This window comes from Schistocerca serialis, chromosome 3 (genome assembly GCF_023864345.2).
Source record: "Schistocerca serialis cubense isolate TAMUIC-IGC-003099 chromosome 3, iqSchSeri2.2, whole genome shotgun sequence".
Classification (NCBI taxonomy): Eukaryota; Metazoa; Arthropoda; class Insecta; order Orthoptera; family Acrididae; genus Schistocerca; species Schistocerca serialis.
In genome coordinates, this window is record NC_064640.1 from 266229423 (window position 1) to 266806138 (window position 576716).

Here is a 576716-nt window from a genome sequence, read left to right on the forward strand (position 1 = left end):
GAACATTGACGACGTTCCCATGCACACCATAATCGAGCCACTGTCAAATCCGAATGCTCCACAAATCCGTATATTGCACGATTCTACTAGCCAGACAAATGGACGTTTAAATGAGGCCCCTCTGAAACTCTGTCAGGTGCTGATAACGTTGTCTCACGGGAGTACGCACCGTCTCCGTGTCCTACACAGTGGTCACTCAAATCTGACGGTGTTCACGCTGCTTGTATACTCTACCAGGCCTGGTAACAACACTAAACACGAACTACAGTAACGCGCTTTGGTCGTCGTTCTATAAGGGGCATTCAAACGAAACCCGGTCACTAGTGTTAACTAATGGTAACGATTTTATTACCTCAAAAATGTACTTATACACAGTACACACACTCAAAAATAGTTGCCAAAAGTGTTGGCACGTTTATCCCATTGCGACACTAGCCGGTCGATTCCATCCTTGAAGGAGCTAGTAGGCTGCTGTCGGATCCAGGCCTGGACCCAGTCACACACTTCGTCATCCGTTGCGAATCGATGTCCGCTAATAGCTTGTTTTAGAGGTCCAAACACATGAAAGTTACACAATGAAAGGTCGGGACTGTGCGGTGGATGTTCCAGCGTTTCCAACCGAAACTGCTGCATGTCGTCTTCACCGCACTGGCCGTGTGTGGGTGGGCATTATCATGCAGGAGGATAACGCCATTGGATAACATGCCTCGCCGTCTCGGCTTGATAGCTCGTCTAAGGTTCTGTAAAGTGGCTTGATAATGCTGGACACTGACGGTGGTTCCCCGTTCCAGGAACTCGGCAATCAGTGGGACCTTGTGGCCAAAAAAGAAGGACATCATGACCTTACCAGAACTAGTATGCACGGCCTTTGATTTCTTTGGAGGTGGTGAAGTCCCATGATTCCACTGCTTTCTCTGACGCTTGCTTTCCAGTTCAAAATGGTGACAATATATTTCGTCACCTGTGACAATACGCGCCAGAAAGGCGTATTCTTTCTCATGATAACATTGCAGATAACTCAAAGACAGTGCCATTCGAGTATTGCCCTGTTCGGCGGTCAGTTGCTGGGGAACGCACTGCTTTCTAAAGTTCAAGAGTTGATGCATTATGCTGTGGGCGGTACCCACGCTAGTACCCAGTAACCGATGGATCTCGTCCACGGCGATTCTGCGGTTGTCCAATAAAGCATTCACTTCCGCAACCATTTCCGGTGTGATGACACGATGAGCCTGTCCAGGACAAGTATCGTCTTCCAGTGACTCGCACCCCTCAAGGAATCGTTTACACCATTCCACAACACTTGAACGACTCAGACTGTACTCACTGTATACAGCCTTTATCCGTCGATATATTTCATGGCCTCCCACTCCCTCCGCCACCAAAAATCGAATCACTCCTCGTTGTTCCTGCTTACTCGCGTGCATCTTCGATAGTGGATGATAACTTGTGTCACCACCTTCTCTTCGGCGTGAAAACACACTGGTGCTATGCAACATCAAACGGTGCGCACGCATCAATCTCTCTACAAATAGATGGCGCCACCGTACCGGCAGTTAGGTGGTGCCACCTTACGTGTAAGGCAAAGGTAGACGCACTGGCCAGGTTTCATTTGAATGAACCTAATACCTGTCACACAGAATTCCACTTCTAATCATCTGCATACGCGATGATGGTGTGTACGTCTTCGAAGATACATTGACATCCTACTATGCCTTCTTCGAAGATACGTTGACATCCTACCATGTCTTCTAAGTGTTTCAACTTTTGTTAGGCATAGTATAATTTTTTTTACACTACTGCTTAGTATATCACTTTAACATAACGTCCAAGAGACTGAAAAGCATTCGTCGGAAAATCTAAAAATGTCACCTCACTAACGTCAGTATTTCACTAAGCACTATGACTGTTAACACAGGTCTGCAGACTGTGGTTGTGCGAGTGTGTAAGCGAGGGAAAGTTATTTCTTTCTGTTCTTTCTGCCTCCCTTCCGGAAGTCAATTTCTTCTACCCCATAGCGGAACGTCTTTCCCTTGTTCATTTTCCTGTGGTTCGTCGTTTCTATTCGTGGAATCACGAACTAACTCTGAGAATTTATGTATGCAAAATTATAACTACTTCTACTTCTTGAGCGAGAGGGGAGGGGGGGGGGGGGCGGGGCAACACACTCAGGATCCCCCCCCCCCCCCCCCCGCGCCGGCCGGCACGGTAGCTCAGCGTGTTCGGTCAGATGGTAACGTGCCCTCTGTAATTAAAAAAAAAAACTGAGTTAACAGATCAACAACGAATTTAAATGGATGTCTTACGACGTCCGCCCCGAGCAGATGAAAAAAAAAAAAAAAAAAAAGGCGGTTATATGCGCTTCACTCTGGAACTGCGCGACCGCTACGGTCGCAGGTTCGAATCCTGCATCGGGCATGGATGTGTGTGATGTCCTTAGGTTAGTTAGGTTTAAGTAGTTCTAAGTTCTAGGGGATTGATGACGTCAGATGTTAAGTCCCATAGGGCTCAGAGCCATTTGAGCATTTTTTTTTTTTTGTTGAGAAAATTACCATAATTTTCTCCACGAAGCACGATCGCAAATGATGGGCAATGCCCCGCTAGCACTCAGGCAACTATTACGGTTACAGTATGACGGCCCACCACACTTTGCTGTTGATATTAGTGAACATTTAGACAACGCTTTCTCTAGATGTAGGAATGGCAGGCATGGGCCAGTCCCACTGTCCCAACTTTCTTCATACGAATTGCTGTTTTTTGTGGCGGACAGGAGTAGGTAGATGGAGAGATGAAGTGTCTAGTGTCCGAGACACCGGTAGGCACTCCAGAAGAGCTAGTGGTCCGTTTGGCTGAAGCTGCAGCCATCACCCGTGAAATACCTGGTTGTTTTGAGAGCGCTAGACAGTTATTAGCAGCCAGATGTCAGTTGTGTAACAACATAAACGGATGATATTTTCAGAAACGACTGTTTGACCACAGTCTCTCAACACTACTAGCATCACAACCGACATTGGTCTCTAGCAGGCAAACGGTGCGCCTGTGACCTTTATGAAAAAGATTTCTGAGGGACCGCTACCAATCACAAAATTTTTGTTGACGTACTTAAATTATTTAACGAAGCAACATGTTTTGAGTTACAGACATCATCTTCAGGCTACAGTGGTAGTACAGAAAACGTTTAATAATAATACATATAGGTACTAAAGTAGGTTTTATAGTGTTGGCATGTTCTGTGGTCATCTCGTGGAGAAAGAGAAGGGAAACCTAATATTGAAGAATATTAACTTCGTTTGTTGGTCTCCTATTTACTTAAAAAATCTTCCACATGAAGTGTCTTCTTGTGGAGCGTTCAGTTGTCTCCATTGCTATGGCTCCTAGAATCTTGTTAACGCTGTTAGCAAACTTGAAATGGACACTTACAACACGTTATGACAATGTATTCCGCTGTACAGTGTTTAACTATAGATGTGTAGATTCTAATGTTATCTGTCACTTGCAGTGTCTCCTATACATCTTGTCGCATCTCTGGTGTTAGTAGACGGATACATTACATTAAAAGACTGTCACAATTTGATGTTAATAACGACAGTATAAAAGTTACTCTAGGAAATTAGGAAGGTATTTCTATCCGAAGACAGATTCATACACAACTTATTCTTAATCGTTGCGTATTTTCTATTTTAACAGTAGTAAACTGAAGTTGGTGAAGAGATGTGAATTCTTGAAATCTATAGTTTCGTGTAGCAGTTCATTTTTCCACTTCAAGGATGAACACAGTGAGGTGACAAAAGTCATGGAATATGCAAATGGCGATAGTATCGCATACACAAGGTAAAAAAGGGCAGTGCATTGGCGGATCTGTTATTTGTACTCAGTTGATTAATGTGAAAAGATTTCCGACTTGATTATCGTCTCACGAGGGGAATTAACAGACTTTGAAAGGGGAATGGCAGTTGGAGCTAGACGCATGGGACATTCCATTTAGGAATTTGTTAGGGAATTCAGTACTCCGAGATCTACAGTGTCAAGAGTGTGCTGACAATGCCAGGCATTATCTCTCACCATGGACAACGCAGTGGCGGCCGACGGCCTTCACTTAACGACCGGTAACAGCGGCTTTTGCATTGAGTTGTCAGTGCTACCAGACAAGCAACACTGCGTGAAATAACCGGAGAAATCTATTTGGGACGTACGACGAACGTATCCAGTAGGACAGTACTGCGAAATGTGGCGTTAATGGGCTATGGCAGCAGTCGATCGAACCTAGTGCCCTTGCTAACAGCAAGACATCGCCCGCAGCGTCTGTCCTGGGCTCGTAACCATATAGGTTGGACCCAACGCGACTGGAAAGTCTAGCCTGATCAAATGAGTCCCGGTTTCGGTTGGTAAGAGCTGATGGTGGGGAAGCTGGAAATTTGTGGTAAGGACTATGGGGCCAAACTGCTGAGGTCATCGGTCCCTAGATACTTAATCTAGCCGGCCGGAGTGGCCGAGCGGTTCTAGGCGCTACAGTCTGGAACCGCGCGACCGCTGCGGTTGCAGGTTTGAATCCTGTCTCGGGCATGGATGTGTGTGATGTCCTTAGGTTAGTTAGGTTTAAGTAGTTCTAAGTTCTAGGGGACTGATGACCTCAGAAGTTAAGTCCCATAGTGCTCAGAGCCATACTTAATCTAACTTTAAACTCACGCTAAGGACAACACACATACTCATGCCCGAGGGAGGACTCAGACCTCCGATGGGGGGAGCCGCGCGAACCGTGGCAAGGCGCATTAGACCGCACGGCTACTTCGCTTGGCTCTGATGGTGAGGTTCGATTGTGGAGCAGACCCTACAAAGCCATGGGCTCAGGGTGTCAACAAGGCACCTTGCAATCTGGTTGTGGCTGCATCACGGTGTGGGCTGTGTTTACATGGATTGGACTGGGTCCTCTGGTGCAAATGAACCAATCATTGGCTGGAAATGGTTATATTCGGCTACTTGGGGACCATCTGCAGTAAATTCATTGACTTCATGTCCCCAAACAACAATATCACGTCACCGGCCCACAATTATTTGCGACTAGCTTGAAGAACATTCTTGACAATTCGAGTGAATGATTTGGCCGTCCAGATCGCCGAACATGAATCCCATCGAAATTTATGGGACATAATCGAGAGATCAAGAAATGGCTTTGAGCCCTATGCCTAAGATAACATACAGTGATGAGCCAAAACATTATGACCATCGTACGCTTGTTCGCCCACTGCTTGAATACTGCTCAGCAGTGTGGGATCCGTACCAAATAGGGTTGATAGAAGAGATAGAGAAGGTCCAACGGAGAGCAGCGCGCTTCGTTACAGGATCATTTAGTAATCGCGAAAGCGTTACGGAAATGATAGGTAAACTCCAGTGGAAGACTGCAAGAGAGACGCTCAGTAGCTCGGAACGGGCTTTTGTTGGTTTCGAGAAAATACCTTCACCGAGGAGTCAAGCAGTATATTGTTCCCTCCTACGTATATCTCGCGAAGAGACCATGAGGATAAAATCGGAGATATTAGAGCCCACACAGCGGCATACCGACAATCCTTCTTTCCACGAACAATACGAGACTGGAACAGAAGGGAGAACCGATAGAGGTACTCAAGGTACCCTCCGCCACACACCGTCAGGTGGCTTGCGTAGTATGGATGTAGATGCTAAAAACGTGTTGGTCCATCTTTGGAAAGCAATGCTGCAATAATTCTGCGTGAAATGGATCCGAGAAGTCAGTGGTAGGCTTACGGATGTATGTGACACCGGATTTCGACACTCAGGTCACATAATTCCTGTAAATTATGTACCGATGGATTGTGGGCCCAGAGTGACGCCCGATGGCGTCCCACATGTGTTCCACTTGGTTCATATCAGACAAATTTGGTGGCCAAGTTGTCTACGTGGATCTACTATCATACTCCTGAAACCAGTGTTGACGATTCTGACCTCGTGACAAAAAAAAAAAAAAAAAAAAAAATGGTTCAAATGGCTCTGAGCACTATGGGACTTAACTTCTGAGGTCATCAGTCCCCTAAAACTTAGACCTACTTAAACCTAACTAACCTAAGGATATCACACACATCCATGCCCGAGGCAGGATTCGAACCTGCGACCGTTGCGGTCGCGCGGCTCCAGACTGTAGCGCCCTGAACCGCTCGGCCACTTCGGCCGGCTCATCGAGAGATCAATGCATGCACAACATCCTGCACTGGCAACAGTTTCACAATTATGGACGGCTATGGAGGCAGAATGGATCAATATTTGTGCAAGAGACCTCCAATTACTTGTTGAGTCCACGCCAGGTCGAGTTCTACATCTACATACATACTCCGCAATCCACCATACGGTGCGTAGCGGAGGGTACCTCGAACCACTACTAGCATCTTTTCTCCCTGTTCCACTCCCGAACAGAACGAGGGAAAAATGACTGCCTATATGGCTCTGTACGAGCACTAATCACTCTTATCTTATCTTTGTGGTCTTTCCGCGAAATGTAAGTTGGCGGCAGTAAAATTGCACTGCAATCAGCCTCAAATGCTGGTTCTCTAAATTTCTTCAGTAGCGATTCACGAAAAGAACGCCTCCTTTCTTCTAGAGACTCCCACCCGAGTTCCTGAAGCATTTCCGTAACACTCGCGTGATGATCAAACCTACCAGTAACAAATCTAGCAGCCCGCCTCTGAATTGCTACTATGTCCTCCCTCAATCCGACCTGATATGGATCCCAAATGCTCGAGCAGTACTCAAGAATAGGTAGTATTAGTGTTTTATAAGCGGTCTCCTTTACAGATGAACCACATCTTCCAAAAATTCTACCAATGAACCGAAAACAACTATCCGCCTTCCCCACAACTGCCATTACATGCTTGTCCCACTTCGTATCGCTCTGCAATGTTACGCCCAAATATTTAATCCACGTGATTGTGTCAAGCGCTACACTACTAATGGAGTATTCAAATATTACAGGATTCTTTTTCCTATTTATCTGCATTAATTTACATTTATCTATATTTAGAATTAGCTGCCATTCTTTACACCAATCACAAATCCTGTCCAAGTCATCTTGTACCCTCCCACAGTGACTAAACGACGACACCTTCCCGTACACCACTGCATCATCAGCAAACAGCCGCGCATTGCTATCCACTCTATCCAAAAGATCATTTATGTAGATAGAAAAAAAACAGCGGAGCTACCACACTTCCCTGGGGCACTCCAGATGATACCCTCACCTCCGATGAACACTCACCATCGAGGACAACGTCCTGGGTTCTATTACTTAAGAAGTCTTCTAGCCACTCGGCTACTGCAGTTGTTGTTGTTGTTGTTGTTGTTGTGGTCTTCAGTGCTGAGACTGGTTTGATGCAGCTCTCCATGCTACTCTATCCTGTGCAAACTTCTTCATGTCACAGTACGTACTGCAACCTACATCCTTCTGAATCTGTTTAGTGTATTCATCTCTTGGTCTCCCTCTACGATTTTTATCCTCCACGCTGCCCTCCAATACTAAATTGGTGATCCCTTGATGCCTCAGAACATGTCCTACCAACCGATCCCTTCTTCTAGTCAAGTTGTGCCACAAACTCCTCTTCTCCCCAATCCTATTAAATACCTTCTCATTAGTTATATGATCTACCCATCTAATCTTCAGCATTCTTCTGTAGCACCACATTTCGAAAGCTTCTATTCTCTTCTTGTCCAAACTATTTATCGTCCATGTTACACTTCCATACATGGCTACGCTCCATACAAATACTTTCAGAAACGACTTCCTGACACTTAAATCTATACTCGATGTTAACAAATTTCTCTTCTTCAGAAACGCTTTCCTTGCCATTGCCAGTCTACATTCTATATCCTCTCTACTTCGACCATCATCAGTTATTTTGCTCCCCAAATAGCAAAACTACTTTACTACTTTAAGTGTCTCATTTCCTAATCTAATTCCCTCAGTATCATCCGACTTAATTCGACTACATTCCATTATCTTCGTTTTGCTTTTGTTGATGTTCATCTTACATCCTCCTTTCAAGACACTGTCCGTTCCGTTCAACTGCTCTTCCAAGTCCTTTGTTGTCTCTGACAGAATTACAATGTCATCGGCGAACCTCAAAGTTTTTATTTCTTCTCCATGGATTTTAATGCCTGCTCCGAATTTTTCTTTCGTTTCCTTTACTGCTTGCTCAATATACAGATTGAACAACCACTGCTTCGCTTTCATGCCCCTCAACTCTTGTAACTGGCGTACTGCTACTGCAGTATGCCCGGCAAAAGGAGGTCAGACACGATATTAGGAGGTATCCCATGACTTTTGTCACCTCACTGTACGTGCGTTACCTCCAAGATGTCCATATTCCAGGTCTTTTCTAAGTAACTGCGTTTTGGTGCCACGCTGGGCGGGCTGTCGCAAAATTTTGCGGTGGAGGGGTGCCGGCGGGTGTCGCCGGCGCGGCGGGCGCGGGCGTTGGGCGAGGTCGGCGGCACGTGGCCCGGCGTGTCACGTGACGCGCGCCGCTCGGGCCGAGGCAGCGGCGCGGCCGCGGCGGCAGTCGGCGCGCCGCCATGACGGGACCAGGAGCTGCCGCGTGGCTGTGGCTGGCGCTGGCCGCGGGCGCAGCCGCCGCCGCCGCGCGCCGCTCGCTCGCCTACTGGGGCGGGCTGGGCGCCGGCCGGCCCTCGCAGCCCATCTGCGTCGACATCCCGCGCAACATGAGCCTCTGCCACGGCATCGGCTACCTCAAGATGCGGCTGCCCAACCTGCTGGAGCACGACACCATGGCCGAGGTGTCGCAGCAGGCGGCGTCCTGGCTCCCTCTGCTCAACGTGCGCTGCCACCCCGACACGCAGCTCTTCCTCTGCTCACTGTTCAGCCCCGTGTGCCTCGACCGCGCCATCTACCCGTGCCGGTCGCTCTGCGACAAGGTGCGCGTCGGCTGCGAGGCGCGCATGAACACCTACGGCTTCCCGTGGCCCGACATGTTCCGCTGTGACAGGTTCCCCGTGGATAACGACATGTGCATCACGCCGCAGGCGCGCGACGACGCCGCCGCCGGTGAGTCGCACGCCCACTTCTCTGGCAGCTGCAGCAGGCGCTTCATTTTCAGTTGCCACGTGCGGTACTGCGTTCATTGTTGCAACGTGCACCCCCGTACTGTCTCTTTGGGTGGAGGGAAGCACTGCAGAAACCGTCACTGGCGACCTGACAAATATCGTAGTCAATTTTTTATTTTATTACATTAGATTTTTTGCCCCGTAGATACACGGCAAGGAGATCTTCAACGGTGTAGACATGTCGTAAACTGAAAATACGTAATACGTATTTAAAAGAAAAGCTATAGTTCCTTCCACAGATCCTTTAAATGGTCCTCGGGGATGAGGAATTAATGAAAAGGTCTGCACGTCCCTATTATTCTGAAATTCATTTGCTCGAAGGAATACTTCTAATCTAATCTAAATTGGCCCAGTCTAAATCTGTATGTCCTGTCAAGCCTTTGAACGGTTTCTCCTGATATTGGTCCATTGTTACTGTACTATCTCTCGAAGTTTACTTGTACTCTTCCCAGACGGTAATGGATATCATTCACTCCAATCTCAAATAATGCTATAGCTTGACACTTTGACGAAAACAATAAAACAAATTAGAGACGAAAGAGCGCCAGATATTTGTTGAGAACACCAGAGAGTTGGGGTATCCTGTTATTTTTGATTGTTACATGGATCTGATCAGCCAGTCGTTGTTGTGTTAAAAATTTTAATTCTGGGTATCTGGTAATAAATGTTGTGTATACTTGTGATCTGTATCCAGTTGTGTTGGTTCCTAAGTTTGTTGCTTGGTAATAACAGAACATGAGGTGTCGGTTAACTTCATCTGACCAACTCATCCTCAGTCTTTGTTTTCCTTCTAGGGTGGTTGCAGGAAGCATATCCTGCAAAACACCTCTGTTTGGATTTAAATCATTTTCCATGTGGCTAGCAGTGTCGTTACCATTGTGGACAGGCATAGGGTCAAGCGTCGTCCCCGACCATGACAGCGCTTGTCCGAGGCTTCATTAGTTCTGCCCTGAACCAACTAATCACACTAAGTGGGGGGTTAGCCCTGTTAGTGGTTTTTTCTTTTCGTCGCCTTTTACGACTGGCAGAACATACCGGAGGCCTATTCTTTTCCCGGTCCTCCACGGGATTTATTATTATTATTATTACTATTATTAGTAATATAGTAGATTAATGTGTCAATTCTGGGGTTCATTACTCACGACATACCAACCCCAAGGCCATTCCTTCAATTGGGTGTGAAGTGACACAATTACGTAAGAGCAGTCGCGATTGTGACAAAGCCTTTGATTCATTCGTAGGATTCTCTTCGTTTTCTCTGTCATTTGCATGATCTATAGGCCTACTAGTATACAGCTTAAATGTACAGAGTCTATATCATATTAGGTTAACAGAGAACCTGATGCATACTCAGAGAAGAGCAACAAGAGTGGTCAAATACTGTACTAAAAGTTGTTTTTTAATGGGCAGAAAACTAGTCGCATGATAATTTTCATTATTATAATGTGACCACTATGCTTTCCATCAAAAATAATTTATAGTTAAGTAGGTGCCAACATAGCATCTGGTTAGTTTTTTTTTTTATGAGGAAGTTAACACGCTAGTGCTCAAGGTAAGGCCCTTAATTTCTCACGGAAAGCTCATGGGAAAGAATTCCAATATTCGATTTGTGGAACAGGCTCCATGAAAACCTCACACAGAACCTATAAACTCCAGAGAAATGGAAGAAACCATAATGCCGCACAACACAAAGTACTCTCAGCTATGCACTTTAATTTGTCAAGTTTAGATGTAGATAAAAAAAAAACAGGAAATCTATACATTATTTTTTTTACTTCTTAAATTTTCCGCCTGTTAATTGGGCTCCTTTTTCCGTTTCCCTTCTGTCAGTCTCCATGACAAACTTTCGTCTGAGAATATTTGCAGAAATGTACGAATGATCTTCCAGTCAACTTCAGCGTAGCTCTTCTTCAGGTCCGATGCTGATACTTTTAGACGTATTCTGATCCACTGTTTGCTAGCGACATGCAGTGAGTGCACAAGCTGACTATGCTGTGAGAGGTGGTGGAGTGGTTGGCACATTGGATTTTTAATCGAGTGGTGCGGGGTTGAAATCCTCTTTCAGCCATCCTGATTTACGTTTTCCGTGACTTCTCTAAACCGATCGAGGTGATGTTCTGGATGTTTCCCATGAAAAGGACACGGCCGGTTTCCTTCTTCATCCTTGCCTTATCCTATATGGTATTATTGCTAATAACCTCGTCGTCAGTTGGACGTTGAACCCCAACTTTCCTCTCTTTTCAGCTGTTCATGTCAGATTAGGCCAACAGGAAACTTTGTGCTTATACACACCTAAATCTTCCATCCTTCTCGTTGAAAATTGCAGCAAAAGTTCTCGTACTTCCCTATCCAACAATACCAGGCGTTACTGCCGCCGAGGTACAGTTACGGCTCCGTTAGTGACAAAGCATACGGTACGTGAACTATAATTACTCTTTAAGTACATCTAATGAAGTCCTGTATCTTACATATCTTAATAACTTGACTCCATACATTAACGAAAACTGTAGAGAATCTCGGTCTGAGTGATAACAAATGCTCGCAACTTAATGGGTTTTTAACAGTGTAACAGTAAACGGAAGTCACTGCAGACACGGCTGTTTTATGATGAATATGAAATGCACTACATCAACGTTTGGGGCGAAATATAGCTAGTAAATGGCTTGTAAATGTGACGATGGAAAAGCTGTCATAAACTGTTGTGGTTGTTTTATGCCTTATTTGTGTGCATAGGAGGTACGTGTCATATAAGAGCTTTGTTCACCTCTGCTACGAGTGGCTTCCCAGAAGCGCAGTACTTTGTGGTCCATCTCGATAACATTTGTATAAAAACAGTCACACTTTGGTTTATTGATTTTATACCAGCTACAGGTCGGCTGTATTATCTGTGAGATGTAACTGTAGTGTTTCGAGTGGACGCACTAACATTACGAAATGTTTAAGTGAATCCATCAGTAGTCATATTAAGTATTTCAGTCTTAATTAAGATAATCGTTATTGTCATCTGTAGAAATTTGTTGTTCCAAATGGACAACTTTAAATATGCTACTGCACATTTAACGGATTCCACAGATGTGTGTTCTTGTTATTATTTATTCTTGCCCGTAACCACGTTGTCCTACAGAGAACACAGCATTTGGTCAGAAGTGTTGCGGGAGTGAACATCTATAGTGATATTTTGCGCATCTAGAGTCGAGCAGCAATGTAAAATAGATATTTATGCTAAATTTCGACTGGTGTCTTAATATGCCCCAGTGATAGTCTCGGTTACCCACATGTTTTAATTTTAGTAGATGACATGCACGTGAAGATCCGGTATCAAACCTCGAAATACACCGTACAGTATTAATTAACTAAATGCTTATTCCTTATGGTTTTCAAACTGTCTTACATCATCGTTCAAGCAGTGATTTCCTACAACTATATATATTACTAGATATATAAAAATACTAATAACTGCTTATGGATTAATGGACTTGGTGATGTGAACAACTGCAGCACATACTCGTTTAGGGAAATCAGCTACTCTCGTAGAAACATTTGCTGCTCTCTGCGGTAACCGAGTACTCAGTTTATGACATCGTTATCTCGAAATCTTAAATGCTGTTATGTGTGAAGTTAACACTGTGTAGGACACAAATATCACAATATCGTTTGAGAGTAAATCTATCACTGTACAACTGTCCGAAATTCCTCGAAGATGTTCAATTATGTACGACTCACTTTACATATAGAAGAATTATGTTTATTTGCTTCTGTACTCTTAAGGTGAACGTGACGTAATGAGAACAAAAAGATGCACAGTCAGTGAACATTGCAGACTTACGGGGAAACACATGTCAACTGTTTCGTGAATTAAAAAAAAGTGAGGGCTGCACGAAGACAGCTTTTTCCTTTGTATTCAACAAGGCTGGGGCATCAGCCGAGACACCTTCTTAAAAACGGTCCAATTATACAACTGCATGACGGAAGACCTAAGTCAACAGTCCAGACAAAGAACCAAAGCACAAGCGACCACGTTTGTGATGGTAGGCAGGGGACGCCGATCGTAGCTGCTGCGATACAGAAGATTGAACGAGAAATATTTTGTCTTTACTGACATCGTGCGTCCTCTTTCACGTTCCCGAAACAAAAAAAAAAACAAAAAAAAATCGTACAGCTCGACCTGGGCAGTGGGCCACGACTTGAGATGCCAGTTCAGTGCTGACAGAAGTTCACAGAGATTGAAGCTTCAGCACAGTGAAAAACTTACCTTTCTGAATGCTCACGTGACAGTTAGGTCACGTGAGAATAAAGTGCCAAATGCTTGTAAGTTCATGTTCCACTCTGTTAGACTGTACGATAGAAATACCGGAATCGTATTCGTATTAGTGATCCTTCACTACTGATACAATGTCTTCTTCGCTCAATTTAATGGAAGGTTTCATATCGTTGGCAGTTTCGCTACAAAAACTTGTTTCTGGCGATGTTACAATTCATTGCAAAGTTCTCTGGTGTAAATATCTTCTGTAGATCTAGCAAATGCTTTGCAACTCTCTGTCTCCCATTGTTACATACGTGGAGTGATATTCTAAGAGTTTAAGGAAGTGTGGTAAATCGTGAGGACGAGCACGCATTATTCTCGGTTTATTGAGTACACCATGACAGAACAGAGAGGTTCCGGAACAGCTTTGGATATGAGGAAGTATTTGTCTGAAATAACACGGAACGCGATGACACAGAGAAACCCACTGCGGTTCCCATTGTCACGTCAGTATGTCTCTGTCAAACTGCCTATCAGTTCTACGTCACTGCTAAGGTCTTTATCAGACACAGCCACCCAGCTCAGAGCAGCACCGATTTTTGGTATTCAGGTCAAGGGATGTATAGCTCATTGTGCTTCCCCTTCGCATGATGGATGATTATTTGAAACATTGCTCTAAAATTACAATAGATGTGTAAAATGTGTAAGGAGTAAACTCTAGACCTTCTATCACTTACAGAACACACTCTACATTGAGGGAGACACAGTTAGCGTCCTAGTAGTTTATACAGGACGCATATTACCCACAGACATTTAGTTAGATTAGATATGGAGAACTGCTGTGAGGCATACGTCAAAACTAATCCAAATTTCTTTTGTCGTTGCTGTTGACATTAGAAGCGAATGATGAAATTAAAACGCAACCCACCGTCTCTGAATTATATTGTTGGTATTTCATGGGCACATTTTCGTAGAGTAAGTAAACAGAAATTATGACAGTTTAAATGGATAAAAATACTTGTCACAAGAGGGTTCAGGGGATTTGCCAGTTATGTTAACTCGTTATCAGCGCATGTACTGTCAAATGCTTGCACAGTCTAAAATTTGGTGGAGGAACACTTGTTTCCCTCAGTGTACATCAGAATTTTTGTAGAACTTGGTGAATTCCTGATAAAATAGAAACATAAACAGGAAATGAGACATTCGAACCATAATGCAAAACACCTGTAGATTTAAATAAAAAATAATGTTATTAGCACTGTCACTGAAGTCTGCCGATTTTCGGGGTAGCACTAAAAAAGAACCTTGTTAATCTATATGTCAGTTTCTTAATCTCGCTAGATACATTTATTAGCATTCGAAGGTAGGAAGAAAGAAACATTAGGTGTAAGTGTCACGTCGTCGGACCTCGTGGTTTAGCGGTAAAGCGCGTGCCTAGAAACCTAGAGGTCGCGGGACCAAATCCCGGTCGAGTCACGGAAATTTTCGGTCTGCATTTACTCTGCCTTCACCATTCAACGATTTGAGGAGTTGCCAGGAACAACACGTGATTTGCATTCCACGTTAAAATATAGGTCCCTTTTTCCCATTACTGTACCCTGTCGACGACGATGTTATCAATGAAGCACACGGTCGGATTAAACAATGATAGCCGGTCAGAGTGGCCGAGATGTTCTAGGCGCTACAGTCTGGAGCCGCGTGACCGCTACGGTCGCAGGTTAGAATCCTGCCTCGGGCATGGATGTGTGTGATGTCCTTAGGTTAGGTAGGTTTAAGTAGTTCTAAGTTCTAGGGGACTGGTGACCTCAGAAGTTAAGTCCCATAGTGCTCAGAGCCAAACAATTATAAGGAAGGAAAGCAATCACCCCGTTTTTCGCCTTACGAGATTTAGGTAAGCCATGTAAAACCAAATCTGGGTGGCCGGAGAGGGTTAACCGCTGATAGCTACGGAACTTAAGAATAACAACAATAAAAGCCGGCCGCGGTGGTCTCGCGGTTCTAGGCGCTCAGTCCGGAACCGCGAGACTGCTACGGTCGCAGGTTCGAATCCTGCCTCGGGCATGGATGTGTGTGATGTCCTTAGGTTAGTTAGGTTTAAGTAGTTCTAAGTTCTAGGGGACTGATGACCACAGATGTTAAGTTCCATAGTGCTCAGAGCCATTTGAACCATCTGAACAACAATAAAAAGCAGTATACTGTTACAGAAAGTGATCGTATAGTAGTCACCAGAGGACTGAAATTAAAATGTACACAAGACACATAATGACCAGTCCAGCAGCATGTCCTCACTAATTTCTGTTAATGTTAAGAGGACCACGTTGGATAATGATAGTTCAGATCCTCGTAACGATACAAATGTTTATAAGGAAGAAAATCAACGACAGAAAATCTGCCCTGTAAAAATTTGGTCTTAGCTTCAGCCTCAGCTGCTTGTTAGGGAAACCCGAGCACAAACTCAACATACGACTGTTACTTTTCCATAGTATCAGATATAGTCAGGCAATGACATACTCACTTCTTGAATAAGCCCACTGTCGATTTCTCGACGGATATGAGCTCTTAACCTTCCTTCCTATTCAGTTCTCCATCGGTCCTTTCTGATTCATTGTTTCCGCTGTATCGCGGAACCAACGAAATAGAATGCTTAAATGAATCCATATTGGAACCTTCTACCGTTATTCCGTTAGGAGAGAGTGTGAATCTTTCCCAGAAAAGTGATAATAAACGGAATAACTATAAAACCGAAATAAAGTCACGCGGCGTTGGCGCTGCAAAATGCCCATAAGTGAAGTAAGGTTAACTGGAAAATATTATTCCTGATATTGAGAATTGTAAACAACGAGATGACATTTAAATGTAGGATGCCTACAGGGCGAGTAATAAAAAGGGTCGTTCACATCACCAATGAAATGAACCTAATAAAAAAATGGTTCAAATGGCTCTCAGCACTATGGGACTTAACATCTGAGGTCATCAGTCCCCTAAAACTTAAAATTACTTAAACCTAACTAACCTAAGGACATCACACACATCCATGCCCGAGGCAGGATTCGAACCTGCGACCGTAGCAGTCGCGCGGTTCCGGACTGAAGCGCCTAGAACCGCTCGGCCAACGCGGCCGGCAAAGAACATAACATAAAAGAAACAAATGAACTAAAATGAATTTTATTCCTAGTGATTCTCTGAATGAGAATTTCATACATTAGCTGCAATGAGCATAGATTATTACCCAATTGTGACATGAAAATTTGTTTTGGGGCGGAACGCGAATCTGGCTTTCTCGCTTATCGTTAGCGGTTGCCTGAATCATTTTAGCTATCCGTGCACGTTTTCCGGACCGATCCAAACCGCCATTTATCACTGACCACTTCCTTATACCGTAGTCTTATGTACGCCTCTCTTTAAGCTCGCAACATTACTTGATTGCTTCTCAGGGACAATGACGCTACTACAAGGAACTGAGACCATTTTATCGTCTTATGTCCCACCTCGGCTTATGATACTTACATGTGATTTGACGGTCAGCAGCTATACGAAATATTATTCCAAATTATTCGCTGAACGTGAATTTTATGACCTCAGTAGTTTGGATCTAGCCGGGGAGCGTGCACGGATATCCGAAACGGTTAAAGCGACCGTCGCGATAAGCAATAAATTTGGGCTCGGGTACAAATCTTCATGTCGCAATTGAACAATACATCTATATTCACCACAGCTGACGTCTTGAAAGTCACATTCAGCGAATAATTTGGAATAATATTTCATTTAGTTACGACGTCCTCAACAGGTATCACGAGGCTGAATTTCATACAATTACTGATCGTCAAATCATATGCAAGTAACATGCATATCTTATGCAGCTAAAATTCTGAGAGAAGAACTTCTTTGAAGTTTGAAAAGTAGAGGAGAGGTGCTGGCGGATGTAAAGCTGTGTGGGCGGGTCGCTATTTCTGCTCGGGTAACTCTGTCAGTAGAGCATTTTCCGGCGAAAGGCAAAGGTTCTGAGTACGAACGTCGCTCTGACACACAGTTTTAATCTGCCAGCAAGATCCTTTACGCGACTCTGGAAAGATAAAAATGTATTATCGATTAGATTTTTGGCGTACAGGCGTAAAAACCACATTTCTTCACTGGATATTTCGACTTTATGCAGTTCGGGCATCTTCCGAGTGAGCCTCTAGGCTGCAGCTACAGTACTCGCCCGTCGTTTTAAAGCCACAGACCGCGCCACTGCGCATGCGCTCACAGATACACGAATTTTTGAGAAATGTAGATTATGATATACAGCACTGTGACAGCTTTATAATCTTATAACAAGGACGTGGAAACAGTAAACTGCTATTTCGAGAGGAACAGGGAAAATAACATGTCTTCGATCATTGCTATTGCTTCAGACCCTGCAGCAATTAGGACCCCAAGAGTAGAGAACGTTCGTGTACTATGCTCTGCGCCTCCTCACGGCCACTGTGGTAAGATTCTGCCAGCTCCAGATAACAGAAGCTGTATTCGTACACCGTATCTAATGCTGGGTGGTCCATATTAAAAATTCTTTTCAAATGATTCGATTGATTCACGTGCACCACATAGAGATGATGACTACTGACTCATCGAAAATCGTGATGTCTGCATCAGTATTTGTCAAGACCTTACAGTCTGAACAAATATATATTAAATTCATATATATATTAAATTCATCAAGAAAATGCCCTTATGATTCGATTATAGAAAAATAACCAACAAAAAATCCAGTAGCCATTTTGTAATACACTATTAAACTTCCATTTACATCTATATATATACCCCACAAGCCAATTTACGGTACATTGTTCAATATTACAAAGGCGTTCTGAAAAGTAATGCCTCCGAATTTTTTATGTGAAAACTCGTAAGGATCTTTAAATAAAACAAAGTTTATTAATATTCTACATTTCAATTATTGACGTCTACATATTTATTTGCCAACATAGTTACTCTTGCGTTGATAGCGTCACTATAGAATATTTGACTTTCTTCAGGGAGCCGCAACCTCACCTCTGCTTGCGCCGCTTCATCGCCATCGAAGGTGATTTTTAAGTTTTGGAAACTGATGGAGCTCTGTCACACACGTTGAAGCTAGCATCGCCTTCCCTTCATTACGAGCGTGAATAACCCAAAATCGCACATTACCATACACATATTTCATGATTTCAGTTAGAGGGACGTTTTCTGCGATTAGAAATTCGACTAGAACACGCTGTTCCTCACGCCCCAACATACATTGATGAGCCAAAACATTATGACCACCCGCTTAACAGCTTGTTTGGCTATCTTTAGAACGAAATACATCACTGATTCCCCGTATCAGGGATCCGACAGCTTATCGGTAGGTTTGTGGAGGTATGTGGCACTAGATGTCTACGCATAAGCCACGTAATTCGCGTAAATAACGGGCCACTAATTTGCGAACGCGGTGATGGCGCCCGATAGCGATCCAAATGGGTTCCATAGGATTTACGTCAGACGAATTTGATCGCTGAGACATCAACGTGAGTTGATTATAATGCTCCTCAAACGACAGTAGCACATTTCTGGCTCCGAGACTAGGGCAGTTATACTGCTGAAAGATGACATCGCCGCCGGGGGAAGACATCAAGCAAAGTCGTGCAGGTGGTTCGCAGCTGTCAGCTTGTCTTCGATTACTACCACAGTTCCCATTCCAAAGGCAGAAGAATGTCTCCCATATCATAATACTGCTCCCTCCAGCCTGCGTCCGTGGCGTGCTGCACGTTTCGAGCCGCCGTTCATCTCAATGACGGCGTTTGTGGAGACGACCAGCGACCTAGTGTAGCAAAACTGTGATTCGCCCGAAAAGCCGACTCGTTCGCACTGATCAACGATTGAATACTGATGCCCCGTGCGCACTGCAGTCGTAAGTGACGATGTCGTTAGATCAACATGTCAACACGTTGTGGTGGTCTGCTGCGGAGCTCCATGTTCAGCAATGTACGATGAACTGTTTGCAGCCGCGGGGGATTAGCCGAGCGGTCTAGGCCCTGCAGTCATAGATTGTGCGGCTGGTCCCGGCGGAGGTTCGAGTCCTCCCTCGGGCGTGGGTGTGTGTGTTTGTTCTTAGGATAATTTAGATTAAGTAGTGTGTAAGCTTAGGGACTGATGACCTTAACAGTTAAGTCCTATAAGATTTCATACACATTTGAACATTTTTTTAAAACTGTGTGCTCTGAAACACTTGCGTGTGCAAGAGCATTGTGCTCTTTCGGCAGAGATGCCATATATCACCATCTATTTTACAGAGCAGACAAGTCTACGAACCCCACGTTCTATGAAGAGTCGTGGACGACCAACCATTTGGCGCCTAGTTGTAGTTTCACTGTCCATCAACCTCTTTCCGTAGACGCTCACGACAGTAGCACGTGAACAATCGACCAATGCTCGTTCACAGCCTCTGCGTAATAATAATATACCCTTTGTCAGAGCGACTTACGTCAATGGATTTCCCAATTTGCAGCCCATATCTTCGCTGCAGTGATCCCCCTTCCGGGTCTGCTCTGCTTATATGCTTTTGTTACCACGACACGTGCCCGTAACGCCACTAGGCGGCGTCCAACGTCTCTCTGGGCAGTGGTCATAATGTTTTGGCTTATCGCTGTAGTTACACGGAACCCTCCAGCTGCAGAGGGATGCAACTTGTTTCAGCGAAGTAGGAAAGTCGACCGAGTAATATGCATGGCATATAATACCTCAACCGATATTGGGAACACAACAAAAAATTGTAAGGCATTACTTATCAGCACGCCCTCGTATTTATTTTCTTTCTTATTCCACTGCGGTACTGAGTAATTGAAAAATGACTATTTATGTATATCTCTGTGCACCCTAATCTTTTTCATCTCATTCTCACGACGCTACGAGTGATATACGACGATGGCAGAGTAATGGTCGCACAGTCTTCTTCGAGTACAGGTTCTATATAGTTGCCCAACAGGGTTTGGCGCGATCTATATCTTATGTTTTCAAAGGATTCCCATTTTAGTTCCCCGAGAATTTCTGTTACATTTTCGTCCTTTTAAGATGCTCCCAACGCAGCTCTGAATTCGTTCGCGGTCTGTTGTCATGCCTAATTGATAAGGACTCCAAACACTTGAACAATGCTGTAGAAATTGTTGTACTAGGACCTCGTATTTGATTTCTTTTTTCCCCAGAACACTTCCAACAAATGCAAGTCTTCAACGTGCCTACATCAATAATGATTTTAAGTGATCGTCAAATTTTATGTCTTCTTGGTATTATCCCATATACGATGTTCACCACTAATTTTGTAATAAGATGCTATCGGGTTCTTTCTGCTTGTTATAAGTATTGTCTTACATTTAACTACATTTAATGAGAGCTGCCATTTATTACACAGAGCGGAAATTTAGTCCATGTCATTTTGCAATTCCTGATCCTATCTTTCGCCTAAACCGCTGAAGTACAAGTATGCATATTTGGTTCTTAACAACGAGAAAGAGAGATTGAAAATCCCGCAGAAAAATTTACGATCAAGTGCTCTTTGAGAAGCTAGTTTTACACCATCACATTGCGTACCGGTTGTCAGAGACATTCGGCATCAAAAATGGCTCTAAGCACTATGGGACTAAACATCTGAGGTCCTCAGTCCCCTAGACTTAGAACTACTTAAATCTAATTAACCTAAGGACATCACACACATCCATGCCCGAGGCAGAATTCGAACCTGCGACCGTAGCAGCAGCGCTGTTCCGGACTGAAGCGCCTAGAACCACTCGGCCACAGCGGCCGGCACATCCTGCATCACTATATGCTGTCATAGTACCTGAAATCAGTCAGCAGTGCGATATTGAAGACTTTTCAGTAGTTGCCTGATGCCTTCTCACGCGTTCAGTCGTGTACTAGTGTCTGGTTAGCAAAATGTGACGATAAGATGATGATGATGATGGGGGTGATGATGATGATGACGCTGGACTTTGTTGTCGATATATTGTACCAACCTGACACAGTGTATGTTCCCGCGACCACTCTGAGCCGGCCAGAGTGGTCGTGCGGTTCTAGGCGCTACAGTCTGGAGTCGAGCGACCGCTACGGTCGCAGGTTCGAATCCTGCCTCGGGCATGGATGTGTGTGATGACCTTAGGTTAGTTAGGTTTAATTAGTTCTAAGTTCTAGGCGACTGATGACCTCAGAAGTTAAGTCGCATAGTGCTCAGAGCCATTTGAACCATTTTTGACCACTCTGATGAGCGCTGTACAGCAATTTGCTGTGTTGCATACGCATTCGATATATTCAAGAAAAGAATTTAACTTACTACCAGCTTGTAGAACAGTCTTCTAGAGGGTCTCCGTGGTTGACGTCATCGTGGAAAACGTGAGTTATAGCCAATAGTATCATACCCTCTCTACCTGAGATACGGATTCTATCGAGGTCTTTCCAACATAGTTCAGTGAACAGGAACTACGACTTGTCCTGTTCATGGTGGCCAAATTCTGGCGAAGAAAATTTCTTCTATCACCATAATTTGATATAGCACAACGACCATAAATGCGCTGTCGGATCATAACTGTTCTGAGACGTTCTCTACTAACATTTGTGATAGTTAAAAATCCCGGAAAGTATGTTTAGCGTGAATCTTAAGTTGGAAGATGTTACCGAACGAGATTGCGCATTGATTAAGACACTGGTCTTGTATTCGGGAGGACGCCGGTTCAAATTCCACTCTGGCCATCCAGATATAAGTTTTACGTGAGTTCCCTAAGTCGCTTAAGGCGAATGGCGGGACGATTCCTCTGAAAGGACACGGCCGATTTTCTTCCCCAATCCGAACTTGTGGTCCGTTTCCTAATGACCTCGTTGTCAACGAGGGGTCAAACACTAATCTTTCTTTTCCTTTTGGGAATGTTTAAAACAGAGTGTCAGCACTTAGTGATTCAGTTAGCAGAAAGCTGGCATACACGTTAAGTCCAGCTGCGTTCTCCCTTTTGCTACTGGAAAGGTCAAACGTGAGATCAAGAGCCAACGTACCTCGTCGACGTCAAAGGGTGCAATATCTGCATGTGAATGAGTTCAAGTGGAACATTATGATCGGTTCCAGGGAACGTATTTTCTTACCATGCTACTATCGCAATGATGTGTGTGTGTAACCAATGGACAGAACAGGATTGTATGTGGTTACGAGGGGGTGCTGGCCCCCTCAGTTGCCCATAACACAGGATGACAACTACCTTGACCATATGGCCGTAACGGATAATATAGCTTTGTCTACAGTGTTATCTCGACGCTGGAGTGGGCACCTGAATGCCGCTGATAGAGTGCTGGGTGGCAAGATATATTGTTTCCGCAGGAATCCCGTTTCTGTGTGTTCTGTAGAGATGGCTGCATAAGCGTTAGAAGCTACCTTGATGACTGCTGTCCAGCAGACTGCAATCTTGAGCAGCACAGCAGAGAAACGCCAGATCCTGTGTTTTAGGCCACCACTGGACAAAAAATACAATATCAACTAATATTTATTGGGGAGAATGTGAACATGGACCGGAGAGTTTCTAGGCAGTTCCTGGCTCTCCTTCAGGCACCATATTTCAGCACGACAATGCGCAACCACGTGTGGCGGGAAATGTGAAAGCTTTTACTCAACAACGATGGGTAGCTCTCCTGTACGTTTGTCTGACATGTTGGCCATCGAACGTGTCTGGGATATGATTCATTGTAACTCATTCTTCAGGGTCCTTCAGCAAAACCTGTTGCTGGTTTGTGTCCTTGGACTTCAGGCGACAGCGGTTCCAGTACCCTTTCGACAATGCAATGGTTTCCCTAAATAATTTAAGGCAAATCTAGGATGGTACCTCTGAAAGAGACGCGGCCGATTTCCTGCCCCCTCCTTTCTAATCCGAGCTCTGTCCCGAATAACCTCCTCACCGTTTTGGCGGTAAACCTTAATTTTCCCTCCTACCTTTCTTCACATAGTGTGGAGAGAGATTCCGCAGAAATATATCCATGTTCTCTTTAATCCTGTGCCACGACGTGCTACTTTTCGCTTTTGGATGCTTGACACTATACTAATATTTTTAAGCCAGACGGAATATATAATTCTGCAGTCCTAATTCTGTATGTGCTGTCATGATCCTGATCAGCGGTATAATGTATTCTCCTTGGTGACTGAGCTGTCAGTAAGTCAGAGTAGAACAGAAGTGAAGGAGAAGGCAATGGCAGTACCTTACAAATAAATCAGAGAACTAGGAAAAGAAATGAACTGTTTATGTCTTTATGTTCACAAAATCTCTGTAAATATGGAAGATCGTCTAAAATAGGTGGTGGGGGTCTCCCACGCTTCTTTGAAAAGCAGGTGCTGATAGCCGCGATGTTGAGTGCCCTAAAGATGCACAATAACAATGTCTTTGAAAATAATAAGACTCTCATAAGAAAAGCCCTTACTGCAGAAAATAACGGCTTTGTGGTTGCCTTTCTGTGAACGCAATTTATGTTAATGATATAAAACAACAGTTAGGTATGTAAAAAAAATTGCGGGAGCGTTTGACTAAAGTTTTAGCAACAGACTATTCGGGAAACTAAGATAAGCTGGTGAAATCTGGTTTGTAAACGCCGATTAAAGTTATAAATAGCGTCTACCGCAATATGATACAGACATTTCAGAATAAAATTCAGTAGTCAGTCACACAGATATTTTTATTTCACTTTATCGGTTTCAACAAATTAATATGTTATTTTCAGAAGCCTACAAAATTAGGAGTGCTATAAATCAGTAGACCGTGGGCATACATTTATGTAAATTACAAGAAATGTGTTACAAAACTTACTTATTGTTGCTTTTAACAGATGTCGATCTGTTCTGCACAGAACCATAATGCCATGACACGACCAAAAATCTACATATTGTATGTGATTATTGTAAATACAGTTTGATAGATTGATAATTTGCAATAAATTAATCACATTTATGTACATAGCGAAATTGTTGTGCTAGCAGCAAGGAACATATACAAAAGCATATAAAAACTATAGATAAGTTACCGGTATATAAAGAAGTTACATATAATGCACTTGAAAAACATGACACACAGTTCTGATATCTAAAGGGAATGGACTAATTCTCAAATGTATTACATAACTTCTTTATATACCTTAGTTACACTTTTTATATCCTTTTATATGTATTCCTTACTGCTAGTACATATATTTGATCCATTTACTGTAAATTATCAATCTGCGTTTATAATAATCACCCACAATATGTACATTTTTGACATGTCATGGCATTATGTTTCTGTGAAGTATTTACATCTTGCAAACCAATATCAAGTAATTTTTTGCGATAAACTTCGTACATTTTACATAAATTTAATTTATGGCCAAAGTCTAATGATTTATAACATCCTTAATTTTGTAGGCTTCTCAGGATGACAGATTAATCTGTTGAAGCCGGTAAGGCGAAATAAAAATTTCATTACTACTGACAACTGAATTTTATTTTGAAATGTATACTACAGTTGGTGCGAAAATAACAGCTACGAATAAAATCATATATGATACATGGGTGTTAACGTTGCTCTGCCACGGTCGTCATTTATGTAAGATGCTCTAGTATCGGGGCTATTAAGTGTGAGGCCGACAGGTACGGAGACGGAAATGTTTTCACTTGGTAAACAAGCATAATTTCGTCCCTGAACCATTTTACGGTTATCCCAGTAAACGGAGTTCAGAACGTGAAACTGCGCAATCTGTCACGGGTTTGTTTGGCTATAAGCGTTAAATTCCAGCCTTCCACGGTGTTAAAACTGGATTCAAAACACGGCCGAACCACGCAGTGAGATGCACTCTGGCGATATTCTCATTTCGGAACCGACACGCGAGTGAATAGGCGATGCAGGCCAGGTAATATCTCGGGCTCCTCTTTTTTGCGTGGACTCCGCGTCGCAGACACCGGCGGATACGACGCGACTATTTCTTTTCCCCGTCCCTTTCTTTTATTTTGCACGATTTATCGATTCGCTCTTGGCTTCGACTGGGAGGCCGGCTTTTTGCTTCTCTTTTTGCGACACGTATCCGGCGCACCCGCCGCCTGCCTCTGATAAAGCGTCCGGCGCTCACATTTCACCGGCGCGCAGGGCCAGTTAACGAGCAGCCATCCCCAGCGTTTTATCACAAAATCCCCTCCGTGCCTTCTCGTCCCGTGGCCTCATAGTTGCCAAAAGAACACGAGTTTCAGGTAGTTGGAACCTACTGTCTCCACGAGGTTTACACAGACATACACATACAGCAAAATCTTGTTCTTCTCGTTCTGCCACACCAGGATTAGGCATATGGACTGTGCCGGGCTCACCATCTTTCCCTCGGCCTTTCCATACTCCTTCTTTCAATATGATTGTATTCCATCGCATGTCGACGGGTTTTCTGAAGTTACATAGACAATACATGCTCTTCCCAACCCTACACTCGTTGGATTACTTTGTCAGTTAATGGTTGTACTCCCAGTTCTTTTCCTGTTTCTTCATTTCTTATTTTTTCTTCTCTTGTGCAGCCTTTCACAGATCAGAGGAATTTCATTTCCGTTGTTTCAAGTTGCCTTATGTCTTTTGATCTTAATGTCTTTCTGCTCCGTGTAGTACTGTGGGTAGCACCATGACTTCATAAAATTTCACTTGGGTTTGGTTCTCTTGTCGTTTTACCTTCAATGTTCTTTCTGAGCCACATGTATGTTGACAGAGGTTAATTTTCCTATTTATGTCCTTCTTTTCTTCAAAAGTTACGTCACATACTAGATACTGGAAATGGGACACCTGGTCTATTGTTGTTTAACTGCCAATTGACTTAATTCATATGGGGTACTTTCCTAAAAATGCGATTTTTTGTTGTTGTTGATATATCCAGGTTATAATTTAGGCGCATATTGTTTAATCTGTGTATTGCTATTTATAATTTGTCCTCACTGCCCTGTATGATTACCTGGTTGTTGGCAAAAAGCATTGTATTTAGAAATTTATCTGTCCCAGTTCTTATACCTTGGGGTATTCTGTCCATCCATTCCCTGACCATGTCGTCGATGTAGATATTAAACAGTGTTGGTGACACACACTATTTTTATTCTCTGTGTCTGGTGTTAGCTCTTTGCCAGTATGTATTGTTATTTTCGTAGCCTTATGTAAACGTTGGCATAATTTTATTAGGTGCCTAGGGAAAACATCACTATAAATAATCTTAACGAGCTGGCAATGCTGAATTATTTCGTGCTGTTAGCCCATTCTTTCACTTTTCGGATTCTTCATTTACTATTAAGCTTTTCACTATATTTATGATGACTTTTGTTTGTTTCACAGTAATGTGTAATCCCTGGTGTGTTTTTGGTCCTCTGTTCCACTGAATTAGTTACTGTTTATTTATAATAGTGCATCGTCTCGGAAATAAGCTTAATTGCAGCACCATCTCTTAATGCAAATATAATGCAAAGAGAATGTTTCTTTCCTCTTCCTTGTGTAGGTATGCTAATAAATAACTACCTTTTACAGAGGAACATTTGCATTTTTATTTTTTCAGCAATGTTTCTCGCCTAGTGATAACAGCCGATATATGTAGGTTCTTATTATGTCTCCATGCTCGTCGTCAAATATGTGGTGTCTAAGAATCCTGTGTACGCGGTTATCTAGACAAATATTCAGACACATCGTATTAATCAGTTTTAATTCAGAAAGAAAAGATACAAGACTTAACTTTGCAATTACACAGATGTGTCGCAACCAAAGGGCGACATATGAAATAGTATATCTTCTTCAGTATAAACAATTCCAAGTCTGTGTTACATAAAGAGTACAAGCGAAGTGAACAGAGTTGACGCTTCTATACAAGTGCCTAATCTTGAAGCTGCGTCAGTCGCGGCGCTTATGTCCTCTTCATATAAGGGCCGCTCCTGTTGCCTTGTAGTCCTGGAGAGGAGTCGTAACTTGCGATTGGCTGACGTCTTCTCACAGCCATCTCTTCCCTTTCGTTGGCGACTGGCGTGCCGGAACATGACTTTACGCCGTAACAGCTCCTATTCATTTAATGGCTGTTTCTGTTCATGGAATTTTCTCTGAAAGAGGTCTACTCCATTCCAATAGATATGGAAGGGCCCCAGTGGTTGTTTTGTTGCTGATCGCTGGGAACATCGATATCCAAACAGACGATAACAAAACAGATGACGAGCAACGTGCTCGTATATAATATTTAGTGGATGGGGCAGGTCCCTTCCTCATATGTCTCGTGATCATGTGAAATATACAAGTGTGGGAAAAAAGTGCAAATTTTTTGTTGCAAAAGAGCGTTGTCTACTGGCACATTCACACAAGTAATAGAAGCGCATTCACGTGGCAGCTGAAGGAATGTGTATCTGTATCGTAAAGGTCAAAAGAATATCTAAGGCAGACATTGGTGCTTTGAAAAAGTAATATGGTCGATTCTGGCCAAGTTGCTGTGGAAAAGACCAATGAAGCGCAGAGGTCTATTTTTGGAGTCGACATGAGCACTGTCAAACGGTGACTGTTGCTATGCGGAAGAAGAGTACGAAGACTAGTGGAAAATACAGTTCTTAAGAAATCGCCAAAAATGCCGTTAAACACCCTGCAGACCAGAGTTTCTTTGCTGAGAGCAAATTTTAACGTTTGTGATATAAAGCAAAATGTGAAGAAGAAAGTCTAATAATTTGTGTCATTATACTAAACAAGGACCTATGATTTCAGTTGACAACGTAATAATGACTGACTAAAGCTTTGGAGTATAGCAAATAAAAATTATTTAATCTTAGCAATTTCTGCCGGACAGTGAATTTTGCCAGTAAAGGCTCATGTCTTGTCACAAATCTCAAAAATACGAGAAACATTTCGATGAAAACTCAGTAATGATGTTCCTTGGCAATACTGTAAACCAGTAGATACCTTTTGTCTATTTTTATTCTAGAAATGAGACTAATTTATGTGTGATTTTATGGTAGGGAAACAAGGGCAAGCTTTTAGTGGTTCAAATGGTTCAAATGGCTCTGAGCACTATGGGACTTAACATCTCTGGTCATCAGTCCCCTAGAACGTAGAACTACTTAAACCTAACTAACTTAAGGACATTACAGACATCCATGCCCGAGGCAGGATTCGAACCTGCGACCGAAGAGCTTTTAGTGGATAGATGTTATATTTTATTACGTTGTAAATCCTTAGAGACAGTTTTGATTAATTGGAGCATTGCAGTAAGTATCTGATAATTGTACTTTCAGTGTGTCTAAAAGCGAAATAAAATATTTCGTCGTCATTAGTTGTTTTAATGCATTGCCCTGGTTGACAGATGGTATCTGTAACCTGCCACAGCAAAACAGCCATCAACTCGAGAAATTGTTTGATCAGCTCTTTGCTTTACTAGGACATGGTACGCTCTGGCTTCCTTCGAACTCAGAACTACCTAAAGCAGATCATTACGCTGGATATACTTTCGATATGGGACTCGGATCAAGGAGCAACTTTATGGTTCTCACCAACTTTAATTATTGCCAGATACGACACTCAGGCAAAGTGCCTAACCTTAATCCAAGGACCAACCACGTATCCTGCACAGACCGTTTACTTAAACACTTGATCCTCAAGAAACTGAGAATCGAACCAATTTAGTATTATTTTTACTGTCTGCTAGGAATGAACAATATATATATATATATATATATATATATATATATATATATATAAGGTGTTGCCTCATCTTGCCTGAATATATATATATTTTGTTCATTCCTAGCAGACAGTAAAAATAATACTAAATTGGGCAAGCGGCATAAGGTGTTGCCTCATCTTGCCTGAAAACAGTGGTTTACACACAGTTGCGCTCTTCCATAGCAGGAATCACATGCTGTACAAGGGGGTCTCGATAACGTACAGACGTCACGGTACACCAGAAAGGCCCTCTGGGTGTATTCTCTTCAAACAAGAACGGACCGAGAATAAAGGTGCTTGTGAATCCACACCACACGGATACATACGGCGCGTGCAGTGGCTGTGTCCACAACACGCAGTTTAACAGTATCCCACATTCGGCAGTTCAGTGTACTCACTGCACTCTGTAGTGTAAACTGTACCTGGTCACTCCATAGAATATTGCCCGGCCACATGTCATTAACTTCGATCCGTGCCAGAAACCGAAGAGCAAGTTCAGAACGTTGCTGCGGATCTTGAGGTTTCAGTTGCTGCATCGTCTGGTTCTTGCACGGGTACGAGTGTAAAATGGACCTCAAAAATTCCCGTACTGTTGACCATGGGATGGGCAATTTTCGTGACACTGCACGGTCACTAGCAGTACCCGGGGCACGTGCTGCATGATCAGTTACAGCAGAAGCAACATTGTCGATAACTTCCACCGGGATAGGACGCCTTCCTCTTCCAGGTACCACACCAGGCTCACCCATGTCTTCTAATTTAATTATTATCTTCTTTAAACCATTTAATGATATCTGGCATCTCCTCGCAAATCTCAGTCGGAGATATTGTCTCAATGCTGTAGTGCAATTGCTGCCATTTACATAAACAGTTTCATTAACAGCGCACGGTCTCTCTTCTCGATACCATACAGTTCATTCACGTTATGGTTTATCAAATGACAGCGTGGATGTCATACCGTCATACAAACGCTGTACAGTGCCATGTTTGCTCCTGGTGGTCAAAACTGGAACTAATATTTTTTTCCAGCGTAAATCGGTTCCGCATTAACGCATTAGCGTATCTAATAAGTTTTGCTACCCTGCGATGATTACAGCTCTCACTGGACCTCCGTGAGTAGCTCCACACTAATTATAACCACCCGGTATTTAGAGTTTACAAGAATCTACTGTAAATCTCATCGTCACAGTGGAGATAGAACACGCGCAAGTATACGATGAGATAAAGAAAACTCCAAATAGCGCACGGTGTCTCTTCTCTATATCATATAGTTCATTCACGTTATGGTTTATCAAATGACAGCGGAAGACAATGATCGATTGAACTGTTACGTTAAATGCCGGCCGCGGTGGTCTAGCGGTTCTAAGTGCTCAGTCCGGAACCGCGCGACTGCTACGGTCGCAGGTTCGAATCCTGCCTCGGGCATGGATGTGTGTGATGTCCTTAGGTTAGTTAGGTCTAAGTAGTTCTAAGTTCTAGGGGACTGATGACCACAGATGTTAAGTCCCATAGTGCTCAGAGCCAGCCAGAGCCAGCCAGCCAGTTACGTTAAACGCTGTCCACAAACAATACGTGATGATCGTGAGGGATGCTATTGCCTTTGGTTTAAGTGACGAAATATTTTATTTCGCTTTTAGACAGGCTAAAAGTACCAATATCAGGTACTTACAGCACTGCTAAAATTAATCAAAACCTTCTCTAAGGATTTATGACGTAATAATATGTTGTTGTTGTTATGGTCTTCAGTCCTGAGACTGGTTTGATGCAGCTCTCCATGCTACTCCATCCTGTGCAAGCTTTTTCATCTCCCAGTACCTACTGCAACCTACATCCTTCTGAATCTGCTTAGTGTATTCATCTCTTGGTCTCCCTCTACGATTTTTACCCTCCACGCTGCCTTCCAATACTAAATAATAATATATAATACTAAATAATAATATATAAGACCCGAAAACTGAAGAAATCTAACATTACCCCTTTTTTCGGGTTCTGGTTCTGATACATACTGACTTTTTCCGAAAGCATGTCTTGTTTCCCTATCATAAAATCACACATAAATTACAGTCTCTTTTCTAGAATGCAAATAGACGAAAGGTATTCGTTGGTTTGTAATATTGTCAAGGAACGTCATCATCGCGTTTCTATCGAAATATTTCTCGTGTTTTAGAGATTTGCGACAAGACATGAGATCTTATTCTCAAACTTCGCTGTCTGATTGAAACTGTGAGGAACAAATAATTTTTATTTGCATACTCCAATGCGTTAGTCAGATATTATTATTTTTTCGACTGAAATCAAAGGAAATTGAAATATGTTTAAGTTTGGATTTACTCAACTTTGACTGTTGCCTTATAAACGCCGATTTTAGGACCTCTTTCGTTGTTTACAATTTCTTTTTCTCAATTTCAGTTTTGTTGTTTTCAACCATACGCTATGTTAATTCCCAAAAAATAATCTTGTAGGTCGACCAACCACATCTAAAGAATTTGTACTTAGTGTGAAGGACAATCAAACAATTTAAAATCAAAGACGGTAAAATAGTCTATATGAAACTGAGTGAAAGTCCAAATCCGTTTATTGTGTTTTCCTCTGTGTGACGATCGGTTTCATGCCCTGGAGGTGTATCTTTAAGTCATATCTGCATATAGAATGAAACTACACAAGTAAAAGCGCTAATGATCAGCATAACTTACCGAACAGAGTAGACAGTAAAGCGATGAACTCACAAAACTAATACTTCGTGTGCCACGACTTCAAGGCGCAAGTGTGCCCAAAAACATGTCATTGCTCGGTAAAAAAAACCATGGATGGACCTGCAGATGGTCATCCGATCCCAAGCTTTAGGAAATGAAGATCATACATGTAACCTGAAGTCGAAATGAAACAGCGCTCGAACTAATGAATACTCTACTAGACCGCAGATGGGTGCTAATAGAAATAATCTACGTGCTAATTAGACAGTTTACATGTGAAGTATCGTAAACAGCTGCGTTTAATTAGATCATCCATTCGTTCGTTCGTGGAATAATACGCCCTTTAGTAGTGATCACAATAGCCAATGTTACCTAAACGGTTTGAAAAATGGAACTGATCATTGCCACTGTGAAGTGAAATAAATCCCCTTTTTCAAACGAGACCAATTTCAAAAGAAAAAAAATCTGCTAGCAATTCTCGTTCTAAAATTTTACTTCTATTTTATCAGTGGCTTAGCATAAAGATCGGTCTTACAGCCATCATTTAAGCGTTGGCGTCCCGGACTTAGTTCAGAAGAGGTAATCTACCCTGGCTTGGACTGAGCGCCGGCTGCACAGCTATCTCCAACTGAACACCAAGCATGCGCCTTCCTGTGCTGACTCACACATAAACAGCGAACTTCTAGAAGACGCTAACCATGCACATTCTAGCTTTGTTTATTATCCTTTTATTCCTTGAAGTGGCGGTGGGCTGTCATCGCATAGAAATTACCACACACCAACTGCCAAAAAATTAAAGTAGCTGGTAATCATTTTTTAAGTGAAATGTATGTAATAATTTGGCAATATACAGTGTTATGTTACGGTGTATTATAAATGAGCCGACGGTGTTAATGGGTTTCTCTTGATGCTGGTGCTGCCCACTGCCTTACTGTCGTTCAGGACGTGGTGTGGGTGGCGACGTTGTTCGAAGAGAAATACCTAGTGAACGTAGTCTTTGTCCGTAGCCAAAGACTTACATTTTTCAGCGAGAGTTTGAGCTCTACTTAAAAGTCCTTTTGCACTAGAAGAACCGTGATGTTCTCACGTTGTTATTGTGTTATGTCACTTTACAGTTGGCTATATGCATTCTTTGATGCCTAAATGCACGAAATGTTTTGTATTTGATACTGACTGTATTGGATAACCGCGAATTAGCTATTATTTCTCTGTTTGTGTGCTCATATTGATCTGGAATGAATGAGCCATAGCAAAATATTTCTATTTCAGTCAGTACTTAGTTTCGTCCTTCGTTACTCACGACATTAGGTTATATGTATTACACTACTGGCCATTAAAATTGCTACACCACGAAGATGACGTGCTACAGACGCGAAATTTAACCGACAGGAAGAAGATGCTATGATATGCAAATGATTAGCATTTCAGAGCATTCACACAAGGTTGGCGCCGGTGGCGACACCTACAACGTGCTGGTATGAGCAAAGTTTCCAACCGATTTCTCATACACAAACAGCAGTTGACCGGCGTTGCTTGGTGAAACATTGTTGTGATGCCTCGTGCAAGGAGGACAAATGGGTACCATCACGTTTCCGACTTTGATTAAGGTCGGATTGTAGTCTATCGCGAGTGCGGTTTATCGTATCGCGACATTGCTGCTCGAGATCCAATGAATTGTTAGCAGAATATGGAATCGGTGGATTCAGGAGGGTAATACAGAACGCCGTGCTGGATCTCAACGGCCCCGTATCACTAGCAGTCGAGATGATAGGAATCTTATCCGCATGGCTGTAATGGATCGTGCAGCCTCGTCTCGATCCCAGATTCAACAGATGGGGACGTTTGCAAGACAACAACCATCTGCACAAACAGTTCGACGACGTTTGCAGCGCCGGCCGCGGTGGTCTAGCGGTTCTAGGCGCGCAGTCCGGAACCGCGCGACTGCTACGGTCGCAAGTTCGAATCCTGCCTCGGGCATGGATGTGTGTGATGTCCTTAGGTTAGTTAGGTTTAAGTAGTTCTAAGTTCTAGGGGACTGATGACCACAGATGTGGCCATTTTTTTCGACGTTTGCAGCAGCATGGACTATCAGCTCGGAGACCATGTCTGCGGTTACCCTTGACGCTGCATCACAGACAAGAACGCCTGCGATGGTGTACCCAACGACTAACCTGGGTGCACGAATGGCAAAACTTCATTTTTTCGGATGAATCCAGGTTCTGTTTACAGCATCATGATGGTCGCATCCGTGTTTGGCGACATCGCGGTGATCGCACATTTGAAGCGTGTATTGTTCATCGCCATACTGGCATATCACAAGGCGTGATGGTATGGGGTGCCGTTGGTTACACGTCTCAGTCACCTCTTGTTCGCATTGACGGCACTTTGAACAGTGGACGTTACATTTCAGATGTGTTACAACCCGTGGCTCTACCCTTCATTCGATCCCTGCGAAACTCTACATTTGAGCAGAATAATGCACGACCGCATGTTGCAGGTCCTGTACAGGTCTTTCTGGATACAGAAAATGTTCGGCTGCTGCCCTGGCCAGCACATTCTCCAGATCTCTCACCAACTGAAAACGTCTGGTCAATGGTGGCCGAGCAACTGGTTCGTCACAATACACCAGTCACTACTCTTGATGAACTGTGGTATCGTGTTGAAGCTGCATGGGCAGCTGTACCTGTACACGCCATCCAAGCTCTGTTTGACTCAATGCCCAGGCGTGTCGAGGCCGTTATTACGGCCAGAGGTGGTTGTTCTGGGTACTGATTTCTCAGGATCTATGCACCCAAATTGCGTGAAAATGTAATCACATGTCAGTTCTAGTATAATATATTTGTCCAATGAATACCCGTTTATCATCTGCATTTCTTCTTGGTGTAGCAATTTTAATGGCCAGATCCTCTCTAAGGCTTTACTTAACACACTTGAATGCCAGACCGAGCACTTGGTTGGGGAATACCAAGCAGGCTTCCGTAAAGGGTGATCTTGTGGGGGGCAAATTTGGAACCTGAAAATGATTTTACAACACAAACAGAACCTGATCATTACCCCTGCCGACTTCAAAAAGGCGTACGTCTCTATCGACCTGAAAACTCTCTTCAAAATTCTGGCTGAATACAAAGTAGACGACAAAACACGGACTATCATAGAGCAAACCTTGACCAACACGACCTCCAAATTAAAGTTCTGTGGGGAACTATCAGAGCCCTTTGAAATCCGCACAGGTGTCCGACAAGGCGATGGCCTCTCACCCCTCCTTTTCAATCTAGTGTTAGATAAGGTAATAAAAGAATGGGAAATATCGCAACAGGGGATAATCTTAGGAAACCTACAAATTAAATGGCTGGCTTTTGCAGACGATTTGGTAGTTGTCACGAAAGGAATAAACGAAACAAAAGAAGTTATTAAAAAACTACACAAAATCTAGCACGAAAACAAGCAATGGAAACTTTCGCTTGTGCGGGCGGACATTATCTTGCTAAAATGTAAGCCCAGGATGGCTTTCCATCAAGTGCAACAAAACGGGGTGTAGAACATCGTCGGCGTACCGCTGTGCTGTAAGGGTGCCTCGGATGACAACCAAAGAGGTCGTTCTATGAAATGAAATGGCATCCTAGGCCATCACTCCCGGTCGTCGGGCCGTATGGTGGGCGACCGTGAGCCTGACAGCCCACCGCTGTACGGTGCGTCTCATTACAAGTCTTTGCTGGCCATTGGGATTCATTTCGAAGCGGGTCTCACCGCTGAAGACAATTCTACTCCAGACAGTCAGATTCCAGACCGAAGACGTGTCTTTTGCAACCACAACTTATTAAACTAATAGTTCTGTAATATTCACACCTGTCAGCACTTGCTTTCTTTGGAATTGGAATTTTATTTATTATTTTTTATTTATCGTATGGCTTTACCAGTACAAGTGCGGTATTGACATCGTAAATTTACATAACGTAACATATAAATACGAATATACATATACACACAAACATAATAATATAATCAGAACAAACACCAGTCATTATTAAATCTGGGCAAAGTTGAAATATAATCACAGCTACAATTCGTCAGAAAGTTATGTCCAAATGTGACAGCCATTTAATGGCAGCAGGGCTGGCCTCCACGAAGTCCCTCCAGTCACCACAGAATCTTCGCAGTGGGCAATCTTGCACTAGATGTTGTAATGTTTGTTCATCAGTTTCACAGTCACACATTGGCGCCCCATTTGTACAGCATGGATTTAGTTCGCGCGTGTCCAGTTCTCACACGGTTAAGCTGGCACCAGATTTTACGAGGAAGCTGCTTTCCTGGGAGTTGTTGCCTGGGGTCCTTCCCACGTCCGGGTTCCCGGGTTCGATTCCCGGCGGGGTCAGGGATTTTCTCCGCCTCGTGATGGCTGGGTGTTGTGTGCCGTCCTTAGGTTAGTTAGGTTTAAGTAGTTCTAAGTTCTAGGGGACTGATGACCATAGATGTTAAGTCCCATAGTGCTCAGAGCCATTTGAACCAAAACCTGGGGTCCTCTATATTGTGTCGGTTAATGTCACTATTGTTCCACTTGGTTTTCCAGGATTTGTGGAAGTCATAGGTATTTCCTTGGGCAAGTGTTCTGTCTTCCCATATTGGCGCTCTTGATTTAAGGCGATATCGACAGCGGTCATCTAGTACTTGGTGTATCGGTAGTACTCTTGCCTTATCTGCATGATTTATTTTTTGCCATTCTTGAATTGTTGCCTGCTGTCTACGGATTTCAGGCGGAGTAATGTTTGAGAGGACATGAAGCCATTCTAGAGGTGTTGACTTCAGTGTCCCTGTTATTGCCCTCATGGCTTCATTGATCTGGACGTCAATCTTCTTTACATGAGCACTCCTACTCCACACAGGGGCACAGTACTCAGCCACGGAATAGACATGTGATTTTGCTGCAACACGTAGTGTATTTGCATCCGCTCCCCATGTGGTACCTGCTAATCTCTGGATGATGTTATTTCGGGTTTTAAATTTCTGGCTAGTTAGTTCCAGGTGTTTCTTGAAGGCAAGTGACCTTTCAAGAGCTATGCCTAAATATTTGGAAAATTTTTTATGTTTAATTCGTTTGCCGCAGAAAGTAATATTTAGTTCTCTGTCTGCTAGTCTGTTATTTAAATGGAAGACGCAGGTCTCAGTTTTATTTGGGTTTGGGCACAGTCTTCATTTTTTGTAGTACTAGTTTAGTACTTCTAGGTCAGCAGTTAGCGTTCTTTCACCATCTTCTACCCATTTGCTTTGAGTAGCTATAGCCATGTCATCAGCGTAGCAAAACTTACTTGACTCAGTGTCTATCATGTCACTGACGTAAACATTAAAAAGCAGTGGAGCCAATACAGATCCTTGGGGGAGTCCGTGTTTTATTCTTTTTGACTTGCTGCTTTGTGACCCCAGGTTTACTTTGAAATATCGGACTTTCAGCATTTTATCCAACAGGTTTGTCAATTTCAAGCATGGAATCATGTCGGCAAATTTCAGGATAAGACCATCTATCCATACCGTATCACAAGCTGCACTGAGGTCGACAAAGACTGCAGATGTTTTCAGTCCTTTTTGGAATCCTGATTCTATGTATGATGTGAGTGCTAATTGGAATTATGACGTTCTTCTTGAAGTCTGAGGGTATTTTGTAAAAAGCCTGTCTCACACACTTCACACACCAGGTGGAATAATTTTGCCATGGCTGGCTCTCCAAAGGATATCAGTACTTCGAACGGAATGTCGGCTGTCCGGTGTGGCCGAGCGGTTCTAGGCGCTTCAGTCTGTTTCCGCTCGACCGCTACGGACGCAGGTTGGAATCCTGCCTCGAGCATGGATGTGTGTGATGTCCTTAGGTTAGTTAGGTTTGAGTAGTTCTAAGTTCTAGGGGACCGATGACCTCAGATGTTAAGTCCCATAGTGCTCGGAGCCATTTGAACCATTTTTTGAACGGAATGTCGTCTGCTAAAGAGGCCTCGTTTCGACTTAGGTCGTTCAATATTCTGTCGAGTTCTTCTCGCTGTATCATATCTCCAATCTCACCTTTATCTACATCACCTTCCTTTTCTATTATATGACCTCCAGTTGTATTTCCCTTGTATTGCCCTCCTACATACTCCAACACAGTCCTTCCATATTTCAGCTTTCCCTTCTTTGCTTCGTCCCGGTTTCCTATATGAGCTATTTGATATTCATACTCCTCTGCCCACTCTTGTTCAGCCATACTGCATTTTCTGCCAGTCTCATTTTTTAGAGGTTCACGTGGCTCTGAGCACTATGGGACTTAACTGCTGAGGTCATCAGTCCCCTAGAACTTAGAACTACTTAAACCTAACTAACCTAAGGTCATCACACACATCCATGCCCGAGGCAGGATTCGAACCTGCGACCGTAGCGGTCGCGCGGTTCCAGGACTGTAGCGCATAGATCCGCTCGGCCACCCCGGCTGGCTTTAGAGGGTTGTATTCCATTTCACCTGCTTCATTTGGTGAATTTTTATGTTTTCTCCACTCATTATTTAAATCCAACGTCTTCTGTGATATCCACGGATTTGTATTAGGTCTTGTCTTTTTACCTATTTGATTCTCTGCTGCCGTCAGTATTTCGTCTCTCAAAGCTACCCATTCGTCTTCTACTGTATTCCTTTCCCCTGTTGTAGTCAATCGCTGTGGGGGTTCCCTCTGAAACGCTCAACAACCTCTGGTTCTTTCAACTTATCCAGGTTCCACCTCCTTAATTTCCTAGATTTTTGCAATTTCTTCGGTTTTAATCTGCAGCTTATTACAAATAAATTGTGACCAGAGACCACATCAGCCCCTGGAAGTGTCTTACTGTTTAAAATCTGGTTTCACAATCTCCGTCTTACCATTGTATAATTAATCTGAAACCATCCGCTGTCTCCAGGTCTTTTTCATGTATCCAGCCTTCTTTCACGATTCTTAAAACAAATGTTAGCGATGATTAAATTATGCTCCTTGTAAAATTCTCCCACGTGGATCCCTCTTTCATTCCTTTCACCCAGGTCATCTTCACCTACTATTTTTCCTTATCTTCCTTTTCATATTATCGAATTCCAGTCCTCCATCACAATTACATTTTCGCCTCTCATAACTATCTGGATGATTTCTTTTAACTCATCATACATTTTTTTCAATCTCTTCATCATCTGCAGAGTTAGTTGGCATATATATTTGTACTTCAGTGGTAGTGTTCGCTTCGTGTCTGTCTTTGTTATGATAACGAGTTCCCTATGCAACAGCAAGTAGATTACCCGCATTCCCTTTTTTTATTCATTATTAGACCAACTCATGCATTATTTCGTATTTATAACTCTACACTCACCTGACCAGAAGTAATGTTTACCCTGCCATCGAACTTCACTAATCCCCACTATATCTATCTCCTACGTATCCATTTCCCTTTTTAAATTTTCCATCCTACCTGCCCGGTTAAAGGATCTAACATTTCACGCTCCGTCTGTAGATTTCCAGTTTTGTTTTTCCTGATGATGTACTCCTGGATAGTCTTCACCCATTTTACTCAAGAGGTTTCCATAATAATTTAATCGTACTGTAGGGGCGTATGCCCCCTTTGTAGTACCAGTACTGCAAGGCTATGTTAGTTGATGCTAAAGGCCAGATAAGTCGGTTATTCAGACCGTTGCCGCTGCAGCTACTGAAAAGGTTACTGACCCTCTTCAGGAACCATACGTTTGGTTGTACCTATGATAACGATAGCTGTGTCGTTAAGGCAAGCAAGCCATCCCACCATGGCAGCTCCATGGTTCGTCGGGGGAAGGAGGCGGCTCATTATTGCGGCAGTATCCCTGCTCATTTTCGTGGTAACACAGGCGCTTGAATCACGCTGAAACATGGAAATGTCTCAGTTTGAAACGCATTCGTTTTCCACGTACTAAAATACGAATTTTTCATCCTGTCTCTCTTTACTAAACTGTAATGAAAATACTCGTCACAGATAACCAGAAACCGTAAGTAGTCATTTTGCATCGTAAGTAGAAACGTCTGTGTCAACTAACTATTTTTAGTAAATTCTTAAGGAATTTTCATTCTAAAAGAGTAATTCCAGTGAACAGATTTACCGTTTTAACTCGCCATCGTATACAGATTTGTTCAGGCCATACAATTTATCGTATAGTATTCTTTTACTCTAAAATATCAGAAGAGAATAGTTTATTTGACAGATAACATCATAACTGCTCTAGAGATGCTATATATTTCATATGAAGGACTTATTTCAATAGTGGGACAAGTCCAGTTTTGTTCATTTTAAGATACAGTGTCCTAAAGTTAAATGAGCTCTGAAAAATCTGCAGTTGAGATACCAGAAATATTCAAGCATATGGCTTCTTGCTAGAGATGAACCGTTCTTTCTGTTTGTTTGGAACATTAATTTCAGAAACATTATAGGCAGAAAAGTGGAGGTAATGGACTTGTACCTCTATTGAAATAAGCCCTTGATATGTACCTTCACCTCTGAACTATGCAAAACAGCTCTCTTCCCTGCATAATGTTTTAAGAGTTCCAGTAAATTCAGTTGGGTTAAAATGAGTTTATTGCAGCGTTTTGTTTGACGAAAAAATATTGTATCAAGAGATTCAGGTAAGTGAATAAGATCCAGGATAGTAATTCACTTTCTGCTCCAGTGAAATGATAAACCGGTGACTCACTATGTATAGCACTTACCTTTCCCCAACGCCATTGAATTTCATCTTGCTTCACCTGCTCACCAGGTCTGGGACGAAACTTTGTTTTGCTTTTGGCCTCAGGAATACTATTTTACTGCTCGAAAAATATATAGCCCTCAGCTGTGTGCCGAGGCACAGAGCCAAGAAGTATCACAGAAACGCGTGTCGCTATGAAACCTGTATTCTGAAACTGTTCGTGCACAATATAATAAAGACGTTATCTACATCATCTTCCTTTTCTATAATATTGCCTTCAATTACATTTCCCTTGCATAGCTCTCCTACATACTCCTACACATTCCTTCCACCTTTCAGCTTTCTCTTCTTTGCTTCGTCCCGGTTTCCCATCTGAGTTTTGTGAAATTCATACTCCTCTACCCACTCCTGTTCAGCCATACTGCATTTCGTGCCAGTCTTATTTTTTAGAGGTTTGTATTCCATTTCACCTGCTAATTTGCTACATTTTTATGTTTTCTCCACTCATTATTTAAATCCAACGTCTCCTGTGATATCCACAGATTTCTATTACGCCTTGTCCTTTTACCTATTAGATCCTCTGCTGCCGTCAGTATTTCATCTCTCAAAGCTGCCCAGTCGTCTTCTACTGTATTCCTTTCCCGCACTTCCTATTTCGCTTTGCTCGACAGCAGCCAACTGTATTAGTATCTACGCACATATGCTGATAAGCCAAAACGTCATGACCACTCCTCATGGCGACGTTGGACGCCATCAGCTCACATGACTCGGTGACAAAAGTATGTAAGCGGAGCAGACACAGGCGGGGCTCACCCTAGCGAAAATATGGGCTACAAATGGGGAAATCCATTGGGATAAGTGGCTTTGACAAAGGGTAGATTATTACACTACTGGCCATTAAAATTGCAACACCAAGAAGATGACGTGCTACAGAGGCGAAATTTAACCGCCAGGAAGAATATTATGTGATATGAAAATGACTAGCTTTTCAGAGCATTCACACAAGGTTGGCGCCGGTGGCGACACCTACAACCTGCTGACACGAGGAAAGTTTCCAACCGATTTCTCATACACAAACAGCAGTTGACCGGCGTTGCCTGGTGAAACGTTGTTGTGATGCCTCGTGTAAGGAGGGGAAATACGTACCATCACGTTTCCGACTTTGATTAAGGTCGAATTGTAGCCTATCGCGATTGCAGTTTATCGTATCGCGACATTGCTGCTCGCATTGGTCGAGATCCAATGACTGTTAGCAGAATATGGAATCGGTGGGTTCAGGAGGGTAATACGGAACGCCGTGCTGGATCCCCACGGCCTGGTATCACTAGCAGTCGAGATGACAGGAATCTTATCCGCATGGCTGTAACGGATGGTGCAGCCACGTCTCGATCCCCGAGTCAACAGATGGGGAGGTTTGCAAGACAACAACCATCTGTACGAACAGTTCGACGACGTTCACAGCAGCATGGACTATCAGCTCAGAGACCGTGGCTGCGGTTACCCTTGACGCTGCATCACACACAGGAGCGCCTCCGATGGTGTACTCAACGACGAACCTGAGTGCACGAATGGCAAAACGTCATTTTTTGGGATGAATCCTAGTTCTGTTTACAGCATCATTATGGTGGTATCCGTGTTTGGTGACATCGCGGTGAACGCATTTGGAAGCGTGTGTTCGTCATGGCCATACTGGAGTATCACCCGGCGGGATGGTATGGGGTGCCATCGGTTACACGTCTCGGTCACCTCTTCGTCGCATTGACGGCACTTTGAACAGTGGACGTTACATTTCAGATGTGTTACGACCCGTGGCTCTACCCTTCATTCGATCCTTGCGAAACCCTACATTTCAGCAGGATAATGCACGACCACATGTTGCAGGCCCTGTACGGGCCTTCCTGCCGCCCTGGACAGCACATTCTTCAGATCTCTCACCAATTGAAAACGTCTGGTCAATAGTGGCCGAGCAAATGGCTTGTCACAATACGCCAGTCACTACTCTTGATGAACTTTGGTATCGTGTTGGATCTGCATGGGCAGCTGTACCTGTACACGCCATCGAAGCTCTGACTCAATGCCCAGGCGTATCAAGGCCGTTATTAGGGCCAGAGGTGGTTGCTCTGGGTACTGATTTCTCAGGATCTATGCACCCAAATTGTGTGAAAATGTAATCACATGTCAGTTCTAGTATATTATATTTGTCCAATGAATACCCGTTTATCATCTGCACTTCTTCTTGGTGTAACAATTTTAATGGCCAGTAGTGTATTACGCAGACCCTGTGAACAAGTATCTCCCAAACGGCGAAGCTGGTAGAGTGTTCGCGTGCTGTGCCGTGAGCATTCGCGGAAAGAGATAGGACAGTGAAACTACCACTAGGCGCCAAATGGTTGGACGTCCAAGACTCTTCACAGAACGTGGGTTTCGGAGGCTTGTCGGCTCTGTAAAATAGGATGGATGGTGATATGTGACATCTCTGCCGAAAGAGCACAATGCTGCTGCACGCACAAGTGTTTCGGAGCACATCGGCCACCGTACATTGTTGAACATGGAGCTCCGCAGCAGAACACTCCTACGTATTCACATGTTTACCTAACGACATCGACAATTACGATTGCATTGGGCACGAGAGCATCGGAATTTGACCGTCGATCTATGGAAACTTACCGTCTCTTCGGGGGAATCACATTTGTGCTACACTAGGTCGATAGTCATCACCACAAACGCCGTCATCGAAGTGAACGGCGACTCGAAACATGCACAGCGCCAAGTAACCAGGCTGGTGGGAGGAGTATGATATTGGAGACATTACCCTGCGCTTGCATGAGACCTGTGGTAGCAATCTGAGACACACTGACAGCTGCGAACCACCTGGGTATCTTCATGCTTTATGTATTCCCCCACGGTGATGACATCTTTCAGCTGTATAATTGTTCAAGTCTCGGAGCCAGAACCTTGTATAGTGGTTTGAGGAGAATATACTGAACTACGTTGATGTCTCGGTGACCAAATTCGCCTCATGTAAATCCTACGGAATCCATCTGGGTCGCTATCGGAAGCCATCTCCGCGTAGGTATATCAGCGGCCCGTTATTTACTCGAATTACATGACCTGTGCGTTGACATCTAATGCCACATACCTCCGCAAATCTACCAACAAACTGTCGGATCCCTGATAGGCAGTATCAGTTATGTGTTTCGTTCCAAGGACAGCCAAATAAGCTGTCAAGCAGGTGGTCGTAATGTTTTGGCTAATAAGTGTATCTTTGTATCATCAGTGAAGTGAAAATTGTACATTAATGCTTCTTGATATATAAAATATGCACAGATCAGCTGATAAAACTTTTATAACTACGTTATTTTGAAAGTAAGAATAAATTTAACTTACAATATTGTAACGAGCATGCAGAAGATAAAAAGGGTGCAGTAAAAAAATGAACACCACTAATAGCTGACGTCTATGAACTTGTGAATGCTGATTAAGTTGGTGAACAACTACGAAATGCTGTAAAGTACCCTGTAACTTGGGAAACAATGTTTTACTTGGGTTAAAAGTAATATAGCAGCTGCAAGGGTTACGGGTTTTCTTCCCTGGCAAAGCACCGCCAAGGCTCTCAGTGTCTTACAAAAGTTAAATACAGTAGTGTCCCGACTTACGCCACCCCGTTTTATACACATACGGAGTTCCGCGGTTTGTCTGAGTGTTGCGCACCTCTCTTACCGCACTCCGCCCACACAATGCTCGACTTACTACAGGCTCGGAAGTGTTTCGTGCGGAATCGTTTTATGCACTTGTTAATAGATTCAAACTACGTCATACAAACAAAACAGAACTGTTTCACTTGTATCAAGTAGGAAAAGAAAAACATTGCTATTGAAATGCAAGCATAATGTTATTATGAAAGACTCCGATGCAAAAATTAAAATTTGTGAATTGGCAAAGAAGTTTGATCTGCCGGAATCAACAGTCAGAATAGTTATAAAAGGCAAAGAAAAAAATTTCGAAGCTGTTGAACGTGCTCATTTTTTTAATTTTAAATCTGATTCGTAAACGGCCGGCCGGTGTGGCCGAGCGGTTCTAGGCGCCTAAGTCTGGAACCGCGCGACCGCTACGGTCGCAGGTTCGAATCCTGCCTCGGGCATGGATGTGTATAGGTTAGTTAGGTTTAAGTAGTTCTAAGTTCTAGGGGACTGATGACCTCATATGTTAAGTCCCATGGCGCTCAGAGCCATTTTGAACCATCATATAAAATTAATTGTTGGTAAGATGGGTGCCAGGTCGAGATTCATTGGGAGAGTCGTAAACGTCATGGAACGAGTATTATCGACGAGGTGGAAACAATTTCAAAATTAGGGTGCAATAATCAAGTAAAAATGAAAAATTGTCTTGTCGATCAGAACATGATGTACTCTCAAGGTAAGCCTTTTTTTTGAGAGCTTGAAAAAAGAAGGTGGGAGGTGGCCAATGATGAAATATTTAAAGGTTGTGACGGCTAGTTTAGGTAATTAAAAAGTAGTCTTAATTGGAACAGTATCGCAGAAAGTAGGGAGGCGGTAAACGCTGATAAAGAGACAGCGTCGCTCTATCCATAGAAACTCAAGGAAGTGAGAGAAGAAATTATATATATCAGACAAACCATACTCAAATAGATGAAAGTGGTCTATTCTGGAATAAGATGGCCAAAAGAACTTATACCGCTCATGAAGAGAAAAAATTTACGGGTTTTAAAGTCACCAAAGATCGATTGACAGTGACTGTTGGCGAGAAATCAGTTGGTAAATCAAAAACTCTATTAGTTTATCGCTCACAAAATCAGAGAGCTTTAAGAAATATATGTACATCTAAAGCTGAGTTGCCCGTGATCTGGAAGTCGAGTGTTAAGCTTGGTTGACAAAAAAAAAAAAAAATGGTTCAAATGGCCCTGAGCACTATGGGACTTAACATCTGTGGTCATCAGTCCCCTAGAACTTAGAAATACTTAAACCTAACTAACCTAAGGACATCACACACATCCATGCCCGAGGCAGGATTCGAACCTGCGACCGTAGCAGTCGCGCGGTTCCGGACTGAGCGCCTAGAACAGCTAGACCACCGCGGCCGGCTTGGATGACACATTCCCTTTTTGAGGACTGATGAAATGAAACGAATTCTGACTCTTTTGGTCATAACTTGATAACTGAAGTCGAACGCCATTGCCAACCAAAACAAATCCCATTTAAAATGGTGCTATCCACCGACAACGCACCCGGTCATCCTCCTGTTACTCTAATTAGTCTCGACCCAATTGTGGAAGCTGTATTTTCGCCATCGAATACAACCACCTTGCTTCAACCGATGGTGCAGGAAGCTATCAAAACGTTTAAGGCTTACAACACGAGACGATAGTTTCCGCACGTACATGAAGCTATGTGTGTGAAATCCTAAGGGACCAAACTGCTGAGGTCATCGGTCCTTAGACTTTCACACTACTTAAACTAACTTATGATAAGAACAACACAGACACCCATGCCCGACGGAGGACTCGAAACTCCGGCGGGAGGGGCAGCCTAATCCGTGACATGGCGCCTCAAGCCGCATGACCATTCCGCGCGGCCATGAAGGTATGAGACAAAACAACGAGCTCTCTGTTAAACACTTTTGGGAGAAATTCAATATTTCAGTTGCAGTGATAATTATTGCACAATCGTGAAATGAAATTTTTAAAAAACTTTAAATGACGTCTGGAAAACACTGTGTCTCTTTTTTTTTTCACCACTGAAATCCAGGGGAAATCAGCACCACATCCTGATCAAATTGATAATGTGATTGAATAAGTAGTCGACCTTGGAAGACAATTAAATTTAGACGTTCGAGAAGCTTTCAAGAACTGCCGGACTCTCACAATCAGGAGCTAATAACTGATGATCTTACAGAAATTCGTGAGCAAGAGCAAAACACTGAACATGATTATGTAGATCCGGTTCTATCAGAAGATCAAATGACGATTGCAGACTTGACAGAAAGCTTCAGTTTAAATGAAAAAGGTTTTCGAATTTTAGAAAACAATAGACTCCAATGAAATGCACCTTTCTGCTACAAAACAGGGAATAAAATATTTATCAGCGTTCTACGAGGAAATATTTGGTGAGAATAAAAAAAACGAGTAGTCAGACTACGTTATTAAATTTTATTAAGCCTTTTACGTCACAATAACTTCGGCTTCCATTGTTTCAATGCACAATAGTGTACTGAAACATAATTTGTCGTATTGTTCAACATTTTATTATAAACTTTTCTTCTAAACTATATTGTTTTCTTTAGTTTCTGGTCGCAATTGAACATAAATTGTATTTATTTATGTTAGAAATTGGATCCCTACATACGCGGATTCGACTTACAAGGCTATCGCTCCGTCGAATCTATCGCGTAATTCCTGGGTACTACTACACAATAATATGTGACAAAATCGACAAAATTTTCTTATTAAATGAAATAAAATGTCTGGATGCGTCGTGTACGACGTCGACTAGGAGAGCGGAAAATCATTCAACCATTCTTAAAAACGTTGATTACCATTAACATTGACGGAAACAGCAAATTCGACATTTTCTATGCTGATTTCACTAACTTACAGTTAATAATTTGCAGTAAATCTATTAATTTGCCAGTTGTGGTAAATTTCCGCTTAAACATTTGAGTGTAACAAAACGCGGCAGAAAAAGGTACAAAAAACTGTTAAGAAAAATTAGGCTTGTGTTTTCTACATTTAATTATATATTCGGTATTCTAATGTTCTGTCTTACATTTTTTTGGGAAACGTGAGTGGTGAGGAATGTAAACGGTTCGTATACTGAAAAACGGGGTATTCTGTTAACAATTACTTTTAATTCTACTTATTTATTATCTTTGCAATGAGACAATGATTATTAGGTACGTTATAAGTCAATATTGCAAACGTAGAAAAATACCCTTTGATGAAATGCAGTTCCTAGCAACAATGAAAGGCAGTAAATTAAATAGTATCACTCGATATGTGCTCAATGCCATGATAGATAAAACGGATAAATAAAGAACAATTAGACGTATGCTCGCAAGACCATACTAGAACTGCAGCTACATGAATACTCAGTGCTTCAAAATAAAGCACATATTGAAAGATAATTTTTAGTGTACTACCCCTTATAAGAAGACCGTTCCATTCATGGATAGAGCATTGAAGAGCGACTGCTTTTCCGTGTCTGTGTGAATTGTTATTAGTCTAATTTTATCTTCAAGATCGCAACAGAAAAAAATCAGGGGGGCTAGAGAATACTGGTAGTTTCCATCCTCAAATCCGATTATCAGAATTTTCGATGCAGGATTTTGCGCGATATATGTCTTTGTTCGAGTGCCTGCCACTAAAATTTTCCAGAAACTTTTTACAATGTCTCGCTGATCTAACGATTCTGTGACCTTTCGCACCGCTATTTTTGTATTTTCTCAGTTCGTCCATTTAGTCTAAAGTGGTAGAATCCCCACAAACGTAAGCGGTATTCTAGTGTAGGCGTACGACTTCCATGCAAACAACCTTTATTGTAAGCAATCTGAAGTTTCCCAGTATATTAGCAACAAATCGAAGACAGCTTTTTCTTTTCCTGAAACTTCTCTTTTCCTATGATGATGCCATCACATTTATCAACATATTATTACTCGCTTGTGTTTTTATGGTACAGATGACTCTAGCTGTGACTTATTAATAGTATAATCTGTGGCTACGTGAAGTGCACCGCTTTACGTATCACTACGTTGAGAGCTAGTTGCGAGTGTCTGAACTAGACAGAGAATTTCTCAAGATCTAAATGGATATTATTTGTGTCGTGTAGGACTTCAGAATAAATATCTGTGTCATTTATGAAATATCTGTCATCTAATACTATCCTATCAATCATTAATGTATAAAATTAACAGTAATAGCACTCATTTAGTTTAAGTTTAGCAACTAAGAATATATTTGTTAATGCTACCAAAGGTTTTGTATCGAAACGCCTGCGTGTGTCTTAAATGTAGACTTTGGGAATGATGTAAATACGTTGAAGCTGATTTCCGCCCTTTTTTTACTAGTGCCGTGTATGTTACTGACACGTGCAGAAAGCATGATTCTAGTTCCGAAAGATTTAATTTCAACCTTTACATACTGGTAAAATTACTTATGAGCGCTCAGTTTATCTGCATGTTTTACAGCGTGCTCTCGCAAGTAGTTGCGTATTTTCTGCTTTACACATGTGGTGTATACGACGGATGCTGCGCCTTCGCACACCCTGATGACACCCACTTCGATTACTTCTCATACCCTACATGTCGTGAAACCACCAATGCCTGTAGAACCTCTTGTTAGTGTCTTTCAGTACCTGGACAATATACACCGAGGTGACAAAAATCATATACAAACAGCGATAGTATTGCGTACACAAGATATAAAACGGCGTGCATTGGCGAAGCTGTCATTTGTACACACGTGATTCACGTGAAAAGGGTCACATGATTATGGTCACACGACGAGAATTAAGACTTTGAACGCGGAATGCTAGTTGCAGCTAGACGTATGGGGCATTCCATCTCGGAAATCGTTAGGGAATTCAATATTACGAGATCCACAGTGTCAAGAATGTGCCGAGAATACCAAATTTCAGGCATTACGCTCATCACTGAAAACACAGTGGCCGAGGCCTTCACTTAACGACCGAGGCAGCGATCTTTCCGTAGAGCTATAACGGACCACAGGCAAGCAATAACCGCAGAAATCATTGTGAAACATACGGCGAACGTATGCTTTAGGACACTGCGGCAAAATTTGGCATTAATGAGCTATGGCAGCAGGCGACCGACGCGAGAGCCTTTGCTAACAGCACGACATCGCCTGCAGCGCCTCTCCTGGTCTCGTGACCATATCGGTTGGACCTTAGACGACTGGAGAACCGTGGCCTGGCCAGATGAGTCTCGATTTCAGTTGGTAAGAGCTGATGGTAAGGTTCGAGCGTGGCGCAGGCCCACGAAGCCATGAACTCAAGTTGTCAACAAAGGAATGTGCTAACTGGTGGTGGCTACATAATGGTACAAGATGTGTTTAATGGAATAGACTGGGTCCTCTAGTCCAACTGAACTGATCATTGACAGGAAATTGTTCTGTTCGGCTACCATATGCAGCCATTCATGGATTTCTTGTCCGCAATCAAATCGTTCAAATGGCTCTGAGCACTATGGGACTCAACATCTTAGGTCATAAGTCCCCTAGAACTTAGAACTACTTAAATCTAACTAACCTAAGGACATCACACACACCCATGCCCGAGGCAGGATTCGAACCTGCGACCGTAGCAGTCCCGCGGTTCCGGACTGCAGCGCCAGAACCGCACGGCCACCGCGGCCGGCCTTTGTCCGCAATCAACGAAGGGAGTTTTATGGATGACAATGACACATCATCGGGCAAGAGTTGTTAGTGATTGGTTTGAAAGACACTCTGGACAATTCGAGCAAATGATTTGGCCACCCATATCACCTGGCATGAATCCCATTGAACATTTTTAGGTCAGGTGTGGTGTCACCGCCAGACACCACACTTGCTAGGTGGTAGCCTTTAAATCGGCCGCGGTCCGTTAGTATACGTCGGACCCGCGTGTCGCCACTGTCACTGTCAGTGATTGCAGACCGAGCGCCGCCACACGGCAGTTCTAGAGAGACGTCCCAGCACTCGCCCCAGTTGTACAGCCGACTTTGCTAGCGATGGTTCACTGACAAATTACGCTCTCATTTGCCGAGACGATAGTTAGCAGAGCCTTCAGCTACGTCATTTGCTACGACCTGGCAAGGCGCCATTATCATTTGCTATTTATCTTGTGATGCATGTACCGTCAGACCGATGTTCACCAATTATGGATTAAAGTTAAGTATTCCAGAAGCTACGTACTTATTTTGCTAGTCTCCATTACTTGACCTGTTCCAGACCTCACGCCAGCATGCGTGAGCTAAACGCGTGCCTTTCGGCTACCTCGTAGTGGCTTGGCTGTCTCGCCAAGTCACAACATCAGGTTGTGCACAAAATCCTGCAACTGCAACACTTTTGCAATTATGGACTGTTATAGAGGCAACATGGCTCAATATTTCTGCAGGAGACTTCGAACGACTTGTTGAATTCTTGTCACGTCGACTTGTTGCACTAAGCCGCGCAAAAGGAGGTCCGACACACTATTAGGAGATATCCCATGACTTTTGTCACCTCAGTGTACTGTAGACAAATCGTAACACTCTAGCTGCAACACAAGACATTCAACAGTCACTCCATGAAAAACGCATCACCAATCCTTGTCACGACTGCTTTATCTACAAGCACCTCCTTCTCCTTCTTAGAAATCTGTGTCATCCTTTACATTGTAATACTCCACACAGGTTTCTATCCTGCATCTTGAAAATCCTCTCAAATTGTACTTTTTCTCAAACTTAATAAACCTGCCAGTAACAGCTCCTTATGTCAGTGTTCAGCAAAGTCTTTCAGTCACCCTTTCCCGATGCATCCATAAACACCTAAACTAACACTACACCTACACGCTTTCTGCACCATTTCCCAACTAAACTTTCGTTACTTCCCCTTCCATGATCATGAAATCCGACAAAATATGTACTGGTCCTACCACCAGATCCAGCAGAACCCGCTCCTCCACACCTTGTCAGGGCTGCTGTCCTCATCACTTAGCCCCACTCATGTCCTATGTCTTGGTTTGGAACCTCATCCCTCATCACCCTCCTAAATCCATCAAACACTCACTCACATGAAACTCCTCTGACTCGCTACCCAAAAATCTACAAATCCCATAATAACCTTACACCTGGCAATTTACATAATATCATCACTTTATTCATCTGTGTAAATATTTTAAACGATCAACATATCAGCGGTTTGTCTTCCAACCAACATAACTCACCATCTGCACTTAATTTTGTGAAAACATTCTTTTTTTAATACTTTGTAAAAATTTTAATATGTTTAAATTTTAAAATCGTCTCGCTGAAGAGCGACACATTGTAACCACTCACAACGTACCCACCGACAATGTGGACCAGGGGGATGAAATGACAATAAAGCAAACGAAAAGACGAATTGAGCTTAAACACTCCTTAGCATTTTTGTTGTTGTCATTTACATTTTTGGGTAGGAGAATTTTTAAACTCCATCTTCTACAAAATAATTTGTTTGAAAATAACGTTATTTCCATTTCACTCAGAACTATGATATACTTACGGAATACTTCTCCTGACATCATTCCCTTTCTGATCAGCCTTTTCTTGCTCTAATTTCTTCCATATTGCTGCCATGGTGTTAATTTCAGCCATACCACCTTTTATTTGACATATGTGCATAATTAGTGCTAATGGTGTTCTCCTCAGTGCTTCTGTGACCATCAATTTCGTTCTTCTTATGGGGTAGCCGCAAACTCTATAAGTCCATTTTGTAAAATAAAGGAACCGGAGGACAGCTGCTTAATCCACAATCTTTTATTGTGTACACAGGACCGTTTTTGGAACAGTTCAAGTTCCATGATCTAGTGTAAAAAATAAAATTACTTAATCAGCTGAGGTCATCTTAACCCCAATGTTGTCGAGGAACAAAAGGTTCCGTATCAAGGGGATAAAAGGGACAAAAATTCCATAATAACTGTTCCACCGTGCTGTGCGACTGGGAACGCAAACAGCATGAGGGAACGGCTGTTATGGAATTTTTGTCTCTTTTATTCTTCTGACACGGAAACTTTGGTTCCATGACAACATTGGGGTGAGGACAACTTCAGTTGATTGAGTGGTTTTATTGTTAACAGATGAAACTTTAACTGTACCGAAACCGGTCGTGTGTACACACCTACTGAGGACCATATGAACTAACTTATGTCTTCTTTCTTTTCTCCTTTCTTTGTTTCTGTAGTTATTTATTCTTTACCCATGTTGTTCCCTTCCTTCTTGTGCCCACATTGCACCTGTTTTTTTTTTCCTTGAAGCCCTTCAGACTTTTTACTTCTGCTCTAAACTTTTCCCCTTTCCCATTTCTTCCTCCGCTATTTCCATTTCACTCAGGTCTACTCTAACTTCTTTGATCCATATCGTTGATGTTCTTGAGTTTCTGCCAAAAAAGATTAAAATTCTTTTTGTTATTAATTTCTCATCCAGCCATTTTAAGGGTTCACAGAATACAACTCTTCTCCTCCTCACTGTATCTACTATTCGTTGTAGTCTTTCATAAACTAATTTTTTACTTCTTATTTCCATTTCGCATTGTGGTATTTTGGTCCCAAAATTTCACTATTATCTTTTCCTTCTTTCCCATTTCACCTAATTGTTTGACTGTATTATACGAAAGACATTCTAATCGATAAAGACATTCTGGTCTAATAATAGTGTTGCAGTGCTGGAGTTTTACACTTGTGGATAAAGATTACTTGTTACAGAAGATTTTTGTTAAGTGAAAATCCACTTATATTTTCTTCGCCCTTGCTAAGTTGGCTTCTTTGTCAAGAGCATACTGTCATATTACTTCACATATATATTTAAATTTTTTAGCCTTTCTTATTCTTCTTTAATCAGTTTCCATTTATTTCGGTGCCTCCTTCGCCTCTTCTCACACTCTATTTACTTCCAAAAGATATACATAGGCCAGCGTTTGACAGTGTCTCTTGTAGGAGATTTATCTGCATTATTGCGTCTTCTATAGATTCAGTTCAGATGGCAAGATCATCTGCAAAAGCCAAACAATCAGTTCTGAGGTTACCTGTTTACTCTCAATTACGATTTTTGTGACTCCCTTCTTCCTCTGTTCTTTTCCTTCATTCACTGTTAAAGTTTTCTAGTACACAATTGAACAGCAGTGGAGATAATCCGTCTTCTTGTCTTACACCAGTTATAATCTCAAAAGCCTTGGAGATTTCACCTAAAAATTTAATTTAGAATTTTGTTTAATGGTTTCAGCTGATTCGTTGTCGGCTCCAAACTCTTTTAAAGTGTTGAATAATGTTTCTCTGTCAGTCAAATCATATTCTTTTTTTGATGTTATATAAGTGCTTCTGGGCCTCATTCTTGTATATCTGGTTATACATTTCAAATTTAAAAGTTGTTCCATACAGGATCATCTTTTTCTAAACTGTACTTGATACTCTCTTAACTGTTGATCCAGTTTGCATTCCAGCCAATTTGAAACGCTTTTGAAAAAAAATAAATCTTGTAAGTCACTGGTAGCAAGGGAATTCACCTTTCGTTGTTGAGATCTGTCTTATCCCATTGTTTGTGCGTTGAGTGAATTAATGCAGTTTTCGAATCTTTTGGTATAGATTCTGCTTCCCAAACTTTTTCAAAGAGTCCATGTAGTTTATTGGCTGTTACAGATTTTTCAGTTTCCCACGTTTGAGCAGTTACTAAAACTTCCTGCTTTACTGATAGTAATTTTTATTTTTATTGGAACCGACGAATGTGGTTACATCAGAAGAATGGCGTAGTGCTGTTTCTGCATGACTGCAGCTCAGTGTCTATGCCTCCGGCCGCTACATTTTACTACCGCGACTGATGGGGCAGGCAAGAAGATGGGAGACTGTATCCGCCGTCCTGATCTACCTCAGCAGGCTGCTGCACAATCTCAGTTTCTCTCCTATCTCTATCTTGGAGGTAAGCAGCTGCCTATCCAGCACGCGAACTTCCAGGAAATATATAATTTTGCCGTAGTCTTTATGAAGCTCTGCCGCCGCTGACTTGCTGTATTTTCCAAGCTATATGTGCCTTACGTTTTCCGTTGAGCTTGTGCTGATAAACCGCTCCATCTCACCAACGTATACTGTTCCGTTATCGTGGGTGACTTCGTGGACTCCATATGTTTGCAGGCTGTCTGTTGCAATCTTCTTGGAGCCCTAGCACATCTCTGACTTCTTCGGTAGATCGGCTTGATGTCTGCTCGACGAAAGCTTTCCCCGCGCGTTTTCTGACTTCCAGGGTGTACGGTAAAGACAATGTGCTCTTTCCCCATCTTTTCCTCCATTTCGGTTTTATTTTGTTTTTCCATTGTTCTACGTATAGTTGTATTGTCGTAACCATAGGCTCTAAAAGCGGACCATAGTTATCGGAACTTCACTTTCTTGTATTCTGCGTCGCTGACTTGGTGTGCACGCTCAGTTATTGTGTGAATAGAAGAATTTTTCTGTTTTGGGTAAGCTCATCAGACAACATGTTATTGTGTGGGTGGGTGTGTGGAATTTGCGGGCGCTCAACGGCGAGGTTATAATCGCCCTTACAAAGATGAAAAGAAACGGATGTGGATACAATGACTAAAAACGTTGTCACACAACGAGGGATAAACCTACAAAGGAACACTCATTCATTAACCCACACCTCACTCCCTTTGACCACAGAATCATTCTATGTCACGCATCTGAAAACAATGGAGATAGGATGAAAGGCGCTATACTTGGGAGTAAAACATAAGGTAAACGACAGAGGAGCTTAACTAACAGCACAGAGAAGTGTGACTGGCTGGCCACTTACAAGAAACAAAGGTGGACCTATCAGTAAAGTACGTTAATAGCGCTAAAACTGAAAGAAATACGAGAGAAGAGCTAAGGTATCGGTATAGGGAAATGTGACTAGCTGACCACTTACAAAGTACAAGGGTGGGCCAGTCACACTGTAAAAATAGTAAGAACATCTCCCTAAAATTTTAGGAAAGAAGTTGGACATTCTAAAAAACCTTAAACTCTCACCGCACTCGTTTCAGTGTCACTTAAAACACAGAGCAGACCTGTCGGCAGCTCTGCTGCTGCCCTCTGGTCTGAAAATAAAACACAGTCTTGCTAAATGTGCGCACAGTGATCTGTACGTAGTAGCACCACGCATCGTAGGGTCCTCTCGCCGGAGCAATAAGTCATGCTTTAAAGGACTGTGCTCTATACGAAGACGAATGAGAAGAACCTCATCGCGCCTACGTGGCTGGCAGGAGGTACGCCATGGACGCGTTGCAGGCTTTACCAAACACAGCTTATTGTCTGTCATTCCGAGCCACTCTTCTTTCCACCTATGCATGACTCTGCACCTCAACAGCGAAGCGATAGCATGTAGGGTGACGGCACATTGAACTAACTGAGGACATGCCTCCTTGGTTGCTACAGCCGCTCTTTCCTTCCCCACAACATCGACGTGCCCTGGCACCCAGCAGAAAGACACCTCCTTCCCCAGCCTTTGTAGTTGGAGGGAAGCGTCATGGATAGTCTGAACTACTTTATCTAGTAGATACAAGCATTGTAGAGAGTGGAGGGCACTCAGGGAGCCGGTGCAGACAAGGAATGTTGCACTTGAAACACGTCGCATCATTGCCCGCAAAGTCGCGTATAATTACGCGCAGAAGAAAGTGAAATCTAGAGGCAGTCGGATAGTGAGGATACGATCGGGGAAGACAACAGAGCAAATAACGGAGTCCGCATGTTTAGACCCATCCGTAAATACAGCTACGGAGTTGTGGTGCTCAACTAATATGTTATAAAAGAATTTATTTAAAAAATATACTTTAGTTCAACCTCTCCTGTACTGCACTAAATCTAAAATTACTTTGGGCCAATGTAGTAACTAGGGTGTCATCCGGTTAAATGGTTCAAATGGCTCTGAGCGTTATGGGACTTAACATCTGGGATCATCAGTCCCCTAGAGCTTAGAACTACTTAAACCTAACTAACCTAAAGACATCACACACATCTATGCCCGAGGCAGGATTCGAACCTGCGACCGTAGCGGTCGCGCGGTTCCAGACTGAAGCGGCTAGAACCGCTCGGCCACATCGGCCGGCCATCCGGTTAAAACTACGTAATATTGTTCACTCCTCTTAAAAGAGCAGACTGCTCGATTCACAACGCTGTGGCTGGTGTAGAGCTGGCTCCCATGTCGAACACTGCCACTGGCCTTTGTCATAGCAGCGACATGGTGTGTATGTGACAGTCGGTTTTATGGAATCAGTGCAGAATGATGGGTCGCCTTTGGGACGCAACATAATGCAGGAAGGGGCTATCGTGTTGGGACACCTCCATGATCACGTCGTGAAAGAAGCTGCCCCGTTTATTGGTGTATCTAAGCTGACTGTGCAAAGTTTCTACAAGGAATGGAGTAATATTCGCGGCCAAGTAACACGATGTAAGAACGGCAGTTATAAAAAGATCCTAACCCATTGAGACGGGAAACGAGTGTAACTCCTTGTCACTGACAGTCGGTTTCAAATCCGACAGGAACAGCTACTGTCATTGTATGTAGCTCTAGCTCAATTAGTTTCCGTGCAAACATTGCAAAAGGAACTGCATACGACGGCCATTTGGCGGCACGTACCTCGGAAAAGACCATTGCCCATAGCAGCACATAAAGCTACATGTCTTTAATGGGCCGACCAACATGGATGTTTCACACTAGTTGACTGGAAGCGCTTAGTGTTGATGTGATGATGATGTTCGTTTTGTGGGCCGCTCGAATGCGCGTTCATCAGCGCCTGTACAATGTCCCAATTTTTACACAGTCCAATTTTTACGCAATACGATCTAGTCACTGTCATGAATGATGATGATGATGAAATGATGATGACAACACGAACTCTCAGTCCCCGGGCTGAGAACATCCCCAACTCGGTCGGGAATCGAACCCGGTACACCGTAATCCACAGGCAGCAACAATAGCCACTAGACCACTAGCTGTGGACATCGTGTAGTGTGGCCAAATGTGTCGCGATTTTGCCTCATATCAACTGATCAAGGCGTCGCTATACTAACGACCTAATGGAGCGTTTAATCGACAGTGCGTGGAAGGTGTAGTTCCGACTGGAGATGTTTCTGTGGAGTTTCGTGGTTGTTTCCGTACCATATCTTGCACTCAGTCAACCAGGTCACCATGAACCTGGACCGTGATGCTTATTTCAACATTATCGGTCACAAAGTATTACCCTTACTTCTACATCTCATGAGTACTCTGGGGACACGCCCTCCACCCAGATGACAACAGCCCGATTCTCAGGGCTGTACACATACGTTCTTGGTTTGATAGTCAGGCAACATATCGCGCATCGGCTGGCTCGCTAGATCATCGGATATTAATGCCACAGAAGAGGCCTGACTCTATTTGGAACACCAGGTGAAGTGTAGCAGTGTGGTAGCTCGACAGGTACTAACCATCCATGAGTGGGTTTCTCGCCGAATTGACGCCATTGTCAAGACAAGAGGCGGTGTTACACTATATTAGCTTGATGTCTCCTGGGGGTGATTACATTTTTGTCCTGTGTGCTTGTCAGTTTCAGGAAGTGTATTCCACCCACGAAAGACGTTGCTTACAAGATCCTCGTTCGACGAATACTTGAGTACTGCTCGTTAGTATGAGACTCTTACCAGAGAGAACTGCTGGAGGAAATGCAGGAAATCCAGAAGATCTAATGAAGAGCAGCACATTTTGTCACAGTTTCGCTTAACAGATACGAAATTGTGACAGAGATGCTAATCTAACTCCAATGGCAGACTCTATAAGAGAGTACTTTTAAAATGCCGAGAGTACTTTCCTACAAGAGTCAGTCACAATATTGCTCCCTCCTACATATATCTTACGAGAAGACAATGAAAGTAAAATTAGAGGGATCGGGGCTCACACGGCCTCCCAGTAACCGTTCATCTTGAGCACGTTTCGTTACTAGAACAGGAAAGGAGGGGGAGGGGGAGGGGGAGGGGAGGGGAAGGGAGAATTGACTACGGTGCATTAAGTACTCTTTGTCACATACCATCAGGTGTCATGCGGGTCATACGTAGGCGATGGCCAGAACTATGGAAACACCTAAAACATAGCACATTACATCTACATGGCTATCCTGCAAATCACTATTAAGTGCCTAACACGGTGTAGCAAAACCGTTGACTTTCAAAATAGCTTCCGCTCATCTCGGAACGGATAGCGACAGGTCCTGTATGGTTTTTAAAGGCACTAGTACCAGTCTTCCTGCAAATTATAGTAAGTTCAGGTGAATAACGATCATGTACTCTTCTGACCAACGTAGGCCACAGCGGTTCATTAATGTTGATATCTGGTGACTCTGGTGGACAGGGGAGATGCGAAAATTCATCCTCGTGCGCACAAGACGAGTCCTGGACGATGTGAGCTGTGTGAACAAGGGGCCCTGTCGTCTTGGTACACAGCATTACGATTGGAGAACAAGCATTGCATATGGGATTGACAAGATCAGCCAAAATGGTCACATATTTATTGGCAGTAATGCGAGTTCGCAGAGTAGTCATGGGGCCCACGGACTATCACGATATGGCTGCCCAAATTATCACCGAACCCCCGCCATGTTTCACTCTTGGCAACAAGCAGTCAGCATCGTAGGCTTGGGGTGGCGCATACCAGACGTCAACTTGCCCAGAATCTGGAAACAGTGTAAAATAAGACTCGTTTGACCAAATGACTTTCTTCCATTGCTCCATAGTATAGGTCTTATGGCTTCGGCATCACGTTTTCCTGTTATGAGATTACATCACTGAGGTATGGTTCTGAAATTTCAGCTCACCCTGGAGTTCCTAGTTTATAGAGCTCCTTAGTGTTGCTTTCGTGCTGACAGCGTTCACGAGAGCTACAGTCAACTCTGCAGTAACTTCTGCATTTTCTGTCATTGTATTTTTCGTCACAATCCTGTTCGACAACCGTCTGTCACGATCACTCAACACAAACTTTCATCCGCGTTGGGACTTAGCGGATAATGTGTTGCCGCTTTGTCTGTATGTAGTATAAACCTTGGATACGGCACCTCCAGGAACACCAAACGCCGAGCGGTTCTAGGCGCTTCAGTTGGGAATCGCGCCGGTGCTTCGGTCGCTGGTTCGAATCCTGCCTCGGGCATGGATGTTTGTGATGTCCTTCGGTTAGTTAGGTTCAAGTGGTTCTAAGTTCTAGGGGACTGATGACCTCAGATGTTAAGTCCCATAGTGCTTAGAGCCATTTCGACCATTTTCGAACACCAAACATTTCGGCTACCTAGGCTACGAAAACAATCACTATACGACCACCAACAGCTTGGAAACATTCGAATTCATTTAGCTCTGACATAATGCATTTACAGAACACTGTTCTGACCACGACGACCACTTGCTTTTGAGGACATCTCCTTCAGTCCGGAACCGCGCGACCGCTACGGTCGCAGTTTCGAATCCTGCCTCGGTCATGGATGTGTGTGATGTCCTTAGGTTAGTTAGCTTTAAGTAGTTCTAAGTTCTATGGGACTGATGTCTTCAGATGTTCAGTCCCATAGTGCTCAGAGTCATTTGAACCATTTTTTGAGGACATCTCATAGGTGCCGTTCGTTGTCAGAGTCCACAGTGCAACCAAAAGTCTTAGTTAACATCTGCATTCATCTTCAAGCATTCATTTCTCGCGGTGTGTCCATATTCTTGTCCAACCCTTGTATGTAGATGTCCACCTACAACGTATTTTTCCAAATTGAGTGACTATCTATTACTCACGAAGTAAACCTGATATTGCGGTAATTGAAATCGCACATCAAGTCCCTTTATTCCCACGTCATTTGCTAGAAGAGTTTCGTTCACAACCTTGCTAGAAGAAAGAAAGCACATGTAAAATGCTTGCTTTCTAAGCAAACTAGTTTTGTATTACGTTTATGACCGTACATGTAGGTTCGACGTTGTTAGAAATCTACCAAGTGAACAGCGTGTTTCCCCGGATCGCCTTCCACTGCGTCAGTGTTGTGCATCGGCGATTAATCAGCTCCTTATAATAACGCAGCTAAGCATGTGGCGCCTGAAACTCGAGCGCAGAGCCGCGAAGCCACATGCGGGCCCCCACGCTTGGCATGGCGCCAGCGGCTTTTTGTTACTTTCACTTTAACTATGTATGGCTCTTAAAATTAATTGCGCGTGTCGTAATGAATATCCGAGTCGAAAAGCTAAGCGCCCAGTTTAGCGATTCCGTAACGGCCTAGGTACCGCCCCATATTGGCGGTCAATGTGCACAGCGCTTAGGGCATTGTCAATAGCATCGTAAGATCATTAGCATTCCTTAAGACCCTATTCATAGGTACTTTATTTAAAACAGTCTTATTTTTGTTCTCAAAGTTCTAGTAACATAATCACAAGTCATCTGCCAATTTTCAAGTGCATCGATAACTATGCTACCACGGATTGCTCCTTACGGATCTAATGTTTATTCACATCTGGCCCTGTAGGTCACACGGAAAAATTTTGTAATAAAAAATATTGCAGAGCTATTTTTATTTATGAAACATAAACCTGTTGATGGTTCAAATGGCTCTGAGCACTATGGGACTCAACTGCTGAGGTCATTAGTCCCCTAGAACTTAGATCTAGTTAAACCTAAATAACCTAAGGACATCACAAACATCCATGCCCGAGGCAGGATTCGAACCTGCGACCGTAGCGGTCTTGCGGTTCCAGACTGCAGCGCCTTTAACCGCACGGCCACTTCGGCCGGCCTAACCCTGTTGATCTTGGCGAGATCCTTCAGAAATAAATGTTCCTGTCCTGCGAAACTGATTCTGGCCTTACTCCTTCTTAGGACTTAACAGAGTCCCTACAAGTAGAACTTCTGCAAATTCTTTCTACCTTTTTCTTTTTACATGGGTTGATCTCACTTATTTACCTGCAGGAGCTCTCCACTTTAGTCGCTCCTCATTATTCGTGTCTGTTTACACAAAAATATTCAGTTTTTGATGGTAACATACTATAAGCCGTTAGGCCGCGTCATATTCCTCTTCAAAATTCTTCAGTGGTCGAAGTTTCGATCCCTCCGCTGAGACCTTCTTCAGGATTTCACTGGTGTACCTGGATGGCTGATCACTGTCGAAAGGCACTATCGCGGTCACTTATAAAATGCTATTTTCCGGCGCTTTTCCGGCGAAGTGCAGTTACTGTGTAAAAATCTTCAGGCTGCCATTAATGAACTGTCGTCATTGGGAAAATGCTGAAAGCAGATATTGAAAGAGAGGTGGAAGCCAAAATATTATTGTTGTTGTGCCAACTCTGCTGATCCCTGGTAGATACTTGTGTTCATTGTTCAGCATTCTCGGACACGGTGGTAACCTGAAGAATATCGCAGCTGAGAGATCGAAACGTCGAGCACTGACGAACAGGAGTATGACGCGACCTAACGACCCAGCAGATTTTGCCATCAATGACAAGGCCACGAAAGCTTGCAGTCTTCATTCCGTTAACTACGCCTGCGATCACTACTGATAAAAAATACTTTACACGTACCACATTAATGACCTCGCCCATCATTTCCCTGCGCACAATTCTGTGCACAAAACGAAAACTGTTTTTTTTTCTTCGTGTCATTTCATATAAACTTTGTTAGAGTACCTCAGCTTGCCGGCCGAAGTGGCCGTGCGGTTAAAGGCGCTGCCGTCTGGAACTGCAAGACCGCTACGGTCGCAGGTTCGAATCCTGCCTCGGGCATGGATGTTTGTGATGTCCTTAGGTTAGTTAGGTTTAACTAGTTCTAAGTTCTAGGGGACTAATGACCTCAGCAGTTGAGTCCCATAGTGCTCAGAGCCATTTGAACCAACCAGTACCTCAGCTTCATATATGCCACGTAAAATACACTGGTATGCGAAACTGAAGGACGAAAATAGCTTTCGCGTGATGTCACTGCCAAGTAACATCGCTCGATGAAATTTGGACCATAAACAGAATCAACTGCTTCGCTATAGTACAGAAGTAGGCAATGAGACGAACAGAAATGACACTTTTATTCAAAGACAATAATTACACTGCTCTCACAGTGAAGTAGGATAGTCCCCAGAACATTACAAAAGATGAGACATGGTTATTCAAAAGGTGTGTGATCACCACGGGCAGTGCATTATCTGAAACGTGCTCCCATGCTGACCACAAGGTTAGTACGGTGTTCTTGTGGTAGGGTGTTCCATTCTTCCACTAGCTCGGTTTTCAGCTGCCGAATGGTGCATGTGGACGTCCTGCAATATGTCCCCCCGACGCACCCAACACGTGTTCGATGGGATTTAATTCAGTGGGGAATTGGCAGGTCAATCTATTCACCGAATATCCCCTCGTTTCAAGAGCCCTTTCACCTACACTGTTCGATGCGGTCTCGCATTGCCATCCATAAAAATGAAGTCAGGGCCGAATGTACACCTGCAAAGACGCACATGGGGAAGAAGAACAGTGTCACAATAACGTTACCGGTGAAGGTACCGTGTTCAAAGATTTGGACGTTAGTACGCCCATGCAACATTAAGGTCTGGACCGCCAAAACGAGCACCTGGACCATCTTCCTGCGTATATTACATGTCCACCTCACGCCTTATGAGAGTAAGTCCAGCACTGTCGAACATGATCGTTTTGGTGGTCCTCGTATTATGATCTGGAGAGGCATAATGTTGCATGCGAATACTGACCTCCAGATCTTTGAACCCGGTACACTCACCAGTCGCGTTACGGTGACACTGTACTCCGCCCCTACGTGCGTCTTTTCAGCGGTGCATTCGGCGCTGGCTTCACTTTTATGGACTACAATGCGCGACTGCAGCGAATGGCGTAGACGGAGGAGCTCTTGGAGCGAGAGGGTATTCGGCGAATGTACTGGCCTGCCCGTTCCCTAGACGTAAATACCATCTAGGAGCTCTTGTGTGTGGGGGGCAGACGTCACATGCAACAACGACCGTCTACCAGTTGTCAACCTCGCTGATGGAGGAATTGAACGCCCTACCACAAGAACTCCTTACGAACACGCAGTCAACATGGGTTCAAAATGGTTCAAATCGCTCTGAGCACTATGGGACTCAACTTCTGAGGTCATCAGTCCCCTAGAACTTAGAACTACTTAAACCTAACTAACCTAAGGACATCACACACATCCAGGCCCGAGGCAGGATTCAAACCTGCGACCGTAGCGGTCGCCCTGTTCCAGAGTGTAGCGACTAGAACCGCTCGGCCACCCTGGGCTGACAGTCAGCATAGGATTAAGTTGCATACCATGGTACCGTGGTGATGACAAACCCTATTAAAAATCATGTCCCGCCTTTTGTTACGTCCAGGGAACCGTCATAAATCGCGGTGAGTTCAGTGTAATTATTGGCTTTGTATAAAAGTGTCATTTCTGTTTGTCTCATTGTGTATTTCTTTCAGTTACCTTCTGCACGATATTAACACAGTTGATTTTATATATGGTCCAAGTCTCATCGATGTATGTTACTCGGCAGTGCCACATCATGTGAAAGTTACTTTCTCCCCTAAGTCTTAAACACCAGTGTAGTTAGTGGAACAAGTGTTCTCGAAATTAAAACTGTTGGTGTCGCGTTGTTATTCGAATCCAAAACATTTCCTTTCGTGGGATGTGCATATGACTGGCGAATCAGTCAGTGGCCTTCATTTGGCCCCTGAGACGAACTCGAATGGCTCGGCCGTAGTGCTGTTTGTGGAGCATGTTTCCTGGAGGCGGTTGTTTCATGATATTTCGGTTCGTGGACGGATTAACGTATTTGAAGACCAAATTAACAATCATCAATTTCACATGAAGCGGGTTTGGTATTTGGTAGGACTATAGAGGATTTTAATGACTAAAAGGAGATACAGCTGAAGGGGCGTGGAAATGACTGTTCATCACGACTGAATTTAACGTACAAGAAACGTAGAATTTCTGTTAGTACATATAACCATCGATAACTAACTAAAATATACGCATTTCTAACACATTGCAATAATGTCAACCGAAAAGGGCAGAACCTCACACATCGAAAACATTATGTACAAATGGCATAGTACAAAGAGAAAATACACTTAAAAATGAGGATAATTTCCCGAAACGCCTCGTGTAAAATATGAACAACGGAAATTGGTAACAGAAATGTTACTTATAAATACCCCTAAGTGTTCACATGTTCACCTCACGATATCGTCAATCTTGATTGCAGTGGGCACGCAAACATCGTGTCGGCTCTTCGGATGAATCACTTTTTTGCTACACTAGATCGCCGGTCGTCTCCACAAACCCGATCATCGAGGTGAACAGCGACTCGAAACGTGCAGAGCGCCACGGATGCAGGCTGATGGGAGCGGTATTATGCTATGGGAGACATTCTCCTGCGCCTGCATGGGACTTGTGGCAGTAATCGAGGACAAACTGAGAGATGCGAACCACCAGCACCCCTTCATGCTTGATGTCTTCTGGCGACGGCGATGTCATCTTTCAACAGTATAATTATCCTCGTCTAGGAGGTAGAACCGTGATACAGTGCATTACAGTGAACCCACGTTCATGTCTCGGTGACCAAATTCGCTAGATGTAAATCCTCTGGAACTCGTCTGAGTCACTACGGACATCATCACCGCGTACGCGAATCAGCCGCCCGTTATTTACGCGAATTACATGACCTGTGGGTAGACATCTAATGCCACATACCTCCACAAACCTATCAAACAAGTGTCGGATCCGTGATACGCAGAATCAGTGATGTATTTTGTCGCAAAGACAGCCAAACAAGCTATTTATTAATCAGGTGGTGGTCATGATGATGGGTTTGTGGGGCACTCAACTGCGCGGTCATCAGCGCCCGTACGAAGTCCCAATTTTTCACGCAGTCCAATGTATACACAGTCCAATCGAGCCACTGTGACGAATCATGATACACTACTGGCCATTAAAATTGCTACACCAAGAAGAAATGCAGATGATAAACGGGTATTAATTGGACAAATATATTATACTAGAACTGACATGTGATTACATTTTCACGCAATTTCGCCGCGTGGGATTAGCCGAGCGGTCTAGGGCGCTGCAGTCATGGAGTGTGCGGCTGGTCCCGGCGGAGGTTCGAGTCCTCCCTCGGGCATGGTTGTGTGTGTTTGTCCTTAGGATAATTCAGGTTAAGTAGTGTGTAAGCTTAGGGACTGATGACCTTACCAGTTAAGTCCCATCAGATTTCACACACACTCACTCACTCACGCAATTTGGGCGCATGGATCCTGAGACAGCAGTACCCAGAACAACCTCCTCTGGCCGTAATAACGGCCTTTATTCGACTGGGCATTGAGTCAAACAGAGCTTGGATGGCGTGTACAGGTACAGCTGCCCATGCAGCTTCAACACGATACCACAGTTCATCAAGAGTAATGACTGGCGTATTGTGACCAGCCAATTGCTCGGCCACCATTGACCAGACGTTTTCATTTGGTGAGAGATCTGGAGAATGTCCTGGACAGGGCATCAGTCGAACATTTTCCGTATCCAGAAAGGCCCGTACAGGACCTGCAACATGTGGTCGTGCATTATCCTGCTGAAATGTAGGGTTTCACAGGAATCGAATGAAGGGTAGAGCCACGGGTCGTAACACATCTGAAATGTAACGTCCACTAATCAAAGTGCCGTCGATGTGAACAAGAGGTGACCGAGACGTGTAACCAGTGGCACCCCATACCATCACGCCGGGTGATATGCCAGTATGGCGATGACGAATACACGCTTCCAATGTGCGTTCACCGCGATATCGCCAAACACGGATGCGACGATCATGATGCTGTAAACAGAACCTGGATTTATCCGAAAAAATGACGTTTCGTCATTCGTGCACCCAGGTTCGTCGTTGAGTACACCATCGCAGGTGCTCCTGTCTGTGATGCAGCTTCACGGGTAACCGCAGTCACGGTCTCCGAGCTGATAGTCCATGCTGCTGCAAACGTCGTCGAATTGTTCGTGCAGATTGTTGTTGTCTTGCAAACGTCCCCATCTGTTGACTCAGGGATCGAGACGTGGCTGCACCATCCGTTACAGCCATGCGGATAAGATGCCTGTCATCTCGACTGCTAGTGATACGAGGCCGTTGGGATCCAGCACGGCGTTCCGTATTACCCTCCTGAACCCACCGATTCCATATTCTGATAACAGTCATTGGATCTCGAGCAATGCGAGCAGCAATGTCGCGATACGATGAACCGCAATAGCGATAGGCTACAATCCGACCTTTATCAAAGTCGGAAACGTGATGGTACGCATTTCTCCTCCTTACACGAGGCATCACAACAAATGGTTAAAATGGCTCTGAGAACTATGCGACTTAACTTCTGAGGTCATCAGTCGCCTAGAACTTAGAACTAATTAAACCTAACTAACCTAAGGACAACACACACATCCATGCCCGAGGCAGGATTCGAACCTGCGACCGTAGCGGTCGGCATCACAACAACGCTTCACCAGGCAACGCCGGTCAACTGCTGTTTGTGTATGAGAAATCGGTTGGAAACTTTCCTCATGTCAGCATGTTGTAGGTGTCGCCACCGGGGCCAGCCTTGTGCGAATGCTCTGAAAAGCTAGTCATTTGCATATCACAGCATCTTCTTCCTGTCGGTTAAATTTCGCGTCTGTAGTATGTCATCTTCGTAGTGTAGCAATTTTAATGGCCAGTAGTGTAATAATGATGATGGAAAATTGATGAGGACAACACAAACATCCAGTCCCCGGGCAGAGAAAATCCTCAACCCGGCCGGGAATCTAACCCGGGAACCCGTGATCCAGAGGCAGCAACGCTAGCCGCTAGACCACCATCTGCGGACTTATTCAGGTGGTCATAATGTTTTGGCTCATAAGTGAACAAGGCGCAGTCAAATGGAAACGAGGCAAAGAGAAAAAGTTACTAAATTGTTTATTACTTCAAAAGTGATCGGCATGACTGTTAATATATTTACCCTACTGTGAGACAAGACGCTCATTGTTATAATGGAACAATGTTTGCGCTTGCCTAAGGAACCGTGATTGTACCCAGGCCTTCATCTTTCCGTCTGAAGAAAATCGATGGCTGCGAATGTCTTTCGTCAGGGCTCCAAAACTGTGGAAATCGCATGTTGAGAGATCGGCACTGTATGAAGGGTGTGTAAGGGCTTCACAGCGTAATTTCTGCAGCGTACTAGTAACAAGCTTGGCGAGATGTGGGCGGGCAATTTGTTATCAAAATTGTTTCGAGTACGCTCCGGACGTTTCGTTGGAAATCTCTTACACAGCCTCCGTATGCCCCTTACAGTTCTCTATGACAGCCCTAAAGATAACAAAATATTCGGTGTCAAAGTTCTTCTGCTGCTTTTTCCCAAATATCCGCCTCATCCATTGCCTCGTGCCTCCTACAACAGTACTGCAAATATCCGGAAAGGAGCGCAGTAGTCAAATCCTGAGACGCTTGTCACTGAACCGCAGCCGCTGACAGCCCCTACTCATTTGGTACGTGGCTTCCCAGCGTTCGTGTTCGACTACCACACAGTTTTAGTTCGCATAGGTGTTTCATTACAGCGTGCTCTACACTGTAGACTAAAATATTTATTGTTATTAGCGAATGACTGCGACAATTTTAAGTAGTTAATAATACACTACTGGCCATTAAATCTGCTACACCACGAAGATGACGTGCTACAGACGTGAAATTTAACCAACAGGAAGAAGATGTTGTGGTATGCAAATGATTAGCTTTTCAGAGCATTCACACAAGGTTGGCGCCGGCAGCAACACCTACAACGTGCTGACATGAGGAAAGATTCCAACCGATTTCTCATACACAAACAGCAGTTGACCGGCGTTGCCTGGTGATACGTTGTTGTGATGTCTCGTGTAAGGAGGAGAAATACGTACCATCACGTTTCCGACTTTGATAAAGGTCGGATTGTAGCCTATCACGATTGCGGTTCATCGTATCGCGACATTGCTGCACGCGTTGGTCGAGATCCAATGACTGTTAGCAGAATGTCGAATCGGTGGGTTCAGGAGGGTAATACGGAACGCCGTGCTGGATCCTAACGGCCTCGTATCACTACCAGTCGACATGACAGGCATCTTATCCGCATGGCTTTCGGATCGTGTAGCCACGTCTAGGTCCCTGAGTCAACAGATGGGGACGTTTGCAAGACAACAACCATATGCACGAACAGTTCGAAGACGTTTGCAGCAGCATGGACTATCAGCTCAGAGACCATGGCTGCGGTTACCCTTGACGTTGCATCACAGACAGGAGCGCCTGCGATGGTGTACTCAACGACGAACCTGGGTGCACGAATGGCAAAACGCCATTTTTTCGGATGAATCCAGGTTCTGTTTACGGCATCATAATGGTCGCATCCGTGTTTGGCGACATAGCTGTGAACGCACATTGGAAGCGTCGTCATCGCCATACTGGCGTATCACCCGGCGTGATGGTATGGGGTGCCATTGGTTACACGTCTCGGTCATCTCTTGTTCGCATTGACGGCACTTTGAACAGTAGACGTTACATTTTAGGTGTGTTACGGCCCGTGGCTCTACCCTTCATTCGATCCCTGCGAAACCCTACATTTCCGCAGGAAAATGCACGACTGCATGTTGCAGGTCCTGTACGGGCCTTTCTGGATACAGAAAATGTTCGACTGTTGATCTGGTCAGTACATTCTCCAGATCTCTCATCAATTGAAAACGTCTGGTCAATGGTGGCCGAGCAACTGGCTCGTCACAATACGCCAGTCACTACTCTTGATGAACTGTGGTATCGTGTTGAAGCTGCATGGGCAGCTGTACCTGTACACGCCATCCAAGCTCTGTTTGACTCAATGCCCAGGCGTGGCAAGGCCGTTATTACGGCGAGAGGTGGTTGTTCTGGGTACTGATTTCTCAGGACCTATGCACCCACATTGAGCGAATATGTGATCACATGTCAGTTCTAGTATAATATATTTGTCCAATGAATACCCGGTTATCATCTGCATTTCTTCTTGGTGTAGTAATTTTAATGCCCAGTAGTGTATTTTTAGAGCTGTTTCAACGACGTGCTCTCAGTTGCTGTCTTCAAAGAGATCACTGATCGTTTTAAAAAAGATGTAGCGAGGAAATGGAGAACGTAACACGCATTGGATGAGAGTATGTGTTGAGCAAGCAAGATCGGAATTGGAATGAGTGTGTGCTTATGTATAGCGATATCAAGCCGATCATTAAAGTACTTATCTCTACACACAGAACCTTAGCGCTATGAGCGCTTTTCGCTTGCTGTGTTACGAGATAAGTAATTTAGCTAGTAATTAATTGTTTTTGCTGTATATTCTATAGTATTTACGTGAATTAGTGTCAGATAGACTTGAGAAATTGAAGGTTTCAGTTTTTATTTGCGTCTGAATAGGAAAGGCGATTTTCTGTTTAGGACAGTTTCGCGTGTACGCAAACGTTTGTTTACATTCTTAATTGACGTTAAATACGCGGGACTATCAATTTAGACAGTGTACAATACACACTATATACGTTTATTAGTGTCAGTTAGTCTCGATACATTGAAGGTAACATTTTTATACGTTTTATTAAGTCATTTTTCGGGTGTACGTAAACGTTTGTTTACATTATAAATACGAGGGCTAATCAATTTAAGTTTGTGTACAATACTCAGTATTCACGTTTATTAGTGCCATTTAGACTCGATACATTGAAGGTAGCAGTTTTTATAGTTTTATTATGTCATGTTAGCGTGTACGTAAACGTTTGTTTACTTTACAAATACGAGGGATAATCAGTAGGTGTAGCTTACTGTAGGTTACTGTTTAATTCTTTAATAATATTTACTAGATAGCCCCTAGCAGTTTACTGTAGGTCACTGTTTTTTGTCTTTAGTATTCACTAGATAGCCCCTAGTAGGATTCACTAGTTAGCCCCTAGCAGGAAAATAAGCACCTGATCTAGCTTCTACCATACATTTTTATTGTTTTTCATTGTTGAGTGTCCTTTCAGCCAACTAGAGTGTAGCTGTTACCCTTGTGTGGCAGTAGGTTTCCTTAAGTTTCTTATAGTAAATCACATATTAGCTAGATGGATAGGGATTGTGTCTGCTGTGTGCGGATGTAGCAGCAGTTGGCCACAGTCCAGTCGCAGCTGTAAGCTTTGTTGGCCACAGTAAACAGGCTCCAGAGTGTCACCTTGAAGTGCGGTGCGGATGGGGTACCTGGGGCAGCCTCTGCTGTACTAGATGTGCAGGGGGGGTGGGGGGGGGAGGGGAGATATGTCACAGCTCTGACACTGAGCCGACCTCAGGTGCGACTGAGCCGGCCAGCCCACTCTCACCTCAGTGTGGGTGGCGCACTATGTCGAGGTCTCGAACCTCAAGGCGAAGGCTGCAACGGGGACGCAAGCTCCTGCCAAATCCCATGCACTTTGCTAATAGATTCAGTGTGCTATCTGATGTTGGGGGGGGGGGGGAGGGAGAGGGAGGCTGAACCGGATCAGAATACCTGCCAGGATAGTGGCCACTCCTTCAGCAAGGTCCGGACAGGCACGTGGGGATAGGGGTTTGTTAGTTATTGGGAGCTCCAATGTTAGGCGGGCCATGGAGCCCCTCAGGAACATAGCGGCTAGGGCGGAGAAGAAGTCCAACGTTCACTCGGTGTGCTTGCAGGGGGCCTTGTCCAGCATGTGGAAGAGGCTCTTCCAGCTACTATCGTGCGTGCGAGGTGCAGCCAGCTGCAGATTGTTGCATATGTCGGCACCAACGATGCCAGTCGTCGGGGTTCCGAGGAAATCCTTGGGTCCTTTTGACGGCTGGCTAAACTGGGGAAGGCGGCCTCCATCTCTCGAGGATTGGAGGCCAAGATGACGATTTGAAGCATCGTACCCAGGGTGGACCAGGGTCCTCTGGTTTGGAGTCGAGAGGAGAATCTAAGCCAGGGGCTACGTCGACTCTGTGACGAAAATGGTTGTAGATTCCTCAACCTACGCTATGGGGTGGAAAGTTGTAGGACGCCCCTCGATAGATCAGGGCTGCACTACAGAAAGCAAGCAGCTACATGGGTACCAGAGTACTTGTGGCGGGCACATGGGGGTTTTTAAATTAGGTTCCTGCCCACGGGAAACAAACCGTTGGCCTGAAAAATTACCAGTTCATGACACAGATGTGAGTGTGGCAACTGTAAAAATTGTTAGTTCACCTAAACAGGTCATTCCAAAGGATTTAAATATGCTAAATCTCATGTTAGTAAATTGTCGAAGTGTCTGTAGCAAAATCCTCTAGTTACTCTCCGAAATAAATAGTAGTATTGGCCATATCGTATTAGGTACTGAAAGCTGGTTGAAACCAGACATAAATAGCTGTGATATTTTGAACTCGGATTAGACAATGTTTAGGAAGGATAGGACTGATGCTATGGGAGGTGGTGTGTTCATTTCAGTGAAAAGCTGTTTAAGCGCAGCTGAGATCGATACTGGGTCGGACTGTGAAATTGTCTGGATAAAGCTGTCAATCAGACAAGGAGTGACCATTGTATTAGGATGTTTTTATAGACAACCAGCATCCGCAACGAACGTCGCAGAACGTTTCAGGGAAAATCTTGAGTACACAGGAAATAAACATCCAAATTATCCATTAGTTATAGGTGGAGACTTTAATCTGGCGTCCATTGACTGGGAAAATTACACGTTTCTCACAGGGGGCAGAAGCAAACATTCGTGTGAAGTTATTCTAGGAGCGCTCTCAACATACAACCTTGAGCAATTGTTTAGAAAACCAATTCGATATGGGAACATATTAGATATCTTGGCGATAAACAGACATGACCTTTTTGAGGAATTTAATCTAGAAGAAGGTATTAGCAACCATAATGTCGTTGTGGCTTCTATGTCAGTAGAAGTTAAAAAAAAAAAAAACAGCGTAGAGTTTTCTTGTTTGGGAAAGCATATAAAAGTTTCATTAATGAATATCTTCATAGTCAGCTCCAAGCATTCACCGCGGGACACAAAGATATTGAGCATCTTTGGTTGGAATTTAAAGGTATTGTCCACCACGTGGTAGAGAAATATGTGCCTAGCAAATATAGGGGAGGGAAAGGACCCACCTTGGTTCAACAAACATATTAGGAAGTTGCTGAGAATGTAGAGAATTTTGCACAGTAGTGTAAACAGAAATTATGCGAAATGAAAGCAGCAGTCAAGAGGTCAGTGAGAGAAAGCAATATTTTATCTGCAGATTCTAAAAATAGCCCAAAAAATTTTGATCGTAAGTGAAATCTATGAACGCTACAAATAATTCAATACCTTCTCTTGCTGACAGTACGGGGAATGTAACACATGATGATAATCAGAAGGCCGAAATTTTAATCGTTCAAAAATTCGTTTACGGTAGAGGACTGCAGCACCGTTCCCCCTTTCAATTACCGAACAAACGCAAGGACGGCTGACATAGTGTTTAGGGTATCCGGGATTGTAAAACACTTAGACGCCAGGAAGGCATCTGGCCCAGACTGTACACCAGTAAGATTTTATGTTGACTATGCTACAAATATAGCACCATTCTTATTCATCATCTATCAGAGATCATTGGAACAGCGCAAAGTTCCACGAGACTGGAAGAAGGCCCAGATCATAGCAATCTATAAAAAGGTTAGAAAATCGGATGCACATAATTACCGGCCAGTTTCACTGACATCGATGTGTTGTAGAATCATGGAACATATTTTGTGTTCAGACATAATGACCTTTCTAGACTCTGAGAAGCTCATCTGCAGAAACCAACACGGTTTTAGGAAACAGCGGTCATGCGAGACACAGTTGGCCCTCTTTGTGCATGATACACAACATGCTCTAGATACCGGCTCCCAGGTTTATGCCATATTCCTCGACTTTCGAAAGGCGTTCGACTCAGTTCCGCACTGTCGCTTACTCCAAAAACTGCGCGCTTACGGTCTATCCGATGAGGTATCTGGTTGGATAGAAAGTTTTCTAACAGACAGAGAGCAGTATGTCGTCCTGAGTGGGGAGACTTCAACAAAAAGAAGCGTAACATCAGGTGTGCCCCAGGACAGGTTAATAGGCCGCTGCTTTTTACGATTTATATTAACGTTCTTATTGATGGTATTGACAGCGGCATTAAATTGTTTGCCGATGATACTGTAGTCTACAGGAAAGTAGTATCACACGAAAGGTGTGAACAAATCAATGAGGATTTGCAGAAAATAATTGCGTATTGTAATGACTGGCAGCTATCTCTCAATATTAGCAAGTGTAACCTACTGCATATAACAAAGCGAAAATCCCCATTAATGTAAGAGTACAAAATAAATGCCCAGTCTTTGGAAGCGGTAACATCAATCAAGTATCTTGTGTGATTATTAGAAATGATATCAAATGGAACGATCAGATTACACAAGTAACGGGTAAGGCGAACTCTAGATTGCAGTTTATTGGTAGGATCCTGAAGCGATGCAGTCCTTCAACAAAGGAAATTGCTTGCAATACATTAGTTCGTACAGTTCTAGAGTAACGTTCGTCTGTATGGGACACTTACCAGTTGGGTATGATTCAGGGGATTGAGAAGCTCCAAAGAAGAACGGCAAGATTCGTGACTGGTACATTTATCCATCGCGAGAGGTTTACAAATCTCATATAACGTTTGAAGTGGGACACACTTGCAGGTAGACGACGCGCTAAACGGAAGGGGCTGTTCACTAAATTCCGAAGTCCGATCTTCGCCGAGGATGTAGAGCATATATTATTACCACCAACTTTCAAATCGCGCAATGATCACCATTCAAAGATAAGGGAAATTAGAGCTCGTACTGAGGCGTTCAGGCAGTCGTTCTTCCCTCGCGCGATCCGCGAGTGGAACAGAGGGATAGAGGGGAATATGACATTGGCGCGAATAGTGCCCTCCGCCACACACCGCTTGGTGGCTAGCGGAGTATATATGTAGAGTAGATGTTTTGCTGAGATCGTAACGACTTATGCCACGATCACGAAAGTGTGGGTTCCTGTTTTCCGATCCAGAAGAGACAGGATGCTAACACATCGGCCTCGGCGATGGCAGTGCAGCGCGAAGTCCACGGCAGTAATCTGTTGCCATGATCATCTCGCGTGGTCTGGCTGTAGGCACGTCCTTTACGCTCAATTTACTGCGAAACGGCAATTATTTATGCGGACTCGTTTCCATGCGTCGCCTTTCATGTAGACTTGCCAGGCGCGCAATTAACGGCCCCTCTCTTCGGCGGCGCTCGGCAATTTCCGGAGGCGTTTCTCAGCTGTGTAATGCACTGCACTTGCAACGCCGCTTTGCACAGCGATTACGCGCTAGCCATTCTTCGGTTACGACGCAGAGCGTTTTACGAGACTTCCCGAAACGAGGAAGGTGCCGTTCTTTTATTTCTTTATGACGCTGTTTTGTAGGAAGGAATCGTAATCTGTGATACACATATTGTTCCACTTCACTATTTTTTTCCAAGTTGCAAGCGGAACTTGTCGAGATCAGCGTCTGTACTTACGAGTTTCTTTAACACCGCATCAAATTTCCAAATCAGTCACTCTCTATTTCTGGCACGATGGATTATGCCGGTGTGACATCCTCATTGCTAGACGACTGTATTCGGTTATATTAACTATTAGTGAATTATAAATTTTCAATCGCAACGGTTCTGCTGCCTAATCTACTTGGACTGCCTGACCTACCGTAAATTAATACAACATGTATGTAAACTATTCGATAAGATAAGTAACGGACGGAGAAATTTAAAAACGCCATACGTTTCAATAAAACATAGATTAGCTACATCTACAATTTATACTCCGCAAGCCACCCAACGGTGTGTGGCGGAGGGCACTTTACGTGCCACTGTCATTACCTCCCTTTCCTGTTCCAGTCGCGTATGGTTCGCGGGAAGAACGACTGCCGGAAAGCCTCCGTGCGCGCTCGAATCTCTCTAATTTTACATTCGTGATCTCCTCGGGAGGTATAAGTAGGGGGAAGCAATATATTCGATACCTCATCGAGAAACGCACCCTCTAGAAACCTGGACAGCAAGCTACACCGCGATGCAGAGCGCCTCTCTTGCAGAGTCTGCCACTTGAGTTTGCTAAACATCTCCGTAAAGCTATCACGCTTACCAAATAACCCTGTGACGAAACGCGCCGCTCTTCTTTGGATCTTCTCTGTCTCCTCCGTCAATCCGATCTGGTACGGATCCCACACTGATGAGCAATACTCAAGTATAGGTCGAACGAGTGTTTTGCAAGCCACCTCGTTTGTTGATGGACTACATTTTCTAAGGACTCTCCCAATGAATCTCAACCTGGTACTTGCCTTACCAACAATTAATTTTATATGATCATTCCACTTCAAATCGTTCCGCACGCATACTCCCAGATATTTTACAGAAGTAACTGCTACCAGTGTTTGTTCCGCTATCATATAATCATACAATAAAGGATCCTTCTTTCTATGTATTCGCAATACATTACATTTGTCTATGTTAAGGGTCAGTTGCCACTCCCTGTACCAAGTGCCTATCCGCTGCAGATCTCCCTGCATTTCGCTACAATTTTCTAATGCTGCAACTTCTCTGTATATCACAGCATCATCCTCGAAAAGCCGCATGGAACTTCCGACACTATCTAGCTTACCATCGCTCAGATGAAATAAACTGCATTTTAGTTATATACTGAGTAGCTCCTCCTAGTAATCGCTTTTCTATTGCTTTGGTATTAATAACACGATTTTCGAAATACCTACGTTAATAGACAGGACATATGACAGATGGTTCAAAACAGTTTTCTTTCTGTGGAAGAGTTAGAGCACAATATAGATGGTCTAGCCCAAATGTTTCCAAACTTTTGCTCTGAAGGAACACTTTGAGAATCCTGATACTTCTATGGAACGCCTTGTTTATTCTGAGGTTTCATAAAATTTTAAAAATGGGAAACATTTGTTTTATTCGGTGATTATTGCAGTTTTATATCATAATTAATAAAACACAAATCGTTTACAAAATTTTAAAAAATAGTTTTGTCAAAATGTTGAAAAATAACGCCGCGATATTGATACATTGTCCAGTCACCTTAATGTGACTACCCTTCAGAAGCCTGAATAACCATCTTTGGCAGCGCGAGACGGGCAGGAAGAGAGTCGATAGAGTTTTGGAAGGTACCGACACGGATGTGGAGACATGCCGACTCTGGTGCCGGTTTCTCAGTTGAGGATCTATGGCACTAAAAACTCGATCGAGATGGTCCCACAGATTCTCGAGTGGGGTTAGAAAAGGGAAGTTGGTGGCCAGGGGAATACGGTAAACTCATCCTGGAGCTCTTCTAATCACGCACGTACTCTGGGAGCTGTGTGACACGTTGCATTGTCCTGCTGGTAGATTCCGTCGTACCGAGGAAAAACAAACTGCATGTAGGGGTGAACATGGGCCCCATGGATAGATCCAAACTTGTCTCGATCCATTGTGCTTCCAGAACGACGGGATCACCCAGGGAACGCCACGGAAACATAACGCTCCGACGAATGTTGCATGGTATTTGCTCTGTGACGTTTCACGCCGTAGACGCCAGCGGTCATCCGTTCGATGGAGCACAAAACGTGATTTATCTGAGGAGCCCATCTGTCACCACTCAGTGGACGTCCTGTTGCGGTATTGGCGTGCAAATTCCTGCCTTTGTCGTCGAAGACCAGCAGTCAGCATGGGTGCATGAACGAGTCACCTGCTGTGGAGGCTCATATGCAGCAACGTTCGCTGAACGATTATTGTGATGGAACTTGTGGTGGCCCCTTGATTCATCTGGGCGGTTAGCTGCTCAACAGTTGCACATCTATTCGTTCGTACACATGTCCGCAGCCGTCGTTCAGCCCCGTCATCTATGCCCCACGGTGCACCAGTTTTGCACAGCGTCATTTTGTCGTGCACGGCATACTTTAACCACGGCGGCACGAGAAGAGTTTAGAGACTTAGCTGTTTCGGAAATACTTCCAGCCTTGGCTCGAAAGCCAATGATCATGCCCTTTTGGACACTAGATAAATCACTCCGTTTCCGCATTACGACAGCGACTGCACTGTTTTCCGCGTCCCCCATCACGCTTTACATGCCCTCCACTGCTATTGCTTCCAACTCCGCCTGTGATTGGTTACTGCACGTTCATGTCGAACATAGGCGGTGGACACTATACAAAACTCTAACAAAATGTAATACATACAGTTTTTGACATGAAGCTCTTCTAAAAGCATAATTTTATTGTCCCAGTGTTGTCATACAACCAGTGAAGGCGACCACTTCAAGTTATTAGGACTGAGGGTAGATGAAAGGGTGTACTGGCAGTATCATGTTCAAAATCTTGCGCAGAAACTGAATGCTGCTGTTTTCACTGTAAGAATGATATAGACCATATCTGACGCATAAATGAGAAAGCTTGTTCACTTTTCTTACTTTTACCCTGTAATTTCTCATATTTTTATTTGGGAAAACTCCGTGCACGCACCATGAATACTCTTATCCCAGAAAAAGGTGATCACGCAGATGTGAGGTGTCAGTTCGCGACCTTTGCCTAGGTAGTTGTTCAGATGTCTCGTAATTCTAACTCTGTCAGCCCGTTGCATATCTTGCATAATCAGAACTATTTTTGACAATATTGTCTCATTCAGAAGAATCTAATGACTTTATTCAGTGAACACTAGACGGAAAAAAATTTGTATTTGGCTAAAACTTTCTTATGCACTGTACACAAAGATGTGCACTATTCGACCGTTTTCATTTTCAATAGGCTCGCAGCAGAACTGAAAAAAGGAATGATGATCAGCAAATATTGAAAAACAAGTTGAAAGATTTCCTTGATGCACACTCCTATTTTTCAGTGCAAGAAAACCTCGCCGTATTTCAGATCTTTTCTCTGTAATGTTTTATTTATTCGTATACTCCTCGCTCTTTTTTCGAGTTTTATTTATTGTTTTATTTATAAATTTTCTAGTCAGCATTCTGTAAAAAATGTACTGCACCATTTCGTGATCAAGTGGCTTTGGCTCGCATGATACTACGAAACTTCATAAATAACAAAATCAATAAATAACAAACTACTTAGTGAAATTTGTTCGCCTCTGTATCTGAGGCGACTGCCATGCTGAGTACCTGGGTTCACTGTCCGGTACTTTCCTTAGTGAGAGGACTGGAATGGAGTCCACTCCGCCTCGTGATGCCAATTGAGCAGCTACTTGATTGAGAAGTAGCGGCTCCAAGGTCTGCAAAGCCGACAACGCCAAGGAGAGCGGTGTGCCGACCTCACGCCCCTCCATACCGCATCCAGATCACACCACTTGGTGGCGGTGTAACGGCGGTCAGCCCCTCCCGTTGTCCCGTCTGTAGACAGAGCGCTGGTGCTTTGCTTTGCTTTACTTAGCGAAATTTACTTATGACGTAACTGATTTTCTCATTAGTTCGAAAACGAATGTTGTGATCCATTATTATAGGTGATGGTGGTGGGACGCATTTAAATACATATAGAATGTGCCCTTCTTCGTTCCTTCAGTGTATTGAAAAAAAATGAAAGATGATACTAGTGTATTAAATATGTATCTGTGTTGCGTAGATGTCTGTCCTTCCCCAACCAAGAGAAAAAAATGTTAACAGTGAGTTTCGAAAGTACTTTCTCATATTCATTCTCCAGAGAGGAGAATGATTCAGACTACATCGCTGCACACACTTTGTTTGTGTACGGTATAGTACTGTCTTCGTGTCGTCATGAATTTTACGAAAATGAATGAAGGATGAAACCCAGAGCCAGCGCAGGCACATTCTGTAGTCTGCTGTCACCGGGATACAGGCGAGGCCCCTCCCCAGCCCTCCCCCTACACACACACACACACACACACACACACAACACACACACACACACACACACACACACACACACACACGTACACTGGATAGTCGCTCGCGTCAGCACGCCGATTCCGGGACTCGGGAGGGTGCATCGGCTCCTGATTTAATCTGCCCGGCGGATTAACGACGAGTGCCAGGCACTGGCCAACCTGGGTGTGATTTTTAGGCGGTTTCCCGCTACTGAGTAGGCGAATAACTAGGTGTTACCAGCGTCCACTCTCAGCTACACGATCCACACATATTTGGAAAACGTTCGCTCACTTCCACGTCTGGCCACCCTCTACCACTAACGCTGAAAAATTCAATAATTAACATACCGACCCTGAGGCGGGATACAAGCCAGGGAAAAGATTGGGACACAAGCAGATGCTCTGAATTTTCTCGACAGCACCTTAAATGATACTACTTGAAACATCCCTTTAGAAAAATTAATGAATTACTATGCTGATAAACCTCTTATGTTATTTCATTTTCAAACAGCTGAGCATAACTGAATGTACTCAGACATTTCTCTCTTTACTTGTTCTCATCAATACTAAACTGACACACAATATTTTTAGCGCAACGTAATTTGACTTTCAATAATCCCTACAAAAGAATGGCCCTGACTAACATTAACCTATACATTTCACAAATCACTTACCTCACAAAAATCTTCGTTACTCGAACTACTGCAATACAGCGAGCGCCAATACTGCCAGCTAAATAAAAGATTCTAACTACTGAAGGCTCTAACTACTGATAGGCATAGTTAGCAAATTAAAGATTTTGATAGAGAACAACCAATGTATTTACCTTAATAATATTCAAAAGTCATCATATATGTATATTAGTTCATGATGTACAGTATTACAAATTTACTCTTTCTGATGGCCACACGTCCAGATCGTCCGCTCTCAAAATTCTGCCATCTCTCTCCCCACATCCACCACTGCTGGCGGCTCACCTCCATCTGCGCAACGCTACGCGCTGTTCACATCCAACTGCCCAACACTACAATAGCAAATATTCCAACAAGACAAATCAGCCACAGACTGCACACAGCATAGTCAGTGATTTTCATACAGAGCGCTACGTGGCGTTACCAATATAAAAACCTAAACAGCCTACTTACGTATTTTGATGATGATGAGGTCCCATACTCCGAGGAGCGTAGGGGACGATGCGGGAGACCCGCAGCGCTGTACTAGGCAAGGTCCTGGTGGAGGTGGTTTGCCATTGCTTTCCTGCAACCGAAATATGTAAGTAGGCTGTTTAGGTTTTTATATTGGTAACGCCACGTAGCGCTCTGTATGAAAATCACTGACTGTGCTGTGTGCAGTCTGTGGCTGATTTGCCTTGTTGGAATATTTGCTATTGTAGTGTTGGGCAGTTGGATGTGAACAAAGCGTAGCGTTGCGCAGTTGGAGGTGAGCCGCCAGCAGTGGTGGATGTGGGGAGAGAGATGGCAGAATTTTGAGGGCGGACGATCTGGACGTGTGTCCGTCAGAAAGAGTAAATTTGTAATACTGTACATCATGAAAAAAAAAATATATATATATATATATATATATATATATATATATATATATGATGACTTTTGAGTATTATTAAGGTAAATACATTGTTTGTTCTCTATCAAAATCTTTAATTTGCTAATAATTTGCTAACTATGCCTATCAGTAGTTAGAGCCTTCAGTACTTAGAATCTTTTATTTAGGTGGCAGTATTGGCGCTCGCTGTATTGCAATAGTTCGAGTAACGAAGATTTTTATGAGGTAAGTGATTCATAGGTATAGGTTATTGTTAGTCAGGGCCATTCTTTTGTAGGGATTATTGAAAGTCAGATTGCGTTGCGCTAAAAATATTGTGTGTCAGTTTAGTGTTGATCAGAATAAGTAAAGAGAGAAATGTCTGAGTACGTTCAGTTCTGCTCAGCTGTTTGAAAATCAAATAACGTAAGAGGTTTATCAGCACAGTAATTCATTAATTTTTCTAAGGGGATGTTTCATACTTTACTCTGTTAGCGACCTCGCCTATACGAAGAGTTATTAATTGAGTAACATTTTCGTGGCGACTGTGTCTCCATGCATGCCAGTTACCGCATACCGCATAGTGGACAATCAGAGGGGGTCAGCACCGGTCATGTAGCCCCAAACAATTACACCCATTCCCCTGTCTTCAGGAGAAATGCGAGCACGAAAAACAGTACCCGACTGTGCCGCGTGCGGAGCTTAACTGCTTGAATAGCCGCCATGAAATCAGTTAGTCAGCTGCATCTCTGACCTCTGCGTGAGAGATTATCCTGCGTTATCGGGGGCTATCTTGATGCACTAGTGCTCAAGGAAAGTCAAAGACGTTTAAACTACTGAACAGGGCTGCTCCTCCTGAGGTGACATCTTTGATGCTGACATCTGTATTTGCCAAACGTGTGAAAATATCAGTTGACAAAGAAAAAGGTCGATAATTAATACACGGATGCCCTGCAATCATAATATTTGAAGTACTATGTTCAGTTAACGGCTTACTAAGTTATTCGGTGGGTCAAGTTTAGCTATGTTAGTTCGCAAGTTACGGGTGTTGGGCATATCATTAGTCGTGTAACTTCTTTACTCAATACATACAGCCGAAGAATAAGTTACTATTTTTATCCAGCAAGAGCTGTTGTATGTTCTACGCCGTCCACCAGCATGGAGAAAACAAGAATAAAGGAAGTGATTTATTCCTGGCGCACATCTTTACCGGCAGTGAAATTCGGATCTCTTGTGCCACTACTTGTAGAAAACGTTGGCCAATGGAGTGGCAGTACCTCCAGTTAGCAAATAGAAGTAAAACTTTCACGAATTAAGTCGAAAAATTACATCAACGTTCTTTGATGATTTAAATAGCTTGTTTTTCCTTTAGGATTACTTTATGGTTGAAGTAACCATTAATAATGCTAATGCGTATTGTTTAACTCCCAAGAGATTGCGTCGAATAATTCAAATCAGCGATAAGGTCTATCGTGTTCAGATGTCGTGGTCTTATACAACAATACCAGAGGAAATGAAAACACGATAATGTCTGATAGACTTTTACTGAGCATGTTTGTAATACCCACCCAAAGTCTAAGTCTTACTATTCGTTTATACGTTAAGTGGAATATGTTTTAGGAAAGCATGTTATTCATAGTTACATTATGTGGTCAAATGTATCCAGACAGCCTTATGTAATACGAAACTGACCACCAAATGTAACGAGAGGTGGACACGCTGGTATAAAAGGGGGTCCGGATGTATTTTACCGTCAGTAAACATGAACTACTTACTGGACGTCACTTGAATAATAAATTCCTAGGGACATTTCACCCATCTAAACCTGCACAAGTCAACTGCTAGTGATGTGATTGTGAAGTGAAAAGGCGAAAGAAAAACAACACCTATACCAAGACCACGCAAATCTCATGTACTGTCGAACAGGCATCGTCGAGCACAGTGGAGGCTGGCCGGCCGATGTGGCCGAGCGGTTCTTAAAAAAATGTTCAAATATGTGTGAAATCTTATGGGACTTAACTGCTAAGGTCATCAGTCCCTAAGCTTACACACTACTTAACCTAAATTATCCTAAGGACAAAGACACACACCCATGCCCCAGGGAGGACTCGAATCTCCGCCGGGACCAGCTGCACAGTCCATGACTGCAGCGCCTTTGACCCCTCGGCTAATCCCGCTCGGCGAGCGGTTCTAGGCGCTTCAGTCTGGAACTGCGCGACCGCTACGGTCGCAGGATCGAATCCTGCCTGGGGCATGGATGTGTGTGATATCCTTAGGTTAGTTAGGTTTACGTAGTTCTAAGTTCTAGGGGACTGATGACCTCAGATGTTAAGTCCCATTGTGCCGCGCGGGATTAGCCGAGCGGTCTCAGGCGCTGCAGTCATGGACTGTGCGGCTGGTCCCGGCGGAGGTTCGAGTCCTCCCTCGGGCATGGGTGTGTGTGTTTGTCCTTAGGATAATTTAGGTTAAGTAGTGTGTAAGCTTAGGGACTGATGACCTTAGCAGTTAAGTCCCATTAGATTTCACACACATTTGAACATTTTTTTTTTAATCTCATAGTGCTCAGAGCCATTTCAACCATTTTTTGTACAGTGGAGGCTCGTTGTAAAAAATCGCGTGAAATCGGTGTAAGAAATCACTCGTTATTTTCAAAGCGCTACCAGAAGTCCAGCCAGAACAATGACTGTGCGCACGGAGTGAAAAGGAATGGGGTGCAATAGTCGAGCAGCATTTCTGTAGCCAATGCTAAGAGAAGCTTGAGCTGGTGTAAAGAGCCACTGCAGAGTGGATGACTGGAAAAGAATGTTTAGGAGTTATCAAACGCGCTAAAACCTGTGGCAATCCGATGGAAGGGTTTGGGTTTGGCGAATGCGTGGAGAGCTTTACCTGCCATTATGTGTATAGCCAACAATGAAGTACGGTGGAATTTTTTTGGAAATTTATGGTAAAAACTATGGAACCAAACTGCTGAGGTCATCGGTCGAAGTGCGGTGGAGATGGTGTTATGGTATGGGGCTATTTTCCGTGGTTAGGGTGTGTTCGCCTTATTGTACTTAAGAAAACCTGAAATGCAAATGGATATGAACAAATCTTACAGCATTGTGTACTGCGTAAAGTAGAGGAACTATTCGGATACGATGATTGTTTCTATCAGCATGGTATCAGCATCACAATGCATCTTTGCCATAAAGCAGCATCTGTGAGTGAGGTAATGGTTTGTGGACAGTGACATTCCTGAAATGACCTGGCCTGCCTAGAGACCCGACCTGGCCACAATGGATCATCTTTGGGATGAGACCGAACGTCGACTTCGCTCCAGGCACCAGCGCCAAACAATACTACTTTGTCTGCCTGTCGGAGTGACCGAGCGGTTCTAGGCGCTACAGTCTGGAACCGCGCGACCGCTACAGTCGCAGGTTCGAATCCCGCCTCGTGCATGAATGTGTGTGATGTCCATAGGTTAGTTAGGTTTAAGTAGTTCTAAGTTCTAGGGGACTGATGACCTCAGCAGTTAAGTCCCATAGTGCTCAGAACCATTTGAACCATTTGAACTACATTGTCTAGTATCGGCTCTTGAGAAAAAATGGGCTGACATTCCTCCACAGACATTCTAACACCTCACTGAAAGCGTCCACAGCAGAGTTTTAGCTGTCATAAGGGCGAAGGGTGGACACAGCCCATATTAATGATGACTGATAGGTGTCCAGATGCTTTTGATCAGATAGTGTATGAAGATCAGGTAGACGTAATCACTGCACACGAGATCTTCATCGTGTAAGATGACTGATTGTAGGTATGCAGAAAAATAATGTTTGGTACATAGTAAAATAAAACCTTTAATTAGAAAAGCTCTTCGTTGTTTTTGTTTTTATTGCTAACCAGGCACAACTCTCCATGCAGGATTGCCCTAAATACGGATTAAAATTGAGTGTACTATCCTATAGGAGTTGCTCCCACGATTGTTTGTTCTAAAGTTTGAGGACTTTATGTACCTTTCGTTTTTCATGAAAAATAGTAACAAATTGTTTGTCTGCTTCATACAGTCCGTCTATCTTGGATTACGATCCATGCAGCTGCACGTCACATCGCCATCTAAGTAAGTACACTGTGTGATCAAAAGTATCCGGACACCTGACTGAAAATGACTTATAAGTTCATGGCACCCTCTATCGGTAATGCTGGAATTCAGTATGATGTTAGCCCACCCTTATCCCTGATGACAGCTTCCATTCTAGCAGACATACGTTCAATCAGGTGCCGGAAGGTTTCTTGGGGAATGGCAGGTCATTCTTCACAGAGCTCTGCACTGAGGAGAGGTATCGATGTCGGTCGGTGAGGCCTGGTACGAAGTCGGCGTTCCAAAACGTTCCAAAGGTGTTCTGTAGGATTCAGGTCAGGACTCTGTACAGGCCAGTCCATTACAGGGATGTTGTTGTCGTGTAATCACTCCGCCACAGGCCGTGCATTATGAACAGGTGCTCGATCGTGTTGAAAGATGCAGTCGCCATCCCCGAATAGCTCTTCAACAGTGGGAAGTAAGAAGGTGCTTAAAACATCAACGTAGGCTCGTGCTGTGATGTTGTTGTTGTGGTCTTCAGTCCAGACGCTTGTTTGATGCAGCTCTCCATGCTACTCTATCCTGTGCAAGCTTCTTCATCTCCCAATACCTACTGCAACCTACATCCTTCTTAATTTGCTTAGTGTATTGATCTTTTGGTCTCCCTCTACGATTTTTAACCTCCACGTTTCCCACCGGTACTACATTGGTGATCCCTTGATGTCTCAGAATGTGTCCTACCAACCAATCCCTTCTTCTAGTCAAGCTATGCCACAAATCCCTCTTCTCCCCAATTCTATTCAGTACCTCCTCATTAGTTACGTGATCTACCCATCTAATCTTCAGCATTCTTCTGTAGGACCACATTTCGAAAGCTTCTATTATCTTTTTGTCTAAACTATTTATCGTCCACGTTTCACTTCCATACATGGCTACACTCCATACAAATACTTTCAGAAATGACTTCCTGACACTTAAATCTATACTCGATGTTAACAAATTTCTCTTCTTCAGAAACGCTTTCCTTTCTATTGCGAGTCTACATTTTACATCCTCGCTACTTCGACCATCATTAATTATTTTGCTCCCCAAATAGCAAAACTCATGTACTACTTCAAGCGTCTCATTTCATAATCTAATACCCTCTGCATCACTCGATTTAATTCGACTACATTCCATTATCCTCGTTTTGCTTTTGTTGGTGTTCATCTTATATCCTCCTTTCAAGACACTGTCTATTCCGTTCAGCTGCTCTTCCAGGTCCTTTGCTGTCTCTGACAGAATTACAATGTCATCGGCGAACCTCAAAGTTTTAATTTCTTCTCCATGGATTTTGATACCTATTCCGAATTTTTCTTTTGTTTCCTTTACTGCTTGCTTGCTCAATATACCGATTGAATAACATCGGAGATAGGCTACAACCCTGTCTCACTCCCTTCCCAACCACTGCTTCCCTTTGATGCCCCTCGACTCTTATAACTGCCATCTGGTTTCTGTAGCAATTGTAAATGGCCTTTCGCTCCCTGTATCTTACCCCTGCCGCCTTCAGAATTAGAAAGAGAGAAAGCTTTTGACAATGTTGACTGAAATACTCTAAGTCTACAAATGCTAGAAATGTAGGTTTGCCTTTCCTTAATCTTTCTTTTAAGATAAGTCGTAAGGTCAGTATTGCCTCACGTGTTCCAACATTTCTACGGAATCCAAACTGATCTTCCCCGAGGTCGGCTTCTACCAGTTTTTCCATTCGTCTGTAAAGAATTCGTGTTAGTATTGTGCAGCCGTGACTTATTAAACTGACAGCGTGCTGTGATAGTGCCACACAAAACAATAAGCGGTGCAAGCCCCCTCCATAACACCACCGCCTTCGAATTTTACTGTTGGCACTACACACGCTGGCAGATGACATTCACCGGGCATTCGCCATACCCACACCCTGCCATCGGATCACCACACTGTGTACCGTGATTCGTCACTCCACATAACGTTTTTCCACTGCTCAATCGTCCAGTGTTTTCGCTCCGTACACTAAGCGAGGCGTCGTTTGGTATTTACCGGCGTGATGTGTGGCTTATGAGCAGCCGCTCTACTATGAAGTCCAAGTTTTCTCGCCTCCCGCTTAACTGTCATAGGATTTGCAGTGGATCCTGATGCAGTTTGGAATTTCTGTGTGATGGTCTGGTTAGATGTCTGCCTATTACATATTATGTCCCTCTTCAACTGTCGGCGGTCTTTCAGTCAACAGATGAGGTCGGCCTGTACGCTTTTGTGCTTTACGTGTCCATTCACGTTTCCACTTCACTATTACATCGGAGACAGTGGACCTACGGATGTTTAGGAGTGTGGGAATCTCGCGTACAGACGTATGACGCAAGTGACACCCAATCACCTGACCACGTTCGAAGTCCGTGTGTTCCGAGGAGCGCCCCATTCTGCTCTCCCGCGATGTCCAATGACTACTGAGGTCGCTGATATGGAGTACCTGGAAGTAGGTGGCAGCACAATGCATCTAATACGAAAAACTATGTTGTTGGGGTGTCCGGATACTTTTAATCACATGTGTATTTACTTACAGGATGTTTCCGTGATGACAATACAAAGTATTAGAGATTATGGAGAAGAGTAAAAGTATTAGTGTGAGACAGGGAATCCTCCTCCGAAAACAAATTAGACTAGATGTATAAGCGAAACTCCCCGGTTTACTGTTGGTCACCTGACGATGATAATACACTCCTGGAAATGGAAAAAAGAACACATTGACACCGGTGTGTCAGACCCACCATACTTGCTCCGGACACTGCGAGAGGGCTGTACAAGCAATGATCACACGCACGGCACAGCGGACACACCAGGAACCGCGGTGTTGGCCGTCGAATGGCGCTAGCTGCGCAGCATTTGTGCACCGCCGCCGTCAGTGTCAGCCAGTTTGCCGTGGCATACGGAGCTCCATCGCAGTCTTTAACACTGGTAGCATGCCGCGACAGCGTGGACGTGAACCGTATGTGCAGTTGACGGACTTTGAGCGAGGGCGTACAGTGGGCATGCGGGAGGCCGGGTGGACGTACCGCCGAATTGCTCAACAAGTGGGGCGTGAGGTCTCCACAGTACATCGATGTTGTCGCCAGTGGTCGGCGGAAGGTGCACGTGCCCGTCGACCTGGGACCGGACCGCAGCGACGCACGGATGCAAGCCAAGACCGCAGGATCCTACGCAGTGCCGTAGGGGACCGCACCGCCACTTCCCAGCAAATTAGGGACACTGTTGCTCCTGGGGTATCGGCGAGGACCATTCGCAACCGTCTCCATGAAGCTGGGCTACGGTCCCGCACACCGTTAGGCCGTCTTCCGCTCACGCCCCAACATCGTGCAGCCCGCCTCCAGTGGTGTCGCGACAGGCGTGAATGGAGGGACGAATGGAGACGTGTCGTCTTCAGCGATGAGAGTCGCTTCTGCCTTGGTGCCAATGATGGTCGTATGCGTGTTTGGCGCCGTGCAGGTGAGCGCCACAATCAGGACTGCATACGACCGAGGCACACAGGGCCAACACCCGGCATCATGGTGTGGGGAGCGATCTCCTACACTGGCCGTACACCACTGGTGATCGTCGAGGGGACACTGAATAGTGCACGGTACATCCAAACCGTCATCGAACCCATCGTTCTACCATTCCTAGACCGGCAAGGGAACTTGCTGTTCCAACAGGACAATGCACGTCCGCATGTATCCCGTGCCACCCAACGTGCTCTAGAAGGTGTAAGTCAACTACCCTGGCCAGCAAGATCTCCGGATCTGTCCCCCATTGAGCATGTTTGGGACTGGATGAAGCGTCGTCTCACGCGGTCTGCACGTCCAGCACGAACGCTGGTCCAACTGAGGCGCCAGGTGGAAATGGCATGGCAAGCCGTTCCACAGGACTACATCCAGCATCTCTACAATCGTCTCCATGGGAGAATAGCAGCCTGCATTGCTGCGAAAGGTGGATATACACTGTACTAGTGCCGACATTGTGCATGCTCTGTTGCCTGTGTCTATGTGCCTGTGGTTCTGTCAGTGTGATCATGTGATGTATCTGACCCCAGGAATGTGTCAATAAAGTTTCCCCTTCCTGGGACAATGAATTCACGGTGTTCTTATTTCAATTTCCAGGAGTGTAATTAATGTAAATACATTTCTGTAATAATTTTATCTGCACACTTTCACAAGGTGCTGGATTCAAAACAGTTGTTCAGAGTCGCTCCCTCCAGTTTTAGTGCGAACTTGTCAATGTTGTCAGTGTTCTTTGTCATAACTCTAGTGTTGTTCGAACAACGTTACAGGCACCGAGAATTCTTGCGAGTAATTTCGACAGATGATTCGCCCACAAGGCTTTTCATATCATTCCACAATAAGAACACAACATCAGGTTATCGAGCTGTCCAAGACCGGAAACATATCCCATCTACCTTTCAGGGAACGTCTGACACAGGTGCAGACAAGAAAAATATGCAAAGCGAGATAGGGCACGCAATGTACTACGCAATTGTTGAATATTATCAAATGCCCCGAGACTACAGAATGTTACGAATTTCTCGTTGCAATTCTGAAACGTAAGGTGCACCAAACGAATGTTTGGGGGTACATTACATTAAATCAAACACACAGAATGTTACTGATCTTCAAAATTTCGACGTTCGTCATTGCCTCGGTAAATTATTAAATTAGACACTTTTCAGACAGCGTACACTGCCTCGTTCGTACATACTCGTATAATAATACACCAGTTTTCAGTATAGCTAACTTGATTACATTTATTTTATTTCACAAAGAAAAGTTTGGTGCTTTCTTTTGCCTAGGGTTATCTTACATCTTACTAAAGAGCATTTATATTCTCGAAATCAACATTTCGTACAAGAGAGAGAGAGAGAGAGATTTTTTATGTTTGATAATGTAGCTTCCAGTCATCTTCATGTAATCTTCCTTTCATTTATATGTCATTCAATATTTCAGTGTCTAGTCCCTGCGTATTTTTACCTTGCATTATTAACTTGCACATTGAAGTGAGGAAAGTTTTAAAAAGGTAAAAATATTTCATTTAATACAAAAAATGTCTCTTCTCATTACCCAACAGAACATTAAAATACTAAACTCGCGAACAGACAAGCTTCTGATCATGAAAACCGCAAGTCTCGTGTGCTTCACTGATACGAGATGTCGTGCACTGTGTTAGATCCCACGTGTTTCAGTTACATTTCAGGTTCCATCACGTTGGAAACCCTTACGTGCACGAAGATCAAGTCAGATATCTTAAAACAACGTGGGGAATATGTGTCAAAAACACAGTGAAATCGGGACGGGCAGTCGGATACGGGCCTATTTACCATTCATAAACTAGGCACATCCATCACTTCACTGCAAATGCGTCCTGTTTCCCTTACTCGTTGCAACGACCTTAGAAACAAAGGGTGTACCGGATGTCTCTTATGTCGGTATTTGTCCCGTACAACTTGTCAGGTTCACTACAGTTTCCATTTGCTTGTCCGTTCACGAAGATCATATCTGCTAATTCAAAAATGGTTCAAATGGCTCTGAGCACTATGGGACTTATCCTCTGAGGTCATCAGTCCCCTAGAACTTAGAACTACTTAAACCTAACTAACCTAAGGACATCACACACATCCATGCCCGAGGCAGGATTCGAACCTGCGACCGTAGCGGTCGCGCGGGTCCAGACTGTAGCGCCTAGAACCGCTCGGCCACTCCGGCCGGCTCTGCTAATTCCATAAGCAAGAACAAAGTCGTATCACAATGACTAGTTGACAGTAAATTGCAGCTTGTAAAAACAGACCACAGTCTTACAGATCTTTACATCAGTACCCGTCACTGCACAGAACACATCACGTCATCAATAGTGCATTTGTTGAATTGCTGTTCACACCTATCATCCTGCACTCCTACATGTTTGTCGGGTTTGCCTACCTTACAGTGTTAGCAATTACGTTCTTACGAGTTTACAAGGTCATGAAATACCCTGTATATTAATGAATGGTTCTTGGCAAAACAATTTTATATAAATTAATTGAAGAATCGAACGGTGAATACAATATTAACTGTTGTTGGTAATCGGTTTTCATAATTATTCTATTCAAAATTTGAACGATAAATTTAGATAATTATCATTCCGACAACATATTAAAAGCATCCAGTGAGACCAATGCCATGTTTTTAATTCCGTGGATTATGCGCAAAGAAATATATTTGAATACAGAAAATACTTTGTTGAAGCCGTGTGATATTCACACTTAAAATTTGTGAACTACATACAATAACATAGACCTCAAATTGTGCCGTAAACGCTCCACAGTGTCAATAGAGAGCTCACAAAATCAATTTGTATACTCTTTAGCCTTTGAGTGGTGTATTATGGGTATGAAACATTTAGTTATGTTTAGAATATGTGAATTACATGGTTGGGTACAAAAGGCTTCTAAAGCAGCGTTCCATGGCTTTCAGCTTTAGCTCACTTGTGTAAAAGGACATCGACGGAATACATAGATTAGATTAATACTTGTTCCATAGATCATGAATACGACTCTTCGTAATGACGTGGAACGTGTCAGGTTAATAAAAGATGTCTGTACAAGATATTACATTACACAAAATATTGCATGACACTTACGTTTAAGTTGTTTTTTTTCCCTTAATTTATAACTAAAAATTCAGCCAATGAGTAGAAGGAGTTGTCATCTAGAAATTCTTTTAATATATTTTTAAGTGTTAGTTAGCTATCTGTCAGGCTTTTGATGCTGTTTGCTAGGTGACCAAAGATTTTTGTGGCAGCATAATTTACCCCTTTCTGTGCCAAAGTTAGATTTAACCCTGCATAGTGAAGATCATCCTTTCTCCTGGTGTTATAGCTATGCACACTGCTATTACTTTTGAACTGGGCTGGATTATTAACAACAAATTTCATGAGTGAATATATATACTGTGAGGATCCCTAGATCCTTAAATAGATGTCTGCAGGATGACCGTGGGTGGGCTCCAGCAATTATTCTGATTACACTTTTTTGAGCAATGAATACTTTTCTACTCAACGATGAATTACCCCAGAATATGATGCCATACGAAAGCAGTGAATGAAAATAGGCATAGTAAGTGATTTACTGAGATTCTTATCACCAAAATTTGCAGTAACCCTAATAGAATACGTAGCTGAACTCAGACGTTTCAGCAGACCATCAATGTGTTGCTTCCAGTTTAACCTCTCATCAGTGGACACACCTAAAAATTTTGAAAATTCTACCTTAGCTACAGACTTCTGTTCAAAGTCTATATTTATTACTGGACTTGTGCCATTTACTGTACGGAACTGTATATACTGTGTTTTATCAAAATTTAAAGAGAGTCCATTTGCTGAGAACCACTGAATAATTTTGTGAAAAACATCCTTTACAATTACATCACTTAGTTCTTGGGTTTTGGATGTTATTAGTATACTTGTATCATCAGCAAAAAGAACTAACTTTGCATCTTCATCAATGTGGAATGGTAAGTCGTTAATGTATATCAAGAACAGTAAAGGACCTAAGACCGAACCCTGTGGGACCCCGTACTTGATAGCCCCCCAGTTTGAGGAATCAGCTGTTGTTTTAACATTACATGAACCACTTATTTCAACTTTCGGCATTCTTCCAGTTAAGTATGAATTAAACCATTTGTGCACTGTCCCCCTCAAACCATAATGATTTAGCTTACCTAAAAGAATTCCATGATTTACACAATCAAAGGTCTTTGAGAGATCACAAAAAATACCAATGGGTGATGTCCGGTTATTCAGAGCATTTAATATTTGATCAGTGAAAGCGTATATAGCATTTTCTGTTAAAAAGCCTTTCTGAAAACCAAACTGACATTTTGTTAGTACTTTATTTTTACAAATATGGGAGGCTACTCTTGAATACATTACATTCTCAAAAATTTTTGATAGAGCTGTCAGAAGAGAGATTGGGCGCTAGTTGTTGATATCCGACGTGTCCCCGTTTTTATGCAATGGTTTTACAATGGCATATTTCAGTCTATCGGGGAAAACACCCTGCTCCAAAGAGCTATTACATACGTGGCTGAGAATCCTACTTATCTGTGGGGAACAAGCTTTAAGTACCTTGCTGGAAATGCCATCAATTCCGTAAGAGCTTTTACTTTTCAGTGAGTTTATTATTTTACTGATTTCAGAGGGAGAGTTTGGTGGAATTGCAGTTGTTTCAACCTGCACAGGTATGGCCTCTTCTATTAGTAGCCTTGCCTCTTCTAGTGAAGATCTAGATCCAATTTTCTCCACAACATACACGAGGAAACATCCCATATGCATACATGTGCTGAATTACCAGTAGCCTGTACAGTTGACAATCAAGGTCTTTGATCTAAGGTTATCTGTATCTTGTCTAACTCCGACCACCAGCTAGAAACAACCCGTTCCGTTACTCAACTGACTAACACTGGTCTTTACGATCCTCTGGAACGTACGACTCCAGGAGTCCAAGCAAAGATCTGCCCCTTGCACCGTAGCCGTAACAAAGGCCCTGTTGTAGGTCTTTGTCTCCTTACATCGTGTAATGACTGTCGTATAGGATAGATGTCTGATAATTCCCGTATTATATTCTGGCCTCCCCTTAAGCAGTATGACTTCTCGGTTTCTTCGGAATATTCTTGCTAATTATAGCTCATCAAGGCCATCTAGTGGCCGACCAATGACACTATAGACAGGAGTATACGCAACTTCGGGACAATATTTGGCCAGATAACCCTTCTGGTTTCATCTGAAACAAATAGAACAACTTAAAATTTTACCTTCAAGCACGCTCGGTACAATTAAATCTACCTTGTGCCTACAAACAAGTTTTTCTCAATGTTTCCATGACATCTGATAACAGAAAAGGAGATTTAAGAAAAAAATGCATTCTCTTAGAAATCCAGCCCGCTGTAAAATACAGGACACCATAAACCATTATTACGCTACGTAAACATTGAATTTTTTAACCTAAACTGTATTCACTGAATGTAAACAAACAGCTCATGTAGATCATAACATTCGCCTCTCTTTGAACAGTGTACAGCATACGTTATGTGGTGCCAATGTACCGTCACTATACCATGACTTCCATTCTTCCATTGCTTCAGGATTTCAAATGCGCTGCATCATTGAAACATGAAAGGTCTATTCGCAGATTGTTAAATACTTGATTATACAGTAACTAAAACTCTTCAAAATTTCTGAAATAGTCACGTTTCGAGCTCTCGTTAATACGCCATAGGAAGTGTTATTGCTCATAAAAGACTATAATTGATAGTTAATAAAAATTAAATTGCAACTCATTTTCTATAGTTTACATTCCACAAGACTTTTTAGTTTCGTTCAAACGGGGTTCCGGTTTATTTGCTCATTTCTCCACTATTATGAATCTACAAACGAACTGGCTATATCAATATCCATACATAAATAAAACAAAAGAATCTCCTGCCAAAGCAGAAGCTAAGCGCTATTCGTTCTATTAAAATAATTTTTTATTGTAAGAGTGTATGAAAAATACCGCTAACAAGTAACAGTTATTCTCAAGCAGAAACCTGTACTAGTTTTTATTGTGCATGATAGTTAAGTGCAATACAATTAAGTAAAGAAAAAAACAGTCTGGTTATTTAGAATGAGTCCACAAGAGCCTTTCTGGGAAATTTCTTCTGTAATTTCTGAAATTTCTAGAATTTCTAACTTTGTAGGTTTCTGTTCGTTCTGTCGCGAGTGCAGAACCTGCATGTGTAAAGGATATTCATGTTTAGATTTTCGAAAGCGTTGTGCAGAAGTTGAGTCTTTTTTTTTGCGGTTAACAGTTCCTCCGTGTCTCTTTAGTGTACTATGGACTGAGCTCCCTGTCTTTCCTGTTAAATATGAAGCATTTTCTTTTCATAAGATCTAGAGATTCACCATGTACCGCGTTTGTCATGTTCCATATCCGTAGCACCCGGAGGAAGTTCTAAGCAATGAAGCCAGTTTTATTCGCCAGTATTAGCCTAATGTATGACATAGTAATAGAAAAGAGTTTATTTTTCCACTGAAGAATTAGTGTTAGGTATGATTGCGTAACAACAATGAATTTTTTGGTCTGTGAGGATATCGCCTAATATAGAGTGAGTTGCACAAAGGTGAAATGGCCGTCTTATACATAATTACTTGGGCTGGATTTTAACTTACGCATACGTCTGTACGTTCTTATTTTAGAAAGAAGCAGCCGATTTTAGATGCATGCACATTCAGCCTTGAGGTATCTCTTTACAACTGAGTTTTGAATCAAAGATTTCATTTATCTTCCACAAATATTCAGTATGACCGGACACACGATATAAATCCAGAAGACAGTCAGACTCTCGTCCGATATTTTTGCGAGCATGTCCAGCGTTCCCGCATTCATTGCTGTCGTTATGCGGTGTCGCAGTTCACCCAAAGCAATTGGAAGCGGAGGCACATAGACGGAGTCATAAACAGTTTACTTACTTTTTTCCTTCTGTCTCGTTTTCATGTTATTACCCTTACACTACTACGGAGGATTTGTTACTATTAAATATTTTTAAATATAACAAACATTAATAACATGCTGCAACTTTATTCTTCATATCTACACATTTGCAGCCCTCAGCCGTTAGAGGGCTCCGAAGTACAGTGTGTAACATGGTGAGATGTAATGCAAATACATTGAAGCGCCAAAGAAAGTGGTATAGGCATGCATATTCATATACAAAGGTATGTAAACAGGCAGAACACGGAGTTGCGGTCGGCAACGCCTATATAAGACAGCAAGTGTCTGGGGCAGTTGTTAGATCGGTTACTGCTGCTACAATGGCAGGTTATCAACATTTAACTGAGTTTGAACGTGATGTTATAGTCGGCGCACGAACGATGGGACACAGCATCTCTGAGGTAGCGATGAAGTGGGAGCTTTCCCGTATGACATTTAACGAGTGTACCGTGAATATCACCAATCTGGTAAAACATCAAATCTCCGACATCGCTGCAGCCGGAAAAAGATCCTGCAAGAGCGGGGTCAACGAAGACTGAAAAGAATCGTCCAACGTGACAGAAGTGCAGTTTCGAATGCTGGACCATCAACAGGTGTCAGCGTGCGAACCAATCGACAAAACATCAGCGATATGGACTTTCGGAGCCAACGGCCACTCGTGTGCCCCTGATGACTGCGCGACACAAAGCTTTACACCTCGTCTGGGCGCGTCAACACCGATTTGGACTGTTGACGACTGGAAATATGTTGCTTGGTCGGACGAATCTCGTTTCAAATTGTATCGAGTGGATGGAGGTGTACAGGTATGGAGAAAACATCACGAATCCATGGACCTTGTATGTCAGTAGGGGACTGTTCAAGTTGGAGGTTTTGTAATGGTGTGGGGCGTGTGCAGTTGAAGTAATATGGGACCCCTGATACGTATAGATACGACCCTGACAGATGACACGTACGTAAGCATCCTATCTGATCATCTGCATCCATTCGTGTCCATTGTGCATTCCGATGGACCTGGGCGATTCCAGCAGGACAATGTGATACACCACACGTCCAGAATTGCTACAGAGTGGCTCCAGGAATATTGTTCTGAGTTTAAACACTTGCGCTGGCCGCCAATCTCCCAGGACATGAAAATTATTGATCATATCTGGGATGCCTTGGAACGTGCTGTTCAGAAGAGGTCTCCACCCCCTCGTACTCTTACGGATTTATGGATAGCCCTATAGGATTCATGGTGTCAGTTCCCTCCAGCACTACTTCAGACATTAGTCGAGTCCACACCACTTTGTGTGTTCGTACACGATATTAGGCAGGTGTACCAGTTTCTTTAGTTCTTCAGTGTATAACAGTGTCTGAGAAACACCGTACTGTAATCGAATTTCGAATTCGAAGAGATCGTCCACACATACAGCATCCTCTCTTGCAGCATGACAATGCGAGACTGCACACGAATTCTACGACATCTGCAACAATCCGACGCTTAGGATTCGCTGTCATCGGTCATTCTCCATGTAGTCCCAACTTGACCCCATACGATTTTAATCTGTTTTCAGAACTTAAAGAACACCTTCGAGTACTTCACTTTGATAGTGATGAAGCAGTGCAGGCAGAGGTCAGGTTGTCGCTCCGTCAACGAAGTCAAACATTCGGTATCAACAAACTGGTCTCTCTGGAGACATTGTACTCGTTCTCATGGTGACTGAGAAATAAATAAGTAGACATGAAGAATGAAGAATAGAATGTTAACAATGTTTGTTTTATTAAAAAGGGTTGAAGAGCTGTCACATAAAAAATTCAGAGGCATTACTTTTCAGCACGCTCTCATAGGTCTGTACATTCTTCACGGCAGACCCATCGATGTGGTAGTTCGTTGTAAGAAAATGCTCTCACGTGTAGGTGTTAAAGCGGCGGAGCGCCATCAGGTCTAAAAGTGATGCTGTGTTATAGCCATCGCGATTTGATGCAATTTATGTAATGAACGAACAAGCTTGCGAGCTACCTGTAAGACGCAGATGCCTACAGGCAACCACATGAACCAGCAACTTGCAACTGGCGTCAGCCTAAACTTTTAGTGTCGTAGTTAAAATTCACTTCCCGTCCTTTCCGGTCTCCATCATGCGGCGAATGCCAGGTCGAAACTGATATGGGACTTCTCCAAATTTGCGGACAACCAACCTCACCCTTATGTAGGCTATTATCATGATTGACTCGCCACTACCAAATGCATTTTAAAGCTACTGCGCGTTGCACTCAAGTGTGCGTGTGTGTGTGTGTAGAATATCTGAAGCATTAAAACCACCATTTTACATTTTCTATATTTTTGTTGATCCAGCCTTGAAACCTTTTGGACTGACAATTAATTACCACATTGCTCTTGAAAGGTATCAGTACGATTTAGGAACGATATAATAGCGCCCTAGAAACGGGACAATGAGGGAGATTTCTTGTATGACCTCCCCACTCCAACCCGTCGGTAATGCTTTTCTCCTGAGTAGTGTATTTCATTGATAAGCTGTGTCTGAATGATCCTAAAGAATCCGATGTGCGGTTTCTCCCTCATTGTCCCGTTTCTAGGGCGTTATTATATCGTCTCGCCATGCTGCTCTGGTGCCTATAATCGATATGATGGTTCGTAAGTCTTCACTGGCACTTAACCGGAAGTTCTGATCTTTGACCATGCAACCTTCTGCAACTGTTGATATGAGTAATATGTGTGTGACCGTTATTTATCTTGTTCTTATACTTACCGAACACTGACTCTGTGTGAGAGGTGGCAGTTTACATATACCGGGTGATCAAAAAGTCAGTATAAATTTGAAAACTTAATAAACCACGGAATAATGTAGATAGAGAGGTAAAAATTGACACACATGCTTAGAATGACATGGGATTTTATTAGAACAAAAAAAATAAAGTTCACAAAATGTCCGACAGATGGCGCAGGACAGCAAAACGTCAGTGACTGCGCATGAAAATCGTGTATAAAAGGAGCTGTAATGAGACAGAGAATCAGATGCGCCAGCAATCGCAGCATGTTGACGTTACCTGAAACGGCGCTTTTAGTGAAGCTGTATTATCAGAATGAGGAATGTGCTAGTTCAGCGTTACGACCCTATCGCCATGGCAAACAGAACACAGCATGTTGTTATCAATGGAGAGACGTCTACAGACGTTAAAGTAACCTCTGGCGTGCCACGGGGGAGTGTTATGGGACCATTGCTTTTCACAATATATATAAATGATCTAGTAGATAGTGTCGGAAGTTCCATGCGGCTTTTCGCGGATGATGCTGTAGTATACAGAGAAGTTGCAGCATTAGAAAATTGTAGCGAAATGCAGGAAGATCTGCAGCGGATAGGCACTTGGTGGAGGGAGTGACAACTGACCCTTAACATAGACAAATGTAATGTATTGCGAATACATAGAAAGAAGGATCCTTTATTGTATGATTATATGATAGCGGAACAAACACTGGTAGCAGTTACTTCTGTAAAATATCTGGGAGTATGCGTGCGGAACGATTTGAAGTGGAATGATCATATAAAATTAATTGTTGGTAAGGCGGGTACCAGGTTGAGATTCATTGGGAGAGTCCTTAGAAAATGTAGTCCATCAACAAAGGAGGTGGCTTACAAAACACTCGTTCGACCTATACTTGAGTATTGCTCATCAGTGTGGGATCCGTACCAGATCGGTTTGACGGAGGAGATAGAGAAGATCCAAAGAAGAGCGGCGCGTTTCGTCACAGGGTTATTTGGTAACCGTGATAGCGTTACGGAGATGTTTAATAAACTCAAGTGGCAGACTCTGCAAGAGAGGCGCTCTGCATCGCGGTGTAGCTTGCTCGCCAGGTTTCGAGAGGGTGCGTTTCTGGAAGAGGTATCGAATATATTGCTTCCCCCTACTTATACCTCCCGAGGAGATCACGAATGTAAAATTAGAGAGATTAGAGCGCGCACGGAGGCTTTCAGACAGTCGTTCTTCCCGCGAACCATACGCGACTGGAACAGGAAAGGGAGGTAATGACAGTGGCACGTAAAGTGCCCTCCGCCACACACCGTTGGGTGGCTTGCGAAGTATAAATGTAGATGTAGATGTAGATGTAGAAGGAGATTCGAACGGGTAAAGGTCCATTGACAAATGTAGCTGTGGCGAGAATGATTTCGAAGTTCGAAGCCACGGGTTGTTTAGACGATAGACCACGTAGTGGCCGACCGAGCACAAGGAGCAATGCTGCTGAGACAGTTCAGGAAGAAATGGAGACTGTAGCGGGTCCGTCTATGCATGGGAAAGTCAGCGCTCGTGCAGTCGCACGTCGCACCGGCATTCCATACACTACTGTTTGCTAGGCACTTAGGCGTACACTCCGATGCTGTCCGTACAAAATCCATCGGCATCATGAACTGTTACCTGGCGATTTAGTGAATCGGAGGACTTTTGCAGTGTGGGCGTTTCAAAAGATGGCGGAAGATGACGATTGGTTGAGTAACGTGCTGTGGACCGACGAAGCTCATTTCACGCTCCGAGGGTCTGTCAACGCCCACAACTGCAGAATTTGGACTACCGAAAATCCTAGACTTTTCGTGGAAACTCCACTGCACGACGGTATGGGTTGGATTTACACATCTAACGTTATCGGGCCTTTTTTCTTCGAGGAAATGCGTGATTCTGGTTTTGTAATTGCTACCGTGACGGGTGAGAGGTACGCCGATATATTACAGAATCGCATCATCCCCAGCCTGGCTGATAAACACCTGCTGGAACGTACGATGTTTATGCAGGATGGCGCTCCACCCAATATTGCTAGGCGCGTGAAAGACGTCTTGCGCGCGTCGTTTGGTGATGATCGTGTCCTCAGCCGCCACTTTCGTCATGCTTGGCCTCCCAGGTCCCCAGACCTCAGTCCGTGCGATTATTGGCTTTGGGGTTACCTGAAGTCGCAAGTGTATCGTGATCGACCGATATCTCTAGGGATGCTGAAAGACAACATCCGACGCCAATGCCTCACCATAACTCCGGACATGCTTTACAGTGCTGTTCACAACATTATTCCTCGAGTACAGCTATTGTTGAGGAATTATGGTGGACACATTGAGCATTTCCTGTAGAGAACATCATCTTTGCTTTGTCTTACTTTGTTATGCTAATTATAATTATTGCTATTCTGATCAGATGAAGAGCCATCTGTGGGACATTTTTGAACTTTCGTATTTTTTTTTTTTTTTTTTTTTTTTTTTTTGTTCTAATAAAACCCCATGTCATTCCAAGCATGTGAGTAAATTTGTACCTCTCTATCTACATTATTTCGTGATTTATTCAGTTTTCAAATTCATACTGACTTTTTGATCACCCAGTACATAAATAAATCTTTCCCACAGTAGAAAGGGACATCTGTCAGCTCCTTTTTCTTTTCTTGCCACCCCTCAGTATTCTCTTTGCATTCCTGGAAACCTGGGAAAGGCATTAAATATTGATGGCTGTAAGCTCTTAAATCTAAGACACAGTCGTAACATAGTTGGAATTTCCTCACCGATACGACCATTGTGTTGTTTTATCGCTCCGACGAAGGACTTACGGGTCTGTGGAAGCAATGCGTGTAAACATCGAGCAGTTTCCCCGAGAACTGATTTCAATGAAGACTAAAATTCCGACGTGTGAAACTTTCATCGCTACCTAATGTGCAGTGCTACTTTATAGTTGACAGGATCAAGAACAATGTCTTGTGTCGTGAAAGTATTTATCAGTGTTAAGAGTATTTTTGGGATAAATTGTGATTAATCGTAGATTCAGAAACGAGCCACGTTTTGAATTACCTTATATTGCTGAAGCAGACAAAAATACGATAATCCAGAACGTCTCATCTTGTTGTTGTTGTTGTTGTGGTCTTCAGTCCTGAGACTGGTTTGATGCAGCTCTCCATGCTACTCTATCCTGTGCAAGCTTCTTCATCTCCCAGTACCTACTGCAACCTACATCCTTCTGAATCTGCTTAGTGTATTCATCTCTTGGTCTCCCTCTAAGATTTTCACCCTCCACGCTGCCCTCCAATGCTAAATTTGTGATCCCTTGATGCCTCAAAACGTATCCTACCAACCGATCCCTTCTTCTAGTCAAGTTGTGCCACAAACTTCTCTTCTCCCCAAACCTATTCAATACCTCCTCATTAGTTACGTGATCTACCCACCTTATCTTCAGCATTCTTCTGTAGCACCACATTTCGAAAGCTTCTATTCTCTTCTTGTCCAAACTAGTTATCGTCCATGTTTCACTTCCATACATGGCTACACTTCATACAAATACTTTCAGAAACGACTTCCTGACACTTAAATCTATACTCGATGTTAACAAATTTCTCTTCTTCAGAAACGCTTTCCTTGCCATTGCCAGTCTACATTTTATATCCTCTCTACTTCGACCATCATCAGTTATTTTGCTCCCTAAATAGCAAAACTCCTTTACTACTTTAAGTGTCTCATTTCCTAATCTAATTCCCTCAGCATCACCCGATTTAATTTGACTACATTCCATTATCCTCGTTTTGCTTTTGTTGATGTTCATCTTATATCCTCCTTTCAAGACACTGTCCATTCCGTTCAACTGCTCTTCCAAGTCCTGATCGGTCACGATTAATTAAATCATCTGTCTCGTTATATGTTGGGCACATATTGCGTTTTACGTTTGTAAACACTTTCGTGCAGAATAACGGTAATCCATCGGCGCGGCTCCCCCTTTATATGCATTTAAGAGATAAACATCTCAAGAACCATAATCTTGGCACGGGCCTTATCATCCACAATTCCAGAGAAAGGTTATCGTGTCGTTGTGGCCGAGCAGTTCTAGGCGCTTCAGTCTGGAACCGCGCAACTGCTACGGTCGCAGGTTCGAATCCTGTCTCGGGCATGGATGTGTGAGATGTGCGAGATGTGCTTAGGTTAGTTAGGTTTAAGTAATTCTAAGTTCTAGGGGACTGATGACCTCAGATGTTAAGTCCCATAGTGCTCAGAGCCATTTGAACCATTTTTTCACCTTGTCCAGGCCCATATCGACTGTCTGCAACTGTAATGCACACTGATGCTTGTGGTTCAAACCTACGTCGCCGTACCACTACCGGCCCGGCTCCTACCAGCGAGTCATGACACTAACAACTAAAAACAATCTAAATTCTGAAGCGCACACTCTGAACATCACTCCTATAAAGTTGGGTACCCTTAAGATAAATAGTTTCCCGTCTACACTGACTGAAGGAGCGAAAGTTTAATTATGACCACACTGTACTATGGATAGCACAGCTATTTTGGAGATTACAGAATCGAAATTTTAACTGATTACTTCTTTGTGCCACTAAGAAGTGATGACGATGACAAGCTCGATTCGCGATGATGATGTTTTTCGGACTAGTGCATTCACCAGGCCCTTAGCGTTCGAATACGTGCTACTTCTCTTTTAAACAGTTCCCATTTTAGCATAACAAATCAGCTTAAGCGCATTTTTTCCATTCTAAACTGTTTCTAATTCTTAATTCGGCATGTATTTCTCTATTTACTCAGGAAGCGTATGGTCACGGACTTTCCAAACATAGAAATCTCATTTTTTGTTTCATTATTTCCAAAACAGTATTTTCTTGTCATATTTTTGTCCCAATCAATTTGACAACACTTTTAACAGTAAACGGAAATAGGTATATGTAGATGTTCATTTTCTTCCTCTGTTGCGCACGAAAAGCTAATCTTCGTTATCCGTTGCCAGATTCTGGCATCCGAAAATATGAGTGTCGTTTGATCGAAACAACGTAGTTGGAAAGCACCTTTGAAGATGGCCTACTAAGAACTGGACGAGAAGCTCGCATTATTTTCAGCTGTGGCTTGGTGGAATATGTGTGTGTATAATGTGTCGCCGCCTTCACCGGCTGGGAGCCAAGGTGCTGCAGTTTCCCCAGCCGGTCTAGTACAAAGCATCTATTGATTTTCGAGCCCTCATCTGCCATTTAGCTATTTTCGCAGCTCTCTCATAGAGACTTGCAGCAGCCGAACAAAGGATTACAGCATCATATGCTGACCTTTATTCGCTCTTTTGTTAAGCCACTACACTGGTATGTGTACACAGTGGAACGACGTAGCAGCATTAATGTTTACTCGTATTTTACTTGTACTGGTATGGCCCATCTTCTTTAATCTCGTGCTGCCAGTTAACCATAAAAGCGTTCAAACAATTTGTGTGAAAGTAGACTAATACATAACTTTTTCTTTTTTTAATTCTTCTTTGCTTTCTTTGTGTGAATAGTCGGGATGTCAATAAAAAACGATTTTCTGATTCTCGAGCTTTAGAAAAAAAAAGTGTGTCAGCTGGAGACCGATACATTAAAGTTTGCTTTCAGTAATGTAAAGACCCAATATGAAAAGTGTCATGGCAGCAGTAATGTTTATGCTTCGATTTCTATCGGAATAATAAAAAAATGAGCTGATGCCCTGACTAAATTAAGCCTAGGATATATTTTACGAAAACACCGACTAGTATGTTTTGTAATTTTATTTATCTTATCCATCCGTTTTCGGCTTAGGAGATAAATAAATAGTTTGCAACACTAACAGTTTGTGATTTAATTCATAATGTAAATAATTGTTCAAATGCTTTAAATGTTGTAAGTGTGGCCTCGCTCGTATTTGGACTCTGCTTGAATAACAATAATGACATTCTCTTTCTTTTTTTGATTTTATTACGCGAGATACAGCAGTTGCTCAAACGCTAATGATGCTGCAGTCAACTTCCGGCCCAGTTGCTCCTTCTTTTCTCTCAAGAAAAGCTATTAAATACTCAGCTGTACACACAACGATAAAAAACGATAAAACTTATGAAATTATTATATAAAAATAATAGCAGCGAAAATGAAAAAGAGGTGGACGAGACATGTAACTTCGTGAACAGATGATAAATGGACCGAGGAAGTTCGTTGCTGGACTTAAAGAGATAAGAAAGGCCAAGGAGATTAAATATTCGAAAGTTAGTAGATAACACGAGGAACCAAGCGGAAGGAATACGGCTGCATGTGGCTAAAAAGTGTATGCATGAGGCATGGAGGCCCTGTAGTGGATGTCAAATCAGGGATATTGTCAGTCATATACAAATATATAATTTTTTAATCTTCTGGAGGTATGTGGCAGACGCTTTTGTAGTGTGGCTTCACGGCGAAGAGAAACTTCCTCAGTTCTTAGACCACGTGAATTTTGTTCGTGTGAGCATGCAGTATTCCGTGTTACTGGAAAAGGACAGATGCCTGTCTTTCTTGGGTGTCTTGAGACATAGTGTCTTCTGCAAGCCGACACATACGGATCTGGACCTGCGAGTGGACAGCTGTCGCCAGCCATGGCATTCTAAATACACTTGTGTACAGGGCACATGTGACTCCTGCTAAGAACCGTCTACAGCAAGAACTCGAACACCTCAAAAAATGTTTTTGAAGATAATGCCTATCCGGCATGGAACACACTCAACGCTTTGTAATTAAAACCGGAAGTGAGTGTCCAGCCTCAAGATACTGAACAGGAAAGGCTCAGTTCCAGAGCCTTCCTTCCGTTCGTAGGGAATCTGACTTCTGAAATAAGTCGTCTTCTTTTTTCCTGTTTTTTATCACGTATATTGACGGAGACGGTATGTTAATCTGGATTTGACATGATCGCATGCTCTTCCTATCGCCACTACTCCCCCCACCCTCCCCTTTCCGAACGGAAATTGTGTACCCCTTCTATTGGTGTCTAGTGTTATTCTTGTAAAAGTGTGAGAACGTTTTCGAAATATTTGCGAATCGTGTAACTGCGGCAGAACTTTGGTACTAGCCCGGTATTGACCTAGATGGGTGTGGGAAACCGACAAAAAACCACATCCAGGGTGGTCGGCACAAAGCTATCGTCGTTAATCCGCCGGACGGATTCGATCTGGGGGTCGGCGCTGCTACCCGAATCCCCAAAGCGGCATGCTAACGCGCGTGGTTATCCGTTGTATATGTGATTCTCTGCCAGAGTGGATTTTCAGATATCGGACACAGTTTAGCTACAGTCCATAAATGTAGCGTGGAACATCGGCACTATACTCGTCTGCTACGGCCTGATAAATTGCTGTAGCCGAGAGCGTTTCAGGCAGGGCACATTGTGGACTACGAGAACGTCCAGATTTAAACATCATTCTTCTGAGAATCGGTTTGCAGGGCAGCCTCTGAAATACATTTGACGAGTGATATAATTAATCGTGATGTTTTTTCTATTCCTAACTAAATATGATATCCGGCACTGGCAATAGTTGGCTCTCATAGATTACGGTTCTGTTCCCCTGTTGACCAGAATTTGTGACACAACATCCTTCACAGAGGGAATCACGGTAGTATGTATCTCTGCCGTCCGTGTGGTATTTCTTCCACTATGATTATCCGTGTACGCATGCGCAATTGGCCCACCCTACCGGTAAAGGTGGACGGAAGCGCCTTCCCGTCAGTCTTTACAGCTCACTCCGAAGATGACTCAACGGTTTGCAGCCGAAAAAAATAGCACAAGACAAGTTTGGTTGTGACTGAATTCCCGCAATTTTACGGAACAAGTAATACGCCGAGGAAATAAAGATTCAGAGAAATACAGTTGTTACGGTGGTCACATATGAAGGGTTCATTTCAATAGTGGTACAAGTCCATTACCTCCACTTTTCTATCTATAATGCTTCTGAAATTAATGAGCCAAACAAATAGAAAGAAAGGTTCATCTCTAGCAAGAAACCATATGCTTGAATATTTATGGTATCTCAATTGCAGGTTTTTCAGCGCTCATTTAACTTTAGGACTCTGTATCTCAATATGAACAAAAATGGACTTTTACCAATATTGAAATAAGCCCTTCATATGAAACTTCGAAATAAAATGGTTCTCCAAAATAAATAGACGCGTCGCAGCAGAAAAAGAGGTAACCAATGTAGTTTTCTGCAGATGCGAATGTAAAACCTTAAAAATCAATTAAAACCATAATGTATGTAACTTCCTTTCTGCTTCCTGCTCTTTAGACTGTTTTAAGCAGCTATGTAACCATTGTCTTGTAAGGATCACTTTAAAAAAAAGTGAGAAAAGTATGACTAATTTCTGCTAAGTTCGTTGAAAAGCACTCTGAAAAATATTATGCTAATATTAATATATTGAATCTATAGATTAAGTAAGTATGTGCGTAGCATTCTGTAATACCTATTTAAATTATTAGGCTGCTTAAATACGAGCAACGTGCTAAAACAAAATAAAGGGCTGTTTTAATTCATCCAACGGCAATACGTGTGGTATAACATTACCATTTAAATAAGTTGAGGTGATTTTGGACCATTTCAACATTATTGTATTTCATATTGTAGAAATAAAAGGTAAAACGGAGAAACGTTGTAGATATAAACCCTTCTTAGCTGGACAAAGATGGAGTACGTGCTGTGTCGAAGAAACTGTCGCAGCAATCACCTAAACTGATTTATGGAAACCACGGTAACTCAAATTCGGTAATTTCAATGTAGCTCCTTCCGAATATGTGTTCAGTGACTTAACCACACCACAGCGCCATTTCGCTCGGTAAAAAAATGGTTCAAATGGCTCTGAGCACTATGGGACTCAACTGCTGAGGTCATTAGTCCCCTAGAACTTAGAACTAGTTAAACTTAACTAACCTAAGGACATCACAAACATCCATGCCCGAGGCAGGATTCGAACCTGCGACCGTAGCGGTCTTGCGGTTCCAGACTGCATCGCCTTTAACCGCACGGCCACTCGCTCGGTAAAAGACAAAAAGCTTTAAATAACAAACTGTACACGTTTGCAATAATACATTACTTGCGCAGGAGTTTATTGGCAACAACAGGAAAATATGTTGATTCCGAGTACAAAAACGGTAAAGTCGAAAATACAGTGACTTGCCTTAAGCAACAAATGTACGGTTGAGAATTGTGCACATTTTTCGCCTCCGACAGCCTTTAGAGACGTCCGTGAAAGCAACTGTAATTTTACTAAAAGGCAGAGGCGTCTGCGACGACAATGGTGTCTCCCGAAGCATACACAGACCGTCTCTGTAAACAAGAGAGGCACGCGCCCCGAAAGAACAAGACAAAAAGCGACGAAGCACTCCCGCCTCTGCCTCCAGTCATCGCATTTTCATGTGTGTTGACGACTCGGAGAAGAAATATTCTACTCTACAAGAAGGAACTCATGCGTTACGAACAGTCGTTCAACACTGAAGGTAGGCTACATCCTCGAGTACAATGCAGCATTTGTACAGGGTGGTCGGAAACAGTCTGAAAAGCTTTTTAGAGTGTTGCAAAATAGGTTACGCTGCTAAGTAACTGTAAAGGAAAAAATTCGATGCTTTGCGCAGTTTCCGAGCTAACTAGCGTTAGCCAATCAGACCTTTGCGCCCGAAAATTCTAGCGACCCGCTAGATACAGTTAATGTCTGTTTCCCTATGTCGTAAATGATAGCGTGCGAGACTGCTTAGCCTTTGAGTCGGGTTCGATCCTTACTAGAGTCCCATGTCCAATTTTTGTATCGCTCTTGTTCGGTTTTGGGAAACCAAATGCAGTACACGTTTGGCGACGCCGTCTCTGGGAGGAGGGGGGGGGGGGGGGCGGGGGGCGTTTGAATTTGGGCGCACAACAGCCTGATAGGCTAACTTCAATTATAATAAATTCGTAAACGGCGCAACGTATCGAATTTTTTCTAAACATTTATTTCTGCGTATAACCTACCCTGCAACACATTTACAAGCTATTCAGGCTGTTTCTGACCACCCTGTATAGCTGGTTATTCGACAGGCTTGTCAAAAGCGTTACAACTTTTGCCGAATACACGTCTCGGAAAAAACTGCGCAGAACCCAGTACGTTGTCCTCGATGGTGAGTGTTCATCGGAGGTGAGGGTATCATCTGGAGTGCCCCAGGGAAGTGTGGTAGCTCCGCTATTGTTTTCTATCAACATAAATGATCTTTTGGATAGAGTGGATAGCAATGTGCGGCTGTTTGCTGATGATGCAGTGGTGTACGGGAAGGTGTCGTCGTTGAGTGACTGCAGGAGGGTACAAAATGACTTGGACAGGATTTGTGATTGTTGTAAAGAATGGCAGCTAACTCTTAATATAGATAAATGTAAATTAATACAGATGAATGGGAAAAAGACTCATGTAATGTTTGAATACTCCATTAGTAGTGTAGCGCTTGACACAGCCACGTCGATTAAATATTTGGGCGTAACATTGCAGAGCGATATGAAGTGGGACAAGCATGTAACGGCAGTTGTGGGGAAGGCGGATAGTCGTCTTCGCTTCATTGGTAGAATTTTGGGAAGATGTAGTTCATCTGTGAAGGAGACCGCTTATAAAACACTAATACGACCTATTCTTGAGTACTGCTGGAGCGTTTGGGATCCCTATCAGGTCGTATTGAGGGAGGACATAGAAGCAATTCAGAGGCGGACTGCTAGATTTGTTACTGGTAGGTTTGATCATCACGCGAGTGTTACGGAAATGCTTCAGGAACTCGGGTGGGAGTCTCTAGAGGAAAGGAGGCGTTCTTTTCGTGAATCGCTACTGAGGAAATTTAGAGAAGCAGCATTTGAGGCTGACTGCAGTACAGTTTTACTGTCACCAACTTACATTTTGCGGAAAGACCACAAAGATAAAATAAGAGAGATTAGGGCTCGTACAGAGGCATATAGGCAGTCATTTTTCCCTCGTTCTGTTTGGGAGTGGAACAGGGAGAGAAGGTGCTAGTTCTGGTACGAGGTACCCTCCGCCACGCACCGTATGGTGGATTTCGGAGTATGTATGTAGATGTAGACACTGAACAAGCAACTAGGGCTGCCACCAACCACTGTTTCGATAGGTGAAGCTATGCATTCACTTGGAATGAGAACACGGATATTCATTTGCACGCGCTGTGATTCACATCACACTAGCGTCATTTAAAACAGTTCTAGATAATCCAGAAGATCATTGAATTGCTTGCATGTAGCTTAGTCGCTGCCTTTTGAACGCTGTAGGTTGGAACGTGATATAAAATGCTCAAAGGCAAAGATTTTCTGCGAACGGGTAAGAGCTTAGATACAGGGGTTGGACAATAACACGGAAACACCGGAAATACAACACACTACATGCATAATACGCTGTAGAAAAACCGTTGGCATCCTAAACAGCTTCCAGTCGTCTCGAAACGCATGAATACAGCTTCTGTATTGTTTTCAAAATGGCTCTGAGCACTATGGGACTCAACTGCTGTGGTCATAAGTCCCCTAGAACTTAGAACTAATTAAACCTAACTAACCTAAGGACAGCACACAACACCCAGCCATCACGAGGCAGAGAAAATCCCTGACCCCGCCGGGAATCGAACCCGGGAACCCGGGCGTGGGAAGCGAGAACGCTACCGCACGACCACGAGATGCGGGCGGTATTGTTTTCAAGCGTGGCTTATAACATCCTGCCTGCGAAATAATGGTAAGTTGAGGTAACGATGATCAAGACGGATAGCGATCACACACACATCTCTCCAAAGTAGTCTACAAAGGCTTAATAATATTGAGATCTAGTGTCTCTGGTGGCCAGAGAGATGCGACAGTTCATTTTTTTTTCTTTTTTGTCACAAAACCAATGCCGGACAATGCGAGGTGCGTGAACAGGTGCGCTGTCCTCTTGGAACACAGCATCACCATTGGGGAACGAAGGAAGTACCATGCGATGGACGCTGGAAGTAACGCGACCTTGCAGAGTAGCCATGGAGACCAGGGAATACCATGATATGGCTGCCCAAATTAAAACTGAACGCCCACCATGTTTCCCTCTTGGCGATTAAACTCGGTCAGAAGTTAGGAAAAGTACGAAATAAGACTAAAAGGACGATCTTCTGTTGTTCCATAGACCAGGTTTTATGGTCTTGGCACCACGTGTTTCTGTTACAAGCATTTTAATCACTGATGAGTGGTTTTGGAATTCCGCTCGCACTACAATTCCCTGCTTATAGAACTCCCTTTGTATAATTTTGGTGTTGACAGGATCATTTCTGCAATGACCTTTGGAACTGTACTCCTCTTATTTTTGTCACAATCCTATTCAATGACTGTCCGTCACGATCACTCAATACACACCTTCGATTGCGATGTGACGTAGCGGATGATGTTTTTCCGCTTCCCGTGCATGCGGTATCACTCTTCGACACGGTGCCTCTTGAAACACTAAACACTTCGGCTACCTTGGTTACGGAAGCACTAACAATTTTCCACGTTCGAATTCGTTTGACAAAGACATCATGCACTACACAGAACACTGTTCTGACCGTGACTGGCTCTTGCTGCATATTGAGCACGTTGCACATAGGTGCCGTTCGTGGTCAGATCGACAGCGCAACCTGCAGGCTTGGCTAGTATCTCTATCTACACTATGTGATCAAAAGTAACCTGACACCTGGCTGAAAATGACTTAAAAGTGCGTGGCGCCCTCCATCGGTAATGTGGAAATCAGTATGGTGTTGGCCCACCCATAGCCTTGATCACAGCTTTCACTTTCGCAGGCATGCGTTCAATCAGGTGCTGGAAGTTTTCTTGGGGAATGGCACTCCATTCTTTACCGAGTGCTGCACTGAGGAGATGTATCGATGTCGGCCGAGTGCTGCACTGAGGAGATGTATCGATGTCGGCCGAGTGCTGCACTGAGGAGATGTATCGATGTCGGTCGGTGAGGCCTGGCACGAAGTCGGCATTTCAAAACGTCCCAAAGGTGTTCTATAGGGTTCAGGCCAGTCCATTACAGGGACGTTATTGTCGTGTAACCACCCCGCCACAGGCCTTGCATTATGAAGAGGTGCTCGATCGTGTTGAAAGATGCAATCGCCATCCCCGAATTGCTCTTCAGCAGTGGAAACCAAGAAGGTGCTTAAAACATCAATGTAGGCCTGTGCTGTGATAGTGTCACGCGAAACAACATGGGGTGCAAGCTCCTCCATGAAAAACACGACCACACCAAAACTCCATCGCCTCCGAATTTTACTGTTGGCACTACACACGATAGCAGATGACGTTCACTGGGCATTCCCTATGCTCACACCCTGCCATCAGATCGCCACATTGTGTACCGTGATTCGTCACTCCACACAACGTTTTTCCACTGTTCAATCGTCCAATGTTTACGCTCCTTACACCAAGCGAGGCGTCGTTTGGCATTTACCGGCTCGATGTGTGGCTTATGAGCAGCCACTCGACTATGAAATTCAAGTTTTCTAGCCTCCCGCCTAACTGTCATAGTATTTTCAGTGGATCTTGATGCAGTTTTGAATTCCTGTGTGATTGTCTGGATATATGTCTGCCATTTACACATTACGACCCTCTTCAACTGTCGTCGGTCTCTGTCAGTGAACAGACGAGGTCGGCCAGTACGCTTTTGTGCTTTACGTGTCCCTTCACATTTTCACTTCACTATCACATCGGAAACAATGGAGCTAGGGATGTTTAGAAGTGTGGAAATCTCGCGTACAGACGTATGAGACAAGTGACACGCCATCACCTGACCACGTTCGAAGTCTGTGAGTTCCGCGGAGCGCCCCATTTTGCTCTCTCACGATGTCAAATGACTGCTGAGGTCGCTGATATGGAGTACCTGGCAGTAGGTGGCAGTGCAATGCACCTAATATGAAAAACGTATGTTTTGCGGGTGTCCGGATACTTTTGATCACATAGTGTACGTTCAAGCATGGATTTCTCGCGGTGTTTACTTTGTTTTATTCAACCCTGTACTAGCGGACAAGGAATGAAAGAAAAAGTAGTGCGAAATTATTAACATAAATTTACTGTGAATTAAAAACATATGTGGAATCAGAGTCTGCTGCTGAGTAACATTCAATACCAAATGTCTCGCCCCCGTGTATTGTAACATGATTCGATGTTCCTTGATATACCATGCATCCACGAAGTGGTCTATACGTTACTTCTGAAGCCTATGCCATTGTGACGGCGGGTCTCCTGAAGCCAACCAGCGTGTAATGAGAATTTCTGTGACGACGCACGCAAGTTTGGTCCCAAATGCGTTCAACCGGGTTCATGTCAGCAAAAGCGACATGTCGTTCCATTCCGTCGATTACTGCCTCCTGAAGCAAGGTGTTCCAGAGATTGGCGTCGTGTGACTGTGTGTTATAGTCTTCAAAGGCGAACCTGTCACCGAAGTGTTGACCGTAGGGCTTGGAAAGAGGGTGAAGGATCCTTTCCAGACACTGTGCAGCTGTTAAATTACCCTCGACTGCGAAGAGATTCTTCTGATATCTGTGCATGATACTGTAGAACTCCATGCCGGAGAGTGTATATTAATACCTGGCTCCCTCCTCACACTTCTGCTGTGATCATCAGGCCTCCAACAAATTCTGCACTTGTCCATGAAAACCCGCCGTGATTCATCGAGGTTCCCTTCCAGGTGTTCCCTTACCTACACTTTTCCCGCGCACGGTACTGGGGTTTTATAATGAACGCCTAGAGACGATACTGGACCTACGACCAACAATTTGTATGTAGTAGTCATCAGCAGATGCTGTGGACAGCAGTTGAACACTAGGAGGCAAAGCTTCAAATTGATGTGGCGCACTGTAGCGGTTGAATGTTGGATTACTTTCTCTATGGTGTACGCTAATTCTTCGGGCTATTAACTATGCTGACAACCATTCTTGCCTCAAAGTGATTATGTGCGCACAGTCTAAACTAGAAATCAACGTTCCAGGCATGTTCACACAATGAACAGTAAACACAAGTCGTGTTTCCCCTTCGTGGTTGGAGAGACTGTGTACGTAACTGTATTGCATTAAGGACTCAGGTTTATTTTTAGCTGCATTATACGGAGGGCAATATGTAGCCATTTCCTGTGGTCAGAAGAGTGTAAAGAAAGAGCTTTCACATACAAATAAAAGATTACGCTATTGGCACAAACACACACACACACACACACACACACACACACACACACACACACACACACAGGATGATTAAAAAAGTGTTACATGTCCCTACAGGAGGTAATAGCCTATTGGTCAAAACTAGATGAAAACTTCCTGTAGTGATATGTCCGGAAACCAATACCTGCTGAGATGCGGGCCATTGAAGATCGGCAGTTCACAGCCTGCATTTTATTTACTGATGATTCAGAATTCACAAGAGATGGAATACTACATCACCACAATACGCATGTGTGGATAGATGCAAACTGGTGACGCATCGGAATCGCTTCAGTATCAACGTATGGCCAGGAATTTTCGGTGAAAAAGTCATAGGGCCATACAGCGTTACCATGCAGATTAAGACTACTGTGTATTACCGATTTCTGCTCCATTAATTACAGCGCTGTTGGAGAACGCGACCCGTGCAGAAAAACGACGACTGTAGTTTGTTTACGAGGGGGCGTCACATGATTTTCTACGGATCGTGTGACAGACAGCATCTCACCACAACGTTTTATGAGCGATGAGTGTGTCAAGGAGGTCCTGTAGCACGGTCTCTCCGTTCACCAGACCTGAATCTGTTGTATTTCTGGCTATGGGGACATTTAAAGGCAGTATTGCATGCCCAAACCATCGACAACGTGCATACGTTACAGGACGGTGTGACTAATGCATGTGACGCAGTCCGAATGGAGCCACGAGTGTTTGAAAGAGTGAGTGATTCACTGTGAAGAAGACCTGCAGGATGTGTCAGGATGCATGGTAACCGCATGCGGAACTGCGTATTGTGTCTACTTCTGTGTAGGAGACAAATATAAATGAAAGGACATATTGGCCCACATCTCGGTTTCCAGACGTATCATTGGACTTGTAAAAACGTTCAAATGTGTGTGAATTAGTAAGGGACCAAACTGCTGAGGTTATCGGTCCCTAGACTTACACACTACTTAAACTAACTTATGCTAAGAACAACACACACACCTATGCCCGAGGGAGGACTTGAACCTCCGACGGGAGGGGCCGCACAACCCGTGCATGGCGCCTGCCGCGCGGGCATACTTGTAGAGGGGAGTGAATGCATAATATTTTGAATAGGAACTCATGTCCAGAAACGTATTGTTACGTTCTACGACGCTTTCAGTTCAGATGTTTAACTCATTCACTTCTGCTTCAGGAGTGGAATTACACGTGACGCAGTGCAGTTATTAGGTAACTGTTTGAAAGGAAATATAACGAAATATCCATTTAACACTTAAGCACATTCGTTTGTATTAACACTTAAACATTGCGTGTTTACATTATTAAAGCCAGCCGGGGTGGCCGAGTGGTTCTAGGCGCTACAGTCTGGATCCGCGCAACCTCTACTGTCGCAGGTTCGAATCCTGCCTCGGGCATGGATGTGTGTGATGTCCTTAGGTTAGTTAGGTTTAATTAGTTCTAAGTTCTAGGGGACTGATGACCTCAGAACTTAAGTCCCATAGTGCTCAGAGCCATTTTTACATTGTTAAAAAACAAAAACGAACACAGCATACTGTAAGTACAGAACAGTACTGATGCATTACAACAGGGCTCGATATGGGACCACCAACAGTGTTACAGATATTGTACCTACGAAGCAGGTTCTGGTGCACACTCTCCACCTCATGTGGTGTCTCTTTGGTTTCTAGTGCAGTGGCCATAACTCGTGCCTGCAGATCTTCCTCTTTCTCTACAGGAGTCTCGTAAATTAAACTTCGCATACAGCCTCTTAAGAAGCAAGGCAGATAAGTGACATCAGGTGCCGTAGTACACCCAATCCTGCCTACCCAATTGCATTCCACAACAAGCAACTCTGAGACTTTTCTCTTCCCCTCATTAGAAGTGGACGCGTTACACATCTGAATTAAAACCGGCGTAGAACGGAAGCGGTACGTTCCCAGACATGGCTTCCCATTCAAAATATTGTGTACTCACTCCTCTCTACAAGTCCTAGAAGTATGTATTGGGTGTTTCCGAACACCCTGAATATGTACAGAGTGCCATATGAGGACTGTTAAATACTCAGGTACATGACAGGAATTACCATTCGAAGCAAAAGAGTCTAATATACATGGGCTCTAAAATCGATATCGTAAGAGCTACGAGCACTTCCCATCTTCCATAATGTGAAACAAATCTCTTATGCTGCAAGCTCTATGCCTTCCGTATTTTGAGATGCGTTAGTATGGATCAAAACAAGGAAAAACATCCGCTAAATGTGAGCTCTAAAGTGCATACCTTAAGAACTATGAGCACTTGTTCATCTTCAGTATTATGAAACACATCTCTTATACTGAACAAGTGCTCATAGCTCTTAAGATATCCATTTTAGATCCCATGTTTACTCGAATTTTCTGCTCTGAATGATCAGTCCTGTCATATTCCTGAATGTTGACTATTCCTCCGCGGACTCGCTGTATACAGGGTGGTCCATTCATAGTGACCGGGCCAAATATCTCCCGAAATAAGCATCAAACGAAAAAACTACTAAGAACGAAAATCGTCTAGCTTCAAGGGGGAAACCAGATGGCGCCATGGTTGGCCCGCTAGATAGCGCTGCCATAGGTCAGGGTTCCTCCGACCCATAATCCATAGGGTCTCTTTAAAATAGGAACCCCCATTTTTTATTACATATTCGTGTAGTACGCAAAGAAATATGAATGTTTTAGTTGGACCACTTTTTTCGCTTTGTGATAGATGGCGCTGTTCAAATGGCTTTGAGCACTATGGGACTTAACAACTATGGTCATCAGTCCCCTAGAAGTTAAAACTACTTAAACCTAACTAACCTAAGGACATCACACAACACCGAGTCATCACGAGGCAGAGAAAATCCCAAACCCCGCCGGGAATCGAACCCGGGAACCAGGGCGCGGGAAGCGAGAACGCTACCGCACGACCACGAGCTGTGGACGATGGCGCTGTAATAGTCACAAACGTATAAGTATGTAGTATCACGTAAGATTCCGCCAGTGCGCACGGTATTTACTTCGTGGTACATTACCCGTGTTAAAATGGACTGTTTACCAATTGCGGGAAAGGTCGATATCGTGTTGATGTATGGCTATTGTGATCAAAATGCCCAACGGGCGTGTGCTATGTATGCTGCTCGGTATCCTGTCCATCATCCAAGTGTCCGGACCGTTCGCCGGATAGTTACGTTATTTAAGGAAACAGGAAGTGTTCAGCCACATGTGAAACGTCAGCCATGACCTGCAACAAATGATGATGCCCAAGTAGGTGTTTTAGCTACTGTCGCGGCTAATCCGCACATCAGTAGCAGACAAACTGCGCGAGAACCGGGAATCTCAAAAACGCCGGTGTTGAGAATGCTACATCAGCATCGATTGCACCCGTACCATATTTCTATGCACCAGGAATTGCATGGCGACGACTTTGAACGTCGTTTACAGTTCTGCAACTGGGCACAAGAGAAATTACGGGACGATGACAGATTTTTTGCACGCGTTCTATTTAGCGACGAAGCGTCATTCACCAACAGCGGTAACGTAAACCGGCATAATACGCACTATTGGTCAACGGAAAATCCATGATGGCTGCGACAAGTGGAACATCACCGACCTTGGCGGGTGAATTATGGTGCGGCATTATGGGAGGAAGGATAATTGGCCCCCATTTTATCGATGGCAATCTAAATGGTGCAATGTATGCTGATTTCCTACGTAATGTTCTACCGATGTTACTACAACATGTTTCACTGCATGACAGAATGGCGATGTAGTTCCAACATGATGGACGTCCGGCACATAGCTCGCGTGCAGTTGAAGCGGTATTGAATAGCATATTTCATGACAGGTGGATTGGTCGTTGAAGGACCATACCATGGCCCGCACGTTCACCGGATCTGACGTCCCCCGATTTGTTTCTGTGGGGAAAGTTGAAGGATATTTGCTATCGTGATCCACCGACAACGCCTGACAACATGAGTCAGCGCATTGTCAATGCATGTGCAAACATTACGGAATGCGAACTGCCGGCCGCGGTGGTCTAGCGGTTCTAGGCGCGCAGTCCGGAACCGTGCGACTGCTACGGTCGCAGGTTCGAATCCTGCCTCGGGCATGGATGTGTGTGATGGTTCAAATGGCTCTGAGCACTATGGGACTCAACTGCTGAGGTCATTAGTCCCCTAGAACTTAGAACTAGTTAAACCTAACTAACCTAAGGACATCACAAACATCCATGCTCGAGGCAGGATTCGAACCTGCGACCGTAGCGGTCTTGCGGTTCCAGACTGCAGCGCCTTTAACCGCACGGCCACTTCGGCCGGCGATGTGTGTGATGTCCTTAGGTTAGTTAGGTTTAAGTAGTTCTAAGTTCTAGGGGACTGATGACCACAGATGTTAAGGTTCAAATGGTTCAAATGGCTCTGAGCACTATGGGACTTAACATCTGAGGTCATCAGTCCCCTAGACTTAGAACTACTTAAACCTAACTAACCTATGGGCATCACACACATCCATGCCCGAGGCAGGCTTCGAACCTGCGACCGTAGCAGTCGCGCGGCCCCGGACTGAGCGCCTAGAACCACAGATGTTAAGTCCCATAGTGCTCAGAGCCATTTGGAATGCGAACTACTTGTTGTTGAAAGGAATGTCGTTACACGTATTGCCAAATGCATTGAGGTTGACGGACATTATTTTGAGCAATTATTGCATTAATGTGGTATTTACAGGTAATCACGCTGTAACAGCATGCGTTCTCAGAAATGATAAGTTCACAAAGGTACATGTATCAGATTGGAGCAACCGAAATAAAATGTTCAAACGTCCCTACGTTCTGTATTTTAGTTTAAAAAACCTACCTGTTACCAACTGTTCGTCTAAAATTGTGAGCCATATGTTTGTGACTATTACAGCGCCATCTATCACAAAGCGAAAAAAGTGGCCCAAATAAAACATTCATATTTCTTTACGTACTACACGAATATGTAATAAAAATGGGGGTTCGTCTTTTTAAAAAAACGCAGTTGATATCCGTTTGACCTATGGCAGCGGCGTCTAGCTGGCTAACCCTAGCACCATCTGGTTTCCCCCTTCAAGCTAGACGAGTTTCGTGCTTAGTAGTTCTTTCGTTTGACGCTTATTTCGTGAGATATTTGGCCCGTCACGATCAAGGGACCACTCTGTATATACAGGGTTGTCAGAAACAGTCTTAAAAACTTCCAAGAGTGTTGTACAGTAGTTTGTGTTGAGAAATAATTGTTAAGAAAAAAATTCGATCCGTTGCTCCGCTTCCTAGTTGATTAGCACTTAAGTTAGCCAATCGAGCGGTCCCACCAGATACAGTACAATTAGTGTCTGTAGCAAATTCAAGATTCCCACAAGATACAGTACAATTAGTGTCAGTAGATCTCGTAGCGTAGGTGACAGCGTATGATACTGCTCAGTCTTTGACTCGAGTTCGATCCTTACTACCGTTGGCCGGCCGTAGTGGCCGAGAGGTTCTAGGCGCTTCAGCTTGGAAACGCGCGACCGCTACGGTCCCAGGTTCGAATCCTGCCTCGGGCATGGGTGTGTGTGATGTCCTTAGGTTAGTTAGGTTTAAGTAGTTCTAAGTTCTAGGGGACTGATGACCTCACCTGTTTAGTCCCATAGTGCTCAGAGACATCTGAATCATCTTACTACCGTTGCATGTGCAATTATTGTATCGCTGTTTTGTTCGGTTTTAGGAAACCAAACGAAGAACACGTTTGGCGACACTGTCTCTAGCTGGCCTCTTGAATTTGCGCCCCGATTGGCTAACTTCAACGCTAATTAACTCTGAAACGGAGCAACGTATCGAGTTTTTTCTAAAAATTATTTCTCGTCAATACCTACCCTGCAATACCCTTACAACCTTTTCAGACTGTTTCTGACCACGCTGCATACACGAGGAGAGGTACTTGGTGAATTAGCTAAGACCGGCCACTCTTATCTGGAACGAGTATATAGACCAATGTGCGGTTTTCACTAAGTTGTAGCGCGCATTTTCTGTCTTACGAAAATAATTTTCAACGTATATAGTTGCCGAAAAATGACACTGACTTTTTTTATTTTCCAGTGGAACTATATATTTTCTTATGTGGAATCTGAGCAACCAGTAACATGAGAACAGCGCCGCAAATCAGTGTCCCGCCGTCAGGACAAGAAGTCCTTCATACATTGACTCTATTGTACCAAATGTAAGGAAACACGCAACTCAGGTATGATTAATTTGGCTGCCTGTACACCCGAAATCGTCAATCTATGCACCGCTGATGTAGCGACCAGACAACTTGCTCGAGAAGCTATTCAGGCTTCCACAATGTATGAGAAGGCAAAAAGGGAATATGGTTTTTATTTAAGGTGAATTTCGACAAACTGTTATAGCAGCGGTGCGGTTGTATGGTGAAAGGTATCCTCATCATGCCAAGACCAAGTTCGTTTCCATTGTTCTAGCTTGCAGATTCTCTTCATTGGGCTTAGATCTACATTCGTCTTTGTAATAATAGATAGGTCAACTATTTCATCTGGCTCTAGAACATTGTCGCAGAATTCTTCCTCAAACAGTTACATTCGTCGAGTGGATATAGATGCACTTGTTTCAGGTACAGTGACCCAATATTACCTCAAAACAGGCACAAGGTTCTTGCTAATCAGTAACGACTGGAGAAGCAAGCAGCAGAAATTTTCCAAATGTCATCCTGGAGGGCACACAAAAGAACTCGGGCCACTTCATTCGGAACTCATGGCTTATGTATTTCCTTCTCAAATGTTGTAGTAACTTATTAGCCCATATTACTATTGTATTTCTTGGGATAGAAATCATAGCTTCAAGGGATGTTCTTCATTACGCTGACATCTGTTGAGCTTCTCTACAATGTTATTGGAGGGTGACGTAAATTACACACTTGCATAGTCAAGAAGTGGTCCCTGTAAATATTGATGCTAAACTCACAACCAATACTCTGGCTGGTACCTATTACTCCACGAAGCACGTTAATAGTCTTTCCAGATCTGTTGACTACCTGTTTCGTCTGGCTCTGCCATTTGAAGATTTTTGATGAATGGTGCTGTGGTATATTGAAGGAATAACATTGCGGCTAACACCTTCAGCAGCTGCATTAAACAACTTTATCCCTACCAGTGCCACTGCACGTGGACATCTTCAGTTAATTGAATGTATATACGAAAGAAACATCCAACAGCAGATACAAAAACTATAAAAGAACACTGAAAATTGTCGTGGTAAAATATTCAGAAAAGATGACAATGCTATGTGTGTGTCAGTATTATATTATTGTCACGGGCAGTTTTCTAATCGCTTCCTTTTATAGCGCTTTGGTGTTCTCTCTTTGTAGCGATTGTAAGAAAAGCCTTGACTCAGCCGTAGCGTTGTCGTAACTCGTTGCAGGAGATGCTGCAAACGACGGTAATAGATACCTGTTAACACAATATTATATCTGTTTTCATCTGTTTGAAACCAAATACTTTGTATGTTCCGTAGATCATATTTACGATAAGCGTTATAGTGGGGAGTGTGTCAGTGGAAGAAAGGGTGTAGAGGCAATAAAACCATCCCCCTCCTCCCCACACACACATCATTAAAGTACACACTAAAACACTTCAGCTCTCTGTCAGAAATTTTATTTCCTTGGGCAGATTTCCAGTGGATTTTATAGCTGAGACTTCCGTTCCTTTTAGTTATATCTTCTGTAGATCATATTTACGATAAATGTTATGATGGGGAATGTGTCAGTGGAACAAAGGGTGTAGAGACAATAAAACCACCCCCTCCCACCACACACACATCATTAATGTACACTTTAAAACGCTTCAGTTCTCTGTCAGACCTTTTTTTTTCCTAGGGCATGTTTTCAATGGGTTTTATAGCTGAGAATTGCATTCCTGTCTCTGTCAAAGTTTGATTCACTAGACAATCCGATGACTGGTTTGATGTAACTCTCCAAGATAGTCTATTTCGTGCATTTCTCTTCAACTAGAATGGCTCAGATGGCTCTGAGCACTATGGGACTTAACTTCTGAGGTCATCAGTCCCCTAGAACTTTAAAACTACTTAAACGTAACTAACCTAAGGACATCACACACATCCATGCCCGAGGCAGGATTCGAACCTGCGACCGTAGCGTTCAACTAGATCCACGCATTTCATCTTCAGAATTTTCCTGTAACACCACATTTCAAAATCTTCTATTCTTCTACTCATGTCTGCGCCGTTTATCGCCCACGTTTCATTTGCATGAAAGGCTATACTCAAGACAAATACTACTAGAGAAGACTTTCTAACGCTTAAATTTGTATTCGTCGTTAATATCTTTCGTGTCTCCGCACGATACGCTCTTTACTTCTGGCAACATCGGTTATTTTCCTTCCCAAATATCAAAATTCTGCTATTACCTTTAGTGTCTCATTTGCTAATCTAATTCCTTCAGCACCACTTCACTTAACTCGATTACACCCCGCTCAACCACTCTCCGTACGTAACAACCAGGGGCCAACAAGTTCAATGGCCTCAATAAACTGTTATGTTATTATCATAATGGAATTTTGAGAAAAAACAATAATTGTGTACTTGCAAAAAGGCAGACCCATCAGTTCATGATTATATTATGTTATTACGTACTCCAAACGACCTGTCACTGAAGTTCGGGACTTATGCCAGGGTACAGCCGAACAACTACGTAGGTTCATAGAAACCTGTGTAACTTTCCTATCGTTATGTGAGTTAGTAATGTAACGAATCTGGTGAAAGGTCGTGCGCTGTATGTACTCTTAGTACAGCTGTAGTAATACAAGGTATGCGCAGGCGTAGGTTATTTAATGACTTCTAATGTGACATCAGTTATCGCCTGTACTTTCTTTTATATTTGTGCAAAGGAAATTAATTCCTTGTATCCCCATCAAACCTGCTCGATAACAGTCTCGGATGGAGACTACTAAAAATGTGAAAGAAGCATACATAAGGCTTGATGCTTCTCTGGCCATGAGAAGGCAGATAGACTAAAATGTACGCGCCCCCCTGATGGAAAACCTCTGAACACAAAACTTACGGCACACAAAAAGCAGCAGTACAAACAGCGCATTAGAGCCGGCCTGAACTTCGCAAACATTTGTACTGGCGCGCTTACACCAAGTTTGACGACTGCAGCCCACAGTGTATGAAAAAGGAAAACTCAGTAAGGCAAACGATATACCGCATAAGAAACTTGCTGAACAATTGGAGAAAAAAACACCAAGCGTTTAAGTAAAACACATATACAAAACGATGTAATTAAGATGTATTTCGGAGAAAGGTTACTTGGTTAAGTTATACGCTCCTTCCCACGATAGTTACCTTATCTGATAGACCTTTTTCTAAATCAAGACGGCATTAATTACGCTTGAAACTCTACCATCGAGTGAAATAAACAGATGTGCGTTTTGCTTTTATTAGTTGGGCTCTTGTCATTACAAATCACATTAATAACCCTGCCACAACGTTTTCCATACTTCCTTACAAATGAGAGCTGATGTTTCTTTGTAGTCTCGTAGTAGATTGTGGTTATAAGATTTAAAGTATGTCACTAATATCTTTCCTGTTCTCAAATGATCACAACACTAAAGAAAATTCAATGAAATCACTGAGTCAGCAAAATTCGTATACATTTCTGGTCAGTTGTCGTTATTATTCTGAGGACGATTTTTAAAACTGACATAAACTGTTGGAAGAAGGTAGCGTTCCAGTGTAAGCCTGATCATAATACATCAGCCTGACATTATAATTTCGGAACCGATAGCAAAATGAATGTACATATATATATATATATATATATATATATATATATATATATATATATATTTTACCTGCATGAGCTTACAAGGGGATGCCACGACGTTGGGATCACAAATTTACATCAAACTTTGTACACATTTAGTAGGCCATTAAAACAACACAATGTACAAGTAGTAAGGTGCACTGCTCTGGCAACTCCGAGAAAATCGCAAGAGAAGTTTTACACGTCCATTGTGTAACGCATTATCTATGCGTAGGTGCAGGGTGTTAGAGTTCATGGTGGTCAAGTGATTAGTGTTCGAGCTTTGTAAGACGAACGTGTATGAGGCGGCGGTTTGACTCCCGCTCGAACTTCATTTTCAATCTATATTTTCTTTCGTTACTGTTCATATTATTTAATTTACATGGCATTTGAGAGGTAATATAATTTTAAGAAACCACCTGTATTTGCCTGAAGTTTTAGTGAATTTCATATCATTTGATTACTTAGTACACTACTGGCCATTAAAATTGCTACACCAAGAAGATGACATGCTACAGACACGAAATTTAACCGACAGGAAGAAGATGCTGTGATATGCAAATGACTAGCTTTTCAGAGCATTCACACAACGTAAGCGTCGGTGGCGACACCTACAATGTGCTAACATGAGGAAAGTTTCCAACCGATTTCCCATACACAAACAGCAGTTGATCGGCGTTGCCTGGTGAAATGTTGTTGTAATGCCTCGTATAAGGAGGAGAAATGCGTACCATCACGTTTCCGACTTTGATAAAGGTCGGATTGTAGCCTTCCGCGATTGCGGTTTATCGTATCGCGACATTGCTGCTAGCGTTGGTCGAGATCCAATGACTGTTAGCAGAATATGGAATCGGTGGGTTCAGGAGGGTAATACGGAACGCCGTGCTGGATCCCAACGGCCTCGTATCACTAGCAGTCGAGATGACAGGCATCTTATCCGCATGGCTGTAACGGATCGTGCAGCCACGTCTCGATCCCTGAGTCAACAGATGGGGACGTTTGCAAGACAACAACCATCTGCACGAACAGTTCGACGAAGTTTGCAGCAGCATGGACTATCAGCTCGGAGACTGTGGCTGCGGTTACCCTTGACGCTGCATCACAGACAGGAGCACCTGCGATGGTGTACTCGACGACGAACCTGGGTGTACGAATGACAAAACGTCATTTTTTCGGATGATCCAGGTTCTGTTTACAACATCATGATGGTCGCATCCGTGTTTGGCGACATCGCGGTGAACGCACATTGGAAGCGTGTATTCGTCGTCGCCATACTGGCGTATCACCCGGCGTGATGGTATGGGGTGCCATCGGTTACACGTCTCGGTCACCTCTTCGTCGCATTGACGGCACTTTGAAGAGTGGACGTTACATTTCAGATGTGTTACGACCCGTGGCTCTACCCTTCATTCGATCCCTGCGAAACCCTAAATTTCAGCAGGATAAAGCACGACCGCATGTTGCAGATCCTGTACGGGCCTTTCTGGATACAGAAAATGTTCGACTGCTGCCCTGGCCAGCACATTCTCCAGATCTCTCACCAGTTGAAAACGTCTGGTCAATGGTGGCCGAGCAACTGGCTCGTCACAATACGCCAGTCACTACTTCCTTCCTTGTTCTGACGATCTTTCTGTCAAGAGATAGTTGACAAACAGCTGAACGGAACTGAATGATAAAAAGATAAAGGTTCAGTTCTTTGTTGTGGAAATAGAAAATGATGTATCTATGTACATAAAAAATCAAAATGTCCGTAACATCTACGAGATCTAATGAGATCGCATAACATGAATGAGAATGTTCTCAGGCAGGTCGCCTACACCTACCACTGTAGAATCGTCAGACAGCACTTCATGTTGTGATTAAAAGTTGATAACAATGCTATCACGCACGACTGTCGCCCAGAATTAGCTTATAATGGAGCTGATTTGCATTCCCACACACTTGTAAATGTTAGTATACTGAAGTAATATATTTGTGCTTTTACTGATGAACGTAGAACAAGAGGAAGGAAAATTATAGCACCTGTGGAACAAAGCCTATCCACAGTGGCAAAGCTCTTGCTTCATTAGAGATCGAGGGGAAATTTGATATGAAATGTTGAAAAATGCCACTCAGTCCGAGGATTGGGTGACGGAAGTTTTTGCGGTAGCGTGACTTTAACGGGCTGACTATATCTCAAGTCATATTGCGCCTCAACGGTTGGGCGCTCGTGGCCACTTACTGTCGTTTGTATACTTACTGAGATTTACTGCCATTATAGAAATTATATTAGGAACTGAGACACTAAAAGGAGTACGTGAGTTTTGCTGTTTAGGTAGCAAAATAACTGATGATGGCAGAAACAGAGAGGATATAAAATTCATAGTAGCTATAGCATGAAAAGCAGTTCTGAAAAAGAGGAATTTGTTAATATCCAACATAAAATTGGGTGTTAGGAAGTCTTTTCCGAAGGTAACATGTAATGTAGCCTTGTCTGGAAGTGAAATGTGAACGATAGAAAGATTTAGATTAGTTTTTCTTATTCTTTTTGGGGAGTAGAAATACATTGAGAACTCTTATTGTAAGTTAAAAATGAGGAAGAAAAAAGAGTCTAATTACAAATTAAAACTGGATTAGGTACACATTTGTCGACACACAATCATCAAATTATTAGTATTGACAATAGCATGGAGATTTTGCACAGAGCAATCTAGGAGCGGTTGAAGAACTTTAAATTTATACTGCAAAAAGAAAAGAATGTGGTACGAACAGAATGGATTTTACCGTGACGCTTACTTTAATATTTTCTTCCAGTGTCCGTCACAGTTTCGATGATTGTCATTTCTTTGTGGTGACTAGTTTCGGACCATCAAGTCCCTTTTCAACCATAGACTTAGACGAAAGTGTAATCATACAGTTCACCAATGTACTTGTGAGTAACCATATGTTCATTATTTGTCTCTAGGAATCGTTACATGAATACAAAATGTTAAACGTCAAACGAGTATCAAATGCAGTTTCTTTCCAATCGAAAGCAGCAAACTTAATGTTTACGATGACGTGCTCCAGTCGTTGTATAATGCCTGTGTTCTTCCTCGTTCGAGCGAATATGATTTTTTTTTTTAAATATTGGCTTTCGGGACATGCCGATTCACCCATTTCAAAAGTGGAATGATAGTTATAACGATGGGAACTTAAGGACGACAACATCCAGTCCCCGCACGGAGAAAATCTCCTACCCGGCCGGGAATCGAACCCGGGCACCTTTATTTAGCAATCAGTCCCGCTGGCCACGCAGCTACAAAGGCGGACATATGAATGTGTTGATCATGTTAGTTGGCCGTGATGGAAGGCGGTCGACGTAGACTGCAGCTGGTGACATGCGTACACTACTGCATCGCCCGTCACACAACCTGCTTTGTTAGGTGCTGGCCACTGTTTCTCAAATTATTATCATTCAAAAAAATGTTCAAATGTGTGTGAAATCTTATGTGACTTAACTGCTAAGGTCATCAGTCCCTAAGCTTATACACTACTTAACCCAAACTATCCTAGCCGGCCTGGGTGGCCGAGCGGTTCTAGACGCTACAGTCTGGAACCGCGCGACCGCTACGGTCGCAGGTTCGAATCCTGCCTCGGGCATGGTTGTGTGTGATGTCCTTAGGTTAGTTAGGTTTAAGTAGTTCTAAATTCTAGGAGACTGATGACCTCCGAAGTTAAGTCCCATAGTGCTCAGAGCCATTTGAACCAAACTATCCTAAGGACAAACACACACACACACACATGCTCGAGATAGGACTCGAAACTCTGCCGGGACCAGTCGCACAGTCCATGACTGCAGCGCTTAGACCGCTCGGCTAATCCCGCGTGGCTATTATCATTCAACTTCTTTAATTTGTATTAATTATTTGCAAAATGTTGTGGCTATTTTTTAACTACACCTCTTATTCTTTCCCCTTTTTAATTTACAGTAAGAGTCCTCAATGTACTTATATTTTTATTTATTAAAACGAAGACATATTCTTAAAATTTCAGGTATGTTTTCTAATTTTGCACCGTCTTTTAAAATACATAAACAAGAAATAAAATTGTACTATGCACAGTGTGCTGTCAATTTGCTTTTAACATTTGTTTTTTTTTTTTTTTTTTTGTCTTTTGTTGTGTAACGCATCATTCACGCTGAAATGTACTACATGAACGTATCCTTTTATTCTTAATAGTCATTAATATTTTATTTAATTATGTATGGAGAAATATTCTTATACTGGTTTAATGTGTTCGGCTGTGACATACATAGTAAAATTTCTCACTCACCACTTCCTTGTTTTTTTACTCTAGTTTCATAGAGTTGTTCACAAACTACAGTTTGCAGCGTCATGTATAGATGGTTTAGCAATATTTCGATGGTATTTCTACAACGCAAGAGACTAGTGTTTGTAATACCGCAGTTCTGTAAAATTTTTATTGTTGCCTTTTTTTAATTCCAACCTATACTTAATGATGACCTGCAACGCAGATTGAAGCCGGCAGTCGGTAAATAAAAAGTTGTGAAATAGACAGTATTTATTTATTAAAACAAGAGGGTCACGGTTCCTAAGACATGGAGTTATTTATAATCTAAGTTATGTTTTTATTCGTGATACTATGCTCGGAATCAACCGGATACAAATTATCCAATGATTATACACATCTGCCTCTCGACGAAACCATTTTCAGATATCTTCTTCATTATTGAGAGGGGCGATTTGATCATTTAATCGCTGTGGTTTTCTCGTGGTGTTTGATTACTGGTGTGCTTTCCGGTGTTCCGCCGAGTTAGTGTTTTCGTTTTATGTATATTACGAAATGGAAGCAATAACTCGGTAACAGACATGGGAGCACACCATTAATTATTTGATAATTGTTCCTTCAAGCTATTGAAGTGTCGGATCTGATCAGAGACTGACAACTGGCCGACTAATAGATACAATGTAAACTTCTAATAGATGCAATTTCGAATAAGTTTACATCCAATTGGAAAAGTAAACGTTTCAGTGCTCCTCAAGGAACGTACTGGCATTAAGCTGTAGACAAATTACTGCAGAAACTCTTTATATTGCCAAGTTGCAGTAAGAGGTTCTCTACGCTACGGCAAAAAATTAATGAAGGGTTGAACGGTATGATTATGCCTGGCCGGCTGCTTCTGCCTATGTTCATGGTTCAGTTGTATTGATTTCTGATTGGCTATATATAACGTGCCCAGGTCCAAACGCTGACGTGTGCGGAGATTCCTCAGCTCGGCGAAGTGGTAGTACCTATTATGTTACAATAAATACGGCTATTGGACAAAAATATTGAAACATTGGGAGGAATTCATGCCTTAACATAAATGCGTATGCTAGCCAGGCCTGCGGGTGGCGCTGTTATATTCGACCACGAACGACACCTGGGCAATGTCCTCAAAATGATGGAAGTGTCAACCACGCTCAGGACAGTGTTATATATTGTGAGTGCATTATCTCGGAGTTCAATGCATTGGATCGTGTTCAGATCATTGGTGCTCGTACAGTGGGTGCTTTCGTAACCAAGGTAACCGAAATGTTTGGTGTTTCATGAGGCACCGTATCGAAGATTTATACCGCATACGGGGAAAGCGGAAAAACATCATCCGCTAAGTCAAAGCGCATGATGTGGGCGGAGTGATCGTGACGGAAGATCATTGGAGAGAATTTTAAAGGAAAATAAAAGGACAACAGCTGCAGAACTGACTGTCGCACTCGCGAACCCTGTCAGCACCAAAACAGCACGAAGAGAGTTCCATAATCAAGGAATTACAAGGCGAGTTGCAATTCCAAAAACACTCGTCCGTGTATCTAATCACCCGTAACGGGAACACGTGGTGGTGAAGCCATAAAACCTGGACTGGCGAGCAATGGAAGAAAATCATACGATCAGATGCGTCTTGTTTCACACTCTTTCCAACTTATGGCCTATCCCAAGAGTGCTATAGAGGTTTGGTGATGACTGGGCCAGCCATATCATGATATTCCATGGGCCTATTGGGTACTTTACAAGGTCACATTACTGTCAAGTATTATGTGACCATTTTGGCTGATCAGGTTCATCCCAACGTACAATGTTTGTTCCCCAGTGGTGATGCTGTGTTCCACGACGACATGCCCCTGCTGACGCATCATCCATGACTGGTTCTGCGAGCACGAGGATGAATTATCGTATCTGACCTGTCCATCAGAGTCACTAGATCTCAATATTACTGAGCCTTTGTGGTCTACTGTAAAGAGAAAGGTACGTGGTCACTATCCACCTCGATCGTCATTATCGAAACGTGCTGCTGTTTTGCTGCTGTTCTACGAGTTGTTGAAATTATGGTCCATTCGTAACAGGCAAGATCGTTGCTGACATCCAATGACGTCATGCAACTTCTGTCGTTCGTCAAGTGTAACATCCGAAAACCTAGACTGGGACTTGAGCCCCGCGATCTGGTGGACTGCGTATGTGGCTATCACTAAAGTGCATGTAAAAGCACGAAACCTAGGAACACTCGATCTGGTACCAACTGTAAGCCATTTTTTGTACACACGCCGTTTATACGATGGATGACTATAGCTCTGTATCAGTGGAATTCTTCTTTGATGCAGCTCCCTGCGTTTAACTGTGAATCAAGCAATAAAACTGGATATGCAGCAGCGATGGATTGTTCAAATGATTAAATGTTCCATCGGTGAATTTTTGTTCAAAATGGTTCAAATGGCTCTGAGCACTATGGGACTTTACAGCTATGGTCATCAGTCCCCTAGAACTTAGAACAACTTAAACCTAACTAACCTAAGGACAGCACACAACACCCAGCCATCACGAGGCAGAGAAAATCAATCCCTGACCCCGCCGGGAATCGAACCCGGGAACCCGGGCGTGGGAAGCGAGAACGCTACCGCACGACCACGAGATGCGGGCTGAATTTTTGTAAAGTACGTTTTAGTTAACAGTAGTACCTTTTTAAGATCTGACTTGTTATTATGTTTAACTTTCAACTGACTGCTAGTACACTGAATGTATGTTTCTCCCATTTAATAGGGTACTTGATAATGGTCTAAGACCGAAATAGTACAGTCGTACAACGAGTATAGAAAAAAAAATCACAGTTTGAGACCGCATTAAGTCATTTAAACAAATACTGTACCTGTTGCAGAACTTGAGTTAAGCCTTGAAGAACTGTTATCGTTCGTCTCTGTAATGGAAATGAGATCTATATATTTCTTAGCTTCATCCTGTTCCGTGTTCCACTGACAGGCTTCCAACTCTCTCAGTTCTTCTCAGTTCAGTGCATCTATGTGCACAGCACGCCCTCTGGAAAGGCTTTCCATGATGTTTTTCTTCAATTCGGGACAGTCTGAGAAAATACTCAGAGCACTAAATAAATATCACGGGGATACTCACTTTCCTCTTAAAGGACTGGGTAGAAAAGTTAACAAAAAGCAACAGTGCGTTAAAAGCAAATTCTTAATAGCTGAACATAAATGTGTCAATAAATTATTAATATTTATCGCTACATCTTGTCACTTTCTTTAAAATTTGTTATTTTTTAACTGAAATTAAAATTCATAGCAGTTTAGTTCACTATTAACATTTGCAGTGGAGTAATGCTTTGTGTTTGATTCCGTCATACCGGTATTGTTTCTTTCTTCAGATTTTGTGAATACTGTTTTGACTAGTGCAATGTTTCTGGCATACATAAAAAATAGTCTGAACAAGACTGACCAATGAAATTTTCTTCCTTCACCTCCTGTACTTATTCAGATTTTTTAGCTAGCTGACCAAAACACTTTTGCCAATACTATTTGATCAAACAGTTGATCCATTTAGTATATTACAATACAAGATTTATTAATTTTGTAACCAGCAGTTTAATTTTCCAATAATGTTAACTCGTTGTCAGTTATCCAAGTAAAAGATTCCGATGCACAAAAAATTATTTTTCACGGCTCATTTATAAGAAAGACATCCACCATAAACTGCTCTAAGCTCTATTACGTTAATACCTCCTCGTCACGTTTCACTTTTTCATTAAGAGTACGAACTATTTTCAAAAACGAGTAATATTTATTTACTTCCATTTCATGTTTCACTTTTTCAATACGATTACCAACTATTTTCAAAAACAGGAAATGCAGGTTTCTTTTCGGCATTTTGGAGTTCAATTAATTAAATGTGCAGTACAAAATAATCTAAAACCCCGACACTGCGAGGTGGCGCAGTTGTTAGCACACTGGACTCGCATACGGGACGACGACGGTTCAATCCCGCGTCCGGCCATCCTGATTTAGGTTTTCCATGATTTCCTAATTCGCTTCACGCAAAAGCCGGGATAGTTCCTTTCAAAGGGCGCGGCCGACTTCCTTCCCCGTCCTTCCCTAATCCGATGAGACCGATGACCTCTCTGTTTGGTCTCTTCCCCCAAAATAACCCAACTCGACTCGTAATTTGAATGCAACTGCTATAGGATATGCCCAATAATGACCTGACTAGTGTAAATTAAAGCATTGTCATCTCTATTGAAACAAAATATAAAAGCAGTGAAAAACATTCTGGATCTCCTAAGCTACATGCTATTATAAATTCGGTGAAAAAATATCCGAATAAAAAATAAAACATATAAATTCATAGGTCACTTGCTGGGCTATAACTTTTGGGTGGAAACATCTAGACAACATTAAAATTACTTGCATCTGAATACAAACTATTTCTGTTGATAACAGTGAGTTCAAAAGAGGTCTAGAGTAGTTGCCAAATCGGAGTTTTTCTGGGGGTTGCACTATCTTTACCTCTTGTACATCCGGCACTTTCGAAATATTACTAAATATGCAAGGCAAACCGGTAAACCATCCTTGATGTGATCGCATAATCAAACAGAGATAGCCCTTGGTAGAGGGGGCCGGGTGACAAGCAGCGATGGACTATCCACTTATGATGATACATTACTTCTGCGCCTACTTCATTTATATGCTTCCAAAAGGCCTTGCAGAACACACAGCGAAAACCCGCACCTTCATTCTGAAATTTTGATCATTTTCTCGTCCTACCCGTTTTACAGTTCCCATAATTTTCATCCTATTCTGGTGACTCCGTCTTGGTGTTTTGCATTTCACTAATGTACAGTGTGATTCAAAATACAAGCAGTAGACCGCTCCATTCGCACCATCAACAGAACAGGCTCTGCTAACGGTATACTACGCCTTCCACATCGCTGGCAACTGGGTCTACACAACGCTCGTGGCTACTTTGAAGAACAGTAACTGGTGCAAACATGTAACTCTTTTGTATCGGTTGTGAATAAATAGTTTCCACTATTTAAGTTCCAACCCTGTTTAAAATATATTCACGTCGGCTTCTCGCTGTTCACCTTCCAAGTGTCCATAATCTTTCGCATGGATGTATGGTAATGTTATAACCGAATTTTTTCGTTGCGTTTAAGGTTTTGAAGCACATTAATAGAACAACAAACGTATCAAGATACCATCGCCTACAATAAACATATAGACTAGGCATCCTGCATTGATCCGTTGATATCGTGTCTGTACGCTTTGACGTTCCTCACCCGACCATGATGCTACTTTTCATCCTTTTAAAAACAGATACTCTCCGTTTTAAGGGAAGACATGACCCTAAAAATTATTTTTTTTTAAATTGATGGCTATTTCACACCTTTAGAGTGACAACTCTTAGATCCCAAAGCGATTTGGCTGTAATCGTATTAGAAGTACGTCTAAGAAATTTTTGAAACACGGACTGCGTAAGGGACTGTGGCACACTAAAATACTCCGAACTTGTCATAAACTCAAACTGGGGAAAACAAGTTGCAAGATTTCCAGGAAAACTGAAGTGAAACAATTGGCAGCCAGTCGTTGGAAATCAATTACTTTGTTTTTTGACTGTGTAAATATAAATCTAGGAAATACACTGAGGTTCTGTTTAGCACACCCCACTAGCTCCAAGGAAATAGGCATTGACTTACAGTCAAATATCCCTAAAACTGCACCTCCTCAAAAAGACTGTGAGAGCTTTTCTATTCAGAAACTCAGAAAAAGGCAACTCTGATCTTGAAATTACAAGAAGTAGCCTCATATAAGCAAGAAGAGGAAACGTTACGGTGCTAGTGAATTTTTGTGGGTATGTGTCTTGTAGTAACATTCATTTTTTGATAAAATCTTAAAATCCATTTTACCGTAAGTTTGTTTTTCTAAGCTAACTGCCAACTTATTTAATCATAAATACTAACCAGTCTGAATGAAATTTTTGCAGGAAGTAGTCTTGATGTGTTTGAATACTTATCGAAAATGTAATTTGTTTATTTTATCATCACATTTCTATGTCGATAATTAAAGAAAATTTAAGGCTGAAATTTAAATAAACGCTGGAAACAAATTATTAATATTTCTCATAAAATGAAACCACAGAACCGTTAAATTATGTCTTGTGAATGTACCTACAAAATCAGACATGTAAAAATTTTGTTGTGAGTACCAAAAGTTGGTTTTCAAAAATTCTATTAAAATCATATTAAAAATTGAAAACTCGAAAATCAGTGAAGTTATGGACTTCAAAACTTTGGTATTGCTACATCTTTACACAATAGACATGATTTAAAATTTTGATGCGGCCGGCAAAGTACAAGAAAAGGTTAAATTTTTGGGTGGAGTCTTCCCTTAAGCACCGCGCCGTATATACTATATGTTCGTACCTAAGGCTACGCCGAACCTAATTATGGTCACTCCTTTGAAGGCAGCATATCGTTTGCACTTCTGCGCTACCAGTCGGCCGTGCTGCTGTACGTAATGACGTCTGACCATGCAATTTTACCGTGAGCGCTCACAACCCAGGCGGCAAGCGAATGTGAGCGTGTTGCTTTCCTATCTGCATCAACAGGCCTGCTGTAGTCTACGACATGTATTACTAGAAATTAGTTTTAACATATGCTGAAAGGTTGAAAAACTGTGACCAGTCATTTTTTTATGATAATTTATTTTTCTTTATTAGTTTCATGCTGGTTTGTTCATCTTCTAACGGAGGGAGAAATTATGGACTTGACTGCATGTCATTTGCCAGCATTTCCTCTGCAAAGATTTTGTATTCGGTGTCTGACCATACAAATTTTAATTCTAAGAACTTCTCAAGGAGAATGCTGCGAATATTCCCTAGAAAAGGCTTGGCCTAAGAGATAGTCTTGTCAGTTTTCATTGAGGAATATTTTACAAATTTCAAGATATATTTAGCCGATTTTGTATCCTTTCCAGGGAACAGCACGAGAAGGTAGTCTCTTTCAGTCCCCCATTACATTTATTTACAATATTTACAAGATTGTCAATGATCACAAATTACTTTTCAATATTTACTTCTGTACGTAGGCCACACGAGTCAGAAATGAGTCTGAATTCCCATTATCTGGAGTTTCTTTAAAGCCTTTGCATTCGTTTTGTCAGTCTCTATTGCTGACCTTTTTCTTCTTTCCCCAGCAAAGTTTAAAATTATTAATGTATTTATTCTTCGGTTCCATTCTTTTGAGACGATATTAGTGCGATGGCACGTTCCACTGCAATTCCACGTCTCTCTTAGCATATGTTCGTTAGCGAGCCACTGCTCCAAAAAATGGTCACAAAAGTCCTGAAGCTTTTGGTTTTCACGCGTGCTCTCGTGAATACACAGCCAAACATCGTCCAACATTTCCAGGGGAAGATATGCTAGGGCAGAACACATTCTTATGTGAGAGTGTATTTCCTTGTTTTCCTTATAGGCTGGAACGAGGCAGCAACACTGAACTTCTTTCAAAAACATTGATTAAAACGATAATCGCAGCCACAATCTCTGTTCCAGGAAACAAATTGTTAGGTGCTTGGACGATAGCAGTTCCGTAGTCCATCATCAGAGATGTGAGGTTCAATCCAGGCATGTTAGTTTTAATAGCTTTTAAAAAACAAAAGAACTTTCACATGGTTCTAGTTTTTATTTGGCAGCAAAGTGTTAACAACTGGAATGGTGTTAGTTTCCTCGCAAGAACTATTAAGGTCGGCGTGGAGTACAAACAACTGTCCAAACTACTTGCTCAAACTCTTGAATGTTCCATCCACATACAATGATTTGCAGTTTGATAAACACGTTTTTCCCTTTCCGCTGGCAAACATCATTATTCTGTCATTCGTTCCCCTGTTAGCATCTGCAAGTAAACAATTGCTACCATCACTCATCAGTAAAGTATTTACTTGGAAGGATATTCCTCCAGAATCGGTGAGGTTTTTAATAGTTCGCACACATTTTCGCCTAATAGGATGTAAGGTTTCCTCTTTTTTTTCGCACTTCTGTGTGATCGTAAAGATGTTACTAAGTCGTAACCTTGATTGAAGAGCTACCGTACTTCTTCAACATAAAGTGATAAAACTGTAGCACTTGTTTCTTTCGCTAGCTTCTTTGCGATGATAAAATGCTTTCACACTTCATTTGCTGCTTTATCTGGAATACAAACATGGCTACCTTCCCCTAAAACTGTGTTATTTTTTGTCGATAGTCTTCCTTTACATTTATTGTTTTTAAAGGTTACACAACGGCAGTATGTCACTCCTCGTTTGTTTGAATAATCCATAATACACTGTATACCGGCGCCCGTTGTATATCAGTGAAGGCCTCCCTTTAGAGGTATCAGTGAACTCCATTATCTCAGCACAAAAACATGGAACACTAATTGCCAGTCAGAGATCAACTGCAGTACTGAACTATGAGAGACGCCACGCACACTACGAACTGATGGGGGACAGGAAACTTCGTGCGGAAATGAGCTTTTGCCTTCTCCATTACACGTCGCAGTTAGCGTCGGAGAGGCCGATGTATCCCACTTCTGGAACACTCTGTCCACTACCTAGAGTGCCCTGTGCTCCGTGCAAATGTCAACACATTCCCTCTCCCGACAAGTGTCACAAACTGCGTTAAACTTATATCATGCACCTTTTCTTCTATCCAATATGTGTACGTACAATGACGGCAAAAATGGTGTCGGGTTTGTCGAAATACGTTAGTGTGTTACCTGAAATGGCAGTACCTTAAAGAAAGACGAGACTATCAAAAATACACTTCTGAAAATTTTGGTAAGTGTTCCTCGTGATTTATACGTTCATATCCTGTTGCTCCGTAACTTTCTTTCGTGTGCAGAGTGAACAGGAAATAAACCGACAGAATTTCGGATGTTGTCCGGGGATATTTTCTGAGTATTTTGGTATAAGAAGCCAATGGTGTCTGGTGGCTTGTTACACAGTAATTATATAGTTGTGATTTATTTGGTTTGTTGCTGCAGTTACCTTTGCTTCTTTGAAATTTTCTTCATAGTAGATAAAATCCTGTAATATTCAGTCATCAAAATGTACAACACATAGCACAGAGTAATGCAACACACTTTCAGATGCATCGTTGTGCCGCTTTTCCATTGTATTCGGTGAAGCCAAGTACGTAGTGCAAATTGGCCAATCCTTCATCAATAAACTTGTTCATATTTCTGTGTATCACTGTTAAAGTGCAAGTAACATTGCCAGGAAAGTCAAACCGGGACTGAACCGAGAAGTACTGAATGCAGGCGTGTGTCGAAAAGTGAAGTGGGCGTTACTGTTGTCAACAGCAAATACCGTCAATGAATGGAACAAATTTATTTCCACACATGACACACAGTACAGACCATTAACAATTGCACTGTTGTGTAGATATTTTCAGTGCAATAAAGATACAAACAAAAATGGGGATGAGAAATCAAACAAAATGCAACTACTCTGTGGAACACGCATATTTTTATTGCAAGATGCTCTGAATACATCCCTGAATACCCTCCGAAACTTTGTTGATGTGGTTTGGACTCATCCTGTACAGTAGGAAACAACTACATTAGTTACAGAATTTAAAGAGGGACACAAACAATAGTCCACTATGATCAGAAAAGAAAGAGCTCCTCAGTGTATACAATAACAGAAATTATATGATAATGACATTCTGCGACTGGTTCGAACTTGCCCTCGATACACACTGAAATTTGACGCCTCTAAATTACTATGTAAGAAGCTAAATGCTTCACTAAATCATGAATCATATTTTTAAAAAAGCTATTGTAATTAAATTATTGTACACTGCTAAGCAAAAACATTATGACTCTGTCCACCGCGACGTTGTATGCGTTACGGGCACGTGACGCGGTATCAAAAGTACGTAAGTGGGGCAAACACCGACGGACGATCACCCTTGCGAAGATGTGGGCTGCATATGGAGAAATCCACTGAAATAAGCGACTTTAACAAAAGACACTTTATTATTATACAGAGCCTGTGAGCGAGTGTCTCGAAAACGGTGAAGCTGGTCGAATATTGACGTGCTTATGTCGTGAGCATCTACGGAAAGGGGTAGATGCACGGTGAAACTACCACCAGGCGCTAAATGGTTGGACGTCCACAACTCGTTACAGAATGTGAGGTTCGGAGGCTTGTATGCTCTGTAAAGTAGGGTAGACGGTGATCTGTGGCACATCTGCCGAAAGATCACAATGCTGGTGGAGGTACAAGACTTTCTCAGCACACCGTTCGTCATACATTGTTGAACGTGGAGCTCAGTTACGATTGCAGTGGGCAAGGGTTCATCGGGAATCGACAGTCTATCTACGGAAATGTGTCAGCTCTTCGGACGAATCGCATTTTTGCTACACGAGGTCGATGGCTGTCTCCACAAACGTCGTCATCGAGGTGAATGGCGGCTAGAAACGTGCAGAGCGCCACGACAATGATGATGATGTTTGGCTTGTGGGGCGCTCAACTGCGCACTCATCAGCGCCCGTACAAAGACCCAATTTTTACACAGTCAAATTCTTTTACCCAATGCAATCTAACCACTTCACGAATGATGCTGATGATGATACGATGAGGACAACACAAACACCCAGTCCCCCGGCAGAGAAAATCCCCAACCCGGCCGGGAAACGAACCCTGCACCCCGTGATCCAGAGGCAGCAACGCTCGCCAGTAGACCATGGGCTGCGGACGCCGAGTGCCACGAGCACAGGCTTGTGAGAGCAGAGTTATTCTATGATGAGAGACATGCTCCTGCGCTTGCATCGAACCTGTGGTAGTAATCGAAGACACGCTAACAGCTGCTAACCACCTGTATCCCTTCATCCTAGATGTCTTCCCCGACGGTGATGTCATCTTTCAGCAGTTAATTGTCGGTGTACCGGTGCCAGAGCCAAGCTATAGTGATTTGAGGAGCATTATAGTGAACTCACTTTGATGTCTTGGCTACCAAATTCGCTTGATATAAATCCTATGGCACCCACCTGGGTCGCTATTGGCCGCCATCACCACGTACGAAAATCGGCGGCTGTGCGTAGATATCTAATGCCACATACCTCCACAAACCTACCAATAAACTGTTGATCCTGATATGCAGAATCAGTGATGTATTTCGTTCTAAATACGGACAAACAAGCTGTAAAGCCGGAGGTCGTAATGTTTTAGCTCATCAGAGTATTTAAATTCGTTGATGAACCAACAGTCCGAATTTAAATACAATAACTTTTTTGTAAGTTTCTGATCATTTTCAGAATATTTCGTGATTCAGTAAAGCAGTTAGCTTATGATGTATCGAGCAATTAAACAGAGAACCGAGTCGTGGAGATAACATCTTGGACCTACTGATAACAAACAGACCCGAACTTTTCGACTCTGTATGTACAGAACAGGGAATCAGTGATCATAAGGCCGTTGCAGCATCCCTGAATATGGAAGTTAATAGGAATATAAAAAAAGGGAGGAAGGTTTATCTGTTTAGCAAGAGTAATAGAAGGCAGATTTCAGACTACCTAACAGATCAAAACGAAAATTTCTGTTCCGACACTGACAATGTTGAGTGTTTATGGAAAAAGTTCAAGGCAATCGTAAAATGCGTTTTAGACAGGTACGTGCCGAGTAAAACTGTGAGGGACGGGAAAAACCCACCGTGGTACAACAACAAAGTTAGGAAACTACTGCGAAAGCAAAGAGAGCTCCACTCCAAGTTTAAACGCAGCCAAAACCTCTCAGACAAACAGAAGCTAAACGATGTCAAAGTTAGCGTAAGGAGGGCTATGCGTGAAGCGTTCAGTGAATTCGAAAGTAAAATTCTATGTACCGACTTGACAGAAAATCCTAGGAAGTTCTGGTCTTACGTTAAATCAGTAAGTGGCTCGAAACAGCATATCCAGACACTACGGGATGAAGATGGCAGTGAAACAGAGGATGACACGCGTAAAGCTGAAATACTAAACACCTTTTTCCAAAGCTGTTTCACAGAGGAAGACCGCACTGCAGTTCCTTCTCTAAATCCTCGCACAAACGAAAAAATTACTGACATCGAAATAAGTGTCCAAGGAATAGAAAAGCAACTGGAATCACTCAATAGAGGAAAGTCCACTGGACCTGACGGGATACCAATTCGATTCTACACAGAGTACGCGAAAGAACTTGCCCCCCTTCTAACAGCCGTGTACCGCAAGTCTCTAGAGGAACGGAGGGTTCCAAATGATTGGAAAAGAGCACAGATAGTCCCAGTCTTCAAGAAGGGTCGTCGAGCAGATGCGCAAAACTATAGACCTATATCTCTGACGTCGATCTGTTGTAGAATTTTAGAACGTGTTTTTTGCTCGAGAATCATGTCGTTTTTGGAAACCCAGAATCTACTATGTAGGAATCAACATAGATTCCGGAAACAGCGATCGTGTGAGACCCAACTCGCTTTATTTGTTCATGAGATCCAGAAAATATTAGATACAGGCTCCCAGGTAGATGCTATTTTTCTTGACTTCCGGAAGGCGTTCGATACAGTTCCGCACTGTCGCCTGATAAACAAAGTAAGAGCCTACGCAATATCAGACCAGCTGTGTGGCTGGATTGAAGAGTTTTTAGCAAACAGAACACAGCATGTTCTTCTCAGTGGAGAGACGTCTACAGACGTTAAAGTAACCTCTGGCGTGCCACAGGGGAGTGTTATGGGACCATTGCTTTTCACAATATATGTAAATGACCTAGTAGATAGTGTCGGAAGTTCCATGCGGCTTTTCGCGGATGATGCTGTAGTATACAGAGAAGTTGCAGCATTAGAAAATTGTAGCGAAATGCAGGAAGATCTGCAGCGGATGGGCACTTGGTGCAGGGAGTGGCAACTGACCCTTAACATAGACAAATGTAATGTATTGCGAATACATAGAAAGAAGGATCCTTTATTGTATGATTATATGATAGCGGAACAAACACTGGTAGTATGCGTGCGGAACGATTTGAAGTGGAATGATCATATAAAATTAATTGTTGGTAAGGCGGGTACCAGGTTGAGATTCATTGGGAGAGTGCTTAGAAAATGTAGTCCATCAACAAAGGAGGTGGCTTACAAAACACTCGTTCGACCTATACTTGAGTATTGCTCATCAGTGTGGGATCCGTACCAGATCGGTCTGACGGAGGGGAGAGAGAAGATCCAAAGAAGAGCGGCGCGTTTCGTCACAGGGTTATTTGGTAACCGTGATAGCGTTACGGAGATGTTTAATAAACTCAAGTGGCAGACTCTGCAAAGAGAGGCGCTCTGCATCGCGGTGTAGCTTGCTCGCCAGGTTTCGAGAGGGTGCGTTTCTGGATGAGGTATCGAATATATTGCTTCCCCCTACTTATACCTCCCGAGGAGATCACGAATGTAAAATTAGAGAGATTAGAGCGCGCACGGAGGCTTTCAGACAGTCGTTCTTCCCGCGAACCATACGCGACTGGAACAGGAAAAGGAGGTAATGACAGTGGCACGTAAAGTGCCCTCCGCCACACACCGTTGGGTGGCTTGCGGAGTATAAATGTAGATGTAGATGTAGATGTAATTTATAGGCCTAAAACAGTGTGATAATATCTGAGACCTTTACAAATACAGCATCTATGAATTTAGTTTCGATATAATGACCTCTAACAGACAGAGCATATGGTCACACAATAAGCAGCTAGAGACACCAGTCAAATTTTTGTATCCAAACGATTAAAAACGCCTATCGAATTCTGACTGCATCAAGTCAACCGTGATACAGTTAAGAAAACATTCATTAAATTGATCTGATGTAAAAACGAATGTATTGTGTATAGTGAAACATAGCAAATGCAGGTATGTCACAAAAGATTTATTACACTGCTGTACTCTGTGCACACAAAATGTTTGAAAATATCGTATTTCATATTTTGTTAATAACATTGTATCGTCTGATATAGTTAATGGTTTGAGAATGAATGAAACTGGTCACTAATGAAATTATTATTTGTAACTCTGACGGGAACTTTAATAAATTACAAATATATTGTGTTGCTGATCCTAATATCAACACAATGTTGGAATTGCTGTTACAATGCTTCACTCCGTAAAACTTAATCCGAGAAATTAAATAACGATATTACTCAAGCGGACAACTGTAACAAACGCGACTTCATCAACACATCTAGACTATACGCTTTTCGTTTCAGGATTATACGTCTTCCTATAATTTTACCACGGAAATTAGCCCACAGTCCACCTTCGGAGCTGTATGGTCAGCTCGTCTGACTACTATGGAGTTGACCCGGATTCAATTCCCGGTACTGCCACAGGTTTTTCCTTTGTGAGATCACCTCGTGCTGCCAACTGAGGAGCTGTTTGGATGATAAGTTGCAACTACAAAATCTGGAAAGCCGACAACGCCCCGAAGAGCGATACGCTGACCGCCCGTCAATACGTGGGGACCAACGAGATATGCGGGCCCTGTAGCGAACGTCATAGCACGTGACACTACAGGTCCTCCGAGTTCCAGCGGCCGTCTCCAACGGCGAGCAAGCTACCACTTGAGATGTCGTAGCTACTGCTTGAGATCACGTCGAAGCTGCGCGTTTAAATAAAATCGCGCTCTCGATAACATATGACAAAATTAAGAACTTTATTGGGCGACTTTCCATTGTCATACTGTTCTCCTGCTTGGCTCCAGACGTAGCCAAGCGTTCGCAATGTACGAGGGGGAGTCAAATGAAAACCTTAAATATTATTTTAAATATTGTGTATTGTGCAAAAAAAAAAAAAAACCAAAATAATTGTTAAAATGGCTCTGAGCACTATGGGACTTAACATCTTAGGTCATCAGTCCCCTAGAACTTAGAACTACTTAAACCTAACTAACCTAAGGACATCACACACATCCATGCCCGAGGCAGGATTCGAACCTGCGACCGTAGCAGTCCCGCGGTTCCGGACTGAAGTGTCTAGAACCGTACGGCCACCGCGGCCGGCGTGTATTGTGCAGAAGTGGTACAAAGCTGTATCACTTTTCAACATAATCTTCCCCACGCTCAATGCAAATCCTCCAGCGCTCACAAAGTGCATAAATTCCCCTAGAAAAAAAATTTTTTGGTAGTCCGCGCAGCCACTCATGCACCACGTGGCGTACCTCTTCATCAGAACGGAACTTCTTTCCTCCCATTGTGTCTTTGAGTGGTCCGAACATATGGAAATCACTTGAGGCAAGGCCTGGTGAGTATGATGGATGAGGAAGACACTCAAAAAGCAGGTCTGTGATTTTGAAACTGTTGTACGGGCAGTGTGGGGCCTTGCCTTGTCATGTCGTGTTGCAAAAGGACACCTGGTGACAGCAATCCACATCGCTTTGATTTGATTGCAGGCCGCAGATGATTTTTTAGGAGATCTGTGTATGATGTACTGGTGGCAGTGGTTCCTCTAGGCATGTAATGTTCCAAAATTACGCCTTTTTCGTCCCAAAAGAGAGTCAGCATAACCTTCCCTGCTGATGGTTCTGGTCGAGACTTCTTTGGTTTTGGTGATTAGGAATGACGCCATTCCTTGCTCGCTCTCTTCGTTTCCGGTTGGTGGAAGTGAACCCAGGTTTCGTCCCCAGTAACGATTCTTGCAAGGAAGCCATCACCTTCTCGTTCAAAGCGCCGAAGAAGTTCTTCACAAGCATCAACACGTCGCTCTCTCATTTCAGGAGTCAGCTGCCGTGGGACCCATCTTGCAGACACTTTGTCAAACTGGAGCACATCATGCACAATGTGGTGTGCTGCGCCATGACTAATCTGTAAACATGCTGCAATGTCATTCAGTGTCACTCGGCGGTCTTCCTTCACTATGGATTCAACTGCTGCAATGTTCTGTGGAGCCACAACTCGTTGTGCCTGACCTGGACGAGGAGCATCTTCCACTAAAGTCACACCATTTGCGAACTTCCTACTCCATTCGTAGACTTGTTGCTGTGGCAAACATGCATCACCGTACTGAACCTTCATTCGTCGATAAATTTCAATAGCTTTCACACCTTCACTAAGCAAAAACCGAATAACAGAACGCTGTTCTTCCCTGGTGCAAGTCGCTAGTGGGGTGGCCGTCTTTATACTGACGCTGCGACGGTATGTGTGCAACTGCACTATACTGCCACCTACAGGCCATTCTGCACGTTGTTTGTAGCACGCTTACCAACTTACAGTATAACAGCGCGAAATTTCGATTTGTTATTACGTCGGGCAAGGCAACTAGTGTGACGTCACAAGTTCTTTGTGGGACACGTATTTCCTGTGGGTCTCGATAAATCCAAATGAATCTATATGGCAGAGGATGACACGGCAGCCGGTCGTCATCGGCCGATCCTCTTTGTCGGATCGCTGACTGCAGTTTCAAACTTTAATTAGTCCACATTTACTGTTCGCAGCAGCTTACGCCGACGTACACGATATCGCATGATATGTTTGTCAAACGACTGGTCGCACTGCAATTTACAGGTTTACTTCTTTCTGTTTTGTTTTCGTGATGTGAGGCTCTTCTAGTTGGGTTAATACTCATTACACGAAATTGTGGTTTGCAAAGTAAGTTCAGTGCGATTCCATCCCAGCAACGCGCTGCAGAGAGCAGCCCTGTCGCCAGTCTGCTACCGACAGCAAAAATAAACGCGTGCTGGGCGAGTTTATCGTAGAGCTGCGCTAGTGCAGAAGAGCGCGTGTGGCGTGGGAGTGGGCCACACCCTGCGGCCAAGGTTAGCGCTGCAGCGCGCCTTTCGGCACTGCACCGCACTCCGTTGCGCCAAGCAATGCAAGACTCGATCCCATCACGACGCTTTACGATTTCAGTCTTTCTCTTATGTAATTCGCGAAGGAGATATGATCATTCACTGACGGAAATGGACAGAAAAAAGCCATTCCTACAGTCTACATCTGCATACATGTTTCGCAAGCCACCGTACGGTGCTTGGCGGAGGTTACCCTGTACCACTACTAGTTGTGTCCTTTGGCGACGGAAAAAAGACTGTCTATATGCCTCCATATGAGCCCTAATTTCTCTTATCTTCGTTGTCCTTACGCGAAATGGGCGCTGGCGGCAAGAGGATCGTTCTGCAGTTGGCGTTAAAGGCCGGTTCTCTACATTTTCTCAACAACCTTTCTCAAAGTGGACGTAGCCTTCCCTCCAAGGTTTCCCATTTGAGTTCCCGAAGTATCTTCCTAATGTAGACCGAAGTCGACCATTCACCGTCCCCACATGATTGTGCCACTTCGTATCGATTTGCAACGGTACGTCTAGGTATTTAATCGATCTGAGTGCGTCACGTAGTACACTATTAATGCTGTTTTCGAACATTACGGGATTCTTTTTTCTACTTACCTGCATTAACTTACTTTTTTTTTTACATTTTGAGCTAGCTGCCATTGATCACACCACTTAGAAATTTTGTCTTTGTTACCTTGTATCCTTCAGCTGTCATTTCCACAACACAACAGCATCGTCAGCAAACAGCCGCAGATTGCTGTCCAACGTGTCCGTCAGATCATTCATGTATAAAGAGAATAATATCGGTCCTGGCACTACTACATCGTGGCTACTGAGTTTGTCTAGCGTTGCTGGGACTTTTCTGGTGGAGAATGTAACACAGCATCCCCAGAGAACACAAACGTGCAGCTTATCACCATGTTTCGGCGCTCGAGAAAGGTCGAATGATCGCCAAGAGGAACATGGGAGCATCATATCGACATATCGCACAGATAGCTGGCTGTAATGGAATGACTGCACGTCGAGTGATGTCGAGATAGTCTCAGGAAAGCAGTGTGGTAAGTATAGTAGGTACCAGTCCTTCCGGATGAAAGATACCTTGAGGAGATTGTAGTATCATTCGACTAGCTCTGTCCAATAGACGGATGACAACAGCTGAAATCCGGGCAGAGGTTACAGGCAAAGTTTCGTAGCAAACCATCGGGAACAAGTTACTGGAAACTGGGCTGAGATCCGTAGTTGCCACTCGCCGTTTACCGGCGACACCATGCCGCAGATGACAGAGACATGCATGGCGTGATGCCCAGAGTCAAGTGGCACATTGAGTGACATTCTGTGGAACTGAACGATGAATCTTGCTTCTGTTGATGGTGGTTAGATTCTCAACCAACGTGTCTGTAGACGACTTTGTGAAAGGTGACAGGATGTAATGATTCTCGAGACCCATACCTCCAAATCCTGGAATCTTGATCTGGAGATCTCTTGGATATGAAAACCGGACTGATACGGTAATTAGTGAAGGGAGGCTGAATGCTCGTCAGTATATCACAAGAATGGTAAACCATATTTATCATACCTTTCATGAGCAGGTAACCAAATTGCATATTTCAGCAGAACAATGTAGCACCTTGAAGAATGTATTAATCCTTTTCTGATCTGGTAGGCTCTCTGATTTATCACCCACTGAACGTGTCAGAGATGAGATGAGAAGACGTATACCTTCAGTCAAGCGTGCAGCCAGGAACCTTCATGAACTGACACAGAATTTGTTTCAGGAATGGCAAGAATTTGCTCAAGATGTTTTTCGGAGGTTGTTCGCTTCAACACCACAACGAATACCATAGTGTATTCGATCACGTGGGTGTCACAAATTATATTGATATTGATCAGTTCCGAATGGAATGAAAGTTTAATTGTTTGATTCTCATTATGTGATGAACATGTCCACAAAATTTGATAGATATCGGATTGGTGCTTCAAGGTGTATCACTTTACATTTCGTTACACTATATTCCTCTAAACACTTATAAAAGTCACATAGAAGCTCTTCCTCCTTTACGTTATTGTTAAACACTGATCACTAACAAAAATCTACTTTAAATATAAAATGTTATAACTTATTGAAAATAATGGCTAATGAACGCCTGCAGTTTTAACGCAAAAATTGATATACATTGACACTACACCTACATGAATACTTTGCAATTCACACTTAAGTGCCTATCAAAGGGTTCCTTAAACCACTTGCACACTATTTCTCTATCGTTTCACTCTCGAACAGCACGCGGAAGAAGCATTTAAACATTTCAGCGCGATCTCTGATGTCTCTTATTTTATTATGTGATCATTTCTCCCTATGAACGTGGATGCCAACAAAATGTTTTCGGATTCGGAGGAGAACGTTGTAGATTGAAATTCGGTGAAAAGATCTCGCCGCAACGAAAATCCCCTTACTTTTAATGATAGCCACCTGCGTATCATATGAGTAGCACTCTCTTCCCTCTAGCAGGATATTTCAAAATGAGCTGCCCTTCTTTGAACTTTATCGATGTCCCCCGTCAGTCCGATCTGGTAAGAATTCCATATGGCGCAGCAGTTCTCTAGCAAACGACGGACAAGCGTAGTGTAAGCAGTCTCTTTAGTAGACCTGTAGCAACTTATAAGTGTTCTGCCACTAATACACAGTCTTTGATTTGCTTTCCCCACAACACTATGTGATCGTTCCAATTCAGTTATTTGTAATTATAATTCCTAGGTATTTGGTTGCATTGATAGCTTTTAGATCTTTGTGATTCTCGGTGTAATCGTAATTTAGCGGATTCCTTTTAGTATTATGTGAATGACCTCATACATTTCATTAGTTAGAATAAATTGCCGCTTATCTCGCCATACAGATATCTTGTTTAAATCATTTTGCAATTGCTCTTGATCTTCTGATGATTTTAATAAACGGCAAATAACAGCATCATCTGCAAACAATCCAGGAGAGCTTCTCAGATTGTCTCCTAAATCGTTTGTATAGATTAGTAACAGCAGAAGGCCTGTAACACATTCTTGAGGAACGCCAGATACCACTTTCGTTTTATTCGGTGGCTTTCTGTCAGTTACTACGAACTGTGACCTTTCTCACAGGAAATCACGAACCCAGACGCACAACTGTGGCGATACGTCATAGGCACGCAATCCGATTAGAAGTTCCTTTCTGAGGGATGGTTTCAAAAGCCTTTTTGGAAGTCTAGAAATATGGAATCAATTTGAGGGCCCCCGTTCATAGCACTCATCACTTCGTGAGAACTAAGAGCTGGTTGTGTTTCACAAGAATCCGATCTGATTGTGTTTCCACAGATCGCTTTTCTTGAAATAATTCATAATATTCGAACACAGTATACATTCCAAAATCCTAGTGCACATCAGCATCAGTGATACAGGTCTGTAATTCATCGGATTGCTTCCATTTCCTTTCTTGAGTATTGGTGTGACCTGTGCAACTTTCCAGTCGTTGGGTGCGTATCTTTCATCGACAGAGAGGTTGTATGTGATTGTTGTGGTTAAGTACACAGCTATTACATCAGCATACTCTTAAAGGAATCTGAATGGTGTATAATCTGAACCGGAGGACTTGCCTTTATTAAGTGATTTAAGCTGCTTTGCTATACCGAGGATGTCTTCGCCTCAAAGTTACTCATGTTGGCAGCAGTTCTTGACGTAACGTTTTATTTGAAATTTCAGACAAGATGACATTGTAGGGAAGCAGCCTACTCACGCCGTATAAAATTCACATCAGTCTTTCCATTGTGTGCCAGCCTAGTCCGCTGTAACTAGCTCTGATGTCATAAATGTTGCGCAATACTTTAAAAATCAAGTAAATAACCTGAAACGCTTCTAGCATGTCAGAAGTAACATTAATTCAATATGTGTTGAATATCAGTTCAATAACTTTAACCATTTTCGAAATTTGGACGTTTTTCTGTAAAAATCATTGGCGCAACAGAAAAGAGCTACAAACTTAAAAATTTATATTTAGATTCCTTTTGCATAATAATTCAGTAGAAGCAGTATTCTGGATCTTACAAATTAAAATTTTAGTTGAAATTCATGATTTTCTGGTTTTTGTCTTAAAAAATAAGGAAGCAAGATAGATTAAGTAGGCGAATAAAAAAGGCTAGGATGTTTAAATTTAAGTAGAAGGGAGATCCGCTATAATCATAAAGATGTGAGAAGTTTCAATTGAATAACTATAAAACTATAGCGATAGCGTATCTACAAAGAGCAAGTTCAGAGCTCGTCTACTGCGTGTAGTGTAATTAAATTAATTCTCTCGCCGAAAATATTTGACTTAGCCACGTCAGACATTTATTATGATTACTTACCTGTGTGCTGAATGCACATTTAAATTGAGAGCTTCATCGGCCAGCAGCAAATGAAGCAATGATTTATTCAATAACTTGAAGTGGTGCATTACTAGCCTAGCGGCTAGTCGGGAGAACGGAATTGATCAGGCGTTCCCTTAGCCGTCCGCACCACGGCTTTATATATAAGAACGCTGCGCGAGAAAAAAAAAGGCCCAGTTCTCTCCAGACGCTGAATAGCACACCACCTGTGCCGGGAGTCGCGTCGGTATCATTGCTATAAACAGCCTCGGATGCCGTAATAAGTTACTCGGGATACGCGTAACCATGAAATCGTTTTCGAGTGAAGTGTTAATTCTGGGATGACTTTAATGATCTATCTTCAGTTTGCGTATGTCGTATTTTCACGTGCCGCCGCGGGACAGACATTCTACCATTATTTAGCGTGGCGTTGGATGAACATTATCATCAAATTATGGCGAGCATTCACTTAAACATTTAATTTGAACAGTTATAGTTGCATCAGCGCATTAGACTCTGAACTGCTCTGGTAGTTGGATTGTGTGGATTCTTTTTGGTCTGTCACTTTCAGAATATAGTGAACATTATAGAGGGAATCGTTTTGATTATGAATCCCACACAATCTCCTAATTCCTCAGAGCTATAAGCTGTAGCTATAAGAGTATTTCTCAGATGAAGTGGGCACTAGGAATTCTAATTACAGGCTTCACGTTTTGCTAATCACTTTCTGGTTGCCAATATTGTAGTTAGAGAGCCAGTGTTGAGAACGGCAAACAACAGCATTAAATAAATAATAGGAACATTTAACAACAATAATTCCACCCTCCGTACCACATATGGTGCTAATCGTCTGGGAAATGCATCTTTTCTACATTAAACTCTACATTTAAATAACAACAATTAATTCCACCCGCCGCCCACATATGGTGCATCGGCCGGGAAAGAAACTGAGTAAAAGTGAAAGTGATTTTTAAATATTCGGATTCGGGAGTGAAATGCGACACGCAACTGAGTAATAGAACAGTGATAGTGTTACGTGTGCATGTGGACGACGCAATTGGATTAACAACGCATCTGGATTGACGGAGCTGGCACTGAGTGTAGCGGCGCTGCCGGCATCGCGAGAAGCCAGTTTCGCCTCACCGCAGCAACCGGAGCCGCACTTGCAATTGCGGGACACGCAAACACACAGCAGCCGTCGAAGTGCCGTCTGCAGTTCAACGCGCCGCGTCGCATCAGTAATCCTGGTACGCCGCGCCGACAACGCCATAAGTCGTGCAGAAGGAACTAAGTTAAGTGAAAAGCTGTTAAAAATTTTACTAACCTACACTAAAAGACGGTCGGCGATGGAACTGCCAGAAGAAACCGAGGTTAAATTTCAATCAGAACCTATGTCTGTTGAGGGAACTGTAAATCCAGACAACGGTTCAAGTGTAATTATGCATGAAAATAGTAATGTTAAAGTGAAATATGAAGTATTGTCTCCTGACAGTAGTGTGAAAAGGGCCAATGATTCAGAGACCCCTGTAGTAAAGCAGAAATCAGAAATTGTTAATTTATTGGATGATAGTTTCTCTGATGAATTAAAAATGAAACAGTCATCAGAGTTGGTGGAGTTAGATATGACTGATCAATCAGAAGTTTCATTTAGTTTTGATGGTTTTGGTATTGGAGTTAGTTTTTCGTCACCTGAGTGTGATAAAAAGCCAGCTAGTGAGCAACCCAAAGATACTGAGGCTATTGATTTAAATGTAATATTGCAAGCAATAGCTGCCAGTAATGCAAAAATGTCAGCCAGTAATGCTAAAATGACAGCTGAATTAAAGTATGAGATTGTGACCAGCCAAACTAATTTTAATAAACGGTTGGAGGTAATGGACAATATCTTCAAGGCTGTTTGCAATAAGTTGAAAGAGGATCTGGACAGTTTGGATTATAAAATTGATTACAATCATGAGGATATTAAGAAAAAGGTTGCTCAACAATTTTCTGAAATGTATAAAACAGTAAAATCCGAAGTAGCTGAGGTTCGCAAAGACTTCGAAATGGAAGATGCGAAGCTGGAGCACAAGTTAACAGAAAAGATCGAGGCGGAATCTGAACTGTGCTCAGATAGGTTTAAAGATCTTAATATAAAAGTAAACATATGTCAAGTAGAAGTAGATGCAATCAAAACTGATACTACTCATATTGTGCAAAGAGTAGATAATGTTGAAATGAGAGTAAAAAATATTAGTACTAACATTGCTAACATTGAGAGTAAAGTAGCTTTAGTAACTTCTGGTAATGGTAGTATGCAACAAGTTGTAGCTGCAAACGCCGCTTTTATCGGGTATCGGCAGTTCTTGCGGTTCGATCCAAATAAAAATATCCACCCGCTAGATTTCTGGAACGATTTTGAAGATGTGATTCCACCAACTTGGTCTGAACGAGAGAAAATCTCATTTATTAGAAACCATTTAGCAGGTGACGCCATGCGTTGTTCAGCTGATGTTATGTTGAAGTGTAAAACATTTGCGGAATTTAAAACAGCTTTCATTAATGAGTATTGGTCTAGCAATAAGCAAAATGAAGTGTTGAGAGAATTTTGGAGTGTAAAACGCTTCAATGTAGGCAAGGAGTCTATTAAAGAGTTTGCCAGGTCATGGATCTCACGTTTGTCACATTTGGCCGAAAAGGTAAAACCTGAAATGATAATACTAGGTCTTGAAGCCAAACTGCCATGGTATTAGCAAACTAGAATTATATCTGCCCCTAGAGACAATCTGGATCGTTTCATTGAATATTTGGAAAGTGTAGAGCGTGTGGCTGCCAATGAGGAGCAAGCACGTAATAACAGAAATTGTAATAACACTAGTAGTAATTTTAAGAACGAGCAGAATGGCAATGTAAACATCAGAACAGTAGGTGTTCGCCATCTGAAGAGAGGTAGGAATTGGAGAAATAATTATCAGAACCAACAATGGCATACAAATGATAGTAATTTTGTTCCGAACAAAATTATACAGGTAAACAACAGTGCGGAAAGCAATGCTGTGCCAGTTAACTATAATGGAAATAAAGGAAACAGTAGTAGGCTGAGGCAGGAAAACTAGTTCCCGTCTATGAGGACACTGGCGCTCACCAGGCGGTTACTTTTCCCAAGCCAGTAATTACAGTAATTGGTAAGACAGATCAGAATACTCAGACTGAACATGTGGATGAGGTGTCGGTAGCATCTAAGAATACAGCAGAAATATTAGATCACTCACAGTATTTGATAGATACCGTGTTAGAGACGCTCTCTAAGTGGGAAGAGAAAGAGAAGGCGCAGAAGTGTAACGGTAGGGAAGAGCTACAAAATACTGAATTGTCAGGTGAAGAAGCAGAAGAAATTCATGCTTATATTTACGATGAGGATGATGTGCTCTTATCTAAAGTGCCTGTTCAGGATGTTGATACTGTACTAATAGATTTAGGACAGGAGGTAAGTGAGAATGTAGAGGATAGCCTGTTGGGGGTCGATGAAGCCAGTAGCTGTGACCAGTTGTCACTTGAGAAGGAACCCGACGATAATGGTGAAAGTGGTTTAGCTGTAACTAGTGTTATGCCCGGTTTGGAGGTGCAGAATCGCTCAGACTACAGTAATTTGGGTCATGTTCAGCAAACTAAATGTAATGAAGTCGTGCGGTGTTTCGATTTGAAATTAATAGACCGACTGGAAAAGACAGCTGAAAATGTAATTCAGGAAACCCCTACACACCTTGACCTAAATGTAATGAAGACAGATGTCGATCACTTTAGTTGGAGACATATCCAAAAGGAACTATTGGATGAGTTTGAGGAACCACCTGTACAAACTAGAATAAGCCACCCTATAATAATAGTGAATATGTTGGGTATCAATATACGTTGTCTCTTAGACAGTGGAAGTGAGGTGAGTGCGATATCTCAGTCCTTCTTTGATGCATTACCTGGTAAAGACAAGCTTACAGTAATGAGGGTATCAAGACTAAGAATAATTGGTGCTACTGGCAAGGTGTCAAAAACGGTAAAACAAGAAGCTTTGCTGCCCTTTAACATTAATGGTAATTTAATTGATCATCCATGCTTAATTGTAAACAATCTCAGTATTGAGGTTTTAATTGGCATAGATTTCTTGTCGAAATATCAGTGTTGTTGACTTTCAAAGAAGCCAGTTAAAAATGGTCTTGCCGATAACCGGAGTAATTACGGTACCTTTTATTGATATACTAGTGATGAAACTTGGGAGCTGCCTATACAAGTTCTGAAAAATAAGAGATATTGGGACGAAGATGTTAATCTTAGTAAATACCAAGGACTTTTCAGGATCACAGGAAAACCACATGCCAATGCATATAGGCTAGAGTACCCTAAGAGTAAAAAGATATTAGGTCTCAGGAACGTGATCGACCTAAAGAAGTTCATAGGTAGTGAATGTATTCTGCAGTGAAGAGGTTGTTCTGTAACCTCTACACAGTGTGGCAGCTGTGCAGTCCCAGCTGTGTGAGATCTTCTTTCCTCTTCAGGTCTCACTCATTCTTCATCTTTCCTATCCACCAAAGTTTCGACTCCTTCTTTGCAATACAAATATTTTCCCTCATGGTTATCAAGCCATGAGTTCTGTAACCATTCTATCCACCGATTAGTGAAAAAAATGCCTACTGTGACAAACCTAACTATGACATAAACAACAGAGAAGTATGATGTAATTAAGATACAAATGTATTTGAGTAACAAGTATGTATAGAACCCTGGTAATATTGTAAGTACGAAGTGCTGTGTTATTGGAAATGGTCCACCAACAATATTTAAAAAAGATATACAAGTTCGTTCATAAGCAGTATCTGAAGTGGCAGTGAAACCTATTGTATGCTGTAGAGCTAACTAATTAATAGTAAAAGAGATTGCTTAGCGTTATGAAAAATATGCAGATAAGTTGTAAGAGTGAACTCACCTTGTGTAGCAAGGAATGACAGTGTAATAGAATTGAACAGTGTTTGTGGTTGAGACGTGAAGGACACGTCCCTGAAATATTTATAAGGTTGTAACTGGCCGTTATTTGGTGTAGTGTGTGACAGAACACACCTACACGTATTGAGGTTATGAGTTGGAGGCGTGAATGCGACCATAGGTACCCTTATGTTAGATGAGACAGAGCAGCTCATGGTGTCCTATAGGTATAAGGAATTTAGCATTACGCTAGTCCATAATTACTTAATGCACTTTAGTGGTAGGTCGAGAGAGACTACCTGTGGTTTCAGCATCCGATCGAGTGGAAATGGATTGCCACGTGAGCAAACTGATCAGCTGCAATACACTATACATATGAAATAAATGTGCTATCCTATGGTTTAAATTTTAATGGAGTGAGTATTACTTAAGTTCATACACTAGCAACATAATTGAGTAACATAATGGCAGACGTGAAACATTTATAGTTCAGCATAAATACACTTCGATGAAGTAAGTACATAATTGCAGATGTGGAACTGACACAGCAGCAGAGGACCAATAAGTGGATTTAGTAGTCAACTAAACGTAGTGTGTTTTGAACACTCAGAACTGTACTATTACCACAAGTTACTCACATGTACAAAGAAGCTGAGAAGACAACTACTAATCAAATATACTCATACTATCTCTAAGAATAAGGTAATCGAAGATGAGTCAGCTAAGTAAACAAAATACAAATGTATCAGGAATGTACCGAGCATTGGTTCAGTGTTCCGGCCCAGAAATAATAAATTGAAATTAAATAGAATTTATGATTGTATGCCTTGAGCATAAATTTTCTCTAGTACGTGACTAACGGCGTTTTGAGCCATTTGTTTATCGATTTTATGACAGATAAGTAGCCACGAGAGCAAAATCGAAAAAGTTCTGTTAACTTTGCTCCAGTAACATATTGAAAGATAAAATGTATATATCCCCATTTCATTGTGACCCACCCTTAGATATTAAGTGAACAGAGTCTGAGGCACTCTTTTTGTTTGTTCTACAGGACAAACCAGATAATAGCAGCCTGGTAGATGCGTGAAAGCGTGGAGTGACTTGGACACAACTCAGTCACCCCTCCCCTTTCCCCATGTAATTTAGAGTGAACGTGAAGTACTCACAACATAGCAACTTCCCCTCCTTTACCCTTGTGAATGGAAGTGTAGAACGCCAGCCAAAGCGTCTACAACCACGTATGTAAAAATGAAGTTGTCATGATTTGTGAAATTTTCTTTCAGTTTTAGAAAAGACTGCTAAGATATAATTATCTGTTTATGTATCACGAATAACTGTGTTATTTTCTTTGAATTTGTGTATGTAAAAACGTATTTAATGGATTTAAGATTTTCATAATTTTACATATTTTATGTGTTTGTCTGTCTAAATGGCTCTGAGCACTATGGGACTTAACATCTGTGGTCATCAGTCCCCTAGAACTTAGAACTACTTAAACCTAACTAACCTAAGGACATCACACGCATCCATGCCCGAGGCAGGATTCGAACCTGCGACCGTAGCAGACGCGCGGTTCCGGACTGAGTGCCTAGAACCGCTAGACCACCGCGGCCGGCTGTCTGTCTAAGGCAACATGTAGCCTATGCCAAAGTGTCTCATTGATTCTGCTTAAATTTTAAGTGATAATGTTGCTTATTAAGCAGTAAACATGCCAGCAATTTAAATAATTGAAGTAGGTAATCAGTTTTCTTTTTAATATTTCTGTATGTTTACATTTAAATTTTAATTTTTCATAGGGAGTTAAGCTGTACTCTTGCTTCCCTTTTGTAATTAAATTTTTTTTTCTTCCAATTTACGTTTAAAAAAATTAAGTAGAGGGTGATGTAGGGAAGCAGCCTACTCATGCAGTATAAAATTCACATCAGTCTTTCCATTGTGTGCCAGCCTAGTCCGCTGTAACTAGCTCTGATGTCATAAATGTTGCGCAATACTTTAAAAATCAAGTAAATAACCTGAAACGTTTCTAGCATGTCAGAAGTAATACTAAATCAATATGTGTTGAATATCAGTTCAATAACATTAACCATTTTCGAAATTTGGACGTTTTTCTGTAAAAATCATTGGCGCAACAGAAAAGAGCTACAAACTTAAAAATTTATATTTAGATTCCTTCTGCATATTAATTTAGTAGAAGCAGTATTCTGGATCTCACAAATTAAAATTTTAGTTGAAATTCATGATTTTCTGGTTTTTGTCTTAAAAATTAAGGAAGCAAGATAGATTAAGTAGGCGAATAAATAAGGCTAGGATGTTTAAATTTAAGTAGAAGGGAGATCCGCTATAATCATAAAGGTGTGAGAAGTTTCAATTGAATAACTATAAAACTATAGCGATAGCGTATCTACAAAGAGCAAGTTCAGAGCTCGTCTACTGCGTGTAGTGTAATTAAATTAATTCTCTCGCCGAAAATATTTGACTTAGCCACGTCAGACATTTATTATGATTACTTACCTGTGTGCTGAATGCACATTTAAATTGAGAGCTTCATCGGCCAGCAGCAAATGAAACAATGATTTATTCAATAACTTGAAGTGGTGCATTACTAGCCTAGCGGCTAGTCGGGAGAACGGAATTGATCAGGCGTTCCCTTAGCCGTCCGCACCACGGCTTTATATACACTCCTGGAATTTGAAATAAGAACACCGTGAATTCATTGTCCCAGGAAGGGGAAACTTTATTGACACATTCCTGGGGTCAGATACATCACATGATCACACTGACAGAACCACAGGCACATAGACACAGGCAACAGAGCATGCACAATGTCGGCACTAGTACAGTGTATATCCACCTTTCGCAGCAATGCAGGCTGCTATTCTCCCATGGAGACGATCGTAGAGATGCTGGATGTAGTCCTGTGGAACGGCTTGCCATGCCATTTCCACCTGGCGCCTCAGTTGGACCAGCGTTCGTGCTGGACGTGCAGACCGCCTGAGACGACGCTTCATCCAGTCCCAAACATGCTCAATGGGGGACAGATCCGGAGATCTTGCTGGCCAGGGTAGTTGACTTACACCTTCTAGAGCACGTTGGGTGGCACGGGATACATGCGGACGTGCATTGTCCTGTTGGAACAGCAAGTTCCCTTGCCGGTCTAGGAATGGTCGAACGATGGGTTCGATGACGGTTTGGATGTACCGTGCACTATTCAGTGTCCCCTCGACGATCACCAGTGGTGTACGGCCAGTGTAGGAGATCGGTCCCCACACCATGATGCCGGGTGTTGGCCCTGTGTGCCTCGGTCGTATGCAGTCCTGATTGTGGCGCTCACCTGCACGGCGCCAAACACGCATACGACCATCATTGGCACCAATGCAGAAGCGACTCTCATCGCTGAAGACGACACGTCTCCATTCGTCCCTCCATTCACGCCTGTCGCGACACCACTGGAGGCGGGCTGCACGATGTTGGGGCGTGAGCGGAAGACGGCCTAACGGTGTGCGGGACCGTAGCCCAGCTTCATGGAGACGGTTGCGAATGGTCCTCGCCGATACCCCAGGAGCAACAGTGTCCCTAATTTGCTGGGAAGTGGCGGTGCGGTCCCCTACGGCACTGCGTAGGATCCTACAGTCTTGGCGTGCATCCGTGCGTCGCTGCGGTCCGGTCCCAGGTCGACGGGCACGTGCACCTTCCGCCGACCACTGGCGACAACATCGATGTACTGTGGAGACCTCACGCCCCACGTGTTGAGCAATTCGGCGGTACGTCCACCCGGCCTCCCGCATGCCCACTGTACGCCCTCGCTCAAAGTCCGTCAACTGCACATACGGTTCACGTCCACGCTGTCGCGGCATGCTACCAGTGTTAAAGACTGCGATGGAGCTCCGTATGCCACGGCAAACTGGCTGACACTGACGGCGGCGGTGCACAAATGCTGCGCAGCTAGCGCCATTCGACGGCCAACACCGCGGTTCCTGGTGTGTCCGCTGTGCCGTGCGTGTGATCATTGCTTGTACAGCCCTCTCGCAGTGTCCGGAGCAAGTATGGTGGGTCTGACACACCGGTGTCAATGTGTTCTTTTTTCCATTTCCAGGAGTGTATAAGAACGCTGCGCGAGAAAAAAAAAGGCCCAGTTCTCTCCAGACGCTGAATAGCACACCACCTGTGCCGGGAGTCGCGTCGCGTCGGTATCATTGCTATAAACAGCCTCGGATGCCGTAATAAGTTACTCGGGATACGCGTAACCATGAAATCGTTTTCGAGTGAAGTGTTAATTCTGGGATGACTTTAATGATCTATCTTCAGTTTGCGTATGTCGTATTTTCACGTGCCGCCGCGGGACAGACATTCTACCATTATTTAGCGTGGCGTTGGATGAACATTATCATCAAATTATGGCGAGCATTCACTTAAACATTTAATTTGAACAGTTATAGTTGCATCAGCGCATTAGACTCTGAACTGCTCTGGTAGTTGGATTGTGTGGATTCTTTTTGGTCTGTCACTTTCAGAATATAGTGAACATTATAGAGGGAATCGTTTTGATTATGAATCCCACACAATCTCCTAATTCCTCAGAGCTATAAGCTGTAGCTATAAGAGTATTTCTCAGATGAAGTGGGCACTAGGAATTCTAATTACAGGCTTCACGTTTTGCTAATCACTTTCTGGTTGCCAATATTGTAGTTAGAGAGCCAGTGTTGAGAACGGCAAACAACAGCATTAAATAAATAATAGGAACATTTAACAACAATAATTCCACCCTCCGTACCACATATGGTGCTAATCGGCCGGGAAATGCATCTTTTCTACATTACACTCTACATTTAAATAATAACAATTAATTCAAAAAATGGCTCTGAGCACTATGGGACTTATCTTCTGAGGTCATCTGTCCCCTAGAACTTAGAACTACTTGAACCCAACTAACCCAGGGACATCACACACATCCATGCCCGAGGCAGGATTCGAATCTGCGACCGTAGTGGTCGCGCGGTTTCAGACTGTAGCGCCTAGAACCGCTCGCCCACTCCGGTCGGCGCCACAATGCTGCTAAGTTGTTCTGTTCCACGGAAAACATGTAAACAGTTTCTGGCGCATTTCGCTATATATCCCTATTGTTGTTAGTAAAGGGCGGAAATCAATATTCATTTAGTAATTTTTACTGTATCTTTTATCTCGTAATATGTGTCTCAGTATCCTTCGGCGTCGATGCTGCTGCCTGTTTCTACCTACGCAGATTCAGAAGATGTAGTGGGATGTGATTCCTGGTAGCCACAGATTGACTAGTTGCAACCCACGATGTCTACACTTCTTAGACGTTATTTTTCTAGTAATCATTGATTTGGTACAAAGGCTGCGTTTCACATATTTTAGTCAGAGTCTTGTTGTATTCGTTGCTGATTAACAGAAAAGATTTTCATTACAATTTGTAATTCCAATTTTGCTTCTAAGTTTGATTGCTTTTATTTTACAGTAGGCCTGTTTCGGAGTGCGTGAGACTATAAATTATAACTATACAATGTTCTTAAAAGGCATCTACTTCGCAGCAGGAAATATAAATAGAAAGATATTACTTCAATGAGAATAGGACCTTTTATCATGTGCGACCTATCGTTTCTGCAACACTTGTAATGATGACATCGTGAAACAGTCTTCATTAAGATACTATATAGGAGAGGTGATCAGTGGCGTATGTAAAATTCACTGCTCACTACAGGAGGGAGCAATTTGAGTGGGCACACCAACAAGTAAAATGGTTGGTGTTCAGTGGAGGACTAATCTCTTTAAAGGTGAGTGTCAGATTAACTTGCGAAATGATGACAGACATGTTTTAATTTACTGTGTGACCGGAGATCTGTACCACCTGTCGAACATCAGTGAAAAGGACGCCATTGGACGAGTCAATGTATGGGGTGATACATGTTAGATGGACGTACAGATCTCAGCGTGTTTCTATGTGAAACGTTGACGTCATGCGTGTACACTTCAGAGGGCGACCTTATTTCTTGTTGTTTTATGAAGTTTAAATCGGGAGGTTGTCCCTTCTAGATTGGCGTTTGTTCCTAGCTTTTGGTTGGCTTCTTGATGTTCCATATCATGGTAACCAGTTTCACGCACTAACTTGCGTTGGCATATAGCACGTCTGACCACCTTGCAGATACCCTGTAGTTTATCTTTCCGACTAGGGCCTGTTTCGTCCTGTTTTATGAGGCCTGTGTCTTCCTATAAAAAATCGCAGAGTCTCACGAAAGCATATCTGTAAATGTGGGACCATTCCTGCGTGATGCACGATCTCTGACTGGTGATAGCAGCAGTGTTGATCTACTGAGACGAGTTCCTTGATGCTTATATATTTACCGAGGAAGATAGTGCACTATTCATATACTAGGCTCGCGTACTCTTGTGATGCGAATTAAATTCTTGTAATGTCATCCAAATTTTGGTTTTCTACTGTTCCTCTAAATATTCCTGGGCAAATGTCGGGATGTTTTCCTGGCGTAGGCCATAGCCAGTTTCCTTCCTCATCCCTTCCAATAAGAGCAAGTGCTCCGTCTCCAACGATTCACCATCGAGGGTATGTTAAACCTCAATCGTGCTTCATTCCTTCCTTATGGCCGTTGCTTGCTTGTGCAGTGCCCCACCACACAGGGCTTGTCTTGTTAATGTATATGACCAACAGCAAATAATTTAGCATATGGGGTGGCCAGATTCGCTTATTCCCATAGAATTTGTTTGGTGGACTCTTGTGAGGCATATTTTACCCCTGGTACTAATTCACTGAAACATGTCGCTTCGAGTAGTACCTTACAAGAAGAATGGTATTCACGGACCTCGTGGGCACAAACAATATCACCGTCACACATCGCTACATGTGTTATACAGCTATTCGGAGTAGTCATGCTACATACTAAAACTGTGCAAACTGAAACATGCCTTTTGTAAATTTCGAACACAAAATGTCTGTAATGTGTTTTAGACTCTGAACAAGTGCCACATTCAACACATAATGGTTTTTGAGTTATCGTTATTTCCATGTATTTTCTCTATTTTATGGAAAATAGTCTACTTATGAAGGTATGCGATCATCATGAATGTTATTATACTTAGTATGGACACCCTTAAGATCTCAAAAAACCGTTCAGGATTTCGAACCGAGGTTTCCAAGAAATAATACGCCTGGGTGGTGTATTTTCTATGAAAGTATTCTACAACTGTTGCGTTGATATACGAGTACTATAAAGGCGTATTCATAAATGGCACGAGAGCCTTTGTATAGCGACACAATGCTTGTTATGGTTGCAGTGAAACTTCTACATCTAGATCTGCATCTACATATATTCTCCGGAAACCACCATACGGTGCGTGGCGGAGGGGACCCTGTACCGCTAAGAAGTCATTTTCTTTCCTGTTCCATTCACAAACAGAGCGAGGTGAAAACGACTGTCTGTATGCCTCCGCATGAGCCCTAATTTCTCGTATCTTATCTTCGTGGTCCTTACACGCATTGCATGTTGAGGGCAGTAGAATGATTCGGCAATCAGCTTCAAATGTCGGTTCTCTAAATGTTCTCAATAGTGTTTCTCGAAAAGAACGTCGCCTTCCCTCCAGGGATTCCCATTTCAGTTCTCGAAGCACCTCCGTAAAACTTACGTGTTGTACGAACCTACTGGTAACAAATCTTGCACCCCGCCTCTGAATTGCTTCGATGTCTTTCTTCAATCCGACCTGGTATGGATCCCAAACCCTAGAGCTTTAAACAATAATAGATCGCACCAGCGTCCTATATACAGTGTCCTTTACAGGTGAACCACTCTTTTCCAAAATTCTCCCAATAAACGGAAGTCGACTATTCGCCTTCCCTACCACAGTTCTCACATGTTCGTTCCAGCTCATATCGTTTTGCAACGTTACGCTCAGATATCTGAACGACGTGACTGTGTCAAGCAGGACACTAGTAACACTGTATCCGAACATTACAGATTGATCTTCCTACTCATCAGCGTCAACTTACAGTTTTCCACATTTAGGGCTAGCTGCCATTCATCACACCAACGGAGACTTTTGTGTAAGTCGTCTTATATCTTCTTACAGTCACTCAACTTACCATACGTCACGCATCATCAGCAAACAACCGCAGATTGCTGCCCAGCCTTCTACCAAGTCATTTATGTATATAGAGAACGACGACGATCCTATCACAGTTCCCTGGGGCACACCTGACGATACCCTTGTATCTGTTGACCAGTATACTCCTAGGACCAATGAAACTGTAGCCTCAGCCAATAATACCGTACGACATTTGTATCTTTTTTTACCTGGAAGAATAGTAAATAACGAAATTTTACTTGTTCTATGTGTGCAGTCTGGTAGGAAGAATACATGATTACATTCGTTGGTAATTTGACGGCATACAGGGAGCGAAATTTAGTACCCTCAGCTACCATCCCTGTCGGCAACAACAGCTTTAACCCGGCTGAGCAACGAGACGGACTGAGCTTATGACATAAGGGTACGTCATTCCATGATGCTTAAACTCTATTCTAGAGATCATCTGTCGCAGTGGCTGAAGAGTGGTGATGTGCCAGTCTAAGTAAGCCATGACCAGATGCTTCTAATGGGTGAGAGATTTGGAGAACGTGCTGGTTCTGTGCCGAGGTAGGTCTGGATAGGACGAACAACAAACTGTGTTGTGCTATCGAGCTGAAGGATACTGTCACGGGGATCTAGATAATAGAGCACAGCCACGGCCGTTAGAACATCACAAAAATAACGCCTGCTGTTCAAATTACCGACTATGCGAAACAGAGGATGCGACGTTCCTCCAGTTTTGAAATGTATTTTACTTTTTAAACTTTACGTTTATTAGAACTGACAGTTAGTAATAGTAATTCGCTGCCTTAAAGTAGCGCTGCAGAATACGATGACAGCGAATAGGAAGCTGGTTTCCACGAAAGTTGTGGTGACGAGTGGGCCATATGCGCGGTAGTGAATCATAGGAGTGGGGAGTAGTAAGCAAGTCCTGAGAACGAATCTTGCGTAGAAGCCAGTATGTAGAGGAACCAGAAGTGTCCTGGCGTGAAACTCAGAATTTTGTTTATTAAATACTAGTTATTAAATTCCACTTCTGACATAACAAATACTAGGAGGAAACTATGGGACATAGGGACTTTAATACCGTAACACTGCTATGCAGCAAACCAGTTAATTCAGTAGACAAATGAATCCTGTTAAATTACCGAAGATGTACGAGAAGCAATGAAGTTTTACAATGCACGAAAGAGATTTCAGCAGCGTGCCAATCTCGCCAGTTGACGACGGGATGTACTCAGAGCCTGTTGTTATGTGATAGTCGGTCTTACCATGCTCTCGAATTTTAATAACTTTTCGAGAGGAATCGCTTCCTACTATTAAATTGTTACTGTTTTACGTTGTTTGCTAATAAACGCATCGCAATGGCATCCCGAGACTTATTTCAAGTAAATTAGCTATCCGTATTGACCAGTTTTAATCACAAGTAACCTGCTTGCCTCTTCTGAAGTACCAGTGTGCTTCGACGAACAATATCTACGAGAGTGAACAGAAAACAGGTAGAAGGAAATCCTATGCGCTGAATCATTAACGTATTCCACGAAGGGGTTAGCTTAACTAGCGCAGTCCCGGGTGGGACCTTTTTTTTTTAATTTAATCGTATGGCTAGGGCACCCCGTCGGGCAGACCGTTCGCCGGGTGCCGATCTTTCAATTTGACGCCACTTTGGCGACCTGCAGTCGATGATGATGATAAGATGATGATGAGGACAGCACAACACCCAGTCCCTGGGCGGAGAAAATTCCCCGACCCAGCCGGGAATCGAACCCGGTCCCAGAAGACTGACAGTCACGCTGGGACTACATTTATACTATTCACCTATACCACTTTCTACAGAGTCGCGGGTAAACTGAAAAACTTTTATATCGGTTTAGTACAGCGAGGGTATTTTGTACGATAATCGTGGTTGTGTTGTACGAGATGTGGCTATAAAGTAACTGGACTACTGCTGTAAAGCATTTTATTCCAGAAACATACATATGTACTTATTGTCACACTCAGTATACTCCCCTCCACTATCCTTACAACGCTCTATGCGAATTTTCCGTTGATGGAAACAGTGCCGCATGTTTTCCTCTGTGAGATCCTTGATGACGCGTGCCACTGTTTTCTGTGCTTCAGTAGACTAAAATCTTGTTCCTTTTAATGCAGATTTGACACTGGGGAGTAGAAAAAAATCACCGGCGAATAACGTGGGTGGTCTAACACTGGAATGCTGTACTTCGCTAGAAATCTCTTAACAGGAACTGCGGTATGAGCTGGTGCGTTGTCTTGCAGAACCCATGACTTGTTCTTCTAAATTCGGTTGGATTTTTTTCCTTCTTTCCTTACAGAGTTGAGCAACAGCAACAAGGCACTAACGTTGCCTAACAGTATGGACCGCAGGATCCCAGTGAAGGTACACAATTCCGTGAATAACATGATGGCTTTGAATCTTGATTCACTCATTCGAGCTTGTTTCGCTCTCGAGGAAGTTGAGTCCTTCCAGTTCATGGACTGGCGCTTAGTTTCTGGATCGTAACCGAAACGCTAAGTTTCGTCACATGTTACCACTCTTTCCAAGTAATTAGGATCATTTTCAGCGGTATTCAAAGTTTCAGTACAAAATTTTTCACGATTTTCTTTTTGTTAGCTCGTGAGAATTTCCGGCACCAGTTTCGCACACACTTCTCTCGTTTTAAACTGGTAATGTATTATTTGCCTTACGCATTCTTTCTCAAACCCTACAGTTTCAGCAGTCGATCGAATACTCAACCGACAGTCAAATTGAATCAGATTACCTACTTTACCGATATTTTCATCCGTTTTTGATGTTGAATGGCGTTCCAGGCTGAGTCATCAGAAACTTCTTCTCGGCCATCTTGGAAACGCTTGAACAACTGAAAAACCCGCGTACGTGATGAACAGTCTTCGCCATACACTTCTTTTAGTAAAAGATAAGTTTTAGAAGCAATTTTTCCAAGCTTCATGTGAAACTTCACGATAATTCGTTGCTCTATTAAAACACACTTATTTTTCCGGCAAAAAAAAAAAAAAAACAACTCTCACACAGACAAAGGTGGCCACACTGATTTGTCTACAGGCACCAGAGATGCCGCATTCGACTGAGAAGGCTTCACGCTTCACAGCTATTGGTCGTTCATCACTGGCGCATGCGCACTTAATCTGTGACAGCACGCCTCGTATTCACATTGTCAACCCGTATGCCAGGTGCTGGGCATGTAAGACGATGACTCGAACGCTATCTGGCAACGTTCGTCCGTCTCGGAGACTTTGCACACGTGTACGTCCATAGCGATATAAACCGCGAAACCAGTACTCACCTGAAAAGATGAAGCGGTGTCACTCCTGTGTCTAGTGCTGACTTTGGGTGCACGTTTCTCTGCTTTCGCGTCAAGGGAAGCCAAAACTATGATTGTAATCGTGCCGACAGTCTGTGGTGCTACAAACGTGGTCGCTCTTTCCCTTTGGATACTTGTCTTGCTGCAAACAACCCAATTTCCTGACTCGAGATTCGTAATGTGGCTGAATGATCATGCACGGCCGAGGGAGCAATTTGTCTGTCCCCTTTTGGACGCCAGTCCCGTGAGGCCGTTAAGATCCACACGTGTGCAAAGTCTCCGAGACGGACGAACGTTGCCAGATAGCGTTCGAGTCATCGTGTTACATGCCCAGCACCTGGCATACGGGTTGACAATGTGAATACGAGGCTCCAGAACTCTGATTCCATATTCGTGTGGCAGTTGTGGGTACCCGACCAAGGCAAGCAGCAATATCGCTCCTTAATCGTTCTTTATATACAAAGGTTGGATAAAAAGTAGTGTAGTGGCATCACTGCCGTATCATGAAGGGTGTGCGTCAAATGGCATGCACGCTGTCTGTAGCTTATAGCAGACCAATGGAACTAGTGCAGTGAGAGGCCACGGTTACTGTTGAGTCAGTTCAATGTGTCTGAAAATGTGGAAGGCCAGTTGAAGCGCCCTAAAAGTATGTTTAGGAAATACGAACAAGACTGAAGTTGCACGAGGTCGGAACGCACAATGCTCTTGCATAGGAATTGCTCAGTCACTACGATAGGACAGGTGAAGACCTCATTCGAAGGATCGTCACTATGGACGAAACCTGGTCTCGGTCAGAAAAACCTCGATTAAAACGACAGTCCAATTCATGGAAACACCCTGGTTCTCCTTACTTTCAGAGCTTGCGCCGTGAACTGACTGACAGCAAAGTGGTGGTTATTGTGGTTTAAAAGATCCATAGCCTAATCCTGCATCACGTCGTACTTCAGGGCAGACGGTCACTGCAGCGTACTACTGCAACTTGTTGCGATACCGCCACCGACCCACATTGAGAAGAAAGCGACGGCACCTTCTGGCACTGCATCCCATCATCCTTCACGACAATGGACCATACCACACGGTGAACCCCGTATTCACCCGATATGAGAACGTGCGGTTACGACCTGTTGGCCAAAATGACGCAACCTCTTCGTGGCAAGCGCTACAACACAAGAGAAGACATCTTCCGTGCCACAGGGCGGTCCTTGCGAGACATCGACAGAGATGGACGCGCTAACGGTGTACGACACCTTTTATCTGTGTGGGCGAAGGTGATCGAGATGAGGGACGATCATATTGAGAGCATATAACACAGTGAGCTGAAGTTAAAAAGTTCTGGGTGTTCTAGCAGTAGTGGACACCAAAAGATCCTGAGGAAGATCCCAGCAGAGGGGTCGAAACGTCGAACATTTTAGAAGGAACATGACGCGGCCTAATAACCCAAAAGATTTTGACTTCAGTGACAACGGCCACGAAAGCCTGCAGACTTACATGATACAGTGAACATTTGTTAGTAATGACTCGTCTGAATTATAACAGCGGCGCCATTACTTTTATCCAACCCACGTAGAGTATATAGGTGACGTTACTCCTATCTGCATTGCGCGGATGCGCAGAAATGCTACTTATTTCCTTAACTAAGCACTTGTTCACCTCATGTCAGTTTGTTGCTTCCCGCTTCCATTGCGTTGTACACTGAGGTGATAAAAGTCATGGTATACCTCCTGACGTCGTCTCGCACCTCCTTTTTCCCTGCAGCTCGACGTGGCGTGGACTCAGAAAGTCACTGGAGATTCCCTGCAGAAACGCCGCCTCTGCAGCCGTCTATAACTGCTAAAGTGTTGCCGATGCAGAATTTTGTACACGAATTGGCCTCTCGACTATGTACCACTGACGTTCCATGGGATTCATGTCGGGCGATCTGGGTGGCCAAATTATTCGCTCTAAATGTCCAGAAAGTTTTTCAAACCAGTCGCGAACAATTGTGGCCCCGTTACATGGCGCATTGACATAAAAAAATCCATCGTTGTTTGGGAACATAACGTCCATGGAAATGAGCGTTTGGCGTCATTGGCCGGGAGGCCCCTTGCGGGGCAGGTCCGGCCGTCTTGGTGCAGGTCTTATTACATTCAACGCCACATTGGGCGACCTGCGCACCGGATGGGGATGAAATGATGATGAAGACAACACAACACCCAGTCTCTGAGCGGAGAAAATCTCCGACCCAGCTGGGAATCGAACCCGGGCCCGTAGGACGGCAATCCGTCACGCTGACCACTTTTTTTTTAATCTCATTTTGTTCCTTTTAGTTCGTTGCATCTGCTCGTGGCGGACGTCGCAAGACACCCGTTTCAGTTCATCGTTGATCCCTAAGTCAGTTTTTTTATTACAGAGAGCAAGGAGCCCTCTGACCAAACACGCTGAGCTACCGTGCCGGCACATTCAGCTATCGGGGCGGACAACGTCCATGACGAGTTGTAAATGGTCTCCAAGTAGCCGATCATAACCACTTCCAGTCAATGATCGGCTCAGTTTTACCAGACGACCCAGGCCATTCCATGTAAACACAGTCCACACTACCAGCTTACACAGTGCCTTGTTGGCAACTTGGGTCCGTGGCTTTGTGGGTCACTCGAACCCTACTGTCAGCTCTTACCAACTGAAATCGGGACTCATCTGACCAGGCCACCATTTTCCAGTCGTCTAGGGTCCAGCCGATATGGTCACTAGCGCAGAACAGGTGCTGCAGGTGATGTCGTGCTGTTAGCAAAGGCAGTCGCGTCGGTCTTCTGCTGCCATAGCCCGTTAACGCCAAATTTCGCCGTGCTGTCCTAACGGATACGTTCGTCGTACGTCTCGTATTGATTTCTGCTGTTATTTCACGCAGTGTCGCTTGTCTGTTAGCACTGACAACTCTTGGCATCGCCGCTGCTCTCGGTCGTTAAGTGAAGGCCGTCGGTCACTGCGTTGTCCGTGATGAGAGGTAATGCCTGAAATTTGGTGTTCTCGGCACACTCTTGACATAAAAAGAGGTCCCATACGTCTAGCTACAACTACCATTCCACGTTCAAAGTCTCTTAGTTCCCTTCGTGCGACTCTAATCACATCGGACACCTTTCCACTTGAATAAACTGAACAGACATGACAGCTCCACCAATATACTGCCCTTTTACACCTTGCGTACGTGATACTGCCGCCATCTGTACAGTGCATATGGCTATCCCATGACCTTTGTCACCTTAGTGTAATTCTAATGGCCAACAGTGTATTCCAAACACAAGGACTGACAACGGGACCACACCTACTCGTCATCACCAATTTCGTCCAGATTTTTGGTATACGCATGGCTTGGCCATAAATGAAAGTGACAGAAGTGGGTGATCCAGATGTCCAAGCGCTTAAGAGAAGTATCATTATGGGCGCTGTTCGGGTGAAGCATGAGGCGTTTATGATAACATAATTTCCTGGCAGCAGGTGGCGCAGAGGAAAGACAACATAACGGTAATCCATCGGTCGTGGATTCATTTCCGTATGCACACACTATTTTTTTAAATTTTCAATGTTTACGTTACTTACACTGCAAAAAAAGGAGATAATGCGCAATGTATTCTATTTAATGATATTTTCATAAAAGACATGGAAAGGAAATGCAACGGAAAATTTGTAATTTGAAATACGTTTTCAAGAAGGGATTTACTTGTAGCGTTCCACGAGGACTCTGCCGACAAAGGGCCTGGACTTCGTATTCCATTAGTTTCATCTTCACTTTCGAGTAGCCATCGGCAGCTGCACGCGAATAATAGGTTCCTGGTCCTGTTTAGAACCAAGGAGTCAAAAAACGGTGGATGAGTACGCAGAAAAATATAGGAATATCGTCATTACTTCAACAAGGTCTGGGAAATTTACAACAGCCTTATACTTCTTTTAATGAATCCTCAAGTGCAGAAGAACAAATGTCTTCTGTTTACTTAGTCGTAGGATAAAAAAAATAAATCCAAAATTACCGACGAGATTTTCCAAGATGAACAAGGATAACCATCGTGCAGCATTAAAGTGGCTCCCACCAGATGTACTCCGCTAGTGCAACCCTACGACGTCTAATTTTATCGTCAGGTAAAGAAGTTGATCAAAAAACTTCATAATTGATCTTATCTCACCGAAAGAGAAAAAGAAATCACACTACGAGAAGACTGCATCAGAATACAATGGAATACATTCCACTGTACATCACCAGCTCCCCTGGCCAATATTTGGCGAAATGATGCGTTACACCTGGTTAGCTCCAAAACTGTGCGATGGGAGAGAACCTTTCATGAATGTATACCAAGTTTTTCTTTCAATGAAAACTTTGAAACAGCCATATAATTGTAAAAACGCGGCGTTTAAAACGTGTACAAGATTCAGAGAAAATTACTGCTGCCCCTGTTTTTGTCGTTAATATCGGCTCAACACGTGTAAATCATCAACTGTAAAATAATGAAAGTATCTAATTTTGTATATGAAGCTCTCGTTACAATCCCTATATGGAAATTGATTTACAACGAAAATTTTCCAAATTTTCCTTTGCTTTTCCTTTTCGTGCCTTTCAGCAAAATATTAATAAATACCATGTATTGAGCATCATTTATTTACATTCGCGTTGTACGTAATATAAAATTTGAAACTCAAGAACAGTGTCCGCATAAGGACTCGAATCCACGACCCTAGAATTACAGTTCTGCACACCTTCCATTGCGCCATATGCAGTAGGCTCGGCTTAAATCCCTTACGCCTCTCTCGACCAGTGCCAAAAATGCTATTTTTTTCTAAACGATTGGCCATCTGTAGCTCCCACTTTGTTACTTACATTTCTGGCCAAGCACTGCACGTACCATAAATTTAGACGAAATCGGGAACGAGAGCAGGCGAGGTCCCGATGTAAGACTGAATCCACAGTAAAGTTTTCAGTCCATTGGTACGTAAACTTTGCATAGAGGGGCTGAATTAGCGCTGGCATTTCGAAAATTTCCCGAATATTTTTGCGAAATGTTCTACTGCTAGCATTACGAACTGCTACACCACTACACTCTCTTTGCAAGAGATTCAAGTGCTAATAGAAAAAAAAACGTCATTTTATTTTAACTGCAGTCTCTTCAGTACCTCGGTAGATAATGGGGGGTAATGCTCGCCGCGTCCGTGGCATTCGAGAAGCCACACGTGCCCCCTGGGTCGTGCCAAATGGCGAGCACCTCAGGGAATGGTTGCGTATGGATTTGGTGAATCAGGGGTTCTCTATCTGGGGACTGGTCAGTGCCGCTAGTCCCCTGTTACCGTAATCTATGGCCATGCTTCAGTGACAACCAGGCGGAGCATTGTGTCTCACAGGGAACGGCGCTATTGGCTTAACTGTCCGGGTCGCGGGGATGGGATAAACCTCCGGAAGAAACTTCATCCTCAAGGTGTGCTATGCACTGATTGTGAAGAGACCTCTGGAGGCAAGAGAGTCGTTCACTTCAACTTCTGGAACTTGAGTTTTGGGATGTATATAGTCATATTTTCAGCCCAATACATCGATCTTTAACGGAATATGGCAAAACAGGCGAGTTTATCGTCAGAGTAAATACAGACATTTTATTTCTAAAACAACATTTTCTAGCCAAATTAGGTTTTGGCCTTCAGTAGCCCGTTTAACCGACCATTCCTCCTAAACATCTGAGAAGCCTGCAGCACCTCAGTTCAGTTACGTTAGTTTTGATAATACGAGCATCTGTGTGGATCGACTTTTATAATCCTAGCTGGACGTAGAGACGGAATGGACCATTCACAAAAATAAAACCCCCGGTGGTCCGTGCGTTTCGTTGGCCAGCACAAATACCCATTCTTCAGAGAGAGTTCGGGAAGGTAGCGGTTCCAATTTGCATCATCAAATAAATAAATAAAATAAAAATAAAGGCAACAGAACTTGTTTACTAATAGTACATGGATATAAAGCACGTTCCGGAAGATCTTACACATTCAAAGGACTTCAAAGATATTTGTCCGAACACAGAAATCTGTTGAAAGACTTATTAACGGAATGTTAAGCCTCGCACCATCAAAAATTGAGCCACTTGGGGATCAACCAGTTGTAGCGCAACTGGATTCCACCGTTAACTATACTAAAAAGTCTGTTGGCTATATATATATAATCATTGCAGAGATTCAGGAGGAATTCTCAATTAAAGGGGCTACTGAAGACCAAAACCTAATTCGACTAGTAAATTTTGCTTTAGAAATAAAATGACTGTGTTTACTCTGACGATAAACTCACGAGTTTTGCGGACTGCGTTAAATATCAATGTATTAGGCTGCAAATATGCTTGTAGTTAAGTTACAGGCGCAGGAGCATATCGTTATGGATTGTAATAGTCAGGCAAATTGCGGAAATTACGGCTCGGCGACTCGAGATGAAAGAACGGAAAACAGCGTTCCTGACTTCTGCATCAACTGCTCAGGGGGATACCCAATATACAGTAACGAGTGACGTGCATTTCTGGAAGCGAAAAGAACCGGGGTCAGAAAGTAACTAGATGGCGTATACTAAGTGAAGAAGACGTAAAAGGCTCTTGAACCACCTATATTTACTACAAATCTTGGAATAGCTCTCAAACAAAATTATCGACAAATCAAGTGCATCAACACAGATTCAAACCACATATCTCAATAAAAACAAGCGCTCGTTCAACTCCACACGTAAAAGTAGAGTTAAAAAAAGAACCTGTTGTTGATCCCAAACGAGAACTACGAAGTTGGAAGTTCCCACAGTTAGAAAAGTTTCTGCACCTGAAGCAGAAACCCGCAAAAAAAACAAAAAAAAACAACTTGAAATCATAGTGCTGCAACAGAAGTCATCTTATTAAATCAGGAAACCAAACCAGCAAGGAAACAGAGTTAAAACATGCAAAAAATAACTGACTCGTTACATTAAAAGTCGACTCCGTGCTGCACATTTAATTCTGCCTTACTGAATCCTCAAATACTCTGTTCTTCTCCCCACTGATGGCACCTATGTGGACCAGGATCGCAGACGGGTCCTGAAGAAATGTAGAGAAGATGAAACTTTTAGCAAAGGAAAGAGCATATGTTTGTCTCTACAGTGAAAATTCAGGGATACGAAGCTACAGAGAAGCAGTGAAGTATTCGAGCGTGGGAAATGCTGCGGCTCACAGTGTCGTCTCTTTATGTGCACAGGATCGTGTCTCACTGGGAGAACAGTGACTGAAGTTAAGGAGCAACAAATTGCGGTCAGTGAAGTCCACTCTTCGACCAGAGCATTTTTCCTGTTGGCCACTGAAACAAGATGAAGTGACTTCCAACATGCCTCTGGATAGAGTACTGTCATATGGCATGATTTCGTCGTTTAGAGCCCTAATCTTAATATTAAACCCATCGCTACGTAACATAGTAACGAGTACTGACTATGGAAGCAAATAATTTTTCGTTTGCGTACTATTACTTGTTTTAAACCATGTTTCGATATCCTGTAACTTTTATTGAATCCGTTTATTGACTACGTTAGGTGGGCACATTGTATATGCAAAGCCTGTGACAAATATTAAATTCATGTAAAATTTAAAATGCAGAATGTAATTTTTAAGTCTATTTGGTTTTTAAGTGCTATTTGGAGAATGCACTTTAAAAAGTATAAAAATTAACCCATGAATGGATCATCAGAAAAAATTGTCTCGAATAGAGCTATTGTTGACGTTGGTAAATGATTAAAGCCGCTAAATAGTAGTCACGTTGTTTAAAAAAAAAAAAAAGAAATATTTTCTGAAGTCAGTACCAGTCACAAAGGTATCTTCTATATTTTGTGGCGTCAATTCAAAAGGAAGGTGAACGTGCGCTCAAAGTGTTTACTTGTCTGTAGGCTTCGAGCTATATCCTAGACACATTGGTACTAAATTCCGTATGTATTTATCTCTTAGTAGCATTTTTAATTTTTTTACCCTATTACGACCGCTGGACATTGTTGTACGATCGTGGAACATGTGAATAAATTTACTAAATAACGATAAAATGCAATAGGTGAATAGTAGAAGTAACAATAATTATGTAATTTAACGTGTTTGTTTAAGACGTTTATTTCAAATTTTCAAAAAGAGACAAGTAATGGTTAAGGCCATGGCCTATTACTAGGAAACAGGGGAATATTTTCGGATTACCCAAATCAGGAAAAATACACAAATTCTAGTTAAAAAAAATATGTGTTCCTCGATGCATTTGATTTTGATACGTTACGATATCGACCATAACTGTTAACTAAGAGTTAGATATCATTGCTGCAAATAGGGTTTAGTCAAGATAAATGAATTTAACTTGGACATTTGCGTACGTATTACTTGAGTAGTTTGGGAGAAACGGGTGTTGGTCGACTGTAGAGAAGACTTGTTGGTCCCAGGCAGTACGTGTTTGGGCGTTTCCTCGACAGATTATAGCACAAAGAAAGTGCCGGAAATTCTTTTAGGAATTTGACATCTATAATTTGGACACATCAACTGCTGATGCTGAAGGTATCCTCCACTCCTTGCAGCTTGGGATATCCACATACCTACTATTGACCTAAGCCATCACTACAGCATTTCATACTTCGTTACTCGCTTTGCCCCAGTGTTCAGTGCCTCAATATGTAAATATCTTACTGCAGGCCTTGGTGATTACACATAATTCTGTTTTCCAGCCAGTGAGGAGCTTGAATCAGTCTGAATCTTTATTCGAATATTTATATGATGATTGCTCTTCTGTGTCATATATTTGGATTCTCCATTGGAACCTGCGGTTGTCCCTAACCCATCCATCTTAATCAGAGCTTCCAGAATGAATCTTTCACTCTGCAACGGTGAGAGTATTGCCCGGGAAAGTCAAGGTTTGAATTTCGAGTCTCAGTCCGGCTCAGTCTTAACCTGTCAGGAAGTTTCAACGGAATTATTGTTCCGTCTCTCATCGACCTGATATTTAACATAAATCGTCCTTTTTTTCTTCCATAACTACACCAAAATTAATATTTCTCTCTACTGGCACTGCTACGATCACTTCTTGGCAAGTGTCCAAACGATTGTAAACGGCGTATCGTTGTGTTCTGTTGCACTATGCACTGTTGAATGACTGTTTTGCGTTTGCATTGTGAATATTATCCCTTTCTGTTTTTTTCTGTGATGCTTCTTATAAACTGCACGTCTCTTTCGTTAACGCTGTTTTCCTGTTTACTGCTAATTGTCCACTTATTTCACTCGATATGGATACGACATGGAGTTGACACAGTGATCTGTTATATTTTAGACGCATTGTGGTGTTACACTACTCTTTCCCAAACAGTCTCAATGAATTTATTCTGTTACAGCAGTACTATTTCTCTTACAACGCAAAGAGTCCGTAGACTTGTAAGTTTCCTTTCTAGGTGCTCCCCTTTTCGTTCGATGTGACGCTGGATTCCGTAATTAATTTTTTCGGTATTTATCTGTTATACCTTTACCTGTCTCTGTGCATAAATGATAGCGTTACTCCTTCTTTTCAACTGTAGTGTTACTGCAGGCGTTCAGCAGATTTCAGTCATACCAATGCTGAAACAAACGGAATCAAAACCACAGAATTCTCAATCATTCTTATGTTTCATGTCCTATACCTGCAACGCACCTTTACACCTTTTAGTAGAGAGATACTATGAAAATTCTGCTTTTTGAGATACACGGAAAATTCTTTTTATTTTACCCAAACGTGTTTCGCTACCCTCTATGCTACCTCCGTCTCAGAGAAAACTGTGGCCATAAAGTGATACAGTTTTGACTTGCATAGGGCACACCTGGGTAAAATTTTAACTTCAGGTCTACTGACCTATGCGCAATGTCTGCTACAGCCGATGTAAAAGTGCTCTTGTGTTCCTTAAGTTGAGCCTTAACCTTTACTGTAGCGCTTCCGATGCACGCCTTGCCGCATATGCAATAGATTCTGTATGTTACTGCTGCGGTTATTCAACGACGCTCGTCTTTTGCGAAACTGAGGTATTTACGTACTTCGTTTGTTGATCTGAATACTATGTATTTACTTGTTTGTGATGAAATTCTGCTAATGCGATCGGTGACCGTTTTTACGAGGGAGAGAAATTTTTTTCTTCTAAATCCCTTGTTTTCAGCTTCATTGTGGCTGCAGAGCTCTATATATCTGTTTGACAATGAAGCCATTTGCTTTGAATAATTAAGTAGTTCTTCCAACTACTGTGGCTCACACAGGACTCTATGGAATAGCGTGCGTATTTCCAGATCGCTATATAGGGTCTCTTGTCCACTGCCTTCCAATCTGCATCTTCCCATCGTCGTTTTCCCCACCCACTTCTTCTCACCTTCACTGTATTTATTCTGCCGTCGTGGCTTTGTTTATAACCGACTATAATTGTTAAACTGGAGAATAGAGTTTTGTGGACAACAGACAATAATTATTTGATTTATTACAGAAGAAACATTTAATTAAGAGATACGGCCTTAAATATCAATAAAGTTACTGCCTTAAATCATTTTACGTATGTAAACGCAAACAGGTTCGATTTTCCTCGATGACATATATTTCCTAATCTGGATTCACTGATCTCCACAGTAAAAGAAGCTGGGGCACAGAATAGAGCCTTAGTGGCCAAATTCACTAATGCGTCGTTGTGGCGTGACCTTTTGCACGTAGATAATAGATTTTAATATGGGCGCTACAGAAAGTTTTTGCCGCCAGAATTCGATCAAGGGAAAAAAAGGAACGTTATGGTTCTGGCTCCTCACAGGAGACTGACGTGGAGACTTCACTATAGCATGCAGCAAGTGTTCGCTAACTTTCAGTTGATTTAATGATGCTGGCTGTATGACTTTTCATGAATAAACGTGCATTTTGTTAAAAAAATGTTCGTAATTGCAAAATGGAAACTTCGTGCTAGCAGTTATCCACTAACCATATCTGACTATGTTGCGAAAAGTGATATACTAACGACGCTTGCTTAGTACTAGTATCACACGTTGAGCTCTCAACATAACACCTTTCCAATAGCTTCGTATCCCCGCATGACTGTTACGACTGCGCCCTATTACATGTAGCCCATGAACGTACAGATATTTCTGTAATGCCGCTTTTCTCACGGCTTCCAGTTCTTGACCAACATTATACAGAGAGATCTGAACACTCCAGTCAGAGCATACGTCATTAAAAAAGTACTTCCCGAAAACACAGTACCTCTCTTGATCACGACCGAGCGAGGGAACACAACCTACGACCAACTTAGAGACAGAAGTGATGACACTTTCTGCAGGACCTGACCATCATTTTGCAGGACAATGCTCAACGTACAGTGCAAGCTGTCACTGATTTGTTTGACTGGTGGGGCTGCTAAGTGTTATACCACCTACTGCACACCACTGACTTAGGCCTCGATTTCAAAATTGAAGGAAACACTTCACAGCATTCGCTTCAGAACTGCTACAAATTCGTCGGGCAATAGACCGCGCCGCTCGAACTGTCAACACAACTGGTACTGCTAAGGGTATACTACGACTTCCACATGGCTGGCAACGGGTTATACACAATGCTGGTGACTACACTGAATGTCAGTAAAACTTTGAAACAAGTATCTATTTTGTACGAGCTGTAAATAAATAGTTGCCACTATTAAAGTTCCAACCCTCGTATGTAAAAGACACAGTGTATTCTCTAATAGCAGTAAGGAAGAACTCAGTGAAATCTGTGGCCTGTTCAAGAAATTACACAACAAGAAATGGTTTACAGTGCAACGAATACAACACTATATTTCCTTGCTCACTTTGTAAGCATAAAAAATAGCAAGTAATACTTCAACATTGGTGGGAATCCAACAGCAACAGAAACAATAATTGACAACATCTTATGTCATTCCATATCATACAAAAAATGTGTCGGCCCTGCAGCTGAGTGGTCAGCGCGACGGCAGGTCATGCCAAGGGGCCGGGTTCGATTCCCGGCTGGGTCGGAGATTTTCTTCTCACGGCGACTGGATGCTGTGTTGTCCTCTTCATCATTATCTCATCACCATCGACACGCAAGCCGCCGAAGTGACGACGATTCAAAAGACTTGCACCAGGCGAACTGTTCACCAGGCAGGAGGCCGTAGTGACACGACATTTCATTTTTTTCACACAAAAAAGGTCAAAGGAGTGTGACTCACGGAGCATTAACACTGACTCTGCTGGAAGAAGCATTTGTAAATGAAAGTCATATCACAAAGCACTTAGTAACAAAAATGGTTACACAATTGAAACTACGACAAGTTGATAAAAAAGCTAATTAACAGGACAGAGAGGGATAAAGAAGTAGTTGCAAAACCTTCTACAACTGACGGACAGACACTACAGTTTTTGAACACATAGCAGCCCATCGACAAAAGAATTACGATAAGTCAGTTGTCAGCTGTCGCAACCCATGAAACATGGCACAAAGTGGTAGATAGAACGACTGTTTCACATACACAGCCAAATTTCAAAACGCCAATTATCCCAGAGATATTGGAAATCTGCGAAAACTTCAGCAAGATGTAATTCTCAATGAAAACATTGACAATGAAACCACGAAGATAATACAGAACTTACATGAGATATGCCTCCTCCCCAAACTCACCACATACACAACTGGCCATTAAAATTGCTACACCACGAAGATGACGTCCTACAGAGGCGAAATTTAACCGACAGGAAGAAGATGCTGTGATATGCAAATGATTAGCTTTTCAGAGCATTCACACAAGGTTCGCGCCGGCGGCGACACCTACAACGTGCTGACATAAGAAAAGTTTCCAACCGATTTCTCATACACAAACAGCAGTTGACCGGCGTTGCATGGTGAAACGTTGTTGTGATGCATCCTGTAAGGAGGAGAAATGCGTACCATCACGTTTCCGACTTTGATAAAGGTCGGATTGTAGCCTGTCGCGATTGCAGTTTATCGTATCGCGACATTGCTGCTCGCGTTGGTCGAGATCCAACGACTATTAGCAGAATATGGAATCGGTGGGTTCAGGATGGTAATACGGAACGCCGTGCTGGATCCCAACGGCCTCGTATCACTAGCAGTCAAGATGACAGGCATCTTATCCGCATTGCTGTAACGTATCGTGCAGCCACGTCTCGATCACCGAGTCAACAGATGGGGACGTTTGCAAGACAACAACCATCTGCACGAACAGTTCGACGACGTTTTCAGCAGCATGGACCACGGCTGCGGCTACCCTTGACGCTGCATCACAGACAGGAGCGCCTGCGATGGTGTACTCAACGACGGACCTAGGTGCACGAATGGCAAAACGTCATTTTTTCGAATGAATCCAAAGCGCCTGCGATGGTGTACTCAACGACGGACCTGGGTGCACGAATGGCAAAACGTCATTTTTTCGAATGAATCCAAGTTCTGTTTACAGCATCATGACGGTCGCATCCGTGTTTGGCGACATCGCGGTGAACGCACATTGGAAGCGTGTATTCGTCATCGCCATAATGGTGTATCATCCGGCGTGATGGTATGAGGTGCCATTGGTTACACGGCTCGCTCACCTCTTGTTCGCACTGACGGTACTTTGAACAGTGGACGCTACATTTCAGATGTGTTACGATCCGCGGCTCTACCGTTCATTCGATCCCTGCGAAACCCTACATTCCAGCAGGATAATGCACGAGCGCATGTTGCAGGTCCTGTACGGGCCTTTCTGGATACAGAAAATGTTCGACTGCTGCCCTGGCCAGCACATTCTCCAGATCTCTCACCAATTGAAAACTTTTGGTCAATGGTGTCCGAGCAACTGGCTTGTCACAATACGGCAGTCACTACTCTTGATGAACTGTGGTATTGTGTTGAAGCTGCATGGGCAGCTCTTTTTGTCTCAATGCACAGGCGTATCAAGGCCGTTATTACGGCCAGAGGTGGTTATTCTGGGTACTGATTTCTCAGGATCTATGCACCCAAACTGCGTGAAAATGTAATCACATGTCACTTCTAGTATAATATATTTGTCCAATGAATACCCGTTTATCATCTGCATTTCCTCTTGGTGTAGCAGTTTTAATGGCCAGTAGTGTATGTAGCTGAATCAAATTAATGTATAATATATGTATTTTGTGTTATATATTAATTTTCAAAGTGGATCAAATTTATATCCAGTTTACTGTATATAATAAAATTTTGAATTCAAACTAAGTATTGAACCCTTTTTTTAAAATCTGAGTGTGATACAGCTGTCAAAGTAACCACAAGCTCGTTTATGTAGAAAGCACGCACAAATTTATAAAACCAATATCCACCTTTTAACAATATTTGCGCACCGCAAAACGAGGAAAGAACCTATAACTTCTATATAGGCCAACCATTTGTTTGTAAACAGTGAGTGGATATAGCTCAAACGCAGAGCTCCCGAGGAAAATACGCAAGGCAGTTGCACAGGATTCCACCTATGGACCCATCAGCTCTAAAAATTTTATTTTTTACTAATCCAGCAAAAGCATTAAATTTCGTAAATTTAAAATATTCTAGATATTTCGATATCGTTGGTTTCCCGGGAACAATACTGATGAGCTAAACACCTAAACTATTATCCGACGATAGAGAAAGACACTGAAATGTGACATAATTGAAGGACTAAAGTTTATTGACTGGTTACATTGTGTAAATTTATAGATAAAATATACAATCATGTTAGCATTTTTATGTGTAAACTGTAATAGCATACTTAACGTTTCGTACTCGAACGTCATTGGCAGCAGCGAGCAACTAACTCTCCGAATCCTACGCTTTCAATGTGTTGTTGTTGTTGTTGTTGTTGTGGTCTTCAGTCCTGAGACTGGTTTGATGCAGCTCTCCATGCTACCCTATCCTGTGCAAGTTTCTTCATCTCCCAGTACCTACTGCAACCTGCATCCTTCTGAATCTGCTTAGTGTATTCATCTCTTGGTCTCCTTCTACGATTTTTACCCTCCACGCTGCCCTCCAATGCTAAATTTGTGATCCCTTGATGCCTCAGAACATGTCCTACCAACCGGTCCCTTCTTCTCGTCAAGTTGTGCCACAAATTCCTCTTCTCCCCAATTCTATTCAATACCTCCTCATTAGTTATGTGATCTACCCATCTAATCTTCAGCATTCTTCTGTAGCAGCCGGCCGAAGTGGCCGTGCGGTTAAAGGCGCTGCAGTCTGGAACCGCAAGACCGCTACGGTCGCAGGTTCGAATCCTGCCTCGGGCATGGATGTTTGTGATGTCCTTAGGTTAGTTAGGATTAACTAGTTCTAAGTTCTAGGGGACTAATGACCTCAGCAGTTGAGTCCCATAGTGCTCAGAGCCATTTTGAGCCATCTGTAGCACCACATTTCGAAAGCTTCTATTCTCTTCTTGTCCAAACTAGTTATCGTCCATGTTTCACTTCCATACATGGCTACACTCCATACAAATACTTTCAGAAACGACTTCCTGACACTTAAATCTATACTCGATGTTAACCAATTTCTCTTCTTCAGAAACGCTTTCCTTGCCATTGCTAGTCTACATTTTATATCTTCTCTACTTCGACCATCATCAGTTATTTTGCTCCCCAAATATCAAAACTTCTTTACTACTTTAAGTGTCTCATTTCCTAATCTAATTCCCTCAGCATCACCCGATTTAATTCGACTACATTCCATTATCCTCGTTTTGCTTTTGTTGAACATCATGGTTATTAGGATTTTTATAGCCCATACCTGGCGAATGAAACATAAACTTTGTAATCTTGCGGAGGTGTATCCCGGCTAGTCGATTGGGCAGGGAAGTGGTTATGTGACGAGATGAGTACGCGCTGCAGAATCCTCTCTGCTCAAGAGTTACGCTGGATGCGTTGGATTACGGACTAAGTGGGCGGTAGTTGTCGAGCTGGAGTGAATGAGCGATATGAGACATTGCTCGTAGTAGAACTGAGAACGGCAAATTATTTACACCTTTGTTCGCTCTCGGAACGAACAACACATTGCACGCTTACTTAAATGACTACATCACCCTCCAAGACAGTTTGCAAGGAATGGAGACAAGACAATCACTGCTGCACTGAGGACTTCTTTAGCGACTGTATTCTGCTAGCAGCTTGTAGGCGGCTTTCAGTTTCCGTATAGGCAAATTTCGAGTTGCTTCTTTTCGGTTTGCAGATCAAATAAACGAATACAGACAATTAAAAGAGGGTTTAACACAGAACAAAGTTTCCAAAATTCGTTGACGTAGATCATACACGAGTTTTTTGACTGACGTGTGATTGAGGATGTAGCAGCAGAAATAATTTCTGATTGCTTAACAACAGGGAAACAGTTGTGGTACGTGAATCTTGCTGTGAATCCAAGACAATGCCAGAAATAACAGCAAGTAGCAAAAGCAACGCAAGAAATATTATATCACGCAGATACTTGTAGCAAACCTTTATAATTACTTGTTTGAAGTCTTCCGCTGCTATGCAGGCTTTGGTAGTACTGACAGATGGGCTAGGTTTTACTCTTTGCATCTTTTTTTCATTTGAAAAGAAGAAAGAAAGTTGAGAGCTTAGGGCCACGTCGTCATCGATGTCATGACCGATGGATTTGCAGATCAGATCGATAAGGAACTTATCAGTGGCCTCACTTAAGGAACCAATCTAGTAACAACCTTAAGTAATTTAGAGAAACACGGAAAAACTGAACCGGTAGGATTTGCATTCCAATATTCCCCAATATGAACAATACTGTGCCACCTGTGCCTTATGTGAGGGTAAACCCACCACCCATCGAAACTAGTGTACGAGACAATTTAAAAGCAGACGACATATTCCATTAAAATCACATCTTACCTCCGAGAACCATAAGAAGAGCGCACGTATGACGCACACGGTGGAAAGAGTGAGAATACGTCGTAAGCACAGACAGAAGCATTACAGTGGAAAATAATGGCAATCTGACTTCGGCTTCTCACAGGTAGATATATTACGCGCGCGGACAGTAACTGCTGACGGCAATGCGAACTGGTTGACAGCAAGAAAAAGCTGTCAGCCCATAAAGTGTAAGTACAGTGTCTTTTAAAATGCAAATCGCACTACGCAAGGAAAGCAGATGCCGTTTGTTTCCTACACTGCACCATAAATCTCGTCAATGGAATTACACTTATTCAATGCCTGTCAAGTTGTCTTGAGTCAACAGCTAGTAGACTAAGACCACACGTCTGTAATTTTCACACGTTGTTGACAAAAAGCCTGTGACAGAATTTTTCGTTTACATTGGTCATTTTGTATTGTCACTGTTCCTCGCTTGCACAATTTTTGTGTTCATCTGAAAATAATAGAGATAATTAATCCATTAAGAACTGGATATGAAAAAAATGCTGATAGCAATACCAAGGTTCCATTGACAGGTTGTACGACATTCTTCCAGTCACCAGGGAGTAGCCAGTGTGTGATACCGAACGAACCTGAAATAAGTGCCTCTTTGTTAAACTAGTTTCTGTAATACACAGATCTTAATTTTTGTTGTATCCATACCAGATCATCTAAATCTATAGGTTTCATGAATTACCCAAATAACATCAGGAGAGTATCGGTACGATTCCTTTAACAAAGCTACAGTCGAGCCATATTCCATCCTTTCCCAAACGAGCTAGCGCTCCGTCTCTAAAATTTACTGATTGCACTATTGCAGCACAGCTACACATGAATGGTGTTCACATAGCCCGTACCTTTGGGAGAGATCTCAACTTATGGTTACTTTGTTAATTCTTCCCAACACAAGATGCGTTGTTTAATCATCACACGAAATGCTGAATGCGAATATTGTAGAGCACTGAGTGCAGTTAGGCTCTGAGAAAAAAGTTGCTCGAACCCAGAAATAACCCAAAGACATAGTTCCTGCGCAATAATTCTTTCAATTGATAAAGCCGAAAAACATCACTGGCTGCTGCATCTGACTAATATGATTTCCGTACACTATCAGTATCGTAGACTCAGAAAGATGTTGGACGGGGGGCTGGAGGGAGAGGAAGATGGTGGTGACAATTATGGAGTATTCGATCATATTTTGCTATCATTATCCATTCCTTCTAATTGACCCTTGACACATCTTTGCCAGTGAGTCTTAAAAATATCCCGCCTGTCTCTCTTCATAAATAAAATCCTGTGGGATCAAATGCCTACTCTCAAAACGGGCTAATAAAATTTTGGAATTTATATGAGTCTCCTATTTTTAGATTTTATTCGATTGCGGATTTCGATGAGCTATGATCGTCTTCAGATCGGTTTGTGTTAATAAAATGGCGTAAAAGTCAATTTTTTAGGCAAGAATGACATCTCAGTATTGAGCCCTTCCAAGGCTCCACAAGTCATAAAGATCCCAGTTTCTCGAATCAGGCTCCTCCGGGGTCAAGCCGATTCATTTTTTTTTTTATTTTTATTTATTATTTCTACAGTGAGCGCAGTATCTTACAAAGGCGCCCAGTATTGAAATTGAACACATGTCGTAACTTATTAGGCAAGTAAATTGTTTACGAGGCAGTAATACACATAATAATTGGTTCTGCTCACATCAGAATCATTGACCTGGTCTGGAACATGTTAACCTCTAGCGACAAGTTGGGAACCTCCGGAGACGCATCCAAACCATTTCACTTTGTCTTGGTGCTGCCGCAGAAGTTGTCGGTTAGGCGTCCAGACGTTTGGGGAACAAGAGAAGGCGATCGATAACATTTCCCGGGGCGAACCTCAGCCTTGGCCGAGGCTTGTTCAGTGTACTTCCCTAAAGACGCTTAAGTGCTTTCGCAGGTAAGGAAGGCCTGTTTCGAGAGAATGTGCCTTGGCAGCGAGAGCTGTCAACCTAACGTCCCACTGCAGAAGGACCACCTGGCCGGGAAAACCCAAATAGGTAGCGTAGCAGCCAGCACGTTCCCAGGTGCAGCACGTATCTCCCGTACAGGTAAAACATGAGTCGAAATGGAAATCGAATTCATAACAACACGAAGGGGCAAATTCCTACCGCACTTTCGTTAACGAAATGTCACATAGTGTCAAAAGAACGACGAGTAAATTGACCAGAAAAAAAATTCGTATGAGAAGTGGAGCACATGAGAAGGAGAAGTTATTAATTTTTTTATTAACTGAACACACCGGTGACTGGGAGGTGGCAGTAATGAAAATTAAGTGGTTGATTAACGACATACGGATATCCTTCAATCCCTATAATTTCATGGCAAGAAAAACGAAAGAAAATAAATCCATTTCATTGCTGATATACTTCACAGGAAGGAAAAAAAAAAACCACGCTCTACACCACCGATGTGCCGCTAATTAAAGCCACATCCTTCTGATGCTGCCATTCAGTTACGTAGCTTTTATGGAGAACGGCCAAGGATTTCGAATGAGAGGCGAGAGTTCTATAACGATTGAAATATGGTGGAATAGGTATCACAATAAATCGTAAATCCATTGACTTTTTTTATACCACGCGAGAAAATGTTTCAAGGATTAACAACAAAATCGCAATATTCCATTTGTTTCCGTCCTAGTTGTCTGCACGAATTAGTTATTTGACTATGGTGTCTTGGTAGCACATTATGATTTTTATTTTGGAAAACACTCTTCGTTGTTTATATATCTCAGCTTCTCTGTTTTACACGACATAAACTTGTGTTATTGTTTCAAAGATATTATTAATGTGTTCAGGTGTGCTCTGGAACAAAGAGTCAACAGCTACCAAGTGGTATTTCGAAATACATCGAGATCTTACAATATACAACAAATAAATGAAACGTGGATATGAGAAATATAGCGTAGTGTCTAAACTAGATTACAGGTTCAATACAGTTTCTGACAACATCAAATTGACGATCGGGTAGTATTTATAACACAAAAGGGAGTCAAGGTGGTTTCAGTAATTTTCACAATGTCTAATCATTGAGTTTTTGATACAAATAACGTAACAGAACAACACAAGATAGGAGAGGGATCAACTCTTTTCTACTCTCTTCAAACAGTTTCTATGGGTGGTCCCTCTGATGTTTTTGAATTACTAGCATTTCAAAGCCTGAAAATGTGTGTCCTCTCTGGCCTGACTGTGGTATTTGTACATATACAGAATCCTTACATATTCTTCCTAAATAATGCTAAACAGGAGTTGATTTCTGTCATTTCCTGCATATATGTTATTTCCGTCTGAGTACATAAAATCTGTTGCCAAGAGTTGGCGCAGTGTTAGATGTAACTAAATACATTAAAATACAAAACAGTGCGACGGAAGGGAAATAACTGAGCTTTCGGGCTACAAAATTATAATTGCTTCTTTGAATCTGGAAGGCTGAGAAGCTAACTTACTGTTAAATGTAAAACCTAAATGTCTGTTACAAGTAACTTATGGAACTTAAATATTTAGAACACATGTAATAAGTAGCATTTAAATTAGTATTTAAACACAAGCGTTGTAGTTAGTACAGCAGGAGACAAGGGAGAACGTGCATGCCAAAAATTAGCTGCTTCTAATCAAAAAATTCTGAGGGCAATTGGCAGTCAGAAAAAATGAATGAACGAATTGGTGGTGATTTTATCGAGTCACTCACCCGGCTTCCTCCGGAAGCAATATATGGACACCATAAGAACCCGAAACCAGGATGGCTGGACGGAGATTCGAACCACACTCCTGTATATAATACATTCTTGTAACTACTGCAATTCGGTTTAAAACTTAGCATATGTAATTACAAGTCAGTACGTATCATATGAATTCACCACAACTCCCATATATTTTCTCTATTCTGTATCAACAATAATGGTTCGAATGTGTTACTACTGTGTTTCGTGAAGAAGGTAAATACATAAATACGAGATGTGATCAAAAAATACGGTGAATAATTTTGTTAGAAACAAAGTAAAAGGCTTAAACAGAATTTGATTTAATCTCCTTCAAAGTATAGTCCTTGGTTAGCAATGCACTTATCCCAACGTTGAGTCCATGACTGGAAGCTTTTGTGGAAGGCTTCTTTTGGAACGGCGTTCAGCTGCTCTTTCGTGGTCCTCTAAAAGTCAGAAATGATGCCAAAACGTTTTCCCTCAAGCATAGTTTTAATTTTTAGGAAGAGCCAGAAGTTTCATGGTGCTTAACCTGGTGAATGAGGCGGATGTGGGCAGACGGGAACACTTTTTCCGGCCAAAAACACACGAATTAAAAGCGAAGTTACCACGGCGCGTTGTGATAAAGAAGAAAGCCATTGGCCCATTTTTCTGCTCTCTTTCCTCATACATTGTTTCGCAAACATCTATATTCCACAAGCCACCTTACGGACTGCGATGGAGAGTACTTCTTTTATGACTATGAGTGGTAGTTGTGCAACACGTTTCCTCTTATCTGTTATACGGGGCGAACGAAAGGTTTCCGTTTGAGGGCGTTGCTGTAGAGTATATGCAACGTAGTGTGACCCCGGTGCAGGTATATAAGCACCGAAATGTAGGTTAGGGATTAGTGTGACATTCGAGTTTTTCCCACGTGCGTGCGTTAAATGCGCAAACGTGAACTGTGACGACGTTGTTACCAAATGAGTCCAAACAGGACCAACACTGCTTCATTATATCGCACGTCCCCATACGGCAAATGTCGTACCGCGTAAGTTGCACCAACTCAAGTGGTAGACATTCGAGCATCCGATCTGTAGTGTAATATCTCCCCATGCGATTATCACGCCTTCTGGACCCTAAGAAAAGCCTTGAAGCGTCAACGATTCTTGTTGGACGACGAAATGCAGCAGGCAGTTACGGACTTCTGTTTTACCAAATGGGTATCTTCAACCTCGTGCGTCGCTGGTATGATTGCATCAATGTTCACGGTGGTTTAGCTTGATAATCATACAGCTTCTGGACTGTACGGCCTTCTGATGATCGACCCTTATACATTCGCGACTGGTGCATGGGAAGGACAGTCAGTAAAACTCCAGATGAGCCCTAGTTTCTCATTTTCCCGTGGTGGAAATTTCGCGAAACGTTTGTGGAAGGAAGTAATATGTTGTCCGACTGTTCCTGGAATGTACGCTCGCGGAAAATCAACATTAACGGTAAATCTCTCTGTGACGCACGATGCCATTCTTGTACTGTCTGCCGATGGAGTTTGTTGAGCGTAAGATTCTCACGTTAACCGAACGATCCAATGACGAAACCTTCCTCGCTTGGATAGGTCTTTTCTCTCTCTTCCATTAATCCTACCTGCTAAGAGTCCCGGGCCAATGAGCAATGCTCAACAGTCGGCCAAACAAGTAAATTACATTTTCTTAAGATTCTTTCATTGCATCCCAGGCTCTCATCTGCTTTTCCTACAATCAGTTTTAAGTGGTCATTCCAGTTTAGATCGCTCTGGACTGCTATTTTTAGGTATATTAGGGTTGTTACAGTTTGCAGTGATTCGTCGCCAATAGTGTAATCAAATAGTAATGAAATTCTTCGCATATTTATGTGCAATACATTATATTTGTTTGTGCTCAGGATCAACTGCTTGTCCTCGCACCAACTATCGATCCTCTGCAAATGTTCCTGCATTTCGCTACAGCGTTCTGGCGACGCGTCCTTCGTACAGGCAACAGCATCATCTGTAAACAGCCTCATGGAACTTCCGATATCATCCACTGATTTACGTATTGTTAACAGTAATAGTCCTATAACACTCCCTTGGTGTGCTCCCGAAATTACGTTTACATATATTCACTTGTATGGAGTGATTTAGGGAAACTATGGAGCATCCTAGTCAGAATGGCCTGGTCAGGATTTTAGTCCTGCCACACCCGAATATATATCTAGTATCTGACGTACTGAGTCTTCTTCTTCTGTCCCTCTCTGCTGATTTCGCTGTCGACACATTAAACCCTAATAAAATTATCCACATGATTTGTAAGCATATTATAGTCTTTCCATTCGTATTCCGAACGATGTCTAATGTCGGTTTATTTTTTTAATGAAGAATAATGTTCTCCAGTAATTTGTGTATGTGCTTATTTATAAAACTAGTTTCTTGCACGTGGATGAATCGCGACTCAGATCCCAATGTGGCAATACCTGTTTCGGATTTTCATCGCCTCTTAAATCAACCCAGAAGAACGTCAGGGAGAATTATGACTCATTTAGAAACTCAGTGATGGCGCCTTGATGCTTAGGATAGCTTAAGAAAGCATAAATGAAATTCACGAATGAGGTAGAGCCGAGGTCACTAGATGCACAAGAAGATGGGATCAGACTCTACCTATCAGTGACTTCCCTAAATCACCATAAACAAATACCGTTGTACACCTGTCAATTAAGTCAGGTCCATTACTATTATGTAACATTATTAAAACTAAACACCAATTTCGTACCCAGCGATTTGATTACCACTGGATATGAAACGTAACAGCAGGAAAAAAGTAAAAACTGAATGAATTAAGACAGCCACATTGGAAGCAGTATCGTAGAATGCGGCATGTCAGTGCGAGGCGAGTTCACACAGTAATAAAGTTGCAATCGGCAACTGTAATCAAATAAATCATTCACAAAGAGCTTGAGTAATTGCGGAGCAGGTTAAAAGCTTGTTAGTATAAGAGCACCTGTCTTACCTGTCATTAATGTGCCTCATTTCTTGTACAAATGCGAGTTACGGAAGCGTGGCTACGATTTTCCCCGTTGAAACTGTCTAGTTCCCAATAAAAAGACGACAGAGGCTGACATCTTGCTACGAAAGGTGGATTTGTGTAGCAGCAGACGTGAGTGAGTGTACGTTTGGTGCGGTTTGCACGTGAGAAAAGAGTTACCTGAGCAATACTTCGCATAGTTACGCTGGATGAGATTAATTAAATTCATGAATCAGGGCATTTGTTTTCAAATCTGTCGTCGGAAGCATGGTGTTAGTCCACAAGATCTAAAATTCCGGCAACTCTGCAGGTAAATGCTAGATTTCAAACCCGAATGTTAATGGTCCTAGTCTCTTGGGCTCTATTATTTATTTTTCCTTTCTGACACAGAACTTGTATTGGGTCAGCCTTTTATCATCTCCAACACTGAGGCTAACAACTCTGCCTGCTTTGATGTCTGACTTTTTTTTATAATCGAAGGATCTGCTGTCATAATAACTGGATAATTACCGAATGTGAATTTATTTATCGAATTATGATCAAAAGTATACGTGAAATGATGTGATGTGCTCTTCAACGATCTTAATTACCACATGGGGGTCCGGAACCTTAAAACTGTTTTAAAAACCTTTTTTGGTCCATATAGTACCCAGAAAAGCGGTAAATTATTGAATTACTTTTAGCAAATGGGAGTAATGATCACCTGCCTCTATTAATGCACTGCTATGTAATAAAGTATCAAACACAGTGCCAATTTCGTTGCGCGTCTTTCTTGTCTCAATTCCTTCACCTTTCAACGATTCTCTCCGTCTGTCAGGTCTCTGCGGTACAATCCAAAAATTCTCATAAAATATGATCTAGTCCAAAAAATTATTAATTTTTGGATATTTATACTGCGCTGTGTTTTTCTAGTGAAGAAAAACCATGTGCATTGCAGAAACGAGAATGAGGACCAGTCCTGCAATGGTCTCGCCAACGTTATGATGTTAAAACAGAAGCTTCAAAGAAATTTACTGGTTAGATAGTTAGCCTGGAATCAGAACAGAAAATTGTCTCTGATCATCTGTCATATAATATGTGGGCTCTACACAGGTCTGCTTTTGGTATCGAAACATACAAGTTACTTACATTAACACTATGCTGTGTTGATCGTTCTATTCATGTAGAGAGACACGTTTTACACTCACGATTGGAAGAAGAAATAGATTGGTCACCGGAGAAGGTTAGAATGGGTACGCGACCTAAACCAACGACAAACACCGGCTTGATTGGTTGTTACTGTGCTCTACATTCTTTCAAATACATCAACTGAATTCATCATTTCAAAAGGAAGTTGAGTTTTGAATATAATTGTTGTTGACAATTCACCCCTCTGAAATTTCTTTAAAGTTTTTCTCTTCTGTTGTTTCAGCCTAAGCAATATGTTGAGTAAACTTAACTGCTTTTGTATGCATTAAAGTTTGTATGTGTTCCACTGCTCCAATACTTCTATAAGGGCACTGACTAACAAGTAATGCCTCCATAGTAATTATGAGTAAATGAATGAGAATAATTAAATAAATGAACTAATAAATTAATTACTAAGTGTGACTACAGACAATTTGTGCCACACCGGAACTCGACCCAGGATTTCTTGCTTTTCGTGAGCAACTGTGTTAGCTACAAGGCAATGTGAGTACTACTCCTGGCCTGAATCAAACCTTCATTATCGCTAATGTTTCCACCTTTGATTTGCAAACACTACTACCACAGGTTCTCCCACGGCAAATGTGGTAATGGCACAACTGGTCCTTGGAGGACTGTGATTTACACAGCTACAGAAATACATAACTTTTGCATTAAATTCACTGAAATGGAATGAATGGCGCCAAAGGGGACGGAATCAGTGAAGATGGAGTGATCCATAGCAGTTTAGAACCAAATGGTCTTTTCTCAAAAAAATGTCTTCTCGAACAATAGGATCACGGCTGATTCTTTACTACGCTTGACACCAACATCTGTGAACAAGTTACGATGTTTTGTCAGGAACAACTCTCTATAATTTATTTTGTTCGGGAAGACGTGCAGTCACAATAAATATTTTTACTAGCCATATGTGGAATGATTCAATCCAAACATCAATGAAGAACGTCTGTTGCACCTGCCGCATCCCATATCTATTAGGCTCTGTCAGTAATGTGAGGTTATCCTTGTGTATTTCCCTGTTTTTCTCTGGATACACAACGGTTCTCAGTCCACCAAATTGTAACATACTCAGCAGAATGTGCTATCTGAGAGCAATGATATCGACACAGTGAAAGCATCAGACCGCTACATACCAGCAAGACTCCTAGTCTTTCTCAGAATGTCTTCGTTACCATTGAAAGGAGGAGTGATTAATCATAAAGTTGTCAACAATGCATATGGCTCGCTCTGTTTGTTCATGAGACTCAGAAGGTAGCAGGTACCTGCACCGAGGTTGATGCTGTATTCCTTTACTTCCGGAAGACATTCGATACAGTTCCAGACCGTCACCTAATTAATTAAATACGAGCCTACAGAATATCAGACCAGCTGAATGACTGAATGAACAACGATATCATTAGAGACGGAGCACAAACTCGGATTAGGAAAGGACGGGAAAGGAAATCGGCCTTGCCCTTTCAAATGGACCATCCCGAAATTTGCTTGAAGCGATTTAGGGAAATCACGGAACACAGCATTTCATTCGTAACGGAGATAAATTTACAGATGTAAAACAATGGTCGTACCCATAGCGAGTGTTAAAGTTCCTTTGCTTTTCACAAAGTGTGAGTGACCTAGTGGAAAACGTCAGAAGTGCCATGTCGCTTTTTGCGTATGATGTTGTTATGCACCAAGTCACATCGTTAGAAAATTGTAGCAAAATGCAGGAATACCTACAGATGATCAGTACTTTGCGCATGGATTGGCAGTTGACAATCAGCATAAAGTTTGCCATATTGCAAATAAACAGGCAGATTGTGCAGGAATCTGCGACTGTTTGCTGATGATGGTGTGGAGTACGTGAAATACTTCGTTGCTGAGTGACTGCAGTAGGATACTCGTTAAATTCCGCTGTCAGTGTATCTGTTCATGCCCAGTCTTCGCAGGATACTCCGGAGCTCTCTTTTGAGCGTGGAAGGCATGTACTTTCAAGTATCCGAGCAACACATGAAAGCGGATGCGGATCATGTGTTCCATGGGGAAGAGTGAAGGATTCTACGTCTTCTACATCTACATACATACTCCGCAAGTGACCGTAGGGTGCGTGGTGGACAGTACTTTGTATCACTACTAGCCATTTCATTTCCTGGTCCACTCGCAAATGAGGAGGGAAAAACTACTATCTATATGCCTTCGTACGATACCTAATTTATCTTATCTTCGTGGTCTTTACACGAAATGAACGGTGGCAGCAGTAGAATCGTTCTGCAGTTCAGGTTCAAATTCTGTTCTCTAAATTTTTCCAATAGTGTTCCTCGAAAAGAGCGTTGTCTTCTCTCCAGTGATTCCCATTTGAGTTCACGAAACTCCTCCACATTACTGGTGCATTGACGGGCAACAAATCTAGCGGCCCACCTTAGAATTGTTTCGATGTTTTCCTCTAACCCGACCTGGTGGGAATCCCAAGCACTCGAGCAGTACTCAACAGTGGGTCATACTAATATTCTATACGCATTCTCCATCCACAGTTGACCGAGGGACGTGGCATAGTGGTTAACTGGACTTGCATTAGGGAGGACGACGGTTCAAACCTGCCTGAAATAGGTGAGCTCCCTAAATCGATTGAAGCAAATGCCGGGATGGTCCCTGTGAAAGGGACCCATCCTTCCCTAATACGAGCTTGTGCTCCGTCTCCAATAACCTCGTTGTCGACGGAACGGTAAACACTTATGTCCTCCTCCTTCCACAGATTAACCATACTTCCCTAAAATTCTCCCTACTACTGCCCTTGCATACTCGTTCCATTTTTTGAGTATATCGCTTTGCAACATTAAGCCTAGACATTTAATCTATGTGACTGTGTCAAGCAGTAAACTACTAATGCTCTATTCAAACATTACAGTATTGTTTTTCCTACTCATCCGAATTAACTTACATCCTTCTACATTTAGAGTAAGCTGCCATTCGTAACACCAACTATAATTTTTTTATGATTCATCTTGTATCTGTGGTATCGATAGCTACGATGCCACGGCGTAGGTGCAAGTTCGTAGGTTGGCACTACGACACCGACACAGACAACAGCGCCCTCTAGCCGGCGTTGTGCAGCTCTACGAGCGCCGCTCCAGATTCACCCATTTGATTCCGAGGAGACGACCAAGCAACATTGTTTCTATTTCATAGTGGGTGAGCTACTACAGGTTTTGCCTTTGTAACTTCTGGCCAATGTAGCTTTGATAGATCCGGCTTCGCACCTAAGTGCTCCTCAGTGCAAAATTACGTATGTCATTGATTAATATTCTCTATTAAATGTACTTTCACGTAAAAAGCAGTGCCGAGATTTTTACCTCACCTGCTCTTACTCGCTTCCTACATTCGGCCAACCATTCAGTTTACAGGAGCAGACCCACGAGCCGGTTCCAGGCGGGATACAAAAGCAGGCGACGAGGATGGGATCAGCTTTTGTATCCCGCCTGGAAGGCGGCTCGTGGGTCTGCTCCTGTAAACTGAATGGTTGGCCGAATGTAGGAAGCGAGTAAGAGCAGGTGAGGTAAAAATCTCGGCACCGCTTTTTACGTGAAAGTACATTTAATAGAGAATATTAGTCAACGACATACGTAACTTTGCACTGAGGACCGCGTAGGTGCGCAGCCGGATCTATCAAAGCTACATTGGCCAGAAGTTACAAAGGCAAAATCTGTAGTAGCTCACCCACTATCAAATAGAAACAATGTTGCTAGGTCGTCTCCGCAGAATCACTTGAAAGTATATGCGTTCCACGCTCGAAAGAGAGCTCCGGAGTATCCTGCGAAGACTGGGCATGAACAGATACACTGACAGCGGAATTTAACGCGACTTCGAAGCTGCAGAATCGCTACAATCGAGTCAGTGATCATACTGGTGCAAGTTGTAATTTACCGAAACGCCATAGTTCTTATATTTACTCAAAGCACAACTCTCACGCAGGGGGATTGGCCATGTTCCACGTCCTCTTAATTTCTAGCGTCGTTAGCATATGGTCGGCAGCATGTTTTACCGTTGTTACGAAACCGCTACTACAATCGTGACGAACCGGGTACTCCAAACCAGCCCTCGTGCAATAGTGATTGATTACTCTGAATTACAAGTTCAAGAGTCTACGAAGTGACAGCAGACTTGAGGCACCGGCAATTAAATACATAATTCTAATCATGATAGAGTTCACAATTCACTCTTTTTAAAACAAAACAAAAATGTAGCAGAATCGAACTGGTAAAAATTGCTGTTAGAGGGGGAAAGGAGGGGGCGGATGTGCCGGACAGGTTCTGGCAGCTCACCTTGGCTACCGGAGTCATGCGTTCGAGTCGCGGCGAGGTCACTGCGGATCGCTGGCCAATGCTCCAGCCCCGCGCGTGTCTACGCTCCGTTAGCGAGCTTACCTTTCTTTTCTTTTCGGACTTCAACTTTACTAGGTCTGCAGAGTGCTGCGGTGTACGCTGACACAGTTAAAAAATGAAGGCCACTGTGATACAGTGAAAAGGGAAACAGAAAGAAATAATGCTACAAAACCTCGCTTGTATTTCATTCAGTTTATGTAACCTTGTCGAAGGCCGCGCCATTCTATACATCGAGTATGCTCTACACACAGTTTTCAATTAAGTGTCCTTAATCATGTCACGTCTACTAATTTAAAGTTTCGGAATACAAAGTTAACGCTAGAGAAAGGCGGTATTGTTAACGTTAAAATAGGTACATTTGGATAGAACGCGTAAATTTTTTTTGTGGATCAGGATCATTTTTATCAGTTGCGTGTCATACAAGCGATTTTTTTTTTTCAAATGATAAAGCACCAATTGAAAGTGTTGACTTTACATGGGATCCTAAATTGCGCTGTTTTTGTTAGTATGTTACTTGAACGCAAAGACTGATTTTCACAACAGGTAAAATTTTAATTCTTACTTGACCATATATTATACAGTAACTGCATGTAAATGCTAATTGTAACAGAAATGGCGCTATATATGCTAATAAATTGGAGAATAAAGTAAGAGCCAAAATTTAGATTTTCGATTTACCATATGTCAAGTTTTCAGCAAATTCACGTATGTTAACTAACTGAGACTGTCTATGGGCACTGTATGTAGCTCTTAAAATAACAATCTTCGCTTTAAGATTTTAGTTTTGCTTGAGATTCCAAAACCTAGATGCGGAATCTCTAAACTGTAATGCTACTTCGGAGTATGTGTGATTACTGATTCTCCACCCCATCCATGTAAAACATTCCCATATCGTAACACCACCTCCATTGCACTTCACTGTTGGCACTACACATGATGACAGGTAACGTTCTGCACGCATTCGTCAAACCCAAACCCTTCTCTCGGATTTACACAGTGTATAGCGTGATTCATTGCTCTATATCACTCGTTTCCAATCATCCACTGTCCAGAGGCGTTGGCCTTGACACCACCTCAAGCGACACCTAGCGCTAACTGCAGAAATATGTGGCTTATGAGGAGCTGATCGGCCAGTGTACCCCATTCCTTTTAACTTCCTACGCACAATCCTTGTGCTAGCTGGATTGCTAATAGCACTTTGGAACTCACGAGTCATTCTTTGCGTTAATTCCGTGCTATTTTTTACAACCACCCTCCACTATCTCGTTGGTCCCAATCCGCCATTAAATTACGTCTACGTGGTCTTGATTTGGATGCGCGGTTGTTCTTTCGCGTTCCTATTTCACACTTTCACAACCGCATCGCCAACAGTTGACCTGGTCATTTTTAGAAGTGTCAAAATGTCCCTGGTGGATCTATTATTGCCCGCCGGAGTGGCCGAGCGGTTAAAGGCGCTACAGTCTGGAACCGCACGACCGCTACGGTCGCAGGTTCGAATCCTGCCTCGGGCATGGATGTGTGTGATGTCCTTAGGTTAGTTAGGTTTAAGTAGTTCTAAGTCTAGGGGACTGATGACCTCAGATGTTAAGACCCAAAGTGCTTAGAGCCACTTGAAACATTAACGTTAAAATAGGTACATTTAGTTGGAATGTGTTTCTAATATATTCACAAGTGTTTTTTGGGTGAGGATAATTTTTATCACTTACGTCTGATACAACCCAAATTTTGTTACGATTTCAAATAAAGAAGCACCAATTGAAAATGTTGACTTTACATGCGATCCGAAATGGCGCCTTTGGATGCTGCGTAGTGGCGCTGCGGGCACGAGACGCGCTAACAAAAGTAAGTAAGTGGGGCAAGGTAAGCGACTTTAACAAAGGGCAAATTATTATTAGGCAGAGCCTGTGAACAAGTATCCCGAAAACGGCGAGGCTGGTCGACTGTTCACTTGCTACTGTCGTGAGCATCTATGGGAAGAGGTAGGAGGACAGTGAAACTACCACTAGGGTCTAAATGGTTGGACGTCCACGACTACTCACAGAACGTAGGGGTTCGGAGGCTTTCCTGCTCTGTAAAGCAGGAAAGATGGTGATATGTGATCTCTGACGAAAGAACACAATGCTGGTGCACGCACAAGTGTTTGTGAGGACACCGCTCATCGTATATTATTAAAGGTGGATCTCCGCAGCAGGCCACACCTACGCGTTCACATGTTCACCCAAGGATATCATCAATTACGATGGCAGTGGGCACGGCACCATCGGGATCCGACCGTTGATCAATGGAAACGTGTCGGCTCTTCGGATGAATCATATTTTTGCTGCGCAAGGTTGATGGACGACTCCAAAAACGCAGTCATCGAGGTGAACGACGGCTCGAAACGTGCAGTTTTCCACGGACGCAGGCTGGTGGGAGCAGTATTATGCCATCTGAGACCTCCTGCGCTTGCATGGGATCTGTGAAAGTAATCGAAGACACGCTGACAGCTCCGAACCACTTGCATCCCTTCCTGCTTGATGTCTTCCCCGATGGCAACGTCATCTTTCAACAGTATACTTGTCCGTGTCTCGGAGCCAGAAGCGTGCTACAGTGGTTGGAGGAGCATTATAGTGAACTCGCATTGATTCGCCTGATGTAAATCCTATGGAAATCAGCTGGATCGCTATCGGGCGCCATCACCACGTACGAAATTCAGCGGCCCGTTATTTACACAAATTACATAACCTGTGGGTAGACATCTGATCTCCTGCCGGAGGTTCGAGCCCTCCCCCGGGCATGGGTGTATGTGTCGTTCTTAGCGTAAGTTTGTTTAAGGTAGTTTAAGTAGCGTGTAAGACTAGGGACCGATGACCTCAGCAGTATGGTCCCTTAAGAATTCACACACATTTGAATATTTTTTTGAGGTATCTGATGTCACACACCTCGACAAACGTACCACAAAACTGTCGGATCCCTGAGCTAGCACATAGGAGAATAAAGTAAAAGCCCTAATTTTTGATTCCTGACGCACATGAACACCACGTTTTAAGGTACCAGCACAACTAGTATACATTTTTAGTTAGATGTCCACTTATGTAAAGTAACTAAGACCATCTGCGGAAATTGCACAGACTTCTTGAAATAACAGTAAACTACACTCAGATTTTAGTTTTACTTGACATTCTGAGCCTAGACGTAGAATAAATCTCTAAATTCTAATTGGGGGAATTCGTGATTACCGAATATACTTCTATGCTTCTGAATGCTATAAAAACGTCGCTGTAAACTACAACCTGCCCCCCTGCATTAATGTGAAATTTAGAGGAGACGCCTCTCTGAAACATATTCGACCTGGCGATGGCAACGAATCTGAATTCCCGGCTCATCAGTCTGACATCACACCAGAACCATTGGGAAACTGTGCTCATTCATGACCGTCCCACAGTAGGCTGCAACAGTACTTGGACTCGGTCAGCCCTGCTGACAGCATCGCATATCTACTCAGTTTATTTCTGACTTCAGGATAGCACTTCCAACTCAGTGAAGCATTCGTCGAATTGTGCTGTTTGAGGCCTTCCCGGCGCTGCATCTGCTTGATAGGTTTCCGGGAATTACGCCGATAATATTGTAAAAACCGCACAATATTTCAGCGAGACAACTGCCCGCCATCTTCAGGTGCTACTGTCGCGTCGCTGAGAAGCTCGCCAATTTATATGTTGGCCAACACCTCGCGCGCGCAAACAGGGTCCGTCGCTCCCGGCCGCATTTTCCCGCGCTGCGGCGCGCTTCCGCAGACCGCGACCCGTTTCTCCAGCAGAGGGCTCTGCTATTCGACGCCGTTTGCGATTGGTGTTCGATGACGTTCTAGAAAGCCAACATATAAATTAGCGAGCTTCTCAGCGACGCGACAGTAGCACCTGAAGATGACAGGCAGTTGTCTCGCTGAAATATTGTGCGGTTTCTACAATACTATCCGGCGTAGTTCCCGGGAACCTATCAAGCATTCGTCAAATTACTTGACACGTTTCGAGAGTGATGAAATACTTAGTTGCCAACGGCCTTGCCGCAGTGGTAACACCGGTTCCCTTCAGATCACCGAAGTTAAGCGCTGTTGGGTTTGGTTAGCACTTGGATGGGTCACCGTCCGGGTCTGCCGAGACCTGTTGGCAAGCGGGGTACACTCAGCCCTTGTGAGGCCAATTGAGGAGCTACTTGATTGAGGAGTAGCGACACAGGTGACGAAAACTGACAAATGAACGGGAGAGCAGTGTGCTGACCACGTGCCCCTCTGTATCCGCATCTGGTGACACCTAAGGTCTGAGAATGACGCGGCGGCCGGTCGGTACCTTTGGGACGTCAAGGCCTATCCGGACGGTGTTTTTTTTCTTTTCTTTTTTTTAATACTCAGTTGCCTAATTTCATGTATAGGTGCTGTAACTTTATAAACGTGTGCCGTTGCCGCGGATAGTCCTGTAGTGGTGCGATTGTGAATACTGATGATATACATCCAGTAGGTCTCATTTCATTCCGTATAAACATTCCCCATATGAGGATACCAGCACCAACTTGAACTGCTTCATGCTGACATGGCAGATCTGCTGCATTCGCCAAATACTCTTGGTGCCAAACATAAATATGTGACAGGAAGAGAACCGTCTACTACCGAAAGTAACTACTGCTAGGGAATTGTGTGCTTGCATGAAGCAACTATACATCCACGTCTCTGGGACAAATAAGATTGGTAACATATATAACAAAATGATTACAACTGAGATTAGCAGCAATTTACAATAATTTACTAATAGAAATCTTACAAATACTTAACTGTAGTACGAAGTTAGGAAATGGTAATACACTGATAATCATAAATAGAGCTGCACGCAAAAAAACCCGACCCATTTTTATCAGTTGCGTGTCATACAAGCGATTTTTTTTTTCAAATGAAAAAGCACCATTTGAAAGTGTTGGCTTTACATGGGATCCTAAATTGCGCTGTTTTTGTTAGTATGCTACTTGAACGCAAAGACTGATTTTCACAACAGGTAAAATTTTAATTCTTACTTGACCATAAATTATACAGTAACTGCATGTAAATGCTAATTGTAACAGAAATGTCGCTATATATGCTAATAAATTGGAGAATAAAGTAAGAGCCAAAATTTAGATTTTCGATTTACCATATGTCAAGTTTTCAGCAAATTCACGTATGTTAACTAACTGAGACTGTCTATGGGCACTGTATGTAGCTCTTAAAATAACAATCTTCGCTTTAAGATTTTAGTTTTGCTTGAGATTCCAAAACCTAGATGCGGAATAAATCTCTAAACTGTAATGCTACTTCGGAGTATGTGTGATTACTGATTCTACACCCCATCCATGTAAAACATTCCCATATCGTAACACCACCTCCATTGCACTTCACTGTTGGCACTACACATGATGACAGGTAACGTTCTGCACGCATTCGTCAAACCCAAACCCTTCTCTCGGATTTACACAGTGTATAGCGTGATTCATTGCTCTATATCACTCGTTTCCAATCATCCACTGTCCAGAGGCGTTGGCCTTTACACCACCTCAAGCGACACCTAGCGCTAACTACAGAAATATGTGGCTTATGAGGAGCTGATCGGCCAGTGTACTCCATTCCTTTTAACTTCCTACGCACAGTCATTGTGCTAGCTGGATTGCTAATAGCACTTTGGAACTCACGAGTCATTCTTTGCGTTAATTCCATGCTATTTTGGCCGTGGACTCGGGGAGCGTGGGTGGAGCTGTGACGTCGTGAGAATCGGTTGATATAGGAGGGCCCCAAACCTCTGTTCCTGCCAGTGTGACAGCAGGTAGCGTCATTAGAGCGTCACCTGAAAATACTCGATGCCCAGGCGCCTCATTAGACAGCGGATTTCCAGCCTAGACGAGTTACAGAGGGTCCGCATCGTTACTGCGGGAGACTCTGTGGTCCTATTGTCCTGTTGCGAGCCAAATGGCCGTACGGGCATCACCATTGCCTGTTGTTGGCGGGAATGGATACAGGAAGGCACGTACGCACGACATGTAGGATCCGGACTTCCAGGAGCACCAGGAGGCGGCAGGACCTACGGATTGTCCGGCATGCACTATCAGATCCAACGACAACGATGGGTGCCATTCAGCGGGCTGTCCTGACATCTACACAACTTCCCGCAAATTATAGAACCATTGGTAGGCGGCTGTATGACACAGGGGTCGCCACACGCCGGCCGCTACGATGCCTGTCACTCACACACCCGCAGCGTCGTGCCCGACTCGCCTGGTGTCGGCAACGATGGACATGCGGACTGGCAGCGGGTCATCTTTAAGAAGAGTCTCTCTTTTGTCTTGGATCCGACGACCACCGGACTGGTGTCTGGAGGTGCAGTGGAGAGCGCCGCGATGAGCGGTTTGTGATCTCCCATCGCACGTCCCGCCAGCCTGTTGTGATGGTGTGGGAGCGGCATCCATGGCGACCGTTCACCTTTAGTCTTCCTAACGTGCTCGTGACGTTCGCACGGTACGTGCAATTGGTGGCTATGCCATTAGTGAACGCCCACGCCCACGCCTTATTTCAACAGAACAGCTCTCGTCCTCATAACGCTGTCACCTCCCAGTCGTGTCTTGCACCTGTGGATACTCTGCTATGGCCAGCCGAATCGTCCGATCTCTCTACGATCGAGAATGTGTAGGATGCCATGAAGTTTCTCATCAGGACTCCACATCCAGTAACCAATTTACGGGAACTGCGTGTTCAGATGCACGTAGCATAGGATGGAGTATTACAGGGCTAAATCCGAGACCTGTACAACTACATGCCGCGACGGCTGGACGCATGTATTCGAAACACTGGGAATCCAATGTCATACTAGCACGTATATTTTATGGCCATGTAGCACAATACTTGTTGGTCCTTGAAAGTCGCGAGCTCTATCTTCTTATCTCGTGTTTTCTACTGAAAATCTCGTGCTTGTACTCTTGTTAACTTTACTATTACAGAGATCGCCTAAACTTTATTTTTTTTTCTTATTGGTCCTGTGCGCAACAAATAATTTACTTGGTCTTCCTCTGCCACTGCTTGATCTGCTGCATTCCATTATTTAACAAAAACATAAAAAAACCTATTATTCATGCTGAGTGCAATGCATGTTCTGTATGGCGGCTCCTGTTGTTGCTGCGGCTGCTGCTGCTTACTACAACTACATATAATTCAAGAGAAAGGTTTGGTCAAATCTAAACTCAATAAATGATAACCCAGACAAGTAATTCCTTTTTTCAAAAACTATATTCTGAAAGCGATTCTTTCTCATTCAATTAACAAAACGCTAGAAGCTGTTTGAACAATCGCTTCGTATGTAAATCTGCCTCCAGTGGCATTAAAGCAATATTACAAATTAATCAAACTCTTGAGACAGACTGAAATACTTCTCAATTAAATACATAGTGAAACAATTCCCTGACAATTACAAAATAAATCAGTGACAAAAATCAATACTTAATCTATTCGCCTAACAATGGTTTTCCTTAAGAATTCAACTCCTATCATAAAATTACCGTCTGCTGCTACGCACATACACAAACCCTTTTCTTTAAATTAATAAGCGCGCTGCAAATTATAAAAAATATCAACTCAATACCAAATCCTGGGTCGCTGCTGGCGGACACGGCAGTACGGCAGCTCAGCGACGACCCCTCGCCCAACACACGTGCTCACTACAGCAGGCGGGCTCCTACACTGGCTTCCAAACTGCCACTAATTAATCCGTGCGCTGCCAAGCACGACAACAATATCTTAGATTCCAGAGCTTGTGTATGCGCGCTGCAGCCAACCTTTAAATCCTAGTAGAGTATTGCCAACTCTCATCCTTCCAAGTTGAAAGCGTAATCATTTCGTATGTCTGGTACCAACTACGTGCCTGCCAACGATGATCACAATCCGCTTTGTCCTTCTGGGTGCAGCTGTTTTTATGACGATGGGTGTAATTCATTGTTCACTTGCACTGATGTATCTTTAACTCTGGCCTAATACTGAAACCAGAGAACGATAACTATGATCACTTGTAGACTGTCTAGATGACGAACTAATAGACTGTCGAGTTGAACTCTTCTTCGGAGGCGACTTGAGGTGCAGCTACTGTCTTGCTACTGTGTGATACCAACTGATGAATAAAACCTTGTGTCCCCTTACATCAGCGTTGGCCGGATGTATGTTCACTTGGGAACTATCTGACGCAAAAAATAATCCTTGCTTGAAGATAGCCTTACCGAGTAGCATCTGATTGTCAGGCAGCTCGGCGCTCTTTGATGTATGGCTGTGTTCCGTATTTTCTGGGAGACACGGCAGGATCCATCGCCTGACGCGATTTTCAGTGCGCTCATACATTGTCTACAACGATTATCAACATGTAGCGATTCATCCGTCTAGACCGAGGTGAGTGACGCTGTGGTTAAGGTGCTGAACTCTCAGTCGTACGAAATGGGGTTCAAGTCCTCAAGTTGGGATTCTGAATTAGGCGATTATTGGGATGTTTCCTTCATCAAGGCTATGCCTGATTTCCTTCCCTGTCCTTGCTCACCAGAGACGGCACTCAGTCATTAATGACTTAGACGTTAAACATCAATTTCCAATTTCCATAATTCCAGGTGCCTTTACGCATGTATCAACGTTACGTTGGTTGTCTTTCTGGACTCATTAAATATTTCTACATGTGGCGTGCGTATCAAGTGAGTAGGTGTAGTGGTAAGACACTGGAATAGCGTTCGAGAGTAGGGTGGTTGAAAGCCTGTCTAGCCATCCTGATTTAGCTCTTCTGTGGCTCTCCTAAGCCGCTAAGGCAAATGCCTAGACTCTTCTTTTGAAAAGGACAAGTCCGATTTCCTTCCCCAATGCGAACTTTTGCTCCGTCTGTAATGACGTCATCATCGACAGGGCATTAAACACTAATCTCCTTTCCTTCCTTCTTTCTGTTTTTTACAATCATTACAAACACTTCTGTTGTCTAGCGATTTCTGTACCGTATAGCTTGGAGATACTTGAGTTCTGTATGGTCCATTCACATGAATTTAACCACCGGCTATGTTCGACGTCACGTGCAATAGCCATTCACAGACGACAGGTGGCAGCATTAGCAGTGGAGGGAATATAAAGCGTGTCAGTTGGATGCGGAAAGCATTGCAATCGCTGTCGTAATGCAACAACAGAGCGATTTATTTGACTTCCAAAATGGCATGATCATTGGATTTCAGGCCAAAGGTGGAAGCATTTCTGAAACGGCAAAGTTTGTAAACTGTTCGCCTGCTGCAGTGGTTAAGGTATATGGTGTACGGCAAAATGGCTCTATCCAAAACCGGAGCCGAGGCAATTGTGGTGCATCACGGGCCGTAGATGACAGGGTTGAACGACGGCTGCGGAGATGTGTATGGGCGAATAGAGGTGCAATTGTTGAGTAACTGACCGCCCAGATGAACCAAGGGGCTATCAACAGTGTCTTCTCAATGACTGTTCAGCGAATGCTAGGTGTTGGCTTCCACAGCAGGCGCCTGCTTCATGCACCCATGCTGACTGCTGTTCATTGGTGATGAAGGCTGGAATATGCACTCCAGTACTGAATCAGGATGTCCACTGAAAGGCGAAAGATGACCTTCTCCGATGAATCACGTTTTATACTCTATCAGACAGATCTCCGTTTGGCGTGTAAGTGGACATCTGAACGCAAACACTCCGCAACCAGGAGGAAGCGTTATAGTCTGGAGCATGTTTTCGTGACATTCCCTAGGTGATCTCGTCATCCTAGAAGGCACAATGGATCAACACAAATGTATCTATTCATGGGGACTATGTCCACCCCCTACATGAATTTTGTTTTCCCCCCTCACGATGGCATCTACAGCAGGATAATGCAACGTGTGACACAGCTCACAGTGCACGTGCGTAGTTCGAAGAGCACCAGTATGAGTTTGTCGTACTCCCCTCGCCACCACACTGCCTGGATTTCAACTGAATCGAAGATCTGTGGGGACACCTCGATTGCACCATGGATCCTTAAGTGAGAGACCTAGCGCATCTGGCCACGTCATTGCACTCGGCATGTCTCTACTTCCCTGTCGGTACCTTCCAGAATCTCATTCTCTCTCTTCCTGGACGTCTCGCAGAGGTCCGCTCTGCAAAAGTAGTTATTTAGACTTTTGCCATGTGCTCACATTAATGTGACTGGACATGTTAATATTGTTATTGTTTTGTTTTGATTCACGGATTGTCGACCATGGCTGCTCTACTCACAGGAGCCCTTCGCGCAGTGGCCCATGAATGATTCTTTGCCTGCAATGTTCTATCCCTCCTGTCACTCTGTTAACATCTGATCACTTGCGCTGAAGTCGTGGATATCACTCATTCTGTACGCGACTGGTACTCAAATGGCCAATGTAATGTTTGTAAATTTTGCAATCACATCCCACTCCTAGCTATTTTACTCGCCTCAGTAACGGAAACTCTTTCTCTCCCAATTCTTTGAAAGACATATTTACTCATCACTGATAAATTTAGTATTTTTGGCCGTGAAAATAATAAGATGTAGATTTCTATTTTCAAGCAAAGGCGGCAGTTATGAGAGTGTGTAGAGGATCCAAACTACAACAAAATGGTTCAAATGGCTCTGAGCTCTATGGGACTTAACTTCTGAGGTCATCAGTCCCCTAGACTTAGAACTACTTAAACCTAACCAACCTAAGGACATCAAACACATCCATGCCCGAGGCAGGATTCGAACCTGCGACCGTAGCGGTAGCGCGGTTCTAGACTGTTGCACCTAGAACCGTTCGGCCACTATGGCCGCCAAACTACAACACTATTTACGTATAGGCTATACAGGACGTTTCATTATTATGGGTACAAATGGAAGGACCGAGTAGAGGACAATGAAGCAAGCAAATAATCCTAACAAACATAGGTCCGGTAACTAATAGTTCACTCGATACGCCGTATTATGATTGAAGACATGAACATCTTGCACCAGAGTCCCCGCGAATCCAAACTGCAAATATGCACGTGAGGACAAAGACATTACAACAAATGTTCCATATGGCCACCGTTCGTGCGAAGACAGGTTTCAGCACATCTACTCATCGATGCTCATACAAGTTCCGTGTTGCGAATGCATTGTCACCACCCACAATGCTTTCCCGGAGTTCATCGACGCTGTCAAATGGGCTAGAATACACCAAGGTTTAAATATCCCCCACATAAAAAAAATCAACGGGTTTAGTTCGGGAGATCTGAGAACCATGCTGGCGGATAGAAACTACCAATACAATTGTTGTCGAAGATTCGTGCTACATATTCCAGAACAGCCACATGAAAGTGTGTCATCACATCATCTTGTATGCACCACATATGTATCCGTTCACTGTAAACAACATCTCCAAACAGTCGATTAGCATGACTCCAACTGTGCATCCTAACCACTGGTTTCAGGACCTATTTTTATTACTCTTATTTGCTTGTTTCGTTGGCCTCTGCTCGTCCCTTTCCTTTGTACCTAAAAGTCAGATACCCTATATACGCTGTACAGACATTGCTTTCCTCGGTTCGTTGTTTTAATTTTGTAGGACGAAGCCGTACAAAACTCAGTGAAAATACAAGATAGTTGTCATAAAACTTTCGCTACTTGAGTCAGTGTAGACGTGAAACTAATTACCGTCTGACTACCCAATTATATAGGAATACTGTTCAAACCGTGCGCTGCACGATTTCTGTTGTTAGTAGTGATAACGACAAGTGTTGCCGTTAGGTGCTGGTACCGGTACAGCGACGTAGGGTTGAAACAGAAGCATCACTGCAGTTGCAGACAGTCAACATGGGTCTGGATAACGTAAGCAGGGCGTTACTTGTAAAGCTGTTTTATCAAAATGACAGCAATAGTGCTACTGCTTTTAACGAGTATCGACGCATTAAAGGAATACAGGGAGGTTCTCTTTCCGCACTGGGATTGAAGAATATGATTCAGTTGTTCGAATTAACTGGCGATTTCGGAATTGCGCCGTGGAAAGGCCGTTAGCTAATTGCGGCCAAAAATTGTTCAAGAATGTATTGTTGACATAACTGAGAATGCTGGACGCAATATGTGATCTTTAAGTAGTGCACGAGCTGTGTCACGACAGCTGAACATTCCGTGGACCACCATTCGAAAAGTGCTGCCAACGAAAAAAAGGAAGATTGGGTTTAACGCCCCGTCGACATCGAGGTTATTAGAGACGAGCTGTTAACAGTTGTGAAATGATATCCGCACAAACGTCCAGGCTGTCGTGGATGCAGATGGCCGTCACGTCGAGCAACGATTGTAACATGGACCGTAAACATAGTACGCAATTAACAAATGTTACCCACTCACGTGTAAATTAAAATGTATTTCTTTCAATGGCTTACTCGTTATTTTTCTTCCACGTGTCCTTGCAAATGCCTCCACAATGTTACATTGTCCTACGATCACTCGGTTTTCATGGGGCCCACTCAAGTAGCGGAAGTTTAATTATAACCACACTGTATGTTTTATTTGAGCAGTTCCCGTGCTATATCATATTTTTCTTTGCATTTCGTATGTACATTGATTACATACCTGTAAGCAAAGCTGCTACTCAAGCATCTTTCCCTCCACATCGTATTTATTTATTCTCTGTATACCGATAAATGCCTATCTTTAACATAAATTACGTACACATCACTTTTGTCTGAAATTCGGTGGTATGTGTACCCTACATGAACATGCACAAAATTGACATTAGCCTCAAAACGGGGTTCAACAAATTCATCGGTGAAACTTCCTAGCAGATTGAAATTGTGTGCCAAACCATGCTCGAACACCTAACCTCACCTTTCTCTAACAATGTTCTTACCGGCTGGACTACCCAGGCACGACGAATGACTCACCCGCCACAGCTTTACTTACGTCAGTAATTGTCTCCTAGTTTCTTAACGTCAAAGAATTTCTCCTGCATGCCTTGCGCGACAAGCAATCCTGGAAGAATGATTATGGCCGGGAAGTGATTTAGCCACAGCCTAGGGGATTGTTTACACAGTGCTCTACAGCGGAGTGTGCGCTGGTTTGGAACTTTCTGGTAGATTAAAACATAAAAGTTTTTTAAAGTTACAGGCATAATTTTGAGGCAGATCTATAATAGAGAGTTCCTAATCTTTCTTCGGAGGCCTCTAGAAATATCTTGCAGCCGGCTTTTAGGGATGAAGTCAGGGGAGCGGGACTCTAACCGGAAGCTTCCCTTTCTCGGCCAATGCTTCAGTCTGAAAACAATCGCCTAGGCTGTGGATAAGCCATTTCTCGGCAATATCGTTTCTTCAACGAATTGTAACCTGCCACGAAGTTTCAAACTAGCGCTTACTTCACTGCAGAGTTCAAAATTCATTTTGTAAAAATTCATTGCTACTGGGGAGTTCGATTTAAGTTAATAATGATTCAGAGCCTGGTGATCGTACCAGCAATAGAAAGGTGATGTAACGGAATTTTATACACTCACAGCCTTCCACGTGAAGTCACAAACTTAGCATCCTTAGTAATAAACGTTTGTAAAGTTACATGCATAATTTTGAGGCAGATCTATAATGGAATGTTTCTAACCTTTTTTCGGAGACCTCTCGAAACATCTTGCCTCCGGATTTTAGGGATGAGTTAAGAGGGCCATTCCGTCACACATGATCGCGGTGCCTAACATATCCATTGTTCTGAAGGTAGCAGCATTGTTTCAGGTCTGTAATTCTCATAGCCTATGTAAAGTAATTATTCCAAGACAACGTCTTAAACGACAGTTGCCAGCTTCTTTTAAGAAAACGCATCCTTCGCATACATAAACGAGTATCTTGTAAGTCTATAATCGTGTTTCACTAGGTAGGTGATGAGGCTGTTTTCTAGTCTCTACTCGGTGACGGCCCATCGTCTTCAAATGGTTCAAATGGCTCTGAGCACTATGGGACTTAACATCTATGGTCATCAGTCCCCTAGAACTTACAACTACTTAAACCTAACTAACCTAAGGACAGCACACAACACCCAGTCATCACGAGACAGAGAAAACCCCTGACCCCGCCGGGAATCGAACCCGGGAACCCGGGCCATAGTCTTCCATGGTGTTCATATAGTTGTAAGTTCGAGAATGCGATGACGAATCTCCAGCCCCGCATTCCCTTCCCATTTCTAGTAGTCAGTTGTCTTCGAGCGAGGTACATGTGTTTTGCAGAATGGAAACAAGCTAGATGCACCAACATCCCCACGTTCTTCCTATGGGCTTCAAATGCAAATTACTAAATTACTGGTCTCGAGTGGAAACCAATTTAGACTCAAGTGCAAATAATCTCATTTTCATGTAGACATTCCAAAGTGTCATTTCCTCATAGTAAGGATTTTATCAAACTAACGTAAACATTCGTTGTATAGTCACTTTCTACCTCACAAAAGCTGTTTGGATTCGAAAATCAGACACGGTGGCGACTCATTATCTACTCTATGATTTTTCTACGCATTTGGTATGGATAACAAACGTTGAACATTTGGGGATGTACGGCCCTTCACTGGTTACAAGATGAGTTTTTGGGTCATAACACCCTTCCACCCCCCGAGAAAAGTGAAAGAAGTCTTGTCCCTCCTAAAATTGTTCAAATGGATAAGAAGGATTTATTTATCTGTCCACGTAAGGTAGCACAACTTGGTAGCTGCGGGTAGTGGGGGAGGAGGGTGACAGTTCCTCATTACGGGAACTCAAGCACCGACTGTCCCTCTCAGCAGTTGCTCTGTGGTTCATTAAGCTGCATCCTAACTGGCGCTAGAAGTTACTTGCAAACTCTGTCGTTTGAGCTCTTCCCGACATTATAACTGCTTGAAAGGTTCCTGGACGTTGCATCGGATGATGTTGTGGAACCTAAACAATATTTTTACGAAGCAGCTTCTAGTCTTCTTCAGTGATGCCTGAAGATGATGAGCATGTGCGTCGTCGAAATATAGTGCAGTTTCCACAACGCCATCCGACGCAACGCCAGAGAACGTTTCATGCTGCCCCGTTGTTCTCTGGAATATGTCTCTGAGGTTCGTCTCGAGACTACCACTCCATTTTAGACCAAAAACTAGGCACTCCCATCTCTTTCAGAAACCCTCCTGATGATCTGTACTTTGCGAAACGGTTCAAGGTGATCTAAAATTCATGCACGATCTCTTCTGGATCTCATTAATAGTTGCGCGGCATCTGGTCCTCGCTGTCCGAAAAACTGCATCGTACTTAGTAGTTAATTGGCATATGTAATATGCAGTTGATTGCAAAACGGCACCCTTCATTCCACCAGAGTACACGGTCCTCTTACGAGTCTTGCAGGCTTTGCAAATGGAAATACATCATAATGTGGTCCTCATTCCTAGGCCCTGCAACCTGTTTATACACAGCCAGAACACTGTAAAGCATCCTATTTGGCTTGTTGTGCATCTGTTTCGTCAGTTTCCTTTCTGACACTGGTCGATTTGATGTGTGTATCCAGACCAGAAGAGCATGGTGAGAGATCGATGGCGGCGAACGACCCTGCAACTGTGCGGATGTGTGTGATTTGCCCTGCGTTAAGACAACTAGTTCCTCTGAAGAAGAGAATTACTAATTTTTTTTAAATAAATAAAATTTTGACTCTCTGAAGGTATTATGCTCTCGACAGCTCGGTACCAGGGCCCTTGGTGAATCGACGCCCATCGCACATTACATGTATTAAGGTATCCATTATGAAAGAATGGACGGTGGAGGTGTTTAATAACTAATCGCAGGTAACGCAGACACCAGACTGTGATTCACTGCAAGAATCTTCATGCAAAGTAGTTAATGCAAGGAGGAGGTAGCTTACAAAACCTTCGTTCGACCAGTACTTGAATACTGATCGGAAGTGTAGAATCAGTACCAGACAAGATTCACAGAGGAAATAGAGAAAATACTATGAAGAGCAGCGCGTGACGTCACAGTTTCATTTCACAAGCGCTAAAGCTTCACGACATGCTCACCCAATTCCAGAGACAGACGGTACAAGAGAGGCGTTGTGCATCATGGTATGAATTACTGTTCAAACTTTGAATTAGTATTCGTTGTTCACAAATTTAGCCACTCCACTTGTAGCCTTATCCCCGCCTGCCATTCTGTAGGAGCTAAGACCCATTAGCACAGGGACATCGTTACATTGGTTCTCTAGAGACAAACTTGTAATCTTTAATTACATTAAGAGTTTCAGTACCTCCACAAAAATTATCGACTCATTATCACTCCAATGCAATGAGTGAGACACGTATTAATTTTCCTTCGTTTTGTCTTTTAATCGAGATGGCAAACTTCGCTTCCATGTGACCAAAAAGAGCAACGCCGTTGAAGTCAACCGCGAAAAGTAGTTTCACGTGGCTTATCACCCGTTTTCTGGTCTCTCCTGCTTTGAGTGCTTCTGTCTCTGTGGGTAGATGATGCCAGTGTTCCTTATACGCCTTTCAATTTTGCACTCTTTTTTTCATTTTTAAGTGTTGACTTCACCAACCTTTGTTGCGTGCTTGTTTAAATGGATCTATAAGTAAGCATAGCTTCAGGTGTTTTTTTACACCTGCACTTACAATTGCAATTTCTTTCGGTTCCTTTGTATTATCTGGTGTTGAGTTTCCTTTTTTTTTAGCATGGCTGCGAATACTGCAGTTTGTTGAGCTCTATGCACCTTTCTTGACCCGCTGTATGATGTGCGCTTTGTTACTCTCATTTCTGCAATTTTCCTTTCTCGTATGAAAATTTGATAATCCCTACTCCAAACAGCATTTATATCCGTACGCTTGCGATCCTGAGCGTATTATTTTTTGTTCAAAAGCAACCAACCCACAGCTGCAACAAAGTACTTGCCCTTTACATCCAAAGGTGATGTGGCTAGAGTTTTTGGCACTTAAAACAAAGCATTGAGTTCAGGTTGAAATGTTTGATATAAGGGCGAATAAAGCCACTATCGACATGTATTTAGGTAATGTCGGTAAACTAAACGTGAGAACGAAAGGTGATTTTTGTGACAGACCAAAAATTCTTTTCTTTATATATTTTACTTCTCGAAGCCTTCATTTTCCCACTCTTCATGCAACTGAGACGTATCAAAAAGTGTCAGATTTCTACATGCGAAGGAACGTTTGCTAAGGTTGGAGTTGTTGTGTGACTCAACTGTGGTGGGATTATCATCCAACTTTTTGCGTTTTTGATAGTGGATGAAATGAGAAACTTTGCTGTGCATGGATCAGTACCTAAATGCATGGGTATTCTGTTGTAGGCCTTTTTCGCAGCATTGGATTGCAAATCATGACGTCTTGTATAACAACTTCATTCTAACAGTGTTATCAAATCGAATTAACTGAGTATCTGTGTACATCCATCGACCAGAAAGGTCACGAATCGTTTTTCTCTTCCCACTTATTCCTCCTACTCTAGTCTTCAGAATGATTTTACTTACGCGAAGGTTACTCAAGAGTGACTCGCGCACGACATTTGTAGACGACCATATTCTCAGACAAACCGCACTTCACCATATATATCTCGAGGAACCACAGTGTGCTATTTGGCCCTCAAAATTTGTGAAGAGAGCAAGGTGCGAATACTTCAACAGCTACCGGTATCAGCATATTGCCAACATGTTGGCAATATGTGTGCAGGAATATGTTGGCAGGCTGTTTCGAGAACGCCGCAAAAATTTCACTGGGAAGCCCTTTCACGTCCTCCAAAGATTTTTGGAGAAAGACGTTCGTGGCCGTTGATTTGCTTCGGACGAGAAGGTACTCGCCTGGTACCTACAGCAAATGTCAATTTGCTTCTTCCAGAAAGATTATCGTTGATTTCTTCGTCTATACGTAAACAACTGCTCATGCTCCGTATTCAGCTAGAAGCCAGTGAGACGCTAAACTTTTTACGTTACTTCGCGCCCACGGGTAGAGGTGAAATTCCATCACATAAGGCAAGAGAATGCCGATGAAACCCGTAGCATTGATCGACAACTAAACAGCAAAACAGCATCTACTTAGCATACTACAAGCGTTGTTTATTGCATCGAGCTAAACAAAAAATATAATAATATTTCAAACATTCGTGACAGTTTTGTAGAAGATTATGGTGTAGAGGGCGCGGGGGTGAGGATGAAGGGTTATGAAGGTAAAGTGTACTGGAACAATGAAGGAGAAGCAGAAGAAGAAAAAAAAAGAGATTGGTTGCTGCAGTGTTAATACTAGACAGTTACATAAAGTGCGGCGGTAAAATAGGAAGAATTGCGTAAGAGGAAGAAGTCTGGTGCAGTCAATTAGCGGTGCGGGGTTTTTGCAGCGGCGCGGCCCGGCCGCCTTGTGCAGGTGGTCATTGCCCGGCAAAAAGGCGAACAAAGAGCGCTGCATCGCGTCTAATGCCACGATGAAAGGCGCGCCGCCGACAGCCCTGGCCCGCCGCCGTAATTCGCGGAAAGTACTCCGCCAGGTGGAACGCATTCCCGTCCAAATGGTAAATTAAGTGCTCTCCGACAGCCGTTTAACCGCCACGTCTCACTTACGGCGACCGACATTTTATTTCTTTACAGTTAGACCGACAACAACTGAACTGTTGCCTTTGGCTGCTAACATTTAAACACGGTGGCCAAAACTCACGAGAAAGGTTGTAAGCCACGCCCGTTTGTTGCGGCTAGATATACTGAGCATAGACGCATCAGATGCATGTCAAGCGGTCGACTGCGTCTTCTTAAATTTCTGTTAGGAGTTCGACACCGTGCTGCATAGTCGACTACAAGGTACGATCATACGGAGGATCTTCGCAAATGCCCTGCCTAACAAAAAAAGTGAAGCACTCAGAAGACATGATCCGTTGTCAACGTAATTTCGCACACCATCGGCACGTGTTTCAATGATAACAGCTCTACATCTACATCTACATGGATACTCTGCAAATCACATTTAAGTGCCTGGCAGAGGGTTCATCGAACCACATTCACAGTTCTCTATTATTCCAATCTCGTACAGCGCGCGGAAAGAATGAACACCTATATCTTTCCGTACGAGCTCTGATTTCCCTTATTTTATCGTGGTGATCGTTCCGCCCTATGTAGGTTGGTGTCAACAAAATATTTTCGCATTTGGAGGAGAAAGATGGTGATTGGAATTTCGTGAGAAGATTCCGTCGCAACGAAAAACGCCTTTCTTTTAATGATTTCCAACCCAAATCCTGTATCATTTCTGTGACACTCTCTCCCATATTTCGCGATAATACATAACGTGCTGCCTTTCTTTGAACTTTTTCGATGTACTCCGTCAGTCCTACCTGGTAAGGATCCCACACGGCGTATCAGTATTCTAAAAGAGTACGAACAAGCGTAGTGTAGGCAGTCTTCTTAGTAGGTCTCTTTACATTTTCTGAGTGTCCTGCCAATAAAACGCAGTCTTTGGTTAGCCTTCTCCACAACATTTTCTATGTGTTCTTTACAATTTAAATTGTTCGTAATTGTAATACCGAGGTATTTAGTTGAATTTACGGCTTTTAGACTAGACTGATTCATCGTGTAAACGAAGTTTAACGAGTTCCTTTTAGCACTCATGTGGATGACCTCACTCTTTTAGTTATTTAGGGTCAACTGCCACTTTTCGCACCATTCAGATTTTTTTCTAAATCTTTTTGCAGTTTTTGATCTTCAGATGACTTTATTAGTCGATAAACGACAGCGTCATCTGCAAACAACCGAAGACGACTGCTCAGATTGTGTCCCAAATCGTTTATATAGATAAGGAACAGCAAAGGGCGTATAACACTACCTTGGGGAACGCCTTCTGTTTTACTCGATGACTTTCCGTCAATTACTACGAACTGTGACCTCTCTGACAGGAAAAAAAATGGTTCAAATGGCTCTGAGCACTATGGGACTCAACTGCTGCGGTCATTAGTCCCCTAGAACTTAGAACTAGTTAAACCTAACTAACCTAAGGACATCACAGACATCCATGCCCGAGGCAGGTTTCGAACCTGCGACCGTAGCGGTCTTGCGGTTCCAGACTGCAGCGCCTTTAACCGCACGGCCACTTCGGCCGGCTCCGACAGGAAATAGCAGTTGCAAGTTTCTGTGTCAGGTAGGACGGACACATGCGTGCATCAGAGTTGTTCGTATTTATCGTTGTTACTGGGTCTGTCAGGGTATATAAGGGGCGTGAACAGCGTCAGATGTTGAATAATTACTGAGATGACGCTAACTGGTCTGAGACAGCGTTATCAGCATCTTACAGAATCTGAAACTGGACTCATATTGGACCTCAATTTGGCCTGCTGGTCGAATCGTGTAATATTAAGATCTGTGGAGCATTCAGATGTGACAGTGGTCCGATGCTGCACTGCATGGGAGCGTGTTCAAGATTCCAGTCGTCCGGCCCTAACCACCACAAAGGAGCATCGCCGCATTGTACATCAAGCACTTTATAACACCTTCACATCTGCCCCTCTAGCCGAGACCACGTAATCGACTCCCTGCAACATTCTGTACCATCCCGCATCTTCGGTCAGAGACTAGCAATAGCAGAACTAGGAAATTATCGTCCCAGGCGTAAGCTGCCTTTAACACCACAGCACAAACGGCCGCGTTTGTATTCGTGACGTGACCAGGAAGCACGTGCGTCCGATGAATGGAGGTACTCCTATGGCTAACAAGATCCACAGATCTGTACCCGTGTCTATTTGTGTAGGACCAGCTCGGTCGTCAGTTCCATCCCAGTGTCAGTATCCAGACTATCAAGGACCAGTTACAATGTGGGTAGATGGCGTCAGGATAGGACACGACGGCTTGATGTCACCCTTCCCAGCCGAATCAGAGCTTGTATCCAGACGAGAGGCGGTGCTAATCATCCGATAAATATGCTCATCCTGCCAAGTTCTTTATAAATTTGACTCGAATTTGTAATGACTGAAATAACATCACATGTCCTTTCAATCCGTGAAGCTTCATTTCGTTTCTCTATTTTTGTCTGGCAGCGTATGTGACTGGTTGGAGGAATGTTTGACTAATAGAATCCAAGTATACTGGACGGCAAATGTTCCGCAGAAATAAAAGGAACATAGGGTGTGCCCCATTTATTTAGCGTATGGCGTTACACGCATGATTTAGACTGCTCTTACGTTCAGTGATAAAATACTCTATGATATAGATCAATGAAGATTGCAGAATAAAATGGGATAAAATGAGATAAAATATAGAAACAGTAAGACAATAGCCGGCCGTTGTAGCCGAGCGATTCTAGGCGCTACATTCTGGAACTGCGCAACTGCTACGGTCGCAGGTTCGAATCCTGCCTCAGGCATGGATGTGTGTGATGTCCTTAGGTTAGTTAGGTTTAAGTAGTTCTAAGTTCTAGAGGACTGATGACCTCAGCAGTTAAGTCCCATAGTGCTCAGAGCTATTTTTGAAGTAAGACAATAAAACGAAAGATCGCAGTACATAAATTGCGTAACTTTTATCTTCATACTCTGACCTCCCTACTGGCCACCCATTCGAAGCAGGACGGAGTGGTGTTGAACAAGTCAGTCAGGCTACCCTGATACGGTCTTAGTTCACAGTACTGGGCGATATATTGGGCGGTTTGATTTGGTGCCCCACAGTCGCAGCTAGGGCTGGGTAACTTCTCTCACTTGAAGCGTAACAGGAGCTCCAATGCTTTCAATATATAAACAGCACTAGAGGATATTTTGCTGACTCTGCAGCTGGGTATGGGAAAGCAGTGTCGTTGAGCGATCCTAAGGAGACAGACTTGGACGACACTTCTACTTGATGTAGTGAATGTCAGATCTCATTAAAGGTGGATAAATGTAAAATAATGCCTACAGCAAAGAGAAAGACTAGTGGTGAATTTCGCCTTAGTATTTATGGATAAGACCAGGATGCGATATGAAATTTGACGATCGCTTAAAATTAGCATTAAGGAAGGCAAAGATTTGGTGGAAGGGTTCTGGGAAAATGCAATAATTTTGCAAATGGAATGGCATATACAGTGCTAGTACGGCCAATTATGGAGTTTTGTATCCGTGTTTGGATTTCTCACTGATTTGACATAATAACAGCCATATAAACAATACAGAGACACTCTGCCAGGAAACGCGACATAGTTCTCCCGAAACCCAGTTGGATAAATTTAGAAAATCTGTATTCGAAGATGAGTGTGCGACCATCAGGCTGACATAAACGTATACCTCTCGTCGGGATTATGGGGAAAAGGAAAGAGAGATCAGGGCGAATGCAGAGGTATTGAGACAGTCATTTTTCCCTTGCTCAGTGTGCGAATGGAATTGGAAAGAGAGTTGCTAATACTGGCACGATTTACACTGCGTCATCTACTGTACCGTGGCTTGCGCAGTCCGTATGTTCTCGACCGGGTAGCCGCCCGTGTTAACGCGACCGCTTCCGGAACGGGGAGGTACGGCGGCCCCGGATCGAGTCAGCCCGCCAGATTAACGACGAGGGACTGGTTCGCCGATCAGCCTGGATATGGTTTCCCACATTCAGTTACCCTACACGAAGACAGATTGGGTTCACTGCTTCTGTCCTAGGAGAGGAGGGAAAGTGGGGGGGGGGGGGGTTGTGGGGAGAAGACTGATAACCTTGGCTGTTTGGTCTCCTTAAATATTTACTCTGCGTCAGCATCAGTACTATAGGTATCTGACTAGTCTATTACAGACAGAAGTGTAATGAACATGGCAGCATGTAGCGAGTTAACCGACTTTGAACGTGGGATGATAATCGGTGTAAGATTCATGGGTCATAACATATAGGCGATTTCATAGCTATAGACGATCTACTGGGATTCAGATCTCTGCAGCTTTGAAAGTGAAGTGTCAGGAACCGTTTTCTGTCTGCGCTGTGTGCAGACAAATGCATAGCAGCGGACGATCGACTCGTGTCACAGTGCCTTCCCGTGATTGGTCACTCAGTCGCGAACAGACCCCGTTTGGAAACGTTTATAAGGACGCTCGATCTCCTGGAGTGAGCCTGCGAATCCTAAGTCATCTACACCAGTACCTAATCTTTTTTTTTTTTGGGCTGTATTGCTGTCATCCCAGCCTCTCTTCCGACGACCGGTTCAAATGGTTCAAATGGCTCTGAGCACTATGCGACTAAACTTCTGAGGCCATCAGTCGCTTAGAACTTAGAACTAATTAAACCTAACTAACCTAAGGACATCACACACATCCACGCCCGAGGCAGGATTCGAACCTGCGACCGTAGCGGTCGCTCGGCTCCAGACTGTAGCGCCTAGAACCGCACGGCCACTACGGCCGGCCCGACGACCGGTTGCAAAACTTCTTTACCCATCCTGTGTACCATCAACGCGTTAAAGTAAAATACACAACTATATCATCCTTTCAATCCGCGAGCCTCTACAGTTACTGTATGTGGCAATGTGTTATACTTTTCGAACCGCGAAACTTTTACTTCATCCGTTGGCCCTAAAAGAGCATACAATACCATTTGGTATTTTGATCAACTACTGGAACTCCAGACCTCCGTGCATACGAAAATCAACGTCCGTTTTATTTCATGGTTTCTATCCAATCGTCTTCCAGGCGTGCACAGAAAGCTGGATGTCATACAGCGTGAGGTCAGAGTGACTATAGAGCCAAGTGGTGCTGGCCACGCAACACGTGGCAGCTGAAGGAACGAAACAGACGGCGTGCATCAAACAGAAAGCAGTTACATTACACTGTCGTGGTTTTCTTCATTATAACTTGGTCCGGAGATAACATTTGGATGACTTCACACGGCGAAAAATCATCGGGAAACTGTGAGAAGGACGAAGTGTGAGGGGCATAGCCCACGAGTTTGGTATTGCTCACAACAATGTTTCACGTGCGTGGGGAGCGTTCCGAACCACAGACACTGCTGCCCGAAGATGAGGAGGTGATCGACCACGGTCAACTACAAAAGCAGATGACCGCTGCATTGTGCAAAATGCAAGAAAGGACCCACGTCAGACAGCGGGTGCAATTGCAATCACATTTAACAGGACTGCAAGGCAAACATTAGCACGTTCCATTGTGGCACGATGGCTCAAATGGCTCTGAGCACTATGGGACTTAACTTCTGAGGTCATAAGTCCCCTAGAACTTAGAACTACTTAAACCTAACTAACCTAAGGACATCACACACATCCATGCCCGAGGCAGGATTCGAACCTGCGACCCTAGCGGTCGCGCGGTTCCGCACTGTAGCGCCTAGAACCGCTCGGCCTGTCCGCAGGTCGTGGTCGTGCGGTACCGTTCTCGCTTCCCACGCCCGGGTTCCCGGGTTCGATTCCCGGCGGGGTCAGGGATTTTCTCTGCCTCGTGATGACTGGGTGTTGTGTGATGTCTTTAGGTTAGTTGGGTTTAAGTAGTTCTAAGTTCTAGGGTACTGATGACCATAGATGTTAAGTCCCATAGTACTCAGAGCCATTTGAACCATTTGAACCGTTCGGCCACCCCGGCCGGCTGTGGCACGATGGCTGCCTAGGAGTGTTCTCTTTGCCCGACGACCACTGCACTGTGCGCCGTTGAAAGCCGCACATTGGCGCCACCATTTCCTATGGTGCCAACAGTGTAGGGACCGGATCAACAATGAGTGCTGTCGCATGCTCTGCAGTGAGAGCAGATTCAGTCTGAGTAGTGATTCTGGACGTACACCCACATATGGTTGGGGGGGGGGGGGGTGGAACATGCAATACGCCCACTAACATTGTTTATAATGATCGTTTTGGTGGTCCAGTTGTTATGGCTGGCGAGGCATAATGTTGCATACGTACTGAGTTCCAAATCTTTGAACATGGCACACTCACCGGTCAATGTTATTGTGACTCTGTACTCCTTTCTCATGTGCCTCTTCTCAAGGGTACATTAGGCCCTGACTTCATTTTTAAGGACGACAATGCGCGAACCGCATAGCACAGCGCAGGTGGATAATCTTTTGCAGCGAGAGGATATTCGGCGAAAGGACAAGCTTCTCCGTTTCCTCGACTTAAATTCCGTAGAGCACGCGTGAAATGCGTTGAGGAGGCGTACTGCAGCACATCTACACCCATCGACGATCATCCACCAGTTGTCAATCGCTGTAGTGGCGGAATGGAACGCCCTACCACAAGAACTCCTTACCAACCTCGTGGTCATCATGGGAGCATGCGCGGCCATCTGTGTTTATGACAAATCTTATTGACAACCATTTCCAGGTGTTAGTAATGTCCGTTGGATCATCATGAATAGCGGTGATTTCAGTGTAATTATTGTCTTAGATTAAAATTGTCATTTCTGTTCGTCTCACTGCGAATTTTTTTAGTTTCGTTCTGTACTACACTGTAGCAGTTTCAACTATGAATGGGTCAAGTATCAATGAGTTGTGTTACTTGGCTGTGACAAATCATACAAAAGTTACTTTCGTTCTTATGTTTTCCACACCAGTGTAGCTTCCATCGCGATACCGTTTCATTTACAATAATCTTATCCAATTACATATCACACTAACATACAATTCAGTAAACTTAAACTCTGAGCCATGTAACACCTATTCATACTACAAAACCCTCAATCGATCTAAGCTACTAATTGGTCCAAAATAGAGGTTACATTCCTCCATTACTCTCGCACCCATAAAGTCTTTATCCGACCAATGGCCTCATTTGCAAATGTTCTTCAGGTCCCATAAGCTAGAAACAAATAAATACATAGTCTCTCACGTAATATCTAAACCGGTGTTATACAGTGACTATATCAACACATCTCTCCACCGTTACGCTGACACGCTGTCCACATCTACACCCAACGAAAGTTCAACGTAGATCCACTTCCAGTGGAAAGAAAGAACCCGTCCTGACATCTAGGCATCGAAACAGACTCTTCCTTCCCTTTTGCACATAACGTCACCCCTTCGCTACATCCCATTCTTTAATGCCAACTTGGAAGCAATGACTGAACCTACATCTTCATAATTCATTTGTATCAAGTAATGGAATCTAATGTTGATACTATAAATCTTAAACAAATTATCTCATTTAACAACTCACTCATCAAAGTATATTCATCTTTATTGTGACACCCACACACACACACACACACACACACACACACACACCCACATCCACCCACACACACACACACTATGAACGTTTATATGAAAACCATCCGAAAGGTCCTTAATATACAAAAAGAACTGCAGGGAACCCAACTCACTTAACTTGGGTCCACTGAAGTTACTATTACATCTGTCGATGACTCTCTATCAAATATAAAGTGATGCGTCCTTCCTACCAAAGAATTCTCTACTCAGTCACAAATTTCGCTTGATGCCCCATACAATCGTACTTTTGATAATAAGCCTAGGTGTGGTACTCAGTCAAATGATTTTCTGAAATCGAATTTAATGAACACGAACAACAAATATTGGTCACTGGGGCGTGTAAAATCTCTTGACCGTTCTTGGTTGAAACCCTCAGGATGCCGAATCTTAGAATCTAGTCTGTGAACAGCAAAAAGGCATTCATTTAAGCGAATGGTCACCTTTAGCTGCGTTTGACGTATCGTTCATTCGGTAATTGATTACACTGGTCAACACTCATTTTCTTGCCAAGGATATTTGAGTGGCTTTAGGATGGGTTAGTGGTGCTGAGGACGAATATAGCAACCATTTATGCAGTTTGGCTCTAGTTTTTGAGATAATGCATGATTTATTCAAAAAATTAGAAAAAATTGCTAATACTGAACTCGAGCGCTACAAACTACAATGAAAAAAGAAAATCATCTTTATAAATAGCTTCTATGAAAACCTGATAGGCATTTGTCCACGTATAAAACATAATTGAAAAGTTTCTCTATAAGTATATCATTTTCCGTCCATGACGAACCGCTTCCTGCACGCTTTCCTTTTATAGGTCTCTTCAGAACAGTCACGTTGCAGATTCCAGCAATAATCTGCCATCATATGCCTGTCCCATCTTCCTTTATATCTTTCCTCTATTCCTTTCATATCTTGATGGAACCGCTCTCCTTGTTCCTCACTGAAATCACCTAGATTACGAGGAAATCGATCCAAGTGGCTGTGAAGGAAGTGCAATTTTATGCTCATGTTAGCTCCTAAGTTTTGAAAGTTAGTGAGCATGTTTTTGACCAGTTCCTCGTAATTGGGAGCTTTATGATTGCCCAAAAAACATTTCACAACAGCGACAAAACTGTTCCAGGCCGATGCTTCAGTGACAGTCATGACATTTGTAAAATTGGTATCGTTGATGAGCCTGCGAATTTGAGGACCATCAAATATTCCTGCCTTAAGTTTTTCACTACTGAGTCCAGGGAACGTATTGCAGATGTATGTGAAGCAATTACCATTTCTGTCTAAAGCTTTGGTGAATTGCTTCATTAGTCCTAACTTAATATGTAATGGTGGAAGAACAATCTTGTCCCTACTAACCAGAGGTTCATTAATGATGTTTGCTTCACCAACAGCCATATGTTCCCTTGGAGGCCATGTTTTCTGCTTCCAATGTTCGTGCTTTGCCCTACTATCCCACATGCAGATAAAACATCGGTGCTTTGTGTATCCACTTTGTTGTCCAAGCAAGAAGTTCACCATTTTCAAATCAACACAAATCAACCACTGGTGCTGCATATACTGAATTTTCTGCAGAACCATCTTGATGTTACCATATGCTTCACAAAGTTTTGTTGAGTGGGCAATTGGAATAGATGCGTAACGATTGCCATTGTGTAGGAGAACACATTTTAAACTTCTAGTGGAACTGTCTATGAAGAGACGCTAGTTCTCTGGTCTATATTCTGGCAGCCCCAATTCAAGTAAAAGTCCAGGTATATTGCTGCAATACACTATAACCTCTTCTTGGTTGAAGTATGGAAGAAGGTTTTCTTCTCTCGTCCGGTAAGCTGTTATTTTAACACTTGTATGAAGACAGTTCTTTTCCTTAAGCCTGGATGCTAAGAGTTCTGATGCTTGCTTTGAAAGATTGAGTTCTCGTATCAAGTCACTGGGCTCCTTCTGGTCGAACTGCTGGGGTTGTGTCTCACGTCCTTCGTATTCCGAACCACTACTTGTTCATTCCTCGCCGTGCACATCGTCATCTGATGATGTTAGCGTGGGTAATGTTGTGAAGGTTGGTACAGGAACATCGTTGCTGTGCACCACCGGTCTTCTTGCTGACTCCAAATCGGGATATTCCCACTTTCGTTTTTTGAACCTATTAAAACCTTTCACATTAACAATGCAAAAATAGCAATCATCTGTATGGTTCTTCTGCTCTCGCCATACCATAGGCACTCCGAAGTTTAAGCTTTTCCTTTTTCGTTTTGTCCACTGCCGTAAGCACTCCACACAGCATTTACAAACTTTATGGGGTGCCCACGCCTTGTCTTGATCTCCAAGTTTAATTCCGAAATATGCCAGATACGCTTCCTTCACAAAAGGAGTGATATTCTTCCTGTTCTTTTGAAGAACGTATTCACCACAAATGTAGCAGAACTCATCTGGATGGTTCACGCAAAGACGGCGAGAAGAACTCATGTTTTCCTAAAACAAAATTGCACAAATACTACATATTATACAGAACTTTGTTGTATTTGCATGTCAATCACATCCAACAAACATCATTAATTGTTTTGTGTGAAATGAATACTCACCTCTTATTTGCTACGTCACGATGAAAAGGTTCTATCTCCTTGAAGCTGCACTGCACATGTGTGTGACTTTCGACCATCGCCATTTTTCTTGTTTACACTGAACGCTACCTATCGGCTGTTGTGGGGATTACCTCGGCCAACAAATGAATGTCGAGTACTGCCGAATTCAAATCTGCACAACCCTCAATATCTTTAACACACGCACCGCACAACAGGACTGAACACATGCTGACAGTATGATGTTTGCATGATGTAATCCTCAACCACACAGATGCACTCCCTGAGCACAATTGTTTCATAAAGATAGTACAATATCACTAATTAAAAAACAGGTAGCAAATACATTACACCATATATGGACCATGCAGTCGATATTATCCACATGAAACTCTCATGTCCACAAATAACCTATATCTCAAAAACCAGAGCCAATTTGGAAAAAGTACAAATATACTCGGAATGAGTATCATAACAATATCCCATTTTCGTTCAAACTTCCCTGGCAACGAAAAAAAAAAATTATTTTGTAGAGCTGTGTTATCCAACGTCATTCGGCGTCTATGCAGACGTTCTTCTCTCATACCCGCCGTCGTAACTGTCGACCTTGTTTCAAACACGCAGTTGTGTGCTCTGTACGGATGACGCGGGCATGTTGCAGCTCTGATGATTTGCATTTAACTAGTTCTAAGTTCTAGGGGACTAATGACCTCAGCAGTTGAGTCCCATAGTGCTCAGAGCCATTTGAACCATTTTTGAAAGAACAAAAATTAAGTGACCCTGGAGAACACTCGAGTTACGTGGTGTTCGTCTCCAACAGGCGTATTTTCTCAACTGGCCACAACGCTTTTGTTAAAAATGATCGTATAGTATTGTAGTAAAATTATAAGAATTTTAATTTGATTACAGCAACCAGTTACAATTGTGGTATGAGGGGCTTATTTACATTTAACCATAACCAGTTTCGGAGTTTTTGTTTAATTCATCGTCATATGGCTCTTACAAACTATCATGCTGAGGCCTCACTTTGCAATCATTACTTGTTTTTTGCTCTAAGATAAACATTTTTTGTTTAAAACACAGCAAATATATGGAGATACATTTAATTTGGGAAATAAAATGAGAAAGGGCTGTAAGTAGGCTGTTTAGGTTTTTTTATTGGTAACGCCACCTCTGTATGAAAATCACTGGCTGTGCTGTGTGCAGTCTGTGGCTGCTTTGCATTGTTGTCATACTCGCCATTGTAGTGTTAGGCAGCTGGCTGTGAACAGCGCGTAGCGTTGCGCAGTTGGAGGTGAGCCACCAGCAGTGGTGGATGTGGGGAGAGAGATGGCGGAGTTTTGAAATTTGTCATGAACTGCTATATTTATATATGATGATATCAAGGTAAATACATTGTTTGTTCTCTATTAATATCTTTCATTTGCTAACTATCCCTATCAGTAGTTAGTGCCTTCCGTAGTTTGAATCTTTTATTTAGCTGGCAGTAGTGGCGCTCGCTGTATTGCAGTAGTTCGAGTAATGAAGATTTTTGTGAGGTAAGTGATTTCTGGAAGGTATAGTTTAATGTTAGTCAGGGCCATTCTTTTGTAGGGATTTTTGAAAGTCAGATTGCGTTGCGCTAAAAATATTGTGTGTCAGGTTAAGCACAGTCATTTGTAATTGTTCAAAAGGGGACGTTTCAGGGCTATAAAATTGATTAACAAATAATGTGTTGTATATGATCCTGAAAGACGCATTCGTCGAATATTTTTATTGCACGTTCCTAAATTTCTCTGTTTTGCACATGCACTTCATATCTGCTATACAATTCATAATAAACACCATTAGTCGGCCGGGGTGGCCGAGCGGTTCTAGGCGGTACAGTCTGGAACCGCGCTACCGCTACGGTAGCAGGTTCGAATCCTGCCTCGGGCATGGATGTGTATGATGTCCTTAGGTTAGTTAGGTTTAAGTAGTTCTAAATTCTAGGGGGTTGATGGCCTCAGAAGTTAAGTCCCATAGTGCTCAGAGCCATTTGAACCAAACACCATTAGGGCATCACACACTATGATCAACATTTACAAACGCAGCCCAGCTTCACAACGGGTAACGAAAGCAACTACATTAGTTCAATGGATGCTAAAGCAGCAAAGACATTAAGTCACAGACTCTGTGTAAAATACCTTGAGACAATAAAATGTGTCTTTCCTAGAAGCATGACAATGTTTTTAAAGGTCGAATAAGAAGTGACGGTATATAGAATAGACAGTAATACGACATGTTGTGTCGTATGGTCATGAGTTATGTGTCAAACTATGGTTTTTGTTTAACTATGACTGACGTATACAGGGTGGTCAGAAGCAGTCGGAAAAGCTAGTAAGGGTGTTGCTGGGTAGGTTGTGCTGAGAAATAATTGCTAAGAAAAAAAAATCGATACGTTGCACCGCTTCCGTGTTAATTAGCATTGAAGTTAGCCAATCGGGCTGTTGTGCTCGCAGATTCAAGCGGCCCGACAGATGCAGTAATTAGTCTCAGTTTTATCTCTTAGCGTAGATGATAGAGCACGAGACTGCTCAACCGTTGGCTCGGGTCCGATCCTTACTATCGTCCGATGTCCAATTTTTGTATCGCACTCTTGTTCAGTTTTAGGAAGCCAATCGAAGAACACGTTTGGCGATACCGTCTCTGACAGGCCGATTGAATTTGGGCGCGCAAAGGCCTGATTGACTAATTTCAATGCTAATTAACTCGAAAACGGCGCAACCTATCGAGTTTTTTCCTTAACAATTATTTCTCAGCATAAAGTATCCTGTAACACCGTCACAAGCTTTTCATGCTGTTTCTGACCACCCTGTAGATCTGAAATGTTTAATCAAAGCTTTTGTGCCCGCATCTCGTGGTCGTGCGGTAGCGTTCTCGCTTCCCACGCCCGTGTTCCCGGGTTCGATTCCCGGCGGGGTCAGGGATTTTCTCTGCCTCGTGATGGCTGGGTGTTGTGTGCTGTCCTTAGGTTAGTTAGGTTTAAGTAGTTGTAAGTTCTAGGGGACTGATGACCATAGATGTTGAGTCCCATAGTGCTCAGAGCCATTTGAACCATTTGAAAGCTTTTGTGAGACAAAATGTGATTATACAAAGTGCGTAAAATTGAATGAAACTGGAACTGAATTTGGTCATTAGGTTACAGACTATGTGTAAAGTACACAGGCATAATAAAATATGTGTTTGCTGCAGTTGTGCTACAGAGTTTAAACGTCGAATAAAAAGTTACATTATACGGATTAAAGAGTAACATGGCACATTCTACTGAGAGGCCAATTATTATGTAAGAGAAAACTGCGATGTTTCCATATCTATCTCTATAGTGTGGATTGCACAATGAAAACAAGGAGAGTTACATTGTACTCATAAAAAGTAGGCGTACTGATTCGCGAAAAGTCACCCATTGTTAATTCTCCCAGTTACTACAGTAGTAACTTAATCCCTCCCGAAAAGTGCACGGCTGACTTCTCCTTGAGAAGAAAGGCCCATCCGTAATGAGACAGACGGCGGCGGTCTTTTAAAGATCAGAGCGCGTCGCGCCAGCCAAGGCCGGTTGCGCGCCCTTTCAAAACTCAACATCGCGCCGCGCTGCCAACTCGCCTCACTCTGCCGAAAACAACTCGAATCAAATTGGAAACACAAACAGTGAAACTGACGACCGTTTTCTGTATGTGTGTGTATATTTATCAAAAGTGTGTCGCGACAGCCACATCGAATACGTCAGAACTATAATGTTTAACCGAAACATTATGACTACTAAAGATTTCCAGAAATTGCTGCAACCAGTCACCTTTTGTAACTCTTCAATTTTTACACTACTGCCCATTAAAATTCCTACACCACGAAGATAACGTGCTACAGACTCGAAATTTAACCGACAGGAAGAAGATGCGGTGATATGCAAATGATCAGCTTTTCAGAGAATTCACACAGGGTTGGCACCGGTGGCGACACCTACAACGTGCTGACATGAGGAAAGTTTCAAAACTATTTCTCATACACAAACAGCAGTTGACAGGCGTTGCCTGGTGAAACGTTGTTGTGATGCCTCGTGTAAGGAGGAGAAATGCGTACCATCACGTTTCCGACTTTGATAAAGGTCGGATTGTAGCCTATCGCGGTTGCAGTTTATCGTATCCCGACATTGCTGCTCGCGTTGGTCGAGATCCAATGACTGTTAGCAGAATATGGAATCGGTGGGTTCAGGAGGGCAATACGGAACGCCGTGCTGGGTCCCAACGGCCTCGTATCACTAGCAGTCGAGATGACAGGCATTTTATCCGCATGGCTGTAACGGATCGTGCAGACACGTCTCGATCCCTGAGTCAACAGATGGGGACGTTTGCAAGACAACAACCATCTGCACGAACAGTTCGACGACGTTTGGAGCAGCATGGACTATCAGCTCGGAGACCATGGCTGCGGTTACCCTTGACGCTGCATCACAGACAGGAACGCCTGCGATGGTGTACTCAACGACTAACCTAGGTGCACGAATGGCAAAACGTCATTTTTTCGGATGAATCCAGGTTCTGTTTACAGCATCATGATGGTCGCATCCGTGTTTGGCGATATCGCGGTGAACGCACATTGGAAGCGTGTTTTCGTCATCGCCATACTGGCGTATCACCCGGTGTGATGGTATGGGGTGCCATTGGTTACACGTCTCGGTCACCTCTTGTTCGCATTGACGGCACTTTGAACAGTGGACGTTACATTTCAGATGTGTTACGACCCGTGACTCTACCCTTCATTCGATCCCTGCGAAAGTCTACATTTCAGCCGGATAATGCACGACCGCATGTTGCAAGTCCTGTACGGGCCTTTCTGGATACAGAAAATGTTTGACTGCTGCCCTGGCCAGCACATTCTTCAGACCTCTCACCAAATGAAAACGTCTGGTCAATGGTGGCCGAGCAATTGGCTCGTCACAATACGCCAGTCACTACTCTTGATGAACTGTGGTATCGTGTTGAAGCTGCATGGGCAGCTGTACCTGTACACGCCATCCAAGCTCTGCTTGACTCAATGCCCAGGCGTATCAAGGCCGTTATTACGGCCAGACGTGGTTGTTCCGGGTACTGATTTCTCAGGATCTATGCACCCAAACTGCTTGAAAATGTAATCACATGTCAGTTCTAGTATAATATATTTGTCCAATGAATACCCATTTATCATCTGCATTTCTTCTTGGTGTAGCAATTTTAATGGCCAGTAGTGTATTTACCATGGCCGGTATCGAATCGCTTAGCGATTCCTCATAAGATGACTCTCATTTTTTTATTTTGTTTTTGTTGTGGCAACTGCCCACAACAAGACGGAATGCCGCCTGGTGGCGTTGCAGCCACATGACACGGTGTAGAAAGTGCACTATAAGAAAAATAAAAAAAAGCAACACACTACGAAGGAATTATACGCGTGGGACGGAAATCAGTAGCTGTGATTTACATGTACAGACAAACAAATGTTTACAATTTCTGAAAAACTGTATAATTTATTCAAGAGAAAGAGCTGCACTAATGGAGCAAATCAATAACGCCTTGGTCGACGTCTGTCCCTTATGGAAGCTGTTATTCGGCTTGGCATTAATTGATAGAGTTGTTGGATGTTCTCCTGGCGGATATAGTGCCAAATTCTGTCCAATTGGCGACTTAGATCGTTAAAATCTCGAGCTAGTCGGAGGGCCCTGCACATAATCCTCTCAACTGGGGAGAGATCCAGCGCATTTGCTGGCCATTATACGCACAGAGACAAGCAGTAGAAACTCTCTCCATGTGCAGGCGGACATTATCTTGTAAGGATGGCTTGCCCTGAAGGACAACAAAACGGGGCGCAGAATATCGTCAACGTACCGCTGTGTAGTAAGGGTACTGCGGATGAAACCCAAAGGGGTCCTGCTACGAAAAGAAATGACACCCCAGATCATCGCTCCCAGTTATCGGGCCGTATGCGGGCTATAGCCAGGTTGGCATCAAACCGCTCTCTGTGGCCTCTCCAGAAACGTCTTCGGCCTGAAATCTCATTGAAAGGAGTAGAACTGTTTTCAGGGAAGAGTCCCGCTTCGAAATGAGCCACGACGACTAGCGTTGTTTTGTTTCCCCTCAACGACGCACATAAGCGAGCAAAAGACGAATAGTGGTTCATTCTAGAGACGATACGGGCCACAAATGTGAATGAAGGTCAGTGAAACCACATTTAGGTGACAAGGTGTCAGACATCCACGACGTGGAGGTCAGAGTCTTGGGCGCTCTATGAAGTAGGCTAGGCGGCGATCTGATGACAAAGTTCAGTGATGGTGCGGGCACAAGTGTTGCGGAGCACACCGTTCAGTGCATGATGAACATGAGGCTTCGCAGAAAACAACCCTAAGTTTTCCCATGTGGACAGAACGATATCGTCAGTTCTGATGGCAGTTCTTTTGGGAACATTCACATGGGGTTCCATGGGGTTTTTAGTAGCACATGAGGGTGTTCACTACATTATTTTGAATCACCTGCTTCCCTTCATTCTTGATGTCTTTCCCGACGACGATAGTATTTTCCAGCAGACTAACTGGTCGTGTCACAAGGTCAGAATCGTCAACACTGGTTTCAGGATTATGATAGTGGGTCCACGTAGACAACTTGGCCATCAAATTTGCCTAATATAGCCGGCACGGTAGCTCAGCGTGTTCGGTCAGAGAGCCGGTTGGCCTCTGTAGTAAAAAAACTGAGTGGAAGGATCAACCAACGAACTTGGAAAAAAAAAAAGCGGTCTGAGGCGCTGCGGTCATGGACTGTGCGGCTGGTCCCGGCGGAAGTTCGAGTCCTCCCTCGGGCATGGGCGTGTGTGTGTTCGTCCTTAGGATAATTTAGGTTAATTAGTGTGTAAGCGTAGGGACTGATGACGTTAGCATTTTTTTGAACTTGTCGAATCCATTTCACGCAGAATTACTGCAGCATTGCTTTCCAAAGATGGACCAAACACGTTTTTAGCACGTGGTCATAATGTTTTGGCTCATCAGTATATGTTAGCTTAGCTATAAACATGAAACTAAAAAATGAGTTTTCAGCTTTCATCCAAATATTGCGTCCTTTTATTACAGGACACTAAAAAAAATCAGTTATGTCTTTGAGCTAGAACAGTTAATTATGATTGTCAGTTTCGTCCTTTATTGAACTAGTCCCTTCATCTCTGTGCGCCTGTTAATTCGACATATTCAGTAACCTATACGAAAATATCCATCCTTTACTAAACACTAAAAATATTATGTACTATTCTTCATTATTTTAATTAATTCTATCTGGGTGTCTCGAATACGCTCCACAACGTCAGGTTTATCGAGCATGGTATTTCCAAAGATTTCTTCCCTCATGCATTCAATTTTACTTTATATATCGCTTGTCACTCAAACTAAGCACCCTTCTGAGACGTCGCATTACAACGACCAGCTCACCTAATGCTTCTGAAAACTATTTTGTTTTTCATTTCAAAGCACTCTGTTCCAAATGTGTTTCAGGAGAGACTGTATGAGTCAGTGTCGAGTATTTAACTCCTAATGGATATGATTTATAAATGAAACTTTTTACTCAAAATTGATCTTACAAGAGCTATTGTTCTACCATTCCAACAATTTTTCATCCTATGCAGTGGATTTCCATCTCTTTTTCTACGATATCTTTACTCGATTCGAAATACAATAATTTAACTTCCACTATAATAATTTGCATTGAAACAGCGTCATATCCTGTCCTCTTTCCTTCCACCATACGTCGAATGGCTTTATACAACTAATATGGCATTACTTCCCGAATTTGATTATTTTTGTATATAATTGTTAATGCTTTTGATTCATTTCTTGAACTACACAAACTTTTAAAGAGCCGTCCGGTTATTGTATAATTTTCTCTCTGTTATTAATCACTCTGCCATCTGCCACCTGCCGTCTTAACTGATGAAATGTGAAATCCCCCGTACATAAGTTTCTGTTTTGTCTTCTTCACGTACTTATTATTTTCGGTCATTTTTAGTAAAATTTGCATCGCATATTCTAACATCGTCACAAATATATTTGCGAAACGCTTCCAATGTCTGATTAGACACTTGTAATCGTATTCGGGAGGACGACGGTTCATATCCATGCCCTATCAGCCAGTTTTAGATTTTCCGTGACTTCGCTAAATCACATATTCTCCTGACCTATTTGCTTCTATTCCCTGGGGCTTAGAACTTCATAACATTGTGTTCTGAATCCGCGTCTGCGTTTTGGTTTGCCTGATTATCCAGTACATTGTTTCTAAATCCCACACACCAATATTACATCTGTACGTATAGTGTAAGTCACAGGTCGCTTGGAAAGAGTGAATTACTCGAATACTTGAAAAAGTCTAAAATCGAACTCACTACAAGTCCTTTCCTCTTTCCCAACTGCTGTGGCAGTTGTCTCCGTCCTTCTAGTAAGGTCGCTTTTCTACGTGCAATGAGGGCAAATCAGATAGTTTTGTGTTCCTTCAAACAGAATTTTCCAGTTTGCTCCTTCTAATGATCTTGCGTTTAAAAGTAATTTCTCATTCTCAGTGACATATCTCTTAATTATATTTGTATTAATGCTTGTTTAGTGTCCAGAAGAAATTCATTGCCCAGAAACATGAGTCACGTCTGCGAATTTGCAACACAAAAATGATCCAGTAATGTTGGTTTGGGAAGAGGATTCTTCAGAGTTCGAAGTTAAAAAGCAGTTTTTTATTTTATTTAGTGTACGGCAAAACTAGAGAAAGGTATGACACGTGGAAAACAAAAAAAAAAAGAAAACAAACATAAGAAAGTATTCAAATAAGTAACATAAACTATAGCCTGTGACAAACTAGAGACATTATGAATTTCACACTCCCGTCATTACTCTATATTCGGGAAGTTGAACAGTGCAGTAGTCTTAAGAGGGGCCTTCATGAAGTCGTTCCAGTCTGCATTAAATTTTCTTACTGGTCATTCACGAGTAATGTGGTCTATGGGTGTGCTGCACTGCACCAAGGTCGTGTCAGACGCGCCCACCCACCCCCCTTCCCCCGCCTCATGTGGCATCATGTAGATAACCTAACCTCAAGATGGTACACTCCAGGTAACGTTCTGCTAGTAGAACACAGTGGATAAAAGTCTACACAAATGGCGGCCGGACTAGATATAGCGTCTGTCCTGTACCTTGAGAACTACAGACCTAGAAAAACTATTAAAATGTAGTAGTTATCATCTACTCATGGTCTGATTCTTTCATTATTACGCTGCAGTTACTTTGTTTCAAGCATCCTGTTGGAGTTGAGAAGATTATTTAGATGATTCGGAGATTAACTGGTAAATTCATAGAAAATTTAAACTAAGCAGTCGTCTAAAGACTTGAAAGGCGGACCAAAGGTGTCATAATATTATTTGCTGTTAATAACGACTCCTGCCGCGAGTATGGGTGCCATAGTTACATATAGGACTGCCCTTTTCCTTTGTACAACGTGCTGAAAATCACTTGTTAAACATTTCCTTACTTCAGAACGACAGACGGTAACGCGTGTCGAAAGAAATGTAATACACCACTGTCTGTAAAACACTGTTGAGGCTGCTGTATTTTTATTGACAAAGGCGTGAAACTGCTCGCCGCGTCGCACCCAGCTGAAGTGGCTGCTGCACTTAGCTTGGCTGATACCACCAGATCTGGCTGCCTACGCCTTTACGCCCTTAGCAAATACTCTTAGGCGCAAAGAACGCCTCATTCAGATCCCCCTGTATGGACACAGCTACTGCTGTTTATTGTATGCCGCCAAATAAGCCATCTGCTAAAACCAACATATTTGACGACGGATAATGGAGCGACCAGTCGCAAACAAGGCGGGTCGCTGCAAATGTGTTTGCCTAGTGAAACTGTATTTTGGTAGCACGGTAGCATACCATCAATTGTACAGGCAGCTCTTCAAAACAAGCTATTTGCTCATAGTTATGTGGCATAGCAGTTGAAACACCGATGCAAGAGTCAAATCCCTGTCCGTACATCGACCCTTACTTAAATTTTCCGTGGTTCCCCTAAGTCTATGGATGCAAATGTCATGCTATTTCCTACAAAGAGGCCACGGGAAATTTCCCGTTACACCCAAATGATCTATTAATCCGTCACTAACGACCTCGATATCGGGCGTCGTTGGATATCAACTACTTCTTTGCAGTACTTCAGCACAGCATACGACCTAACAATACGTATTCCTCTATGAAATACACAGAGTGAACCGAAACTCCACCGACACAGTTTCAGAGTTTGTTGAGGGATATTTTCTGAATATTTTAATACAAGGAATACGTGGTATCTAGTGGCTCGTTATAGAGGAATAATGTAAATAAGATTTATTCGGTTTGTTACACGAGTTATGTTTGTTTGTGTGAAAATACCTTCACAAAAGCAAAGAAATCTGTACTGTGTAATCATCAAAACGTACAACACAAAGAGTAATGTAACGATACTAATATGAAAAAGTATTGTGTTGTTCTTGTTGTTGTTTCCGTCGTCGCTGCGGGAACGCCTGAGCATAGCGTCGTTATGACGCTCTTCCGTTGCATCCAGTGAACCCATACACAGGGTGCATATTGGCGAACTCTTCATAAGCGACCCTATCCATACTGCTGTGTATCACTGTTAATGTACTACTAACGCTGCCGGAAAAACAAACCCGAGACATAACTGAGCAGCAATCACTGCAAGCTTCAGGACGAAGGATGAAGTGGGCGTTTCTGTTATCAACAAGTACCGTGAGGGGACGAAATAAGTTTGCTTCCAAACAAGACACATAGCGAATACCGTCACATTTGCACTGTTGTGCAGATATTTTCAGCGCAATACCGATATAAAGATAAACGGGGATAAGGAATCAAACGAAATGCAATTACTTTGTGACGAGCCACAGGACACCACGGTCTCTTATACCAAACCACCCATAAAACTCCCATGAACAATCTCCAGAATTTTATCTGTGGGCTTCCGGGTCGTCCGTAGAAAGATGGAACACACACACACACACACACACACACACACACACACACACACACACACAACATACAGAACAGACAGAGAGATAGAGAAGAGGTAGGGATAGATAGAAAGGCGAGACATTAGTTCATAACAGCATTCCATTGCACAACAGGTTCGAGCTTAGAAAAAAGGTAGCATATGACACGTCCTAATGCAAGTCCTGTTATTTCCACATCTTCTGGAAAAATTACGTCAACTGTATTTCAGCAGTAATTATTTCGATTAGTCAAGAATCACATGCCAAAGACGTCACGAGACATTCCTGCGAAATAGTATTTTTCTCAAAAGCCCTTTTCCGTGCTCCTGTTGGCACATATGCTGAGACTTCAGATTATATATAATAGAATTAATTGTCCTTTACATGTCTTGTAATAAACGAAAAAATTTTAAAAAATAACAAATATGCATAATCAAAAATCATCTTCACTCCATCTCATTGCATTTGACTCCTACAAACTGCAAAGCGTTATAGATTAGGCTTCAGTTTAATAATACGCATAACTGATTATTAAATAAGGATATTTTCATACCTAGTAAGGCAAAAATGATTGAAAAGACACTGTTCCATAAAAAATTATGGACTATCAACTGCGTAGCACGTAATTACGTTGGTAAAATCTGGCAAAAAGCTGCCATATTCAGTGCACCTCATTCTCCTCGGAAAAGCTATAACGTTAATTAAAATAATTTTTGCTGTATTTACTGTTTTCATGTGCTCACATGTCTCGACTCAAGAGCTGAAACAGACAGTTCTACGTCATTCATATGATAACCCCAGCCTGATGATTTTCAAACGTAGGAAGATTGAATATATTTTTCTCTTGGTGTTTCCTTAAACTGGTGAGCTATAAAATCTTTAAGATGTTTGGTAGAAAGGAATTATTCTGTCGTCCTGAGATAGATGCTATAAGAGAATGCCAGTAATGCCTTTATGTGAACATTGATTTTTATACTGAGATATTTCCAGAATTAAATTTTAATCATCGAAAGAAACAGAAGCTTTTTAGTGAAGATTACGGGCACATCACCACCCTGGAACTCGTAAGAAGAGCGTGCACGTGCCAAGGGAAATTTCTTTCGGACGGCTGTCCGGCGGAAATGTAAGGGAGAACCGCAGACAGCGGGGGCGCTGAGGTGAGGCTAGGACGGAGTGAAGACTTCCTGCGGGTTGCTTCCAGAGTGTTGAGTGCCATTTCCAGCGCAGGCTGCACCGTTCTTGAGGCAGCACTGACACGTTATGTTATGACAGTTCACTCACAAAGCTCCCAGATATCAAGTAATAGAGGCAAACGACTAAACTAATCAAGTTGTGGCATTTCTTCAGTGTATTAAGACGAATGGAACTATTAAGATTCGACCTACAGACATCGACGGATGAATTTAGAAGCAAGCCACAAGCTAGCTTATCCCCGTGTTATTCGACAAAAGAACGACTGAACAGTAGCTTAGTGTACTCCAGGACTATCTACATCTACATCTACATCTATACTCCGCGAGCCACCTTACGGTGTGTGGCGGAGGGTACTTATTGTACCACTATCTGATCCCCCCTTCCCTGTTCCATTCACGAATTGTGCGTGGAAAGAACGACTGCTTGTAAGTCTCCGTATTTGCTCTAATTTCTCGGATCTTTTCGTTGTGATCATTACGCGAGATATATGTGGGCGGTAGTAATATGTTGCCCATCTCTTCCCGGAATGTGCTCTCTCGTAATTTCGATAATAAACCTCTCCGTATTGCGTAACGCCTTTCTTGAAGTGTCCGCCACTGGAGCTTGTTCAGCATCTCCGTAACGCTCTCGCGCTGACTAAATGTCCCCATGACGAATCGCGCTGCTTTTCGCTGGATCATGTCTATCTCTTCTATTAATCCAACCTGGTAAGGGTCCCATACTGATGAGCAATACTCAAGAATCGGACGAACAAGCGTTTTGTAAGCTACTTCTTTCGTCGATGAGTCACATTTTCTTAGAATTCTTCCTATGAATCTCAACCTGGCGCCTGCTTTTCCCACTATTTGTTTTATGTGATCATTCCACTTCAGATCGCTCCGGATAGTAACTCCTAAGTATTTTACGGTCGTTACCGCTTCCAATGATTTACCACCTATGGCATAATCGTACTGGAATGCATTTCTGCCCCTATGTATGCGCATTATATTACATTTATCTACGTTTAGGGAAAGCTGCCAGCTGTCGCACCATGCATTAATCCTCTGCAGGTCCTCCTGGAGTACGTACGAGTCTTCTGATGTTGCTACTTTCTTGTAGACAACCGTGTCATCTGCAAATAGCCTCACGGAGCTACCGATGTTGTCAACTAAGTCATTTATGTATATTGTAAACAATAAAGGTCCTATCACGCTTCCCTGCGGTATTCCCGAAATTACCTCTACATCTGCAGATTTTGAACCGTTAAGAATGACATGTTGTGTTCTTTCTTCTAGGAAATCCTGAATCCAATCACAAACCTGGTCCGATATTCCGTAAGCTCGTATTTTTTTCACTAAACGTAAGTGCGGAACCGTATCAAATGCCTTCCTGAAGTCCAGGAATACGGCATCAATCTGCTCGCCAGTGTCTACGGCACTGTGAATTTCTTGGGCAAATAGGGCGAGCTGAGTTTCACATGATCTCTGTTTGCGGAATCCATGTTGGTTATGATGAAGGAGATTTGTATTATCTAAGAACGTCATAATACGAGAACACAAAACATGTTCCATTATTCTACAACAGATTGACGTAAGCGAAATAGGCCTATAATTATTCGCATCTGATTTATGACCCTTCTTGAAAATGGGAACGACCTGCGCTTTCTTCCAGTCGCTAGGTACTTTACGTTCTTCCAGCGATCTACGATAAATTGCTGATAGAAAGGGGGCAAGTTCTTTAGCATAATCACTGTAGAATCTTAAGGGTATCTCGTCTGGTCCGGATGCTTTTCCGCTACTAAGTGATAGCAGTTGTTTTTCAATTCCGATATCGTTTATTTCAATATTTTCCATTTTGGCGTCCGTGCGACGGCTGAAGTCAGGGACCGTGTTACGATTTTCCGCAGTGAAACAGTTTCGGAACACTGAATTCAGTATTTCTGCCTTTCTTCGGTCGTCCTCTGTTTCGGTTCCATCGTGGTCAACGAGTGACTGAATAGGGGATTTAGATCCGCTTACCGATTTTACATATGACCAAAACTTTTTAGGGTTCTTGTTTAGATTGTTTGCCAATGTTTTATGTTCGAATTCGTTGAATGCTTCTCTCATTGCTCTCTTTACGCTCTTTTTCGCTTCGTTCAGCTTTTCCTTATCAGCTATGATTCGACTACTCTTAAACCTATGATGAAGCTTTCTTTGTTTCCGTAGTACCTTTCGTACATGATTGTTATACCACGGTGGATCTTTCCCCTCGCTTTGGACCTTAGTCGGTACGAACTTATCTAAGGCGTACTGGACGATGTTTCTGAATTTTTTCCATTTTTGTTCCACATCCTCTTCCTCAGAAATGAACGTTTGATGGTGGTCACTCAGATATTCTGCGATTTGTGCCCTATCACTCTTGTTAAGCAAATATATTTTCCTTCCTTTCTTGGCATTTCTTATTACACTTGTAGTCATTGATGCAACCACTGACTTATGATCACTGATACCCTCTTCTACATTCACGGAGTCGAAAAGTTCCGGTCTATTTGTTGCTATGAGGTCTAAAACGTTAGCTTCACGAGTTGGTTCTCTAACTATCTGCTCGAAGTAATTCTCGGACAAGGCAGTCAGGATAATGTCACAAGAGTCTCTGTCCCTGGCTCCAGTTCTGATTGTGTGACTATCCCATTCTATACCTGGTAGATTGAAGTCTCCCCCTATTACAATAGTATGATCACGAAACTTCTTCACGACGTTCTGCAGGTTCTCTCTGAGGCGCTCAACTACTACGGTTGCTGATGCAGGTGGTCTATAGAAGCATCCGACTATCATATCTGACCCACCTTTGATACTTAACTTAACCCAGATTATTTCACATTGGCATTCGCTAATAACTTCACTGGATATTATTGAATTCTTTACTGCTATAAATACTCCTCCACCATTGGCGTTTATCCTATCCTTGCGGTATATATTCCATTCTGTGTCTAGGATTTCGTTACTGTTCACTTCCGGTTTTAACCAACTTTCCGTTCCTAATACTATATGCGCACTATTTCCTTCAATAAGAGATACTAATTCAGGAACCTTGCCCTGGATACTCCTGCAGTTTACCAATATTACGTTAACTTTTCCTGTTTTTGGTCTCTGAGGACGGACATTCTTTATCAACGATGATAATGTCCTCTCTGGTAAGCCGTCAGGTATTTTATCGTTTCGCCCAAGGGGGGGTCCCTCTAACCTAAAAAACCCCCGTGTGCACGCCACACGTACTCTGCTACCCTAGTAGCTATATACCTGGCATGCACGCTGATGGGTATCCGTTCACGGTACTAGAAGGATCTGTACGCGTAATAGCGAATTTCCTGGCCCAGACATGCTGCTATTAATATTAACGTTCAGTACATACAGGGTGTTTCAAAAATGACCGGTATATTTGAAACGGCAATAAAAACTAAACGAGCAGCGATAGAAATACACCGTTTGTTGCAATATGCTTGGGACAACAGTACATTTTCAGGCAGACAAACTTTCGAAATTACAGTAGTTACAATTTTCAACAACAGATGGCGCTGCGGTCTGGGAAACTCTATAGTACGATATTTTCCACATATCCACCATGCGTAGCAATAATATGGCGTAGTCTCTGAATGAAATTACCCGAAACCTTTGACAACGTGTCTGGCGGAATGGCTTCACATGCAGATGAGATGTACTGCTTCAGCTGTTCAATTGTTTCTGGATTCTGGCGGTACACCTGGTCTTTCAAGTGTCCCCACAGAAAGAAGTCACAGGGGTTCATGTCTGGGGAATAGGGAGGCCAATCCACGCCGCCTCCTGTATGTTTTGGATAGCCCAAAGCAATCACACGATCATCGAAATATTCATTCAGGAAATTAAAGACGTCGGCCGTGCGATGTAGCCGGGCACCATCTTGCATAAACCACGAGGTGTTCGCAGTGTCGTCTAAGGCAGTTCAGATGGTTCAAATGGCTCTGAGCACTATGGGACTCAACTGCTGAGGTCATTAGTCCCCTAGAACTTAGAACTAGTTAAACCTAACTAACCTAAGGACATCACAAACATCCATGCCCGAGGCAGGATTCGAACCTGCGAACGTAGCGGTTTTGCGGTTCCAGACTGCAGCGCCTTTAACCGCACGGCCACTTCGGCTGGTTCTAAGGCAGTTTGTACAGCCACAAATTCACGAAGAATGTTCAGGTAGCGTGATGCAGTAATCGTTTTGGATCTGAAAAATGGGCCAATGATTCCTTTGGAAGAAATGGCGGCCCAGACCAGTACTTTTTGAGGATGCAGGGACGATGGGACTGCAACATGGGGCTTTTGGGTTCCCCATATGCGCCAGTTCTGTTTATTGACGAAGCCATCAAGGTAAAAATAAGCTTCGTCAGTAAACCAAATGCTGCCCACATGCATATCGCCGTCATCAATCCTGTGCACTATATCGTTAGCGAATGTCTCTCGTGCAGCAATGGTAGCGGCGCTGAGGGGTTGCCGCGTTTTAATTTTGTATGGATAGAGGTGTAAACTCTGGCAAATGAGACGATATGTGGACGTTGGCGTCATTTGGACTGCAGCTGCAACACGGCGAACGGAAACCCGAGGCCGCTGTTGGATCACCTGCTGCACTAGCTGCGCGTTGCCCTCTGTGGTTGCCATACGCGGTCGCCCTACCTTTCCAGCACGTTCATCCATCACGTTCCCAGTCCGTTGAAATTTTTCAAACAGATCCTTTATTGTATCGCTTTTCGGTGCTTTGGTTACATTAGACCACCGTTGAAAACTTCGTCTTGTTGCAACAACACTGTGTTCTAGGTGGTGGAATTCCAACACCAGAAAAATCCTCTGTTCTAAGGAATAAACCATGTTGTCTACAGCACACTTGCACGTTGTGAACAGCACACGCTTACAGCAGAAAGACGACGTACAGAATGGCGCACCCACAGACTGCGTTGTCTTCTATATCTTTCACATCACTTGCAGCGCCATCTGTTGTTGAAAATTGTAACTACTGTAATTTCGAAAGTTTGTCCGCCTGAAAATGTACTGTTGTCCCGAGCATATTGCAACAAACGGTGTATTTCTATCGCTGCTCGTTTAGTTTTTATTGCCGTTTCAAATATACCGGTCATTTTTGAAACACCCTGTAAGAGGCAACTACGTAATTCTTTCACATTTAGTGAACCTTACGCACCTGTACTGTGAGTTAATGGAAGGCCATGGAACAACAGTAGTTCGTAATTTAGAAAGTAGCTATATCGTGTAGTTATTACTGCAACAATAAGTGTTAGTAAAGCAAGAATCTTAACTTGAAGACTGAGCAGAACAAAGGCTCTCAAAGGAGAACAATTTCAACAACACATTTTCATATCAAAGCTGATTTAAAACATGCAGCCGTTAAGACAAATACACTGCATGTTGACAGGACAAAGATAGGTAGTACATACAAAGTAAATTTTGTTGCATTAATTTGTAAATTTCAATGCAAGCAGACTAGAATAGAAGTCCAGGAATCTGAAGTTGCAACTACTATTTTAAAATAAGAAAGTAGCAACTAAAAACACTGCAAAGGATTTTATTTAGTCTGTCTAATAGCGTCCCTTGTTATGTACAGATGCAGGTTATCACTCTAACCCAATGTTTCCCCACAAGTGATGAGAGAGATACGTATGTGGTAGTTCGTTTCCATTCAATTCAAAAGAAGTGGTCGCAAAAGGTTCAAATTCAAATGGTTCAAATGGCTCTGAACACTATGGGACTTAACATCTGAGGTCATCAGTCCCCTAGAACTTAGAACTACTTAAACCTAACTAACACATATCCATACCCGAGGCAGGATTCGAACCTGCGACCGTAGCAGTCGCACGGTTCCGGACTGAAGCGCCTAGAGCTGCTCGGTCACCGCGGCCAGCGATTAACTAAGGACATCAGAATAATGCACATGAACAAAATGATCGCATTAGGACGATTTATGGATTCAGCACACCACTATCAGTTTTAGGTGCTGGAGAGATATCATTACCCGCCTCCGTGATGAAGAGATCTAGTACAGGAGACATGGATAACATTTATTGTCGTTTTTGCCCAAATACGAAAGATGAACGTACAGTTTTGGATCGTCAAATTGTGTGCCAGTATTTTTTTGTTGTCCTCTAAACTTCTATTCAAAATATAAAGGAGAGAGAGGGTAAGACACAGTTTATGTTGATGCATCCGTCAGGAGGAGAGAAAATTAATTATAGCCCAGTGTATCGTTGACGTAACTGTCATTATAGTCTAAACATTGGTAGTATGGCGCGGAAATTTTACGCTCGTGCCCTATTAAGGAAAAATTACAACGAAGGGTGCTATATACCGGCGTAGGGTTTCCCCTTGCTCAAATTTAAATGTTAGAAGAATGCTACAGAAAATGTACTGAAGTTTTATGGATATATACCCCACTCCCCCCACAGGTGACCGAGAAATTAAGCATGGTTGTTATGCGCAAATCGATAATGAGCTCACACTCTTCTGTGCATAATCAAATTTATCTCCGTTTTAAATTAATATGCGAAGAATTCATAGCTTGATAATGCGTGCAAAACAGCTGGTTAATTCAATTTATTTCAAATTAAAGATTTTTCTCATGACAGCATGAGAGAACACGGTATTTTATACCTCCCCTCCTCCAGAGAAAAAACAAATCTTTCTTTTTCATTCTGGTATTACAGGCAGTAACAAATCAATAGTAAGAAACAGTTGTACGACTCTGTTGAAATTTTCCTCATTAAATACTGTAGGTAATTCTTAAGATAATTTCGTCTCACTAATGTTGTATGTAGTTCTCAGGGAAGAAGGAATCCACCCAGAGGCTATTTCACAGAAAATTCATTTGACTGTATGCTAAGCTACAGGAACAGCTAAGGGTCAAAGTTAAACATAACGTGCACTTAGAGACTGTTGGGCCTTATTTCGAAGAAGCAGTCACATAGGTAAGCGGATGGCTTGATTCTGAGCATCGTTCACGTCTCAGCATGCAGTTGACAACAACGTGTAATCCCTTCATTCTTAAGTGCGAATTGCACAAAGAACGAGCGAGTGAATGAGTCAGTACATAGCTGTAGTATCTGTCAGTTAATTCGTTAATTGTATAATTTGAGAGTTAGTACACGGTTAATATTAATATTCGGAGTGACTTGTTCCTGCCTAGTTACAAATTTTGCAGCTCCTTCAGAATGAAGGTTTGTTAGCTGTTATTAACTTTTCTATAACACAGTCTCAAAAAGATACTTTGTTGTTAAAAAACTGAAAGAGCGTTGTTATTTTTGTTTCAGATAGTGGCTGCATAGTGTGCAATCAAGTTGAAACATACGAAAACATACTGGACAACTTTTGCAGAGCAGATTTTGGTAAGTATGTTGCTATTATTCTATGAAGCAAAATATTCACTACTATGCTAAGAAAATCAGTAATGGCCACTGTGTAAATGTCAACTCTTCTATATGCATATGAAGAAATCGATAGGTATATACAGGTAATTGAAAAGTCAGTGATTTGTTGGTTCCTTACTAACTGACTAGAACTTCAGTTATTTCCTCATCACACTTGGTACCACAAGTGATGTTCACTAAGCAGTGTTTCCAGCGTTCCGTTGATCGTGTAGTATTCTGGTATAAGAATGGGTGGCTCAACAAAATGCCAGCCCGCAAGATCATGGACATCGTCTCGCATACTGTCGGTGGTTATCACAGATGGTTAATGACCAACCAGATTTCGTGAACCACGTCTTATGGCCTGACGAGTCAGGATTCACAAGAGATGGTGTTATGAACAGACACATTTTACACATCTATGCTGATGAGAATCCTCGTGCAACTCGTTCCGCCTCATTCCAACCCAGATTCAGTGTTAACGTATGGGTGGGTATCTTCGGTGATACACTGTTTGGCCCATTCACACTGGAGGACAGAATGGGGGGGAGAGGGGGATAGCTTTTTACCTGCATTGCTTAGAAGGTGTGCCTACAACAATATTGGATGATATGCCTCTATAGACAAGACAACACCCATGGTATCAACTAGATGACGCTGTAGCACATTCATGACTACGAGTGCGACAATGGACGGCTGACAATTTTCCAGCTACATGGACCGGAAGGGGCGGTACGTTCCTTGGCCAGCACGGTCCCCGACCTGACACCACTGGACTACTTTCTCCAGGGTTTCTTCAAAGAGGAAGTGTACAGATCGGAGATAAAAAGCAATGAAGAGCTCGTTGCAAAGATTTACAAGGCGACAGCGAGAGATCAGGTAGCGTGCTAAGCTTGTAATCGTGCGAGAGATGGACATTTCGAGCATCTACTCTCATAGCACTAAGACAAACTAATCTCGTGGATTGTTAAGGCACTAACTCACCCTTGACTTCAGCAGATAATTGGTTAGATATGCTAGTATGCTTGTGTGTAGATGCATCAAGTCTTGGACTCCTACTACAGTTTCAGCAGTTACTATTTTCCATTCCATCGGCGTCATATACGAATATCACTAAAACAGCAACAAATTTAAATCGAGCACTTCTTCCGGAAATTTGTCTTAATATTACCTCCATGTAACTAAATGTTCAAAGTTTGCTTTCGGAATGCTGAATCTGTTGTGTAACTGTCAGCAGCGATCTAAAAAGTAGAGACGAACCTCGCAAGCACTGACATTTCGACTTTACATCATTGGAAATTAATACAGTGACAACGCAAGAACTACTCATTCAATCTGTATGCTTAGTTACTGATAGGAACTGAATAAATTTTCACAGACGAAGGGGGAGATGGTAATGTCAGAGGCAGCGGTACTATGATAAGCCGCTAACTTAATTAAACTTCTAGCGCAGTCGAGTCCACCCTTTCATTGCGACTTGAGTTAGCTTTACTTTTAGTAGTCATACAAGACACACGAAAATCTATGTGATGAATAACAGTAACCAAACACATTTTCGTAATATCTGTACATCTCACATTTTGTTAAGCTTTTATTGGAATTGAAACGTTTCCACAGTCAAACAAACGTAGTAATTAGCTCAGTACACATTGAACGAGAGAAATTATAAAGATTTCATACGCTTATGAGTAGTTGCTGTAGTATGGAAGACAAGTTGCCAGTATATCGGAATTTTGCATACGGAAAAAGGCTATATGCGGATCCTGAACGCAGTTTCATGTCGTGCTTAGATTGTAGGACACGTCACCCTGGGCTTTTCTGTACTTTTTTGCAATACTATGTGTGCCTTTTCCTGAGCAAACGAATATTTTTTATGTATTTTCCTTTACACATATTGGTCACGGAATTTTGCGAAGTGTATATAGATCTGTGACGTAGCCAGCTTAATAATAATAGCACGCAAGTAGATGGGAGCTCATTGTTCAATTTATATTATAGATTAGCTCAGCGAAATACCAGTAACCCCCACGACTATTCGACGTTGTACCCAACACTTCAATTGCTGTTGATGGCCTTGTCTTTCTCGGTTAGATATTCGGAAACGAACTGTCTTGATATTAAATTAATAGTTTATTTGATACACTCTTTGAACGAGCTGGATAATCTTTCTCATGCGAATCGCGGTATTGCGTTCATGATGAAAGAGAAGAACAAAAACAGCAACTGCCCGCATACTATTCCATATCATGTAAAAACCACTATCAGTAGGCTATTCCTGATATTTGGTATCCTACAAGGCGAGATGACTGACAGGATTAGAAAAACATAATGACTTTTCCTTTCCCTTTGCTGTCAAATTACTTCCATACTATTTGTGATTGATATCGTGGAGAATTTCAGCATAGTTTCCGATCTTATAAGCAACCATTATCTGCAGCGCTGACAGTCCATGGTGCTCCAGATGTCGTCGCACTGTCTGTGTAGCTACTTGTCCTGCTGACTTGAGGAACTTGACATGGGTGTATGGTGGTTAACGGCCGAAAGAAGAATATGTTTGTCCTTTCAAGCGCTAGTCCCTTGTGAACACATCGATTCCATATTCGAATGGCAGTCGCAAGCATCCTGACTAACATGAACACTAATATCGGGGAACGGTAAACTGCAGTCTCCATAGGCCACGATGATGCTGGTTAATGCGACACGTACCGGAAAACGGTTTCCCTTCTTACACAAGGCATAACATAGTCTTCTACAAACAATCAACATTCACTTAATGAATTGTGGAAAATATAGGTCGCAGTTTAATTCACTGATGCGCTTTGATACCTCATAAATAGAACATTGTTGTGTTAAAAATAAAGAGAAGGTATTACAATATGTAATGCCACAGAAGAATTAAATACATAATGATCACACTTTGCATCAATAGTTACAAAGAAATACAAGACCGAGCCATACAGCCGCACAGCAGTAGGCAAACAAGGTCTTGAAAATAGCCCATATAGTATATTAAGCCTAGTGCCAAACTGGACGTACATAGAGACCTGTAGTGCTGAGGGAAACAACTGCCATCACCAGATGGCGTTAGCAACTAATACAGAGCATAAATGACTGTTGAAAAATGCAACCAACAGGAGGTCATAGACTGAACATGGATTATGTACTATGCAATTTGAAAACCAAGGAGAAATCATGCAAGCATAATACTTCATGAAAAGATTTTACGTAATGTGCAGAATTAAAAGTAAATAATATAACAAAATAAACATATCATGTGAAATGTTAGCTGCTACAATTACTAACCATAGCTCAGGTATCAGTTAAGACGTAAATTATAACAACGTGAAAGATATAAAAACACCGATATAATATGACTTACGTACACAAATAATTACAATGTGAGCGTGGAATGTGACATAGCTTCATACAAATTACAACGTAGGCGTAGAAATGAAACAGTTTCGAAAACAGTGCAGGCAAAAGTAACATAGACTGGGATTTTATACACATATTATCCGCAGATCACAAATTAAAAGAAGGACAAACATGAGGCACACCGTAAACACATGTACCGCATATGTTAAAACATAAAGTAACGGAATGAACTGGAAAATAACTTGTTAAAAATACCAGGCATGCTATAATAAAGCAGTTAACATTATGCTATTCTGAACCCAACTTTGCAGCAGGAAATATTGTGAATCAGGGCCAAGTGTAATCAGTAAAATCATAGTGCCATGAAATAAAATGTCATAAATCAGTGAATAAAATAAACTTAACACCAGCAATAATGACTGAGTAGTCAGAAGACTGCGTTAAAGTAAAAACTAAAATTAGAACCAAAGTAGAAAATACAGTGTCTATCTCGGCGCACATACAGCACAATATGAGCAAAGCAGTTTCTAATACACTGGCCTAACAGTGTATGTACATTACATAAAACGTTTTTTTTCTTTTTTTAAGTACTATGCCTGCATGGTTACTCCGCGGCTTTCAAATTGTATAGTACATGATCGATGTTCCGTGTGCAATCTCCTGTTGGCTACATTTTTCGATAGTCTTATATACACTGTATAGTTGCCATCGCCATCTGGTGATGGCCTTTGTTTTTCTCACCACTACTGCTCTCTATGTTCAATCAATTTGTCACTAGGCTTTATATATCTATTTTCATCATCATCAACTTCTTCTTCTTCTTCTTAGCGCCTTCGAATTGGAGCGGTGTCCGTTTTTTGGTCAACGCACACGCCGTTTCTATTGGTCCAACGCTTCCTTTGGATTTAGGCTTCTTGATTTCAGATCTGCGTTTATAGAGTATAGTCACCGTAATTTAGGTCTTCCACGTTGTCTCCCGCCTTCAAAAATGAGATCATAGACTGAGCTGATATCTGAAGTGGATGGTGCCCGTATGATGTGCTTTTTCTCTTTGATTGGAGTCACTCGATATAGTTGGTAGTTAGATTGTTGTATCATTGATGTTGTCGAGAAGGGAAATGCCTAATGATCTTCTCAGCAACCGCATTACCATGACGTGTAATGAGTACTTATCACCTCTAGGTGCGGGCCAACACCCAATACTACATAATGCAACGGGTCTCACCATTCTGCGGTATATATTTGACCATAGGTGAGTACGTGTTTTCTTATCACAGAGAATACCAGTGACACCTCTGAGTCTCATTCAGGTTGCTTTGATTCTTGCTCGTACATCCCCATTGACACATGTAGCTGCCACTCTGTAATCGGGAACCTAGATATCGAAATGAGTCCACCTTGGTTCGCGGAGCTCCATTAATTTGTATAGTTTCAGGATATGGAATCGTTTCGACGTACTCAGTCTTGTGGGTGTTTAAACGGAGGATAAACTTTGTGGATTTTTGGATTTGAGTTTCAAGACCTTCCATGGTATCCGTCGCAAGCATCACATCATCAGCTTATAGCACTCTCCACGGTAATTCGAGCATTATGGTATCCATTACGGTAACAAAGAGCAGCGGAGACAGAGCTATGCCTTGATGAACGCGACCAAGACTTTCCATAATTCGTTAGGTGCGAATTCTGAATGGCCGCCTACCTCATAGATGGAAGCATGTATCTATCAAGTGAAGGGAATCAACATTCAGATGGCGTTTCTGAATGAGAAACCTGTTGCGTAAACTTTCCTTATGTAAATAAGACATATGGCGTTACTGCTACCTTCTTTTTGCAGCTGTGTTGAAATGCTAATCAACTGCATATCCAAGCATGCAGTTCACTTTGTGCCAGTTTCGCGTCTTCTGCATACCGCCATCATGGTGTTGCAAGTTTAGTGGCTAGCAGTGTATTTGTCACATTGATCACGTATATAACAATACGTCATGGGCGTTATTCCCAGGTTTGATTATCTGTTCTTGTGCACACCATATTGCTGTGGTCAGAACATAACTCCAAACATAAAGAAGTAAACAGCAATCAGTTACGATATATATTTTTATTTTTATTTTGTCAACACGGCATACCAGTTTCGTACAAATTGTTCCATTCTGCTCTGACCTGCTACAGCAACAGTTGTTCCACGTTCCAAATAAAAACCAGTCTCTTTGCAATATTTATTGATTAATAACTCGTTTCGCGCTCTTAATTCCATCGTTTGATTCTGACTAATGAGCCTCCGCTGCCTTTTGAAGTCAATTTGATGATGCGCTATGAGCGAGGAACGGGTTATTAATCAATAAATAATGCAACAGAGACTTTCTTTTATTTGGAATATGCCTGATTCGGTATCTCCTGGTTTGTCTTTAATTAATACAGATGCGGTTTGATATTTATGACGTTCTCCACTGATATATTTGTGTGTTCAATCCTGGATTTTACCTGTGACAAATAGCGAGTGGATTTATGGTAGTCCTTTTAGACAGCTACTCACAAAAGGCGACGTTATGAATGTAGAAGTCCCTTGAAAATGTTAATGCCTACTTGCTATGTAAAGCTCTATGAAGCGACTTTAGAGGCATTATGACGTCTCATTTTCCATTAGCTTTTTTTAAAGTTATTTCTCCACTGCCTTTTGAATCTCGTTCATTGTTTTGCCTTTATTATTCGGAATTCGTAACTGTGTACTTAAACTGTTCAGTGTAACATTTACAACTGTTCACACACGAATGTTTACATTAACGAATCCACATCAAAACAATTCTGCCAAGGTATTACTAAACCATAATACTACGCACCTGTGAGTGATGGAGCTTCGGTCAGCTTATCATGATCAGCACGATAGGCGCCAAGTTCTTCATGTGGTGCAAACTGTTTCATTCGAATCCGTTTCAGTTTCATCTGCCGTGTCAGTTTCCATATCACTATCGTCGTCATGTGCTGCATATTCATCTTCACTCTCCAGACCAACATCGATTATTATATCTATTGCATCTTCCGTTAACCCATGTCTGCGCCAATGTTCATTTTCAATTCCTTTTACTTATTCGCAAGCTTTTGACCAATCATTTTGAGTTATCTTAAATAAAGACTCTTTCAATATTTGTTTTAGGGCATTTAAACTAATGCAAGAAGCGTTTCTTCTGTAATTTTTTTATTTAATTTTATTCAGATTAGCTCTATAGGGTTCGAATAGGGAGACTGAGAACAGTATGTCACTTACTCTTTAAAACAGCATTTCTTTTAAAAACTGGCTTTGGCTTATTATAAGGAACAATTTGTAAAAGTTCATTCCTTTTTAAGCTGGGTTTAAAACTGATCTTCTGAATAACCCATTCCATTATATCCTTCTTGCGAGTTGCAGCAGTGCGGGCTGTATCAATCTGAACCGTACAATACGTAGCGTTATCAAGAACAGCGATACTACTAGCTGGGTGCTAGGAATCAGTTTCTCTTCTAACCATTTGTGATAATTATCTCCATTCTTACCATCGTGATAATCTCGGTATTTACGTTTAAGATCATAGATTAACTTTGTTCCTCCTATGAAACCCATTTCGCATCCAGCGTGGACAACAGTAGTTCTTTGGCCAGCACTGTTATTACTTATTACATCCGGAACTTCCTCATGGTATAATGTTCATTGTATAATGCGTATACACCCACGTTTTGATAGAGAATACCACTGGTTTATTTCGTCCCTTTCCATTACTTCTGATTGCTCTCAAGTATTCCGCACGATTTGCTACTATGTCTGAAGGTTCTGTTACGATAGTTCTTTTATTTCCCCATTTTTTGAAACAAAATCCCACCTCTTCCTAATCTTCCGTAATGTTTCCTTTTCTCCCGTAAAATTCATATCCGTTTTCGAAATAAAAGCATCTTTTTTAACGTTGTGATGACGCTCTTTTCCTCACAATACTCCAAAGGTTTCTTCGAATAAGTACTTTATCAGTCATGTAGAGAAACTACTTTTCTAGAGCGCCTTTGTTTTCCAGGAGTTTTAACTTTTTCCCTAGTTTCTTTCGTTCTCTTAAAGTTTTTCAAAATGTATATTACTGTTCTTTCTGACTTCGGTACCATTTTGGCCACATGCAGGACTGCTTTCTCTAGAAGTACATGATTCTGGTTTTTCCCCTCCTGGCAAAATTGTACAGCTCTTTTTCATCTGAATGTGTCCACTTTCACGACATCTTCCTCTGTTTTCCACTCTAAGGGATGTTCATGATTATGAATACCGTACTGCGCTACTGACGATATTTGATGAGGACAGACTGAACCACTTGATACTATATGCACAACTGATCTGACAGCATTTCCCTTTGTCACCACTGCAGTTTTTTACTGTAACGATACCTCGTGTTTCCGATAACGGCCGCAGAAGGCCAAGTGTAATAATATCGCGCTTAGGTAGTACAAGGTACAGATGTTTTTGTTGTTAGTATTACTGTCATCTTCGTCTCCAGCACAAAGACTGGTCTCATGTAGTTCTCCAAGCTACTCTGTTCCGTGCAAGCCACTTCATCTCCTCATAACTACTGCAGTCCACGTCTCTTTGAACCTGCTTGCTGTACTCTTATCTTGGCTCTGTAATTCCCCCCTCTTCCTCCCCCCCCCCCCCCAACCCTACACACACACACACTCACACACACACACACACACACTTTCCTCCAATAGTAAATTGACGATTCTCTAATGTCCTTGAATGTGTCCTATCAACCAATCCCTTCTTTTAGTCAAGTTATGCCAAAAATTTCTTTGCTTCCCAATTTGATTCAGAACCTCCTCATTAGTTACACAATCTACACATCTAATCTTCAGCATTCTTCTGTAACACTACATCGCTACGTTTCTAAAGCTTCTGTTCTCTTCTTGTCTGAACTGCTTATCTTCCACGTTTGACTTGCGTACAAGGCTACACTCCTAACACATACCTTCAGGAAAGACTCCCTAACATTTAAATTTATATTCAATGTTAACAAATTTCTCTTCCTCAGAAATCCTGTTCTTAATTGGCAGTCTATATTTTATACCCTACCTACTTCAGCCATAGTCTGTTACTTTACTGCCAAAACAGCAAAGCGCATCTACTACTTTGGTAATTTCCAAGAATTATTGCCTATGGAACGCGCGGATCCCTAACGATACATATCGAACATGCGACTCATGTCGACCACACCGACTGTGGTGGCGCGAGTTATGGATACCGTTCACAGCGTTCAGCAGAGCAACGACAAAAGACGAACGATTATTGAATTACGATTAGTTGCAAACGAATGTAGTAACTTACTTTAATCGTCGGCCACGTCTTTTTCATGCACTATTTCTCGTATTTACCACCAGCTTGTTATGTCAGTCAGATATATGTGGAGAGTATCAGGAGAGCCAATTTTTCCAGGCAACCTCATTTTGTGGAAATATAGGTACTGGAAGAAGCAGAGTTCGTCCCCACCTCCTGGACGCCCTTCTCTTTTTATCGACGATTTGACAGATTTCGACAACTGTTTGATGTCCTGTGAGTGGACGGGTGAGTCATTTTATGGTACAAATTCAACAAAATGATTCACAAATTCATGTTGAAATACTTCTTTCTTTAAGGTGCTGTGTGACTCTTGTGACAATGTGCGCAGTACAATTGCAAAGGAAAATCAGCACCCTCTTCTTTCATTCTACACAGTTCCAGCTATCCTCATTTTGAAGCAATCCGAAGTACCAACAACATTTCAAACTACTTTCCACACTACATAACCGAGAAATTACATTTCGCCATGTGAGATCAGCGGCACTCGAAAATGTAACGCTTTCACTCATTGTCACTGACAACCTAAAATGATAAAGTATGTTCCCCTGGCAACGGACTAACCATTTACCATAATTTCCGCCATCAGAGTTGTGTTGTCGACATCGAGACGAACGTTCGATATAAACCGTTAGAGAACGGCTATCTTTCTTGAAAATTATCAATACTTTTAATCTCTCATTTCCTAATCTAGCTACCTCTGCATCCTCTAAATTAATTCGACTACATTCCATTACCTTTGATTTCCTTTTCTTAATGTTCATCTCATATCATTCTTTCAAGACACTGTCCATTCCATTCAACTGCACTTCAGAGTTCTTTACTGTCTCTGACAGAATTACATCATCGGCAAACCTCAAAGTTTTCATTTCTTCCACCTGAATTTCAATTCCTTTTCTAAATTTTTCTTTGGCTTCCTGTAAAACCTGTTTCACTCCCTTCCCAGCCACTGCTTGCCTTTCATGCTCTTTGGCTCGACCGTCTGGTTTCTGTAAAAGTTGTGCATAACCTTTCGCTCCCTATATTTTACCCTTGTTACCTTCAGAATTTCAAACAATGTATTCCAGGCAACACTGTCAAAAGCTTTCTCTATGTCTACGAAAGCTATAAACGAAGGTTCATCTTTCTTTAATCTATACTCTAAGATAATTCGTAGGATCAGTATTGCCTCTCGTATTCGAACGTTTTTCCGGAACCTAGACTGGTCTCCCTCGAGATCGGCTTCTACCATTTTTTCCATTCTCCTGAGAATAATTCGTATTGGTATTTTTCAAGTGTTATTTATTAAACTGATAGTTCGGTATTAGGCACACCTGTCATCTCCTGCTTTCCTGGGACTGTAATTATTACATTCCTCTTGAAGTCTGAAAGTATAAACGGCAGTGAAACGAAAATAAGGCAGATAGAAAAAATAAATAAAATGTTTGTTATTTCAAAACCAATCGCCAAAACTGTTAACACATTTATCCTACTGTGGGACAAGACAGTCAATGGCTTCATAGAAAAATGTTTGCTGTTACCTACGGCATCGTGATTGTACCCAGGCGTGCACCTCTTCGTCCGAAGCAAACTTACGGTCACGTATTGAAACTTCTTTATTTAAACTTTTACTTAAACTGCTGACTGAAATAGAATGCAAGTGAACCTACTTTCTCTTTAGTTATTCTTATCATATCATCACGGGTACACAGTATCCTAGCGCAACGCAATCTGACTGCTCAAAAAAGGATAACCAGACTTCAAATAATTAATTCAAATGGGCTGCTTCTGTGCTGGCAGCGCTGTGTAGCGCTTTGCATTGGATCTCTGACTGCGCTTTCTTTGTAAGAGACGCTGTGGCTGGTCGGACTCGTTATTGGAAGTTAATCACCAGTAGTGTTGGGCAGTTGGAAATTAGTCGCCAGCAGCTGTTGGGCAGTTGGAGGTGAACGGCCAGCAGTGATGGATGTTAGATGTGAGAAGTCAGCATTGATGGAGGGTAGAGGTCTGAAGTGTTAGTGTAGGCTAACGATCTGTACATGTTCGACCTGGAGATTGAATATCATTCATGATTACATACCTTTGTAATGGACGTCAATGACGATTTATGTTTGTGTCTGAACCGGGTGTCACATTATTAAGGTAAAAAATATATTATTTGGTTTGCAACAAAATCTTTCCTCTGCTAACCACATGCCTATTAGTAGTTAGAATTTTTTATTTAGCTGGCAGTATTGACGCTCGCTGTATTGCAGTAGTTCGCGTAATGAAGATTTTTCTGAGGTAAGTGCTTAATGAAATGTATAGGTTATTGTTAAGATTTCTTTTCATTCAGGGCCATTCTTCTGAATTAATTATTTGAAGTCTGGTTATCCTTTTTTGAGCAGTCAGATTGCGTTGCGCTAGAATATTGTGGATCAGTACTGACATTATAAGAATAAGTAAAGAGAAAGTAGGTTCACTTGCATTCAATTTCACTCAGCAGTTTAAGTAAAATTTTTAAGAAAGAAGTTTCAGTACGTCTTTCTTCAGGGCACCAAAAATGTGGAAATCGCATATGGAGAGATCGGGATGTATGGAGGGCTTTCCAGCAAAATTTCTTCAGCGTAGTCGAAACAACCTTGGTAACATGTGTTCGGGCGACATGGTTCCATAGACAACCACAAACGTTTTTCCATGAAGACACTGGCGGTCTTGTCTCACAATAGGATAAATGTATTAGCAGTTATGACGATTATTTTTGAAATAATAAACGTTTTACTTTCTTTTTTCCCTGTGTCACGTTTTCGTTTCACTGCTCCTTACATTTCCACCGTCTCACACTGTATGTCCTTCACACCAGGTGGAATAGTTTTGTCATGGCTGTATCTCCCAAGGATATCATCAGTGCTGAGGGAATGTTGTCTACATTGGGGGCTTTATGTCGTCTTATATCTTTCTGTGTTCTGTCAAATTCTTCTCGCAGTGTCATATCTCCTATCTAATCTTTATCTCCTTCCTCTTCCCTTTCTATAATATTGCCTTCAAGTTCATTTCTCTTATATAACTCCTTTATATGTACCTCCAACCGTTCAGCTCTCCCTTCTTTCCTTAATACTGGTTTCCAATCTGAGCTCTTGATATTCACACAGCTGTTTCTGTTTTCTCCAATGTTCTCTTTGATATTCTTATAGATGATATGTAGTTCCCTTTTCTTATGAAAGCTTCTACAGTCCGGCATTTGTCCTCTCGCCATTCCTTCTTAGACAATTTGCACTTTCTACCCGTTTAATTTCCTAGAAGTCTGTCTTCTCTTTCGTCTGCTTCCTTTGTTGCATTTTTATATCTTCTTCTCTCATCAGTTAAATTCAATATTTACTTATTTATTTACACTTCTAGTTCCGTAGGACCAAATTGAGAAGCAAATCTCCAAGGTCATGGAACGTGTCAGTAGATGAAATTACAGCATAAAAGTAATAACAGATAAAATGAAATGTTTATGAACCCAAAAAAAAGTCAAGCCATAACTTTAAGTAAACGAAATCATCCATATAACATGCGAATTAGCTTAATTTTTCAAGGAACTACTCAACAGAATAGAAGGATTGACTCATGAGGAAACTCTTCAGCTTCAATTGAAAGCGCGTGGATTACTGCTAAGATTTTTGGATTCTTGTGGTAGCTTATTGAAAATGGATGCAGCAGTATACTGCACACCTTTCTGAACAGGAGTTAAGGAAGTGCTATCCAAATGCAGATTGGATTTCAGCCGAGTTTTAACTGAGTGAGCGCTGCTAATTTTTGGGAATAAGTTGATATTGTTAACAAGAAACGACAGTAAAGAAAATATATATTGAGAGGCCAATGTGAGACTAGTGAACAGGGGTCGAGAAGAGGTTCGCGAACTTATACCACTTATTGCCAGAACTGCCCGTCTCTGAGGCAAAAATATCTTTTGAAAATGGGAAGAGTGACCCCAAAATTAAATACCATACGACATAAGCGAATGAAAATAAGCAAAGTAGACTAATTTTTGCGTCGAACGATCACTTACTTCAAGTACCGTTCGAATAGTAAAAATAGCAATATTAAGTCTTTGAACAAGATCCTGAACGTGGACTTTCCACGACAGTTTACTGTCTACATGAACACCTAGAGAGTTGAACTGTTCAGTTTCACCAATCTCATGCCCATTCTGTGAAATTAAAACGTCGAGTTTTGCTGAATTGTGTGTCAGAAACTGTAAAAACTGAGTCTTGCTGTGATTTAGCGTTAGTTTATTTTCTACAAGCCATAAACTTACGTCATGAACTGCACTATCTGAAACAGAGCCAATGTTACACACAACATCATTTACTACCAAGCTAGTGTCATCAGCAAACAGAAATATTTTAGAATTACCCGTAATACTAGAAGGCATATCATTTATATAAATAAGGAACAGGACTGGCCCCAACACTGATCCCTGGTGCACCCCCATTTGACCGTATCCCAATCAGATCCCACGTCACAGCCATTCTCAACACTGTGAATAACGACATTTTACTGTCTGTTGTTAAAGTAAGAGGTGAACCAATTGTGATCAACTCCCCGTACTGCATACTGGTCCATCTTATGGAGCAATATTTTGTATCAACACAATCAAACGTCTTAGTTCAATCAAAAAATATGCCTAGCGTTCGAAACCTTTTGTTTAATCCATCCAGTACCTCACAGAGAAAAGTGAATACAGCATTTCCAGTTGTTAAACGACTTCTAAGGCCGAACTATACATTTGACATCAAATTATGTGATATAAAATGATCAATTATCCTTACATATACAGCCTTTTCAATAGCTTCCGAATTACGCTGTATAGGCACCCAACAAACAACCCCGTGCTTCTATATATACCCTATAGACCCCATAAGCCATTGTAAAGTGCGTGGAGAAGCGTACTTCGTTCCAAAACTAGTGATTTTCTGTTAAGTGAGTGACTATATGCTTCTGTACGTGTCCTTACTCTCTTACCTTCTTCCCATGGTCCCTACATGAGGCATACGGTGGAGGTAGCACAGCTGTTGCTCGAATACTGTTTCTCTAAATTTACCCAGCTGGGTTTCGCGAGAACTACGTCTCGTTCTTTCCAGAGTCCCCCTCTGAAGAGCCCCGAGCGTCTATTACACTTACGTATGGCCTACACCGACCAGATACACTCCTAGCAGCGCGTTTCTCAATTCCATCGATGTCTGTACTCATGCCTAATTCATAAAGACTCCAATCGCTGGAACAATACACTAATACTGATCGCAGGAGTGTCTCGCACGCGCTTTCCTTTACAGTTGCATCGCATTTTCCCATAAAACTTCCAACAAATCTGTCTTCCATTCGCCTTCCCTAATACTGATTTTGTGTGTTCGCCCCAACTCAAATCGCTTCTTAGTATTACCCCTAAACATTTACACAAGATGACGTACTTTTTAATTAAATTTGATAGCAAATTATAAAGCAAATTACCAGTTTCCATTGTTTAGGCAATTATCTATAGGAAGCTAATAGGACTTCTCAATTATACATAAAAATTACCTGATACAGTGAACAACAGTATCACACAACTCGTTGACGATGCTGTTGTCTACACAAAAGTATCGTCTTTGGACCTTTGTTAAGAAAATACAGAAAGACTTGGGCTTCATTTTCGTTTACATGAAATGTATTCGCAGTTGCCAATATAGACAACCATCAGCTGTATAAAGAAATGACGATAGTGAAAATTTGTGCCAGAGGGACTAGAACCTGGATTTCCCGCTTATCGCCATCGGTCGCCTTAGCAGTAGCCTATCCGTGCAAGCTTATGGCCAACCCCAAACTTCCATATGTTGTCAGTCATGTGTCTATAACATGTTCTCGTACATATATTATGTATATTCCCATACACGAGAGACATTATAAATGAAGTCACTCGCCCAGTGTTGGCGGGTAAATACGATGTTGCAGTGCTTGTGTTGTTCAGAAGTACGATGCAAAGTTTCTTAGGACATGCGTGCATGTCCGCGGGAGCTTTGCATCGTACTTCTGAACAACACACGCACTGCAAAATCCTACATTTCCGTTTTGCCTGATGCATGACAGTTGTCTTGGAATGAGAATAACTGCAAGATGATACCTACAACAATGATTGTAGTATCCTAGTATCCTATCACAAAATCAATGGAGGACATATGGAGAATGCACCGCCGATTTTTTAGACAATCATGTCCTCAGATCGTAAAATACATGATTACATGTGGTAGCCCATCTTAAGCAGCATGTACAAATGCTGCTTCACGTATACTTGCTTAACATGTGTTTCCTATTGCAACCCAGTTTTTTACGATCTTATAATGATTGTATGAACATTCGCAGGTTCATTTTTCAGAGGTCAGTCACTAATTTTGGATTAGGACACTAGTGGTTTTTTGTCTCTTTGTTGTAAGTATTATCTTGTATTTATTCTCATTCAACGGCTACTGCTATTCGTCACACCAAACGGAAACGTTGTCCAAGTGTTTCTGCATTTTCTTAGTCCAACAACGACACTTTCACGTGGACAACAGCATCGTTAGATAACAATCTGATAGTGTTGCTCACTCTGACAGATATGATTTAGGAATAAATTATAAGTCATATTACGCTTCCTTGGGTGACGTCGGCTGGTCCTTTCGTTTTGTTGAGCAATCGCTGTGCAGAACAGGGTTCCTTTAGTGAAAATCTCAGCGAACCAACTGCATATCTGTGAAGATACTCCGTATGATTTTCCTTGGTTGTTACTCGGCAGTGTGGTACAATGTCGAACAACTTTCCGAAATCTAGGAAGGCGGAATGCACTTGTTCACTTGCATCTAGTGTTTGCAAGATACTGTATATGAAGAAAGCCAGCTGTGTTTCACACTGATGTTGTTTTCCTGAATCCGTGCTGATTCTTTGACAACAGCTTCATTACCTTCAGAAGCTTCCAAATGTTGGAGCTCAGAATGTGACCTAACAAAAAATGGTTCAAATGGCTCTGAGCACTATGGGACTTAACTGCTGAAGTCATCAGTCCCCTAGAACTTAGAACTACTTAAACCTAACTAACCTAAGGACATCACACACATCCATGCCCGAGGCAGGATTCGAACCTGCGACCGTAGCGGTCGCGCGCTTCCAGACTGTAGCGCCTAGAACCGCTCGGCCACTCCGGCAGGCGTGACCTAACATCCTGCAACAGACGGACGTCAGAGATATTTATGTGTAGTTTGGGACATCCGTCTTTTACCCCTTTTCGAAACAGTAGTGACCTGCGCTCTTTTCCAGTCACACACGACTGTTCGTTGCGCAGCAGGTTATCGATGAATATAAACAAGGAAAGAAGCTAATTCGTCATCGTATTCCACCTATATTTACTTGGAATACCACCATGGCCTGGTGTCTTTGGCAACGGCCTTGCCGCAGTGGATACACCGGTTCCCGTCAGATCACCGAAGTTAAGCGCTGTCGGGCGTGGCTGGCACTTGGATGGGTGACCATCCGGGCCGCCATGAGCTGTTGCCATCTTTCGTGGTCCACTCAGCCTCGTGATGCCAACTGAGGAGCTACTGGACCGAATAGTAGCGGTTCCAGTCAAAGAAAACCTTCGTAACGACCGGGAGAGCGGTGTGCTGACCACACGCCCCTCCTATCCGCATCCTGAGCTGAGGATGACACGGCGGTCGGATGGTACCGATGGGCCACTTGTGGCCTGACTACGGGGTGCTCTCTCTGCTGTCTGGTGTCTTTGACAGGGAGAACAAACCTGTGAACTGCATCACTACGACGCATCACTACACGACGTACAGCGAGCGGAGAAAAATGTTGAAACAGCTAAAACGCAGCACATTACTGTGCCTAATAGGATGTAGAAAAATCACTGGCATGAAAAATCGCTTCCAGTCGCCGCAGAATTGATAAACACAGGTCCTGTTTTGTTTCCAGTGTAATCTTACTCCATTCGCCCTGAAACATAGTTCCAATTGGAGAAGAATTCCGCCTTATGCAAGACACCTTTGTAGTTTTGTTCTTAGCAAACACAGAAATAAGAAGAACTGCAACATCCAAAAGTTGATAAAATAGTGCCAAGTTCAGATAACTATAATGGAGGTAGATAGCGATGACGCACCCTTCTCTTCAAAGCAGACCACAGAGGCTCAGTAACGTTGAGACTCGTAGCCAGGGGTGATGCGACGATTCATATTCGTGCTCACAAAACCAGTCCTGGACAATGCGAGCTGTGTGAACAAAGGGCCTTCTACCTTGGATCACAGCCTCGCCGTTGGGGAACAAACATTGTACCATGGCACGTACCTGACAAGCCAGAATGGTCACATAATCCTTTGCAATAATACAGCTTTGCAGAGTAACAATGGATCCCATGTAATACAACGATATGGCTGCCCAAATCATCACCGAACCTCCTCCATGTTTCATTCTTGAGACGTAAACTCGACCAGAATTTGGAAACTGTGAAACGAGACTCATCCGACCAAAACACTTTCTTCCATTGCTTCACAGGCCACGTTTTATGGCTTCGACATCACGTTTTCCTGTTACGGATGTTTGCATCATTGATGAGTGATTTAGAAATGGCAGTTCGCTCTGCGATTCCCAGATTTTGGAGCTCCCTTCGCTTTTTTTTTTGGTGCTGACAGGGCTCGCGGGTGCGACATCGAGTTCTGCAGCGACTTTTGCAGTTTTCATCCACTTTCGTCACAATCATTTCCAATGACCGTTTGTCACGATGACTCTATTCACAATTTCGTTCGAATTGTAACTTAGCAAATCACGTTTTTCCGCTTTCCCTGCATGCGGTACATATTTTCGATACGGTGCCTCTTCAAACGCCAAACACTTCGGCTACCTTGGTTACGGAAATGCCCACCATATGAACACCAAAAATTTGCCAACGTTGGCATTCACTTAGCTCCAACATTATGCACTCACAACTACACAGGACACTGTAATGACCACGACTTATACTTGCAACGTGTGAGGACATTTGGAAATTTTTGGTGAGGCCTTATGGGACCAACTGCTGACGTCATTGGTCCCTAAGCTTACACACTATTTAATGTAACATAAACTAACTAACGCTAAGGACGACACACATACTCATGCCCTAGGGAGGACTCGAACCTCCGACGGGGGAAGCCGCGCGGACCGTGACAAGACGCCTGAGACCGCGCGGATACCCAGCGCTGCTTGAGGACATTTCACAAGACCGTTCGCAGTCAGATACTGCCTTATGCTCAAGCTTGTATTTCTCCCGGTGTTTCCATATTTTTTCCCCTTGTCTGTGTGTATCTTACCTTCCTCTACCGGTGAAACTTCCCCTTTGTATGTAAAAAATGACAGTGCTGAAAAAACTCTTAGGTTATTTGATTTTCAAACAGCTGAGCAAAACTGAACGTACTCAGACAGTTCTGTCTTTACTTATTCTGATCATCACTAAACTGACACACAATATTTTTAGCGCAACACAGTCTGACTTTCAATAATCACTACAAAAGAATGGCCCAGACTAATAATAACCTATACCTTTCATGAATCACTTACCTCACAAAAATCTTCGTTATTCGAACTACTGCAATACAGCGAGTGCCAATACTGCCATCCTTTCATGATCTCCAGTCTTACAAATTTCCTTTTTCTGACGGACACACGTCCAGATCGACCGCTAATAGTAACCTCTCAAAACTCTGTAATCTCTCTCCCGACATCCACCACTGCTGGTGGCTCACCTCCAACTGCGCAACGCTACGCGCTGTTCACATCAAACTGCCCAACGCTACACAAGCGAATATTCCAACAATGAGTCCAAACAGCCACAGACTGCACACAGCGCAGTCAGCGATTTTCAAACAGAGCGCTACGTGGCGTTACCAACATAAAAACCTAAACAGTCTACTTACACTGGTGCTAGGTTGAAATACTAGCTGGCAATTAGTTTTGATCTTCTGATGACTTTACTAGACTGTAAATGACACCATCATCTGAAAACTATCAGAGACGGCTGCTCGGATTGTCTTCTAAATCATTTATATCCGAGGCCGTGCTGAAACGTAATGCCTACGAATTTTTTTATGTCAAAGCTCTTAAAGCTTTTAAATAAAACTAACGTTATTAACATTCTACAACATCTTCTTCACGTCTTCATATTCATTCCTCAACATTGTCACTCTGGAGACGAATACATTTCTCCCAACGAGAGACCAGTTTGTCGATACCGTCACTGTAGAAGGTTTGACATTGTAGACATAGCCACAATCTCATCTCTGCTCGCACAGCTTCATCACTATTACAGTGAAGTTCTCGAAGGTGTTCTTTAAGTTCTGGAAAGAGACGAAAATCGTATGGGATCAAGTCGAGACTGAATCGATGATGATCTATAACAGTGAACTCAAGGCGTCGGATTGTTGTATATGTCGCAGAGATCGTGTCCAGTCTGGCACTGTCATGCTAAAGGAGAGGGTTCTACATGTGTGGACGAACTCTTCGAATTGGAAACTCGATTACGGCACGCCATTTTTCATGTGCCGACATAGTTACGTCGCACACCGACATGTTACACGCTACAATTCGGAGCGCTCTAGCGGAAGAGGGTGGCAAACACGTGGACATGAAGAATAAAGATGTAGAATGTTAATGACATTTGCTTTATTTAAAAGCTTCACGAGTTTTCACATAAAAAGTCGGAGGTGTTACTTTTCAGCGCGCCCTCTTAGGTTAGAAACAGGAGAGAGCCTACAGCACTTCGTTGGGGAACGACAGACATCACTTCTGGTTTACTCGACGACTTCCCGTCAGTTACTACTAACTGTGACCTCTCTGATAGGAAATCACGAATCCAGTCACGCAACTGAGACGATACTCTATAGGCACGCAATTTGATGAGAAGACAGTTGTGAGGACGCGGTGTAAACGATCTCTGGAAATCTAAAAATATGGAATTAAAAAATGGTTCAAATGGCTCTGTGCACTATGGGACTTAACTTCTAAGGTCATGGGTCCCCTAGAACTTAGAACTACTTAAACCTAACTAACCTAAGGACATCACAAACAGCCATGCCCGAGGCAGGATTCAAACCTGCGGCCATAGCGGTCGCCCGGTTCTAGACTGTAGCGCCTAGAACCGCTCGGCCACACCGGCCGGCTATAAGGAATCAATTCGAGGTCCCGAATCGACAGAACTCATTACTTCGTGTGAATAAAGAGCTAATAATGTTTCACAAGAACGATACATTTTGCATCCTTGTTGGCTATTAGGCAATAAATCGTTTTCTTCGAGGTTATTCATATATATCCGAACACAGTAAATGTTCCAGAATCAAACGAAATCAACGTTAATGATACGACTTTGTAATTCAGCGGATTATTCATATTTCCTTTCTAGGGTATTGATATTAAACTAAGCTCCTCCCTAACAGGCCATGAAGGCCCCATGGTACCGACCGGCTGCCGTGTCATCCTCAGCCCATAGGCGTCACTGGATGCGGATATGGAGGGGCATGTGGTCAGCACACCGCTCTCCCAGCCGTATGTCAGTTTCCGAGACCGGAGCCACTACTTCTCAATCAAGTAGCTCCTCAGTTTGCCTCACAAGGGCTGCTTGCACCCCGCTTGCCAACAGCGCTCGGCAGACCGGATGGTCACCCATCCAAGTGCTAGCCCAGTCCGACAACTTCGGTGATCTGACGGGAACCGGTGTTACCACTGCAGCGAGGCCGTTGGCGATATGAAACTATAAGACACGACAAAAATCAGTTTTATATGCCAGTTATTTACCTCAGGATCCAATAAGATGCGCAATCGTGAAATAAGTCATCTTTAATTTTTTAAAAGAAATAGAGAACCTCTACCGAAAAACTAACCACAAGAGTTGATTTAATTTGATTTACATACGGTATTTTTTACAGTTTAATGAGTTTTTACGGTTTACAACAAGACAATCGTAAAACTCATTTTTCTCGTATACTGCTGTCAGCTGCTTCCTGTGAATCGCTCGTTACTTTCCTGTGTGGTCTTTTCTCTTACTACTGCTCTTTATATGTTTCTAATTTTTACAGTACATCAAACAATTTTTTACTTGTACGTGAGCCCAGCAGCTAAAATGCACAATTAATAAATTAAGCACAGCTATTAACTCGGTTTCAATGTGGCAGACTCGCGCATGCGCACAAAATTTTGGCGCATGGTTTCAACTGAATTTCCATTCTGTATACTCCCTATTCTGTGGCTGGGCTCTAATTCAACTTCTCTGAACTCCCACACACTCGTTTGACGTTACGTACTCCGCGTACAAGCTTGTTTAATACGTTTCTTTATGCTCAACAGGACACAGGATTCATTAATGGGTTGTGTCACAACTTTGCCAATGATGCATCTTGAGTCGAATCGATAAGTGGTATACAGTCATTAAGCGTACAAATTTTGAGTATCTGGAAGGAATCATGAAGTCTAATGCAAGGATAAAAGCAGTAATTAAAGCAAGACTATAAAGGATTGACTTAGTACTCCACTTAACAAAAGAGGTTTGAAAAATCTCCCTAAAATTGCAAAAATTCTACGTTAAAAAATATTCATTCATACAGAACGCCAGTATGGATCAATAACACGTCAATAACAGGAAATTAAGCAATCATGAAGACAGGAAGAGTGCTAATGAGAAAATAGACAGTAAAAAAGCTTTCGTAAAAAGTAAGACATATTAATTTAGAGGAAGAGTATTAATTATTTAATAGGGACATCTGAAGAATGAGTTCTATCAAGCTGTAAAACGAGTCTGAACAGTACAATAAAAAATTAAAGTGCAAGCAATCTAGCTTAGGAATATTGGGAGGAAACTTGCATTTAAACAAAAATCTGAGAACATAATAAAACGTAAAGGTAATGCTAAGAGATTCTAAGCTATTCGCAATTAAATAGTTGCAAGAAGATGAGAAACCAGTGGACACGAGAAGAGATGAAATAGAAAAGTGAACAGATTATGTTTTCGGTGAAACCTGAAGTGAAATTTTGCATACTAGACTCAAAAATCCTAAGAAATTTTTGTGTTACGTAAAGTTAGTAAATGGACCATAATTAGCTACTCAGTCGCTCAGTGACCATACTGGCACCAAAACAGAAGATGACAAAGAGAAAGATGGAATAATGAATTCGGTCTTACAAAACTGATTCGCTGTGGAAGATCGAAATACGGTACTCTTGTCAGTCATCCCACCAACGTCGAAATTGAAGATACTGGCGTAAGTGCTCACGAAACTGAAAAGCAACTTTAATATCTCAACAGTAAAAAGTCATACCACAGAAGGAAAAACTGAAACCAGCTATACCGCCTGAATGAATGATTTGTCTCACTGTAAACTATCTCGGGCCTTGCCACATCGTCATACTGCAGCGAGGATTTCTCATACAAATACTATTCATTGTCCTTTATTATAACAGAATATTCATAATTTTCTTGTTTACAAAAGCTTTTCCATTATACAAGCTGTTTGACTATTATAGTTACAAATGAAACAAGCAAATAATCCTAATAAACATAGGTCCATGAACCATACGATGTATGCACTGGTGCCGTCATGTCAGTGTTACAACAATGTTAATTTCAAAGGCTACGTTTATTTCAATACACCTCAAGAGAGGCGTAAATTACAAAGTGTTAAACTACCCTCGTTTAATTTTATTATAATTCCGGATATCTAAGTGCTGATAAACAGCGTTTTGACAACGAGTGTATCGGTCGTGAGTCGCCAATAGCATGGTCTCACACGTCCCTCGACATGAACTTGTGGGATTTTTTTGTGTACAGATGTTTAAAAGCTTCGAGGTATTCCAACCTTGTTGATAGTGTCAATGAACTACGGGAACGCATTGTGGATGGTTGTAAGTCCGTTCAGAACACGTCTGGGAGTTTTGAACGTGTACGAGCATCGATGAGGAGACGTACTTAAAGCCTGCCTTCATATGAACGGTGGCCATGTGGAACAGTTGTATTGCGTTCGTCCTCAGACGGAATTCTGTCTGTGACACTATCTCCCCTATTTCGCGATAATACAAAATGAGCTGCCCTTCTTTGTACTTTTTCGATGCCATCCGTCAGTCCCACCTGATGCGGATCCCACACCGCACAGCAATACTCCAGAATAGGGCGGACAAGCGTGGTGTAAGCAGTCTCTTTAGTAGACCTGTTTCACCTTCTAAGTGTTCGGCCAATGAATCGCAGTCTTTGGTTTGCTCTACCCACAATATTATCTATGTGGACGATCCAATTTAGGTTATTTGTAATTATAATCCCGAAGTATTTAGCTGAATTTACAGCCTTCAGATTTGTGTGACTTGGCTGATTTCTTTTAGTTCAAATGGTTCAAATGGCTCTGAGCACTATGGGACTTAACATCTGAGGTCGTCAGTCCCCTAGAGCTTAGAACTACTTAAACCTAACTAATTTAAGGACATCACACACACCCATGCCCGTGGCAGGATTCGAACCTGCGACCGTAGCGGTCGCGCGGTTCCAGACTGAAGCGCCTAGAACCGCACGCCCACAACGGCCGGCTTTTCTTTTAGTACTCATGTGAATAACTTCACACTTTTCGTTATTCAGGGTCAATTGCCACTTTTCGCACCATGCAGATATCTTATCTAAATCATTTTGCAAGTCGTTTTGACCATCTGATGACTTTACAAGACGGTAAATGACAGCATCATCTGCAAACAATCTAAGACGGCAACTCAGATTGTCTCCTGTGTCGTTAATATAGATCAGGAACAATAGAGGGCCTGTAACACTTCCTTGGGGAACGCCGGATATTACATCTGCTTTACCCTATGACTTTCCGTGTATTACTACGAACTGTGACCTTTCTGACAGGAAATCACGAATCCAGTTGCACAACTGAGGCGATACTCCGTAGGCACGCAGTTTGATTAGAAGACGCTTGTGAGGAATGGTGTCGAAAGCCTTTTGGAAAATATGCTGTAAATTGTTTCCGTTGTCATCAGAAGGATTCTGGAACCCCGCTACTGTAGTACAGAAGAACATGCAAAATTTTTGTGCACATGAAATCCGGCCTGAGGTGTAAAATCAGTATTCCGTTATTTCACCTGCGTAAACTATCAAAATTTTACTGATCTATAAAGTTCTATTCATATGAGCGAAATACCGTACTCTGGCAGGGCAAAGAAGGGAACCAGCGGAAAAATGCTCCTATCGGAGCACAAGTAAGGTGAATATGTTCGTGTTTAAAACACTGACTGAAAAGTGGTCTATCAGCTGCCTCATTCTTCCTTCATCAACACCTTTAAAATGTTGGCATACGATGGCATTCGCTCTTTTCTATGCTGAGAGAGAAGGAGACTGTGACAGCGGGAAAGAGACGGAAAAGAAATAAATAAGATAGCAGACAGTGGTTGTGGTATGGAAAGAGTAAGGGAGACAGTGGCAGTGTGAGTGAAAGAAAGGGATGCAGTGACAGTGTAACACAGTCGACAGTGACACAAAAGCGCTAAGAAAAGAGTGGAGACAGTGCCATCCTGAGGGGAATAAAGAGAAGAAAAAGGTGAAATGGAGGAGGGCCAGTGCTAAGGAGAGAGAAAGTCTATGACAATGACAACGAGGAAAAGAGAGATTGTAACAGTAAGAAGAGACAGCAGCGGTGGGAAGGAATGACTGAGACAGTGGCAGTAAAAGAGAGCAAAAGGGAGACACTGACATTGAGAGGAGACGGTAGTAATGGGACAGAATGATACAGAATGTGGCTGTGAGACAGGATACAGCGACAGCTGGAGAGACATAAGCAGAAAATGACAATTAGTTGGGCTGAATGAGTGCGCGAGGATGGGCAAGCCGGCCGCTGTGGCCGAGCGGTTCCAGGTGCTACAGTCTGGAACCGCGCGACCGCTACGGTCGCAGGTTCGAATCCTGCCTCGGGCATGGATGTGTGTGATGTCCTTAGGTTAGTTAGGTTTAAGTAGTTCTAAGTTCTAGGAGGCTGATGACCACAGAAGTTAAGTCCCATAGTGCTCAGAGCCATTTGAACCATTTGAATGTGCAAGTCGAAGTGGATGCGTATGTGATGGACCTATGGTTGCAAGTGAGTTACAGTTAAGGGAGTTTACGGGAGTGAGAAGTGAGTTGCATGTTAAAAAGAACGCGAATATGTTCGCATGCCAAATTTTTTGGTGCTGAGGAAGGAAGAATGAAGCAGCTGATGCCACACTTTTCAGTCAAAGTCTTTTAAACGCGAGCATATTCGCCTTTCTTGTACTCCGAAGGAGCATTTCTCCTATGGTAGCTCTTATAGTCGAACACCTTTTATTCAAAAAGTAAAATGTAAAGTTTGTGGCTCAAGTCTGCACCGGATACTGGCATGACAGTGGGCAGAGTGCAGAGTTTCTTCGCCGCAGCACTAAGAGGGAGAGGGTGGTGGGGGTTGTGGGCCCATCTCCCCGGCCACGTTTTATCCCCGAGCAATATCGGGGAACAAACAATGGTAGCATTTATTTCTGTAAAATATCTGGGCGTATGCGTGCGGAACGATTTGAAGTGGAATGATCATATAAAATTAATTGTTGGTCAGGTGCCAGGTTGAGATTCATTGGGAGAGTCCTTAGAAAATGTAGTCCATTAACGAAGGAAATGGCTTACAAAACACTCGTTCGACCTATACTTGAGTATTGCTCATCAGTGTGGGATCCGTACCAGGTCGTGTTGACAGAGGAGATAGAGAAGATCCAAAGAAGAGCGGCGCGTTTCGTCACAGGGTTATTTGGTAAGCGTGATAGCGTTACGGAGATGTTTAGCAAACTCAAGTGGCAGACTCTGCAAGAGAGGGGCTCTGCATCGCGGTGTAGCTTGCTGTCCAGGTTTCGAGAGGGTGCGTTTCTGGATGAGGTTTCGAATATATTGCTTCCCCCTACTTATACCTCCCGAGAGATCACGAATGTAAAATTAGAGAGATTCGAGCGCGCACGGAGTCTTTCCGGCAGTCGTTCTTCCCGCGAACCATACGCGACTGGAACAGGAAAGGGAGGTAATGACAGTGGCACGTAAAGTGCCCTCCACCACACATCGTTTGGTGGCTTGCGGAGTATAAATGTAGATGTAGATGTAATATCCCTGGACCCTGTGTGTCAGGTTTTCATATTTTACTATCCTGAGGGATCGTTTGTTGTGGCTACATCTTGGATTATCAACTAGTGTTACTAAACGAAATGTACACCCGCGTGCAAAACTTAAGCACCAAAGTAACCTTAGCCTGATGTGAGACTTCCAAGTAACATATCTCAATGAAACTTGTACCAGACATACAAAGACCTGCCACAGTATAGTGCAGGAGGCAAGTGAAAGAAATACGCATTTGGCAATTTTATTCAAAGACAATAATGACACTGAAGTCACTCATGATGGTCCCCTGGGAAATACAAACGGCGGAATTTGGTTCTTACAAGGGAACATCCCCATCGCCCCCCCCCCCCCCCCCCCGCAGATTTAGTTATAAGTTGGCACAGTGGATAGGCCTTGAAAAACTGAACACAAATCAATCGAGAAAACAGGAAGAAGTTGAGTGGAACTATGAAAAAAATAAGCAAAGTACACAAGCTGACTAGTCCACGCGCAAGATACGCAACAGCAAGGCGAGAGTGAGTCCAGGAGCGCCGTGGTCCCGTGGTTAGCGTGAGCAGCTACGGAAAGAGAGGTACTAGGTTCAAGTCTTCCCTCGAGTGAAAAGTTTACTTTCTTTACTTTCGCAAAGTTATGATCTGTCGGTTCGTTCATTGACGTCTGTTCACTGTAATACGTTTAGTGTCTGTGTTTTGCGACCGCACCGCAAAACCGTGCGATTAGTAGACGAAAGGACGTGCCTCTCCAATGGGATCCGAAAACATTTGATCGCAAGGTCATAGGTCAACCGATTCCTCCACAGGAAAACACGTCTGATATATTCTATACGACACTGGTGACGGCATGTGCGTCACATGACAGGAATATGTTGTCGACCCACCTAACTTGTACACTTGACGAATGGGTAAAAAGATTCTTCTACCTTGCCCGATTTAGGTTTTCTTGTGGATGTGATAATCACTCCCAAAGAAGTGATGAAAACATAAGAGTTTGTCACATAAACTGCAACAAAAGAATGCAACAGTTTCACAGTCGCACAGTTTTCTCTGTGCTCTGTCAAAACATATGTTTTTAACGTTTTCAAATATTTCCGTGTGTAGACCGTCAAATCCTGCATATGTCCAAGCAAATCTCAACATGTCCTGGAATTTTGGAGAGCGAAGTTGATTATGTGTGAGTGCCTGAACTTTGATAATTGTCTGAAAATAAAAAATTAAACTTGTCACTCGAAGGACGACTTGAACCAAGGACCTCTCGTTCCGCAGCTGCTCACGCTAACCACGGGACCACGGCGCTCCTGCGCTCACATTGACTTTGATGTTGCCTATCTTCCGCATGGACTACTCAGTTTGTATATTTTGCTTATTTTTTTCATAGTTCCACACAACTTCTTCCTGTTTTCTCGATTGATCTGTGTTCAGTTTTTCAAGGCCTATCCACTGTGCCAACTTATAACTAAATCTGAGAGGGCTGCGATGGGGAGGTTCCCTTGTTAGTGGGGTATGTGGTCGCCACGGACGGCAGTGCACGCTATGCAACGTGCTCCCTTGCTGGCCACGAGGTTGGTAATGAGTTCTTGTGGCGGGGCGTTCCATTCTTCCACCACCGCGGTTGACAACTGGTGGATGGTCTATGACGCATGGAGACGTGCTGCAGTATACCTCCCCAGCGCATCCCACAGGTTCTCAATGGGATTTAAACTCCTGGAAACAGGCAGGCCAGTCCCTTCACTGAATATCATCTCGTTCCAGGAGCTCCTCCATATGCGAAGTTTGATGCTATCGCTTACTGCCATCCATAGAAATGAAGTGAAGTCAGCGGACAGCACAGGTGAAGGAGATCTTGGAACGAGAGGATATTCGGCGAATGGAAGGGCAGCCCGTTCCCCCGACTTAATTCCCGTGATTACGTGTAGGATGCTTTGGCGAGACGTACTGCAGCACATCTACATGCACAAACGACCATCCAGCATTAGTCAGCTCCCCGTTACCAGAGCATGCACTGCCGTCGCTGGTGATCACACATCCTATTGAGAACGATGTCCACATTTTGTAATGTCCAGACCATTATAAATCGCAGTGACTTCAATGTAATTATGGTCTTGGAATAAAAGTCTCATACCCGTTTGTCACACTGCGTATTTCTTTCAGTTACCTTTTGTACTATACTGTAACAGTTTTATCTATGCATGATCCAAGTTACTTGGCAATGACACATTACGCGAAAGATATTTCTGTCATTACGTATTGCTCACCTGTGTACTTTCAAAATTTCATGCAACATCTACAATGTTCTGACAGAGAGAATATCTATACTGCTATACATTACTAGCCATTAAAATTACTACATCACAAAGATGACGTCCTACAGACGCGAAATTTAACCGACAGGAAGAAGATGCTGTGATATGTAAATGATTAGCTTTTCAGAGCATTCACACAAGGTTGGCGCCACTGGCGACACCTACAACGTGCTGACATGAGGAAAGCTTCCAACCGATTTCTCATACACAAACAGCAGTTGATCGGCATTGCCTGGTGAAACGTTGTTGTGATGCCTCGTGTAAGGAGGAGAAATGCGTACCATCACGTTTCCGACTTTGATAAAGGTCGGATTATAGCCTATCGCGATTGCGGTTTATTGTATCGCGACATTGCTGCTCGCGTTAGTCGAGATCTAATGACTGTTAGCAGAATATGAAATCGGTGGGTTCAGGAGGGTAATACGGAACGCCGTACTGGATCCAAACGGCCTCGTATCACTAGCAGTCGAGATGACAGGCATCTTATCCGCATGGCTGTAACGGGTCGTGCAGCCACGTCTCGATCCCTGAGTCAACAGATGGGGACGTTTGCAAGACAACAACCATCTGCACGAACAGTTCGACGACGTTTGCAGCAGCATGGACTATCAGCTCGGAGACCATGGCTGCGGTTACCCTTGCGCTGCATCACAGACAGGAGAGCCTGCAATGGTGTACTCGACGACGAACCTCGGTGCACGAATGGGAAAACGTCATTTTTTCGGATGATTCCAGGTTCTGTTTACAGCATCATGATGGTCGCATCCGTGTTTGGCGACATCGCGGTGAATGCACATTGGAAGCGTGTATTCGTCATCGCCATACTGGCGTATCACCCGGCGTGATGGTATGGGGTGCCATTGGTTACACGTCTCGGTCACCTCTTGTACGCATTGACAGCACTTTGAACAGTGGACGTTACATTTCAGATGTGTTACGACCCGTGGCTCTACCCTTCATTCGATCCCTGCGAAAGCCTACATTTCATCAGGATAATGCACGACCGCATGTTGCAGGTCCTGTACAGGCCATTCTGGATACAGAAAATGTTCGACTGCTGCCCTGGCCAGCACATTCTCCAGATCTCTCACCAACTGGAAACCTCTGGTCAATGGTGGCCGAGCAACTGGCTCGTCACAATACGCGAGTCACTACTCTTGATGAACTGTGGTATCGTGTTGAAGCTGCATGGGCAGCTGTACCTGTACACGCCATCCAAGCTCAGTTTGACTCAATGCCCAGCCATATCAAGGCCTTATTACTGCCAGAGGTGGTTGTTCTGGGTACTGATTTCTCAGGATCTATGCACCCAAATTGCGTGAAAATGTAATCACATGTCAGTTCTAGTATAATATATTTGTCCAATGAATATCCGTTTATCATGTGCTTTTCGTCTTGGTGTAGCAATTTTAATGACCAGTAGTGTAGTTAGATGAGTTAGTCAATCAAAAAGAAAACCCAAACATTATTGTAAAAAACCTTCACTGAATATTGCCACCATTTGCTAAAGTCTAAACGATAGCTTCCATGTGACTACGTAGGCTTTCCCGGCGTAATAAGTCTTGAAAGTCTTTTCGGGTTTGCTGCCGGATCCTAAAATCAACTTGACTCGATATTTCGGCGAACAGTTGGATCGCCGAAATATCGAGTCAAGTTGATTTTAGGATCCGGCAGCAAACCCGAAAAGACTTTCAAGATAGCTTCCATCTTGATCCAGGCTAGGAACAAAAATCTCTGCAATAATATGCATCATAGCCGTACAAGTATTTCATTATTGTTATTTCATTACTGTACATCTTGCTCTTTGGTATAGCCAATCAAATTACTAAGTGACGTGGTGACAGATGTGAGCACATACGTCCACTGTCTTATTTCTAGGCTAGCCCATGTTCAGCTTGTCACATATCAGTGATGCAGGTCCCTAAGATGTTATGTATACAGCAAAATCTTGTCTCAAGTAAGTAAACTGCGAAGGTCTTACATATCTACATCTACATATATACTCTGCTAGCCACCAAGCGGTGTGTGGCAGAGGTCACAACTTGCGCCAAAGTCATATCCCCACCCCAACCTCCCCCCGCCCCCTGTTCCATTCGCGGATCGAGCGATGGAAAAACGACTGTCTGAACGCCTCAGTACGAGTTCTAATTGCCGTTCTCTTTGACTGGTGATCATTGCTCGATTTGAAAATTGGTGGTAATAATGTATGTCCTACATTCTCGGTGAAGATCGGATTTCGGAATTTAGTAAATAGCCCCTTCCGTTTAGCGCGCCGTCTATCTGCAAGTGTGTCCCACTTCAAACTTTCTATGATATTTGTAACGCTCTCGCGATGGGTAAATGTACCAGTCACGAATCTTTCCGCTCTTCTTTGGACCTTTCCGCTCTTTTGAATCAGACCAAGTGGTAAGGGTCCCATACAGACGAACAATAAGACTGGACGAACTAACGTATTGTAAGCTATTTCCTTTGTTGAAGCACTGCATCGCTTCAGGATGATCAAATCGTTGGCACCATTTCAGTACTGCTCGACGTGAAATTGAATATGGTCCGTACACAGCCAGAATTGAATGGTGACTTTGTACAGTTTAGACTGTCCCGCGTACTTCAACTTTGTAGTGCGATTACAGTTTCCGCACCATCTCACCCCCACACTGCAATGCCCCTGTTATCCGTACGGCAGCAGAAATGTGTTCCCGGCAAGCCCAGAACATGTACTCTCTTCTAACAATGCGCCACTCTCGTTGAACGTTAGTCTCAACGTATGGCGACATGTATATCCTATTTAGAAGTCCCCTCGCACAACTTAACACGCAATTTTTAAAAGGGTGACCGATTCTTGAGTATTGCTCGGAAGTCTGTGATCTGTGCCAGGCACTATTAATAGAAAAGACAGAGAAAATCGAAACAGGATCGGGACGTTTCATCACAGGTTCATCTAATAATCGCGAGAACGTGACGGAGATATTTCTTAAATTCGCATAGGCAAATGGTGCAAGAGAGGCGTTGTGCAACATGGAGTTTACTGTTAAAATTCCAAGAGCGTACTTTCCAGGGAGCCTGCTTATCATTTCCTCCTCCACAATCATTCTTCCTACGTGCCATCGGCGAATGGAACAGGAAATCAGGCGCCTTATGTACTCTCCGCCATTCTACGTTTAGGGCAGGTGGAATACTGCAGAAAATGCAAGGTGGCTTTAACTACGTAAATGTAGTCTTCATTTGGTATGCAACATAAGATGAAAAGCACGAAATTCTCTATTGTATGGATGTCGAGGTCTTCAATGTGTCTGTTACGTTGTAGGGCAAGAACAAAAGGAGTTTACGCATTCTGTGACGTCAGCCGCATACAATTTATGTCATGCTGATGCCGAAAGTCGTCTTGTTAGGTTCAGAACGCTACGCTGTGACATAAAATAACTTTCGTTTGTGTGAGTGTGTGTGTATGTGTGTGTGTATGAGATAGTTATAGTGAGTGATGTCACGCGCCGGTTCTGCGAAGCTGCAGCGGGCTCCCACGGTGTGGCAGAGGCCACCAGGTCGCCCCGGCGCAGCGCAGCCGCAGACGCCGCAAGGACGCGTGTTCGAACATTGGCGCTAACCTTCACCCAGCAGACGCGTCTGCACTCACTTACACATTTCGATGAGCTAGCACGACGCAGCATAATCGCATTTCCACTGGAAGTTAATTTTCTTCGTATAATTGTACGCTACTCTATGTAGTTGTGTTTGGGAGTGGAACAGGTAGAGAAGATGCTAGTTGTGGTACGAGGTACCCTCCGCCACGCACCGTATGGTGGATTGCGGAGTATGTATGTAGATGTAGATGTACTACTAAAGCGGCAAATATTGTCGGTAGGTTACCATAATTTTCCTTAACAATCGTCCTGGATCGTAACTATGGTCCACTATGCTAGTCTGAAATTATACTGTTGTTCAGGCCAGTTCAATTCTTGTCTGCATTTGAAAGACAAACAGGTGCTGCACTTAATGAAACAGCTAACTTGCTATACTGGCTTACTTGGAAAGCGTCAATTGCTGTTGAACGTCCTTGACAAGTGAACGTGGTTTTGGTTTTGTTGCAAACTTTTTGTGTGACCATAAACAGCTTAGTAAATTTAAATACTGTTGTACGCCATTTTTGTTTCTCATTATTTAGCAATGATCTGTCGCAGATATTTTTCGTAAATATACATTGCATGATATTTTGTAAAATAATTTAAACTTGAGACGTAACTGTGATCCAAAATTTACACCTATAGAGTGTTCATTTTAAATAGGTTTACATTGCTAATACGCTCTTTAAATTCCTGAAATTACAGGGTATGAAATGAAAATAGAATAGGTGTGGGGCATATCGTCCTTATGCTCCAGGTAGAATGGACTTCATTTTAAGGGAAATAGTTGAAAATAAGCTGAGTCAGAGGAAACCATTTAAAGTTACAGTCATTGTCAAATATGAGGGCGAAATATGGTCGAATAGAGTCATTAAAGTTTGTAAAACTGGAGAGAAGTTAGTTATATGACCAGAATTAGAAAATTGTGAATTTGGCCTAAAGAAAGAGATTTTTCTTATGCCCAACGCAACTGATGTAAGTTTCAAAATTCACCCTCCAGTTAACGCGTCCAACAAAAGAGAACTACATTCGGTAACGTAAGTCAAAGGCGTGTGAATCAAATGAACAACTGTTTCACTCATTTTTTATGTATGGTTATTTAAATTTCATAAATTTGCAAAATAAACGTGTTGAATAATGTTTTTCTTTCGTATCCTTCTCAAATAAATCGACATAAGAACAGTAACTATAAGTTACGATAATACATGTGAGGTAGATCACAGTTAAGAACATCGGCAACTAACTATAGTCCAATTTTTAATAATTAATACCTGCAATGATAATACTTCAGCCGCGCGGGATTAGCCGAGCGGTCTTGGGCGCTGCAGTCATGTACTGTGTGGCCGGCGGAGGTTCGAGTCCTCCCTCGGGCATGGGTGTGTGTGTTTGTCCTTAGGATAATTTAAGTTAAGTAGTGTGTAAGCTTAGGTACTGATGACCTTAGCAGTTAAGTCCCATAAGATTTCACACACATTTGAACTTTTTTTTTCATAATACTTCAAATTGAAAACTGGAATAATAAAAACGTTCCTTTCACTTCAGCGTACACTTGAAAAAAGGAAGTAATTTGAATGTCATGTGAACACGCTCTCCTGACAAAAAGAAAAAAAATATTGTGGTAATAGGACCACATTTATGGTAAAATGCGGCAACTTTAATAGGCACAAGTTTAGTACAGTTACATGAAATTAAAACAAGAGCAGACGTAATTCCTGTAAAGGAAATAGAAAAATGTTTTACAGCAATTCAGGGCAATTGAACTTTCTCCAGCGCTGTGAAGTTTTGTTTCGGTTAATGTTCGCAGCAATTGTTTAATAGACATACCGGTTTCGACTTGTCAGTCATTACCAGTACTCTTATAAAAATAAGAAACCGTATGCAAGCAAACTTTGACGACATGATACTAACATACAAAACAAATCTGTAAGCACATTACCTGAGCAAGGTGGCGCAGTGTTTAGCACAATATACTCGCATTCGGGAGGACAGTGGTTCAAATTCCTGTCTGGCCATCCAGATTTAGCTTTTCTGTAATTTCCCTAATTCTTTTAAGGCAAACGCTGGGATGGTGTCCTTTCAAGGGGCACGATTTCTTTCCCCATACTTTCCTAATCTGAGTCTGTGCTGCGACTTTACTGACTCATCGCCGACGGAATATTAAACTCTAATCTTCTTTCCTTCTAAGTACACTACATAAATTTTAAAAGTCGTAACATAAATAACTGAAGAATGGAAATGTCAGACATTCTAAGTGCCATTTTTTCACCAAACCGGTTTTCATTACTATTGTGTTCCTGGTACTTTTGCATATTCCTAGACTTATTCCAAGTTCCAAATCATGGAGAAAATGTTTAAAACATTCATTAGTGGATGGTGCATGTTCTTTGTGTCAAGCAGGACACACCACTGTCGTTCCAAGCGCCATGCGTCAAGGTCTCTCCCATATAGTTATTCCACAGTTTGTGCGGTAAACAGAGTGCATGTAAGCTTTTGTTAGCACCAACAAAACATCTTTGTAACGAAAGGAGATAATTTGGGTTTAAAATCACTAAAAGAAGTTGAAGAAGTGAACAGACAAGAAAACGTGTGTCTGGAATAAGTTACGAAAAGTCATTTCTTCTTAAGCAGCACAGGGAGTTCTACAGAAGGTTCTTAAAACAACAGGTCGCAAGCATGAAGTTGTGAAAGAAACAATAGTTGATACTGAGAGATTCTTTTCTTGAATCTAATTTTGTTATTCTCCTGTAAAAAATTTAAAAGATATGTGATATATGATTTTCCTGACTACAGTTCTGCTAGATGATATCTAACTGCTGTATTTCTGTACTTGTATTATTACAAATAAAACAAATAAAACTTTATGTCTCACCATTAATGGCAAATGGAACAAAAACTTTCTTATTGACACTTAGAACTAGTCATTCCATCTATAGCAACTAGAACTTCCTTAATAAATTATTTTTTTCCGGTTTGTCTCATTATTTTTTCCAAGCGAGCAGCATAATTCTGTGGTATCAGGAAACCTTCTTATTTTTTTGCATACAAAGTTATGCACAAAAATAGATACATTGTCTTTTGTTCCTCCTGACAAATGTGAGCTTTCGCACTCAGAAATATTGACATTTCCACTCTTCACATGTAAACTGTCTCAACTATGCCCTCTCCCAACAAGATGGTAAATAAGAACAAGTTTCTCTTACAATATACCAGATATGAGATTTAATTACGTTCGTTCATTCTCCTGTTCCAAAATTTCATTACTGGAGCGTATCTCACGCTAATTTCGTCTTAAAACGCCCTGCGCACGTATAATTATTTCACTGAAAGAGCAGAATTCCAGCGTTTCTTTCGTGATACAAGGAATGCTCAGCTCCTGCACAAAATCTTTGTGGGATGCCAATTCTTGTTTAAGTTAGTGAACGTCCAGTCAGCTTTGGTTGCTGCGAATGAAATTTATGTCTTGATGTGCAGAGTGCATCATAATTAAAAATGAAAACTGACGTGAGTTAAAGATTACGACAGTTCAAGCAAAAACGTTCCAGTAAACATGGTTCCGCAAACCAACCATTTGCGAGATAATTTTGATGAGTTCCCTACGAAGTATTGCTCTAGTAATTAATCTGTATTTGAAACGTAAAGTCTTCGATTAACTTCCCATCTAAGTGACCTCAAATTTTACTCATGATCTACCTTAACAAGAAACGTGTGGGCGTGCTGAAAAGTAATGACTTCGAATTTTTTTATCCGAAAACTCTTAAAGCTTTTTCCATAAAACAAACGTTATTACATGTGTGAAGACTCAAGCGATGGATGAAAAGCTTTGCCAAGACTAGGATTCGAACCCAGGTCTCCTTCTCACAAGGCAGATGCGCTAACCACTACGCCACCCTGGCATAGTGCCTTTGTGCAACTGCACAGAGTAACTTAGCACGTCTCCCTCCTCAGCCCAAATTCTCGTTCACCCTTCAGCCCACTTGGTGTTCCTAAACTCGAATAGCATTGCAGAGACCTTGGTACAAATTTTCGTTCATCGCTTCAGTCAGCATATATACATCATAGATGTTTGGGACTTGAAAACATCTCTAGAACCAAATAGATTCATTTAGCAGACTTTATTAACATTCTGCATTTTCGTTCTTCATGTCTACATATTTATGTCTCTACATAGTCACCCTGACAACAAAAGCATTTCTCCCAATGAGAGACCAGTTTCTTTATACCGTCACTGTAGAATGTCTGTCTTTGATAACGGAGGCACAACCTCACCTCTGCTTCCACTACTTCATCACTATCAAAGTGAAAACCTCTAAGGTCTTCTTTAAGTTTTGCAGACAGATCAAAATCGCTGGGGGCCCAGTCGGGGCCGGCCCACGTGGCCGAGCGGTTCTAGGCGCTTCAGTCAGGGACCGCGCTGCTGCTGCGATCGTACGTTCGAATCCTGCATCGGGCATGGATGTGTGTGATGTCCTTACGTTAGTTAGGTTTAAGAAGTTCTAAGTCTAGGGGACTGATGACCTCAGATGTTAAGTCTTATAGTGCTTAGAGCCATTTGAACCCAGTCGGGGCTGTATGGAGGATGATCGATGACAGTGAACCCAAGGCGTCGGATTGTTGCAGATGTTGCAACGCTCGTGTGTAGTCTGGCATTGTTATGCTGAAAGATAGGGTATTCAAAGAGGACGAACTCTTCTCTGGTTAGAAACTCGATTACAACGCGCTGTTTCTCACGCACCGACAAAGTTACATTACATACCGCAATGTCACACGGTATGATTCGGAGACCTCTGGAGGCAGAGGATTGCATCAGCGAAGCGGGAACTTCCACCGAGTAATATGCATGATATGTAATACTTCAACCGATATTTAGAAGAGACTAAAACTTCTGAGGCATTACTTTTAATCATGCCCTCGTACATTATTACTTCAGCACATTACATGTTAAAATTTAATGAACATTCGTACCTATTAAAAATGTGTGTCGATACATGTCCTCCTCAAGTTGGGGTGCAATACTGCATTCGTCTCAGCAGTGAGTCACGAATTCTTGCAAACACTCACGGACCGTCTCGTAATTATTGACAGAACTATACAATCCGCTACTGCCGTTCTTTGACTGTATGAATAAGAGCGCCTTACAAGTCACTTTTGAGATGTCCCCAGACTGAATAACGCAAAGAACTGAGGTCAGCTGATCTTGGAGGCCAAGGTGGAGGCTCTGCTTGAGCTTTCCATTTGGACCATTTTAGCGCGTTACGTGTCCATCAGCAGCAAAATGTGCCGATGCCCCACATTCCACAACCACGGGCTATGGGTGAAATTTAAGCCCAATAACAAGGGGAATTGACAGAAAAGTTTACATTTCAGATACGTCTGTACTAACCGGGATAGTTCTATACATTGAAGCCTGTGGCGGCTCATAATCACACATTCATAATTATCCCACAAACGAATCTTCCGCAGACCCATGCTTATTGGAACGGTTTTGCGTCTGTTATCGTATCCTTTCACTCGTGTCAGTTTTGGCTGTTAATTATTATATAAATCATGCGTCAATGAATATTCAGCGCGCTGGCCGCTGTGGACGAGCAGTTCTAGGCGCTTCAGTCTGGAACCGCGCCACCGCTACGGTCGCAGGTTCGAATCCTACCTCGGGCTTCGATGAGTGTGATGTCCTTAGGTTGGTTAGGTTTAAGTAGTTCTAGGTTCTAGGGGACTGATGACCTCCGATGTTAAGTCCCATAGTGCTGAGAGCCATTTGAACCATTTTTTATTCAGCGAATTGGATCGTCTGCACTAACTACAATTTTTATTCTTATTTCAAACGTCTATAAGTTATGTTACAGTGCCCATAGCATTCAGTTTAAACTTTTACCATCACTATCTATCGAACATTGATGTTTGTTTTGGCGTCCTGCCTCATAGATGCAGATTATTGTACGAAGCGTGCTGAAAATTAATGCCTCCGAATTTTTATGTGAAATCTCTCAAAGGTTTTCAAATAAAACAAAAGTTATTAACATTCTACACGTTTCTTCTTCGTGTCTAGATATTTATTTCTCAACGCATTTACCCTAGCGAGCAACACATTTTTCCTAACTAGAGACCAACTTGTTGGGTCACTATAGAATGTTTGACTTTGTTGACGGAGGCACAACCTCACCTCTGCTTGCACTGCTTCATCTCTATGAAAGCCGAGTCCTCGAAAGTATTCCTTAAGTTTCTGAAACAGAAACAGTTGGGACTTAGGTAGGATGATCGATGACTGTGAACCCGAGGCGCCGGATTGCTGCAGATTTTGCAACGCTCGTGTGTGTTCTGGTATTGTCAGCTGAAGGACAGGCAGCTCCATTTGTGGACGAACTCTCCGAATCCGAAACTCGATTACAACACACTGTTTCTCGCACATCGACATAGCTACATAGTACACTGTCATGTTACACGCTATAGTTCGGCGTCCTCTAGCGGCAGAGGGATGTAAATACACTACTGGCCATTAAAATTGCTACACCACGAAGATGACGTGCTACACGCATGGCAAAACGTCATTTTTTCGGATGAATCCAGGTTCTGTTTACAGCATCATGATGGTCGCATCCGTGTTTGGCGATATCACGGTGAACGCACATTGGAAGCGTGTATTCGTCATCGCTATACTGGCGTATCACCCGGCGTGATAGTATGGGGTGCCATTGGTTACACGTCTCGGTCACTTCTTGTTCGCACTGGCGGCACTTTTAACAGTGGACGTTACATTTCAGATATGTTACGACCCGTGGCTCTACCCTTCATTCGATCCCTGCGAAACCGTACATTTCGGCAGGATAATGCACGACCGCATGTTGCAGGTCCTGTACAGGCCTTTCTGGATACAGTAAATGTTCGACTGCTGCCCTGGCCAGCATATTCTCCAGATCTCTCATCAATTGAAAACATCTGGTCAATGGTGGCCGAGCAACTGGCTCACCACAATACCCCAGTCACTACTCTTGATGAACTGTGGTATCGTGTTAAAGCTACATGGGCAGCTGTACCTGTACACGCCATCCGAGCTCAGTTTGACTCAATGCCCAGGCGTAGCAAGGCCGTTATTACGGCCAGAGGTGGTTGTTCTGGGCACTGATTTCTCAGGATCTATGCACCCAAATTGCGTGAAAATGTAATCACATGTCAGTTCTAGTATAATATATCTGTCCAATGAATACCAGTTTATCATCTGCATTTCTTCTTGGTGTAGCAATTTTAATGGCCAGTAGTGTATATAAACTTGGGCTACGTACAAAGAACTCAGAATTGTTAGTTACTTCTCACTCTGATTAAATTTAAGTTCTTTGAATTGTCAAACCTGTAAATGTATTTTTTAATTGATTCAATTTTGTGAAAAGAATTTTAATTGATACTTTCAGTTTGTACTTATTAACTCATTGCTTCTTTAATTTGTTGACTTAACGGAAAAATTTAACTTGGAATAACACAATGTTCAGTGACATTATATTAATGAAAACAGAGTACAAATATGTATTTTAAAATTTTTGCTATATTCATGTACTATGTTTAAAGTAACCACAATTTAATTTTCTATATTTTTTTTAAATTTCGCGCTTGGTTGCATGCGCAATTGCTGAAGCTGCTTGAAGCAATAATAAAAAAAAACGTGTTTTACTCCCACTCTATATCTGTCCTCTATCTAATTTTGTTCTCTCTTCTTACTGTCCACTGCTTGTTCCACTCACGAGCTCACGTGCTTGAGTCCGTGCGAAAGCTTTTTTTCGCAGTTTTCGCTCCTTTTTCTCGAGTTTTGCAGTTTTAAAGCTTTGTTCAAGTATATCACATTACATTTGCATGTATTATTGGTTCGGCAGACAGTTTTAATCTGCCAGGAAGTTTCATACCAATGCACACTCCGGTGCAGAGTGAAAATTTCATTCTAGGAATAGAAATTATACTTTTAACCAGTTTTCTCTAATTTCAATTTTTCGTCATTTCTGCACACTTCAATGCATTCTAAGTTTTGCATAAGTGCCTCGCGTTTTTCATGTCTTAAGGCCTAAATTTTCTAGTTTGTCACTACTTAAGCATTTTTTGCCATTTCGTAGTTTCAAAGTATTGCACAAACGTCTGATTACTTACCTAACTCCCGTCACCTAGCAATAAAATCGATAGCTTTTCGTTATTCCGACTTGACACTTTCGTGAGAAAATTTTCACTATTTCAGCTCGATTTTGTGCACAGCATAATACGGTGCCGCTTTAATTACCAAGCCACTTAAAATCATAGAAAATAGAAGTAATACGAAAGGCTAAGTAATTCCAGGTACTGTATTGTCAGTTTCTGAAAAAAAATTAGTTTCCTTTTCTCAACATTGAGTACGCTGTCTGGTTCGCCGTTGCTGCAGCTGATCATTGTTGCCTTAGACGGTATGCGTATCGCACTACACTCCCATCTCAAGTGTTCGCGACCCGACGATGGACATTTCTACACTTTTCCTGTTAATTTCTCACTCGACAGATACTGAATGAGTCCATCGCCAGTTTTTAAGGCCTACCAGATTTAATAGTCTCAGTACACTCCGTGTTTTCGAGTTCGATTCCCGGCGGGGTCAGGGATTTTCTCTGACTCGTGATGACTGGGTGTTGTGTGATGTCCTTAGGTTAGTTAGGTTTAAGTAGTTCTAAGTTCTAGGGGACTGATGACCTTAGATGTTAAGTCCCATAGTGCTCAGAGCCATTTGAATCATCTCAGTACACTGATGTTCCAAAACATTATGACTACTGCCCATCGCGAGGTTTAATGCCTCCTGATGGTGTTGTGGGGATCTGTCGCTGTAAGAAAAGAATGTAAGCGGAAGAAAGACAAAAGAGCAGTCATTATAGCGAAGATATGGACCACAAATGCATAAATCCACTGATATAAGCGTATTTGACGAAAGGCACATCATTGTTTCGCTACGGCTGGAAACGAGAATCTCAGAAACCGCGAAGCGGGTCACCTGTTGGAGTACTACTGTCTTGAGTAGCTATGGAAAGTGATTGAAGGATGGTGAAATAACGAGTTGGCCGTATGGTGTTGGACGACAACGTCTCATCGCAAAACGTAGAGGTCGGAGAATCTCCCACTGTGTAATCCACGATAGTCAGCAATCTGTAGCAGATCTGACGACAGAGTACAGTGCTTGTGCAGACACAAATGTTTCGGAGCACGCCGCTCATGGGTCGTTGTTGAACATGGAGCTCTGCATCACACGCCCCCACATGTTCCTGTGTTGATCCAACGACATCGCCAGTTATGATTGCAGTGGGCACAGCATCACTGAGTTTTCACAGTGAATCAGCAGAAACGTGTCATATGTTGAATGAATCGCGCTCCTTGTTACACCAGGTCGATGGCTGGGTCCTTACATGCCGTCATCCAGGCGAATGCCTGTACGAAACGTGCACCGCGCTACAGATGAAGGGCGGTGACAGCAGAATTACGCTGTGGGGTACATTGAGTTGGCTTCCGTCGGATCTATGGTGGTAATACAAGCTACCATGACAGTTGTGAACTACTTGAACATTATTGCGGATAACCTGCATCGCTTCACGCTCCAAGTCTTCCCCTACGGCGGTGACATCTTCCAGCAAGATAACTGTCCGTGTTGCAAGGTCAGAATCTTGTTCCAATGGAATGAGGGGCATGACAGTGAACTCAAGCGCCAGATCTGTACACATTGGAACACACATCGGGCGCCAGTTGCGTGCCCGTAAACCACCATTGCATAATTTGAGAGAATTGCTTGATCTGTGTGTACACCATCTGGTGCAACATACTTCTGGAATACTGTCAAGAACTTGTAGAATCCATGCCAAGCAGAACCTTTCTGGTACTGTGTTTGAAAAGTGGAACAGGTGGTCATTATGTTCTGGCTCATCGGTGTACCTATGATGTTAATTTTTTGGTTTGAGTCAAGCTGGTAGCAGTTTCCAAGTTGTGTTAGACGTCGAGCATAAGGCTATATGTATGGGTATTGGATGGTGTGAATCCTCACATCTTGTACCGTACTTGTGCAGATCCTCAGTGTTGCCTTACGTTTCTCATCAAAAAAACCTGATATCGCAATAGATCATATATGACCTATGTCAGTGAGTCACTATCAAAATAATCGATTTTGTATTACGCTAGTTGAAGATGGGTCAAAGCCAGAAATGCGACATTGCATAAAATAAAGCTATACAAAAAAAGGCTGTTGCTTTATTTCTTCTAGCAATTCAATCAAAACCACGATGCTCGATCGCCATTTATATGGATAAATTAATGTTTGTCTACACTGAATGCTTGCATTGTAACCATGGGATAATTTCTGAGCGGCACTGAAAGATATTGGTTGCTGTTCTATTGAATAGACAACGTTAATTTAACAACATAGTAATAATAAAATGTGGACTGTCTAGACTCAGACCGAGCACGCTGTCAACACTGCTCTCAGTGAAAGCATCAAGAAACTACAAGTATCGGTGTGGGGCCCCGAGTTAGTCGTAAGGAAATCTAACAGACCAGTACGACAAGCGAAATTCACAAGTGCAGCTATTCTGCAGCTGTTCGAACAAAACAGAAACGCTCAGTACATTCATTGCAAGGAAATGTAACATACATAACATTAACCCTAAACAGATCTGTCGCGTAGCATAGTTTTCCCAATAACGAACAGTCATAACAAGCGCGATGTGTTGATACCACTGGATGTCAACACAAACAAGACCGCCTTCAGATTTCTTTTTATAAATATACACTGCCTGACAAAAAAGTGACGCACCCAAGAGACAGGGTCGGATATTAATATAACTTCGTACACATACACATCATCGGCGGGCTTGTAACAATGTCAGGTACAAAGGCCACTAGAGTATATTAGCGTTGTTGTGTTGTTACTAGGTATGGTAGGATATGTAAGGGCATGAAAGGTATCAGATTATGCCCCATCACCGTGAAGGACGCAGATATGCCGCATACACAGAGTTTGAAAGTGAGCGGTTGGTCGAACCATGCAGTAACCAGATTTGTGGGACATTCGCATGTGAAAGTGACACGATGTTGGACTGCATGGAAACTTGACGGCAGACATACTCGTCGTCGCGGTTCCGGTCGACCACGACTGATTACCGTCGACTCACTTTAAGTACCTGGCAGAATGTTCATAGAATCAGTTTCACACTGTTTCTCTGCCGTTCTCCTCTCGGACAGCACGGGGAAAAACGATCACTTAAATCTTGTTTCATTACGAAGATCATTTCTCCCTATGTCGTTGGGCGTGAACAGAATATTTTCGCATTCGGGAGATGGTAATTTCGTGAAAATATCTCGCTCCAGCAAAGAACGCCTTTGTTTTAATAATTGCTACCCCAAAATGCGTATCACACTAGTGACACTCTCTTCCCCATTTCACGATAACAAAAAACGAGCTGCCCTTCTTTGAACTTTGTCGATGTCCTCCATCAACCCTACTTGGTACGGATCCCATACCGTGCATTGTTTGGGCAAGACTCATCTATCGACTACCAGACTCGCCTCTTTATGTAACCGAAAGCCTTTGAGAAAACCTCAGTTCCCTTGTACATGAATTCAATAATTATACTGTAATCACTGGAGCAGACTTTAATCACCCGACAATCAATTTGGATAATAATAACTTTTTTATGATATAACCGCCATTTTGACTATAGAACAGGTTTTATTTCACAATCTAGATTTCGGCCTTAGGCCATTATTAAGTGTTACAACTGCAGCAGATTAAAGCACAATAAAAGTACAAGTATCAGAAAAAGTATCAGAAAAAAGCCTTCCTCCATGCCAACCAAGATGGATTGTGAAAACACAGGATATATTAAACCAACTTGCACTTTCCTCACATGACATCTTGAAAGCCATGGATCGCGGCAGTCAGATAGTTGCAGTATTTCTCGATTTTCAAAAAGTATTTGACTAAGTACCACACCTACGCTTATTATCAAAAGTGATGGTTCAAATGGCTCTGAGCACTATGGGACTTAACATCTGAGGTCATTAGTCCCCTAGAACTTAGAACTACCGTATTTACTCGAATCTAAGCCGCACTTTTTTTCCGGATTTTGTAATCCAAAAAACCGCCTGTGGCTTAGAATCGAGTGCAAAGCAAGCGGAAGTTCTGATAAATGTTGGTAGGTGCCGCCACAACTAACTTCTGCCGTCGAATATATGTAGCGCAACACAGGCATGCTTTGCAGGCACAAAGATAAATACCGGCGCCAAAACCTCTGCGTCAGTAAATAAATGTAAAAAAAAAGGTGGAAGACGAGCTTTTTTCTCCGCCCCGAGTTTCGACCACTGCATTTTCATACATTATCCAACGAAGTAAATACAAATTCCGTATTGTTCATCTTCGAATGTAGCAGCATTCCGATGTACTACGAAAATCCGACTGACAAGACTTTGGGAGGTTTGTCAATATGGCCAACTCTACGTTCTGAATTTTTTCATACCTGTGAGAAGAGGTGGTTGCTAATAGGAACTTTTATGAATTGTGAATCACATGCAGTATTCTCTTATAAGAATAATACGAATATAAACATTTTGCCACGTATTGTTTCGTGTTTGCTGCTATCTCACTTAAATCCTGTTTGCCTAATAAACTACGAAACTAGAGTGAGACAACAGCAAACGTGTAAGAATATACATATCATGTCATGTTTATATTCGTATTATTCTTATGCCTGATAGTGACACAGTCAGAAATCAAGCACGGTAGTTGACTAGATTTTTTAATCTAATATGACTCTAATTTCTGAGCAGAATGTAATGTACTAAAGAGGCGCCTGCAAAGATTTTCAAACGGAGAAAAATTTTCGCTAAACTCTCCTTCAGAACATCTTCTATCATACGCAGTCTATTATTTAGTTCTTGTTGATCATTATCAAAGAAAGCAGCAGTGTAAGTAACAACAAATAGCAGTCTCTTGCCGTTGTTTCGGTTATGAGACAATTCCTCTCTTTTTTTTTTTTTTATCGTAAGCCGCGGCAGCGCGCACAAAAGCAAGCCATGCCGCGACAAACAATGCATGACACAGTACAGTAATGCATTTTCAGCTTAGAGTGACTTAAACACTTATAACAAAGAGAACAGCACTTATCAGATCAAAGAAAAATATGCAATCAAGTCAAAGCCAGACGAAGCACGTGAAAAAGGAAGGGTACCCGTATAAATACGGACGGAGCGCCTGACGCATAGCAATGGCTACCTGGTTAAGCTTAACTGCTAAGCATACGACTCGAACCAAACTACTGTAGCTGTATCGTCATTCTTTCGACCTAAATTGTGTCACATTACAATGGACCAACTTTGTTTCGATTTGGAGGTGCGGCCTAAAACTTTTCTCTCCTCTTGAATTTTCAGTCTCAAATTTCAGGTGCGGCGTAGATTCGGGAAAATTTTTTTTCCTTGATTTCGAGTCTCATTTTTCAGGTTCGGCTTAGATTTGAGTGCGGCTTAGATTTTAGTAAATACGGTACTTAAACCTAACTAACCTAAGGACATCACACACATCCATGCCCGAGGCAGGATTCTAACCTGCGACCGTAGCGGTCGCGCGGTTCCAGACTGAAGCGCCTAGAACCGCTCGGCCACACCGGCCGGCTATCGAAAGTGAGGTCGTACGGGGTATCCGGCGAAATCTGTGACTGGATCGAAGATTTCTTGGTCAGGACGCAGCACGTTCTCTTGGAAGGAACATTATCAACAGATGTACAAGTAACTTCGGGTGTGCCAGAGGAAAGTGTGTTGGGTCCTTACTATTCATGTTGTATACTAATGATCTTGCGGACAATATTAATAGTAACCTCAGATTTTCTACAATGAAGTACAGTAACAAAGCTGTACAAATATTCCGTCAGACCATGATAAGATTAGTGGTGCAAAGATTGGCAACTTGCTTGAAATGTTCAGAAATGTAAAACTGTGCACTTCACAAAACGAAAAAAGATAGTGTCCCATAAATATAAGATCAGTGACTTGCAGCTGGAAACCGTAAACTAACACAAAACTCGGAGTGTAACACTTAGTTGGGACATGAAATGGAACGATAACATAGGTTCAGTCGTGGGTAAAGCAGGTAACAATCTTCGGTTTATCGACAGAATACTAGGGAAATTCAAACAATCTACAAAGGAGGCTGCTAACAAATCATTCGTGCGATCCATCCTAGAAAACTGCTCGAGTGCGACCCGTACCAAATGGAACTGACAGGGGATATTGATCGTATACAGAGAAAGGCGGCACAAATGGTCACAGATTTGTCTGATCCGCGAGAGAGTGCCACAGAGATGTTGAAAGAAGCGAACTGGCGGACTCTTGAAGATAGACGGAAACTATTCTGAGAAAGTCTACTAACGAAGTTTGAAGAACTGGTTTTAAATGATGACTCTAGGAATATGAAACAACCACATCTACATATACATGATTACTCTGCTATTCACAACAAAGTGCCTGGCAGAGGGTTCAATGAACCACCTTCAAGCTGTCTCTCTACCGTTCCACTCTCGAACGGCACGCGGGAAAAACGAGCACTTAAATTTTTCCGTGCGAGCCCTGATTTCTCTTATATTATCGTGATCATCATTTCTCCCTACGTAGGTGGGTGCCAACAGAATGTTTTCGCAATCGGAGGAGAAAGCTGGTGATTGAAATTTCATGAGAAGATCCCGTCGCAACTAAAAACACCATTGTTTTAATGACAGCCACTCCAATTCACGCATCATGTCTGTGACACTATTATCTCCCCTATATCGCGACAATACAAAACGAGCTGCCCTTCTTTGTACTTTTTCCATGTCATCCGTCAGTCCCACCTCATGCGGATCCCACACCGCAGAATAGGGCGGACAAACGTGGTGTAATCAGTCTCTTTAGTAGATCTGTTGCACCTCCTAAATGTTCTGCCAATGAATCGCAGTCTTTGGTCTGCTCTATCCACAATATTATCTATGTGATCGTTCCAGTTTAGCTTATTTATAAGTGTCATCCCTAAGTATTTAGTTGAAATTACAGCCTTCAGATTTGTGTGACTTATCGCCTAATCGAAATGTAGCTGATTTCTTTTAGTACTCATGTGAATAACTTCACACTTTTCCTTATTCAGGGTCAATTGCCACTTTTCGCACCATACAGATATCTAATCTAAATTATTTTGCAAGTCGTTTTGATCATCTGATGACTTTACAAGACGGTAAATGACAGCATCATCTGCAAACAATCTAAGACGGCTACTCAGATTGTCTCGTATGTCGTTAATATAGATAAAGAACAATAGAGGGCCTATAACACTTCCTTGGGGAAGGCCGGATATTATTTCTGTTTTACTCGATGACTTTCCGTCTATTACTACGAACTGTGACCTTTCCGACAGGAAATCACGAATCCAGTCGCACAACTGAGGCGATACTCCGTAGGCACACAGTTTGGTTAGAAGACGCTTGTGAGGAACGGTGTCGAAAGCCTTCTGGAAGTCTAAAAATATGGAATCAATTTGACATCCCCTGTTGATAGTACTTATTACTTCATGAGTGTAAAGAGCTAGTTGTGTTTCACAGGAACGATATTTTCTGAAACCGTGCTGACTATGTGTCAATAAATCGTTTTCTTCGAGGTACTTCATAATGTTCGAATACAATGTATGTTCCAAAACCCTACTGCAAATCGACGCTAGTGATTTGGGCCTGTAATTCAGCGAATTACTCCTACTTCCCTTTTTGGGTATTGGTGTGAATTGAGCAATTTTCCAGTCTTTAGGTACGGAATCTTTCTGTGAGCGAGTGGTTGTATGTAATTGCTAAATATGGAGCTATTTTATCAGCATACTCTGAGAGGAACCTGACTGGTATACAATCTGGACCGGAGGCCCTGCCTCTATTAACTGATTTAAGATGCTTCGTTACTCCGAGGATATCTACTTCTATGTTTCTCATCTTGGCAGTTGCTCTTGGTTGGAATTCAGGAATATTTACTTCGTCTTCTTTGGTGAATCGGAAAACCGTGTTTAATAACTCTGCTTTAGTGGCACTGTCATCAGTGACTTCACCGTTGTTATCGCGCAGTGAATGTATTGATCGCGTCTTGCCACTGGTGTGCGTTATGTATGACCAGAATCTCTTTGGGTTTTCTGCCAGATTTCGAGACACCTACATACCGCTCCCGTAGGGGTCATATGAACAAGATTAGATAGCATGCACACAGGCATTTAAACAATCTTTCTTCCCGCGCTCCATACGTGAATGGAACAGGAAAAGGCTCTAATAACTAGTACAGTGCGACGTACCCTCCAACATTCGCTTCGCAGTACTTTGCAGAGTATAGTTGTAGATATAGAATACGCCAGAAGATGACGGACAAGCGTAGCACTGGCAGTCTCTTTAGGAGATCTGTTGCATATTCTAAGTGTTCTGCCAATAAAACGCAGTCAGATGTTCGCCTCCCCCACATTATCTACGCGATCGTTCCAATATAAGTTGCTCGTAATTGTTACCACAGGCATTTAGTGCCAATGACAGCCTTAGACTTACATGGTTAATCGTGTAACCGAAATTTAGCGGATGCATTTCAGTAGTCGTGTGGATGGCCTCACATTTTAGATTATTTAGGGTCAGCTGCCACTTTTGGTTCCACACAGGTATTTTGCATAAATTATTTAGCAATTGGTTTTGATCTTCTGATGATTTTCGAGACGATAAATGACAGCATCTTCTGAAAATAATATAAAATGGCTCCTCAGATTGTCTCCTAAATCATTTATATAGGATTATGAACAGCGGAAGGCCTATATCACCTCCTTGGAGCCGGCCGGAGTGGCCGAGCGGCTCTCGGCGCTACAGTCTGGAGCCGAGCTACCGCTACGGCCGCAGGTTCGAATCCTGCCTCGGGCGTGGATGTGTGTGCTGTCCTTAGGTTAGTTAGGTTTAATTAGTTCTAAGTTCTAGGCGACTGATGACCTCAGAAGTTAAGTCGCATAGTGCTCAGAGCCATTTGAACCTCCTTGGAGAATGCCAGATATCACTTTTTATTCAATAACTTTCCGTCAGTTAATACGAACTGTGACCTTTCTGATAGGAAATAACGAATCCAGTGGCACAATTGAGACGATTCTCCATAGGCGCGAAATTTGATTAGTAGTCGGTTGTTAGGATCGGTATGAAAAGCCTAATGAAATCTAGGAAAATATGGAATCAATTTGAGATCCCCTGTCGATAGCATTCATTGCTTCAAGAGAATAAAGAGCTACAAGAACGATATTTTTTTAAGCTGAATGTGTCAGTAGATGGTTTTCTTCGAGGTAATTCATAATGTTGGGACATATTATATTGTCAAAAACCCTACTGAAAATCGACGTCAGTGATATGGGCCTGGAATTCAGCGGATTACTCCTAATTCCTTTCTTGAGTATTAGCGTGACCTGTTCAACTTTCCAGTCTTTAGATATGAATATTTCGTCGAGCTAGCGGTTGTATATGACTGCTAAATGTGGAGCTATTACATCAGCATACTCCGAACACAACGTAACTGGTATGCAATTTCGTCGGAAAGATTTGCCGTTATTAGGTGATTTGTGTTGCTTCGCTACACTGAAGATATTTACTTTTAAGTTACTCATGTTTTCTGCAGTTCGTGATTCAAATTCTGGAATATGTACTTCGTTTTCTTTGAAGAAGGAAACTCGGAAAACCGTATTTAGTAACTCCGCTTTAGCTGCCATCGGTAACATTACCATCGCTATTGCGCAGTGAAGGAGGTATTGATTGTGTTTTGCCGCTGGTGTACTTTACATACGACCAGAATATTTTTGGATATTGTGCCAGATTTGCAGACAGAGTTGCGTTGTGGAAACTGTTAAAAGCATCTAGAATTAAAATCCATATCGAGAGTCTGTAAAAATTCGCAAATCTTAGGGATTTTGAATACTTTTAAATTCGACATATTTTCTTCGTTCCGTCTGCAACAGAGTTCTAATCTGTTTTTTGTACCATGGGGCGTCAGTTCTCTGTGTTATTAATTTATTTAGTATAAATCTCTCAATTGCTGTCGCTACTTTTTCTTTGAGTTCAACCTACATCTGGTCTACGCTTAAACAGTTATAACAGAAAGAATGGAGACTGTCTCTTAAGAAGGTGTCAAGCGATTTTTTTTATCTGTATTTTAAATAGATATATTCTGCGTTTATTTTTGGTGGTTTGGATGTTACACTATTCATTCTCGCTACAACATCCTTGTGGTCGTTTTTTCCTGTATCACAGAAAGTGCTCTTTATTTGCTACGGATAATTTGTTGCTAAGAGATCAAGAATATTTTCACAACCATCTACACTTGGAGTGGGTTCCTGAACTAACTGCTCAAAATACGAGGGTTGCCAAGAAAGTAATGCACCTCATTTTTTTCTTCAACAATTCTGTATTGAACATAATGAGACTTACACACACGAAAGAATGATGTTTTATCTACACAGTCTATTTTTCCACGGTCTCTATCCCGTTATGGCCTTCCTCTGGCGCGAAATAAGGCCATGTGTGCCATGTCGGTACCAATCTTTGAATATCCAAGGGTGCGGATTATTGCATCCACACTTCCTTTGCTGATTGACAGATGGAGCGCCAACTGTCGTGTCGTAACGCGTCTCTCCTCGTGAATGACATCAGCTCGCTGCAACATGTCAGGTGTGACAGCCGTGGATGGTCGGTCTCCCCGACCGCTGCAAATCGTGAGCTCCGCCGACCGCCTTCTGATGAGCTCAGCCTCCGTGCCCAGCGACTAACTGTTCTTCTGTCGACAGCATACGCTCCTTAGACTTTGCTCAAGCGTTTGTAAACATTCCCCATCATTTACTTCTCTGCAGTGAGAAATTCAATGACGGCACGTTGCTTTAACGTACATCAGCTACAGACGCCGTTTCGAAACTGTCCTGCAGCTACGCTATCTGTCAGAAGTGACGAAAACTTGGCGCGCTCACTCAAGAGACTTCAAATACGAGGGTGGTTTGAAAAGTTCTCGGAACGGAATAGAAAAAAGTACTTACATCACTGAAACTTTTTTTTTATTTTTCAATGTAATATCCTTGTAGATTAATGCACTTTCTCCAATGATATTTCAGTGCCATGATCCATCTCGAAAATGAGTTTCCTCCAGGCCTGCGAAATAGTTGTTAACTCCGGATATCAATTCTTCGTTTGAAGTTAATTTCCGTCCATCAAGAAAAATTTTCAGTTTTGGGAAGTCTGATGTAGTCATATCAGGTGAATAAGGCGGGTGTGGCAACAATTCATACCTTAGTTCGTGTAATTTTGCCATGGCGACGACACATGTGTGCGGGCGCGCGTCAAGAGTCGCGGCACCTATCTTGCAGATAATTTTTTCATTTCTAATTTTTCAGTTAAAATGTGATATACCCTTTCAGATGACATCTGGAAATCGTGAGCAGTTTCACGCACTTTCAATCGGCGGTCCTCCATGACCATATGGTGCACTTTTGCAGTGATTTCTGGAGTAGTGACACATCTTGGCCGACCACTGCGCGTATCATAATCTAATCTGTCCCGACCAAATTTAAATTCATTTGTCCTCTGGGCAACAGCTGACTATAAAGGAGCAGAGTCCCTCAGTGTATTCTGAATATCGGTATGAATGTCCTTTGCTTTCATACCTTCCTTTACGAAGTACTTAATCACTGCTCGAATTTCGATTTTTGCCATCTTCGTAAATCACTACGCTGGAACAACAACAGAACCACATCACCGCCACAGCTCTCTTCCAAGAGCACTGACGTGGCACGTGTTTTCAGGCAACATTCCGATGAATATCACGTGAACAACTCGTTGCGCTAGCGCTGACCTCTCGTGGTGATTCCGAGAACTTTTCGAACTACCCCCGTAATACATACGTAAAGTTTCGCATTCGTAGCATTTTTTTTTTCGGCTGAAGAAAAAAAAAGGGTGCATTACCTTCTGGGCAACCCTCGTAATATTCGGAGAAAGCATTTAGCACCATTTCGGACTGAGTTTTATACCTTCCACCGGCTTTAAACATGTATTTTCGCTAACATATCGAGGGTAGATTGAAATCACCACCAACTATAACCGTATGAGTGGGATATATATTTGAGATGACACTCAAGTTTTCTGTGAACCTTTCAGCGATTGTATCATTTCAGTCAGTGGGATGTTAAAAAAAGTATTAATTTATTCCCGTTATCAAGTATAGCCTCTACCCATATTAATTAACACAAGGGACGATTACCGTATTGTGCACCAGTCACATCGTAACCTCTTCATGTCTGCGCCTGCCATTTGCGAACAAGTAATGGATTCCCTGTAACATTCTGTCTCATACCGCGCTATTCGTCGAAGACTAACACCAGCCGGACTGGGCAATTACTGTCTGATGCGGATGCTGCCGTTAACACCAAAACACGAACGGCAGCGTTTGGAATGGTGCCGTGACCGGAAAGGACGGACTGCAGATCAATGGTGTCGCATTGTGTTCAGCTACGAATCGCGGTTCTGCACTACCCCGGATGAGTATGGCGGCGACCTGAGGCAAAGGCCCCTTCTTTCAACGTTTCGAAGAGGCACAGCGGTGTTGCTTCTGGCGTCATTGTGGGGAGCCATCGGGTATGACTTGAAGTCACGGCTGGTGGTGATCGAGAGAACTCTGGCGGCACAGTGATCTGTCACGAACATCTTGCATCCTGACCTGTTACCTCTCATGTGACAGTGACGTGGTGCCATTTTTCAACAGTACAATGCTCGGTCACACATGCCACGTGTTTCTGTGAACTATTTGCGTGATGCTGAAATAGTCCTGTGGTCAGTAAGATACCCAGAAGCGTCCCCGATACAACATACAGGGTGACAAGTATTGAACTATATGAAAAAAAAAATACAGCGTGCACACACTTTATTTAACATGTAAACGTCACTACAGATATTCGAATTTATGATACTAAAATGTAAACTTTCACGGCCGGAAATATCATGTCCATTATAATTATCCAGGCTGTTATGCCGTGGTCGGTTGATGAATTCTGTGGTGATTCCCAACGTTTCGTCTCCGACTGCGGGAGACATCTTCAAGGGGGTCCGTAGCTTGATGGAAGGTCCAACATACACACTGGCTCGCTACTGACTGCCGCTAAATTCCGTGTCCGCGCGCCCCCGCGCCGCGGCGTGACGTCACGTGTTTTGAAAACGTCAGTGCAATTGGCCGCTGTCCGTCGCCGTCGATCGCCGTTGCCATCACCCAGTAGTGGACGGGTGGTACACATCTTCTTTAACACCGGCATCCATATACCGTTTAATTTGACGCCCTCCTCCTTTCGGTTGAAATTATTTGGGTGTTTAGCGATTTCGATTGCCTCCCTGTAGAGCCTTTCGTAGTATCCGCTCGTGGCCGCTAGTACTTGCGTCTCCTCGAAACGAATATTGTGGTTCCCTGGTTGGAAAGCATGCTCCGCAACAGCTGATCGTTCCGTTTCTCCTCTTCTACAATTTCCCTTGTGCTCTTCCAAACGTTTAGAAACAGTTCTTTTGGTGGTACCCACATAAACATCACCACAGCTGCATGGGATCCTATACACTCCAGATTTTTCCAATGGTTTGCGATCGTCCTTGGCAGGCCTAAGGTATTTCTGTATCTTCCTGGTGGGCTTGTAAATTACGGTAATATTCCGCTTCGTCAAGATCCTCCCTATTCTTTCCGTTACATTTTTAACAAACGGCAGGAAAACCTTAGATTTTGCAGTAGCCTGTACGTCAGTATGATTTCTGCGTGGCTGCCTCAACGCACGTTTTATTTCGGCGTACGAATATCCGTTCTTCGTTAGTGCATTGTGGAGATGTTCCATCTCAGCGTCGAGCAACTCAGGTTCACAAATATTTCTAGCTCTGTCCGCTAACGTCTTGATAACACCCCGCTTCTGTTGTGGGTGGTGGTTCGAATCGCGGTGCAAATAACGGTCCGTGTGCGTGGGTTTGCGGTACACTGAGTGGCCCAAACTACCATTTTCGTTTCTAAACACAAGCACATCGAGGAAATGTAGTTTGCCGTCTACCTCCTCCTCCATTGTAAACTGAATTCTTGAGTTTATACTGTTCAGATGTTCGTGGAACCGGCTTAGTTCCTCCCTACCATGTCTCCACAACACAAACGTGTCATCCACGTATCGGAACCTTACATTTGGTTTCTTGCTGGCAGTACCTAAGGCCTGTTCTTCGAATTTCTCCATAAAGAAGTTTGCAATTACGGGACTTAGGGGGCTTCCCATAGCCACGCCATCCGTTTGCTCATAAAACTGTTCATTCCACTTAAAGTATGTGGTCGTCAAACAACACTTAAACAGCTCTAAAATATCGGCAGGAAAAATTCTATCCAGCTGTTCTAATACATCATTGAGTGGAACCATGGTAAACAGCGATACCACATCGAAGCTGACCAATATGTCCTCCGGCTGGACCACTATGCCATTCAATCTGCTGATGAAATGTGTCGAATTCTTTATATACGAGTCCGAACGTCCCACATGTGGTTTTAACAGCGTAGTCAAAAACTTGGCTAACGAGTAGGTGGGCGAACCAATGGCACTTAGTATCGGTCTTAACGGAACATTTTCTTTATGAATTTTGGGCAATCCATAAAGCCTCGGTGGTAGCGCAACCGAACTGCAGAGACCTTTCTGCACACTCTCTTCAATGGAGGACTTTTTTATTAACCGCGACACAGTTCTGAGAACGTTGTTAGTGGGGTCCTTATTCAGCTTCCTATATGCTTGCGGATCCAGTAGATCCGTAATTTTTCTCTGATAGTCGGCCACATCCATAACCACCGTTGCGCTTCCTTTGTCAGCTGGGAGAACCAAAATACTATCGTCGTCATTCAGGGGTTTTAAAGCTCTTCTCTCACCCACAGTTATATTACTTTTCGGCGGTTTTGCATTGGCTAATATTCTCAATGTTTCTATACGGATTTCTTCAGCTTTTACAGAATCTACACTGCGAATTCCTGCTTCTACATTGGCTATAATTTCTTCCGTGGGCACAAAACGCGGACTAACAGCAAAATTTCCTCCCTTGGCAAGCACAGATGTCTCATCGTCAGATAACGAACGTTTGGACAAATTGATAACGGTCCGGGAAACATCTAAATGCCGAACAGTCTGATTACGTAGCAAATTATCAAACTTCTTCTTCTGTCTACGAGACGTCGTCAACATACGCTTCCCCATGGTATCATGCAGTAGTCTATCAATTTTATCCCAGTCACCGCTGCACAGTTTATTACTGATCGTAATATGGAGAGACATTAACTTACAGTTTGTGCTTGCCAAGTCCCGTCGGGTCTGCTGAATGCGCTCTCGTAGTAAGGCCTCCTCAGTCCGTTCGAAAATGCGTTGTGCCTTTCCCGAATAGAACAGTCGCCTTACCTTCAGAAACTTCGGTATAACGCCGACGGCTCTGCAACGAGACAGGAATGTGAGGGAACACAAAAGCTACACTCTCTTCTTCTGGAGTCCTTCCAGGCGTCGCACATCTCTTGACATCTCCTCCCCGTAGAGGCGTCTGATACTAAAATGTAAACTTTCACGCCGTCGGCGTTATACCGAAGTTTCTGAAGATAAAGCGACTGTTCTATTCGGGAAAGGCACAACGCATTTTCAAACGGACTGAGGAGGCCTTACTACGAGAGTGCATTCAGCAGACCCGACGGGACTTGGCAAGCACAAACTGTAAGTTAATGTCTCTCCATATTACGATCAGTAATAAACTGTGCAGCGGTGACTGGGATAAAATTGATAGACTACTGCATGATACCATGGGGAAGCGTATGTTGACGACGTCTAGTAGACAGAAGAAGTTTGATAATTTGTTACCTAATCAGACTGTTCGGCATTTAGACGTTTCCCGGACCGTTATCAATTTGTCCAAACGTTCGTTATCTGACGATGAGACATCTGTGCTTGCCAAGGGAGGAAATTTTGCTGTTAGTCCGCGTTTTGTGCCCACGGAAGAAATTATAGCCAATGTAGAAGCAGGAATTCGCAGTGTAGATTCTGTAACAGTTGAAGAAATCCGTATAGAAACATTGAGAATATTAGCCAATGCAAAACCGCCGAAAAGTAATATAACTGTGGGTGAGAGAAGAGCTTTAAAACCCCTGAATGACGACGATAGTATTTTGGTTCTCCCAGCTGACAAAGGAAGCGCAACGGTGGTTATGGATGTGGCCGACTATCAGAGAAAAATTACGGATCTACTGGATCCGCAAGCATATAGGAAGCTGAATAAGGACCCCACTAACAACGTTCTCAGAACTGTGTCGCGGTTAATAAAAAAGTCCTCCATTGAAGAGAGTGTGCAGAAAGGTCTCTGCAGTTCGGTTGCGCTACCACCGAGGCTTTATGGATTGCCCAAAATTCATAAAGAAAATGTTCCGTTAAGACCGATACTAAGTGCCATTGGTTCACCCACCTACTCGTTAGCCAAGTTTTTGACTACGCTGTTAAAACCACATGTGGGACGTTCGGACTCGTATATAAAGAATTCGACACATTTCATCAGCAGATTGAATGGCATAGTGGTCCAGCCGGAGGACATATTGGTCAGCTTCGATGTGGTATCGCTGTTTACCATGGTTCCACTCAATGATGTATTAGAACAGCTGGATAGAATTTTTCCTGCCGATATTTTAGAGCTGTTTAAGTGTTGTTTGACGACCACATACTTTAAGTGGAATGAACAGTTTTATGAGCAAACGGATGGCGTGGCTATGGGAAGCCCCCTAAGTCCCGTAATTGCAAACTTCTTTATGGAGAAATTCGAAGAACAGGCCTTAGGTACTGCCAGCAAGAAACCAAATGTAAGGTTCCGATACGTGGATGACACGTTTGTGTTGTGGAGACATGGTAGGGAGGAACTAAGCCGGTTCCACGAACATCTGAACAGTATAAACTCAAGAATTCAGTTTACAATGGAGGAGGAGGTAGACGGCAAACTACATTTCCTCGATGTGCTTGTGTTTAGAAACGAAAATGGTAGTTTGGGCCACTCAGTGTACCGCAAACCCACGCACACGGACCGTTATTTGCACCGCGATTCGAACCACCACCCACAACAGAAGCGGGGTGTTATCAAGACGTTAGCGGACAGAGCTAGAAATATTTGTGAACCTGAGTTGCTCGACGCTGAGATGGAACATCTCCACAATGCACTAACGAAAAACGGATATTCGTACGCCGAAATAAAACGTGCGTTGAGGCAGCCACGCAGAAATCATACTGACGTACAGGCTACTGCAAAATCTAAGGTTTTCCTGCCGTTTGTTAAAAATGTAACGGAAAGAGTAGGGAGGATCTTGACGAAGCGGAATATTACCATAATTTACAAGCCCACCAGGAAGATACAGAAATACCTTAGGCCTGCCAAGGACGCTCGCAAACCATTGGAAAAATCTGGAGTGTATAGGATCCCATGCAGCTGTGGTGATGTTTATGTGGGTACCACCAAAAGAACTGTTTCTAAACGTTTGGAAGAGCACAAGGGAAATTGTAGAAGAGGAGAAACGGAACGATCAGCTGTTGCGGAGCATGCTTTCCAACCAGGGAACCACAATATTCGTTTCGAGGAGACGCAAGTACTAGCGGCCACGAGCGGATACTACGAAAGGCTCTACAGGGAGGCAATCGAAATCGCTAAACACCCAAATAATTTCAACCGAAAGGAGGAGGGCGTCAAATTAATCGGTATATGAATGCCGGTGTTAAAGAAGATGTGTACCACCCGTCCACTACTGGGTGATGGCAACGGCGATCGACGGCGACGGACAGCGGCCAATTGCACTGACGTTTTCAAAACACGTGACGTCACGCCGCGGCGCGGGAGCGCGCGAACACGGAATTTAGCGGCAGTCAGTAGCGAGCCAGTGTGTGTGTTGGACCTTCCATCAAGCTACGGACCCCCTTGAAGATGTCTCCCGCAGTCGGAGACGAAACGTTGGGAATCACCACAGAATTCATCAACCGACCACGGCATAACAGCCCGGATAATTATAATGGACATTCGAATTTATGTTATGACATGTTCGATATGCCTGCCATTATTGGCAATGATGTGGCGCAGACGAATAGCGAAATTCTGCACGCCCCGCTGAAGCACCGGAACATCGATGATTCAATGACCTCCTGAATGGCCGTTTTCAGCTCAGCAATGGTTTTGGGGTTATTGCTGTACACCTTGTCTTTAGTATAGCCCCACAAAAGGCAGTAGCATGTGTTCAGATCCGGAGAATATGGCGGCCAATCGAGGACCATGCCAGTGGCCTCTGGGTACCCCAGAGCCAGAATATGCTCCCAAAAGTTCTCCTCCAAGACATCAAACACTCTCCTGCTCCGATGGGGTCGATCTCCGTCTTCCATGAACCACATCTCATCGAAGACAGCGTCACTTTGGATAATGGGGATGAAATCATCTTCCAAAACCTTCACGTACCGTGCAGTAATCACCGTGCCATCAATGAATATCGCGCAGATTATTCCGTGACTGGACATTGCACACCATGCAGTCTCCTGTTGAGGGTGAAGAGACTTCTCGATCGCGAAAAGCGGATTTTCAGTCCCCCAAATGCGCCAATTTTGCTCAATGACAAACCCATCCAAATGAAAGAGTGCTTCGTCGCTAAACCTAACCACGCACGCGTATACTAATTCCCACCATGCCCCACGGCCAACCGTGCCGTTTGAACGTCCTAACACAAACCGTTCAGAAGTTACAACGATTTTATTTCAATAGTGCAACAATTGTCACCCTGTATATAGGACCAGTTCGGACGTCAGCTCCGTCCCAGGGCCCCTGTCCAGGACATCAGTGCTTTCACAGGATAGAGTAGCGTGGAGAGCTGCATCAAACCAGACTTCTGACTGAAGACTACAACAACAACAACAACAACCCTCTCAACCCTTGAAGTTTCATTTCATTTCCCCCTCTCTTCTAGGTGCTTCACTATTTTGTCAGGCAGTATATGTATGCGTACATTCTCGTTTCTCAGGAGGGGAAGTGGTCTATTTGAAGGCGTACATTTCGCCCACTGCAGCAAAAGATTTTATATATTTTTAATTGGCTTTATTTCGTGAGATTGTGTCAAGTATGTTTAAGATTATTTCCTTTTTACATGTTTAATCTGATTACAAACATGAAAACATTCTATTTGTTCCATCAGCTTTCGGGCGTGCACTCGGGACAGCGACAATTCTTCTTGCGATATTTCGGCTGGAAACCTCCCAGCCATCTTAAAGGCGAGTCGCCACTTTTAGAAGACGTCTATATTGAGAAGATGCACAACTTACTGGATGAGTCTGCATACCGTAAGATTGACAAGGGCCCCACATCTCGGGTTGAGAGGAAAACTGCATCGCTTCTAAACTCCAGTTCTCTGCCTAAAGAAGTCGCCAACAAACTGAAGGGACACAGCTCTGTGCCCCCCGGATTATATGGCCTACGCAAGGTACACAAAGTTCTACGAACGTCCAGTTCAGAGGAAACTGAAAATCTTAATCCATGTTTGGAGCAGATTTTAAAAGTGCTGACTTTTCGACCAGTAGTTAGCAATATACACTCCTGGAAATGGAAAAAAGAACACATTGACACCGGTGTGTCAGACCCACCATACTTGCTCCGGACACTGCGAGAGGGCTGTACAAGCAATGATCACACGCACGGCACAGCGGACACACCAGGAACCGCGGTGTTGGCCGTCGAATGGCGCTAGCTGCGCAACATTTGTGCACCGCCGCCGTCAGTGTCAGCCAGTTTGCCGTGGCATACGGAGCTCCATCGCAGTCTTTAACACTGGTACCATGCCGCAACAGCGTGGACGTGAACCGTATGTGCAGTTGACGGACTTTGAGCGAGGGCGTATATTGGGCATGCGGGAGGCCGGGTGGACGTACCGCCGAATTGCTCAACACGTGGGGCGTGAGGTCTCCACAGTACATCGATGTTGTCGCCAGTGGTCGGCGGAAGGTGCACGTGCCCGTCGACCTGGGACCGGACCGCAGCGACGCACGGATGCACGCCAAGACCGTAGGATCCTACGCAGTGCCGTAGGGGATCGCACCGCCACTTCCCAGCAAATTAGGGACACTGTTGCTCCTGGGGTATCGGCGAGGACCATTCGCAACCGTCTCCATGAAGCTGGGCTACGGTCCCGCACGCCGTTAGGCCGTCTTCCGCTCACGCCCCAACATTGTGCAGCCCGCCTCCAGTGGTGTCGCGACAGGCGTGAATGGAGGGACGAATGGAGACGTGTCGTCTTCAGCGATGAGAGTCGCTTCTGCCTTGGTGCCAATGATGGTCGTATGAGTGTTTGGCGCCGTGCAGGTGAGCACCACAATCAGGACTGCACACGACCGAGGCACACAGGGCCAACACCCGGCATCATGGTGTGGGGAGCGATCTCCTACACTGGCCGTACACCACTGGTGATCGTCGAGGGGACACTGAATAGTGCACGGTACATCCAAACCGTCATCGAACCCATCGTTCTACCATTCCTAGACCGGCAAGGGAACTTGCTGTTCCAACAGGACAATGCACGTCCGCATGTATCCCGTGCCAACCAACGTGCTCTAGAAGGTGTAAGTCAACAACCCTGGCCAGCAAGATCTCCGGATCTGTCCCCCATTGAGCATGTTTGGGACTGGATGAAGCGTCGTCTCACGGGGTCTGCACGTCCAGCACGAACGCTGGTCCAACTGAGGCGCCGGGTGGAAATGGCATGGCAAGCCGTTCCACAGGACTACATCCAGCATCTCTACGATCGTCTCCATGGGAGAATAGCAGCCTGCATTGCTGCGAAAGGTGGATATACACTGTACTAGTGCCGACATTGTGCATGCTCTGTTGCCTGTGTCTATGTGCCTGTGGTTCTGTCAGTGTGATCATGTGATGTATCTGACCCCAGGAATGTGTCAATAAAGTTTCCCCTTCCTGGGGCAATGAATTCACGGTGTTCTTATTTCAATTTCCAGGAGTGTAGGTGCACCAGCGTACTCATTGGCAAAATATTTAGCCTCTCTGTTGAGACCGTTTGTGGGGAAATGTGAACATCATATCCGCAACTCGTCGGATTTTATCAGTAGGTTGAAAGGTCTGAAGCTCAATAGCGCAGATTTATTAGTTAGTTTTGACGTTGTCTCGTTGTTCACCAAAGTACCTCTGGCTGACTCCCTGTGTCTCATTAGCAGCAACTTTGAGGATGATATAACAGCTTTGTTTAAGCATGCATTAACCTCCACTTATTTTTTATTTGATGAACAATATTACGAACAAATTGACGGTGTCGCTATGGGGAGCCCTCTCTCTCCCCTGGTGGCTAATTTGTTTATGGAGGATTTTGAGTCCGTAGCTCGTGGTCGTGCGGTAGCTTTCTCGCTTCCCACGCCCGGGTTACCGGGTTCGATTCCCGGCGAGGTCAGGAATTTTCTCTGCCTCGTGATGACTGGGTGTTGTGTGATGTCCTTAGGTTAGTTAGGTTTAAGTAGTTCTAAGTTCTAGGGGACTGATAACCATAGATGTTAAGTCCCATAGTGCTCAGAGCCATTTGAACCATTTCAGGATTTTGAAGAGAAAGCCCTCAACTCAGCAGTATTAAAACCGACGGTCTTCTGGAGATACGTGGATGACACTTTCATAGTGTGGCCCCACGGAGAGGATAAACTGATAGAGTTTTTGGAACATCTCAATTCCATTCACGGAAACATCAAGTTCACTATGGAGTGAGAGAAGAATGGCTGTTTACCGTTTCTGGATGTGCTGGTTCGCCGGAAAGAAGATGGATCCCTAGGTCATTGCGTATACCGTAAGCCCACACACACAGACCTGTATTTGCAGGCGTCTAGCTGCCACCATCTGTCGCAAATTATGAGTGTTCTGAAAACTTTGGTCCACAGGGCTCATGTAGTGTCTGATGTTGACAGCCTGCAGGATGAGCTTGCACACCTGGAGGCAGTTTTTAGGAGAAATGGCTATTCGCAACAGCAGATTGAGAAAGCCCTGCAAATAAAAACTGCAGAAAAATCACAGGAAAAGGATGAGGAAGTGGAAAAGGGAAGTGAAATCTACAGCCTTTCTCCCATACGTGGGTAATGTTTCTTCTAAAATCGCTAGAATCTTGAAGAAACATAAAGTGGATGTGATATTCCGCCCACCAGCTAAGACTGCAGCCTTGTTGGGATCCGTTAAGGATAATCTGCTCTTGCGAAAGGCGGGAGTTTATGAAATCCCTTGTGAGTGTGGCAAACGTTACATAGGGCAAACCACGCGCACTGTACACGAACGATGTGTCGAACACCAGCGGTACACACGTCTTCTTCAGTCCAACAAATCAGCAGTTGCCGAACATTGCATTTCTACTGGCCATGCCATGGATTATAAAGATGTTAAGATTTTAACTACTGCTTCATCTTTCTGGGACTCAGTTGTTAAGGAAACCGTAGAAATACAACTAGCCGACAACCTGCTAAACCGTGACGAATGATTTCGTCTTGACAATGCTTGGAAACCGCTTATTTCACACCTTCGTTCGGAAAGAATTTCTGCATCTTCATTTCCGACAGATGTTACCACTTTTAAAGATTAATTATTTATTCTACAAGCACGGTGGATTCGCAGCAGCACTATTTTGTTTGCACTCTGCGCTTATATCTTTATCTTTGCTATATACATCTTATCTATGACTAGCGCAGTAGTGGCGACTTTGATATCTTTGACGCATGCGCTTTCAATCCTCAGCAGCTTTGTATCACGTGACTCTCCGTATAAATAGGCTCGCGCAAACGCTATGAACTCAGTCTCCGACTCGCCTTTAAGATGGCTGGGAGGTTTCCAGCTGAAATATCGCAAGAAGAATTGTCGCTGTCCCGAGTGCACGCCCGAAAGATGATGGAACATTATGTCCGCCGGGAAAACTTCAAGAAAACATTCTAGTTTACAAAAAAAAAAAAAAAAATAAATTCAATTGAAATAGTTCTACGTATTTACAAATAACAGAAATGGACTGAAGTGATATGATTGTTACTCGAGGAAGGAGACATAACAATGTAAACAAAAACAAGTGTGACCCGAATAAAGAAAAACAATTGTAATCAAAGTACGAGTAAAACAAAACAAAAGATATGCAAAAATTAATAACAATGAAACGAGGATACTTATATAGAAGAAATATAAGCGAAAGTTTATGTTACCTGATATAGTGAGTTATATTTGAAATGACGTTGCAGAGTAGTCGTGTATTATGAGTTGTAGCTGTGTTTTTCCAGTCGAACCTGAAAAAACACAGCCATATATATATATATATATATATATATATATATATATATATATATATATATGTGTGTGTGTGTGTTTGACCTGTAAGAAACTGCACTTATCCATAGTGAACATACATCTACATTGCTGTGTTACCACAATTTGGTTTTTATGTTAGGCCTGTTTTCAGTCGAGATTTGATCGTTGTTTTCTATTTTATTTTTCACATGTGTCTCCCCGTTGTTTCTAATGACACGACAGTTTTGGTCTTTGCCATGCTTGTCTGCATTTGTAGCATTTTTTAGGTGTGTCTGGGTTCTGATCTCTGTGTCATAGACATGACTGCATTTTCGATTCATTTCCGTCGTCGTGGACGCTATTTTTTGGTGTGTTATTGTTGTATATTGAGGTGTTGAGGTGCGACTTCGTGCTGCGTTAGTGTTGTGCAGAGTACATAAATGAGGGCTTTTTCTTTTTTTCAACCTACGATCGGTCGCAAAATCAAACTACAGCAAAATACAGAAATGTTTTATTTGCAACATTTAGCTACACCTTCCAGTTACTCCTCTACATAGTCGACACTCTGGCTTAGTTACTTGACACAGCGTGGAACAAATTTTTCAATACACTCGTCAAAGAAGGCAGTCACCTGTGATTTCCACCAGTGCCCCCCACGCTCTGCTGGTCATTGTCTGTGTCAAAATGCTGTCGTTTAGCCAGTGGTTCATGTGAGCGAAAAGATGAAAACCAGAGGGAGACAAGTCCGGTCTGTGTGGTGGGTGATCAAACACTCCCCATAGAAAACGCTGCAGGAGGTCTTTGTTGCTCCTGCCGCGTGTGGCCGAGAATTGTCATGAAGAAGGAAACGCATGACAGTTATGTTACGTGGGCTGCACGAAATCAGGCGAAACCTTTCAGCAGACACACACACGTGTCGGCAGACACTATTTTCTAGGCATCTTTACGTGTTCACTGTGCACTCAGAACTAAAAAGTGCGACGTGACACGATAGAGGGGCATACTAGCGACACTGCGCAACACATCTGCACAAAACTTCACTATATTTTCACTTTGGGTTTAATTTCACGACCAATTTGAGGTTGGAAACAAATAGCCCTCGTTTGTCGTGATTTATGCGAAAGTGCGTGCACGGTATAAACTGCGCAACACAATTAAAGGAGCACTTTTTCGAAGCTCCGTAACTGTCTCCCATTACGACACAGAAGTTTGAAATTTGGCTGAGAGGTGCCGCCAAACCTCCTCTGTACTGATGCAAATGCGTAGCGCCCTGTGACGTCACCGTCGGGATCACCGACGCTTCAAACAGTAATCGTCGACACACACAAATAAAAGGCCAGCGCTCAGACTTTCGTGTTTCCTATAAGGTGGGTTACTGATGTCACGTTGACACCATATTTCACCAAAATTCCGCCCAACGCCACTGTGGACGTGTTACACAAGGGGAATGTCAAATGGCTCTGAGCACTATGGGACTCAACTTCTGAAGTCATTAGTCCCCTAGAACTTAGAACTAGTTAAACCTAACTAACCTAAGGACATCACACACATCCATGCCCGAGGCAGGATTTGAACCTGCGACCGTAGCAGTCTCGCGGTTCCAGACTGCAGCGCCTAGAACCGCACGGCCACTTCGGCCGGCCAAGGGGAATGTCGTTAGCCCTCATACTCATATCTGGTATGGAAAAACTGATAGAAGTCGACCTCGGGGGAGATCAGTTTGGATTCCGTAGAAGGCAATACTGACCCTACGACTTATCTTAGAAGCTAGACTAAGGAAAGGCAAGCCTACGTTTCTAGCACTTGTAGACTTAGAGAAAGCTTTTGACAATGTTGACTGGAGTATTCTCTTTCAAATTCTGAAGGTGGCAGGGGTAAAATACAGGGAGCGAAAAGCTATTTACAATTTGTACAGAAACCAGATGGAAGTTATAAGAGTCGAGGTGCATGAAAGGGAAGCAGTGGTTGGGAAGGGAGTGAGACAGGGTTGTAGCCTCTCCCCGATGTTATTCAATCTGTATATTGAGCAAGCAGTAAAGGAAACAAAAGAAAAATTCGGAGTAGTAATTAAAATCCATGGAGAAGAAATAAAAACTTTCAGGTTCGCCGATGACATTGTAATTCCGTCAGAGACAGCAAAGGACCTGGAAGAGCAGCTGAACGGAATGGACAGCGTCTTGAAAGGAGTATATAAGATGAACATCAACAAAAGCAAAACGAGGATAATGGAATGTAGTCGAATTAAATCGGGTGATGCTGAGGGTATTAGATTAGGAAATGAGACGCTTAAAGTAGTAAAGGAGTTTTGCTATTTGTGGAGCAAAATAACTGATGATGGTCGGAGTAGAGAGGATATAAAATGTTGACTGGCAATGGCAAGGAAAGCGTTTCTGAAGAAGAGAAATTTGTTAACATCGAGTATAGATTTAAGTGTCAGGAAGTCTCTTCTGAAAGTATTTGTATGGAGTGTACCCATGTATGGAAGTGAAACGTGGACGATAAATAGTTAAGACAAAAAGAGAATAGAAGCTTTCGAAATGTGGTGCTACAGAAGAATGCTGAAGATTAGGTGGGTAGATCACGTAACTAATGACGAGGTATTGAATAGAATTGGGGAGAAGAGAAATTTGTGGCACAACTTGACTAGAAGAAGGGATCGGTTGGTAGGACATGTTCTGAGGCATCAAGGGATCACCAATTTAGTATTGGAGGGCAGCGCGGAGGGTAAAAATCGTAGAGGAAGACCAAGAGATGAATACACTAAAATTTGTGGCACAACTTGACCAGAAGAAGGGATCGGTTGGTAGGACATATTCTGAGGCATCAAGGGATGACCAATTTAGTATTGGAGGGCAGCGCGGAGGGTAAAAATCGTAGAGGGAGACCAAGAGATGAATACACTAAACAGAGTGAGAAGGATGTAGGTTGCAGTAGGTAGTGGGAGATGAAGAAGCGTGCACAGGGTAGAGTAGCATGGAGATCTGCATCAAACCAGTCTCTGGACTGAAGATCACAACAACAACTACTACAACAACAACAAATCATATCTGACTCCTTCGCTTGATGCTTTAGCAGTGGAGGTCAGAACGGCGTCGCCTAGCGTTTAAATCACGCAGATTTCTTATGAGTGGCCAAAGAAAACATTTTGAACACGCCGCCGCGCAGAACTGTCGCAACAAGGCCTCAAGAGGTGGTATAAAGAGCGCCAATGAAACCATCCCTTCCCTAGGGGCGTTCATTTTCACACATTTCGCCCTCGAAAACGGCAGTTTGCGCTGCAGTTTACAACAGGACGACATTCTTGACATTTTTGACTAGTTTTCGCACTACTGACATCCCCCATGACGATTCAATCCTCATGTAAGGGCATCGCTTGCTGCAACCCCACTGAACGTGATATCATCCTTTTCGGATGGAGCGTGACAGCTTGCTTTGGTATACAGGGTGGAACCACTAGGACCGTTCAAAACCATTCGAAGAAATCTGAAAGCGATCCGGAGCAGAAAAGGGTGCTTGAGCTTTTCCATTCCTCTTTTTTCTCACCGTCCTGTGGCGTGTGCACGGAGGGGTGCGACATTGACTGCCAGTGAATGAAACGGCAAAGCGCCCCTCTAAGGCCCCAAGTCCGGCAACACCCCATATGCCAGCCATCGTTCACCCCTGTCATCTTTGCCCTGTGGTCCACCACAGATGCCTCGGCGCCGGTTCTGGACAGCGCCAGTTTGCCATGCATGGTATACTTTAACCACAGCGGCACGCAAATAATTTAGAAACTTAGCTGTTTTGGAAATGCATTCACCATTGGCCCGAAAGCCCTTTTGGACTCCAGTTAAGTAGCTCCGTTTTCGCATTACGACATCGACTGCACTGTTTTCCGCCTGCACCGACACCCTTTATATGCACTTGGCTACTTGTGACGTCATCTTCCGTCTGTGAACGGTTATTGCACGTTGATGTCGAACATAGGTAGTGATCACATTAATGTAACTGGACCGTATATCATAGTGGTAGTGATGCATTAGTATCACCACCACAGATGACTTGTATTTTAAGACATTGGCAATAAGGTAACAAATATTCCGGAGGAATCTTTTACTATGTGCTTCTCACCATAATCGGATTCGTCAGTATCTTTATAGCCGATGTGCTATATGCATATTCAATAGCTGTTTGTTTTATCATTTTTAACGCTCGATGAAATTTTTCTTCTGAAGTGCTGTGTTTGCTATGTATCTAAAAGCTGGTATCTTATATGCGGTGGGCTGGCAAGGGAAGCTGTGGCATTGTGGATTTATAACTCACTTAAGTCCACTTACATCATTTGCTATCATAACAGTCAGTTCTTAAACGTTTGTACTGTCATTTTCTTATTACTCTATGCTGAACTTTTCATGTAAACCACTGAATAAATTGTTCAGTGCATTTATGCCATCCTTACGCCATTGATTCAATTTGTGTTATCACCCATTTACGAACAGTTTCTGAGAGAGCTTAAATTTTAAGAGGTCCATCAGATCTGTTATGTTTTTCGATAGTATTTTGTTATGTTTGTGTAGGTTGGCATTTATATTTTTACTACCGATACTTTCAGGACGCTATCTGTGGCTATGCCTTTTCATGCAAAGAGCAGTGTATAATGTGAATACAATTCGCAGAAGCTTATTGTGGCCGATAGGCATATTTATTTTGATGAGACAACTGCTTAACAGGTCGTTGTTCCGCTTTTGAAAAGCAATACTGCAGCGATGCTGCATGGCATAGATTCCAAAAGTCCTCGGTAGGTTTCCAGAGGCATGTGGCACCAGATATCGACGCCGGACACACACATCCCATTATTTACAGGCCGTTGGCTTGTGGATGCGGTGATGGTGCCCAGTAGCGTCCCATATATGTTCCATTGGGTTTAGATCCCGCGAATCCTCGGGCAAGATCCCATCGCGTCGGGGAAGTCATCAAGCGTGAATGAAAGTAGGTAGTCCGCAATAATGTTTACGAATCCCCAGCAGTCATGATGCCTTCGAGTACTACCATATCTCCCATGAAAGACCAGGTGAACGTTCCCCCTAGTATAAAAGTGCCCCAACGGGCACACGTTCGTGGCGCGGTATATGACTGGACCTGTATTATAGTCGTAGTGATGCATTACTTACGCCACCACAGATGGCTTATAGTTTAAGAGACTGACGATAAGGTAACAAATATTCTCAGGGAATTTTGTACTATGTGCTTCTCACATTTATTCAATTCGTGAATATCTTTATACATTGAAGGGCCAAAGGAATTTGTACACCTGCCTAGTATCGTGTAGGATCCCCGAGTGCACACAGAAGTGCCGCAACACGACGTGGCATGGACTCGACTAATGTCTGAAGTAGTGCTAGAATGACACCACAAATCCTGCAGGGCTATCCATAAATCCGTAAGAGGACGAGGTGGTGGAGATCTCTTCAGATCAGCACGTTGCAAGGCATCCCAGATATAGTCAGTAATGTTCACGTCTGGGGAGTCTGGTGGCCAGCGGAAGGGTTTAAACACAGAAGAGTGTTCGTGACGTCACTCTGTAGCAATTCTGAACGTGTGGGATATCGCATTTTCCTGCTGGAATTGCTCAAGTCCGTCGGAATGCACATTTCACATGAATGGACGCAGGTGATCAGACAGGATTCTTATGTACGTGTCACCTGTCAGAGTCGTATCTAGACGTATCAGGGGTCACATATCACTCCAGCTGCACACGCCCCACACCATTATACAGCCTCCACCAGCTTAGACAGTCCCCTGCTGAAATGCAGGGTTCATGAGGTTGTCTCCATACCCGTACACGTCCGTCCGCTCGATACAATTCTAAACGAGACTCGTCCTACTAGGCAACGTGTTTCCCGTCATGAACAGTCCATTGTCGGTGTTGACGAGCCCAGGCGAAACGTAAAGCTTTGCGTCGTGCAGTCATCAAGGGCACACGAGTGGGGGCCTTAGGACCCGAAAGCTTATATCAATGATGTTTCGTTGAATGTTTCGTACGTTGACACTTGTTGATGTCCCAGCACTGAAATCTACAGCAATTTGCGGAATGGTTGCACTTCTGTCACGCTGAACGATTGTCTTCAGTCGTCGGTGCTCCCGTTCTTGCAGGATCATTTTCCACCCGCAGCGATTTCGGAGATTTGTTGCTTTGCCGGATTCCTGATATTCACGGTAATGAATGACAGATCTCATTAAAGGTGGATAAATGTAAAATAATGGCCGACCGCTGTGGCCGAGCGGTTCTAGGCGCTTCAGTCCGGAACCGCGCTGCTGCTACTGTCGCAGGTTCGAATCCTGCCTCGGGCATGGATTGTGTGATGTCCTTAGGTTAGTTAGGTTTAAGTAGTTCTAAGTCTAGGGGACTGATGACCCCAGATGTTAAGTCCCATAGTGCTTAGAGCCATTTGAACCACTTTACGGTACACTCGTGAAATGTCGTACGGGAAAATCTCCACTTCATCGCTACCTCGTAGATGCTGTGTCCCATGGCTCGTGCGCCGACTATAGCACCACTTTCATACTCAGTCTAATCTTGATAAGCTGCCATTTTAGCAGCAGTAACCGATCTAACAACTGCGCCAGACACTTGGTGCCTTATATAGGCGTTGCCGACAGCAGCACCGTATTCTGCCTGTTTACATATCTCTGTATTTGAATACGCATGCCTATACCAGTTTTTTTGGCGCTTGAGGGTAATTGAGCTGCAATATTCATATTCAACATCTATTTGTTTTATTATTTTTAACGCTCGATGAAATATTTCTTCTGGGGCGTATCCGGAGATGACCATCGACGTAGTGTAACAGGAAAGGAGCAGGCTCGAATTCGGCAACTTTTAATGGCCACAAGAAGGATACTGTGAAAGGATCAGTTAGTCCTGGACTCGAACTCGGCAACTCCGTACGCAGGCAGGAGGACGACCCGTGTATGAGTCAGCGGGTGTGGTGTTCCTGAGCCTCACCGAGCTCGTCAGTCCTTTAAACGGCAGCAACTCGCTAGCATCTGTGCAGGATAATATAGTGTTCCGTTGCGTAGTTCAAGTTAGTCATCGAAGCAAAAAATATGGCAGAAAAGCACGTTTTGCAACTTACATGTAGCGATTGTGGTAATATACATTTAATCTGACTTCTTAAGTAATATCACCCAGTACGTTGTCCTCGATGGTGAGTGTTCATCGGAGGTGAGGGTATCATATGGAGTGCCCCAGGGAAGTGTGGTAGATCCGCTGTTGTTTTCTATCTACATAAATGATCTTTTGGATAGGGTGGATAGCAATGTGCGGCTGTTTGCTGATGATGCTGTGGTGTACGGGAAGGTGTTGTCGTTGAGTGACTGTAGGAGGATACAAAATTACTTGGACAGGATTTGTGATTGGTGTAAAGAATGGCAGCTAACTCTACATATAGATAAATGTAAATTAATGCAGATGAATAGGAAAAAGAATCCCGTAATGTTTGAATACTCCATTAATAGTGTAGCGCTTGACACAGTCACGTCGATTGAATATTTGGGAGTAACATTGCAGAGCGATATGAAGTGGGACAAGCATGTAATGGCAGTTGTGGAGGAGGTGGATAATCATCTTCGGTTCATTGGTAGACTTTTGGGAAGATGTGGTTCATCTGTAAAGGAGACCGCTTATGAAACACTAATACGACCTATTCTTGAGTACTGCTCGAGCGTTTGGGATCTCTATCAGATCGGATTGAAGGAAGGCATAGAAGCAATTCAGAGGCGGGCTGCTAGATTTGTTACTGGTAGGTTTGATCATCGCGCGAGTGTTACGGAAATGCTTCAGGAACTCGGGTAAGAGTCTCTAGAGGAAAGGAGGCGTTCTTTTCGTGAATCGCTACTGAGGAAATTTAGAGAACCAGCCTTTGAGGCTGACTGCAGTACAATTTTACTGCCGCCAACTTACATCTCGCGGAAAGGCCACAAAGATAAGATAAGAGAGATTAGGACTCGTACAGAGGCATATAGGCTGTCATTTTTCCCTCGTTCTGTTTGGGAGTGGAACAGAGAGATAAGATGCTAGTTGTGGTACGAGGTACCCTCCGCCACGCACCGTATGGTGGACTGCGGAGTATGTATATAGATGTAGATGTAGATCTGCGATGGTTATAAATTCGAACGATACAGAAGAATTCTAGGTACCGAAGAACGCAGATGCCGATGCTGTGGTAAAAGTTCGGGCTATTCTGTTACATTATTTACAGTAGGCGACGAAAACTTTGGAATGCACTCATAACCACACCCCTTTTCCAGAACTCTTATTAAGGGGAGAATGTTATCAAAATCTCTTTAAAAAAAATACGAAGATTTAGATGGGTTCAAATGGTTCAAATGGCTCTGAGCACTATGGGACTCAACATCTATGGTAATCAGTCCCCTAGAACTTAGAACTACGTAAACCCAACTAACCTAAGGACATCACACAACACCCAGTCATCAAAAGATTTAGATGAAGGACCATCAAAGCTTGTATGCAAACAATCGGACAACCGTGAACACATTATCGAGGAACTATGTAAGGTATATTCGCAACAGTATTATTCACGGCGCGGCCCCTCCCGCTGGAGGTTCGAGTCCTCCGTCGGGCATGGGTGTGTGTGTGTTGTGTGTGTTGTTCTTAGCAGCCATAAGGCCAAAAACTTACTAAATTTAGTGATTATGTTACTGAAAATTGCACTGATGACGAAGAAGATGAGCTATTTCTTCCTCACGTTTGGGCAGCAAATTGCCCTTCCTTATAGGCAAAAACTAACACTTGTGAAAGCTTTCATTCCCGTTTGAATACTTCGTGTGAATCTCCTCACCCAAACTTCTTGAAGTTTGTGAAAAAGTCTTACTCATCAACAAACTGATAACTGTATAAGACTTAAATCTGCAAAAAATCACCACATCAGCAAAACGGGCTCAAAAACCAGTAATAGGCAAGCTGTCCTACAATAGAAATTAGATTTACTCAGAAATAATGAAATTAGAATTTGTAAACTGTGTTTCATACCAAGGAGCGGTAAGCAGAAAATAAGTTAAAAGAAAGGCGATTGTCTTTAGGAAATATTTTTGTATGTGAAATTTGTAATACAGCTTGGTGTCCACGTATAATTTGTTTCCTTTCTTGTATTGTTCATTGGTCCAACATTTGAATTGTTCTTTAAGAGCGTTGTAAATAGTGGCGGAATTCGCGTGTTGCTCCGTTCAGATTCGGAAGAGTTTGCCTAGTTTGTGCAGCTGGTCTGCCACGAGCAGGTAGAAGTTGCCGAGTACTGCGTGCCACTCAGGAGGCGCTCTGGGAATAGTTGAAGAATTTGAGTGTTTCGTTTTCCACCAGCAGGTAGAAGTTCCGGAGTTCGACCGAGCCGCAAGAAATATGATTCATTGATCCACGGTCCAATCTAGATGGTCCCTGCCCATTGCACTATAATTGACGAAGTCGTTGGATCAACATAGGAACACATAGGGGTGATCTGCTGTGGATCTACATCTACATTTATTCTCCGCAAGCCACCCAACGGTGTGTGGCGGAGGGCACTTTACGTGCCACTGTCATTACCTCCCTTTCCTGTTCCAGTCGCGTATGGTTCGCGGGAACAACGACTGTCTGAAAGCCTCCGTGCGCGCTCGAATCTCTCTAATTTTACATTCGTGATCTCCTCGGGAGGTATAAGTAGGGGGAAGCAATATATTCGATACCTCATCCAGAAACGCACCCTCTCGAAACCTGGCGAGCAAGCTACACCGCGATGCAGAGCGCCTCTCTTGTAGAGTCTGCCAATTGAGTTTGGTAAACATCTCCGTAACGCTATCACGGTTACCAAATAACCCTGTGACGAAACGCGCCGCTCTTCTTTGGATCTTCTCTATCTCCTCCGTCAACCCGATCTGGTACGGATCCCACACTGATGAGCAATACTCAAGTATAGGTCGAACGAGTGTTTTGCAAGCCACCTCCTTTGTTGATGGACTACATTTTCTAAGGACTCTCCCAATGAATCTCAACCAGGTACCCGCCTTACCAACAATTAATTTTATATGATCATTCCACTTCAAATCGTTCCGCACGCATACTCCCAGATATTTTACAGAAGTTACTGCTACCAGTGTTTGTTCCGCTATCATATACTCATACAATAAAGGATCCTTCTTTCTATGTATTCGGAATACATTACATTTGTCTATGTTAAGGGTCAGTTGCCACTCCCTGCACCAAGTGCCTATCCGCTGCAGATCTTCCTGCATTTCGCTACAATTTTCTAATGCTGCAACTTCTCTGTATACTACAGCATCATCCGCGAAAAGCCGCATGGGACTTCCAACAGTATCTACTAGGTCATTTATATATATTGTGAAAAGCAATGGTCCCATAACACAACTTTAACGTCTGTAGACGTCTCTCCATTGACAACAACATGCTGTGTTCTGTTTGCTAAAAACTCTTCAATCCAGCCACACAGCTGGTCTGATATTCTGTAGGCTCTTACTTTGTTTATCAGGCGACAGTGCGGAACTGTATCGAACGCCTTCCGGAAGTCAAGAAAAATAGCATCTACCTGGGAGCCTGTATCTAATATTTTCTGGGTCTCATGAACAAATAAAGCGAGTTGGGTCTCACACGATCGCTGTTTCCGGAATCCATGTTGATTCCTACATAGTGGATTCTGGGTTTCCAAAAACGACATGATACTCGAGCAAAAAACATGTTCTAAAATTCTACAACAGATCGACGTCAGAGATATAGGTCTATAGTTTTGCACATCTTCTCGACGACCCTTCTTGAAGACTGGGACTACCTGTGCTCTTTTCCAATCATTTGGAACCTTCCGTTCCTCTAGAGACTTGCGGTACACGGCTGTTAGAAGGGGGGCAAGTTCTTTCGCGTACTCTGTGTAGAATCGAATTGGTATCCCGTCAGGTCCAGCGGACTTTCCTCTGTTGAGTGATTCCAGTTGCTTTTCTATTCCTTGGACACTTATTTCGATGTCAATCATTTTTTCGTTTGTGCGAGGATTTAGAGAAGGAACTGCAGTGCGGTCCCCATGTTCAACTATGTGCGCTGAACGGTGTGCTCCGAAACACATGTCTGTGCACCATCATTGTACTCTATCGTCAGATCTGTCGTCTATCACGCTTTAAAGATTTGGCGAGCATCCGATCTCTACGTTCTTTGATGAGCCGTAGACGCCCATCACGTTGTCACCAGCTCGTGGTTTCGCGTCCATCAATCACTTTCCATAGATGCTCATGACAATAGCATGTAAACAGTCGACCAGCATCGCAATTTCCGAGATGCTGTTTCCCAGGCGCCGGGCTATAACAATCTGCCCATTGTCAAAGGCGCTAGTGCATTTCCCCGTTTGCAGCCAGGTATCGTTGCTACAATTATGCCCTATTTGTCTGTGCTCCGCTTGTGTATTTTCCTTGCCACGTCAGGTGCCAGTAACGCCACCAGGCGGCATTCCATCTCGCTATGGGCAGTGCTCATAATGTTCCGGCCCACCACTGTATACTGCTGTTTACCTATGCAGTTCAAACGCCAATACAATCTTAAATAGATTTGTGGTGTCTGTCCTTTCGGGCAAAAATGGTTCAAATGGCTCTGAGCACTATGGGACTTAACTTCTGTGGTCATCAGTCCCCTAGAACTTAGAACTACTTAAACCTAACCAACCTAAGGACATCACACACATCCATGCCCGAGGCAGGATTCGAACCTGCGACCGTAGCAGTCGCACGGTTCCGGACTGAGCGCCTTAACCGCGAGACCACCGCGGCCGGCTCCTTTCGGGCAGTTTTTGATCCAGCAGCCATTACGAATTAAGACACAATGGAATTATAGTCGTTGGCTGCGAGCGGGCATTGATTGAAATCAATGGGAACAGTTGAAAATTTGTGCCGTGCCAAGATTCGGACCGGGGTCTCCTTCTTACTAGGTAGATGCTCTGACCACTGAACCATCCGGACAGTAGCTCAGTGGTCAGAGCACCTGCCTAGTAAGCAGAAGACCCGGGTTCGAAACCCGCTCCGACACCAATTTCCAACTTTCCCCATTGATTTCAGAGCCCGCTCGATGCCAATGTCTGTACTTCCTTTGTGTCATAACTTTAGATGTTCACATCTCTGTTCTATAATTATTTTACTTTCGATTTCTGCTGCAGGGCAGTGCTACAGGTTGCCCATAAAATCAGACTCTCTCTCTCTCTCTCTCTCTCTCTCTCTCTCTCTCTCTCTCTCTCACGCACACACACACACACACACACACACACACACACACACACACACACACACACACACAGACAGACACATTGTAACGGTTCCATGTGAGCCACTAAATGGCCTCACACAATAGTCATATACTCAAAACACACCTGAGTGCCCTTCCGACACTCAGGGAAGATCAATATAAGATTTATTATTCGGAATTATGTTTAGTATAGGTAATTACTTTAATATTATCGCTCTTAGTATTGGCTGCAATTGTGAATGCGGATCGTCTGCTGATGTATGTGTGGGTTGTCTGCTGTGGGTGCTATGAATGTGTAGATGCAGTTCAGCTAACCATTGTATTAAGTAGAGTGCGACTGCACTGCACCAGAGTAACATAAGTTCCCCGCGCGTTAGTAGGTCCCGTTCGGTTGGCAAATAGCCGCTGTGCAGACTCTCTGAACCCTTCCAGCCACCGTGTGTGAACCCCCGACGAGACGAGACGATTAGGCATACCCTGCTGAGACTCTGGTGAGACAGACGCTCTGCGTGATGGCTCCTATAGTCATCTTAGTTAGGAGAGATACTCAGGTTGGATAAAATTGCTATTTTTATTTTTTATTAGTTATGATAGGCCAGCATTCCATAGAATCGCATTATTGAGTAAAGTGAGTGATTAATGAGTATTTTTATGTTTTCTAGGAAACAAATGTTGTTTTTATATAAAATTCTTAACTTGGTTTCTCACAGCAACGCCACATTTCAGTTATCATTTCAATTAAGTAAATCAGGCTTTCAACTTAGAGCGAACCACTGAGCAGAAATTTTGTGTAGTGATGTTTGCTCATGCAAACGGTCGTAGGCGTCTTTCATAAAAGACACAGGTACCATTTTCAAGTTGAGAATGCCTGCCAATGCTTTGCGCCGGCCGAAGTGGCCGTGCGGTTAAAGGCGCTGCAGTCTGGAACCGCAAGACCGCTACGGTCGCAGGTTCGAATCCTGCCTCGGGCATGGATGTTTGTGATGTCCTTAGGTTAGTTAGGTTTAACTAGTTCTAAGTTCTAGGGGACTAATGACCTCAGCAGTTGAGTCCCATAGTGCTCAGAGCCATTTGAAGCCAATGCTTTGCGGAAAGCAAGTATCATGCAAAACACACACACACACACACACACACACACACACACACATTTACGTTACTTTATATTTTAAATAAATCTGCCCAATGGTAGGTAAGTAATTCCTCTCAATGTGTAGTGAAAATATGCTAACTAGGGATATTTTAATATTTCAAGTTATAATGTAAGCGAGTAAACATCGTAAATAAAATTCTCTCGGCTTACTTTCTATGTTAGATTTAAATGTTAACTGAACCTTGCAATGTCTTCTTCCATCGTCATCGTCAGGAACCGAGCTAGCGGTGCTATATGATCACATACGCTTTCGGAGATTATGCAGATGTCTGCTAGCTATCTCATTTACAAGTAAACATCTCAGGGTATTTCTCCATAGCCTCTTAGCATCGAGCGTCCTCTTCAACCTCAGCTTCACGTATAGCGCACTGTATTTCAGTGACGCCCATAATGACACAGGTCTATTGGATAAGATTTTGGCAGTCATCCCACCGACACATCAGGTTGAGGATACCCGTTTGGTAAACCACCGTGTCCTGCTGCGTGAAGAAGTCCCTAACTGCCTGGTGCACATCCTCGTCCGACAGAAATCGTCGAGCCTTCAAGGCTTTTTAAGGGACCCAATGTGTGATAATCGCATGGGGAGAGCTCAGGACTACGGGAAGGGTGCTCGGGTGTCACCCACTTGGGTTGGCGTAATTTCTCCATTACGACACTTGTGACTAGGGACGTGTGTTATCATGAAGCAGTAGCACCCCTTGGCGCGCCATTCCACAACGTTGGGCCGGCCGGAGTGGCCGAGCGGTTAAAGGCGCTACAGTCTGGAACCGCACGACCGCTACGGTCGCAGGTTCGAATCCTGCCTCGGGCATGGATGTGTGTGATGTCCTTAGGTTAGTTAGGTTTAAGTAGTTCTAAGTTCTAGGGGACTTATGACCACAGCAGTTGAGTCCCATAGTGCTCAGAGCCATTTGAACCACAACGTTGGTTTTAGAGAGACTTGCTGCCCCATACTAATTCTTCATTCTCCGATGGATGTTTACTGGTGTTTGTCCTCTGGTAGCCAAGAAAAGAATAACAGCACGTTTGTTCTGTGTGGACGAATTTGGTATTAACGTCGCCATAGCCGATCGTTGTGGCTGAGCGGTTCTAGGCGCTTCAGTCCGGAACCGCGCTGCTGCTACGGTCGCAGGTTCGAATCCTGCCTCGGGCTTAGATGTGTGTGGTGTCCTTAGGTTAGTTAGGCTTAAGTAGTTCTAAGTTCTAGGGGACTGATGACCTCAGATGTAAAGTCCCATAGTGGTTAGATCCATTTGAAACATTTGAACGTCGCCATAGTTCACGATTCCGCATTTACCGCACGCATGTCAGCAAGATGAATGCCAGACTAATCCTTTTCCTGCATCTCCATGCTTATATATCCGCTTCGGAGTCGCGCTACGTCGTATTTGCGCTGCAGCAACATCCTCCCTCGGAAACTTTTTGATCGCCCCTTATAATTTCCGTGGCTTTTGTATGACGTATTCATGCGAATATATTCAGTAAGTCTAAATTTCTATGACGGAAAAACCTCTAACAACATTGATCATATAGCGGAACTCAGTCCATGCTCAACAGTTTTGCTGTTTCCGAAATTCATACGGTGCATTAACAAGACCAAGGTGATTCCTTTCCAAGAGTTACGATCACTACAAAAAGTTTCAGAGGGACTTCAGAACGCTAGTCAGACACGTCGTCGCATTCTAAAACCTTCGCGCAACAAGAGCAGCGCATTGTCAGAAGAGAATGCACGTTCCGGCTCTCCTGCAGACACAGTTTTGCTGCGGCGCAGGTAACAAGTGCATCGTAGAGTGCGACTGAAAAGGCACGGCAGCTGGAAACGTACTCCGAAGTTTAGGTACGCGGGACAGTACGATTCTTGTGGGCAGAACATCTAATAGTCCAGTGAAACTGTCAGAAAAAAGCCTGTACCTTGCAAAAGGTGGGGAAGAAGATTTTATTTTTTTAACTCGTTCATATTGTTGGAAAGGTTAGAAAACCGAGTTTTGCCAACAAAATTTCTCTTGGGAAAACTTTCTGTAGTCAAAAAACTTTGAACATTTCGGACTTTTTTCAGTTTTTTCAAAATATCTCAGTTTCATTTGCTCCTATCGCTTTGACGTCTATTTTCGTTTTTAAAGAGCACAAAATTCTTTACAAATTTGATTCTTACCTTTTTTCTACTCCCAGTATCTAAGGCGCTACAGCGCGTCAAAAAATACCAATTTTTCAAATTTCGAGCAAAGAATAGTTGGTGACAATTTCCACGATGTAAAGTTCCGTAGAAAAGATAAAGTTGTGACTCTCCTTTCTACGTTCAATTCTGTAAAAGCTGGGAGCACTAAAATTACTCCTGTTGATCCTTTAACTCTTTTCCAAAGGATTTGTTTAATGAAACGAAGTGAAGAAGAGTTAAAAGCCTTTCTGAAATATGAACTTGCTTCTTACCCAATGTCCCTATTCTCAGAAAAAGGCATGCGAAAAGGAACAAAATCTTCGTTCTACAATGCCTTCGTTCCAGTGGAAGATGTGAAGTCAGGTGGACCGAGTAAATTTTTTGTCGTTGATGGAGGGTACCTTATCCACAAAGTGACTTGGACTCGAAATGTTTGCTTCAAGTCAATAGCCCAAAGCTATGTTTCTTACTTGCAACGTCATTTTGGATCTCAATTTGCTATTGTATTTGATGGGTATCCATATGAAGGAGACAAATGTAGCACAGAGAGTGCTGAGAGGATTCGTAGGTCCAAACAACATTCTTCGCTTAACGTTGTGGTTGAATCAGAGATGGTGAACCAAGTCCCTCAGGACATGTTCTTGTACAACGAACGAAACAAGATGCGTTTGATCACACTTCTTAAAATGGAATTTCTGGAGTATAGCACTGAAGTGCACCAGGCACAAGAAGATGCTGACGTTATAATTGTAACATCTGCCATTTCAAGAACCAAAGATTTTGGAAGTGTTGTCATTGTAGGAGAAGATGTTGACCTACTTGTGCTCATGACCGGTTTGGGGCAAGGCACTGAAAACTTATTTTTCTTAAAGCCAGGAAGAGGAAATGCAGAAGACAAGTGGTTTTCCACTGCATCTTACAAGACAGTGAATATATTCTGTTCACTCACGCCTTTAGCGGATGTGATACAATATCTGATTTCTTTGGTCAAGGAAAAATTAAGTGCTGCAATATTGTTGCGAAAAATGAACACCTAACCTCAGCGCTTTGCACGTTCAATAAACCACATTCTACCCGTGAAGAAATAATAACTGTAGGACAACAGGTTACGATCGCATTGTATAGTGGAGGTGTCAGCAGTTCCCACACACTAGACCATTTGCGGTACCAGCTATTCGCCAAGTCTGCGACAAAAAGCAAACTGAATCTTGCACGGTTGCCACCTACACAAGATGCTGTACATCATCATTCGTTGCGGACTTACCAACAAGTCCAAAGTTGGATGGGAAACTGGGAACCTCCTGAGAAATGGGGCTGGAATTACAGTGACCACGGTCCAATACCCGTTATAATGAGCCAAAATCCAACACCTGAAGCACTTCTTCACATTGTTTCATGCTCACGCAAGCTGCACTGTGGCGGAACGTGCTCCTGCAGAAAAGTGGATTTGAAATGTTCTTCAATTTGCAAGAAATGTATTGGGGTCAACTGTGAAAACGTGCCAAAATTTTTGTATGAAGACAGTGAAGAAGATGTTATGGAGGATGTTGAGGAAACCGCTGACGAAACCAACGAACTTCCTGAGGCTGACTCGCTGTTTGAAGAAGAGGTCAATCTGGGATCAACTCTAGGTACAGACCCTGAATCCGTAACTCAAGGTATTTCTGGTGACACTGAGGAACCTGGCCCATCAACACGTTGGAAGTGATGCTCATATCTGTCTCAAGTGAACTTAAGTGCAATATTACAAGTATTACACACCCAGAACTGTCAACATTTTTTAGTGACTGACAATGCATTTTAATTGTAATCAAGCTACTTATTTTTAATGTCAACTGTGTGGCTTTTATACACAAGAATAATTACCTATCTAATTAGGTTGCCTACTGCAGCTAATAATACGAGGGCTATCCACAAAGTACATTACGTTTTGGAATTAAAAATAAATAAAGTATTGGAATTTTTTTTATTATATACAGATGAAAGCCACACTTAAATACTACTTTTCTACATAGTTGCCATTTAAATTAAGGCACTTATCGTAGCGATGGACGAGCTTGGAAATTCCTTCGTCGTAAAATTCGGCCACCTGCGCCTTCAACCACGTGGCGACTGTCTTTTGGGACAGAAAAGGTGTGATTTTTGTGGATTTCCTGGAAAGAGGCACTACAATAAACTCTCAAAGGTATTACCAAACTCTGCACAACCTCAGAAGAGCAATACAAAACAAGCGCAGGGGAAACTTGGGCTCAAAGATCTTGCTGATTCACGACAACGCCCGGGCCCACACGACAAATGCCACTCGTGAAGTTCTCGAATCTTTTAAGTGGGAGTTGTTTCCTCATCCGCCGTACAGTCCCGACCTAGCACCGAGCGACTTCCACTTATTCCCAGCAATGAAGAAGTGGTTGGCTATGCAGCGTTTTGATGACGACACACAGCTTCAAGAAGAGGTAACCACGTGATTGAAGGCGCAGGCGGCCGAATTTTACGACGAAGGAATTTCCAAGCTCGTCCATCGCTACGATAAGTGCCTTAATTTAAATGGCAACTATGTAGAAAAGTAGTATTTAAGTGTGGCTTTCATTTGTATATAATAAAAAAATTTTCCAATACTTTATTTATTTTTAATTCCAAAACGTAATGTACTTTGTGGATAGCCCTCATAATTCAGTTTCCTGAGAAAATTTATTTTGTGTGTGTGTGTGTGTGTGTGTGTGTGTGTGTGTTTATGTCTCTTAATGATATATTTTTATATTTATAGTTTTACAAATACCAGGGCTTAGGTGGTCCATAGTGAACTTCAGGTAGTGATGTAAGAATCACAATAGTTGGGTGCCCAGCAATCCTCATGTTGCATACAGAGAAATTGAATACCTGAAAGTGAGGTGGTAAATTCCAACTTATAACATGATGTATAATATATTTATACTACACAAACAGAAACTGAAAAAATAGCGTTCAAAAATTAGGTATCTCGCTACTATGCTCAAAATTTGAAAAATAGGTATTTTTTGACGCGCTGTAGCGCCTTAGATACTGGGAGTAAAAAAAAATGGTAAGAATCAAATTTGTAGATAATTTTGTGCTCTTTCAAAAAGAAAATAGACGTTAAAGCGATAGGAGCAAATGAAACTGAGATATTTTGAAAAAACTGAAAAAAGTCCGAAATGTTCGAAGTTTTTTGACTGCAGAAAGTTTTCCCAAGCGAAATTTTGTTGGCAAAACTCGGTTTTCTAATCTTTCGAACCATATGAACGAGTTGAAAAAAATAAACTCTTCTACCCCACCTTTTGCAAGGAATATCTACTATTTGACTGGACTATAAATTGCACACAGATTCACCGTTAAATTCTGGCGGTGTATGGAACACTCGTAATGCCGCGTCCAGCCGCAATAAATTGGTGCCAACAATTTGACCAAGGACGCACTAACGTGGATGACGCTGATCGGCATGCAGATTTCTGTCGTCAGGAACTGAACGAGTGGTGGAGTGTTCCTACCGTTTTGCACAGAGATTAGGTGACTTTGTTACAAACCAGTATCACGTATCTTTGTCAGTGTGAAGTGTAGTGCAGCATACAGTAAAAGTTACTTGACTGTCATAATAAACATTTTGGGGTTGAAGCTCTATTTTTCCCGTGTTTGCTTTAACAATGCGTATGTTTTTGGATAGGGTCCGCCTTTAGCAAAGCAGTTTTGTTTCTTAACCCAAACATGTTTCACTGCAGTTGCAGCATCTTCAGTGGACTTTTATTTTTCGTCTGTTAAAGATAAAGAATGTTCTTTACTGTCACAGTCTCTCTCTCTCTCTCTCTCTCTCTCTCTCTCTCTCTCTCCCTCTCCCTCTCCCTCTCTCTCTCTCTCCCTCTCTCTCTATCTCCCCGTTTTCACACACACACACACAATTCACAGACACCTCTGAAAGATTCAGAATAACCGCCAGGAACACCTTCAACTGTTCCACTGTCAGCCATCCTGTTTTTACACCTTCAACTGTTCCACTGCCCTCCATGTTTGTTTTTATAGCTGGTAAACAGTGAAAAAGTGACAGTGACAGTGTCAACTCAATATAGAGTGTTTGACAGCGATGAACATGAGGAAAAAGAAAATGTAAGTGAAACATTATGTAAATAGACATAGACACACACACGCACATCGAATTAATTAATTTCAGGCATAGAAATAACAATTTTCAAATCGTAATTTTGGCTTAAACAATTTATCGCCTTTAAGGTGTAAGTGGTTGCAGATGACAAACTCTGGAACAAAACAGTCACTGTAGAAACACAACACATCAGAAAAACCACACCATGTGGTGAAAAGGTATGAATTCATAATTTATGTGTTTTTCAAATATCTGTAATTACGATTTAAAAACTAATAGTTACATGTATACAAACAGTAAAGAACTTACTTTATGTTTAACAGATGAAAAATGAAAGCCCACTGAAGATGTTGCAACTACAGTGAAACATGTTTGGGTTAAAACTGTGTTTTGCTAAAGGCGGACACTATCCAAAAACATATGTATTACCATAATGAAAGTTTGACTTACTTTTGGAAGTTCCCTTGTAAAAAGAAAATATCTACTAGATGTTCACGCCTGTCTCACGGTATTTGTCATGGTAAATGCGATTACCACCAATAGCCGCAATGCGTTCTGTGAATTAAATTGTCAATAAAATCGCGCGAAAGAGATTATGCTCTGTCAGTTCAGAATTTGGAAGATAACGAAAAATTCAGTATTTTCTTTTCCCTTAATTCTTTACCTTCCTTTGATTAACAGCTTAGTCTCACTAAATATCAGCCAGTTATGTCCGCTTTCCATTTCTATAAAGTGTCTTACTTTCTTCAGCAGCTTCAAATTCTCTCGTTCGAACGACATTCCTCGGTGAGAGAAAGTGACACTTTGTTCTGCTCCTCCCTTTTCAATCACTTTATAATTACTTGCTTGTCTCCATTGTCTTTCTGTTTATGAAGGAATTTTAAAGTTTAACGAGCCGTCGACATCGAGATCATTAGAGACAGAGACAAGTTCGGATTGTTTCAAGCATGGGGAAGGCAATCGGCTGTGCTCTTTCAAAAGAACCATGCTGACGTTTGCCTAGAGTGACTTAGGAATATCAGGGAAAACCTAAATCAGGATAGTCGGTCGCGGATTTCAACGGTCGTCCTCCTGATCGCGCGTCCAATGAACTAAGCACCGTGCCACGTCGCTCGGTCTCATTGTTCATGCGTTTGCTCATATCTCCAACGACTCCGTTTAAACTTTCACCTGAGGTTTTCATTTCGTTACTACCAAACTCATTAATGAGCTCTGTAGACAATGAGTGAATCCCCGTGTGCTTTACTGGTGCTGTGACAGCGGAGGTAACTTGAGATTTCTGAAGCTATGGATAGTGTTACGTGTGCTTGAATAAGTATTGGGCCATGTACTGTCGTCATGATGTTGCGTGGTTGTAAAATACTGGAAAGGTACAGCTCAAAACTCGTCGCTGCCACAAAATCTACTTCATTGGATATATTTGAATAGGGTCGCCACGATTAAAGTCTCAATCGGCAGACGGATCGACATCAGAAGCGCTTTACGATCTCATTCCATAAGACGTTACGGAATGATTTGGAAGAAGAAACAGCAAATGAACGCCTCATATGAAGATCAGTAACAATAAACACCACCCACCCACCCAAAATCTAGCGACGAAAATATCTTCCGACACCAGGTTTCAGATTACCTACGTTCTTTATAGAGTGCTGCCGCGATTTAGCTAACATCCGTTAAGTTCGACGTATTTCAGTTGAAGATAGTCCGTTCAAATCGATGGCGTACGGTTCTGTATCGTAAGATACGGCACAAATGCCCAGGGTTGAATTACAAACGTCTTCGCAGTATTTACTGAAGCGCATGCAGCAATAGGCTTGGTGGATAGTTATCTGTATTTTTGTTGGGTCAGGTGTGTGCAGGTATCTGAGGTCACTTTGTAGCTTACTTTTGCTTCTATAACCATTAACAACAATAAAGACGCGACACTAAATTGCAACGGCACTCGCCACCGCAATTCACACCACAAATATACGCATTCAGTACACCATTTCAGTATTTTAGTGTTTTCGACGAACAGTGTTGTGATCTCAACTATCCACAAGAAGTGATATTAACGACGACATACGTACAACACTTAAGATTGAAGGCATGTTGTGGAAATATATTGATGGAAAAAATAGCAACGGCAAAAAATCGTTAATGTAGAGTAATGAAATGTTCAGATGTGTCTGAAATCTTATGGGACTTAATTGCTTAGGTCATCAGTCCCTAAGCTTACACACTACTTAACCTAAATTATCCTAAGGACAAACACACACACCCATGCCCGAGGGAGGACTCGAACCTCCGCCGGGACCAGCCGCACGGTCCATGACTGCAGCGCCTATGACCGCTCGGCTAATTCCGCGCGGCTGTAGAGTAATGAAATTTCGGGACTGCATTTGTCTAAGTAATATATTTAAGTCATTAAAATCGCATGATCACAGGTTAATTTAAGAGCGAGATAAGCCACTGCAAATGTGAAATCGTGGTACATTAATAACCGGTCTAAACGCCGAAATATTGAATGCAAACGTGCATGTATTGTGTTGTACAGGTGTCTGATGTCATTTTGTGGAATGGAATTCCATGCCTGTTGCACCTGGTCGGTCACTACAGGGACAGTTAATGCTGGTTGTGGAATTTGTCGTCTGATCATGTCTCACATGTACTCGATTGGAGACAGATCTGGCGATCGAGGAAGTCAAGGGATATTTCGACACCTTGTAGAGCATGTTGGGTTACAATAGCGGTATGTGGGCGAGTGTTATCCTGTTGGAAAACACCCTCTGTATTGCTGTTCATGAATGGCAGCACAACAAGTCGAATCACCAGACTGATATACAAATTTGCAGTCAGGGTGGGTGGCTTAACGACTCGAGTGCTCCTGCCGTCAAATGGTTCAAATGGTTCTGAGCACTATGGGACTTAACTGCTGAGGTCATCAGTCCCCTAGAACTTAGAACTACTTAAACCTAACTAACCTATGGACATCACACACATCCATGCCCGAGGCAGGATTCTAACCTGCGACCGTAGTGCTCGCGCGGTTCCAGACTGAAGCGCCTAGAACCGCTCGGCCATCCCGACCGGCGATCCTGCCGTCATATGAAATGGTGCACCAGACCATAACTCCAAGTGTAGGTCCAGTGTGCCTAGCTCACAGACAGGTTGATTACCTCAACTGGCCTCCTCCTAACGAACACACGACCATCACTGACACTGAGGCACAACCAGCTTTCATCAGGAAACACAACAAACCTCCACGCTACCCTCAAATGAGCTCTTGCTTGACACAACTGAAGTCACAGATGGCGGTGGTTTTTAGTCAGTGGAATGAACGCTACAGGGCGTCTGTCTCAGAGCTGTCCCTGAAGTACCGATTTACAACAATTCTTTGTGTCACTTCGGTGCCATCTGCTGCTTACATTGCTGCTGCAGATGCAGTACGATACACCAGTCATACGTCGAACACGATGGTCTTCCCTCTCGGTAGTGCCACGTGGTTGTCCGGAGACCGGTCTTCGCGCGACTGTACATTCTCGTGACCACCGCGCCAGCTATCATGGACAGCGGCTACATTCTTGCCAAGTCTTTCTGCAATATTACTGGAGGAACATCCAGCTTCTCGTAGCCCTATTACAAGACCTCGTTCAAAGTCACTGAGGTGTCGCCTTAAAGCCATTCTTGATTAACATCAACTCACCACGTCCAATCTCAAAGATAGCTAATGCTCATGACCGTTACAGCGTGTATTTAAAGCAAACCTGATTTTCATCCTTTTAGTGGTGCTACTAACGGCTGTCTCACGCGACTGGCGTGAAATGTGAAACGACATCATCTTTCAGATGTAGAAACACGCTTACCGAGTTCCGTTTGGAACAGAAAAAACCGTCTTTGTTGCACAAGACAGATGGAGTGGAGTGGAGTGGAGTGATTTTAACTTCCGTTTATGTCACACAACTCCTTCTTGGCGTTTTCTGCCTCGTGATGACTGGGTGTTGTGTGATGTCCTTAGGTTAGTTAGGTTTAAGTAGTTCTAAGTTCTAGGGGACTGATGACCATAGATGTTAAGTCCCATAGTGCTCAGAGCCATTTGAACCAACCTTCTTGGAGTTACTATTTCCTTTTTCCGTCAATGTATTTATAAGATTGACGTGGAAATGTCCGTTGTTAATGAACAGAAGAACTGTCCATCACAGGTAATGCTGGAAACCGTGATTTCGACCGCGCATCTCCCGTATACTTTACTGTTTTATTAAGTTTGAGTGAGTGAGAGGAGCAGATCTGGACCAATTGAATGCAACACAAAATAATACTCACAATAAAACAGGGCACGTTCATTGTCGAGTATTAGACGAATCACAGTTCGTGGAGAACGTGTGCGGAAGTATTTGCGTAAGAGTTAAGACTGGAAGTGCTTTGGCAGAAGCTCCAGCGAAATCTGATAGGCAAAACTCAGTGGCAAATGGTGCATGACGGTCTATGTAACGAATAAAATACATATCTATCCGAAAAGAGTTCGGTAAGGAGCAAAACAGGTCATGTGGCCAGAAATGCGCTCCAAGGGAACTAAATCCACTAGAAGTTGGAGGTAAAAGATCTTTGATAGTGTTGCTTTCAGTGATTGAAATCACAAATAAGAACGCACCAGACAAGTGGGAACTTTCTGTCTAGACTAGTGTTTTAGCTCCATCCTCAAGAGACGGTCGCCAATAATCCCCGCCTACACACTGAGGTTGAACCCGTGCTGATGATGCCACCTTACTCTAGGGATTCTCCGTTACTCACAGGTGGGTATTCTAAAGGCTGATGATACGGCCCCTCGTGATGGTAGCCTCATTTGTGAATAAGATGGATGACAGAAATCCCCGCACATTGGTGACATATGCGACCAACCAGCGACAAAACCGTCGCCGTGGAGGCAAGTCCGTAGGTAATGAAGCCTACACGCGTTGTAAGTGATACAGATGGCAGTTTCGTAGAATGTTCCACACATTGTTACCTCAGTTGGCGAGTCACATGCCAGTTGCTGATACTAAGCTAATATTCTACATTGCTCAACACCGTTTATCTCCATGGTCAAGTGGATCTATCTCTCTTGGAACGAATTTCCGATCATATATAAATATGACATTTTCTGCTCCTTATGCTTTCAGGGATCGCCCATTTACCAAAATTATTCTGTATAGCAGAAAATTCTCTTGCCACTTTTGATGCGAGAGTATTGTGCATAGCTCAAAGGGCATAATTTAGTTTTGCTGTAAAGGCATTTCCCATCTCTCCAAAACAGACCAGCGCTACCAGAATATCCTCGTACGCCTCCTACACACCTGGAGTGTGTTGTCAGTGTGCCATCTGCCCATTCTAATAGTCCCGGACCCCCGCCAGGCTTTTGTACTGTTAATCCTGCAAAAGGCAACACAAGCTCGGCAGGAGGGTTGCGGATTGACAACGGATGCAGACAAGGCCAGCAGCCGCTTGGGTCACGTGCAGCCACTTAACAATAGAAATGGTCGCCCCCAACGCATTCACACACACCACACTTTCGGTTAGCACTTCTACATGCGAGACAAATCGCAGAAGTCGGAAACAAAATCTCGCTAACTATTTTTCGCTGTTGGATGTACATGTTAGGCATCAATCGATTTTGCTAGTGCGATATGCTGTACATCAGCATTTTAGAATTCGCCAGCACGATGAAATGAGTTTAACAGTACACTACTTTCGTAATATTTTTAAAAAGAGAGTTCACGATTTTATTATGGGTGTCAGTAAACTCATAAGGACGAAGAGAAGGAGACTGTACAAGAATAGGTGTTTAAAAATCTTATCCATGCCAGTTAGTGCATTCGAAATCGTTTTATCACACGCATGCGGAGTTATGAAAAGTTTAAGATTATTGCACTCTACAATTTTCGAGACTTGAAATGGCTAGAAATCCCCCAGATGACTAAAGGCAAATTCCTATTCCTCTGCACAGAATTAGCGAATGTTATGTCACCAACCATTGATTGTAGGCGAAAGCCTTTGACACTAAAAGAGAGTGGGAATGTCAGTCGATAAATCAGCGAGCTATGTAAAACATAAGGTTGTTATGAATCAGCCCGATTTTTCTAATCATTAAATATATCATAAATTATGTACGTCTTTTCGTCTAATAAAGATAAAATATGCTTCTTTTCAACTAAATAAAGCAAACGAATAACTTCCTAGTGAGTCGAATACTTCTTACTCTCTGATACTTCACATGAAAACGCTTCGCCTGTATCATACATATTATTTCTCAAGACAACATACCTTTTTCTCAATACATACTAATGAATGCAGTATCGTTAGAAATGTTTTTTAACCGGCTTCTGACATTGCATACCGATTTTGGGCTAAAACTTGATATTTGTGGAAAATTTCAACACGAAGGAGACTTTTAACTATCAGTGGGCAAAATGGCATCATAGATGGCCAGATTCTTATCTATATTTTACGAAGCTAACTTACAAATCACGAATAAGAGACTCCCTTTTCATGTTATCTTATTACAAATACCATTTTATTTGTTTTAAAGCTGGATAATTTGTGTACAGCATTATCATAGATAATAACTGTGATCACTGCGGTAGCCCATTATTTCTGCCCCTATACCTTAAAGAAAATGAAAAACAAAAAGTACATGGAGTTTATATTATTACGTCAAATATCGTTTACGCCGAGGTATTGTAATGCTCTGTAAAGAAGTCTGTTCAAAATTATGTGCATTGAAGTTTATATACAATAATATATCACAAATTCATGATTATTATTTCACGTCGTTCGATTCATGTTTAAAAATGTTTTCTCTTCATTCCCACAACTACCCTTATCCCAACGACTACATATCTGCCAAATATTGTCATTATTTAAAACCATAAAAGTGCAAAAGTTTCAAACGGGTCCAATACTTTAAAACGCAAATAGCAGTCTGACAACTGAATCATGCTCCAGTGCGGCATAGTATTTACTTAGAGCGAATACCGACTGTGGAAGTTAAAATCGGTAAACCAAAACCGCATTTCATGAATAGATATTGGATTATTTCTTTGACCAACAGGGAGCTGTACTGGGAAATCGGTATACAGAAAATCGAATCTGAGTGCTCATGTAAACGTAGTGACTGCTGGCTAGTCGAATTTCTGTACGATTTCCGACTTTGATTCTCATACTGATTGCTGCACAGAAATGCGTACATCATTCCACATTAACTCATAACGGAGAAAATACGCCAAAGTTACAGTCACATTAGGCACTTCCATTCCAGCCGACATGCACCTTTGACAATGAGAAACGCTAGGAAAATGACGCTGAAGCAACTTTCTCTAAGGCTATTGATTATCTACTGTAAATGCAACCGACTTGGTGGACAAGTCGTTTGAACATTCTTAGTTACTTTTATTGTTTTATAGTTGATGATTTGCATTTGTTGGCTTAATATTCCTGATGAAAACTTGGGAAGTATTATTTTGTTCATAGCTCTAGTTCAACAGGTGCAGGATATTTGAACAAAGATAAAAAGTCAGTAGTCACCTGCGACTGACGATTGACCTTTTATCTTTGTTAAAACATAGGAAACAGTTACTGTCTCGTCATCTTGCACACGGCTGCATTTTTAAAATTGCTTGGTTGTTTTAAAGTTTCTATGGAAAAACAAGCTTGATATACATTCATAATAGGTTCTCTCTAATCGCACAGTTTGGCAGCAACCCATGCGAAACGCATCGCTTCGCCAAACAACGGTGAGAAGAACTGATGATGTACAATTGGATGTATTTTGATGCAGTCTTCGTGGGATGTGATTTCCTTCTCTCTCTCTCTCTCTCTCTCTCTCTCTCTCGATGGGCCGATTTTACCTCCACCGGGAAACTACTGTTCACGTGCAGCTGCCGAGGGCCAAATTGAAACAAACGGACTACGCAATCCTGTACGCTTCAGTTGCAGGATTCTTCTTGGGAAGTTATTTGCAGAATCCTCGTGGACGCTGTAAGTACAATCGTTTCTTAGTAATTTATCTGTAATCCCAAATTTTCCATAACCTTTACTTTTCACGCCTTTCATGGGAATATTAATAAATACAATATATTGGCGATCATTTCGGTTTATTTGCAGTGTAAATAGCGTAAAAATTGGAAACAAAAAACTGTTCCCGCATAGTGATTCGACCCCACAACCTTCGGATTCCTGTTCCGTACTCCTTTCGCTGCGCCAACCGCTATGTGACGACTAGAAAGACAAATGTCTCACGCCTCGCACGACCTGCGCCGTAAACGCCATTTTCTTCTAAACGCTTGAATATCTAGAGCTCCCACATCTGTCACTTTCATTTCGTACATCCTTCGTATACAACAAATTTGGATGATATCGCTGATGACGAGTAGGCAGGCGTGGTCTCCTTCTGAGTTATTGCTTCGTCTCTGATGAACGCAGTGTTGAGAAGACATCACGCTCTAACCTTCATTCCTGCCTTCGTAATGAGATAAGTGCAGTACTGCCATACTACCATACCAGCATTTCGAAGATAAATCCTCGGTGGAGTCTTTCAATTATCTTCATCTCAGGTTCACACTAGATAATGTTCTACCGGAAGGCATCAAAATCAGTTTTATTCCTTCAGTACAGAATAATATCGGTCTATGGAGATGCGAAGTGCTCGGAAAGTCCTTGATTTGCAGAATCCTTCGAAAATACGCGATAGTTTACAGATGGACGAATCAAGTCGTACAAGTGGTTACAGGTTACATGATTTTCGAGGAATCTCGTAATATATTACTAATAATTCTAGATGAAATTTAGACACTGTAGAGGTACAGGGATTGGACAAAATGCAGATGCTAGCGAAACCTGCATGTTGCGCTGTTGTACTTGATCAGGAACGGCAAGTGTGCAATGTCCTCAATAAGTTGCAAGTGTCAGTCGTGATCAGAAGTGTTCTGTGTGCTTGTGAGTGCATTTTGTCGGCGCATTGTGAATTCGAAAGTGGGCTAGTATTTGGTGCTCGTATTGTGTGTGCTTCCGCAACCAAGATAGCCGAAGTGTATAGCGTTTCAGGAGGCAGTAATCGAAGATTTATACCGCATAGGGAAAGCGAAAAACCATCATCCGCTAAGTCACAATGTGGGTGAAAGAGTGTGCTGAGTGATCGCGAGGAACGGTCATTGAAGAGGATTGTGACAAAAAATGAGAAGACTATAGCTAAATAAGTCACTTTAGAACAGAATGCCGCACTCGCGAACTGTGTCAGCACCAAAACAACACGAAGGGAGTTCCATAAGCAGGGCATTACGGGACGAGCTGGAATTCCAAAAACACCCGTCTATGATGCATACACCCGCAATAAGAAAACGTGGCGCCGAAGCCATAAAACCTGGACTATGGAGCAATGGAGGAAATCATTTGGACGGATGTGGCTTGTTTTACACTGTTTCCAACTTCTGGCTGAGTTTACATCACAAGAGTAAAACATGTTGGGAGTTCGGTGATGATTTATCGTGATATTCCGTGCGCCCCGTGGTTACTCTGCAAGGTCGCTTAACTGTCAAGGATAATGTGACCATTTTGTCTGACCAAGTTCATCCCATGGCACAATGTTTGTTCCCCAGTGGTCTAAAAGTAAAGAAAACACTGCGTAGTTTTAAGGTACTCTGTGACTATATGATGCAGTGTAATTTTACAAGATGGTATTACATTGTCTACACACTATTTCATAGCCGGCCGGAGTGGCCGTGCGGTTCTAGGCGCTACAGTCTGGAGCCGAGCGACCGCTACGGTCTCAGGTTCGAATCCTGCCTCGGGCATGGATGTGTGTGACGTCCTTAGGTTAGTTAGGTTTAATTAGTTCTAAGTTCTAGGTGACTGATGACCTCAGCAGTTAGTCGCATAGTGCTCAGAGCCATTTGAACCATTTTTGAACTATTTCATATACGAACTGTTACCTAACGCAATACATATTTACCACATTTTCAACTTCCGCATTTGTAAGTCAACCATTTCAACTGATTGGCTGAAAAATATGTCTTATGCGTTAACCTTCGCCACAGTGTACAAGGACTTAAAGTCAAACCTCATAATCCATCGGCTGAAACAGTACGAGCTCTCAGCTGTTGTTCCGCTAGCATCATCCAGTTGTTCCTCCCTGAGTCCTAGTTCATTACTGAATCTGAGAATTACTGAAGAGATCAGTCGAGATTGTTTCAGTGGAAGGTGTGTGTAATGAAATCGCATCTGACTAACGGAATTCGCACAGTATCTATAGTGAATTGTCTTATTTATATTATTTATGGAGTCTTCTGTCACTTCTTGGTAGGAAAATTCCATATTTGATGTTGAATAACACGTAAACTGTTATTGTTCTAGTGATGGTTGAAATGGCTCTGAGCACTATGGGACTTAACTTCTGAGGTCATCAGTCCCCTAGAACTTAGAACTACTTAAACTTAACTAACCTAAGGATATCACACACATCCATACCCGAGGCAGGATTCGAACCTGCGACCGTAGCGGTCGCGCCGTTCCAGACTGAAGCGCCTAGAACCGCTCGACCACTGCGGCCGGCGTTCTAGTGACATTTTTTCATTTCTAACTAGTTTTCGGATTACATCTGACTAGCGTCCGCAAGGGACACTAGTTCTTAGGTAACCAAACATTATAATCAAAGATACAATCCACTTGCACAGTCCGGAACCGCGCTGCTGCTACGGACGCAGGTTCGAATCTTGCTTCGGGCATGGATGTGTGTGATGTCCTTAGGTTTGTTAGGTTTAAGTAGTTCTAAGTCCAGGGGACTGATGACCTCAGATGTTAAGTCCCATAGTGCTTACAGCCATTTGAACGACTTGCACAGAATGTCGTGCAAAATTGGTTTTGTAACGTTATAAATTACACTTTACCCAGTGGACAATATTAAACGCAATCAATTATTAAACTACACAATATTACAGATTACTTGGTTATGATGCTATCGTTCATGAGGTCGTGACATTGGTTAACAACTGTCTAACTGAGCATTTACGTTGAGCAACAAAAGTGTTTGACATTGTAAATTACAGCTTATGCATTGGACAACATTAAACACAGTATATGGTTAAAAACATAATATTACACTGTTACATGTTATATTGTTATATTGTTGAAGTCTGTGAAGTAAGACAGGTAAGGGATATGAAATTACTTTTAATTTTTTCGCACTATATGTCATTGTGATGCTCTGTAGGTATGTGGCTGACTGATTGCATCATCTGAAGCTTACAAGTGGAGATGTGCTGAGCTTTTCTAAATATGGGATAGTACCCCTATTGGTTTTCGGTGTGGCTGTTGCTGTACAGCGGGCATACACATAGAGCCCTTTTCTTTTCTTTGCTTCTTGTGTAGAATGTTGTCAGTTAAGTCAGCGATATAGCCATTGTTAGATGCAATACAGTTAACAGCATCTGTGATTTAGGAAAGCTATCTGACAGATTAGAGAGAACCTACAATTATAAAACTTCATTTTATGTAAGAGACACTACAGCTCATATCTTATTCAACAGCAAGGAAAAAACAGATTTATTAAGTAACAATGGTGTTTATAAAATCACTTGCAATGACTGCAAAAACCTTCATATTGGTCAAACAGGCAGCGCTATAGCAACTAGACTGACCGAACGCGAACGCAGCAAGAGATTACGAAAGTCAGACTCCACCTTTGCCGAAAAAATGCTGAAGAAAGAACACAGGTGCCAAATCCTCACAGTGCTTGATATAGCCAAGAAATGAAGAAAACTAAGCCTGTCAAAAGCACTTGAGATAAACAAACATTTAGCTAAAAATCCTCAGCTGGTTCTAAATAATCTATTACAGTTCAGCACAACACCACTTTTAAGCTTCTCATGACGCAGTCAACCAGCCACATACTCACATACCGTCACAATGACACATACTGCTACACAAAATTAAAATACAATAGAATTTCATATTCCTTAACTCGCTTACGTCACAAACTTCTACAGTATAACAATATAACCTGCGTTACTGGAATATTGTATATCTCAATCATGTACTGTGTTTAATATTGTCCACTGCATAAACTGTACTTTACAATGCAAAACATGTTTGTTGCTCAACATAAGTGACTAGTTCTCAGTTAGACAGTTCTCAGGTAATGCCACGAACTCAAAAATAATGCCATCATAACCAAATAACTTGTAATACTGTAATATAGTATATTTTATTTATTTATTGTGTTTAACATTGTGCATTGCGTAAAGTATAATTTATAAAGTTTAAATATCAACAATTGTGAAAAGGATAGATTACTGCTTACCATGAGGATCATACACTAAGTTGCAGCAGGCACAACGAGGGGAGTATTACATACTTAGCTTTTGTCCGGAGTCTTCTTCAGAAAAGAAAGGCTAAAGTCCGGCTGAAGCGGTCGGAGATAGCGGTCATGTGTGCCTCCTTCTGTGAATGTGTGTGTGTGTGTGTGTGTGTGTGTGTGTGTGTGTTTTCCTTTCTCTTCTGAAGAAGGCTTTGGCTGGAAGCTGAGTGTGTAAAAGTCTTTTCGTTGTGCCTGTCTGCAGCTCAGCATGTCGTCTTTGCACTGAGTGGCAATCTATCCCTTTCACAATTATTGACATTCCAACATGGACTTTTCATTTCTCGATATTACAGTGTTAACAAATATGTTTGGTGGACAACATAAATGAAGAGTGCCCAGTTTGACAGTTTCTCAACTTGTGGCACGACCTCACAAACTTTAGCATTATAACGATGTAATCTGTAACACTGTAATATTGTATAGTCTATTTATTGCGTTTAATATTGCCCATTCCGTAAAGTATAGTTTATAACGTTACAAAACAAGACTGTTGCACAGCATTATGTGCAGGTGGGTTATATCTTTGCTTATAACGTTTATTTACCTAAAAACAAATGTCTCTTGCGGACGCTAGTCAGTTGTTTCCTGAAGATGACCCAGTAATCTAAAAACTAGTTAGAAATAAACAAAAATCAATAGAAGAAAAACAGTTTATTTTTATTCAAAAAAAAAAAAAATGATTCAAATGGCTCTGAGCACTATGGGACTTAACATCTATGGTCATCAGTCCCCTAGAACTTAGAACTACTTAAACCTAACTAACCTAAGGACAGCACACATCACCCAGCCATCACGAAGCAGTGAAAATCCGCGGCCCTGCCGGGAATCGAACCCGGGCGTGGGAAGCGAGAACGCTACCGCACGACCACGAGATGCGGGCTTTTATTCAACCTTTAAATTTACTGTATTGATTAACCAGTTGATTAAAATCGAACGCCAGACCATTGCCGAAGATATACAGTGAAAGTGGCCTAGAAATAAGTCTGTCATATTTAGATTACCTGAGAAGAATCACAATCAGGCAATTCGTGTATTTACTGACATTGTTATAAATTCACTTCACGTATGGCAAATGTCCAATATTGGCAAGTAATATGGGAAACACAAGAGACGATTACATTATTATCATGATACACTGCCCGACATAAATGGTAAGCACCCACAAAGGTAGGAGAAAACGAAATGAAACTTCACGACTTGAGACAGTATCTGATGCTATTTCAGTGATTAAAAAAATTGAGCTACATTTATATACCAGGTGATAAAAAGTCTGTATAAATTTGAAAACTTAGTAAACCACGGACCACGGAATAATGTAGATAGAGAGGTAGAAATTGACACACATGCTTGGAATGACATGGGGTTTTATTAGAACAAAAAAAAAAAAAAAAGTTCCAAAAATGTCCGACAGATGGCGCTGGATAGCAAAACGTCAGTGACTGCGCATAACAATCGTGTATAAAAGGGGCTGTAATGAGACAGAGAATCAGATGCGCCAGCAGTCGCAGCATGTTGACGTTACCTGAAAAGGCGCTTTTAGTGAAGCTGTATTATGAGAATGGGGAATGTGCTAGTTCAGCGTTACGATCCTAACGCCATAGGAAGGGGATTCGAATGGGTAAAGGTCCGTTGACAAATGCAACTGTGGCTAGAATGATTTCGAAGTTTGAAGCCACGGGTTGTTTAGACGATAGACCCCGTAGTGGCCGCCGAGCACAAGGCGTAATGCTGCTGAGACAGTTCAGGAAGAAACGGAGACTGTAGCGGGTTCGTCTATGCACGGGGAAGTCAGCGCTCGTGCAGTCGCACGTCGTACCGGCATTCCATACACTACTGTTTGGTTGGCACTGAGGCGTACCCTCCGATGCTATCCGTACAAAATCCATCGGCATCGTGAACTGTTACCTGTCGATTTAATGAAGCGGAGGGCATTTGCGGTGTGGCCGTTTCAAAAAATAGCGGAAGATGACGATTGGTTGAATAACGTGTTGTGGACCGACGAAGCTCATTTCACGCTCCGAGGGTCTGTCAACGCCCACAACTGCAGAATTTGGGTTACCGAAAATCCTAGAACTGCGGTGGAAACTCCATCGCACGACGAGAAAGTCACGGTATGGGTTGGATTTACCACATCTACCGTTATCGGGCCTTTTTTCTTCGAGGAAATGTGTGATTCTGGTTTTGTAACTGCTACCGTGACGGGTGAGAGGTATGCCGATATGTTACAGAATCGCATCATCCCCAGCCTGGGCCGGCCGCGGTGGTCTAGCGGTTCTAGGCGCTCAGTCCGGAACCGCGCGACCGCTACGGTCGCAGGTTCGAATCCTGCTTCGGGCATGGATGTGTGTGATGTCCTTAGGTTAGTTAGGTTTAAGTAGTTCTAAGTTCTAGGGGAATGATGACCACAGATGTTAAGTCTCATAGTGCTCAGAGCCATTTTTGAACCCCAGCCTGGCTGATAACACCTGCTGGAACGTACGATGTTTATGCAGGATGGCGCTCCACCCCATATTGCTAGACGCGTGAAAGGTCTCCTGCGCGCGTCGTTTGGTGATGATCGTGTGCTCAGCCGCCACTTTCGTCATGCTTGGCCTCCCAGGTCCCCAGACTGAGGTCCGTGCGATTATTGGCTTTGGGGTTACCTGAAGTCGCAAGTGTATCGTGATCGACTGACATCTCTAGGGACGCTGAAAGACAACATCCGACGCCAATGCCTCACCATAACTCCGGACATGATTTACAGTGCTGTTCACAACATTATTCCTCGACTACAGCTATTGTTGAGGAATGATGGTGGACATGTTGAGCATTTCCTGTAAAGAACATCATCTTTACTTTGTTATGCTAATTATTGCTATTCTGATCAGTTGAAGAGCCATCTGTCGGACATTTTTTGAACTTTTGTATTTTTTCGGTTCTAATAAAACCTCATGTCATTCCAAGCATGTGTGTCAATTTGTACCTCTCTATCTAAATTATTCCGTGATTTATTCAGTTTTCAAATTTATATTGACTTTTTGATCACCCGGTATATCATAACTGTATGGGTCCAGTTATCTGTATGATGTTGCACGTCCTCTGGTGTGGATGCATATACACTGATTCGGTTAGATAGAATGTCATAAAGCGGTGTATCCTCTCCAGAGGACGGCTTGCCAACAACTGTTGTAAATTATCATTGACACCCAGGATACTGGCACTGACATGGAGTTGACATCCGAGCTGATCCCTCACATGCTCTATCGGGGACGGATCTGGGATATCTTGTTGACCCTGGGAGTACCTCAGCATCACGCACACTGTTCATAGAGAGACGTTCCATGTGTGGGCGAACATATTCCTGTTGAAAAACGGCACCACGATACTGTCGGTTGAGAGGTAACACAAGAGGACGTACGATGTTCATGACATATCATTGTGCCGTGAGTGTTCCCTAAGTAACTACGAGCCGTGAACTGAAGTCATACCCGATGGCATCCCGCAACATGGCGCCAGAAGTAACACCTATGTGCCTTTCCACAACAATGGAAGAAAGTGACCTCTCCCCATATTCATTATCATTTCATCCCCATCCGGCGCGCAAGTCACCCAATGTGGCGTCGAATGTAGTAAGACCTGCTCCAAGGTCGCCGGACCTGCCCCGTAAGGGGCCTCCCGGCCAATGACGCCAAACGCTCATTTCCATATCACATCCAAAGTCGCCGACGATGGTCATCTGGGATGGTGCTGAACCGCGATTGATTTCAGAATCCAATACGACGCCATTCATCAGCAGTCCATGCTTCCCGGTCGTGGCACCACTTCAGACGCAGCCGTTTGTTTTGTGGAGCTAACGGCAGCCTAAAAATGGGACAGTAATTCCCTAGGCCAACTGCTTCTATTCTCCGACCAGTGGTGCGTGATGTCACACAATGTTCCAGGGACTCCATTACGTGTTCTTGGGTAGCAAACGCAGATGATGATGATGTTTGGCTTGTGGGGCGCCCACCTGCGCGGTCATCTGCACCCGTACAAAGTCCCAATTTTGACACAGTCCAATTTCTTTCACAATCCAGTCTAGCCACTGTCACGAATGATGATGATGAAATGATGGAGACAACACAAACATCCTGTCCCCAGGCGGAGAAAATCCCCAACCAGGCCGGGAATCGAAACCGGGACCCGTGATCCAGAGGCAGCAACACGCAAACGCAGATGTGAAGACTTGCGATGGTTTGGTGCACAACCCCGCGATCCTCCTTGTGGTGGTCTGACGTGGTTGACCAGAATCTTGACGACGAGTACGCCTTGCATCATTATCGCATGCAGTCCAACATCAAGCCACTGTTACATCTGACTGCCCCACAAATTTGGCACAACTGAAAAATTCGGCCAGTTAGCCAAATGGAGGCCCACTTTCCGGCACATTTAATATTCTGTCATGTGGAAATAACGCTGTTTCACACGAGTGTCTTCACAGTGATCACTCAACATCGGAAGCTGTTTACGCCCCTTTTTATACCCTACCATGCATTCATACATGACGTACCTCTACGGGGAGGAAACGTGGCGCAGCATTAAACGCCTAGGGAACCTGTCTTACTACTTGACAATGACTGAGGAGAGCTCGGTCGAAATCTCGTGGGATTTTAACCACCTGACGAGGCCGGAAGCCCGAAAACATTTTATTCATGTCTAAATATATTTTAATGCACTTAAAATATGTACGTAAAATATTTTGGCATCTTAGCAGTTAATGTGCATTAATTTTATTCACAAACTCCTCATTGTTTGTGAAGATTAGGCTTCAAACGAGTATGAAATTTTTAAATAGAATAAGATACGATATACATTTTCTAGTGATATTTGAAACACTAAAGCTGTCTATAGAAAAATGCGTACGGGATCCACCTCTTTTCACATAATTAATGTGAGGAAAATAAAGTTTGCGACTCTACAAAGAATCTTTTTTACCCAGTGTTGGTGGTATGAGGACATAATGTCATCAAATCCTTATAGCAGTTCATTTGTTTCGGACACAGAATTTTAGTTCCTGCACGCTACGTGGTATTACGATGTGATATAAAAGTTTATGTATAATATTTATGAACTTATCTTCACTGTAAGAATACCGTTCTCATGTCCATGTTTACACTAGATTTTGATTTTCAGACGCATTAATTAAACCGTCTACTTAAAGAAGTTGCTGCTCTGCACAAGCATTAGCTACATTTTTAATTATGTACGTGAAGAAATAAATAAACTGTCCTGTACCTCATTTGAAGTTGCGATTATGAACGGCACGATATCGTAGGCAACTAAAGCTTCGTTTAAAGTTGTGGGTTAGCGTAAGATTAAACTCAGGCGCGCTAGAACGAGCACACACACGCCCGTGGGATTCCTGCGGCACTCTTGACTCTGGGAGCCTACTGTCGTAACTTGTAGCTCAACTAGCACCTTACGAGGTCCTTCCTGATACACTTAGAGAAATCACGTGGACTTGATCGTCTTCCTGTATGTGTTTCAGTAAGAGGCTCCATCAGCCACTTAATGCTGGAGCTTCCAATTGCTACGTTTCCTCTCCCCTCCACTTTCGTTATCTGAATCGGCCGGACACAGCTCGTGGAGAGACGCCTGACGCCCCAGCAAGGCAAGCGTACATGTGGACTCGTTCCGCAGCCCGTGTGGGAAACACGCCCCTGACACCTGTGGGTAAACAGTAACCCAGTGTGAAAGCAGGCCCCGCTGCGGTGGCCATCTGTTGAGCACTGTGGGGTGTTGTGGCTGTATTTGTCACGGGCTTTCTTACTCTGTCCCCTGTGGCGAGTTTCACGGGACGGACAGCTCGCATACTTCACCCGCATCTGCCAGAAAAGGCGTATGTATCCCAAGACGCACTGCTAATAAATCCGAAGGGCAGAGACAGTTTTCGGACGGCTTCGACACAGGATGGGACGCGTGAGTGTAAATAAATAGCACAGTGTTTCGAGTAGCGACACAAGTTTGGAATATTTACCATATGGAGGTCCTCGATTACAACGAAAATAAAAATCTTGAACAATAATTGTTTCCTTAGTTTGCCCAGAATTTTTGCAGAAATTTTGATCCTTTAGACATGTTTTTTGAGATCCCCCTATCCCAGAGGTTACTTTTTCATTTTTTTCTGTTGGAATCCGTTACTCGAAATACGGAATTGAGTGATATTGGACAGCCATTTAGTTGGCACATCATCAAATACCAGAACCTATACTTTTTATTTCTTGAACTTTAGTACTGTAATTACAAAACAGTAGCTCTCGTCTGTCAGTTATTTGCTGTGTTAAAACAGAATCGGTTTTTAGAGAGTATCTTCATGACTAAGTGCTTAGAAGTGCTTTGAAGTACAAGAAAAGATAAAAGTTAGAAGCGTTTTTTCTTGTTTTTTTTTGTCGTTTACCAGTTTACTTCTAATTAAGTGTTATAGCTAGGCAATATGATAAAAAAGGTGTTTTTTTTTAAAGAGAGTATAATGTTGGTAGCCATTCGCTTACTGATAAAAAGAATGTAATTTATGTTAGAGCACAACGGAAGATACACATTTCATCTCTTTCTTGCACTATTTTTACTAGATGGCATATGCCACGTCGTTTCGGTTTATCCAGTAGCCTTTCATAGTAATAAACTATGCCATTTTTTACTACTGAATGGATAAATAGTTATGCCTGAAACACTGCTGTGCATTTTATTTCGTTCTAACAGGTTTCAGGTTTACGCTCATGTAAGTGTCGAATTTTCTCGTTGTTCGACAGTATGTAGAGATAACAAAGACATTAAAAAAGCCTAAGTAAATTTTATTTGCTAATTTACGTTCAATATAGTTACGTATACGATGCATATCTGACTGTGGCGTACTCTGGAGTTTATCCAGTTTTATTACACTGCCCAAAATTGAAACAACATCTTGCTTTCTTTATTTGTTTACTGGCGGATCATTAATTCCTGTTAGATCCTGAAATTCGCTTCAAAGCTGCAATTTCTTTCCCAGGTACATCAGTATAACATTATATCTATGATACTGCTGCTGCCGCTTTATGTTTGGTTAAATACTTCAAGCATTCTTAATTCCAAATGAAGCTCTAAATTCCTTTTTAACTATGTAGCTTACTTCTCTCTTACTTTTACAGGTATTTAACATACTTTTCTCTTTGTATTGGCCTGACATATTTTCTCTCAATATCTCTGTGTTCGTAATTATAATTCTCTTATTGTGACAATCATTCATCATATGCCACAAACCGTTTAATCTTCATCTTTTTTGTTACTTATTCTATCCCAAAGTTATTTATTTATTTATTCAGTTTTAACATCTTTCTCTTTATCTTTCTGCTTAGAATATCTTTAATTATCTCCGATTTTTTTATGTGTTACCTGCTATAATGCCGCATTTAATCATTTTTCAAACTTTTACATAACATTTCTTCATCAGTATGTTGCACTGTACATATTCAGACACTCACCCCAAATTCCATTATTATAAAGCCCCATGCCTAAATTATTTAACCCTAAGCATCATTTTTTGCCCTTTGAAAAAGCTTCAGAAACTTGTATTATTCCATATTAGTAATACATTTGTGAATCAGAACATCAGTAATCACCCTTTTCAAGAAGAAGATGAGGCACTGACATTCACATCTGACTGAGTATAGTCTCAATCATATCGCTATACTGGACTCGCCACTTATAAGACTTTTCAGGGACATAAGGCTAGTGGAAGCCGCAAGTGCTGGAATGTGCATCTGCGCAATAATTGTAAATAGTTATAACTAACAGAATTTTCCGTCGGTGCTTGATAGAACATGACAACAATGTTAAGTAGGAAATGCTTAACTGATGACGTGTTGCGTGTTGGATTTCCTTTCGACATCTTCGACTGACGTTTGTTTAGTGATTTTTCTGAAGTTTAGCCAGCACGGGTGACTGGCATTGTAAAAGATTCACCCGCCATTGGTTGTGCCGGACTGGAGTCGATCTAGCGACCGTCACGTCATTACTGCTCTGGTTCTCCCCTTGTTACCTACAACGGTTGTTCGCTACAGCACAAGAATCCAGGATCCGTTTATACTGAAGCTTTCTTGTTAAAGCTGCTGTCATTCTTACAAATTTAAACTGTTAACGCTATTGTCATTCTTACGAATTTAAATTGTTACCCTGAAGGATTCGACGAATTCATTCTCTAGTCGTTGTCAAACAGCGCGTGCACGGCCACGGCCGATTTCTCCTCCTGTCCCAGCCTACAGCACCGTTTAAAGTCAATGATCATGATGTTGATGGAAAATCCGGTTATTCCAACCTCGACTTTCCCACATATACACGGTATTTAGTACACTCCCGACATTGCGAGTGGGGCCCTTTGGTCATCTACCGATCGGAGACACTCTCAAATCTTCTTCGTCGATTTGCACACAGTATTTATGCCATGTTTGCGCAATGTACGGCCGATTCGGTACGTCACCCTGGTTACATCTTCGTGTTCGTTTATGTTGTCCAGGAATGTAGGTTCATATGTTCAGTATTTCAGAATTACTGGTGTGATGTGATGGCAACTCATAAACTGCAAGAAATACAGCTAAAATATTATATATTTATATTTAAAAAAAATAGCTATCACTCCTGCTTGCACATCATTACTAACATGCTGTGAAACTAAAACAATTTCTAGCATACAGTGATTAGTGACACACACCAGTTTCATACGTGAACTCGGCAGCCTCTACATTCAGTTTGATATGATCCCATGTACAAACAGCACTAATTACATAATTATTTAAGCAACATTTTTTGGTTGAAGGCCAGATACAAGAATAAATAAATAAATCACAGTTTCAAATGGCATCCCTCAAATAATGCTAGTTTCTAGAGTAACGAGTCACTGTTTACAATTATTTCTTTGAACTGGGTTTGCAAGAATAAGACATCATGGGTGACGCTTAGAGTTAAAAATAACTCTTTCCTCCTAAAATTTAGAATTGTCAAAATAATTTGCTGATGCATGCTATTCTCATGCATTATCTGTATAAAAATTGTTTTTTCTAGAATTAAAATTGAAATGGATGATTGCTCTTGAAGTAACTAATGTTTTAATGTCTCTAACTCAATATTCATTTGAATATGACCTTTTTTCTCGCTTTCGATTGCTTGTACCAAGGTAGTTTAACAGCCGGCGAGGCCTGTTATAGTGTAATCACTCTAAAGTGTGATGTAATTACAACGATGCATTGTGACCTATGCAGACCATTACACACGAATCATGAATCAATTTAGTTAGTCCTTCGCAAAGCTGATTAACCGTGTGCTCTTGTCTGGCGTGTACATAAAACAGAGAACCAGATATGTATTTTAGATTCAGTCACAGATATCAATGCAAGTAAATGTGTTTACTGTATCTGCTATCGAACAAATCAGAAAATTATTCGTCATAATTACGGTGTTGTCAGATGCAAATGTTAAGTAAACTCTAAATTCAATTCAGATACTACATGGATTATGTTATATAGGAAAGCTGTATAGGGTGGCTATATTAGGAGAAATATTGTCTAAACCTACATTGTGACCCATCTAAGGCATTAATTCAGTCAATATAAGCAGGAGAAATTCTTGTGACTGGAGGGAAATCACTTATGGGTTTCTCATATATGTCGTATGTAAACGACATTCCGTCTAACATACAACAAGCAGAATTAGCTCTTGTTGAGTATGATACTAGTAATGAAATCAATCCAAACGTTCATACAGCAACAGAAGAAGTAGTAAATAATGTTCTTTAAAGTGTTATTGAGTGATTTTCTGCGAATTGTCTCATTGTCAATTTCAAAAAGGCGCATATTCAGTTCTGCACATCTAGAGGTACTACAGCAATGTTAGGTGTAACACATGGTGTAACTAGGGCGGAAACTTAAAAAATTCTATGTGTACGTGTTGATAAGAATTTAAACTGGAAGAAACACATTTCCCAATTTCTGCAACAACTTACTTCAGCCACATTTGCACTTCCAATCACTATAAATCTAGGAGAGAGGCAAAGCAATAAGATGACATATTTTGCGTATTGTCATTCAGTAATGTCCTATAAAATAATGTTCTGGGGTAGGACGTCTTCAAGAAATAAAGGCTTCATCGTTCAAAATGGTACTGTAAGAATAATATGTGGTGCTCACCGATGATCATCTTGTAGACATCTGTTTAAGGAACTAGACATTCTACCTACGGCTGCACAGTATATTTATTCCCTCTCAAAGTTTGTTGTCTTTTGCTCAAAATGGGATGCACAATGATGTCTCGAAAATTTTTTATTACTTACCCAAAAGACACCGAAGCTAAACACGAAAACAAACTGAAAAAGTTTTCCCTTGACAACTCCTATTCCGTAGAAGAATTTCTAGTTTTGTACTGTGTCAAAGGTGATGCATAGGAATTATAAACTCACAAGAGTACTAAAACAAAGATTGTAGACGATCAGCATGTAACCATATTTACACGCGAATGTGTAATTTGAATGTACAATTACTCGTTCCCCATCACTACGATTAATCGTACAAATGATGAAACTAGCCAATTAACTAACTGAATATTTAAATAAAGATAATAATTATCTATTATATGACAGTGAAACTTTTTAACATGATAGCCTTATACTGTATACAGAAAGAGGATGAACTAACTTCACATAGGTTTTCCCTGTTCGAGTGGTATGGCCCACAATAAAGTCATGAAAACGTTAAATGGACCATACCTTTTTTCCAAGACACCAGGCAACACGAGACAGTTAATGATTGTATTGTCGATCAGTGTGTTCGAAAATTTGTACATGCTTTATTAATTCTTAAACTTCCAATAATTACAATAATAATACATTTAATTATGCTGGAATGACAGGAGGATGATTTTCATGTCGGTCTTCTACCTAGGTCCGCCTTCCTAGCTGGGCGATCAGTGTAGATAGTTGCCTTGAGGAGGACTCAGGTTCGATTCCCGGTATTGCCAAGAATTATTACTTCGTGGGAGGACTGGACTGGGGTGCACTCAGAATTGTGATGCCAACTGAGGAGTTACCTGATTGAGATGTAGCGGCTCCAAGGTCTAAGCGTCGGCAACAGCCAGGAGAGCGGTGTGCTGACCCCACGCGCATCCATAATGTATCCCCATGACGCCACATGGCGGATGATGACATGGCGGCCGGTCGACATCGCGTGTTCTTCAGGGTCTGATCGCAATACGTTTTTCGTTTCCTGTTATCTGGATGAACAGTCCATCGACATGAGGGCTGTTAAAGCCAACAAAAGGCGAATGACACTTTACTAGCGGTATTTTCCCAGTTTTGGCGGTATGATGGTAGAAGTGGACTCAGACTCGTCAACGCATTAGATAACTCTTAGCAAGCCATGAGAGCAAAGGCAGAGTTGTGTGGTATTCTCTCATCGTGCGAATGTTCATTACTACGAGTCTGTATCCATTGACGATCAACACCTCAGTGGTTGCTATCCCCAGATGACTGCTCGGCTGACTGATTTGCGAGTCTGCAGCGCGCTTCATAGGCCTTCATTATCCATTTCTTGGGCGGCGCTTCTCTTGTTAGAAGTATGTGACGTACTTTTGCGGCTAGCTGTCACTAAAAACGTTTATGCTCACGTTCCCCAAGATTATGACTGAAGATGCACCCCTTTCTATTCTGCTGGTCAAGTACAATAAAGAGCACGAATTTTCTGCCTTCTGAACCTTTCAAATGCGGGACAAATTCGTGCCCTTCGATGTTTCGTTGAATGTAAATAAGGGACGAGAAAAGACCGCAGCGCTTGATTCCAAACTGTAGGCACAACCATAAAAGGGTCTCCGAAGTTTCTACAGTTCATGTTCTTTCAAAAAGTATACCTAACATGTACAGTACGCTTCAGACTGACTGGCATAAAGATAACGTTTACATCAAGTAAATTTTGTTTTTGTTTTGTTGGCGTCAGTTGCGCGAGAACCTGAATTATGTGTAAACTTGATATGTGCAATACATTTATCTATACGACTTTATATAGCGGTCAAAAGCCAGGATTTGCAAAAGAAAAGAAATATTTATTCAGGACAACGCCGTTACCTACAAACGTCCTTTGCAAAAGGAAAATTGAGTGATATGGTGTGCTACATTTTGTAACATGGTCCCGCGAATGTGGTCTCCTTTGACTTCCACCCATTTTCGCTTTCCAACATTGCCCGTCACTAGAAAGATGGTCAACACAAGTGTGGTCACATAAAAGGTGACTCGAAAAGAAACAGTATTTTAACACGACAGAATTTCTGTTGATAGCATATCAAGACACTTCCTGCTAGTCCTTGCATCTGAAGATATAGCTTGACAATAAATTAATCCCAATGTAAGATTTATCGTTCTCCATCGTTTTTTAAAGAAGTCATGTCCTGGATTGTATTATTCCGTTTAACTTTCTGCTGTACCTAGGATGCATTATCACCAGCGTATTCTCTCGGTTTCCTGCTCTTCGTTTCTTGATGTCCAATTACAAAATACAATAGACAGTCATAAAATTTTAATTATCACCTCGGATAAACATGCAGTGACCATGGACCTTCGTGATGGGGCTTGTCTTTCTACACATATTTACTTTTCAATGTGATACGTTTTTTCCCAATGATTTATGAAGTGGCGAGGATCTTGGTTGTAGAAATCTGTGTTTTTAGCAGTTCAAGAACCGTTCCACCTCGAAAATCACTTTGCCTTCATTGTGGAATAGTTTCGTCATCTGACGAAAATCACTGTTGCCATGTCAGCAGAATACAAGAAAAAGGAGAAGGGTGAGACCTAATTCGATAGTCCAAAGAAGTAGCATATGTGACTATGTCCTCTGTATAATCAGCTGGAGCCTTGTCGTGGAGCAAAAATACCCCCTTGGACAGTTTTCCATGACGATTCATCTTGATACCGTCCCGTAAAGACGTCAGGCGACTTCGACTGTATGGTTCTGTAATAGTTTGCCACTTACGAGCGTAATCTGTTAGCACCACACCATGGCAGTCCCAAAAAGAACTCAGCATCACCTTCTCCAGTGACGGTTGGGTCTTCGTCCTTATCGACAGTGGTGAATGCATAAGTTTCCATTTCGTCGTTATCGGCTGTGGTGAATCCGCAAGTTTCCATTACTTGCTTTGTTCCTTTTTCACGGCGTTATAGTGGTGCATAAACACATACATACGTACGCACATACATGCATGTACGCATGATGCTTGTCGTTGGTGATTTGGCGGTTAAGAGAGCCATCTGGCTTGGCCTGACTCAAGTGCAGTATTTACTCTGCTGCCTTTGTTTGACCGGCTTTTTCAATGGGTGTGAACAGACGCTGGCCCAGCGTGCAGCGACTTCTGTCATGTTCAAAATGTTGCGCAAGATGTTGAAAACTAATCCATGACTGATACTCACTTTTTCCACTATCGTCTGAAATGTGATATGCCAGTATTTGAGCCGACCGGAGTGGCCGTGTGGTTCTAGGCGCTACAGTCTGGAACCGAACGACCGCTACGGTCGCAGGTTGGAATCCTGCCTCGGGCATGGATGTGTGTGATGTCCTTAGGTTAGTTAGGTTTAATTAGTTCTAAGTTCTAGGCGACTGATGACCTCAGAAGTTAAGTCGCATAGTGCTCAGAGCCCTTTGCCAGTATTTGAGCACCAGGACCGCCACTTCCCCGGCGATTACCAGCTATTCACAGAAAGTTAGTATGACACTTTGTTCTTCGTCATTCAGACTTGTTTGACTACGTTAGAAGCGACTGCGGCAGTAACTACTGTGTCACGTGATGGTGGATTGTTGCTGTACACCTGCAATGGATCGTTGTTGAATGGTTCCCCTTCAAACGCAGAAAACGAACTACCGCACGATACTTCACTTCATAAATGGGTTGCGCTATTATGTATTTTCTCCTCTAGCAGCGCGTTGTGATTCTGTGGCACGGCTATTTTAATGTCAACCAAGACTAAGACCTGTACCTACAAACAAAAAAGATCATAATCATAAGCTTGACAAATATACACATTTAAGAATTGTATACAGGGTGATTCAGGTGCTCCTACCGGTGGGTTTTATGCAACCCGCAACGCCTTCAAAAATCAAGCACAAGATTTTCGTACTATCTCACTTGCTACACGCATACTATTAGCCCCACAGAAAAAAATGAACAGGACTTTTTTGAGGCAATTACGCATTAAATTTTCTACTCGGATACGTACGTTATCGCTGGAGGCCATGGTTTTCGAGTTATTCAAGAAAAACGGGCTTGGAGGTCACTTTTGTACACTTCTCTTGAATAATTATAGAACAACAGCCTCTAGCAAAGACGCATCCCAGTACAAAATTTAACTACATTAAATTTCCCAAAAAAAGATCCTGTTCATTTTTTTTCTATAGGACTAATAGTTTGTGCATAAAGAGTGAGAGAATGTGAGAATCTTGGTGTGGTAGATTACCAAAAAAAATAAGAAATTCAGTAAGACAAAGGAACTGACAAAATCTACATACAGATACCATTTTTCCAAACATGAGCTGCACGTATGGCTTTGTCACTGACAAGCAATAAATCGTGGTTTTAGCACGAAACTGGACAGAGACTGCATTGGCACATATGGCTGACTGTTCTTGGCCAAATTTTCACTTTCTGTCCTCTAATGTGAAGGCTCATATCCTAACCAACACCTTAGGCCTACCCGATCGTTTTCTCATTCAGTTAAAGTATCCTGAAGCACCTCAGTCCTCCTTATAACCAGCCAGAAGATGTTCATGCGGCTTTATGCAGTTCCACAATAACGATGTCGTCTTATATAGAGGTACTTCCAAAGGAAACTTTCCCTTGATTTCAGCTTAGGATGAGACTGTCGATGGCCAGACAAGGAATGGGCTTCAACGTTCTCAATCTTAGGTCGTTCCCAATCAGCAGTGACTTCTTGGAGAACACCTGACGGTGCAATGCCAGCAACACGGTATATTTTCCCAACAGGGGTAGGATTTAGGCATCTGGTGGTTATCCTGCAATCTTCGTTCGAGACAGGGTTCACCGTCTTGGCACAAGCTGACCTATAGCACGCTGGAGATGCATATTGTGGAACACAGTAGCGCAGAACCTATACTGTGGCTCTAAGAACTTGTGGTTTTGCATTCCCATTTTTACCTCATAATTCTTTCAGAATGTTATATCTGGCGCTGATTCTATGCTTTCAAGTTTTGATTCTGGTATGCTCTACTTCGTTTTCTTTCTTACAGCTGTGCGGACGAAGATTCGGAGGCTACGCAAGACTAAGCTGATATGCAAGAAGGCCAAGATCCTGAAGGGCCCGAACGAGCTGAGCAAGCAGCTGCGGCGGCCCGTGCTCCTGCTGCAGGCGGCAGAGTCGTGCTGCGAGGAGAAGGCGCGCAACACGCGCGACGCCTTCCTCATCATGGGCCACAGCCGCGACAAGAAGCTCGTGCCCTCCTTCATCATGCCCTGGGAGAAGCGCTCCAGGGTGAGTCCTACTGCTTACTCAGACATACACTATCTGATCAAATGTATCTAGACACCTATCAGTGGTCATCCCAACCCTGGCCACTATGACAGCTTGAACTCTGCTGGGAACAATTTCAATGAGATGCCTGAATGTTTGTGGACGAATGGTAGCTCATTCTTCTTCAAGAGCTGAAACGGGAGAAGGTAGTCATGTTGGACGCTAGCGGATGGAGCAAAGTCGACGTTCTACATCTACATCTACATCTACATACATACTCCGCAATCCACCATACGGTGCGTGGCGGAGGGTACCTCGTACCAGAACTAGCACCTTCTCTCCCTGTTCCACTCCCAAACAGAACGAGGGAAAAATGACTGCCTATATGCCTCTGTACGAGCCCTAATCTCTCTTATCTTATCTTTGTGGTCTTTCCGCGAAATGTAAATTGGCGGCAGTAAATTTGTACTGCAGTCAGCCTCGAATCCCGCTTGTCTAAATTTCCTCAGTAGCGATTCACGAAAAGAACGCCTCCTTTCCTCTGGAGACTCCCACCCGAATTCCTGAAGCATTTCCGTAACACTCGCGTGATGATCAAACCTACCAGTAACAAATCTAGCAGCCCGCCTCTGAATTGCTTCTATGTCATCCCTCAATACGACCTGATAGGGATCCCAAACGCTCGAGCAGTACTCAAGAATAGGTCGTATTAGTGTTTCATAAGCGGTCTCCTTTACAGATGAACCACATCTTCCCAAAATTCTACCAATGAACCGAAGACGACTAACCGCCTTCCCCACAACTGCCGTTACATGCTTGTCCCACTTCATATCGCTCTGCAATGTTACGCCCAAATATTTAATCGACGTGACTGTGTCAAGCGCTACACTACTAATGGAGTATTCAAACATTACGGGATTCTTTTTCCTATTCATCTGCATTAATTTACATTTATCTATATTTAGAGTTAGCTGCCATTCTTTACACCAATTACAAATCCTGTCAAAGTCATCTTGTACCCTCCTACAGTCACTCAACGACGACACCTTCTCGTACACCACAGCATCATCAGCAAACAACCGCATATTGCTATCCACCCTATCCAAAAGATCATTTATGTAGATAGAAAACAACAGCGGACCTACCACACTTCCCTGGGGCACTCCAGATGATACCCTCACCTCCGATGAACACTCACCATCGAGGACAACGTACTGGGTTCTATTACTTAAGAAGTCTTCGAGCCACTCACATACTTGGGAAGCAATCCCATATGCTCGTATCTTAGTTAGGGGTCTGCAGTGGGGCACCGAGTCAAACGCTTTCCGGAAGTCAAGGAATATGGCATCCGTCTGACACCCTTCATCCATGGTTCGCAAGATATCATGTGAAAAAATGGCGAGTTGCGTTTCGCGAGTTGCGATTCTTTCTAAAGCCGTGCTGATGCATGGACAGCAACTTCTCTGTCTCAAGGAAATTCATTATATTCGAACTGAGAATATGTTCGAGAATCCTGCAACAAACCGATGATAAGGATATTGGTCTGTAATTCTGAGGATACGTCCTTCTACCCTTCTTATATACAGGCGTCACCTGTGCTTTTTTCCAGTCGCTCGGGACTTTACTTTGGGCACGAAATTCGCGATAAATGCTAGCTAAGTAAGGAGCCAATGCAGTAGAGTACTCTCTGTAAAACCGAATTGGAATCCCATCAGGACCTGGCGATTTATTTATTTTCAACCCATTCAGCTGCTTCACAACCCCAGGGATGTCTATCACTATGTCCTCCATACGGGAATCTGTGCGAGACTCAAACGGCGGTATGTTTGTACGATCCTCCTGCGTGAAAGATTTCTCAAATGCTAAATTTAAAATTTCAACTTTTGTTTTGCTGTCTTCCGTTGCCAGGCCAGACTGATCAGTGAGTGACTGGATGGAACTCATCCCAGAGTTGTTGTATTGGGTTCAGGTCGGGATTTTGGATTGGCCAGTCCGTTTGAAGAATTTGCTGTTCACCATAGCCTCACAATAGCTGCTTTAAGGTAGGGTGCATTGTCATGCTAATACAAACAGTCTTCACCTCCGAACTGTTCCTCAACTCTACTCAGTACAAAGTGCTTAAAGCACTTAAAAAAGCACTCCATCGTCAGGCCACGAGTGGCCTACCGGGACCATCCGACCGCCGTGTCATCCTCAGAGGAGGATGCCGATAGGAGGGGCGTGGGGTCAGCACACTGCTCTTCCGGTCGTTATGATGGTATTCTTGACCGAAGCCGCTACTATTCGGTCGAGTAGCTCCTCAATTGGCATCACGAGGCTGAGTGCACCCCGAAAAATGGCAACAGCGCATGGCGGCCAGGATGGTCACCCATCCAAGTGCCGACCTCGCCCGACAGCGCTAAACTTCGGTGATCTCACGGAAACCGGTGTATCCACTGCGGCAAGGCTGTGCAAAATATATTCATATCCTTCAGCATTTAGCATTTTATTAAGCAAAAGAAGGGGATCACACCCTAACCACGGAAAAATCCTTCATACCGTAATACCACCTTCTCCTTGCTTCAGTGGTGACACTAACGCTTGATGAAAGTGCCGCTAGCGTTGACTACAGAAATATGTGGCTTATGAGGAGTTGCTTGACCATTGTACCCCATTCTTTTTAATTCCCTACGCACAGTCATTATGCTGGTAGCCCTTTGTAAGTCAGGATTGATTCCTTCCGCTGATTTCGTGTGATTTTTTTACAACCATCCTCCACGATGCTCGATGGTCCCTGTCCTTCAGCACACGAAGTCTGTCTGGTCTTGGTTTACCTGTGGGTGTACCTTCGCATTTCCATTTCACAATCACAACACCTACTGCCAGCTTGAGAACTTTAGAAGAGTTGAAATGTCCCTGCTGGATTTATTATTCTGGCGGCATCCAATGACTAGTCCACGTTCGAAGTGACTGAGCTCTTCTGACCTTCCCATTTCGCTGTTACTGCTTCTCTACTGACGGCACCATTCTCTCTGCATCCTTTTATACTTGTGGATCCGCCTCTCATGATATCGAGTGGTCAATTTTGCATTGCATAGGGGTGTCCGCATACTTTTGATTAGATAGTATACGCTGACATATATGGAAAGTGTTACACCATGAAGCGCCAGTCCCATATTTATTAATGTTTGTACGGGTGTTCATTATGTAAGAAATATTAAATTATTAAACTTCCATCCATTCTGAACTGATTCCCATAGTCAACATCAGTATGAGGTGTGACAGGCACATGCTATGTCAGTTCATGAAGGTTCCTGGTTGGAGTATGGTATGAGAGTATACATTTTCCCATCGCATTTCAAACAGGCTCTGTGGGTAATAATTAAGGGGAACAAGCAGGGCAGTCAAAGATCACTACATTCTTCATTGTTTTTTTGTAAATACCACAACAGTCTCTGATCGCAAACGTTTGTTCATTCAGTTACAGGTTTCAACCATTATCATCATCTTTAGATTGATCTAAGAAGAGCAAATGTGCATATTTATGAAAAAAGCGCATAATCTTAGGCTGTTAACTATTATAATCAGTATCGTAATATACTCGTACATAGTATGAAAGCTTAGAGACATACCCAGCTGTCTCTATGAAGTTAACAGAATAAGCAAATAAAATATGTAGCCAGAAATAGTAATGTCAGATAAAGTAAAATCATGATAAAATGGTAAACACTCATAACCCGTTATGTCAGCTAGCTGCTGGCATACTGTGTTTACAACTACAGCTGAGAGAGCGTGAGCACTAGATGTCACTGGAGGAGGCAGTTTGCGATGGCGTGATACAAAGGCAGAATGTGATTCTAGACTTTCTACGTAAAACTAAATCGGATTCATTAACCCTTTCAGAGCCTCTGGCTACAATTATGTACATTAGCTTTTACCGTGTATTAGATGCAACAGAAATATATTTTCCCAATAGAAATCTGAGGTATACATTTGTGAATGTTCAACCTTTTCATCAGGCGCTAGTGCTGCCAACTGTTGAACACCACTAGTGCTGCAAGTCAATGCAGCAGTGCGCAGCAACTCCTGACCACCAGAATACACGAATGTGGCTTGGTTCACTATATTCCACCGCATACTTGAATACTGTTATTTTGCATGGTGATTATTGAATGATAATTTTATTGTTCATTTCAACAGAGAATATTTAGAAACTAGTTATTTTAGTCCCTAAAATGAAGTCAAGTGTGCAACATATGTTTTGAAAACGAGTACATATTTTTGTGTACAAATCTTGCATCTTGAATCATTAACATATCACCACATAAAGAAATATTTTCCTCTGTCCAGAAAAAAATAAGGTCTGAAAGGGTTAAAATGCACTTTAAGAAAGAGCTAGAGTTTTAACATGGATCCAAAGGTAAATATCAATTTAAATTATAGAAGTTGGCTGAGAAATAAGTGTCTATGAAATATGCAGTACAACAAAGTTATTTGGCAGCAGTATGTCAAAAGATAAAAAAGTCGCAGGCACAGCAAGCACACCAAAAACGCATCTAAGAAACTGCGGCTGTGCGGAGCCAAGACTTAACGCAAACGGACAGAATCAGAAATAGAATTAATAAAAGCTCCAAAGCTTAAACAGAGGTTTCATAATGACATGTCATTTAAAATTGCAAAGGCTAGTTCCTAGTGGATGTCTGTGATACATACATTCCATAGTTAACCGAACTAAGAGGAACGTATCAAAAAACGAATAAAAGGCTGCGGGCACACGACCTTTGACCTCAGTTTTGTCGGAAAAGGAACATAGTGTCCTAAACCCTTTGACATGGGTTACTTTAGAAAGGAATCGAACTAGCATACTGAAGCGCGTCGAAATCTGTGGATCGCAGGATCTTACAGGTCCTTGTACGTTTGAAGAAACCCATCATCCACAACGATCCATTCACAGACGGTGCCTGTGAGAAATGACTACCCGTGCTCCTCTGTATGTACCCTGTCTATCTAGTTTACTGTGCGACAGGTATGTGGAGGAAGACAGTATGATCTTACAGTTTCCTCGCAGTTCTGTAAGGTAGGACGCATTTCTTACAGTTTTCATTTCCACTCGTAAGAGCTCATCTCTTCTTTGTACATTTTGTGTGTTACTGGACCTCACATGTGAATGTGAATGTGAATTTCTTAGAAACACAGCTATACGTCTCTCCACCTGCTCTTCCCAATTTTTCCATTGTTTGACGTCTTTAGTCCTCTTTTCCCACCTTCCCCCACCCCTCTCCCCTCCACATACATTGCTAAGATTCACATGTCCATTCTGTCGAACGGGTATTCGTGCGATAACAGTGACAGTACAGTTGACTCACATCTACTTGTGTTGATTTAAATACAGTTGCTTGCGTTTAATCATCTGCTAGCTTTCCACCACACACTAATTTTTTACATATTTTCCCACCTTCTACAACAATACTGACATGATTGCACCTCTTTACAAATGGCACCACCGCCTGTAAACATTTTAGTCACCTCTTGAAATTACACTCTGATTTCAGAGTAGACAAAGTGAACGCATTTTAAACAATTTTTTAAAAATTTTCTTGCTTTGGGGACCCACAGCCTCTAAATCTTAATAAAAGAAAACATTATCCGTAGAAGGCTTTAATGTAAACCATTCTATTTTAAATTGTGGGGTTAGCTTATTTCACATTTGCAGTGCCTTATCTCTCACTGTGATCTTGCAATGTGACTCACTTAAATATGTTACCTAGACAAATGTATTCCTGAAATTGTATTACTCTATTATTTTTTGGTGCTGCAATTTTTTTCCGTCAATTCATTTTCCTACCTGTCTTGACATTCCTTATAATACCCGTATTCATAGATGCTACAGCTAATAGATGCTACTACTGCTCTATGACCACTCTGGCAATCTGAAGTCTCACAACTTCCTGTGGCTCGTGAACTGTGTCTGGTTTGTTATTGGTTGCAGATAAGATCAGCCTGTAAATGGGACTGTTTATCTAATAGGAATGTTTCCTACAGCCAATCAGGCCGCAAACCAATTCTTGTGGGCTAACACTCAGGAACGCAAATGGTTCAAATGACTCTAAGCACTATGGGACTTAACATCTGAGATCATCAGTCCCCTAGACTTAGAACTACTTGAACCTAACTAGCCTAAGGACATCACACACATCCATGCCCGAGGCAGGATTTGAACCTGCGACCGGAGCAGCAGCGCGGTTCCGGACTGAAATGCCTGGAACCGCTCGGCCACAGCGGGCGGCTCAGGAACACAAGAGAAAAGCATTCTTTGTTAAATGAAGCTTGTATTTTTCTTAAAGCTTTTTGTCATTTTCGGAACTTTTAGTTCTTATATTACTGTACTCTCCTAACGTTGAAATGATAATTAAATCAAGAGCCTACGCTGCCAACACGCGTTGATATACATCAACGGGGACAGTTGAAAATGTGTGCCCCAACCGGGACTCGAACCCGGGATCCCCTGCTTACATGGCAAACGCTCTATGCATCTGAGCCACCGTGAGCACAGAGGATAGGGCGACTGCAGGGACTTATCCGCTGACAGATGCAAGCTGGGAGGAGCAGCCTTCAGAGTGCCTACTGGATAAGGCGACAGATTGACGGTGCGCCAAACAGCAAGTCAGGGGTTGAAGTCCCCAACACTTCATATCGGTGGATGAGAGATATTGGCAGTTCACAGCGACCAGGTTCACCAGACCAGGCAGGCAGCAATCTCGAAAGTAGAAATCATTTGGTATATGATAGGCAGCATGTCACAGTGGTTGCTTTGTAGCTGACTCCCTGTAGCTGAAATCATATGTGGGCTTGGAAGCCTGATTACAGTGGAAACTCGATTAACCGTCATCTTCGGGACCGTGGTCGTGACGGCTGAGCGAATAGACGGATAACAGAAACACTGTATTCCTCCAAAACATAACAACAATCAATTATTATATGTATAGACACATATCACTGTCACAGTAATATAATAATATTTCGGAGCGAAAACAAATTAAACACGATTGTAATAGCAAATAAAACTATTTATTACATGATAAAAACATCCGTACAGTAGCTACAAAAGTTGCAAAATACGTAATGTACAGTACTGTACTGTACTATAAACTTACAGGTGAAATAGTTTATCTAGCTTAGAAATAGTCAGTCAATTTCTTCTGCCTTTTTGATGTTCGAGCTTTCACCGCGGCAATATTTCGTATTTTTCGAAGCAGTAGTGCCTGCGTTGCATTAGCCTCTTCTTGACTTTCAAACCATTCTATACACCTGGACAGCATTGTTTCGGCCTCTGAATGGCTAATAGTTTGTTTTTCTTCATGGTTTTAACACTCGTCTTCATCATCCCCTTCTTCTTCTTCTTTGGTGGCACTTACGCTGACAACAATTTCGTCTTCACTCAAAATTTGAAACCCCCCGTCCACTTTGTCACACTCTAACTACTCTGATACTTCTTCTGACGTCAAATTTGTGCTGATTTGTAAATTATTGCACAAATTTGCCATCTCGTCAACTGTCACACACTCAGGTTCCTCCAATTCTTCACCTCTTGGTTGAGGCCAAAGTTTATTCCAGCCGTTCTTGAGATTTGACACTGACAAATCACTCCATGCACTGGCAACATTGAAAATGGTATCTTTAATACTGTAAGACCTCCAAAACTGTTTTACAGATGTTGATTCATCAGATGAGAGCAAACTTTCGATAAATATTTTTCTATAACGACGTTTCATGTTTTCGATGATTCCCTGATCCATGGACTGTATAAGTGAAGTTGTGTTTGCTGGAAGGAAGAGACATGTTATGTTGCCGTCATCACTTTTCATTTCACAAGTAGGGTGCGTTGGGGCATTGTCTAATAGCAATAGCGCTTTCTGTGGCAACTTTTTTTCAGCCAAATGTGCTCTAACTTGAGGTACAAATTGTTTGTGAAACCAGTCAGAAAAAAATTGATTGATCCATCCAAGCACTCTTCTGGGCGTAGTATTGTGCAGGGAGAGCATTCAAATTCAAATTTTTGAATGCACGAGGTTTTCTTGATTTCCCAATCACAAGTAGGGGTAGCCTATGATTACCGGTTGCATTTGCGCAAACCATAGCAGTGATGTGATCTTTTTGTACTTTGAAACCTGGAGCAGCTTTTTCAGAGAGTAATGCTAATGTCTTTTGTGGTAAAGCCTTCCAATGAAGCCCAGTTTCATCACAATTGTAAAATTGCTCCCTAACAAGATTCAACTCAGCCATTTTTTCTTTAAATTGTTCCCGGAACTCAGCAATTGCAGAACTATCCGCTCTGAACTTTTCTCCACTGATATCAAGATGGCAAAGGCCATGACAAAATTTAAACTTGTCGAGCCATCCGATACTTGCTTTAAAAGACGAGTCACTATCAAGTTTGTTGTTCATTTCAACAGCCTTGGCCATTATTATAGGCCCTGAAAGTGGAATCTCCTGACTTCTTGCTTGTATAAACCATCGGTACATTGAAGTGTCCAATTCATCATATTTTGCAGGTTTCATTGTCTTTCTTGTTCGCACATCTCCATCCATGCTCTGCATCGTTGACACATGTTGTTCTATTTTATCAACATCACGTTTTATATTGTTAACTGTTGTTCTTCCAATACAATAAATCAGCGCTACACTTGTCGCAGTTTCGCCCTTTCTTAAGCGTTTTATAATTTCAAGTTTTTGATTAAGTCCTAAAACAACACGTTTGCGTTTTTCAGACATTTTATCAAGTCACTGTATTACACACACCTGCACTAAATACGGTAGTGTAAAATATAAGTCAATAAAGCTTATTCAAGTGGAAAACACGCAACACGGCACAGCTCGCTAGATACACTGCGACAATTACAGCCTTCTCGCCACAGCTGGAAACCGATCCAGTGGTGATTGTTGACTCACAAGTGAGACAAAGACAAGAAAAGGGGGAGATGTGTTAGCACGTCAGCTGAAGGTCATATTTTATGCGGGGGGCAGGTACATTCACTTCCCACTAAAATAGAGTAAATAAATAAAGCGAACGCGTCACTGCACCTTAGAGCATTCTGTTATTACGGTATTATTATGCTGTTATAGCAGTGACGGTTAACAGAAACTGACGGTTTAAAGCGTGACGGTTAATCCAGTTTTTACTGTATTTATTACTGTCTATCTGAGGCAATAACGTTATGTCTTGCCCATGGGTAGCAGCATGTGTCCTCCCTGCGGGTTCGGGGGTTAGAATAGGCCCGCGGTATTCCTGCCTGTCGTAAGAGGCGACTAAAAGGAGTCTCACATGTTTCGGCCTTATGTGATGGTCCCCTCTCGGGTTTGACCTCCATCTTTCTAAATTTATCCGAAGAGCGAGCCAATTGGGGAAGGGCGCCTTACATGGTGCACTGTATCCGTCGTGCAATTAGACCTTTAGTCGGATTTCTCGTCGTTGCAATGGTGTTCCGCTCGTTTTTGATCTCTTGGGCGAGGATACGTCCCTGGGTGCGATTACCACGCTGCCCTCTGCAGTGTTTCTTTTCACTGCGACGACGGCCTTGGACATTTTTGCACCTAAGATCCAGCACGGTAGCCAGTCCGTTGTGGTGGGGCCGCCATGTACCCTCTTGGTTGTAGCCCCCTGACAACACAGGGATCGCTCTACTGATGCCTGCGCCGTTAACTCCCCACGTATGCCAAGGAGTAGATGCCTATCCTCCTGGGGTATCGGGACTCCCGGCAACGGCCATCCTGCCAGGTGGCCTTTGCTGTGGCTGGGTGGCGCCCGTGGGGAGGGCCCTTGGTCGGAGTAGGTGGCATCAGGGCGGATGACCCGCAATGAAGCGTGGTACATCATCTCTCGCTGGCGGCCAGCCGCCAGCAGTCTCTAAGCGTTCTCGGGCTCAATTTAATGCTCAGAAGTACGATCCGAAAACGTTCCCCTCCCTGGCCACGCCGTGGGAAGAGCGTAAGTCTCAGGATGGAGGTAACAGTTATTCGCCCCGATTCTTAGTTTGTACGAGAGCTGATGGGGAGTCTTTTCTCTCCACAAAGCCTCAGTTCTTCGTCGAGCATTTAGAGGACAAGTTTGGGGAGGTGGAGGGCTTGTCTAAAATGCGCTCTGGGTCAGTACTGATACAAACGGCATCCTCCGCCCAGTCACGCAGGTTGCTTGCTTGTGACAAGTTGGGGGATGTTAACGTTACTATTACACCACATAAGAGTTTAAATATGGTCCAGGGTGTTATTTTCCATAGGGACCTCCTTTTGCAGTCTGATGACGAGCTGCGCGCCAACTTAGAACGTAGAGGTGTTCATTTCGTCCGGCGCGTTCATCGGGGTCCAAGGGACAATCAGGTTGCTACCGGTGCTTTCATCTTGGCCTTCGAGGATGATACGTTACCGGAAAAGGTCAAGGTGATGGTCTACCGATGTGACGTCAAACCCTATATCCCTCCCCCGATGCGGTGCTTCAAGTGCTGGAAGTTCGGCCATATGTCTTCCCGCTGCACTTCCAGCCTCACATGTCGAGATTGCGGACGCCCATCTCATCCCGATACTCCATGTGCCCCGCGTCCCATCTGCGTCAACTGCGGGGAGCACCATTCACCTTGCTCGCCAGACTGCAAAGTCTTTCAGAAAGAGCGCAAAATCATGGAATATAAGACCCTGGACCGGCTGACCTATACTGAGGCCAAGAGGAAATATGACAGACTCCATCCTGTGAGAATGACATCTTCTTATGCAGCTGCTACAACACCTGTGCTAGCCCCATCAGTTTCGAGACTTCCAGCCAGCTCGATAAGCAGTAAGACTCCTCCTGCCCCCTTGCCAGTGGGGGGCTCTACCCACCGGGTTGCTCCTGCGCCACCTACCTCAGGGGCAACACCATCCCCCCCATCAGGGACGTCCGTCCCTGCTTCTAAGCCGGAGAAGTGTCCAACTTCTTCGGCTTCTCACGCTCGCAAGGGGTCCCTCGGGTCCCTCCCTTCCCAGGTTTCCACCAGTGGGAAGGCTGACGACCGACAGTGGCGTAAGTGCCCGCAATCAGCTGGTCGACGGGCTTCACGATCCTCCTCAGTCCCGGAGACTGAATCGGTGAAGCCCTCCCAGCCAGTTAAACCCAAGGAGCAGCGTGAGAAATCAAAGAAGAAGAGCTCTAAGCCCAAGGAACACGCGGTGGCAGCCACCCCACCGCCACCTTCCAGATCTGCGTCTGAGGACGAGGTGGAGATCCTGGCGTCCGCTGAGGACCTCGATCTCGCCGGTCCCTCAGACGCCATGGATAGCGCTAGCACGGGTGCTCAATCGGAGGCAGCAGGTGACCCAGCGGCGTAATCTGCCTTCCCAGTCCCATCACGCCTTTGTCCGCCATGGACACTACCATCCTCCAGTGGAACTGCAGCGGTTTCTTCCACCATTTAGCTGAGCTCCGCCAACTTCTCAGCCTTCGCCCTTTCTTCTGCATTGCTCTCCAGGAAACTTGATTTCCAGCGATGCGAACCCCCGCCCTCCGTGGCTATCGGGGTTATTATAAGAACCGAGCAGCTTATGAAAGGGTGTCTGGTGGCGTCTGCATATATGTCCTTCACACTCTGCACAGCGAGTCTGTCCCTCTCCAGACGCCTTTAGAGGCTGTCGCTGTACGTGTGTGGACGCCACAGGCTGTTACCGTCTGCAGTCTTTACATTCCACCGGATGGTGATGTCTCGCAGCCTGTCCTGGCTGCACTGGTCGCCCAATTGCCGCCACCTTTCTTGCTATTGGGCGACTTCAACGCCCATAACCCTCTGTGGGGTGGGTCAGTGGCCACAGGTCGGGGCGCCATCGTTGAGCATTTATTGTCGCAGCTCGATCTCTCGCTGTTAAATGATGGTGCCTTCACACACTTCAGTGTGGCGCATGGCACCTACTCCGCCACTGACATTTCCATCTGTAGCCATAGCCTCTTACCATCTGTCCAATGGAGTGTGCATGACGACCTGTGTGGTAGTGACCACTTTCCGTTCTTTTTGTCACTACCACAGCGTCACTCTTCTGGGCGCCCTAGCAGATGGGCTATGAATAAGGCTGACTGGGATTTGTTCTCCTCCACTGCCGCTTTTGAGCCTCTCTCTGCTGATGACATTGATGCGGTGGTTCAATCGGTCACCACCGGCATCGTTACTGCCGCCGAATCTGCCATTCCCCGTTCTTCTGGGTCTCCTCGGCGGAAGGCTGTGCCTTGGTGGTCGTCTGAGATCGCTGAAGCGATTAAAGATCGCCGGCGGGCGCTCCAGCGTCACAAGCGACATCCCTCCTTAGCGCACCTTATCGCCTTCAAACGGCTGCGTGCACGGGCCCGCCTCCTTATCCGCCAAGGCAAGAAGGAGTGCTGGGAGCGGTATGTGTCCACCATTGGCCTCCATGTCACTCCCTCGCAGGTCTGGGCCAAGATTCGACGCGTCTACGGCTATCGGACCCCTGCCAGCGTCCCTGCGCTCTCACTGAATGGAGCCGTGTGTACTGACTCCGACGTCATTGCAAATCGCTTAGCAGAGCATTTTGCTATGAGTTCCGCTTCTGCGAATTACCCCCAGGCCTTCCGCTCCATTAAAGAGCGGCTGGAACGTCGGAGCCTTTCGTTTCGCACCAACCACCCGGAATCTTACAATGCTCCATTCAGTGAGTGGGAATTTCGCAGTGCCCTAGCTGCTTGCCCTGATAGCGCTCCTGGGCCAGATGGCATCCACTGTCAGATGCTGAAACACCTTTCAGTGGACTGCCAGCGGCGCCTTCTCGATCTTTACAACCGTCTTTGGGTCGAGGGGGAGTTTCCGTCGCAATGGCGGGAAGGCATTGTCATCCCCGTTTTGAAACCTGGAAAGACCCCTCTGGAGGTGGACAGCTACCGTCCCATTAGCCTCACCAACGTTCTTTGCAAGTTGCTTGAACGGATGGTGAGCCGGCGCTTGCATTGGGTACTGGAGTCTCGGGGCCTTCTGGCTCCGTCTCAGGGTGGGTTCCGTAGAGGCCGCTCCGCCACCGACAATCTGGTGAGCCTGGAGTCGGCCATCCGTACTGCTTTTGCCCGCCGTCAGCACCTGGTCGCTGTCTTTTTCGACAGGCGGAAGGCGTACGATACGACATGGTGTCATCACATTCTTTCTACGCTTCATGGATGGGGCCTTCGGGGTCCTCTGCCGATTTTTATCCGCAATTTTCTGTCGTGTCGTACCTTCCGCGTGCAAGTCGCGGCCTCGTATAGTTCCTCCCACGTCCAGGAGAACGGTGTGCCACAGGGCTCTGTTTTAAGTGTGTGTCTGTTTTTAATAGCCATTAACGGGCTTGCTGCGGCCGTGGGAAATTCTGTCTCCGCTTCCCTGTATGCTGACGACTTCTGCCTTTATTACAGCTGTACTGGCATTGCAGCTGTTGAACGTCAGCTACAGGGCGCTATCTGTAAGGCGCAGTCTTGGGCTGTAGCGCATGGGTTTCAGTTTTCGGCAGCCAAGACCCGCGTTATGCATTTCTGCCGGCGCCGAACAGTCCATCCTGAGCCGCGGCTTTATCTTGCCGACGAACTCCTTGCTGTGGTGCAGACCCACAGGTTTTTGGGGGTGGTTTTCGATGCCCGGTTGACTTGGCTGCCTCATATCCGGCAGCTTAAACAGACGTGTTGGCGGCATCTAAACGCTCTGCGATGCTTGAGCCACACCCGCTGGGGCGCCGACCGCTCTACCCTTTTGCGGCTCTACCAGGCGTTAATCCAGTCCCGTCTGGATTATGGGAGCCTGGCTTATGGCTCAGCATCCCCATCTGCATTACGGGTGCTGGACCCAATTCTCCACAGCGGGATACGCCTTGCCACTGGTGCTTTCCGCACCAGCCCTGTGGACAGCGTACTAGTGGAGGCAGGTGTACCTCCACTGCGGGTACGACGCCAACAATTACTGGCTGCTTATGCTGCCCATGTTTTTAGTTTGCCCGGGCATCCAAATTACCGTGTCCTGTTCCCGCAGTCGGTCGTCCATCTGCCGGACCGTCGGCCCCGGTCGGGTTGTCCGATCGCCGTACGCGTCAAGGAGCTTCTCTGCGGGCTTGGGTTTTTGCCTGTTCCGCCTCCTTTCCAGGCGCCTCTGCGTACACCCCCGTGGTGTGTTCCTCGCCCTTGCCTTCGGCTCGACTTGGCACAGGGCTCGAAGGACTCGGTCCCTCCAGAGGCCTTCCGCCGCCGCTTTTATTCCATTCTTGCCACGTATCAGGGCTCTGGCATTGTTTACACCGACGGTTCGATGGTTGCTGGTCGTGTCGGGTATGCGCTAACTCTAAGGGACCATTCCGAACAACGGTCCTTGGCGGCTGGCTGCAGCGTTTACACTGCTGAGCTATTCGCCATCTTTCGAGCCCTAGAGTATATCCGCTCCTGCTCAGGTGAGTCCTTCGTGATCTGCAGCGATTCCCTGAGCGGTTTACGAGCTCTCGACCAGTGTTTTCCTCGTTCTCGTCTGGTGATGGCTATCCATGAGTCCCTGCATACTCTTGCGCGTTGCGGCCGCTCTGTGGTCTTTGTGTGGACCCCCGGTCATATCGGTATCCCGGGCAATGAACATGTTGACCGCCTGGCGAAAGAGGCCACGTGTAAACCATCTCTGGATGTTGGCCTCCCAGAGACTGATTTGCGGGCAGTCCTCCGCCGAAAAGTTTTTGCGCTTTGGGACGCTGAATGGCGCGATCGGATTACACCCAATAAACTCCGTGCCATTAAGGAGACGACGACTGTGTGGCGGTCATCCATGCGAGCTAACCGCAGGGACTCCGTCGTCCTTTGTCGGCTCCGCATTGGCCACTCCCGGCTAACACACAGTTACTTACTGCGCCGGGAGGACCCTCCTCTGTGTCGCTGTGGGGCAGCTTTGACAGTGGCCCACATTCTGTTGGCCTGCCCCCTTTTAGCTGTGGTCAGGCAGACATTTGCGCTGCCTGCTACGCTCCCTGCCCTTTTAACAGACGACTCCACTATGGCTGACTTAGTTTTACGTTTTATTCGGGCAGGGGGATTTTATCATTTAATCTGAGTGTTTCTGTTTTATTTTATTGTTTTGTGTTGATTCTGGCCTTTGGCCTATGATTTTCAACTGATTTTTTTTAATGTGTTTCTAAGTGGTTGGCTTTTCCTTTTTTATTTCTATGGTCGGCCAACCACCGTCACACTCTGTGTGGTTTTAGTTCGTTTTGTCTTGTCTTTGTCTCAGTTTCTCTTGTTCTGTATCGTCTGTGATCTCTTCTGTTCCTCGTTTTTATTCTCTGTGGGTGTTCTTTGTCTTTGGAAAAAGGGACCGATGACCATAGCAGTCTGGTCCCTTTAATCCCCAAAACCAACCAACCAGCAGCATGTGTCGTCGTTTTCTGGCCTCATCAGCGTTCTTCGCTGCTCATTGGTGCCACAACAGTGGCTTTCAGTGTTTCAGCTTGTTGCTTTTCCACCATTTCAGTGGACTGATGGTGTGTTTGTGGAGCACCTACTCGTTGTTGAAGCACTGTGCTGTCAGAATGACGTCATGATCCCTCTTCAATGAGGCATGTCGCTGAATTAACTTTCGGCCAATGTGAAGCAATAGCTTATTATTTACAGTATCGGCTGTCTACCAGTTCGTCGTTCCGACTGCTACACGGTGCGCTGGCCTGGTCTGATTTGGCTTAGCACTGGCTGGAGAAAACTTGAAGAAAACTTTTGCATTCGTCAATGATATCTTTGTGAGGCGCAACCTACTCCTCTCCTTTTAAAAAAATCGTGCCAAATTTTCCCTTAGTTTACCTCTGAAACAATATCATGACACATGTGTTAAATGGATAATTACAAACTGTACAATTTCCTGTTATTCAAATGTTTGTGAAAGATCATTCACAAACGTTTTGTTTTGTTTCTTAATCATATGTTGTCTCTCTTGAATCATTATGCTCTAATACAAGTTTACGCTCTTATGTTACACATTTTTGTTCCTTACTGATGCTGTGTAGCCACTCGACAGGTATTTGATGTATTGGTAATTCAAAGGTATAAGATATTTCACGTCTTAAACAAAAGCAGAGTACAATTTGTTGTTAGCAGAATCATGGCAGCACTGGTAGTGGTAATACTTATAGTCGTAATGTTATGCCGTTCTCCACCTCTACAGTGCTGAACATGCTGTATTATTTGTTCTGCGGAAATTCGTCCTTTTTATGCTGCTACCACTTCGTCCAGTGACTGTAGTAGGACAGGGTTTGGGGTGTTGAAGAATGTTACGTTTGTGCTGGTAGCACTTCCAATGGTTTTTTTGGCAAACACGACTTAGGTTGTGTTAATTTGATCTTTGTCGTTCTGGTGATTGTAGCTAGAAGGCGAAATTATGCTCCTTCTGTATCAGAAGTTGTGGCATTTATCATTATACCACTGTTTCATAGTTCTACTTCGATAGTGCCTATGAGTTTTCCATTTTTGTAACGCTTTACGATGGTGACTTCTGGTGAGAAAACTGAATAAATCCAGTGTGCTCACAAACTGTGGCAATATGGTCGTGGGGCCAACACTTCACATCGGCACTCTGATACTTCTGCTTTCCTTAAGGCCAACTGTAGACTGTAACACTCTGGCTGGACGAATGGTAATGCTTCCTCTTACACATTCGTGTAACTTTGCTGGTGACTTGAGGACGTACGGCTACCTCTGTTCTGAAATTAATAATACTTCTAGTGTTTGTACCTGTATTCACTTGCTTATTGCTCGCCACTTAATCTGATACGGGTGAACGGTAAAACATTGGTATCTTGCGTTCGTACCTGCTATCGGCACTTGAATGGATACATGCACTTTTTCTCTATCCGAACTGACTTAAAAAAAGTGACAGAACAGTACTAGGCTCTTGTCAGTTATGATCATTACTTGTTGCAGTTCTGTGGGAAATTCTTTTTGTGCCTGAAGCAACCCTGCTAGGAACTGTTTCCGAGGTAACAGCTCTGAACTCAGTTGGCTGTGAAGTGCATGGTAAACGACCTCTAGTAGTGTTCCTACTTCTAGTCTCACTGTATACAAGCTAAGTGCCAATGCTCGCAACAGCCTGGCTGCAGTCATTGTCCCGTCTAATGCCCGTAACCAAGCCTCAGTTCTTTGTAAGTAGTCATTTATTTTCTGCGTGGTACTTATGGTACACTGCGCCAATTCTGTAGAAAGCTATCTTATCATACTCGTATTATTTAGCACATTCTGTTCCACTTTTATAGCTGCGTAATATACCATTCTACTGTGGCTTTGGTGGTATTCGCTATTACCCGTATTTGCTTTACTGTATTATTTAAATTCTGTATACCTTTGCTGTCTGCCGTGCCCAATACAGTTTTCAGTAATTTCGCTCCTGCATCCAATCATCGTCTTTTTTTTATATTAACGTCTGTGGCACTATTTCGGTTAACTGATTCAGTGCGCTCTCATTTTCTCATAAAAGAGTCTCAGGTCTTGATACCGGTTTTGCATATCCCCCAAGACTTTATCTTTCTGCGCCTCTTCATATATTGCAGTGAATACATCCTGTAGTCTGTGCACTTCATTTCGTACTTCCGATAGATCGAATGTTAACCTCAACGTCCACTGACGGCTAGGTAGTAGTACATCCGGCTGTCTGCACAACAACATTCCTTAATTTAGAAGCTCGTTCGAAATTGAACGGACCTTTTATTTCCAGAGGTTTTCCAGATACATGGCCTGCAGGAACTTCTGATCTGAATCCATATGACTTACGGCTCTCAGAATATCTGAAAGAACGCTTTTAGCAGAGACACGTTCGCCCTCTGCCTGATCTGAAGGACAGTACACAGGAAGGCGGCGCTCGGATTCCAACGGAAGTGGTGCGAGCAACAGCTCATCACGTCGTTTTACGGATGCAGCATTTCGTCGACGTCTCCAGTACTTACATTGAATAAATTGTGTAAGCGGCAGTATACCTTCCTCGTTCTCTGGGGTGTGTTATTCATCGCTAAACACATTGCGACACCATTCATCAACAGTCCATGCTTCCTGTCAGGGCACCTCTTCAAACGGAGCCGTTTGTCATGTCTCATTTTGTAAATGCTGTATTTCCGCAACCAAACAGCAAGCAGCTTTGCTCCTGCCGACTACATCGACGGATATATTCCCAAGACTACTAATAGGACTTTTTCTGGCGTTTTAGTAAATTCGCCTGTTGATATTTCAAGCACATATTGCTGCACGCGTCTTAGCTGTGCTGTTGCATATTGGTAGCGCAACTGTTGGGCACGAATGGCCGTAAAGATGACTCTACGGTATGCTTTACTGCTGGCGATGGTAATTTATGAGTTTTAGTTCCAATTCACTCCAAATTTTGCTTGATTTTGCAAGCTTTCTCAGCGACTTTACTGAGGTGAACCTAAAAAATGACTTTTTGTCTAAATTTTAACTCCTGACTTCTGCGACTTACGATAAAGCTACCTTTCAAGAGTCACGTCGTTTAAATATCTGGGCGTAATGTTGCAAAGTGCAATTGAATGGAACGACCATAAGAAAATAGTGGTACGGAAGGCGAATGGTCGACTTCCGTTTATTGGGAGAATTTTAGGGAAGTGTGGTTCATATGTAAAAGAGACAGCATATAGGACGCTGCTGCTACTTATGCTTGAGAACTTCTCGAGTGTTTGAGATCCACAACAGGTCGGGTTAAAGGAAGACATGGAAGGAACTCAGATGCGGCCTGCTAAGTTTGTTACTGGTAGGTTCGACTAACACGCAGTTGTTACGGAGATGCTTCGGGAACTCAAATGCGAATCCCTGGAGGAAAGGCGAAGTCCTTTTCGAGATATCTTCTGGTAAACCTTCCGGGATGTAAGGTCGTGGTCCATGAAACTCTTCAGCTCCTAACGTTTCGTCCAGAGCTGCGCTGGACATCTTCAGAGGGGTGTTTCTCCTCCGGTGAGTCTTGCCGACTGACGGGTCGGACGTCTGAGAGCGACTTATGTATCGTAGAAAGTGGGCGTGACCAGAGTTACACGTGATATGCAGAGATAACCTTTGTCAGAGATAAAACTTAACTATCGATCGTAATCTCGTCACGGATAAAACTGTCTAGCAATTCTGTAGTGCTACTGTCCAAATATCACTAAGTTTCATGGTCTCTTCTTTCCGATTAAAATTATCCCTATGTTTATATATTTCAATTGCTTCTCTACAAAGCCGTGGGTAATAGTTCGTCGTCGTAGATAAAATTTTTGTTTCGGAAAACTTCACTTGATGATTTCCTGGCTGAAAAGCGTGTTCTGCTACAGCCGATTTATCTGTTTTTCCTAATCGGCAAAGACTTCTGTGTTCTTTTAACCATGTATTTACGCTTCTTTTTGTTGTTCCAACATAAACTTTACCACATGTACACGGAATTTTATATACGCCACTGGCTGATAGAGGAGCGCGTTTATCTTTTACAGACCTAAGCACATGACAAATTTTCTTCGTTGGTCTAAAAACAGGTCTAATATCATGTTTACTTACAATCTTTCCAATCTGATCCGTTACTTTCTTTATAAAAGGGAGAGAGACTGTATTCTTCCATCGTTTTTCGGACTTGTCCTTAAGCTTTTTGTTGTTTGGGTGCAGAATTCTGCTTACTTCTTTCTTTGAGTAGCCATTTTTCTCAAAAGCGTGCTTCAGATGTTTTAATTCGTCATCTAGATACTCCGGCGTGCAAATCCGTCTGGCTCTGTCAACGAGACTTGTAATCACACCTCTTTTTTGTTTTGGATGGTGGTTAGAGTTTTTATGTAAATATCTGTCTGTATGCGTTCTTTTTCTAAAAATCTGTTGTTTCAAGCTTCCATCCGTCTGTGGAGAGAGAAAATGATAACAAAATACCGTTTTTGGATGTTTTAGTCTGTGGAGAGAGAAAATGATAACAAAATACCGTTTTTGGATGTTTTAGTTATGAGACAGAGGTGTGATTACAAGTCTCGTTGACAGAGCCAGACGGATTTGCACGCCGGAGTATCTAGATGACGAATTAAAACATCTGAAGCACGCTTTTGAGAAAAATGGCTACTCAAAGAAAGAAGTAAGCAGAATTCTGCACCCAAACAACAAAAAGCTTAAGGACAAGTCCGAAAAACGATGGAAGAATACAGTCTCTCTCCCTTTTATAAAGAAAGTAACGGATCAGATTGGAAAGATTGTAAGTAAACATGATATTAGACCTGTTTTTAGACCAACGAAGAAAATTTGTCATGTGCTTCGGTCTGTAAAAGATAAACGCGCTCCTCTATCAGCCAGTGGCGTATATAAAATTCCGTGTACATGTGGTAAAGTTCATGTTGGAACAACAAAAAGAAGCGTAAATACACGGTTAAAAGAACACAGAAGTCTTTGCCGATTAGGAAAAACAGATAAATCGGCTGTAGCAGAACACGCTTTTCAGCCAGGAAATCATCAAGTGAAGTTTTCCGAAACAAAAATTTTATCTACGACGACGAACTATTACCCACGGCTTTGTAGAGAAGCAATTGAAATATATAAACATAGGGATAATTTTAATCGGAAAGAAGAGACCATGAAACTTAGTGATATTTGGACAGTAGCACTACAGAATTGCTAGACAGTTTTATCCGTGACGAGATTACGATCGATAGTTAAGTTTTATCTCTGACAAAGGTTATCTCTGCATATCACGTGTAACTCTGGTCACGCCCACTTTCTACGATACATAAGTCGCTCTCAGACGTCCGACCCGTCAGTCGGCAAGACTCACCGGAGGAGAAACACCCCTCTGAAGATGTCCAGCGCAGCTCTGGACGAAACGTTAGGAGCTGAAGAGTTTCATGGACCACGACCTTACATCCCGGAAGGTTTACCAGAAGATATGTCATCCGCTCGTGAAAGCCTTCATACTATCATCCTTTTCGAGAAACACTACTGAGAAAATTTAGATAACAGTCATTTGAAGCTGACTGCAGAAAAATCCCACTGCCGCCAACATACATTTCGGCTAAGGACTACGAAGATACGAGAAGTTAGGGCAACTACAGAGGCATATAGGCAGTCGTTTTTCTCTCGCTCCATCTGCGAGTGGGGCAGTGAAGAAAACCGTTAGTAACGGTACAGAGTACTCTCCGCTACGCACCGAACGGTGGCTTGCGGAGTGTGTATGGAGATGCAAATTTAGAACATACGTACAAGCGAAATGAAGTTTTCTCTAAAGTGATGAGTCTGGTGGTCTATAGAAAGACCCTATTATAATTTCATACCCACCCTTGATACTGAGTTTGCCCAAAACAGACTCACATGCAGCTTCAGTTCTATCTGTGAATTTGAGTGTATTGTCTACTCCGACAAATACACCACATCCATTTACCATTATGATGTCCGTTCGATATACACTTAATTTTTCCCCAAAGATCTCTCTACTGTTAACTTCAGGTTTTAACCAACATTCTGTGCCTAGAATTATGTGAGCGCTCTGGCACTTTGTTGCGAATGCTTCCGCAGTTAACCACTAGGATTTTAATACTCTTACCTGCGACAGGCATTTCTTTGGATCTTACATGGATTCTTCTGAGTTTCGAATCACCTAATCTAAAAGAAAACTCCAGTGTGCTCCTCACACATGAGAACTGATGACTTCAGATGTTAAGTCCCATAGGGCTTAGAGCCATTTTTTGCACCCCACACGCATTCAGCTACTTTGATAACTGCCTCTGATGTGCAGTTCACACCTACGCATTTAGGGGGACCCTAAAGCTCTCAATATTAGGGGGGCCCTACAACTCTCAGTACTATGGCGCAAGTCTATGAAGTAAAGTAGTCTCTGCTTCAAGCCTTTCCCTCAACTCAGAACAAGGGAGCCACGAGCTGTTGTGGGGACAATGCTACAGACTGTGAGGTCTATTGTTGGTTAGTTGGATGTATGCAGTTCTCCCTGATTTCCGTCTCCCCTGCACAGGACGCCCAGACTTACCATTGACACGGTCGCTCAGAGTCAAGTGGGCGAGTAATGATGGGTCTTGTATTTCTTGCGGGAGAGACTGTATTGTGCTTGAGGTACCTTAGGTATTCCTGGTACACAACTCTCGGTAGCCCTCCCAACACACCCGTTCGCAGTAGCTTCCTATCGCTTTATAGAACTCAGGGCGATTTCCAGCGGTCTACGAATAGCAACCAACTCCTCTCCTGCCCGAGAACAGAAACCGCAGTGGAGCCGCATTATGCCTGGAGCAATATTTTACACAAAAGTAAACAAATAGCTTATACCTGGTGCAGTATTTTAAGGAATAGTAAACAAACAAATTTATACTAAGCTTTCAGATTCAATTTTAATTTATCAGTATGGTATGCTACAAGCACTACCAGTGCCTTTCGGAAGTAAAGTGATTTATAGCCAAAATCGAGATATTTACTACAACAGAAAACTTGGTGAAAGTTTTACTGTTTCTCTGGAACTTATCTCAGCTTATGGTCACTAATACAGAGTGACGTTAATTTATGATGTATGCAGACAATGTACACTCCTATTAAAAGAGGGAACTAATGTGACACGATATGTTACTTATTTACAGTAAGTGTAAATCGCAAACACCGATTTATTACTAAATAGATTATTTAAAACACTCATGATTTACGAAAATCTTTGCAAGTGTCCAAAACTTCCAAAAAAATATATATTGAATTTGGGAACTGTTACTTCTGAACGAGGATACTGCAGCCAATGTTTCTGCAAAGTAGAGTAAAGTTTATTTGTGTCGAGGTCCGGTGAACCGGCCAGTCTGTGGATGGTTTTTAGGCGGTTTTTCACCTACCTCGGCGAATGCGGGCTGGTTCCCCTTATTCCGCCTCAGTTACACTATGTCGGCGACTGCTGCGCAAACACGTTCTTCAGGTACGCGTACACCACCATTACTCTACCACGCAACATAGGGGTTACACTCGTCTGGTGTGTGACGTTCCCTGGGGGGTCCACCGGGGGCCGAACCGCACAATAACCCTGGGTTCGGTGTGGAGCGGCGGAGGGTTGAAGTGGACTGCGGTAGTCGTCGTGGGGTTGTGGACCACTGCGGCTACAGCGGGGACGGAGCCTCTCCGTCGTTTCTAGGTCCTCGGTTAACATACAATACAATAGAGTAAAGTTTACAGTTGATGGTATAATACTACACAGTATTTCACATTCCTGGATATCACAGGTTATGTGTACAATTTACGATTTAATATTACAAAATATACTACTACACATACACGAGATTTGATAAAATCAACACGAAAAACATATTTAAATTTTACGTCAAGTTTTTGTACCTATGTTTTCGAAATTAATTTATGCGATACATGTAATTTTACTGGAAAAGAAAGGAAATGCAGGGAGTTTGAGTGTATAAGTAAGTACAAGTAAGTAAATGTGCGAATTGCACGGATTTTCCCACATAGCTGATATTGCGTCCACTTTTACGTTAGCGTGCCAAAGATGAACACTACAACTTCAGCATATTTCACGAAAACGATGTGAAATGTAGACCACAGCAAACACACATCCATATGAGGCAGCTAACGTAACTCTAGTGACTTATGAACTCTCGCCTTAATCGAGCAGGAGTGACATGAAACTTGACTTGGATATTGATCTGAATCTGTCAACAGTACGGCACTCTAATTACTGACTGGTGTTACCAACAAGAGTCGGTAATTGAGAAGTTGTTATAACAGCCTTCTTTGAACAGCTGTTAATCTCTTGCTTACTTTCAGAAGGGTGTTTACATCCTAGTTTCCTCCGTACCTGCTAGCAACAAGAAGGTTTTCCTTTAACACAATCCTGCTGTGCTGTGTCCACGTACGAGTAAGCCCCCATCCTGTAGCGAGGGCTCTCCACTAACTTAGCAAGTTAAAGCCTCGTGGGGGGCGACCTGCGCCGGATTCAATTTCCCTTGGACGGCTAACGTGGAGGAACACTCCATCTGTATGAGGCGCTGGAGCGCCACACACCAGGCCAAATTCCATGTCCGAAGTGAGCGTTTTCTATTCAGCAGCGGCAGCTCAGTTTATCATCAATAAAACTTGGAGAGTGGACTAAACATGAACATCATTAAAGACATTTTTAAGTACGGCAAATATTTCTGCTTATATGCCTGAAGAATGTCATAATTCGAGGTCAAGCTGCAGTTGTTGCCGTTCTCTAGAAGTATTTTAGGTCTCTGTGAAGATGTTTTAGCGCTAACACATCCTGGTTTATCATTGTACGACCATCTTGTTGCGTGGAACAGCCTCTTGTGTCGAAAGGTACGAGGTGATGGAAACTGATTACTCATTTAGAACCCTCCGAAAACGAGACTCTCATACGTTCCATAGAATCAGACTGTGAAGTTTGAGATATGGAATGGTGGTTTTGTCATCACACTACCCACGTATGGTCATCACAAATTATGCTTTATTACAGTTTCTTAACCAACTTCTAAATGTGTCAGTTCGTACCACCTGAAAATAGCCGAAGAAAATGTTAGGCAGCGTAGTCAGTGATTAAATGGAATGAAAATGTAAACTCTAACACAGTACTTCCACGAATAGATCCTCACTAGATACTTTGTGCTGTATATGGTATGCCATATGCTTAATTATAGCTTAAGAGTTAATGGAAGGGGTTCTAGTGACTATTATTATTATGTTCTTACAAATGAAGACGGAAATAAAAGGTAGGGAAAAAGTAAAACTTCGTATCGATTTCTCTTGAACAACATCTACAGCTACATTTATACTCCGCAAGCCACCCAACGGTGTATGGCGGAGTTCCTAAAAGTTAAGAAAGGAACGAAAGGTACAAAGGGAAACCTGGTCTCGACACTCAGGCTCTTTCTCCCGAGTATCGCCGATGGGACTACAAGAATACCGCAAAGGGATGACCTACGCGCTCGTCTTGTCAGAGACTGGAGATCTAAGGAACTTAATTCAGAACATAAATGAGAAATTAGAGCTCAAGAATTGTCACTACCTCACCTTCCCTTCTCATCCGTATTCTAAGGAAGACTTCTTTTCCCATGTTGTCGGTACGAAATTGTTCTTCCTGGTTCAAGAGCGAGTTACTCATCTCGAGTAAGAAGGATGGTTACGATGATTAAGAGAAATTTTCATTTTTTGTCTGAATTGAATGTGCATAAGTACCATTTCTATGTAAGTATTTTTTGCAGAATTAACCAATTATTTCTCTTCTTCTTCAAACCCAGCTGTCAAAGAGCAGCCGTCCCAGTTCTTTCTTGTAACGCTTCCTGTCTCTTCTCCATAAATCCTCCCGTCTTCTGTCACGCTTCTATCCTAAATACAACACTCACATAATTCGTGAATTTTATTAATTAGATTTTAAGCAATGACTGGTCAATCTTAATTCCAGATTTCCCTAGACATTAGATATCAGGCAGCGTAATGAAAGTTCGGCTTGAATCCAAATCTGTCACGCAGCTATAATTTTCTGTCAAAATCTGGATTCATTAAATCGGCATCATCAGTTTAGCAGGTCTGTGCAGCTGAAAATATCTGTAAAGTCCTCGTGATGACTGGGTGTTGTGTGATGTCCTTAGGTTAGTTAGGTTTAAGTAGTTCTAAGTTCTAGGGGACTGATGACCATAGCTGTTAAGTCCCATAGTGCCCAGAGCCATCTGTAAAGTACTGTTGTGAACATCTGATCTGTTCCATAAATTGGATTTCGATTTTCTCCCAGCGGTATTCCCACTGAGTACAGTGAAGTCGTAGTCCCTATGGTTGCGTCTTTTCCATTGGTATACGCTCAACAGTTTTCTTTTTCTACAATGGACACACGCCTTGTTTTCATTCCACATCTCGTACGATCAACTGGGCGGAAAAATGAAAATTTTATCCACGTCCCTGTGTATTTCAACCAGTCACTATCGACTGCAAAGTGGTTCTACAGTTCTAAAATTCCACGTCAATAGTTGAGACCTATTGAAATATTTCTCTTATTCTGTTTTCAGTCTGCTTTATTAATTTAGGTGTCTATCTTCAGCATTGTGCTTCGAAAATATGTGTACTGCACATTGTTAGCATGGCCTGCCTCTAAAATTTAAAGTTATCGTAATATGAAATCGAATTCGCGCCTTCTATGGTTTAAGTGAACTGTGAGTACTTCTTCTTAATTGCTATGGACAGAGGGAGCTATTAATGCGGATATCACACTTCAGTTTCTGTTTCATTCACAGTTAGTGAATAGCTTTTTCTTTGCTTCCCTGTTTCCTTATATGTTAACAGTCGGTAAATCTTACTGATACGGAAAGATACAGACACTGATATCACAATTTTTGATCCATTTCAGCAAAATTACTTTGGACTACAAGAAATTACACTTTCATATTTTTCAAGAAAAAGGATGTTTCAGGTCATGACGCTGGATCATCTAACCTACGGAAATAATGGAGATATTAGTGAGAAAACATTTTTATCAATATGTATGTGGTTCACAACATGAGAGTTTTTGAGGTTACGCTCTTAGCACACGATTTATGGGAGTAGTGTGAACGTCCGGGCAATAGGCAGACTAAGTCGAAGACAAGGATCAGATGTTTTTGTAAAAATACTCATTTTTCTTATCGTCTGTTGCGTCCTCTACATTCTGAAACAGTTTGTCGGCATGCCTAAAGATCTGAATTTCTTCATCTCAGAGGTTACAGCAGAAATGTTCGTGGTGTCTGTATTTTCCGCGTTCACTCTTGTTAAATTTATTAGGCATGTTTTGGGGAATCCAGAAGTCCTGGTTAGTTACCTTTACGAGGCAGGATTTTGGACATAATTCTTACGGGCAATTTGATAGTTTTCACTCTTGTGAGGCCTGTACAATGGTTGCTTTCATTTTCTGATGCGGTCACAGAATGATCAACCAATTAGATCCATCCATGGGTCTTAATGAGAATAATTTTTCCGCAGACTGTTACGTCTTACGTCCTATGAATGTCCATTCACTTACCAGGCTGAGTTATTCCATAAAAAGAGTGTCTCATTCAAACTTTCTCGTGACTTCGCAAGTCTCTTGACTCATGACGCCGGTCGCGGTGGTCTAGCGGTTCTAGGCGCGCAGTCCGGAACCGCGCGACTGCTACGGTCGCAGGTTCGAATCCTGCCTCGGGCATGGATGTGTGTGATGTCCTTAGGTTAGTTAGGTTTAAGTAGTTCTAAGTTCTAGGGGACTGATGACCACAGATGTTAAGTCCCATAGTGCTCAGAGCCATTTGAACCATTTTTTTGACTCATGTCTGAACCCATACCTCTACGGCTGACTGATTCACAGCTACACGAGCCCCACACTTTACAGGCGCGACTTGATAGTCGCAAGACTGGTAAATCATCACCTCCACGGCCGACAGGACGTTTTTCTCCCAGAGAATAGTGCCACCGTGCGGAACGTCTCTACCTCTAGTGCTTCAGGGGGGGGACAATTTCTAATCTGATTTACAATCTGCTCATATAGTAGCAAGTTTCTCGCAGCACATCTACCAAGAGTCGTGCGTTTCAAGACTCTGGAGGCGATTCTGACATTCCAGTTTAGTCCATTACTGTTTAATCGCGGTAAATGACCATTAAAAATTACATCATAACATATTCGTTTTACACTCCTGGAAATTGAAATAAGAACACCGTGAATTCATTGTCCCAGGAAGGGGAAACTTAATTGACACATTCCTGGGGTCAGATACATCACATGATCACACTGACAGAACCACAGGCACATAGACACAGGCAACAGAGCATGCACAATGTCGGCACTAGTACAGTGTATATCCACCTTTCACAGCAATGCAGGCTGCTATTCTCCCATGGAGACGATCGTAGAGATGCTGGATGTAGTCCTGTGGAACGGCTTGCCATGCCATTTCCACCTGGCGCCTCAGTTGGACCAGCGTTCGTGCTGGACGTGCAGACCGCGTGAGACGACGCTTCATCCAGTCCCAAACATGCTCAATGGGGGACAGATCCGGAGATCTTGCTGGCCAGGGTAGTTGACTTACACCTTCTAGAGCACGTTGGGTGGCACGGGATACATGCGGACGTGCATTGTCCTGTTGGAACAGCAAGTTCCCTTGCCGGTCTAGGAATGGTAGAAAGATGGGTTCGATGACGGTTTGGATGTACCGTGCACTATTCAGTGTCCCCTCGACGATCACCAGTGGTGTACGGCCAGTGTAGGAGATCGCTCCCCACACCATGATGCCGGGTGTTGGCCCTGTGTGCCTCGGTCGTATGCAGTCCTGATTGTGGCGCTCACCTGCACGGCGCCAAACACGCATACGACCATCATTGGCACCAAGGCAGAAGCGACTCTCATCGCTGAAGACGACACGTCTCCATTCGTCCCTCCATTCACGCCTGTCGCGACACCACTGGAGGCGGGCTGCACGATGTTGGGGCGTGAGCGGAAGACAGCCTAACGGTGTGCGGGACCGTAGCCCAGCTTCATGGAGACGGTTGCGAATGGTCCTCGCCGATACCCCAGGAGCAACAGTGTCCCTAATTTGCTGGGAAGTGGCGGTGCGGTCCCCTACGGCACTGCGTAGGATCCTACGGTCTTGGCGTGCATCCGTGCGTCGCTGCAGTCCGGTCCCAGGTCGACGGGCACGTGCACCTTCCGCCGACCATTGGCGACAACATCGATGTACTGTAGAGACCTCACGCCCCACGTGTTGAGCAATTCGGCGGTACGTCCACCCGGCCTCCCGCATGCCCACTATACGCCCTCGCTCAAAGTCCGTCAACTGCACATACGGTTCACGTCCACGCTGTCGCGGCATGCTACCAGTGTTAAAGACTGCGATGCAGCTCTGTATGCCACGGCAAACTGGCTGACACTGACGACGGCGGTGCACAAATGCTGCGCAGCTAGCGCCATTCGACGGCCAACACCGCGGTTCCTGGTGTGTCCGCTGTGCCGTGCGTGTGATCATTGCTTGTACAGCCCTCTCGCAGTGTCCGGAGCAAGTATGGTGGGTCTGACACACCGGTGTCAATGTGTTCTTTTTTCCATTTCCAGGAGTGTATAAATGCAAATACCTTTTCTTGCTGCAATATAATATTTATTTAAGTTCCAAACGCGTTTCTGTTTTTATGAGGGTGTGGTATAAAGTAATGCCTCCTAATTTTTTATGTGAAAACTCTTAAAGCTTTTTGAACAAAACAAACGTTATTAACATTCTAGATCTTTATTCTTCATGTCTACATATTTATTTCTTAACATAACCATCCTGGCGACGAACACATTTATCCTAACGAGAGACCAGTTTGTTGATAGCTTCAGTGTAGAACGTTTGACTTTATTGACGGAGCCACAAACTCACCTCTGCTTGCACCACTTCGTCACTGTCAAAGTGAAGTATTCGAAGGCGTTATTTAAGTTCTGAAAACAGGTGAAAATCGGATGAGGCCATTCAGGGCAGTATGGAGGATGATCGGTGACAGTGAAGCCAAGGTGTCGGATTGTTGCAAATATCGCAGCGCTTGTGTATGATCTTGCGTTGTCATGCTGAAGAGAGGGTGCGCCAAGTGTGGACGAACTCTTCGAAATCGAAACTCGATTACAGCATGCTGTTTCTCACGCAAATGAAGAACAAAGATGTTGAACATTATAACGTATGTTTCATTTAACAAACTTTAAGAGTTGTCACGTAAAAAATTGGGAGGTATTACATTTCCTCATGCTCCCGTATATTAATGGCATATTCAGTGGACTTATATTCAGTGGACTTTTTTCTGAAATGTCCTGCTCAATGGGGGACAGATCCGGAGATCTTGCTGGCCAGGGTAGTTGACTTACACCTTCTAGAGCACGTTGGGTGGCACGGGATACATGCGGACGTGAAGTGACTGTAAGTACATTTTATTAATATAAAAATTACAATGTGAGTCCACAGCTCGTGGTCGTGCGGTAGCGTTCTCGCTTCCCGCGCCCGGGTTCCCGGGTTCGATTCCCGGCGGGGTCAGGGATTTTCTCTGCCTCGTGATGACTGGGTGTTGTGTGATGTCCTTAGGTTAGTTAGGTTTAAGTAGTTCTAAGTTCTAGGGGACTGATGGCCATAGATGTTAAGTGCCATAGTGCTCAGAGCCATTTGAACCATTTTTTGCAATGTGAACCGTTTAGAATCTATAATTGTCACATGAACAAACAAGACTATACATCCCAGAAAAAAAGTACTCTAGCTGCCTTTCATATAAACTGTATGAATAGAGAAATTCGTCTGGAATATAAATAAATATAAGGGGCAGTAAAATGAAAATGAAACAGGTAGAAAAAAGTAAGTAAACTGTTTATTATTAGAAAAGTAATCGTCATAACTGTTAATGTATCTATCCCATTGTGAGACAAGACAGTCAGTCCCTTCATGGAAAAAATTTTCGCTGTTGCTTACTGAACCATGATTGCGCCGAGGCATGTACCTCTACGTTCGAAGCAAATTGACGGCTACTAATGTCTTTCTTCAGAGCTCCAAAACTATGGAAATCTCATGGGGTGAGATCGGGACTGTATGGAGGATGGTTAGGGGTTTCCCAGCGAAACTTCTGCAGCGTATTCGAAACAACCTTTTCAACATGTGGGCCCGCTGCAGAAGTTTCGCTGAGAATCTCCTCACATCCTCCATACAGTCTCAATCTCTCCCCACGTGATTTCCATAGTTTTGGTGCCCTGAAGAAAGATATTCGTGACAGTCGATTTGCTTCAGATGAAAGATGCAGGCCTGGAACAATCATGGTTTCGTAGGCAACCGCAAACATTTTTCCGTGAGGGAATTGACCGTCTCGTCTCACAGTGGGACGAACGTATTAACAGCTGTTACGATTACTTTTGAAATAATAAACAGTTAACTTACTTTTTTCCATCTGTTTGGTTTTCATTGACTGCTCCTTATATATTATGCCAAGAAAAATCGCACCAAGTCCCGTGAAATCCTTGTGGTATGAGCAGTGGCACAACCTTGAGTTTCAGTTTCATTTTTCTCAAGATGAGGAATGAAAAAGTCTTGAAGCATAGCGACGTAACGCTCGGAATTCAAACTTATTGCCACATTTCTCTAGATTAAAAAAAAATAGGGCCCAGTTATTCCGATTTTGGAAATTTCTCACCGCATCATCATCTTTCCACTGTATCGAGGCCATCGGTGTGATTCTCGCGGGTTGTCAGACGCCCAACAACGACAATATTGTTTGTTGACGTAACAGTCAGAGTGTGAAATGAGCCTCGTCTGTAAATAACGTCACTCCATGTCCATCCTCTAAAATTTCTAGAATCCGCACTCTGAGGGGAAGCAACATTTGAACAAATTCGATTTTTTAAGGGTGATATTACAGATATTTGTTCGAGATTGTGATTAGACTTCGACGAGAAATCCCGAGTACTTGAGATCAGAGTGTGGCTAACAGTCTTGTTAGACACTCTTACGTGATCCACATTTTTCGATGTGGCTACCCATCGACGAGGGCAATTTTCTTTGTTCACTTTCACATTGCCATAAGTGCTACAATCGGTCACATACCTCAAAACTATGTTACGAGAAGTAAGGACATCACGCACCTCTATATTAAATTGACGACGGAAGGCATGCCGAGTGGCAACGATAGAAACGCCATTTCGAATAAATTTCTTCGTGGCAAAAACACTCGATGCTCAACGCTCCAGTTATCCATTGCAGCTGAACTTACACGTGCGGGATACGAATAAAGGGGGTCGGCGAGCTTTAGCCACCTCGAAGCCAGTACAAGAAAGTCCATTTTAAGTAGAAGAAAGCGAATGCAGAAATCTAAAAAATGAAATTATGGGAAAGTGCAAAATGGCTAAGCAGGAATAGCTGAAGGACAAATACAACGTTGTAGACGTATTCGTAAGTAGAGGAAAGAAAGATGCCACCTATAGGCAAATTAAAGAGGCCTTTGGAGAGTCTGGAACCGCGTGACCGCTACGGTCGCAGGTTCGAATCCTGCCTCGGGCATGGATGTGTGTGATGTCCTTAGGTTAGTTAGGTTTAAGTAGTTCTAAGTTCTAGGGGACTGATGACCACAGATGTTAAGTCCCATAGTGCTCAGAGCCATTTGAACCTTTTGAGCCTTTGGAGAAACAGCTGTATGAATATCAAGATCTCAGATGTGAAGCAATGAAGGGCAAGTTGAAAGGTTGAAGAAATATACAAGGACAAAGCCTGCATTTGTGATTCAGTAGTTTTGGCCCATAGAACAAAGTCGTATTTTGGGATATGAAAAGTGTTGTAAACATAGGCTCTAAAACGCATACCTTAAGAGCTATGAGCACTAATTAATCTTTGATACTGTGAAACAAAGCTCTTTTACTGCAAGCTCTTTGCTTTCCATATTTTGAGAAGTGGGAGTATGGACCAAAAACAAGAAAAAAATATCCAGTAAACATGGGCTCTAAAGTGCATTTCTTACCGAGTTAAGAGGCATGAGCATTTGTACATCTTGGCTACTGTGAAGCACATCTCTTCTACGGAACAAGTGCTCATAGCTCTTAGTGTATGCATTTTAGCCGCGCGACTGCTACGGTCGCAGGTTCGAATTCTGCCTCGGGCATGGATGTGTGTGATATCCTTAGGTTAGTTAGGTTTAAGTTGTTCTAAGTTCTAGGGGACTGATGACCACAGATGTTAAGTACCATAGTGCTCAGAGCCATTTGAACCATATGCATTTTAGTGTCCAAGTTTACTAGACTTTTTTTTGCCATACTACGTCCTCCAAAAATATGGACGGCAAAGAGTTGGCAGTTGAAGAGATTCGTTTCACATTATCAAAGATAAATAAGTTCTCAAAGTTCATAAGGTATGCATTTTAGAGTCCATGTTTACTACACTGTTTTGCTTCGAATGGTCGTCCCTGTCACATCCCGGAATACGACTCAGTCCTATGGGCCAAGACTACTGAATCACGAATGCAGACTTCCTCCTAAGGGATATGGCTTTTGACTCAGCCTGTATATAGAGGGACAATATAAAGGAAACAAACTTGTCAGCAATATCATAGAAAGAGAAGAATAAGTAAGTGAAAACGAGATGGGAGATGTGATAATGCGAGAAAAACTTGACAGAGCACTAAGAGACCTAAGTGGTAACAAGGCTCCTTGAGTAGACAACAGTCCCTCAGAATTATTAAGATCCTTGGGAAATCCTACCACGACAATATTATTCCACATGGTGCGCAAGATACACTCCTGGAAATGGAAAAAAGAACACATTGACACCGGTGTGTCAGACCCACCATACTTGCTCCGGACACTGCGAGAGGGCTGTACAAGCAATGATCACACGCACGGCACAGCGGACACACCAGGAACCGCGGTGTTGGCCGTCGAATGGCGCTAGCTGCGCAGCATTTGTGCACCGCCGCCGTCAGTGTCAGCCAGTTTGCCGTGGCATACGGAGCTCCATCGCAGTCTTTAACACTGGTAGCATGCCGCGACAGCGTGGACGTGAACCGTATGTGCAGTTGACGGACTTTGAGCGAGGGCGTATAGTGGGCATGCGGGAGGCCGGGTGGACGTACCGCCGAATTGCTCAACACGTGGGGCGTGAGGTCTCCACAGTACATCGATGTTGTCGCCAGTGGTCGGCGGAAGGTGCACGTGCCCGTCGACCTGGGACCGGACCGCAGCGACGCACGGATGCACGCCAAGACCGTAGGATCCTACGCAGTGCCGTAGGGGACCGCACCGCCACTTCCCAGCAAATTAGGGACACTGTTGCTCCTGGGGTATCGGCGAGGACCATTCGCAACCGTCTCCATGAAGCTGGGCTACGGTCCCGCACACCGTTAGGCCGTCTTCCGCTCACGCCCCAACATCGTGCAGCCCGCCTCCAGTGGTGTCGCGACAGGCGTGAATGGAGGGACGAATGGAGACGTGTCGTCTTCAGCGATGAGAGTCGCTTCTGCCTTGGTGCCAATGATGGTCGTATGCGTGTTTGGCGCCGTGCAGGTGAGCGCCACAATCAGGACTGCATACTACCGAGGCACACAGGGCCAACACCCGGCATCATGGTGTGGGGAGCGATCTCCTACACTGGCCGTACACCACTGGTGATCGTCGAGGGGACACTGAATAGTGCACGGTACATCCAAACCGTCATCGAACCCATCGTTCTACCATTCCTAGACCGGCAAGGGAACTTGCTGTTCCAACAGGACAATGCACGTCCGCATGTATCCCGTGCCACCCAACGTGCTCTAGAAGGTGTAAGTCAACTACCCTGGCCAGCAAGATCTCCAGATCTGTCCCCCATTGAGCATGTTTGGGACTGGATGAAGCGTCGTCTCACGCGGTCTGCACGTCCAGCACGAACGCTGGTCCAACTGAGGCGCCAGGTGGAAATGGCATGGCAAGCCGTTCCACAGGACTACATCCAGCATCTCTACGATCGTCTCCATGGGAGAATAGCAGCCTGCATTGCTGCGAAAGGTGGATATACACTGTACTAGTGCCGACATTGTGCATGCTCTGTTGCCTGTGTCTATGTGCCTGTGGTTCTGTCAGTGTGATCATGTGATGTATCTGACCCCAGGAATGTGTCAATAAAGTTTCCCCTTCCTGGGACAATGAATTCACGGTGTTCTTATTTCAATTTCCAGGAGTGTATATGAGACAGGGGAAATACCCCCAGTCTTCAGGAGGAGTGCAATAATTCCAATTCCAAACAAGGCAGGCACTAACAGGTGTGAATATAACCACCCATCAGTTTAATAAGTCATGCTAAAAGTGCTCCCCCTGTTTTGTGGTGCGGCTGTCTTTCGCCTTATACTAAGGACTTTTCGTAGCTGAGAGCTATCTGTTACGCAAATACAGTGCTTCAGATTATCTACCTTCCGCTGAGTGCCAAGTCTTCTGAAGTTTCATGAATATTAATTGAATATTAACCCTAACTCCTATCCTAAGGACAAGACTGCACAACGGAAAGTTAATTAGAGACTAGAGAGCAACCGATCAGGGACTGCACATTACTGAGCATTCCAAGTAATTTTCTCTCACACGGTACATGAGGTTACAGATTAAAGGAGGAGAAAAGGCGTGTTAGTATGCATGATGTGACGAAGTTTAACGGGTGAAGTAGCTGCATAACGAGCATTTATTTCACATGCAGAGAGAACTCCTGAAACTGCATTTACATGGAATCTGCATAAAAAATAGTAATCCTATGGTACCACGCAAGCAAAAGATAATAACGTTACGATCATCGTTTGTCAACAATGACTGGATGGATTAAGCACCGCGAAATGGACGCGCAGCTGCTCTCACGTAAAAATTCAAACTCACAGAGTAATCGAAAGCGAAGTTCGACACTTCCCATTAATAACTGAATTGTCAAAGCTACCGAAGCACGACTCACGCGCGGTACTCACAGCTTTACTTCTGCCAGTATCTCGTCTCCTACCTTCCAAACTTTACAGAAGCTCTCCTGCGAACCTTGCAGAACTAGCACTCGTGAAAGAAAGGATACAGCGGAGACATGCCTTAGCCACACCCTGGGGGATGTTTTCAGAATGAGATTTTCACTCTGCAGCGGTGTGTGCGGACATGAAACTTCCTGGCAGATTAAAACTGTGTGCCCGACCGAGACTCGAACTCGGGACCAAGTTCTGCAAGGTAAATGACGCATGGAGTGAATCGTGACTGATTAAGAACCAAGTTCGGCTCCAGCTGAATCTATATAAAACAGAACAAAATCGTACTTTGTGAGAATCCTGTACTGCTCCTAATTATTAAGTTTAATCCTTACAGAGAATCCTAACTCAAAATCGAACTGACTCCCATCAAAAATGACTGTTCAAGTGCGCACACGCACAGAAACAGCACATCTCATTTACTTAACGACGGAGCAGTGACTGATGCTCTGTATGAGATCTAGCCCCCCGCATCTCTGTGCACAAAGCCCAAGCAAAACTTGGAGGGGGGCGAACAGACCAATAAGCAAGACGGATTTTCCAATGGTCCCAGGCGCTTCCTCCTATGAGAAGGCGGGAGAGAAAACGCCTAATTCCTTCAGCCTAAAATTTTCCACTCGATTGAACCTCTGAAAGTTTGAAAAAGGTGGTCATATGCTTGGATTCGAATGGACCAATCGTGTGGCTACACCTGTAGGGACAGGCAGCCTAGTGTGGCGACAGTGTGTTGCTTCAGACCGTCGCCATCAGAGTTGGCTCCGAAGATTACATTCAACTGCCTTCCCCGGGTTGCTACTGCCAAGTTAAACCAACAACTTCCACCCAAATTTATCCAGTTGCGTCCATTTGTAGTTACACCCACATTCATTGAAACGAGCGATCATCCATGTTTATGGTAGGTGGTTGTAGGTACATGTTGTGCTGTTTGTTAATTATAATAAAATGAACATCAAACACACTCGATTTAGGTTCCCAGCTCGATCTTCCTCCCTGTCATGGAAAATTTGAGCAAAAGCAAGCGGAGGCAAGATATTCTGCCATATTTCATAAAGCAAAACCACAATTATATGAGAGGGCGATTGATTGATGCATTTCAAGGCCTGAAAGCACTGACAGGAATTATTTGCGGGAGAATGGAAAAGCTGGTCGAAAATGATCTCAGGGGAGATCAGTTAGCGCTCTGGAGAAATGTGGCAACACTCGAGGAAGCACTGACTCTATGACTTACCGTAGAAGATAGTTTGAAGAAAGACAAACCTAAGCGCATAGCGCTAGTAGATTTTGAGGAACCTTCTGACGATGTTGGTGGGAATACAATCTTTGAAATTTTGGAGGTAGCGGGGGTAAAATACATGGAAAACGGTGTACAGAAACCAAACTGAAGTTACAAGAATTGAAAGACATGAAAAGGAAGCCATAGCTGGAAAGTTGTAGCCCATCCCAGGTTTTATTCAGTCTGTATATTGAGAAAGCTGTGAAGGAAACAGAGGAGAAATCTTGAAAGAAAATTAAAGTTCAGTGAGGTCTGCTGAAGACATTTTAATTGTGTCGGAGACGACGGAGGCCTTGAAAGACAAGTTGAAGGGAGTGCTCAATGTTTTGAAAAGAGGTTATAAAATGAACATCAACAAGAGTAAAACAATGGTAATGGTACGTAGTCGAATTAAATAAAGCGATGCTGAGAGTGTTAGATTAGGAAATGACACGCCCTGGTTCTGCTATTTAGGCAGCACAATAACTGATGATGGCCGAAGTAGGTAAAAGCAATAAAATCATTCCTCAACAAGAGAAATTTAACATCTAATATAAATCAATTGATAAGAAGTCTTTGTCTGGAGCGTCGTCTTGTATAGAAGTGAAACGTGGACAGTCAGTGGTGCTATAGAATATTGCTGAAAATTAGACTCATAGATCGAAAAACAAATGAGGAAGCTCTGAGTCGAATTGGGGAAAAATTACGATACAATTGGACTAAAAGAAGGGATAAGAACATCCCGAGGCATCAATGAAATGTCAGTTTGGTAATGAGGGAAAGTGTGTGTGTATGTGTGTGAGTGTGTGTGTGTGTGTGTGTGTGTGTGTGTAGGGATGGACGAGGGGGTTAGAAATTGTAGAGACAGACCAGGAGGGGAATACAGTAAGCAGGTTCAAATGGATGTACGTTGCAATAGTTATTCGGAGATGAAGAGGGTTGCACAGGATAGACTAGCTTGGAGGGTACATCAAACCAGTCTTCGGACTGAAGGCCACGACAGCAGCAACACTAACAACAACGGAAAAATATACACGGCATAAGGCAACTTAAATCTCATAAAAAATAGTAATCACGTTAACTAATATGATAGAGATGCACTAGAGGCACCCGTATTTTGGAAGGTATTTTGTCTTCTGTAATGCAGATGTAGCTGACTATCGGCTTTTCACCCGATATTAGTCATGCATTAAATAAGTAAAAATATTTTCTATTGGACAGCAAACGTTAATATACGCAAAGTATTTAAGAAAACAGTCACATATTGCTACAGGAGGTAGTACTGGCGTGGGTAGGTGCAAATCGTCGAGCATTGCTGGAGGTGAGGTATCGGGATCGGTTCATTATTAACGTATGGGTAGAAATTATCTGTGGCAGACCCATAAGGGCATACACTTTACCGAACAGCAGGTTCTCAGTGTCACCGATTTCTGCGCGATGGATTATCAGCGCTATTGGAGGACACTAGTTTATGCACGACGGGGAACTACGGATTGTGCGACGGTACCTTACCACAATGTTTCGTGGGCGATGTTTGGGACGTAAAGGTCCAGTTGCAGGGACCTGAAACAGTTGAATTTCTGGTTATGTGGACATTTAAAGGCACCGGTACACGCCCAATCCATCGAAAAAGTGCAGACGTTACAGGAAGGCTCAAAAGGTTCAAATGGCTCTGAGCACTATGCGACTTAACTTCTGAGGTCATCTGTCGCCTAGAACTTAGAACTAATTAAACCTAACTAACTTAAGGACATCACACACACCAATGCCCGAGGCAGGATTCGAACCTGCGACCGTAGCGGTCGCTCGGCTCCAGACTGTAGCGCCTAGAAGCGCTCGGCCACCGCGGGCGGCCGTTACAGGAAGGTATGACCAGTGCATGTGCAGGATCCGATTGGAGACAGGTGTATTTGAAACAGAGCGTGATTCACTGTGAAGAAGAGCTGAGGATGTGTCAGGGTGCATGGTAAATAAATGCAGCACTGCCTATAGTATAACAGACATAACAGACAGATGGGAATGAGAAGATAGACTGGTCCATATCTCATCAGGTATTGATTTACGGAACTTTTCTTCTAGTTTTGACTAATACTCTCTCCTATAGGAATATATGACTCTTTTAGTAAACACCCTATATTTGGCATGCCGCTCGTATCCGGCATTTATCCAACTGAAAGGTACATCCAGTGACGCACGAGGGCTATCCACAAAGTACATTACGTTTTGGAATTAAAAACAAATAAAGTATTGGAATTTTTTTTATTATACACAGATGAAAGCCACACTTAAATACTCCATTTCTACATAGTTGCCATTTAAATTAAGGCACTTATTGTAGCGATGGACGAGCTTGGAAATTCCTTCGTCGTAAAATTCGGCCGCCTGCGCCTTCAACAACGTGGTTACCTCTTCTTGAAGCTGTGCGTCGTCATCAAAACGCTGCATAGCCAACCACTTCTTCATTGCTGGGAATAAGTGGAAGTCGCTCGGTGCCAGGTCGGGACTGTATGGCGGATGAGGAAACAACTCCCACTTAAAAGATTCGAGAACTTCACGAGTGGCGTTGTCGTGAATCAGCAAGATCTTTGACCCCAACTTTCCCCAGCGCTTGTTTTGTATTGCTCTTCTGAGGTTGTGCAGAGTTTGGCAATACCATTGAGAGTTTATTGTAGTGCCTCTTTCCAGGAAATCCACAAAAATCGTATTTCTGCCGGGTTACTGATTAACCTCGTGGTTGAAGGCGCAGGCGGCCGAATTTTACGACGAAGGAATTTCCAAGCTCGTCCATCGCTACGATAAGTGCCTTAATTTACATGGCAACTATGTAGAAAAGTAGTATTTAAGTGTGGCTTTCATCTGTATATAATTAAAAAAAAAATCCAATACTTCATTTATTTTTAATTCCAAAACGTAATGTACTTTATGGATAGCCCTCGTAATATGTTTTTTCTCAAACACATGATTTGATAGACGTCATATGAAATTAATAAAAGCAGTTTTCTATCATTTGATCTTCTGATCAGCAAGATACATATGTGGATTGAAATAATACGAATACAGTAGTTGAATACTATGTTTTTTGCTGTTTCTATCAACTACAAAAAAAGACCCGTAAATCACAACATGTCTATTTTTTCCATTCCTGTGTTTGAGCTGATGGAATACAAATCAGTAATTTACTGCCTGTAATATGATAAGTCGTAGCGAAATTCGTGAATACTGTCACGTGTGAAGGAATGGTCACCTGTTCGTATCCCATAAAGTAAATTTCTTTAATTATCGTCACACGACACAAATAACCAATGTTTTACAGACTATCATAAGCCTTAGATAAAATCTAAGTATTTTTTTAATACTAATCTGAATGCGAATTACTCTGGTCTAGGAAGTTGCAAATGTACACACATTCTCCAATGTTAACACAGATCACTAACGAAGAGTCCAAAAGACCCCAACAAAACGCACTGCGTATTTCTTGAGAGAGGGGTAGCAGGCAAGATTTCAACAGAAAGGCTCCACAAAGTGAGCGACATAAATCGTAAAAGTCACTGCGAACGGATGTGCAAATTGTCTATAGAAATGGTGTAACGGATAGGGCTGAACAGAAGCAAAAGGAAGAAAATAATTACAAATCTGTCCCATGTTCTAGAGCGACTGATTGATGGTGGTGGTGGTATATGCAGTGATAGTGGTGGTGCTGGTGATAATGATGTAGCATGACTCACAGTTCTGTTTAATTGAGAGAAATTTGCTTACGAAAAACGAGGAGCTTGAAAAGTTATTGTAATAGAGTGACACAAGAGATGAAAAACTTAAAATCGTGCAGAAGGTTTTATCGTGCTCTAGTTCCTCAGTAACTTCCAAAAGTGACCAATCTAAAGTGCTTACTATCATACAGAAAAATTCCAGCTTACTGCGCTGTTCTTACAAAGTGGTCCGTCTGACTTATTTGAGAAGTATAAACAAATATGTATTGTAAACGAAGCCTCAGTGGGTGGCAAAAGTCGCGCGTTGTGCAATAACTTCAACTGGGAATACTAGATGGCCAGCTTCGAAATTATTCCAGTCTGTCACAATGCTTGACAGGGTGTCGTGGGCTTACCGAGCGTGGGCTTTGCGACCAGTGACGTCAACATGGTGTTTCCGAATGGTTGAAATGGCTCTGAGCTTAACATCTGAGGTCATCAGTCCCCTAGAACTTAGAACTACTTAAACCTAACTGACCTAAGGATATCCCACACATCCATGTCCGAGACAGGATTCGAACCTGCGACCGTAGCGGTCGCGCGGTTCCAGACGGAAGCGCTGGGAACCGCTCGCTCACAGTGGCCGGCTGGTGTTTCTGATCACAATATTTTGGCCGTAGGTTTTCTGAGCGTCGAAGGAAGTCGCAACATTGGGGAAGGGTCTGTCGACCGTTTTGTAATAAGAACATCCTTTCACATGTTATCCAGGCCTAAGACTGTCTCTACACGTGGTACATAAACGTGTTTAAATGTTTTTAATTTTTACTTATTTTTAACTATTTTTCGTTCTACAGCATTACTGCAACAAATGATTAAACTTCTTGCCTTATTTTATGAACTTAATTTCTCACTCAATTTTTTTGTGAGAAAGCCAGAGTTTTTAAACATCTTAAATACCCGGAGTCGATATACAGGGTGTTACAAAAAGGTACGGCTAAACTTTCAGGAAACATTCCTCACACACGAAGAAAGAAAATATGTTATGTGGACATGTGTCCGGAAACGCTTACTTTCCATGTTAGAGCTCATTTTATTACTTCTCTTCAAATCACATTAATCATGGAATGGAAACACACAGCAACAGAACGTACCAGCGTGACTTCAAACACTCTGTTACAGGAAATGTTCAAAATGTCCTCCGTTAGCGAGGATACATACATCCACCCTCCGTCGCATGGAATCCCTGATGCGCTGATGCAGCCCTGGAGAATGGCGTATTGTATCACACCCGTCCACAATACGAACACGAAGAGTCTCTACTAAATTTGGTACCGGGGTTGCGTAGACAAGAGCTTTCAAATTCCCCCATAAATGAAAGTCAAGAGGGTTGAGGTCAGCAGAGCGTGGAGGCCATGGAATTGGTCCGCCTCTACCAATCCATCGGTCACCGAATCTGTTGTTGAGAAGCGTACGAACACTTCGACTGAAATGTGCAGGAGCTCCATCGTGCATGAACCACATGTTGTGTCGTAGTTATAAAGGCACATGTTCTAGCAGCACAGGTAGAGTATCACGTATGAAATCATGATAACGTGCTCCATTGAGCGTAGGTGGAAGAACATGGGGCCCAATCAAGACATCACCAACAATGCCTGCCCTAACGTTCACAGAAAATCTGTGTTGATGACGTGATTGCACAATTGCGTGCGGATTCTCGTCAGCCCACAAATGTTGATCGTGAAAATCGAGGAAGTACAGTACATACTGACGAAACTGAAATGAGCTCTATAATGGAAATTAAGCGTTTCGGGACACATGCACACATAACATCTTTTCTTTATTTGTGTGTGAGGAATGTTTCCTGAAAGTTTGGCCGTACCTTTTTGTAACACCCTGTATACATTGCGCAACACTATTAAAGGATCACTTCTTCGAAACCTCGTAGTTGTCTCGAGTTGCAACGTAGACGTTTGAAATTTGGCTGAAAGGTGCCAAGAACCCTCCTCTGTAATGGTACAAAAGCTTGGCGCTCTGCAAGGTCACCCTCGGGCTCGGCGATGCATCAAACAGCAAGCTGTCGACACATGCGAAAAATTGGCATAATTCAGTTCATGTCAGGTGAAAGGTGTATTAATGACGTCATATTGACACCACACTGCTGCCCAACGCCGCTGTGGGTGTGTCACATATTGGGAGGTCGTCACACATCCTCTTACACACATTTCACCCCTTCTTTTGACATCTCTGCCATGGTGGTCAGAACCGCGGCGACCAATGTTGAAATCACGTGGTTTTCTAATGGGTGGCCGAGGAAAACATTTCACTTATTTCCAGCATGCAGTGTGGCAACAAGGTAGCAACTTGAAATGATTTAGCAAAATTGTAAAAAAACTTCAAAGGTGCAAAGAAGTTTCTCTTTATTAACCGCTGACTAGTTTCGGACCTTTTCAGTCTGTTGTCAAATCATCCACGTTAAGTCATACAACATCCACTACATGTGAACGCTAACCACATAGGGTGTGTGTGCGGGCGGACGAGTGGCACCGAGGGTGTTGTCCAACTGGCCGGTCTTAGAGGAACTCTTTTCCATTCTGTTTATGCATGCTTGGGTGTCGCAGCCCCCCCTCCCCCCCCCCCCCCCCAACTTTGAGAAAACTTCAAAGGAGCGCGAAACAGGAAGGCTGAAAAGGGCGCAGCACCCTATACTGCTTCGGATCATGTTCAGATTTTGTCGAATGGTTTTGAATGGTCTCTAGTAGTTCCATTCTGTACACCAGTGCAAAAAATGCGATCGCACAGTACCCGAAACGTGTGCGATCACGTTCAGTGAGGTTGCTGACCCACGATGTCCTTCAAGATGTTTTAATAGTCCGGGAAGTGTCAGCAGTGTCAAAGGTTGTCAAGAATGTCGTTCTGTTGCACATCGCACTGCAAACTGGCCGCGAAATGTGCGTAAATGGACGCCACAAGAAAAGGGATGGTTTCAAAATGGTTCAAATGGCTCTGAGCACTATGGGACATCTGAGGTCATCAGTCCCCTAGAACTTAGAACTACTTAAATCTACTAACCTAAGGACATCACACACATCCATGCCCGAGGCAGGATTCGAACCTGCTAACGTAGCAGTTGCGCGGTTCCAGACGGAAGCGCCTAGAACCGCTCAGTCACAGCGGCCGGCAGTGGTTTCATTAACACCAACTCCTGAGGCATTTTTCGTGTCGATTCTGAGTGGCGGTGAGTATGAGAAGTTTTCCTCAGCCACGAATAAGAAAACTGCGTGATTTCAACTTTGGGCGTTGTGGTTCTGATCTTCATCGCAGAGGCGTCAAGAGAAGGGATGAGATGTGGGCAAGGGAAGCGGAGGGGGAGGTGACGACCTTCGCATTGTGAGACACGTCCACATTTGCGTTGGGCAGAATTTTGCTGAAATTTGGAAATTTTGTGTCAATGTGATATCATTAACCCTCCTTATTTTCACATCAACTTCTGAGCACAGACTTTTTTTTTCATATATGTCCACACCTTGCTGTTCGAAGCGTCGCAGGGCGCCGCGCTGTTGCACATCATTTGAGGGGATGGCTGCAGGTACCTTTGAGCAGTATTTAAAACATCTCGTCACAATGGTAGATGGTTACGGAGTTTCGAAAAAAATGATCCTATAATTGTATTATGCCGTGTATTCTCATAATTTGTGTAAACATTTCGTCAAGAACTCTGTACCGTACCTTTTTCTTCTTTTTCGAAGAGGCAAGCCAACGGACTTTTTTAATTTTAAATATAGCATTTATTGCTTCCTCCTTCAGAGTTTTTGGTTTATTGAGGAATCTAGTTTCCTATGCCGATCTACGAAAGCATTTGTAGTCCTGAGCCGCTGATCAAAAATATTACACACTTCAGTTCGTATACTAGGAATTTCCGTCCATTGATTCGCCGTATATTCTGCAAAATTCATGACCTTTACTCCACTGGGCGTTTCCTCCATTATTACCACGCACGCTTAATCAGCACTGTTTTGTGGGAGACGTGCCATTACAGAACACATGTAGCAAAACAATCAGACTTCTTCTCTGTCCCCGTATTCCCCGATTAATCCTAGTTCTTTTATTTTCTTCCAAATACAATGGTTCAAGTGAAAATTGCAACCGAAAAAGATTTTTTCGGGAATCACTATTTTCACAGCTTTAATTGAAGCCATTTAAAAGCCTATCACTGCAGTTTTTGATGACCACCCATGTATATTTTTTTCAGTCCAGAAAAAGGTCTTTCACGTGGATTTTGACTCTTGTCTCGGAGCAAAGCAAAAGCAGGAAATACTTTCATCTCTTCTTCTGTGCTGTGGTGTATGGTGTACACTTCTTTGAACTGTTTCGAATAACTGTCTAATGCCCCATCTATAGGAGCAGTTCGATTTTCGCATAGGATTTTCTTCAGTTCTTTATAACTGAACACCAGGATTTTTCGTTAGGAACAGACCCACTGTCAATTTTCAAAAAACTATTAACTTCAGTATTTCAGAATGTCTTCGCTAAGCTGAATCTCCGAACTAGAGCCAGGATTCTGGGTAGTCCCAATAGTGTCCCTTCCTGCTTAACACAATGCGGTAGTGGAGTTCTCATAATTCGGCATATTTGCGACTAAACCTAAACCTTCGTCATTCACATCTTCAAATTCTTCTTTAAACATTTGGAAAGCAGCCGCTGTCTATGCTTCGTGCACTCTTTTATTGCAGTTATGCGTTCGCTTCTTCATATGCACATCTGCTCGTCCGGTGCGCAAGATTGTTGCTGCTCAGCCATGATTCTACCATTTGCAGTTTTTAAACGGCCTCAGCACCTACTCCGTTTGGAATCCAAGCACAGCCAGTTCGTATACTCTTCACATTTTCTGTGCACCCAGTAGCGATGATCATCCTTGTGGGAACTCAACTAGCTTAGGCCGACGAAACTATACGGAAGTGGAGGCTGTCGGAGAGGGCACTACCTGCCTGACTGTGACAACACGTCCGCCGCTGGTGAACGACAGGCGTAACTCAGCATTGGAGCAGGCTCTAGTCGGAAAACCCACGGTGCAAAACCGTTTGGCTCGAACACTCACGGTGTCTGTGGCACCCACAAAAGGATCGGAAACACCACGGTCGGGAAATCCACGTGCTGTTAGCTCCTGGCGGAACACTTCTAGCCACAGAGCATACTTCTATGCTCTGTGCTCCTGGCCGCATATCTGCAAAAAGCAAGAGAGGAAGGAAGATTAGGGTTTAACGTCCCGTCGACGAAGTCATTAAAGACGGAGCACAATCTCTGATTAGGGAAAGGATGGGGAAGGAAGTCGGACCCGTCCGTTCCCAAAGAACCAACCTGGCATTTGTTGTAAACGATTTAGGAAAACCATGGAAAACCTAAACCCAGATAGCCGACGGGTACCTGAACAATCTTCCTCCCGTTTCCAAATAAAGGAGAAAAAGAAAGAGATAAAGTATCAGTTTTGTGACGTACATGACAGCGCGCATATTTTATCTATATTCTACTCGACATCGAAATTCTTCTTCTTCTTCTTCTTCTCCTTCTTATTGTTATTATTATTATATTTGAGTCGAAATTCTGTAGGATCACGCAAAGCATTCTTTCTGATCACCCACGAGTCTCTCACTTTTTCTCCATGGAGTCTCTTTCTATCCTCAGTCCACTTTAGCCCTGGTATCTTTGGGACTTCATTCTCTGACCTATCATCCCAGTTGTATATCTTGTCTCTAGATATGTTTCTGTCTTAACTTCTATTGGATCCTAGGTCAAGTTTGACTTGCGTGATCCATGGTATTGTTGACATAACCCCTTGTATGTCTGTCAGACTTCTATTGGTGAGTCTTGTTGGTGGTAGCATGCTGATCTGCCCATAGAAATTTAACCTTTTTTCCGACATCTTTTGGTACGTTTGACATCTTCCCTGTGGTTTCTCGCCGGCCAGAGTGGCCGTGCGGTTCTAGGCGCTACAGTCTGGAGCCGAGCGACCACTACGGTCGCAGGTTCGAATCCTGCCTCTGGCATGGATGTGTGTGATGTCCTTAGGTTAGTTAGGTTTAATTAGTTCTAAGTTCTAGGCGACTGATGACCTCAGAAGTTAAGTCGCATAGTGCTCAGAGCCATTTGAATCATTTTTGTGGTTTTCCTAGAGTGTAATCTGTATCCGTCTTCTGCCAGCTTCAGGCCGAGATTTTTTTCTGATGATTTTGCGTTCTTCCTTCAGTATGCTTTCTATGTCGCTTTTCGTGTCGAATGTTAGTGTCTCACTTGCATACAGTATTCCAGGCTTGATTACAGTGTTGTAGTGTCTGACTTTTGTTTGACTGGACATGCACTTCTGCCGTAAGTTCTCTTCATTTCTTTTAGTCAAGCCTCCAGTGATATCTTTTCACCTGCTGGAGGGAAATAGATATATGAAGTTTGTAACTTTGTTTATCTTGCCGTTTTTTGTGTCCAATTTTTACATGTTAATTTTGAGCAGAAAAATTCAGACTTGTGGAAAGAGATTGGCAGGCCAACTTTTTCTGCACATTCTTTTAGTATTTCTGTTTGTTTGGGTGCTGTTGCTTCGTCATCCGAGAAAATTGCCATATCGTCTGCGAAAGCTAGGTCTGAGGTCGCTACCTTGTCCCTGGATCGTCCTAGCCGAGTTGGTTTCTAGTGTCCTTGAATTTTTCAGTTTTTTTTCCATTCCCTTATTATTTCATCCGGGACTAGGTTGAAATGTAGTGGGAATAATCTGTCACGTTGGCGTACTCCAGTTTTGATCACGAAGGGGTCACAGATTTCATCCATCAATTTAACTTTTGATGCGACAGCCAATTCTTCTACGACGTTGAATAAGGATTGTCGGTCAGCAGAATCGTATGCTATCTTTAAATCTCTGAAAGTCCAAACGACTGTAGTATTTCTGAGAGTCTTGTATTTTAGAATTATTTTCGGATTGAAGATTTGTTCTGTGCATGAACGACCGGGGCGGAAGCCTGCCTGCCTGGTATTCACCAAGTTTGTGTTGTAACTGTTCTTGGTTCTCTAGAGTAAGCACGCTGGGAAACTTTTGTAGGTGACTTGCAGGAGGGAGATTCTTCTGTAGTTGTCCACATTCGCCCTATCTCTTTTCTTGTGCAGCGGGCTGATAAGTGCACATATCCAATCGTCAGAATTTTTTCTATTTACCAAATGGTTGTGATTGTTTGTGTAAAATCCTGTGAAGACTTTGGTCCGAGGTTCTTCAGTAGTTCTGCAATGATGCCTTCTTCACCGGAAGTCTTGTTTTTTAATTTAAGTGTATGCTTGTGGATCTCTTCACACGTTGGTGGGCGTGATTCTGGCTGAATGGAGGTGCAGTCCTGTGTGCCTTTTCACACTCTGAGTTCCACCATGGGTGTTCAGTGTTTTTTTTTTTCGTGGTATCAGTTCTTTGGCTTTTTTGTGATCTTCCTATGGAATTCTTTCCGTGTGTTTCCCATTCCTGTTTTGTGTTGGATTCTACAATCTTTTTCGTGTCAAACTTCTCTATGTGTGTTCTCTTCCCATGAATTTTCTTCGGTGTAAATTTGGTTTTATTTTAGTTAGGTAGTGGCCTGAATCAACATTCGCACCTCTGCGAATATAATGTCATGGCTCTCTTTATGGATTAGGTAGGTTATCGCTACACGGTCGATTTGGAATTCACCTACCTGTTGTACAGATGACCTCCATGTTTTCTGTCTTATTATTATTAATAGCATTTTAGTTTCGTGTCCTGGACAGAACTGTACATCGGTCTAGAATGTATCTACAATATGTTTACTGGAACTACAGAAAGATTTCTACACATAATAGAGATTTTGAGGCCCAGAATTCGGCAGCCTTGATTCCTTCGATATTTGCTAAAACTGGGTCATCCAGTGTACAGGTTACAGGTAGTTTCGGGCAGGCCAACAGATGTCCTGCATCTCGAAGTCCCTGTATTCGCAGGCTGCATGTCCAGTAAGATAGGCCCACAGCTGCCAGTTCTGCTTGAACCGCATTACTCCATTTCGCATTCTCTTCAAGGTTTTCCACGTCTGGTAAGGTAGTTGGAAACCAGCAACATGCCCTTTACAGTTTCAAAATGTCCTTCGCATGTCTTGTTTCGACACATTTCCATTCGGCAGGTAGAAATTGATGATGCAGCTGCTTCGCCTGTATGGAGAAAATTCTTTCTTGATTTCAGTCGGGAAATTGTGCTTCACCTCCATACGTTGGATGTCTGTGACAATTTACCTTTTTTTCCAGCTTCTGCCGCTGCTCTTCACCTAACATGCGATGATACTATCCTTAAAAAATGAGAATTTCTCAACTGGTGTTGGCCGTACGCAGCCTGCTATATTGCGGCTAGACTCACTAAGAGCAGAGTCAACCAGCCTTGTAGGACGAAGTGGCAAACTGCGACTGCGAAATATTCTATGGCTGATGCGTAACCGTATAGCAATTTGCTAATTCATTCTTAACTGAATGTGGCTGTTGATCGTCATCCCATTGTCTTAGACACCGCCCAACAATACTGCAGCAACCAGCCTTGTGTGTGCGGTGTTCCGCCAAACTGGTGCTGCGTTGGACCTTAAGTTGTGTTCCCCATGTGCTGTTGATAAGCTTGCGTATAATGTTATCGCTGCTGCAGACTTTGAGCTGCGTATTCTCTCAGCGATCGTTGAAAGTGAGTGCTCTAGCCTTACTCCAAGATATTTAAGGCTGTCACTATGTTTCCTCACCAGACTGCGTCAAGCTTTCTCTTAACTTGTCTATAACTGAGGTGAAACGCACAGACCTGTTTTTTTTTTAATTTTGTTAGGTTTTAGGCACTTATTGTCATAGTTGTCTGCCAAGTCTTACAGGGTTGTTAGCAGTTTCATTTTCACCACTTGAAGCATACCTTCTTGAACTGCAACTGCCATGTTATCGGCATAAATGAAGGTTCTTTTGTTTGTTCCGACAGCTTGGTCACTGATATAGATTTTGTACAGCAATGAGACTATCACATTGCTTTGAGGAAGGCTGTTCTACAAGATCCTCCGTAGACTTTTCTTGTTGTTGAGGATGAGAAAAAATCCTCTATTTTGTAGTAGATATTGGATGATCTGCATTAAGAGGTGGTGATGGTGATGGTATAAACCTTGCTTACAAGTGCATTATAGCTGACGGTGGGATAAAACGCCGTTAAATCAACGAATGCCGCACCTGTAATCTGAATTCTCTCGTAATCGTTCTCCAGATGCTTATTCAGATCAAGGATCTGGCCACAATGTGATTTTCTAGAGCGAAATCCAGCTTTTTATTTAAAAACGGTCCGACCTACCTGTCCCGATACTCAGTTCACGATCATTCTTTCTAAAAATATTTTTCAAAAAAAAAAAAAAACCGAGAGTGACCTCGCATTTTCTGGGTCTGTCGGATCTTTTCCACATTTCAGTAATGCTACAACTTAAGCTTCACGCCAGATTTTGGACAACTGTAAATTGGAGACGCAGCTGTCAACTAGATTTGAGATCTGCTGTTCAGCGTCTGATCCGAATCTCTTTCTTTGTCCTACTCATAGCTCATCTAGGCCTGCAGCTGAAACAAAGCATTACTGAATAAGAACGCGATAAAAAATTAATAAAATTTGTATATTGATGTGAAAACTGTCCTCCAATGACGCTGTTTTGATATGAAATAGTGCTCACATTCATTAGTGGGGACCAGAAGGAAGCGATACACTTTCGTGTAAGACATTAGGTGCAAGACACAAGGAATTCATCACTCATCAACCGTATACATAATATCTCTGGGACGGGGAGCCGGCTTTTGTCAGCTCTGATTTAAGGATTTCCGTTTTCAACTCGGGGACCTTTGTTTATTTGATTTGTATTCTGGTATTTGAAAGCGTTCATTAAATCGCTCGTCACGCACAGTTTGTTCGTGTGCTGATACCGTTGCTGCTAGAGCGCCGAGAAGCTTGTGACAGGAAAAACAAACTGCCGCCGTTTGCTATACAATTTGTAGTGCGCGCCACAGAGCAAACAAGGGAGCGGCATCACCAGCGACAGAAATATTAGCTCTCCTCTCCCATCTACAGCCGGCCAGGAAACATAACGCCACGTACGAGGAAGCCGTTAAACAAGATATTCAAATGCAGTAATCGTCCAGAGCTGGAGAGGCAAGCGAAAGGGTATCAGTCCAGAAAACCTTTTAAAAACAGCATAAATATTACAATAGATAGAAAGAGTTGCATTTGCGATTTATACGCGCTTTGTTTTGGTGATAGAACTCGTAGGGCATGTCTTTAGCTAAATACGAGCTAAAATGAATTGTACCATCATAGAGGTATTTTTGAGGCTTGTAAGCAATGTTCAGAAACATTCTACAACAGGGAATCTCAAGTACATATGTCGGAAACACAAATAATCTAAGTTTGAACGAGTTTGCTCTTGAGTTCCAGGACATAATAAAAATAAACTAATAACACCTATTATAAATGAATTGTAGCAGTTGTTGCTGTGATATTCAGTATTGCCCAGTCGCGGCGTCTGAAGGAAGTACCCAGCATCGATGAAACTAATGTCATGTATTTTATTTTGGGGTTTACTCATAGGACCTGTAGAAATTATTTTTAATTTTCAAGGTAAACGCCACGGAACTTAATGTACTTGATGGCCCTGGGAACTAGTTTCTTGAATCTCAAGTCAGTTAAAGAATCCGCTTGTCCTCTTCTATATTGCGTTAAAGCCACAAAATTGCCTACGCCAGAGTCTCACGTATCTGCAGGCTTCTACTGTCTCCTTCTGGACTTTTTGTGGTAGTTCTGATGTCATCGTTGACGTTTTCTAACGACGAACTGTTCCACAGATTCGACAGGCAGTAGACCGCTCCATTCGCACCATCCACAGAACAGGCTCTGCTAACGGTACACAGCGCCTTCCACATCGCTGACAACGGGTTCTATACAACCCTGGTAACTACTCTGAAGGACAGTAACAGGTGCAATCATGTAACACTTTAGTATCGATTGTGAATAAATAGCTGCCACTATTTAAGTTCCAACCCTCGTAAATTCTGTTTCTTAAGTACCAGCACTGAATGTGTCGAGGTCGAAGCGTTATTGGTACCATTTATAGTAATAAAACGACGGAAAATATCACATTGTTGGTTAAAGAATTTTCATATTTCGTTATTATCGCGTTATACTCGTAACTCGCGTGTTACGGAGACTAAGCCGTTTTAAGGCAACGGCACATTGCAGATTCATGAAAAACGTTTGTTGTTACGATTTTTTAAATTAACAACATTTCACCGCTTAAAACATATAAACGATTATAACATAAAATACAACCTCTGACAATAAAGTTCGGTGAATAGTCCTGTAACATTAAGGTAGATGAACTATGAACTACAGTTACCTTACTGTCCTTCGAAATAGTCACTTCCCATAACTAGGTACCGCTGAGCTCTCCGATACATGTTCTGGAAACTTTGCACGAAATCTTCCTTTGGGATGGTGTTTGAAAGCCGCATCACGTTTCGTTGGATGTTAGGAATATCGTCAAATCTCTTTCCTTTCGAAGCGAGTTTGAGTCGAGAGAATAGGAAGAAGTCTGGTGGTCTGAAAATGGTTCAAATGGCTCTGAGCACTATGGGACTCAACTGCTGAGGTCATTAGTCCCCTAGAACTTAGAACTAGTTAAACCTAACTAACCTAAGGACATCACAAACATCCATGCCCGAGGCAGTGGTGGACTGAGATCCTGCGAGTATGGTGATGTTCAAGTTGCACCACCCGCTTTTTTTGCCAGGGACTGTTTGACGATATTGGCTGTGTGGGGGTAAGCGTTGTCGCGAACAAAAATCCAGGAATCTTCTTATGCCTACTGACCACTGAAAAGCAAATGGAGAATGCCATTCGATGTTCACATAATGCCTTTATTATTTGCCAAAAACCGAAGAAACTGCTGAAAGAGTAGGCAATGGATGCCTATGACTAATCCAAGAGCACAGACGCCTCAAGCTTGCCCACTCTGCATAGTCCATTAGGCGGTGATTTGTGGCCATATTGTGGTACAATTCTGCGAAAGGCACCAGTGCTTCGCGGCATGCGAGTCACCACGCCACATCTTATTGTAAGTAGTGCTCTGCAGGTGAAGACTGATACACAGTCTCGATGAGCGAACGATAACATGTTACCATTTCAGTGGGGTAGAAACATCGTGACAGGAAAATTATAAGATGGAAATGAGTTGCTTTATCAGATGAATACTGCTTCGATTTTCATTACCTCTGTGCTCTTGTCAGGATACACTGACTTTCAACAGAACACTTACAGCTTACACTCATAACACGTAACACATATATTGCTGTTTGAGGTGCTATGGTGCTATAAGGGGAAATTTACTTTCGATTTCTTACAATTGTGGCTGTCGCACAGAGAAATATATGGATTGTATAGCTATCATTATTGATCGCTAAATGGCTGATTGTCTCCCAACCAAACCCAGTATCTTCCAGCAGTAAAATCGTCCACGCCCTAAGGTGTTCCAGGAACCATGATGATGAATTCCAGTTGATTTCGTGACCTTCCCCTCCCCGCTCCCCCAAAACAAAATCACCACATATTAGTCGGTTAAACAGAGTAGTAGCTCAGAGCTCGCTAACACCCTCTTGACACCTGTAGAAATTGCGTGACTTCTGCATGGGTGCGTTATACTGTCTCCTCCATCTCCGACTCTTAGGACTCACGCGGGTTTAACAGTAACAACTTGAGTGCTCATAATGGTGTGGTTGATCACTATGTAGTGGACCTTGAAAAAGGCATGCCGTATTCCAGCCGTTATCGTATGGGAATCAAGAGTATGCTATAATGGATGCATTATTTTGTCCCTTGCAACTTTCCAGGCACTTATACTACGACGTTGCGTTCTCTGTGTATGTTTCATTAGATAAATACCTGGCACAATCCATAACAACAAAATAAGTATGATATTTGTAATTCTAAGAAATTTCTGAAATTTGTCTCTGGATCAGTAAACCTATCGTATTAGAAAAACCGGTTACATTGGTGTGCAAAACTTGATGACGATAGTAGCTTTCGCATGAAGTGTCACTGCCAAGTAACATAGCTCGAGGAAGCTTATACAGGGTGGTCCATTGATAATGACCGGGCCAAATATCTCACGAAATAAGCATCAAACGAAAAAACTACAAAGAACGAAACTCGTCTAGCTTGAAGGGGGGAACCAGATGGCGCCATGGTAAGCCCGCTAGATGGCGCTGCCATAGGTCAAACGGATATCAACTGCATTTTTTTAAAAATAGGAACCGCCATTTTTTATTACATATTCGTGTAGTACGTAAAGAAATATGAATGTTTTAGTTGCACCGCTTTTTTCACTTTGTGATAGATGGCGCTGTAATAGTCACAAACGTATAAGCACGTGGTATCACGTAACATTCCGCCAGTGCGGACGATTCAAATGGTTCAAATGGGTCTGAGCACTATGGGACTTAACATCTATGGTCATCAGTCGCCTAGAACCTAGAACTACTTAAACCTAACTAACCTAAGGACATCACACAACACCCAGTCATCACGAGGCAGAGAAAATCCCTGACCCCCCAGTGCGGCCGGTATTTGCTTCGTGATACATTACCCGTGTTAAAATGGACCGTCTACCAATTGCAGAAAAGGTCGATATCGTGTTCATGTATAGCTATTGTGATCAAAGTGCCCAACGGGCGTGTGCTATGTATGCTGCTCGGTATCCTGGACGACATCATCCAAGTGTCCGGACCGTTCGCCGGATAGTTACGTTATTTAAGGAAACAGGAAGTGTTCAGCAACTTTTGAAACGTCAACCACGACCTGTAGCAAATGATGATGCCCAAGTAGGCATTTTAGCTGCTGTCGCGGCTAATCCGCACATCAGTAGCAGACAAATTGCGCGAGAATCGGGAACCTCAAAAACGTCGTTGTTGAGAATACTACATCAACATCGATTGCACCCGTACCATATTTCTATGCACCAGGAATTGCATGGCGACGACTTTGAACGTCGTTTACAGTTCTGCAACTGGGCACGCGTTCTATTTAGCGACAAAGTGTCATTCACCAACAGCGGTAACGTAAACCGGCATAATACGCACTATTGGTCAACGGAAAATCCATGATGGCTGCGACAAGTGGAACATCACCGACCTTGGCGGGTGAATTATGGTGCGGCATTATGGGAGGAAGGATAATTGGCCCCCATTTTATCGATGGCAATCTAAATGGTGCAATGTATGCTGATTTCCTACGTAATGTTCTACCGATGTTACTACAACATGTTTCACTGCATGACAGAATGGCGATGTAGTTCCAACATGATGGACTTCCGGCACATAGCTCGCGTGCAGTTGAAGCGGTATTGAATAGCATATTTCATGACAGGTGGATTGGTCGTTGAAGGACCATACCATGGCCCGCACGTTCACCGGATCTGACGTCCCCCGATTTGTTTCTGTGGGGAAAGTTGAAGGATATTTGCTATCGTGATCCACCGACAACGCCTGACAACATGCGTCAACGCAGTGTCAATGCATGTGCGAACATTACGGAAGGCGAACTACTCGCTGTTGAGAGGAATGTCGTTACACGTATTGCCACATGCGATGAGGTTGAAGGACATCATTTTGAACATTTATTCCATTAATGTGTTATTTACAGATAATCACGCTTTAACAGCGTGCGTTTTCAGAAATGATAAGTTCACAAAGGTACATCTAGCACATTGGAACAACCGGAATAAAATGTTCAAACGTACCTACGTTCTGTATTTTAATTTAAAAGACCTACCTGTTACCAACTGTTCGTCTAAAATTGTGAGCCATATGTTTGTGACTATTACAGCGCCATCTATCACAAAGCGAAAAAATTGGTCCAACTAAAACATTCATATTTCTTTACGTACTACACGAATATGTAATAAAAATGGGGGTTCCTATTTTAAAAAAAACGCGCTTGATATCCGTTTGACCTATGGCAGCGCCATCTAGCGGGCCAACCATAGCGCCATCTGGTTTCCCCCTTCAAGCTAGACGAGTTTCGTTCTTTGTAGTTTTTTCGTATGACGCTTATTTCGTGAGATATTTGGCCCGGTCACGATCAATGGACCGGGGTGATTTTTTACACCGTGTATAAACTCTAAGCATTGATGGATGAGAGGATACAGAACAAAAAAGGTCTAATGAACTTATGTCCGGAAATGCATGGTTTCCATGCTAGAGACTATTTATTCAATCATACATTGTTACGGCAGTTACAGTGTGTGTTGAAAATGGTTTCCACGTGCCTCAAGACATGCGTGTACATGCCGTAGCATGTTCTCTCTCACACGTCCATATTGGCCAGGCTGCATCCAAACAGTGTCAAAGGCAGCATGAATATGCTGCTCCATTGTCTTCACATCCGCAGTGGGCTCTGCATACACGTTACTTCTGAGGTGGCCCCATAACCAGAAATCACACAGGTTTTGGTGCAGTGAATAAGCAGGCCATGCAACTGGACCCCCTCGTTGGATGCACCGACCAGAGAAGACACGATTGAGAACCATCTGAACGTTAACAGTGAAGTGGACTGGAGCGCCATCATGTAGCAGTCACATAACCCTTCGAATCCTCAATGGCAATTCTTCCAGCAGAGGAGGCAAAGTCACCCGCAAGAAACGCCAATAGTTCCGGCCTGTTAGGCGACGTGGAAGGAAGACTGGTCCTACAATACGGTCGGCAGTTTCCTGGCCCACACATTCCAGCTGCACCGATGCCCATGATTCACTGTCACCATACCATGGGGGTTCTGCAAACAATCCCCCAGATGACTGTTACGAAAGTTGAAAATACCTCTCCATGTAAAGATGGCCTCATCTATGAATAGGATGGCTGACATAAATCCCAGAATCATGGTTGTTTGGTGAAGAAACCAGTTACAAAACTGGAAAATCTGTCCCCAGTAAGCCCTACACACGCTGTGAGTGATAAGAGTAGTAACAATTGTCATGGAGAATGTTCCACACAGTCGTGTGGCTTACCCTGTACTGGTGGGTCAACTGCCTGGTACTGACATGGCGGTCACCTTCCGCAGTGTTAATCACATTTTCCTCCAAGTCTGGTGTCCGAACATTTCGGGTACGTCCTTCATGATTTCCTAATTCCTGAAACGACCCTGTCTCAGACAAATGGTAAACGCTGTTGCAAGCAAACATTGAATGCTGTGGTTGTTGTCAGCAGAGATAGGTCTCCTGATACCACCTTGGCGGCAGCCACGCGTTACCATTTGTCTTTCCGTAACTAAACTCCATGTTGGCAAGCTCTGGATTCGAATATGGAACCATTGTGTACAATGCTGCATCACACTCACTACAAGGTGAATCTGCAAGAGAAGTGAATAGGACACAACATTACCAATTAATATGGCAGGAGAGGGCGCTAGGGTAATGACACATGAGGAACAGTACCACCCTCTAGGAGGAAACCATGAATACTGTATATGTGGTTGCATGGTACCGCACATATAAGGCAACTGTCTCTGTAATAAAGTATTATTGAATAAATGGTCTCAAGCACGGAAACCATGCCTCTCTGGACTTAAGTTCATTAAACCCTTTTTTGTTCCGTATCCTCTCATCAGTCATTCCCTAGCGTTTGTACACGGTAGACACATTGTAGAAAGAAAACGATTGATTTGGTGGCACAGGTGTTATGGTGTGGGGTGGCATAATGTTGCTTGGGTGTACTGACCTCCACATCTTTGAACACGATACACTCACCAGTCAACGTCTTGTAACACTGTACTGCTTCCTAATGTGCGTCTTTTCAGCTGTGCTTTCGGCTGTGACTTCGTTTCCTCCAGTTATAAGAGCAGAGGGAGAGAGGGGAGAGAGTGGATTAATCTTATTGGCCCAGGGGGGAAGGGTTGCGTAGGTAGGAGGGGAAGGGGAGGGGTTGGCAGTTCCCCTGGATAACCTTGAACAGTTGCTGGTGATTCCCCTTGGACTGGGAGAGAGGAAGGGGGGGGGGGTGATACTAAATTTAATTAGCCCAAGAGTGTTACCTGACAATGGGAGTGTAACATGATACCTACTTATCTTATTAATGGCTGCGACGTGAAATTGTTATCTTGGCTCGCAAGCCTATTGATACCGAACTGTCACCTACATTCCAAACTTCACAGATGTTTACCCGCAAAACTTGCAAGACTAGCACATCTGGAAGAACAGCTATTGGTGAGACATGGCTTAGCCACAACCTGGGGGATTGTTTACAGAACGAAACTTTCACTCTGCAGTGGACTGTGCGCTGTTATGAAACTTAGTAGTAGATTAAAACTGTGTGCTGAACTGGAACTCAAGCCCAGGATGTTTGCCTTTCGCAGGCAAATTATCTACTAACTGATGTGAATCTTAATTAATAGAGATAGTGGTTTCAATCTTGATAAATCATGGAATCCGGCACTTGCTCTAATAAACTAGCAAAGAAGTCGTCACAGTGCAGCTCACAATGATATATCGATATGCCAACACAGATCAACTGCGGAGTCATAGATACAACTCGCGCATTATGCACGTCTCTGCTGCCGACCAACGTCTCTGTCGCATTTGCATCTGTGGCCGCATGCGCAGTCGCGCGGTATGACAGTATAAAGGGACGAAGTGAGCACTGGAGCAGCCACACCACCATCTGACCTTAACACTCCCACCACTACACAGGACATCAGCCTCACACTCCGCACTAAACGCAACACTGCTCCCGGCGACGACTGCATTACCTACCGCCACCTCAAACACTGCCCTCCCTCCTTCCTTTCAGTCCTTGCCACCCTCTACAATGTCATCCTTGCCACTGACTTCTATCCCGACCTGTGGAAAACCTCCCATATCCTGACGTTCTCCAAACCCAACAAGCCTCCATCTGATGTCTCTTCCTATCGTCCTATCTGTCTCACATCGGTGTTCAGCAAGCTCTTGGAATCCATCCTTTCCCGGTGCATCCATCACCACCTCTGCCAAAACCACCTCCTCCCCAACACCCAATGTGGCTTTCGACCTTCCTTCTCTGCTGATGACCAACTCCTCCGCCTCAATCATCTCCTCTCCCTCCAACTTAACTCCCATCACTCCACCATTTTTGTCTCCCTTGACCTCGAAAAGGCCTACGACCGTGTCTGACATCCCGGTCTCCTGTTTAAACTCCAAACCTACGCCCTTCCTGCCAACTACATCTGTCTGATGGCCTCCTTCCTCTCCCACTGCCCCTCCTATGTTACCATCCATAATGCCAATTCCCACACCTTCTACCCCTCTGCAGGTGTGCCCCAGGGCTCTGTCCTCTCCCCTCTCCTCTACCTCCTGTACACGGCAGATATGCCCCAACACCCCCCCCCCCTCCAATACACCTCTTGCAATATGCTGATGACACCGCATTCCTCACCCTCGCTCCTACCCTCCAATGGTCCCAACGCCTTCTCCAGAATCACCGTGACCTTTTTGCTGCATGTTGTAACCAGTGGCTCCAGAAAATCAATCCTTCCAAGACCCAGGCAATCATCGTAGGTCGTACCACTCGCTCCTTCCAGCTCCTGGATTTCTCCCTTACTGCCTGCGCCCGTCCTGTCTGCCTCACCCCCACCCTCACCTACCTTGGCCTCAGCATTGACCGTAACCTCACCTGGATCCCTCATCTCCGCTCCATCCAATCCAAAGCCCACAACCGCCTCCGACTCCTCAAACTCCTCTCTGGCCGGACATGGGGGCTGCACCCCTCTACCATCCTCCACACCTACAAATCCTTAATCCGTCCCATCCTCTGTTATGCCATTCCTGCCTGGATATCTGCCCCCCCCCCCCCCCAAATTCTATAAGTCCCTCCAGATCCTTGAGCATCATGCACTCCGCCTCGCCTTCCATATACACCTCCCATCCCCCACACGGATCCTCTATGATCTCATTCCTTTCCCCCATCTGCTCCTATTCCTCGAACATATCCGCATCCTCTAAACCTCCCGCTGCCTTGATCCCCCTCACCCCCTGGTTGCTCCTCTCCTCTCCCATCCCCGCCCCCTGCCACGTCTTCACTGTTGTGTCCCCCCTACCCTCCATCTCTACACCCTTCATCTCCTTTCCCAAGGTGGCTTCCATCAACTCCCCCTCCCGGATGATGCCCTCTCTCCCTCCATTTATCCCTCCTATCAACTCTGATCCTCACTCCCCCTCCTTTCCTCTATACTTTTCCCAGGCTCCCTCTCCCCCCCTTTTTCCCCCCTCTCCCCCCTCTCTGCCCCCCTTCTCTCCCCCGAGTCCTTTTGCATTTCCCTCCTCTGCCTCTTCTCATTCCCTCTCGCGTCTGCCCTGCCCCTCCCCTCCTTTATGAGTCCTCTCCCTCCTTGGTTCCCCCCCCCCTTTTCGTTTTTTCCTCTCCTCCCTCCTTGTTTTCCCCCTCTTCCAGGTCCCCCCCATCTGCCTTTGGGTCGGGAGTGTCATATTTGTGCCGCCATTTTCGTGCAGTGTTTTACAGTGTGTTTTGTGTTGTGTCTTTTGCGAAGTGTAGCGAACAGCCATCATACTGTCGCTGGGTGTGATTTTTTTATCTCTTGCGAACAGAAACCAGACTGTCGCCATGTTTTTTAATTGTGTGTCTACTATGTTACTTGTCTGATTCCTGTGTATTTTATCAACATTGCCAACCCCTTTTGCTTTCTGTTTTAACTTTCCGCATTTTTCCGCCATTTTACAGTTTAAGTCACCATTTTATCGCCTGTTTTTCCTTGTTTCTTTCTTCTTACTTTTTTTCAAAAAAAAGTCTGTAGGCTGTAGAGCAGTGTACTAAGCTGCTGCCAGCCAGCCCCCTTCGGGGGGAATTGAAAATTAATAAAGAAAAAAAAAACTGGAGCGGCAGTCTCGCGGCTCACTCTGAAGATGGCTGAACGTTATACAGCCGAAATATTAGAAGAAGAAGGAGATTTCTTGCGGCTGCACACCCAAAACTTAATGGAACTATCTACTAACTGATCTACCCGAACACGTCTCATGACCCATCCTCACAGCCAGTTCCTCATCTCCTATCTCCCAAACTTCAGAGACGTTCTCCTGTAAAGTTTGAATGACTAGCACTCCTGAAATAATGGATATTGTGGAGACATCGAAGATTGTTTCCAGAAGGAAATTTTATCTGTGAATTGGAGGCTGTGGTGTTATGTCACTTGGGAAATAATGTCCCTCGCTGTGGCTAAGCCAAGTCTCTGCCATTCTTCCAGGAGTGCTAGTCTTGCAAATTTCGTAGGAGAGCTTGTGTGAAGTTTGGAAGGTACGAGATGAGGTACTCAGGTAGCTCAGTTGCTAGAGCACTTGCCCATGAAAGGAAAAGGCCGTGGTTGGAATACCGATTTAGTATACAGTTTTAATGTGCCAGGAAGTTTCATAACAGTCCACACTCCCCTGAAGAATGAAATTTTCGTTCTGGAAACAATCCCCAGGTTGTGGCTAAGCCACGTCTCCGCAATGTCGTTTCTTCCAGGAGTGTTAGTCTACCAAGTTTCGCAGGAGAACTTCTGTGAAGTTTGGAAGGTGGGAGATGAGGTGCTGGCGGAACTAAAGCTGTGATGACGAGTCTTGAGTCGTGCTCGGGTAGCTCAGTAGAGCACTTGCCTATGAAAAGCAATAGTCCTGGGTTCGAGTCTCAGATGGAAATACAGTTTTAATCCGCCATAAAGTTCCGTTACCTCTCATAATGCTATATGTCATGGTACCCTACGATAAAATTAATTTTAATTGAAAATGAAATAAATATAATAGATCAACTCATAATAAAAGCAACAGTATAACTGTATGACTACCTCCAGTGAAACTGACTCATTTTGTTTCGAAAACCTGTAAAACTACGTAGCCCAAAATGTGATGCTGTGTCATGCTCCAAAGTACTTTCTGCTTTCCGAAGCTCCATCAAACCTACGTTCAATCTAAAAGAAAGAATCTGGTGTCATTTTCAAGAAAGGTGAGCAGCGTAATTTTAATGATCCCTTTGCTTTTCCAAATGAAATGATAGTATAAGTAGATGCAACAGGCAAAAGTATAAAATATTTACGGGAGTCACAACATTTATGCTGACTGAGCTGTCACAATTGATAGATATTACAGTTAATATCAAACACAAACTGAAATCATATCTACTTTACATATCCTGCTACTCCACAGACGACTTTCTGTGTCATATGGCGGGGAGAGAGATCTAACATAGTTCAGTATAAATCACTGTATACAAAACAGAACACAGCTTAAGACAATCACGTCAATGGTCAGCATGTTTCCCCATCTTTACAATAATTGTAAAACTGACTTATTCCACATCACAGCGAGAGATTGCAAATATGGTCCATGGAACTTCCAGATAACTGTGTTGTCAAGAACGGCATATACTATTTAAGATAAATGAGCAGCCTAACTAAATGTCAGCAGATATGAGGAGCTTTGACCTAACCTGACAAGACAAACTTTGAGATTCTGGTGTGGTAACAAAAGCATACCGATCCATTAAAAAATGTAATTATTTCAATATCTTGCTGTGAAGGAAAGCTGAGAATGTTAGCCACATAGCTAAATATTGCTTTGTGCAATATTACTTCCAGAAGAAACTTGTTTCGGTATCTACAACTATTTATGAAATGTAAAATGTGTCATAGTTATCTAACACATTGTATATGTTATTTCAGAGCGCCCCATTTCATCTGCTAATTGTCTGTTTGGCTTGTTACACGTGATACGGGATGCAATCCACACACATTTTTATACTGTCTTTCATTAAACGCAGTGGTCATAAACTGTTGTTGCCATGGGAGAATCAAAGAAGTAATTGTAAATTGCAGTACCGAGTTGGTTTCCTCTGACACAGACGAGAATAAAAGTAAACAGAAATAAAGAGAAAGAACAAACACATGGGATTATTAAAACATCTTATGCTAGAAAGAGAGCTCAGAGGACAAGATAATCAAGAACTGAGTTAACATTACCAGCAACATTGTAAAATATCGACCGCTTAGCCAGAGAAGCTGCTGTGACAGGGCACACTACTTGGACTGCAATTCTAAGTAAGGATTCCAGATTTCTGGTCGCTAGAGCCTTGATAGAAGACTGACAGCAGAAATGGGGTGACACAACAAGACTCCCTAATCCACGAAAGTCCATACAAATTGATTGTCTAGGCACCTCGCCTCTCTAATAGCCAGACTCAAATTTAACTACGGACTTTTACATGAATATCTTCAAATGTTCCATAGAGGCACCTTGCTACCCCTGTGGCGAAGAAGAGGATGCGCATTACTTTTCCTTCAAGTGTGCCAGATTACATGGAAGTATTGCAATCCTTCTGCAAGAACTTGTGGGGCTAGGTCATCCATTTTCAACCTGTGTGACGGCTTTGTTAGCAACACAGCACCACAGATTGTTCAAATGGCTCTGAGCACTATGGGACTTAACATCTGAGGTCATCATTCCCCTAAAACTTAGAACTACTTAAACCTAACTAACCTAAGGACATCACACACATCCATGCCCGAGGCCAGATTCGAACCTGCGACCGTAGCGGTTGCGCGGTTCCAGACTGAAGCGCCTAGAACCGCTCGGCCACACTGGCCGGATATCTTATTAGAGACAATGTATAATTCGAGTTGCAGAACGATAAGAAAAAAAAATTCAGTTGTGTCCTTTACAAAGAAAACATCGTGGCGTTACTTGATGTTATATGTGGAAATCAAGGAAAACTTAGAACTGGATGGCCAGAAGAGAATTTGAATCCCATTCCTCCTGATCGCAAGTGCAGTGCCTTAAAAACTGGGTCATCTCGTTTGGTAAGAAGTTTTCTGTCGATGAGGCTGTTTCTAGCAGAAAACTGAAATCTATATCTGACTTTATAAAATACCAATCCCTCTCTGTTTTTTTTTTTTTTCTTCGTAATCGGTCAATGACGTATCCTGAAACAGTGTAATATGCAGTCGTTACATCCCTGAACAAGATTAGAAAAACGTGACTATTCTTTAACGGTACATCCATTTTATTTTTTCCAATGTTTTCTAAAACAATTAGGAAGGTTGCGTCTGACACTGTTCATATCTACTGAACAACACTTGTTAATTGCCTCTCAGTTTTGCTTCTGTGAATGATTCAGTATCGAGAAAGTAGTTCTGACTTCATAAATGACAGTCTGGCAATGTTGAACAGAAGTGTTCTATATGAATTTCCTGTGATCTTGCCAACACCTTTAATTGTGTGTTCATCGTAAAATTATGCTAAGCAGGAGATAACTATAGCGACCACTTGGGGCACCAAGTTGAGTGGAACGCAAGTGGCGCTCAAGTGCAAATTTTGTATAGATGGCGTCTCCCAGTTCGTAGTGAAAACTGTTGCAGGTGAAAGAATACGACGATAGAAAAAAAAACTTTCCAGTAAACATGAATCTGCAATGAGTCATTTGTGAGGTAACTGCAAATGTGTGATTACGACCCGCCACTGACTTCAGTATCAAATATTGTCCCACTTAGTATAAAAAACTTTTCGACTAATTCCCCATGTAACTGAGCTCAAATTTCATCCAAGGCCAACATTAACAAGACATGCAACCTACTTTGGCTCGTTACAATTTACCGTAGACCGAGTTAAAGGGGTTGTTCCACGTGTCATGCTTACATTCGGAGGCAATACTGCCTTCGTCTCTGCAGTAAGTTCAAAAAGTTACGAATTGTTAAATCACCTTGTAAATCTTGACGAGACTACAATTCGCTGTTCCGGTTCTGCAATTGTATCAACGAAAGTGCTATACACTTCTCTTTTGAAATGACGTCAGAAAAAAGAAATTCCATAGTACTGACGTCAAAAGAGTTTAAGGCAAATGTAGATAACCAAATCAGTACTGCTGGAACCACACTCATCTTGACTGTCCAGTGAGCTCCCTCATTAATTTGAACCCCAGGTCAATAAAAGACGGTTGAGAAACTATAATGTTTGTTGCAAGTCTCATCAAGACACCGTCACTTTAACAGCTGGGCTATTCTGCAACTGATTAACAAGCAACATTTCTGCACTTGTTCTAAAAAGTCATACTGCATAATTTTAAATAAATAACAATGAACTACGTGTATACATGTCACTGATCACACACTCAGCGAAATATCATGGGAAAACTTGATGATCAAATGGATAACAAGTCGTAAGACCACAAAGAAACTCAGTTATCTTTGCACTTTAAACACACGCCTCAACGTGTTGACCTAAAACGAGATTCGTCTGAAAATGCCACCTGTCGCCATTCAGTGGACGTCCGCTTGTGGTGTTAGGGTATCAATTCCAGCCTTCGTCGCCGATGAATAGCCTTCAGCATGGGTGCATGAACCAAACGCCTGCTGCGGGGGGCCATACTCGGCACCCTTTGCTGAACGGCCGTTGAGGAGACACTGTTGGTAGCCCCTTGGTCCATCTGCGCGATCAGTTGCTCAACAGTTGCACGTCTATTCGTCCGTACACTTCTCCACAGCCATCTTTCACCCCTGTCATCTATGACCCTTGGTGCAGCTGCAGCACAGTTGCCTCAGAGCTGGTTTTGGATAGCCTCATGTTGCCATCCACAGTATATTTTAACATCGGCGGTACAAGTACAGTTTACAAACTTAGCCATGTCGGAGACGTTTCCACCCTGTACCCGAAAGCCAATGATCATGACCTTTTGTTGGTCACATAAATCGCTCCATATCCGCACTACGACAACTGCACTGTTTTCCGCTTCGCCCTGACACACTTTATATGCCCTCCACTGCTAGTGCTGCCACCTGCCAGCTGTGCCTGGTTATTGAACGCCGACGTCGAACATAGATGGTGGTCACATTAATGTAACAGGACTGTGTATGTCGCAGAGTATTTAGTTTTGTGACAGTGTTAAAAAATTATTTTCAAATGAATGCAGGTGCAACATCACTGATTAAAGTTTTATACTTAGGTGCAGAATTATGTAAGAAACTGCATTTATACATAACCAGAATATTCTCACAAATTTAAAAGTAAATTGAAAATATATAATTTCTTATCATTTAGTCTATAAATTATAGGATTATGTAGCTCTGGAATTGTAAATATAGATAAAAATGTCCGTATTTACAGTGTATAGATGGCATTACTATTTGACAGTTATGAATTTACTCTCACACACATTAAGGAATCAGTAGAAAATGAATAGTGGTTGAATAACATACAGGCAATTTTACATGCATTTAATGTTGTCAAGCAAAGTAATTAGATACATGTCAATAATACAAGCAAATAATACTAGATAACATGCATAATTACTGAATGACAATTACGTAACAGATAACTTCCAAGATAAATGCACTACATAATTAGGTGAATGGCAAACACAATAAATAATTAAAAAGTTAGATAAAATACAAAAAGCATATCTCAGTAATGAAATTATGATAAGAAACAGATGCTTTTTTTAGACTAGTAAAATTCCTTCTACTGCACATTTCTAACATGAGTTTTTGATTTGATTTGATTTGATTTATTATTGGTCCTGTAGATCATACAATTTGTACAGCAAAGCACATCATGATATAGGACAAGTCAATTTGAAAAATTATGTTAAGATGGTATATGATGAGAGACGACAGTAGTGGTACATAACTCACATAGCAGAATACATACAGGATATATAGACGAAATATAAAAAAGGTGGTGTGTGATGAGAGATGACAGTGGTGCATACTGCACATAGCAGAATACATATAAGAGATAGAGACAGAATAGGAGTAACAAACAATAATTAAGTTATCTTACTAAGTACAAATATCTATCAGTGAACATACAGCTTATTACAAGTAATTAAAATATTGTGGTACATAGTTCACATAGCAGAATACATAGGCCTATATGAGATACAGACAGAATATAGATAAATACAATAATTAAATTATCTTACTAAGTAGAAACATCTACAACTGAATAAGCAGCTTATTGCAAGTAATTAAAATTTTGTTTCAAGATATTCATGTACAGAATAGAAACAGTGATTTAGTAGCAATTCCTTTAATTTAGTTCTCATTATTTTTGGATTTTTGCTTGTTTTTATGTCTGTTGGGAGGTGGTTGTATATTTTAATGCCCATACATTTAACCACATTCGCATACAATTTTGTTTTGTGGGCTATAATTTGTAACTGTGTTTTGTTTCTGGTGTTGTGTGTGGCAGTCTGCATTTCTGTCAAGGGCATCCAAGTGCTGTACTGTAAAACAAGCTAGTTCCAATATATAGAGACATTGCAGTGGCAGGATTTTTAGCTGTTGATATAGTGGTTTACAGTGTTCAGTTCTTTTTTTACATTTCATTATTCTTACTACTTGTTTTTGTAACTTGAAAATTGTTAGAGAATCAGAGTTCTTTCCCCAGAAGATTAGGCCATAGCTCAAGACAGACTCAAACAGGGCATGGTACACCAGCTTCAAGGTATCCACACTGGCTGCGTCTTTTAATGACCGTAATAAATAGCAGGCTTTACTTATCTTTTGTGACAATGCCTCGATATGTGGTATCCAATTTAGTGTGTTACTGATGGTAAGTCCAAGAAATTTGGTGTTCTGCTTGTACGTAATGTCATCTTTGCTGATAACTGTAACTGCATTGAAGGGGGTTAGATTTTTGTCTAGTATGAAAGTTCATACTTACAGCTTTTTGAGTATTTATGAGTAGTCTATTTGCTTCAAACCACGATTGTAAATGACGAGTAGTTTCATTAACTGCATATTGCAATGTGTCACCTCTACTGGTTATCAGGATATTTGTGACGTCTGCATACAGAAAGGAGCTGGCATTTGGTATGTGTTCTGGGAGATAATTTATGGACAATATGAAAAGAACAGGGCCAAGGACAGATCCCTGAGGGACGGCATTTGTTGTATGTAGTATATCTGACCTGCAGTGCCTGAATGTCTCTGATTTTCTTATTTCTACACATTGCTTTCTTTGACTAAGGTAGCTGTGGAACCAATTGTGGGCTACACCTCTAATCCCATACTTATGGAGTTTCATAAGCAGCAGCTTGTGGTCGACAATGCCAAAGGCCTTGGACTGATCAAGAAATATACCGACAGCAGGTTGTTTATGGGCAACAAAACTTGAGCACTTTTCTAGAAATGCATACAGAGCATGTGTGGTGGACCTATTTTTCCGAAATCCATATTGGGAAGATGTGATTATGTTGTTAGAATTTAGACACATTTTTAATCTAGTTAACATACAGTATTCAAATATTTTTGAGAAGGCAGATAGTATAGCAATTGGCCTATAGTTTGTCATGTCCATTTTCTCTCCCTTCTTGTAGAGAGGTATAATTTTAGCAAGTTTTAGCTGGTTTGGAAATGTTCCCTCTAGAAATAAGGTATTTATGCTATTTGACAGGGGTCCACTGATGTAATTTGAACACTTTTATTGCCATTTCAGTACAAATGGGGGAAAGTAAGTTACGATTAATTGCAAATGTCTGGCAATATAGTTTCAGTAGTTTTCCTCTATTTGTTATACCTTGAGCCATTCCACATCGCCAAAGGTGTTTCTTCATTATGAGATCCACAGAACACGACAGACCTCTACACGTGAGTGAAGTTGTAGCTTCTTATATATTTTACTTTCGCACCACTTTTCTGTGTGTTGCCAGAGACAGCTAGTTGGTCTGTTCTTTCTATTATTACTGTGCTGCTACTATGATATCTTTGGCTTACTTGAATTTGACACAGAAGGTTGACGTTATCTTTCGTAAAACTTTTTAACGTCAGATTTTCAGGGCCAAGATGTGGAGAAGAAAAGAGGAAAGATACATAATACTTAACATCTCGTTGACTGTGTGACCATTATACATGTTGCATTTGATCGAAGTGGACAAGAATGGAGAATGAATCTGAGTTGTGGTTTTATTGAATGAACTGTCCAGGGATTTACATGAATTCATTTAGGAAAACCGTAGAAAAATAACCAGAAAGGGACTCTGCTACTCCTGAATATGTTTTAAAAGTCTTCGCTGCTGAACAAAAATTTGCGAGAAATCTGAACATGGATTTGAAGAACCGACCCCGGCATTTGCTTAACTGATTTAGGGAAATTCCAAATAAATTAAATCTGGTTGCTAGAGATTTGAAATCCACCCCCACCTGAATTCCTTTCTCAGCACAAGCTTAATGTTTTAGGCATTGATCCATGCCGGTCAGTGATGCACGAAGAACAAGACAATATTCTGATCATATGCCCACAGTCATCACTACACTATGACTTACTTGTCTACTTTCAACTGTATGCTTAACTGTGATGAGAAATATGTCTTGGCAGCTGCGGTCATTAATGCATGGGGGCTCTTTTACTCTTCAGACTGGTTTGAATCCTACTGATCGAAGTAATTTTCCTCTAAAACAATCGCGCTGATAATTTCATCATTGAGCGCCCCTAAACCATAAACACTCACACACACATATCTCAGAAATCTGACTGGCAGTGTACAGTCCCCAGTCATCAAATTCTGCACCACTATCCTCAGTTTACCTATGAACCATTGCACAGTTTATTTTGGGTTGACAGTACGTGACATTTGTACATGAATGTTAAGCTTGAGGGCTCACTTGATACTTTTTAAAATGAGCAGGTTGTATGCTGGCACAGCGTTTCACTTTCTCGCTTCCATCAACTCGAGCATCAACCGAATAAACACAATTTACTCGTCAATAAAGAATAATTTACAATCACAGAACTTACATACGATTAATTGGCCCAACAAGTGATATTTAGAGGCTGTATCCAATTGGAAGGTTTATAATAAGCTTTATTATTTAAAAAAGGTACACTGTCTTTCGCGTTCCTTGTGGTACAACCTTTCATCACTGAGTAGGTTCGATTGACAGTTCAGGATGTCTAACATTACTACTAGGCAAACACTGGGATGCGTACTTTGAAAAGGGCACATCTAATTACCTTTATCATCGTTATCCTATCTAATTTGTGGGCTGTGTGTAATGTCCTTGTCATAAGTACGATGTTAAACATTAACCTTCCTTTTTTAATATTATTACCAGAGCAGTATGATATGAGGTGAATGTGATCCTGATGAGTTCTACATTATTTCACCATATACCATGCATTACATGGTATTAACAGAACATGGCAGTAAGCCTTGAAAATATTTTGTCAAAGAGTCTCCTGATAAATTACATGCATTTCATGTCTCAAATCGATCTTCTTAAAGCATAAAAAGTAAACACATAGTTTAATAACTTCCATTCGTAGTGTAACTATTAAATATTTTTATTTAATACAAAATAGAAGATTTGCATACCTAATATAACGTGTATTAAGGAATGGTCATACACAGGTTCATACTTTTAGGACCAGTTCCTGCATCACTTCCTTAAATAGAAGACTCTAATTACTCACTCGTATAACTTTCTTGTGGTGATAGGCTTCCTTGGTGATGATTAGTCATAACCAATGACATTTCCTAACAATTTGAAGTACAACTGATGATGTTTGTTTCAGCATACACAGGTTTTAAGCAATAGATGCACTTTAGCATTAGCTTAAGTCATATGTGATGTTACTTGTGTTCATATTAATCACTGTATTTTTTTCTTTTTTGTTCCAGCCACTGAAAACAGCTGTCAGGATGTTCAAGAAGCTGAACTGCTCTGACCCAAAATTTTTGACTGGTATTGGAGATAATTTTGTGAACACAAGCATTGTTACACCTGTACCGAAAAAGAAAAAGCTTCGTCAGTCACGCACCAATCCACATTAAATAGTGCTGAGCGCATGTGGAATGTTGCCATTTCAAGGAACATTTTTCTGAACACTTTTTAACAGATGAATTTTGATTTCTCTACTTAAAATAGAATTTATAAATATTACATGGAATATTATGTGACTAGGATTGTAAATACATAATATGTCTGTGATATGTTAAACTGAAGAGTCTTAATTGATTTAACATGTGGAGAAGCGATTTGTGTAGCTACAATACATTTTATATGAAAAATGGATGAGAAAGCCAAAGCATGATGCTCTGAAGTGGTGAAAAATGCTGATATATGAAACTGGTAATGTTTCATCTCTATCTGACAGCTGTTGTTTATAGTTTTACAAATTCTTACATATGCTGTAATGAATAGACATTACCACTTGTCTTACTTGTGTGCATCCCAATCTTAAATATAATCAACACTTAATATTTATACCTTCATGAAAAGGCTTTTCATGCTATTGTGACCAAGCTGTTCATAGAAACAAAGGAAAATGTATGTAGATTTAATAAAATTTTATCTAATTGCTGTATATTGAATAAAATGTATTACTCACAAATATGCATGAGTGGTTTATTGCCTAGTACATTCTTTCAGCCACATCTTGTCTCACACATAACACTTACATTAATATGATGTGTATCACTCACTCAGATTAGCCTTATATTTTGAAATAGATCCGAAATTATTTTACTTCTATTTTCATACTGAGTTAATCTTTTTTAGGCTTTTGAAACTGTAATTCACATATATTGAAAATTATATTCCCCTCACAGATATTTTTAGTCATATTCTTTGAAATAATAGTTGCTAGTAGAGAAGTATATAATGGGCAGATTATATAAAATACTGAGCTTATTCATACATTTTATACATGGAAGTATTAAAGTGTATAAATGAGATTGTCAGTCAATGTAAATACATTGAAAGAAAATCCATTACCTAACATTATCAATAAGACATTACTCATTAATTAATCAAATACTGATAACCTAATGTATTTAATAGAATTAATCACACATTGTATGGTGAAATGAATCATTTTCCTATGACATATCGTTCTGCCTACTGTTCCAAACATAATAATTTCAAGTCAAGGAATGAAGCCAAACAGTTTTTCATATCACATGTAATTAGTTAAAATCCAGGACACGTTATAACTGGATGGGTGATTCAGTTCAAAGGTCTGAGGAAAACAAGTGCATACCATATGAAATTGGACCATGCTAAGTAAAGTAGTACGGTGTTCAAACTAGCCCTCATGATGGGAATGAAGTTATCTTTGTTTATGTGTATATGAGAGGGAGAGAGAGAGAGAGAGAGAGAGAGAAAGAGAAAGAGACAGAGACAGACAGACAGACAGACAGGGGGGGGGGGGGGAACAAATACCCATTAAGAGCTAAAGTAAAAATTAAGAATTTTTCAGCAGCAGAATTCAAGTTGCACATCAGTATGGAACAGAACCAAAAGAATGAAAAACTGAGAGAATGGTATGCTAAATGAAAATCAGTTCACATTATGTAGCCTAAAAATTGACATATTTATTTTTTAATTCTGCTGCTTGTATCTTCATAAGTTTGTCTCTAGAGTGAGATATTTTCCATTTTAAATTTCACACTTTGCTTCAATTTTCTCTGTCCTTTGATTGCAATATTCATTAAGATTTTTTTCCTGTCACACAACTTTAACAGTCTATAACTGGAAGTAATGGATCATATGACAACCTTTCTTCAGTCTAATAATCTCAACTCATTCTCCTCTTCATTAATTACCTCTCAATCTTAGTTAAATAAAGAAGTCATAGCTTAACTTTTAAACTTGTCATTTCAGTTTAAGTGAAATCATTTCACCTTTCTCCGTAGCAGTTTCACCTTCATTTCTTTTCAGTTTCATTATGAAGCAGCTAATTAAAATATTTTTGTAATGTCATCTTCACTTCAAGCAGTAGGCTTTTTTTGTTTTACCTGTTACAGTACCCATTGCTTCCTCAGTCTTCCATGACTTCTTCCCCAAATTGGCTTAAGTCTTCTTGTCTGGACAGGTAATCTTCGTTCAGTCATTCTTTTGAGATGTTCATTCCAGTTGCTCCTATTTTCTTGTATTTTACTGAAGAAGTTAAATATATTGAGTTCTTCCATAATTTCCATATTTCGAAATCTGTCAGCTATAATGCACCCCTTTACTGCCCTTATAAACCTCATCTCTGGGACTTGTATGAGACTTCTTGATGTTTACTTATGACCCACAGTTCAATTCCATAAACAAGCAGTGTACCTGCCATTCACTTATGAAATTTCAGTCTTGTTTCTTTACTCATTTCATTTTTTATACTTCTGTTTATTGTTCCACATATATTCCTAAACTTTGATTCTTTCTTTTCTGTGTCTTTATCATACCCATCTCTGACATCACAACCTAAATATTTAAAATGTTTGACCTATTCTGTTGTTTTATTGTTGATCACAATTTTTGTCCATACAGGCTATTAACCTTTGGAAGCCATTTGTTTTGTTAAAAAGTGTGGGTCAAATGTTGCACCATTGTCTTACTCCTTTGTTTGGGGCTATAGACTGTGCTAGAGCGTCATTGTTAACTAAAATTACAGTCATCTGTTTCTACAGACTTTTTAAAATGTTTATTAGTAGTTGTGGGTACCCTCTGCTCCTCATAATTCTCCACAATTTCCTTCTATCATCTTTACCGAATGCCTTAATAAAATTTATGAGATTCCCAGTTATAGGCTACTCTCTCTGTTTTTCGATAGTTTTTTTAAATTGTAAATACTCTATCTGTTGTCGATCTGCTCCACCAAATTCTCATTTGTTCTTCAACGAACAAGCTGTTAGCTACAACCTTTAACCTCATGTTCACTATTATTGCATAAACTTTGTAAGCAGTGTCCAGTAAGCTGATTTCTCCGTTGGCCTCGTAGCCACTATGGTCTCGTTTTTTAAATACTGACAGCATCTTTGTTTGTGATCATGCTTTTGGAAAAGCTCTCTTTCTCCAGCAGATGTTAAACAAATGCAGTAATCTCTTTTGTAGTAGGGTGTTTCATATTTTAACAGTTCAGCGTTTATACCATCCATATCAGTAGCTTTTTCTCTGGAGTTGACAGCTTTTCTTAATTCATCTGTACATAAATCGTCTAACATGCCAGTTCAATTCCATCCTCTATTTTCTCTGTGGAACAAGTTTGTCCACAGGGCTACCACAATTCCTTGTAATGTTCTATCTATATTTCTTGTTGGATATTATTTATTTAAGCAAATTTTTTTCTGTTTGATTTAGCATTTTCATTGCTTTATGAGCTGTCATTTGCTTTCAGTGAATATCGTCGTCTGTTACGCTTATAAGCCAATCCCAAGATTCTCGATGAGCCGTTTCACTGCTCTGTTTGCTGCATTTCTCTCTTCTTTGTAAATTCGATGCTTCTTCTCCTTTGACTCATTGAGATACTTAAGATAAGCGTCTTGTTTTTTTCCTTAAAACTTTATCTAATTCTGGTTCCCAAATTTTTAACCTTTTCTTCATTCTTATCTAAGGCTGCTTCAGCAGCTTTCTTAACTGCAGTTTTGAGCCGGCCGGTGTGGCCGAGCGGTTCTAGGCGCTTCAGTCTGGAATCGCACGACCGCTTCGGTCGCAGGTTCGAATCTTGGCTGTTAGTTACGTTTAAGTAGGTCTAAGTTCTAAGGGACTGATGGCCTCAGCAGTTAAGTCTCATTGTGCTCAGAGTCATTTGAACCATTTAACTGCAGTTTCTATATTTTTCCATTCCTTCTCCATTTCTTCCACTTCTTCTTTCTTCTCTAGTTTTTGATTAAGTCTCTTCTTGTACAGATCTCGTATGCTTTGTTTATTTAACAGGTATACTTTGTAGACCCCTCACTTCATATTTTCTTCTGCCAACTTTTTGTTCTTTCTCCATTTCGCTTACATATCTGTTTGTGATATTACCAAGAAACGGTCAGAACCTATGTCACATACCCTGTACACTCTTGTGTCTCTTACTTTGCCTTCTAATTTTTCATTGATGATAATTCAGTCAATAAGAGAGTTAAACCCTAGCATATTCGTGAACATCTGTTTTTTTGGAAGAAAAGAGTTGGTTATCTGTAGTTTGTTAAAAGAAACAAAATCTGTAAGCAATCTTCCATTGTTATTTATGCCATTCTTCCATTTCCCACAACCCGTGGGGTAGGTTTATTCCCAACCCTTGTGTTTAAATCTCCTGTCAATATTATCTTATTCTTGTTGTTATACTTGTCCAAAACTGACTACAGTTTCTCATAAAAATCTATAGACTCTTCTTTTTCCCTCTTCATCAGGGGCATGAACTGTAAAGACAGCCAGGTTTTTCTTTCTTCTTTGTCAGTCACGACTATAATTCTTTCATATATATAACTGTACCCAATAATTTTTTTCCCATCTCTTATGGGTGGAAAGGAGAACCCCCTTGCTTGCTTTCTGTTATTTTCGTGTTTCAATGTATGATACTAAATATTCTCCTACATACTTGTTACCCTGTAGCTTTTTCTTTGTTTCTGTTATGAAAGAAGCTCTGTCGTCTACCTTGGCCCTTTTCAGACTCCTGCCAACTGTTCTTCTTTGTTTGCTAAACCTCGATATTCCATGTTGCTACCTTAATTATATTAGCACCCCTTTATTCTTAACCTTTCTCTTCACTGGACCTGTCCTCGTTATATCTGAACTTTATTCGAGGCTGTTTTGGGTACTATCAGTAATTGGCTGTCTTACATGGGCAGCTCATGGGGCTGCCACTTTGCAGCCTTCCAACATGCCTGATTTTCTTTTAATGGTTTACCCCCCTAGGGTGGCTTGCTCACCTACACCTAACAGTCCTCCCTAACCTTTACTTGTAACTGGAGACAACAGGAAAAGTGTATATCAGAAGGATATGCCTAGGACAGGAGAAAGGTACCAATAACCCATTGTGGGACAGACTTCATCTAGCTCCTCCCCTTCGTCCTGCATGGCTTGGGTCATCCTCTGACAGCTAAGCTACTACCAGACTACCCTCCAAATCCAGAGGACATAAGCCTCCTCAGCCACGCAGACAGTGCTATGTTAAGGTGGTGTCCCATGAGCAGGTATTTTTGTAACAATTAACAAAAATAGTACCACCTTCTACATTTACATCTATACTCCACAAGCTGTCTTATGATGTGTGGCGGAGGGTACCTCTGGTGCAATTGTCATTTTTCTCTTTCCCTGCTCTTTGCGAATGGTGTATAGGAAGAACAACTGTAAGGAAACTTCCATATTCATTTCTGAATACAAGTAATTTTAAAGAAGACTTTAGTGTTTATATATTTAAGTTTTTACTGGACGGGAACTCCAGTGTCAATTATGTTTTGTTTACAATATATTTTATTTGCATTGTAAGTTTGAGTAGAATGTAATTAGCTTTGAAGAGAAAACGAATACCGCTATATTTCTCATCTGAAACGTTCATGACTGGTGTACTTACCAGTATCAAAATTTAGTGTCACAAAGGTTTTGGGCAATGAGTTTTAATTCATATTTTCAGAATAGACTGTGTAATCTATACACTCATTGAGCTGAATAACTTTGTTGAAGCATTTCTGACATGGTTTATGATTTACTTGCACTTTTATATTGATCACTTGTCTCATGACTGCTCTTTTCTTAAAATCCAATATTTTAAGGGGTAAACATTTATTTCACATTATTTAAAACTTGTACTGAATGAAATATTGTAGATTTTGTTATCTGTCCATTCACAGCTCATGGGGCTGCCACTGAGAAAGAACTCAACACTAATTTATCTATATATTTAACTCTCAAAATAGGATAGCAAATACTCTATCTTGAAGTCAGTCACTGTGTTCTATGAGAAGAGTCACTAAAAAGAATTGATATACATTTAATCTAGAAAGTACATTTATGAACCCTATCAACTATCCTATCAACTTATACTTTTAATATTAACAATATTACACTGAAATCCAATATTTAGTGTCTACTAGGTAGATTTTCGTATTTCATATACTTCTTTCATTTTGGAGTCAGAAAATATATACACATATCTCCTCATACTATTGTACTTTCAATGTGCAATAAGTCATTCGATGTTCATTTGTAAAAGTGTTCCATATCAAAACACAAGCAGCATGAATTCATCAAGAGGAACTAATTATTATTCTATGTGTCACTGAAAAAAGCTACATACAGCAGAAAATAAAAATTTGCTCATTTGAAATGCAGCTTTTCACAGCATTGGCACCACACACATTCATTTCTAAAAAATTGCCATGTATTTTTGTCAGCAAGTTCTGAATTTTACTTTTTATATCATATATTAAGACCAGCAAGTGCATAACATAAATATTGTGGAAACTATACAAACATGTACTACAAAACAAAATTTAGCTCCATTTATTATAAAATTTTCTTATTACAATGACTTCAGTTCCAACAGTAGATTACAGTTTGCGTTTTTTTTATTCATGTAAAATATTAGAAAATTTAAATTGGCAAGTATATAAGTCATAGATGACCAAGAGATCCGCTGCAAATTACAGCAAAGTTTTAATTCCCCATGATACATTATTTGAACCCCAGGAAAGGGTGAAAGTATTAGTGAGAAGAAAAAGCAAAAATTTGTACAGTTTAGTTATCTGCAATGTGTAGCTATGTATCAGTTATCACCCATCAGGAATGATGAATATTTCAGTCAGCTATCCATATTGTGATTCCATACAATCAATGAATGTAAGAAACTGATTCCATAGCTTTAGCCTTTCTTTTTAAATTTTAGGTAGCAAAGATTATTCTTTTAACATTTAAATGGAAAGTATAGATTTCAACATGTGAAGGCTTCAGATGCTATAGGTTTCATTCCCTCTACCAAATAATCAATAACTACAAAACAATATTGTGACATTAATGAAGGAAATACACATGATAATATCTGCCCATGAAGCAAGGAAATGTTACTGAGAACTACTGCCATCAAAAGTGTCACCTGCAATTAGAATGAAAATGAGGGCAGTAATTTTGTTTATCTTTATCTGAATTTTACTGTGTTTATCTAATTCTGTATATGTATACTTCTTCACGTAAACATGTGTATTATTTACGTAATAAAACTATAAATATGGACAACTGGCTTAAAATTATTGGTGTAAACCAATTAATGTTCCAGATTTATAGTTACTAGTGAGAAATTTTGGGTGTTTAAGAGAAAACTGTTATAAAATAATAGTGTTTGTAAAGATGCATACCAAGCTGGTGTCATCGATTTTGAACCAATATAGTATATCTGTCGTGTCTAATGTAATTCAAATTCCAATATACCACATGACATTGATTAAGATGCTAATTACTCTGTTGCATTTACATAAATTGTATTCTAATATTATCTAATAGACTGTACTTATCTGAACAGTAATAATGTAAAAATAAAAGTCATACAAAAATATATCTCCACATCTATATTAACATCACGATATACATATTTTATCTCGAGGAGTAGATACTAATAATGACACTGAAATTTTATGTTCAAATACTATGTATGTGTATTATCATATACCAGCAGATACAGACACATACTGAGAAAGAACTCAACACTAATTTATCTATATATTTGACTCTCAAAATAGCATAGCAAATACTCTATCCTGAAGTCAGTCACTGTGTTCTATGAGAAGAGTCACTAAAAAGAATTGATATACATTTAATCTAGAAAGTACATTTATGAACCCGTGCAGAGTTTCAGTTCATTGAGGTTGTTTAGTACATGTTGAAATAGAGAGCAGTGTGCATGTATTAAACTGATTCAAGATCCTTTTTACAGAAACAACTGAAGAATAATTACATCATACTGACTTGTTAAAACCACCAGCAAATAAAGGTTTACAGCAACAATAACAGTTTGAAATTGTTCAGTTTAATATCTGTCTGATATTTCATTAAGTTTGTTAACTGTATAAGACTTTTTAATATAACGTTTCTACTTCACAGTACTTTTGAGCAGCTTTTTTTGTAAAATCCTTGATTAACTGTAGTATGACAGGTATTTCATATACTAAGATGATTTCTTGTTACTAGACTGTGGTTCAAACAGGATAAGATTTTATGGCATAAATACTGTAGAAACTTTACCCTAACAATGTAAAAACTATTCTGCTGAATTAAAATCAGTAAATGTATTCAGCATACGAATTGAATAATATGTCTGCCTATGCCTGCCTCATACCACAAAAATAATGTGTTTAACTGCTTTTAAGAACTCAACATTATATTAACATTCTATGCTATTTGTTTTCATCTATTATGAACATTTACTTGATTCATTTAACATTGAGGGTTATATTCTAATATACAGTTGTACAGTAAGTAACTTATGTCTTTCTAAATTTCCAACACACTCAGAATAACTATAAGCGCTATTTTCTACATCTTTTGGCTAATTTTTTCTTTAAAAATCATTTGACCTCGAAGAAAACAGTTTGATTAACTTTAAAAGAATAATCATGTAAGTAACATAAAAATGCAGCTACTGATGACTTTTCATTTTGAGGCACGTGACATATTAGCGAGTTTGCGTGGTCCCTTTGTTCCTGCGAGTACCTCTGCTGGATTGACTACAGCTTATACAAACTAAGGAGGAGGAGGACATCTTACATCTATTCAAACATTGTCTCACCTCGACTTACTTTTTATTTAATAAAGAATATTTTGAGCAAACTGACAGTGTTGCTATGGGTAGCCCTTTGTGTACCATGTTAGCTAACTTTTTCATGAAAGACTTCGAGGAAAAAGCACTTCAGCCTACGGATTTGATACCTACCTATTTTAGGTAGCAAAGATTATTCTTTTAACATTTAAATGGAAAGTATAGATTTCAACATGTGAAGGCTTCAGATGCTATAGGTTTCATTCCCTCTACCAAATAATCAATAACTACAAAACAATATTGTGACATTAATGAAGGAAATACACATGATAATATCTGCCCATGAAGCAAGGAAATGTTACTGAGAACTACTGCCATCAAAAGTGTCACCTGTAATTAGAATGAAAATGAGGGCAGTAATTTTGTTTATCTTTATCTGAATTTTACTGTGTTTATCTAATTCTGTATATGTATACTTCTTCACGTAAACATGTGTATTATTTACGTAATAAAACTATAAATATGGACAACTGGCTTAAAATTATTGGTTTAAACCAATTAATGTTCCAGATTTATAGTTACTAGTGAGAAATTTTGGGTGTTTAAGAGAAAACTGTTATAAAATAATAGTGTTTGTAAAGATGCATACCAAGCTGGTGTCATCGATTTTGAACCAATATAGTATATCTGTCGTGTCTAATGTAATTCAAATTCCAATATACCACATGACATTGATTAAGATGCTAATTACTCTGTTGCATTTACGTAAATTGTATTCTAACATTATCTAATAGACTGTACTTATCTGAACAGTAATAATGAAAAAATAAAAGTCATACAAAAATATATCTCCACATCTATATTAACATCACGATATACAATTTTATCTCGAGGAGTAGATACTAATAATGACACTGAAATTTTATGTTCAAATACTATGTATGTGTATTATCATATACCAGCAGATACAGACACATACTGAGAAAGAACTCAACACTAATTTATCTATATATTTGACTCTCAAAATAGCATAGCAAATACTCTATCCTGAAGTCAGTCACTGTGTTCTATGAGAAGAGTCACTAAAAAGAATTGATATACATTTAATCTAGAAAGTACATTTATGAACCCGTGCAGAGTTTCAGTTCATTGAGGTTGTTTAGTACATGTTGAAATAGAGAGCAGTGTGCATGTATTAAACTGATTCAAGATCCTTTTTACAGAAACAACTGAAGAATAATTACATCATACTGACTTGTTAAAACCACCAGCAAATAAAGGTTTACAGCAACAATAACAGTTTGAAATTGTTCAGTTTAATATCTGTCTGATATTTCTTTAAGTTTGTAAACTGTATAAGACTTTTTAATATGACGTTTCTACTTCACAGTACTTTTGAGCAGCTTTTTTTGTAAAATCCTTGATTAACTGTAGTATGACAGGTATTTCATATACTAAGATGATTTCTTGTTACTAGACTGTGGTTCAAACAGGATAAGATTTTATGGCATAAATACTGTAGAAACTTTACCCTAACAATGTAAAAACTATTCTGCTGAATTAAAATCAGTAAATGTATTCAGCATACGAATTGAATAATATGTCTGCCTATGCCTGCCTCATACCACAAAAATAATGTGTTTAACTGCTTTTAAGAACTCAACATTATATTAACATTCTATGCTATTTGTTTTCATCTATTATGAACATTTACTTGATTCATTTAACATTGAGGGTTATATTCTAATATACAGTTGTACAGTAAGTAACTTATGTCTTTCTAAATTTCCAACACACTCAGAATAACTATAAGCGCTATTTTCTACATCTTTTGGCTAATTTTTTCTTTAAAAATCGTTTGACCTCGAAGAAAACAGTTTGATTAACTTTAAAAGAATAATCATGTAAGTAACATAAAAATGCAGCTACTGATGACTTTTCATTTTGAGGCACGTGACATATTAGCGAGTTTGCGTGGTCCCTTTGTTCCTGCGAGTACCTCTGCTGGATTGACTACAGCTTATACAAACTAAGGAGGAGGAGGACATCTTACATCTATTCAAACATTTTCTCACCCCGACTTACTTTTTATTTAATAAAGAATATTTTGAGCAAACTGACAGTGTTGCTATGGGTAGCCCTTTGTCTACCATGTTAGCTAACTTTTTCATGAAAGACTTCGAGGAAAAAGCACTTCAGCCTACGGATTTGATACCTACCTATTTTAGGTAGCAAAGATTATTCTTTTAACATTTAAATGGAAAGTATAGATTTCAACATGTGAAGGCTTCAGATGCTATAGGTTTCATTCCCTCTACCAAATAATCAATAACTACAAAACAATATTGTGACATTAATGAAGGAAATACACATGATAATATCTGCCCATGAAGCAAGGAAATGTTACTGAGAACTACTGCCATCAAAAGTGTCACCTGTAATTAGAATGAAAATGAGGGCAGTAATTTTGTTTATCTTTATCTGAATTTTACTGTGTTTATCTAATTCTGTATATGTATACTTCTTCACGTAAACATGTGTATTATTTACGTAATAAAACTATAAATATGGACAACTGGCTTAAAATTATTGGTTTAAACCAATTAATGTTCCAGATTTATAGTTACTAGTGAGAAATTTTGGGTGTTTAAGAGAAAACTGTTATAAAATAATAGTGTTTGTAAAGATGCATACCAAGCTGGTGTCATCGATTTTGAACCAATATAGTATATCTGTCGTGTCTAATGTAATTCAAATTCCAATATACCACATGACATTGATTAAGATGCTAATTACTCTGTTGCATTTACGTAAATTGTATTCTAACATTATCTAATAGACTGTACTTATCTGAACAGTAATAATGAAAAAATAAAAGTCATACAAAAATATATCTCCACATCTATATTAACATCACGATATACAATTTTATCTCGAGGAGTAGATACTAATAATGACACTGAAATTTTATGTTCAAATACTATGTATGTGTATTATCATATACCAGCAGATACAGACACATACTGAGAAAGAACTCAACACTAATTTATCTATATATTTGACTCTCAAAATAGCATAGCAAATACTCTATCCTGAAGTCAGTCACTGTGTTCTATGAGAAGAGTCACTAAAAAGAATTGATATACATTTAATCTAGAAAGTACATTTATGAACCCGTGCAGAGTTTCAGTTCATTGAGGTTGTTTAGTACATGTTGAAATAGAGAGCAGTGTGCATGTATTAAACTGATTCAAGATCCTTTTTACAGAAACAACTGAAGAATAATTACATCATACTGACTTGTTAAAACCACCAGCAAATAAAGGTTTACAGCAACAATAACAGTTTGAAATTGTTCAGTTTAATATCTGTCTGATATTTCTTTAAGTTTGTAAACTGTATAAGACTTTTTAATATGACGTTTCTACTTCACAGTACTTTTGAGCAGCTTTTTTTGTAAAATCCTTGATTAACTGTAGTATGACAGGTATTTCATATACTAAGATGATTTCTTGTTACTAGACTGTGGTTCAAACAGGATAAGATTTTATGGCATAAATACTGTAGAAACTTTACCCTAACAATGTAAAAACTATTCTGCTGAATTAAAATCAGTAAATGTATTCAGCATACGAATTGAATAATATGTCTGCCTATGCCTGCCTCATACCACAAAAATAATGTGTTTAACTGCTTTTAAGAACTCAACATTATATTAACATTCTATGCTATTTGTTTTCATCTATTATGAACATTTACTTGATTCATTTAACATTGAGGGTTATATTCTAATATACAGTTGTACAGTAAGTAACTTATGTCTTTCTAAATTTCCAACACACTCAGAATAACTATAAGCGCTATTTTCTACATCTTTTGGCTAATTTTTTCTTTAAAAATCGTTTGACCTCGAAGAAAACAGTTTGATTAACTTTAAAAGAATAATCATGTAAGTAACATAAAAATGCAGCTACTGATGACTTTTCATTTTGAGGCACGTGACATATTAGCGAGTTTGCGTGGTCCCTTTGTTCCTGCGAGTACCTCTGCTGGATTGACTACAGCTTATACAAACTAAGGAGGAGGAGGACATCTTACATCTATTCAAACATTTTCTCACCCCGACTTACTTTTTATTTAATAAAGAATATTTTGAGCAAACTGACAGTGTTGCTATGGGTAGCCCTTTGTCTACCATGTTAGCTAACTTTTTCATGAAAGACTTCGAGGAAAAAGCACTTCAGCCTACGGATTTGATACCTACATATTTCTGGAGATATGTGGACAACACGTTTATAGTATGACCACATGGGTTAGTAACGCTTCCTGCATTTCTGGAGCACCTTAAATCCCATTCCTAGATGTCCTAGTCTACAGAAAAGAAGATAGTAGCTGGGGTCTCAGTGTGTTCCATAAACCAACTCACACTGACCTATATCTATGAGCTAGAAGTTCCCATCATCCATCTCAATGCAGTGGTGTATTATGTACTTTCATTCATAGGGCTAGAGTAATCTCAGATCCAGGGAGCTTACCAGCTGAGCTTAGACGTCTCTGCTCTGTGTTTGTACAACCTGGTATTCTCATAAATAGATTCGAAATGCATTTCAACCTGTATGCACTATACTTCAAGAACAGCCAGAAGAAATGGAAAACTTCACGACGATCGTTTTTTCACTCTATGTTGGTGGAGTACCCTTTAAGATCAGAAGGCTGTTCAAGAAATAAAACGTGTCTTCCGCGTTCCACGGCGAGTGAAAATGATCATGGGTTATCTAAAAGATAAAAAAAAGAAAGAAATGAGAGTATGGTATCGTTGGTCACGAGGCCCCCATTCAGGGAAGTTCGGCCGCCAAGTGCAAGTCTTATTTCATTTGACGCCACATTGGACGACTTGAGCGCCAGAGATGAAGATGAAATGATGATGAGGACAACACAACACCCAGTCCCCGAGAGGAGAAAATCTCCAACGCAGCGGGAATCGAACCCGGGTCCGTTTGAATGGGCGGCGAGCGCGTTACCACCCAGCTAACCAGGCGGGCTCTAAAAGCCACTCTAGGCATAAGGAGATCAGGGATATATAAAGTCCTGTGCCAGTATGGGAAATCGTACATCGGCCAGACGCGTCACACTGTTAAAGATAGATGCACTGAACGTAGAGTCACCCAAGATTGGGTCAACCAGAAAAGTCTGCCATTGCTGAACACTGTCTAGACACAGATTCTTTCACCTGCCTCCACATGCTGGGACTCCATCATTAAAGAAGCAGTCAACGTACGTGCAAGTAACAACCTGATTAATAGAGACAGAGGATTTGAACTTAGCAAGCCATAGGAACCGGCATTAGTCGGCCGCAGACGGACGAATCTGTGTCAACACAGTTGAGGAGTCGGAGTCCGGACACTTAAACTGGGTGCAAACATACTGCTCGCGCGTGCCCTGGGCCGCGATTTGCGGTCGCGCTCTTCCCGGGTTGCGCATGGGCAGACCGTGGCCCGTTTCTCCGGCGGGGGATATTGGATGTCTTCGTTGTCTATGATTCGTCTACGATGAAGTTCTAGGCGCACACATCGGTGCCTTTCCTTTTCTAGCGAACCAGTGCACATATCAGCGAGCTACTACAGCAACACGTCAGTATGCACTTGAAGATAACGAGCAGCTGTCTCGTCAAAATACTGTGCAGTTTTCACAGCATTATCCGACGAGACGTCCATGAACCAGTGAAGCAGATAATATGTCGTGGAAGCCTTAACGCAGCATAAAATAAAATTGGTTGCAACTACTGAAAAAGGAGAACTGTTTTGGTGAAATATTTAAAATTTTATGCAAACATCATGAAATTTATTATACTATTGTCCTTGTGTGCACTGAGACTGCATTCTGACTGCAGCCGCCATAGTTACAATGAGCTTGATTAACAAACACAATACCATAGAAACTAGTATTTGAATCATCTGCTATTAATAAATTCCTTTTTATTCACAATTACAAGGTGTACAACTTTGCTTCCTCCACTTTTTGCCCAACATTTTAGGCTTTAATGAAACAAATTGGTTACACATGTATCATTCAAAGTATTTTCCATCGCTGGCCACTACTTTCTCCCATCTTTCGGGCAGTGTACGAATCCCGCGTCGAAAAAATTGTTCATCTTTTGAAGCGATCCTCGAATCGATCTAATTTGTTACTTCTTCATGAGATCGGAAGTGTTGGTCACCCCGGCCATGCACCATTGATCTAAACAGGTGATAGTCAGAGGGAGCAATGTCTGGAGAATACGGCGTATGGGGTAGGACTTCCAATTTTAACGTTTCCAAGTATGTTTTGACCTCTTTTGCAAAGTGGGGTCGAGCGCTGACGTCCTGCAAAATCACTTTACCGCGCCTCTCGCTGTATTGCGGACGTTCGTCTTTTAATGCTCTGCTCAAACGCATCAATTGCGTTCGATAACGAGCACCTGTGATTGTTTCACTTGATTTTAACACCTCATAGTAGACATGGAAGCATGACCGGGATTTCCCCATGAGTTTTTGCGTTTATGGTTATCGTAATTAATTTTAACACCTCATAGTAGACATGGACGCATGACCGGGATTTCCCCATGAGTTTTTGCGTTAGGGTTATCGTAATGAACCAATTTTTCGTCCCCAGTAACAATGTGATGCAGAAGTCCCTTCCATTTTTGCCTCTGAAGCAACTGTTCAGAAACACACAAACGCCATTCAACGTCTCTTGGTTTCAGCTCACACGGGACCCAAGTTCCTTCTTTCTGAATCATACCCATAGGCTTGGGACGTTTTGAAATGGCTTGCTGTGTCACTCCTACTAATTGTGCCAATTCTTCTTGAGTTTGAAGCTGAGTCTTGACTCAGCAATGTCTCCAATTCTGCATCTTCGAAAACATTCTCTCTTCCACTACTATGCCGGTGTACGAGGTTAAAATTACCTTTCTTGAAGCGTTGAAACCACTTACTAACAGCGTCTTCTTTCACTAACAGCGTCCTTACCATACATACTTGAGAGCATTCGATGAGACACAGCCGCTGTTTTCTTCATATTGAATCAAAACAGTAACACCTCCCACAAATGACGAGAATTAGACTCGTAAACTGTCATTTTCAATCAAGAACAACTTTATGATGTAAACACAAATCGACTAATGTTTGAGTGAGGTTATGTTGGCCGAGGTCCAAGCTAACTGCCTGACGTCTGCGATCTGTTTCTTTCGACCGCTACTTACCGTTGGCGCCACCTATTGGCAAACGGCGAAAGCAAAGTTGTACACCTTGTAGTTTTGAGGATACAGCTTATTTTCAGCTGACTGATATCTGAGACAACATAACTTGGAGAGACTGTACAGAATTTTGAATTTTCTTTGTAGTATTTCTATTCATCTTCAGTACTTGTCACTTGAAAATAAGTAATATGCACATACGGAGTAGTGAATAATAAGAAATACGCTAACTGCAGATCTACATTGGACAAATTTTTGATGTCTGTATCACTTTCTGATCCTGAACGATGAAGAACATTATATGGTCCAAAGTAGCGCTATACTAACTTTTATCAAGTGAGGTGATGCAGTGGTTAGCACACTGGACTCGCATTTGGGTGGACAACAGTTCTACCCCACATCTGACCATACTGATTTAGGTTTTCCATGATTTCCCTAAATCTCTCCAGGCAAATGCCGTGATGATTCCTTCGAAAGGGCACAGCTGATTTCCTACCCCACCCTTGACAAAAACCGAGCTTGCGCTCCAACTCTAATGATCTTCATGTCTACAGGCCGTTAAAATCAATCTTCTTTCCTTCTTATATTAACTTTTCTGATAGTCCCACTTACTGTACAGGCATAAAAATCCGCACCAAGAGTCCTGAGCTGTATCTCAACAGCCAGTGCTTGGTGTTAGAGCAGTCTCGGTCTTCCTTTTGGATGTCTAGTATCCGTAGGTGGGCCAGTTGTGTAGTTTCTTCAGTCTTTGTGATGAGGCGTTTCATGTATGAAGGAGTGCTGAAAAGTAATGCCTCAGAATTTTTTGTGAACACTCTTAAAGCTTTTTAAATAAAACAAACGTTAATAACAGCCTATATACACTCCTGGAAATGGAAAAAAGAACACATTGACACCGGTGTGTCAGACCCACCATACTTGCTCCGGACACTGTGAGAGGGCTGTACAAGCAATGATCACACGCACGGCACAGCGGACACACCAGGAACCGCGGTGTTGGCCGTCGAATGGCGCTAGCTGCGCAGCATTTGTGCACCGCCGCCGTCAGTGTCAGCCAGTTTGCCGTGGCATACGGAGCTCCATCGCAGTCTTTAACACTGGTAGCATGCCACGACAGCGTGGACGTGAACCGTATGTGCAGTTGACGGACTTTGAGCAAGGGCGTATAGTGGGCATGCGGGAGGCCGGGTGGACGTACCGCCGAATCGCTCAACACGTGGGGCGTGAGGTCTCCACAGTACATCGATGTTGTCGCCAGTGGTCGGCGGAAGGTGCACGTGCCCGTCGACCTGGGACCGGACCACAGCGACGCACGGATGCACGCCAAGACCGTAGGATCCTACGCAGTGCCATAGGGGACCGCACCGTCACTTCCCAGCAAATTAGGGACACTGTTGCTACTGGGGTATCGGCGAGGACCATTCGCAACCGTCTCCATGAAGCTGGGCTACGGTCCCGCACACCGTTAGGCCGTCTTCCACTCACGCCCCAACATCGTGCAGCCCGCCTCCAGTGGTGTCGCGACAGGCGTGAATGGAGGGACGAATGGAGACGTGTCGTCTTCAGCGATGAGAGTCGCTTCTGCCTTGGTGCCAATGATGGTCGTATGCGTGTTTGGCGCCGTGCAGGTGAGCGCCACAATCAGGACTGCATACGACCGAGGCACACAGGGCCAACACCCGGCATCATGGTGTGGGGAGCGATCTCCTACACTGTCCGTACACCACTGGTGATCGTCGAGGGGACACTGAATAGTGCACGGTACATCCAAACCATCATCGAACCCATCGTTCTACCATTCCTAGACCGGCAAGGGAACTTGCTGTTCCAACAGGACAATGCACGTCCGCATGTATCCCGTGTCACCCAACGTGCTCTAGAAGGTGTACGTCAACTACCCTGGCCAGCAAGATCTCCGGATCTGTCCTCCATTGAGCATGTTTGGGACTGGATGAAGCGTCGTCTCACGCGGTCTGCACGTCCAGCACGAACGCTGGTCCAACTGAGGCGCCAGGTGGAAATGGCATGGCAAGCCGTTCCACAGGACTACATCCAGCATCTCTACGATCGTCTCCATGGGAGAATAGCAGCCTGCATTGCTGCGAAAGGTGGATATACACTGTACTAGTGCCGACATTGTGCATGCTCTGTTGCCTGTGTCTATGTGCCTGTGGTTCTGTCAGTGTGATCATGTGATGTATCTGACCCCAGGAATGTGTCAATAAAGTTTCCCCTTCCTGGGACAATGAATTCACGGTGTTCTTATTTCAATTTCCAGGACTGTATTTATTTTTCATGTCTATGTATTAGCAGCCCCCTGCCCCTCGAGGGCTACGAATTGTTGATATAACATAGCAGTGTATAATGTAAATATGTCAGTGAGTGAGAAGCATATACTGTAATCAAGTTTCGAATGCGAAGAGTTCGTCCACACATGGAGCACCCTCTCCTTCAGCATATCAACACCAGAGCACACATGGGCGCTGCAGCACCTGCAGCAGATTCACTATCATCGATCATCCTCCGTACACTCCCAAGTTGGGCCATTCCGATTTTCATCTGTTTCCAAAACTTTGTACAGAAACAAGATGGCAGTTATAAGAGTCGAGGGGCATGAAAGGGAAGCAGTGGTTGGGAAGGGAGTGAGACAGGGTTGTAGCCTATCCACGATGTTATTCAATCTGTGTATTGAGCAAGCAATAAAGGAAACAAAAGAAAAATTCGGAGTAGGTATTAAAATCCATGGAGAAGAAATTAAAACTTTGAGGTTCGCCGATGACATTGTAATTCTGTGAGAGACAGCAAAGGACTTGGAAGAGCAGTTGAACAGAATGGACAGTGTCTTGAAAGGAGGATATAAGATGAACATCAACAAAAGCAAAACGAGGATAATGGAATGCAATCGAATTAAGTCGGGTGATGCTGAGGGAATTAGATTAGGAAATGAGACACTTAAAATAGTAAAGGAGTTTTGCTATTTGGGGAGCAAAATAACTGATGATGGTCGAAGTAGAGAGGATATAAAATGTAGACTGGCAATGGCAAGGAAAGCGTTTCTGAAGAAGAGAAAGTTGTTAACATCGAGTATAGATTTAAGTGTCAGGAACTCGTTTCTGAAAGTATTTGTATGGAGTGTAGCCATGTATGGAAGTGAAACATGGACGATAAATAGTTTGGACAAGAAGAGAATAGAAGCTTTCGAAATGTGTTGCTACAGAAGAATGCTGAAGATTAGATGGGTGGATCACATAACTAATGAGGAGATACTGAATAGAATTGGGGAGAAGAGGAGTTTGTGGCACAACTTGATAAGAAGAAGGGACCAGTTGGTAGGACATGTTCTGAGGCATCAAGGGATCACAAATTTAGCATTGGAGGGCAGCGTGGAGGGTAAAAATCGTAGAGGGAGACCAAGAGATGAATACACTAAGCAGATTCAGAAGGATGCAGGTTGCAGTAAGTACTGGGAGATGAAGAAGCTTGCACAGGATAGGGTAGCATGGAGAGCTGCATCAAACCAGTCTCAGTTCTGAAGACCACTACAACAACAACAAAGAACACCTCAGGGACTTCACTCTGATAGTGACGGTGCAAGCAGAGGTGAAGCTGTAGCTCTGTCAACAAAGTCAAACATTCTGTAGTTATGGTATCAACAAATTGCTCTCTCGTTGTGAAACAAATTCGGAGGTACTGCTTTCCAGCACGCCCTCGTGGTCACCCTGAGTATAGTCTGGTTGAAATGGGAACAGTTTACCGATTGTCATTTCAGCCTCACGACCATGGAGCTGAAAGAACAGTGTGAGACCTGTAGTGTCTTGCTACACTAGGTAGTACGTAAATGTCACAACTGGCAATGTTGCATACCAATTTCTGTACTCAACATCAATGTACATTGAGACCATATCTGGCAACATCTTATTAAAGCGTTGTGTGACGCCATTCGTGGCAGGCAGTTGTCACCCTGTGGGTGATTTCACAATGTGAAATTACCTCTGACACTAATCTCGACTATACAACTTTTTCACAATAAGTAATCATCACACTTGGTGCTTCGTGCTCCAGATTGATGTATTCTACAAGGAATCTTGTAACTCAGCAGTTGATTAGTTTTGGTGACAGCACAGTGCATGAAGTAGTCAATGAAGACTGTTATTCATTCATTCCTGTATTTTAAATCCTGAATATGATTCTGTCTACAGACTTCTGACTAGGTGTGAGTGTTGTGAAAAAACTTCAGCATTGCTGTATGTAGGATACCTGGGATGACGAGAACCATTTATGCACCACTGGATCGTATTTCCTTTTATACAACGGTCTTTTAATTAATTGGAATTCTCCTTTGATTGGTTACTCCTTCTTCAAGGCTTCTGTAGTCTGCAAAGTGCAGAATGTTCCCTCTATTCTGCAGCAAGGTCTTTTAACGCGATGATGACTGATATTTTATACACTGTGCCGTGTATTTCTTGAAAGGCAGTCGGCGTCCATTTTTGTGTATCACTGTGATGTCATACTCCTGAAGGTCTCAGTGCCATTCTTGCAGTTGACCCGATGGGCCATTCAGGCTAGACAGCTAGCACAGAGAATGGTGATCCATCACAACATTGGTTGGTTCGCCAAATAAATATAACCATAACTTGTTGGTGGGTTTGGGTTGTTTGGTGTAGCAGACCAAACAGCGAGGTCATCGGTCTCATCAGATTAGGGAAGGGTGGGGAAGGAAGTCGGCCGTGCCCTTTCAAAGGAACCATCCCGCATGTGCCTGGAGCGATTTAGGGAAATCCTGGAAAACCTAAATCAGGATGGCTGGACACGCAATTGAACCTGTCGTCCTCCCGAATGCGAGTCCAATGTGCTAGCCACTGCGCCACCTCGCTCGGTAACTTGTTGGTGGCCCAAACAACTCCAAGACACCCTTTATCAGGTGTAACGTGGTTCCTCTCGAACTTGGACAGTGCTCTGGTAGCATAAGCTATCACCATTTCAGCACCTTTCGGAATTTGTACTAGAACTGCACATATCCCAAAACTATTAGTGTCAGTGTGAAGTTCTGTCTCAGCGTTCTCATCATAAAATGCTAAGACAGGAGAAGAAGTTAGCGCCTCCTTAAGTACAAGGAAAGGGCTTTCTTGCATAGTTGCAGAGAAATTTGGCATCTCCCAGCTGAAGTTCTAATGCCTTGATACAGATATCCTTCATGGATTGCTGGCAGCATGAGCACATTTCAAGGAAACTTCTCACATCATGAATTTTTCAGGAAGTCAGAAAATCTGCGACTACTCTTATTTTCGCTGACTCAGGACAAACTCTATCGCTACTAACTAGGTGTCCAAAGGTTTTTATTTTTTAGGCTATGAAGAGCCACTTTTCGGACTCAGATGGAGGCCTACAGTCTGTATATACTTCAATACAGTTGTCAAATGACTTAGATGTTCTTCAAAAGTCTTCGACATAATGACAGTGTCGTTCATATGGCAAAGACACCTTGTCTCTTTAAAGTGTCGAAGCATACACTCGAAATGGGCTGGAGCGTCATATAGCCCAATCGACATAACTTTAAACTCATGAAGGCCATCATGTTTTATGAAGGCACTCTTCTCCTGGTCAGCCTTGTCAACCTTAAAATGCCAGTCCCTGTCTGTCCTACATGTCCATATTAGGGAAATACTGTGTTCCATTCAAACAATCTAGTGTGTCATCAATGCGTGGCAATGAGCAGACATAATTTTTTCGTGAAGTTGTTCAGTATCAGTACTCGACACAGAAACACCATGTGCCCTCTTTCTTCTTCACAAGAACCACAGGAGAGGGCCAAGGACTCTCTGAACGCTCATTTAGTGATGTCATCTCACACCATCTTCTCGTCTTACTCCCAGATTATCTGCTATTGAGACTGTGATACTCTATATGAGCACTGGTTAATTGGGGTATGATCGCCAATGTTAATACAGTGTTTGACATTGGGCCGCTTGGTCTGTCTTCTCTCCACTCCAGATCTGAAAGCATCCCACAATTGTCACTTGCCGATGTTGTTCCTCTGTCAAGCTTGATCCTATTGGTAGTTTGATAGGAGCTTCCTCGCTTGCATTGTCTGTAGTGTTAATGGAGCATATATCTTCATCAGTGGCACTGAGCTGCACTCCCAGGACCAGTGCAGCTGTCCCTACAGATAAACCTAAATGCTCACGGCATTTAGTGTTCTGAAGTTCTCCTTGGCCACCTACAGAACTGATAATCGCTGTTGGCATGTAAATGGTATAAGTGTTAAGATGGGTATTGATGATGCACCACTGCACTGATATGAGTAGTGGGGAGTAAATAAATACAGATGTGTGCCAATGGGTGTTATGCGGTGGTAGATACAACCTCTCGCAGACTTATCTTATATTTCTCATCAATGTATCCTACAACAGGGAGTGTTGATTTCTCTTTCATGTAACATTGGACTGGATGCGATATGTACAGAATTTATTTGTATCTTAGCATAATCGCAGATTACTTGAAAAAACATGAAAGTGACAGTTTGTCACCATTTAGATTAATGAAAGAAAGTAAAACAGTTTTTAAACCTAAGATAACTCAAACATGATACCTAAATAGACTTGGTCTTATTGCCTTTCTGTGGTACGTGATCTCCCTTACAGGCTAAACTTGATGGGAACCTACAGTTTAGAGATCCAAAACATAGTGCATCAGGCACTTTTCACATACAGAACAAACTGCTAAAGGAAAACTCACATTAACTGACTTGTAATTTTCAAAATTCATGATCTAGGTTTTTTACTATAAATGTTTAGCAGCATGGCATTAATTTACTTCTGTTAGCATGGATCAATACCATTTTGCACATTTTAACAAGCTACAGCCAATGAGCAGAATAAATTTACAAGCTAGTGTGTCACTAACAAAATCTCCTTATCACCCTGAAAGTTACTTCTCTACTGTGGAGAGAGCTTTTATGATTTGTTTAAGCTATGTCCATGGAGGACTGTCATCAAGACATACTGCTCATAATAAAAGAAACCCTGGAGGAAGTAACCACATCATAAATTGTGAGGTAATAATAAATAAAGATGCATTGTTTTATTTCAGGCCAATTTTCAACATTTTCAAGTGAAAAAGTTGATGAATTGAAATGTGATAATGAACTGTCACTACCATGTTGAGAGAGAAAATGATAAAATGAATAATTTGGTTCCTGTTAGACATTTTACTTCATATTTCCATTTACCATGCAGTGCATGTTTTAGTTCTCACTGCTACTGTGTACTTTCAATGATTAAATTGAAAATAAATACAACAATGAGTTAAACTGTCTGTTAGTAACTTTTATCTTAATGCTGTGGAAACTTGTTACTAGTGATAAACTATGTATATTGTATTATTTAATTGGATAGATAAAAAATCTACTCACCAAGTGGCAGCAGAACACACAGATAAAAGAGAGTTGTAATTGGCAAGATTTCGGAGCCAGTGGCTCCTTCTTCAGGCAGAAGGGTTGAAGGTGGAAAGAAGAAGGGTGAAGGAATAGGACTGGGGAGGTCTAGGGAAAGGGATAGATCTCAAGAAAGTCACCCAGAACCACGGATCAGGGGAGATATAACTTACAAGATGAGAAGGAAAGATAGATTGTTGATTCACTGATGACAACTTTACCATATGGACTCATGGGTAAGCTGACCTGCTAAAAGTCCTGAAATCTCAGAATATCTTCTCCCAATTGAATCTGACATGGTCCTATCCTGAATTCCATGCCACTTTGCCTGATGTTGATCTTGTCCTCACTTAAGGCCAGCTACACACGTCTATCCACATTGAACCTATCAACAAACAACAGTACTTACATTTTGACAGTTGCCATCCCTTCTATGTCAAATATTCCCTTCCATACAGCCTTGGCATCTGAGGCAAACTTATTTGTTTGGATGCAGACCCTTTCCAGCAATAAACCACCATTCGCACCTCAGCCTTCACTGCACATAATTACCTCACCAGCCTAGTTAAGAAGCAGATTTCCTGGGCCATCACATCCAATTCTGGTACTACTGAGCCCTCCAAAAAACAACTTCAGAACACACCATTGGTGACTCAGTATTATCCTAATCTAGACTGTGTTAATCAGCTACGTCGACAGGGCCATGATTTCCCAAAATATTGCCATGAAATGAGATCCATTCTGTCTGTAATTTTGCCCACCACACGTAGAATAGTTTTCCATCGCCCTGCCAATCACTGGAATAATCCTGTCAGACACCAAGTTCCTTCTGTGCCCATCTCCCTACCCTATGACTCCTACCCCTGTGACCATCCCCGCTGCAAGACTTGCCCTATGCACCCTCCTACCACCACCTATAACAATCCTGTAACTGGCAAAACATACACTATAAAAGGGAGAGCAACCTCCAAAACAACACGTTATATACCAACTGTTATGTAAACACTGTTTGGCCTTTTACATCAGCATGACTGCTACTAAATTATCAATTACAATGGATGGCATAGGCAGAGGGAGTATACAGGCAACTCGCAATATCCTGTTGCAGAGCATGCTCTATGACATGACATTTGTGACCTCGGCACCTGTTTCACCACATGCGCCATCTGGATTGTTTCCCCAGACACCAGTTTCTCAGAACTCCACTGGTGGGAACTAGCACTACAACATATCCTTGGTTCTCACCACCCACCTGGCATTAATCTATGTTAATTTCTTCTGTCTCAGCATTTCTTCACTGTAACTACTCTTTGCTTCACTCCACTTTAGTTTTCTACACCTTTCACTGTCTTTCTCATTTATTTTTCACTGTCCCCCTTCCACCTCTATTACATACAATGCACTTAACTTTTTACTCTTATTAACTCATGCATGATGTTTAAGCAGTAATCTCTGTCTGCATATTACCCTGTCTTCCACCTTTAAGCTCTCCGTTTTTCAGGTCTCATCCAAAGCAGTCCCCAACAATCAGTCTTCCCTTCTTATCTCCTATGGTAAGTCTCCCCTGATCCACAGTTCTGGTTGACTTTCCCAAAACCTACCCCTTTCACTAGACCTCCCCAGCCCTTTTCCGTCACCCCTCTTCTTTCCCCTTGAGCCCTTCTGCCTGAAGAAGGAGCCACTGGCTCCAAAAGCTTGCCAGTTACAACCATACTTTATGCATATGTTCTACCACCACTTGGTGAGTACATTTTTTATCTATCCAATTAAATAATTTTGTTAATAATTGATTGTTTTCATCGTTATATGTGTATATTGTATGATACAAACCCTGATCACCATGTCAAAAATAACAGAAGAAACTGAAATATCCACAGTTTAATAACCTGTAACTCCTGTTAGGTTGAGCCAGTATTACTGCAGTAATTAGTTACAAAACTGACACATTTCCAGTGCTGGTATGAGTGGACTGGCTTCCTAAACTAAGTTAAATAGTTTCTGATTTGCAGATGAGTGCCTTAATCTAAAGCCGGCCGAAGTGGCCGTGCGGTTAAAGGCGCTGCAGTCTGGAACCGCAAGACCGCTACGGTCGCAGGTTCGAATCCTGCCTCGGGCATGGATGTTTGTGATGTCCTTAGGTTAGTTAGGTTTAACTAGTTCTAAGTTCTAGGGGACTAATGACCTCAGCAGTTGAGTCCCATAGTGCTCAGAGCCATTTGAACCATTTGAACCTTAATCTAAAAGGTAACAATAAAGTTCATACATACTCTACTACAGCTACTGCTGTGTCAGTGTAAGAATAGAGGCCTGCATGAGCTGCAGCAGTAACTCCATGTATAGTCCTGAAGGCTTACTTTGGGGTTAAAAGTATTTTCTGTGTTTGAACAGCGTTGCCTTAAAATAGTACGTCATATGGCATTAAAGAATTTTATAACTCACACACAAGACCAAGAGCCTCTTTCCTGATTTACATTTTTTTTTTTTTTATTTTTCCCCTGGATGTCCAGATTTTGGAGGCAAATGCAGTCCACTGCTGTGACCTGTTGGCATGTTTGTACTGTAACATGGTTCTGATACCACGCTACAGGCCATATGTTGTGAGCACATTTTGTTTTCCAGAAGTAAAAGTTACCAAAAATATTTATGACTTCAGTTCAATATTCAGTATGTCATATGTTTTGTTGTATTCTGCTGACCACTCGAAAAGAACTCCCTTTTTCCTCAGTCTATTTAATAGGTGTGTGATTTTCACAGTACGTGTGAATCGTAAATTTGGAATATTTCTTCAAATAAAATGTTTCTACATGAACTAATTCCAGTGAAGGTATCAGCAACCTATAAACTATATACTCAATAATATATTTTAAAACAATACAGCTGGAATAAGAACTTGAATAATTCATTTATGTTTTTGGTTTTCTGTTGCTTTTGCTGTAGTTGGAGAAGTTGCACTATTGTAGACTCAGTCCAGAAAACTGTAAGTGTGAATTATTCAAACAACCTCATCACCAGCTTTATTGTCATGGTACAACACTTATTGAAACAACAGCATTACACAACACAGAAGTACAAGTTGGAATTCCTTATGCAACTCATGTGTGGACAGGAACACAATGCTACTAACAAGCAGTCTTTTGTACACAACATACAGAAAGTGGTCATGCATCTGATGTGGTGAAGAAATGATCACTGATGTGGCTTACAGAGTTCATATTGATTTAACCAATAATCCAATATGTGAGATGGAGCAAAATTTATGTAGATAGACAAGCAAATTTGGTGAGTAGCCTATAACAGAAAAGCTAAATATTTATGACAGAATCTTCATGTTGCTTTTACGCTTTCAAAACCTTTCCTCTGTTTTTTGGGCAGCTAAAGCTGTCTGCATAATGTTCAAAATTCTGAGAAAAATAGGTATAGGCTAAACGGAAAGATGAGTAATATACAGGGTATTACAAAAAGGTATGGCCAAACTTTCAGGAAACATTCCTCACACACAAATAAAGATAAGATGTTACGTGGACATGTGTCCGGAAACACTTAATTTCCATGTTAGAGCTCATTCTAGTTTCCAACGTGATTAAATTGTAAATTTTCAAAACCAACATGTGTGGGCTGACAAGAATCCGCACCCAATTGTGCAATCACGTCATCAACACAGATTTTCTGTGAACGTTTGGGCCGGCATTGTTGGTGATGTCTTGATTGGGCCCCATGTTCTTCCACCTATGCTCAATGGAGCACATTATCATGATTTCATACGGGATACTCTACCTGTGCTGCTAGAACATGTGCCTTTACAAGTACGACACAACATGTGGTTCATGCACAATGGAGCTCCTGCACATTTCAGTCGAAGTGTTCGTACGCTTCTCAACAACAGATTCGGTGACCGATGGATTGGTAGAGGTGGACCAATTCCATAGCCTCCATACTCTCCTGACCTCAACCCTCTTGATTTTCATTTATGGGGTCATTTGAAAGCTCTTGTCTACGCAACCCCGGTACCAAATGTAGAGACTCGTATTGTGGACGACTGTGATACACTACGCCATTCTCCAGGGCTGCATCAGCGCATCAGGGATTCCGTGCAATGGAGGGTGGATGCATGTATCCTCGCTAACGGAGGACATTTTGAACCTTTCCTGTAACAAAGTGTTTGAAGTCACGCTGGTACGTTCTGTTGCTGTGTGTTTCCATTCCATGATTAATGTGATTTGAAGAGAAGTAATAAAATGAGCTCTAACATGGAAAGTAAGCATTTCTGGACACATGTCCACATAACATAGTTTCTTCCTTTGTGTGTGAAGAATGTTTCCTGAAAGTTTGGCCGTACCTTTTTGTAACACCCTGTATAATATGTACAAGAACCAAGAGGGAACAATATGACTGGCGGACCAAGGATGAAGTGCTTGGATTAAAAAGGGTGTAAGACAGGGATGTGGTCTTCTGCCCCCATTGTTCAATCTATACATCAAAAAAGCTACAACAGAAATAAAAGATGGGTTCAAGGATGGGATTAAAATTCAGGGTGAAAGGATATCAATGATAAGATTTGCTGATAACAATGCTACCCTGAGTGAAAGCAAAGAAGAATTATAGGAACTGTTGAATGGAATGAAGGATCTAGTGAACACAGAATATGAATTAAGAGTAAATTGGGAAAAGACAAAAGTGGAGACAAGTAGCCCAAATTAGAACAGCAAGAAATTTAACAAAAACTTGGTGATCAAGAAGTATACTATTTGTCAAAAGTTTTCAATCATCCATGATAAAAGCAATATACTTTATTTCAATATACAAACACATTGTATGTGCTGAACAGATCAACAAGAAATATTTTGTTTCTCTATCATTAAGTATAATACAATTTGGTTTATATTCAGCCTCTTAAAATATCCATCCTTTGCCATCAGAACAGCTGCACAAACTCTGGACATTCTGGAGATAAAATTTTGTAGTGTTTTTTTGCAGATATTCCAGTCCATCACATCTGTAAATTATTCCATAGGTTTTCAACTTTAGATGACATCAGCTTTCTGACCTCTCTGTCAAGTTCATCCCACAAGAGTTCAGTGGGATTTAAGTCAGGTGGCTGAATTGGCCAAATCATACTCTTCAGTTCTCCACACTTTTTTTATTGACATTCCCTCTGCACCCTTTAGAAGCATATTTGGGATCAGAACAAACCCTCAGTTAATAAGTCTCTTGCCAGATAGAACTGCATTATTGACCAGTATCCTGTGATTTCCTTTCTTCTTTAATGTTCCATTAATTCTCATGAGATCGCTGACTTCATCATCCATAAAACATTGCCTCCCCCCCCCCTCCCATGACCAACCCTCTACCATGCTTCACCTTTGGTGTCACACACTGACTCTTCATACATTCTCCATGAAGTCAATGAACTAACATTCGATGGCGGTTCCCAGACACGTCAAACTTAAATCCAGTTTTTATGTTGCCATGCCCATTACAATAATTTCACCTTACTTTGTTTGTGTAATAAAGGTATCTTGACCACTATACACCACTTTAAACCTTGTTCATGGAAACAGTGTTGCACTTTTGAAACAGAAATTGGAGCTGCTTGCATATTGTTCACTTCCTCATAAATTTCAGGTGCAGTACCAGTCCTGTGATGTTTACTCTGCTCACATATGAACTGAGCTTCCCTGTGTGGTGTTACTTGAGGTCTTCCAGATCATTGAAACACTTTCACTGTCACCAGTTGCCTGAACTGCTGCAATGTATACATCATTGTAGATTGGGCCATGGAACTTTTGTTGCTATTGTCTTACTAGAATAGCCTTCCTGATGCAAAGCTACAATAATCCATCACATAAGGAGGCAACAGGATATGAGCCTGGTCAGGCATACAAAGACATTGTTAGATACACACAATGTACTGTAAGCTAATGCAAACTGATTGCTACACAGACAACACAAATAATGAGGCCTATTCAATTGGAACCAACTTAAGTAAAGGCACATCAGTGTTGTTTTGGATAATCATCAGCATCCCTCTAGGCTAACAATCAGTCAAACACTCAAATGCTTCATCTTTATATGTATATAATTGTTTTATTATCGGAATGGGGATATGACAAAATGTTCAAAATGAAATCTGTCTTCTAACCACAAATCCATAGTTAGGTGATTGAAAGCTTTTATCAGGTGGTACAGATGAACTAAATGAATTCTCATATCTTGGAAGCAAAATAACCCATGATGGATGAAGCAAGTAGGACATAAAAAGCAGACTAGCACAGACAAAGGATCAAGAGCAGTCTACTAGTATCGAACATAGGCTATATTTTGAGGAAAAAATTTCTGAGAATGTATATCTGGAGCACAGCATTGTGTTGTAGTGAATCATGGACATGGGAAACCTGGAATAGAAGAGAATCAAAGTGTTTGAGATGTGGTGCTACAAGGGAATGTTGAAAATTAAGTGGAGTGATAAGGTAAGGAATGAGGAGGCTCTCTGTGGAATTGGCAAAGAAAGGACCATACAGAAAACACTGACAAGAATAAGTGACATGATGAAAGGATATGTATTAAGACAACAAGGAATAACTTCCATGGTATTAGAATATTGTGGAACACATGTAGGTTTATATTCGAGGGGAGAAAGGAACGGAAGAACAAGCCTTATGAAGCAAAATAATAATAATAATTATAATAATTGTTTCATAAAAATAAAGGAATAATCAAAATAAAGCAGTCTATTTAAATATGCACATCTGTGAAATCAAAATGTGCTGCTGCATTAACATGCAATATAGTGTTGCTTCACCCTCTGTACTGAAGTGCAGGAGGATCTGCAGTGAATTGACGCATGGTGCAGGGAATGGCAATTGAATCTCAATGTAGACATGTGTAATGTGCTGTGAATACACAGAAAGAAAGATCCTTTATCATTTAGCTATAATATAGCAGATCAGCAACTGGAAGCAGTTAATTCCATAAATTATCTGGGAATACGCATTAGGATGATTTACAATGGAATGATCTTATAAAGTTGATCGTCGGTAAAGCAGATGCCAGACTGAGATTCATTGGAAGAATCCTAAGGAAATGCAATCCAAAAACAAAGTAAGTAGGTTACAATACGCTTGTTCGCCCAGTGCTTGAATACTGCTCAGCAGTGTGGGATCCGTACCAGATAGGGTTGATAGAAGAGATAGAGAAGATCCAACAGAGAGCAGCGCGCTTCGTTACAGGATCATTTAGTAATCACAAAAGCGTTACGGAGATGATAGATAAACTCCAGTGGAAGACTCTGCAGGAGAGACACTCAGTAGCTCGGTATGGGCTTTTGTTGAAGTTTCGAGAACATACCTTCACCGAGGAGTCAAGGAGTATATTGCTCCCTCCTACGTATATCTCACGAAGAGATCATGAGGATAAAATCAGAGATTAGAGCCCACACAGAGGCATACCGACAATCATTCTTTCCACGAACAATTCGAGACTGGAATAGAAGGGAGAACCGATAGATGTACTCAAGGTACCCTGCGCCACACACCGTCGGGTGGCTTGTGGAGTATAGATGTAGATGTAGATATACTGTAATATGCTTGGATCCATCTTGGCATGCTGCCCACAAGGTCATCTGGATGTTACTATTGAATCCTGTTTCATTCTTTGGCAATCACATGCCTGAAGGTGTCCATTGTTCAAGGAGGATTCCTATGATGATACACTGCAAGTTTCAGCTGGTCAGAAGCATGCTCAGCTGGTATCATGTCAACCACATGCCACTGAATTTGTTGATTCCTGCCCCATGGAAATAGGCTTTTACACAGCAATCAGTGTGTGATCATGAATTATCATATAGAAAGCTGAATTCAACTCCAAAATTTTGGTGTTATGACTTCACATTAGGTTGGAGGGTCTTGCCCAATATTGTATAGTCATCATATTACTCTGGATAGTGATGAGAGGCATCTGCCACCTGTACATGATACTAACCAAAAATACACCTGACTTACTTTCCTGCTGCACAAATGGGACTGCAAGCCAGAGGTAAATTTTGCACTTGCTCATGAAGAGAAGATAACACAATTGATTGTGACTCTGGGCCAAATTGACCAAGTGAAGATAGTTTTGTACTGTATGGCTCAATACATCCATCCTAGTTGCATCCAAAACGGGCAGTGGCACCATTCTATTGAATTCTCATAAGAGTATCTACAAGCTTAAATTTGTATGTTACCACAGCAACTACTATGAGACAGATTTAAGGTTTGCGACCCATGATCACAATTAAATATTCACATGACATTGCTGTAGTGTGCACCAGTTCTATAATGAAATATCCATATAGGCATCCTTCTTTCTATAAAGCTCCATTGCGTGCATGCTCTAAGCTTGAAACAATCCTTTGAGGTACCAGTAGTGTATACAATCCAGGTATTATTTGATTTCTGTTTGGAGACACTGTGCACCCTATTGAAATGCACTGAGAATGCAAGTTATGCAGGTGACTATACATCATGATTTCCTGTCGTTAACATTACATTTATCATTTTCCATGGATCCCTTAGAGAGGAGTCTCTGCGATGTGGAAAGAATTAAAGGTTTTTTTTCTTCTTTTTACTCAGATACATGGATATTGTACAATTCTAATGCAGACAGAGTTATGAGCTATAATCCTTGTGCAGATGTTCATTGATGGAGTAGAAGGAGTTGGCCAACAGGAAGTTCTTTAATTCACTCTGAAACTGATCTTTATCACTTACAATACCTCAAGACCTTTGATATGCTCTGGTAAGTTATTGAACATATAAGTACCCCCATATTTGACTCCTTTTTGTACTAATGTTAAGCTTTTATAGTCCTTATACAGATTGTTTTTGGTTCTGGTATTATAATCATGTTTTGCACTATTTTGTGTAAAGAGACATTGGAAATGACAAAGGACATCAATGAGTATATGTACTGAGAAGTAGTAGTTAGAATACCAGGTTTCTTAAAGAAGTCTCTGCATCATGACCTAGGACTGACACCAGATATAATTCTAATGACCCGTTTCTGAATTTTGAAAATCCTCTCTTTGTGAGAGGAGTTTCCCCAAAAGATGATTCCATAACTCATTAGTAGGGCGAATAAACCAACTTCTTCATTTTTAAATCACTTATTTCTGCTATGATGTGTACTGCAAATGTAGCTCAACTAAGACATTTCATTAAGTCTAGAGTGTGAGTTTTCCAATTTAGGTTGTGGTCAATTTGTAGCCCTAAAAATTTGACACTGTCTACAGATTTAATTTTATCGTTTTCATACATTATACTTATAGGGAAAGGTATTCTTTGTGAGGTACTAAACTGTATGTAATGGGTCTTGTCAAAATGAAGTGACAATCCATTTGCTGTGAACCACCCATTGATACTTACAAATATTTCATTAACTGATTGCTCAGTGAGATCACAGGTACTGTTTTTTATACCAATACTTGTATCATCTGCAAATAAGACAAAATTTGCATTTTGTGACATTGCATATGGAAGGTCATAATATATAATAGGAACAACAAGGGACCTAAAATAGAGCCCTGGCGCACCCCTTGTCTTATGGTTTCATATTTTGAGTTACTATTGTTATGTGATAAGCCTGATGCAGACACACACTTTTTTCTATTAAAAAGAGAGGATGAGAACCATGAGCCTGCTACTCCTGTTATCCCATAATATTTTAACTTTTGGATAAGGATATCATGCTTAACACAATCAAAAGCTTTATCCAGATCACAGAATATTCCAAGTGGTAATAACTTTTGATTTATTGATTCTAATATATCATCTGTAAAAGTGAATATAGCTTGATCAGTTGACAGTCCTTTCTGAAATCCAAACTGATTGCAAATGAGAATATTTTTCTGTCCTAAATGTTTATAACGTCTTTTGTACATAACCCTTTCAAACACTTTTGGAAATATTGCCAATAATGAAATGGGATGGAAGTTTTCCGCTGATGATTTGTCTCTTTTTTTGTGTAATGATTTGACAATAGCGTATTTAAGCCTATCTGGAAAAGTACCACTGTGAAGGGATTCATTACATAAGTAACTCAGTATGTCACAAAGTTCTGAGGAGCAACATTTAATTATGGTAATGCTGATTTCATCATAACCACTGGAGCATTTGTTTTTAAGAGAGCTAATAATATTAGAAATCTCTTTCAGTGTGGTAGGATATAGTTGAATTTTGTCAAACTTCTGCAGAAATGCATTTCTTAAATATTTTAAGCTGTCTTCTGAGGAGCTATGCAAACCTAAGTTGTCTGCTACTGAAAGGAAAAAGTTGTTGAAAGCATCTGCAATGTTAGAGGTATCTCTAATGAACTCATTATTTACATTTAACATAATTTCTTCATTTGTCTGATTAGTTTTTCCTGTTTCACTTTTTACTATGTTCCATATAGTTTTTATCTTGTTATTAGAGGCATTTATTTTTTCTTGGAAATAAATACATTTTGAGGTTCTGATTACTTTTTTTAGAATTTGTAAAGTGATTTAGCTCTGTAGTCATCTTTTCCCCTGACATTAAGTACAGTCTTCTTTTTGTTTTGAAAGATACTTTTATTCCATTGATAATCCAAGGTTTTGAAACATTTAATCTATTTGCTTTGATTACTTTCTTAGGGCAGTAGTTTTTGGTCTGACCTATAGCCGTATTATAGAAACAGTTATATTTTTCATTTATCCCGGGTGAATTGTATACATCTTTCCAGTCTGTACTCCTCAAACAGTTTTTTCTACCTTCAATTCCTGTTTCACATCATCACACTAACAGAATACTCAGAAATAGATTTCTGGACAAAAATACTATGCAGCTTGTGATGGTAGTGCCAAACTTTTTTGAGCAGTATATTACTGAATCACAACTAAGTAATATGCAGTATATAGTGTAGTCATTTGAGAATTCATAGTGACCTCTTGCATAAAATGACATACAGATTACAAATTACATTCTCTCATGTTGGGAGCCAAAACTGCAATGAATCCTTTAAAATTCTCTGTGAATTACCAAAGAAATTGCCCCATCCTGGGGCCCAATAATGAGGTGACACCAATACTTATGTGAACTCAAACAGCAAAAGGTTACAAGGTTAAGGGACTGATAATAAAATGGAACAAATTATTTAGCTGAATAGAACGTGAAATGACTGCATTTATTTCAGTATCTTTCACACACAAGAAAATGATTTTAAGTCTCGGGGCCAATTTGACTTGGTGTGGACATGACTCAGTTAGTAAGGAGAAGAAGGGAAGAATGAATTATCTCACAATTATTCTTGATTATTTGGAGTGTGGTAGTGTCAGTGGCTGATGTTGTGTCAGTACATCACATTGCCTCAGAGCTGTGCAGCACAAGTCACTCTCCTCCTCAGCAACACGCAGCTTTACAGCAATGCCCAGGTACAGTCTCTACATTATCTATTCATTACAAGAGCAGTGACTCATACCAAATGATCAAGAATAATGGCGAGATGATTCAGTCCCCCTTCCTTCCCCTTAATAACTGAGTTGTATCTGTGCCTAGTTAAATTGGCCCTGAGATTTGTAATTATTTTATTGTCTGCAAAAGATACTGAAATAAATGCAGTTATTTCACATTTTAGTCACCTAAACAATCTGCTCCGTTCACTTCTCAGTCTCTTAATCTCATAACCTTTTGCTGTTTGAGTTCACATAACTATTGAAGTTGCTTAACTATTGTCTCCAAGGACACAAAAATGTCATTGGCAATTTACATGCTATGTGATATCACTATATTTTTGGCTCCCAATGTGGATCAATATAATCAGAAATCTGCATGTCAATTTACACAAGAGATCATTACGAACTCACTACAATTTGGCACCCAACAACAATAGGCCTATGTGAATAGGGTCTGTCTTATACTATCCAGAAACCCAAAAACATATTACATTTTGTTTCATCTTGTACTGCTTTTGTGACACATTTCATCTGATCTGCATTCCATCTCTATCAGTGCTTGGCAAAATATAATTGTATCAGTTTTACTAATGAAATCAGAGAGTCAGGTCACCAAAATATTGAAGTTAATTATAGACATTTGGAATGCCTGATTTCTCAGAAACCCCCATAGAAAAAGGTCTAATGTTTTAAGGTGATCTAGGTGACCAAGAATTCCACTGCCTCTGCAGTCCAATGTTCTGCAATAACTGCACAGTATAGACCCATTGTTGTTGTACATCATATTGTTGGAAAGCAACACTGAGTTATTTGTCAGGTAATTTTGGTAAAACAAGTATAACTGCAGTAAACATGTTAATAGGTGGAATTAAAATCTTTTTAATAGTTATTCTGTAATGGTATAACCATTCACTTTATGTCCATCACATAACAGTTTTATTGCAGTATGTGGCTTAGCTCTACTCGAGATTTCATTTGTTTCCAGTAACATTCATGTAAAAAATGGATTTTTTCCAGTTTCCAAAATTGGCATTCTTGTTTAAATACTCAAAAACATCCATAGAAAATTGCATTCATTGTCTCTTTCATCAGTTTCCACCAACTGCAAAGTTGCAGTTAACGTAGACATGAGTGTACACATTTACGAAGGACTCTGTCACCTTAAATATTTTGGGCTCCTGTGAGACCCCGCAAAGTGATTTGAGTGGCAAATCTTACAAGGGAACATTCCCATCCCACCCCCCTCAGATTTAGTTATAAGTTGGCACAGTGGATAGGCCTTGAAAAACTGAACACAGATCGATCGAGAAAACAGGAAGAAGTTGTGTGGAACTATGAAAAAATAAGCAAAATATACAAACTGGGTCGTCCATGTGTAATATAGGCAATATTAAGGGCAGTATTGGTCGAAGACCGCTGTGGTCCCGTGGTTAGTGTGAACAGCTGCAGAACGAGAGGTCTTCAGTTCAAATCTTCCCTTGACCAAAAATTTTAACTTTTTATTTTCAGTTTATGTGAAAAACTCTTATGTTTTCATCACTTTTTTTGGAGTGATTATTACATCCACAAGAAAACCTAAATCGGGCAAGGTAGAAGAATCTTTTCACCCATTCGCCAAGTGTACTAGTTAGGTGGGTCGACAACATATTCCTGTCATGTGACGCACGTGCTGTCACCAGTGTCGTATACAAAATATCAGACGTGTTTTCCTGTGGAGGAATCAGTTGACCTATCAAATGTTTTCGGTTCCCATTGGAGAGGCACGTGCTTTCGTCAACTAATCACACGGTTTTGCGGTGCGGTCGCAAAACACAGACACTAAACTTATTACAGTGAACAGAGACGTCAATGAACGAACAGACAGATCATAAGTTTGCGAAAATAAAGAAAGCAAAATTTTCAGTCGAGGGCAGATTTGAACCAAGGACCTCTCGTTCCACAGCTGTTCACACTAACCACGGGACCATGGCGCCTCTTGCCTCACATTGCCCTTAATATTGCCTATCTTACTCATGGAAGACCCAGTTTGTATATTTTGCTTATTTTTTCATAGTTCCACACAACTTCTTCCTGTTTTCTCGATTGATCTGTGCTCAGTTTTTCAAGGCCTATCGACTGTGCCAACTTATAACTAAATCTGAGGGGGGTGCGATGGGGATGTTCCCTTGTTAGCAGAACAACTGTTGTTGTTGTTGTTGTTCTTGTTCTCATTGTTAGCTTAGCTTTTCATTGGTCTAATAGAATAATGCTTCGACAATGCCTCTCTGCATGAAATTGCTGTAGCGCTGTTGTATCAAGGCCATGAGCTTGGCTTCTGCTTATACTGTCTTGGATCATTCCTTTGTACCTGAGTGTCACATTTGCTCTGAATAAAGCATTCAATGCACGGTGCTTTTTCTGTCATAGTTATCATTGTGCTACACTCCTGAAATCATGTGAAACATACATATGAGAAACCTTTCTGAATTCAGAAACTGAATAAGTCCAAAACCATACAAATGCATTATACTGCTTGTACATGTTAGCACATGAAATTTGTGTAGTACCTCTTGAGACTCATTGTACCTGTCTGCTTCTAAAAGAGCTCTTCCCAGTAGAAGTAGGTTCTTTGAAAACAATGCTTACCATGCCACAGACTTCTCACACAACCATTAGTATTAAAAACGTCAAGGTCTCCCAACTGGAGCACTTTATCTGTGGCAATTAAATATCATAGTTAACCATTGTATCTCTTAGATGAATTTATTGAAGTACACACGTGATTGAGAAAACATTTTGTTTTATGAATTGTAGGACTATACTTAGTTATCATAGTATGTGGTGCCATAGAAGATAAAAGAATGAAAATAAGTGAAGTTAGCAAGTTAATACATCAGAAAGAGTGGTGAGCATTCTGGTGGTAAAGAAAGTACTGTATGGTTTATGATTTTGATGCTAGGCATAAAACTTCCATGTAATCTCATTCACATACTTTCTCCTCCAAATACAAAAACATTTTGTTGATTCCCACCTACATAGGGAAAATGATCTCAGCATTATGAAATGAGAGAAACAAGAGTGCACAAGGAAATATTAAAGTGTTTGCTTTTGCCTGTGTGATAACTGAGAGCTGAACGATACTGAAATAATTTGAAAGTGGCTTGATGCACACTTTGCCAAGCACTGAAGTGTGAATTGCAGAGTAGTCATGTAGATATAGATGTATAAGTCCCCTCTATTTTTGCAAGTAGCGTCAGAAATTGAAGGTAATTGACTTTACTTACTTTGCTCCTTTTTGAAATTTGATATAGTAAAATGTCACAAATAGAGATATATTGACTTGCAACCATGATGACAGATAATTTTGTTGAAATCAAGTTCATCAAGATTACTACAGCTTTTTTTTCTTTATCAGTTTCAATCCAACACACAGATAATTTTCAGATCTAATCTCACAGAGCTATACAGAAACAATTAAATTCAGTCATGCACACTGTTTCTTCAGGATCTGATCTGAAGATAGTCCATGTATTATGATGAAATTGCTCATAAAATGTCAATTTTATGGGGGTTCTATGCCCTAAACTGCATACCACATCCTAATGTCTACTATTACCCCATTTGTTAAATCCTTTTCATAATTTTGGATGTGTCACTTGTACTTACAGGTTTTCTTGAACCATCGTTCATATTTATTGAATTATCAAAAAAGTAAAAATATCAAGAACAGAACTCATCCATTGCCTTCCCTTAAATATTTTTTGAATTAAAGTCTGTAGTTGAGTTATTTCTGTCAGAGAATCGTATAAACACCCAAAAATTCTGTGTACACACATCGGAAGCTAAAAATTACATTCAAACTACACTCCTGGAAATGGAAAAAAGAACACATTGACACCGGTGTGTCAGACCCACCATACTTGCTCCGGACACTGCGAGAGGGCTGTACAAGCAATGATCACACGCACGGCACAGCGGACACACCAGGAACCGCGGTGTTGGCCGTCGAATGGCGCTAGCTGCGCAGCATTTGTGCACCGCTGCCGTCAGTGTCAGCCAGTTTGCCGTGGCATACGGAGCTCCATCGCAGTCTTTAACACTGGTAGCATGCCGCGACAGCGTGGACGTGAACCGTATGTGCAGTTGACGGACTTTGAGCGAGGGCGTATAGTGGGCATGCGGGAGGCCGGGTGGACGTACCGCCGAATTGCTCAACACGTGGGGCATGAGGTCTCCACAGTACATCGATGTTGTCGCCAGTGGTCGGCGGAAGGTGCACGTGCCCTTCGACCTGGGACCGGACTGCAGCGACGCACGGATGCACGCCAAGACCGTAGGATCCTACGCAGTGCCGTAGGGGACCGCACCGCCACTTCCCAGAAAATTAGGGACACTGTTGCTACTGGGGTATCGGCGAGGACCATTCGCAACCGTCTCCATGAAGCTGGGCTACGGTCCCGCACACCGTTAGGCCATCTTCCGCTCACGCCCCAACATCGTGCAGCCCGCCTCCAGTGGTGTCGCGATAGGCATGAATGGAGGGACGAATGGAGACGTGTCGTCTTCAGCGATGAGAGTCGTTTCTGCCTTGGTGCCAATGATGGTCGTATGCGTGCTTGGCGCTGTGCAGGTGAGCGCCACAATCAGGACTGCATACGACCGAGGCACACAGGGCCAACACCCGGCATCATGGTGTGGGGAGCGATCTCCTACACTGGTCGTACACCACTGGTGATCGTCGAGGGGACACTGAATAGTGCACGGTACATCCAAACCATCATCGAACCCATCGTTCTACCATTCCTAGACCGGCAAGGGAACTTGCTGTTCCAACAGGACAATGCACGTCCGCATGTATCCCGTGCCACCCAACGTGCTCTAGAAGGTGTACGTCAACTACCCTGGCCAGCAAGATCTCCGGATCTGTCCCCCATTGAGCATGTTTGGGACTGGATGAAGCGTCGTCTCACGCGGTCTGCACGTCCAGCACGAACGCTGGTCCAACTGAGGCGCCAGGTGGAAATGGCATGGCAAGCCGTTCCACAGGACTACATCCAGCATCTCTACGATCGTCTCCATGGGAGAATAGCAGCCTGCATTGCTGCGAAAGGTGGATATACACTGTACTAGTGCCGACATTGTGCATGCTCTGTTGCCTGTGTTTATGTGCCTGTGGTTCTGTCAGTGTGATCATGTGATGTATCTGACCCCAGGAATGTGTCAATAAAGTTTCCCCTTCCTGGGACAATGAATTCACGGTGTTCTTATTTCAATTTCCAGGAGTGTATTTTTATTCTAAAGGAAATATAAAGTGATAAGTTCTAGTTCCCTCCATTTTATTTTTACACAATTTACCTTTTTTTTCCACCTGCCAAGCATGAATTGGATACAAAAGTAAAATAAATCATTATTTCACTAGTACAACCTACTTAGAATGATAAAATATCAAGTAACAATGAAAACAATCAATTAATGATAAAATTATTTAATTGGATGGATAAAAATTTGCTCACAAAGTGGCTCCTTCTTCAAGCACAATGGTTGAAGGAGAAGGAAGAAAGGTGAAGGAAAAGTCTTTCCTTCTCATCTTGTACAGTAAGTGTCCCCTGACCCGTGGTTCTGGGTGACTTTCCCAAAATCTGTCCCTTTTCCTAGGCCTCCCCAGTCCCTATCCTTCACCCTTCTTCCTTCCCCTTCAACCCGTCTGCCTGAAGAAGGAGCCACTGACTCCGAAAGCTTGCCAATCACAACAGTCTTGTGTGTGTGTGTGTGTGTGTGTGTGTGTGTGTGTGTGTGTGTGTGTGTGTGTGTGTGTGTTTTCTGTCGCTGCTTGGTGAGTAAATTGAAATATCATGTAAGTTAGATTTAGCTGACAACTTCATTAATAAGATCTCAGTCACAGTTTTTGGATACATTTATAGGACTAACTATGAAAGAGCCTACTAAGGCACACACTGCTGGTCAAAATTCAACTTTTTCATAAATAGAACCCTACAGTATTTTGACACTAGCTTAAGCAAAGACGTCTGAGATTAGAAATTTAAAAAAAATAGAAATGAGATTGTGTAACACCTTAGAGAAGAGTAATGTATTTCACGCATGGAGCAGAATTCTTCAACTAACCACTGCTCCTCTCTATTACCTCCAAACATCACATAAGCATCCCTGTGAAACTAGTACCTCTGTAAGAATGAATAAAATAAAGGAATTTGCTTTTCCACAACATCTGGGTTAATGCTGCAAGTAATTTTATGAGGTTCACTCAGGTAACTAAATCAGTATGTAACTTTGTTGGCCTGTCAATCACCTCCTATGTTCACTTCTTCTTCAAAAAGTTCATTCATTGATTTCAAGCAGTTTTAGTTGATTCTTTTGAATAATTATTCACAATATCATTGCAGTAGATGCTCAAGATTATATAGTTTATTATTACTGTCTATCACGATGATGGTCAACTGTATAGAAATTTTCAATTCAGTTATATCTTGGTGTACACTGCTGACATGAAAATTTACATGATTGAATGCTAAACATAAACCGATTGAAATAATGCTGACTGATGAGTAACTTTACATAATGACTACTGGGAGCAGACTGACTTACATCATGTTTGCACTACACTTAGTTTCCATGAATCATAAATTTTGAATATTTTTTTAAATCTTTCTACTTGAGCTATCTGCACTGTTGTTACCTGCAGGCTGTAAATTATGAACTCATTAATAAACTTTGAAAAGTAAGCTGGGATAAGAATTTAGAGCTTTCATATGTACCTAGTACATGTCTCACAAGTCAAATAGATAGGAGAGAGGGAGAGAGTTTATATGAGTTAGGAGTGGCATTATAGCATGTGGAGGTGTTTCCCTTGCTATGTTTTGGGCAGGAATACACAATTTTAACTTGCTTTATACAATTCTGTACCACAGTAATTCATTGACTGCAAAAATGGAAACAAATATGCAGCTTCAAATTAAAGTTTTAAGATAAACCTTTACATGGTTCATTCTTGTCCAAAAACTTTTGAGGAAGGTAAACATAAAATACAGGTCCACTTTTCAGATACCTAATAATTTAGACATTTAATTTTGCTTCCTTAAATGCTGTAGATAGTGTGTACTTCTTGACATCAGTCATGAAGTATTGACAAAGCTGCAGTATGAAAAATTTTGCTTTTCGTTTATCCTATGACCTTATGAATGAATTTTATTGTTTATGTCATATAACATTATTAAGGAAACTAAAGTAATTTCTTAGAAGTCAGTTTTTGTTCATTAGTTTTGACTGATTTATTCAACAATCCACAACACACTAAAGGAATTTTCTTTGCATCTTAGAAAGTCCAGATCTCAACAGAGTGCCAGTGAGTGAAAATGTTAGGCATCAAAGTTAAAATGTAGATAGAACACCTGATGACTGTTGTTCCCCGTATAAGGAGGTGGGAGGCACACATACAAAAAATAATTTTTGTGCGTCCCCCAGGCATCAGCATGTCTGACGATGACAACTTGGTTCTTTGTCAGAAGATTGTGCCTGGCTGCTAGGGTTTAATATCTTGTTTATGATGAAATCTTTACGCATGGAGCACACATTTGGATATGGCTAGGTCATTTTCAGAGAAACCCTCCTGGCATTCACCTTAATCAGTTTGGGAAACTGACAGGAAATCTAATTCAGGATGTTGGAGCAAGTTTGAAACCCACATATCATGAATAAGAAACCAGAGTGGTAATCATTGCGCTTGTGAAATGTAAACTTTGACAGTGAATATAATGCTCCAGTTTATCATGCCATGGTTGAATGGGTTTCACATTAGAACCCAACATTTTGTCCCCATCTGTGGAGGAAATTTTCAAGAGGGATCATAGAGTCTTTGAATGTCCAGTTCACACCCTTCGCATTATGTACATTACACCCTTCACATTAAGGACATTACTGATTACATAAGAAAAATCTTGAAAAAGCAGAACATCACTGTACTCTACAAATCAAACAGGAAGATACCAGATGACCTAAAATCGGCCAAGGATACTGGCCAGCCACTGGAAAAAGCAAGAATTTATACGAATCTGTGTTGCTGTGAGGAGGCATACATAGTTACTATAAAAAGAATGGTCAAAAAATGACTAGAAGAGCACAAGGGCAATTGCAGAAGAGCAGGGGATGGACATATGAGTTGTTGAGGAACATGCTTTGGAGCCAGGAGATCACCACATTCATTTTAATAGGACTCAAGCACAGGCAACCACAAGTGGATACCACGAAAGACTATACAGAGAGGCCATAGAGATTGTAAAACACTCCAGGAATTTCAATAGGAAGGAGGTGGGTGTGAAAGTGAATGACATCTGGATTCCAGTGCTGAAGGAGATGTGTACCACAGCAGACAACGTCATTACAATGGCTAATTGCACTTGGGTATACAAAGAATGTGATGGCACACCACTGTGCGGAAGCACATGGAAGTGGAATTTTGCTGCATTCAGTAGTGAGCTACGATGTGAATCAGGCATTCAAAGAAACTACAGTCCCCCTTGCAAATGTCCTCCACAGACAGGGATGGAATGCTGAGCTTTAATATGAAATCCATTTGACCACAGCATAATAGCTTGGAACATTTTAAGAACTGTAATCATTTCACTGCCTCACTTCTTTAGCATTTAGTACTCTTTTCATTTTTTGTTGGTGAAAAGACATTAGTGACAGCATATTTTCTGTTAAATGAGACTAAACTGTTAAATGGGAGAATATTGAGTATTTTGTGAGGAATACCTTCTATAATGATATAAACCCTCAACAACAGTGAAGGTTACATATTAAAATGCTAAAAAAAGTCATTTAAAACTCATGTGTGGTAATGCTATAGTGAAATTAAGTGCCAAAATTTCAGGAAACATCTCTACAGTAGAACTATAACAGGAACAAACTTTAGATGGTAGGATGGAAGATAATTTGAATTCAGTTAAGGCTGTGAATAATATTGTTAACTCAATGAAAGAACGTTTGGTTATCAGCACATTAATAAAGGAAAAATCAAATATTATGATAGCTACAAATGCAAGGTAATAAATGTTGATGCCAAATTTGACAAAACATGGAAACAATATGCACCTTATTATGAACCATCTAGACAAATAACTGCAGAAAAGAAAGAAACAACCATGACTACTGCAATTCATAATATTAATGTAAGTTTGAGAATCTAGCAAAGAAACACATACTGGTAGAGCACTATCAAGCATTGAGACAGTGGAAAATAGATCTGCAATATCATTATATTCCAACAATTCAGACACATGCTGGCAAATAAATGCACAAAGGGAAAACCCTCAGTTTACTTATCAAGAAAAATTTCTTTCAGGTGATCCATAAATAGAGTGCCTTACAAAATTAACTTTTGTTACCACTTCAAGGATCTACTTCAAACACCTAAACAGAAAAGAAACAACGGATATTTAGCTGGTGAACAGCTTCCAGAGGTGTCAGTGCCAAATACAAAAATAAAGCTGTGGTAGAAGCAGGTTATGAGCAAGGTGTGTTACAATCTGAGAAATGGGTCTGGTTTCATAATACACTCCTGGAAATTGAAATAAGAACACCGTGAATTCATTGTCCCAGGAAGGGGAAACTTTATTGACACATTCCTGGGGTCAGATACATCACATGATCACACTGACAGAACCACAGGCACATAGACACAGGCAACAGAGCATGCACAATGTCGGCACTAGTACAGTGTATATCCACCTTTCGCAGCAATGCAGGCTGCTATTCTCCCATGGAGACGATCGTAGAGATGCTGGATGTAGTCCTGTGGAACGGCTTGCCATGCCATTTCCACCTGGCGCCTCAGTTGGACCAGCGTTCGCGCTGGACGTGCAGACCGCGTGAGACGACGCTTCATCCAGTCCCAAACATGCTCAATGGGGGACAGATCCGGAGATCTTGCTGGCCAGGGTAGTTGACTTACACCTTCTAGAGCACGTTGGGTGGCACGGGATACATGCGGACGTGCATTGTCCTGTTGGAACAGCAAGTTCCCTTGCCGGTCTAGGAATGGTAGAACGATGGGTTCGATGACGGTTTGGATGTACCGTGCACTATTCAGTGTCCCCTCGACGATCACCAGTGGTGTACGGCCAGTGTAGGAGATCGCTCCCCACACCATGATGCCGGGTGTTGGCCCTGTGTGCCTCGGTCGTATGCAGTCCTGATTGTGGCGCTCACCTGCACGGCGCCAAACACGCATACGACCATCATTGGCACCAAGGCAGAAGCGACTCTCATCGCTGAAGACGACACGTCTCCATTCGTCCCTCCATTCACGCCTGTCGCGACACCACTGGAGGCGGGCTGCACGATGTTGGGGCGTGAGCGGAAGACGGCCTAACGGTGTGCGGGACCGTAGCCCAGCTTCATGGAGACGGTTGCGAATGGTCCTCGCCGATACCCCAGGAGCAACAGTGTCCCTAATTTGCTGGGAAGTGGCGGTGCGGTCCCCTACGGCACTGCGTAGGATCCTACGGTCTTGGCGTGCATCCGTGCGTCGCTGCGGTCCGGTCCCAGGTCGACGGGCACGTGCACCATCCGCCGACCACTGGCGACAACATCGATGTACTGTGGAGACCTCACGCCCCACGTGTTGAGCAATTCGGCGGTACGTCCACCCGGCCTCCCGCATGCCCACTATACGCCCTCGCTCAAAGTCCGTCAACTGCACATACGGTTCACGTCCACGCTGTCGCGGCATGCTACCAGTGTTAAAGACTGCGATGGAGCTCCATATGCCACGGCAAACTGGCTGACACTGACGGCGGCGGTGCACAAATGCTGCGCAGCTAGCGCCATTCGACGGCCAACACCGCGGTTCCTGGTGTGTCCGCTGTGCCGTGCGTGTGATCATTGCTTGTACAGCCCTCTCGCAGTGTCCGGAGCAAGTATGGTGGGTCTGACACACCGGTGTCAATGTGTTCTTTTTTCCATTTCCAGGAGTGTATTAGAAAATTTGAAATCTTTCTGCTCAAGCATTTCCTTGATTATGATATATCTGTTGTTGATAAATTAGAAAACAAAGTGCCAACAGTTGTTTTACATTGATGTTGAGTTTGACATAAGAGACAGGACAATGGTTAATAAAACACAGTAAAGGATGTTTTTCTTTCAGCAATTTTTTATCTGGAAGATATCCTGACTGGTGTTGCAGTAATACTCACCTCATAGTAAAAGGATATAGTAGAAAACATGAGTATATAAAAATATTAGAGCATATTATGTCAAATGTAAATATAGTTATAGACAGTATAAATTTTCAACGTCTTGAGGGAAAATTTGATGTATAATTACTCTTCATCAAGGAAGTATAGTTAGATGTAGTTTTAAAAAATATCATATTTGCCACTGACTGTAAAAATTATTTTTTTCAAAGAACTTTAAAACTGTTTCTTCCATATACCTATAAACCATTATGTTGCATCAGTAGCAGCCAAAATTATTTTACTAATGGCAAAGTCTGCAACAAATCTAATGCCTCGCCCATATCATGGGAGACAGGTAATGGCATGAAGCGGGGGACTGCTGTACCAGATGCATAAGCAAGCCTCTACCCAAGGGGCAGAAAAGAGCATGCACATTCATAGGTCATATCTGAAATACAAAAAATTCTACAAAGCTAAACTTCCTCTGGCAAAAAAATTGAGCAGTGGAAAACTATATAGAAAGGGCTCCCAATACATTTAGAAAGTATCAGTCAAAGATGTAAAACTTGCTATTTTGTCCTTGAAAAACAAAAACGCTGCAGGTTGGGATCAAATACCCACCAAAGTAATTAAATTTGTATATGATAAAATAGCACACCCTCTGTCCTTAATAATCAATCAGTCATTTGAGCAAGCCAACTTCCATGATGTGCTTAAGTAAGCAGAGGTAAAACCACTACACAAAAAAGGATCAAGAGAGGACGTGGGAAATTACTGTCCTGTCTCTATCCTCCCAGTGCTTTTCAAAGTATTTGAAAAAATAGCTGCATTCCAGATAACATATTTTATTGTGAAACATGGTGTTATTCTAAAAACCAATATGGGTTCCAAAAAGGGAAAAGCACCATGAGCTCTATTAATGAATTTGAGGGGAAGTTTGGATCAGTTACACCAAACAATACTCCCATTTTGCAGTAGTTCGTTTATTCACCTGAACACATCAAAGGCTTACAAAGAACTGACATGGCGGAACTCTACAAAGATAATCTTAGCTTAGTTCAAAGACGATACTCAGATCAATGCTGTTGTCGACCTCATTAGCACCACATAGCCCCCACCCCCCTTGAGAGGGCGGGGGGGTCGGGGGTGACTACGGAGTCAGCAGTGGTGGTCTGCGGGAGGCAGACCATGGTCAGTTCGACAGCGTCATCGGGGAGCTGTGTGGGTACATGTCGTGAAGGATGGTTCGGCCACCGAACCTGGAAGTCATTGAAGCGAGCCGGGCATCATACTGGACGTGCTGGTCATGCTGCGACAGGGAGGCCGGCGGTTTGCGGGTGGAACAGAGCGACGACAATGATGTCTCCAGTGGGCATGGCAAACACACAAAGCACGTCCAGGTCAACGTCGAGCGAGAAGGGAACACATTTCACCAGGTGGCAGGGAATGGCGGAGGTCGTGTCATGAGCACTGGATGAAGGGAAACACATGACGAACAGTGTATCATTGTGCAGTATTATTGAGATATCGTGGATTATGTCCAGGGGAACAGGTACAAACGCCGGCCGGGTTGGCCGAGCGGTTCTAGGCACTACAGTCTGGAACTGCGCGACTCCTACGGTCGCAGGTTCGAAACCTGCCTTGGGCATGGATGTGTGTGATGTCCTTAGGTTAGTTAGGTTTAAGTAGTTCTAAGTTCTAGGGGACTGATGACCTCAGAAGTTAAGTCCCATAGTGCTCAGAGCCATTTGAACCATTTTTTGAACAGGCACAAAACACCTCGAGCGAGGGCACATTCAAGATGGGGGAGCGTGAGAAACCTCAACAGGGGGAGGCAGGCGATGGGGGAGAGGTCGAAGTGACCGGCGAAGGGCCCGGCGGCGGGGGCGTGATCGTAGGTAAGCTCAACGTAGGGAGCATGTGATCACTCGACGGAGTGCGTGAGACCGGAGTAGAGGGCGAGGTCAGAGAAGAACTCGACAATTGAAGCTGGAAGTCACTCGACCGAGTGTGTAAGTCCGATGTGGAGGGATTGGTCAGAGCGTTGTGAGCCATGACAGTGAGTGGTGTGGTCATGGCCTGAAGCAGGGTAGAAGCAGGGTCGACATGAGCAGGCTTAAGTCTGTAACAGCTGAGTCTTTTATCTGGATGTCATAGGTCTTGGCTGAGTGCCAGAGAACTCGGTACGGGCCGGTATATAGAGGTTGGAGGGGAGCATGGACAGTGTCATCTCGGAACTTGACGTATTCGCAATTGTCCAGAGATTTCGGGACGTGAACCTTAGGGCAGTAGTGGCTGGCAGGCAGAGGGATATGGAGGTTGATGAAGTGGCATCTGACGCGGTCCACAAAGGAAGGTAAGTCAGACTGAGGGAGAGAAGTGGAAGGGCTCTCAAGTTCGCCAGGGAGAACAATGTTCTGGCCATATACGAACTCGGCTGTTGTGCCTTTGAGGTCTTCCTTATAGATCGCACGAATGCCGAGTCTCACTAGGGGAAGGGCCTCCGTCCATAGAGAGTCGTGGCATCGAAGAGCTGCCTTGAAAGTGCGGTGCCAGTGCTCAACTAGCCCGTTACTTTGCGGATGATATGCTGTGGTATGGATGCGCCGGATGCCACAGATGTTACAAATCTCGTTGAACAGGGCCGACTCAAATTGGCTGCTCTGGTCAGTCGTGACAATAGCTGGACATCTGAAACACGATACCCTTGACTCGACGAAAGCTCGAGCAACAGTTTCTGCCGTAATATTAGAGAGGGGGACAGCCTCGAACCAGCTTGGTCAATATACGAGAGAACATAACGAAAGCCATTAGAGGGGTGGGAGAGGGCCGACAATGTCAACATGAATATGCTGGAAACACCCAGGAGGGATCAAAAAGGTGCCGAGGGGGGTTGAAGTGTGCTTGTGTACTTTGTAGCGTTGGCACGTGACGCAGGAGCGTGCCCATTGCTGGCAGTCCTTGTTGACATTTCTCTACACAAAGTGCTCCGCTAGGAGGCGGGTGGTCGCACGAAACCGGGGTGGGCTAAATTAGGCAATGCGTTGAAGACAGCCCGTAAGAGCATGGATGGGAGGATGGGGCGTAACGTGCCCGTACTGTCGTCACACCAGATCTCACCAGAAATGCCTGGGAAGGTGGTGCAGATGAAGTGCAGTGAAGAGGTAGAGTCTGAAATCAGGTTTTCTGTTTCCTCGTTGGCAGGTTGGAGGTTAGGCAGTTCAGAGAGGTCTAACAGCGAATGGACAGCATCGACTCGTGAAAGGAAATCAGCAACTGTATTGTCAGTACCCTTTATGTGTCTGACATCGGTAGTAAACTGAGATATGAAGTCCATGTATCTGAAGCGGTGAGGAGGCGGGTCAGCTGGTGGGTTTGTAATAGCCGCAGCCAGGGGTTTGTGGTCCATTAAAACATAGAAAGGGCATCCCTCAACGTCAGTCTTAAAATGCTTGATTGCTTTGTAGACCGCAAGCAACTCTCTGTCAAACGCGGAATATTTCCGTTGTGCATTGGTGAGCTTGCACGAGAAGAAATGAAGAGGCAAAGTTTGGCCGTCGACAGTCTGACTAAGGACAGTGCCGATGGCAGTATCGCTGGCATCTGTGGTGATGAAAAGCTGCGCATTGGGATGAGGATGCGCGATGGTGCAGGCCTCGGCAAGAAGATTTTTGAGGGCAGTGAAAGAGGCAGTCATAGCATGGGTCCATGGAACGGGCAGAGATCCAGAAGTGTTGGTGCCTGCCAAGGCGTCCGTCAGTGGAGCCTGAATCTCCGCAGCTCGAGGTAGATGTCGGCGATAATAATTAACTGTCCCCAAAAAGCGCCAGAGCTCTTTGAATGACGAAGGTCTGGGTAGGTTTAGTATTGTTTGTACTTTCTCAGGGGGTGGTGAAATGCCATCAGCAGAGACCCGAAACCAAGAAAAGTGACAGAGGGTGGATGTAGCTGCAATTTGTCCTGGTTGGTCTCGATGCCTGCTGCCACGAGAGTGTTCATAACAGTTTGCACATGTCGAATGTTGTCCTCGACGGAGGAGCTGAACACAAGAATGTGATCAAGATATGCAAAGCGGAATTTTAGTTCGAATAGCACTTTGTTGATGAAGCGTTGCCAGGTTGCGTTTTTCAGCCCGAAGGGCATGAATCAAAACTGAAATAACCTGATCAGGGTGGTGATTGCTGTCTTCTCGATGTCTTCAGGTGCCATGGGGATCTGGTGGCAGGCCCGTTTGCAATCAATGACAGAGAACATGGTCGCACCTGCGAGGGAACTGGTAAAGTCGGCAGTGTTGGGTATCGAGTAAGTATCCATAATAGTTCGTGCGTTTAGTCGACGGTAGTCTCCACACATGCACCACGACCCATCTTTCTTTGGTGTCATGTGTACGGGCACAGACCAGCTACTGGCAGAGGGTTCAATGACGCTGGAGCTTAGTAGTTCAGAAATCTGTTTTTTAAGGTCGGAGGTGCTCGGGGCAAAGTAGATGTGGTTTACTGGAGATCGGGGGGCCTGGCGTTAGGCGATGCTTGTGAACCATCCCATTGGTGATGACGGAAATGTTGCCAGCGCACGGGAGGCGGTTTGTTTACAATGTGTGGCGGGCGGGGCCGGCGAGGCGTGGTCGTGGTGTTCAGAGCCTCTCGGTGGATCCGACGGGAGCCGAGGCGGCAAAGTGTCCCAGGAGTCAACGTGACAAGATGGCCGCCGGCCCAAAGCAGTGGCACCGTGGTCGGGTGAACTCGGTAGAGCTCGTGAAGCGCTAGTGAGTCCATTGTCTGAGGGTGCGGCCTGTGCCAGCACGGTCGTGGGCGAAACACTTGGCGCGAGTGCACTGTTTGTGTTGTCAGTGGCGGTCACATGGCGGCGTGCAGGAGCCGAAGTTGCATTGTTTGAGGTGCTGTCCATGAGGGGCAGGGTAGGAGCTGTCAGTTCGGGAACACGTGACACTCATCGCGCATGCACACTTGTGTCCGGCCGAGTGTCAAACACTGCCATGTTAGGAGGGTGTGGCCCTGTGGAACTGTCAGTACACGTTATATAAGTCTTGATAGCACAGTTGCAAGGGGTAGCGGGAGGTAAACACCCGGAAGCTTAATTGCTGGGATTGCAAGCAGATTCGGCGCACTTACTGACCTTGCTGTAGTGTCTGTAGTTCCTTTGCTGCATCAGAGAGCTGGAGCTGTGTTTCGTGGAGCCGGAGGGAGAGCTTGAAGTTTTCCTTGCATAGGCGAGTGACATATTCAAGCTCGACAAGGCACTTATGCGTGGTTTCTTGTAACATTGTCGACAGAGACAAGCATGTATGGATGAGATGAGCCCGGACCAATGTGTCACATGGGGGGGGGGGGGGGGGGGTTGCCCGATGGAGCACAGGGGAAGTGACTCTTGGACGGATGGTGAAACACAGTGTTTTTCGCATTAGGTCCGGTGAACGTTTGTGGTGTCGCAAGAAGTCAATGCCTAGTATAGGTTCATCAATTTCGCACACTAAGAAAGTCCACTCAAGTTTGCAGTTTGCAGAGAGTGAGACGACATGTGAAGTTGAACCTGAGCATTGTACTTTAGTTGAATTCACGGCTTGCAGTGAAGTATGATGAGGGCGGATGTTCGACGACACTAAGGATGTGGTCAGCAGTGAAACATCGGCTCCTGTGTCCACTAGGAAAAGGTATCCTGACGAAATGTCTTAAACGTAAAGTCGTCCACAATTATCTGGTCGTTCCCGGACAGAATGGAGCATTGGAGGGTGCCTATCATGTTGTGTGCAGGAGGCGGCATCCGAACCTACCTGCAATTGGCGTTTGGGAAGTAGCAGGGTGGTCTGCAGTTCCGTGCTGCCTCACCCAACTGTGTGTGGAAGTAACAGTATGGGTAGTGTGGTTGCATTTCCTGCGGAAAGTTCGTTGCCAGTGGTGGTGGCCGAGGTTCAGTGGCCGCAGCAGGTTCGGTTGGAGGAGGGGGCGTGACCGCAGGAAGAGCCGGTGACGTCCCAGTTGCTTGTTTACTGCTTCCCGGAGCGAGCGGAATTGTTGGCACAGCACGGCCCTGGCCGCGTCCAACTGCAGGACGATGAGCCTAAATCTGAGACTTGTCAGGTAGGCAGTGGCTGGCGAAGTGGAGCAGTGATGCATCGTACAGCTTGTCAGCAATCGTCATTCTTTGCTCGACAGGTTCAGGAGGCCTTTGAGCCAGAGCAAAGCGGATGTGAGGATATAGTTTATCTGACCAGATGGCGAGGAGAACTGTGGCAGAGAATAGATCGGCGCTGACCAGGGCACGCAGCCGTCTCCAGAGCTGGGAAGGTTTGTCGTTGTCTAGTTGCTCAACGTGGAGCACTTGCCGTATTGCTCCCTCAGTTGAGCGTGCAGGCCGACGTAGAACTGTCTCTTTGGCTAGAATGTACCGGGTAGATGACTCCGGGGCATCGACCAGGTCAGCAATCAAGTCCTCCTGGTCGTGCAGGTGGGTGATGAGGCACAGAAACCTGATAGCCGGAGTCATGCGCACTCCTAACTTCACTTATTGTTGCAGGCTCGAAAACGTCCGGCGAAATCGGCGTAATCGTCGAGTGAGAGGCATCATGTTGCAGTCCTGGTGGGTGTACATCGCCTGCAACACGATGCATGTCGATCACAAAATCCGGCGCTGGCGCTGGGCCGAAGTCACTTTTCGAATTCTGTCTCGATGTAATACACGCGAAAATAACTGACACGGAGGTCGCGGACACAGTAAAACGGCGAAAACGGAAGACATTACAAATCGGGGTCACCAGTGAGGGCAAAGTTCGGGTCAGTTACACCAAACAAGACTCCCATTTTGCAGTAGTGCATTTATTCAAAGGCTTACAAAGAACTGACATGGCTGAACTCTACAAAGATAATCTTAGCTTAGTTCAAAGACGAACCTCAAATCGATGCTGGTGTCGACGTCATCGGCGCCACAATTTCATCAAAAAAATCTTCTCATCAAAAGACAAAAGCAACAAAGTAGCAGGAATCACTCCATGCTGCTTCATAAACCAGACAGATATGGCATGAGACAAAATGCTCTGCAGTGGCTCAGGTCTTATCTGACAAACAGGAATCAAAGGGTAATCATAACATTTAACACCAGAAATTATGCATCTCAGTGGGATCCATATCACAAGTTGTCCCTCAAGGCTCAATCTTAGGTCCAATATCAGTGCCCAGCCAGTCATATTTGCTCATGATACTTAAGTACTCCTTGAAAAACAAAATGTGGGAGAAATTCTGGATGGTTTTATAAACACACTGAACAACCTAGACTCATGGTTGCAACAAAATTGCCTTAAACTTAACTTTTCAAAGACCTTGTTTACACAATTTAGAACCAAACAATAAAAAATTTGTGACATCAGTATTGTACATAAAAATCAAGGTATGGACAAAGCTCAATCCATTAAATTCTTGGGACTAAACTTGGACAAAAATCTAATCTGGCAAGCACATATAGATTAATTTACTTCAAAATTAAACAGCCTTGCCTTTGCAATGGATATACTATCTGCAATAACAGACATAAGCTGCAGAAAAGTGGTGTACCACAGTTACTTTGGACCCATAATTAGATATGGTTTATTTTTTGGAGAAATTCAAGCTACATGTCACGAATTCTGCTACTTTGAAAAGTAATTGTTAGGAAAAAGTGTGCTGCCCCTCCATGAACATCCTGCCACCCAAGAACCTAAAAATATTACCTATCCCTGCATTATACATATTTGAAATTATCATCTATTTAGATGGTAACCCTGAGCTAATGGAAAAAAAAACAATTCAAACATATGTACAACTTTAGACACAAAGAAAATTTCATGCTTCCACCACATTGCTTAAAACTCTAGAAACAGATACCCCAGTACATGCAAATGAATATTTACAGTAATCTCAAGGGTAGAGATGTACTGAGCATGAAGATAGGTTCACTGAAGAGAAAACTATATGATCTCCTGGTGAAAAAATGCTACTATTCAATTGAGGAATTTATGAATGGTGAAACCACCATTTGAATAGTGTGACTATTTAGTATGACAGCATTGTGTATAATATTGTACACACATATATAACGATAATGTACTGTTACATAATAAGAAAAACAATTTAATAATATTACTATGTCCAGTATCAACCTGTACTGGTAAAAAGTAATGTTAGGGAATTCTGTAATTATGTATATCATTAGGCTAAAATTGATGTTTCCCCTGTGCAGCATGATCAGATTATTTGTAAATGTATGTTATGAGATGCATAAAATACAAATACACTCAGTATTAAAGCAACACAAATACACTCAGTATTAAAGTCACACATTCATCTGCAATGGACCTTGCTGGAACACCACTACCTGCTAACCTGGTATTTCAATGGAGGGCTGTCACACCTGCTGATAGTACGAAAGCTGTATCCAAATTTTCAGGTTGTAAAAGTATGAACTGTTATTGGTTACTGAACAACATCATTAAAAAGACAATACACTCAATCACCAAACCATTAGATTTTACTTTTAATAAACATGTGGATGCACTTAAGGTATCAAAAGTTGCCTCAGTTTTCAAAAAAGGGGACAAACATGTTCCCCAGACCTGCAGATCAGTCTCCATTGTTCCAATATTCTCAAAGATATTTGAGGCACTGATACACACACAAATAAGCAGCTTCTTTGAAAAACACAAAATCCTAAATAACCATCAGTTTGGTTTCTGCAAAGAGAGAAACACAACAGGGGACACCTTGGAAATCATTGACCACACCATAACAGCTTTTGAAAACAATAACATGGTGTCACTGGTATTCTGTGTCCTAAGCAAAGCTTTCGATTGTATTCTCGTTGATGTACTCCTTCCCAATCTGGAGAGCCGTGCGTTAGACTGGATGGCTAACAGGGTGGGCTAAATATGGATTACTACTTGGAACAATGAATATTCAGACACTGACTGGGCAAGTGGAGGATATGGTGGATATGATGGAAAGAAGGAAGTTGGATTCATAGGGGTTGGTAAAAACAAGGTGGAAAGGAGAACGAAGCAGAGCACTGAGAAAAGACTGTTGATATTTTGGAGAGGGAATGGCATTGGAATGAGCAGTGGGGTGACAGTTGCAGAAGAAGCGGAGAGAAGAATTGATAGGATGATGAGGATAAAAAACTCACTGAAGGAAAAGAGTGTGTGTATGGCCCCCAAGTAGGCTGTAATTATGCATAAAACAAGAATTTGAAGAAGGAATAAGGAAACAGATGGGACGAAAGAATGTATTAGTAATTGGGGGGCGGGGGGGGGGGGGGGTAGTAATTGCCCGTGTTTGAAGAGAAAGACAAGGGTACCAAAGTGTGCTTAGATTAAAGGATTGAGGCAGTCAAAATGAGAAAGGTGAAAGACCATTGGATTTCTGCCAAGGATTGGTTTGCTAGATGGGAATTCCTTGTTCATGAAAAAGCAAGGCCATGAGATTATCTGGTATAGTAATGACTCGAGCAGAAATTCTGTAGTCCTTCGTGGTAGTGAGATGACAGATGTCAACATAATATCATCGGAGCCCTTGGACAGTAATCATCTACTGCTAATAATGCACCTGAGAAGGGCTGAAGATAATAAAGGGACAGAAAACCACAATAGGCATATAAGGGTAAGGAAGCAAGGTAGGATAGATCAGATTAGTGAATGAAAATCTCTCAGCAGGTGAAACAAAAACAGTGGAACAGGAATGCAGTAGATTTAAGAAGAAATTAGTGAGTGCAGCAAAAGTAGTAATTGGAAGCGCAATAAACAAAAATCGAGGAAGGAAACACCTTAGTGGAATGAAGAAGTGAAAGATATACTGTGGATAAGGACAGCAGAGTCAAGAGAAGAGTACCAGACAAGAAAAAAGAAGCAAAAACAGAATCCTGAGGAAATGCAATCCGAAAACAAAGGAAGTAGGTTACAGTACGCTTGTTCGCCCAGTGCTTGAATACTGCTCAGCAGTGTGGGATCCGTACCAGATAGGGTTGATAGAAGAGATAGAGAGGATCCAACGGAGAGCAGCGTGCTTCGTTACAGGATCATTTAGTAATCGCAAAAGTGTTACGGAGATGATAGATAAACTCCAGTGGAAGACTCTGCAGGAGAGACGCTCAGTAGCTCGGTATGGGCTTTTGTTGAAGTTTCGAGAACATACCTTCACTGAGGAGTCAAGGAGTATATTGCTCCCTCTTACGTATATCTCGCGAAGAGACCATGAGGATAAAATCAGAGAGATTAGGGCCCACACAGAGGCATACTGACAATCCTTCTTTCCACGAACAATACAAGACTGGAATAGAAGGGAGAACTGATAGAAGTGCTCAAGGTAACCCCCCGCCACACACCGTCAGGTGGCTTGTGGAGTATTGATGTAGATGTAGATGTAGACAGAGGAGAGAAGAAGATGGATAGCAGAGTGGACTAGAATGGTGGAGGAGGATAGTGAAGGTTCAAGAAACATACATTGGATGGTTAAAACTAAGAGGGGGAAGAATGTAATGACTGTGTTTGATGATGAAGAAAAATGACCAAGAGGTAGAGAACAAGGAGGAATTCAAGATCATATGGAGAAAGTATTTTGAGGAACTTTTGAACCCAAATGAAGGCATGGATGAGGAGAAAGAAATCGAGAAGGAAGAAGAGGAACTGCAAACAGAAAAGGATTTGATATTAGCAGAAGTGGAAGGTGCTCTGAGAAGGTTGACTGGAGGGAAGGCACCAGGTTTGAATGACCTGAGTGTAGGGATGGTGAGGTGAGAGTAACAGGAGAGGTGTGGATAAAACAGTTTTATCAAGTGATGAAAATTGTGTGAAAAGAGAGGAGGAACACAGAAGACTGGAAGAAGGGAATAACCATCACAATCATCAGGGAAATTGATAGAAAATTGAGCAAAACTTTACTACTGTATTATGAAATTACACTGATGAGCCATTGAGGAAAGAGCTTTGAGAAAGTTTTGGTAACATGAATTCAGACAAAATTAGACAGAATAATGAGAGAAGAACAACACAGGTTCAGAGTAGGAAGATCCACAGTAAATCCAATTTTTGTGGTGACATTACTCACAACTCCTGAGAGCACTGCACCACAGTCAACAAGCCGTGCTCGAAACATCAATATGGGTTAGCTGTACGGACTATTCTGAGATCTGCCAGGGGCTCCAACTACCAACCCAAGGGCAGCACATTTGTGTATGGCGATCGGTCAATGCCCCATTAAATACCAGAGCACTGAACTATAGCAGACAGTTCTCTTCAATGTGCTGAGTCATGTACAGTCTCCAGTTATTGCCGAGTCTACTAGCTGCAGTGTTCATCCATCATCTCTGAGACTTAGGCTCCATAGGCATCATAGGCCAACTCTGGACACTATGTAAGTATCCCTCAGAGGCACAGTGATAGGACTTAAATATTCTAGAGAACATGTAATAATTTCAAACATCTGATTGTGCTGGGTATTTCACAAGAAGAAGCATACTTTAAGTTGAGTATTTCTTCATATATAGTAAATATCATTTTATTACTAATTGTTGGGAATCTATGCCGTCCTCCTACATTCCCAACAAAATGGCACAGTTGATAATTTTTGCTGTGAGACAGCTACAGGAACACCACTGTGAATATGCAACAGATCTACTGATAGCCTTCCTGGACACTGGGAAAACATATGATAGTGTATATTGAAACCAAGTTCCTGGATAACAAAGGAGTAGAAAAGCAGAGTACCTGGAAGATAAGAGAAATGTAGAATGTGAGTGGGATCTGTGTGAAGTGGGAAGGGACAGATCAGATTGGCTGCAACAGAAGAACTGATTGAGGCAGAGACATGCACTTTCACCATTATTCTTCACTATGCTGATGGATGACAAGATGACTAGAATGGCACAAGTAATTGGTGAAGGAAAGATAAGAGCAATGGTGTTTGCAAACTGTTTGATGATTTGGGGAAGCAAGGACAAATATGTTCAGGAGCAGTCAGATATATGCCAATGAATAGTACAAGGACATGGGATAAAATTTATCATAAGAAAGTATGAAATGATGATCACAGCCAGGAATAAGGAGAGAGCCACAAATGGAACAATATTTGGTTGACAATGACTGAGGAAAATAGAAAATTTCAAGTACCTGTAAAGCTTAGTACAGGAGAATGGGAGAAATGACAGAGGAATGAATGAACAGAAACATTCGGGAAGAGTTGTAGAAGCCAGGTTTGGGCCAGGTTGTCCCTTAAAACAGAAAAAACAATTACACATCTGGCATACTATGTTCCAATCCTGACATTTTCCTCCAAGACATGGGTAATGAAAGGAAGAGAAAGAAGGAAAATACAAGCTAGTGAGATGTAAATGTAAATGTCATGTGACTAGGGCCTCCCGTCGGGTAGACCGTTTGCCGGGTGCAAGACTTTCAATTTGATACCACTTCGGCAACTTGCGTGTTGACGGGGATGAAATGATGATGATTAAGACAACACAACACCCAGTCCCTGGGCGGAGAAAATCTCTGACCCAGCCGGGAATCGAACCTGGGCCCATAGGATTGACATTCTGTCGCGCTGAGCAATCAGCTACCGGGGGTGGACAGCTAGGCAGATGAAATTCTTGAGAAATGATATTGGAGTGATGAAGAGGAACAGGCTAAGAAATCAGAGGATCAGGGAACTGGTGAAAGAGGAACCATTACAGGGTAGGATAGAGAATTGAGGCTTCGATAGTATGGATATTTTAAGTGAACAGAGAAGAGGATACCCAGAAAGATACATGAGAGAAAGAGATGGGAAAAAGACAAAGAGAAAGATCAACAGACAGGTGACTGAAAAGAGTGAAGAACTGCATGCAAAAGAGAGATGAAGACTGTGTCAAAGTGGAGATGGAGAGATGGTGGAAAGATAGAAGATGGTGAAGAGGGTTGTGTTCCAAACAGACCTGGCTGGACCTGTATGAAAAGATGATGACAAATGTAAGCTGTAAATTTACGATGCCAAAAAAAAAAAATGGTTCAAATGGCTCTGAGCACTACGAGACTTAACATCTGTTCTCATCAGTCCGCTAGAACTTAGAATTACTTAAACCTAACTAACCTAAGGTCATCACACACATCCATGCCCGAGGCAGGATTCGAACCTGCGACCGTAGCGATCACGCGGTTCCAGACTGAAGCGCCTAGAACTGCACGGCCACACCAGCCGGCTTTACGATGGCAGGCATATCAGACATGTCATAAGCTAAATCCAAATATCTGCAGTGATGTTTACATGTTGAATAAAGTGTTTGCATGCCATAGTTTGTAACTAATTTACTTTATTTTCATATAGTTCAATAACTGTCATCCTGTGTATTGAGTACTTAGATGGAGTATGAGTGGTGAGAAATGCTATCCACAGTGTCATGGTTACGTTTGCTAACTATAGCTTCATTGACAGGAAATTGACTTAAAATTGTATTGCACGGATTGGATGTAGAGTTTGCTGCTTTGTATGTGTTCGACTTAATGCAATTCTCATATAGTGTATCATACTTCAGATGTTGACATTGGAAACTATATTTCTCAGATAGGATGTTTCCACTGTCATTTAATACAATCAATGGTAATGTCAGTATGCATATAAATCCATAAAGCATCAAAGTGAAAGACTTTAATAATCTTATGGTTACATTTAGATTATTCATTGCAAATCAAAAGTAAATCAGAAGTGTTATCAAGTTCGGCAATGTCATTAACAGTGTAAACACTTGTGACAACAGAATAAATATAGTGGAACAAATGGTGGAGACTATAAATCAACAATTATTAAGCTGAATAAAAAATAAACAAGGAATCTTATTATTTAGTATTTGAAAAATACAGCAGAATAATTAAAAAGCGAAAAATAGGTATTACAAAAACTTTACCACCTTTTACATAGCGCACAAGAAACTAAAGGGAGAATAAGTGACACAGTTCAATGTTTCTTTCTCATCTTTAGAGATAAATTAAGTAACATTTTTTCCCACTAGTACTTAACAGACATCCTATGAGAAAACTGCTCAACAGACAAATCATAATTGCATAAAAAGCATACTACTTTTCTAAACTAACTAACATAAAATGCACTGACCTAACTGTTAATATCATGCTGATGTATATATTCATTTCATTGCCTGTTAGAATACTTAGTAAAGAAAAAGGTTTTAATAGCTTCTTTAATATTTAGGGACAATGTTGCTAATAAATTCATGAGATATTTTTAGTTTTCTTCTTGTGATGGTGTGGACAGAAGGTCACTGTAACCAAATACTATGCTAAATGAATTATTTTAAAGTTTCTTAATATTTTTATACTTTTTATGTTGGTGTCTTAAGTTACAAGCCATTCCTTCTAACTTGGGATACCGCATATTTTTTAGTCAAAATAGCTGTTTGGCTGCAACTTGGCTCAAGTTAGTGTGTGCAGTGGTAACAGAGGGCATGGAAGAATGAAAATTAAATGCACTGTCACTTTTGTGTTATTTTTCAGAAAACAATTACAGCAGTCAGAATCAGTCACAAAAAAAGCCAACAGAAATTTAAAACAGTATAATAGTATAGCAATCTTTTTTAATAGTAAGTGGCCTTAACATACAAACAATTTATGAAAATTCAAGCTCAGAAATGTCATCTAGAAGTGGAAAAGTAACAACATTTTGACATTTTGTCAGTTTTTGAATAAATTTTAATGTCACAAAACTGATGTCTTCAAAATGGGATATGAAATTTTTAATCATACTATCTGTAGTTGCGTTCTTGGCACTTTTGTTTTGGTATTCAAATTTGCAAAAGGAAAGGTACCTATAAACAAATTTTCTTTACTAACTGCTTCATCCGTGCCATTGTTTAACTTCACAAGTAGTTGTGCAGGTGGTACAATGCCCTAAGCTCCACTATCTGACAGACAGTCATCCACCTCAGAACTCATATCATGCAATCATGTGGAACCTTGGGGCACACTATATTTAACATTTTGTTTCCCCGACTGGTACATATCAATGTTGTTTCCTTCTTGATATTTAAGTTCCTTTACTTGTTGTCTGTTGTTCAGGTGTGATTGTATCCATTTGTGTCCCAGTCCCCTGACACCTATAGGTTGCAATTTTGAGAGTAGTAGTTTATGGTTAATGAAGTCAAGAGCTTTGGTGAAGTCCAAAAATATAGCAGGTAAGTGGTGTTTATGGTATACTGAGGTCTGGGTTTTATTTATAAAATCAAAGATGCCAGATTCTGTGCACCTACATTTACGAAAACCGTGCTGTGACTTTGAGAAAAACTTCTTTTTTCTGTAACATGAATCAGCCTCTTATAAAATATATTTTCTAATATTTTGGAAAAGCCAGAAAGTAGAGAGATTGGGCTGTAATTTTTAATGTCTGTTTTTGGCCATTTTTATCCAGAAGCCCCACATTCGCTACTTTTAACTTTTCAGGAAAAATCCCAATGGCCACTGAGGAATTACAAACATCTGCAAAGGCTTTTGCTATTACTGCTGAGCATTTCTTTAAAATACCATCAGGGATGTTATCAATGCCAGATGAGAATTTTGATTGTAGTCCTCTAATGACATTTGATACTTCTTTCACATCTGTTTGATATAAAAAAGATACTAATTTAAACTGTTTGGAACCTGTTCTGTCCTAGCATTTGGTGGATGCATTTTTCTAAGATATTCTGCTACTTGTGTAAAGTGAGAGTTCAATTTATTTGCAGCATTTTTTGGGTCTGATATTTTGGTTGAGTTTTCCAGTAAGGCCATATTGTGGTGTTCCTCACATTTCTTTCCTGTTTCTTTTCTTACTATAACCCACATAGTCTTCAATTCATTTGGGGCACATTTTACAGAATTCTCATTTGTCAGATTCTTAAACATTTTAATGACTTTGTTCAGGATATGCTTATATCTCCTAAAATAAACATTAAAATCTGGTGGTTTTTCTGTTTGTTTTGATACTTCATATAGAAATCTCTTTTTCTCATGTGATATCAGAATCCCTGGTGTGAGCCCATTACCTTTCTTATTTTTCTGTGTTATCTTCTTTCTTTTGGGGAGGAAACACAGTTCAAAGCAATAGCAGAATATGTTACTGAAAGCATCAGACTTTTCACTTATGTCTACAATGTTGTAAAATTCTTCCTATTTTTCATTCGTTGGGAAATACAGAAAGGAATTTATACACTAAAGAGCCAAAGAGACTAATATCGTATAGGGCACCCGCGAGCACACAGAAGTGCCGCAACATGACACGGCATGGACTCGACTGACGTCTGAAGTAGTGCTGGAGGGAATTGACACCATGAATCCTGCAGGACTGTCCATAAAACCGTAAGAGTAAAAGTGTGTGGAGATCTCTTCTGAACAGCACGTTGCAAGGCATCCCAGATATGCTCAATGATGTTCTTGTCTGGGGAGTTTGATTGCCAGTAGAAGTGTATAAACTCAGAATAGTGTTCCTGTAGACACTCTGTAGCAATTACGGATGTGTGGAGTGTTGCATTGTCCTGCTGGAATTGGCCAAGTCCGTCGGAATTTACAGTGGACATGAATGGATGCAGGTGATCAGGCAAGATGCTCACAATCATGTCACCAGTGACAGTCATATCTAGATGTATCAGGTGTCCTGTATCGCTCCAACTGCACATGCCCCACACCATTACAGAGCCTCCACAAGCTTGAAAAGTCCTATTCCACCATGCAGGGTCCATGGATTCATGAGGTTGTCTCCATACCCATACATGTCCATCCACTCAATACAGTTTGAAATGAGACTCGTCCGATCAGGCACCATGTTTCCAGTCATCAACAGTCCAATGTCGGTGTTGATGGGCCCAGGTGAGGTGTAAAGCACTGTGTCATGCAGTGATCAAGGGTACATGAGTGTGCCTTCAGCTCCACAAGCCAATATCGATGATGTTTGGTTGAATGGTTTGCACGAGACCAGCATTGAAATCTGCACCAATTTGCAGAAGGTTTGCACTTCTGTCGCGTTGAATGATTCTCTTCAGTCGTCATTGGTCCCATTCTTGTAGGATCTTCTCCAGCCGCAGCAATGTTGGAGATTTGATGTTTTACTGGATTCCTGATATTCATGGTACACTCGTGAAATGGCCATATGGGAAAATCCCCACCTCATCATTACCTTGGAGAAATTATCTGCGTCTTGTGATCCCCAATGCCTCCATTGAAAGTTTGTGTATTGTATTTACATGGCATATTTGTAAACTCATTATATCTTAATCAAAAAGTTTCAGTTAAAGTGAGAGGAGAAAGTACAAACTGGATCAGACTAGGCAAAGGAGTAAGATAAGGATGCTGTCTATCACCCACTCTTTTCAACCTCTACATGGAAAATATGACTGACCAATGCTCATTAGATGACAAAGGCGTAGAAACTGGGGGAAGAAGAGTAGGGTGTTTGAGGTTTTGCTGATGACATGGTCCTTCTAGCCACAGGGGAAAAAGAATTACAGGATTTAGTGGACACAATTGAAACTAATGGAAAAAATATGGAATGAAAATGAACACATATAAAACAAAAGTATTGGCACTATGAGGAAATAAAAATTATGCTGAATGGAGAAATACTAGAACAGGTGCAAAATTTTAAGTATCTTGGAAGCAGGATAGACACCGACTGGAAGTGCACCACAGAAATTAAAACAAGGATAGCAATGGCAAAAGAGGCGTTTTATAAGAAAAGGAGAATTTTCTGCAGCAGACTGGACAGAGAACTCAGGAAGAGACTCATAAAATGTCTTGTGTGGAATGTTCTTCTATATGGCACTGAAACATGGACTATGAGGAAGAAAGACAGAGGAAGGCTGGAGGCTTTTGAGATCAGGACATGGCGGAGGATGGAAAGAATAAGTTGGATGGACAGAGTAAAAAATGAAGAGGTACTGAGAAGAGTGGGAGAGAAAAGACAGTTAGTAGATGTAATAAAGAGAAGAAAAAGAAATTGGATTGGGCATATATTAAGAAAGAATGACGGACTGATCAAAACAGTTTTAGAAGGTTATGTAGAAGGGAAAAGGAAGTGAGGAAGGAAGAGATTCCAGAGACTGGATGACATGATGGACGGTACAACATACAGCAACCTTAAGAAGGAAGCAATGGATCGCAGAAAATGGAGAGGCAAAGGACCTGCTAATATAGCAGATAACTGATGACGATGATTGTAAATATTTGGTCAATGGTTGTAGATTAAAAGTTAAAAGGAGGTTCAAAAGATCAGTTTTTTGTTTTGATTCTTTCAGAAAGTTAGTATTAAAATCTCCACACATAATGAGATTTTTGCATCCTTTTGTTATGCTGTGGAGGTGTGATTCCAACCTTGTTAACAGGGTAGCTATATTGCCTGTTGGAACGCTATACAAACAAATAATAGCTCCAGATATCTCTTAAACTCTTTCTTTAGGTGTGTCTTTTGAGATACAAATAGGTGCAGATTTTATACCACTTTATCCTCCATCAGACTGTGTAGTTCTACAGAAATAGCTACCTAAAACAAAATTTCACAGGCTCAACATTTTTAGTTTTCGTCCTTTCAGCCAATGTTCTGTTATCCAAACAGCAGTAACAAACTTTTGATCAGTCTCCAGAAGAACTGGAAGTTCACTCACTTTGTCAGTGACTGCTCATTTTGATGAAGCACCGAGAAATTAGCAAATAACATTGGGATTTGAAACTTACTTGTTATATAGTTAGGTGGTTTTGCTTCTATGTTGTTTCTTTTCAAGTTACAGGAGGCGCTGTGACCATTTACCTTCTGTGCTTCCCCTTCTATCTGCCTCCGACTACATAGTCATTGAAACGAGTAGGCGGCACTGTTTTTCTCCTGTGCACAGTATTTCATCCTGTTTCTTCTGTTCTAAATGCCTTCTCTCCTTTTGCTGACGTTGCTGTAGATTTGTTAAAACAGTAGCTTTTGTAATTATTGTTGGTGTCTGCTCTAATGTTCCTGATATTGATGGCAGCACAGCTATTTCTGCTGAGACTGAGACACAGATGTTTCTTCTGCTATTGCAGTTTTTGTAGGCTTCACCGTCTCATTTGGAACACCGCTTCTGCTGTTTTTGTTTCTGTGGTCACTTCATCTAGGACTCCTATTTTTGGATACCTCATTGGGATAGCAGTTTTGTACAGACTGTTTTCTTGCCAGCTGTAGTTTTCTAATGTTTGGGTGACTGTTTTGGCGAGTAATTTGTTGCCACTTCCGTTCAGATGCATTCCATGTTTTGTATAATTGCACCTTTGTGGAAAGTTCACACTAAGGAAATGGGCTTTTGTGTACATTTTACGGATCTTGTGAAACTGCCTGTTTGCCCTTTTAACTCAAGAATTTACACAGGAAGTGGTAGGCATTAGATCGTGTCTGTGTGGTATTCCGGCTACAATAACGATTTTCGTACTTGCACAGTGAAGAAATTGCCTTAGACTGTGCATTGCAGATGCCAGTTCATTTCTGTAAACATCATTTGCACCCCCAATCAGCACAATACTTCCGTTTTTGCTGTCCGACCGGTCCTGCTCGCTGTTTTTGGTAACCTCATGCATGGGTGCACCAGGTTTAACATATTCGCATGTTTTCAGATTGAAATCATTTCGAATGATTTCTACGATTGCTACAAAATTGCGTCCATGACTGTTCAAATAAATAGCTTTTTCTGTAGGTTCGCCATATCGTTCTGAGTTCTTACTTGTGTCTACAATTTTCCGTTGAGCAGAATTCTTCACTTTGCGCTTTGCTAGTTTTAGTGTTTACACCTGGTTCACTTGAATTTGTCACAGCACTATCAAAGTCCGATTTTGAAGGATCCATAAAGTAATTTTCGTCCATTACACTTATCTTACTTTCGCAGTTTTCTAGATTTTCCACTTTCTATTTGCATTTTTTTAAAACTTTACTTCCGTCCACTTCTCCGACAGAGTCACACAGCCATCGCGCAATTTTGAAGAGTTCAGTTCACTATTTTCTCTTTGAAGTTTTGTGATATCCATCTTTAGCACGCTGATAATAAACTGTAAACTGGACACACGTTCGCTCAGCTGTGTAATTTCATCTTTACAATTAGCACACTGTTTCTTTATAACATTAAAATTAACGTTTCTTCGTGGAGTCACATGCCGAATTTTCACACTATCCACAATCTAGGTCCAATCTTGTTCCTGCTATTTATAAATGACTTAGAATCAGCAACCCATTCCTGGACATGTATAAAAGTTGCTGACGCCACCAACATTCTGATAATAGGGATGAACTGGAGAATGAAATCAAAGTATGCACGCAACACATAACTGATTGGTTCTCCACAAACAGTCTTATCATAAATGTAGAAAAGACAGTAATTATGCACTTACATACAATACAAAGCATACATCCCTCAAGCCCGGTCATAATGTTATCTGGCAAACAATTAGAAAGTGTAAACAGCACTAAATTTCTTGGAATATGGATCCAAGAAAACCTAAAGTGGGATAAACATGTAAGTTTCATCAATAACAAATTAATTACCATCTGCTATTGCATGAAAATCCTTACTGGCTGCATGACACAGCAAATGATAAAAATATATATATATTAGGCACAGATGGAATCAATATTAAGATACGGCATAATTTTTTGGGATAACTCACCTGCCAGTAGAAGTTGCTTTATTCTCCAAGAACGAATTATAATGACCAAAAGAAATGCAGCCACTAGAAGCTCATGTAGGGCACTATTTAAGAACCTACAAATTCTTCCACTACCTTGCTTAGAAATTCTGGAAGTTACACGTTTCATTAAGATAATAACAGACACTGAAGACCAAGTAGTGCAAAAAAATGAAAAACTTCATAAGCACAATACACAACAGAAAATGGAACTGCATAGTGAATATGCAAAAACAAAACTTAGACAACATGGGTCCCCACTAGCAGGGAAAATCTTTACAACAAGTCACCACACCACATTAGGATACAAAAAAAGTTAAGGAATTTTAAAATGACTCTAAAAATGTATCTTTTAAATAAACTGCATTGTAGTGTTGATGAATATATACAATCTTAAACTGTATAGAATCTAGTGAAGCTAGCTGCTTTCTGAAATCTGGACGAGTTCCTGTAGAATCCTTCAGTAACATTATCAATGTTAGTGTATGCCATATAAACTGTAAATATTTTCTAATCCTTAAATTTCTGCCATTTGTACAAATGCAAAAGCTGTAAACTATAGCCATGGAGATGTCACAAAAATTGGAAATATTACTCTGCTTTTATATTTATTTAGAGTAATTGTTAATTCATAAGAAAAGTGTCATGATTTAATGTAACTTTGTTTCCTTTTACAAAAAAAATGTAAGCTATGATCAACACAGTGACGTAACGATCCTCTGGCTTTTTAACTGATTGAAGTCCTTGAGGTGAACATGAAGACATTAATATCAATGTATACATTTGCATACAGTTTTGTGTATGTAAACTTATTCATGTTGTAGTAGACATACAAATCATAATCATCAAATAAATTCACATTGTCTCATCTCATCTCACAAAATTTTACATGTCAAATAACAATTTGTAACTGTGTACAAAAATGATGAAATGGACCAATAAATCAATCAAACATGGAAGCAATCAATCAATGAAATGTCCCATTCACTTTCATCATAACCTGATGCATTTTTCAGATGCCTTTTCTTCTGCTCCATCATTGAAAGTAGATTTTTTTTTAACTTCCTCTTGCTGAATATCAGAGAGAATGGAAGAATCAGTTCTTCTACCAAGTGAAATGCAAAGTTTCTTCTTCCTTTTCTTCAGAGGTTGAATTTCTGTAGCACATGATTCCTGCAGGTAGTTGGAGTAGGCTTCTTTCCAGCTGTATGGGCCTCCAGCTTCATTTTGTGTTTCCATTGTCAGTATCGTCTTCAGCACCTCATTTTTATCGACAGATTAAATTCCGTCATCCTGAAACCAGCTTTCAGTTTTTCTTCAATAGGTCCATTTTGAGTTAAGCCTTGGGCAGTCTAGGAAAGTTATCATTAGACATTGTTCTTCTATTTTTGGATTCCCACTGATTCAAAACTTCAACACACTGTGTTTTAATGGTCTGAAAAAGGCAATGACAAAGTCAGTGAACATGACAGAAGAACTGGTCTGTGAATGGTCAGTTATTGTCTCTGAATAACAACATGGCTTTTTCTTGGGGGGGGGGGGGGGGGGGTTATGGATGGTTTGTTTTCTTCAGAGCTCACTATCAGCTCACCAGCCAAAGAAGTTTCTAATTCTTTAAAATACTCTTCTATAATTTCGTTTGATACTGCCTCTGACCGAGCGAGGTGGTTAGACACTGGACTCGCATTCGGAAGGACGACGGTTCAATCCCGCGTCTGGCCATCCTGATTTAGGTTTTCCGTGATATCCCTAAATCGCTCCAGGCAAATGCCGGGATGGTTCCTTTCAAAGGGCGCGGCCGACTTCCTTCCCCATCCTTCCCTAATCTGATGAGACCGATGACCTCGCTGTCTGGTCTCCTTCCCCCAACAAACCAACCAACCAACCTACTGCTTCTGTGGATCATTTGATGTTCTGACACAGGTGTTGAGATAAGCTTTGCTTGTGTCATTTGTGAAACCCATGGGCCCATGCTTTTCCAGGCTTAAATTCTTGAATCCTTTTTCTACTGCATCCTTTTGATCAAGAAAAGACTTTACTATCAAATGAACATCAAATGCCATGAAAAGAAAACCCCAAAATGATGATAATTTGATGCAGTCTTCCTTGTTTAAAACATACGGTTGGTCAAATTTCCCAATCTGTTTTCCTTTTATGTGTCTTTTAATTGCCAACTTACTAACATCATATTTCTCAGCTGCTTTCCAATAACTTAACCTAGCTATTACATATTCATTCCAGATTAGATGTATGTCCCCAGTTGCCTCACGTCATGGTACAAAATTTGTTGTCATAAAGTGAAAAGTAAATTCAAATGTAGCACTAAAGGCATAAAATATGAAGAGCTGGGAAAATGTACTTACATAAAGAAATAAAACAAAATAAAAGCCTTGCCTTCTTGAATGTGTCAAGTTTATATTGCATTGTTAGCTGCTCCAGGCAGAAGATGTACCGTACTTCGTTGGTGCTGCACGTTTTCCCGATTTTGAATGATGCTGCAGTGTTCATCTTCGGCACACCAATGTAGAAGTAGTCACATAAGTAAAAGATCCATGTAATTTGCATGTTTATTTACATGTAAAAGCCGACTCTGAAATCTTCATTTACGTGAGACAGCGTGTGCCACATTCCTGCGCCGATCTGAAATGCTTGATTCTCACATTTTACTATTTGTGTGACCTCTGCATACTCTCTCATTTATTGTCTCAGTACTCGTGTGTATTGTGAAATTTCGAACATTTGCCAGTGTTGCGATAAAGTCGTACTATTACCAACCGTTAATTGCTTAAACATAAATTGTGCTCTTCAGGGGAAAAAAAAAGTTTTCGAGTATCATACAGTTCGTCTATCCTCGTTCAAAACAATCGTTGTCTAAGCTCAATGTATAATCCGTGAGAAATTCGTGAGAATTTTTGGACGCTTATAGAACTATATTTTGGAAAATTGTCGTAAATCGCAAGTCTGTATCTATATCCGTGCTCCGTAAACCACCGTGAAGCGCATGGCAGAGGGTAAGTGTTGCGGATAACTTACTTTGTAGCAAATCAGTATTTGTGATTCTCAGTTACTACCAAATAACAAATCACCCTAAACATCAGTGTACATCACTGCAAGTAAACGTACGGTACCTTTTTGAGAATTTTTGGAAGTTGCAGCTGTCTTGTGCAAAAGCCAGTTCATTGTAAATCAGTGTTTGTAATTTAGTTATTGTAGGGTATGTACTGTCTACATTTATGATAAATTAATGCTGTTTTCGAGTTTCTTAGTGACTTTAACCGTAACGTATTAGAAAACTAATATTTTTTTCCTCGTGTTTTTGTGTTGCTGTTATAGAAATCTCGTTTTGTTTATTAGTTTCAGTTCTTTGGGGATTACTAATTTTTTTTTCTTTTCTTTTTTTTACGCAACAGTTTAAAACAAAGTCAGCAGGCTTAGTTTAAAGTTATTTGTTCACTGTTCTGTAAAACATTTTTGTATCCACAATGCAGCCCCACTGAGAATGCAGTTCTCGAACACACGCTGAGTTAATTGACATTCATCAGCAGCTAGAAATCGCCGTGACACTGAGTACTGTCCAACGATTAGCAGCTGCTGCAAATCGGTGTGTTTGGAGAGCTCACAAGAGCCATGTACCAGAGGTACCACCGGTACCTCGAGTACTATCCTGCCCTGTGGACGCTGCCTCCTCTGCAGGATGTACGGGGTTTATCATACTTATCCACTTGATTGCAAATGGCGTATCAGTGGTAGGTCTTGGCATCTTGTACAGGACAGACAGGGACCGGGGAGTACTCAGAGTGTTATACACGTCTCCTTAATCAACTAGTTCAAGATGGTGCCTTCCACTATAAGTGACACAGAGCCAGTGGGACTCGCTTCACCTGTTGGAAAACCTGCTTTGTCCTGTGTCAAGAGGGGGCAAATGCATAAGGATGGCGATCTATAAATCATCAGCAGTCCAGATATATGGCAAATAATGGTATCCCTTAGGGAGTTGATAGCAAGGGACAGGAAGGAACACCAGGTACACTCTGTGTGTATGCCTGGGAGCCGCAATCAATATACTGAAGTGTTTATTCCAACAACCATTGAGGGAACTGGGTGCAGCCAACTATAGACTGTGACTCATGTTAGAACAAACAATGCCTCTTGTCTAAGCTCAGAGGTCATACTTTGATCATTATGGCAAATGGTAGAGAAGGTTGAAAAGGTCAGCCTTATACATAAAATTTCAAAGATGTTCACAATTTGCAGCAATGTTCCCAGAACTAATCGTGGCCCCATGGTTTTGAGTCTAGTGGAATGACTGAGCTGGAGACTTCGGAAGTTCTGTGACAAGCTTGGCTGTGACTTCCTTGACTTGCACCGTAATGTTGAGAACTGTTGGGTCCCCCTAAATGGGTCAGGTGTACACTACACATCAGAGGCTGCTACGCTGGTAGCTGACTGTGTGTGGGGTGCACACAAGGGTTTCTGGATTAGTCGACTCTCCATCCAGTTCAGACAATGACAGCTGTACGAGACTCCAAACTATTAGTGTAAGATCTAAAGAAATGCCCTCAATAGGCGAGAGTACTAATTTCCTAGTAGTTAACTGCCAAACTTCGCAACAAAGTGACTGAGTTTAAAGTGCTTCTGAAAACAATGACACTCATATAATACTAGGTACAGAAAGCTGGTTAAAACATGAAATTTACAGCAGTGAGGCTTTTGGGAAAAATTTAACTGTCTATCAAAAGGATACGCTAACGGGAAATTGGGGTGCTATATTTTTCATAGTACAAGACACTCAAATCCAACGAGACAGAAACTGAAGCTGCATGCAAGAGTGCTTGGGCAGACCCTTCTATTGCTCATCGATCTCACTTCGTGATATAACTGAAAATTTTAGGGAAAACCTCAGTTCGTTTGTATGTAAGTTCCCAGTTATACAGTACAGGCTGTACTCATTCAACAATCAGTTGGGAAGATTACAGTTTGTTAGCTATGTGCGTAACAAGACATTCTGTGAAACATTACTAGATGTGTTCTCTGAAAACTGCTTGGAAGAGATGGTTCAGAACCCTACTCATGATGGAAGTACATTACATTTAATGGGAACAAATAGACCTCTTTTAGGATTTCCACATTAAAACTGTTACCAGTGATCAAGAGACAGTTGTGGCGACAAATATTACCAAAGTACAAAGGACAACTATAACAAGTGGAAAAATATATGTGTTCAAAAACAGAACAAAAAAGCAATAGTATCATTTCTCAAACTTAAAACTTTTAGCTCAAGGAGCATGTAGGGGAACTATGGCTCAAGTTTAAAAGAATAATTGACCATGTAGTGGATAGATACGTATCCAGTACAACAGTTCATAACACGAGGGACTCTCCATGGTAGACAGTCACTGTAAAGAAACAGAGACTACTGCATAATATGAGGGGCAGTCAAATGGAAACCGAACACCTGCCACCACAGGACCTTGGAATGGTTCTATTCAAGAGTAATCACCACATGTGTTAGGCATTTATCCCACTGAGAAACAAGACGATCAATTTCCGTTTTGTATAATGTAGTTGGCCGCTGAAAGACCGACAACCACACCCACTCTTGCACTCCCTCATCTGACTAAAATGGACATCCTTGCATATCTTTCCTCAGGTCGCCAAAGACATGAAAATCACAAGGTGAAAAAGCTTGGTTGTATGGAGGATGTTGCTGTGTTCCACAATCAAATCACTAAAGCACAGCATTTGTCTAATTGACAGCGTGGGAGTGGACATTATTGTGCAACAGGATGATTCCGTCTGACAGCATTCTGACGGTCTGAGGACAAACACCAAAGCCGACAGTAGAAACAATCACACATCTCCCCTGCCAAAGAAATCCAAGCCGTTTGCGCAAGTTCCGGTAAAATCATGATGATCTTCTTCTTCGATGGCATGGCTGTCTGCTTCTTGAGTTTCTCATGCATGAAACTGCAGTCAATGCACAGTATTATGAAGACACTTTGGAGAAACTGTGACATAGCATATAGTCAAAACGCCCAGGAATGTTGTCTGTTGAAATCATCTTGTTGCAAGATAACAGCCACACCCACGCTGCCAATTGGCTGAACGCTATGCTTCAGGGATTTGGGTGGGAAATACTGCAACATCCGCTGTACAGCCTGGATCTTTCATCTTGTGATTTTCACATGTTTGGTAGCCTGAAGAAAGTCGTCAGTTTCAATCGGAAAAGGAAGTGCAAAAGAGTGTGCAGATGTGGATCCATCAGTGCCAACCACATTCTACATAACACGAATTGATTGTCTCACCTTGCAGTGGGATAAATATCTTAACAAGTGTGGTGATTACTTTTGCATGGAACCATTCCATTGTCCTGTCATGGTGGGTGTCTGGTTTTCATTTGACTGTCCATTATAAGTGTCAAGAAAGCATACAGCCATAGATAGTGAGATTCTGAATGAAATGCCTTTGGCTGTCAAGAGAGCACAGGATGAAGTCTCCAATGACTACCATAGCAGAATAATGTCAAATAATGTTTCACAAAATCCAAAGAAATTCTGGTCATATGAAAGTTTGTGTCCAGTCACTTGTGGATGAGACAGGGACAGAAATGGAGGGTAGAAAGAAAAGGCTGAAATGTTTCTTTACATAGGAAAACCTAGCAGAATTGTCGCAGTTTAATGCTTGTCACTGAAAAGAAGATTGAATTAACTGTCAGTGCTCTTGAGAAACAGCTGAAAAATCGCGCCCAGTAGTTGCAAGAAGGTATAAGTCACACTCATTTACAAAAAGAGTGAAGGAAGTGATCCACAAAACTACTGTCCAGTAGCCTAGACGTCGATTTGTTATGGAATCTTAGAACATATTGTGAGTTCAAACATAATGAGATACCTTGAACAAAATTACTTCCTCCATGCCAACCATCACGGATTCTGTAAATACTGACCATGCAAAATCCAACTTGCACAATTCTCAGATGACATACTGAAAGTCTTGGATCAAGGCAGTCTGATAGATGTAGTATTTCTTGATTTTTTACAAGCATTTGACTCATTGCTGCATCTATGCTTATTATCAAAAGAATGACCATATGGGCTATCAAGCGAAATTTTTGACTGGATTGAGGATATTTTGGTATGGAGCACAGAGCATATTATCGTGGAGGAACAGTCATCGTCAGATGTAGCAGTAACTTTGAGTGTGCCCCATGGAAGTATGTTGGGACCCTTACTGTTTATTTTGTGTATTACTGACCTTGTGCACAACATTAATGGCATCCTCAGACTTCACAGTGGTTTAGAGAGTGTAGATGTAGATGTACTGTAGATGTAGACATGTCATAAAATAATCTAAAAACATTTTGAAAAGCTAGTACAAAACAGGCCAAGCATAAGTTAATTCCTAAATATAAAAATAAAACAAAAACAGTGCGGTCCATTATTAAGTCTGAAATGGGTTTTAAAGTCTCAAACCACAGAATTTCTAAAACTATGGATATGCTTAAGAGCTGGTACTGCTAGTGTTGCAAAGGCTGCTTGAAGACCGATTGCTTCAGTGACAATTCTGTATAAATGTACTAAACTCAGATATCAGTGTAGCAGAATGTCACTGTAAATTAAATCTCTTTAGGTGTAATGAAAAGTTTGAATGTCTCACAAAATTTAAAAAAGTTTTGACGATGGACAGAAAAATATTATATTACCACTGGAAAACAAAAATTCCATCTACTGAGATGCAATATTAATTCCAGTCTGTAAATCGGTACATAAAATAGCAAAGATTTCAGTTGTTATAGACATCAATCAGTTTTTTTAGGAAGACTGTTTCATTGGTTACTAAAACATACAGAGAAAAATTGCTTTTCAAGAAAGAATGAAGGAAACAAATGGGAATTACCATCTCACTGCCCTTCTTCTTGTCTTATTAAAAGTGTTTCACAAAGTTGTTGCAAACTAGATTCAAAATTATATTATATTATATTATTATTTAATTAGAAACTAAGATATGATTTGAATAACCAATTTTATTTCCAATAGAAAATGGTAGTGACGCAAATAAATATGTTCTAACAATTATTACATCACTGAACAAGGACAACTAAGTTCAAGGAATCTTTTGTGATGTTATAATGGTATATGACTTGGTAAATTGTCGCCTACAAAACCTCAAAGAAAATACAAGATGTGTGTGTAATCAACCTTCTAAAACAATGCAAGGTGAGGAACAGAAATTTAAAGTCTGATAGTATGAGTTGAGAAACCTATGAGGCTATGTTACCAACATGACAGTTTTGAATGTCACAATCTTGAATGCAACTTATAATTTTCAAATGTAAAAGAGACCATGTTACAAATCACACAAATAGAGAATTACACCTTTTATTTGAGCGTACCTACATTCATTCAGGTGATGAGAAAGGTAATGGCAGTAACACAAGCTTGATATCAGGAGTGAGAAGTACCTGCATTAATGCACAGGATTTCAACCAACACTGCTCAGACACATCACCCATTACCCACAATGCATTGTAGAAACTTCTTCCGAAATTCAGTGAACTTTGTTCCATCACAGACAAACTAAAAGTTGGACAATCAAAAACAGCTATAGATGAAGCAACCACTGTTCTGGCATTGTTTGGTAACAGTCCAGAGTGCTGCACTCTGGATACCTCACAGAAAACTAGGGTCAGCCATACATTAATATTGAGATTTTTGGTCACAAATAGATAGCACATTTACCTAAATTAAATGTTTCAACATACCACTGCGGCCAACCCAGATCATTGGAGTCAGTTTGCAGAACAAGTGACAGTCAAGCTAGACAAAAACCGTAATTTCCCCTGTAATGTACTGTTTACAGATGAAGCTAATTACTGTGTGAATGTAAAAGTAAATAAACAGAATCACAGATATTGGTCAGATGTCTTTGAAAGGATCCATCAGTTTTAGCTTAGGCATCAAAACTCACGGTTTGGTGTGGAATATGGCGTTTTTGTATTGATTGGCCCCTATTCATTCAGGGTACACTAACAGCAGCCCTTTACGTGCAGGTGTTTGACAAATATGTACTCCGTCATTGCTGTCTGGAGACAGGACATTTACAAGCTTTCTTTCAAGACAGTGGTGCCCAACCTCACTCTTGGTGTACCTGGATATCCAGATCTCCATAGATGGATAGGTTGTAGAAGTCTTGTAAAATGGCCACAGATTTCCTGGATTTAAGTCTATTAGATTTCAATCTGTGAGGCCACATGAAGGTCATTGTACACTGAAGCTCCCAAGAAATTAGTGTATGCATGCATATTCAAGTACAGAGATATGGCGCTGCGATTGGTAACTCCTATATAAGACAACAAGTGTCTGGCGCAGTTGTTCGATCTGTTACTGCTGCAATGGCAGGTTATCAAGGTTTAAGTGACTTTGGACGTGGTGTTATAATTAGCGCACAAGCACTGGAACGCAGCATCTCTGAGGTAGTGATGAAGTGGAGATTTTCCCATAAGACAATTTCACGAGTGTACTGTGAATATCAGGAATCCAGTAAAACACGAATCTCTGACATCACTGTGGCCGGAAAAACACTGTGCAAGATTGGGACCAACGACGACTGGAGACAATCGTTCAACTTGACAGAGGTGCAACCCTTCCGCATATTACTGCAGATTCCTGTGCTGGGTCATCAACAAGTGTCAGCGTGTGAATCATTCAACGAAACATTGTCGATATGGGCTTTCGAAGACGGAGGCTCACTCCTGTACCCTTGATGACTGCACAACACAAAGCTTTACGCCTCACCTGGGACCTTCAGCACCGATGTTGGGCTGTTGCTGACTGGGAACATGTTGCCTGGTGTATGGAGATAACCTCATGACTCCATGGACGCTGCAGTACAGCAGATGACTGTTCAAGCTGGTGTAGGCTCTGTAATGGTGTGGGACGTCTGAAGATATTGGACCCCTGATATGTCTAGATATGACTCTGACAGGTGAGACATACGTAAGCATCCTGTCTGATCACCTGCATCCATTCGTGTCCATTGTGTATTCTGACAGACATGTGCAGTTCCAGCAGGACAATGCATCATTCCACACGTCCAGAATTACTACAGAGTTTCTCCAGGAACACTCTTCTGAGTTTAAACACTTCTGCTGGCAACCAAACTCCCCAGACATGAATATTATTGAGCATATCTGGGATGCCTTGCATTGTGATGTTCAAAAGAGATCTCCAGTCCCTTGTACTCTTACGGATATATGGACAGCCCTGCATGATTCATGGTGTCAGTTCCCTCCAGCACTACTTCAAACATTAGTTGAATACATGCCATTCCGTGTTGCAGCACTTTTGTGTGCTCGTGGGGGACCTACAAGATATTAGTCAGTTGTACCAGTTTTTTTTTTTTTTTTTTTTTTTTTTTTTTTTTTGCTCTTCAGTGTATAGGCGATGCAGCTGAGAAACCTTGCATGCCCATGCCCCAGGGAGTGTACTTTTTGTGCGTGTGCTTGCATTCTGATACATGTGTTGGTTAAAGTCCATGGGGAATGGGTGAAACAGATAAAAACAACCTTACAACATGCATGACAAAACATCAAGAACGTCATGCTGCCTTTGAGTTATCAGCAGCATTTTCCTTATTCTGTGTGAAGATAATTCGAGAATGAATAAAGCAAAGTTCACATAAAATGTACTATTCTTTTTCTTGTGTAGGACTCTGTCCGTTTGATATGTCACATCTGAAAATCACGAGTTGTATCCAAGATGGAAGCATCCAAAATGACTTCCATGTTGGCAACATAACTTCTCCAGGTTTCCCGCCTCCCCTATCTCATTTTACTTGATTTTAAATTTCTGTTTATCAACCTGTTTCCGTTTTAGAAAGCTGTTTCATAACCTCTGAACAATTATGTAGATGTGGGACTACAGGCACTGTTCTGTTGTGGTTCATTTTGTACTAGTGTCTATTTAACAGAAGACAAAATATAATCATTTTCTCTTCAGATTCAGAAAATTGCCCTTCCAAAGAGAGAAAAATTACATAAAGTATCACTCAAAGTACTATTTCCTTTGTGTTCTCTTTCTTTCTTGTGGTAATGATCTACCCAGCAGTGTAATCTCCTGATTTTTCTGTTTGTAGATCATATATCTGTTGTCATCAATCATGAAGCAAAAAAATCCCTTTATCATCAATAGTAGTAAATATGTTATTAAGACATACAACAGGTTAGAAATGTGGTTTCACATAAACTTTGAACCACTCAAAGGTGCATACTGTAAATTAAGGTCTAAATAGTTGAAACATCAGGTAAATAAAACAATTTACAAAAAAAAGACCAGAAGAGGAACTTGCAAAATTTCTGGCGTGAAATCTAAGTACCAGTAAGAATTTAAACTGGAATACATTTATTGAGTACTTAGAAACTAAATTACTTAATATTTGCATTTGATTTCGAAGTATTATCCATTGTTACTGAGATAGGCACACAGAAATACCATAGAATTGTATAGGTGAATAAATAGTAAATATATATAGGCACTAAATAATTAAATAGGGCAGTGTATGTTAGGAAACGACAAGTGATAAATTGTATTCACTGAAGCTGCAGAAAAAATAACTTGAAACATATGTACTGATACGGCAAGTCTTAGGGAAACATACCATCCATTATTTAAAAACATGGAACTTTTAACAATCCTGTGCCTTTGCACATATGATTTTCCTATTTCTATACAACAGGTCAGAATGATTCACGGAAAATTATTTTCGTAATTCCTGAAATAAAGAAAATTTTATGCTTTCCATAAAAACAGTTGAAATTTTGTGCAAAAACTCTCCAACATATAGGAAAGAAATTTTACTATGAATTGAAAGACAAAAATATTCTGAATTTAAAGCTCTGTACACTAGGAAAACAGTTGAGGATAATTTTCTACAAAAATATAACTGGTTACTCAGAATAGTTCATGAAGAACAAAGTGATAATTTAAGCAAGACATCATTTGTATATATATATATATACAGGGTGTTACAAAAAGGTACGGCCAAACTTTCAACAAACATTCCTCACACACAAAGAAAGAAAATATGTTATGTGGACATGTGTCCGGAAACGCTTACTTTTCATGTTAGAGCTCATTTTATTACTTCTCTTCAAATCACATTAATCATGGAATGGAAACACACAGCAACAGAACGTACCAGCGTGACTTCAAACACTTTGTTAGAGGAAATGTTCAAAATGTACTCCGTTAGCGAGGATACATGCATCCACCCTCCGTCGCATGGAATCCTTGAATCCTTGATGCGCTGATGCAGCCCTGGAGAATGGCGTATTGTATCACAGCAGTCCACAATACGAGCACAAAGAGTCTTTACATTTGGTACCGGGGTTGTGTAGACAAGAGCTTTCAAATGCCCCCATAAATGAAAGTCAAGAGGGTTGACGTCAGGAGAGCGTGGAGGCCATGGAATTGGTCTGCCTCTACCAATCCATCGGTCACCGAATCTGTTGTTGAGAAGCGTACAAACACTTCGACTGAAATGTGCAGGAGGTCCATCGTGCATGAACCACATGTTGTGTCGTACTTGTAAGGGCACATGTTGTAGCAGTAGAGGTAGAGTATCCCGTATGAAATCATGATAACGTACTCCATTGAGCATAGGTGGAAGAAACTAAAATGAGCTCTAACATGGAAATTAAGTGTTTCCGGACACATGTCCACATAACATCTTTTCTTTATTTGTGTGTGAGGGATGTTTCCTGAAAGTTTGGCCGTACCTGTTTGTTGTTGTTGTTGTGGTCTTCAGTCCTGAGACTGGTTTGATGCAGCTCTCCATGCTACTCTATCCTGTGCAAGCTTCTTCATCTCCCAGTACTTACTGCAACCTACATCCTTCTGAATCTGCTTAGTGCATTCATCTCTTGGTCTCCCTCTACGATTTTTACCCTCCACGCTGCCCTCCAATACTAAATTGGTGATCCCTTGATGCCTCAGAACATGTCCTACCAACCGATCCCTTCTTCTGGTCAAGTTGTGCCACAAACTTCTCTTCTCCCCAATCCTATTCAATACTTCCTCATTAGTTATGTGATCTACCCATCTAATCTTCAGTATTCTTCTGTAGCACCACATTTCGAAAGCTTCTATTCTCTTCTTGTCCAAACTATTTATCGTCCATGTTTCACTTCCATACATGGCTACACTCCATACAAATACTTTCAGAAATGACGTCCTGACACTTAAATCTATACTCGACGTTAACAATTTTCTCTTCTTCAGAAACGCTTTCCTTGCCATTGCCAGTCTACATTTTATATCCTCTCTACTTCGACCATCATCAGTTATTTTGCTCCCCAAATAGCAAAACTCCTTTACTACTTTAAGTGTCTCATTTTCTAATCTAATTCCCTCAGCATCACCCGACTTAATTCGACTACATTCCATTATCCTCGTTTTGCTTTTGTTGATGTTCATCTTATATCCTCCTTTCAAGACACTGTCCATTCCATTCAACTGCTTTTCCAAGTCCTTTGCTGTCTCTGACAGAATTACAATGTCATCGGCGAACCTCAAAGTTTTTATTTCTTCTCCATGGATTTTAATACCTACTCTGAATTTTTCTTTTGTTTCCTTTATTGCTTGCTCAATATACAGATTGAACAACATCAGGGAGAGGCTACAACCCTGTCTTACTCCCTTCCCAACCACTGCTTCCCTTTCATGTCCCTCGACTCTTATAACTGCCATCTGGTTTCTGTACAAATTGTAAATAGCCTTTCGCTCCCTGTATTTTACCCCTGCCACCTTTAGAATTTGAAAGAGAGTATTCCAGTCAACATATATATATATATATATATATATATATATATATATATATATATATCTGTGTGTGTGTGTGTGTGTGTGTGTGTGTGTTTTATGACAGCAATATTTATTATCATTAAAAAAATCTTTCCTATTTCTTGTGTACATCACAGTTTTGTTCTCTGTCTCCATTTACTTGCTTCAGCATACTGTTAAAAACCTTCATGTTGTTATCATTAACAAAGTCTTCACTATATACTGCACCTTTCTTGTTGTTCTCTGTCATTATAATCAATTTTATCTCCATATGATCAGAAAAGCCAGTATCTGTTACTTTCGTATTATAGTCATAGTCTTGTTTGTTGGTAAAAATTTGATCAGGTGTTGTTTCAGACCCATCCCCATGTCTAATAATTTGTGCGCCATTGGCTGGTTGTATGAACTAAACAGATTTAACAATTGACACTTTCTCCTATTAAATTTGCTAAAATTGATACAAAAGTCATCAAGCGCTAGTATACGTTTTGACTTACTTTGTAATTCATTTAGAAGATCATGTACATAACGTAAAAATAATATAATGTTACCTGATGGGGACTTGTAGATGCAGGCAGTGATTTGTTTGCCAGTCTGTCAGTTCACATATTCAATATTCAGAGTCTTTTTGTGCGCATTATACACTATGTGATCAAAAGTATCTGGGCACCTAGCAGAAAATGACTTACAAGTTCGTCGCGCCCTTCATCGGTAATGCTGGAACTCAGTATAGTGTTGATACACCCTTAGCCTTGATGACAGCTTCCACTCTCGCAGGCAGATGTTCAGTCAGGTGCTGGAAGGTTCCTTGGGGAATGGCAGCCCATTCTTCATGGGGTACTGCATTGAGGAGAGATATCGATGTCGGTCAGTGTGGCCTGGCAGAAGTCAGCGTTCCAAAACATCCCAAAGGTGTTCTAAAAGATTCAGGTCAGGACTCTGTACAGGCCAGTCCATTACAGGGATTTATTGTCGTGTAACCACTCCGCCACAGGCCGTATATTATGAACAGGGGCTCGATCGTGTTGAAAGATGTAAACGCTATCCCCAAATTGCTCTTCAACAGTGAGGAGCAAAAAGTTGCTTAAAACATCAATGTAGGCCTGTGCTTGATAGTGTCACGCAAAACAACAAGGGGTGCTAGCACCCTCCATGAAAAACACGACCACACCATAACACCATTGCCTCCGAATTTTAATGTTGGCATTACACACGCTGGCAGATGACGTTGACTGGGAATCCGCCATACCCACACCCTGCTATCGGATCGCCACATTGTGCACCGTGATTCGTCACCCCACACAACGTTTTTACACTGTTCAATCGTCCAATGTTTACGCTCCTTACAGCAAGCGAGGCGCCGTTTGGCATATACTGGCGTGATGTGTGGCTTATCAGCAGCCACTCGACCATGAAATCTAAGTTTTCTCACCTCCCGCCTAACTGTTATAGTACTTGCAGTGGATCCTGATGCAGTTTAGAATTCCTAATTGATGGTCTAGATAGATGTCTGCGTATTAGGCATTGCGACCTTCTTCAAATTTCGGCGCTCTCTTTCAGTCAACAGACGAGGTCGGCCTGTTCACTTTTGTGCTGTATATGTCCCTCCACGTTTTCACTTCACTATCACATCGGAAACAGCGGAACTAGGGATGTTTAGGAGTGTGGAAATCTAGTGTAAAGACGTATGACACAAGTGATATCCAATCACCTGAACACGTTCGAAGTCCGTGAGTTCCGTGGGGCTCCTCATTCTACTCTCTCAAGATATCTGTGTGATGCGAAAAGTGGCGGTTAACCCTGAATAAAGAAAAATGTGAAGTTATTCATATGAGTAGTAAAAGAAATCCGCTAAAGTTCGATTACGTGATAAGTCACACAAATCTGAAGGCTGTAAATTCAACTAAATACTTATGGATACAATTACAAATAACCTAAGCTGGGAAGGTCACATAGATAATGTTGTGGGTAGAGCAAATCAAAGGCTGTTGTTCATTGGCAGAACACTTAGAAGGTGCAACAGATCTACTAAAGACTACACTTGTCCGCCCTATTCTGGAGTACTGCTGTGCGGTGTGGGATCCGTATTAGGTGGGAATGACAGACGATACTGAAAAAGTTCAAAGAAGGGCGGCTCGTTTTGTATTATCGCGAACTAGGGGAGATAGTGCCACAGACATGATACATGAATTGGAGTGGCAATCATTAAAACAAAGGCGTTCATCACGATCATCACGATAAAATAAGAGAAATCAGGGCTCGCGCAGAAAAATTTAAGTGCTCGTTTTTCCCGCGCGCCGTTCGAGAGTGGAACGGTAGAGAGACAGCTTGAAGGTGGTTCATTGAACCCTCTGCCAGGCACTGAATTGTGAATAGCAGAGTAATTACGTAGATGTAGATGAGATGTAGATGTCTAATGACTACTGAGGTCGCTGATATGGCGTACCTGGCAGTAGGTGCAATGCACCTAGTATGAAAAACGTATGTTTTTGGGGGTGTCTGGATACTTTTGATCACATAGTGCATCTTGTTAAGTTTTACCTTTTTAGATTTAACACCACCCCAAATATAGATAAATAATAATACTATTAGTTAGTGTATGTTATGATACAAACAAATCACAACATTGTTTCGAAACACAAACATATCACAAGATGAAAAAATTTTATTGTTACCATAACAAAATCAATGAAAAACGTTCTCGTCAGGCACAGTTATGACGTCGATATCAAATAAATTTTGTTTTTGTTAAATTGGCAGATATTTCATAATAAAAGATAGAATAATTCCATTTATATGGCGTTTTAAAATACTGGTAGTCATGTTGTGTCTTTGTCGTTATAGTAGACAAACTACTGTTATGTGCCATTTTAAGATTTTCAGTTATGCGTGATTTATTGCTACTGGATATTCATTTATATTTGGAAGAAGCTTATAAGGAGACTGTTTCTCCATTTTCGTATGTTAAGAAATGTTTACATAAAAATTCAAATGTGGTCATACTTCTCTAGAAAACAACAGATATGGAGAACATTCAAGGTTGCATAAAAACCACAAGAAAGTTGATAATAAGGTATTGGATGAATAAAGTTAAAGGTGTATAAAAAACTGACACCATAGGCATTTTAAATGAAGAATTAAAACGAAAAATTTTGTGCAAGTTAGGTGATGCATTTGCAAGTTGACCATAAGCAACTCCAGAAATAAATTTGTCAGCAATGGTTTGACTGTTTTAAAGGAAAGAAATCAACTGATTTGGTATACCAATTTCTTACTGTGGATGAGACATTGCTCTATCACTTCAAAGACAAAGCTGATTTCATACTAGGCAGGCCATACCAGCATTCTCTGGTATGTAAAACAGGTTCGTCTTCTTGATACCTTGCAATGAGTAGAAGTGCAGTTGTTGATTACTGTGCAAGTCTTCTCGATCAAGTGGTTGAAAAAATAAGTAATCAGTTCCCAGGATTGCAAAAGAAAGGTATGAACAGTTTTCAGGATAATGCATTTGCCCAAAGTTATTTTGTCAGCATGATAATTGTGGTATTTGAAGAACAAAACATAAAATTCTTGGGAATAAACTTAGGCAAAAATATAAGCTGGCAAACACGTAAATTATTTACCTATTAAACAGCCTTTCTTTTGCAATGGACATACTATCTCTTGTAACAGACATAAACAGCAGGAAAGTGGTGTACCACAGTTAGTTTATATGGTGTCATAAGCAAAGCATGCACCACCAGACAGCACCACAGATGTACATTACTAGACTGGCAATACCGTATAGAGTATCATTGGTGTCACTGAAGCCAGCCACGGCCGCCTGTATTAGAGGCCGGAGTCGTCAAGCCGACAACGTCGTAGCCTGTGACGTCAGTAGGCCGGCTAGCGTGACCAGCTAGGCGGAGACTGAAGTTTAGATTTCGTCGAATGCAGACGACGTGCCAGATATAAATACGCAACCAGTTTCTTTTGTTGTAGATTTGGTCCCCATAAATAATATAGTAACCTAGAGAAGCTAATTTCTCGCAGTATTACGCCGACTTTATGTCGCAATTACGCATTTTATTCTCGTTTCTTTGCAATGATGAACTTTTCAATAACTCACATGTGCTTCATAGCAGTATATTATGACGTTTCTTACCCGAGATTTGGAGATAAAAGTTCAGCAAACAATTTTGTGAGGTGCCTACTAACATTATTTGCAGATTTACAATTATTTCAGTCTGTTATTTGAAATGTATTATCATGTTCCTTCCTATATAAATGACAAACTAATATAAAAGTTTCTGACAGGTGCAACATATCTTGCACACCTTTGTATATGAGGGTGGCATAATAGCAATAATTTTTAACGAACGTTTATTGTGTATTGTTCATTAGTATGTTAGTATGTTTTTTTTTTTTAAATCACAGGTCATACACAATCTACACATTTTTCGGAGTCAGAATGAACTGGGGAACTTGCTGTAGGATTTGCATAAGAAGTGTGACTGAAATTTATCAGTGCATTAAAGTTTATTTCATAGTGGCCACCTCCTCCTTGCCAGTACTAATCAGACCATTTAAGGACTGAGGTTATGGGTAAGAAAGAAGTTTCATAATTTTGTGTCAAAAGTTATGTAATGTTTTTAATTTTCTATTAACTCCCTCCTTCTTGGAACGTATTAAATGATCATTTTGGAGTTTAGTATAATTATTTAACAATATGTTACACATAATGGAAACCAGCTTTTTGTAGATATCAGTAAGTGGCCTTCCACAGAGACATGAATCTGTTAGGGAATCAGTAGGGAATTTGAACACTGAGATGAAACCCTCTTCCTTGCTGGATTTGTAGTTGCTGTTGCAACCAGGAACACATTTTTCTGGCATCTGCAAATAGAATGATGCATTAATTGCTAACGTCAAAATACTATTATGTAAAAATAGCAAATGAGAATTTGAGTGGACTGGTTTTTTCTACTGCTTGGACATCACGAAACACAAGTCTACAAATAGAATCAAATGTGTAGAAATATTCATAATATTAACACAAAATCACTTAGGAGAAGATTCTGATACTAAACTTATGAATTCAAAACTTTACTTTCAAATTATATCTAGAATATAGTAGAACTTTTGTTGCAATTGTGTAGACGGAAGTCGATCACGTAGCACACTTGCACATATACATGTAACACTACAAACTTCACAGAATTGTATACTTACATTGTGTTATATCTTCGACTGTAGTCACAACTACTTGCTATAATTTTTGCAGGGTCCAGTATAGCATAATTACACTGTAATGTCGGATAAAACACGCACCGCGAAAGTACGTAAACAACTGCTTCCGTTCGCTACCTTATAGCCACAGCCATGCGGTAGGCCCTAACGTAACGTTGCCACATTTCAGTCCTCCGGCCTCTAATACAGGCGGCCATGAGCCAGCACTTCAGAATAGCAATATGGCAGCGAGAGCAACGGATGTGTAAACAGCTGTTTATTTACTGATAAAACAGTCATTAGAAATTGGAATAAAATAGTAGAACTATGTTACTTTTAGAGTTTCGACAAATGGTTAATATATGCATCGTGTTTGGCTGTAATTTCTCACACAGCAGATGGAAGAACAAGGAAAGGAACATGTCACAACGCAAGAATAACTAGAAACATCTTATGTATTTTTTCATTATGTGCTGTATGTAATCCTAAATAATTACACTACAGTTTGCCTTATATGAGACGCTGGCAGTGATTAAACACTTTCTGTACATTTTAGGGAGTGTCATAAATCTAGTATCAACAGTCATAGCTTAATGTTGTGTGCTTCACGCCACATCATCTGCTTCTAGCAAGCCCATATCAGCCCGTCTTCAGTGACTATTCTAGTGGGACAAGATCTGTTTACTATCCAGTCTTAGCTTCTAGAATACTAGTTTAACTTCAGGGTCTGCTGCCTGAGCCGATCTGTACAAAGTTGAATATTCGTCAATAGATATGTGTTTTCTTAACCAGTTTTCATCAATTTTGGGTTTTCTTCCAATTTCCCATTATGAAAGAGCTCCTAGAACGTGCTATTTGTCGTTGATAACAAGTGTCTTTATTCATTTGAGTGCTATTACGAAAACTACTGTCTTGCTTAAAATCTGTGTATATGTGACTTGATGTTTTTCTCATAACAGTATTCTAGAGTGTATGCATTAACCTCAATTAGTATGCAAATATTTGCTCAACTGCATAACTTGATTAGAACACTTCGTATAGGTTAGAGCGCACTTTGGTTTCAGAAATTCGATATAGTACCATACACAGTCTTTCTGACACCGAAATCTTACATCACCAAACGTCAGACCTCAGTAAAAGATGCATCTTTCAGTCTAGTAATGTATGTCTTTGTCAATAACCCACGGGTAGCATTCATCTCATTGCTAGGTGAGGAGAGCCCTGCATCATAGTGACGTAGGTACGCGTCATCATGAGTTTCACAAGTTGTCCTATCGACTGTTGTGTCACTATGACGTAAGTTCTCCTCACCTAGCTTGAGATGAATGCTACCCACTCAAGAGAAGGCGTATCGCCCAGCGATTACCGCATCAAGAAGTCGCAGTGGTGAAAAGTGACATATGCCAGCATCACAGCAGAGCAGGTAGTTCCAAGTCAGCTCAGCTACCAAGAAAACCGCCTTCTACTTGTGCGCTTCACGCCACATCGTCTGCTTCTATAGTTCAATTCTTTTATCTTGGCGGCTCGCGCATGCCCGCCCAGACGCTGGAGATTGCTGCGTTGCCAGTTGCACACGACGCACGCGCCAATAGAAGCAGCGCCATAGTATAGCACAGTTCGCAATCTTACGTGTAGGGGGGAGCGCGCAGTTCATGAAGTAAAGCCACCACGGCCGCATTAACCCTTTCGCTGCTACAAAGACGTGCTCCCTGCATTCCGCGCTGTGGGCGATTTTGTCACTGCACTGCTCGCCTGTGCAGACACATTGTGTTCCGACTGCTTTGACACTCTTTATCATTCGATTCCACAAAAACTATTTGGCTCAAAAATTAGATTTTTACCTGTCTTCTTGACTGATACCTTCCCCCCATAAATGACTTAATTTTGTTTCGATGTTCAACGCAGTTATTATGCAGCATTAAATATAGTAAACCTTTGCACGAAATTTTGAAGAGTTTGCAGAGGTAAAAGTCCATAGAGTATACTTTCCGTATGGTCGATTTTAGTTGCCACAATGTTGAGAATGAAATGTGGACAAGATACCTATATATTTCATTTAATTTAAGTACCACATAAGTTTCGTATGTAATATTGAGAAATATTCCACCTTTCGCGACTGTAACAAAAGTTTTACTTACACTGGGCACGTTTGGCTTTATTTTAAAGCACTTCAATCAATCAAAAGGAAGTAGACAAAATACATTAAACAAAACTGTGGACTTACAAAAGCATTAGGACTTGAATATACCGTCTGTCAGTGAAGTGCTCAGAGCTATGTCAAATATAATTTTGTGTGTGGCACACACAAACAGCATTTATTTGCTAAAACACTGATGAGCCAACACAAACGTTGAATATTGTGCTACTGCAGCACAAAACTACGAAAGGTGACTTGGCAATGGAGGGCACAAAATACAGTCCTCTTATGATGCTTCAAAAGAGAGAAACGCGTCTGGTCTAAATAAGTCGCTTATTACAGTTGCAGAAGGGGGATATATTTCAATACCATTGGTAAAACTGCGACTGTGGAACAAAAACAAGAAATAGAACATGAATACCATTGTGTATGTGCCATACCTTTCACCGATGGAAGTGCTTTAAAATAAAGCCAATCGCGCCGTGTGTATATAAAACTTTTATTACAGTCGCGAAAGACGGAATATTTCTCAATATTACATATGACACGTATGTGGTACTTAAATTAAATGAGATATTGTTATACTGTAAATATTATATGAAATTTAGGTATCTTGTTCACATTTCATTCTCAACATTGTGGCAACTAAAATCGACCATACGGAAAGTATACGCTATGGACTTTTACCTCTGCAAACTCTTCAAAATTTCGTGCAATGGTTTACTACATTTAATGCTGCTCATCAAAACAAAATTAAGTCATTTATGGGGGGAAGGTATCAGGCAAGAAGACGTGTAAAAATCAAATTTTTTGTGAAATCGAATGATAAGTGTGTCAAAGCAGTGGGATCACCATGTGTCTGCACAGGCGAGAAGTGCAGTGATGACAAAATCGCGCACAGCATGGAATGCGGGGAGCACGTGTCTGCAGCAGCGAAAAAGTTAATGAAGAGGCAAAGCACTAGAAATTTCATTCAAACGAATAAAATTCGTGAAGTAAGGAACTCCAATATTGTTTTTAAATAAAGAAAATATTAAGCACTGCACAAGGTTTGAACTCAAAACCTTTCGCTTGGTAATCCAACACCTCAACCGCTCCGCTACCTCAGTTCACAGAACAATGTAACTCCATAAGGACTCTAACACCTCACGCAACTACTTATAAACACTGTTGGTATGACTATGAATTACTCACGCTTCGTCGAAGTACAATAGGAAATAAACAATTACCGCTGTTCTTTATTGCGAAAAAGCAGTTCATGAGATTGAAACAAACACCTTTCCTTGCTATCGCCTGAATTAGGAGTCTTATTGCTTGTTTGGTTTAATTAATTAATAGAAAATGAATCAATTGGTATAAAGAATGCTTTTTCCAAACTTTCTGTAAAAGAAAGTCTGCTATCAAGACATTGCTTTTGTTCTATTATTTTATTAATGACTGAATGTTTCTAAAACTGAAGACACTCGTCCGTGCTCTGCACTGCTGTCGAGATCTGGCAACGTCGTTCTCTGTTCATTGGCTGACTGTGTTTTGTGACGTCAGATGCGCAGAACGAACCTAAACTCGGCCGCCAAGATATATGACGCGCACTTTAGCAAGCCCATATCAGCCCGTCTTCAGTGAATATTCTAGTGGGACAAGATCTGTTTACTATCCAGTCTTAGCTTCTGGAATACTAGTGTAGCTTCAGGATCTGCTGCCTGAGCCGATCTGTACAAAGTTGAATATTCGTCAATAGATATGTGTTTTCTTGTCACTAATCATAATCAGTGTTTCATGTTCTCCTCGTTCTTCACTACCAGTGTTTCCCTCAGCACATTATAAATAGTTGACGGTGGCAACGAGTAAAATCTCCTTCATATTGGTCTATCAAAAGTACGATACAACACTTTCAATCCATAATTGGACAAGGTTTAATTTTGGGAGGTGGAGGAATTCACGCCATGTGTCACGAATTCTGCTAGTCCAGAGAAAACTGCGATCCCCTGGTGAAACAATTATACTACTCAGTTGAAAAACTTATAAATGATGAGATGATTATTTCAACAGTGTGACTACTTAATATCATAGTGTTGTCTTTAATACTGTATATATAAAATAATGTCTGGAAAATTTGGACGCTAAGTACTGGTACATCATAAGAAAAACAGTTTAATAATATTCGTCTGTTCAACATAAACATGTGCTGGTAAAAACAGTGTTAGAGAATTATGTACATCATACTGTAACTACTAAGAACAAATACACATAGTAACAACAGAAGTGTGCGTCGAGCAAGAAAAAGAAATTGTAAACACAACTGAAGAAAAACATAAAGCTTTCAATAGACTCACAAAAACAATTACTGGTAAATGAACAGAATTTAACACAGATAATATACCGTCAATAGTTGTGGCAGGAAAAAATTACAGTGTATCAGTTGAAGAAGAAACTGAGAACCAAAGAATAAACTTTCCAAAAAACAACCTAACCTCATCTGCAAAATAGGCAAACATAGCTACCTCAGTGCACATGGCCAAGATAATGCGGCTAGTAATAAGCAAGTGAAGTTAGAAAAGCAAGTTGTGATGTTTGGTGACAGCCAAGCCAAGAGAATTGCTGAAAAAATAAATGATTATAGTACGTCACTTACAGCAACAGGAATAAAAAAATCAAATGCCCTGTGACTGAGATAACAAAAACGGTAGCTCACTAGAGTTAACTAAGAATGGTGCCATCATAATCATGAATGGAAACAATGATGTATGCCAGAATGAGGGCAAAAATGCTACACAGTGATTAAAAACTACACTACATAATCTCAAAGTGCCCAGCGTCATAGTTACTAGCATGCCACACAGATACGACCTGCAGGATAACTCAGTCACAAATACGGAGCTTGAAAAAAATAAACAGACATTTCCAAAATATATGGAAGGCGCCCTCCTGCTTTAACAACTGGCCGGTTTTGAGCGCGAGTACTCGCGTCTGCTCAGGCACGTGTTCGCGAGCAGGTGCAAGGTCGTGGAGAGGGGAGGGAGGGGAAATGCGCGCGCACGTTTGAATAGGGCCGCAGCGTGCCTATTGAAGTCGCCGTTGTGTAACCACAACCATGCTTTCGCAGTTCAACCCCCATTGGGAGGAATTGTATCTGTTTACAGAAAAAGATGGTGTTGCAAAATGTTTAGTATGTCACAAAACGCTGAATTCTTTTACGAAATTTAATTTGCAACGACATTATATGTCGTACCACGCGAAAGACTACGGAAGTGGAAAATGTGATGGACCAGATCGTGCACAGGAAGTTATTAAACTTAAAAGGAAGCTATCCGAAGAAGATCTGGACGACGAAGAAAAATCAACTGAGGCAGCTCTCAGAGTGAGTTACAAAATTTCTTTGCTTTTAGCAAAATCCCTGCGCCCCTTCACTGATGGCGATTTAATAAAAGAATGTTTGGTAGTTGCAGCGGAACATTTGTGTCCATCTCAAGTTGAACAGTTTCGGATTGTGCCATTATCTAACATGACCATTATGCGTCGCATACAGGACATGGCAGACGACGTCCAGAGCCAGCTTGCAAATATCTGTAAAGATTTTATGGCGTATTCTCTAGCTCTGGACGAAAGTGTTGATATCACTGGAACAGCGCAGCTTTGCCATATTTATTAGAGGTGTTAATAGAGATCTTCGGGTGAGGGAGGAGCTCCTCGATGTAGTAGCCATGAAGAACACTGCAACCGGAGGTGATATTTTAAGTAGTGTTGAAGAAAGTGTTGAAAATACAGGATTGTCGTGGAATTCTTTAGTTTCAGTATCTACAGACGGTGCACCAGCGATGACAGGGAAAAAATCAGGTTTCATTGCTCTGTTGAAGGAGAAAATGCAAAAACTGACTGTGCCGAATGAAATAAGGGCCGTTCGCTGTGTAATCCACCAGGAAAACTTATGTGCAAAGAGTATCACTCTAAAAAATGTTACGAGTGTTGTTGTTCGTACAACCAATCATAAGGAAGCATGGGCTACAACACAGGCAATTTTAAAGCTTTCTTGAGGATGTAGAAAGCCAGTATGGTAGCCTGCCTTATTACAGCGAGGTCCGCTGGCTTAGTCGTGGCGAATTATTAAATCGATTTTTTTGCTATTAGATGAGATAAATACGTTCATGGAAATAAATAACATGTGTGTTCCTGAATTGAAAGAGGCTTCATGGAAATGTGATCTCGCGTTCTTAGCAGATTTAACTAGCCATCTGAATGCTTTGAACATTTCATTACAAGGTAAAGATCTGCTAATTACTCATTTCATAGATCGAATACGAGCTTTTAAAATGAAATTGACACTTTGGATGAGTCAGCTGGAAACAGGAAATCTAGCTCATTTTCCTAAATTATCATCCATGCAAGATGTTCACAAAGACTGTGAACGTTATTCACATAGTTTAGTTGCCCTTAAAAGAAGAATTTGATCAACACTTTCAAGATCTGACAGCACTAGACAGTGATTTTGATCTGTTCTCCTCTCCATATTCTGCGAATATTGAAGAGATTCGTCCTGAGCTGCAACTAGAAATTATTGACCTGCTGTGTGGCAGAGAATACAGAGACAAATTTCAGAACAAGAAAACCATTTTGGAATTCTACAGACACTTCCCTCAGGATAGATTTCCTCGTTTGCTCAAACTGGCGGCTACAATAATATCAATGTTCGGTTCCACGTATGTTTGTGAACAGCTGTTCTCTGCAATGAAATGTAACAAGACGCGCCTGAAAAACGCATTGTCTGATCGAAATTTAAACTGCACGCTGTGCCTACAATGCACAAGAACAATTATTCCGAACATAGACGCAATTGTAAAGGGCAAAAAGTACAAGATAACCGAGAATCCCACACTTCAGTGACACCTTTTATTGTGTAACAGTTCACAAATCAATACGAATCTAGAGGCATACACTAAGCTAATAAAATTATGTGGCACGTGTACATTCTCCTCTATTTGTTTCATTTGTCACAGTAATAATTCGTGAGTGATATCCCTGCAGGTGGCCGCAGATTTACATTAACTGGCCGCAGCTGTTGTGTGCCCCACGTGACTCTCCCCCTCATCGCTCTGGTCCGGTAGTGGGGGTAGCGTGCTCGCGCTGCTCAGTGCTCGCACCTTGCTGCTCACAGCTTGCTCCGCGAGCACGTATGTTGTGAAGCCCTGATGTAAGGCCTATCATAAAGTGACATTCTTTGAGCTTCCCATATCAAGAGAACTATTTACGAAACAAGGACAGCACTGCAACAATGCAGGGAAGTCGCTCATTGGTAAAATGCTAGCAAAATTAATACAGAATGTTGACCTCATTACAAGAAAACCAATTGTCATAGAGCCAGTCTTTGCAAAAACCGTAATGAGTAACTATCTGAGCAAACCTGAAACATCTAATTTAGGAATAGTTTGTGCTGAAACTTGTGCAACTACGAAAAAACACAGAAAAGAGAACCTATAGACAACGAAATAAAAATGTCGAAAAATACAACCACAGGTACAGGAAAAAAGACATCCACAGTCAGAAAACAACTTACCCAAAAAAGATGTCCTCCTACAAGGAACGAGGATTTTTATAGCCTCACCAGAAAATTAAGACCAAGCAGACACCAGTGGTAAAAAAGAACAGGCGAAGAAAAAGGTAAGTGGTCAATTACATACATTTGAACTTGACAGAAGTACAAAATGAACATTCAGTCTCTCCGAATAAAATCAACGAATTCGAATTACTCTTGTCAGAGTATCTCAAGGAAGCTTGTGTTGTATGTTTAATTGAACATTGGTTGAGTAGTGATATCTTAGCAATCGCAACATCACCAGGATTAACATTATCCTCATCATTCTGTGGGAGATCCTGTGTCCATGGTGGAACATGCATTTTTGTTAGAAGTAACAGAGAACATCGCTGCTTAAAAGCCTTAGAGATACTGGGAAAAGTGAAAGACTTTGATATTTTAGCTACATAAATAACATCACTAAAAACAATAATAATTTGCCTGTACAAAAGCTCAGATGGGGACTTACATATTTTCCTACAGAGACCAGCCAGTGCACTAAGTAAGCTTAAAGATAAGAAGAAAAAACTAATAACATGTGGTGAGTTTAAAATACATTTCTAGAAAACCCAAACGAAAAACAAAATCTCATGACCATTCTCTCAACACATAATTTATAGGCCACTATAACCTCAAAAATGTTCAAATGTGTGTGAAATCTTATGGGACTTAACTGCTAAGGTGACCAGTCCCTAAGCTTACACACTACTTAACCTAAATTATGCTAGGGACAAACACACCCACCCATGCCCGAGGGAGGACGCGAACCTCCGCTGGGATCAGTAGCACAGTCCATAACTGCAGCGCCTCTGACCGCTCGGCTAATCCCGCGCGGCGCTATAAACTCTCTCAATAGAATTACCAAAACTATATGTACCACTGTTGACCAAATATTCGTAAATGCAGAAAGAAACGACTTCCAGGCTGGGACCATATAAACAGGATTTAGTGACCGTAATGGACAGTAAATTACTTTCCATACAATACCAACACCTAAAACCACAATGCAAACAGAATTAGTCAAAGAAGAACAAATCGTAAGCGAACAGAATATCGCCACCTTCAGACAACTGTTAACTAAGGAAACATGGAATGCAGTATATGAGCATGGAAGAACATGTGAAAAGTTCAACATATTTATGGAAATATTTAGCAACTACTATGAAACTTCATTCTCAATCAAGAAACACAGACTGAGAGGTCGAATAATAGAAACAAATCTTGGTTAACAACTGGAATAAAGATCCGAAGTAAGAAAAAGAGAAAACTATATGATATTATAAAGACACAGTAGGTAGGCAATGAATTTCAAGCTTGTTACAGAAAATACAAGACAAGGTTTTATTCAGTCTGCTGGAAACAAGACGAAAGCGATTTGGAAAGTTGTGAAACAATAGACAGGTAATGTCACTACCAGAAATGCCAGTATCATGTTACCTCAAGATGGAGAGAAAATAACAGAGCCAAGAAAGGAGCAAATACCTTCAACAAATGGCTCTGAGCACTATGGGACTCAACATCTGAGGTCATCAGTCCCCTAGAACTTAGAACTACTTAAACCTAACTAACCTAAGGACTTCACACACATCCGTGTCCGAGGCAGGATTCGAACCTACGACCGTAGCGGTCACGTGGTTCCAGACTGAAGCGCCTAGAACCGCTCGGCCACACCAGCCGGCATATCTTCAACAGCTATTTTACATATGTAAGTGGGAAATGTGTCAGTAATATTACTTCAAGTAACAAAAATACAACATCATCATCACTTAAGATCAAGTTCTGCTACCTCACAGTATGAGAGTCACCCAGAAAGTAATGCACCGTATTGTTTTTCTTCAACAATTCTTCATTGAACACAATGAGAATTATACACACGGAAGAATAGTGTTTTATCTACATTCCCTATTTTTCCACCTAATCTTTATCCCATACTATGGCCTTCCTTCAGAGCGAAACAAGGGCGTGTATGCCCTGTCGATACCAATCCTTGTCCTGGTGGCAGAGCCAGTGCTTTGCTGTGAGAATCACCTCCTCATCTTCCTCAAAATGTCTTCCACGAATGGCATCCTTTAATGGCCTAAACAAGTGGAATTTCGAGGGGGCTAGGTCATGGCTGTAGAGTGGATCTGGTAACACTGTCCAACTCTGTTTTACGATAGGTTCAGCAGTCCTCAAATTTGTGTGAGGCCGAGCGTTATCGTGTTGCAGCAAAACATCTTCTGGAATGCTGTGGCGGCAGAATCACCTCTTGAGTTTTCTTAATGTCTTTAATTATGCTTCTGAATGAATGGTACCGCCTCTTGCCATCACTTCAATGAAAATCACGCCTTCACAGTCCCAGAACACGATGATCATGACCTTACCGGCGGAAGCAGTAGCTCTGAATTTTTTCTTCTGTGGAGAGTGGGAATGGCGCCATTCCGATGACTCGTTGTTTCGGGCTCAAAATGGTGAACCCATGACTATCACCTGTCAAAATTTTTGACAAAAAGGTCTCCCCCTCAGCTTCAAAACGTTGCAACAAATCAAGACAATTGTTTTTCCTGTGCAATTTGTGCTCCACCATTAGACGCCATGGGACCCATCTTGTGCACACTTTTGAATAACCAAGAGTGTTGCAGGTGGCGACTATTGGGAGGCATGGCAGATGGATGGTTCGTCAGGATGCACTCTCCGGTTTCGCCACTTGCCGGTTCCCCAGGGAAGAGGAGGTGGTTGCAACCTGTGTACGCTGGTGGGCGCAGTAAAAGAGGAGCGACTCTTAACCATTTATTTCTGCAAATACATCTCTCCTTTAGCAATGCTATGGCGGTCCTCTGCCGCTGCTTGTGCACGTGCGCCGCGAGCACCTGGCAGCTGCTCAGGAAGTGGACGCTACGTCTCTACCTTCCACACTCGAAGAAGGTGGCACGTGCGTATGTGGTTTACACATGGCGTAGGACGCCCTTGATCCCCTCCCGTAACTGTGGCTCATCTATACTTTCTGCACCGCGAGACGGTTGTCGTGTGGTCGAGAAGTGTGCTGAGCCTGGCCTGCCCTGCAGGTAGGCCCTGTGGCTCCGCTGAAGTGCCAGGAAAGCTGCAGTCCTGGCCCAAGTCGACACGGAAGACCCCCAGACCTTCCGATCTGCGTTGGAAGCTGTCAGCAGCGCCGAACTCGTGACTGGTTCTTACGGAGAGGAAGACATCTCTCCGCCGGCTGTTTGCGGTGTTGAGTAAGAGCATGAAATGTACAACAGACTTATACCCCCAGCGTTAATACCGTGTCAGAGAATCGAGTACGCACATCCCGAACGCCACCGATCCTTCTGACCAACTCCCTTCTGAACTTAAATCCTAGAGTATTTATAGTGTGAAATATCGGATGGTGTTGACCCAATGTCACGTATAATGACTGCATAGGCTTTCCTAATACGAATGTATCAGCGATTCATATCGCGCCCTGTTTGCTTAACACGTTTGTTGCATCAGCACGCTGGTCCGTAATACCTACCCACACCCACACCCCATGCCCGAGGGATCGCGCGGCTTTCCTTAGAACATAGAGCCTTTGTGATACATGTACAATAGAGCTTTCCACAGTTGTATAGCGCCCACTGTTCACATCCTACCATGGTTCATAAATTATGCTATGCTAGCATCGGTCCTATAAAATGATCGTTAGTAACTGAAAATGTCTCTTGGGAGGAAAGAGACTTACGCATTGTAATGGTGTTTGACATGTGAAATTACACATCATGCAGCCACCAACTCCGTAAATAGCACATCTGTCAAGCAGATTTTACACGGCGATTGCAGCATCTCACAAACACCTGCTGCTAACTTAAAATCACCGTAGTTATGGAACTGAAGATTCGATTTTATGCCCAAGATGTGGCAGAGGAATGGAGTACGTCGATAAATCTTCGTTCGTATAGAGGAAAGTGTCGAAACAGGATGGACATGTTTCATCATCATCACACATGAGATGGAAGTCCTCTGATGACTGAGAGGTTTGCTGTTAACGATCGCAAGTAAATAGTGCTCTAAGTCACACACAGAACATGCAGTTGTATATGAGTCAAACGCTGTTGTTCTCTCGGGGTGCATCAGTTGTTTGATATAACCTGCGATTGATTCGTATACAATTGTGTGTTCTGTGTGCGACTTAGAGCACTATGTACCTGTAGGTATGAAAAGAGTATTGCTATATTTTTCATGTTCGTCCTATCCTAAATGCATTCAAGTGTATCATCCGGGAGAATACAAGTTATGCATCTCTGGAATCCTATGTAGTGTTTGTGTTACAAAGAATCAGTGTTTTCTTTGGTGTGCAAGGTAGAAGTTTTATCATTTTACAAGTTGTCGCCATAGTTTATAGTACAGAAACTTGCATGGAGACTGTATGTCATGGACTGAGGGTATGTTTACATGGAGTATTAACAGCGTTGCATTCCGCATGACTAATAGGGCAGAAGCTGCACCGCTCTAGCGTTGTAGGGTGTTTTAAGTGCAGAACCGTGTAGCCTTAGAAAAGCTCGTGTTTATGTTATTTCTTACCAATACCTTCCCATTACTGACCTAAGACACTAGAACAATATTTCTGAATTGATAGCGCAGTAGATTTACGAAAATGTTTCAAGCTACGTCCGTCTGGAGGTCCATCACGCGTAAACAAGAAGTTTCTTCTTCATAACCGTCTGTTATATCATAGAAACACTTTCAAACTACTACAAACCAATAAGAGTTGCTAAACTCCTCGACGTGTGCGCATCTGGAGAGATCTTGTGCACTTGGATGGGTGCCGTGAGTAAGAAATGAGCGGAACAGTAGCTCCGGACTCGGCTCTCTCTGCTCCTTCACGAGACGTGGAATGTAGTCGTCTACTTCTAGTCAGCTGCAAACTAAATCGGCGATTATCCTAAGAATGCGAGAATGCTCTGTGACTCCCATCTGCATAGGGAAAGACCTTAAATTACGGCCTACGCTGGAAATACTAGAAATATGTAGGACTCTTTCTGGTATACTTTGGTATATATATGTTCAGGAATTAACAAGGAATGGGCGTACCGCACAGTCATCTATCTACATTCGCAATCTAGTATATGATAGTCACAAAGTAGTGGAGGGGTGGTTTAGTGATTATACAAAAACTTAAAAGCATATTTCATGTCACTAGTAGGCGTTGAAATAACGGAAAAACTGGTAAAACTGCTAAAATTGATCGCACTATCAACTGTGATGCTTGTTACACTATATTGACGGTGTAACCGTAATTGTTTGTAGCATACACTCTGTGTTTCAAAAAAACCCAAAGGAAGTAACCACTGCAAGTTGTAGTGGATCCTGATGCAGTTTGGAATTCCTGTGTGATTGTCTATATAGATGTCTGCCTATTACACATTATGACCCTCTTCAAATGTCGGCGCTCTTTGTCAGTCAATAGACGAGGTCGGCCTGTACGCTTTTGTGCTGTACGGGTTCCTTCACGTTTCCACTTCACTATCACGTCGGAAACAATGGACATAGGGATGTTTAGGAGTGTGGAAATCTCGCGTACAGACGTATGACGCAAGTGACACCCAATCACCTGACCACGTTCGAAGTCTGTGAGTTCAGCGGAGCGCCCCATTCTGTTCTCTCACGATGTCTAATGACTACTGAGGTCGCTGATATGGAGTACCTAGCAGTAAGTGGCAGCACAATGCACCTAATATGAAAAACATATGTTCGGGGGCGTTTCTAGATGCTTTTGATCACATAGTATATTTGTGTGCGCCAGTACAACCAAACCGCTTTTTATGCAGGGCGACAGTAACATAGTCGTTGCGATCGTGTTTTTTAATAGTTGATCGCTTGTAAGACGATAACGCCTCTCTTCCTAAAACACACAGGTACCATTCACAAGAAAAACAAATCAGACATTTCCATCCATCGCGGATTTTCGCTCCATACTGGTTGGCATCACCAGCCTTCAGTTATTGAAAAAGTATTATTTTTAGTAGGGGATGTGTGATAAACTCGGTGTGATCATCGGGCCTAATAAAGTATGTAAGTGTTCCGACATTTGCAAAGAAAATGGCTTTGTCCTGTCATAAGGAAGGTATGGATGTAACGTTGAAAATTATGACAGCCATAAGGGGAATGAAAGATTTTTTTTATGTGGAAAATTATGTCCAGTCATAAGAATGCTACAGATTTTAATATTTGCAGAGTCACAGTCATCAGGAAGTGGTATTTCCGATACTTCGCTCATTGTCAAATGTCATCAGGATGAGGCTGCAATCGTAATATTTAATTGTAAGTACAGTGATAAAATATATGTGGCTGGTTTCCTAGGACTATTACGTCTGGGAGGCGGGAGTACGCGTTGTGATGGTAGCCCGTGGCCAAAACGATTGATATTTCTGGCTTATGGCAAGAGCCATCCGAAATAGAGAGAGCGGTTGGAGTAAAGGAATGTAGCTGACCTAACCGTTTCGCCCTCTAGGCAGCTAAATAGCAAACTAATACTCAGTATGTGTTGGACAGTCTCTGTGATTGCGTGTATTCGCTGGGAAATTTGAGAAGATTCAATATGGGCGTGTGTTTGTGCTGGGCCATTATTCCCTCCCATGTAAATTGCCTGGTTGACTGCGTCTACATATTTCCCATCTTTATTTGGTTGAGACAACATCGATTGTGGTGTGTGTTGTGTACATGTAGATGGTGAAAGACAGGTGGAAGAGACGTTTGCTGGTTCTCTAGACATGAGAAACACCTTGGTTGACTTTGTAAAGTAGACGGATGATTTGGAATCTGTTATATCTTTGACATAGGTATTCGTTAAAAAAATACGAGTGGAACTACCAGTTTTCTCTATTGTTTTTCGAGTTTTCACGTAAAGATCCTCTCAGACGAGATAAGTTTCTAGTTATTCAGTGGTTTGCAGCACATTCCATCTCGTTGCACCTCACTAAAGTTTCAGATTCCTAGAAATATAATTTTCACTCTTTATCTTCAGTATTATACTGTGCAAGCGATAGGTAGCGTACTGTTATGTGCTTGATATCGAGAACTATAGCGTAAATGATATGATATTCCGACAAATCGAAAGTATGTTCTTGTAATCCCAGAGTCTGGAGATGGTTGTAGAAAGTATGAGAGCAAGCAAGCAAGGGGGTCCAGGCAGAAACATTAGTACCTTTGTGCCAGTGGGGAACCAGCCCAGCCTTTGTACACCAGTTCGAAGAGTGTCCGCAGTCTCCCTAGGGTGCTCTGATCGCTCGTCAGGGCAGTGTGTGTGGGGGCGGTTGACCCGTGATCGTTGGCTGTGGTGGATAATTGACCGACCTAGCAGGAAATATCTTGTGCTGAGAGGACTGTACATGGTGCATGTGCTTATGCTTTTTTGTGATCTGTCTGTCATCGTGGTATATGTACTAGTGTCTGGTGGTCGATAGCTATATGCAGCATTCAGAAGTGATGATTTTGTATGATGCAGGATACGAATTATGTTGATGATATAGAATGATTGTGTTGGTGATATTGGATGATATGGTCAAGTTGGATATCGATTTCGCACTGAATAGTAGCAGAGCAGTGTGATTGAGGAAGTGTCTTTGGTGATAGTTTCCGTATTTCATGATCTGTAGACCACTCCTGCAGGGTTTAACTGTCAGTGCAATATGACTGCTGTATGTTTTTTTTTTTTTTTTAGATGTGTACAAAACAGTTTTGCCGCTGACTCGTAATTCGTTTGTCTTTAGAAAATGGCGGAGAATGCTACCACACTGACAGCAGCAGCAGTTTGGCGGGTAAATTCAGTAAGAACAAGTCAGAATGCTCCATTCTGAAAAACTTCCATGACGTCAGAGAGACACAAGACATCCTTCGTGTGGGGCATAGGAGCCTCTTCAGACTGGTTCAAACAAGGCAGGGGTAAGGTGTCTATGAAAAGATCCTTGACGTGTGAGAGTAACGTGATGTCATCTTTGATCGAGTGTTCATAGACTCTTCTGGTCCAGAGAGACGGGATTCTGTCCCTCACCCACCATTTTGGTTATAGAGCATTTTCAGACTAGCAGCTGCAGGACATCGAAAATTCAACTAAAATTCCAGACATTCCTCTCTTCTGTAGGACAGTGCTTCGAACTCTGTTTGTGTGTAATTGTTCTCTTTTCCCGTCTGTTCTTAGACACCAGCGTGTGCTTCGAGAAGTGAAGAAAATAACGTCCCCGCCTCCAGCAGAAAATATAAACTATGAACATTCACTGTTTCAGAAAAGTGAGGAACATCACAGCAGCTGTAGGACTCAGAAATTTTTCTGTTTTTAGAGTTACAGAGCTATTTATTTCGACTTCCAAATATCGTCGTTTTGGCGTGTAAAATCAGATATTGCAACTGATAACAGTTTTGGGATCATTTTCCCACAACTGTTGGTGTAGTGTCTGTGGAAGGTTTCACGAGTATGCCACAATCTTCTTAGAGTCTGTGTTCAAGTGTGGCGGTGGTGGTATTCCTTGCAATAAAACGTGTAATTGTTTAAATGTTCTCATGTCATCTACAAAGCTCTCTCTATCTCTCTCTCTCTCTCTCTCTCTCTCTTTGTGCAGTTGCACATTTAGTTCCTGTGACATCAATGTTATTCATGTGGTAATATTCTGGACATTGCTTAAACAACGGATGTAATAACTCCCATAGTAGTTCGTGATCAATGACAAAGGGTATCCGTTCGCTGCGTCTAGGAAGGCTGTGGGTATTTCCTGCTTAGCCCACATGGCTGCTCTGCAGTTAGCATGTGTCTTCTTCTAGCAATAGCGGAGACTCTTGGGGCAGGGATCCCGGCGTGTGGCCTCTCTCCCAGTGGGCCATGTGCACTGGAGTGAACGTCTTGCCTCTTGCAGTTCAGAAGACAGAGTAGACTTTTATCGAATGATCTGCAGTTAGTGCACACGCATTTATTAGCATGAGTAGTGAAGTGTAACTTTGCCACATCTTGCTGCATCTTCATTATTTCATGAAGCGTATTCATCTTCACCAAATATCATTGCTATTAACACAGTCCTCGTATGCTTGGTAACAGCTAATATACTCATTGAACATCTCCTTCTCGACCACAAACATCTCATCCATTGAACATAGAAAACAATTATATCCATCCTCCCAGTCCAGCAGCTAGACACAGAATCCTTAACCCGCCATTTCCCCAAGACCGCCATCTTGGATTATATCATGGGAGGGGATAGCCAAATACGTTCTCTAGTGGCGGTGTTGTGGACTAGGTCAGTTGGACTCCAGACCTCATGGTGAATACACTGGATGAAGCGGCTGTCTATGGCAAATCAAATTCCTTAAATAAAGAATGCATACTTACATCCATTCTGTCTGGCAGCCCAGTACAGACTGAGTCCTTTTCCTGCCAATTCTCAAATGGGGGAGGGGGAAGGGGAGGGGTGTTATGTTAGTGGAGGTAGCCCAATTGACCTATATTCCCACCAAAATTTGAACTTCCCACCATGATGTCACCGCGACATTGCCACATCTACGACCGCCATCTTCGATCCGCCATCTTGAAAAAATCTGGCAACAATGCAGAGTGGGGCCATGCTGCCCTTGCCCTACTGCTTATGCAGTAGGGCTGAAAGCAGAGAAAAGGGGCTTCAAAAGAAGAGCAAATGGATGTAGTGCATTTTTTTATAGTGGAAGGTGTGTGGCCAACGGAAATTCAATGAAGAATGGCCCATGTGTATGAAATGTACTGCATGTCCATTGCAAAGTTCAAGGCATGGGTCATCTACATCTACATCTACATCTATACTCCGCGAGCCACCTTACGGTGTGCGGCGGAGGGTACTTATTGTACCACTATCTGATCCCCCCTTCCCTGTTCCATTCACGAATTGTGCGTGGGAAGAACGACTGCTTGTAAGTCTCCGTATTTGCTCTAATTTCTCGGATCTTTTCGTTGTGATCATTACGCGAGATATATGTGGGCGGTAGTAATATGTTGCCCATCTCTTCCCGGAATGTGCTCTCTCGTAATTTCGATAATAAACCTCTCCGTATTGCGTAACGCCTTTCTTGAAGTGTCCGCCACTGGAGCTTGTTCAGCATCTCCGTAACGCTCTCGCGCTGACTAAATGTCCCCATGACGAATCGCGCTGCTTTTCGCTGGATCATGTCTATCTCTTCTATTAATCCAACCTGGTAAGGGTCCCATACTGATGAGCAATACTCAAGAATCGGACGAACAAGCGTTTTGTAAGCTACTTCTTTCGTCGATGAGTCACATTTTCTTAGAATTCTTCCTATGAATCTCAACCTGGCGCCTGCTTTTCCCACTATTTGTTTTATGTGATCATTCCACTTCAGATCGCTCCGGATAGTAACTCCTAAGTATTTTACGGTCGTTACCGCTTCCAATGATTTACCACCTATGGCATAATCGTACTGGAATGGATTTCTGGCCCTATGTATGCGCATTATATTACATTTATCTACGTTTAGGGAAAGCTGCCAGCTGTCGCACCATGCATTAATCCTCTGCAGGTCCTCCTGGAGTACGTACGAGTCTTCTGATGTTGCTACTTTCTTGTAGACAACCGTGTCATCTGCAAATAGCCTCACGGAGCTACCGATGTTGTCAACTAAGTCATTTATGTATATTGTAAACAATAAAGGTCCTATCACGCTTCCCTGCGGTACTCCCGAAATTACCTCTACATCTGCAGATTTTGAACCGTTAAGAATGACATGTTGTGTTCTTTCTTCTAGGAAATCCTGAATCCAATCACAAACCTGGTCCGATATTCCGTAAGCTCGTATTTTTTTCACTAAGCGTAAGTGCGGAACCGTATCAAATACCTTCCGGAAGTCCAGGAATACGGCATCAATCTGCTCGCCAGTGTCTACGGCACTGTGAATTTCTTGGGCAAATAGGGCGAGCTGAGTTTCACATGATCTCTGTTTGCGGAATCCATGTTGGTTATGATGAAGGAGATTTGTATTATCTAAGAACGTCATAATACGAGAACACAAAACATGTTCCATTATTCTACAACAGATTGACGTAAGCGAAATAGGCCTATAATTATTCGCATCTGATTTATGACCCTTCTTGAAAATGGGAACGACCTGCGCTTTCTTCCAGTCGCTAGGTACTTTACGTTCTTCCAGCGATCTACGATAAATTGCTGATAGAAAGGGGGCAAGTTCTTTAGCATAATCACTGTAGAATCGTAAGGGTATCTCGTCTGGTCCGGATGCTTTTCCGCTACTAAGTGATAGCAGTTGTTTTTCAATTCCGATATCGTTTATTTCAATATTTTCCATTTTGGCGTCCGTGCGACGGCTGAAGTCAGGGACCGTGTTACGATTTTCCGCAGCGATTTAAGGAACAATGGATGTCATTGCTTGATGATGGACAATCTGGAACGTCATACAGGATTGTCCATACCATTCACCAACAGGTGAATGCCCTCATTACTCATGAAGGTAGAGTTGCAGTGGCTGCCGTTGCCCCAGAAGTCTGCCTAAGAGTACTATACACAAAGAACAACAGAATTAAGCGGAGTACACTTGTGCCATTCTTTGATGCATTTTCGTTTTTTGTATTCCTTCTAAAGGCACTATACCCCTCTGATCTTCTTTGGAAGCTTCCATTTCTCTGTTTTCAGCGTAACTGAGACCAGTAGACAGTCGACAAGTGCACATGCCTGCGCTGTCGTCACGTTAGTGTGCGCCCAAGTCTGAACTGGAAGACATTTCCAGGAGCAGATATGGAATCTGAGTGTAATTTATTGATTTTGAACTGCAGACTAAAACTGAAGAAATTGACCGAAGTTAGTAAATTAAGGAGATGGGACCTGGACAAATTGAAGCAACCAGAAGCTGTTGATATGTTCAAAGAAATCATTAAGCAATGTTTGCCTGAAACAAGGAAAGGAATACAACAGAAAATGAATAAGTCGATTTGAGAGATGAAATAGTAAAGGCAGCAGATGATTGTATAGGTAAATGACAAGACATAGTAAAAAACCTTGGCTGACACGGGACATTTTAAATTTCATTTATGGAAAGATAAGACACAAAAATGCAGCAAATGAAGCAGACAAAAGAGAATACAGACGTTCAAAGGTTGGTAGTGACACAAAGTGATTAAATATTAAGCACAGAGTAGAGAACATATGCATGTCTGTAGAAGCATACAAAACTAGAGGAAAGATAGTTCCTGCCTATAAGAAAATTAAATAGGCCTTCAGAGAAAAGAGAAGCAACTGTATGAACATCAAGACCTCATATAGGAAACCAGTGTTATGTAAAGAGTGGAAAGCTGAAAGGTGGGGTACATATAACCTAGAATCTCTACCAGGGAAACGAACTTGATGACAATATTTTAGAAAGGGAAGAGGAAGTAGATGAAGACGAGGGGAGAGATTTGATACCACTGTGAGAATTTGACAGATCAGTGAGATACTTAAGCTGAAACAAGACCTCTGGAGTAAATGACATTCCCTTAGAATTATTGAGATTTTTGGGAGACAAAATCATTCTACCTGTTGTGTGAGATTCATTACTCAGGCAAAATACACTCAGAGTTCAGGATGAATGTAATAGTCCGAATTCCAAAGAAGGGAGGCGTTGACAGGTGTGAATACTACTACTACCAACCCATAAATCATGGTTGCAAAATATTGGCACGAAAAATAGTTAGAGTTTGATCTTGGAAAAGATCAGTCTGGGTTTACGAGAAATGTAAAAACACATGAGGCAATACTGACTCTACAACTCATCTTAGAAGAGGGGCTGAGGAAAGGCAATCGTAAGTTCGCGTCATTTACAGATTTAAAGAAAGGTTTTCACGTTATTGAGTAGATTACACGCACTGAAATTTTAAAAGTAACGTGGATGAAATATAGCGTCCAGAAGCTTATTTGCACCTTGTAAAGAAACCAGACTGCAGTTATAAGAGCTGAAGCAAATGAAAGGGTAGCAGTAGTGGAGAAAAGAGTGAGAAGAAGAAATAAGAGTTTTGCTGTTTGCTGATAACATTATAATTCCATCAGAGATGACTGAGGAGCTGGAAGAGTATTTGAACAGAGTGGATAGTGTCTTGAAAGGAGATTATAAATAATAGAAGCATATCACCGAGGGAATTATATTTGGAAATGGGGCACTAGAAGTAGTATATAAGTTTTATTATCTGCCTGATAAAGTAACAGATGATGGCCAAAGTACGAAAGAAATAAGATGCAGAGTGGCAATAGAAAGAAAAGAATTTCTGAAAAAGAGGAATCGTTAACATCTAATATAAACCCTAGTATTAGGAAGTATTTTCTGAAGATATATGTCTGCAGTGTAGCCTTTTATGGAAGTAAAAGTTGGATGATAGAGAATTCAGGCAAGAAGGAGAAGAAGGTATTTATATGTGGGCCTATAGAAGAATTCTGAGTATTAGGTGGGTAGATCGAATAACAAATGGGGAATTAACGTATCAACTGGAAAAAAATAGACATTTAAGCACAACTAGACTGAAAGAACAGATCGATTGGTAGGGTACATCATGAGACATCAAGGAATTATCAGTTCGTTAATGTAAGTAAGTTAGAGGGTAAGAATGTATTTGTGAATTGTGGTTTATTTGTCTCATAATATACATAATCTAAATCATTTGAATCAGGTATGGGAGACACATCAAAACTGTGCTAAAATTTCACCATAAACATAGAATAGCTGATGTTAACAAGCAGCATCCGAATAATAACACAATTTTGTTATATACACTTACAATAAAATCTAACACTTCATCACCTCTTGTTCAAGTTATAATTTCATCTTCTATGAATTCTTTTATTGACTAGTAACTTTTGCCCACAGAATCTGCTGTAGCCTTGTTTTTAGAATCTCTGGCGTCATATTAAATATGTTTTTGACCATTAACTTGATATATATTGCCATTCCCATGTACTGTGGAGTCTGTGTATATAATTTCAATTGGTATGTGGGTAGCATAAAATAATTTTTATTTCTTATGTTATATATGTAGTCAAAACGATTCTTCTCTAATAATTTTTGTCTGCTGTGTAGGAAGACTATAATTTCATAAATGTGTGTGGAGGGAACAGATAGGATTTGTAGTGTCCGAAATAATGAGCGACAAGTTTCTGTATACTGTACAGTACACATGTATCTGATAAATTTTTTCTGCAGTTTCAGTATTCGAGATACACTATTCGAACTTCCATAGAAAATTATAGCATATCTAATGAGTGGTTCAAAATAAGTATAATACGCTATTTTTCATATATTCAAGTCAGCGGAATTACTATTTGCACTGAAAATGCAAAAGTGCTTAGTTTATTTGATAGAAAGTTAATGTGTATATTTTAGCATAAGTTCTTGTCCATATTTAGTCCTAGGAAGTTGACCGTGTCAACTTGTTACATACGTTGATTGTTATGTAGTATTTTAAGTTCCAAAGATTTCACATGCTCTGCTTTGAAATGTACCATATGCGCTTTTGCAGCGTTCAGTTTCAACCCATTTAGCTGCAACCAGTTTTCTTGGGTATCTAGTGTGCTTATAATAGACCTCGGAATTCTTTCTGCATTGACATCGTCAAATGAAACAGCAGTATCGCCTGCAAACAGAAGTGATGGTGAATTTATATTTATGGATAAAGGATTTACTTAGAATAGGAACAGGATTGACCCAAAAATAGACCTTTGAGGTACACCTTGTAAAATTGTACTCCAGTTAGAATAATCGAATCAAAATTGTTTTCTGTTGTGCAAGTATGATGTGAGCCAATTCAGAGCATTGCCCTTATTTCTCAAATTTGTAGATAAGCGAGGCATGGTTCACAGAATCAAATGCTTTTGTAAGATCACAACAGATACCTGCAACTTTACTCCTCTGCTCCAATGATTTGCATATATTTCAATAAAGTTATTCCCTTCACCAGAGCGTTTTCTCCTGGTTGAAATCCAAATTGGTTGCTTATGAAATAGCACTTCGCAATAAAATGTTTGGTCTGGTTTGCAGCTACTTTCTCTAACACTTTCGACAGGAGCAGAAGAACTGAAATAGGGCAGTATGTCCCCGTGTCTTCCCTCGACACTTTCTTTAAATGGAGGTCTGACTTTGGCATGCTTCAACACATGAGGAAAGCATCCCTGTTCAAAAGATTGGTTGATTATTTTAGTTAGGGGAGGTGCTATTATGTCACACACTGCATTAATCACTGTACTGGTTATCCAATCCTACCCACCATACTTTCTGTTTTTTAATGATAATATAAAACTTTCCATATTCTTTATTGCGACTTTTTAAAAATCTATGAGATACTAAGCTTCTTGCTGGAGTCCAAACTGATTACTTTAATCTGATACTCTGCTATATTAACATCTGACTTTGTCACATTTATGAGGAATTTATTTGAACACTCTGATATTTGAGCTCGGTTTACAACAATGCTTTCATGTACTTTAATCCTTGATATTTCATTACTACTAACTCTAATACCTAACTCTAATTTGACAATGGACCACAGTGCCATTGTCTTACTTTTACACTGTACATGAACTTACTGTTTACCATTTGTTTGTCTGCCTTCACAACTCATAAAAACTTTATAATGTCGAACATACTCAGTAAAATGTCTGTTTTTTATTATATTCCAGAACATTGTGGAGTTTCCTCTCCCTGGCACCGTAAATTTTTATAGCATGAATTATCCATTTAGGTTTATTAGCCGTTTTGTTGCCGGCCGGTGTGGCCGATCGGTTCTAGGCGCTTCAGTTTGGACCCGCTCGACCGCTACGGTCGCAGGTTCGAATCCTGCCTCGGGCATGGATGTGTGTGATGTCCTTAGGTTAGTTAGGTTTAAGTAGTTCTAAGTTCTAGCGGACCGATGACCGCAGATGTTAAGTCCCATAGTGCTCAGAGCCATTTGAACCATTTTTGAACCATAGTCGTTCTGTTACATGTGGTTCTAAGTGGAACAGTTTCATTAAAAATTTCAAGAAAGCTACTTAACAATTTGTCAACTTGAAATACAGTTGTAACCCCATTCAACCTTTGTTAAATTATTACTATATATAATCGAATTTTTCACTGAAGTTCTTTTTCATATGACTTTATAAAATTTCTGTGTTAGTTTTTGGTATTCAGTGAATAATGCAGAGTGATCAGAAATTCCTAAATCTATACAAAAATTTATAAGTATCTTAAAATCTTAAAATAATAACAACACAAGTCGCTGATACGTGTTTATTCAAGTGGGTTGCATGAAGTTTACTTTGAAGCCAAAGTTTTTTATTAAGTCAGTGAATCTGAACTCATCATTGCTTTAAATGATGATATTAATGTTGAAATCAGCAACTGTTACAACATTTTTCCTTTTTTCTTTGCTGAGATTTTCAAGCAAGTAATGAAATTTCACCACAAAAGTTCAATTGCAGCTTTCTCTGGTTCTCTGTAAATAGAAACTACTATGTGTGATCTCTCAAAGGCTCTTGACTGTGTGAAACATGAAATTCTTGCAGATAAGCTTAAGTATTGTGGTATGAGTGGGACTATGCACAGATGGTTCAATTCATATTTAACTGGAAGATTGCACAAGACTGAAATTAACCATACATTTGTTGTTGTTGTGGCCTTCAGTCCTGAGACTGGTTTGATACAGCTCTCCATGCTACTCTATCCTGTGCAAGCTTCTTCATCTCCCAGTACATACTGCAACCTACATCCTTCTGAATCTGCTTAATGTATTCATCTCTTGGTCTCCCTATACGATTTTTACCCTCCACGCTGCCCTCCAATGCTAAATTTGTGGTCCCTTGATGCCTCAGAACATGCCCTACCAACCGGTCCCTTCTTCTTGTCAAGTTGTGCCACAAACTCCTCTCTCCCCTATTCTATTCAATACCTCCTCATTAGTTACGTGATCTACCCATCTAATCTTCAACATTCTTCTGTAGCACCACATCTCGAAAGCTTCGATGCTCTTCCTGTCCAAACTATTTATTATCCATGTTGCACTTCCATACATGGCTACACTCCATACAAATACTTTCAGAAACGACTTCCTGACACTTAAATCAATACTCGATGTTAACAAATTCCTCTTCTTCAGAAACGCTTTCCTTGCCATTGCCAGTCTACATTTTATATCCTCTCTACTTCGACCATCATCAGTTATTTTGCTCCCCAAATAGCAAAACTCATTTACTACTTTAAGTGTCTCATTTCCTAATCTAATTCCCTCAGCATCACCCGACTTAATTCGACTACATTCCATGATCCTCGTTTTGCTTTTGTTGATGTTCATCTTATATCCTCCTTTCAAGACACTGTTCATTCCGTTCAACTGCTCTTCCAAGTCCTTTGCCGTCTCTGATAGAATTACAATGTCATCGGCGAACCTCAAAGTTTTTATTTCTTCTCCATGGATTTTAATACCTACTCCGAATTTTTCTTTTGTTTCCTTTACTGCTTGCTCAATATACAGATTGAATAACATTGGGGAGAGGCTACAACCCTGTCTCACTCCCTTCCCAACCACTGCTTCCCTTTCATGCCCCTCGACTCTTATAACTGCCATCTGGTTTCTGTACAAATTGTAAATAGCCTTTCGCTCCCTGTATTTTGTCCCTGCTACCTTCAGAATTTGAAAGAGAGTATTCCAGTCAACATTGTCAAAAGCGTTCTCTAAGTATACAAATGCTAGAAATGTAGGTTTATCTTTCCTTAATCTTTCTTCTAAGATAAGGCGTAAGGTCAGTATTGCCTCACGTGTTCCAACATTTCTACGGAATCCAGACTGATCTTCCCTGAGGTCGACTTCTACCAGCTTTTCCATTCGTCTATAAAGAATTGGCCTTAGTATTTTGCGGCTGTGACTTATTAAACTGATAGTTCGGTAATTTTTACATCTGTCAACACCTACTTTCTTTGGGATTGGAATTATTATATTCTTCTTGGAGTCTGAGGGTGTTTTGACTGTCTCATACATCTTGCTCACCAGATCGTAGAGTTTTGTCATGACTGGCTCTCCCAAGGCCGTCAGTAGTTCTAATGGAATGTTGTCTACTCCTGGGGCCTTGTTTCGACTAAGGTCTTTCAGCGCTCTGTCAAACTCTTCACGCAATATCGTATCTCCCATTTCATCTTCATCTACATCCTCTTCCATTTCCACAATTTTGTCCTCAAGTACATCGCCCTTGTATAGACCCTCTATATACTCCTTCTACCTTTCTGCTTTCCCTTCTTTGCTTAGAACTGGGTTTCCATCTGAGCTCTTGATATTCATACAAGTGGTTCTCTTTGCTCCAAAGGTCTAACTTTCCAGTAGGCAGTATCTGTCTTACCCCTAGTGAGATAAGCCTCTACATCCTTACATTTGTCCTCTAGCCATCCCTGCTTAGCAGTTTTGCACTTCCTGTCGACTCATTTTTGAGACGTTTGTATTCCTTTTTGCGTGCTTCATTTACTGCATTTGCATATTTTCTCCTTTCATCAATTAAATTCAATATTTTTTCTGTTACCCAAGGATTTCTACCAGTCCTCGTCTTTTTACCTACTTGATCCTCTGCTGCCTTCACTACTTCATCCCTCGGAGCTACCCATTCTTCTTCTACTGTATTTCTTTCCCGCATTCCTGTCAATTGTTCCCTTATGCTCTCCCTGAAACTCTCTACAACCTCTGGTTTAGTCAGTTTATCAAGGTCCCATCTCCTTAAATTCCCACCTTTTTGCAATTTCTTCAGTTTTAATCTACAGTTCATAACCAATAAATTGTGGTCAGAGTCCACATCTGCCCCTGGAAATGCCTTACAATTTAAAACCTGGTTCCTAAATCTCTGTCTTACCACTATATAATCTGACACCTTTTAGTACCTCCAGGGTTCTTCCATGTATACAACCTTCTTTCATGATTCTTGAATCATGTGTTAGCTATGATTAAGTCATGCTCTGTGCAAAATTCTACCAGACGGTTTCCTCTTTCATTTCTTACCCCCAATCCATATTCACCTACTATGTTTCCTTCTCTCCCTTTTCCTACTCTCGAATTCCAGTCACCCATGACTATTAAATTTTCGTCTCCCTCCACTACCTGAATAATTTCTTTTATCTCATCATACATTTCATCAATTGCTTCATCACCTGCAGAGCTAGTTGGCATATAAACTTGTACTGCTGTAGTAGGTGTGGGCTTTGTCTCTATGTTGGCAACAATAATACGTTCACTATGCTGTTTGTAGTAGCTTACCCGCACTTCTTTTTTTTATTCATTATTAAACCTACTCCTGCATTACCCCTAGTTGGTTTTGTATTTATAACCCTGTATTCACCTGACCAAAAGTCTTGTTCCTCCTGCCACCGAACTTCACTAATTCCCACTATATCTAACTTTAACCTATCCATTTCCCTTTTTAAATTTTCTAACCTACCTGCCCAATTAAGGGATCTGACATTCCACGCTCCGATCCACAGAACGCCAGTTTTCTTTCTCCTGACAACAACGTCCTTCCGAGTAGTCCCTGCCCGGAGATCCGAATGGGGGACAATTTTACCTCCAGAATATTTTACCCAAGAGGACGCCATCATCATTTAACCATACAGTAAAGCTGCATGCCCTCAGGAAAAATTACGGCTGTAGTTTCCCCTTGCTTTCAGCCATTCGCAGTACCAGCACAGCAAGGCCGTTTTGGTTAGTGTTACAAGGCCAGATCAGTCAATCATCCAGACTGTTGCCCCTGCAACTACTGAAAAGGCTGCTGCCTCTCTTCAGGAACCACATGTTTGTCTGGCCTCTCAACAGATACCCCTCCATTGTGGTTGCACCTACAGTATGGCCATCTGAATCGCTGAGGCACGCAAGCCTCCCCACCAACAATAAGGTCTGTGGTTCGAGGGGGGGGGGGGGGGGACCATACAGACAGTTTGAAAAAATCAGCAGATTCCTCTAACTGGGGAGGTATCAAGGATGGTGTTCCACAGGGTTCAGTCTTAGGTCCCTTACTGTTCTTAATATATATTAACGACTTGCCACTCTACATTCATGAAGATGCAAAGCTAGTTCTTCCCACTGATGATACAACTATAATTATCACACCCAACAAACAAGAATTAGATGAGGAAATTGTAAACAATGTCTTTCAGGAAATTATTAAGTGCTTCTCTGCAAATGGACTCACTAAATTTCTGAGAAAACACAGTATATACAATTCTGTACAGTAAATGGCACAACACCACTGATAAATATAGACTTTGAACAAGTCTGTTGCTAAGGCAGAATATTCGAATCTTATGAATGTGTGCCTTGATGAGAGACTGAATTGGAAGAAACACATTGACGATCTGCTGAAACAGTTAGGTTGAGCTACTTATGCTATTACGGTTACTGCAAATTATATTATCAAATGTAAGCCAATGTTCATTCAGGCAAATAACTTTGATATTTTTACACTGAGAAAGAATAATTTGTAATTCATTCAATTTATGATTTTCGTTTGAAAAGTTAGCACTTAGACCACTTATATTCAAGTGAATTATGTGTAGACATTCTTTTCCATTTACACTTTTTCTTGGGTACCGTTTCAGTCTTGTCATTTGGTTACCAAATAATGTTTTTCATCCTCATTTCATATAAGTTTCCCCTATTTTTCAGAAGTTTCATGTTTTAGCGAACATTTTAGTAAGAGTTATGGATCCTAATCTATGTAAGTGAAGACTGTCTTTACCCAACAATTTTTTTTACTTAGGAACTTACTCGAAATTATAAACAAAGATCCTAGATCGTTGTAGTTTCCATTTAAATCACGGTTTATTCTGTCTATATATATATCACTGACGGATCTTCTGTGCATAATATCACTTACCATGACTCTAGACTTTTGTAAAGGCAGATCGAATTAAATTTCCTGTTTCGTATTCAATTTCCTCTTCAGTGTTGCTTCTAAGACAATTTGTACCTACATGAACGAAGACACCTTTGTAATTCTTTCCAGATGCCTCTGCTGAACCATCCTGCGAGCTATATAAGTTGCTAAAGTGTTTCTTCAACTGGTGGGTCTTGATCTCTGAACGAACGTCTGTCATGGTATTTGACACTACCACATTTTTGAGCAGAGAATCGCCTATAATAAGGAAATAATTTTTCCTTTCTTTTTTTTTGTTACTGAAACGTTTAGATTTGTTATTACTATACGTTACACTTGTCCGCTTGTATTTATTTTTGGTTTTTGAGACTTTCGCTCGAGTTTTCTCTGTAGGTGCAGCAGACTAGTTCTATGGAGGAACAGATGTATCACTGAGACTGTTTTTGATGTTATTTTCGTCTATCGCCGCAGCTGTTTTCCAAAAAGATTTTCTCCTGCGTTTCAGGTTACAATTTTATTGTTTCTGCACTGGTAATTATACTTTTAAAAGTGTGAATGTCGCTACACAGCACTTTAATAATTTCTTCCTGTGAAGTCACTGTGGGAGCCAGTTTCGTGTTTGCGTCCTGCAGACAGTCTAGGCATGACCAGTTTTTCCCATGGCCTCTGCTTCCGAGGCACCTCTTCGTGTACCTGACGCGATGGATCCGCGCTCACAGCAGAGTGAGTGGCGGGTGGTAGCGCGTCCGCGTCGCTCGGACACTGGCCGCCTGGACTCACCCATTCGCTCTGTGAATTGACAGGTGGCCGCTCCTTCAGGAAAGTCTGAGCAGGCATACGGAGGGAAGGATTTACTCGATAGCGGGAGCTCCAACGTTAGGCGCGCTACGGGGCCCCTTAGGCAGATAGTGTTTATTGCTAGAAAGAAAGTCAATGTAGTGCAGTCGGTATGTCCGCCAGACGGCGTCATCCAAGATGTTAAGGCAGCCTTGCGTGCAGCTGTAGTGGGTGCAGGGTATAGTCGTCTGCAAATTGTGGCTCACGTCGTGTAGGTTCTGAGGACGTCCTCAGTTCGTACGGGCGGCTGGTGGAGTTGGTGAAGACTGCTGGCCTCGCCCGCAGGGTGCAAGCAGAGCTAACAATTTGCAGCATTACTCCCTGAGTTAATCGGGTTTCCTTTGGTTGGAAGCCGAATGGAAGATCTCAACAAAAGGCTTCATCGACTCTGTCACGGACTTGCCTGCAGATTTTTAGATCTGCATTGTCATGTGGGCGTTTTTAGAACTTCTCTCGATAAATCAGGGGTGCACTACACAAAGGCAAAGCAGCTACTCGGTTAGCAGAGTACTTGTGGAGTGCAAACGAGAGTTTTTTTTTGGGGGGGGGGGTAGGCAGCAGTTTGGGGTGCTCTGATAAACACTCGCCGGTTGATATGCAGCAAGGGAAGTCAACGGTATTCAGAATAAAGACACTTCGAATGTTCAAATTTTATCAGTAAACTATCGAAGTATTCATAATAAAGTCCCTGAGTTTACTGCCCTCCAGGGAAGTTCGCGCTCCCAAATTATTCTTCTGACCGAGTGTTGGCTGAAACCCGAAGTGGAAAGTTCCGAGATATTTAGCGAATCTTGGAATGTATATTGGAAAGACAGATTAGAACCCATAGGAGGGGCAGTGTTAATTGCAGTTGACAAAAGTATTGTCTCTATTGAGGTCGAAGTTGAGTATGACAGTGAAGTTATCTGGTCGAGTATAACAGGTGTAGGTGAAACTAAGTTATTTGTTGGATTTTTTTACCGGCCGCCCGATTCCGCTTTGACAGTTCTAGAGTCATTAAAAGAAACTCTACGGTCAGTAGCGAGTAAATTCCCAGATTACGCAATATTAGTTAGAGGCCACTTGAACCTACCAAGTATAGACTGGGATGTCAATGGATTCATTGCGCGGAGTACAGACAGTCATGCGAAATACTTTTGAATATGTTTTTCTGAATACTGTCTTGAGCAGCTAGCTTGGCAGCCCACATGCAATGGAAATATCTTAGACCTTGTACTACAAATAGACCGGAACCTATCGATAATGTCAGTATAGAAATGGGGATTAGCGATCATGATGTCATTATAGCGACTACGATTACGAAAGTTCGTAAATCAGTCAAGAAGGCTAGGAGAGCGTCTCTGCTAGACAGAGCAGATAAGCAGTTGTTAGCATCTCACTTGGACAGTGAACTGAAATCACTTACTTCCAGTGAGATGAATGTAGAGGAATTATGGGAAAAGTTTAACCAGATTGTAAATTGTGGTCTGGAGAGTTATTTGCATAGTAAATGGATATATAATTGGAAAGACCACGCTAGTTTAATAACGAAATTCGGAGGATACTGAGGAAGCAGAGGCTGTTGCACTCTCGGTTCAAAAGGAAACACATAAATGACGACAAGCGAAGGTTAGTAGAGATTTGTGCGTCCGTAAAAACATCTATGCGCGAAGCATACAACTTACTACAGTCGCACTATAACAAAAGATCTGGCAGGGAAACCGCGAAAATTCTGGTCTCATGTAAAATCGCTAAGCAGGTCTAAGGCTTCCATTCCATTCCCTTGATGACCAGTCTGGTGTGGCAGTTGAAGAGAGCAAAACGAAAGCCCAAGTTTTAAATTTCACGTTCATGAAATCGTTCAGACAGGAAAGTCCTACAAATGTACCGTAACTACCATCAGATAGACTCCTCTTTGGACGACATTGTAATAAGTGACTGATGACCATAGATGTTAAGTCCCATAGTGCTCAGAGCCATTGTAATAAGTATCCCTGGCGTTGAGAAACAAGTGAAAGGATTGAAAGCAAATAAATCACCATGTCCGGATGGAATCGTAATTCGGTTTTACAAAGAGTAATCTACGGCATTGGTCCCTTACCTAGCTTAAATTTATCGTGAATCTCTCGCTCAGCACAAAGTCCCAAGCAATTGGAAAAAGCGCAGGTGACTCCAGTATATAAGAAGGGTAAAAGAACGGGCCCACAGAATTACAGACCAATATCCCTAACTTCGGTTTGCTGTAGAATACTTGAACGTATTCTCAGTTCGAACACAATAAACTTTCTTGAGACTGAGAAGTTTATGTCCACGACTCAGCATGGTTTTAGAAGGCATCGCTCGTGTGAAATTCAGCTTGCCCTTTTCTCGCATAATATACTGCGAACAATGGATTAAGGGTGACAGGCTGTTAACGAAGACACGAGCATATGGAACAAGTTCACAGATATGTAAGTGGCTCGAAGACTTCCTATGTAATAGAACCCAGTATGTTGTCCTCGAGGGTGAGTTTCATCAGAGACAAGGGTATAGTCAGGAGTGTATCAGGGAAGTGTGATAAGGTCGCTGTTGTTCTTTATATACATAAATGATTTGGCGGTTAGGGTGGGCAGCAATCTGCGGTTGTTTGCTGATGATGCTTTGGTGTACAGTAAGGTGTCAAAATTGATTGAGTGTAGGAAGCTACAAGACAAAATTTCCAGTTGGTATGATGAATGGCAGATAGCTCTAAATGTCGAAAAATATAAGCTAATGCGGATGAGTAGGAAGAACAAACTTGTACTGTTCGGATTACTAGTGTCCTGGATGACACAAGTCGCGTCGCTTAAATATCTGGGCGCAACGTTGCAAAGCGATATAAAATGGAACGACCGTATGAGAACTGTGGTAAGGAATGCGAATGGTCAACATCGGTTTATTGGTAGAATTTTTGGAAAGAGTGGTTCACATGCAAAGGAGACCGCATATAGGACGCTGCTGCGACCTATCTTTAGTGCTGCTCTAGTGTTTGGGATTCGTAACAGATTGGACTGAAGAAAGACATCGAGAGAACCGGCATTTGAAGCTGATTGCAGAACTATTCTACTGCGCCAAGGGGCAAAAGATAAGATACGAGAAATTAGGGCTCATGCAGAGGCATATAGGCAGTTAATTTTCCCTCGCTCTGTTTGCGAGTGGAACAGGAAAGGAAATGACTCGTAGTGGTACAGAGTTCCCTCTTCCACACACCGTCGATGACTTGCACAGTATCTATGTAGACGTAGATACATCTTCACTCATAAATTTTAAGCATATTTTCGCATACCTTTCATGTATCCAGAAGTTGTACTTCATACACAGAATTTCTTTTACAACCTGTTTCTGATGCATTTTGCGCAATGCGCTGTTTAATTTTTACCTATTTACGAGCGTTGTGTCACTGCACTTTTCAATGGCTACCGTGGGAAGGAGGGGGGAGGGGGGTTTAAAAACTGTAGAGGGAAGCCAAGGATTGAATAAAGTAAACAGGTTCAAATAGATGTAGGTTACAGGAGTTGTGCAAAGATGAAGAGACTTGCGCAGAATAGAGTAACGTACAGACAGGGTCGATTTAAGGCTCAAACGAAACAAGTCGCCGTCTGGGGTATCAAGCTGAAAGAGGTGCCAGAGGCACCACAGCCTAAGATTTCCATACAGGACATAAAATAATTAACAGTGTCCGCTTGGGGAGCCAAGCTGTGAGCGGTGCCAGTGACGCCATGGTGCAAGGTTTGTATACATGTGTATCACAATTAGTAGCGAAAACTGACACAGGTGAAGTGTGTGCATGAAAACGAGGGGGCAGTAGAAGGGGGGCGCCGTATGATAAGTGTCTTGGGTGGAAAAATGTTCCGTGACCGGCCCTCCATGGAGAGCTGCATCAACCCAGTCTCGGACCGAAGACCGCAACACCGATAGACGAAAAACATTGCACATAAGAAAACTGAAAGAAAAACAGAACCTACACCTTACTTTTTATGTCGGTGACTGCACACTGATTTTAGTATGATGTATAATGAATTATTAATAGTGCAGAAATTATTAATTGGAAATATAAGGAAATGAGCTGTAAATAAGAGTTTAGAATATCCCAAGAATTACGTTTTTATGATAACTGTAGTTTCCATTTCCATTCCGTCATTCAAGCCCAATTTTGCAGTTGTGTCGCATTATGTAGCTGAATTTGACAGTCTGCTTACCTGCATTGGACCGTCAGTAGTTTTTTATCATGTTTAATTTGCTGAACCTGCTTTCACAAGATGCTGCACTCGCTGGGATTGTCATAAATGTACTTAAAGCTATTTAGGTGTTTTGATAAGCATATGATAACCCATACTTTGGAAAAAAAGCTTCAAAATATCCACATAGGAGTATATGTCAGTGCTCATTAGCACTGTTCTTTACTGCAATTTGAAGGCCGCTATTTCGTTAAGTTGCTCAGTTGCGTTGATATGTCTGCTGTATTTGATAACAAAATCTGCTGCACAAGATAAAGTGCTCTCATTTCAGGCGTTCCTAAAAGGAAATTGTTATGAGATGAAACTGTGTGTTATATGTGAGATTTATTTCCCTTTTCACTTTTTATTCTATTAAATAATTTGAAGCACTCTAGTTTAAACTGTTTCATTCCAGTCTTCAGTTGGCAGAAATCGACAAAAAACATACACTTTCGGTCAAGTAGCATATTTGCTTAAGCACCCTCTCGCTAACCTCTGAGACCCTACAATACCGTATCGATGTTGCAGCAAAAATTCCATTGTCCGTCATGAGCTATCTCTGTAGGCGGCAAACGTGTGTAAACCAAGCGCAGGGTTGACACATTATGCAGGTTGATTGGTTGACTTGAGCGGGGAGGACCAAACAGCGAGGTCATCTGTCCTATGTAATTATGAAAGGATGGGGAAGGAAGTCGGCCGTGCACTTTCAAAGGAACCATCCTGGCATTTGCCAGAAACGATTTATGGAAATCATGGAAAATCTAAATCAGGATGGCCGGACGCGGGCTTGAACCGTCGTCCTCCCGAGTGCAAGTCCAGTGTGCTTAACCACTGCGTCACGTCGCTCGGTAATTATCCAGGCGACGCCTGCTTGGTGCTAATGACACTCACTACATTTACATGAGACACTGCTTCCGAAAGACGAAAATCGAATTTCGAAAACAGTTTTTCGCTGTCGTGTTTACATGTAAAGTATGAAGCGGGTTTGATAGCACAGTTAAATATGGTGCCTGGAAAACAGCTGTTACAGTCTCTGATTTAATTAGCACAATCGCTGTTTCCCTTCAGTTAGATAAGGTGTAAACAGCTTCAGTCTAACATTTCTTCTTATCCTTCACTGTACACAATGGCACTCCGTCCATATTAACCGAAAATTTTTAAGAACAAGACAACACTTGACAGCCCAAGCACGTTTCAAAATCGGTTGCGATTACATGGGAGCAAAAATCGATTGTGGAATTGGAAAACTGGCAACTAGAAGCGGAAATCAAGAATCGATTCTGAAGCGTTTACATGACCAACCAAAAGCGGTATTGGGAACCCCATGTAAATAAACGGGGTGACTGAGGCAACAGCGGTAGTTTACAGCCAAGGGATGGCGGTTATCGCTGAAACAACCGGTTTTCTGTTATATTCGCTTTTTTCCATCTTCAGTTTAACCGGGCTATTAAAACCGCTCAAAATAACCTGTTTCTGTAATAAACGATTTTCTGTTTTTTTTTATCCCTCTTACTTCCTGCGATAAAAGTACAAATCGAACAAAGATTGTAAAATTTTGACTCCCTAAATTTCAGGATACATGGGATTAAAATATTGAATTAAACAGCCAAATAGTAATAAAAGAAAAACGTATCAGTCCACCGTTCGCTGCTTTTCTCGATGAGCGGCAAGTGGTTGGCTATTACAAAAAATTACCAATATTCTTCTATACATTCTAATTTTTTGAAACTCTTGTCAAAGATCAGTTGTAATCCGGGATCATACTACATGGACGTTACGAACAGTCAGTGCTAAAGGATGAGAACTAAGGTTAAAAAATTCTGTTTTTCATGTTAATTTGTCCGGTTTCGAAAAACTACTTCCAGGCTATGGATGGTGCCATTCAGTAATACAACTGATGTCCAACGACAACAGTGAGAAACTACCATATCGCCGGCCGTGGTGGCCAAGCGGTTAAAGGCGCTACAGTCTGGAACCGCGCGGCCGCTACGGTCGCAGGTTCGAATCCTGCCTCGGGCATGGATGTGTGTGATGTCCTTAGGTTAGTTAGGTTTAATTAGTTCTAAGTTCTAGGGGACTGATGACCTTAGAAGTTAAGTCCCATAGTGCTCAGAGCCATTTTTTGAACTACCATATAGAACAGATGGGGCAAGTCCTGAACACCGCATGTATACAAATACATGTATACACATCTAATAGGTCAGTCACTCTGCGTGGTAACACATACATCATTGTCTCAGCAATGCTGTACCAATCCTTATACCACATGTTTGTTGCATGTTTCTGTTGCGATTTCCATGAAAATAGCGCATTCGTTTTTCCTATTTCTATGACACCGCAGTACGTCAAAGCAGTGTAAAATTTATTCTTTCAAAAAAGTTTGTTTAAAAACGAAAATAGTTTACACTGCTGCTATGGTGGATAGATACTTCGGTTTTTTACCCGCTGATTAGAAAAATAAAAACACTTGTAATAACCGAGACCAAACAAATATCGAAAAATACCGATTATTCAGAACTAAAATACTGGCATCGGTTTTCACCGGTCGGATTTTCCCATCGCTATTACAGTCATGGATCGAGGAAAGGCTTCTTCTCGCACGCAGAAGATACAAGAGAACTGGCGTGCCTCTCCTTGTTAATTCTTAAACCGTCATTCTGTTTTTTTTTTTTTTTCGCCCCCTCTATGCCTGCGCCCTTTGCGGGGGCCAGTCTCGCAAAGGCCTCGGGTACTACCCTGATCCAGGGGTGAACTTCTTTATCCGAAGCAAATCGACGGCAAGGAGGTCTTTCTTCAGGGTCCAAAAACACAGAAATCGCATTGGAAGAAATTGGGACTGTATGTAGGGCTTCCCAGCGAAACTTCTGCAGCGTATTTGAAACAAATTCAAATTCTTTATTCATCCAGTAGATCTCTATACTTGTTGCACTCAGCTTCACATACTGTGATCTCTCACTGACTGCTGCAGTAGTTGGGCACAAACTAGCGGATTTTAGCAACAGGCCACAATATTGCCGACGGTTCTGGATAACCCACAGGTCCAGCTTCCGCTGTAGTGGAGACACGACCTGCAGGCTGTCGCTACTTGCAGTTCTCGGAACGGCAAGTAACTCCCCAGCTGGGACACGCGAGCGGATGTCTGCGACGGACCACATTCAGAAAGCCCTTAGGTTTTCCTGTGATTTTGGGTGACGGCAGTTTTTGGTTGCTACAAATATTGAAGCGATGGATCAATGACAACGACGGAAAACTTTTAGGTCTACAATTGTACCGCGAAATACCGCGTTTGTGGGAACTGACGTATGAAAACTAAATGAACATTAATGTAAAAAATAGTGCGTACAAAGAGATGGTTGAAACATTTCTAGACGGTGTTCCACTTGTGGAGCTGAGTGTAATAAAATTTTATGCTACAAAATTTTAATTCAAGTTTCAGAGAAGAGCTCAGAAAGTTGCAGGCCTCTGGATGAAGTGGAAAACGAATAGTGCTTTACACAGGATCAAGAATGCCCTCTTCCTAGAATATCGAACCTTCACGATTCTCAGAGGAACGCCCATGATTCTGATTCAGATCAAGAATGTTGCCTTTTCGCAACCAATTTTTCATTCATTTTGTACGATTTTTCTTACCAATAATATTTGAGTACTTAGTGTATAAATCACCAGCGACTGACACAATTTTCTTCGTACCATAATAACTTTCTGACGACGATATTAACGAGTTTCAAAATCGAAAGCTGTACTACTATAAAATAATGTCTAAAAACGTCACACTGAACAACGTACTTTCGGCTGGACACAGTCGATACTACTAAGAGACGTCGCCTGTGGTCTGTGGCTTGTTGAGCGTGCGTCGCACTCCTGAGACCATGGATAAATCGCGAAAATCTGTCGACTGAATCCACACACGAAGGGATCCGACCTCCGGGTAGATCTAAGAGACTAGATCCAAGGGAGGTGCCTGCATGTTAGTGGAAACGACGGGCCTAAGATCGGCAGGTCGGATCAGTCAAGAAATATCCTCAGAACTACTTCAGTTATCTGTGCACACTTCCCGGACTGATCCAAATCTCCATACGCCACAATGTCTACATACCCTAATGCTCGCAACATTACTTGCATTCCCGCAACAGTGAGACTGATACTACATGCTCAACATTACTATCATCTTTTTGCTCATTGAGGCCTGTAATACTTATTTTACAGACAGACATGGTAAAATAAGTAAAATTTTTGTGTTTGCTGTGGGCTGCTCTTAGAATCAAATGTGTCTGACCAAAAACCTAAACCACTATATACCTGGTATGCGACTAGCATTGTCTGAACAAGCCATTTTTGCTTTGTCCACTCTGAAGGGTAGGAGCAGAAAAAATATTTGTCATGAATACTACAGCTCTCCGTTTGCTGCCTTGGAAGAGAGACAAGGGACTTCTTATACGGGAGAGGAAGGAAGCAGTGGTGATGATGGCCATAGTTTTGATACCGCAGTGGTGACAGTTATGGTGTCCAGCCATCAAGGTGAGTACGTAGCACTGTGATATCGATGTCTGCCAAAGCGATGGAAGAGGCATTATTGTCACCAGCAGCTAGAGTTATTTCATGTGGCTCCTAGGCCGAGTGCAAGTCTCACAGCTGGATGTCACTTCAGCGACTTGTGTGTCATCTGACCAGTGAAAGGAGATCTACAGTTTAACATAGAATGTAAACCACGTGTCATTCCTGCTGATTCCTCACATCATTTTGAGGTGGAAGCTAGGTTAAAGGCAGATTGAGAATTTCCGTGGTCTGACTGGGACTTGTTCTCATGACCTCACGGTTTCCAGGCATGCACTTTACTGCTGGCCGGCCGCTGTGGACGAGCGATTCTAGGCGCTTCAGTCTGGAACCGCACTGCTGCTACGGTCGCAGGTTCGAATCCTGCCTCGGGCATGGATGTGTGTGATGTTCTTAGGTTAGTTAGGTTTAAGTAGTTCTAAGTCTAGGGGACTGATAACCTCAGATGTTAAGTCCCATAGTGGTTAGAGCCACTTGAACCATTTTGAACTTTACTGCTATACCAACAGAACAGCTGTGGTAGTGGAGAAGGTAGTGGTGATAGCGGCAACTTTGATAACAGCAGCAGCCATCGGGACTGCAAAGGCGGCCAGTATTGTTGATGTGGCAGTGAAAGTGGCAGTAGATTTGGATGGATAGTTGAAATCGAAAGGCTGGACAGCAGAAGCATTTAGTAACATGGGAAGTACTGAGATGGCTGCAGACGGCGTGTTTCTCGCAGGCTCAAATCTACAGTCATTGGTCATTGGAACAGAACAGTTCATTCTTTTGACACATTATCTCACATACCCCAATCGAAATGGACAACATGTATTTGATGTGTCCGTCCCAGACGCCTCTCGTAAGTGTATACCTGGATTAGATCACTTTTCACACGGTATTCAGACATAACCACAGATGATACTCTAGTCAGCTGCAGTGGATAGTCACTCTAGTCATATACAACAATGGACCATCTCAGTAATTCCCTCTTGACATCTTAGCTGCTCTCATGTCTGACTGAATCAACTACTACAAGCATGTTGCTGAGACAGACGTTCAGACTGATGCTGTTTGCATTGGTACTTGCACAGGTTATGACGACTTCGGAATTTCCAGTTGTTTCTCCGTAGGAAATTCTAAGGAAGGACATCAGCGTGGCTTGTGATATATTAATTCCTCAGTAAGCTAATTCTTACAGTTAAGCTCATTTTTGCAATGATGTACTTGAAAACAAACCAGAAAAAGAGGATTATGATTGCACAAGAAAACTATTTATTTATTATTTGAGCATACCACGAAAAGTTTTATATCGTGTCTCACCTCGAACTCAGAGAGTGGTGAAGGTATTATTTGTGCAGTTCCTAATTCCATGTTCGCCAGCAGCAAATTTAGTAGTCATGGCACACACTTCTTATACGGATTTCTGTTTCACAGAGGAAACAATTGCTTGCCATGGCACGTCATTCACTCCACCCAAACTGATGATTCAAGTACAAATCAATAACGTAGATGGCGATTTTCGAGTGGATAATGAAGATTTCAAATCACTAATTGATGCTAAAACACACTGGTGTAAATGGCTCACGGACTTTGAAAGCAACTAAACGTTATTTGTAACTTTCCAATGATGACATTTATGGTGTCATGTGCTTGTGCTATTGCCAGATTTTCTCCCTTCTCCGTTCCCTACCCGCTCTGACGTAGATAAATTGTCCATACCACTGAGCAGACAATAGCAAACAGCTAATTAGTAAAATTTGGTGTACCAGAGAGCACAATCACAGATCACGGGACTAACTTTGTGTCTGATCTGATGAAACAATTATGTCATTTATTGCGAATCAAGACGTTACGTACCAGCCCGTTTCAACTGCAAGCATTTGGACAAACAGAAAGAGTTCACTGCACAGTATCGGAAATGCTAAGCCATTACATCAATAGCATACTTGTAGACTGGGGTATCTATGTAAGTTCTGCAGTCAGCACCCATAATTCAAAAGCTCACACAGGAATAGTTCTTTCACCATGGCACATGGTAAAATGTGCCGACACTAAGTCTTTGAAAAATCAGGAGTGTAGTGGGCAACGTGCTCGTAAACTGCAGCAAAAAAAAAAAAAGAAAAAAAACTTTTTAGCGAAGTATCAAGGACTATAGTAGGTCGTCGAACTGACTTCACCGATAAGTGTAAAACTACAACTACCGACTAAGACATTTGTAGTCTGTGCCTGGAAAGTGAAGCCATTTAAACGAGCAGTTGATGCATTACTGAAGGTACCTTCGCCATTACCAGAAAAGAAAAATTTGACTAAGAAAGGAAAAGATACACGCGATGAACCATACGAACTTAGATCTAAACGATAATGATTCTACACGTTTTATACTTTAGCTGTACATGAGTTATGATAGGATATATGTTAGGGTAAAAACTGGTGACGGGAAGGGCATCCGGCCACCCCTTATGTTAACCTTGCCAAATCCAAGCATAACCATACCAATCCTGCGACGGTACGGGACAATGGTACTAGGAAAGAGAGAGAGAGATGTTAGGGTAAAAACATTTGCTTCTCTTTGATTCTGCAGATAAACACTGATTCGAATCAGGGAAGGTATTGATGGTAATTTCTTTTCTCTTGGGTGGTGTACCAGTGTTGATGTCCAGAAGGATTATCATGGGCGTAATACTACTACACTCTATTAGACAATCTGGGGCATGCAAGGATCGAAATTGAAGCGTTGTAAGAAGCAGTTCATCACGCCTGCCATGTGCAATTAAATGCAACACTGCTAACTGCACAACAATTTCTGACAGGGTTACAAAAAGCACAGAGGGACTTCCCTGCAGGGTTACACCACATTGTACCTGTAACTGCAATATATATATAGCTTTGATTTGTTACATATCTACTGTTGTAGTTAGTACTGACCGATCTAGTATATACATCACCATACAGTTGCTGATAGTAGGCATAAACGTATTATATCAATGTTTTACGATCCATCCGTATCCCATTAAGTGGGACGCCATCAATAAATGGGAACGAGTAAAGAGTCACGGAGTGTTATTGGTCTCAGAATGAAAAGATGTTCACATACTTATGTCCGTAGCAGATCTAAACAACTGTATCAAAGAGAGTGTTACCATTTGTCCAGCCAGGGTACTGGAGACTAACGAACAGGCATGTCAAATGCAAGTATTTCTTGGGAAAATGGAAGCACTATAGTGCAGCAGGAAGTACTAGCCCCACAGCCATATTTCCAGAAAACTGGAGATCACTGTATTTACTCCGTGTTTTCACCAGAAACAGTGATTTTCAGCTGTTATAGAAACGGAAAATCAACAGGGACGACGAAATTAGAATTGCGAAATACCAGATAACTAAGCAACTATGACACAGCTGGAACATGGTTTCACCTCCCAGCTACTGTCACAGGAACAACAATGATTACCTTTATCTTGACCAATATTCTATTAGAGGAAAGAACCACCAACCCCATTACCTGTACAGAAGCTAACCTTCCTTAATAAAACCTTGGATTCCACTCTATTACACTCTTTAGATGAACTGATAATCTCAGAAAAGATAAGAACTTCAGTGAAAAGATAAGAACTTCAGTTGATCAGATGCTACAACTTGTAAAGCAATCTCATGATAACCGTTAGTGTGTCAACAAGAAATGTTATCCTGGTTCTAGTACTCATTTGTGCAACTTCCTTCTGCATAAAATACAAAACATTCCTTTTAAACAGATCACCATTGCATGAAACACCCATGGAACGGATACATACTACAGCTAAGAATTAAGAATAGAAATCATGAAGTGTATTAATACTAGAAAAACAGATCAGGAATACAATGTAAAGTCAGATAATGAAGTTAACACAGGCTAAGATTCAGAGCCTTACAGCTCACCTCAAGAAGCAACCAAAAGATTGAACTCATAGTAATATTAAACAATAAACACAAAAGATGTACAGACTAGTTTAGTAACGGATAGACAAAGTAAAATTCAGGACGAATATCTTAAAGAAGAGGGGAATGCTATGCCACAGAGCAGAAAAGGAAAGAAATTAAAATTTTTCTTTAGTTCATGCTAGTACAGTCACACACAATACCCAGCAGAGGTGGTGACGTAGCAATGGAGTGGAAAGAAACAATCAGCACTCTGAGCTGGTTGCAGACATGAGTACACGTTGCTACATCGGCACCAATCGCCAGGAAAAAGTTGCACATTCAGCAGAACGTCCACTGAGATATATATATATATATATATATATATATATATATATATATATATATATATATATATATATTAGCTGTTGTTATGTGGAGCAACAAGATTTACTTTGGATGCAATAACACCTATCAGACTTGACAACACAGCTAATAGCCTGTAACAAATTGTTAAGCAAACATGGTGGAATGAGGACTGATGACCACCAATAAAGAAGCAAGACACATTCGGTCATAACAAACAGAGCCTCACATAATTACCTCCTGCCCATCCCCATAAATACTGCAGTCCTCCAGCTCTGAATTCAGTCGGCCATTAGGATCGATAGTGTTCATACCAAAGCAGTAGATTCAATGAATATTACAGTGTAGTGACATCCATGTATTAAATCTTCCAGCACTTCTCATGAGCACGCTGAGTGCCGTTCTGCATATAACAATATCCAAGAAACCATGATCTGCCACTCACGATACTTTGCATTGGCCGCCTACCACTTTGCTGAGGAGGAGACTGAGGTCTTCCAACACCAGTACATCTCGCAGTGCTTATTGCATTAACATCATCACCACTGCTGTGTGAGAGAGCCATCTGAAGCCTCTACTCCTGGTCATCGCTGTGGGAACTTCTGGATGCCAGGGCTTACTTGCCCAGTGGGGCCAGTAACAGTTGACTATGTGACACCAAACAACACAGTACATCACAATGTGTCACCACAGGTAATCGTCATCTTCTGGAGTAGGATCGAGGATGCTCAAATGCAGTGTGGAGGCATTATATCATGCTACAGGTTCTACTTCCGGACGTCAGCACAGAAGACTTTGGCTGAAGTGTTGGTGCAGCGGCCTTGGCTACCAGCGAATTTGAGCCAACAACAGGAGTCAGCAGAATTCCTACATATCACTGACACGAAGCATCAGCCGAGGCTGACGAGAAAATACAGAGATGTAAATCTGAATGAATAAATATTAACTTGATAATCATGTTTCATTAGAGTTGAAAGATAGACTAGAATTTACAGTTTCAACAACACCACCCTGAAAACGTAAAGATGTCTCCACTCGGCACCTCTACAGTATTCATTAGTTCTGTGAAAGTCACATACTTCTGACTTAATATTAAAGTGAAGCCATGGTCAAAGTCATGCATCATTTATATGTACACACGTACTGCTGGTTAATGTTAGAAGTGATTCCAAGGTCAAAAATATGCATTATATGCATCAAATTGGCTCCTCTGTGTATGAGATTCTGGACTCATTAAAATGTATATCATATGTCAAAATACTGTGCCTATTAAACACACCTGTGATAAATAATCATTTCTGTGTTACAGTACCTGTCACAATATTGAAATGAACCCAAGGTCAAAAGTACTTTATTATTTACCTACACATACATACTTCCAGCACAACATTAAAATGATTCCTGCATCAAAGATATGCATTATACAGGGTGTTACAAAAAGGTACGGCCAAACTTTCAGGAAACATTCCTCACACACAAATAAAGAAAAGATGTTATGTGAACATGTGTCCGGAAACGCTTAATTTCCATGTTAGAGCTCATTTTAGTTTCGTCCACCTACGCTCAATGGAGCACGTTATCGTGATTTCTACGGGATACTCTACCTGTGCTGCTAGAACATGTTCCTTTACAAGTGCGATACAACATGTGGTTCATGCACGATGGAGCTCCTGCACATTTCAGTCGAAGTGTTCGTACTCTTCTCAACAACAGATTCGGTGACCGATGGATTGGTAGAGGGGGACCAATTCCATGGCCTCCACGCTCTCCTGACCTCAACCCTCTAGACTTTCGTTTATGGGGGCATTTGAAAGCTCTTGTCTACGCAACCCCGGTACCAAATGTAGAGACTCTTCGTGCTCGTATTGTGGACGGCTGTGATACAATACGCCATTCTCCAGGGCTGCATCAGCGCATCAGGGATTCCGTGCGACGGAGGGTGAATGCATGTATCCTCGCTAACAGAGGACATTTTGAACATTTCCTGTAACAAAGTGTTTGAAGTCACGCTGGTACGTTCTGTTGCTGTGTGTTTCCATTCCATGATTAATGTGATTTGAAGAGAAGTAATAAAATTAGCTCTAACATGTAAAGTAAGCGTTTCCGGACACATGTGCACATAACATATTTTCTTTCTTTGTGTGTGAGGAATGTTTTCTGAAAGTTTGGCCGTACCTTTTTGTAACACCTTGTATACATAAAATGGCGCAGTCACAAACACACACACATATCTCTGTATTTCGTGCATCAAATCCTGTGCTCCTTACAAATACGTAATCTCTTTCATGCAAAGTATTCATCCTTCATCTCTGTGACCCACATACACAAATATGATCTCCCATACAGCAGTAATCATTTATTTTCTGTCACAAACATATCTTTGTATTTCATTCAACAAATACTGTAATCATTAAACATGCATGTAATTCCATCTCTCACAACATTTAAAAAGAAAATACCTCCATTTTCTATTTCATATCAAAAAAACAATAAATATTCCGATGTCTCAAGCTTGTTTGTTATAAACATGCATAGAATGTATATGTCAATACAGTGTACTCTTGCTGCTGTGAGGCAGAGGAAGCCCTGGTGCCGAAAGCAGGCACCTCCAGACGTCTCAGCTATCGTGGTAAGACGCAGCACAGCTCAGAGGCAGTGTGACACTCGCTAACAATGTGAGGAAACTAACTGTAAAGGTAATAGGAAGCAAAACTCAAATACAAAAATTATGGTACATATAAACGCTATTATAACAGGAATTGTTTTTCCTACAATGTTTTTCATATATTTGCTTTATTTATTGCATTTTAACTACTTACATTATTACAATAAAATGAGTCAGTTATTTGCATTGTACACAGTCATCATTTCTTCAAGTATTTATATTATTTTCATTTTTTTACAGTAAAAACCAATAAAGTATTCACATTATTTGCAATTATCAACAATTTTGATACTGTAATGTCCGAAGGACAGTGTATTTGCCTTATTGTGAAACATAAATTGCTTGTCATCTGTAGTAGGTAAATATAGTTTACATTGTTTTACAGTCGAAACAAAATTCTGCTTCTAGGTAATGACAAACTGCTCAGTGATTTTCTCCTCTGAATCCAAGGCGCACTGCTTGCAATCATCAGTGGTGAGCCTATCTGTAGACAACTGTCTTACGCCTTTTGCTCTGCACATTATAATCCCAGAGTCACTCTCAAGGACATAAGCCAACGAATTCTGTGATACACTCCCCATTCAGCTACCATTTCATCAAACCAACCACTTTTTTATTCAACAGCGGAATATCGTATTTGTTGTTCGTTGGGAACCCTGAAGTATTGATCCTCATATGTATGTCACTCCTGATATCCTCACAGGTACTGGAAATCTATAGTGTGGTTTATGAGGCTATCAGTCTATGTGTAGCACAGTTTCACGGAATTTGGAGGGAATCTGTTCAGTACATACACATAATAGAAATCGAAAAGGAGCGTTTTTGGAACATCTCAGATCCCCATTTTAACTGCGAATGATTTGTCGACCACTACATATACTGTGCCAAGTTCAATGGCAGCAAGTTTTTCATTAAAAATCACACTCCACTAGAAATTAGGCTCTCCAGAAAATGCAACCGTCCTAAACCTGTCGTCTCTTGATGTTGCTAATAGTAGGGCAAACTAATCTCTGAGCCTTTTTGTTAGTGCAGGTTGCCTACATCAGGGGCAAGCGTAGATTCAGGGGCAAACCTATTGTTCCATTTCATGTCAACCCTTAACACATTGTTCTTTGTTGGTTGACAGATCCTTAATCAATTGTCCTGTTAAGTGGTTTATTTATGACGCTCCAAAGATAATCAGTACTTCTGAGAACACCCCACCTGTCACCTTCCCACTCCTCCTCCCCCCCCCCCCACCCCTCTGAGAAATGCCCAACCCAAACCCCTTACCTTCACTGACACAAACACATTTTTTATATCAAATTAATTTACTACTTCATTAAAATGATCAACTAATTATCCCCTCCCCCTCCTGAGAAATCCCTCAACCCTCCCCTCCTCATCTGGAAATCGATGACAAAAAGACTCAGTTGATTGGCTATTTGGAGGGTAATCGATTGCACTGCATGGAAAATTTTTTAAACAATATCTGGTAGACATGGCAATGTGTGGAATATTGTTTATTTAAACAATTTATTGGATACAAAGCAGTGTATCAGATATGGTTTATTTATTTATTTAAGAAATTTTCCAGGAAAACGATTGCAGTGTATCGAATATTATTCAAACAATTTCTGGTTGAGAAGGTAATGTGTTGAATATCGTTTATTTTAATAATTTATGGGATACAAGGTCTATTTTGGAATGTAGTCTATTTATTTAAAGAATCTGTCAGGAAACTGACTGCATTGTATGGAATACTGTTTACTTAAACATTTTGAGAGTGACACAGCAGTACAGAATATTTGAACTTTGCAGTGCTCTTTTATTCTTATTGCACAAGGTATACCAGCAACATAACTTGCCACATGCAATTACACTGTTAAAAATCTTTCGCACCAACTGCAAGGCATTGCAAGCCCATGCCCTGACCACATTGCCCGGCTGGTCGCTTCACGTATTCCCCCACATGCAGGACACACTACACCCACTCTGGTCCAATGAGTAGCAGAACGCATGTCGCACTAATCCCTGAACAAAGCGTCAGGTGGCGGCAACCCTTTGATATTTGATACCCAAGAAATTCATGTCGAAACACATGCTCTCTCTCTCTCTCTCTCTCTCTCTCTCTCTCTCTCTCTCTCAAGTGGTCACATCCAGTTGCATGCCACTGCCAGCCCTGCACTCAAAGTCAGTTATGGTCAGACTGAACTGCAAGCAAAGGAGTTTTTACCTGGTGGAATGTGGATGACTTGGAAATATTTCCTCACTCTATCAGATTGATTGACTAATTAATTAAATCAATACCCTTTGTGTGGGACAGATTTTCCTTGGTTCCTATGGGTAAATACCAGGATTGGAATATTTTTTCCCCTTGCCTCCTATCAGTGGATACTGGCATAGTTAGGTCATTTGGTAGAAAGTCCATTATGTTGGAGCTAGTTGAGAATATCACATTTCAGCTCGGTTGCATGCTATGTTCTTACACAATCTTTGGAGGGGTTGGACTGCTCTGTGTGCTTGCAGTACTACTCTCGAAAACAATAAATTGGTCAGTCGGAAATTAGATGTTGCAATTGCGTTTTTAAAGCACTATATAACCAGTAAGTTGATTCTCTCAGCTACACCAGGACAAAGAATGAGCAGGAGGAGAAGGAGGAGGAGCAGGAAGGGTCCACCACATCATAGAATATAGACCACAACAGCAAATGCCTCTGCAAGACAGAGTCCACTGTGATGTACCGAGAAGCACTAAACACAACACACTTAAACCACAATCCAGGCAATAGCAAAAGTCATAAATTACACAGTATGATCAAGTGCCAGAAATATGTAGATAACATACCTGCAATAGTATAGGACGCTGTCTGGTATACATTGGCGCATATGTTCGAGAATTAACCATGAAAGGACGTATTACACAGCCATCTATCAACATACGCAATCCACTATATGGTTCACATGAAGTAGTGGAGGGGTGGTTTAGCGATGATACAGAAATTGTGAAGCATGCTGCCATGTCATTGGTTGTCATTTAAATTATGGAAAAACTGGTTAAGTTGCTAAAATTGATTGGACTATTAACTACAGTGCTTATTATAGTACACTACAGTACAGTAGTTATTGAGGATGTCATTTCTGTCCCATCTGTCCACTGGTACACTGTTGATTACCACATAATAATTGACTGTCGCCACTTGATTGAGATATAGGGAGTCTTGGCCATCTGGGGATGGCCAGCACCGAAACGGTGATCGTGTTCATGTCTGCAATATAAGGAGTCAATGCTCTTGGTCTCTTCGAAATGGGACACCTAAACATCTGCTAACCTGTTAGTGTGAAAGATGAGATTAAATGTAGAGATCATCACCTTCGGGCAGCTGTTTTCAAACATCCCACAATGCTGCAAACTCTTCCAGTTCCCATATGCTGCGATGTCTCCCACATTTTTGGAAATAAGAAACACTGGCTCTGTCTTTTATTTCAATTATTCTATGTGTTGTGGGAGCATCATACTTTAACCTTGCCTTGTCCAGCTTTCTATGAGACCCAATGGATCAAAAAATGTCTCTGTTGGTTTAGTACCTGGCACAGACCTCGAAGTCATAGTGGAAAAATAAAATATATGGCAGTGTACGAAGCTGTAGTCATACATTGCTTGGATGTGTTACAGCTGAAAAAAATGTATCAAACTACTTATGAAAGAACAGAACAGCGACCATTTCTTGCAGTTGACAGTCTGTGGGATATGGTCCTCCTACAGTACAGGTAACGAAACTTTAAACTGGTCTGTGCTAGCGACGTCGACCATTGCTCACCTGCTCCAGTGGACCAATGCCTGTATGTTTATTAGGATCGCCATATATGCTTGACGTCAACACACAGACGATACTTGTTTTCGATATATTGGAAGAGAGGGGTGCAATAATACCTTATCAAGTTCTCTACCGGATGGCATTACTGGAGTTTATATAGTTCGTGGTTTTTCTCCGTTGAATAGTACAAAATAACGAGGATAGACAGAATGTATGGGTGATGGACATGAATGCACCCTGAGGGATGCAGATCTCCTTCGAACTGCAGTACCTGTATGTAGTTTGGAGATGCACCACAATGCAGTAGCAAAATCCTCGTCCTTCTTCTTGTTCCTGTATAATGTAGAGTTTTACTAATTTTCCTGATAAGAAACACCAATGTAACTGCTCATACTCTCTTTTCTACTACCCCATGTTGCAGGAGAAATCTTCATTTGGCGCTGGCCTTACACATTGTACATGATTGGCAGACCTATGACGATATGTTCTCATTTCCGCCAAGTGATCGAAACACGGTCCTATCGCACTAACTTAGCTCACCCTTTCTCTCCACAGGATGCAGAGGGTCTTAGATATAGTGCTCTCTGACTTCTGCTCAGTTCCAATGTGCATTGGAACGATCAATTGGACAAAGCTACAGGCAGGGTTGGGCAGAGACTTAGGTACAGTTACAAGATGCAGAGGGACTGTCTGAAACCATGCTGGAGTTTTGCTGTATAGGTTCATTCAGACATAGGTTCGAAAAATGTAACTTGTTTAGAGATATTATAGTGCCACGAATAAGATCCATTAGTGGCTGTAATCATTAAAAGAATTCTCTATGGAATCAACGCAAATATGTGGTGATTGGAGAGATTTGATTCCAAATGGTAGACAACATTTCTGTCAGAAAGTGTAACACTATAGGTCTGAAAAGTCATTGTATTGGTCATAGGATTTTGTACATTTCTTACAACGTCAATCTCACATTGTATGTTTTAAGTGATTCCTCACATAGCACAGCATCTACTGTATGTGATCATTCTCAGTCAACCTCTCTCGCCTATAGCCCCATGGATATGTTACTGGCCAAACCCGATTTTAGGATGAACTAGTTTCACCTAGGCCAAACTCGTTCATCCTGTTACCAACAGGATAAAACAGTGTAGCCTAGGTCGAAGCAGTTTATCCTAGTTAGAATTTAAATATTTAGTCTGAACTAATTTTGCCTATTCGGAACACATGTCGTTGCCTGTACGAACGGGGAATCCCCAAACCATCTCTGGCTCACCCCTCGCACCTCTCAACCGCTCTTCACTCACACTGTTCTTTGTTTTGAGTGGCATTTTGCATCGACGAGAGCACGTGTTAAGTTGTTGAATGCGTGTAAAAGATTTTATTATAATCCTAGTATAATTATTGTGAGGCGTTTCATCATGGATGAGCCTTCGTGTATAGACAAACCAATCAACAGTTGTGGAGAGAAAAGTTTCAGGAGGAAATTTTGCAGAGTGAAAACAAAAGTCTTCTCAGTATAATGTGTTATCAGTAGACGAATATGCGGATTTGGTTAAACAAGTAGAAGACGCAGAAAAGTTGAAAAAAAACATCATTACAAAAAAGAAGACTAAAACGATTTGCTGTTTTGAAAATTGATGATGTGAAAAAACTCACTGCATAGTGTTAAGGGAATATAAAATACTTTCTTCCTGCTGATGAACTTTATGATGTGATTGATGCAGCTCATATAGCTGTGGGTCATGGTGGTTGCGACAGGATGTTAGCCGAGACATCAGACAAATATGCCAATGTCACAAAGGAAATTATATGCCTCTATTTATCAAAGTGTGATGTTTATCAAAAAAAAAGAAGACTAAAAAGAAAAGAGGGCTAGTTTCAAAGCCAATTCTCCATGCTAAGTTGATTTGATTTATTTCCAAACACAACCATACGGGAATTTAAAATTCATTCTAGTTTACCAAGACCACCTCACAAAATTTGTTCTCCTTCGTGCGTTAACATCAAAGAGGGCTGAAGAAGTGGCTTATCATTCCTAACTGTAGAGGCCCCATGCTTTCTTCAATCTGATAATGGCAGAGAACTTGTTAATAATGTTATAAGTGAACTCGCAAATCTTTGATCAGAAGTGAAAATTGTGAATGGAAAAGCAAGGCACAGCCAAAGTTAGGGTTCTGTTGAAAGTGCCAACCAAGACATTGAAAATATGATAAGTTCTTGGTTAAAGGACAATAATTTGACGAAGTGGTCGGAAGGATTAAGTTATGTCCAATTCATGAAAATTCGAATTTACCACTCTGGCATAAAACTATCACCTTACAAAGAATTATTCAGAATCGAACCTAGAGTAGGACTTTCCACTTCCTCGTTACCTCAAAAAATCATAAATGATATTGAGGTTGAAGATGACCTAAGGAAGGCAATCGAAGATGAAAGCAATACTGAACAGTACGAAGACAGTTATGATGATAGCATTGTGAAAATTGACACAAACGACATTCAAAACGCTAGAAAATGATGAGATTATATATATAATTGGCACCAAGCGTGGCGTACTTCAAAAACGTTATTGCAGGTATAATTTTATTAAAATTTTCCATAATTTTTTGTAATAAAATATAAAAAATATTTATTTCAACTCCTTTTTTATTTTTGTATAACTAATTTCGACGTCTGCATTCAGAAGTTTTTAGATGTGGGAGATACTCGTATTAACCTGGATATTGAAATACCTTTAAGGACTGCAGCCACAAAACATTCTGTTGGATCCGGGCAAGGCTTCACGAAATGCAGTTGCATGAAAAACTGTACAACAAACAAATTCAGATGTAAGAAAAACAAAGTACTTTGCAATTATAAGTGCCACCAAAGTAAACCTTGCAAAAATAAGTAAATAAGCAAACTGAAGATAAGGTGTTTTCTGTGGATGGATATATGTAAGTTGATCTAGTGATAGATGTGAAATTCCTGATTAGTTAATAAATGACTTTAATGAATCAAAATGAGATCGACAGGAAGTGCAAAATGGCTAAGCAGGGATGGCTAGAGGACAAATGTAAGGATGTAGAGGCCTATCTCACTAGGGGTAAGATAGATACCGCCTACAGGAAAATTAAAGAGACCTTTGGAGATAAGAGAACGACTTGTATGAATATCAAGAGCTCAGATGGAAACCCAGTTCTAAGCAAAGAAGGGAAAGCAGAAAGGTGGAAGGAGTATATAGAGGGTCTATACAAGGGCGGTGTACTTGAGGACAATATTATGGAAATGGGAGAGGATGTAGATGAAGATGAAATGGGAGATATGATACTGCGTGAAGAGTTTGTCAGAGCACTGAAAGACCTGAGTCGAAACAAGGCCCCCGGAGTAGACAATATTCCATTGGAACTACTGACGGCCGTGGGAGAGCCAGTCCTGACAAAACTCTACCATCTGGTGAGCAAGATGTATGAAACAGGCGAAATACCCTCAGACTTCAAGAAGAATATAATAATTCCAATCCCAAAGAAAGCAGGTGTTGACAGATGTAAAAATTACCGAACTATCAGCTTAATAAGTCACAGCTGCAAAATACTAACACGAATTCTTTACAGACGAATGGAAAAACTAGTAGAAGCCAACCTCGGGGAAGATCAGTTTGGATTCCGTAGAAACACTGGAACACGTGAGGCAATACTGACTTTACGACTTATCTTGGAAGAAAGATTAAGGAAAGGCAAACCTACGTTTCTAGCATTTGTAGACTTAGAGAAAGCTTTTGACAATGTTGACTGGAATACTCTCTTTCAAACTGTAAACGTGGCAGGGGTAAAATACAGGGAGCGAAAGGCTATTTACGATTTGTACAGAAACCAGATGGCAGTTATAAGAGTCGAGGGACATGAAAGGGAAGCAGTGGTTGGGAAGGGAGTAAGACAGGGCTGTAGCCTCTCCCCGATGTTGTTCAATCTGTATATTGAGCAAGCAGTAAAGGAAACAAAAAAAAAATTCTGAGTAGGTATTAAAATTCATGGAGAAGAAATAAAAACTTTGAGGTTCGCCGATGACATTGTAATTCTGTCAGAGACAGCAAAGGACTTGGAAGAGCAGTTGAATGGAATGGACAGTGTCTTGAAAGGAGGATATAAGATGAACATCAACAAAAGCAAAACAAGGATAATGGAATGTAGTCTAATTAAGTCGGGTGATGCTGAGGGAATTAGATTAGGAAATGAGGCACTTAAAGTAGTAAAGGAGTTTTGCTATTTGGGGAGCAAAATAACTGATGATGGTCGAAGTAGAGAGGATATAAAATGTAGGCTGGCAATGGCAAGGAAAGCGTTTCTGAAGAAGAGAAATTTGTTAACAACCAGTATAGATTTAAGTGTCAGGAAGTCATTTCTGAAAGTATTCGTATGGAGTGTAGCCATGTATGGAAGTGAAACATGGACGGTAAATAGTTTGGACAAGAAGAGAATAGAAGCTTTCGAAATGTGGTGCTACAGAAGAATGCTGAAGATTAGATGGGTAGATCACATAACTAATGAGGAAGTATTGAATAGGATTGGGGAGAAGAGAAGTTTGTGGCACAACTTGACCAGAAGAAGGGATCGGTTGGTAGGACATGTTCTGAGGCATCAAGGGATCACCAATTTAGTATTGGAGGGCAGCGTGGAGGGTAAAAATCGTAGAGGGAGGCCAAGAGATGAATACACTAAGCAGATTCAGAAGGATGTAGGTTGCAGTAGGTACTGGGAGATGAAAAAGCTTGCACAGGATAGAGTAGCATGGAGAGCTGCATCAAACCAGTCTCAGGACTGAAGACCACAACAACAACATTGACTATTTTATTTCCATTCCTCTATTCAGTTTACTTTGAAAAGCATATAAAAGATACAAACTAGGTGAAATTAGTTCAGACTAGAACGTACCAGTTTATCCTAAAGCATGTAAATTCTAACTAGGATGAACCGATTCGACCTAGGCTAAACTCTTTTATCCCATCGGTAACAGGATGAACAAGTTTGACCTAGGCGAAACTAGTTCATCCTGAAATCGGGTTTGGCCGGTAACAGATACATCGCAGAATCTCTGTTACACTGTCTACGATGTATTGAGTCAGAATGTGTTACAAATACTGTTTGTTAACGTGGGAAATATCTAGCAGCGACAAGAGGGGGTTGCAAATATAGACGTAATATCACGTTCCTTAAACGAACCACTTTCTAAATGCGGTAATAAGGGTGATTTTATTACAAGCTTACATCACTGGTGACGTGGACCCGCACTTTCGCTCAATTAATACACATCTCGCGATCATTGGCTAAATTCAATGTCACGCCATTTGTATGGAAGACCACTTCATTCGGAAGTAATACCATAACTCGATTTATGAAGCATGTATAGTTTTCAGCATGAATATCGGTAGCGATAGTAGTGTGTGCCTGTAGAAACAAGAGCACTGTTTATCCAGGGTGACAGTAACATGGTCGTTGAAATCGTGTTTTTAACATCTGGTCACTTATAAGGAGATTTTGTCTCTCTTCCTAAGAGATACTGGTACCACTCGCAAGAAAAACAAATGCGGTATGTCCATCCATCGCGGATTTCCGCTCAGTATTGTTTGGTGTCACCAGCAATCAGTTACTGGCTAAGTATTATACTTAGTAGGCGATGTATAATAGATTCGCTGCGATATGGAGGCTTACAATGTTTGTGTGGCTTGTTGAGTTACTGTGGTCGTTGTTCCGACATATACAAAGCAAATAAGTACGTGCAATCGTAAGGGATTTGGCGTGGGAGATTGCGATTTCAACTCACCGATAGCCGTAAGGCGGATGAAGAAGTTTGCATGGAAAATTATGTTCACTCATAAGAGGTATACAGATATTCATAATTCCAGAGCCACAGCCATCAGGAGGAGATATTTCCGCTACTTCGCTCATTGTCGAATGTCACCAGGTTTTGTATGTAATTACAGTGATAAATATGTGGCTGGTTTCCAAGGACGAGATCGTTCAGCGTGCAGGGGTCGTGGCGGAGCTAGCCCGTTTCAAATAATGATGTAAAAGTGAGCTTGTAAACTGCCAAGGTTGTCTAGACTGTGCTGCAGAAATTTCTCGGGGAGCCCTTAAAAGTTCTCCATACTGTCCCTCTATGTTCCCATTCGATTTCCAAATTTTCGGTACCCTCGATTTGCTATGGATGAAGAGGTGCAGGCCTGGGTACAATTATGGTTCCTTACACAACCGCAAACATTTTTCCGTGAAGGCACTGATTATCTTATCTCACAATGGGATAAATGTATTGACAGTTATGGCGACTACTTTCGAAATAACGGTTTGCTTACTTTTTTCCATCTGCCTCACTTTCATGTAACTGCCCCTTATATGTTCAACTGTAGTGAATTTGTTCCAAGAATCGTCCAGCTTAGAGTTATTCAAGGTCGTGAGAGGGTACTCTGAAATATTTTAGACGTAGTCTGGATTAGGAGTATTCCATATGAAGCAGGAATATGTTCGAAAATTGAACAATTTGTGCATTGCACAGTGGAGACTCCATAAACATTCACTCATACATCTACATGTTTCAACAAAACCATAAGAAAGGGTCCAAAAACAGTAGAAAAATTGCTCCCCACGCAGTAACAAATTGCCCCAAAACTGTAACAACTTGCTCCAAAACTGTAAACAAGATGACTGGCCTTAGCACAGTCTATATGTCGAGGAATCAAAGATGACGATTCTGAGGGTATGGGCGCAGTCTGCATGCTTCTAAGCTTAGGAATCAAAACTGGACGTCATCAAAGGCGTCAGAAACCAAATAGTGAAGCAAGTTGGTTGACTGAATGTTACAGGTACAGCCTACATTTTTGCCAGTCCATAACAGTTGGTTCAGTTTCTTTGGTACTGCAATCGTCTATCGCCGCCACTTATACTCAGCTTCCAGGATTACTAGCTGACAAGTGGACCCACCACCTGTCCTCTATATACCATGGTGAAAGATAAATCATCGTCATCATGAAGTGCTATCAGAGATCTATCACCTCCAGGCAGAAGATATAAGTTAGATGTAAGTTCTAACCCATTCCTCTTTCTCAGCGTCTCCTGCTACTATTATTAGTTGTGTATGTTTTCGTGGTTTTCTTGTATTTCTATGTCAATCCAACATTTCCCTGGTGCAGTGCCTGATACATTTGAGCAGCAGCGGCAGAAATAAAGTCAACATGCAGTCACATTCCCTGATACGGCTCCCGACACATTCGAGTGGAAATCAAGTGAGGCATGCGGAACTGTTGTTAGACTTTGAGTTTCCACCACATTCATCACCGTCACCACAAAGGTCAGCATGCAGACAACTTCTATGACGCTGTGCCCAGTATATTGGAGCAGGACATGAAACTGTTTCCAGACTTTGAGTTTTCACTATATCCAACTCTTGCACCACTAATTTAGCCTAACCTAAACCATTGCAGAATTCTGAATGAAAGAAAAAGAATATATTGAATTCGCCATGGAGCCCTGCTGTTTGTATGTATGAAAAGAATGTGTTGCAACAAGAATCACTAGTACTATACCAACTGAGCCACATTGTCCATACATCTTTAAGTATTTCTACAGCACATTCTCCTGCATCAAGACCCTAAAAATTGCCTGTGATATAAGACTCAATTGTGCTACAGTGGTCTCATGTTGATGTCTTAGCCATCAAATTCATCTAATCTGAATGCATCTGGGACACTACACGCAGCTGTGTGTAAACATACGATGTTAGATACTTCCAGAAGAAAGCACTGTAGAACTGATTCATTCGCATGCTACTTCTGCCGACAACCATAAGCCTGCATGTGGTATGTAGTGCAAGTTGTAACGGCACACTTCTCTGTTATGACTATACGCAACAATAAGACTTCCACTGCGCATGTGTTGTTGAAAAAATCTCACCTGCATTCATCAGAAATTATTTATAAATGCAGTAGAAACATACGATGTATATGTCCAAAAATTAACTCACTGAGCATCTTCTGTGACACTTCCGAATGGTTGTACTGCGCTACCATATTTCTTCGATAGAGAACTTGTGGCACGAGATTATACATCTAATACGTATCAAGATGAGAATGTTTGCATACCTTCACCCCAAATCTTTCAACTTCGATTTTTTTTAATGCTAACCATGCATTTTCTGAATACTGTTTGGGTGTTGTAAGCATCAAGAGGGTCTTAGCTGTGTTCGTTCCACTGTCAGTACAAGTTTCTGTTTCAAAATGTAATCTACAAGCCTTCATACAGTGCATAGTGGAGGGCAGCTGGTATCACTTGTAGTCATTGCATTTCGTACTCGACTCGAGACTGGAGCGATGTGAGAACAACTGTGTGCTTCCGTACATTAAGTCTTCTTTGTCAAGTTGCTTCGTCTGTGTTGAAAGGAAAATGTTTGGTACCTATACAGAGCTAATATATGTACATATTGTCTTGAAAGGGTACAGTACCGCCCGACATTGAAAATAGGTACAACATTCTTCGTTATTCTTGCCAGAACAACATATTTTTTGTAATAATAACTCAATTTCATTTAATACACCGAAGCCGGATACCAGTGTAGGAAAGAATGAAATTTATTTATTTAATTGATCACATGTGCACTCCCACAAAATAAATCTCTACATCCAATTTGGTGAGATCTGTGAAATGAATGAATGTTTGGTCGTCTGCTAACCACAGATAGTGAATGTACAATATATGATCATTTTTGAGACGGTCCTTTGGTCACCTTTGGTGGAACCAAAGAGATGAAATTTACCTGAGCTTGGAGCGCCTGAAATGTGGCTGACCAATATGGTAGCAAGGTGCTCCCCCACCTTGGCGGAGATGCGAGATGACCTGAAGAACGGCCATGTTTCAGCACTCTTGCGTGGATCTTGTGTTGGTAAGACCTGTCTTAGGTGTGCTCCGTAAAGACAAATGAGTGGAGAGAATGGTATGGATGTGAAATACTTAAGAGTAGCTTGGAATAATAATTTCTCTATTTCAGGAACTTTTGGTGGGAGAATTAAATGACAGGCAGGTAATATTAAGGGGATCGTAGTAATCTTTGGGAGTGACCGGTCACAATGAAACCACGTGTAGCAATAAGTTGAAATACTTGCAAGTGCTAGTACTAATCTGACATACTTCCGAGTGCTAAAGTTAAGCTGAATTACTGGCGTGTGTACTATAAGTTGTAAATATTTAAGAAATGGTGTGTGCAGGACTTGAAATTAGAGACGAGTACTTCCACATGGTGAGTACTGTGTGAGTCTCAATCTGTGTATGAGACAAAGGATAAAGAGAAGTACTCGTCCATGGTATCAGTTGAGGACTCGCGTGTGTGATGAATATGTTCTTAATATTACTTTGCGTGTTATGTTTCCGTGTGACGCTGGATTCAAACTCTAATACTCTGAGAGAGAAGCAAGGTGAGTCAGTCGTCTATCCAGCAACGCCACTTGGCTTGCATCGCTCAGGAAGACGTGCATATATCCTCCAGAGTTCGTAGTAGGAACGAAAAGTTACGAAGTGGGGCAGTGTCGTGTGAAAATGGGATGAATACTAATTGAAGTGGGAAAGCTGAAAGTGAAGTGTTTCTAACGTTATGACTATTCTTTGTGATGTATTGTATGTTGCCAGTGTGATGTATTTCATGTAATTTAAGTATGTGTGGTTTGCATGGGAGAGTAGCAAGATAGGTCCAAATGCAGTGGGTTATGCATGTTCCTTTTTGTACCGCTCGGTCTGGAGGAAATTTTCGTAATGATGGGTGCACCGAAAGTAGCAAATGACAATGTGCTATTGCAGTTTTTACAAAGGATGGATAGAGATAATAAGGAGAGAGATAGGGAGTATAAGGAAATATTGGAAGCGATGGATAAAGATAATAAGGAAAGATGGGAAGCGAATAAGGGAAGACTGGAAGCGATGGATAAAGATAGTAAGAAAAGATTGGAGGCAATGGATAAGGGAAATAAAGAGGCAATGAGGAAACTACACACAGTTATCGATGAGCGTCTGTCCGCAGTTAATAATCGGTTAGACGAGGGGGAGAAGAATCTGGGTGCGTTGAAGCAAGTATGTGACGCCGTGAAAGAAAAAGCCAATTATTTGGAGGTACGAATAATTGCAATAGAGAGTGATATTACAGAACGTAGGGACGTGTTGCCGGATGAGCGAATCAAAGAGGTAGTGGAGGACTTACTTGCAGATAAACAAGGGGCATTAGACAGCGTGGAAGCTCAAGTCACCCGGCAGGAAGTGGCGCTAAATAAACACAGGGATGAAGTCGCAGAGGTAGTGGTCAGAATGAATACGACTAGCGCAGATGTAGAAAAGATCAGTATAAGAGGCGAGACAGGCTCTGACAGTACGCAGCGAGAGGTTTATGCCGACCAGGAGGAGATGCAATCACTATTACAGTTTAGAGAGGCACAATTAGAAATAAATAGGAAACATAGGGAAGAACTAGCACAGTTGCAATTAGCATGCAATAGCGAAGGTGATACCCCACCAGGTAGGTTGCAGAGGGAGAGTGAGATAAATTCAAAAAAAGAAAATAGGCAGAAAGAGGAAGACGAACTCAGAGAGTTAGAATAACGGTTGCGTCGGATAAAACAGGTGGCAAACGCAACTGGTTATAGTCGACGGTCGGAAAACATAAATGCGGAAGAAGAATGTAGGAGGCACTTCGTGTCGGTACAAACGTACACTTGTTTTCCGGATCCTGATAACTACCAACATCCATGCCTGTGTCTGTCTCAATTTCAAGATTCATTACCTTCATCGTGGCGACCGCTCCTCAAAATGAAGCTTGTGTGTAACCATTTGAGGGACGAGAATAGAGCGAAAATGCAGGAAGTTATTAAAGACTGTAGTAGCTACAAGAAATTTTGTTACAAGTTTTTAAATGAATTCTGATCGAAAAGTAAGAAGGACCAGGTTAAGCAAAGCATATTGATGATGCCAAACTGTAACGAAGGTGGTATAAGAGATCCAGTGGCGTGCTATCAGGAAATGCTGAGACGAAATAGGTATTTGGATGTGCCATACGAACCTGGGGAGCTCATTAGGACCTGTATAACGAAGTTGCCAGTGAAATCGCGCACAGATATAGCGATAGCAGGCAGAGCCTTAGACGATTCTGCGTGATTTCGGCACTTGTTACAGGAACTGGGTAATGAGAACAACATCGTGAACGGAGACACGACTCATAGGTCAGACAGAGTCGAGGATAGGAACGGCAGAAAATATCAGAATGACAGGAGAGCATGGAATCCTGGCATTTCATTCTTGTCATAATGGATTGATGGATAGGAGAAACTAATCCAACATATCAGCCCTTAGCATGTTGCCTTAAAACATATGCTGCTGGCACTGAAAATTGTCTATGTAGCAGACATACTCTACCGATATGTAGGAATGCAAATACCATACTTCTGATCGTAGAACACCAGTAATGGCATCTGTTAGGCTGGTCTCTCAGAGAAAAAAGACGTAAAGGTATACAAAAATTTGCAAATTTTGATTTGAAACACTAAAGTAAAAGGACTGTTTCCTCAAAAACTAGTTGCTAAAAATGTTATGTAATAATGCCAATGAGTCCACTTTAATTAGTGCGATTTGACTATTGCAGGTACTTAACACGTAATGTAAAAGGTCAACATTGTGATCAGTATGGCATGAGGTACATTTACACTGCTGTTACGGGTAACATCAGCAATGTGATCGAAGTTTTTAGATTAGCTGCCATCTGATCTATAGTATGTCATTGTCGTGGTGACAGTTATAATGAAGTACTGCGTATGGTTGTTCGGTATCTGGTGTTAGGGAAAGAGGCCACTGGCACCAAAGTTTCTAACACTTGTGCTGTCCCTTTCCCCAGCTTGTATATTCTCTGCCAACACATTTAATTTTCATGTAAGCACAGGTAACTAACTAGCAAATTTTTTGCTGTGTAAAATCGACCATTCAGAGTGAGGCGGATTGTCCATGAAAATGCTGTACTGATTGAGACGATCAAGGGAAAACAATCGTGTGGGCTTCATCACATTTCTAACATCAAATTATGGAAAAGTTAAGGACAGATCGAAAGTAGGCAAGTTATGGTAAATAGTGTATTTATTTGTGGTGTTTAACGTTGTCCAGGGTCAAATCGAACATAAGAATTTTCAGGCGGGATGTCAGGAAGTATGACGGAATAGACTGGTCGAATGAGTCATGAATAGGAGTCGACAGAGTGGTGTATGTACGTATTTTTTGTCATATGAATAAGGATCAAGCAGAAACGACGTGATGATTTATGAGTGGATAAAGATGGTAGATAGAGAGAGAAGCGACGTGATAAATAGTAGTGGATAAAGGTGATGTTTAAGGAGAGAAGCGACGTGAAGCAGTGCGATTAATAAAGAGAGATTCGACGTGATGAAACAGTGGTAAATAAAGGTGAGTAGAATTGAATAAAGTGGAGATGTCTTAGATGTATGTTACAGAGAGGCTTGTGTGTGCCGCAATCGAGATTGATGCTAATGGCGAAGGAAGACCAGGAAATGATGAAGTAATGGACGGACGGAGAGCCGAAATACGAATGAAGAGATGAGGACAACGGCACAACGTGAAAGGACATAAAGGGAGTGTGAGATCCAGATGGTGAACATTGTGGATGGAATACTGACGTAAGATGTAATATAAGTGTAAATCTAATTCTTACCATAACATTTGCAATATGGCAAAAATAATATCTTTTTTGTTGTTGTTGAAGCCTGGTACCAGTGTAACTAATCAAAACGGTCCCAAGAATGTGTACAGTTATTTTGCAGGATGAATAATTTGTGTATTTTTTGTTCTTAGATGAAATGTCGCAATTCTAAGTTGATATTTAGCAGGATGAATAATCGGTAAAGTGAATGCAGAGGTAAGCCGATGGAGAGAGGTGCCGGAGTGAAAGGACGTAATCGGAGACTGGAATGCTATCTCCGAAACAACTCCATGTGTTATGTGGTTGAGTACAAGGGAGCAAAGGTATGGTATGTTGCCGTGAGTGTGGTGGTGTTAAGGTTAGCTGACTTCTAGACCTATTCTGTTGGTGTATTAATGGGTTGAATAACAAGGAAAATGTGGTGTCCCCTGTAAAGGGGATGCTACCGATCCATAAGTAATACATTATTGTGCTTTATTGTTTGATTTGGATGAACCTCGATGGTAGGTCAGGATATGACGTCATGTGGATAGTACATACATATCCTAGAAATGTTGTCATATATAATATGTAAAGAGATACTGATTCCTCTCTGTTACAAGCACAAAGGTGCATTGTATGTTGCAGATTTAGAATCATCAGTTTCTAAAATGTTTATTGTGTTAGGATCTTAAAGTAGTCTACTATTTAATATTATGTGGTAAGTAATTGTGAGCTGTATAGATTGTTTCTCTTTTTTTTTTTTGTTAGAACACTTTCATGGGGTATTAATGTCAGTCTGTCACAAGCACAAAGGTGCGTTGTATATTGTAGTTTTAGAATCAACAGTTTCTAATATGTTCACTGTGAAAGGATGTTAAAGTAGTCTACTATTTGATATTGTAATTATGAGCTGTATAAATTGTTTCTTATTCCTTTTTTTTTTTTTTTTTTTTTTTTTTTTGAACACTTTCATGTTTTGTATGAGGGACGGCAGGTACAATCAATAAGAACCATAAGATAGAGAATCACCAATGTAAAGCCATGCCCACTGGGCGGAGTTTCTCACGTGTAATTGTTGTATAAAATGTAATGGTGTGTTTAGGTTATCTTTGAATCATAATAGAATTTATCGCAATAAAAAAGATAGTGAAAAAAAAAAAAGATCGGTGGCCTTGTTCTTCGAATAGTGTGTAGCCATGATATCCAGAATTTCTAATGTGTGCGCCATTCATATTCAGTGCTATGGCCACGTGTTGATCAAAGCCGTCGAATAAGAAAGAAAATGTGGTACTGCCAGAGCGTAGTGAACAATCAGAGTTGTGAAAATTCCAAATAGTCAGATGAGCGTTATCAGTTTCCGCTGCGTATTATTCAAACAGAAATTGCAAATGTTGTGATAAGAATTAGATTTACACTTATATTACATCAAACAGGAGAATAATTTGTAGCTTAATTGTGAGTACTAGAGCTCATAATCAGTCATTGATATTGATAAGAATAAATCCACTCGCTTGGCAGACCACTCATCTTGCAGGCCTGACTGCTTGATGCCACAGTATGAGCAAGGGATGTGGGTGCCTCTCAATCTGGCTGATTTTATTTTAAAATATGGATCCAAGGACTGCAGGATTGTGTTAAATCATCGTCTCATGCACGTTAGGAGTTTTACCTCTAGCAGATAGGCTCTTATCTCGTATACCATCTAACTCAGAATCAATCACTTCGAGGTTAGAATGCTTTCTGTCAAAATGATGGGAAATCGTAATTGCCGAACCATAATCAGACGCATTCGGGAGGACGACGGTTCAGTCCCGAGTCCGGCCATCCTGATTTAGGTTTTCCGTGATTTCCCTAAATCGCTCCAGGCAAATGCCGGGATGGTGCCTTTGAAAGGGCACGGCCGACTTCCTTCCCCATCCTTCCCTAATCCGATGAGACCGATGACCTCGCTGTCTGGTCTCCTTCCCCAAACAACCCAACCCCCATAATCAGACGTGTGTTTCGTATACGTTTGACGTTATATACACCCAGAACCTATCAAGGGGTTGTTTCACGCAGAGTTACCACCGTATTATATTATTTCAGTATAAAATTCGCATATTTCAGCAAATAAATGACAAATTGTGACGCACAATTCAATGATTTCGCCACTAAATTCGCTGATTTCAAACCTGAATTACTTCGATGTCTTATATTATACTTCTGTCTCATTAGGAAGTCTATCGTTCTATATAGCACTGTATAGAACACTGCATTTTCGGAGAACTTCCATAGCAAAATACATTAACAAGCTCTTATATCATAGCACTCCTTTCAAACTGTACCGAAGTTATCTGATGCCAGATTTATGAGTGTACTGAAGAGTTCCTAGCGAATGTCGTTCTTGATGGTGAGCAAGCTCGCGCTGTTCGTTCACAACCCCGGATGCTGATAGATACAGATGTCTGTATAGATACCACATTTGATAAAGTTCTGCACTGCCACCGTATGAATAAAATACGGAATACCAAACTAGATTTGTGATTAGTTAGGAGAGTTCGTAGCAAATAGCGCTTTGCTCTTAACATAGAGAAAAGTTCAGGCCTAAATGTAGTTTCATGCGTGCCTTCAGGGAGTATTATCATAGCTTCCTATAGGAGTGCTGTTCGGCACAGTGAGTGTGGTGGTGTCAGCTCCTATCTCAGTGCTCGGCCTGGACGCCCGTTGACATAATAAGCTGCTGTTCAGTTCTAAAACTATAGTAGCGTTAAGTGCAGAATCATATTACGTGTGTCAAATTATCCAGCCCATATCGAAAAATAGGAGACTGACATATATCTGTCCACATCCTGAACTGATGATGTCCTGTTCAGCTGGTGGCTGGAGACTTTGCAACGGCAGTAGCATGACACTCGTGAACAGCACTTTAAAGACATCAGTGTTCCTATTCTTTTCCTACTGCACGTGGTGGTGACAACCATACACGTTGCACAGTGTTAAAAGTTAGGACAAATGCTGTAGTTCCAAAAATCAGTGGGCTCCCCATCAGTTTAAACGTAGTGTAAGTGTGCTTGTCACTATCTTAAATTTACAACAAGTGAATTTTTCCACCATTTTAAACTTAGAAGATATGATCTCTTGGGACTCAAGCTTAAGGTAATTGAGGTGGGGAAATTTGTTCAAACTGTGATGTCAGAGGGGTTACGGGGGCTGTTTGAACTACAACATCAGAGGGGCAATTGTACAAACTTTCGACAGTTGGGCTAGAAACATTTTTAAACTCAGAGAAAATGGACTCCAGATTTTCGAATTTAACTGAACTGAACATGAATTGAAATTCAGTTGAACTGAACTGAGTTAAATTGAGTTTCACTTTGAAATGCCACGCTGTTGTATGGCAATTTTGTGAGTTATAGGTATTTTTTTTCAATTTCCCACTATTTCAGACTTGTTGTTGTTGTGGTCTTCAGTCCAGAGACTGGTGTGATGCAGCTCTCCACGCCACTCTACCCTCCACAAGCTTCTTCATCTCCAAGTCACTACTGCAACCTACATCCTTTTGAATCTGCTCAGTGTATTCATCTGTTGGTCTCCCTCTACAATTTTTACCCCCCACGCTTCCCTCCATGACTAAATTTGTGATATTCACGCAGTATCATATCTCCCATTTCATCTTCATCTATGTCCTTATCCATTTCCATAATATTGTCCTCAAGTACATCGTCCTTGTATAGACCCTCTATTTACTCCTTCCACCTTTCTGCTTTCCCTTCTTAACTTATGACTGGTTTTCCATCTGAGCTCTTGATACTCATGGTGTTTCTCTTTCACCAAAGGTCTCTTTAATTTTCCTGTAGGTGGTACCTATCTAACCCTTAGTGATACATGCCTCTACATCCATGCATTTGTCCTCTAGCCATCCCTACTTAGCCATTTTGCATTTCCTGTCCATCTCATCTTTGAGACGTTTGTATTTCTTTTCACCTGTTTCATTTACTGCATTTTTATATTTTCTCCTTTCATCAATTAAATTTAATATTTCTTCTGTTACCCGATGATTTCTACTATCCCTTGTTTTTTTACCTACTTGATCCTCTGCCGCCTCCACTATTTCATCTCTCAAAGCTACCCATTCTTCTTCTACTATATTTCTTTCCCCTGTTCTTGCTAATCATTCCCTAACGCTCTCTCCGAAACTCTCTACAACCTCTGATTCTTTCAGTTTATACAGGTCTGATCTACTTAAATTACTACCTTTTTGCAATTGCTTCAGTTTTACTCTGCAGGTCATAGCCAATAAATTGTGGTCAGAGTCCACATCAGCTCTTGGAAATGTCTTACAGTTTAAAACCTTCCTTCTAAATCTCAGTCTTACCATTATATAATCTACGTGAAACCTTCCAGTATCTCCAAGCCTCTTCCACTTATACAACCTTCTTTCATGATTCTTAAACCAATTATTAGGTGTGATTAAATTATGCTCTGTGAAAAATTCTACCAGGTAGCTTCCTCTTTCATTCCTTACCCCCAGTCTATATTCATGCTTTTTGCTGACCTGCCAGCAAGACAAGCGTTCGCTCTGGAATTTCTTGCTCGCATGGTAGTGATCAGTGAATGACCATGGAACAGTCTGTGGACAGACGAATCCCATTTCCATCTCCAAGGATATGTCAGTATGCAGAATTGCAGAATATACGCAATGGAAAATTCACTTCAACCGGTATCAATTCGTTCTGCAAAGGTGATTGTGTGGTGCGGGTTGACGACATCGTTTATTACAGGACCGTATTTTTTCCCCCCCAAAGAGATGAGCCTTTCCCGGTACTGTTACCTGTACCGCCACTGGTAAACGCTATGAGAGTCTTTTTCACACCAACGTCATTCGAACTCTTCAGTAGCATATATGTGTGGATAAGGATCATTTTTATGCAACGTAGCGCTCTTCTGCATATTGCACAGCCAGGGAAGCGGTTGCTGCAGAGGCGTTTCCGAAATGATAGAATTATCAGCTGTCATTTCCCTACAGCCTGAGCGTCCATATCGTCTGATCTTAATCTGTGTGACTTTTGTCCGGGAGGTTATCAAAGAGATGTTGTATTTAGAGCTCTAATCACGAACGTAGCTGCATTGAGACACGCATTGCGCAACGCATTCTGAACACGACCTACGAGACACTCCAATCTGTTGCGGAACATGGTGTAACTCGATTTCAGCTTGTGGCAGAAAACAGTGGACAACATATTAAACATGTGTTGCGCCAGACTCATGACAATCAGAAACCGATGACACTTTGCTTTTTGTGCAATTTGGCACCAGGACAATTAAAAATCGATGTCGTTTTGTTCTTATGCGGTTTTTGCCCCAAGGACAATTAAAAACCGATTTCTCCCATCCGATGTGGTGCGACCGAGTGGTGGTCGATGGGCTTACCTAACTAACAGTGTCATAACTGTTGACTACCGAACTTGGGCAGACCCCATTTACGTTAAAACGCTTACAGAGCCATCTATTGGTAAAATTATCGTTGCATTTTTTTTTGTTCCATGACGTTGCCCCCCCCCCCCCCCCCCCAACTCCCTGCATCAATAATATGCTGTTCAAATTTGAGGTAATTATGAACAGTGGTTCTCTTTCTACAACGATTTGAAACTGGAACTCTATTTATGGGTACCCTGTACATCAATCACCATATCGCTTTAAAGGGGCAAGTAATAGTCAACACTAATACAAACATGAATTTGTTCTTCTCGGGGATCCAACTGAGTCGTATGGTTATACAGTAAAGCGTCAAATAAAGTGGTATAGGCATGCGTATTCAAACAGAGAGATACGTAAACAGGCAGAATATGGCGCTGCGGTCGGCAACACCTATATAACACAAGTGTCTGGCGCAGTTTTTAGATCGCTACTCCTGCTGCAATGGCGGGTTATCAAGATTTAAGTGTGTTTGAACGTGGTGTTTTAGTCGGCGCACGAGCGATGGGACACAGCATCTCTGAGGTAGCGATGAAGTGCGGAATTTCCCTTACGACCATTTCACGAGTGTACCGTGAATATCAGGAATCCGGTAAAACATCAAATCTCCCACATCGCTGCGGACGGGAAAAGATCTTCCAAGAATGGGACCAACGACGGCTGAAGAGAATCGTTCAACGTGACAGAAGTGTAACCCTTCCAAAAATTGCAACAGATTTCAATGCTGGGCCGTCAGCAAGTGTCAGCGTGCGAACCATTCAACAAAACATAATTGAGGTGGGCTTTCGGAGCCGAAGGCACACTCATGTACCCTTGATGACTGCACGACACACAACATTACGCCTCTACTGGGCCGTCAACACCGATATTAGACTGTTGATGACTGGAAACATGTTACCTGGTCGGACGAGTCCAGTTTAAAATTGTATCGAGTGGATGGGCGTTCACAAATATAGAATTCATGGACCCTGCATGTTAGTAAGGGGCAGTTCAAGC

At 42.2% G+C, this 576716-nt stretch overlaps 1 protein-coding gene, 1 non-coding gene and 2 pseudogenes across 2 annotated transcripts; 3 read left to right on the forward strand and 1 right to left on the reverse strand.

The window, feature by feature from the left end:
- The first annotated feature begins 8571 nt into the window (after positions 1-8571).
- Positions 8572-423605, forward strand: LOC126470780 (secreted frizzled-related protein 1-like). The gene is made up of 4 exons (XM_050098788.1): positions 8572-9061; positions 242136-242210; positions 352640-352881; positions 422906-423605. Exons 1-4 carry the CDS (start codon positions 8572-8574, stop codon positions 423056-423058), a joined length of 960 nt encoding a protein of 319 aa, XP_049954745.1. The 3' UTR covers positions 423059-423605.
- On the forward strand, positions 197955-198073 carry LOC126471906 (5S ribosomal RNA; annotated as a pseudogene).
- Positions 258333-258450, forward strand: LOC126471862 (5S ribosomal RNA; annotated as a pseudogene).
- Trnat-ugu (transfer RNA threonine (anticodon UGU)) lies at positions 277798-277869 on the reverse strand. Its single transcript has one exon. It is a non-coding gene; the product is annotated as a tRNA-Thr (tRNA).
- Positions 423606-576716: the final 153111 nt, after the last annotated feature.

Coding starts and splice junctions, on each gene's coding strand:
- LOC126470780 (XM_050098788.1), top strand. CDS start 8,572: ATGACGGGACCAGGAGCTGCCGCGTGGCTGTGGCTGGCGCTGGCCGCG. Junction 9,062..242,135: donor GCGCGACGACGCCGCCGCCG/GTGAGTCGCACG, acceptor TTTTTGTTTCAG/ATAGTGGCTGCATAGTGTGC. Junction 242,211..352,639: donor CTTTTGCAGAGCAGATTTTG/GTAAGTATGTTG, acceptor TCTTTCTTACAG/CTGTGCGGACGAAGATTCGG.